The following is a 576,716-nucleotide window of genomic DNA, read 5'->3' as shown; positions in this document are numbered from 1 at the left end:
AGGGAAGTTTGAAAGTGCCTGTGCAAGTGCTTCAAATGATATGCAGCATGTGACTGAATGTATATGCTTCTGTGTGTGACTATGGGCCTCATTACATGTTTGGCGGTAGCCTTGCCGGTAAAACCAGCAGGCTGCTGCCTAACTGGCACATTTTCCAGTGCCTGTGAATGGCCAATTACCAGGGCATTACAACCCCGGCGGACCCGGTAATTGCCCATTCCATGAACACTTCTATCGCTCTCTAATTTTCAGTGTTATGCAGATGATACCCAGCTCTCTTGCAGGCTCCCTCAGCCCCCTCTACTTCTTCTCTCATACCAGACTGTCTGGCTGCCATTCAGGAATGGTGTGCCGCCAATGATATCTGCCTTAATGCCAGTAAGACTGAGATCCTCATCACTGGTACACCCGTGCTCTCCTTTCATCTCTCTCTCTGGCCGCCTACTATGTGTCATCTTCCTGCTCCTTCCTGCTGTGAGGCTAAGAACCTTGGTGTCATCTTCGACTCCACCCTCGCCTTCTCTCCTCACATCTCTGACATCTCTAAGATGTCAAACTATCAGCTGCACCTCCTCAGAGGTATTCTTCTTTTTCTCCCTTTCACTGTCTCCAGAGCTCTGGTCCTCTTTAGGCTGGACTATTGCAACAGCCTCCTTCTAAATCGTCCTGCATCTACTCTTCGACCTTTACAACTTATCCAGAACAGGCCTACGACACTTGCCCTTGGCCTCAAGTCCAGGGATCGTATCTGTCCAGCTCTGAAATCTCTTCACTGCCCACCTGTGGTTGCAAGGATTAACTTCAAGACACTCTGCAACATCCACAAGGCTCTACCTCCAACTTACTCTTCCAAAACATCTTCCTTCTTGAGCTCATCCACCTTCAACTCTCTGGGGGTCAGACGCTTCTCCAAGCAGAGAGTTGGGGGCAGATCTATCTCCTCAGCTGGGGCCTCCCTCTGGAACAGCCTCCCTCCCGCTCTCAAAATTGTGCAGAACCACCTCTGGTTCCATAAGCAACTCAAGAGCTGCCTTCTTGCTTCCGCTTTCTCTCTTCCTCTCCCCTGCTGATGCACCTGACTGCTCCGTACACTAGTCAGCTGGTCACCCTCTGATCTCTGACCCAGGCTCCTGCATGTCCAGTTGCCCTTGCACTGCCTCCTCACCCCTATCATAAAACTCAAACCAAATTTCTACTTCTCAGAGACTTCAACCTTGGTCTCAACGATTTGACTGATACCAAGGCTACTGACCTTGCTACCTCCTTTAATAGATGAGCTTTACTCAATCCATTAGTTCTTCCACTCATATCAAGAGCCAGCCCCCAACTGGATCACACCCCTCAACCAGCCCTTCACAACCATTGTCCCTGTCCCCTGGACCGACCCCTCCCTGATCCTTATCCTGTTACCTTAATGTCCGCAAAGATCCCATTCGCCTCCCCATATACCTCCAGACACACGTGCAAACTCATCGCTGAGTTGCTCGAACCCACCATTTCCTCCTTTCTTACTACCCTACCCGACTATAATGATCCTGAAACCATCCTCACTGCCTGCAACTCCCTTATACTCCACACACTTGACACCCACACATTTCTTAACACTATAATTCAAAAGGAACCCTGCACCCAAAATTGGTTCTCTGATAAACTCATCTCCCTATGTAAACACAAACGGGCCCAAGAACACCTCTGGAGAAAAATCCCCTCCACCGTCCACAAAGAAGCCTTTTTTGCTGGAGCCAAACCTACAAATCTGTCATCATTTCCACTAAATCTTAAATCTACAATACTAGAATTTGTGAGGCCAGCTCTAACTCTAAAGAGCCCTTTAAAATCTTCAAAAAACCTGAATCCCTAGGACCTCCTATCGCCAAATTCCCGAAGGAAAAGGTCTCTTGCAATACTGTTCAATCAGCAGTGTCTGACAAAACCACCAAACTGAAAAACAAAACCATCCTCACGAAATCCTTGCTTTCTGCCAAAGATGCCTCCCTCAACAACAATCACCCCCCAGAACTCCCCCTTTCCAGTTCACTCCTGTCTCCCCTTTGGATGTACTCTCTGTCATCCAACATCTCAAACCCTCAAATTTCAAAGGTGACCTCTGCCCTGTCCACATCATCAAAATGTGCCCTGAGCACCTGTCACCTATTATCTACAAATTCATGAATGCTTCCTTTGAATCTAGCTCTGTCACCGTGGCCATCAAGGAAGCTGTTAGAAACCAGAAGTTGTCATACCCGCAAGTCTCCACGGATCTCTATCTCAGGTGACCAGGGCACGGCCACTGCCTTTGGACCCAGACCCTGGGGGTGGACTAGTGCGGGAGGATCACCTGGGTGAGGGGTCTTTGGGGAGTGGGAGTGAGAAACTGTATGGCGAGACGCAGTGTCCCTCTCTTCCCTGTAACACCTTTATCATCCCATCTTACCCGATGGGATATTTAGAAACTCAATCCGCCGCCCCCATTTCCTGCATGAACATTCTTACACGGACAGTCCGCTCTGGGAGAAAACAGACTTACACCCAAGCCGTGTACCTGACGTGTCCCAATACCATGGTCAGGCGAGGTCACGCAGTTATCGACAATCACTCACACCTGACTTCCATTGCACTTCCCCATGCAGATAATAGCGGACCACGAAAGCACACTCTGAGCGAAGCAAAGCACACAAAGGTACAGCAGTTTCGAGTTGGCAGCTGAGCGAGAGGAGAAATACGGCAAGGCATGAGAGGTTCATGAGAAGGGCAACCCCCTTGACCTTTTCGGCAGGAAGCCATTACTTTCATGAAACCATCAAGGCAGGAAGCGTAAGACCAGGAAACCAGGCTGAACAATCCTGCATTGTGTGTTTGAGATATCGAGAGCACCCCGCGTAACTGACTGAGACAGGGAGGAGCTGCAGACGCCTTGGTATCGTCCTTGGCTCTAAGAACAAAGAAACAACGGAGAACAACAGAGCTGGTGAGTTGGGAAAACCAAGGCCAGACCAGTCTGTGTTGAAGCCAAGGTTGCAAGAGGCGAAATTGTAAAACAAAAGAACAATGTTAAATGCGTGTGAAAGCTACATTTCTGGTGAATGTTTGAACTTGAAAGGAAGGATACAATACCATTGACAGAGGTGTCCGGAACCGCAAATGTGCTCAATCAAAGATCTCTGTACGGTATCCTGACAAGAAGGGAAATGAAAAAGTGGAAGGTAGATGTAAAGTACATTTATGAAAAGGAATCGAAGTGGTCCTGCAACAGTTTAAGAAAAACCCATTGCACATTTGAAAATCTTCAATTCAGGTGTAAAATGGAATCTGAGCCTGGACGAGGGCAGTCCATTGTCCGCACCTGTCTAACGGAGACCAGATTGTGAACATTGTGTAAAAAGGGATCTGAGCCCCAAAGAGGGGGATCAATGGTCTGTGTCCAGATGAGGGGGACCAAATTGTCAACATTCGGCCTCATTACAACTCCAGCGGTAGCCGTTTTGGTAAAACTGGCAGGCTGCTGCCGGAGTTGTGATTTTTTCTGGCACCTGGCTTCACGGAAACACTGGGGGATTACGACCCTGGTGTTCCTGGAAGTCAGTCATCGGAAAAATCTTAATTCCCATTCCCATTTGAGTCCCATAGGATTCAATGGGAATGGGGATGATGTTAGCACCGGCACTGTTAACCGGCACTGGCGGGCGGGAGGGAATCCACACTGCAAACTTGTACTCTGCCGGTCGGTAACAATGTTGCTGGTAGGCTTACCGGCACGGTTGTTACTGGACCGGCAGGGTGGTAATGAGGCCGATTGTTTGAGAAGGGATCTGAGCCCGGTAGAGGGAGATCCATGGTCCGAGCCCCGATGAGGGAAACCAACTTGTGAATTGTGAACATTGTTGAAAAGGGGTCTGAGCCCGGACGAGGGGGACACATGGTCCGAGCCCGAAAGAAGGAAACCAATTGTGAACTTATGAAAGTGCAGATCCTGACAAAGAAAATGAACTTTTGTGTTTTGTTGGCAAAATCAGGCCCTCTGCAATAAGAGACTGTCCTTGAGAGAGAGACTTTGGCGGAAGGCCCTGATGCCTATGTGTTGAACTGTTACCTTGTGGCCAAAAAGCCAGAATGTATACAAATCATGCACGTGCCACCTTGCCCTGTGCTGAAAACGTGGGGAAGGGAAGCCAACTGCTCAACTATCCTGACATATCATTTCTTGAACACCTTTTCTCTTTTGTATACATTGTTAACCCACACCATTCTGTATTTGGAAGTAAGGATTGGTAATAGGTTTATTAGGATAGGCCCTTTTATTTTGACAGACTCCACTAGCCTGCGTTATTGTTATTTGATTGTCGTAGCTTTCTCCCATCCTTAGCTTTAGGTTAAGATAGGCATCCAACCAACCCGTTTAAAGTTCAATAAACACCCTTGAACTGTGATCACTTGTGTCTGTCTTCAATTTTTAATACATGCCTTCCTTACAAGCCTGGGTCACCCCCCTCATCAAAATACCAACCCACAATCCCTCTCTTCCCACCAACTACTGCCCCAACACTACAGTTCATTACCTAGTCAAAATCCTAGACCTCACTGCATATGTTCAACTCCAAGACTATCTGGAAACCTACCACTTGCTAGGTTCTTGCCAATCCGGCTGAAGACCAAAGCACAGCACTTAAGCTGCCCTCCTCGACCTTAAAATCCATCTCGATGGCATCCACGATGCCAGGTAACTAGCCATCCTCCTCCTTCTCGACCTCTCTGCAGCCTTTGATCTTGTTGGCCATGACATCCTCTGCCAGCACCTCACCACCAAATTCAACTTCTCCAAAGAAGCCACTAGTTGGACCAAATTATTTCTCAGCGAGCAATCCTCTAGTGTCTTCGCCGGCTCGGAAGCCACTAACCCCATACCTGTGCCCTATGGTATCCCTCAGGGCTCCTGCATCTCGCTCCCACTTTGTACAACATGCACACAAAATCCCTGTTTGACCACTTCGACAATCTTGGGATCCTCTACACAAACTTTGCAGATGATACTCAAATCCTGCTAAAACTAACTGGTAACCACGCCACCGATTCTGCAAACATCAATCAAGTCTACAGCATCATTCAGGCATGGATGGTGCAACACCATCTATGCGTGAATGATGACAAAACTGAGCTCCTCATAGTAGGTTCCCTGCCCCGTCTCAAATGCATTGACCCCGCTTTTGCATTATTCTCCATTGATGGAAACCCCACCAGCATATCAAGCCACATGAAAACCCTGGGCATCCATTTAGACACAGAACTATCTATGCACAAACATATCAATGCCCTCGCCTCCTCTGCACCCAATACCACCAGACTCAACCACCGTAGCAGGAAATTCCTATGCACAGACAACTGCGTTACCCTCGTCAGATCCATTATAGGCATCAAATTGGACTATTGCACCGCCATCCTTGCGGGCACCTCCTCCAGAAATCTTGTAAAACTGCAGCTGATCCAAAACAATGCCTTCCAGGCTGTCCGGGGTCTCTAACGTTCAGACCACATGTCTCATGTTAGACGGGATGCCCACTGGTTGCCAATCAGAGCTCGCGTTGATTTCAAGATCCTTTCCTTAACACACAGATGCATCTACAATGCTGCACACTCCTTTCTCACTCAACGCATTTTCAAAAGAGCCAAACTCCCCAGCATACATTCCTCATCCATGCAGACCTTAACCATCCCGAGATTCACAATGAAAAGAGGTGGCGGTGCGAGCTTCAAGGTCATTTCCCCATCTTGTGGAACACGCTACTTCCCTACATCTGAGAGCAGGCATCGTAATACTTACAGGTTTGGGCTCTGTCAATAAATGCAACAAATAAGTAAATAGGAAAGCAGAGTTGGAATTTTATAACAAACATCCAGTGCTCTGGTTGAGATCTATAGACGATCTGTGACTGGCAAGGGATGGCTCCAAGGAAGAATGGGATGATGTCATTAGCAAATGGAATGATAGCAGTGGGAATGTGGGGTTGACCTTTAGATGCAGCAATGTGACATTGCATGATCTGGAGGTGAATCTGAAAGTGGCCAAAGATAGATCAGAGAAGGGCAAAGATACAGACACAAACAGCATTTGATATATCATGAGTAATTACCCCCAGAGGCAGGTTATTCCATTACATACAGTACATTCATTTGGGTGAACAGAAACTATGAATGGAGAGAGGCGTATGACATTTAGGGGAGCCATATTATGAATCGATTCCAATAAACAGAATGTGACAACCCCACTTTAAGCAGCATGAAAGTAAACTTGTGCCAGCCGTGAAGGTGCCCTTACTCCAACACAAGGATGAGAATAGGGGTGATGGAAAACAGATCTGGCTTATCCTGGTCCCCGATAACCAGGACAATGGAAAAAGACAAATATTCGATAAATATTGGCATTTAATGAGATGCAATGTGGAGTTTGGCCGTAGACATGTTTCATATTACAGACTTCCCTATTTGTGGTACAAATTGGTGATGAGTTTTGGGGGGAAAAATATGTTTTGACGTGGATCCTGGAAAAGCCTTGTGGAATTGCCATATACGAAGGGACAACTCTGCATGGGGTCATGGCGAGATTAGGAATCTAATTTATAATCAGGGCCTTTTGTCAAATGCAAGACAACATGTGTGACTTTAAGCTTTGCTTTGTCCCTGTAGATCACTTTAGGTGAGGGTGGCAGAACATTCAAGAGATATCAAGCCAAGCGGCCCTTTGCAGTCTAATGGTTTCAATGCTGCCTTCATCACAGGGCTTCTTACATGACGAGGTGGTCGCTAACCCATTGGCGAAAGTGATGAACAAGCATAAAGGGAATGGCGTGGCCTGGGATCCGAAAGTGGCCCATGAAATGTGTTGCGAAGAGGCCTCATATTATACTCTGCAACTAAAAGCAGCAAGAAAGAGCAACCCCACTATATCATATTTGGGGGACTTCTGCCACTGCAACAAAATTGGGAACAATGCATACAAATGGTGAATTTTAAAGCAGATGCTCCACTGTAAAAGGATTAAAAAGTAGACAACCATGACAGAAAATACATACACGTGATTTGTTGAGAGTTAGAAATTACATACTGGAAACTTTACCACACATTCTTCACTTCAAAGAGATGTAGAGCAAAAGTAGAAATGGAACCAAGGGGGCGGTTTGGACGGGACGGGGGGGGGTAAAAGGAGCAGCAAATCATGACACCCACACAAAAGAAGCCCATGGTGCAGAGGTCCACCGGGAAATATCTAGAGCTTCCTGTAGGCCAGCACACCGGTGGAGGCGAGGATGGGGATATTTTTTTGGGGCCTTTAGGTACTGGCTCAACTCTTTTAAAACTGGGGTTCTCTTCTTTCCAGCCTCTTCTGTCCTTCCCTGTCTTGCTCTCCCTTCTATATCATTCCCTCCCTCCTCTCCTTCCATGTCATCAACAGTTTGCATTCTGGGAGTAGACATTGACTCCTCCCTCTCTTTTACTCACCATATTTTCTCTCTTTCGTATTCTTGTTTAACATTCGTAAAGCCAGACCTTTCCTCTCGTTTCACACCTCCAAACTTCTTGCCTCCTCTCTTATTTTTTCATGACTTTTCTATTGCTCTTTACTTCTCTTTGGCCTTTCTTGCTCCTCTTAAATCTTTCATTAACTCCTCAATCAGTCTTCTTTTCTCTCTTTCTCCTCCTGAGCCTATTAACCCCTCTGTCTTTAGTCTTCTTTGGCTCTCCTTTCATTCTAGTAGTACCTATAATTTTCTCTGCCTCTTCTTCAAGTCTCTTCAGAATCTCTCCCCTCCATATCTTTCGCTCCCCTGCTCGCTCTCTCTGCTCCCAATCTTTATTCGCGACACCTCCTCCTCCTTGAGCTCAGTCACGCTTTCACTCATTCTTACTTTGGCCCCATTACATTGGGTCACTCTACTACTCGCTCTTCGCTCTCTTTCTTCTTATCCTTTGTTCCGTTCTCGCTTGCACAATCACCTTATGTCCTTCTAATTTGGTTCTAATTTCTTTTGTTAATTCTCCACTTACTGTACTGTTTCTTGAGTTGTTTTTGTTCAGTACTTTGGCGCATAGCACTTTATAAATACCAACAAAACACAAAAATACAAATATTTTATCTTTAGAAGTTACCGCTGTGGATTAATTTCATCTGCTACAATAAAAGCACTTTCCTTTTAAATTGCACAACTCCATGTGCTAAGAGCCTTAGACATTGAGTTGACTGAGTCTGGTGAAGAGGCAACTGAATGCTCCATTTGTGGGTCTCAAGCTGATGAATGGAAGAATATGGGGTACAATAGAGGATCATCTTCTATACTACAATATCTGGGTTCAGCATAAGTGTGGCCAGTTAAAATAACTGTTTTAAGATGATCAAACTCTGCACCAGACAAAGAGATTGAGAAACACAATGGTCGAAAAGAGAGATATCATGGATAATTTCTTTAGGATCACAATTCCTCTAGGTCTTAATGAGGACATTGATTGGTCAGTATATTTTTGAGTATGCAGTTTTAGAGACCAGTGTGTAGACTTTGGTGTCATGTTGGTGTCATGTTAAGGTCAGGCAAGGGCTGTTGGGACATCAGAACTCTTTTGTTTATGGGACAGGAAATCTGCCACCCAGGAATACAAGGTCAGTTTTCTTTAGTAATGCAATAATCTGCTTGCAGAAGAGCGGCTGGATTTCATATTCCTCATCCAATTCAACAGTTACCAGAGCCCCAGGTGAGCAGCCCTTTCCAGTTAGTTTGTTATCAGTAAACAGTTTATTTCAGGAAGGGTATTTAACTGATACAGTGTTGTTTTTTTTATTTTCTCTTAGCCCTTAGTAAATGGGATAATCCCCGAAACATGTGCTAAGTGATGTGAGTTAAACATTGTCCAATAAATATGGTCCAGATTAACAAGAGTGAGAAACAGCTTTACTCTGAGTCATGCTGGAGTCAGCAGATGGTCAAGGGAAACACTGTATCCAGACCTTGCAGTGACGCAAAGCTAGGCATGGACACGGCCCCAGGAGGTGACACTGTGGTGGGCAAAACTGTGAAAATCAAGAGGGAAATTAAATGATTTTTGTGGTCGGTGCATCTGATGTCTGGGTGTCACCCATCCTGTGTATTAGGCCCAGGCAATGGATAGTAGGAACTGGTGTACTAACAATCTAATGATAATGTAGTACTTTGAAGACTCATGCTGAGACAAGCTGGCGCTACAAATGAAGGAGTGGTATTATTCAACGGCATGATCAATAGACGCTCGTGGTAAAATTCAACTGCGTGATCAACAGACTCTTGTGGTAATATTCAATGGCATAATCAATAGACTCTTGTGGTAATATTCGACTGCGTGATCAATAGACACTTGTGGCAATATTAAACCGCATGATCAATAGACACTTGTGGTAATATTCAACTGTGTGATCTATAGAATATCACCCACTGGCCACATTTCTTCACTTCCTTTAATCAGCTGATACAGAGTGCAAACTTTCTAAGGGTGGGGGACAGAGAGGGATCAGCAGAGCTCTCACTGATGACACCGTGATCGGCACTTCCATGGTGGGAGCCCCACCTCTCGACTCGGGGGCAAAGTCCCAAACCTCATGTGTAAACATCTGACTGATGCATGTGAGCTTCATCAGCAGTGTATACACCACCTTGAACAACCTCTTGGTACTTAATAGCTGTTAACAAGATGTTTACAGTTCACGCCTGGCCATGTAGCAAACTGCACGAGACAGACGCGCGATTGCACTGCTATTCTAGGTTCCCTGCAAATGCATCGCCTGTTATGCACTGGCTACATGCACGGTTGGTGGGCTGCAGTTACCTGGGGGTGCCGAGGTTGTTGTTGTTGATGTTCTTGTGGTTCTTTTTGTTCTTTGCGTTTTCTTCTTTGTTGTTCTCTGTGTTGTTCCTGATGTCGGTTCGGTTGATGCAACTGGAGAAACAGAACAGCTATATCTTACACGTATGTACATATTAAACCTATACTTTAGTGACCAAAAATCCCCAGGAAGCCTTTGACATTGAGTGAAGAGGATTCCTTCACAAATGTTGTACCCCCCCTCTGCGATCCATGCTACCTCTTACCCAATCACATCATACCATTTATTGATCAACCAATTCTCCACAATTTGGTTGAGCAATTCAACCTTTTTTCCTTGTTCCTCCTCTTATCGTCAACATTCCTCAGTTCACAAAAACGTTCTCCCCCTTTCATCTCTGCAATTAAAAAGACTAGAGACATCTTTGCTTAGGAGAGGGGAAATATTCAACACATTTCTCAGCCGATATTCCAGTATTGTCAATTTTGAAATGGATCTATACGCTCTCGTCACTGTTCTTCTACCCGCAGTTGACTATCTCGCATTTCAATATCATAGCTTGCAAGAGATTAACTTTACAACCTACCAGGTAAAGAAGTGCCACTTTCAAATACAATCTAGTGGCAACAAATAGCACCACATAATGGGCCTCATTACAAGGTTGGCGGTGCAGGACAAAGTGGCAGCAATTTGGTTACCGCCACTTTCCCTGTAGCAGAATTATTGTGTCGTAATTCCACCGATTTCTGGAGGAAAAGTGGAGGATTTACATCTAGTTTGATGCAGCAAAAGTGCAGGAAAAGCTTTAACGGAATGAATCTGTGAAGTGGGGGAAATAGTATTACTTTCAAATAGTTTTGCAAGCAGTGTAGCGGGAAAGCCTTTGTAGCGTATACTAATGCAACATCCGGCTTCCAGATCGAGCGGCTGGATTTCATTATTCTCCTCGAATGCAACATTTACCAGAGCCGCACGCGAGCTGCCCTTTTCAGTTAGTTTGTTATCAGTAAAATGTTTGTTTTAGAAAAGCTATGCAAATGATACAGTGTTGTTTTTTATTTTCTCTTAGCACTTAGTAAATGTGGTAATCCCCAGCTTTATGTTGCCCAAACAGACAGGTGTCTTCTGGGCCTCTCTGTTACACTGCGGACAACCAGTTTGGTCTGTGGGAAGCCTTTTTTCCGGAGAAACCTGAGATGAAAGTCTTGAATATTCTGAACAGAAACCTTAATGCACCTTTTGATAAAATTACAAGTTTTACCTGAATACAAGTCAAATAAAACATTTTTTTTTAAAATGTGGTAATCCCCAGCTTTATACAGGAGGAAACTCCTCCACTTTTCCTCCAATAATCGGCAGAATTTCCACCCGGTAATTCTGCCAGTGGTAATTTGGCCAAAAATCGCCAATGGCATCCAATGGACTCCAGAAAATGGGGATGTACATTGCCTACCAGCCTTTGTACTCCAGTGGGAAAAGTAGCAGTAACGGTAATTCCATTTAGAGGTATTCTGGTAGATTTAACACCAGAATACCGCCAAACTCGTAATGAGGCCCAATGTGTTTAACCGTCATTTATACAATTTAATCTGTTTGCAGCAGCCAATACAAAATGAGATATTTTGAAGGCCAGACAACCAAGTTGGTAGTTGATGTGGAAGTCAGAGACAAGCATTTGAATGAAGAGAGGAAGGGTTCTTAGAAAACCTTCACCTTTGAAAAAATAAATTAACAGGTTCATGGGTGACATGGATAGAAATAAGATGCCGGGTGAAAACCTTATTCCTGTAGGACACATTACTTTGTCATTTGTCCTGCACTTTCCAGTTACATCTATATTGAGTGGCATATGTAGGAAACTGTTGCTCACACTGGGAAAATTAAATTGGACGGGGAGATTGCGACCAACAGGGCCCAGACTGTTTTTTGGGGGACGCTGATGCATCCAGTGCACATGAGCGATGTAAAGGGATCATACTCGAGTTTAGCGCCAACCTGGGGTATTAGCTGAGAGCTGATCTCCAATGAATGCAGGTATATCCTATTTGGGGAGAGGTCTGTAATAGAATTGAGGAAATGCATAATACTTTCACTCCCCTGGACGATGCTCTGACATCTTTACAGAAAATACTTTCCCTGCTGGTCTCTATCAGGGATGGCTGTAGGAGGAGCCATGCTGGAGTTGTCATGCAAGGAAATGTCCAGCAGGTCTTTCCCCAGAGGTTGCCAATCTCCAAAGGAAGGATATTCAGAGGAAGTTTTCAGCTGGGTACTTCTTGGTGATCAGATGATGGCAGATTGGGTGATGGCTGTGGTTTTGTATGAAAAGTAGTTCTCTTAATTATCAATACTTAATGGCTCTCCAGATGATTCACTGGTTCAGACTGGAATTACTGCTCCTCTTGGCACAGTCAGGGGAAATCAGGGTGTCCTTCCTTTCTCAGGTGGACCACTGATGCATATCTCAAGAGATCAGTGATTTGTTGGCAAAGAAGGCAATACACAGAACACGCCCTCATCTGGGGGGGTTCCTCAGCAATGTCTTTCTGGTAAAAAAGGTGGACAATGGGTACAGGTGGGAAATCGTCACTTCAAGATGAGGAATATTGTCATGCGGAGAGACATTTTGAGGCCAGATGATTGTTTGGTCAAGCTCAACCTCACGGATGATTATCTCCTGGTTCCAACTTTTAGGCCGTGCAGGGGTTTCCTCCAGCTCTAGTGGGAGGGATTAATTTTTCAGTTCACCTCTGTTCCCTGTGACCTGTCCTCGGCACTGTGGTGAGTCACCAAGATACTGAAACTGAAACTGGTGTCAGACCTTCTTAGGGGAAGGGGCAGCAGGCTCCTGATTTGCCTGGAAAACAATATGCTGGTGACAGAGTCACTTCAGTACACATCTACTAAAATCCCTGGTGTGTGTCATAAATTGGAACAAATCTAACCTGTTTGGGCACATGGCATGCAGTTTCTGCGGTCCCTGATCAACAGGAGGGAATTCTCTATAATTGTTCTAGCAAAGAATGTGATTTCTGTCAAACAGCAGCTGTAGACGTACTTCCAATGGTGTCTCTTGACTCCTGGCTATGGACATAGGTCTGGTGTCATCTTCTATCAAGGCTATCTTTCTGGGTCCACTATCGGGCCCTTCAGAGACAAAAGATCAATTTGGCTGCCAATCTTTTGGTTACTCTGCGGCTGGGGTAACTCAGAAGTTGTCCATAGCACCTAAGGTTTCCTTAGTTTCAACACCAAAGTCATATTCCAGATGCTGCAACACATTCATAGTCTGAATTAAATGCCATAATATGCAGACATTGGAATGTGTGTGCACAGTTGTATTAAATTTCTTCATGGTGGGTTTCAATTCTGACTTGCTTACTCATCCCTCAGAGCCAAGTGGGTGCCCTCACAGTGTGAGAGAACACTGGGTGGGAGTACCCACCAAACCTTCACTCATCACTAGGTTTTTACAAAACTTTGCCTAAACCCAAATTTGTATATGTTCCGTAGTTACACCTTGCAACCTCCCCATAGTCCTCCGACCACTACTGGGGCCCCCCTTCAAGCCCTTCGAGATGACAGACAGGAGACTTTTTTGACATTGAAAACTGTCTTTTTGGTGGCTATCTTCTTAGCTAGCAGACTGGCAGATATAGCAAAACAAAACCTTTAAAATTCAGTGGAAAAAATTGTAGTTAATATGCAGTTAAGATGACCCTATTTATCACAACTAAACCCCATGTAATTCGGTGTGTGTGGGAAAGTGATGACCCTCTTAACTTAGTGTCCCCCCTTTCTTCTCAGCCCATAAATAAGATCAGATCAGGGATTCAGGGATCAACACTGAGATAAGAAAACATAATGGGGGACATCTCCGAGGTGGGGTGTGTGTGTGCTTGGAGTTAAGATGGTCGTCACTTCCCATACCCACTGAATGTCGGGTTTTGTTGTGATACATCATATCATCTTAAATCATTCTTAACTAATGTTTACTAATGGAATGCAACAAAACCCTTGAAATTCAGTAGATGTGGTGATGTCTTTCTTATCACCTGTATCTCACAGCGCCTTTCCTTCATCCCAAGCGAGTGCCCTAGACCCCCGTAGTAGGAGCTGCGGTAGGAATAGAGGTAGAAAAATTCATATCCCTGTCTCTACGCATGGAAAGGAGAGAGTAGGCATTAAACCCCTGCAGTGGGTTAGCCACCCTCACTCATCTACAGATGGATGATTTACTAAAGTCATGTATTTGTTTATATTATTTTATTTTTATACAGGAGGATCAATGCTCTCTTGATCACAAAAGAATGTACAATAGATAAGAAATCACATTTGACAGGAAGCAGTGAGCTTCTTACAATGGAGTGAGTTTGAGGAACATTCTGAGCAAGTTGTGAATGGGAGTAAATGGAACAGTCACTGGGGACAATACGTACGTGGACATACATAGATTAAGGACAAAGAACATTGGACATTTTTAAGTGCAGGTAGGTGGTATGGCCAGTTGCGCTCGGGATGTGACCATGATGGGTGAAGTGCTAGTGTGGAGGCAGAGTAAGTCAGGGACAGAGGCAGGTTAGAGGCAATGGAAAGATGTTAGCTAACAGGCAGAGTTTGTTTCTTGAGGCTCCACTGTTCAAACATTCTACTAAACCCTTCTTTTTAAAACCATGCACCATATACAGTATGACAATATAGAGTACTTCAAATAGATGCCCCACACTTAATACTTATGCTAAAATGCTTCTAACTTGATTCTCAATAATACACTCATACTCTCCTGTATAGTGCATTTTTTATTATGAGAAATAAGTAATAAAGGAACATTAACTCTTTTATTGTAATTTCACATAACACAATATGCAAAAGTGTATAAATGAATATGCAGCTATCATTTACTTTGCCTCTATATCTACTCAAGACCAGTCAAACATTTAAGAAGCAAAGAACCTACTTTAAAATTAACTGATCAATTCTCACTGACAACCTCATGAAATGAGCTGCCTTTTCAATACCTCTCGTCTTTCCCAATGTGATATTAAACATGGGTAAAACAGCCTCTCATACTGACTACTGTCCTCTGAGGGTAGGAAGAAGAGAGCTGAAGACTGGATGCCTGGAGCCTGGATGAAGGTGTGTGGTCTGCATAATCGAAGAAAATGAAAAAAATATCCAAGCCAATTGGAAAAACCACCCATCAAAATCACCATGGTCTCTTAGAAATTAGCAACAAAAAGGTAAAAGATTTAGTGGCAATTGGAATTGACCATGATGTAAACAACAGCCAATTATGAATAAAATATGTACATGGGTGGTGAGCTGATTGCCATAGATAGGAATACTTCCCTATGCAGCTCAGTCAAAAACAGTAGTTCTCTCAAAAAGCAAAAACGAAAAGCCTTTTAAGTTTGTGGATCCCAACAATGCAATTTCAAACGCTTCAAAATCCAAGCAGAAAAAAGAAGGGATGATTCCCCTCCCTTCTCTACAGGCTATCATGGAGGAAGTAGTTCCCAGCTTGCCTCTGGGTCCTTTAGCTTTGTCTCTGCCACCAGCCTTGCCTTGTCCAGGATCACAACAGCAATGATGGCCTCCACCAGGAGTCAGCCTCTTTTGCATCAGGATGTTGTTTATTCAAGGTAGGAAGCCGATTTATCTCTAACGGCATGAAGCTGAATTATATCTAACACAATCAGTTAACAATCTCCTCCTCATCTGGCCTAGCCTGGAATCTTGTAGTCCTTTGTAGTCTTTAAGGATGTTGTTATTGATTAAGAGAACAGTAGGTACTATTTACCAAAACAAACCGAACAATTGGAACACATCCCAGACCATTGGTGTGCAGCCCAGAAACAATGTCTGTGTAGTGTACACTTTTGTTCCAAAACAACTCATAAGCCTGGCTTGAAGCACATGCATTCAAAGCGAATTGGAAACTCTGTTCATCACTGTTGATATATGCTCACTGCATGAATACATTTCAATGCATTTTAATATGTACATGCCATCATGCCTAAACACTACCTGGCTAGAGACATTGCTCATTCCCAAGGATGGATAAAAACATAACAGTGGGATGTCATGTGCAGCTTAACTTGGTGTGCTCCTGTTGATGTCCCCCATAATGTTATGTCCCCATAATGCCATTTTGTTTGTCATTGTGAATCCCTTCTCTTATAATATGTATGTGCTGATGGGCTTTGCAACTGGAACGTGCAAAGTTAAGCTGGTCATGACTTCCCACATCTGCTGAATTGCAAGGGTTTTTTGTATTAAATCTGCACAACTAACCTGCACCTTAACTGAGGGCTTTTTTAGTGCATTTCAAGAATTTTGTTATACCATTGTTTTTTTACAAGCCACTAGCCATGGCTTTCGGGGTTGGCCACTGTACATGTTCCCCTAATGAATTCCTTTTGGACCCACTAGGCGGCCACTGCCTTCCACTGTACATGTTCCACCAATATGTTTCGTTTGGACCCGCTTGGTGGCCTTTGGTGCTGGACAGAGTACACAGCCTTTGACCGTGTCCACTGTATATTTGAAAACACTATCTTTATTTCCTACTCACTAGCCGTGGCCTTTGCCCATGACTATTGGCCCCAGCTTTAGGCCGATGCCCCTTTACATGTTACTCCAATAGCTTTCTTCGGTCCCACTGGCCACGGCCTTCAGCCATGTCCACTCTACATATTGCTCCAGTAGATTTCCTAAATGGGCCAACTAACCATGGGCTTTTGGCTGCATCCACACCGCTGGGCTTTAGCCAGTGGCCACGGCTTTCGGCTGTGTCCAATTTCCATATTGCACTTCTTGACATGTTGCTCCAATAGATTTTGTTGGGGTCCACTAGCCATGGCCTTGGCCATGTCCACTTTATCATATTTCACCATTCGGTTCCTTTAAGTAACCCAGTCCCATATCCTTCAGCCACACCCATTATCCCCTACCTCACTGTAGCAGTAAAATTTGGCGGCTTTTTCATTTCTAAAATTATTATTATTAGTATTATGGAATACAGATACATAACGGCGTGCTTTACAGAGGTAGACAACAGTACAGACGCATAACAGAGCACTTTACAGAGGTAGACAACAGTACAGATGCATAACAGAGCACTTTACAGAGGTAGACAACAGTACAGATGCATAACAGAGCACTTTTCAGAGGTAACAACAGAACAGATATACAGTGGGGGTAGGATACAGAGGGGCATAGAGGAGGAGTATAGCTGTAAAGGGGTGGTGGGGAGGAGTGGGGCAGGCAGTGTCTAGAGAGTCAGCTGGCGCAAGGGGCGTTGTGATGTTCTAGTTGTTGAAAAGCCTTTCCGCTGCAAAGCACCATGGGAGACATAGCTATATTTTGGGAGAAGGGGGCACTCTCTTCCCCATCAAATATTTTAACAAGTAGTGGATGGAATAATACCAGGCCCCTCCCAGAAATCGAGTCAATGCTTTTTGCCCAAGTTGTTTTGTACCTGGCCCAATTCTGTCCAGCAGTTTTTGCTGTGGACTTTTTCTATATGGAGAAATGAATGGGGGTAGGCCGAAAACAGCGTTTTGTTGCTTTCTTAATAACTTTTTCATTTGCTAACAAATCTTTCCCAAAACGTCCAGTCAGTGGGTGCCTGTGACAAATATTTTGTTTGCAAAATATTAGCCAAATCTGCCATGCAAGTTAGAAACTGCATCCAATGGAACAATTAAGAAAAAATATTTCCTTTTTCACAGCTTTCAAGGTATGCAGACAACTGCATATGCATTTCACCCGGGCAGTTTAGTCTTCACATCCTTGTGTTTGGAGCATTGAGGTGTGTACAATAAACACAAGCAAAGTCATGGTGGGTTAATAAAAGCTTGAAAAAAACCTTTCCACATGAAATATGAAAGTTGAATAAGTCATTCCTTGTCACATGTGTGCTAAACTTACCCCAATGCTTCCACTACAAGGATGTCATAACAAATTGCACCAATGACTCCTAAAAAGTGGGTCATGCATATCCTATCTGTCTTCTGTGGAAAACGCTACGTATATAATATCACTGTGTTACACAACAAATACATTTTTCCTCAATGAAAAGCTTGCTTTCATGCTAATTTACATACCCACAATGCATTGTTCATGTAGCTCTGAAATGGAGGTGAACTTTCAATGATGGCTATTAGGCGGTGCAATGGAATGTGTGACATAGCTGAAATTGCTTATTCTAACTTCACATTTCAGGTGGAAGGGTTTTTGTCACGCCTTTATAAACCCACCATAAATTTGCTGGTGTTTGCTAAATATGCTCCATTGCAACTCACTGTCATCAAATCGCCCACACCCCACTGCACTCCCTTATCCCTCATGTGAAACCCAAAAGTGCCCCCCTTCCTACTCCACCGGTCCCTATAATAGTCAAACCTCCAATTATACTTCAAACATTCACGCACCCGATGAGCTACACTCTTCGCACTGCACTTCACCCAACATCTCATATTCAACGCATCCCTCCTCAACCCCAACGGCATCTCCGCCACAAGCACCTGAACCGCATTCACTGGAGAGGACCTCATCACACCCGAACACACCCTCAATGCCCTCGCCTGTACCCACTGACACCTGGCATCCAAAATCCATCACACTCAGAATCAACCCCTTATACAACATTCGTAGACACTTCTGCTGCGCACCCCACTCTTTCCCAGTCACCGCCCGCAGCAAATTCAACCTACGTTTACACTTATCCACCATACCATTCACCTGCAAATTCCAGTTTAACTTCCTATCCAAGATCACCCCCAAGTACCGAAACTCTTCCACGCTTTTCACCCTCTCACCTTTCAAAACTAAGTCCAACCCTTGCTGCACTCTTCTCCTTGAGAAAACCATACTCACACTTTTATCCTCAGACACCGAAAAGCCCCATTTCCCACACCGCTCCGTTGGTGGCGATTGCATTGGTGATTGATAGGGTGTGTGAGTTGGGGTTAGAGAAGGCGGTGATGTTTTCAGATTCATTGAGTGGCAGGGGACGGCGACAGGAAGGATGTGATTTTGGACATCAGGAGGAAGATTGATCGGTGTGTGTGGGGGAATGGATTTGGAGTTGGCGTGGGTCCCCAGTCACAGTGGCATTTTGGGTAATGAGTTGGTGGATCTGGCGGCGGGTGAGGGTATGAGAAGGGGAGCGGTCGATGTGAGACTGCCTTTGAGTGTGGATGAGGTGAAGGCTGTGGTGGTGAGACGGGTCATGGATGAGTGGCAGGAGAGGTGGGTGAGTGGGGTGAAGGGCAGGTTGATGTTTGGTGTTCGTGGGAAAGTGTCGGTGAAGGTGGATGCGGGGAGTCTGGAATGGAGGAGTCGGGAGTAGGTGATGCTGAATCGATTGAGGATAGGGCATGTGGGGCTGAATGACTGTCTGTATCGAGTGGGGAAGCGTGAGACGAGGGATTGTGCAGTGTGTGGGGTGCCTGAGACTGTGGGACATTTTCTGCTTATCTGTGAGAGACATGTTGAGGAGAGAGAATTGATGATGTTTCGGTTATCTGCGCTGGGTGTGGCTGAGCTGAGTGGGAAGGCTTTGCTGGGAGGTGATGGGGTGAGAGGCAGGAGGAGGAACAGTGTGATGTTGGATTTTGTGAGGCAGACGGGGTTGTGGGAGGAGTTGTGAGTTTATGTGAGACAAGTATTGATTGGTGGGTATGGTGCACATCATCCTTTAGGATGGGGAAGCGCCTGCGTGGGTCCGCCCACGCACCCAATAATTAAGAAGAAGAAGAAGAAGGAGTGCATTACAAGCTATAAAGGAAGGGAATGGTGATAGAAAATATATAGGGGGTAATTCCAAGGTGGGCGGTAAGGGATACCGGGCACCGGTAAGGAGACTACTACAAGGTCCCTTAGCGGGTCCCACCAGTAACGGCTGGTCTGACCAGCCATTGTGGACGGGACCCGTTAAGGGACCAGGGCGCAAATAATGGGCTTGCCATTAGCGAGCCCGTTATTTGCACCCACCCCATTCCCATTGAGCCCTATGGGGGCTCAAATGGGAATGGGGAATGGCATTTTCAATGAGGATTTACCGGTCCCGCAAAGGTCAGACTACACCGGTAAATCCCCTTTGAACTATACCGGTGCCGGACCCATTATTGGTGGCAGTCATGTCGCAAATAGCGCCAAGACTACCACCAATCTCGGAATGAAGGCCATAGTGTTGCATATTATACAGCTGAGGGAGAGGTGTGCAATGGGAGGGATGGTGATTGAGTTGGCATGGATCCCCAGTCAGAGTGGGATATTGGGCAACAGATAGGTGGATGGGGCCACCTATGAGGCCCTAATTAAGGAGAGAGTGGATATAGAGATCCCCTTAAGTGTGGGTTAAGAGGTGAAGGTGGTTGGGAAAGGCAGAGTTAAGGGAGAATGGCAGGCGGGTGAGGCAATTGTATGCAGTACAAAGAAAGGTACAAAGATGTGGGGGGAATGCAGAGTTCGCATGCAGAGAGGAAGCCATCTTGACTCAACCAAGAGTGGGTCATGTAGGGTTCCAATGATGGAAGTTTAAGATGTGTAGAGTCACTTCTGTGAATTGTAAGCCATGCAGAAGCCCGGAAATGGTGGATAACTATATAATAGGATGCACAAAGTTCAGACTGCAGAGGGAGCTGCTAAAAGCCAGGATGAGTAGCATCAGGATGGCAGTGAGGTGACCATCTGATATGTCTGGTTTGTGAGCGGACAAGTAGTGCAGGATTCTCGTACAGTATGCTAGGGGGACTGGGAGATGGGGGGAGCTTTAGCAGTGGTGCTCGGCTGACAAAGGTGACTAACAGCAAACATCATCGCCCCCGAGGAGGAAGAGGAGAAAGAAGAACAAGAACAAGAACAAGAAGAAGAAGGTTGTGAGCATACATTTGGGAAATAAACAATGGCTAACTACTAAGATAAATGTGTTTGTATATCTCTGTAATCATTAACAGAAATTGAGTAACATTCATGAAAGTGTCACAATTTGTCCAGTGTGTTTGAGCATTTCATAGGAGTAATTCCCCTCAGACAAGGCCTGCCCTGGTTTAGACCAAATGACCCTTCTTTGAGTCCCTGGGGTTGGCCTTGAGCTGCCTCTTAGACTCAGATTGCAGAAACTATGAAGGATGGGTGTCAGTTTTGGGATCATGTTGGAGTCCTGCCTCCGTACGTTGACTTTCCATCCACTGATGCCCCAGTGGGCCCAGCGGCAGTGGTTCAGATCTTCTCCTGTGCTTCTACCGACCCAGAAGCTCGGCTCTTCTCGAGGTGTCCATACAGGGATGTCATGCAGCGCCTGGGCTACACAGTCTTGACCACTAGTACATCACAAGTTTATATTGCTCTCAAAAGGGTCGAGAAGCACTGTCACTGGCCTCATGAAGAGCGGAGCAAACGGATGAGGGAGAGGAGGCAAAGAAATCCCACTTTGGTGAAAAAATGGGATATGTCTACTGAGTTGATCAGGGGGCAAAATGTGAACTGGGAAGAGGACTGTGAGAATCCTAACCCTGCCCGCCTTTAAGTAGCTCAGGGCACTAGCCCGGGGCCCTGGTAGGCCAGCTGTCCTAATCCCCAGAAGGGCACTAGCCCGGGCCCTGGTAGGCCAGCTGTCCTAATCCCCAGAAGGGCACTAGCCCGGGGCCCTGGTAGGCCAGCTGTAATAATCCCCAGAAGGGCACTAGCCCGGGGCCCTGGTAGGCCAGCTGTCCTAATCCCCAGAAGGGCACTAGCCCGGGCCCTGGTAGGTCTGCTGTCCTAATCCCCAGAAGGGCACTAGCCCGGGGCCCTGGTAGGCCAACTGTCCTAATCCCCAGAAGGGTACTAGCCCGGGCCCTGGTAGGCCAGCTGTCCTAATCCCCAGAAGGGCACTAGCCCGGGCCCTGGTAGGCCAGCTGTTCTAATCCCCAGAAGGGCACTAGCCCGGGGCCCTGGTAGGCCAACTGTCCTAATCCCTAGAAGCGCACTAGCCCGGGCCCTGGTAGGCCAGCTGTCCTAATCCCCAGAAGAGCACTAGCCCGGGGCCCTGGTAGGCCATCTGTCCTAATCCCTAGAAGGGCACTAGCCCGGAGTCCTGGTAGGCCAGCTGTCCTAATCCCCAGAAGGGCACTAGCCCAGGCCCTGGTAGGTCAGCTGTCCTAATCCCCAGAGACCTCACCAGCTCTTGAGATGGGGTTAGAACATTATTGACTTCATAGATCCATGGCCATGATTCGATAAGCTAATATACTTCAAGATGTAAATAGTATACTTTTTGTAGTAGTTACGTCCAACATCTGGGTGCATCTTGTCGAAATAACCTACGATCAACAGGTGAAATAATGATATAGCAAGGCTATAGAATTCTGAAATTGCTCATTGCTACAGCTGGCGCCATTAAAAGCACCTTCTGTGGCATTGATGTGTGCGATTGATAAACCCACACTCCTTATCTGGGACATCTGCTTTTCATCCTACCTGCAATCTCTTCCTGAAGGAGGCGCCCGCGCTCACGTGTAAAGTCACGTGACCCTTGCCGGTACTTAGAGGAGCACAGCCCACCCTTGCGGCGTTAAGCCAGACGGAGTAAAGGGCGCCGGCTGTTGTGTGGCTGTTTGGTGGATGGTGGTAAGGAAGCAGTCTACGGAAGCTAAGAGGTAAGGAGGCATGGACTTGCAAATGGACCCCTTACTTCCTAGACCTGAAATTGTTATGGATAACTCTGAACTTTCCACCCTTTATCCCCAAGTAAAAAGCCCATCTGGTAGGGTACTGAGGAGCAAATTTTTATGCCCTGAGAAGCAGAAAGAATCGCGTAAAATTTACACGGCAAGGAAAAACCGTGGAATTAACACTAACTCTGGCACCATGCCAGTGAAAAAAGTGCTACCTTCAGGAGCCTCAGTGTCCCCCATCCAAACGAACTTTATCCCCCTTGAAAACCCTCTTGAAAAAGCATCCGGTAAGGTCGTAAGCCCTTTGACCGCTCAGAAAACATCAAATGGCATTTCCTACGGCACTTTGGAGAATGCGACGAGTGAAAGCTCGGAGGATTCTATTAATGTTTCCTGTGAAACATCGCATCTGGCATCGTTACCTCCCCAATCCGAGCCTTCTGTTTCCAACTTACACAGTTTGCCTCCCCCCCCTCGCCCCTGATTATACCTGGAGGCTAGGCTGCAGTGGACCAGCGAGGGGTGGCCCTTCATGCTGAAACAGACCCAAGGTTGGATGTTGGGAGACCGCCGCTTAGTACGAGCCCGCCGCCGTCGCCCGTTGGGGCCCCGCAGGTCTCCGCCGCGGCGAGTGAGAGTGAGCCAAGCGGAGTCGTAGGACCCCGCGCGGCTGATCTCAGCTTGCGGGTTGCCGCGCTGGCGGCGACTGTTGCTGGCGGCTCCCGCGTCCCTCTCGCCCCATTGATGAGGGTGATGGGGCCACCCGCTACTTTTGCCGAGGTTTCAGATATCCAAGACCACAAAGTCCTTTCACAGGCGGAAGCTGCCGTTTCCAAACATCAGCCTGTGTTAGACTCAGGCGACGCCACCGTGGAGCTTCTCTCTGCCGCCACCTCGTGGCAAAGCCAAGACTCGCAGCAACAGGCTCCTTTGCCTGTTATTGAGAATGGGTTCATGGGTGCAACCCTAAATCGACCAACTCAGGGAAACAGACAAAATGCCGTAACTGGCGAGCTCATTGCCCAGAAAAGAGAAATTGCAATGGCGCTATTAAAAAAAAGGACATCAGTAAGAAAGAGTGGAAAGGAACTGGGGGAACACTTAGAGCATAGCTCCCAGCAACTAAAAAGGGCTACAATTCAGAAACAAAAAAAATGTGACCTAGTCAAATCTACCTTTCAAAATCTTCCGACACCACACACGCTCAAAGAATTCTTTTTTAAACAAACAAAGAGGATACCAGAAACAGACACCGAACTTTCCGATGCAGAAATGCTCGATGTCCCGCTGGAATTACCTCCAGTGTTGCTACAAAGAGAAAAAATAGCAGATTCCACTCATAGTGCAGTTGAGGCCCAGTGTGGCTGTTCAACCACCCCATTATCCAGCAGCCGAGGTGACAGGGATATGCAAGGAAATAGGATCAATCCCTGTCGAACGGGAGTACAAACAGAGACAATAAATCTGCTCAATGAAGATGTCCCCCCACATCATTTGGAGAGAGCCGGACAGGGGGAAAATTTACTAATACCATCAACTATTTCCCCTCAAATGAAAGTAAATAACCAAAGAAAGACTTCGTCACCAATACCAGCCCAACCGGACTTGAGGAATAAGTCCCTTTCTAAAATCATTCCACCTGTGCTGGTTACGCATGGACAAAAGACATTTCTATCTGACCCTCCATCTGGAAGACAGTCTTCATATAATGACTTTTTAAAAGACACCTCAACACCAGTCAGAAATAGAAGACCAAGTGACATGGTGGGCCACCTTCCCAAAGAAACGCCAACAAAAAAGCCAGACTTAGTTACAATCATGTCCGCCATAACAGTGGGGCTGGCACCTTTTATAAAATTGTATGAATCAATTAACGATGCTATGAAGGATTCTTTAACTCTTGTCTCGACCCTGAACACAAAAGTAACATTCTTGGAAGGCTTCATTACTGCCCAAATCCAACAAAACGTGGAGAAAGAGAAACAATGGGACTCAAAGCTTAATCTTTAATCACCAAGAAATCTTGGGGAAAACAGGCAAAACCCCCAGTCAGAACATCTTCCATCCTTAAATACAAAGGATCTACAAACAAAAGGTGCAAAGGTAAACCAAGCCATTAGAAATCAGTGCCCAAACTCTACGCTTCAAAACGGGAAGAAAAGCCAAGAACACCCAAAAATGCCATCAACGTTTTAAACTCCTAAAGCAATTGTTTCGACTCAGGAAAAGATTGCAATTATCCACGCGCCACCTCAAGCCCTAGCAGGGAGCAATTCAGAAATTGAACAAACTATAATCGAACTTGACAATTCCAAACTAAACGAGCAAGGTTCAATGGGGAATTTGTCACTTCTTGACTTGACGGTCCATCTGAACGAAGAGGAAACGAACTTGGAGTTAAATATAAATGATGGAGAAGAACCACAAATTGTGAGTAAATGCTTGCCTTCAAACACAAATAAAACAAAGGTTACAATGTGTAAAGAGAGCAAAAAACTACCAGCGGACCCATCTGCCAAAAAACAGGATGTGCGGCCAAAACAACACAAAAAAATACCTGAAAAGACGAAAACTGTAAATACTACAAAGATATCGGGGGAGACAAGGCGTCAGTGCGATTCTAAAGCAACATCTACCAGAGTCTATAAAATGCAACAACTCGCAGCTGGGAAAAATGTCCTCGTATTGAACAGAAAGACAGTCCTGAAAATCTTAACCAGCATACCAGCATTGAAATCTTTAAAAACATCAGATCTTGTATTGGTGGAGCCTTACCATAGAGACGGGAAGGCCAAAACTTACCTTCACGTGAACAATCCCGTGGACCTGGACGGTGGAGAAGATGTGATCACTGCCTTAATTCAATTAGGCTTCTCGATAGAGGAAGTTCCTGTGTCTGAAGGTGCGGGAAAGGCCGTTCCTCTGCGAAGCAATGCGACGGTGGACCTTTCGGAACGCCACCTAAACACTACAGATCTGCCGGTGGGCAGTAGAAGAGTGGCTTTCAGAGAGAAACATGAATTTAGCAGAGGGAGATTAAGATCGAGATTATACTCGTCGAATACCAACACAAACCATCGAAAATTTCAATATGAAGGTAACTGGAGCCCAAACCACAGACAGGGGAAAAACTACAGGCACTCAGAGTCCACTGATGAAACTGTTGAGTGGGCCCACAATAAAAAGCGTGCACCGTCGGGGCCCTGGAGATGGTTAAAAAAGGTTCTGAACCCAAACCAGCAAGATTAACAACTAAAAGATTCAGCAACGCCTACGAGACCTCTAACATTGGAATGTTCACGACGGAACAGGAGTATCCTGTGTTCTTGGAACACGAGGGGTCACGATCACCTTACCAAGCCAGACGCTTTTGACTTGAGTGACTTCGACATTATCTGCCTCCAGGAGACGTGGATATGACATACACATCTCTTCAGCAGCTAAAGGTTTGTTTGGAAGACCATCATCAGGCCTCCTAACGGCAATTAAAATTGGATCGGGCATTTCTAGCAAAAATAAAGTGGCCGAATCATATGGCATGTTAGCTCTACTAGTTGAGTGGTTCCATATAGAATCAATATCAAGAAGCAATATGAAATCTAACCTCGGAATCATCAATGTTTACTGGAACCCGCAGCGAACAAGTAACATGGAATTTCTTGATAACATTCCGGAAACCATAGATAAATTCCTTCTTGAAGAGAAAACTGACTACATCATAATCTGTGGCGACCTTAATGCAAGACTTGACCAAACTGCTGCAGCACCAAATCTCTGCCCCTCTGCTCTGAGAGGTGTGCTTTGGACTGATTTCATGGACGCGAGAACATTTTACAATGTTGCACCAGCCAGAGGCCATTTACCCCGAATTCCAACTTGGGAACGTGCCGAAACGTCAGCAACACTGGATCATATTTACGTCTCCCATTCTTTCCTCCCCTTTGTTGACTATTTTGAGGTATACAGAACAAAATTTAGCGACCACAATCCTCTGATAATGACTCTCGAGTCCGAATCAACTCCAAAGTAAACATATCCGTTTGAGGTGGAGGTAGCGCGAAAGTCGTCGCGAATCCAACTTACAGCAACTAACATCAAGGAAATCGCCGAGAAATTTGATGCACTCAGTAAAACAAAGATAGACTCAACAAGTAGACCAAATTACATGCCCTTGTTGTTGCCGCATAGGAAAGAAAAGGGTCTATGTCACCGACCCAATGGAAAAGGGGTCCACGAGTTTGATAAAAAATTAGCCTTGAAAAAAAAGCAGATGCGTAAATTAAACCGTCTGGCTAAAGGCTCCAACAATCAGGAACAAAAGGACTACGCCAAAGCTGCCACAAGATCTTACAAATCTTGGGTGAGACACCATAAAGCAGCAATGTACCAGAATGACTCAGAGCAAATGCTAAAAACTCTAACAACAAAAAATCCAAGAGAATTCTGGTCCCTGATCAAAGATAAAAATGACGAGACAAACAACCAACTCTTGAACGCCGTCTCAGAACAGGCGTGGATAACCTTTTTTTCAGCTCAGTTTGCTTCTATCCCGCAAACCTCAAACAAATCTCTATGCTGCACAACATCACCTTGGGAAGATCTGGCAGATCACGACGAAACTCTGGCAACTATCCTGAAATTAAAAACCTCTAGGGCACCAGGCCCTGATGGCTTAACCAATATCGATCTAAAGCAGCTCCCAGAGGAATGGGCTGCCCTAATCACAAACATTTTTAAGCAATGTACGATCACTAGGCTAATACCTAAAACTTGGACTGAGGCGGTAACAGTTCCCATTTTCAAAAAGGGAAATAGAGAAATTCCAGCAAACTACTGCCCCATTGCCCTTCTTGACATCATGAGGAAGATCTTCGCCAACCTTCTATTAACTAGATTTCACAACTGGGCGAGATCGGCGCCCTGTCTAGATACATTTCAAACAGGCTTTGTTAAAAACGCTAGTACCAGCATAAACATCCTGATTTTGAACATTGTAAAGGACAATGTTAAGAATGGTGCGCCTCCAATCTACATTGCGTTCATCGATTTAACACAAGCCTTTGACAAGATCAGCCGTCAAAGGCTATGGGCGAAATTAAGAACGTGGAATTGCCCTGAAAAGATCTTATGTCCAGTGATCGCATTGCACACAGACACAAAACTAAGAGTACGCTTAAATCGGCAAGGGATATTATCGGACCAATTTTCATCAGAGCGTGGTGTTAAACAGGGTTGCCCACTCGCTCTGGCCCTATTCATCGCCTTCATGGGAGACTTCCAGCACACACATCCAGCGGTCAGAGCCTTTCCACCTAAATTGGGCAATACTGAAATCTCAAGATTGTTATATGCTGACGACTTGATCCTGATGGATCAAACCCAAATAGGTCTCCAACGCCAACTTACAAACCTGGTGACTTACATCAGCGATAATGACTTGGAGATAAACATCCATAAGTCAAAAATGTTGACGATGGGGAAAAGTCATCCAACAACGATACACCAAGACCACTGGTATTTAAACAACACAAAACTTGAATCCGTGTCTACTATAAAATACTTGGGAATCATGATAGATTCAAAAAGGTCAGAAAGTGCGACCATCTCAGCGCTATGGACAAAGACCAAAACTCTGACAACCCAAATGAAATTAGTAGATCGGAAATTTGGGAAATTTTCGCTTCTTCCAGCGATCCAATACTACAAACATAAGGTAGTTCCGTCTATAATCTACGGCATGGACTCTGCGTTGAACATTGATAACACCATATGGACTAAACTGGAAGGCTACCTATGGAAAGCCGTGCTAGGGCTCCCTAAATCCTCTGCAATTGCTGCTGTTAGACGTGAATTGGGCTTACTATCATTACAAGCATTAGTAGACCAAAGCAAGATGCGTCTCTTTCGGAAAATTATTCTTCCAGATAAAATTCCAATTTATAAGTTGGTCCAGATAGAGCTCAACCAAGGACGTTGCAGAGCACTAAATAATTGGGTTCAAAAACTCACAAAACAACTAGCAGATTTGGCTTGTTCGGCAGACGACCCGATCGCGAACCCCAACAGAATCAAGGCAAAAATAGCGCAAGCAGATTGGATCCAAACTGGTGAAAAAAATAATAGGAAACAAACTCCTGGCTCATTTACCAGCAACAACAAATAGACTTAACCAACCTATGAGCTACTGCATAAAATTCCCCAACAAGAAAATGCAGAAAGCTTTTATGAAAATAAGATTCAATCAATTACCAACGCAGGAAATCATAGCAATCCGTATGAAAACGGACGCTCGTATTTGCAGATTCTGTCTGGACCCGGAAAAAGTGGAAACTCTGAGACATTTACTTATGACTTGCACTAGAACCGCATTTTTGCGGGAAGCCTATTTGCTCCCTTTGATCTACGACGTACCACTCTGAGAGGAAAACACATGGTGGTGTCGTTTGATTGCTGGAGACAGAACTAAGTAGTCGACAGCGACAGTAAAGATTTTAGAAGCAGCATTGAGTCTAAACCAGAACTTACAAACTAGTCAAGTGTAATTCAAAGAACATTGACTTTCTTTTATGTTCAGACACAAAGTTTCAGTAGTGAAGTGCCTAGTTTCCTGGTTTCAATTATTTTTCTGCTTCCTGTTATCCTCTTTGATTTCTATTTCACTCTTTTCTATCTGCATCTACGAAATGTATTTTAGAAAATGTGTTTTTCTCTGTTTTGCGTATCAACATCTTGTAAAAATCAAATGCTTTTGATTATAAACAAGTAAATAAAATAAATAAATAAACCCATCCAAATCACCACTGGACAGGATTTCCCAAATGTCCATTAATCAGTTGATAAGGAGTGCACATGGCCCTGGCAATGTCTATTAATCAGTTGATAAGGAGTGCACATGGCCTTGGCAATGTCCATTAATCAGTTGATAAGGAGTGCACATGGCCTTGGCAGCAGAGTGGGGGCAGCAGTCCTGTGTCTGGCTGGGCAGTGGTTACTTCTTTCTTGGCTGTAGCCGTACCTTATGGCAACAGATGGCCCCAAATGCAAATACCTGTCTGTGGTTGCCACCACATCCATGTTTAGACATGACAACACTACATTCATGTAAAATATAACTCTGGGATTAAATTGACAGCCAGGGTTCTGGTAAATGAAGCTAAAAGTGACAGCCAGGGTTCTGGTAAATGAAGCTACCTGATGGCTCTGCACGCATGTAAAACATAAAAGAAACTGCATAACCTAACTCTGGGATTAAAGTGACAGCCAGGGTTCTGGTAAATGGAGCTACCTGGTGGCTCTGCATGCATGTAACACATAAGTGAAACTGCATAACCTAACTCTGGGATTAAAGTGACAGCCAGGATTCTGGTAAATGAAGCTACCTGGTGGCTCTGCATGCATGTAAAACATAAGAGAAACTGCATAACCTAACTCTGGGATTAAAGTGACAGCCAGGGTTCTGCTAAATGGAGCTACCTGGTGGCTCTGCATGCATGTAAAACATAAGAGAAACTGCATAACCTAACTCTGGGATTAAAGTGACAGCCAGGGTTCCGGCTAAATGGAGCTACCTGGTGGCTCTGCATGCATGTAAAACATAAGAGAAACTGCATAACCTAACTCTGGGATTAAAGTGACAGCCAGGGTTCCGGCTAAATGGAGCTACCTGGTGGCTCTGCATGCATGTAAAACATAAGAGAAACTGCATAACCTAACTCTGGGATTAAAGTGACAGCCAGGGATCCGGCTAAATTGAGCTACCTGGTGGCTCTGCATGCATGTAAAACATAAGAGAAACTGCATAACCTAACTCTGGGATTAAAGTGACAGCCAGGGTTCCGGCTAAATGGAGCTACCTGGTGGCTCTGCATGCATGTAAAACATAAGAGAAATTGCATAACCTAACTCTGGGATTGAAGTGACAGCCAGGGTTCCGGGTAAATGGAGCTGTTCCGGGTAAATGGAGCTACCTGGTGGCTCTGCATGCATGTAAAGCATAAGAGAAGCTGCATAACCTAACTCTGGGATTAAAGTAACAGCCAGGGTTCCGGGTACATGGAGCTACCTGGTGGCTCTGCATGCATGTAATACATAAGAGAAACTGCATAACCTAACTCTGGGATTAAAGCGACAGTCAGGGTTCTGGTAAATGGAGCTACCTGGTGGCTCTGCATGCATGTAAAACATAAGAGAAACTGCATAACCTAACTCTGGGATTAAAGCGACAGCCAGGGTTCTGGTAAATGGAGCTACCTGGTGGCTCTGCATGCATGTAAAACATAAGAGAAACTGCATAAATTAACTCTGGGATTAAAGCGACAGCCAGGGTTCTGGTAAATGGAGCTACCTGGTGGCTCTGCATGCATGTAAAACATAAGAGAAACTGCATAAATTAACTCTGGGATTAAAGCGACAGCCAGGGTTCTGGTAAATGGAGCTACCTGGTGGCTCTGCATGCATGTAAAACATAAGAGAAACTGCATAACCTAACTCTGGGATTAAAGCGACAGCCAGGGTTCTGGTAAATGGAACGACCTGGTGGCTCTGCATGCATGTAAAACATAAGAGAAAGTGCATAACCTAACTCTGGGATTAAAGCGACAGCCAGGATCCTGGTAAATGGAGCAACCTGGTGGCTCTGCATGCATGTAAAACAAAAGAGAAACTGCATAACCTAACTCTGGGATTAAAGCGACACCCAGGGTTCCGGCTAAATGGAGCTACCTGGTGGCTCTGCATGCATGTAAAACATAAGAGAAACTGCATAACCTAACTCTGGGATTAAAGCAACAGCCAGGGTTCCGGCTAAATGGAGCTACCTGGTGGCTCTGCATGCATGTAAAACATAAGAGAAACTGCATAACCTAACTATGGGATTAAAGCGACAGCCAGGGTTCCGGCTAAATGGAGCTACCTGGTGGCTCTGCATGCATGTAACACATAAGAGAAACTGCATAACCTAACTCTGGGATTAAAGCGACAGCCAGGGTTCCGGGTAAATGGAGCTACCTGGTGGCTCTGCATGCATGTAAAACATAAGAGAAACTCCATAACCTAACTCTGGGATTAAAGCGACAGCCAGGGTTCCGGGTAAATGGAGCTACCGGGTGGCTCTGCATGCATGTAAAACATAAGAGAAACTGCATAACCTAACTCTGGGATTAAAGTGACAGCCAGGGTTCCGGGTAAATGGAGCTACCTGGTGGCTCTGCGTGCGTGTAAAACATAAGAGAAACTGCATAACCTAACTCTGGGATTAAAGTGACAGCCAGGGTTCCGGGTAAATGGAGCTACCTGGTGGCTCTGCGTGCGTGTAAAACATAAGAGAAACTGCATAACCTAACTCTGGGATTAAAGTGACAGCCAGGGTTCCGGGTAAATGGAGCTACCTGGTGGCTCTGCGTGCGTGTAAAACATAAGAGAAACTGCATAACCTAACTCTGGGATTAAAGTGACAGCCAGGGTTCCGGCTAAATGGAGCTACCTGGTGGCTCTGCATGCGTGTAAAACATAAGAGAAACTGCATAACCTAACTTTGGGATTAAAGTGACAGTCAGGGTTCTGGTAAATGGAGCTACTTGGTGGCTCTGCGTGCATGTAAAACATAAGAGAAACTGCATAACCTAACTCTGGGATTAAAGTGACAGCCAGGGTTCCGGGTAAATGGAGCTACCGGGTGGCTCTGCATGCATTTAAAACATAAGAGAAACTGCATAACCTAACTCTGGGATTAAAGTGACAGCCAGGGTTCCGGGTAAATGGAGCTACCTGGTGGCTCTGCATGCGTGTAAAACATAAGAGAAACTGCATAACCTAACTCTGGGATTAAAGTGACAGCCAGGGTTCCGGGTAAATGGAGCTACCTGGTGGCTCTGCGTGCGTGTAAAACATAAGAGAAACTGCATAACCTAACTCTGGGATTAAAGTGACAGTCAGGGTTCTGGTAAATGGAGCTACCTGGTGGCTCTGCGTGCATGTAAAACATAAGAGAAACTGCATAAATTAACTCTGGGATTAAAGCGACAGCCAGGGTTCTGGTAAATGGAGCTACCTGGTGGCTCTGCATGCATGTAAAACATAAGAGAAACTGCATAACCTAACTCTGGGATTAAAGCGACAGCCAGGGTTCTGGTAAATGGAGCTACCTGGTGGCTCTGCATGCATGTAAAACATAAGAGAAAGTGCATAACCTAACTCTGGGATTAAAGCGACAGCCAGGGTCCTGGTAAATGGAGCGACCTGGTGGCTCTGCATGCATGTAAAACATAAGAGAAAGTGCATAACCTAACTCTGGGATTAAAGCGACAGCCAGGGTCCTGGTAAATGGAGCGACCTGGTGGCTCTGCATGCATGTAAAACATAAGAGAAAGTGCATAACCTAACTCTGGGATTAAAGCGACAGCCAGGGTCCTGGTAAATGGAGCGACCTGGTGGCTCTGCATGCATGTAAAACATAAGAGAAAGTGCATAACCTAACTCTGTGATTAAAGCGACAGCCAGGGTCCTGGTAAATGGAGCTACCTGGTGGCTCTGCATGCATGTAAAACATAAGAGAAAGTGCATAACCTAACTCTGGGATTAAAGCGACAGCCAGGGTCCTGGTAAATGGAGCGACCTGGTGGCTCTGCATGCATGTAAAACATAAGAGAAACTGTATAACCTAACTCTGGGATTAAAGCGACAGCCTGGGTTCTGGTAAATGTAGCTACCTGGTGGCTCTGTATACATGTAAAACATAAGAGAAAGTGACAGCCAGGGTTCTTGTAAATGGAGCTACCTGGTGGCTCTGCATGCATGTAAAACATAAGAGAAACTGCATAACCTAACTCTGGGATTAAAGTGACAGCCAGGGTTCTGGTAAATGGAGCTACCTGGTGGCTCTGCATGCATGTAAAACATAAGAGAAAGTGCATAACCTAACTCTGGGATTAAAGCGACAGCCAGGGTCCTGGTAAATGGAGCGACCTGGTGGCTCTGCATGCATGTAAAACATAAGAGAAAGTGCATAACCTAATTCTGGGATTAAAGCGACAGCCAGGGTCCTGGTAAATGGAGCTACCTGGTGGCTCTGCATGCATGTAAAACATTAGAGAAACTGCATAACCTAACTCTGGGATTAAAGCGACAGCCAGGGTCCTGGTAAATGGAGCTACCTGGTGGCTCTGCATGCATGTAAAACATAAGAGAAACTGCATAACCTAACTCTGGGATTAAAGCGACAGCCAGGGTTCTGGTAAATGGAGCTACCTGTTGGCTCTGCATGCATGTAAAACATAAGAGAAACTGCATAACCTAACTCTCGGATTAAAGCGACAGCCAGGGTTCTGGTAAATGGAGCTACCTGGTGGCTCTGCATGCATGTAAAACATAAGAGAAACTGCATAACCTAACTCTGGGATTAAAGCGACAGCCAGGGTTCTGGTAAATGGAGCTACCTGGTGGCTCTGCATGCATGTAAAACATAAGAGAAACTGCATAACCTAACTCTGGGATTAAAGCGACAGCCAGGGTTCTGGTAAATGGAGCTACCTGGTGGCTCTGCATGCATGTAAAACATAAGAGAAACTGTATAACCTAACTCTGGGATTAAAGCGACAGCCAGGGTTCTGGTAAATGGAGCTACCTGGTGGCTCTGCATGCATGTAAAACATAAGAGAAACTGCACAAGCTAACTCTGGGATCAAAGCGACAGCCAGGGTTCTGGTAAATGGAGCTACCTGGTGGCTCTGCATGCATGTAAAACATAAGAGAAACTGCACAACCTAACTCTGGGAGCAAAGTGACAGCCAGGGTTCTAGTAAATGAAGCTACCTGGTGGCTCTGCATGCATGTAAAACATAAGAGAAACTGCACAACCTAACTCTGGGAACAAAGTGACAGTCAGGGTTCTGGTAAATGAAGCTAGGTGGTGGCTCTGCATGCATGTAAAACATAAGAGAAACTGCATAACCTAACTCTGGGATTAAAGCGACAGCCAGGGTTCTGGCAAATGCAGCTACATGGCGGCTGTGCATGCATGTCAAACATAAGAGAAACTGCATAACCTAACTCTGGGATTAAAGCGACAGCCAGGGTTCTGGCAAATGGAGCTACCTGGCGGCTCTGCATGCATGTAAAACATAAGAGAAACTGCATAACCTAACTCTGGGATTAAAGCGACAGCCAGGGTTCTGGCAAATGGAGCTACCTGGCGGCTCTGCATGCATGTAAAACATAAGAGAAACTGCATAACCTAACTCTGGGATTAAAGCGACAGCCAGGGTTCTGGCAAATGGAGCAACCTGGGGGCTCTGCATGCATGTAAAACATAAGAGAAACTGCATAACCTAACTCTGGGATTAAAGCGACAGCCAGGGTTCTGGCAAATGGAGCTACCTGGCGGCTCTGCATGCATGTAAAACATAAGAGAAACTGCATAACCTAACTCTGGGATTAAAGCGACAGCCAGGGTTCTGGCAAATGGAACTTCCTGGCGGCTCTGCATGCATGTAAAACATAAGAGAAACTGCATAACCTAACTCTGGGATTAAAGCGACAGCCAGGGTTCTGGCAAATGGAGCTACCTGGTGGCTCTGCATGCATGTAAAACATAAGAGAAACTGCATAACCTAACTCTGGGATTAAAGCGACAGCCAGGGTTCTGGCAAATGGAGCTACCTGGTGGCTCTGCATGCATGTAAAACATAAGAGAAACTGCATAACCTAACTCTGGGATTAAAGCGACAGCCAGGGTTCTGGCAAATGGAGCTACCTGGTGGCTCTGCATGCATGTAAAACATAAGAGAAACTGCTTAAGTTAACTCTGGGATTAAAGCGACAGCCAGGGTTCTGGTAAATGGAGCTACCTGGTGGCTCTGCATGCATGTAACACATAAGAGAAACTGAATAACCTAACTCTGGGATTAAAGCGACAGCCAGGGTTCTGGTAAATGGAGCTACCTGGTGGCTCTGCATGCATGTAAAACATAAGAGAAAGTGCATAACCTAACTCTGGGATTAAAGCGACAGCCAGGGTCCTGGTAAATAGAGCTACCTGGTGGCTCTGCATGCATGTAAAACATAAGAGAAAGTGCATAACCTAACACTGGGATTAAAGCGACAGCCAGGGTTCTGGTAAATGGAGCTACCTGGTGGCTCTGCATGCATGTAAAACATAAGAGAAACTGCACAACCTAACTCTGGGATTAAAGCGACAGCCAGGGTTCTGGTAAATGGAGCTACCTGGTGGCTCTGCATGCATGTAAAACATAAGAGAAACTGCACAACCTAACTCTGGGATTAAAGCGACAGCCAGGGTTCTGGTAAATGGAGCTACCTGGTGGCTCTGCATGCATGTAAAACATAAGAGAAACTGCATAACCTAACTCTGGGATTAAAGCGACAGACAGGGTTCTGGTAAATGGAGCTACCTGGTGGCTCTGCATGCATGTAAAACATAAGAGAAACTGTATAACCTAACTCTGGGATTAAAGCGACAGCCAGGGTTCTGGTAAATGGAGCTACCTGGTGGCTCTGCATGCATGTAAAACATAAGAGAAACTGCACAACCTAACTCTGGGATCAAAGCGACAGCCAGGGCTCTGGTAAATGGAGCTACCTGGTGGCTCTGCATGCATGTAAAACATAAGAGAAAATGCACAACCTAACTCTGGGAGCAAAGCGACAGCCAGGGTTCTGGTAAATGAAGCTACCTGGTGGCTCTGCATGCATGTAAAACATAAGAGAAACTGCACAACCTAACTCTGGGAGCAAAGTGACAGCCAGGGTTCTGGTAAATGAAGCTACGTGGTGGCTCTGCATGCATGTAAAACACAAGAGAAACTGCACAACCTAACTCTGGGATCAATGTGACAAGCCTGGGTTCTTGTAAATGAAGCCACAACCTAAGTCTGGGATCAATGTGACAGCCTGGGTTCTGGTAAATGAAGCTACCTGGTGGCTCTGCATGCATGTAAAACATAAGAGAAACTGCATAACCTAACTCTGGGATTAAAGTGACAGCCACGGTTCTGGTAAATGGAGCTACCTGGTGGCTCTGCATGCATGTAAAACATAAGAGACACTGCATAACCTAACTCTGGGATTAAAGTCACAGCCAGGGTTCTGGTAAATGGAGCTACCTGGTGGCTCTGCATGCATGTAAAACATAAGAAAAACTGCATAACCTAACTCTGGGATTAAAGTGACAGCCAGGGTTCTGGTAAATGGAGCTACCTGGTGGCTCTGCATGTGTGTAAAACATAAGAGAAACTGCATAACCTAACTCTGGGATTAAAGTGACAGTCAGGGTTCTGGTAAATGGAGCTACCTGGTGGCTCTGCGTGCATGTAAAACATAAGAGAAACTGCATAAGTTAACTCTGGGATTAAAGCGACAACCAGGGTTCTGGTAAATGGAGCTACCTGGTGGCTCTGCATGCATGTAAAACATAAGAGAAACTGCATAAATTAACTCTGGGATTAAAGCGACAGCCAGGGTTCTGGTAAATGGAGCTACCTGGTGGCTCTGCATGCATGTAAAACATAAGAGAAACTGCATAACCTAACTCTGGGATTAAAGCGACAGCCAGGGTTCTGGTAAAAGGAGCTACCTGGTGGCTCTGCATGCATGTAAAACATAAGAGAAAGTGCATAACCTAACTCTGGGATTAAAGCGACAGCCAGGGTCCTGGTAAATGGAGCGACCTGGTGGCTCTGCATGCATGTAAAACATAAGAGAAAGTGCATAACCTAACTCTGGGATTAAAGCGACAGCCAGGGTCCTGGTAAATGGAGCGACCTGGTGGCTCTGCATGCATGTAAAACATAAGAGAAAGTGCATAACCTAACTCTGGGATTAAAGCGACAGCCATGGTCCTGGTAAATGGAGCGACCTGGTGGCTCTGCATGCATGTAAAACATAAGAGAAAGTGCATAACCTAACTCTGTGATTAAAGCGAAAGCCAGGGTCCTGGTAAATGGAGCTACCTGGTGGCTCTGCATGCATGTAAAACATAAGAGAAACTGCATAACCTAACTCTGTGATTAAAGCGACAGCCAGGGTCCTGGTAAATGGAGCTACCTGGTGGCTCTGCATGCATGTAAAACATAAGAGAAACTGTATAACCTAACTCTGGGATTAAAGCGACAGCCAGGGTTCTGGTAAATGAAGCTACCTGGTGGCTCTGCATGCATGTAAAACATAAGAGAAAGTGCATAACCTAACTCTGTGATTAAAGCGACAGCCAGGGTCCTGGTAAATGGAGCTACCTGGTGGCTCTGCATGCATGTAAAACATAAGAGAAACTGCATAACCTAACTCTGTGATTAAAGCGACAGCCAGGGTCCTGGTAAATGGAGCTACCTGGTGGCTCTGCATGCATGTAAAACATAAGAGAAACTGTATAACCTAACTCTGGGATTAAAGCGACAGCCTGGGTTCTGGTAAATGAAGCTACCTGGTGGCTCTGTATACATGTAAAACATAAGAGAAAGTGACAGCCAGGGTTCTTGTAAATGGAGCTACCTGGTGGCTCTGCATGCATGTAAAACATAAGAGAAACTGCATAACCTAACTCTGGGATTAAAGTGACAGCCAGGGTTCTGGTAAATGGAGCTACCTGGTGGCTCTGCATGCATGTAAAACATAAGAGAAAGTGCATAACCTAACTCTGGGATTAAAGCGACAGCCAGTGTCCTGGTAAATGGAGCGACCTGGTGGCTCTGCATGCATGTAAAACATAAGAGAAAGTGCATAACCTAATTCTGGGATTAAAGCGACAGCCAGGGTCCTGGTAAATGGAGCTACCTGGTGGCTCTGCATGCATGTAAAACATTAGAGAAACTGCATAACCTAACTCTGGGATTAAAGCGACAGCCAGGGTCCTGGTAAATGGAGCTACCTGGTGGCTCTGCATGCATGTAAAACATAAGAGAAACTGCATAACCTAACTCTGGGATTAAAGCGACAGCCAGGGTTCTGGTAAATGGAGCTACCTGTTGGCTCTGCATGCATGTAAAACATAAGAGAAACAGCACAAGCTAACTCTGGGATCAAAGCGACAGCCAGGGTTCTGGTAAATGGAGCTACCTGGTGGCTCTGCATGCATGTAAAACATAAGAGAAACTGCATAACCTAACTCTGGGAGCAAAGCGACAGCCAGGGTTCTAGTAAATGAAGCTACCTGGTGGCTCTGCATGCATGTAAAACATAAGAGAAACTGCACAACCTAACTCTGGGAACAAAGTGACAGCCAGGGTTCTGGTAAATGAAGCTAGGTGGTGGCTCTGCATGCATGTAAAACATAAGAGAAACTGCATAACCTAACTCTGGGATTAAAGCGACAGCCAGGGTTCTGGCAAATGCAGCTACATGGCGGCTGTGCATGCATGTCAAACATAAGAGAAACTGCATAACCTAACTCTGGGATTAAAGCGACAGCCAGGGTTCTGGCAAATGGAGCTACCTGGCGGCTCTGCATGCATGTAAAACATAAGAGAAACTGCATAACCTAACTCTGGGATTAAAGCGACAGCCAGGGTTCTGGCAAATGGAGCTACCTGGCGGCTCTGCATGCATGTAAAACATAAGAGAAACTGCATAACCTAACTCTGGGATTAAAGCGACAGCCAGGGTTCTGGCAAATGGAGCAACCTGGGGGCTCTGCATGCATGTAAAACATAAGAGAAACTGCATAACCTAACTCTGGGATTAAAGCGACAGCCAGGGTTCTGGCAAATGGAGCTACCTGGCGGCTCTGCATGCATGTAAAACATAAGAGAAACTGCATAACCTAACTCTGGGATTAAAGCGACAGCCAGGGTTCTGGCAAATGGAACTACCTGGCGGCTCTGCATGCATGTAAAACATAAGAGAAACTGCATAACCTAACTCTGGGATTAAAGCGACAGCCAGGGTTCTGGCAAATGGAGCTACCTGGTGGCTCTGCATGCATGTAAAACATAAGAGAAACTGCATAACCTAACTCTGGGATTAAAGCGACAGCCAGGGTTCTGGCAAATGGAGCTACCTGGTGGCTCTGCATGCATGTAAAACATAAGAGAAACTGCATAACCTAACTCTGGGATTAAAGCGACAGCCAGGGTTCTGGTAAATGGAGCTACCTGGTGGCTCTGCATGCATGTAAAACATAAGAGAAACTGCTTAAGTTAACTCTGGGATTAAAGCGACAGCCAGGGTTCTGGTAAATGGAGCTACCTGGTGGCTCTGCATGCATGTAACACATAAGAGAAACTGAATAACCTAACTCTGGGATTAAAGCGACAGCCAGGGTTCTGGTAAATGGAGCTACCTGGTGGCTCTGCATGCATGTAAAACATAAGAGAAAGTGCATAACCTAACTCTGGGATTAAAGCGACAGCCAGGGTCCTGGTAAATAGAGCTACCTGGTGGCTCTGCATGCATGTAAAACATAAGAGAAAGTGCATAACCTAACTCTGGGATTAAAGCGACAGCCAGGGTTCTGGTAAATGGAGCTACCTGGTGGCTCTGCATGCATGTAAAACATAAGAGAAACTGCACAACCTAACTCTGGGATTAAAGCGACAGCCAGGGTTCTGGTAAATGGAGCTACCTGGTGGCTCTGCATGCATGTAAAACATAAGAGAAACTGCACAACCTAACTCTGGGATTAAAGCGACAGCCAGGGTTCTGGTAAATGGAGCTACCTGGTGGCTCTGCATGCATGTAAAACATAAGAGAAACTGCATAACCTAACTCTGGGATTAAAGCGACAGACATGATTCTGGTAAATGGAGCTACCTGGTGGCTCTGCATGCATGTAAAACATAAGAGAAACTGTATAACCTAACTCTGGGATTAAGGCGACAGCCAGGGTTCTGGTAAATGGAGCTACCTGGTGGCTCTGCATGCATGTAAAACATAAGAGAAACTGCACAACCTAACTCTGGGATCAAAGCGACAGCCAGGGCTCTGGTAAATGGAGCTACCTGGTGGCTCTGCATGCATGTAAAACATAAGAGAAAATGCACAACCTAACTCTGGGAGCAAAGCGACAGCCAGGGTTCTGGTAAATGAAGCTACCTGGTGGCTCTGCATGCATGTAAAACATAAGAGAAACTGCACAACCTAACTCTGGGAGCAAAGTGACAGCCAGGGTTCTGGTAAATGAAGCTACGTGGTGGCTCTGCATGCATGTAAAACACAAGAGAAACTGCACAACCTAACTCTGGGATCAATGTGACAAGCCTGGGTTCTGGTAAATGAAGCCACAACCTAAGTCTGGGATCAATGTGACAGCCTGGGTTCTGGTAAATGAAGCTACCTGGTGGCTCTGCATGCATGTAAAACATAAGAGAAACTGCATAACCTAACTCTGGGATTAAAGTGACAGCCACGGTTCTGGTAAATGGAGCTACCTGGTGGCTCTGCATGCATGTAAAACATAAGAGACACTGCATAACCTAACTCTGGGATTAAAGTCACAGCCAGGGTTCTGGTAAATGGAGCTACCTGGTGGCTCTGCATGCATGTAAAACATAAGAAAAACTGCATAACCTAACTCTGGGATTAAAGTGACAGCCAGGGTTCTGGTAAATGGAGCTACCTGGTGGCTCTGCATGCGTGTAAAACATAAGAGAAACTGCATAACCTAACTCTGGGATTAAAGTGACAGTCAGGGTTCTGGTAAATGGAGCTACCTGGTGGCTCTGCGTGCATGTAAAACATAGGAGAAACTGCATAAGTTAACTCTGGGATTAAAGCGTCAACCAGGGTTCTGGTAAATGGAGCTACCTGGTGGCTCTGCATGCATGTAAAACATAAGAGAAACTGCATAAATTAACTCTGGGATTAAAGCGACAGCCAGGGTTCTGGTAAATGGAGCTACCTGGTGGCTCTGCATGCATGTAAAACATAAGAGAAACTGCATAACCTAACTCTGGGATTAAAGCGACAGCCAGGGTTCTGGTAAATGGAGCTACCTGGTGGCTCTGCATGCATGTAAAACATAAGAGAAAGTGCATAACCTAACTCTGGGATTAAAGCGACAGCCAGGGTCCTGGTAAATGGAGCGACCTGGTGGCTCTGCATGCATGTAAAACATAAGAGAAAGTGCATAACCTAACTCTGGGATTAAAGCGACAGCCAGGGTCCTGGTAAACGGAGCGACCTGGTGGCTCTGCATGCATGTAAAACATAAGAGAAAGTGCATAACCTAACTCTGGGATTAAAGCGACAGCCATGGTCCTGGTAAATGGAGCGACCTGGTGGCTCTGCATGCATGTAAAACATAAGAGAAAGTGCATAGCCTAACTATTAAAGCGACAGCCAGGGTCCTGGTAAATGGAGCTACCTGGTGGCTCTGCATGCATGTAAAACATAAGAGAAACTGCATAACCTAACTCTGTGATTAAAGCGACAGCCAGGGTCCTGGTAAATGGAGCTACCTGGTGGCTCTGCATGCATGTAAAACATAAGAGAAAGTGCATAACCTAACTCTGGGATTAAAGCGACAGCCAGGGTCCTGGTAAATGGAGCGACCTGGTGGCTCTGCATGCATGTAAAACATAAGAGAAACTGTATAACCTAACTCTGGGATTAAAGCGACAGCCTGGGTTCTGGTAAATGAAGCTACCTGGTGGCTCTGTATAAATGTAAAACATAAGAGAAAGTGACAGCCAGGGTTCTTGTAAATGGAGCTACCTGGTGGCTCTGCATGCATGTAAAACATAAGAGAAACTGCATAACCTAACTCTGGGATTAAAGTGACAGCCAGGGTTCTGGTAAATGGAGCTACCTGGTGGCTCTGCATGCATGTAAAACATAAGAGAAAGTGCATAACCTAACTCTGGGATTAAAGCGACAGCCAGTGTCCTGGTAAATGGAGCGACCTGGTGGCTCTGCATGCATGTAAAACATAAGAGAAAGTGCATAACCTAATTCTGGGATTAAAGCGACAGCCAGGGTCCTGGTAAATGGAGCTACCTGCTGGCTCTGCATGCATGTAAAACATTAGAGAAACTGCATAACCTAACTCTGGGATTAAAGCGACAGCCAGGGTCCTGGTAAATGGAGCTACCTGGTGGCTCTGCATGCATGTAAAACATAAGAGAAACTGCATAACCTAACTCTGGGATTAAAGCGACAGCCAGGGTTCTGGTAAATGGAGCTACCTGTTGGCTCTGCATGCATGTAAAACATAAGAGAAACTGCATAACCTAACTCTCGGATTAAAGCGACAGCCAGGGTTCTGGTAAATTGAGCTACCTGGTGGCTCTGCATGCATGTAAAACATAAGAGAAACTGCATAACCTAACTCTGGGATTAAAGCGACAGCCAGGGTTCTGGTAAATGGAGCTACCTGGTGGCTCTGCATGCATGTAAACCATAAGAGAAACTGCATAACCGAACTCTGGGATTAAAGCGACAGCCAGGGTTCTGGTAAATGGAGCTACCTGGTGGCTCTGCATGCATGTAAAACATAAGAGAAACTGTATAACCTAACTCTGGGATTAAAGCGACAGCCAAGGTTCTGGTAAATGGAGCTACCTGGTGGCTCTGCATGCATGTAAAACATAAGAGAAACTGCACAAGCTAACTCTGGGATCAAAGCGACAGCCAGGGTTCTGGTAAATGGAGCTACCTGGTGGCTCTGCATGCATGTAAAACATAAGAGAAACTGCACAACCTAACTCTGGGAGCAAAGTGAATGCCAGGGTTCTAGTAAATGAAGCTACCTGGTGGCTCTGCATGCATGTAAAACATAAGAGAAACTGCACAACCTAACTCTGGGAACAAAGTGACAGCCAGGGTTCTGGTAAATGAAGCTAGGTGGTGGCTCTGCATGCATGTAAAACATAAGAGAAACTGCATAACCTAACTCTGGGATTAAAGCGACAGCCAGGGTTCTGGCAAATGCAGCTACATGGCGGCTGTGCATGCATGTCAAACATAAGAGAAACTGCATAACCTAACTCTGGGATTAAAGCGACAGCCAGGGTTCTGGCAAATGGAGCTACCTGGCGGCTCTGCATGCATGTAAAACATAAGAGAAACTGCATAACCTAACTCTGGGATTAAAGCGACAGCCAGGGTTCTGGCAAATGGAGCTACCTGGCGGCTCTGCATGCATGTAAAACATAAGAGAAACTGCATAACCTAACTCTGGGATTAAAGCGACAGCCAGGGTTCTGGCAAATGGAGCTACCTGGCGGCTCTGCATGCATGTAAAACATAAGAGAAACTGCATAACCTAACTCTGGGATTAAAGCGACAGCCAGGGTTCTGGCAAATGGAGCTACCTGGTGGCTCTGCATGCATGTAAAACATAAGAGAAACTGCATAACCTAACTCTGGGATTAAAGCGACAGCCAGGGTTCTGGTAAATGGAGCTACCTGGTGGCTCTGCATGCATGTAAAACATAAGAGAAACTGCATAACCTAACTCTGGGATTAAAGCGACAGCCAGGGTTCTGGTAAATGGAGCTACCTGGTGGCTCTGCATAGCATGTAAAACATAAGAGAAACTGCTTAAATTAACTCTGGGATTAAAGCGACAGCCAGGGTTCTGGTAAATGGAGCTACCTGGTGGCTCTGCATGCATGTAACACATAAGAGAAACTGAATAACCTAACTCTGGGATTAAAGCGACAGCCAGGGTCCTGGTAAATGGAGCTACCTGGTAGCTCTGCATGCATGTAAAACATAAGAGAAAGTGCATAACCTAACTCTGGGATTAAAGCGACAGCCAGGGTTCTGGTAAATGGAGCTACCTGGTGGCTCTGCATGCATGTAAAACATAAGAGAAACTGCACAACCTAACTCTGGGATTAAAGCGACAGCCAGGGTTCTGGTAAATAGAGCTACCTGGTGGCTCTGCATGCATGTAAAACATAAGAGAAACTGCACAACCTGACTCTGGGATTAAAGCGACAGCCAGGGTTCTGGTAAATGGAGCTACCTGGTGGCTCTGCATGCATGTAAAACATAAGAGAAACTGCATAACCTAACTCTGGGATTAAAGCGACAGACAGGGTTCTGGTAAATGGAGCTACCTGGTGGCTCTGCATGCATGTAAAACATAAGAGAAACAGCACAAGCTAACTCTGGGATCAAAGCGACAGCCAGGGTTCTGGTAAATGGAGCTACCTGGTGGCTCTGCATGCATGTAAAACATAAGAGAAACTGCATAACCTAACTCTGGGAGCAAAGCGACAGCCAGGGTTCTAGTAAATGAAGCTACCTGGTGGCTCTGCATGCATGTAAAACATAAGAGAAACTGCATAACCTAACTCTGGGATTAAAGCGACAGCCAGGGTTCTGGTAAATGGAGCTACCTGGTGGCTCTGCATGCATGTAAAACATAAGAGAAACTGCTTAAGTTAACTCTGGGATTAAAGCGACAGCCAGGGTTCTGGTAAATGGAGCTACCTGGTGGCTCTGCATGCATGTAACACATAAGAGAAACTGAATAACCTAACTCTGGGATTAAAGCGACAGCCAGGGTTCTGGTAAATGGAGCTACCTGGTGGCTCTGCATGCATGTAAAACATAAGAGAAAGTGCATAACCTAACTCTGGGATTAAAGCGACAGCCAGGGTCCTGGTAAATAGAGCTACCTGGTGGCTCTGCATGCATGTAAAACATAAGAGAAAGTGCATAACCTAACTCTGGGATTAAAGCGACAGCCAGGGTTCTGGTAAATGGAGCTACCTGGTGGCTCTGCATGCATGTAAAACATAAGAGAAACTGCACAACCTAACTCTGGGATTAAAGCGACAGCCAGGGTTCTGGTAAATGGAGCTACCTGGTGGCTCTGCATGCATGTAAAACATAAGAGAAACTGCACAACCTAACTCTGGGATTAAAGCGACAGCCAGGGTTCTGGTAAATGGAGCTACCTGGTGGCTCTGCATGCATGTAAAACATAAGAGAAACTGCACAACCTAACTCTGGGATTAAAGCGACAGACATGATTCTGGTAAATGGAGCTACCTGGTGGCTCTGCATGCATGTAAAACATAAGAGAAACTGTATAACCTAACTCTGGGATTAAAGCGACAGCCAGGGTTCTGGTAAATGGAGCTACCTGGTGGCTCTGCATGCATGTAAAACATAAGAGAAACTGCACAACCTAACTCTGGGATCAAAGCGACAGCCAGGGCTCTGGTAAATGGAGCTACCTGGTGGCTCTGCATGCATGTAAAACATAAGAGAAAATGCACAACCTAACTCTGGGAGCAAAGCGACAGCCAGGGTTCTGGTAAATGAAGCTACCTGGTGGCTCTGCATGCATGTAAAACATAAGAGAAACTGCACAACCTAACTCTGGGAGCAAAGTGACAGCCAGGGTTCTGGTAAATGAAGCTACGTGGTGGCTCTGCATGCATGTAAAACACAAGAGAAACTGCACAACCTAACTCTGGGATCAATGTGACAAGCCTGGGTTCTGGTAAATGAAGCCACAACCTAAGTCTGGGATCAATGTGACAGCCTGGGTTCTGGTAAATGAAGCTACCTGGTGGCTCTGCATGCATGTAAAACATAAGAGAAACTGCATAACCTAACTCTGGGATTAAAGTGACAGCCACGGTTCTGGTAAATGGAGCTACCTGGTGGCTCTGCATGCATGTAAAACATAAGAGACACTGCATAACCTAACTCTGGGATTAAAGTCACAGCCAGGGTTCTGGTAAATGGAGCTACCTGGTGGCTCTGCATGCATGTAAAACATAAGAAAAACTGCATAACCTAACTCTGGGATTAAAGTGACAGCCAGGGTTCTGGTAAATGGAGCTACCTGGTGGCTCTGCATGCGTGTAAAACATAAGAGAAACTGCATAACCTAACTCTGGGATTAAAGTGACAGTCAGGGTTCTGGTAAATGGAGCTACCTGGTGGCTCTGCGTGCATGTAAAACATAGGAGAAACTGCATAAGTTAACTCTGGGATTAAAGCGTCAACCAGGGTTCTGGTAAATGGAGCTACCTGGTGGCTCTGCATGCATGTAAAACATAAGAGAAACTGCATAAATTAACTCTGGGATTAAAGCGACAGCCAGGGTTCTGGTAAATGGAGCTACCTGGTGGCTCTGCATGCATGTAAAACATAAGAGAAACTGCATAACCTAACTCTGGGATTAAAGCGACAGCCAGGGTTCTGGTAAATGGAGCTACCTGGTGGCTTTGCATGCATGTAAAACATAAGAGAAAGTGCATAACCTAACTCTGGGATTAAAGCGACAGCCAGGGTCCTGGTAAATGGAGCGACCTGGTGGCTCTGCATGCATGTAAAACATAAGAGAAAGTGCATAACCTAACTCTGGGATTAAAGCGACAGCCAGGGTCCTGGTAAATGGAGCGACCTGGTGGCTCTGCATGCATGTAAAACATAAGAGAAAGTGCATAACCTAACTCTGGGATTAAAGCGACAGCCATGGTCCTGGTAAATGGAGCGACCTGGTGGCTCTGCATGCATGTAAAACATAAGAGAAAGTGCATAGCCTAACTATTAAAGCGACAGCCAGGGTCCTGGTAAATGGAGCTACCTGGTGGCTCTGCATGCATGTAAAACATAAGAGAAACTGCATAACCTAACTCTGTGATTAAAGCGACAGCCAGGGTCCTGGTAAATGGAGCTACCTGGTGGCTCTGCATGCATGTAAAACATAAGAGAAAGTGCATAACCTAACTCTGGGATTAAAGCGACAGCCAGGGTCCTGGTAAATGGAGCGACCTGGTGGCTCTGCATGCATGTAAAACATAAGAGAAACTGTATAACCTAACTCTGGGATTAAAGCGACAGCCTGGGTTCTGGTAAATGAAGCTACCTGGTGGCTCTGTATACATGTAAAACATAAGAGAAAGTGACAGCCAGGGTTCTTGTAAATGGAGCTACCTGGTGGCTCTGCATGCATGTAAAACATAAGAGAAACTGCATAACCTAACTCTGGGATTAAAGTGACAGCCAGGGTTCTGGTAAATGGAGCTACCTGGTGGCTCTGCATGCATGTAAAACATAAGAGAAAGTGCATAACCTAACTCTGGGATTAAAGCGACAGCCAGTGTCCTGGTAAATGGAGCGACCTGGTGGCTCTGCATGCATGTAAAACATAAGAGAAAGTGCATAACCTAATTCTGGGATTAAAGCGACAGCCAGGGTCCTGGTAAATGGAGCTACCTGGTGGCTCTGCATGCATGTAAAACATTAGAGAAACTGCATAACCTAACTCTGGGATTAAAGCGACAGCCAGGGTCCTGGTAAATGGAGCTACCTGGTGGCTCTGCATGCATGTAAAACATAAGAGAAACTGCATAACCTAACTCTGGGATTAAAGCGACAGCCAGGGTTCTGGTAAATGGAGCTACCTGTTGGCTCTGCATGCATGTAAAACATAAGAGAAACTGCATAACCTAACTCTCGGATTAAAGCGACAGCCAGGGTTCTGGTAAATGGAGCTACCTGGTGGCTCTGCATGCATGTAAAACATAAGAGAAACTGCATAACCTAACTCTGGGATTAAAGCGACAGCCAGGGTTCTGGTAAATGGAGCTACCTGGTGGCTCTGCATGCATGTAAAACATAAGAGAAACTGCATAACCTAACTCTGGGATTAAAGCGACAGCCAGGGTTCTGGTAAATGGAGCTACCTGGTGGCTCTGCATGCATGTAAAACATAAGAGAAACTGTATAACCTAACTCTGGGATTAAAGCGACAGCCAAGGTTCTGGTAAATGGAGCTACCTGGTGGCTCTGCATGCATGTAAAACATAAGAGAAACTGCACAAGCTAACTCTGGGATCAAAGCGACAGCCAGGGTTCTGGTAAATGGAGCTACCTGGTGGCTCTGCATGCATGTAAAACATAAGAGAAACTGCACAACCTAACTCTGGGAGCAAAGTGAATGCCAGGGTTCTAGTAAATGAAGCTACCTGGTGGCTCTGCATGCATGTAAAACATAAGAGAAACTGCACAACCTAACTCTGGGAACAAAGTGACAGCCAGGGTTCTGGTAAATGAAGCTAGGTGGTGGCTCTGCATGCATGTAAAACATAAGAGAAACTGCATAACCTAACTCTGGGATTAAAGCGACAGCCAGGGTTCTGGCAAATGCAGCTACATGGCGGCTGTGCATGCATGTCAAACATAAGAGAAACTGCATAACCTAACTCTGGGATTAAAGCGACAGCCAGGGTTCTGGCAAATGGAGCTACCTGGCGGCTCTGCATGCATGTAAAACATAAGAGAAACTGCATAACCTAACTCTGGGATTAAAGCGACAGCCAGGGTTCTGGCAAATGGAGCTACCTGGCGGCTCTGCATGCATGTAAAACATAAGAGAAACTGCATAACCTAACTCTGGGATTAAAGCGACAGCCAGGGTTCTGGCAAATGGAGCTACCTGGCGGCTCTGCATGCATGTAAAACATAAGAGAAACTGCATAACCTAACTCTGGGATTAAAGCGACAGCCAGGGTTCTGGCAAATGGAGCTACCTGGTGGCTCTGCATGCATGTAAAACATAAGAGAAACTGCATAACCTAACTCTGGGATTAAAGCGACAGCCAGGGTTCTGGTAAATGGAGCTACCTGGTGGCTCTGCATGCATGTAAAACATAAGAGAAACTGCATAACCTAACTCTGGGATTAAAGCGACAGCCAGGGTTCTGGTAAATGGAGCTACCTGGTGGCTCTGCATGCATGTAAAACATAAGAGAAACTGCTTAAGTTAACTCTGGGATTAAAGCGACAGCCAGGGTTCTGGTAAATGGAGCTACCTGGTGGCTCTGCATGCATGTAACACATAAGAGAAACTGAATAACCTAACTCTGGGATTAAAGCGACAGCCAGGGTCCTGGTAAATGGAGCTACCTGGTAGCTCTGCATGCATGTAAAACATAAGAGAAAGTGCATAACCTAACTCTGGGATTAAAGCGACAGCCAGGGTTCTGGTAAATGGAGCTACCTGGTGGCTCTGCATGCATGTAAAACATAAGAGAAACTGCACAACCTAACTCTGGGATTAAAGCGACAGCCAGGGTTCTGGTAAATAGAGCTACCTGGTGGCTCTGCATGCATGTAAAACATAAGAGAAACTGCACAACCTGACTCTGGGATTAAAGCGACAGCCAGGGTTCTGGTAAATGGAGCTACCTGGTGGCTCTGCATGCATGTAAAACATAAGAGAAACTGCATAACCTAACTCTGGGATTAAAGCGACAGACAGGGTTCTGGTAAATGGAGCTACCTGGTGGCTCTGCATGCATGTAAAACATAAGAGAAACAGCACAAGCTAACTCTGGGATCAAAGCGACAGCCAGGGTTCTGGTAAATGGAGCTACCTGGTGGCTCTGCATGCATGTAAAACATAAGAGAAACTGCATAACCTAACTCTGGGAGCAAAGCGACAGCCAGGGTTCTAGTAAATGAAGCTACCTGGTGGCTCTGCATGCATGTAAAACATAAGAGAAACTGCACAACCTAACTCTGGGAACAAAGTGACAGCCAGGGTTCTGGTAAATGAAGCTAGGTGGTGGCTCTGCATGCATGTAAAACATAAGAGAAACTGCATAACCTAACTCTGGGATTAAAGCGACAGCCAGGGTTCTGGCAAATGCAGCTACATGGCGGCTGTGCATGCATGTCAAACATAAGAGAAACTGCATAACCTAACTCTGGGATTAAAGCGACAGCCAGGGTTCTGGCAAATGGAGCTACCTGGCGGCTCTGCATGCATGTAAAACATAAGAGAAACTGCATAACCTAACTCTGGGATTAAAGCGACAGCCAGGGTTCTGGCAAATGGAGCTACCTGGCGGCTCTGCATGCATGTAAAACATAAGAGAAACTGCATAACCTAACTCTGGGATTAAAGCGACAGCCAGGGTTCTGGCAAAAGGAGCAACCTGGGGGCTCTGCATGCATGTAAAACATAAGAGAAACTGCATAACCTAACTCTGGGATTAAAGCGACAGCCAGGGTTCTGGCAAATGGAACTACCTGGCGGCTCTGCATGCATGTAAAACATAAGAGAAACTGCATAACCTAACTCTGGGATTAAAGCGACAGCCAGGGTTCTGGCAAATGGAGCTACCTGGTGGCTCTGCATGCATGTAAAACATAAGAGAAACTGCATAACCTAACTCTGGGATTAAAGCGACAGCCAGGGTTCTGGCAAATGGAGCTACCTGGTGGCTCTGCATGCATGTAAAACATAAGAGAAACTGCATAACCTAACTCTGGGATTAAAGCGACAGCCAGGGTTCTGGTAAATGGAGCTACCTGGTGGCTCTGCATGCATGTAAAACATAAGAGAAACTGCTTAAGTTAACTCTGGGATTAAAGCGACAGCCAGGGTTCTGGTAAATGGAGCTACCTGGTGGCTCTGCATGCATGTAACACATAAGAGAAACTGAATAACCTAACTCTGGGATTAAAGCGACAGCCAGGGTTCTGGTAAATGGAGCTACCTGGTGGCTCTGCATGCATGTAAAACATAAGAGAAAGTGCATAACCTAACTCTGGGATTAAAGCGACAGCCAGGGTCCTGGTAAATAGAGCTACCTGGTGGCTCTGCATGCATGTAAAACATAAGAGAAAGTGCATAACCTAACTCTGGGATTAAAGCGACAGCCAGGGTTCTGGTAAATGGAGCTACCTGGTGGCTCTGCATGCATGTAAAACATAAGAGAAACTGCACAACCTAACTCTGGGATTAAAGCGACAGCCAGGGTTATGGTAAATGGAGCTACCTGGTGGCTCTGCATGCATGTAAAACATAAGAGAAACTGCACAACCTAACTCTGGGATTAAAGCGACAGCCAGGGTTCTGGTAAATGGAGCTACCTGGTGGCTCTGCATGCATGTAAAACATAAGAGAAACTGCATAACCTAACTCTGGGATTAAAGCGACAGACATGATTCTGGTAAATGGAGCTACCTGGTGGCTCTGCATGCATGTAAAACATAAGAGAAACTGTATAACCTAACTCTGGGATTAAAGCGACAGCCAGGGTTCTGGTAAATGGAGCTACCTGGTGGCTCTGCATGCATGTAAAACATAAGAGAAACTGCACAACCTAACTCTGGGATCAAAGCGACAGCCAGGGCTCTGGTAAATGGAGCTACCTGGTGGCTCTGCATGCATTTAAAACATAAGAGAAAATGCACAACCTAACTCTGGGAGCAAAGCGACAGCCAGGGTTCTGGTAAATGAAGCTACCTGGTGGCTCTGCATGCATGTAAAACATAAGAGAAACTGCACAACCTAACTCTGGGAGCAAAGTGACAGCCAGGGTTCTGGTAAATGAAGCTACGTGGTGGCTCTGCATGCATGTAAAACACAAGAGAAACTGCACAACCTAACTCTGGGATCAATGTGACAAGCCTGGGTTCTGGTAAATGAAGCCACAACCTAAGTCTGGGATCAATGTGACAGCCTGGGTTCTGGTAAATGAAGCTACCTGGTGGCTCTGCATGCATGTAAAACATAAGAGAAACTGCATAACCTAACTCTGGGATTAAAGTGACAGCCACGGTTCTGGTAAATGGAGCTACCTGGTGGCTCTGCATGCATGTAAAACATAAGAGACACTGCATAACCTAACTCTGGGATTAAAGTCACAGCCAGGGTTCTGGTAAATGGAGCTACCTGGTGGCTCTGCATGCATGTAAAACATAAGAAAAACTGCATAACCTAACTCTGGGATTAAAGTGACAGCCAGGGTTCTGGTAAATGGAGCTACCTGGTGGCTCTGCATGCGTGTAAAACATAAGAGAAACTGCATAACCTAACTCTGGGATTAAAGTGACAGTCAGGGTTCTGGTAAATGGAGCTACCTGGTGGCTCTGCGTGCATGTAAAACATAGGAGAAACTGCATAAGTTAACTCTGGGATTAAAGCGTCAACCAGGGTTCTGGTAAATGGAGCTACCTGGTGGCTCTGCATGCATGTAAAACATAAGAGAAACTGCATAAATTAACTCTGGGATTAAAGCGACAGCCAGGGTTCTGGTAAATGGAGCTACCTGGTGGCTCTGCATGCATGTAAAACATAAGAGAAACTGCATAACCTAACTCTGGGATTAAAGCGACAGCCAGGGTTCTGGTAAATGGAGCTACCTGGTGGCTCTGCATGCATGTAAAACATAAGAGAAAGTGCATAACCTAACTCTGGGATTAAAGCGACAGCCAGGGTCCTGGTAAATGGAGCGACCTGGTGGCTCTGCATGCATGTAAAACATAAGAGAAAGTGCATAACCTAACTCTGGGATTAAAGCGACAGCCAGGGTCCTGGTAAATGGAGCGACCTGGTGGCTCTGCATGCATGTAAAACATAAGAGAAAGTGCATAACCTAACTCTGGGATTAAAGCGACAGCCATGGTCCTGGTAAATGGAGCGACCTGGTGGCTCTGCATGCATGTAAAACATAAGAGAAAGTGCATAGCCTAACTATTAAAGCGACAGCCAGGGTCCTGGTAAATGGAGCTACCTGGTGGCTCTGCATGCATGTAAAACATAAGAGAAACTGCATAACCTAACTCTGTGATTAAAGCGACAGCCAGGGTCCTGGTAAATGGAGCTACCTGGTGGCTCTGCATGCATGTAAAACATAAGAGAAAGTGCATAACCTAACTCTGGGATTAAAGCGACAGCCAGGGTCCTGGTAAATGGAGCGACCTGGTGGCTCTGCATGCATGTAAAACATAAGAGAAACTGTATAACCTAACTCTGGGATTAAAGCGACAGCCTGGGTTCTGGTAAATGAAGCTACCTGGTGGCTCTGTATACATGTAAAACATAAGAGAAAGTGACAGCCAGGGTTCTTGTAAATGGAGCTACCTGGTGGCTCTGCATGCATGTAAAACATAAGAGAAACTGCATAACCTAACTCTGGGATTAAAGTGACAGCCAGGGTTCTGGTAAATGGAGCTACCTGGTGGCTCTGCATGCATGTAAAACATAAGAGAAAGTGCATAACCTAACTCTGGGATTAAAGCGACAGCCAGTGTCCTGGTAAATGGAGCGACCTGGTGGCTCTGCATGCATGTAAAACATAAGAGAAAGTGCATAACCTAATTCTGGGATTAAAGCGACAGCCAGGGTCCTGGTAAATGGAGCTACCTGGTGGCTCTGCATGCATGTAAAACATTAGAGAAACTGCATAACCTAACTCTGGGATTAAAGCGACAGCCAGGGTCCTGGTAAATGGAGCTACCTGGTGGCTCTGCATGCATGTAAAACATAAGAGAAACTGCATAACCTAACTCTGGGATTAAAGCGACAGCCAGGGTTCTGGTAAATGGAGCTACCTGTTGGCTCTGCATGCATGTAAAACATAAGAGAAACTGCATAACCTAACTCTCGGATTAAAGCGACAGCCAGGGTTCTGGTAAATGGAGCTACCTGGTGGCTCTGCATGCATGTAAAACATAAGAGAAACTGCATAACCTAACTCTGGGATTAAAGCGACAGCCAGGGTTCTGGTAAATGGAGCTACCTGGTGGCTCTGCATGCATGTAAAACATAAGAGAAACTGCATAACCTAACTCTGGGATTAAAGCGACAGCCAGGGTTCTGGTAAATGGAGCTACCTGGTGGCTCTGCATGCATGTAAAACATAAGAGAAACTGTATAACCTAACTCTGGGATTAAAGCGACAGCCAGGGTTCTGGTAAATGGAGCTACCTGGTGGCTCTGCATGCATGTAAAACATAAGAGAAACTGCACAAGCTAACTCTGGGATCAAAGCGACAGCCAGGGTTCTGGTAAATGGAGCTACCTGGTGGCTCTGCATGCATGTAAAACATAAGAGAAACTGCACAACCTAACTCTGGGAGCAAAGTGAATGCCAGGGTTCTAGTAAATGAAGCTACCTGGTGGCTCTGCATGCATGTAAAACATAAGAGAAACTGCATAACCTAACTCTGGGATTAAAGCGACAGCCAGGGTTCTGGCAAATGCAGCTACATGGCGGCTGTGCATGCATGTCAAACATAAGAGAAACTGCATAACCTAACTCTGGGATTAAAGCGACAGCCAGGGTTCTGGCAAATGGAGCTACCTGGCGGCTCTGCATGCATGTAAAACATAAGAGAAACTGCATAACCTAACTCTGGGATTAAAGCGACAGCCAGGGTTCTGGCAAATGGAGCTACCTGGCGGCTCTGCATGCATGTAAAACATAAGAGAAACTGCATAACCTAACTCTGGGATTAAAGCGACAGCCAGGGTTCTGGCAAATGGAGCTACCTGGCGGCTCTGCATGCATGTAAAACATAAGAGAAACTGCATAACCTAACTCTGGGATTAAAGCGACAGCCAGGGTTCTGGCAAATGGAGCTACCTGGTGGCTCTGCATGCATGTAAAACATAAGAGAAACTGCATAACCTAACTCTGGGATTAAAGCGACAGCCAGGGTTCTGGTAAATGGAGCTACCTGGTGGCTCTGCATGCATGTAAAACATAAGAGAAACTGCATAACCTAACTCTGGGATTAAAGCGACAGCCAGGGTTCTGGTAAATGGAGCTACCTGGTGGCTCTGCATGCATGTAAAACATAAGAGAAACTGCTTAAGTTAACTCTGGGATTAAAGCGACAGCCAGGGTTCTGGTAAATGGAGCTACCTGGTGGCTCTGCATGCATGTAACACATAAGAGAAACTGAATAACCTAACTCTGGGATTAAAGCGACAGCCAGGGTCCTGGTAAATGGAGCTACCTGGTAGCTCTGCATGCATGTAAAACATAAGAGAAAGTGCATAACCTAACTCTGGGATTAAAGCGACAGCCAGGGTTCTGGTAAATGGAGCTACCTGGTGGCTCTGCATGCATGTAAAACATAAGAGAAACTGCACAACCTAACTCTGGGATTAAAGCGACAGCCAGGGTTCTGGTAAATAGAGCTACCTGGTGGCTCTGCATGCATGTAAAACATAAGAGAAACTGCACAACCTGACTCTGGGATTAAAGCGACAGCCAGGGTTCTGGTAAATGGAGCTACCTGGTGGCTCTGCATGCATGTAAAACATAAGAGAAACTGCATAACCTAACTCTGGGATTAAAGCGACAGACAGGGTTCTGGTAAATGGAGCTACCTGGTGGCTCTGCATGCATGTAAAACATAAGAGAAACTGTATAACCTAACTCTGGGATTAAAGCGACAGCCAGGGTTCTGGTAAATGGAGCTACCTGGTGGCTCTGCATGCATGTAAAACATAAGAGAAACTGCACAACCTAACTCTGGGATCAAAGCGACAGCCAGGGCTCTGGTAAATGGAGCTACCTGGTGGCTCTGCATGCATGTAAAACATAAGAGAAAATGCACAACCTAACTCTGGGAGCAAAGCGACAGCCAGGGTTCTGGTAAATGAAGCTACCTGGTGGCTCTGCATGCATGTAAAACATAAGAGAAACTGCACAACCTAACTCTGGGAACAAAGTGACAGCCAGGGTTCTGGTAAATGAAGCTAGGTGGTGGCTCTGCATGCATGTAAAACATAAGAGAAACTGCATAACCTAACTCTGGGATTAAAGCGACAGCCAGGGTTCTGGCAAATGCAGCTACATGGCGGCTGTGCATGCATGTCAAACATAAGAGAAACTGCATAACCTAACTCTGGGATTAAAGCGACAGCCAGGGTTCTGGCAAATGGAGCTACCTGGCGGCTCTGCATGCATGTAAAACATAAGAGAAACTGCATAACCTAACTCTGGGATTAAAGCGACAGCCAGGGTTCTGGCAAATGGAGCTACCTGGCGGCTCTGCATGCATGTAAAACATAAGAGAAACTGCATAACCTAACTCTGGGATTAAAGCGACAGCCAGGGTTCTGGCAAATGGAACTACCTGGCGGCTCTGCATGCATGTAAAACATAAGAGAAACTGCATAACCTAACTCTGGGATTAAAGCGACAGCCAGGGTTCTGGCAAATGGAGCTACCTGGTGGCTCTGCATGCATGTAAAACATAAGAGAAACTGCATAACCTAACTCTGGGATTAAAGCGACAGCCAGGGTTCTGGCAAATGGAGCTACCTGGTGGCTCTGCATGCATGTAAAACATAAGAGAAACTGCATAACCTAACTCTGGGATTAAAGCGACAGCCAGGGTTCTGGTAAATGGAGCTACCTGGTGGCTCTGCATGCATGTAAAACATAAGAGAAACTGCATAACCTAACTCTGGGATTAAAGCGACAGCCAGGGTTCTGGTAAATGGAGCTACCTGGTGGCTCTGCATGCATGTAAAACATAAGAGAAACTGCTTAAGTTAACTCTGGGATTAAAGCGACAGCCAGGGTTCTGGTAAATGGAGCTACCTGGTGGCTCTGCATGCATGTAAAACATAAGAGAAAGTGCATAACCTAACTCTGGGATTAAAGCGACAGCCAGGGTTCTGGTAAATGGAGCTACCTGGTGGCTCTGCATGCATGTAAAACATAAGAGAAACTGCACAACCTAACTCTGGGATTAAAGCGACAGCCAGGGTTCTGGTAAATAGAGCTACCTGGTGGCTCTGCATGCATGTAAAACATAAGAGAAACTGCACAACCTAACTCTGGGATTAAAGCGACAGCCAGGGTTCTGGTAAATGGAGCTACCTGGTGGCTCTGCATGCATGTAAAACATAAGAGAAACTGCATAACCTAACTCTGGGATTAAAGCGACAGACAGGGTTCTGGTAAATGGAGCTACCTGGTGGCTCTGCATGCATGTAAAACATAAGAGAAACTGCATAACCTAACTCTGGGATTAAAGCGACAGCCAGGGTTCTGGTAAATGGAGCTACCTGGTGGCTCTGCATGCATGTAAAACATAAGAGAAACTGCACAACCTAACTCTGGGATCAAAGCGACAGCCAGGGCTCTGGTAAATGGAGCTACCTGGTGGCTCTGCATGCATGTAAAACATAAGAGAAAATGCACAACCTAACTCTGGGAGCAAAGCGACAGCCAGGGTTCTGGTAAATGAAGCTACCTGGTGGCTCTGCATGCATGTAAAACATAAGAGAAACTGCACAACCTAACTCTGGGATAAAAGTGACAGCGAAGGTTCTGGTAAATGGAGCTACCTCGTGGCTCTGCATGCATGTAAAACATAAGAGAACCTGCATAACCTAACTCTGGGATAAAAGTGACAGCGAAGGTTCTGGTAAATGGAGCTACCTCGTGGCTCTGCATACATGTAAAACATAAGAGAAACTGCATAACCTTACTTTGGGATTAAAGCGACAGCCAGGGTTCTGGCAAATGGAGCTACCTGGTGGCTCTGCATGCATGTAAAACATAAGAGAAAGTGCATAACCTAACTCTGGGATTAAAGCGACAGCCAGGGTCCTGGTAAATGGAGCTACCTGGTGGCTCTGCATGCATGTAAAACATAAGAGAAACTGCATAACCTAACTCTGGGATTAAAGTGACAGCCAGGGTTCTGGTAAATGGAGCTACCTGGTGGCTCTGCATGCATGTAAAACATAAGAGAAACTGCATAACCTAACTCTGGGATTAAAGTGACAGCCAGGGTTCTGGTAAATGGAGCTACCTGGTGGCTCTGCATGCATGTAAAACATAAGAGACACTGCCTAACCTAACTCTGGGATTAAAGTGACAGCCAGGGTTCTGGTAAATGGAGCTACCTGGTGGCTCTGCATGCATGTAAAACATAAGAGAAACTGCATAACCTAACTCTGGGATTAAAGTGACAGCCAGGGTTCTGGTAACTGGAGCTACCTGGTGGCTCTGCATGCATGTAAATCATAAGAGAAACTGCATAACCTAACTCTGGGATTAAAGTGACAGCCAGGGTTCTGGTAAATGGAGCTACCTGGTGGCTCTGCATGCATGTAAAACATAAGAGAAACTGCATAACCTAACTCTGGGATTGAAGTGACAGCCAGGGTTCTGGTAAATGGAGCTACCTGGTGGCTCTGCATGCATGTCAAACATAAGAGAAACTGCATAACCTAACTCTGGGATTAAAGAAACAGCCAGGGTTCTGGTAAATGGAGCTACCTGGTGGCTCTGCATGCATGTCAAACATAAGAGAAACTGCATAACCTAACTCTGGGATTAAAGTGACAGCCAGGGTTCTGGTAAATGGAGCGACCTCGTGGCCCTGCATGCATGTAAAACATAAGAGAACCTGCATAACCTAACTCTGGGATAAAAGTGACAGCGAGGGTTCTGGTAAATGGAGCTACCTCGTGGCTCTGCATACATGTAAAACATAAGAGAAACTGCACAACCTAACTCTGGGAGCAAAGTGACAGCCAGGATTCTGGTAAATGAAGCTACCTGGTGGCTCTGCATGCATGTAAAACATAAGAGAAACTGCACAACCTAACTCTGGGAGCAAAGTGACAGCCAGGGTTCTGGTAAATGAAGCAAAGTGGTGGCTCTGCATGCATGTAAAACATAAGAGAAACTGCACAACCTAACTCTGGGATCAATGTGACAGCCTGGGTTCTGGTAAATGAAGCTACCTGGTGGCTCTGCATACATGTAAAACATAAGAGAAAGTGACAGCCAGGGTTCTGGTAAATGGAGCTACCTGGTGGTTCGGCATACATGTAAAACATAAGAGAAACTGCATAACCTAACTCTGGGATTAAAGTGACAGCCAGGGTTCTGGTAACTGGAGCTACCTGGTGGCTCTGCATGCATGTAAAACATAAGAGACACTGCATAACCTAACTCTGGGATTAAAGTGACAGCCAGGGTTCTGGTAAATGGAGCTACCTGGTGGCTCTGCATGCATGTAAAACATAAGAGAAACTGCATAACCTAACTCTGGGATTAAAGTGACAGCCAGGGTTCTGGTAAATGGAGCTACCTGGTGGCTCTGCATGCATGTAAATCATAAGAGAAACTGCGTAACCTAACTCTGGGATTAAAGTGACAGCCAGGGTTCTGGTAAATGGAGCTACCTGGTGGCTCTGCATGCATGTAAAACATAAGAGAAACTGCGTAACCTAACTCTGGGATTAAAGTGACAGCCAGGGTTCTGGTAAATGGAGCTACCTGGTGGCTCTGCATGCATGTCAAACATAAGAGAAACTGCATAACCTAACTCTGGGATTAAAGTGACAGCCAGGGTTCTGGTAAATGGAGCTACCTGGTGGCTCTGCATGCATGTCAAACATAAGAGAAACTGCATAACCTAACTCTGGGATTAAAGTGACAGCCAGGGTTCTGGTAAATGGAGCTACCTCGTGGCTCTGCATGCATGTAAAACATACGAGAACCTGCATAACCTAACTCTGGGATAAAAGTGACAGCGAAGGTTCTGGTAAATGGAGCTACCTCGTGGCTCTGCATACATGTAAAACATAAGAGAAACTGCATAACCTTACTCTGGGATTAAAGCGACAGCCAGGGTTCTGGCAAATGGAGCTACCTGGTGGCTCTGCATGCATGTAAAACATAAGAGAAAGTGCATAACCTAACTCTGGGATTAAAGCGACAGCCAGGGTCCTGGTAAATCGAGCTACCTGGTGGCTCTGCATGCATGTAAAACATAAGAGAAACTGCATAACCTAACTCTGGGATTAAAGTGACAGCCAGGGTTCTGGTAAATGGAGCTACCTGGTGGCTCTGCATGCATGTAAAACATAAGAGAAACTGCATAACCTAACTCTGGGATTAAAGTGACAGCCAGGGTTCTGGTAAATGGAGCTACCTGGTGGCTCTGCATGCATGTAAAACATAAGAGAAACTGCACAACCTAACTCTGGGAGCAAAGTGAAAGCCTGGGTTCTGGTAAATGAAGCCACAACCTAACTCTGGGATCAATGTGACAGCCTGGGTTCTGGTAAATGAAGCTACCTGGTGGCTCTGCATACATGTAAAACATAAGAGAAAGTGACAGCCAGGGTTCTGGTAAATGGAGCTACCTGGTGGCTCTGCATACATGTAAAACATAAGAGAAACTGCATAACCTAACTCTGGGATTAAAGTGACAGCCAGGGTTCTGGTAAATGGAGCAACCTGGTGGGTCTGCATGCATGTAAAACATAAGAGAAACTGCATAACCTAACTCTGGGATTAAAGTGACAGCCAGGGTTCTGGTAAATGGAGCTACCTGGTGGCTCTGCATGCATGTAAAACATAAGAGACACTGCATAACCTAACTCTGGGATTAAAGTCACAGCCAGGGTTCTGGTAAATGGAGCTACCTGGTGGCTCTGCATGCATGTAAAACATAAGAGAAACTGCATAACCTAACTCTGGGATTAAAGTGACAGCCAGGGTTCTGGTAAATGGAGCTACTTGGTGGATCTGCATGCATGTAAAACATAAGAGAAACTGCATAACCTAACTCTGGGATTAAAGTGACAGCCAGGGTTCTGGTAAATGGAGCTACCTGGTGGCTCTGCATGCATGTAAAACATAAGAGAAAGTGCATGACCTAACTCTGGGATTAAAGCGACAGCCAGGGTCCTGGTAAATGGAGCTACCTGGTGGCTCTGCATGCATGTAAAACATAAGAGAAACTGCATGACCTAACTCTGGGATTAAAGCGACAGCCAGGGTCCTGGTAAATGGAGCTACCTGGTGGCTCTGCATGCATGTAAAACATAAGAGAAACTGCATGACCTAACTCTGGGATTAAAGCGACAGCCAGGTTTCTGGTAAATGGAGCTACCTGGTGGCTCTGCATGCATGTAAAACATAAGAGAAACTGCATGACCTAACTCTGGGATTAAAGCGACAGACAGGGTTCTGGTAAATGGAGCTACCTGGTGGCTCTGCATGCATGTAAAACATAAGAGAAACTGCATAACCTAACTCTGGGATTAAAGCAACAGCCAGGGTTCTGGTAAATGGAGCTACCTGGTGGCTCTGCATGCATGTAAAACATAAGAGAAACTGTATAACCTAACTCTGGGATTAAAGCGACAGCCAGGGTTCTGGTAAATGGAGCTACCTGGTGGCTCTGCATGCATGTAAAACATAAGAGAAACTGCACAACCTAACTCTGGGATCAAAGCGACAGCCAGGGCTCTGGTAAATGGAGCTACCTGGTGGCTCTGCATGCATGTAAAACATAAGAGAAACTGCACAACCTAACTCTGGGAGCAAAGTGACAGCCAGGGTTATGGTAAATGAAGCTACCTGGTGGCTCTGCATGCATGTAAAACATAAGAGAAACTGCACAACCTAACTCTGGGAGCAAAGTGACAGCCAGGGTTCTGGTAAATGAAGCTACGTGGTCCCTCTGCATGCATGTAAAACATAAGAGAAACTGCACAACCTAACTCTGGGATCAATGTGACAGCCTGGGTTCTGGTAAATGAAGCCACAACCTAACTCTGGGATCAATGTGACAGCCTGGGTTCTGGTAAATGAAGCTACCTGGTGGCTCTGCATACATGTAAAACATAAGAGAAAGTGACAACCAGGGTTCTGGTAAATGGAGCTACCTGGTGGCTCTGCATACATGTAAAACATAAGAGAAACTGCATAACCTAACTCTGGGATTAAAGCGACAGCCAGGGTTCTGGTAAATGGAGCTACCTCGTGGCTCTGCATACATGTAAAACATAAGAGAAACTGCATAACCTAACTCTGGGATTAAAGCGACAGCCAGGGTTCTGGTAAATGGAGCTACCTGGCGGCTCTATGTAAAACAGAAGAGAAACTGCATAACCTAACTCTGGGATTAAAGCGACAGCCAGGGTTCTGGTAAATGAAGCTAAGTGGTGGCTCTGCATGCATGTAAAACATAAGAGAAACTGCACAACCTAACTCTGGGATCAATGTGACAGCCTGGGTTCTGGTAGATGAAGCTACCTGGTGGCTCTGCATACATGTAAAACATAAGAGAAAGTGACAGCCAGGGTTCTGGTAAATGGAGCTACCTGGTGGTTCGGCATACATGTAAAACATAAGAGAAACTGCATAACCTAACTCTGGGATTAAAGTGACAGCCAGGGTTCTGGTAAATGGAGCTACCTGGTGGCTCTGCATGCATGTAAAACATAAGAGAAACAGCATAACCTAACTCTGGGATTAAAGTGACAGCCAGGGTTCTGGTAAATTGAGCTACCTGTTGGCTCTGCATGCATGTAAAACATAAGAGACACTGCATAACCTAACTCTGGGATTAAAGTGACAGCCAGGGTTCTGGTAAATGGAGCTACCTGGTGGCTCTGCATGCATGTAAAACATAAGAGAAACTGCATAACCTAACTCTGGGATTAAAGTGACAGCCAGGGTTCTGGTAAATGGAGCTACCTGGTGGCTCTGCATGCATGTAAAACATAGGAGAAACTGCATAACCTAACTCTGGGATTAAAGTGACAGCCAGGGTTCTGGTAAATGGAGCTATCTGGTGGCTCTGCATGCATGTAAAACATAAGAGAAACTGCATAACCTAACTCTGGGATTAAAGTGACAGCCAGGGTTCTGGTAAATGGAGCTACCTGGTGGCTCTGCATGCATGTCAAACATAAGAGAAACTGCATAACCTAACTCTGGGATTAAAGTGACAGTCAGGGTTCCGGTAAATGGAGCTACCTGGTGGCCCTGCATGCATGTCAAACATAAGAGAAACTGCATAACCTAACTCTGGGATAAAAGTGACAGCGAGGGTTCTGGTAAATGGAGCTACCTCGTGGCTCTGCATACATGTAAAACATAAGAGAAACTGCATAACCTTACTCTGGGATTAAAGCGACAGCCAGGGTTCTGGCAAATGGAGCTACCTGGTGGCTCTGCATGCATGTAAAACATAAGAGAAAGTGCATAACCTAACTCTGGGATTAAAGCGACAGCCAGGGTCCTGGTAAATGGAGCTACCTGGTGGCTCTGCATGCATGTAAAACATAAGAGAAACTGCATAACCTAACTCTGGGATTAAAGTGACAGCCAGGGTTCCGGGTAAATGGAGCTACCTGGTGGCTCTGCACGCATGTAAAACATAAGAGAAACTGCATAAACTAACTCTGGGAGTAAAGTGACAGCCAGGGTTCTGGTAAATGAAGCTACCTGGTGGCTCTGCATACATGTAAAACAGAAGAGAAACTGCATAACCTAACTCTGGGATTAAAGCGACAGCCAGGGTTCTGGTAAATGGAGCTACCTCGTGGCTCTGCATACATGTAAAACATAAGAGAAACTGCATAACCTAACTCTGGGATTAAAGCGACAGCCAGGGTTCTGGTAAATGGAGCTACCTGGCGGCTCTATGTAAAACAGAAGAGAAACTGCATAACCTAACTCTGGGATTAAAGCGACAGCCAGGGTTCTGGTAAATGGAGCTACCTCATGGCTCTGCATACATGTAAAACATAAGAGAAACTGCATAACCTAACTCTGGGATTAAAGCGACAGCCAGGGTTCTGGTAAATGGAGCTACCTGGCGGCTCTGCATGCATGTAAAACATAAGAGAAACTGCATAACCTAACTCTGGGATCAAAGCGACAGCCATGGTTCTGGTAAATTAAGCTACCTGGCGGCTCTGCATGCATGTAAAACATAAGAGAAACTGCATAACCTAACTCTGGGATAAAAGTGACAGCCATGGTTCTGGTAAATTAAGCTACCTGGCGGCTCTGCATGCATGTAAAACATAAGAGAAACTGCATAACCTAACTCTGGGATTAAAGCAACAGTCAGGGTTCTGGTAAATGGAGCTACCTGGCGGCTCTGCATACATGTAAAACATAAGAGAAACTGCATAACCTAACTCTGGGATTAAAGCGACAGCCAGGGTTCTGGTAAATGGAGCTACCTGGCGGCTCTGCATACATGTAAAACATAAGAGAAACTGCATAACCTAACTCTGGGATTAAAGCAACAGCCAGGGTTCTGGTAAATGGAGCTACCTGGCGGCTCTGCATACATGTAAAACATAAGAGAAACTGCATAACCTAACTCTGGGATTAAAGTAACAGCCAGGGTTCTGGTAAATTAAGCTACCTGGCGGCTCTGCATGCATGTAAAACATAAGAGAAACTGCATAACCTAACTCTGGGATTAAAGTGACAGCCAGGGTTCTGGCTAAATGGAGCTACCTGGTGGCTCTGCATACATGTAAAACATAAGAGAAACTGCATAACCTAACTCTGGGATTAAAGCAACAGCCAGGGTTCTGGTAAATGGAGCTACCTGGCGGCTCTGCATACATGTAAAACATAAGAGAAACTGCATAATCTAACTCTGGGATTAAAGCGACAGCCAGGGTTCTGGTAAATGGAGCTACCTGGCGGCTCTGCATACATGTAAAACATAAGAGAAACTGCATAACCTAACTCTGGGATTAAAGTAACAGCCAGGGTTCTGGCTAAATGGAGCTACCTGTCGACTCTGCATACATGTAAAACATAAGAGAACCTGCATAACCTAACTCTGGGATTAAAGCGACAGCCAGGGTTCTGGCTAACTGGAGCTGCCTGGCGGCTCTGCATACATGTAAAACTTAAGAGAAACTGCATAACCTAACTCTGGGATTAAAGCGACCGCCAGGGTTCTGGTAAATGGAGCTACCTGGCGGCTCTGCATACATGTAAAACATAAGAGAAACTGCATAACCTAACTCTGGGATTAAAGTGACAGCCAGGGTTCTGGTAAATGGAGCTTCCTGGTGGCTCTGCATGCATGTAAAACATAAGAGAAACTGCACAACCTAACTCTGGGAGCAAAGTGACAGCCAGGGTTCTGGTAAATGAAGCTAAGTGGTGGCTCTGCATGCATGTAAAACATAAGAGAAACTGCACAACCTAACTCTGGGAGCAAAGTGACAGCCAGGATTCTGGTAAATGAAGCTTCCTGGTGGCTCTGCATGCATGTAAAACATAAGAGAAACTGCACAACCTAACTCTGGGAGCAAAGTGACAGCCAGGGTTCTGGTAAATGAAGCTAAGTGGTGGCTCTGCATGCATGTAAAACATAAGAGAAACTGCACAACCTAACTCTGGGAGCAAAGTGACAACCAGGATTCTGGTAAATGAAGCTTCCTGGTGGCTCTGCATGCATGTAAAACATAAGAGAAACTGCACAACCTAACTCTGGGAGCAAAGTGACAGCCAGGGTTCTGGTAAATGAAGCTAAGTGGTGGCTCTGCATGCATGTAAAACATAAGAGAAACTGCACAACCTAACTCTGGGATCAATGTGACAGCCTGGGTTCTGGTAGATGAAGCTACCTGGTGGCTCTGCATACATGTAAAACATAAGAGAAAGTGACAGCCAGGGTTCTGGTAAATGGAGCTACCTGGTGGTTCGGCATACATGTAAAACATAAGAGAAACTGCATAACCTAACTCTGGGATTAAAGTGACAGCCAGGGTTCTGGTAAATGGAGCTACCTGGTGGCTCTGCATGCATGTAAAACATAAGAGAAACTGCATAACCTAACTCTGGGATTAAAGTGACAGCCAGGGTTCTGGTAAATTGAGCTACCTGTTGGCTCTGCATGCATGTAAAACATAAGAGACACTGCATAACCTAACTCTGGGATTAAAGTGACAGCCAGGGTTCTGGTAAATGGAGCTACCTGGTGGCTCTGCATGCATGTAAAACATAAGAGAAACTGCATAACCTAACTCTGGGATTAAAGTGACAGCCAGGGTTCTGGTAAATGGAGCTACCTGGTGGCTCTGCATGCATGTAAAACATAGGAGAAACTGCATAACCTAACTCTGGGATTAAAGTGACAGCCAGGGTTCTGGTAAATGGAGCTACCTGGTGGCTCTGCATGCATGTAAAACATAAGAGAAACTGCATAACCTAACTCTGGGATTAAAGTGACAGCCAGGGTTCTGGTAAATGGAGCTACCTGGTGGCTCTGCATGCATGTCAAACATAAGAGAAACTGCATAACCTAACTCTGGGATTAAAGTGACAGTCAGGGTTCCGGTAAATGGAGCTACCTGGTGGCTGTGCATGCATGTCAAACATAAGAGAAACTGCATAACCTAACTCTGGGATAAAAGTGACAGCGAGGGTTCTGGTAAATGGAGCTACCTCGTGGCTCTGCATACATGTAAAACATAAGAGAAACTGCATAACCTTACTCTGGGATTAAAGCGACAGCCAGGGTTCTGGCAAATGGAGCTACCTGGTGGCTCTGCATGCATGTAAAACATAAGAGAAAGTGCATAACCTAACTCTGGGATTAAAGCGACAGCCAGGGTCCTGGTAAATGGAGCTACCTGGTGGCTCTGCATGCATGTAAAACATAAGAGAAACTGCATAACCTAACTCTGGGATTAAAGTGACAGCCAGGGTTCCGGGTAAATGGAGCTACCTGGTGGCTCTGCACGCATGTAAAACATAAGAGAAACTGCATAAACTAACTCTGGGAGTAAAGTGACAGCCAGGGTTCTGGTAAATGAAGCTACCTGGTGGCTCTGCATACATGTAAAACAGAAGAGAAACTGCATAACCTAACTCTGGGATTAAAGCGACAGCCAGGGTTCTGGTAAATGGAGCTACCTCGTGGCTCTGCATACATGTAAAACATAAGAGAAACTGCATAACCTAACTCTGGGATTAAAGCGACAGCCAGGGTTCTGGTAAATGGAGCTACCTGGCGGCTCTATGTAAAACAGAAGAGAAACTGCATAACCTAACTCTGGGATTAAAGCGACAGCCAGGGTTCTGGTAAATGAAGCTAAGTGGTGGCTCTGCATGCATGTAAAACATAAGAGAAACTGCACAACCTAACTCTGGGATCAATGTGACAGCCTGGGTTCTGGTAGATGAAGCTACCTGGTGGCTCTGCATACATGTAAAACATAAGAGAAAGTGACAGCCAGGGTTCTGGTAAATGGAGCTACCTGGTGGTTCGGCATACATGTAAAACATAAGAGAAACTGCATAACCTAACTCTGGGATTAAAGTGACAGCCAGGGTTCTGGTAAATGGAGCTACCTGGTGGCTCTGCATGCATGTAAAACATAAGAGAAACAGCATAACCTAACTCTGGGATTAAAGTGACAGCCAGGGTTCTGGTAAATTGAGCTACCTGTTGGCTCTGCATGCATGTAAAACATAAGAGACACTGCATAACCTAACTCTGGGATTAAAGTGACAGCCAGGGTTCTGGTAAATGGAGCTACCTGGTGGCTCTGCATGCATGTAAAACATAAGAGAAACTGCATAACCTAACTCTGGGATTAAAGTGACAGCCAGGGTTCTGGTAAATGGAGCTACCTGGTGGCTCTGCATGCATGTAAAACATAGGAGAAACTGCATAACCTAACTCTGGGATTAAAGTGACAGCCAGGGTTCTGGTAAATGGAGCTACCTGGTGGCTCTGCATGCATGTAAAACATAAGAGAAACTGCATAACCTAACTCTGGGATTAAAGTGACAGCCAGGGTTCTGGTAAATGGAGCTACCTGGTGGCTCTGCATGCATGTCAAACATAAGAGAAACTGCATAACCTAACTCTGGGATTAAAGTGACAGTCAGGGTTCCGGTAAATGGAGCTACCTGGTGGCTGTGCATGCATGTCAAACATAAGAGAAACTGCATAACCTAACTCTGGGATAAAAGTGACAGCGAGGGTTCTGGTAAATGGAGCTACCTCGTGGCTCTGCATACATGTAAAACATAAGAGAAACTGCATAACCTTACTCTGGGATTAAAGCGACAGCCAGGGTTCTGGCAAATGGAGCTACCTGGTGGCTCTGCATGCATGTAAAACATAAGAGAAAGTGCATAACCTAACTCTGGGATTAAAGCGACAGCCAGGGTCCTGGTAAATGGAGCTACCTGGTGGCTCTGCATGCATGTAAAACATAAGAGAAACTGCATAACCTAACTCTGGGATTAAAGTGACAGCCAGGGTTCCGGGTAAATGGAGCTACCTGGTGGCTCTGCACGCATGTAAAACATAAGAGAAACTGCATAAACTAACTCTGGGAGTAAAGTGACAGCCAGGGTTCTGGTAAATGAAGCTACCTGGTGGCTCTGCATACATGTAAAACAGAAGAGAAACTGCATAACCTAACTCTGGGATTAAAGCGACAGCCAGGGTTCTGGTAAATGGAGCTACCTCGTGGCTCTGCATACATGTAAAACATAAGAGAAACTGCATAACCTAACTCTGGGATTAAAGCGACAGCCAGGGTTCTGGTAAATGGAGCTACCTGGCGGCTCTATGTAAAACAGAAGAGAAACTGCATAACCTAACTCTGGGATTAAAGCGACAGCCAGGGTTCTGGTAAATGGAGCTACCTCATGGCTCTGCATACATGTAAAACATAAGAGAAACTGCATAACCTAACTCTGGGATTAAAGCGACAGCCAGGGTTCTGGTAAATGGAGCTACCTGGCGGCTCTGCATGCATGTAAAACATAAGAGAAACTGCATAACCTAACTCTGGGATCAAAGCGACAGCCATGGTTCTGGTAAATTAAGCTACCTGGCGGCTCTGCATGCATGTAAAACATAAGAGAAACTGCATAACCTAACTCTGGGATAAAAGTGACAGCCATGGTTCTGGTAAATTAAGCTACCTGGCGGCTCTGCATGCATGTAAAACATAAGAGAAACTGCATAACCTAACTCTGGGATTAAAGCAACAGTCAGGGTTCTGGTAAATGGAGCTACCTGGCGGCTCTGCATACATGTAAAACATAAGAGAAACTGCATAACTTAACTCTGGGATTAAAGCGACAGCCAGGGTTCTGGTAAATGGAGCTACCTGGCGGCTCTGCATACATGTAAAACATAAGAGAAACTGCATAACCTAACTCTGGGATTAAAGCAACAGCCAGGGTTCTGGTAAATGGAGCTACCTGGCGGCTCTGCATACATGTAAAACATAAGAGAAACTGCATAACCTAACTCTGGGATTAAAGTAACAGCCAGGGTTCTGGTAAATTAAGCTACCTGGCGGCTCTGCATGCATGTAAAACATAAGAGAAACTGCATAACCTAACTCTGGGATTAAAGTGACAGCCAGGGTTCTGGCTAAATGGAGCTACCTGGTGGCTCTGCATACATGTAAAACATAAGAGAAACTGCATAACCTAACTCTGGGATTAAAGCAACAGCCAGGGTTCTGGTAAATGGAGCTACCTGGCGGCTCTGCATACATGTAAAACATAAGAGAAACTGCATAATCTAACTCTGGGATTAAAGCGACAGCCAGGGTTCTGGTAAATGGAGCTACCTGGCGGCTCTGCATACATGTAAAACATAAGAGAAACTGCATAACCTAACTCTGGGATTAAAGTAACAGCCAGGGTTCTGGCTAAATGGAGCTACCTGTCGACTCTGCATACATGTAAAACATAAGAGAACCTGCATAACCTAACTCTGGGATTAAAGCGACAGCCAGGGTTCTGGCTAAATGGAGCTGCCTGGCGGCTCTGCATACATGTAAAACTTAAGAGAAACTGCATAATCTAACTCTGGGATTAAAGCGACAGCCAGGGTTCTGGTAAATGGAGCTACCTGGCGGCTCTGCATACATGTAAAACATAAGAGAAACTGCATAACCTAACTCTGGGATTAAAGCGACAGCCTGGGTTCTGGTAAATGGAGCTACCTGGCGGCTCTGCATACATGTAAAACATAAGAGAAACTGCATAACCTAACTCTGGGATTAAAGCGACAGCCAGGGTTCTGGTAAATGGAGCTACCTGGCGGCTCTGCATGCATGTCAAACATAAGAGAAACTGCATAACCTAACTCTGGGATTAAAGTGACAGCCAGGGTTCTGGTAAATGGAGCTACCTGGTGGCTCTGCATGCATGTCAAACATAAGAGAAACTGCATAACCTAACTCTGGGATTAAAGTGACAGCCAGGGTTCTGGTAAATGGAGCTACCTCGTGGCTCTGCATGCATGTAAAACATAAGAGAACCTGCATAACCTAACTCTGGGATAAAAGTGACAGCGAAGGTTCTGGTAAATGGAGCTACCTCGTGGCTCTGCATACATGTAAAACATAAGAGAAACTGCATAACCTTACTCTGGGATTAAAGCGACAGCCAGGGTTCTGGCAAATGGAGCTACCTGGTGGCTCTGCATGCATGTAAAACATAAGAGAAAGTGCATAACCTAACTCTGGGATTAAAGCGACAGCCAGGGTCCTGGTAAATGGAGCTACCTGGTGGCTCTGCATAAATGTAAAACATAAGAGAAACTGCATAACCTAACTCTGGGATTAAAGTGACAGCCAGGGTTCTGGTAAATGGAGCTACCTGGTGGCTCTGCATGCATGTGCATGTAAAACATAAGAGAAACTGCATAACCTAACTCTGGGATTAAAGTGACAGCCAGGGTTCTGGTAAATGGAGCTACCTGGTGGCTGTGCATGCATGTAAAACATAAGAGAAACTGCATAACCTAACTCTGGGATTAAAGTGACATCCAGGGTTCTGGTAAATGGAGCTACCTGGTGGCTCTGCATGCATGTAAAACATAAGAGAAACTGCATAACCTAACTCTGGGATTAAAGTAACAGCCAGGGTTCTGGCTAAATGGAGCTACCTGGCGACTCTGCATACATGTAAAACATAAGAGAAACTGCATAACCTAACTCTGGGATTAAAGTGACAGCCAGGGTTCTGGTAAATGGAGCTACCTGGTGGCTCTGCATGCATGTAAAACATAAGAGAAACTGCATAACCTAACTCTGGGATTAAAGTGACATCCAGGGTTCTGGTAAATGGAGCTACCTGGTGGCTCTGCATGCATGTAAAACATAAGAGAAACTGCATAACCTAACTCTGGGATTAAAGTGACAGCCAGGGTTCTGGTAAATGGAGCTACCTGGTGGCTCTGCATGCATGTAAAACATAAGAGAAACTGCATAACCTAACTCTGGGATTAAAGTGACAGACAGGGTTCTGGTAAATGGAGCTACCTGGTGGCTCTGCATGCATGTAAAACATAAGAGAAACTGCACAACCTAACTCTGGGAGCAAAGTGACAGCCAGGGTTCTGGTAAATGAAGCTACCTGGTGGCTCTGCATGCATGTAAAACATAAGAGAAACTGCACAACCTAACTCTGGGAGCAAAGTGACAGCCTGGGTTCTGGTAAATGAAGCCACAACCTAACTCTGGGATCAATGTGACAGCCTGGGTTCTGGTAAATGAAGCTACCTGGTGGCTCTGCATACATGTAAAACATAAGAGAAAGTGACAGCCAGGGTTCTGGTAAATGGAGCTACCTGGTGGCTCTGCATACATGTAAAACATAAGAGAAACTGCATAACCTAACTCTGGGATTAAAGTGACAGCCAGGGTTCTGGTAAATGGAGCAACCTGGTGGCTCTGCATGCATGTAAAACATAAGAGAAACTGCATAACCTAACTCTGGGATTAAAGTGACAGCCAGGGTTCTGGTAAATGGAGCTACCTGGTGGCTCTGCATGCATGTAAAACATAAGAGACACTGCATAACCTAACTCTGGGATTAAAGTCACAGCCAGGGTTCTGGTAAATGGAGCTACCTGGTGGCTCTGCATGCATGTAAAACATAAGAGAAACTGCATAACCTAACTCTGGGATTAAAGTGACAGCCAGGGTTCTGGTAAATGGAGCTACTTGGTGGCTCTGCATGCATGTAAAACATAAGAGAAACTGCATAACCTAACTCTGGGATTAAAGTGACAGCCAGGGTTCTGGCTAAATGGAGCTACCTGGTGGCTCTGCATGCATGTAAAACATAAGAGAAAGTGCATGACCTAACTCTGGGATTAAAGCGACAGCCAGGGTCCTGGTAAATGGAGCTACCTGGTGGCTCTGCATGCATGTAAAACATAAGAGAAACTGCATGACCTAACTCTGGGATTAAAGCGACAGCCAGGGTCCTGGTAAATGGAGCTACCTGGTGGCTCTGCATGCATGTAAAACATAAGAGAAACTGCATGACCTAACTCTGGGATTAAAGCGACAGCCAGGGTTCTGGTAAATGGAGCTACCTGGTGGCTCTGCATGCATGTAAAACATAAGAGAAACTGCATGACCTAACTCTGGGATTAAAGCGACAGACAGGGTTCTGGTAAATGGAGCTACCTGGTGGCTCTGCATGCATGTAAAACATAAGAGAAACTGCATAACCTAACTCTGGGATTAAAGCGACAGCCAGGGTTCTGGTAAATGGAGCTACCTGGTGGCTCTGCATGCATGTAAAACATAAGAGAAACTGTATAACCTAACTCTGGGATTAAAGCGACAGCCAGGGTTCTGGTAAATGGAGCTACCTGGTGGCTCTGCATGCATGTAAAACATAAGAGAAACTGCACAACCTAACTCTGGGATCAAAGCGACAGCCAGGGCTCTGGTAAATGGAGCTACCTGGTGGCTCTGCATGCATGTAAAACATAAGAGAAACTGCACACCCTAACTCTGGGAGCAAAGTGACAGCCAGGGTTATGGTAAATGAAGCTACCTGGTGGCTCTGCATGCATGTAAAACATAAGAGAAACTGCACAACCTAACTCTGGGAGCAAAGTGACAGCCAGGGTTCTGGTAAATGAAGCTACGTGGTCGCTCTGCATGCATGTAAAACATAAGAGAAACTGCACAACCTAACTCTGGGATCAATGTGACAGCCTGGGTTCTGGTAAATGAAGCCACAACCTAACTCTGGGATCAATGTGACAGCCTGGGTTCTGGTAAATGAAGCTACCTGGTGGCTCTGCATACATGTAAAACATAAGAGAAAGTGACAGCCAGGGATCTGGTAAATGGAGCTACCTGGTGGCTCTGCATACATGTAAAACATAAAAGAAACTACATATCCTAACTCTGGGATTAAAGTGACAGCCTGGGTTCTGGTAAATGGAGCAACCTGGTGGCTCTGCATGCATGTAAAACATAAGAGAAACTGCATAACCTAACTCTGGGATTAAAGTGACAGCCAGGGTTCTGGTAAATAGAGCCACCTGGTGGCTCTGCATGCATGTAAAACATAAGAGAAACTGCATAACCTAACTCTGGGATTAAAGTGACAGCCAGGGTTCTGGTAAATGGAGCTACCTGGTGGCTCTGCATGCATGTAAAACATAAGAGAAACTGCACAACCTAACTCTGGGATCAAAGTGACAGCCAGGGTTCTGGTAAATGGAGCTACCTGGTGGCTCTGCATGCATGTAAAACATAAGAGAAACTGCACAACCTAACTCTGGGAGCAAAGTGACAGCCAGGATTCTGGTAAATGAAGCTACCTGGTGGCTCTGCATGCATGTAAAACAAAAGAGAAACTGCACAACCTAACTCTGGGAGCAAAGTGACAGCCAGGGTTCTGGTAAATGAAGCTAAGTGGTGGCTCTGCATGCATGTAAAACATAAGAGAAACTGCACAACCTAACTCTGGGATCAATGTGACAGCCTGGGTTCTGGTAAATGAAGCTACCTGGTGGTTCTGCATACATGTAAAACATAAGAGAAAGTGACAGCCAGGGTTCTGGTAAATGGAGCTACCTGGTGGTTCGGCATACATGTAAAACATAAGAGAAACTGCATAACCTAACTCTGGGATTAAAGTGACAGCCAGGGTTCTGGTAAATGGAGCTACCTGGTGGCTCTGCATGCATGTAAAACATAAGAGAAACTGCATAACCTAACTCTGGGATTAAAGTGACAGCCAGGGTTCTGGTAAATTGAGCTACCTGTTGGCTCTGCATGCATGCAAAACATAAGAGACACTGCATAACCTAACTCTGGGATTAAAGTGACAGCCAGGGTTCTGGTAAATGGAGCTACCTGGTGGCTCTGCATGCATGTAAAACATAAGAGAAACTGCATAACCTAACTCTGGGATTAAAGTGACAGCCAGGGTTCTGGTAAATGGAGCTACCTGGTGGCTCTGCATGCATGTAAAACATAAGAGAAACTGCATAACCTAACTCTGGGATTAAAGTGACAGCCAGGGTTCTGGTAAATGGAGCTACCTGGTGGCTCTGCATGCATGTAAAACATAAGAGAAACTGCATAACCTAACTCTGGGATTAAAGTGACAGCCAGGGTTCTGGTAAATGGAGCTACCTGGTGGCTCTGCATGCAAGTCAAACATAAGAGAAACTGCATAACCTAACTCTGGGATTAAAGTGACAGCCAGGGTTCCGGTAAATGGAGCTACCTGGTGGCTCTGCATGCATGTCAAACATAAGAGAAACTGCATAACCTAACTCTGGGATAAAAGTGACAGCGAGGGTTCTGGTAAATGGAGCTACCTCGTGGCTCTGCATACATGTAAAACATAAGAGAAACTGCATAACCTTACTCTGGGATTAAAGCGACAGCCAGGGTTCTGGCAAATGGAGCTACCTGGTGGCTCTGCATGCATGTAAAACATAAGAGAAAGTGCATAACCTAACTCTGGGATTAAAGCGACAGCCAGGGTCCTGGTAAATGGAGCTACCTGGTGGCTCTGCATGCATGTAAAACATAAGAGAAACTGCATAACCTAACACTGGGATTAAAGTGACAGCCAGGGTTCCGGGTAAATGGAGCTACCTGGTGGCTCTGCACGCATGTAAAACATAAGAGAAACTGCATAAACTAACTCTGGGAGTAAAGTGACAGCCAGGGTTCTGGTAAATGAAGCTACCTGGTGGCTCTGCATACATGTAAAACAGAAGAGAAACTGCATAACCTAACTCTGGGATTAAAGCGACAGCCAGGGTTCTGGTAAATGGAGCTACCTCGTGGCTCTGCATACATGTAAAACATAAGAGAAACTGCATAACCTAACTCTGGGATTAAAGCGACAGCCAGGGTTCTGGTAAATGGAGCTACCTGGCGGCTCTATGTAAAACAGAAGAGAAACTGCATAACCTAACTCTGGGATTAAAGCGACAGCCAGGGTTCTGGTAAATGGAGCTACCTCATGGCTCTGCATACATGTAAAACATAAGAGAAACTGCATAACCTAACTCTGGGATTAAAGCGACAGCCAGGGTTCTGGTAAATGGAGCTACCTGGCGGCTCTGCATGCAAGTAAAACATAAGAGAAACTGCATAACCTAACTCTGGGATTAAAGCGAGAGCCAGGGTTCTGGTAAATGGAGCTACCTGGCGGCTCTGCATGCATGTAAAACATAAGAGAAACTGCATAACCTAACTCTGGGATCAAAGCGACAGCCATGGTTCTGGTAAATTAAGCTACCTGGCGGCTCTGCATGCATGTAAAACATAAGAGAAACTGCATAACCTAACTCTGGGATCAAAGTGACAGCCATGGTTCTGGTAAATTAAGCTACCTGGCGGCTCTGCATGCATGTAAAACATAAGAGAAACTGCATAACCTAACTCTGGGATTAAAGCAACAGCCAGGGTTCTGGTAAATGGAGCTACCTGGCGGCTCTGCATACATGTAAAACATAAGAGAAACTGCATAACCTAACTCTGGGATTAAAGCGACAGCCAGGGTTCTAGTAAATGGAGCTACCTGGCGGCTCTGCATACATGTAAAACATAAGAGAAACTGCATAACCTAACTCTGGGATTAAAGTGACAGCCATGGTTCTGGTAAATTAAGCTACCTGGCGGCTCTGCATGCATGTAAAACATAAGAGAAACTGCATAACCTAACTCTGGGATTAAAGTGACAGCCAGGGTTCTGGCTAAATGGAGCTACCTGGTGGCTCTGCATACATGTAAAACATAAGAGAAACTGCATAGCCTATATCTGGGATTAAAGCAACAGCCAGGGTTCTGGTAAATGGAGCTACCTGGCGGCTCTGCATACATGTAAAACATAAGAGAAACTGCATAATCTAACTCTGGGATTAAAGCGACAGCCAGGGTGCTGGTAAATGGAGCTACCTGGCGGCTCTGCATACATGTAAAACATAAGAGAAACTGCATAACCTAACTCTGGGATTAAAGTAACAGCCAGGGTTCTGGCTAAATGGAGCTACCTGGCGACTCTGCATACATGTAAAACATAAGAGAACCTGCATAACCTAACTCTGGGATTAAAGCGACAGCCAGGGTTCTGGTAAATGGAGCTACCTGGTGGCTCTGCATGCATGTAAAACATAAGAGAAACTGCACAACCTAACTCTGGAATCAAAGCGACAGCCAGGGCTCTGGTAAATGGAGCTACCTGGTGGCTCTGCATGCATGTAAAACATAAGAGAAAATGCACAACCTAACTCTGGGAGCAAAGTGACAGACAGGGTTCTGGTAAATGAAGCTACCTGGTGGCTTTGCATGCATGTAAAACATAAGAGAAACTGCACAACCTAACTCTGGGAGCAAAGTGACAGCCAGGGTTCTGGTAAATGAAGCCACAACCTAAGTCTGGGAGCAAAGTGACAGCCTGGGTTCTGGTAAATGAAGCCACAACCTAAGTCTGGGATCAATGTGACAGCCTGGGTTCTGGTAAATGAAGCTACCTGGTGGCTCTGCATGCATGTAAAACATAAGAGAAACTGCATGACCTAACTCTGGGATTAAAGTGACAGCCAGGGTTCTGGTAAATGGAGCAACCTGGTGGCTCTGCATGCATGTAAAACATAAGAGAAACTGCATAACCTAACTCTGGGATTAAAGTGACAGCCAGGGTTCTGGTAAATGGAGCTACCTGGTGGCTCTGCATGCACGTAAAACATAAGAGACACTGCCTAACCTAACTCTGGGATTAAAGTCACAGCCAGGGTTCTGGTAAATGGAGCTACCTGGTGGCTCTGCATGCATGTAAAACATAAGAAAAACTGCATAACCTAACTCTGGGATTAAAGTGACAGCCAGGGTTCTGGTAAATGGAGCTTCTTGGTGGCTCTGCATGCATGTAAAACATAAGAGAAACTGTATAACCTAACTCTGGGATTAAAGTGACAGCCAGGGTTCTGGTAAATGGAGCTACCTGGTGGCTCTTCATGCATGTAAAACATAAGAGAAACTGCACAACCTAACTCTGGGATCAAAGTGACAGCCAGGGTTCTGGTAAATGGAGCTACCTGGTGGCTCTGCATGCATGTAAAACATAAGAGAAACTGCACAACCTAACTCTGGGAGCAAAGTGACAGCCAGGGTTCTGGTAAATGAAGCTACCTGGTGGCTCTGCATGCATGTAAAACATATGAGAAACTGCACAACCTAACTCTGGGAGCAAAGTGACAGTCAGGGTTCTGGTAAATGAAGCTACGTGGTGGCTCTGCATGCATGAAAAACATAAGAGAAACTGCACAACCTAACTCTGGGATCAATGTGACAGCCTGGGTTCTGGTAAATGAAGCTACCTGGTGGCTCTGCATACATGTAAAACATAAGAGAAAGTGACAGCCAGGGTTCTGGTAAATGGAGCTACCTGGTGGCTCGGCATACATGTAAAACATAAGAGAAACTGCATAACCTAACTCTGGGATTAAAGTGACAGCCAGGGTTCCGGTAAATGGAGCTACCTGGTGGCTCTACATGCATGTAAAACATAAGAGAAACTGCATAACCTAACTCTAGGATTAAAGTGACAGCCAGGGTTCTGGTAAATGGAGCTACCTGGTGGCTCTGCATGCATGTAAAACATAAGAGACACTGCATAACCTAACTCTGGGATTAAAGTGACAGCCAGGGTTCTGGAAAATGGAGCTACCTGGTGGCTCTGCATGCATGTAAAACATAAGAGAAACTGCATAACCTAACTCTGGGATTAAAGTGACAGCCAGGGCTCTGGTAAATGGAGCTACCTGGTGGCTCTGCATGCATGTAAAACATAAGAGAAACTGCATATCCTAACTCTGGGATTAAAATGACAGCCAGGGTTCTGGTAAATGGAGCTACCTGGTGGCTCTGCATGCATGTAAAACATAAGAGAAACTGCATAACCTAACTCTGGGATTAAAGTGACAGCCAGGGTTCTGGTAAATGGAGCTACCTGGTGGCTCTGCATGCATGTAAAACATAAGAGAAACTGCATAACCTAACTCTGGGATTAAAGTAACAGCCAGGGTTCTGGCTAAATGGAGCTACCTGGCGACTCTGCATACATGTAAAACATAAGAGAAACTGCATAACCTAACTCTGGGATTAAAGTGACAGCCAGGGTTCTGGTAAATGGAGCTACCTGGTGGCTCTGCATGCATGTAAAACATAAGAGAAACTGCATAACCTAACTCTGGGATTAAAGTGACATCCAGGGTTCTGGTAAATGGAGCTACCTGGTGGCTCTGCATGCATGTAAAACATAAGAGAAACTGCATAACCTAACTCTGGGATTAAAGTGACAGCCAGGGTTCTGGTAAATGGAGCTACCTGGTGGCTCTGCATGCATGTAAAACATAAGAGAAACTGCATAACCTAACTCTGGGATTAAAGTGACAGACAGGGTTCTGGTAAATGGAGCTACCTGGTGGCTCTGCATGCATGTAAAACATAAGAGAAACTGCACAACCTAACTCTGGGAGCAAAGTGACAGCCAGGGTTCTGGTAAATGAAGCTACCTGGTGGCTCTGCATGCATGTAAAACATAAGAGAAACTGCACAACCTAACTCTGGGAGCAAAGTGACAGCCTGGGTTCTGGTAAATGAAGCCACAACCTAACTCTGGGATCAATGTGACAGCCTGGGTTCTGGTAAATGAAGCTACCTGGTGGCTCTGCATACATGTAAAACATAAGAGAAAGTGACAGCCAGGGTTCTGGTAAATGGAGCTACCTGGTGGCTCTGCATACATGTAAAACATAAGAGAAACTGCATAACCTAACTCTGGGATTAAAGTGACAGCCAGGGTTCTGGTAAATGGAGCAACCTGGTGGCTCTGCATGCATGTAAAACATAAGAGAAACTGCATAACCTAACTCTGGGATTAAAGTGACAGCCAGGGTTCTGGTAAATGGAGCTACCTGGTGGCTCTGCATGCATGTAAAACATAAGAGACACTGCATAACCTAACTCTGGGATTAAAGTCACAGCCAGGGTTCTGGTAAATGGAGCTACCTGGTGGCTCTGCATGCATGTAAAACATAAGAGAAACTGCATAACCTAACTCTGGGATTAAAGTGACAGCCAGGGTTCTGGTAAATGGAGCTACTTGGTGGCTCTGCATGCATGTAAAACATAAGAGAAACTGCATAACCTAACTCTGGGATTAAAGTGACAGCCAGGGTTCTGGCTAAATGGAGCTACCTGGTGGCTCTGCATGCATGTAAAACATAAGAGAAAGTGCATGACCTAACTCTGGGATTAAAGCGACAGCCAGGGTCCTGGTAAATGGAGCTACCTGGTGGCTCTGCATGCATGTAAAACATAAGAGAAACTGCATGACCTAACTCTGGGATTAAAGCGACAGCCAGGGTCCTGGTAAATGGAGCTACCTGGTGGCTCTGCATGCATGTAAAACATAAGAGAAACTGCATGACCTAACTCTGGGATTAAAGCGACAGCCAGGGTTCTGGTAAATGGAGCTACCTGGTGGCTCTGCATGCATGTAAAACATAAGAGAAACTGCATGACCTAACTCTGGGATTAAAGCGACAGACAGGGTTCTGGTAAATGGAGCTACCTGGTGGCTCTGCATGCATGTAAAACATAAGAGAAACTGCATAACCTAACTCTGGGATTAAAGCGACAGCCAGGGTTCTGGTAAATGGAGCTACCTGGTGGCTCTGCATGCATGTAAAACATAAGAGAAACTGTATAACCTAACTCTGGGATTAAAGCGACAGCCAGGGTTCTGGTAAATGGAGCTACCTGGTGGCTCTGCATGCATGTAAAACATAAGAGAAACTGCACAACCTAACTCTGGGATCAAAGCGACAGCCAGGGCTCTGGTAAATGGAGCTACCTGGTGGCTCTGCATGCATGTAAAACATAAGAGAAACTGCACACCCTAACTCTGGGAGCAAAGTGACAGCCAGGGTTATGGTAAATGAAGCTACCTGGTGGCTCTGCATGCATGTAAAACATAAGAGAAACTGCACAACCTAACTCTGGGAGCAAAGTGACAGCCAGGGTTCTGGTAAATGAAGCTACGTGGTCGCTCTGCATGCATGTAAAACATAAGAGAAACTGCACAACCTAACTCTGGGATCAATGTGACAGCCTGGGTTCTGGTAAATGAAGCCACAACCTAACTCTGGGATCAATGTGACAGCCTGGGTTCTGGTAAATGAAGCTACCTGGTGGCTCTGCATACATGTAAAACATAAGAGAAAGTGACAGCCAGGGATCTGGTAAATGGAGCTACCTGGTGGCTCTGCATACATGTAAAACATAAAAGAAACTACATATCCTAACTCTGGGATTAAAGTGACAGCCTGGGTTCTGGTAAATGGAGCAACCTGGTGGCTCTGCATGCATGTAAAACATAAGAGAAACTGCATAACCTAACTCTGGGATTAAAGTGACAGCCAGGGTTCTGGTAAATAGAGCCACCTGGTGGCTCTGCATGCATGTAAAACATAAGAGAAACTGCATAACCTAACTCTGGGATTAAAGTGACAGCCAGGGTTCTGGTAAATGGAGCTACCTGGTGGCTCTGCATGCATGTAAAACATAAGAGAAACTGCACAACCTAACTCTGGGATCAAAGTGACAGCCAGGGTTCTGGTAAATGGAGCTACCTGGTGGCTCTGCATGCATGTAAAACATAAGAGAAACTGCACAACCTAACTCTGGGAGCAAAGTGACAGCCAGGATTCTGGTAAATGAAGCTACCTGGTGGCTCTGCATGCATGTAAAACAAAAGAGAAACTGCACAACCTAACTCTGGGAGCAAAGTGACAGCCAGGGTTCTGGTAAATGAAGCTAAGTGGTGGCTCTGCATGCATGTAAAACATAAGAGAAACTGCACAACCTAACTCTGGGATCAATGTGACAGCCTGGGTTCTGGTAAATGAAGCTACCTGGTGGTTCTGCATACATGTAAAACATAAGAGAAAGTGACAGCCAGGGTTCTGGTAAATGGAGCTACCTGGTGGTTCGGCATACATGTAAAACATAAGAGAAACTGCATAACCTAACTCTGGGATTAAAGTGACAGCCAGGGTTCTGGTAAATGGAGCTACCTGGTGGCTCTGCATGCATGTAAAACATAAGAGAAACTGCATAACCTAACTCTGGGATTAAAGTGACAGCCAGGGTTCTGGTAAATTGAGCTACCTGTTGGCTCTGCATGCATGCAAAACATAAGAGACACTGCATAACCTAACTCTGGGATTAAAGTGACAGCCAGGGTTCTGGTAAATGGAGCTACCTGGTGGCTCTGCATGCATGTAAAACATAAGAGAAACTGCATAACCTAACTCTGGGATTAAAGTGACAGCCAGGGTTCTGGTAAATGGAGCTACCTGGTGGCTCTGCATGCATGTAAAACATAAGAGAAACTGCATAACCTAACTCTGGGATTAAAGTGACAGCCAGGGTTCTGGTAAATGGAGCTACCTGGTGGCTCTGCATGCATGTAAAACATAAGAGAAACTGCATAACCTAACTCTGGGATTAAAGTGACAGCCAGGGTTCTGGTAAATGGAGCTACCTGGTGGCTCTGCATGCAAGTCAAACATAAGAGAAACTGCATAACCTAACTCTGGGATTAAAGTGACAGCCAGGGTTCCGGTAAATGGAGCTACCTGGTGGCTCTGCATGCATGTCAAACATAAGAGAAACTGCATAACCTAACTCTGGGATAAAAGTGACAGCGAGGGTTCTGGTAAATGGAGCTACCTCGTGGCTCTGCATACATGTAAAACATAAGAGAAACTGCATAACCTTACTCTGGGATTAAAGCGACAGCCAGGGTTCTGGCAAATGGAGCTACCTGGTGGCTCTGCATGCATGTAAAACATAAGAGAAAGTGCATAACCTAACTCTGGGATTAAAGCGACAGCCAGGGTCCTGGTAAATGGAGCTACCTGGTGGCTCTGCATGCATGTAAAACATAAGAGAAACTGCATAACCTAACACTGGGATTAAAGTGACAGCCAGGGTTCCGGGTAAATGGAGCTACCTGGTGGCTCTGCACGCATGTAAAACATAAGAGAAACTGCATAAACTAACTCTGGGAGTAAAGTGACAGCCAGGGTTCTGGTAAATGAAGCTACCTGGTGGCTCTGCATACATGTAAAACAGAAGAGAAACTGCATAACCTAACTCTGGGATTAAAGCGACAGCCAGGGTTCTGGTAAATGGAGCTACCTCGTGGCTCTGCATACATGTAAAACATAAGAGAAACTGCATAACCTAACTCTGGGATTAAAGCGACAGCCAGGGTTCTGGTAAATGGAGCTACCTGGCGGCTCTATGTAAAACAGAAGAGAAACTGCATAACCTAACTCTGGGATTAAAGCGACAGCCAGGGTTCTGGTAAATGGAGCTACCTCATGGCTCTGCATACATGTAAAACATAAGAGAAACTGCATAACCTAACTCTGGGATTAAAGCGACAGCCAGGGTTCTGGTAAATGGAGCTACCTGGCGGCTCTGCATGCAAGTAAAACATAAGAGAAACTGCATAACCTAACTCTGGGATTAAAGCGAGAGCCAGGGTTCTGGTAAATGGAGCTACCTGGCGGCTCTGCATGCATGTAAAACATAAGAGAAACTGCATAACCTAACTCTGGGATCAAAGCGACAGCCATGGTTCTGGTAAATTAAGCTACCTGGCGGCTCTGCATGCATGTAAAACATAAGAGAAACTGCATAACCTAACTCTGGGATCAAAGTGACAGCCATGGTTCTGGTAAATTAAGCTACCTGGCGGCTCTGCATGCATGTAAAACATAAGAGAAACTGCATAACCTAACTCTGGGATTAAAGCAACAGCCAGGGTTCTGGTAAATGGAGCTACCTGGCGGCTCTGCATACATGTAAAACATAAGAGAAACTGCATAACCTAACTCTGGGATTAAAGCGACAGCCAGGGTTCTAGTAAATGGAGCTACCTGGCGGCTCTGCATACATGTAAAACATAAGAGAAACTGCATAACCTAACTCTGGGATTAAAGTGACAGCCATGGTTCTGGTAAATTAAGCTACCTGGCGGCTCTGCATGCATGTAAAACATAAGAGAAACTGCATAACCTAACTCTGGGATTAAAGTGACAGCCAGGGTTCTGGCTAAATGGAGCTACCTGGTGGCTCTGCATACATGTAAAACATAAGAGAAACTGCATAACCTATATCTGGGATTAAAGCAACAGCCAGGGTTCTGGTAAATGGAGCTACCTGGCGGCTCTGCATACATGTAAAACATAAGAGAAACTGCATAATCTAACTCTGGGATTAAAGCGACAGCCAGGGTGCTGGTAAATGGAGCTACCTGGCGGCTCTGCATACATGTAAAACATAAGAGAAACTGCATAACCTAACTCTGGGATTAAAGTAACAGCCAGGGTTCTGGCTAAATGGAGCTACCTGGCGACTCTGCATACATGTAAAACATAAGAGAACCTGCATAACCTAACTCTGGGATTAAAGCGACAGCCAGGGTTCTGGTAAATGGAGCTACCTGGTGGCTCTGCATGCATGTAAAACATAAGAGAAACTGCACAACCTAACTCTGGAATCAAAGCGACAGCCAGGGCTCTGGTAAATGGAGCTACCTGGTGGCTCTGCATGCATGTAAAACATAAGAGAAAATGCACAACCTAACTCTGGGAGCAAAGTGACAGACAGGGTTCTGGTAAATGAAGCTACCTGGTGGCTTTGCATGCATGTAAAACATAAGAGAAACTGCACACCCTAACTCTGGGAGCAAAGTGACAGCCAGGGTTCTGGTAAATGAAGCCACAACCTAAGTCTGGGAGCAAAGTGACAGCCTGGGTTCTGGTAAATGAAGCCACAACCTAAGTCTGGGATCAATGTGACAGCCTGGGTTCTGGTAAATGAAGCTACCTGGTGGCTCTGCATGCATGTAAAACATAAGAGAAACTGCATAACCTAACTCTGGGATTAAAGTGACAGCGAGGGTTCTGGTAAATGGAGCTACCTCGTGGCTCTGCATACATGTAAAACATAAGAGAAACTGCATAACCTTACTCTGGGATTAAAGCGACAGCCAGGGTTCTGGCAAATGGAGCTACCTGGTGGCTCTGCATGCATGTAAAACATAAGAGAAAGTGCATAACCTAACTCTGGGATTAAAGCGACAGCCAGGGTCCTGGTAAATGGAGCTACCTGGTGGCTCTGCATGCATGTAAAACATAAGAGAAACTGCATAACCTAACACTGGGATTAAAGTGACAGCCAGGGTTCCGGGTAAATGGAGCTACCTGGTGGCTCTGCACGCATGTAAAACATAAGAGAAACTGCATAAACTAACTCTGGGAGTAAAGTGACAGCCAGGGTTCTGGTAAATGAAGCTACCTGGTGGCTCTGCATACATGTAAAACAGAAGAGAAACTGCATAACCTAACTCTGGGATTAAAGCGACAGCCAGGGTTCTGGTAAATGGAGCTACCTCGTGGCTCTGCATACATGTAAAACATAAGAGAAACTGCATAACCTAACTCTGGGATTAAAGCGACAGCCAGGGTTCTGGTAAATGGAGCTACCTGGCGGCTCTATGTAAAACAGAAGAGAAACTGCATAACCTAACTCTGGGATTAAAGCGACAGCCAGGGTTCTGGTAAATGGAGCTACCTCATGGCTCTGCATACATGTAAAACATAAGAGAAACTGCATAACCTAACTCTGGGATTAAAGCGACAGCCAGGGTTCTGGTAAATGGAGCTACCTGGCGGCTCTGCATGCAAGTAAAACATAAGAGAAACTGCATAACCTAACTCTGGGATTAAAGCGAGAGCCAGGGTTCTGGTAAATGGAGCTACCTGGCGGCTCTGCATGCATGTAAAACATAAGAGAAACTGCATAACCTAACTCTGGGATCAAAGCGACAGCCATGGTTCTGGTAAATTAAGCTACCTGGCGGCTCTGCATGCATGTAAAACATAAGAGAAACTGCATAACCTAACTCTGGGATCAAAGTGACAGCCATGGTTCTGGTAAATTAAGCTACCTGGCGGCTCTGCATGCATGTAAAACATAAGAGAAACTGCATAACCTAACTCTGGGATTAAAGCAACAGCCAGGGTTCTGGTAAATGGAGCTACCTGGCGGCTCTGCATACATGTAAAACATAAGAGAAACTGCATAACCTAACTCTGGGATTAAAGCGACAGCCAGGGTTCTAGTAAATGGAGCTACCTGGCGGCTCTGCATACATGTAAAACATAAGAGAAACTGCATAACCTAACTCTGGGATTAAAGTGACAGCCATGGTTCTGGTAAATTAAGCTACCTGGCGGCTCTGCATGCATGTAAAACATAAGAGAAACTGCATAACCTAACTCTGGGATTAAAGTGACAGCCAGGGTTCTGGCTAAATGGAGCTACCTGGTGGCTCTGCATACATGTAAAACATAAGAGAAACTGCATAACCTATATCTGGGATTAAAGCAACAGCCAGGGTTCTGGTAAATGGAGCTACCTGGCGGCTCTGCATACATGTAAAACATAAGAGAAACTGCATAATCTAACTCTGGGATTAAAGCGACAGCCAGGGTGCTGGTAAATGGAGCTACCTGGCGGCTCTGCATACATGTAAAACATAAGAGAAACTGCATAACCTAACTCTGGGATTAAAGTAACAGCCAGGGTTCTGGCTAAATGGAGCTACCTGGCGACTCTGCATACATGTAAAACATAAGAGAACCTGCATAACCTAACTCTGGGATTAAAGCGACAGCCAGGGTTCTGGTAAATGGAGCTACCTGGTGGCTCTGCATGCATGTAAAACATAAGAGAAACTGCACAACCTAACTCTGGAATCAAAGCGACAGCCAGGGCTCTGGTAAATGGAGCTACCTGGTGGCTCTGCATGCATGTAAAACATAAGAGAAAATGCACAACCTAACTCTGGGAGCAAAGTGACAGACAGGGTTCTGGTAAATGAAGCTACCTGGTGGCTTTGCATGCATGTAAAACATAAGAGAAACTGCACAACCTAACTCTGGGAGCAAAGTGACAGCCAGGGTTCTGGTAAATGAAGCCACAACCTAAGTCTGGGAGCAAAGTGACAGCCTGGGTTCTGGTAAATGAAGCCACAACCTAAGTCTGGGATCAATGTGACAGCCTGGGTTCTGGTAAATGAAGCTACCTGGTGGCTCTGCATGCATGTAAAACATAAGAGAAACTGCATAACCTAACTCTGGGATTAAAGTGACAGCCAGGGTTCTGGTAAATGGAGCAACCTGGTGGCTCTGCATGCATGTAAAACATAAGAGAAACTGCATAACCTAACTCTGGGATTAAAGTGACAGCCAGGGTTCTGGTAAATGGAGCTACCTGGTGGCTCTGCATGCACGTAAAACATAAGAGACACTGCCTAACCTAACTCTGGGATTAAAGTCACAGCCAGGGTTCTGGTAAATGGAGCTACCTGGTGGCTCTGCATGCATGTAAAACATAAGAAAAACTGCATAACCTAACTCTGGGATTAAAGTGACAGCCAGGGTTCTGGTAAATGGAGCTTCTTGGTGGCTCTGCATGCATGTAAAACATAAGAGAAACTGTATAACCTAACTCTGGGATTAAAGTGACAGCCAGGGTTCTGGTAAATGGAGCTACCTGGTGGCTCTTCATGCATGTAAAACATAAGAGAAACTGCACAACCTAACTCTGGGATCAAAGTGACAGCCAGGGTTCTGGTAAATGGAGCTACCTGGTGGCTCTGCATGCATGTAAAACATAAGAGAAACTGCACAACCTAACTCTGGGAGCAAAGTGACAGCCAGGGTTCTGGTAAATGAAGCTACCTGGTGGCTCTGCATGCATGTAAAACATATGAGAAACTGCACAACCTAACTCTGGGAGCAAAGTGACAGTCAGGGTTCTGGTAAATGAAGCTACGTGGTGGCTCTGCATGCATGTAAAACATAAGAGAAACTGCACAACCTAACTCTGGGATCAATGTGACAGCCTGGGTTCTGGTAAATGAAGCTACCTGGTGGCTCTGCATACATGTAAAACATAAGAGAAAGTGACAGCCAGGGTTCTGGTAAATGGAGCTACCTGGTGGCTCGGCATACATGTAAAACATAAGAGAAACTGCATAACCTAACTCTGGGATTAAAGTGACAGCCAGGGTTCCGGTAAATGGAGCTACCTGGTGGCTCTACATGCATGTAAAACATAAGAGAAACTGCATAACCTAACTCTAGGATTAAAGTGACAGCCAGGGTTCTGGTAAATGGAGCTACCTGGTGGCTCTGCATGCATGTAAAACATAAGAGACACTGCATAACCTAACTCTGGGATTAAAGTGACAGCCAGGGTTCTGGAAAATGGAGCTACCTGGTGGCTCTGCATGCATGTAAAACATAAGAGAAACTGCATAACCTAACTCTGGGATTAAAGTGACAGCCAGGGCTCTGGTAAATGGAGCTACCTGGTGGCTCTGCATGCATGTAAAACATAAGAGAAACTGCATATCCTAACTCTGGGATTAAAATGACAGCCAGGGTTCTGGTAAATGGAGCTACCTGGTGGCTCTGCATGCATGTAAAACATAAGAGAAACTGCATAACCTAACTCTGGGATTAAAGTGACAGCCAGGGTTCTGGTAAATGGAGCTACCTGGTGGCTCTGCATGCATGTAAAACATAAGAGAAACTGCATAACCTAACTCTGGGATTAAAGAGACAGCCAGGGTTCTGGTAAATGGAGCTACCTGGTGGCTCTGCATGCATGTAAAACATAAGAGAAACTGCATAACCTAACTCTGGGATTAAAGCGACAGCCAGGGTTCTGGCTAAATGGAGCTACCTGGCGGCTCTGCATACATGTAAAACTTAAGAGAAACTGCATAACCTAACTCTGGGATTAAAGCGACAGCCAGGGTTCTGGTAAATGGAGCTACCTGGCGGCTCTGCATACATGTAAAACATAAGAGAAACTGCATAACCTAACTCTGGGATTAAAGCGACAGCCAGGGTTCTGGTAAATGGAGCTACCTGGCGGCTCTGCATACATGTAAAACATAAGAGAAACTGCATAACCTAACTCTGGGATTAAAGCGACAGCCAGGGTTCTGGTAAATGGAGCTACCTGGTGGCTCTGCATACATGTAAAACATAAGAGAAACTGCATAACCTAACTCTGGGATTAAAGCGACAGCCAGGGTTCTGGTAAAGGGAGCTACCTGGCGGCTCTGCATACATGTAAAACATAAGAGAAACTGCATAACCTAACTCTGGGATTAAAGCGACAGCCAGGGTTCTGGTAAATGGAGCTACCTGGCGGCTCTGCATACATGTAAAACATAAGAGAAACTGCATAACCTAACTCTGGGATTAAAGCGACAGCCAGGGTTCTGGTAAATGGAGCTACCTGGCGGCTCTGCATACATGTAAAACATAAGAGAAACTGCATAACCTAACTCTGGGATTAAAGCGACAGCCAGGGCTCTGGTAAATGGAGCTACCTGGCGGCTCTGCATGCATGTAAACATAAGAGAAACTGCATAACCTAACTCTGGGATTAAAGCGACAGCCAGGGTTCTGGTAAATGGAGCTACGTGGCGGCTCTGCATGCATGTAAAACATAAGAGAAACTGCATAACCTAACTCTGGGATTAAAGCGACAGCCAGGGTTCTGGTAAATGGAGCTACCTGGTGGTTCTGCATGCATGTAAAACATAAGAGAAATTGCATAGCCTAACTCTGGGATTAAAGCGACAGCCAGGGTTCTGGTAAATGGAGCTACCTGGTGGCTCTGCTTGCATGTAAAACATAAGAGAAACTGCATAACCTAACTCTGGGATTAAAGCGACAGCCAGGGTCCTGGTAAATGGAGCTACCCGGTGGCTCTGCATGCATGTAAAACATAAGAGAAACTGCATAACCTAACTCTGGGATCAAAGTGACAGACAGGGTTCTGGTAAAAGGAGCTACCCGGTGGCTCTGCATGCATGTAAAACATAAGAGAAACTGCATAAACTAACTCTGGGATCAACGTGACAGCCAGGGTTCTGGTAAATGGAGCTAACAGGTGGCTCTGCATGCATGTAAAACATAAGAGAAACTGCATGACCTAACTCTGGGATCAAAGTGACAGCCAGGGTTCTGGTAAATGGAGCTACCCGGTGGCTCTGCATAAATGTAAAACATAAGAGAAACTGCATGACCTAACTCTGGGATCAAAGTGACAGCCAGGGTTCTGGTAAATGGAGCTACCCGGTGGCTCTGCATAAATGTAAAACATAAGAGAAACTGCATCACCTAACTCTGGGATTAAAGCGACAGACAGGGTTCTGGTAAATGGAGCTACCTGGTGGCTCTGCATGCATATAAAACATAAGAGAAACTGTATAACCTAACTCTGGGATTAAAGCGACAGCCAGGGTTCTGGTAAATGGAGCTACCTGGTGGCTCTGCATGCATGTAAAACATAAGAGAAAATGCACAACCTAACTCTGGGAGCAAAGTGACAGCCAGGGTTCTGGTAAATGAAGCTACCTGGTGGCTTTGCATGCATGTAAAACATAAGAGAAACTGCACAACCTAACTCTGGGAGCAAAGTGACAGCCAGCGTTCTGGTAAATGAAGCTACGTGGTGGCTCTGCATGCATGTAAAACATAAGAGAAACTGCACAACCTAACTCTGGGATCAATGTGACAGCCTGGGTTCTGGTAAATGAAGCCACAACCTAAGTCTGGGATCAATGTGACAGCCTGGGTTCTGGTAAATGAAGCTACCTGGTGGCTCTGCATGCATGTAAAACATAAGAGAAACTGCATAACCTAACTCTGGGATTAAAGTGACAGCCAGGGTTCTGGTAAATGGAGCAACCTGGTGGCTCTGCATGCATGTAAAACATAAGAGAAACTGCATTACCTAACTCTGGGATTAAAGTGACAGCCAGGGTTCTGGTAAATGGAGCTACCTGGTGGCTCTGCATGCATGTAAAACATAAGAGACACTGCATAACCTAACTCTGGGATTAAAGTCACAGCCAGGGTTCTGGTAAATGGAGCTACCTGGTGGCTCTGCATGCATGTAAAACATAAGAAAAACTGCATAACCTAACTCTGGGATTAAAGTGACAGCCAGGGTTCTGGTAAATGGAGCTACTTGGTGGCTCTGCATGCATGTAAAACATAAGAGAAACTGTATAACCTAACTCTGGGATTAAAGTGACAGCCAGGGTTCTGGTAAATGGAGCTACCTGGTGGCTCTTCATGCATGTAAAACATAAGAGAAACTGCACAACCTAACTCTGGGATCAACGTGACAGCCAGGGATCTGGTAAATGGAGCTACCAGGTGGCTCTGCATGCATGTAAAACATAAGAGAAACTGCATGACCTAACTCTGGGATCAAAGTGACAACCAGGGTTCTGGTAAATGGAGCTACCCGGTGGCTCTGCATAAATGTAAAACATAAGAGAAACTGCATGACCTAACTCTGGGATCAAAGTGACAGCCAGGGTTCTGGTAAATGGAGCTACCCGGTGGCTCTGCATAAATGTAAAACATAAGAGAAACTGCATAACCTAACTCTGGGATTAAAGCGACAGACAGGGTTCTGGTAAATGGAGCTACCTGGTGGCTCTGCATGCATGTAAAACATAAGAGAAACTGTATAACCTAACTCTGGGATTAAAGCGACAGCCAGGGTTCTGGTAAATGGAGCTACCTGGTGGCTCTGCATGCATGTAAAACATAAGAGAAAATGCACAACCTAACTCTGGGAGCAAAGTGACAGCCAGGGTTCTGGTAAATGAAGCTACCTGGTGGCTTTGCATGCATGTAAAACATAAGAGAAACTGCACAACCTAACTCTGGGAGCAAAGTGACAGCCAGGGTTCTGGTAAATGAAGCTACGTGGTGGCTCTGCATGCATGTAAAACATAAGAGAAACTGCACAACCTAACTCTGGGATCAATGTGACAGCCTGGGTTCTGGTAAATGAAGCCACAACCTAAGTCTGGGATCAATGTGACAGCCTGGGTTCTGGTAAATGAAGCTACCTGGTGGCTCTGCATGCATGTAAAACATAAGAGAAACTGCATAACCTAACTCTGGGATTAAAGTGACAGCCAGGGTTCTGGTAAATGGAGCAACCTGGTGGCTCTGCATGCATGTAAAACATAAGAGAAACTGCATTACCTAACTCTGGGATTAAAGTGACAGCCAGGGTTCTGGTAAATGGAGCTACCTGGTGGCTCTGCATGCATGTAAAACATAAGAGACACTGCATAACCTAACTCTGGGATTAAAGTCACAGCCAGGGTTCTGGTAAATGGAGCTACCTGGTGGCTCTGCATGCATGTAAAACATAAGAAAAACTGCATAACCTAACTCTGGGATTAAAGTGACAGCCAGGGTTCTGGTAAATGGAGCTACTTGGTGGCTCTGCATGCATGTAAAACATAAGAGAAACTGTATAACCTAACTGTGGGATTAAAGTGACAGCCAGGGTTCTGGTAAATGGAGCTACCTGGTGGCTCTTCATGCATGTAAAACATAAGAGAAACTGCACAACCTAACTCTGGGATCAAAGTGACAGCCAGGGTTCTGGTAAATGGAGCTACCTGGTGGCTCTGCATGCATGTAAAACATAAGAGAAACTGCACAACCTAACTCTGGGAGCAAAGTGACAGCCAGGGTTCTGGTAAATGAAGCTACCTGGTGGCTCTGCATGCATGTACAACATAAGAGAAACTGCACAACCTAACTCTGGGAGCAAAGTGACAGTCAGGGTTCTGGTAAATGAAGCTACGTGGTGGCTCTGCATGCATGTAAAACATAAGAGAAACTGCACAACCTAACTCTGGGATCAATGTGACAGCCTGGGTTCTGGTAAATGAATCTACCTGGTGGCTCTGCATGCATGTAAAACATAGGAGAAAGTGACAGCCAAGGTTCTGGTAAATGGAGCTACCTGGTGGCTCGGCATACATGTAAAACATAAGAGAAACTGCATAACCTAACTCTGGGATTAAAGTGACAGTCAGGGTTCCGGTAAATGGAGCTACCTGGTGGCTCTGCATGCATGTAAAACATAAGAGAAACTGCATAACCTAACTCTGGGATTAAAGTGACAGCCAGGGTTCTGGTAAATGGACCTACCTGGTGGCTCTGCATGCATGTAAAACATAAGAGACACTGCATGCCCTAACTCTGGGATTAAAGTGACAGCCAGGGTTCTGGAAAATGGAGCTACCTGGTGGCTCTGCATGCATGTAAAACATAAGAGAAACTGCATAACCTAACTCTGGGATTAAAGTGACAGCCAGGGCTCTGGTAAATGGAGCTACCTGGTGGCTCTGCATGCATGTAAAACATAAGAGAACCTGCATAACCTAACTCTGGGATAAAAGTGACAGCGAGGGTTCTGGTAAATGGAGCTACCTCGTGGCTCTGCATACATGTAAAACATAAGAGAACCTGCATAACCTAACTCTGGGATTAAAGTGACAGCCAGGGTTCTGGTAAATGGAGCTACCCGGCGCCTCTGCATGCATGTAAAACATAAGAGAAACTGCATAACCTAACTCTGGGATCAATGTGACAGCCTGGGTTCTGGTAAATGAAGCCACAACCTAAGTCTGGGATCAATGTGACAGCCTGGGTTCTGGTAAATGAAGCTACCTGGTGGCTCTGCATGCATGTAAAACATAAGAGAAACTGCATAACCTAACTCTGGGATTAAAGTGACAGCCAGGGTTCTGGTAAATGGAGCAACCTGGTGGCTCTGCATGCATGTAAAACATAAGAGACACTGCATAACCTAACTCTGGGATTAAAGTCACAGCCAGGGTTCTGGTAAATGAAGCTACCTGGTGGCTCTGCATGCATGTAAAACATAAGAGAAACTGCACAACCTAACTCTGAGAGCAAAGTGACAGCCAGGGTTCTGGTAAATGAAGCTACGTGGTGGCTCTGCATGCATGTAAAACATAAGAGAAACTGCACAACCTAACTCTGGGATCAATGTGACAGCCTGGGTTCTGGTAAATTAAGCTACATGGTGGCTCTGCATACATGTAAAACATAACAGAAAGTGACAGCCAGGGTTCTGGTAAATGGAGCTACCTGGTGGCTCGGCATACATGTAAAACATAAGAGAAACTGCTTAACCTAACTCTGGGATTAAAGTGGCAGCCAGGGTTCCGGTAAATGGAGCTACCTGGTGGCTCTGCATGCATGTAAAAAATAAGAGAAACTGCATAACCTAACTCTGGGATTAAAGTGACAGCCAGGGTTCTGGTAAATGGAGCTACCTGGTGGCTCTGCATGCATGTAAAACATAAGAGACACTGCATAACCTAACTCTGGGATTAAAGTGACAGCCAGGGTTCTGGTAAATGGAGCTACCTGGTGGCTATGCATGCATGTAAAACATAAGAGAAACTGCATAACCTAACTCTGGGATTAAAGTGACAGCCAGGGTTCTGGTAAATGAAGCTACGTGGTGGCTCTGCATGCATGTAAAACATAAGAGAAACTGCACAACCTAACTCTGGGATAAATGTGACAGCCTGGGTTCTGGTAAATGAAGCTACCTGGTGGCTCTGCATACATGTAAAACATAACAGAAAGTGACAGCCAGGGTTCTGGTAAATGGAGCTACCTGGTGGCTCTGCATGCATGTAAAACATAAGAGAAACTGCATAACCTAACTCTGGGATTAAAGTGACAGCCAGGGTTCTGGTAAATGGAGCTACCTGGTGGCTCTGCATGCATGTAAAACATAAGAGAAACTGCATAACCTAACTCTGGGATTAAAGTAACAGCCAGGGTTCTGGTAAATGGAGCTACCTGGTGGCTCTGCATGCATGTAAAACATAAGAGAAACTGCATAACCTAACTCTGGGATTAAAGTGAAAGCCAGGGTTCTGGTAAATGGAGCTACCTCGTGGCTCTGCATGCATGTAAAACATAAGAGAACCTGCATAACCTAACTCTGGGATAAAAGTGACAGCGAGGGTTCTGGTAAATGGAGCTACCTCGTGGCTCTGCATACATGTAAAACATAAGAGAACCTGCATAACCTAACTCTGGGATTAAAGTGACAGCCAGGGTTCTGGTAAATGGAGCTACCCGGCGGCTCTGCATGCATGTAAAACATAAGAGAAACTGCTCTGGGAGTACAGTGACAGCCAGGGTTCCGGGTAAACGAAGCTACCTGGTGGCTCTGCATGCATGGAAAACATACGAGAAACTGCATAAACTAACTCTGGGAGTCCAGTGACAGCCAGGGTTCCGGCTAAATGGAGCTACCTGGTGGCTCTGCATACATGTAAAACATAAGAGAAACTGCATAAACTAACTCTGGGATTAAAGTGACAGCCAGGGTTCCGGGTAAATGGAGCTACCTGGTGGCTCTGCATGCATGTAAAACATAAGAGAAACTGCATAAACTAACTCTGGGAGTAAAGTGACAGCCAGGGTTCCGGTAAATGAAGCAACCTGGTGGCTCTGCATACATGTAAAACAGAAGAGAAACTGCATAACCTAACTCTGGGATTAAAGCGACTGCCTGGGTTCCGGTAAAAGGAGCTACCTGGTGGCTCTGCATACATGTAAAACAGAAGAGAAACTGCATAACCTAACTCTGGGATTAAAGCGACAGCCAGGGTTCTGGTAAATGGAGCTACCTGGCAGCTCTGCATACATGTAAAACAAAACCTAACCCTAGGATTAAAGCGACAGCCAGGGTTCTGGTAAATGGAGCTACCTGGTGGCTCTGCATGCATGTAAAACATAAGAGAAACTGCATAACCTAACTCTGGGAGTACAGTGACAGCCAGGGTTCCGGGTAAACGAAGCTACCTGGTGGCTCTGCATGCATGGAAAACATACGAGAAACTGCATAAACTAACTCTGGGAGTCCAGTGACAGCCAGGGTTCTGGCTAAATGGAGCTACCTGGTGGCTCTGCATACATGTAAAACATAAGAGAAACTGCATAAACTATCTCTGGGATTAAAGTGACATCCAGGGTTCCGGGTAAATGGAGCTACCTGGTGGCTCTGCATGCATGTAAAACATAAGAGAAACTGCATAAACTAACTCTGGGAGTAAAGTGACAGCCAGGGTTCCGGTAAATGAAGCAACCTGGTGGCTCTGCATACATGTAAAACAGAAGAGAAACTGCATAACCTAACTCTGGGATTAAAGCGACTGCCTGGGTTCCGGTAAAAGGAGCTACCTGGTGGCTCTGCATACATGTAAAACAGAAGAGAAACTGCATAACCTAACTCTGGGATTAAAGCGACAGCCAGGGTTCTGGTAAATGGAGCTACCTGGCGGCTCTGCATACATGTAAAACATGACCAAACCCTGGGATTAAAGCGACAGCCAGGGTTCTGGTAAATGGAGCTACCTGGTGGCTCTGCATGCATGTAAAACATAAGAGAAACTGCACAACCTAACTCTGGGAGCAAAGTGACAGCCAGGGTTCTGGTAAATGAAGCTATGTGGTGGCTCTGCATGCATGTAAAACATAAGAGAAACCGCACAACCTAACTCTTGGATCAATGTGACAGCCTGGGTTCTGGTAAATGAAGCCACCTGGTGGCTCTGCATACATGTAAAACATAAGAGAAAGTGACAGCCAGGGTTTTGGTAAATGGAGCTACCTGGTGGCTCGGCATATATGTAGAACATAAGAGAAACTGCATAACCTAACTCTGGGATTAAAGTGACAGCCAGGGTTCTGGTAAATGGAGCTACCTGGTGGCTCTGCATGCATGTAAAACATAAGAGACACTGCATAACCTAACTCTGGGATTAAAGTGACAGCCAGGGTTCTGGTAAATGGAGCTACCTGGTGGCTCTGCATGCATGTAAAACATAAGAGAAACTGCATAACCTAACTCTGGGATTAAAGTGACAGCCAGGGTTCTGGTAAATGGAGCTACCTGGTGGCTCTGCATGCATGTAAAACATAAGAGAAACTGCATAACCTAACTCTGGGATCAAAGTGACAGCCAGGGTTTTGGTAAATGGAGCTACCTGGTGGCTCTGCATGCATGTAAAACATAAGAGAAACTGCATAACCTAACTCTGGGATTAAAGCGACAGCCAGGGTTCTGGTAAATGGAGCTACCTGGTGGCTCTGCATGCATGTAAAACATAAGAGAAACTGCATAACCTAACTCTGGGATTAAAGCGACAGCCAGGGTTCTGGTAAATGGAGCTACCTCGTGGCTCTGCATACATGTAAAACATAAGAGAACCTGCATAACCTAACTCTGGGATTAAAGTGACAGCCAGGGTTTTGGTAAATGGAGCTACCCGGCGGCTCTGCATGCATGTAAAACATAAGAGAAACTGCATAACCTAACTCTGGGAGTACAGTGACAGCCAGGGTTCTGGGTAAACGAAGCTACCTGGTGGCTCTGCATGCATGTAAAACATAAGAGAAACTGCATAAACTAACTCTGGGAGTCCAGTGACAGCCAGTGTTCCGGCTAAATGGAGCTACCTGGTGGCTCTGCATACATGTAAAACATAAGAGAAACTGCATAAACTAACTCTGGTATTAAAGCGACAGCCGGGGTTCTGGTAAATGGAGCTACCTGGTGGCTCTGCATAAATGTAAAATATAAGAGAAACTGCATAACCTAACTCTGGGAGCAAAGTGACAGCCAGGGTTCTGGTAAATGGAGCTACCTGGCGGCTCTGCATGCATGTAAAACATAAGAGAAACTGCACAACCTAACTCTGGGATCAAAGCGACAGCCAGGGTTCCGGGTAAATGGAGCTACCTGGTGGCTCTGCATGCATGTAAAACATAAGAGAAACTGCATAACCTAACTCTGGGATTAAAGCGACAGCCGGGGTTCTGGTAAATGGAGCTACCTGGTGGCTCTGCATAAATGTAAAATATAAGAGAAACTGCATAACCTAACTCTGGGAGCAAAGTGACAGCCAGGGTTCTGGTAAATGGAGCTACCTGGCGGCTCTGCATGCATGTAAAACATAAGAGAAACTGCACAACCTAAGTCTGGGATTAAAGTGACAGCCTGGGTTCTGGTAAATGGAGCTACCTGGTGGCTCTGCATAAATGTAAAACAGAAGAGAAACTGCATAACCTAACTCTGGGATTAAAGCGACAGCCAGGGTTCTGGTAAATGGAGCGGGAACCTGCATTTCAGAGCTTGGGTTTGAGGGCTGCATCCAACACGTGTTATGGTGAGACCAGAGGGGCCAGGGGTGGAAAATACACCACATTTGCCATGCTGCAGGCAGGCCGAAAAGGACAAGCACAAAAGCCAATCATGCCATATCAAAGGCTTCTCTGCCCATTCTGCTGAGCGAACGCCTACGAAACGGCAATTCCCAGCAGCACCTGGGCCCAGAACTACAGTATGAAGACCATGATTAGAGTGGCATGTTGGCGCGCATGCGTGCAAAGAGGAACACAGGGCTTGTGCTCAAGACTTCAATTTGACAAGATGTGCGCCGAGCAGCTCTGGCCTCAGAACCCCATGCAAGGGGCCACGCCCTCGGATTGATATCCAGGCATCTCGCAAGACTCAGATAAATCCTGGAGTGCATTCTCGTACCACGGGGAGTAGGGGAACCGTGCACCGGGCCCAGCCGGACCAGTCCTCTGGCTCCTGCTTGCCACAAAGCAAAGCTGGCTAATGCTGCATATTGTGAACGCAACCTACGAAACACAGTGCACTGACCAAACTAACCCGCACATCTTACCACCTGCAACACCTTGTTTGTTTTTGGAATTGGTTATAAGCCATGGACGCTTTTTTTGAAAGTGCCTCCGAACCTAATTTCTGGCAGGAGCTTTACTCTGCATGTGAATTAGCCATGACCGGCCCCACAGAATCCTGTATGTGAACAGCCACGTGCAGCTACTAACATTACAAGCCCTCTAACCAAACAAAAGAAAGCTTGAGTACACGCATGTGTGAAGCAAAGTGCGGCAGTGTATAACATGTGCACTAATTACAGCAGCATTTTCTTGCAGCATTTTAACTGCTACTGCAACGCTGCCTGGGTCTGTGAATTCACAGGAGACAAGGAGGGACACTCCGGCCATCCACAACCCTAAGGTAAGTGTCATATTTTACTGTGTTGTGATCACTACTTGGGGGTGTTACATTGTAGGTAGGTGTGTGTGAATCAGAGGGCATGAATAGGAATACGGAGTGAAAAGACCCTATGTCCCCCACCGATCCATAACCTCTTCCTAATCCTCATTCCGGTGTCCCTCCTTCCCCGTACCCGTCCAACCATCGATTCCCTAACACTCCTTCCCTGCTGGGGTTGCGGAGCCCAGTGTAAGTTCTGACTTGCAGGTCCCAAAACCGCAGTGTGTGCCACTCCTGCGCCTCGGAGCTGTGGATCCTGTGACTGCATAACTCAGTTCTGGGATTAAAGTGACAGTCAGACTTCTGGCCGAAGGAACGTACCTGCTGCTTCTGTTGCTGTTGTTCTTTTTGTTCTACGAGTTTTCCTTTGTGCTACACTGTGTGTTGTTCCCGGGGTTGGTTTTGTTGATGCAGCTGGTGGAATAAAAGGACATCAAAGGGTTATATCTCTATATTCATGTTTGCAGAAAGAAAATACCCCACGAAGCTTCTGAAACAGAGGTGCTCATTTAGAGTTTGGGAGCCAAACTCAAACACTGTTAGTGCGTGCAATAAGCACGTGGCAACGAAAGGGGTCCTCATGATGATTCGGACTTAGTCCCTTGCGTTATTCCCCATTTCGTAGTCCCACTGGACAACCTTGGGAATTGTCATAATGCTGGATGCAGAAATTACCACATGCGGTAATGCTGCATGCAGCATTTACCACATCCAGTAATGTTGCATGCAGCATTCAACACATGCCGTAATGATGCATGCAGCATTTACCATATGCAGTAATGTTGTATGCAGAATTCAACACATGTAGTAATGTTGCATTCAGCATTTACCACATCCAGTAATGTTGCATGCAGCATTCAACACATGCCGTAATGATGCATGCAGCATTTACCACATGCAGTAATGTTGCATGCATCATTCACCACATGCAGTAATGTTGCATTCAGCATTCACCACATGCAATAATGTTGCATGCAGCATTTACAGCATGCAGTAATGTTGCATGCAGCTTTCAACACATGCCGTAATGATGCATGCAACATTTATTGCATGCAGTAATGTTACATGCAACATTCACCACATGCAGTAATGTTGTACTCAGCATTTACCATGTGGTAATGGGTTTGTGTGCAGGAAACTTCCTCCACACAAAACCAGGCAGCTTTGGCAAGTTTCATTTTTGAAGCTCTGATTGTTCTTACCACACCATCGAACTCTAAATGAGGCCCTCTTGGAATGCTGTCCAATGCTTATCCAACGATCTGACCCCTGCAACCTCTCACCCATCTCTTTCACAGACCATGATAATCAAGGTTACTCATGTTCTTGCCTCCCATCTCAGCATCTTCTTTCCTTCACCCAGATAAGCCTTCTCCATCTTGCACCCATTCGTTAAGCATTGAGCAACACAGACAGACAGGCGTGTGCTCAGCCTACTGGAAGGAATCCCCAGGTCCCAGAGGAGGCCTCTTTGCGTTCTCACTTCTGTGTGATTCTGCCAGATGCGAGCACTTGCCCAAACATGAGCATAATATTTGCCTGCAGATATTCCATCTTGCAGGAGGGCCTCTTCATCCAGATGGATGAGATTAGCCATTTCTAGGAAGAGATGTGTCCCTTTCTATGGCCCAGATGTCACCCGAATGGTCTCATATTGTGCTTAACGGAATTGGGAGCAGTGCAACCCTGCTGATGCCATCAATTCAAAGGAGGCCAAATACTTGCAGGCTTTCAAATCAAGATTCAATTGAGATCTTGTGCAGAAAACATGAAACCCAACCTCACTGTTCACATGGAGGCCAGAGACTAGTATTTGAGTGACGAGAGAATGGCTGCTAAGGAAAGAGCCCTCTTTGCGAAAGAATGGATAAAGTTGGGCCTGCTATGTGTGAGGAGAGCCTTGCTACCACAGGTCAAAGTTCAAGGCTGAATTGTGGATAGTAACTCTAAGGCAGCCAAGTCTTTCATCTGACATGAAGGACTGCTTGGAAATGTGGCTTCCTTGGCCCAGTTGCATATGTATTGAACCCGCAGAGTAGAGTTACACACATTAGAAGAACACGCAGGGCTGTTTGAGAAGCACCTCTTTCAGTATACTATATATGGATAATGTGTGTATCCTACTGTCTGGCAACCTACTTGTGCATCAATGAACTTAAATGCATTGGCAAAAGGTTTGTTCAAACAGTTCTCCTATTAATAGCAGATAACAAACCCGGGCAATTTAGTATTGTGTCTATGGTAATGGTAACATTTATTTATAAAGCGCCTATACACAAGGCAAGTGTTTCAATGCTTTCTAGGGGCCAGTGTCCTACTTGAATCCAGCAGGCATCTCAAGGACGAGTCCAAGGGCCAGGACATTTCGAGACAAATGATGTGGGTCTGGAGAATTGCAATCGTTTTGGACAGGAAGCTTGAAATGGGGGACTTATTCTAGAACAGCGGGTGCCCTTTAATGATTGCACAGAGGGACAAAGAACAACACCATTGTTGGAATGACAAATGGAAAATCAGCAACTCGCGAGCAGCAGAGTCCCAGTTGCGGAGACAGTGGTTTGCAGGCCTGTTAACTGAAGAGGATGATCACAGCGTTGGAGCTTTAACCAGTCCAGAATCGACAACCTGTGATGAGTCAAATCACTCAGCGCAGGTGATGCTTGCTCACTTGAAGCCATCTTTAACTAAAAAGACATTGATGTGACTTGGTTTGTAAATCCCGTGCAAGAGAAGTCATTAACATAAGGAAATATTGCGCCGATTTGGTAGAAACAAACTACATGCAGCACTAAGAACCTCTGGCAATGTTTGGGAAGTACATCGTCTTTGGAGTCCCTTTGGCCAGGGACTAGCCCTTAGTATTGGAAGTTTTACATCATGTTTACACTAATTAGATAACGAGGAGTTAATTTTGCTGTGCATCCCGCCCCAATATCTTGTCAATGTCTCGGAAGGAGCCAGTTAGCGGGAAAAGACCCCCCTGCGGTACATCGGGCTGTAGGAAAACCAGGACTTTCATTGGGAGGCTGCTTTTGGGCTGATCAATGTTAGAGCTGGTTAAAGCTGGTTTTGGGCTGATCAATGTTAGAGTTGGTTTTGGGCTGATCAATGTTAAAGCTGGTTAAAGCTGGTTTTGGGCTGATCAATGTTAGAGCTGGTTTTGGGCTGATCAATGTTAAAGCTGGTTAAAGCTGGTTTTGGGCTATCAATGTTAAAGCTGCTTTTGGGCTGATCAATGTTAAAGCTGCTTTTGGGCTGATCAATGTTAATGTTTGGAAGGGAGCAGTTCCCTTAACATATTTGTCATTGATGAAAAAGTTTCATTTAATTTATGTTAACAGTTGACATGTGGGGTGTTGCGGCAAAGGGAGCCCTTGTAGAGGCCTCATCAGGAAAGCTGAGAGATAAAAGTTTGTACTTGTTTGCAAGCTGCCAGCCACCTGGAGTTGGTGTCTCAGACTTTAGTTTGTGTCTTCCTTTTAGGTAGGAAAAAGCAAAAGTCACGAGTCAATCTGAGACCTCTGACATTGCGACATATGTGCCCGGAATCTAGGGCTGCGATGCCAGTGCCACAGGACACACACCTGCGCTGTGACATGCTTGTGAGCAGCAGTCCAGTGCTGTCCTGGTGGTGTGGGACGAGAAGTCCCAATACAGGAGCAACACATTCTGGCGTTGGGACCTAGGGTGAGGGGGAGGTATGTCTACAGCAGGGCGCGAGCCCCAAAGACTGAAGACAAGCTAGGAGAACCTGGGTGGACATCGGATACAACAGCAAGGTTCTGATACGTTGTGTATAGTAATGAAATGTACGTATGTACAGAGAAGTGATGGGGACATAAAAAGAAACAGGGCCAAAATGAGATGTGCCTACATACACTATGAAGTCACTCTTTCATAATCAGTGCTAGTAACTTAATTGCAAAACTAGGTGCTCATTATGAGTTTCCCGGTATCTCGCCGGTGATTCCGGTGGGTACCGTCTGGGCTGCCTGATATCCTGATATTACCGGGATGCTAAAGGTGGCGGAGATGCCGGTAACTCCCCCTTCCATAGGATTCCATGGGATGGGGTTGCACCCATCACTGGCACTGTTAGTAACGATGCCAGTGATTCCGGCATTTATCTGCCGTTAGATTAGAGCCCCTGCGCAGACGTGGAGTTGGCCCGGTCCAGAAAGTTGGCGGTAATCATTGTTACTGGCACTTTATTTTGGGACCGGCCAACTCATATGAGCCTTCATATCTGCCATTTCTTTTATGTCACAAGGCCACACACTAGGATTTTAAAAGCACTGCACAGTCCATTTTGCCATCCATCTAGCTACTTACAGCCAGCAACCCATAGGTTAATTCTCCCGCATAAGGTCCTTGCAGGGGCTCCACAGATGTGAATACCCAGACACACAGGAGGCTAGACTGGTCCTCATGCATTCCTATTTGCACCCCCTCTTGCTAATTCCGCTTTTGCACTCCAAGTCGATAGTGAAACGGGTGGGCAAGTCTTGCCATGCACATCTGTTGGCCACCCATCACTGCCAGACCTTCTGTAATGTATTTACTTCTGATATTTTATAACCCACCACATTGCAAATTATTATAATTTAAGATCAGGGATGATAGGAGAGAGGGGGATTTGGGTGACATTCCCAGCTAAACCGGGGGGATGCATGCTGGGTTCCAACGAGGAACGAGGGAGAGGAGAGATTGGGGAGAAGGAAGAGGGACAAGTTAGGGGACATTCACAGCTAAGACCTGGGGTCCCATCCCATGTCCTGATAGCAGGGAAGATAAAGTGAGAGATAGAAGAGGGGTGAGAGGGGGCAGGTCAGAGGCCATTCATATCTAAGCCCAGGGGTCACATTATGGACCCGGATTAGGAAGAAGGGTGATAAGGAGAAATTGGGGAAAGGGGAGAGGGACAGGTCAGGAGACATTCAAAGCTATGCCCATTGGCCACATTCCAGATCCTGACAAGAGGGAGGGAAGTAGTGAGAGAAAGGGGAGTAAGAGAGGGAGAGATCAGGTGACTTCCACAGCTAGGCCCGGGGGCCACATTTAGGATCCTGACTAAGAATAAGGAAGAGAAGGGGAAATTGGGGAGACGGTAGAGGGACAGGACTGGAGACGTTCCAGTTAGCCCAGGGGCCACAGTCCAGATCCTGGCAAGGATGGGAGGTAGAGAGATAAGGAAGAGAAGAGAAGGGAAAGCTCAAGGAACACTTATAGCTGAAAGGAGAGAAAGAAAGGAGGGCACAGTGTGCAGGGAGATAGCACACTTTGGAGCTTCTCGCAGGGGGAGAAATGGAGCCACTGAAGCTGGAGGTATTAGCATAATTGCTCATTTTATTTTTGATCGAATGATACATTTGGCCGAATTTTGCCAGTACCATTAGATCAAGAAAAAAAATAATTAGACTAATACTTACCGAACATGGGGAAGGGCGGTTGCGGGGGTGTCCCCTGCTCCCTATGATTGATATGAATTAGCCTTGGGGTGTTGCGGAGGTGTCCCTCGCTTCCTCAATATTGGAGACGGGGGACCGGAAAAAGAAAATAAAGAAGAAAAAGGGATCCTGCAGCATTGGATCGGACCTGCGTTAGAGGGACGGTTCTGACACCGCAGAGCTGAAGTGGACCTGGCCACAGGCAAACAGATAAGTGGAGAAGGGGGCTGAGAGGATGGGGGTACGGGGTGTGGGTTCCTGCGAGTGTGTTTGATCCTCTGATAATTGATCGCATGCTGGCTGTGAGCACACAATCCATTCGAAAGAGGATTGATAGAGCAGCCCAGAACAGACATTAAAAAGACCCACAAGAGGGATGTTTTTAGGTGCTGTTGAGTATGGGCAGGCTTTGGAGTCACGAAGGCTGGGAGCGGAGTACTCGGCAAGGGACATGTGTTCCGAAGAGGGTCCACTTTTCCCAAAATGAGTGGCCGTCTCCGAGTACTGCAATGCACGCCAAAAGACGAGCATTCAGTGATCAAGAAAGGCAAAGTTACTTCCAGAAAGGTGTTCCACTGTGAAGGTGGAAGCTTTCATGTCGAAACACTGATAGTACACTGGGTAAAGTGGAAGATAGGGGGGGGCACCAGCAGACAGGACCCTTATGAGCAATCATTGCCCCCATGATTAGCCCCAGATACCGCAGGGCAGAAGGAAGAACCCGACTTGCATAGTGTGCCCTCAGACCTCGTTGCAGCAACAAGTGGGGGCTATGAGTAGGAGTTTCAGCCTGCATTGCATGTGCATGTGTGAAATATGTTGTTTATCAGTGTATAGTGACAAAACTAAAAGTATTTTGAGGATTGATTATATAGGCTTATTTTAAATTATTTGCATTTTATATGTTCTGGTAATTTTATGCATTTTTAACTCGAATCAAAATCAATGAAATATGACTGTGAAATTAATTAAAATATCTGTGCACCTCAGATTGCTGTTCCTGCAGAATAGTTATCACCATGTACAGACCATGCAATTTAAAAGGCCATCTTAGTGCCTCTAAAAGTGAAGTGTTCTCTTTTTCCAGCCGCCACTGTCCCTCCTCCTCTCTCCTCCTGCTACTAGTTTTGCACTGGGTCTTCGTCTTCTGCCCATAATCTGGGCATTCTGTGATTCCTCTCTTTCTTTCACATTGCACATCTCCAATACTGCACGACTTTGTGTTCTCATCTCGTTAATATTAGCAAGCCTTGTCCTTCCTCACTTTCCATGCTACTAAACTGCTGATTGCTACTTTCGTTATCTCCTTAATATTAGCAAGCCTTGTCCTTCCTCACTTTCCGTGCTATTAAACTGCTGATTTCTATTTCCGTGCTACTAAACTGCTGATTGTTACTTTCGTTTGCTCGTTAATATTAGCAAGCCTTGTCCTTCCTCACTTTCCGTGCTACTAAACTGCTGATTGCTACTTTCGTTATCTCGTTAATATTAGCAAGCCTTGTCCTTCCTCACTTTCCGTGCTACTAAACTGCTGATTGCTACTTTCGTTATCTCGTTAATATTAGCAAGCCTTGTCCTTCCTCACTTTCCGTGCTACTAAACTGCTGATTGCTACTTTTGTTTTCTCGTTAATATTAGCAAGCCTTGTCCTTCCTCACTTTCCGTGCTACTAAACTGCTGATTGCTACTTTCGTTATCTCGTTAATATTAGCAAGCCTTGTCCTTCCTCACTTTCCGTGCTACTAAACTGCTGATTGCTACTTTCGTTATCTCGTTAATATTAGCAAGCCTTGTCCTTCCTCACTTTCCATGCTACTAAATTGCTGATTGCTACTTTCGTTATCTCGTTAATATTAGCAAGCCTTGTCCTTCCTCACTTTCCGTGCTACTAAACTGCTGATTGCTACTTTCGTTTTCTCGTTAATATTAGCAAGCCTTGTCCTTCCTCACTTTCCATGCTACTAAACTGCTGATTGCTGTGACGTCCCGAGTTATGGATAGCGCACATGCGCGAGCCTCGTTGTGGCCCGCGCATGCGCGGTGGCAATAAAGTGCGCCCGTGCGGCAGTTCCCGCCGGGACGCGGACGAACCAACATCGCGTCCCGCGTACTCCTTGTGTGCCTGCATGAATGCCTGCGTGTGTGGGGCCCCGGGCACATATAACAACTGGCGACGAGGCGGGATCACTGCCGCAACGTGTGCCCAACACGTGGGTGCAGAGGAACAACAAATCCGCGTTGCTACGCAGTGACACGGAGCGGACCCAGCGGTAAAACTCCACGTGGAGTGGCAGTAGCGGCCTGAGAAGGTGCTCGTGCGCTGCCACTTCAAGAAAACACGACAAATTTTTGGAACCCCGACCGCCCCCAACAATCTGGGGACGATCACAACGACGCAGACAGCACAACACGGTTGGGCAGAGACCAAGGACCTGGAAAACAGCAGTCTGAGGTACGTGGAACCCCACCCCAGTCAGGTTTGCGGCCTCCAAATTACTGAGAGGTGCCTGTGCGACCTGTGAGGATGGCGGAAAGTGATGGGGAAACAGAAACTGCGACAAGGGTGATAAGGACTCAACAGGGGTCGCTACTGCCCATGCAGGAATTTGATACTTCCGGCCCCCCGTCCAAGCTAGGCCCCCGGTGGCTACTATGGGTGAAGAAACTAGAAATGTATTTTACAGCCACAGGGACCACCGATGATGACTCAAAAAGAGCGACGCTCCTATATTCGGCGGGGCTAGAGGTGATGCGCATATATGAATCACTCAACCTGCGAATAGTCACATATGCAACGGTAAAGACTGCATTGGAAAACCACTTTATCCCCCAGTCAAATGTAGACTATGAAAGATTCCTGTTTTCCAAGGAGAAACAGCGGGAGGAGGAATCCCTTGACCAATTCTGTGCAAGGCTGACACTAATGGCTAGCACATGTCGCTGGGACAACGAAGAGTCGATGATACGACACCAGGTTATCCAGGGCTGCAGCTCAGGCAAACTGAGACGGCAAATACTGAGGGAGCCAGGATGGTCACTGCAACAAATACAAGACAGTGGCCGAACCTACGAGCTGGCAGAGTCCAGAGGGGCGAACATGGACGCAGCGGTCCATCCCAGCACACGGGATGTAGCATATGCCATGAACAAATGGCCCAAGTCAAGAGACAAATGGACCCCAAAGTCATCCGGAAACAACACCCCTACCACCTCTGGACCTTCCTGCAAATACTGTGGATATGACCTGCCACACACGGAGGAGTGTCCAGCCAAGGGTAGGTCCTGCGGAAGGTGCAACGAACCAGGACACTATGCACGCATGTGCCGCGCCCCCGCTCCTGTGCCTGTGCAGAGAGGACCCGTGAGGGTACGAGGTAGCGGTTTCAGAAGACAGCGGAGCATTGCAGCGCTGGAACTAGAAATCCAAAAGCTACAGCTCGCCGAGGAAGAGGAAGAAGACGAAGAAGAGGAGGACGAGGTCTTTTTCATCTCGAACATTGCATCGGCGAGCAAACGGAAAAGACAGCCCAAGTGCGAAGTGAACATTCTGGGGGTGCCAACTCAAATTCTCATCGATACAGGTGCATCAGTGTGTGTTCTCGCAGAGGAACACTACCTGAGACTCCCAGGCCCTCCAACACTGGACAAGTCCATGGCAAAAATTTTCACGTTCGGGGGGGATACCCCGTTGCCTCTCAAAGGGGTATTTGTGTCACCAGTGTCAAAGGGGGAAGTCTCGATCAAGGCCAGATTCTTCATCACAGATGTTAGCCCACACTCCATACTCAGTTGCGCTGCATCTGAGGCACTAAATCTCGTCCACTTCGCATACGAGGTATATCAGATAGACATTGAGACACTGTTGAACAAATTCTCAGGCATCTTCGAGGGAATTGGGAAATTGAAAGCGCCCCCGGTGCGTCTCCACATCGACGAATCAATCAGGCCCACGGCCCTGAAACACAGGCGGATACCTTTCCACCTCAGGGAAAATGTGGAGGAGGAACTCCGATCCCTTGTCAGCATGGACATCATCGAGAGAGTAGAGGGGCCGACGCCATGGGTCTCTCCGATCGTGGTGACGCCCAAACCAAAACAACCCTGGGCGGTTAGAATATGTGTTGATATGCGACTGCCCAATGCAGCGATTAAGAGGGAAAGACATATAACACCGACCCTCGATGACATCATTGGAGAACTACAAGGCGCCAAGGTTTTCTCTAAATTGGACCTGAGAGCAGGGTATCATCAGCTTGAACTCCACCCTGACTCGAGATATATAACAACATTCACGACGCACGATGGCCTCTACCAATTCAAACGCCTAAGCTTCGGGGTCTCGTCAGCCGCCGAAGTATTTCAAAATACCATCCGAGGGGCCCTAGCAGGCCTCAAAGGCGTGTTGAACATGAGCGACGACATCCTGGTGTTCGCAGCCTCGGAATCGGAACACGTGAAGAGGCTGGAAAGCACTCTCCAAAGGCTGAAAAGTTTAGGCCTCACGTTACATCGGCAAAAATGCGAGTTCTTCAAGGACCGCATAGGTTTCTTTGGTTTCATCTTCCATGCAGCGGGCGTATCCCCCGACCCGGCCAAAATCAAGGACATCAGGAACGCTGCCGCCCCACAATCCCCCACCGGGGTGAGAAGCTTCCTGGGGATGGTAACATACTGTGGGCGGTTCATCAAAGGGCTAGCGTCAACGGCAGAGCCGCTCAGGGCGCTGACGAGGAACGACACAGCATGGAAATGGGGCGCCGAGGAGCAAGAGGCATTCCAGACCCTGAAGACCGCCCTGTCCGATGGCGACACCATGGCGTATTTCAACCCTGGAGTGGAGTCCGAGGTGGTGGTAGATGCGAGCCCGGTAGGGGTTGGGGCGGTACTACTGCAACCGGACGAGCGTGGGAATATGCGTCCTATCGCATATGCGAGCAAAGCCCTCTCCACTACTGAAATGAAATACTCACAGATTGAAAGGGAAGCACTAGCCATCCTGTGGGGCTGCCGCCATTTCCGCCTATACATCTTGGGCAAACCTGTTGTGGTCGTGACGGACCACAAGCCGTTGTTACCGATACTAGCCGGTGTGTCATCGAAACCACCACCCAGGATTAAAAGGTGGATGCTGGCGCTGATGGAGTATGGGGTAAGACTGATATACAGGCCAGGCACCAACAATCCAGCAGACTATCTATCACGCCACCCCAACAAAGAGGATCCGGATACGGACATTGGCGCGAGTGACTGTCACGGACTACTGTGTCAAGTGGTGGAAGGATCTCTTCCGACGGCGATATCAAGAGCAGTCGTATCGACGGAATCGGCCAACGACGAGGTCTTCGGCATTGTCCGAATGGCAATAAGAAGCGGTGACTGGAAAGAGGTGCTGCGAGACGATTCACGCCGACAAGAAGTGGCCCAGAGAGACCTCCAAGCGCTCTGGAAGGTGCGAGAGGACCTCTCCATCTCGGACGACGGGCTCATACTGAGAGGACGCCAAATTGTTGTGCCAAGGACGCTGAGGACCCGGATGCTCGAGCTAGCGCACGTCGGCCACCAGGGAGTGGTCAAAACAAAGGCACGGTTAAGAGCCAAAGTATGGTTCCCGGATTTGGAGAAAATGGTAGAGAACTTTGTGAAAAGATGTCTAGCGTGCCAGCCGCGACCCCAGGCGACAGAGCTCCGCCGATCCGGTCCATGGAACGCAGCCAAAAACCATGGGGGACGGTACATGTAGACTTCGGGTCAACAGGACGGGGCATGTACTTTCTGGTAGCGGTGGACCAATGGTCACGATACCCCGAGGTAGAGATAGTTGAATCAACGGCGACTGAATTCTCAACGAAGGCACTAGACAAGATGTTTGCCACACACGGGTTCCCAGACCTCATATGCTCGGACAACGGCCCGCCGTTCACTGGCAACCAGTTCGCCACCTACCTCAAGGAAAGAGGAATTCAACATCGCAGGGTGTCCCCACTCTGGCCACGGGCCAATGGGGAAGCCAAAAGGATGATGCGGACCCTCAACAAAGTCCTACGAATATCCGCCAGCAGCGGGGCAGACCTGGAGAGAAAGCTTGTGGAATTTCTTAGGGAATACCGCACGACACCTCACCAGTCCACGGGAGTGGCTCCTGCGGAAGCACTATTTGGACGATGCCCAAGAGGACTGCTACCGGAGGAAGAAGGCCGAACACCCGGAGTTATTGACAATGAGAAGATTCGGGAAGAGCGAATCAGGCGCAACGAAAAGGAAAGTGAACGACGAGGGCTACAGGAAAAGGAAATGCGGGTAGGGGACACGGTGTTGGTCAGGAATCGACACCCGGAAGGCAAACTGTCCCTCCCATTTGAGCCACGCCCGTGGAAGGTAACACATGTGAAGGGCACGATGGTAACGGCGGCCTGCGATCGGGGGACTGTTACACGCAACCGGTCGTTCTTCAAGAGAATTGAAAATCCAGTCGAGAATGAAGTACCGGAGGAAGCCACAAGCACGGAGGAACCACACACCGATCAAGGCGAGAGCGGGCACCAAGCCCCAGCTGGAGCCGGACCCGGCTGTCCCACGCGGCCTGGGACCCCACCGAGATATCCAGTCCGCCGAGAGCGGAGGCTGCCAGGCTATCTCAAGGACTATGTCCTGGACTCGGGGGACTAAGCCGAAGAGACCTGATGGGACGTAAGTGTAATTGCTAAAGGCTGTGTTCAAGGCCACCAATTGCATTGGGGACCAGGCACCCCGCAAGTTTATGTTCTATTTTTGTTAAAGTTGAAAAGGGATGTGACGTCCCGAGTTATGGATAGCGCGCATGCGCGAGCCTCGTTGTGGCCCGCGCATGCGCGGTGGCAATAAAGTGCGCCCGTGCGGCAGTTCCCGCCGGGATGCGGACGAACCAACATCGCGTCCCGCGTACTCCTTGCGTGCCTGCATGAATGCCTGCGTGTGTGGGGCCCCGGGCACATATAACAATTGCTACTTTCGTTTTCTCGTTAATATTAGCAAGCCTTGTCCTTCCTCACTTTCCATGCTACTAAATTGCTGATTGCTACTTTCGTTTTCTCCCGCCGTGACTATTGTTCCTGTCTTCTTCCTGGCCTCCCTGCATTCTGTTTTGAGCTCTGCCCTTCCCACTTTTTGTTCTATCTATCCTTCTGCTCTTTCTTTCTTTTTCTTGGTTATCCCTCGAAGCTCGTCTTCCATTTGGCGTCTTCTGTATTTCTTTTAAATGTGTCCATGCTAGCAGCGGGCTATCTCTGTTGCTTTGTCTATATGTATGTCCCCACCCGTCCTCTCCGCACTCAAAGTCTCTTCCACCGGCTGGCCCTAAACACCCATGTGCTCAGTCCCGTTTCCGCTCTTTTCATGTCCTTGCTCCCAAGTTCTGGAATGCGGTACCACTGCTTTACTCTTTTTCACACCACCCTCAAAGCTCGCCCATTCTCTACTATGACTTAACTGCCTCGCTTTGGGTGGATTTGTACCATTTTAATATTGCATGTACAGCGCTTTGGCGAAAGTGCCTTATAAATCAAATCAATTGCATATATCATTACCTAAGCAGATGACACCCGCATCGTTGTTGTGACCACAGGTATTTTTGTACAGCTCAGCGTGGCGACAGTGCAGTAAGCTGGGCTCGTCCCCGTGGCAGTTCACGTAGTCCAGGAGAATCGCTCCATCCCCCTGGCCAAAATAGGCATTTTTAGGAGCGGAGTGCACCATTCCACACCCGAGCTGTCTGCACACCACCTCTGCGTTGAAATGGTTCCAGTAGGAGTCGCACACCGACTCCCAGGCATCCTTGTAGAAAATCTCAACGCGCCCCTCGCATGTGTTGCCGCCATCCACGAGCCGGATGGGGTACAGCTCTGTAAAATAAAGAGCACTGTGTGAATCTCGGCAAAGCATCCGCAGTCTACAAGAAAGAAGGCTATTTCCAGTGTAAACAACAAGAAACGGTTCAAATAGAATACATTATTTCAATAATTTGATGGCGTAAGGGCACAGGGCGCAATGTTTAGGAAGACCAAAGCCCAGAGAGGTGGAATCGATAGTGACCCGGAAGTACTGCTTCTTTTCCAAATCCGCCGCCCCGGATACCAAGACTCAGGAAGAAGATGCCAACACTGCCCTCTCTGGCACTCATGACCTGCACTCAGTTACATGTGCTCACCTGCAGACTTACGTTCAACATACATTAGCTCTAGGGGAGCAGGAACTCCCAAATGTCCTTCCCAACTGGGTGCTACAAGAACCTCCCCGCCCCCCCCCCCAGCCCATGATATGGACTTCTCCTCATTAGAGGTCCCAGGGCTGTCTGCAGTCGGGAAGTTCAGTGTGTGAGATCAAACCAAATTATCTTCATTTCTTCGTCTTAAAAGACAGAAGGGTACAAAAAATACAGTGCAGCACACAGGTGCATAAATGACTCATTTCCCCATGGCGATGCCTCACTTTCAGACTATCCCAACCCTCATGATTATCAAAGAGAAACCTAATTTACATTTCGCAATCCAGCACTTCTCAATAGCCCCACAGGTGTGCATGGGGTAAATGTTTATATATACCATGCCGTAATTGATAACCTGTGTTACATTATACTGACATAATACAAGCCAGTAGATTGTGATTTCAAGAAGTTGCATTGGCCTTACAGGGGCAGTTTCATTGCCATACAAGTTCAGAAGGTTTCTGCGGTAAGCATCTACCACAGGTGGTTAAATTGCAGGTGGGGGGGGGGCAATCCTGCTGCTCTTCAGGGCTCTTGGCCATACCTGGGCCTTCACAATGACAGGCACGGCCGTACAATATGCATAAATGCATCAGATGGGTTATCAACCGATCTCCAACCTCCACACCATGCTTTGGGCCTCATTACAAGTTTGGCGGTATCTGGGCAGTAAATCTGCCCAGATACCACCAAACGGATTTACCGTTACCACCACCTGGCACAGCAGAATTACAGCTGGATTTCAAGTGGTGGTCGGCCTTGTTAGTCCCCATTTTGGCAGCCCATAGCACTCCATCGGGATTTCGGTGGAATTACCACCAGTGGCAATTCCGATGGGGGTAATTCCACCAAAATAGCTTTTTTTGGCAGTAAGGTGGCAAAATTATCTACAGCTTTTTGGTAGAGGTTTTTCCTCCACCTTATGTCCTAGCCCATAGTGTGGCAATGCGGTAATGTGGCAGTAATGCATTGGTAACTCTCTTACCACAGAGTTACTACTGCATAAGCAACGTTTTTGGCCACACACCGCCAAGCTCATAGTGAAGCCCTTTATCTTGAAAGTGTCATCCCTGACTATTAGAGTGGGAATACAGTTCCTGTTTCCTTTAGAAAGAGTTAGGGAGAGAGAGAAAGAGAGAGAAAGCAAGAGAGAGAGGGGAGAAAGAGACAGAGAGAGAGAGAGAGAGAGAGAAAGCAAGAGGGGGGAGAGAGAGACAGAGAGAGAGAGAGAGAGAGAGAGAGAGAGAGAGAGAGGAAGAGGGAGAGAGAGAGAGATGGAGAGTGAGATAGAGAAAGAGCGAGAGAGAAAGAAAGAGAGAGGGAGAGAGAGAGAGGGAGAGACAGAGGGAGAGTGAAAGCGAGATAGCGAGAAAACAAGAGAGAGGGAGAGAGAGAGCAAGAGAGAGAGAGAGCGAGAGTGAGAGAGAGAGGGAGAGAGAGACAGAGGGAGAGAGAGAGTGAGAGAGAGTGTGAAAGAGAGCGAGAGAGAAAGAGAGAAAGAGGGAGAGAGAGAGAACGAGAGAGGGAGAGAGAGAGCGAGAGAGAAAGCAAGAGAGAGTGAGGGAGATAGAGACAGGGAGGGCGAGGGAGAGAGTGCAAGGGAGAGAGAAGGAGAGAGAGAGCAAGAGAGAGAGAGAGCGAGAGAGCGAGAGGAAGAGAGAGATAGAGAGAGACAGAGGGAGAGAGAGAGTGAGAGAGAGTGTGAAAGAGAGAGAGAAAGAGAGAGAGAAAGAGGGAGAGAGAGAAGGAGAGAGAGGGAGAGAGAGGGAGAGAGGGAGCGAGAGAGAGAAAGCAAGAGAGAGTGAGGGAGAGAGAGAGAGAGAGGGAGAGCGAGCGAGAGAGTGCAAGGGGGAGAGAGGGAGAGAGAAAGAGAGAGGGGAATAGGGAGAGAAAGCGAGAGAGAGGGAGAGGGAGATAGAGAGAGAGGGAGAAAGAGAGGGAGAGAGAGCGAGAGAACGAGAGCGAGAGAGATAGAAAGAAAGAGAGAGAGTGAGAGGGAGAGAGGGAGAGAAAGAGAGAGAGAGAGGGAGAGAGCAAGAGAGAGGAATAGAGAGAGAGCGAGAAAGAGAGAGAGAGAGAGCGAGGGAGAGAGAACGAGCGAGGTAGAGTGAGGGAGAGAGCGAGAGAGAGACAGAGAGAAAGGGAGAGAGAGAGGGAGAGCGGGAGAGGGAGAGCGGGAGAGAGAGGTAGAGAGATAGAGAGAGGGAGAGTGTGCAAGGGAGAGAGAGGCAGAGAGAGAGGGAGAGAGTGAGAGAGAGCGATAGAGAGGGAGAGAGAGACAGAGAAAGCGAGAGAGACAGCGGGAGAGAGAGAGGGGGAGAGAGAGCGAGAGAGGGAGGGCCCTATAAACTCTAACGTCTTGGGCTTGCACAAAATAAAACTAAGCAATTTGGCATTGCCTAAAATTCAATAAAATTAAAAGAGGTATCAGAAAGAATTTACATGGTAAATCATACAGTTTACAAAAAAAAACATTTGAATATTAGATTCTATCGACACATCACATAAGCAAACACTAGTCCTAAACGTATTCCAGGGCTATGCATTTAATGAGAAAGGAAGTTAATAAAACGCATAATTTAGTAATTAACTTCCTGGCACAGCTGTTAGATACTAATGTAAGATCATTTTCTGTGTTGGTGCTGGGGCTGTACTGATGTGGTGAATAAGCTTTAACAGGCACCTTTTCGATCCTCCGAAGACATAACAATATGATTCTGCTTAATCAACAGAGCCTTATTCAATATTGCCTTAGAGTTCTTATTCATTTATTCTGGTTTTAGATGCAAATGACCTCAACCAGTATCTGATCAAGTCTGTGTGCTTCCTCCAGATGTAAACAATCCTTTAAGATCAACTTGTTCAAGTGTGTATACTGATGACCCCATATTGATAAATGCAAAGACATGAAATACACATCAATATGCACGAGACACAAAGGGAAACACAAGATTTGATTGTGAGAAATACACACAATGAGGAGAAAAATACAAAGCACCAAACTCACCCACACACTCCCCTCATACACAAACACCCACCCACCAAATGATCACACACACCGTACACAACACTGCATTCCACCCTCCACACACCGCAACCTCCACCCCATGCAAACACACTGTGAGGAAGTCCACTGCACTGCACCATTGTGAAGGACCAGCAGACTCTGCAGGTCAGGGGAAGCCACTTGCTACCCAAAGGAAACATGAGGATGGTATATGGGTTCAAACCAATGGAGTATTTGCCCCCTTAGCTAACTACATTGATTAATTATTAAACCGTACGGTGACAGAGTAGATTACCTAAAGGTAATCATGGTGATGAGGCCATCTGTTATTTCAGAGCTCTGAGACCCATGGTTGTGTAGCGCTATATATGAAATAGATATTATTAATTATTACTATTATTATTATTATTATTATTATTATTATTATTATTATTATTATTATTATTAATGATATGTGTAAATTCCTAGAAAAATTGTGGCCAAATCAGAAACGGTGCCTGCATTGTGTTAATGACTATCAATTACTAATGAAAATCATGTGTTTGTTGCTACTTTACTAGACAGGGTTCTGATTAAAAAAATAATTTGCCTTGAAATAAAACTGTACAGACCAAAAACGGTACAACCATGGGCTCACATTTAGGCCCGAGCTTTGCAAATTTGCAAATGACAACCTTTGCAATTGATATTACCTGATCAGATGAGGAGTGGCTGAGAGGGAGATCCTTCTGGCTTCCACACATTAACAATGTTTCTATTGTGTGGGCAGGAACTATTGAAGATCTACAATTGTGTCAAAGTTGGATGACTACACAACATGATATCATTACAGTGATTACGCATGCTGGGGGAAGACCATATCCATTTTCTAGATGTTGTGCTATATTTCCATGAAGGTATATTTGGATTTTCTGTATATACAACACGTACTTAATGTAATTTGTTTGCTCCATTCAATTTGTATCATCCTCGAGCCCTGAAAAGAGATTGATCATATTCACAATGGACCTCATTACGACCCTGGCGGAATGGGTTAGACAGCGCTGGTAATGGTGCCGGCGCCGTTAAACCCATTCCGCCCTACTACGAGGTTTCCTTGCGCGACCCGCTCTGGATGTCTGGTCAGACCAAACGTCCTTTGCGGGTCCCGCGAGCGAACTAACAACCGGCCCGTCATTAACAGGCATGTTGTTAGCATGCTCCCCATTCCCATTGAGCCCTATGGGGGTTCAAATAGGAATGGGGATGGTCCGGGTCTGTGTTCCCTGAATGGGGAAATACTGGGCCCTCCAAGGTCAGAATGGCCCGGTATTTCCCCATTCAGGGACCACAGACCCGGCCCAAAGTTTGGAGGCAGCCATGCCCTCATTAAGGGCATGGCTGCCTCCAAACTCGTAATGAGGCCCACTGTGTGTTTGTTAAAAGAATTCAATTGCCGAGCACATAGTGGCTTTTAGATTGACACTCTTAAGGGGTTATTGACCCACTGCCAAGGCCTTTTTTTGGTGATTTTGGTATTTTGCCACTCAATGTCTTCTAATGTTTTCTCTTTCAGAGACTGCCAAGTAGGGTATGTCCTTTTTTCACCTCCAGGCAGAGCTGCCGCACATTCCTTTCAGCAGAACAATTGTGAAAAGCTCAGCTTGTGCTGGAAGAATATTTCTAAGATATGGAATTTGTGGTATGAAGGAATCCACTAGAACTGTTCCTTTCATGTGTTCTCACATGATTTTTGCATGCCTATGGCGCTGGAGGATAGCTCAGGGGCAACGTGTTTGTCTTGGAAGCAAGACAATGCGGGGCAACACAGGTTCACTTCCTGTCCTGTGCTAAGGGCCCGGTCTCTGGTAATAACTGCGGTCGTGCTTTTATATCTGCTTTTGACATTATGATCATATCTTCCCTATTTTGGGCTTGGTGCATCATGACAACAGTACATGTCCAATATCATGGAAAGGCAAAACTACCAGGAAACTGCACATGTGTTCCATGTGTGAGGGATACTGTGCACGCACCGTGAAAAAAGACACTAAAATAAGGTCAAAAGTGAGAAGACATGGATATTCTTTACCACACTTGACATCGACATAAAATAAAGACCAACAAAGGTTGCACCTGTGTCCCAGATATGATATGCCTTCATTCGGCGAGTGACCTCTGGATAGTTTATTTCCCCCTCCATCGATGTCAGGGCTAAAGACAAACTAACAGCACCTCTCCACTCTCTCCAGGGTGTGGCGCTACATGGGAACTGCACAGCCCAGGCACTAGTTTCTATTTGTGCCAAGAGCATGGTGACACGTGGTGATGTGCCCGCGAGGATTATTAAAGCTCATGGAACAGTCAAAAGGCTTCTTAGCAAAGCATCGCTAGTGGAGTGGGAATTTGGCATGCCTCCGTAAAGGGAACACCAAGGGGAGCAGGGTTTGAATCTTACTTCCTCCCATGACTTTTTGAATTGGTCTTTTGCCCGCAATGTGATAAAAACAAATAGGTTATCGTGTATAGTTCTCACATTTCTCGTGTTATCCTGGGCACGGATAAAGTCACTCAGGCTGCACAGTCCAATTAAATGATTATGGTGCAGCGGGGGTCGGGCAGCCTGCAGGAGCTACGCTGCTGCTCAGCAACAAGGGCCTTTGATGGATTGCTTGAATATCGCGGCATCCACTGTGCGGAGGGCAGTAAAGTTTGCTCCCAGAATCCCAGGATCACAACCTAGTCACTTCTAAAAGGGTGCAAAGGGAGGGCAGCTGCAGGTTTCTTTAAGGAGCTATAGGGAAGCAGACTTGTCAAACAGTGTGATTTGATTCTGTGATGATATGTGGAGAACCATCTCCGGTTCCGGAAGCACCTCAAGACCTTCCTCTTTGCTTCTGCCTTCGGCCCCCTCCCCTCTCCCCTGCTGATCCGTTTCTCACTCGGCACTGTGCACCTGGCCACCCTCTGTCCTCCGGGGCCATGTACCTGCTCACCCTGCCAACCTCTCGCACTGCCTCCGGGCCACCCCTTGCACTGTGGTCTGTATCTGTACCCATACAGTCCCCCTCCCCTCCTTTCTTTTCTTTCTGCACTTACCAGACATACCCTGTCTGCTGCCTTAAACCCAGCACTTGCCACTTGCTGGCTGCAATACCTCTGTTTCCCAGCACTTGCCACTTGCTGGCTGCAATACCGTTGTTTCCCAGCACTTGCCACTTGCTGGCTGCAATACCGCTGTTTCCCAGCACTTGCCACTTGCTGGCTGCAATACCGCTGTTTCCCAGCACTTGCCACTTGCTGGCTGCAATACCGCTGTTTATTGCCTTTTTTATTAATTTATTTTATTTATCTTGTTCACCTTTGCTCTGCACTTTCCACTTCTCGACTCCTTCCATGAACTTTTCACCTTTCCCTTAATATGATATGATAGGTTACTTATAACGCACTTAATACCCAGTGGTTTCTAAGCGCGGACCCAGGGATCGAACCTGTGTTGCTCTGTGCCGTCTTGCTTCCAAGGCAAGCATGTTGCCCTTGAGCTATCCTCCCGAGATGCATGCACTTGCACGTTCTCAATGTCATTGGGACTAGTAAGATTGTTGTTTTTGTTCTCCCATGTTCCCCTCCCTTGCCGTGTCGCGCTCTGAAACACTTGTGTGCGAGCACGATATGAATAAAATATCAATATCAATGTGATGCCATCCTAAACTGTGTTGCAACAGTGGGATGGGAAGTGTTATGGCTGCGACTTGTAGTCCTCAAATTGTAAAAACAAGGGAAACTAAGCTGCGAGAGTGCAGCACTACACAGGACTCAGGATGTTGATCCCACGACTATCTTGTCCCCCCTATAGCTCCGGGTGAGCAGTCTTTAGAGAATTGCTTGCTTTTGCCCACCAACACTTCAGTAAAAGCTCTACAGTACGCCCTGTCCTAGAAAAACAAAATAACTGCATAAATAAAAATATGTTCTGTAAAAACAGTAGGAAATACATGAAAATAATAAACAAGTAACAAGAATGGTGCACAAATTCACCAGTGTGCCACTCTTATTGCCTGCACCAAAATAAATGTGAGCAAATAAGCTCACACACAAAATAAATCAGGGAATAAAGTGAACGCTCAATAATCCAGGTAAAATAATATACTGTACTATTAATTGCTTCTTGAAGCTAGGCCTGCACTCAATACATTCTATAATACTACAAATAATAATTATAATAACAAGAACAACTGAACTAATTAAAAATCACATAAGTGGAGCAACTTGAAACCTGGGACCAGGGTGATTTTGGGGCCACCCATTTCATAAGTGCTTTGCCCAGTTGAGTTTTAAACCCTGTTTTCCAGTCTATCACAGGCGCCATGGAGGTTTCAAACCCCACAAACTAGGAAGTCGCTGTTTGCTGCGAAGGGCCTCTGCACAGTTAAAGGACTTCTTTATAACTCTGGAGAAATTGCTTGACTCGAGTGTCAAAGCCACGCCCTTATACCCAGAAGTAAAAAAAAACAGAGGCAAGCGTGTGCTTCCGCGCATGCGCTTCACGGAATGCGGTCAACCAGCGCCCGTATGAGCGTAGTGACGTATGGCCCGGGTTTGACGCTTTTAAGTTCTTTGTTTATTTAGCTGTGCACTACCCACAGTTGTATTGGGTTTGTTCTTTGATTGTTATAGTGCTCTGCTAGAAGTGTACCGTCTGTTGGGGGGCGGTCCTGAGCCCCCCCCGCTGCGGTCCCGTAAGCCTCAGCCCCGAAAGGAGACACTGACACAGCCTTTTGGTTCGGGCGTCCCGGTCGCTCTGCTCGCGGCCGGGAACGCCCCTTTATTTATACATTAGGCGGCGGCGTGCTACGTCACGCCGCCGCGTAAGCCCGTCACTGCGGGCAACGCCACACTCCTCCTTTTTCGGGAGGAACCACAAAACAATCCTTTTAATGATCATTATGTTTCGACACACAACTATGCTATAAAACTCCACTGCACACCCAACGCCCCTTTATTGTCAACCACCCGGATCCCTGCTTCACAATTTACACGCTAAGTGTCCAAGAACATACTCTTTGAGGTAAGCAGGTTTCCCTCGCCCAGCCCTCTGGGGTTACCTCCTGCCTACCTCCGGCCCGTGGTGTCCCTCAGCTGTGGCTCCCCGGATTGGGGAGTCTGGGACCTCGTCCCAGAAGTCTCCGGCGTCGGGGTCCTCTGGTGGGTCAGGTTCCGGTGGAGTGTCAGTCCGGGGATCACCCAGTTTCTTGAAAAAACTCACATTCCGGGTGACGGCAGACCGCCCATCCGAGGCCGTCACCATGGACCCCTTGACAGCCACCACATCCAAAGGCTCGGGTTCATAGGGGAGCGAGAGCTTCCAGTGGGGGTGTCGGTTGCGGACCAGAACTTCGTCTCCCGGCTCCAGCCGTTGAGGCCGGAGACCCCGTCGTAGGTTTTCCTGGTCAATCCTTATTCTCCTCTCCGTCGCAATCCGCTGATCGTCAATCACTCCCGGTTCCTTCTCCCCAACCTCAGGGAGCAGACCTCGGGGACATCTTTTGAACAGCGCTTCCGCGGGAGCCACTCCAGTTGACGCATGCGGGGTAGTTCGATACACCCGCAGGAATTGGTACAGGGCCCGTTGGAGGGGTTGACCCTGTCCCTGGGCGATCCGGAATGTCTTATTAAGAGTCCGCATGAGTCTCTCTGCGTCGCCATTGGCTCGGGGCCACAGCGGGGACACCTTCCTGTGCTGCACCCCGCAGCTCTCCATTAGCTCAGAGAACCGCTCACTTTGAAAAGGAGCCCCATTGTCTGAGCACAGGGTGTGGGGAAACCCGTGGGCTGCAAAGATCTTCTACACCGCCACCACCACATGCTCAAACGCCACAGATTCGACGAACTCCACCTCTGGATATCTAGAGTATTCGTCGACAATGGCCAGGAAGTGGGTGCCCACCGACGTCGATCCAAAATCCGCGTGGACGGCCTCCCAGGGCCGGGTACCTCGAGGCATCACTTCTATTTCGGGCTCCCGTTGCAGAGGAGAGGCTGCCTGGCACCACACGCATGCCGCTACAAAGTCATCAACCTTCCTTTCTAGTTCGGGAAACCAGACCTTCAGCCGGAGTCGCGCCTTGGTCTTTGCCGCGCCTTGGTGTCCATGATGTGCCAGCGTGATTACCTCCCTCACTTTTGTCAGGGGGACGACAATCCGGTCACCGCGGAGCAGAAGGCCCGACTCCGAAAACGACAACTCATCCTTGACCTTCCACAGCTGCTCAAGCGTTGTTTTGGCCTCATGTGTCCGCCCGGCCACCGCCTCAAGGACGGACTTCCAGGAGCCGTGTTGCATCGAGTGCCTTAATACTTGAAAGCACTCATCCTGGGCCGCCGCGGCCTCCAGCTCCTCCAGCGGCATCGCGTTTGGTGTGGCCGCCTCCACCACCATCTGCACATGGCTATCAGCCTCCTCCTCACAGGCATCGTGCCCCTCTCCCCCGCGCATCCCCGGGTGGCGGGACAGGTAGTCTGCCGCATTATTGGCCCCAAGCCGGTACACCAGGGTGACAGAATATTCAAGGAGGGCAAGCATCCATCTCTCAATCCTTGCCGGCGGCTTTGACGAAGACCCCACCAGAATCGGGAGCAGCAGCCTGTGATCGGTTACCACCGTCACCGGACGACCCAGGACATAGAGTCAAAATGTCTGCAGCCCCACAGCAGCGCCAGGGCCTCCCGCTCGATCTGGGAGTACCTCTGCTCAGTTTCTGACAGTGCTTTACTGGCATATGCCACTGGTCGAACTCCCCCGTTGCTGTCCACCTGAGTCAGCACGGCCCCCAGGCCAAAAGGACTGGCGTCAACAACGATCTCCGACTCCAGGGCTGGGTCGAAGAACGCCATGGTGTCTTCCGTTGTGAGGGCTGCTTTAATGTCCTCGAAAGCGGCCTGCTCAAGTGGGCCCCAGTGCCACGCTGACTCCTTCTTTGTCAGTGCCCGGAGTGGTTCCGACCTGGAGGCGAGGTTTTGGATGAAACGTCCACAGTAGGTCACCATCCCCAGAAAACTCCTCACATCTGACACTGACTCTGGGGGCTGTGCCGACTTGATGTCCTGGACCTTTCTTGGATCAGGCGATACCCCTCCTTCCTTAAACACGAACCCAAAGAATAGGATGGAAGTACGCATGAACTCGCATTTTTCCTTATGCAGGGTAAGGCCCAGAGATTGGAGTCGTTCCAGTGTCTTACCCAGCCTCCTCATGTGAGCAACTTCCGTTTTAGCAAACACCAGGATGTCATCACTGATGTTGAGGACGTCCTCGAGATCTGCCAGGGCTCCCCTGATGATATTCTGGAACACCTCCGCTGCAGATGACACTCCAAAACTCAACCTTTTGTACCGGTACAACCCCCGGTGGGTGGTAAACGTCGTTATGTACCTGGACTCCGGGTGAAGAAAGACCTGGTGGTAACCAGCTCGGAGGTCCAGTTTCGAGAAGAACCTCGCCCCCTGCACTTCCGCAATTATGTCGTCGATCGTGGGGGTGAGATGCCGCTCCCTCTTTATTGCCTTGTTGGGGAGCCTCATGTCGACACAGATGCGGACCGAATCAGGCTGCTTCGGCTTTCTGGCCACCACGATCGGAGACACCCAGGGGGTTGGGCCCTCCACCTTTTCGATAATGTCTAGGTTTACCAAACTGTCCAACTCCTTGTCCACTTGCTCTCTCAGATGAAACGGTACCCTGCGATGTTTCAGGGCGATCGGTTGGACCGACTCATCAATGTGAAGCCTAACCGGTTCGCCGGTCATCTTCCCGATCCCACTGAAGAGTGCTGCGTACTTGTCCAGGAGATCATTGATGTCTTCCAAGTATACTGAATAGGCAAAGCTGATGATCCCCAGGGCCTCGGCGGCCGCACAGCTGAGCAGGGTGTTGTCACTCACCGGGGTAACATAGAAGCAAGCCTTAATCTGTGCGCCGTCATGCTCCACACGGGCTACAAAGGCACCATCCAGTGGTATCGGTTCCAGCCCTCCAAACGCAAAGATGCGAGCTTTCGGTGCGTCCAGACCCGGGAGGGGATCAAGCTTGTCATAATGTCCTCTGGCCATTACATTCACGGAGGCCCCCGTATCCACGAGCACCGGGACTGGGGAGTGGTTGACCTCCACCACACATCTGGGCTGTCTCTGGCTCTTCCTTTTCAGAACCTCCACACTCGAGACGAAGAAGATGTTCTCCTCGTCCTCCTCCTTGGCACCCTCCACCTGGGGATCCACCTCTCCCTGATCCACCTGGGCCACATTTGGCGGCGGGTTCTGGCGTGGAGTCCATGTCCTTGGCTGGCCTCTCGGCACCATCACGGGCAGGGCTGCACGGCATACCCTCGAAAAGTGGTCGGCCAGTCCACATCTGCCACAGGTTTTTCCAACCGCCGGACACTCTGTCGGGTGAGGGAGGTCGTATCCACACTTCTGGCACGACTCCGCGGCTCTGCCTGCCCTGTCACGGGGTCCTCCCCCAGGACGTCTCATGCCTCTGCCGCCTCGCCACACAGCACACACCTCCTCCGACCGCACTGACCGGGACCCTGCCTCCATCTTGTTGGCCAGAGCCTCTGCCACCTCATGGCACCGGCCGAGCTACAGTATGCGGGGCAGAGTGATGCCTGGCTCTCTGAGGACCTGCCTTCTGAGTTTGCCGGATGAGCATGCCTGGATAAGCATCGTGCGCATCATGTCTTCTGCGTCCGTCCATGCACATCCAAGGGAGAGCCGGCGCAAACGGCCATAAAAGGTGTCCAGTGTCTCATCGTCCTTCTGTTTGGCCGACAGCATGACAAATCTCTCATAGTCCACATTAGCAAGGGGGAGGAAATGTGCAAGGAGCGCCGCCTTAGCCGCATCATAGGAGGCATTAGCAGGTGTGAGGGATTCAAATATCTCCTGGACCACCGGTCCTGCGGAATACAGCATGGTGGCCACTCTGCTGTCATCATCCGTCACCTGAGAGGCTCTGAAATACATGTCCAGGCGACTCACCCACCTTCTCCACCGGGGGCCCGTGCTCGACGGTGGCCCTGATGCATCAAACTCGGGAATGGGCTGCCGAGCAGCGTGGGCCGTAGGAGCTCTCGCCTGAGCCATGATGGGGATTCCAGGTTGGGCCGCTGGCAGCACTGCGGGAGGTCCTGGCAGGGGCAACTGTGGAGCCGGTGGCGGCTGTTGCAATGTACTCACTGGAGGCTGCCCAAGCAGTTGAGGAGTTGGCGCAGCCCCTGCCCCGTCATCCGAGTCTCCAGAGTCACTCATAGGTCTGAGCGCACAGGCACCCCCACCAGTTACCCTGGGGGCCGCAACTCAGCCTCGCTTCACCACCCACAGTATGAATGCCTTCAACAGTCACATCCGATGTCAAGTACACACCTGGGACTGGCACCAGCTCCCAAGACCACTACCACAGCATACAGGTGTGAATGGCTCCCAATCCTAGCCTTCCACGATGATGAAGAGGACGAAGAAGAAGCCAGAGCGACTTGATGATGAAAGGGACGAAGAAGATTGCAGTCTCCATCCACTGGCATACACCAATATCTTGATAGTTCCAAAAATTAAGCCATAAGCATGGAGTAGGCTAAGCAGGTCCAGCCATATTAACCCTTCTCCTGGCTTTCACACGACGTAGTTACACCAAAACTACATAAAAATCCACAATCCAACCATGGGTGTGCAGATCAAGCTGCCTGCAAGCAGAATTGCCAAAAATTAGGCCCGGATTCACTTCCCCTTTTCAACCGGAGCTCGGAGAACATCCGCGGCCTGTCACACAAAATGGCCGTCGGCCGCGTGTACGAGCCGCAGCCACGGCGTAACACGGAGCATCCAGGCGCTCCGTGTATGCAGAAAAAAATTCGGAAGCCCGGGCATCCGCACTCGCTCGTCGCCACTGTTGGGGGGCGGTCCTGAGCCCCCCCCCGCTGCGGTCCCGTAAGCCCCAGCCCCGAAAGGAGACACTGACACAGCCTTTCGGTTCGGGCTTCCCGGTCGCTCTGCTCGCGGCCGGGAACGCCCCTTTATTTATACATTAGGTGGTGGCGTGCTACGTCACGCCGCCGCGTAAGCCCGTCACTGCGGGCAACGCCACACCGTCCATGGCGTGCCCATAAAGCACGTCTGTGTGATGCGTTACACACATAAAGTGTTAAATCAGGAAGAAACAGCAAAGTTCATGAGTTGAGCCACAGAAAGGTAACCTCATCTGATTGAAACGGATTGTACCATGTCTAGTTTGGGTTAGCTGTAGTGAACGGCACGGTTCACCAATAGCCTGACGCCACGTGTGTCGCGGCAAGAGTTACACGTGAAGCGTACGAAAAGTGTATAATAGGTGCGTAATAGGTGGTAAAAGTAACTGAGTCAAAGAAACACGAAGTGAAACTGTGTAAAATGATCAGAAGTATGGCTGATCAAGGCCTTGATTCACATAAGGTGTTACATGGGTGACGAATATGCCTTCCGAAAGTCATTAAACATCCCAAGTCACTTGGTATGTCCTGTAAACAAATGACTGAGTTCTGTCCAAAAATATCTCTATCGCCGTTAAATAGTAAAAGTACTGCTGCAAAAGAGCTAGTAGGAGAGCTTTCCTAAGATCTGGGTTGTGTTAGTTCTAAACCTTTGGATGACGTGATTTGTGGTGAGGAAATGCTAGCCTCTGGATATAGTGCAAGCACCGTAAATATGTCCCGGGAGGATTGCTCAGCGGCAACGTGCTCGCCTTGGAAACAAGACGACAGAAAGCAACACAGGTTCGATCTCTGGGTCCGCGCTTAGAAACCTCTGGGTATTAAGTGCGTTCTAAATACCAACTCAGACATATTCCTGTAACAGCACCTCAATGCCCCCGGGCTGTGTGAGCGCTTTAAAAATGCAAATATAAAAATAAATAAATATAACGTAAGCGACACCAATGTGCTTGTACCGCTGAGCTTGCCATTAGATCTTGAGCATAGTGGCTTGGTTGAGAGTGAAAATGTGGATGAGAAGAATGGTGCCTTGGATGTATGTGTGTGCTGTATTCCCAACATCAGTGGCAGGAAAATCATTAAATACACAAGCAATGGTTCACAACAGTGTAGACAGTGGTCAGCCAGTATTAGCAAGCGTTGACCTTCCTTACAGTGCACTGGAGGAGTACGGAGTGGAGGATCTCGGAAATAATATGATGGTGTCTTTTAGTGAGACATCTTCCACTCCGAGAAGACAGGATAATGAAGGAGTAAAGCCGTAATCGATCCCAGCGAGAGTACGCATATAAGTATCAGTGATAATAGCATGACATCAAGTGTGAAGTTTTATAATCTCTTAACTGAACTAGTGGCTGAGTGTGAGCGCCTTGAATTAAAATTAAATATACAATCTTTTCTTATACTTAAAAGTCGGAATGATGGCCGTAGATCAGTATGTGAGCGTGGCAGTAGTATGTCATTACAAAATGAGGCCCTCCAAGACATAACAGTGTCACATGGGAAAGCTAAGAAGTCGCTCCGGTATACGGCGAAGCACAGTAAGAGCACACAAATGAATACGAGAAACCCCTCCTTGGTTAAGAAACCAACTACACCAGTGAATCCTGCATTTACGTATAGTAATAAAACTAAATTGCGTAAATATGCAGAGTGAGAAAAACGATATCTCAAAACCTAAGATAGCCCAGAGTGAGCTTTGCCCGACTCCTGAGCTAGAAGAGTCTGTGGTAGAGGTGGCGATAACATCTAATAATAATGACAGCGAAGAGCCAAGTAAAGGGACTTCTTTAGCTATAGTAAAGGATATCCCTGTGGAGAGGTGGCGATAGCATCTAATAATAACGGCGAAGAGCCAAGTAAAGGGTCTTCTTTAGCTATAGTAAAGGATATCCCTGTGGAGAGGTGGCGATAACATCTAATAATAATGACAGCGAAGAGCCAAATAAAGGGTCTTCTTTAGCTATAGTAAAGGATATCCCTGTGGAGAGGTGGCGATAGCATCTAATAATAATGACAGCGAAGAGCCAAATAAAGGGTCTTCTTTAGCTATAGTAAAGGATATCCCTGTGGAGAGGTGGCGATAGCATCTAATAATAATGACAGCGAAGAGCCAAGTAAAGGGACTTCTTTAGCTATAGTAAAGGATATCCCTGTGGTAGAGGTGGCGATAGCATCTAATAATAATGACAGCGAAGAGCCAAGTAAAGGGTCTTCTTTAGCTATAGTAAAGGATATCCCTGTGGTAGAGGTGGCGATAGCATCTAATAATAACGGCGAAGAGCCAAGTAAAGGGTCTTCTTTAGCTATAGTAAAGGATATCCCTGTGATGGAGGTGGCGATAGCATCTAATAATAACGGCGAAGAGCCAAGTAAAGGGTCTTCTTTAGCTATAGTAAAGGATATCCCTGTGATGGAGGTGGCGATAGCATCTAATAATAACGGCGAAGAGCCAAGTAAAGGGTCTTCTTTAGCTATAGTAAAGGATATCCCTGTGGTAGAGGTGGCGATAGCATCTAATAATAACGGCGAAGAGCCAAGTAAAGGGTCTTCTTTAGCTATAGTAAAGGATATCCCTGTGGTAGAGGTGGCGATAGCATCTAATAATAACAGCGAAGAGCCAAGTAAAGGGACTTCTTTAGCTATAGTAAAGGATATCCCTGTGGAGAGGTGGCGATAGCATCTAATAATAACGGCGAAGAGCCAAGTAAAGGGTCTTCTTTAGATATTGTAAAGGATATCCCTGTGATGGAGGTGGCGATAGCATCTAATAATAACAGCGAAGAGCCAAGTAAAGGGACTTCTTTAGATATTGTAAATGATATCCCTGTGGAGAGGTGGCGATAGCATCTAATAATAACAGCGAAGAGCCAAGTAAAGGGTCTTCTGTAGCTATAGTAAAGGATATCCCTGTGGTAGAGGTGGCGATAGCATCTAATAATAACAGCGAAGAGCCAAGTAAAGGGACTTCTTTGCTATAGTAAAGGATATCCCTGTGGAGAGGTGGCAATAGCATCTAATAATAACGGCGAAGAGTCAAGTAAAGGGTCTTCTTTAGCTATAGTAAAGGATATCCCTGTGGAGAGGTGGCGATAGCATCTAATAATAACGGCGAAGAGTCAAGTAAAGGGTCTTCTTTAGCTATAGTAAAGGATATCCCTGTGGAGAGGTGGCGATAGCATCTAATAATAACAGCGAAGAGCCAAGTAAAGGGTCTTCTTTAGCTATAGTAAAGGATATCCCTGTGGAGAGGTGGCGATAGCATCTAATAATAACAGCGAAGAGTCAAGTAAAGGGTCTTCTGTAGCTATAGTAAAGGATATCCCTGTGGTAGAGGTGGCGATAGCATCTAATAATAACAGCGAAGAGCCAAGTAAAGGGACTTCTTTGCTATAGTAAAGGATATCCCTGTGGTAGAGGTGGCGATAGCATCTAATAATAACAGCGAAGAGCCAAGTAAAGGGACTTCTTTGCTATAGTAAAGGATATCCCTGTGGTAGAGGTGGCGATAGCATCTAATAATAATGACAGCAAAGAGCCAAGTAAAGGGTCTTCTTTAGCTATAGTAAAGGATATCCCTGTGATGGAGGTGGCGATAGCATCTAATAATAACAGCGAAGAGCCAAGTAAAGGGTCTTCTTTAGCTATAGTAAAGGATATCTCTGTGTAATCAATAGCGTCAACTGCATGGGCTAAGAGTTTGGTTCAATCTGAAGTACACTCTCAGGCACAGACCACCTTGACAGAGATATGGAAGGTTAAAGCCAACAATAGTGATACAAAAGAGGTCCACGGAATTATACCTGTAAGAGCTCCCAGTAAAGAATCTTTGGCTGAAAGGAAATCAGATAAAGATTTGCAATTGCATCTAATTTTTCAAGGCCAAAACGAACCGCCACTGAAAAGATCAGCGGTCTTGAATAATGTAGATTCAATTGTTCCACTAAGGACTATCACTATTCAGGACATCAGTTAGTTGATCAGGTGGAAGTAGTGGGTGAGTTTACCGCAAATGTATGGTTTAACACAGACTCTCTTTTGAACTATGTCTTGAGCTATGAAGCTGATTTATTAAGATTAGGCTATTATTGTTGCATAGTTACAATGCCAACGTCCAAACTGCGTCCGTCTGTGGCATTGCAAACTGCTTACTGAGTAGGAATATACAAGCTGAGTGCCCAAGCAAAACACCCATAGTTAGGGGTGCTAAGAACTCTAAAAACTCAGATTCAGTGGTAATGTTGAGTACTGGAGGTATGAACGCGATACCTCTAGTGATGCAGAGTAATGATTCTGTAGTAACTAAACAAGCGACTACAGAGAATGGATATTGGCAGTGGCTCCCTGCAGCATTTAAGCCACATTTTATGACGGGTAAAAGTTGAGATGATTTATTGTTTACATGGAACACGAGGGGTCATACTCACCTGTTTGCAGAGGAAGGGTTGGTATCTATGTTAGATAGTTGCTTGTTTGTTGCCCTGCAAGAAACTTGGCTTACTGACAATGCTCCATTTGATGGGCGCAGCACAGTACATCAAGCAGCTATCCAAGGAAAAAAAGGGCGACCAAAAGGCGGCCTCCTAATAACAGTGAAACTTCCCTGGGTAGCACAAATGTTGAAAGAATCCACTCTAAATGTTTTGGCAGCTAAGTTGTATTTAAAGGAGGTTATAATTCTCATGAATATTTATGACCCTCCTAATATGGTGAATACAAAAGCGAATTTAAGTGTCGTGAGTTCTATTCTTCATCGTTATAATCATAAATATCCGATATGGATTGCTGGAGACCTAAATGCAAAGATTAGTCCAATGTCGACAAGTGGGATTCGGGACACAGTGAAAGTATCCTGGCCTATCAATACAAGGGAAACTGTGGTACAGTGCTCTGGTAAGCCATGGGTTTATAATGCTCAATGGTAGTAGACCGAGTGACGCATACAAGGCAGGTACAAGAGTGGCGGGTAGATCTGCCTCTGTATTGGACTATGTGTTTGCCAATAATAAAGGCATTGGCTATATCCAAGATATGGGCATAGTACATAGAGAGGAGAGGGATCATCTGCCTCTGTGCAGCCTTCTGATGTTGTCTACTAGAAATCGAGTACCAGACGATTACGACCGAAACGGCCAAATATATGTCAATGAGGGACAGAATCGCATCCAATGGCATGCTAAAAATCTGGAATATGCAAATGTAGCGGTTACGGCTTTATTTCCAAAATTCATAGCTGAAGGCCGATCTGTTGTAACCTATGCTGGGAAAATGTTGGTAACACAATTCTCAGATATGATGGAGGTAATACAAAAACAAGTGACGGATAATCGTGCACATAAGACTGCTATTAAAAGATCAAATAAAGGCGTATCCAATAGTCAATACAAAGATAAGGCAATAAGTATTGCGGAAAAAAGGGTACGTTGTCAAATAGCAGAAGTTGTCTGTTGCACAAGGATTTGGTTTGATACTGACTTGATCACGGCTAGAGTAAAATCCATCGAGAATGGATATCGCCGTTGGTTAAGACAGCACCAGTTGAATTGTGAGATCGAGCGATGGCAAGAGATTGTCTCATTGGCATATTCTAATAATTCATCTAAGATCGGGGATGTAATCCGTAATACTAAACCAAGAGATGTAAGAATGAATTGTATCTCTGAAGAGATGCGGTGTGTCCACATCCAATCAACCTTAGGTCAGACAGAAAACAGTGAAGAAGTATATCCATTACCATCCGAGAAATGGCTATACAAAGCGTCCGTCTTAGATAGAACATCAATCATAGCACAGCTTAGCAACTCTAGAGCAGCAGGGCCCGATGGATCTTGAAATAAACTTCTCAAATTAGAGCCAGATTTCTGGGCCTCTGTGCTGCATAGGCTATATACAGAAATAGGTGTCTTAGACTGTATCCCAAAGTCATGGAATGTGAGTCACATTCTAACTGTGTGTAAAAAGCTTAATGGGCTGACCCTACGAATTTTAGAATGTTGGCTATGCTTGACATACCTTCAAAACTTCTTGCCTGAGTATTATTAATAGAATTAAATGACTGGATACAAAGCAACAACCTTCTGCTGGCTAATCAGATTGGTTTCAGACCAAGATCTAGTGCAACCTACAATCTGATTGTATTAACATCAGTCATTGAATATGCGTGGAAACGTAGACATTTGAATGTATACTGTACTTTAATCGACTTCTCAGCCGCCTTCGATTCGGTTCTTAGGAATCGTTTGTGGACTAAGCTAAACTCATGGAATGTTCCCAAAGGCCTACTTAAAATGCTAATGTTACTCTATTGAGACACTTCGGTGCGGATACGTTTGGATGCTAGAGGGAAATTGTCAGCTATTACACCAACAAGTTGTGGCGTGAAACAGGGTTGCATCGTGGCAGCATCCCTGTTTAACTTATATTTAGCGGACATGGACTATACCTTCTATAACTTGACCACATGTCCAGTGAAACGTAGCACGTTGTCCGTGGGATGGTTACAATATGCGGACAACCTGCTATTGCTAGATTACACAACAGCGGGTCTAAAGAGGTTGCTAGAATCATTGGCTGTTTAAAATAAATGGGTTGAAAATCATCATAGAAAAGAGTAAAATAATGGTCTTCCCTGTACATAAATTCCCTAAAAAAACATGTGTGGTCTGTGAACACGGTAAACCTTGAACAGGTCACCAGTTATACATATCTGGGGATTTTGATAGACAGTAAGTTAAGTTGGGATAGGCAATGGCTATAAAGAAAATCACGATGCCTTATGTCAGCCAATGCAATCAGCGCCTTTCTAGGCAGGAACGTTGGATATTCTACACAGGATGTCTTGTTGATTTATACCGCAAAACTAAGAGCCATGTTGATGCACGCAATAGAGATAAGGGGACATAAATATTTATCTCGCCTAATACAACTTGAGGCAATGATACTTGAAACCTTTGCGTCTTCCCGCCACCATATCAGTGGAATACTTTTACTTAGAATTCAATATGAAATGCATTTGAGCTGACTATATAAGCAGATCAGTAATATGCTCCGACAATTTGACTAAGCTGGATAATGGTAGAAATGTTGTAACACACATGCAAGCATTTTCGAAAATAGATAAATGTACAACAATGGGTACTGTGGGAATCATTAAATCTATGCACAAAAAATAGGTGGAAGGGTTTACACAAACCCCAAGCGTTATTCCCTCTGTTCAGTTCAAGGGTTGGCTCAAAGGAAAATTGGTAGAGCACACTAATGAGTATCATACAGTGGCGCTTGCAACCAAAGCACATAGCGGCTACTGTTACAAATATCATATACATCGAGAGAGAGTGCTCAAATGCATTGAAGCGTATCCAAGTCCCTTGGTATCTTATCTTTTAGGAAATTCAATAATTCAGAGTCATCGGAGACTAAAGGGTCATGTCTAGGCCTAAATCGTGATATGAGACAATGGGCCTCATTACGAGCTTGCCGGTCCGGATACAATGGTACTGGTAGGCTTGCCTGTACCATTGCACCGTCCCTTACGAGTTAACATCAATGCATGGTGTGCAAGAGGGTGATGGGCTCATTTCTATTAACACATTATTGTAGATAAGTGGGTAAAAGAGGGGAGAACTAGGGAGATATAGGGAGGATTTCCACACCACTTTATCACAACTACAAAGAAACATAGCCATGCTTCTGGCTTAATCTGCATTGCCATAATCCCACCAGCCACCGCGTATGGGTCATAACAAGTTTGGCTGTGCTGTAATTAGTGGCAGTATATCTAGTAAGGCTACTTTTTGTCACAAACAGATTTCGGTCCACTTTTACCAAGCCATGAAATTCTTAATTTCGAGGTAAAGTGCAATTACCACCAGCACACAGCTGGAGGTGTGTCCTTCACTTTACCACCAAAAAACAAAGGATTGACCAGGGCGTAATGACCACCTGTGGCAATTCCACCAAAATCCAACGGTGACTACGACCGCCATTAACCAACCCGTTATCTAGCGTCACATGTGGTGATGCTTTCCCAACTGTGCTGTGTCAGGAAGGCACGGTATCAAAGTAAGACAGACACCACAGTTCAAGTGTGTTTATTGAACTTCATCAAGGGTGTGATAAACGCCTATCTAATCCTAAATCTAAGATGGGAGCAAGCTACGACCATCAAATAATAATAATGCAGTTCTAGTGGAGTCTCGTCAAAAAATAAAAAAGGGCCCATACTAATAAACCTATTGCCAATCCTGTTACTGCTAACTTACAAATAGTGTAGGACAATGTTCATGAAAAAGAAAGAAGTGTTCATAAAGTGATAAGTCAGGATGTTCAGGCCATTGGCCTGCCTTTCCCACGTTTTCAGCATGAGACAAGGTGTTTCACTCGAGCATAGCAGTCTTGGGCTTCTTCAGCATGAGGACACCGTTCCTTTTAACAACATCAGGGCCTTCTGTACCCAAGTCTCTTACGTTCAAAGTCTCTTCATTCAGAGGGCCTGATGTACCAAAAACAATGAAAAGGTTCCTTTCCAGATATTCAAGTCGGGTGGTTCGCTCTTCACCCTGGATCCCCCTCAGCCGGTCTCAGATCCCTTTTCTTACCACAATCTTTCATTGGGATCCCCCCCTTCCGGGTTCAGACTCATTTTAGTACGTAGGCATCCCTCAGTCGGGTAACATTTGCAACAGCAATATCTTCTCAGGTAACTCACGGTTCACCCTGGATCCCCCTCTTCTGGGCTCAGACCCCCTTTTATACAATTAGGTTCCTTCGGCGGAGATCAGACGAATCCCAGTTTGTTTTAGCTATCTACGACTTTCGAATGTGCACAGAATTTAGCTTGGCCCATTGCAGGACCACTTTCATTTCACAGTTCAATAATTCTCACATGCTCAGTTGGATACCAAACAGAGACCTTCGAATGAGCACCCAAGTGGCGCCCGACTACTCTGTGTATAGTACCTATTTCGGTTTCACAAAGTTCAATCGTATACTCCTCCACTTATTTCATACAATGTTGATAGTAGCACAGTTCGGTCTGCTATCATTCTCTCTGACTCACCGGCTGTGTTCACTGGTGCTACTTTGTTGTCAGAGCCAAGGACAGTACCAGGGTGGCAATCGCTTCTCCTGCCTTCGCTATCTTTGACACACACTGCATCGTTGATCAGTTGTAATTGCTGGTCTTATGTTTCTTTTCTGTGAGGCCTCGTTATGGTCACAGTTCTTCTCCGAAAAGGTCAAAGCTAGTTCTCTCCTTGCAACCCTCTCTGGTGTTGCCACCTTTCTCCTCGGTTTAAACTGCCATATGGAAATTGCTGCTTCCTTGTGCGTTTTGCCTTGCTCAGAGTGTGCTTTCGTGCTCCGCCTTTTATCTGTGTGGGGAAGTGTGGTGGAAGTCTGGTGTGTGTAATTATAAGTAATTGCCTGACTCTGCCTGTGAGGAATTCGAACATCCGACTGGGAGGGTGGGGGAGGGTGCGCTTGCCTGGGCTTTTTTTGATTTAGTAATAATGAAAATGAATGATGGGAGATCAGCCTCCGAGAAATGTGTGAGGCCATTCTGCGCACATTTCATCTGCTTCCCGCACAAAACGCATAGTCACTTGTACTCCGGGAAGACACAGCCTACAGGCGCCGTCTTCCCCTGTCATATTCAGCTGGAATTTGACAGCCCCGGGTACATGAAAGCATCCCAAGGAGGGGGAGGGCACACCTTCCTCCAGCATGGGCAGCCTAATTTAAATGTCAAAGGCTCCATGGATCTGCTTTCCTTTGTCCTCCAGCTGGTGGCAGTGCATACTAATGAGATAATTGAAGCAAGCCTGAAGGAGATTAGGTGCCTTGCTAGGTTCTGCCAGCAAGCTTCCTAGGTGGGAAGAGCTGGAGAGTCTCTGGATTGCCTGCAATCACTCTCCTAAGCTTTGGGACAACAGCCTTGAAAGGACACAAGCCCTGCGAAGAAGCTAGGAGGAGGGTCACACACGCATCATCCAGCGTTCAGCTTTTAAGGACATTTTCGAGACAGTCGAGTCCTCGAACTGCATCCAGCTGCACCTCTGACTGTTGTCACGACGCAGAGGAGCCATCCGAGCCGCCTCGACCAGGATTCCTGATCCGCCAACCAACACAGAGACAACGATTCTTGGCCCTGAGCCGCCGTGCCGGACAGCCTGCAGACGTCCATCCAGCCTCGATTGCCATACTGCCTGCTGCCTGGTACCCACAGCTGTCTCCTGACACAAACTCTCTCAAGGGCTGCAAAGTGTCCTGGACCCGCCTCAACGCTGTCGAGCACCAACAACTTCTTCAGCACCAGGTACATTCTGGTTCTGTCCCCCTGGTCTTTCTCTGAAGGCCTCTAGAGGCAGTTACAATCCTTTGCCCTTTGGTGCTGGAACCGAGTAACCTTTAACAGTAAGACTGATTACTTTACCTACTACCCTCCTGTCAGTATCCAGAGTGCATCCCTTTCCTTCGTCTGTCCTCTGTATTCTTTACAGGGTGGGTGGTAATTGTAATGTGCTTGAACTGTCTTTTGTAATAATAATAAAGTAGATATTTGTATACAACCTTGACTGGACAGTCCCTTTTATCAATGGGTAATAATTGTATTTTTGCTGTGTTGCAACTAACCAACGATCCACCACCTTGCGGAGATAAGCCTCCAGTTTCGTCAACGTTACCGAAATTTGGACAAGGAGGTATTATAATTCACTTGTATTCCAATCTCTTCAGATCCCTTCTGGTGTACTAGAGCTGTGGGGTTGATTGATGGTTTAGAAACCTGTATTCATCCATGGACGACTGGTGCCCCGGAAGGTGATTCGTCACACTGCCTGACACTTGTTTTGGGACATGTCAGGTATACGGCTTGGGTGTTAGTCTGTTGTCGCTCACGGTGAACTGTCTGTGAGAAAGTGTTTGTGTCGGGAAATGGCAGGGGTTGAGCTTCTAGGTATCCTACGTGGCAGGATGGGGAAAAGGATACCACATCTCACCCTTTGGTAGCCCACTTCTACTCCCTGAAGACCCCTCATCCAGGTAATCCTCCCTCACTGGTCCACCCACAGGAACTGGATCCAATAGCGATGGCCGTGAACTGGCAACTTGGATGACAGATCCCTGGGGACTAGCGGGTGAGACACCTTCAGATTTCTCACAGCATCCTCTCCAATGTTGCATTTTATCTACCTGTAGCTGCATACTTGATGTAACCCCCTGATGTAGCCCCCTGCTCCATGACGTGAGACTTTCCCGAATTGTGCTCCCTCTCCAATGTTGCATTGTATCTACCTGTAGCTGCATACTTGATGTAACCCCCTGCACCATTAGGTGAGGCATTCCGATGGGCTAACATTATGTTAATGCTCATAGAGCCTTGATTCTACGTCCATGGTAACTGTGAAGCTCCATGGTGGGACAAACGTGTGTTGAACTCAGTGAGCGTTGAAAGACACATCCTCGTGATTGTTCTAAAGGCGCATAGCTATAAATGATTATAGAAACCTGAATCCTGAACTGCTGTCACTCAGCTTAATGAATGACACGCACTCGTGTTTCTTCTGTTCACAGCATATTCTACAACACCCTGATATTTAATACAGCCCAAGCCTCACTAGGGTAAGAAATACTAAACAAATCAGTGCAAAATCTTTTCCAGAAAGAATGTTGTGTATGCATATCTGAATATGTCTCGGGAGGATAACTCAAGGGCAACGCGCTCACCTTGGCAGCAAGATGACACAGAGCAACACAGGTCCTAGAAACCTCTGGGTGTTATAAATAAACAATAATATTAGCACACTTATCTTTCAGGTATCCCGGCTCAGTAAGGTTACTCATTAGATAGTGCAATCTATTTACAGAATCTTGCTCTATTTAAGTGCCATTAGGTAAGAAATACCTTGTATTCACACATGGTGATGTGGTGTGAGAACGCACAACATCTGCAGCATTTCTTATTACCTTGAGTGTTTCACAGTGGATTTCATGCGGAGGCTCCCCTGAGTTATGCACTTTTGTTTTACAGGGAGTCTTAAGTATCAGCACTAACATTGAATTCCAGAGCAGCTCCAACTTCAATGCTATACCTTTTTAGGCAGCCTTGAATGCCAGCCCTCCTATTCTCTCTTATTGCACAGGAATGACAAGACTTCTGAACATGAAGTATTCACAGCAGTGTGTATCTTGATTGATCTATCTTTTTGACTAGAAGTGTACACAAGAAGTCAAACCCTAAGAGTAGATATGAGTGATGTCCTGGACCTTGTTATGCCTTCTTACTGACTCACACAACTAGTGAACCTAGGTGTGTCTATACCATTCTGCCTTATTCCATGCCTTACTATTCCCCTCTCCTTCACACGAGTGCTGAACTTAGGTGTGCCTATACAATTCTGTCTTATTCCATGCCTTACTATTCCCCTATCTGTCACACGACTGCTGAACCTAGGTGTGCCTATACCATTCTGCCTTATTCCATGCCTTACTATTCCCCTCTCCGTCACACGACTGCTGAACCTAGGTGTGCCTATACCATTCTGCGTTATTCCATGCCTTACTATTCCCCTCTCCGTCACACGACTGCTGAACGTAGGTGTGCCTATACCATTCTGCCTTATTCCATGCCTTACTATTCCCCTCTCCGTCACAAGACTGCAGAACCTAGGTGTGCCTATACCATTCTGCCTTATTCCATGACTTACTATTCCCCTCTCCGTCACACGTCTGCAGAACCTAGGTGTGCCTATACCATTCTGCCTTATTCCATGCCTTACTATTCCCCTCTCCTTCACACGACTGCTGAACCTAGGTGTGCCTATACCATTCTGCCTTATTCCATGCCTTACTATTCCCCTCTCCTTCACACGACTGCTGAACCTAGGTGTGCCTATACCATTCTGCCTTATTCCATGCCTTAGTATTCCCCTCTCCATCACACGACTGCTGAACCTAGGTGTGCCTATACCATTCTGCCTTATTCCATGCCTTACTATTCCCCTCTCCGTCACACGTCTGCAGAACATAGGTGTGCCTATACCATTCTGCCTTATTCCATGCCTTACTATTCCCCTCTCCTTCACACGTCTGCAGAACCTAGGTGTGCCTATACCATTCTGCCTTATTCCATGCCTTACTATTCCCCTATCTGTCACACGACTGCTGAACCTAGGTGTGCCTATACCATTCTGCCTTATTCCATGCCTTACTATTCCCCTCTCCTTCACACGACTGCTGAACCTAGGTGTGCCTATACCATTCTGCCTTATTCCATGCCTTCCTATTCCCCTCTCCTTCACACGAGTGCTGAACCTAGGTGTGCCTATACCATTCTGCCTTATTCCATGCCTTACTATTCCCCTCTCCTTCACACGACTGCTGAACCTAGGTGTGCCTATACCATTCTGCCTTATTCGATGCCTTACTATTCCCCTCTCCTTCACACGAGTGCTGAACCTAGGTGTGCCTTCTCCGTAATGGATGTCTGTGCTTTGGTGAAATTCAAACCCTGGTGCGTTTGTAACAACCCTTCACCCCCATTGTGAATTACGTTTCTGTGCTTTTGTCAAAATGCAAATCCTGGTGTGTTTATAACAACTCTTCACCCCCATTTTGCATTTAATTTCTGTGCTTTTGTGTATTTAACAACCCTACACCCTCATTCTTGGTGCTCAAGTGTTTCTATTGCTTCTTGTTTTCTCGTTTTTGGCTATAAGGCCGCCTGGTGAGTTCATTGGTGCAGCACAGTCCCTCTAGCTTCTATCCTTATCTCTCCACCACCCCTCTGGCACTCACCATTCCCCCTATCTACTCTAACTGCCATACTATCACCTATCCTCCCTCTATCCCGAAGTCTGGGAAGAAACAAGTTCAAAAATGACATCTTGACCAGCAACCCGGGTCTACCCATTTCAGACACCTATGTCAGTGCAACTTCCAGACATATTATCACTGATATCCTCTTTTCTGTCCCCTCTCCAGATATGTGGACTCCTCACCTGATCTCCACTCTCTCTCCTCACACATCCTCACCCATTAATGGTGGCACTTGATGGGAAGTACTCTTGACAGGCTTCTCATCATACAGGTGTATCATTAATGTCTATCGAATGGCAATATCATGGCTCAGGGTCCTCAACCCAACCTCCTCCTCTTTGACTGGCACCTGGCGTCCCTCATTAACTTTCTTTCCACACCTTCTACTCATTCTTCCCCTCTCTCTGCCCCCCCTCCTCCAACTGGTGTTCCACGCCCTTGTACCATCATCGAAACAACCTTCAAAGGCAGTGACAAAGCTGCATTGAGCCAAGCTTAATGCTCACTCTGCTTTCAAACACTCTGCCGACATCTACTTCCTCCTTGAAGACCTTGACCGAAATATCCTCGCTTTCACTGAGACGTGGTTCAAGGCCAGCCCAGTCACTGCTATTACTCCCTTCTCCCTGATGGCTACAAGATCATCTCCAAGCTCCACCCTAACCGTGCTGGAGTGGGGTTGCCCTGATCCCACCCAGCCATACACCTCCCTCAAGAGCCTGGTCTGCAAGCTGGTCATCTCTCCCAATTCCTCCCTGACCATTGCCACTATCTACAGGTCACCTGGCTCTATCACCCTGATCCTCTCAGAATAGGCTGATCTCTCCTCACATCCACCTCTACACTCCTTCTCCTGGCTGACTTCAACATCCATCTTGACTCATCACTCACAGTGTCTACTCTCTTCCGTGACCTCTGCACCACACTCTCCCTCTCCAGTCTCCTGTCTGGTCCTACCCACTCAGCTGTACACACTTCGATGCCTTGATCCACACTGATCCTTTTCTCTCCCCCACTCACCACCCACTCTCTTGGTCAAACCTCTCCCTCTTCTCCTCCCACCTTGGTCCCCTCTGCCATCTGACCACACCTCCCCCAGCTCCGCAACCTTTGTAACGGCCATCCGCTCCATGAAACGAGTGTCAGCTGCTGCCTTCGCATCTACCTTCATCCCCTTTCTCCCCCACCGCAGACTCTACCTCTGACTCCACTTTCATCAACCTCCATCTTGCATCACTAACTCTCTCGAAACTCTTGCCCCAGTCATGAGGATCCGTCTGAAACATGCCACTAGGCATAATATCTGGTGCGACTGTGAACGTGCATCCCTGAACGGAAGTGGCAGACCTCAGGCTCACCATCCGACAAACTGGCCTGTCGTCCTTCTCAAAAGACAATACCGACTTTCCAGCTGTTCTAAGAAAAGGGCCCACACACAGGCGCGCATTTCTGGTGCTTCCAACAACACAGCAGAACTCTTTAAAATATGAAAGGAACTAGCCAGCGCTTCAGCAGTCTACACCTCTCCTCTTTCCTCTCAGACCCTATGCAATATATTGGCCACTCACTTCACTGCAATACCTCAGGACATCCTGAGCACTCTTTCTTCCTTCTCCCCCTAACATCCTCCCATCCCCTTGCCACCTATGGGCCCCCATCCTCCCTCTGCCTTTCTCTCTCCCTTCTCTCCGACGGGGTCAATAGAGTTGCCCGCTCTATGAAGGTCTCCTCCAAACAGGTCTCCTCCTGCTCCTCCAGTACTATTAATTAAAATTTCATCTTCCTTGCACCTGCACTTGCTGATTTCTGCAATCACTCTCTTGCTACTGGCTCTTTCCCCTCTTCCCTCAAGCACTCTCTTGTGCTCCCCCTTCTGAAAAAACCTTCCACCGACCCCTCGTGTCCGGCTAACTACCACCCCATGTCTATCAGTCCCTTCCTTGGGAAACTCTTGGAGAAGCTGGTCTTCCGCCAACAGGCCCAGCATACTGAGCTTGTTGGTTGCCTACACGACCATCAATCTGGATTCCGAGCATCCAGAGGCATGGAAACTGCTCTCCTGAAAACCTATGAACAACTGCTCACATCTCTTGACTCCAACTCTTCAGCTGTTCTTAGTCTAATTGATTTCTCCTCTGCATTTGATATGGTCAAACACTCCATCCTCATAAAATGGTTCTGCGATACCCTTGGTATCTCGGAGCGGGCACTGGACTGGCTGACCTTCTTCCTCACTGACTGTACCTCGCAGGTTATCCTGGGTTCTTTCTCCTCTCCCAACTCTATCTTCCCCTGCGGTGTCCCACAGGTCTACAATCTTTCTCCCTGGATCTTTAACAACTATCTTGCTGCGTTTGCTCACCTCATTTCCACTTTCTCCCCTTACTTCCAGTGTTATGCAGATGACACACAATTCTTCCTCAAACTTCCCTCTGATCATCTCCTTGCTTCCTCCATCATTCCTGACTGCCTATCTGCTATCCAGTCCTGGTGTGCCTCCAATGATCTCTGCCTCAATGCCAGCAAGACTGAGATCCTTCCCATTGGGACCCCTTCTCCCTCTTTCTACCCTTCACTCTGGCCACCCTCTATGGGTTCTCACCCTTCTTCATCTGAATCCAGAAACCTTGGAGTCATCTTCGACTCTCTCCTCCCTCACATCCAGGACCTTGCCAAGAAGGCCACTCCTCGAGGGAATCCTTCCTTTCCTCACTTTCCCCCAGAAGCTCAATGTCTCTAGAACTCTGGTTCTCTCTAGGCTGGACTACTGCAACAGCCTCTTCCTTAATCTACCCTCTTCTTTTCTACGTCCCCTCCAGCTTATCCAGGATTGGGCTGCAAGACCTGAAGCCCAGGGACCGCATCTCTCCAGCCCTAAAATCACTCCACTGGCTCCCACTTACTGCAAGGATCAAATTCAAATCCCTCTGCATCATCCATAAGGCTGTCTGGGGCCCACGACCACGCTATCTACAACTGGCTCTCACTGAATACTCTCCCTCCAGATTTTTACACTCCTCTGGCACCAACTCTGCGTGTGAAGCTCTTCTCTAAACAGCAAGCTGGTGGCCAATCTCTTCACTCGGCTGGCTCCCTCATCTACAACAGCCTCCCCCTTCCTCCCATTCTTGAGCCGGATCTCCTCAAATTCTAGAAGCTCCTCAAGACATTCCTGTTCACCTCCTCCTTCCCCCTCTCCCTCCCTTTCTAAACCCCACAGTTGCTGAGATTGGTGACCAGAGCCCTTATGTGTCCTTCTGGATCCTGGCCTTCCCCCCTAATCGCCTTCAGCCTCCGCCCTCTCCCAGCACTTGCCTTCTGCCACCCACTGGCCTTTGCTGTCTCACACACAGGCCTGCACTTATTGTATTGGCAGTTGACCACTCTTACCAAGTGATCTCTGCCAGGCACTTAACAGCTGCTTGAAGCTTAATCCCCAGCACTTCCCTCTGTGGAGCCCCTAGCACTTACCCCCATCCTTCGTCCCTTGTCTTCTCTCTGCACTTGCATGTTCTGGATGCTCACAAAGCCTATTAGGACCGCCTCTTTCTTCTCTTCATTGTTATTTTATTTGCCTCTCATTCCCATGTTCCCACCCTGTTGCCCTTTGGGCTCTTGAAACACAATTTACTTGATGTATAAGCGCCTTACAAACAAAATAAATGTAAAAAAATAAGTATATTTGCTATGCTATGTATTTGTAGAACCTGCCCTTAAGATGGACGTCTGAGTCCAAAATGCATTGGATGGTTGTCAGATAGAGCACAATGGACAGCACTTTGAGCCTCATCACGGCCTTGGTGGTATCCCAGCGGTAATACCGATGGGATACCGCCAACGCAAATAGCATTACCGCTACTCGGTCCAGCGCAATTTGCGCCGGATCACGAGGAGCGGTGCAGTGATAAGTTTCCATTCCCATTGGACCCAATGGGGGTTTCATGATGCTATTAGCGCCCAAACCGGGCGACCAGTGGTAAGTGGAGATTTTCACCTCCAGCAAAAAGCTAGAGGTAAAACTCATACTTGTTACCCAACTCGTGATTGGGCCAACCCTTAAATGCGACGGTAATAGCGTTACCGCCATATTTAAGGGCTGAAGCCCAACTCGTGATGAGGCTCTTTGTGTTTATTTTGTTTGTCTTAAAATGATTAATTGTACAGTGTAGTATGCGGTAGTGTTGCCTACACACTAGGCGTCCCCAATTCTAGTGAATTTTTTACTAGACATTATTTGTTAAGACTGCCATTATCCTACTCGCAATCTAGCATCAACTGTGGTGAGGCTTTCCCAACTGTGCACACATCCTAATGTTACATGTTACTCGCATTGCATCTACCTGTACCTGCATACTTGATGTAGCCCCCTGCACCCCATGCGACGAGCTATTGCAATGCTCCATTCTATCTACTTGTACCTGCATAATTGATATAGCCCCCTGCACCATGAGGTGAAACTTCCCAATGCTGCATTTTACCTACTTGTACCTGCATAATTTATGTAGCCCCCTACACCATGAGGTGAGGTATTTCAATGCTGCATTTTACCTACTTGTACCTGCATACTTTATGTAGCCCCATGCACCATGAGGCGAGGAATTCCAATGCTGCATTCTATCTACCTGTACCTGCATATTTCATTTAGCCCCCTGCACCATGCGGTGAGGCATTCCAATGCTGTATTCTGTATACTTGTGCCTGCATACTTGATGTAGACTCCTGCACCATGAAGTGGGGCATTCCAATGCTGCCTTTTACCTACTTGTACAAGAATCATTGATGCAGCCCCCTGCACCATGAGGTGAGGCATTCCAATGCTGCATTTTACCTACCTGTAACTGCATAATTGATATAGCCCCCTGCACCATGAGGCGAGGCATTCCAATGCTGCATTTTACCTACCTGTAACTGCATAATTGATGTAGCCCCCTGCACCATGAGGTGAGGCATGGCAATGCTGCATTTTACCTACCTGTACTTGCATAATTGATGTAGCCCCCTGCACCATGAGTTGAGGCATTCCAATGCTGCATTTTACCTACCTGTACTTGCATAATTGATGTAACCCCCTGCACCATGAAGTGAGGCTTTCCAATGCCGCATTATGGCTACTTGTACCTGCATAATTGATGTAGCCCCCTGCACCATGAGGTGAGGCATTCAATGCTATATTTTACCTACCTGTACCCGCATAATTGATGTAGCCCCCTGCAACATGAGGTCAGGCATTCCAATTTTGCATTTTACTTCCTCGTACCTGCATACTTGATGTAGCCCTCTGCACCTTGAGGTGAGGCATTCCAATGCTGCATTTTACCTCCTTGCACCTGCATGCTTGATGTGGCCCCTGCACCATGAGGTGAGGCATTCCAATGCTGCATTTTACCTCCTCGTACCTGCATACTTGATGTAGCCCCTGCACCATGAGGTGAGGCTTTCCAATGCTGCATTTTACCTCCTTGTACCAGCATACTTGATGTAGCCCCCTGAACCGTGAGCTGAGGCATTATAATGCTACATTTGACCTTCTTGTACCTGCACAATTGATGTAGCCCCTGCACCATGAGGTGAGGCTTTCCAATGCTGCATTTTACCTTCTTGTACCTGCACAATTGATGTAGCCCCTGCACCATGAGGTGAGGCTTTCCAATGCTGCATTTTACCTACCTGTAACTGCATAATTGATATAGCCCCCTGCACCATGAGGCGAGGCATTCCAATGCTGCATTTTACCTCCTTGTACCAGCATACTTGATGTAGCCCCCTGAACCGTGAGCTGAGGCATTATAATGCTACATTTGACCTTCTTGTACCTGCACAATTGATGTAGCCCCTGCACCATGAGGTGAGGCTTTCCAATGCTGCATTTTACCTTCTTGTACCTGCACAATTGATGTAGCCCCTGCACCATGAGGTGAGGCTTTCCAATGCTGCATTTTACCTACCTGTAACTGCATAATTGATATAGCCCCCTGCACCATGAGGCGAGGCATTCCAATGCTGCATTTTACCTACCTGTAACTGCATAATTGATGTAGCCCCCTGCACCATGAGGTGAGGCATGGCAATGCTGCATTTTACCTACCTGTACTTGCATAATTGATGTAGCCCCCTGCACCATGAGTTGAGGCATTCCAATGCTGCATTTTACCTACCTGTACTTGCATAATTGATGTAACCACCTGCACCATGAAGTGAGGCTTTCCAATGCCGCATTATGGCTACTTGTACCTGCATAATTGATGTAGCCCCCTGCACCATGAGGTGAGGCATTCAATGCTATATTTTACCTACCTGTACCCGCATAATTGATGTAGCCCCCTGCAACATGAGGTCAGGCATTCCAATTTTGCATTTTACTTCCTCGTACCTGCATACTTGATGTAGCTCTCTGCACCTTGAGGTGAGGCATTCCAATGCTGCATTTTACCTCCTTGCACCTGCATGCTTGATGTAGCCCCTGCACCATGAGGTGAGGCATTCCAATGCTGCATTTTACCTCCTCGTACCTGCATACTTGATGTAGCACCTGCACCATGAGGTGAGTCTTTCCAATGCTGCATTGTACCTCCTTGTACCAGCATACTTGATGTAGCCCCCTGAACCGTGAGCTGAGGCATTATAATGCTACATTTGACCTTCTTGTACCTGCACAATTGATGTAGCCCCTGCACCATGAGGTGAGGCTTTCCAATGCTGCATTTTACCTTCTTGTACCTGCACAATTGATGTAGCCCCTGCACCATGAGGTGAGGCTTTCCAATGCTGCATTTTACCTTCTTGTACCTGCACAATTGATGCAGCCCCTGCACCATGAGGTGAGGCTTTCCAATGCTGCATTTTACCTTCTTGTACCTGCACAATTGATGCAGCCCTTGCACCATGAGGTGAGGCTTTCCAATGCTGCATTTTACCTACCTGTAACTGCATAATTGATGCAGACCCTGCACCATGAGGTGAGGCTTTCCAATGTTGCATTTTACCTTCTTGTACCTGCACAATTGATGCAGCCCCTGCACCATGAGGTGAGGCTTTCCAATGCTCCATTTTACCTTCTTGTACCTGCACAATTGATGTAGCCACTGCACCATGAGGTGAGGACTTCCCAAAATGTGCTCCCATTCCAATGTTTTCTTCTTTTGCCAGCCCTGCGCTGTGTTGTACCTGTTCACCTTGCACCCAATGTAACCTCCTCTCCCCAGTACTTTGTGTTACTTCACCTACACAATCCGAATGACGCAAGGCCTTGTAGGACCGTTTTTGTATTATGTCCGTTACCCCCCCTTTTGTGTTGATGCGCCCTGAAACACCATTTGCTTTACAGGCGCATTACAAATACCCAATAAATAAAATACAAAATAAATCTGCCAGATCAGATTCAGATAATTGCAAGTTAGGTTGGGGCTGCGTTTATGGAATTGCTGCTTCACTCTTAATGAGGCCCACAGTCCATGTTGTGCAATTTCAGCCATTACCTTCTTGGTGCAGACTTGCATTCAAATTCAAGATTCCATTGGACCCTAGATCACACCACTGAGTGGACCTGCAGGGGGAAGGGGACCCCAATAATTCAGAAGTCAGGTTGCACAGAGTGTTGGCACATCTCCCAATGAGGGGGATCCTTTGGCCTCGTGGGGAAGGGGTCTCCAACCTTTGGCTGTCCAGATGTTTATGACTATGCTGGCTAGGGCTGATGGGAGTTGTAGTCCAAAACATCTTGAAATCCAAGGTTTGCAGACCCTTGCCTTAGGGGCACGGTCTTCGGCCACCAAACGTTACTCACTAGTCCTTAACCCTTTATATGTCTTGTTGCCAGAAGCCTCACAGAACTCTTTGCCTTTTTGGAGGTGGATTGTAATGAGTTCCTCCCTTCATGTAGCTGAGCAGCGGCCATCTTGGATAAAAAAGATACACAAGTACAGGTGTTGCAGTGAAGAGCAGAAGGTCATGCAAAATGGGCATCTGTATTGCAATAAAAACACAACATATAAACAGATCCAATGGAAGAAATGGAAGAGAAGGCAGCATCCTAAAAGAACCCACACCTAAGTGAAAGTATTTCACAAGAAGGAAACGCGTTGCATATTTACAGTGGCAATAAGTAACTGGTCTGTACCTGGTGTGGGAAAGGTCTACAGCACTGTGCAAAAGAAGAGGAAGATGGGAGAGATGTTATCGTTTCTGACCACCTCTCTATGATCGATATTCAAACAATCCCCGCGCCTTTCTGTTGGGTGCCTTGTGACACAGCTGTGCAACAGTCTATGTGACACCCAAGAGTGTCTGCGATGGACACACCCAGATAACCCCATGAGCTATGATCTCTGTGCTTTGATGGCTGCATGACTGCTGAATTATCATGAAGCCTTGCATCGTCGGGTACATGCATCACGGTCAGTCCTTTGCCAGTTAGCACCGATGCATGGTGTGCAAGGAGGGGAAACGTACATTCCTAACGGCACCTTATCTTGGATAAGAGGGAAAAAGGGGTGGGAAATGGAGAGATGGACGGAGGATCCCCACTGCAGTATTACCTACCTAATAACAGCCAGAAAGACAATGCCATGCTGCTGGTAACTCCCCACACCCTCACTACAACACACTTCCCCTGCCTTAGTCCCACCACATGTATGCCAGTTCAGCGATTGCCTTCCTGGAGGCTTCTATCTAAGACTCCACTGGGCCTCAGGTCACACCACCCCTGAGTGGACTGGCAGGGAGACTAGTGGGAAGGGGACCAGGCGGTAGGTGGCACCTAGCGCTGGCACATCGTCTGTTGACAAGGCACCTTTTATTGTAGGGGCAGGGGCTTTGAGATACTTTCTCTTTGCTTCTGCCACCCAAAGGATCCCACAAGTCCTTAGCTCTTTAATTTCCTTGTGGCCAGAAGCCTCAGAGCACTCTTCACTCACTCAGAAGTGGATTTTTAAAAAGTCTTCTTTCCATATTTAAGGGATTCCACCCATCTGTAACACCCTGATGGGAGGCGCTAGCCAATGAGGATGCTCAGAATGTGGGCTGTACTATGTAGTACGAGCCCACGATCTGAGCAGCTTGGGAGGCCAGCATCCCCTTTCCTTCCCTTCCCCGCTCCCCCTTCACTTTAGCACCCATGTAATTTTCTACACGGGTGCTAATGGTGTCTCTTTTTTTTGTAAATAAAAAAAAAAAGAAACTTACCGTGGATGCGCACTGCTGCTTATCCTGAAGTCCATTTTGATGTTGATGACATCAGTCATCAACACTGAAAACAGACTTCCAGGACACCAGTACGAAGCTGCACAGGCAAAGTAAGTTTCTTTTTTAAAATATTAATAATATTTGGTGTTTGGCTGCTACTCCATTGGAATCAACTGTGCCAGTCCTCTTTTTATCACTCCTCCCTGTAGCTCCAGGAAAGGGTTAAAACCCTTGGTGAAAGTGGAGCGTAGCAGGAGTGCGAGAGTGTTTGGCGTTTGGCTGCTACTCCATTGGAATCAACTGTGCCAGTCCTCTTTTTATCACTCCTCTGGCTAGCTCCAGGAAAGGGTTCACACCCTTCTTGAAAGCAGAGCGTAGCGGGAGTGCAAGAGTGTTTGGTGTTTGGCTGCTACTCCAATGGAATCAACTGTGCCAGTGTGCCAGTCCTCTTTTTATCACTCCTCCGGCTAGCTCCAGGAAAGGGTTAAAACCCTTGGTGAAAGTGGAGCGTAGCAGGAGTGCGAGAGTGTTTGGCGTTTGGCTGCTACTCCATTGGAATCAACTGTGCCAGTCCTCTTTTTATCACTCCTCTGGCTAGCTCCAGGAAAGGGTTCACACCCTTCTTGAAAGCAGAGCGTAGCGGGAGTGCAAGAGTGTTTGGTGTTTGGCTGCTACTCCGTTGGAATCAACTGTGCCAGTCCTCTTTTTATCACTCCTCCGGCTAGCTCCAGGAAAGGGTTCACACCCTTCTTGAAAGCAGAGCGTAGCGGGAGTGCAAGAGTGTTTGGTGTTTGGCTGCTACTCCATTGCAATCAACTGTGCCAGTCCTCTTTTTATCACTCCTCTGGCTAGCTCCAGGAAAGGGTTCACACCCTTCTTGAAAGCAGAGCGTAGCGGGAGTGCAAGAGTGTTTGGTGTTTGGCTGCTACTTCGTTGGAATCAACTGTGCCAGTCCTCTTTTTATCACTCCTCCCGCTAGCTTCAGGAAAGGGTTAAAACCCTTGGTGAAAGCAGAGCGTAGCGGGAGTGCAAGAGTGTTTGGTGTTTGGCTGCTACTCCGTTGGAATCAACTGTACCAGTCCTCTTTTTATCACTCCTCCCGCTAGCTTCAGGAAAGGGTTAAAACCCTTGGTGAAAGCAGAGCGTAGCGGGAGTGCAAGAGTGTTTGGTGTTTGGCTGCTACTCCGTTGGAATCAACTGTGCCAGTCCTCTTTTTATCACTCCTCTGGCTAGCTCCAGGAAAGTGTTAACACCCTTCTTGAAAGCAGAGCGTAGAGGGAGTGCGAGAGTATTTGGTGTTTGGCTGCTACTCCGTTGGAATCAACTGTACCAGTCCTTTTTTTATCACTCCCCCGCTAGCTTCAGGAAAGGGTTAAAACCCTTGGTGAAAGCGTAGGGTAGCGGGAGTGCAAGAGTGTTTGGTGTTTGGCTGCTACTCCGTTGGAATCAACTGTACCAGTCCTCTTTTTATCACTCCTCCCGCTAGCTCCAGGAAAGAGTTAAAACCCTTGGTGAAAGCGAAGCGTAGCGGGAGTGCAAGAGTGTTTGGTGTTTGGCTGCTACTCCGTTGGAATCAACTGTACCAGTCCTCTTTTTATCACTCCCCCGCTAGCTTCAGGAAAGGGTTAAAACCCTTGGTGAAAGCGTAGCGTAGCGGGAGTGCAAGAGTGTTTGTTGTTTGGCTGCTACTCCGTTAGAATCAACTGTACCAGTCCTCTTTTTATCACTCCTCCCGCTAGCTCCAGGAAAGAGTTAAAACCCTTGGTGAAAGCGTAGCGTAGCGGGAGTGCAAGAGTGTTTGGTGTTTGGCTGCTACTCCGTTGGAATCAACTGTACCAGTCCTTTTTTTATCACTCCCCCGCTAGCTTCAGGAAAGGGTTAAAACCCTTGGTGAAAGCGTAGGGTAGCGGGAGTGCAAGAGTGGTTGGTGTTTGGCTGCTACTCCTTTGGAATCAACTGTACCAGTCCTCTTTTTATCACTCCTCCCGCTAGCTCCAGGAAAGAGTTAAAACCCTTGGTGAAAGCGTAGGGTAGCGGGAGTGCAAGAGTGGTTGGTGTTTGGCTGCTACTCCGTTGGAATCAACTGTACCAGTCCTCTTTTTATCACTCCCCCGCTAGCTTCAGGAAAGGGTCAAAACCCTTGGTGAAAGCAGAGCGTAGCGGGAGTGCAAAAGTGTTTGGTTTTTTGGCGGAGGGAGGAGGAAAGGAGAAAGTAATGGTGGAATACAAGTTTCCCCCGATACGAAAGATTGCCGTGAGGAGCACCTTACAAGCGGCGACACTATAACGGAAAGCATGTGAGTACGGAGTCGGACGCCATAAAAAGAAACAAAGATGTCCATGCATAAAATTGCTGGAAGGTGGTAGAACAACATATATAACCGGCACAAAAGGCACGACCGTTCATGCGCATGAGAAAAAGAAAAGTGGGCAGCTTATGGTAAACAAGTGAGTAGCACACAAGAAAGTCCACGTGATTTTAATAATTCATACAAAGTTGAGTAATTAATAAGCTGTCTTCTAGCACCGGTTGTACGTTTTAAAAATGAAATTAAAACAGCCAAAACGGAGAGGACTGAAGAGCCAAGTAGTTAGTAAGGGAAAAAGGACCCGTAGTCCATATGGTGCAAATAGGACCTCACGTGAGGGTCCTAAAAGAAAACGGGGTAAGAAAGAATATTGTAAAAAACTGAATAGCTCCGACTCACGTCAACAAAAAATATCATGATTCATCTCAGGAACTGGTACCCAACAGAAAAGGGTACGGATGATCCTATCAAGCAAATAAAACAATTAGAAGACGAGGAAATAAAATGGAATGTGATAGAAACTAATCAAATCAGCCCCGAGCAAATATCGATGAATGAATGTTCTTTCGATAATAACGGATTATTGTTGAAGTTATGTAATTCCATAAGAAGGAAATCACTGGGAATACCCTCAGGTTACTCAGAAAGAGAGAGCCAAATCATGAACCTATCAGCAACTCCAAACTTAGGAAGGTTTAATATTGCAGACACACAACAAAGGAGTAATGAAGGAGAAACAACTATTGAGAGTGACCCTTGAACAAATAATAACATTGGAATGAATGGTGAGATTGCAAATACCCTAAAAAAGCTGACAAATAGAGTGCAAGTATTATTTGACTTGTTCAGCGGGTTGGCTTCAGAACAACAGAGATTGTACTCCCTTGTGACAAAACTGATACTAAACAAAGATGATATAATAAGGCCAACATCGCAATATATGAGGCTAGTACTACCACCACTTAGTTGGGAAACTCTCAATGCGAAAGAAATATGAGAGAAAGAGAAAATCATTACAAAAGAAACCAAAGAGCAAGATGTGTCTAGAAGTAAAGAAGACCAAATAATTGAGCTAGATGACACAAAAAACTAATGAGAAGCACAAGACCCCGTTAATATCGCAGCAAGATCGGAGGAAGATGCAATCGACGCATTATGTGCCGAAATATCAATGATGGAGACAATGTCCTCCTCAGTAATGGTACAAAATTGTCAGCAAAATCAATCAAGGCAACAACAAGAGACTAAAATAACAAAAGCAACCAACGACCAAGACAAGATTCGAAAAAATACAAATGGCAATAATGGTAACACACAAAGAGTAATTTCCAACAGATGCTCAGATGGTACTATGAGGACGGTGTGCCTGAATGGTCCATTGGATAACTGGATACATCCACAAAAAATAAAAACAATCGATCAAGCTACTCAAGGAGTGACACGTAACACAGGAGTAAAAAGTAAGGGGGGAGAAAATAACGAGACAGAATACAGTAATCAAGCCAATAAGAAAAATGACACAGATGGATATAAAATGCTTCTGAAAGAAAATGTAGCTAAAGTTAGGTGGGCCTCTAGAGCTCTCCAGCCCCCCGAGTCGGCTGAACGAGAATACATGATGGGAAAAAAGAGGCAAACATGGAATCAAGGCATAAATAACCAACTGGAGAAATCAAAGAGAGTGGAAGACAACAAATAAGGAGAAGATGAAACATAGCCTTTCAGTAAGGTTGGTTGAACTGAACACCACAGATGAAAGTCCATTTTTAAACCGTTGAGTATTGATACGACTATAGGCGACAATCCCAGGGCTATGTGTGATACAAAGTAAAGATATGGCACAGATTGAGTTACCTGAGCTCGGCAGTGCGACACACTGGGTGATAATTTGTATTACATCATACACAGTAGTATCACTACTGTGGGATAATGCGCAAGAACTGTTAAATGAAGTTCTACAACTCACTGTATGCAAAATGCAAAACAACAATCAAAACCACAATGATAAACAACAAAGAAATACCATAGCCCCAAGTTATCAAGCAGTTACCTGGGGAATAACAGACAGGGTACATTTAGAACGAGATCATCAACTGACACCAAAGTGACCATTGCGAATAGCCAGCTGTAATGCCAGAGGATACAAGCATATGATAAATGTTAGACAGTCACTTGAAAAATTACGATCTTGTGATATATTCATGCTTCAAGAGCTCTGGCTAGACTGTCCATTGTGTATGGAGGGGTATCACGTTTACCAAGAATTAGCCAGCAAGGGGAAAAAAGGTAGACCCTATGGAGGGCTATTGATTGGGGTAAAACATACATTTGGATCAAAACAGATACTAATTGAACCCCAAAACAAAAACCTACTAGCAGTTGAGATAGAACAACATGCCTTAGGAGCCTTTTGGAAATTGTTGTTGGTAAATGTGTCCGCACCTCCAAACATGGACGATCTGGAAGAGCTCAAAGAAGGAATAGAAAGGGTGTTAATAACAACAAATGTAATGTTGGGGACTCAAATGATGATAGTTGGTGGAGATTTCAATGCAAGATGTTATGATAATATGGAATGTGCAGAATATGAAAATGTGAGAAAAATAAGTATTATGAATCAAGGAATAGGGAATAATAAAGGGAATGGCTGGATAACGACTTTAAGACAATGGGGGCTATGGATGATGAATGGTAGGACCCGAGGTGATATTCCGGGAGCATACACATGGAAAGGAAACAACAGTGAGGCGACATCAGACTATGTTTTTTGGAACAATGAGTGCTTAGAAAGGATACAACATTTGGTAATAACTCCAATGCTAAACAGTGATCATGATATGCTAATCTTAGAAATTAACAAAAATATGAAAATTGCCCCAGTGGATGTAAAAACGTACTTGTTAACCATGCAGGAAATGCTATTCGATGGTCTGGAGTTAATTTGGAAAAAATGTAAAAGAAGACAGACGCATTTTTTAAAGATATGAGGGAAATTAGATACCTTACGTTAGACGAGATCGAAAATAGGTTATATGATATAACAAAGAAACTGGGGACAAATAAAATGAAACAACAGATGGTCTGTATGAAAAATGCTTACATATATGATGTGGCAATTAGTGACGCAAAACGAGAAAGTTACAGAAAATAAGGTTAAATGCAAGCATATTTATGGAGCAAAGGAAACTAATTAGAAGTAGTTACCAACGATGGTTACGAAACCGAAAACACTCTGGGGTCGATTCATGGAAATAATGTGCGCCGAAAATTCCCGCGCAGAGGTGCCAAAACGTGTCATCCAACAGCGTGCGCCACGGCCACTGCGAAATCGCACATAGCGCGGCGCACACCACAAAAGTAGGCGGAACAGGGGGCGTAACACTCGGAATGGGGAACAACGCGTGAAAATATGGGCATCACGGGGGAAGTACAGGAGGCAAGTGCGCGGAACGCCCACACGCTCGCCTACAACCCGTATTCATGGAATCGAATAGGGCAAACCAGCGCACGGTCAAAGACGCGCACAGGGCCAAACAAGTACGCCACAAGAAAGCAGGCGGAAGCGCCCCTGCGACTGAAAAAAATGTGCGCCAAAATGTGCGCTTACAAAAACCACCCATATACAGCCATGATGAATGGGCCATACAGTGGCCCTCTAGGACAAATGAGGTGCAAAGGGGCACCGACAAACACGGACACCCGCTGTGTGAAAAATAGCGTGTGTGCGTGTTCCTAGGTGCACGGGAAGTTCCACACACGATTAGCCTGGGTATGTGGACTTCGGGGTGCGAGGGAAGTTCCACACGCGATTAGCCCTGGTACGTGTACTACGGGGTGCGCGGGAAGTTCCACACGTGATTGGCCTGGGTAGGTGGGGGTGCGTGGGAAGTTCCACACGCGATTGGCCTGGGTACGTGTACTTCAGGGTGCGCGGGAAGTTCCACACGCGATTGGCCTGGGTACGTGTACTACGGGGTGCGCGGGAAGTTCCACACGCGATTGGCCTGGGTAGGTGGGGGTGCGCGGGAACTTCCACACGCGATTGGCCTGGGTACGTGTACTTCGGGGTGTGCGGGAAGTTCCACACGCGATTGGCCTGGGTACGTGTATTCCGAAGTGCGCGGAAGATTCACACACGATTTTTGCAGGGTACGTGTATTTCGGTGGTGCCGGGGAATGCTACACGTGATTTGGTCATGTGGGTCCTCCCAGGAGTTCCCTCTACACCCTCCACGGCCCCTGCAGGCAGCCCACACCACAGGGTACTCCCCTGCACCCCTGCTCATGTCCCACAGGCAACCCATCCACCATGGCCATGCCCACCAGCCAACCCACATGTCACCTTGCACTACTGATCACCAACACATGTCTCCCATCACCCCCACCCCCCAGCAGTGCAGGGGCAGCCTCCACAAGGCCCCCACTCATGTCTCCCTGCACCCCCACCTCCCAGCAGTGCAGGGGCAGCCTCCACCAGGCCCCCACCCATGTCTACCACTACCCCCACCCCCCAGCAGCGCAGGGGCAGCCTCCACCAGGCCCCCACTCATGTCTCCCTGCACCCCCACCCCCCAGCAGTGCAGGGGCAGCCTCCACCAGGCCCCCACTCCTGTCTCCCATCACCCCCACCCCCCAGCCACCAGGGGCAGCCTCCACCAGGCCACCACTCATGTCTCCCATCACCCCCACACCCCAGCCACCAGGGGCAGCCTCCACCAGGCCCCCACTCACGCCTCCCTGCACCCCCACCCCCCAGCAGTGCAGGGGCCGCCTCCACCAGGCCCCCACTCATGTCTCCCACCACTCCCACCCCCAGCCACCAGGGGCAGCCTCCACCAGGCCCCCACTCATGTCTCCCATCACCCCCAGCCCCAGCCACCAGGGGCAGCCTCCACCAGGCCCCCACTCATGTCTCCCTGCACCCCCACCCCCCAGCAGTGCAGGGGCAGCCTCCACCAGGCCCCCACCCATGTCTACCACCACCCCAGCCCCCAGCAGTGCAGGGGCAGCCTCCACCAGGCCCCCACTCATGTCTCCCTGCACCCCCACCCCCCAGCAGCGCAGGGGCAGCCTCCACCAGGTCCCCACTCATGTCTCCCATCACCCCCACCCCTCAGCAGTGCAGGGGCAGCCTCCACCAGGCCCCCACTCATGTCTCCCATCACCCCACCCCCAGCCACCAGGGGCAGCCTCCACCAGGCCCCCACTCATGTCTCCCATCACCCCCACCCCCCAGCCACCAGGGGCAGCCTCCACCAGGCCCCCACTCGTGTCTCCCTGTACCCCCACTCCCCAGCAGTGCAGGGGCAGCCTCCACCAGGCCCCCACTCATGTCTCCCACCACCCCCAGCCACCAGGGGCAGCCTCCACCAGGCCTCCACTCATGTCTCCCAGCACCCCCGCCCCCCAGCAGTGCAGGGGCAGCCTCCACCAGGCCCCCACTCATGTCCAACTCATGTCTCCCACCACCCCCACCCCCCAGTCACCAGGGGCAGCCTCCACCAGGCCCTCACTCATGTCTCCCTGCACCCCCACCCCCCAGCAGTGCAGGGGCAGCCTCCACCAGGCCCCCACCCATGTCTACCACCACCCCCACACCCCAGCAGCGCAGGGGCAGCCTCCACCAGGCCCCCACTCATGTCTCCCTGCACCCCCACACCCCAGCAGTGCAGGGGCAGCCTCCACCAGGCCCCCACTCATGTCTCCCACCACCCCCACCCCCCAGCCACTAGGGGCAGCCTCCACCAGGCCCCCACTCATGTCTCCCATCACCCCCACCCCCCAGCAGTGCAGGGGCAGCCTCCACCAGGCCCCCACTCATGTCTCCCATCACCCCCACCCCCCAGCAGTGCAGGGGCAGCCTCCAACAGGCCCCCACTCATGTCCAACTCATGTCTCCCATCACCCCCACCCCCAGCAGTGCAGGGGCAGCCTCCACCAGGCCCCCACTCATGTCTCCCATCACCCCCAACCCCCAGCCACCAGGGGCAGCCTCCACCAGGCCCCCACCCATGTCTCCCTGCACCCCCACCCCCCAGCAGTGCAGGGGCTGCCTCCACCAGGCCCCCACTCATGTCTCCCACCACCCCCACCCCCCAGCCACCAGGGGCAGCCTCCACCAGGTCCCCACTCATGTCTCCCATCACCCCCACCCCCCAGCAGTGCAGGGGCAGCCTCCACCAGGCCCCCACCCATGTCTCCCTGCACCCCCACCCCTCAGCAGTGCAGGGGCAGCCTCCACCAGGCCCCCACTCATGTCTCCCTGCACCCCACCCCCCAGCAGTGCAGGGGCAGCCTCCACCAGGCCCCCACCCATGTCTACCACCACCCCCACCCCCCAGCAGCGCTGGGGCAGCCTCCACCAGGCCCCCACTCATGTCTCCCTGCACCCCCACCCCCCAGCAGTGCAGGGGCAGCCTCTATCAGGCCCCCACCCATGTCTACCACCACCCCCACCCCCCAGCAGCGCAGGGGCAGCCTCCACCAGGCCCCCACTCATGTCTCCCTGCACCCCCACCCCCCAGCAGTGCGATTTGCCTGGGTACATGTTCTTCGGGGTGCGCGGGAAGTTCCACACGCGATTGGCCTCGGTACGTGTACTACGGGGTGCGCAGGAAGTTCCACACGCGATTGGCCTGGGTACGTGTACTTCAGGGTGCGCGTGAACTTCCACACGAGATTGGCCTGGGTACGTGTACTATGGGGTGCGCGGGAAGTTCCACACGCGATTGGCCTGGGTACGTGTACTACGGGGTGCGCGTGAACTTCCACACGCGATTGGCCTGGGTACGTGTACTATGGGGTGCGTGTGAACTTCCACACGCGACTGGGCCTGTGAGAGTGGGGTATATGTATTCCAGGGGTGGGCGGGAATATTTACCCGCGACTGGGCCTGGGAGAGCGTGCTACGTGTATTCCTGGGGTGGGTGGGAAGATTGACACGTTCGCCTACGACGTGCCGAAAAATAAATGGTCCAATCCTGAGACACGTACGCCAGCATGAAGCAGGCGTACGTCGACCCGCGCAGCATAAAAGTGCGCGCAAACAACAAACAAGCTCATACGCCAGGATGAATATACCATTCCTAGCAGCAGTGGCCGTGGGTTACCAAAGGAGGAGGAGGAGGATAGTGAGGGCCCGAATTTTCACTCCCAGAACCACCCTTTTTGGGATGCCTGATGACCAGGTGTATGGGAGGTACAGGTTTCCCCCACACATAATACTGGACCTGGTCAGTGAGTGGGAGGATGACCTCACATCACCCACCCTGTGCTCCCAAGCACTCAGCCCCCTGCAGAAGGTCCTCAATGTACTGCACTTCTTGGCCACAGGATCATTTCAGCGAACAAGTGCCATAGTGGGTGGGGTGTCACAGGCTACGCAGTCACGCTGCCTACACCAGGTCTTGAACATCATCACTGCATGCCCATCAGTCCGTAGGCACATATACCTGCCCAGGACACCTGCAGAAAGGCAGGCTGCCACCCTCGATTTCTACGGTGTGGCACAATTCCCAAAAGTGCTAGGTGCCATTGACTGCACCCTTGTGGCACTACGTCCCCCCAGGGCATCTGAGCACATCAATAGGAACCGCAAGCACTGGCATTCCATCAACGTGCAGGTAGTATGTAATGCTAAGGGAATCATCACCTCAGTATATGCCAACTATCCAGGGTCCACCCACAACAGCTTCATTTACCGAATGTCTACCCTAAGCCGGGACCTAGAAGCTGGGCGGCATGGCGATACATGGCTGCTTGGTGAGTATGAATGCCACTGCACATGCATGCATGTCAGATGCAGAGTTATGTCACTATCCCACTAATGATACCCATCACCTCCTCACCAGGGGACAGTGCCTACCCTCTGAGCACCCACATGATGACGCCAATTCGGAACCCCATCACGCCTCCAGAGGTAATATACAACACAGCCCAAATTGCAACCCGGGGCATAGTGGAGCGTACATTCGGAGTGCTCAAGTCACGCTTTCGCTCCCTTGACCGTTCTGGAGGGCAGCTGTTATATGCGCCCCCAGTAGTGTGCAGGATCATAGTGGCAGCATGTGTCCTGCACAATGTTGCAACACGCCGGGGCCTGGCTGTGGACATGGTGGTGCCCCCACATCCCCAACCACATGCACGGCCGCTGCGCATGGGAGGGGAGAGGGCACGGGGTGAGGCAGCCCGTACGCATCTGGTGGCTAATTACTTCACATAGAAATCACACCCCAGTGGAGTGCACACAGGCCTGGCACACACCATCTGATAAGCAATGATGACTCGACCTGACAATTAAGACGAACAAAGGGACTGTTAACTGTCAGAACCATAGCAGCCTGAGATTGTTCATGTGGAAGTGTCACAATGTGTGCATCCCTATCTACACAAACACCACCAATGCAGTGTCATGAAAAGACACTTCCATGCTGCAGAAATGAATACCCACTTGCAAAATACTACATGAAAACAGTGCCATGTCACCCACTCCCTCCCCGGCACGGCCACACAACACACCATGGCATGTCATGCAATGTGAGAGGAAAGAAATTAATCCCCACAACATGCCCCAAGTGTCAGCAGCTACAGTGTCCCTAATGGAAACATGTCCACACATGAAATGCTCACAGTAATGCAGGACCTACAACCCACATTACCAAATACTTACCAAGAATACCAATCACCTACACAACCTCCAACCTACCTTAAACATGACATTACAGACTTAAAAGTTAGCTAGCCTCACCACCTGATAATGACAGCCCTCCGAACACTTCGAAGTATACAGTGTTAGCGCCACGCAAGAGTATAGGTGCACTGCTTACAACATGGACTCCAGTTCCAAAGTGGACCGCATTGTGAAGACATGAGGAATGGACCTGCAAATATGGAGGATGAGATGGATGCAGAGGCAGAGGCACATATCAATACACCATGCAGTGTACAATACAACAACAATATGCACTATGAATGTATACACAGTATTGACTACAGACTGCCCACACAGCTCATGGGAGTCCAATGTCACCATGTACGTCAATGTCACTTGGGCACAACCTTTGTAAGCCCATGGAAACGGGAAGCAGGAGGGGTGTGTGTGACAAAAACCCAAGCATCTGAACCAAATCCATGACAAGCCTGCATGTGCCCAGCCACAATGCAGCGTATGCCCACGGGAGCCACACAAGGCAACACACTGTCCCAAAAAAAAAAAAAAATCAAAAATGGCCATTAATGGGCCTGGGGGGTGGGGAGGCCACCCAGGAGGTCCGAGGACAGGGTGCACACCAAAACCCACCTGTGTGGATCTTGCGAAAAAAAAAACACCTCCATGGGCTCATGGCCTACACGGCTACCCTATTGTGGGAGTATCACTGCTGTCGCTATCCTCACCCTCTGCAGCTGCATCAGGAGGTGGTGGCACTATGGGAGGCAGCCCACGCAAAGCCCTAGTCTGTTCCTCCATGGCTGCAAGCATGCGGGTGTGGTAGGTCTCGTTCTGGAGGATAAGTGTGCGGAGGTCCCCATGCAACAACTCACGGGATGCCCGGACCTCCGCCCTAGTTGCCTGCATCTCAGCTTAGAGCGTATGGGTGAGACGCTCCAGCTGCTGTTCTGTCCTTCGGTTTGTTGAAGCCTCAAGCTCAACAAGAGTCATCCTGAGGTGAAGGAGTTCCAGCCTCAGGGCTTCCCTGTGGCCCTGGGACTCTATGGAGATGGCTTCCTGCAGAGTCGCCAGTGCCGCCCGCCTGTCCCTGTCGGACGCCAACATGTCCTCCCTGTGTGACTGGCAGATGGAGTCGGTTGCCTGCTGTAGTCGCTCCATCAACCTTTCGGGGGGACAATGAAAGTGGCCACCCTATCCATGGCCTGAGCCATCATCTCTGATGATGCTGCCTGTTGGGTTGCCATACCGTAAATGGATTGCTCCCATGCGGTATTGCCAGGTGGCGTACGGCCACCACATCGGCGGGCACCACACCTGTCTGGGGCAAGGCGAACTGCACCTTGCTGTGCCGGCACTGCCTGAGGCTGCAGGACTGCATTCCCCCTCTGATCTGCTGGCCCAGGAACAGGATCCGTAACCACCAAAGGCGTACCTGCCAACACTGACATCCCCATTGAGGGTTCTAACCCTGGTTCAGGTGGGTCGGACAGAACAGAATCCCTCCAAGGAACACTCACCTGCGACGGCACGTAGGTCTCATCATCCGAATCAACACCTGAATACAGCTCGGGGGAGGTGCAGCCAGAGACACCCCTTGAGAGCATGACCTGCAGCAGTTGTGGGTTCTCACCCACCACCACACCACGTCCCTCACTGGTGGTCGGTCGGCCCTCAGACCCCTCCTGGGTCTGCACCATCTCCACAACCCCAGCAGTATCAAGTGCGTCTTCCCCTGCAAAGACATAAAAGAAAACAAATGGAAACAGGCATTAGCACTATGGCACACAATTAGGGCTGAGAGGCTATAGAAACAGTACTTGATTGACACATGTCCCACATGACTAAAACACTCCCATGCATGCACCGTCACTGCGTGTGATGGAGAGGCAGATGGCACACATTGATGACACCAAGATGGAAGATGAACACATTTGCTGCAGGCTGCCTTGCAGTGGCATCACACATTGGCCAGTGATTGGCAGGTCAAATACACATGCCATCACACAGATGGCATGTACCCTAGCCATGAAGTAAAGAGGGAGAGGAGGTCCCCAATTGTTCATTCAGTCCAGTTTGCTCATATAATTGATTATTTTCATTGTAATGGTTCAAATGTTTAACCTGCAGCTGCCAGTCAAAAATGGTCCTATAGCACAGGGACATGTCTAAACTAATCATGTCCACGGAACTGAGCCAGTCCACTGTACCATAGCCATGTCAGACATGTGACAATAGGACTGAGAAATCCCGAGTAGAAGTGGTGGTATGCAAACAATCTGCCTGAATAAACAGAGGTAAATAATCAACAGTGTTGTGGCAAGATGACACTCCAAGGGAAACTGGCGTGGTGTTGGGCTGGATGTCTAATGTTGGCCGAAGGGATGCTGCTATACCCAAATGCTGGTGCCAAGAATGTATAGGAAGAGGCACATGGGTGAGCCGAACCACTCAGGCACACACACCCTCCCCTGGCACCCAAACAGAAGCCCTCCCACACACACCATGCACATGGATGACACACACATGCATGTGCACTCACCGGACAATGCCTCGTATTCTGCCATTTCTCCCACGCCTTGGAACTGTTCCTCCGTGACGTAGGTCCCAGCAACCTGCTCATGTGGAGTGAGTTCTATGTCGTCTGCTGGAGACCCACCTCCAGTCACTAGAGTTGCAGCATGTCTTGAGGCCAGTTTATTCTTTTCCCTGCGCTTCAGGTCATTCCAGCGCTTGTAGCATTCATTAGCTGTGCACCTCACGATTCCAAGGGCACTTATGATGTCCGCAATGGTCTGCCAGTGTGCCTGACGTTGTGCAGGTGTGGTCTTGGATCCTGCGACAATCACCATTTCGCGGTCATGTGCGGACACATACTCTACAAGTGCATTCAGTTCGACCTCATTGAAGCTGGGCTTCCTTGATGGGCCGGACTGTGTAGCCGTGTCTGGGGCATCAGCCTCTACTGGACGAGCACTCTTCCTCTTCCGCTTGGAAGGTGGTGGGGATCCTGAGTGTCCTACGCCGCTCTGGACACTAGGGGCAGGAGCGTGGGATTGCACACTCAGCATGGGAGTTGGTGCAGGCATTACCTCAAGTGTGATGGTGTCAGGGGGAATGTCAGCATGATGGACTTGGACTGACACTGTCCTGGATGGGTGTGTGAGAGGTGGGGTGGATGGAGCCGCAGCTGCCCCTGCAGCCTCCCCAGCCTGCCTACGCGGGGCAGCAGATGACCTAGCTGCCCCTGATCCACGTGGCCTGATGACACCAACGTTCACAGGCGCACGTGGCCTAGACCTGCTGACCTGAAAGTCAGCCATGGAGTCGCCCTGTGCCAGGTCTGGTTCCACAGTGGGCTGGTCCAACAAGGGCTGAGCATGGATGGTGTCAGCCACGGTAACCTCAACCAGGGTGGGGGCATGGGTGTCCCTGACTGCTCCTCCACACATGGGGGGCTAGGGGCACCCTGCAAGTCATGGCCACGTCCCCTACTGGATCCACCACGGCCACCACTTGGGGCTTGGCCACCTTTGCCACCCTTACGGCTTGGTCGCCTCCCAGCCATGGCACTGATGTTATTGTGCATATGGGAGTCGATGTGAACTATTGTCCTGGGCAATTGGGGGTCAGAGGGGTTGGGTACCAGATGGTAATCGTACCCTAGTGCTCTAGCAAGGCTGTATGTCACCCCTGGGGAAAGATGACGGGTCACGCAACGCACAGGCACCCCAAAAAAGCAAAGTAAGGTGCACGCAACCCCTCCTAGACCACGTGCGTGGAAAAATAAACCTGCACTACGCTGTGGCACCCAGGAACACAAGAATGAACGTATGCGTGTCACACGCAGCCTAGAATGACCTCTGAAGGGGTACGCGACACACGGGGCAAGCACAGATGTTAAATACGTGCGCGACTCACCGTCTGCCAGGAACAAAAGCGTGAAAAATATGCACGTGTGCGCGTTGGCAACACCCCCGCCAAAAGAAGAATTGTACGCTGTCTGAGGATACAGGACAACAGTAGAAGGGAAAGCTGTTTGAAGAAACTGGCCCATGAGAAAGTGGAAAATTGAAAAAGATGTCAGAGGTAACAGGGAGTACGAACTCGAAACGCTGTGAAGTAAATCGCATGTGAACCGACAAGAAGTACAGATTTCACCCACTCGCTCTCCACGAAAAGCACGTACAATGAAATGGCGTTCTACACGTACCTTTTATACACATGTCACAGACCCGCATACGCGATGAGGCCATTTCCACCAATTACGCGCTTTGACACTAGGACGTGTATCTCTTCATTTTTACACGCGCCATTTTCTATGGCCATGCGCTTGACGTCACAGCTGCGCATGGTGGCCTTTGGGCCAATGAAATTGCATATGCGAGCACACGTGGTAAAACTGCACATCCGAGTGTCATCGCGTGTAATCGGAGGGAAGTGAGCGCACACGCGATTGGCCTGGGTACGTGTATTTCTGGGGTGCGCAGGAAGTTCCACACGCGATTGGTGGAAATCCACGTGTGCTCTGTCATCACGTGTAATGAGGGAAACACCCGCGCGCCTCACATCACAGACACGCTCACGCGCTAAGGGCCTTTGGTCCAATGAAATCGCATATGCGTGCTGACGTGCATACGCGCTAAGGGCCTTTCCTCGATTCACACGCAGACGTGCAGGATTGTCATGTGCCAAATCACTCCGTATCAAGCTGGCCACGCGTAAGCACACGGAAGACCACGCTCCTGCCCACGAGGCCGAATTACTGCCCCCCAGAGCCCCGAGCACGCTCCCGCCTGCCATCTGCTGCTGCCTGACTGCCTGCTGCCCACGTGCCCTGCCATTTGCTGCCTGCACATCAGCCAGGGGTGCTGTTGCTGTGACCACCCCTGCTGGAACCGAAGACTCCCGACTGGGATTCCATCGCTCCACAGCCCAGCCCCAGGACCCAGTTGCCCACCCACTCCTGCCTCTGGGGTTGTCATGTCGGGCACTGCAACATCTGGCACCACTGACAACCCCCAGCCAGAGAGGCAGAGGGGCACCAGCTTCAGTGCCAGGGAAGTTGGTGTCCTGGTGGAGCAAGTCCTGGGGCAGTATGATGCCCTCTACGGAAGTGTGCGCGCCGACAAGGAAGGATGGACTCGGATCTGGACCGACATCGTGACTGCCATCAACGCGGAGGGGGTGGCAGTCCACGACTTCCAACATGTCAAGAAGTGCTGGGAGGACTTCAGGTCCAGGACCCTGAACAAGGCCCGGCGCCTCTTGAAGGCAGCGGATGCTAAGGGGCGCCGGGGCCACTTGTCGGAAGATCAGATGAGGGTCCTGGAACGCATATCCCCAGTGCTCCACGTCCAGGTCCTTGAGAGGCAGACCCGTCTGGAGTCGAGCGGTAAGTGTACATGTATCATGATTGTAAGCTGTGCATGTGGTGATGTGCCAGTAGTGTGCCGGTTGCACATCTGTTTGTATGAGGCCGAGTATGGGTGGGGGTGTACAGGACCATGAGGCTAACACATGCGAGGGCTGTCATGTGTGAGACATGGATGGTGCTTGTGTGTGTAGGCTTGCATGCCAAATGCAGTTGCGTGGGCACACATGTTTGGATGAATGTGTATGGAAGTGGGCATGTTTGTGATGTCACGCATGTATGTTGTTTTCAGCTGCATGTGTCAGCACTGTGTACATGTGCATGTGTGTGCATTTGACAAGGGTGCAACAGTGAGGCAACATGGATGCATGTGACAGCGGGATGTGGAAGCCTGATTGGCAGATGTGACATGGATGCCCATCGGAACACTGCGACAGTTGTACACATGCATGCAAGTGTGGTGGTGGCGTGCATGTGTAGTGCACTGCCTGTGTTGCATGTGATGTCTGGCTCACCTTTGCCTGCTCATGCTGTTGTATGTGTATGGATGGTGCTGGCAGTTGCGATGTGGCTGTGGTATGGCTCATGTGTGCAAGTTGAAATGACATGTGTGTTGCCGATTGTGATGCCATGTCTGAGGTTTGCCAATGCCACTCATGTGCAACTGTCATGTGTGTCTGTGTCCATTGTACAGTGCCCTGATGCCTGTGTTTTATTTCTCCCTGTCTGCAGCGTCAACTGATGAAGAGGGCGGAGAAGGTGCTGAGGAGCACAGTGGCGGGGATCGCACCGCCAGCCGGAGACGCAAGGCCCGGCTCCCCTCCCAAGTTGTGATCTCGTCGGGGAGTGAGGAGTCCGGTGCCGCGTCCCAGGCCACAGCTGCCGGGGGGAGGTCCAAGAGGCGGAGGTCGGAGTTGGACTCCTCGGCAGCAGAAGGGGCAGCTGGGACCCCACAGGGCCCAATGGGGGAAGATGGCACGGAGTCATCCAGGTTGGTGGGGGGTTTGGTGGAGGAGGAGGCCGTGCAAGCAACAGAGACGGGGTCTGGAGGTGGGGATCCCACTGGTGCTAGTGGTGCAGTGCAGGGCCAGGGACAGGAGGCAGCACAGGCCGCCGCGGAGGTGCCTGTGTGCAATCCTGTCCCTGATCCTGTCCCTGCATCATCTTGCACCAGCAGGGATGCCTACGTCCAGACCCGTTTTCAGGCAGGGGATGAGCTCACGACAACTGGCCTTCCTCTGCCTGCGAACGTGGCTATCCGGGTCCGGGTTGAGCCTGTCCTGACTGGTGTGGCGTTGCGTCAACGGGCCATGCGAGGTGACCTGCAATCTTTTCATGAGGAGACTGCACGTCATCTCGAATGGCTCGTTGACCGCGTCGGCCTACTGGGACAGGTCAACCAGGCCGGATTCCTCTGTTTGATGGGGCTTGCTACGACCCCCTCCTCAACTGAACCCCCTATGCGCCAGTCGTCCTCCGTTCCATCTTCCCACCAATCAGTCACCTGGTTGCCCTGTGGAGCTGCCTCTGACAGTGCGGCCAGGCTGGTGGAGGAGGCATCCCTGCCACAGTCGGGAGTCGGACGTCCAGCGGAGGTGGCCACATCAATGACTGCACCCCAGCCAGCGGAGGATGTGCAGGCAGCAGGAGGCAGTGCACGGGCAGAGCCGCAGCAGCAGCAACGTGGTGGGAGCCATGATGGCTCGGGGCCTTCCACATCGGAGGGGCAGGCATCGGCCGGAGGGCAGGAGGACCCAGGACGGGAAGTGTCTTTCATGTGGCAGCGATTGGGCCACACCATAGATGTGGAGCGGCAGCGGGCGGAAGAGGGACGGCTCACGATGGTCAGGGCGGAGAACTCCATGCGGAGGGCCCTGAGGCATGCCGAGTGCCTCGAGGCAATCCGCAGGGAGTTTGGGGGGAACATGTGGACGGCCCTGCGGACCCTCGGGGCCATAGAGGAGGAGCGCCTCTGGGACATTGAGCAGGAGTTCGATGATGCCCTGGCCCGGAACATCCCAAAGTGAGCCGTCGGACTAGCCCGCTGCCCTTGTAAATAGTTATATAGTTAGTGTTAGGTTTCCTTGGTTTAGCATTTTTTTTGGACCTTTTGGACAACGGGCCACATTTTTGTATATAGTTATTTTTTTTAGGTAGTGTTATTAGATAGGTTTCATTTCTTCGGTTGGGATCATGGACCCTGGATTGTTTATCTGTACATAGTTAATTTTTGGATTTTCAATTTTTATTATGATTTCCCCATGGAGCAATGGTTTTCGGGTGTTTGGCATTTGGAGGCTGACCATAAGGGCCAGGGATCTAGATTGTGGGGGCCTGGTGAAGGCTGCCCCTGCACTGCTGGGGGGTGGGGGTGGTGGGAGACATGGGTGGGGGCCTGGTGGGGGCTGCCCCTGGTGGCTGGGTGGTGGAGGTGATAGGGGACATGAGTGGGGGCCTGGTGGAGGCTGCCCCTGGTGGCTGGGGGGTGGGGGTGGTGGGAGACATGAGTGGGGGCCTGGTGGAGGCTGCCCCTGCACTGCTGGGGTGGGGGTGGTGGTAGACATGGGTGGGGGCCTGGTGGGGGCTGCCCCTGGTGGCTGGGGCGTGGGGGTGGTGGGAGACATGAGTGGGGGCCTGGTGGAGGCTGCCCCTGCACTGCTGGGGGGTGGGGGTGCAGGGAGACATGAGTGGGGGCCTGGTGGAGGCTGCGCCTGGTGGCTGGGGGGTGGGGGTGATAGGGGACATGAGTGGGGGCCTGGTGGAGGCTGCCCCTGCACTGCTGGGGGGTGGGGGTGGTGGTAGACATGGGTGGGGGCCTGGTGGGGGCTGCCCCTGGTGGCTGGGGGGTGGAGGTGATAGGGGACATGAGTGGGGGCCTGGTGGAGGCTGCCCCTGGTGGCTGGGGGGTGGGAGACATAAGTGGGGGCCTGGTGGAGGCTGCCCCTGGTGGCTGGGGGGTGGTGGTAGACATGGGTGGGGGTCTGGTGGGGGATGCCCTTGGTGGCTGGGGGTGATAGGGGACATGAGTGGGGGCCTGGTGGAGGCTACCCCTGGTGGCTGGGGGGTGGGGGTGGTGGGAGACATGGGTGGGGCCTTGGTGGAGGCTGCCCCTGCACTGCTGGGGGGTGGGGGTGCAGGGAGACATGAGTGGGGGCCTGGTGGAGGCTGCCCCTGGTGGCTGGGGGGTGGGGTGATAGGGGACATGAGTGGGGGCCTGGTGGAGGCTGCCCCTGGTGGCTGGGGGGTGGGGGTGGTGGGAGACATGAGTGGGGGCCTGGTGGAGGCTGCCCCTGCACTGCTGGGGGCTGGGGGTGGTGGGAGACATGAGTGGGGGCCTGGTGGAGGCTGCCCCTGCACTGCTGGGGGATGGGGGTGCAGGGAGACATGAGTGGGGGCCTGGCGGGGGCTGCCCTTGGTGGCTGGGGGGTGGGGGTGATAGGGGACATGGGTGGGGGCTGCCCCTGGTGGCTGGGGACTGGGGGTGGTGGGAGACATGAGTGGGGGCCTGGTGGAGGCTGCCCTTGCACTGTTGGGGGATGGGGGTGCAGGGAGACATGAGTGGGGGCCTGGTAGAGGCTGCCCCTGGTGGCTGGGGGGTGGGGGTGATAGGGGACATGAGTGGGGGCCTGGTGGAGGCTGCCCCTGCACTGCTGGGGGGTGGAGGTGGTGGTAGACATGGGTGGGGGCTGCCCCTGGTGGCTGGGGGGTGGGGGTGATAGGAGACATGAGTGGGGGCCTGGTGGAGGCTGCCCCTGGCGGCTGGGGGGTGGGGGGAGACATGAGTGGGGGCCTGGTGGAGGCTGCCCCTGCACTGCTGGGGGTGGGGGTGGTGGTAGACATGGGTGGGGGCCTGGTGGGGGCTGCCCCTGGTGGCTGGGGCGTGGGGGTGGTGGGAGACATGAGTGGGGGCCTGGTGGAGGCTGCCCCTGCACTGCTGGGGGCTGGGGGTGCAGGGAGACATGAGTGGGGGCCTGGTGGGGGCTGCGCCTGATGGCTGGGGGGTGGGGGTGATAGGGGACATGAGTGGGGGCCTGGTGGAGGCTGCCCCTGCACTGCTGGGGGGTGGGGGTGGTGGTAGACATGGGTGGGGGCCTGGTGGGGGCTGCCCCTGGTGGCTGGGGGGTGGAGGTGATAGGGGACATGAGTGGGGGCCTGGTGGAGGCTGCCCCTGGTGGCTGGGGGGTGGGAGACATAAGTGGGGGCCTGGTGGAGGCTGCCCCTGGTGGCTGGGGGGTGGGGGTGGTGGTAGACATGGGTGGGGGCCTGGTGGCGGCTGCCCTTGGTGGCTGGGGGGTGGGGGTGATAGGGGACATGAGTGGGGGCCTGGTGGAGGCTGCCCCTGGTGGCTGGGGGGTGGGGGTGGTGGGAGACATGGGTGGGGCCTTGGTGGAGGCTGCCCCTGCACTGCTGGGGGGTGGGGGTGCAGGGAGACATGAGTGGGGGCCTGGTGGAGGCTGCCCCTGGTGGCTGGGGGGTGGGGGTGATAGGGGACATGAGTGGGGCCTGGTGGAGGCTGCCCCTGGTGGCTGGGGGGTGGGGGTGGTGGGAGACATGAGTGGGGGCCTGGTGGAGGCTGCCCCTGCACTGCTGGGGGATGGGGGTGGTGGTAGACATGGGTGGGGGCCTGGTGGAGGCTGCCCCTGGTGGCTGGGGGGTGGGGGTGATAGGGGACATGAGTGGGGGCCTGGTGGAGGCTCCCCCTGCACTGCTGGGGGGTGGGGGTGGTGGGTGACATGAGTGGGGGCCTGGTTGAGGCTGCCCCTGCACTGCTGGGGGGTGGGGGTGATAGGGGACATGAGTGGGTGGCCTTGTGGAGGCTGCCCCTGGTGGCTGGGGGGTGGGGGTGATGGAGGACATGAGTGGGGGCCTGGTGGAGGCTGCCCCTGCACTGCTGGGGGGTGGGGGTGGTGGGAGACATGAGTGGGGTCCTGGTGGGGGCTGCCCCTGCACTGCTGGGGGTCGGGGTAATAGGGGACATGAGTGGGGGCCTGGTGGAGGCTGCCCCTGGTGGCTGGGGGTGGGGGTGGTGGGAGACATGAGTGGGGGCCTGGTGGAGGCTGCCCCGGCACTGCTGGGGGGTGGGGGTGGTGGTAGACATGGGTGGGGGCCTGGTGGAGGCTGCCCCTGCACTGCTGGGGGGTGGGGGTAATAGGGGACATGAGTGGGGGCCTGGTGGAGGCTGCCCCTGGTGGCTGGGGGGTGGGGGTGGTGGGAGACATGAGTGGGGGCCTGGTGGGGGCTGCCCCTGCACTGCTGGGGGGTGGGGGTGATAGGGGACATGAGTGGGGGCCTGGTGGAGGCTGCCCCTGCACTGCTGGGGGGTGGGGGTGGTGGTAGACATGGGTGGGGGCCTCATGGGGGCTGCCCCTGGTGGCTGTGGGGTGGGGGTGATAAGGGACATGAGTGGGGGCCTGGTGGAGGCTGCCCCTGGTGGCTGGGGGGTGGGGGTGGTGGGAGACATGAGTGGGGGCCTGGTGGAGGCTGCCCCTGGTGGCTGGGGGTGGGGGTGGTGGTAGACATGAGTGGGGTTCTGGTGGGGGCTGCCCCTGCACTGCTGGGGGGTCGGGGTAATAGGGGACATGAGTGGGGGCCTGGTGGAGGCTGCCCCTGGTGGCTGGGGGGTGGGGGTGGCGGGAGACATGAGTGGGGGTCTGGTGGAGGCTGCCCCTGCACTGCTGGGGGGTGGGGGTGGTGGTAGACATGGGTGGGGGCCTGGTGGAGGCTGCCCCTGCACTGCTGGGGGGTGGGGGTAATAGGGGACATGAGTGGGGGCCTGGTGGAGGCTGCCCCTGGTGGCTGGGGGGTGCGGGTGGTGGGAGACATGAGTGGGGGCCTGGTGGGGGCTGCCCCTGCACTTCTGGGGGGTGGGGGTGATAGGGGACATGAGTGGGGGCCTGGTGGAGGCTGCCCCTGCACTGCTGGGGGGTGGGGGTGGTGGGGGCTGTCCCTGGTGGCTGGGGGGTGGGGGTGATAGGAGACATGAGTGGGGGCCTGGTGGAGGCTGTCCCTGGTGGCTGGGGGGTGGGGGTGGTGGGAGGCATGAGTGGGGACCTGGTGGAGGCTGCCCCTGGTGGTTGGGGGGTGGGGGTGGTGGTAGACATGGCTGGGGGCCTGGTGGGGGCTGCCCCTGGGGGGTGGGGGTGATAGCGGACATGAGTGGGGGCCTGGTGGAGGCTGCCCCTGGTGGCTGGGGGGTGGTGGGAGACATGGGTGGGGGCCTGGTGGAGGCTGCTCCTGCACTGCTGGGGGGTGGGGGTGCAGGGAGACTTGAGTGGGGGCCTGGTGGAGGCTGCCCCTGCACTGCTGGGGGGTGGGGGTGCAGGGAGACATGAGTGGGGGCCTGGTGGAGGCTGCCCCTGGTGGCTGGGGGGTGGAGGTGATAGGGGACATGAGTGGGGGCCTGGTGGAGGCTGCCCCTGCACTGCTGGGGGGTGGGGGTGGTGGGAGACATGGGTGGGGGCTGACCCTGGTGGCTGGGGGGTGGGGGTGATAGGGGACATGAGTGGGGGCCTGGTGGAGGCTGCCCCTGGTGGCTGGGGGTGGTGGGAGACATGAATGGGGGCCTGGTGGAGGCTGCCCCTGCACTGCTGGGGGGTGGGGGTGGTGGTAGACATGGGTGGGGGCCTGGTGGGGGCAGCCCCTGGTAGCTGGGGGGTGGGGGTGGTGGGAGACATGAGTGGGGGCCTGGTGGAGGCTGCCCCTGCACTGCTGGGGGATGGGGGTGCAGGGAGACATGAGTGGGGGCCTGGTGGAGGCTGCCCCTGGTGGGTGGGGGGTGGGGGTGGTGGGAGACATGGGTGGGGGCCTGGTGGAGGTTGCCCCTGGTGGCTGGGGGTGCAGGGGGACATGCGTTGGTGGGCAGTAGTGCAAGGTGACATGTGGGTTGGCTGGTGGGCATGGCCATGGTGGATGGGGTGCCTGCAGGACATGTGCAGTGTAGGCCCCTGTGGTGTGGGCCACCTGCAGGGGCCGTGGAGGGTGTAGAGGGAACACCTGGGAGGACCCACACATGCAATTCATGTGTGGTGCTCCCCGCCGCACCCCTGTAATACACGTACCCTGCTGGAATCGCGTGTGATACTTCCCGCGCACCCCTGAAATACATGGCCCCTGCTGATTTTGCGTGTGATACTTCCCGCGCACCCCTGAAATACACATACCCTGCTGCTTTTGCGTGTGATACTTCCCGCGCACCCCTGTAATACACGTACCCTGATGGAATCGCGTGTGATACTTCCCGGGTACCCCTGAAATACACGTACCCTGCTGCTTTTGCGTGTGATACTTCCCGTGCACCCCTGTAATACACGTACCCTGCTGGAATTGCATGTGATACTTCCCGCGCACCCCTGAAATACACGTACCCTGCTGCGTTTGCGTGTGATACTTCCCGCGCACCCCTTTAATACACGTACCCTGATGGAATCGCGTGTGATACTTCCTGCGCACCCCTGAAATACACGTACCCTGCTGCTTTTGCGTGTGATACTTCCCGTGCACCCCTGTAATACACATACCCTGCTGGAATCGCGTGTGATACTTCCCGTGCACCCCTGTAATACACGTACCCTGCTGATTTTGCGTGTGATACTTCCCGCGCACCCCTGATGCACACGTACACAGGACAATCACGTGTGGAACTTCCCGCGAACCACTGAAATACACGTTCCCCGCTTGGCGTTTGCTGTCTGCCAGCCCTGTGAACTGGTCCAGGGTTAGCGCAGCCCTTTGCGATTATTTGGGGATTTTGAAGGCTTTTCCTTGCGCGAGGGCGTTCTTGGGGGCGTAACTGGCGCTGCTGCAGGGTTGCTGCGCCACACTGCACCACGGCTGGTTTTGGATGCGAAAATCCATGAATACGCTGTGCGCAGGAATCGATTTTAGCACACACGCGGCTGGCGCAGACATTCGCACGGGCACGCTGTGCGCCAGTCGCGTGCGCCACTTTTGTGCGAATTTCTATGAATTACCCTGTCTATCCTCAATCAAAACTGGCAATCCGTGATTAAAACACTTGAGCATATGGGCTAAAATGTCTAAAGCCAATGGGGAGACGAGTAGATTAACGGTGAACCCAGTGATTAAACACTTAAGCATATAGGCTAAAATGTCTAAAGCCAATGGGGAGACGAGTAGATTAACGGTGAACCCTATTCAAGGAAACAAATGGGTGACCTTTCTGCAACAGAAACAAGATAAAAAGATGTAGAATAAGTTAAAACATAGTAACGAGGAATGGCCTATGACGTTCACAGCTGATAATATGAAGGCTGCGAACAACAAGTTGAAAGAATCTAGAACACCTAGGCCTAACGGCCTAGCAAACACTATATTTAAACAGAATCCAGAAGAATGGGCAGTGTTATTGAACATATTGTTTAATAAAGTATGCAACAAATACCAAAGACATGGTTACAGGGAATAAAACTCCCAGTCTACAAAAAAGGAGCATGTGGGCTACCAGAAAATTATAGATTACTATCTATGCTCGATGTGTCAGGTAAATTATTTTCAAATTTTGTCTGCCAAAGACTACAAGATTGGGCCAAGGAAAAAAACATATTGCATGTTACACAAACAGGATTTAGACAAGGAGCATGCACTACTCATAACCTAAGAGTATTAGATTAAATTATCGACGAAACACGACAAGCAGTAGGAAGATCTCTATATGTCATATTCATTGACTTTGCTGCCGCATTTGATAGCCTAGATCGTAAAAAAACTGTGGGGTAAACTAAGAAAATGGGGCTGTCCGAACTGGTTCGTAATGATTCTGGAACGGCTACACCAAGAACTCAAGCACGGGTACGACTAGACACAGATGGTAGTACTACAGTTTCCATTGACATATATTGTGGAGTGCGACAAGGGTGTCCTTTGGCGGCACAACTCTACAATTTGTATATGGCAGATCTACCATAACGGTTGGTAACCCAGCATGGTTGCTGTCCTAAACGAGGAGGGTTACCCATACCCTACCCAATTTACGCAGATGACCTAGTGGTAATGAACTATACATACCTTGGAATTAAGAACATGTTCGGATCCCTAATTACATATGCAAAACAGAACAAATTGAAAATAAACATGGGGAAAACCAAAATAATGGTTTTCTCCACAAAAACAGTTTCCCACCCCGACCTGGTTATGGAATTAGGTAAGATGGAATATGTGAATACCTATCCGTACCTTGGTTTAAATGTGAGCAATGATAATGCATATAAAAACATAATTGAAAATAAGAAAATAAAACCAAAAAGAATAACAGAGCAAATTGTAAAATTTGCAAGAGATATGGCTGGGTTTACAATTGAAGGCATCAAAATACTGTATAAACAATGTTTTAGCCCAATGATTTTGTATGGGTTGGAAGCACTCGCTATGAAAAATGTATCATGGCTAGATGTATTGGAAGGTTGTTTTTGGAAAAGGATTCTTAAATTGAATCCGTCTACACCAATCCAATACATACGTCTTGAATTAGGAGTAATATCATTGTAAAGTAGAGCGTGGAAAAAAAGTGGAACACTGCACTATTCATTCCTCCCCACAATGTAAGCTGCTCTGTCTATTAGATAACAGAACCAGTAAGAATGACAGTTATGAAAGATTCATTTAATTTTTTTTAACACAATTGATTGGCACCCGCTGTACCACAAAAAGACATCATATGAAAAGTTGAAGCGGATATTTGAAAAAGAATTGAAGCTTGGGACTGGAATTGTAACTACGACACCTTGAACGGCTACAATACTATTAACATGTGTCTAATATAGTGCATGAGTATCTGCAATCAGAAACATACTTAACAAGATGCCCAAGTCCGGCAGTTAGATATTTGTGACTAAGGCTGAGAACTAACCAGTTACCCTTACTAACATTGATGGGGGCGCAACTAAAAATACCACGAGAAAAAAGAATATGTACAATCTGTAAAAAACAAAACAATTTGGAAACACCACAACATGTTCTTCATAATGTCCTGATCTAGGAACTGAATATGTGTCAAAATTAGGCCATCTAGTAAATGACTATGATAACATTAGAAGTGATGCGTTTTGGGCACATTGCCTGAATACAGAGTCACAGGCCGTACACATAAGCCTGTACCAATTGTGGTAGTGTATAAAAAAAAGCTTGAGGGTGAAAAGTTAGATATATAACAAGAGGGTTAAACAGATTGCCTAGAAAAATTAGTAATGAGAGGATATTGAATATACATACAGAGTAAAAGTGAGTAATTTGTGAAATACATTTTTAATAGTTTGAAAATGTATAAAATGTAAGGTCTTAAGGATTTAAGGTTTAGATCATTTTATTATAGTGCAACCAATGATGTATTTGACTTAGCTCGATGACGAATTTTGAAGAAATATGCAATAATTAAACTAAATTGCATGATTAATCTAATATTTAAGACAAAATGTAAAAAGTGCTTTTTTAAGAGATTTTGACATGTGTTTTAACAAGTGTAATTTGCTGTTGTAATTTAGTAAAGTTTTTTTAAAAACTAAACAAATAAATATATAATATATTAATAAAAAGACACCATTAGCACCTGTGTAGGGAACTACACGGGTGCTAATGGCAATATTAAACTTGGCAGCAGGCTGACCCTCCTGGTAATGGCACTACTGCCCTCGTTAAGGGACCCTAACTGTGCTCGGGCCCTTAATTTGGGCAGCTAGCCATTACTGACAGGGTCGACCCACCCACCTTGTTTGATATCGCCTCAGTATTTTAATAAAAATCTGGGTTCACATATCCCCTCTAAAATAGTAGTAGTTGCAGAACAATTATGTTTTGAGAATACCTTTGAATGCAAAGAGCCTGATTCACAGAAGCATTTTATAATGATGCAATCCCATTGGAAAATGCTCTGGGAATCAGGCCCTAAAAGTATTTTCCAAACGCCTTTGTCCAGGGTGCGTGTTGTCTTCCTAGCTCCAGGCAAACAGGCAATCCTTAAGCGTTGCATTGGTATCTCTGCGCAAGCGATCAAGGACAACGCCTGGGAGTGGAGCAGGGGAGACCAGAATGCAGATTCAAAAAGGGCTGTCCACAGAGGTATCCTGAAACTATAGTATACATTACATTCTAAGATAAGTAAGGTGTTGATGCTGGTTAAAGTTAAGTTATTTGTGATCCTGTGTACTGCTCACCCTTCACTGCTGGCCAAGGGCTGTGGATCGCCACACTGTCAAGGTCTGCTGTCTCCAGGCAACTGCGTCCAAGTCTCCTGCTTTTTATGATCCTGCTTCTGTCCTGTGGTTTTGGCAGCTCCATGTGGAATTCAGTGGCATTCATTCCTCTCATTGCCCTCTCCAGGTTTCTTTTCTTGGATGTTCTTCTGAAGCACCTTGGCACACTGAGAGTGCATTCCGCTTCTTTCTCACTTATTTCTCATCAGTACTATATCCCGGATGAGACCCCATTTGCACAACTAGGCCTCCCACACTTTGCTATCCCTGAACCCCAGCAGGGTGGATTTCCTGAGCTGTTCCTCAGCCTGGGCTCTGAAAGAGCAGGCTGGGGCTAGGCCCCATAGGGCTGTTGTATACTGGGCCTCATTATGAGTCTGGCGGTGCGGGTAAATTGCTGTGGCAATACCGTATACCACTGCATTACCGCACCACCCAAGTATGAGTCTGGAAGTAAATTTATCAACACATACCTAGTAAGGCCATATTAGTGAGCGATCAGGCACACACTCATGCTCATACAACACAAAAATAGAAGAACCCCATTTATATATTATTTGCTTTTAAAAATGAATGTAAAATACATTTCCCTGCAGAAAAACGGCATTGTCTTTCCCTAGAGCGCAATGGTGTCCTGCCTATCTAAGAAAGGGGACAGAATGGAGAAACTGAACCTACCTTATTCACTGTTGTATTTATTTCCAAAACTCCCAGGTGTGTACATCACCAGTACTCTATGTGCAAACAAACCACAACCAACCTTATCAAACTGTTAAAAAAAACTGCAAATGCTTGGGAGTTCAAACAGGTGGGAAGTTAGTCAATTATATTACTCCCCCTCATCTGTGGGATCAAATCTCCCTGAAAATTGGGGAAACTAAAAACAGTATTGTTCAGTGAGCCAGGAGACCCTCTAGGTTTAAATGGTATCTCTCAGGTTCACTATTTAGAAAGAAATCCTTTCACCACAGGTGGAATGATATTATTAGATGCTGGTAGCAGATACAAACAATTAACTTTTAAATTGAGTCATGACGGAATATGTGATGAACCATTCTGTGAAGATTGAGCGGAAATAGCAGTCACAGGGCGAAAACTGCTTAGTAAGTCTTTGGGAGGGCACAAAATAACAAAGAATTATGTGACCACTTAGGGATACTAAAGAGTGTATCTTTGTTGTGTTTCCCTTACACACTAATGCCACTAATGAGATATGTATCTCTACTGAAAGAAAACAGAAGGAGATTTGGAGGAACATCATTTTTATTTTGTGCATGACCACAAATTGGGGCAATATGATACACCAATATCCCTGTTTTTTGAAAACGTGGCATGGAAGTTCCAGCATTTGAAATATATTGGTCCTGTAGAAAGCGGTAATAACAAGGCGATGATCCACTGAAACCGGTCGACCTTGGAGTCTAAATACTCAACTTGAGTGATACCATTTAATCATGAAGGTTCTCCTGAATAATACTATGTTTCTAGGTGCCCTAATTGTCAGGGAGATTTTATCCTACAGAAGAGGGGGAGTAATACAATTCAATAACTTCACATTTATTTTAGCTCCGCAGCAGACGCAGGAGTTTTTTAACGGTTGATAAGGTTGGCTACGTTTCTTTGCACAATGACTACTGGTGATGTACACCCCTTGGAGATTTGGAAATAAATACAACGACAAACAAGGTAGAGTTAGTTTCTCTGTTCTGTGCCATTTCGTGTGTAAATGGCTGCACACCACCACTCTCTAGGGAAAGGTAATGCAGGCAGGGAAATTAGTGTTTCTGCAGAGAAATGCAGCCAATGATGGTCCATAAGAATTGTATTTTTTTTAAAATAAAAAATAAAGAGTTTGCCTATTTTTGTGTTAACTGGAGGTAAATCTGACACCTTTCCACCAAATTTCAGTGTAATTACGGCTGTCGGTTTACTACCACAGTAATTCCACCAAAACTCCATGGACTCCAATTAAATGGGGACTAACACCACCACAGTCACTACTGCTGGACCAAGTGTCAGTAACAGTATTACAGTTCGGTGGTATCTCAGTGGATTTACAGCCGAGATGCCACTGAACTCGTAATAAGCCCCAGTGTTCCATCGTCTCTCTATCTTCCTGCATCCTCTTTCCAAAGTTGTTTGTCTAGGGCCTTCAGGCGCTTTTCATATGCATTAAGCCCTTGTGCCTCTCTATGGCTTAGGGGACCAGCTGTCCTCAGGCAGTGTATCTGTACGCCTGTGTTACCTTTCTTTTCTATAGTTTCTGCCCTGTGCCTTGTATCCAATTCAACAACGTCCTGCTGGGAATGAGAGAAGAATAAGGGCTGTGACCCTGGCAGGCTGGAGAAGGGAATCAGTGTCTCTCTACCTGTGAATTCTGAGACTGGAGGAAATGCAAGTGGAGACTGGAGTCAATTCAAGTGGTGAGTGGAGCCAATGCAAGTGGAGAAAGAAGTCAATGCAAGCAGAGACTTGAGTCAACGCAAGCGGAGACTGGAGTCAACGCAAGTGGAGACTGGAGTCAATGCAAGCAGAGAGTGGAGTCAATGCAAGCAGAGAGTGGCATCAAAACAAGCAGAGAGTGGAGTCAGCGCAATCAGAGAGTGGAGTCAGCGCACGTGGAGAGTGCAGTCAACGCAAGCGGAGAGTGGAGTCAACGCAAGCAGAGACTGGAGTCAAATCAAACTGAGACTTGAGTCCATGCAATTGGAGACTGGAGTCAATGCAAGTGGAGACTGAAGTCAATGCAAGTGGAGACTGGAGTCAATGCAGGAGTCAATGCAAGTGGAGACTGAAGTCAATGCAGGTGGAGACTGGAGTCAGTGCAAGTGGAGACTGGAGTCAATGAAGGTAGAGACTGGAGTCAATGCAAGGAGAGAGTGGAGTCAATTCAAGCAGAGAGTGGAGTCAATTCAAGCAGAGAGTGGAGTAAATGCAAGCAGAGAGTGGAGTCAGCGCAAGCGGAGAGTGGAGTCAGTGCAAGCGGAGAGTGGAGTCAAAGCAAGTAGAGAGTGGAGTCAGCGCAAGCGAAGACTGGAGTCAAAGCAAACTGAGACTTGAGTCCATGCAAGCAGAGACTGGAGTCAACGCAAGCAGAGAGTGGAGTCAATGCAAGCAGAGGCTGGGGTCAATTCAAGCAGAGAGTGGAGTCAGCATTAGTGGAGAGTGTAGTCAGCACAAGCTGAGAGTGAAGTCAACGCAAGCAGAGACTGGAGTTAAAGCAAACTGAGACATGAGTCCATGCAATCGGAGACTGGAGTCAATGCAAGTGGAGACTGGAGTCAATGCAAGTGGAGACTGGAGTCAATGCAAGAAGAGAGTGGAGTCAATGCGAGCAGAGAGTGGAGTCAGCGCAAGTGGAGAGTGGAGTCAACGCAAGCAGAGACTGGAGTCAAAGCAAACTGAGACTTGAGTCCATGCAATCGGAGACTGGAGTCAATGCAAGTGGAGACTGGAGTCAATGCAAGTGGAGACAGAAGTCAACGCAGGTGGAGACTGGAGTCAGTGCAAGTGGAGACTGGAGTCAATGAAGGTGGAGACTGGAGTCAATTCAAGCAGAGAGTGGAGTCAATTCAAGCAGAGAGTGGAGTCAATTCAAGCAGGGAGTGGAGTCAGCGCAACCGGAGAGTGGAGTCAAAGCAAACTGAGACTTGAGTCCATGCAAGCGGAGACTGCAGTCAACGTAAGTGGAGACTGGAGTCAATGCAAGCAGAGAGTGGAGTCAATGCAAGCAGAGAGTGGAGTCAGCACAAGCGGAGAGTGTAGTCAGCGCAAGCGGAGAGTGGAGTCAACACAAGCAGAGACTGGAGTCAAAGCAAACTGAGACTTGAGTCCATGCAATCGGAGACTGGAATCAATGCAAGTGGAGACTGGAGTCAATGCATGTGGGGACTGGAGTCAATGCAGGAGTCAATGCAAGTGGATACTGGAGTCAATGCAAGTGGAGACTGGAGTCAGTGCAAGTGGAGACTGGAGTCAGTGCAAGTGGAGACTGGAGTCAATGCAGGTGGAGACTGGAGTCAATGCAAGCGGAGAATGCAGTAAATGCAGGCAGAGGTTGGAGTCAATCCAGGCAGAGACTGGAGTCAATGCAGGTGGAGAATGGAGTAAATGCAGGTGGAGAGTGGAGTAAATGGAAGTGGAGACTGGAGTCAATGCAAGTGGCGAATGGAGTCAATGCAAGTGGAGACTGGAGTCAATGCAAGAGGAGAGTGGAGTCAGTGGAAGTGGCGACTGGAGTCAATGCAGGTGGAGACTGGAGTCAATGCAGTAAATGCAGGTAGAGAATGGAGGCAATGCAAGTGGAGAATGGAGCCAACGCAAGCGGAGAGTGGAGCCAACGCAAGCGGAGAGGGGAGTCAATGCATGTGGAGAATGGAGTCAATGCAAGTGGGGACTGGAGTCAACGCAATCGGAGAATGGAACCAATGAGAGTGGGTAATGGAGTCAACACATTAGCCAGCTCAGGAGTCAATGCAAGTGGAGAATGGAGCCAACGCAAGTGGAGAATGGAGCCAATGAGAGTGGGTAATGGAGTCAACGCAAGCGGAGAGTGGAGTCAATGCAAGCGGAGACTGGAGTCAATGCAAGTGGAGACTGGAGTCAATGCAGGAGTCAATGCATGTGGAGACTGGAGTCAATGCAGGTGGAGACTGGAGTCAATGCAAGTAGAGACTGGAGTCAATGCAGGTAGAGATTGGAGTCAATGCAAGTGAGAATGGAGTAAATGCAGGCGGAGAGTGGAGTCACCCATGTGGAGACTGGAGTCAATGCAAGCGGAGACTGGAGTCAAAGCAAACTGAGACATGAGTCCATGCAATCGGAGACTGGAGTCAATGCAAGTGGAGACTGGAGTCAATGCAAGTGGAGACTAGAGTCAATGCAAGAAGAGAGTGGAGTCAATGCGAGCAGAGAGTGGAGTCAGCGCAAGTGGAGAGTGGAGTCAACGCAAGCAGAGACTGGAGTCAAAGCAAACTGAGACTTGAGTCCATGCAATCAGAGACTGGAGTCAATGCAAGTGGAGACTGGAGTCAATGCAAGTGGAGACAGAAGTCAACGCAGGTGGAGACTGGAGTCAGTGCAAGTGGAGACTGGAGTCAATGAAGGTGGAGACTGGAGTCAATGCAAGCAGAGAGTGGAGTCAATTCAAGCAGAGAGTGGAGTCAATTCAAGCAGAGAGTGGAGTCAACGCAAGCGGAGACTGGAGTCAACGCAAGTGGAGACTGGAGTCAATCCAAGCAGAGAGTGGAGTCAATGCAAGCAGAGAGTGGCATCAAAACAAGCAGAGAGTGGAGTCAGCGCAATCAGAGAGTGGAGTCAGCGCACGTGGAGAGTGCAGTCAACGCAAGCGGAGAGTGGAGTCAACGCAAGCAGAGACTGGAGTCAAATCAAACTGAGACTTGAGTCCATGCAATTGGAGACTGGAGTCAATGCAAGTGGAGACTGAAGTCAATGCAAGTGGAGACTGGAGTCAATGCAGGAGTCAATGCAAGTGGAGACTGAAGTCAATGCAGGTGGAGACTGGAGTCAGTGCAAGTGGAGACTGGAGTCAATGAAGGTGGAGACTGGAGTCAATGCAAGGAGAGAGTGGAGTCAATGCAAGGAGAGAGTGGAGTCAATTCAAGCAGAGAGTGGAGTCAATTCAAGCAGAGAGTGGAGTAAATGCAAGCAGAGAGTGGAGTCAGCGCAAGCGGAGAGTGGAGTCAGTGCAAGCGGAGAGTGGAGTCAAAGCAAGTAGAGAGTGGAGTCAGCGCAAGCGAAGAGTGGAGTCAGCGCAAGCAGAGACTGGAGTCAAAGCAAACTGAGACTTGAGTCCATGCAAGCAGAGACTGGAGTCAATGCAAGTGGAGACTGGAGTCAATGCAGTAAATGCAGGTAGAGAATGGAGGCAATGCAAGTGGAGAATGGAGCCAGCGCAAGCGAAGAGTGGAGTCAATGCATGTGGAGAGGGGAGTCAATGCATGTGGAGAATGGAGTCAATGCAAGTGGGGACTGGAGTCAACGCAAGCAGAGAGTGGAGTCAATGCAAGCAGAGAGTGGAGTCAGCACAAGCGGAGAGTGTAGTCAGCGCAAGCGGAGAGTGGAGTCAACACAAGCAGAGACTGGAGTCAAAGCAAACTGAGACTTGAGTCCATGCAATCGGAGACTGGAATCAATGCAAGTGGAGACTGGAGTCAATGCATGTGGGGACTGGAGTCAATGCAGGAGTCAATGCAAGTGGATACTGGATTCAATGCAAGTGGAAACTGGAGTCAGTGCAAGTGGAGACTGGAGTCAATGCAGGTGGAGACTGGAGTCAATGCAAGCGGAGAATGCAGTAAATGCAGGCAGAGGTTGGAGTCAATCCAGGCAGAGACTGGAGTCAATGCAGGTGGAGAATGGAGTAAATGCAGGTGGAGAGTGGAGTAAATGGAAGTGGAGAATGGAGTCAATGCAAGTGGAGAATAGAGTAAATGCAGGCAGAGAGTGGAGTCAACGCAAGTGGAGACTGGAGTCAATGCAAGTGGCGAATGGAGTAAATGCAAGTGGAGACTGGAGTCAATGCAAGAGGAGAGTGGAGTCAGTGGAAGTGGCGACTGGAGTCAATGCAGGTGGAGACTGGAGTCAATGCAGTAAATGCAGGTAGAGAATGGAGGCAATGCAAGTGGAGAATGGAGCCAACGCAAGCGGAGAGTGGAGTCAATGCATGTGGAGAGGGGAGTCAATGCATGTGGAGAATGGAGTCAATGCAAGTGGGGACTGGAGTCAACGCAATCGGAGAATGGAACCAATGAGAGTGGGTAATGGAATCAACACATTAGCCAGCTCAGGAGTCAATGCAAGTGGAGAATGGAGCCAACGCAAGTGGAGAATGGAGCCAATGAGAGTGGGTAATGGAGTCAACGCAAGCGGAGAGTGGAGTCAATGCAAGCGGAGACTGGAGTCAATGCAAGTGGAGACTGGAGTCAATGCAGGAGTCAATGCAAGTGGAGACTGGAGTCAATGCAGGTGGAGACTGGAGTCAATGCAAGTAGAGACTGGAGTCAATGCAGGTAGAGATTGGAGTCAATGCAAGTGAGAATGGAGTAAATGCAGGCGGAGAGTGGAGTCACCCATGTGGAGACTGGAGTCAATGCAAGCGGAGACTGGAGTCAATGCAAGCGGAGAGTGGAGTCAGTGGAAGTGGAGAGTGGAGTCAATGCAGGTGGAGACTGGAGTCAATGCAAGTGGAGAATGGAGTAAATGCAAGTGGAGAGTGCAGTCAATGGAAGTGGCAAATGGAGTAAATGCAAGTGGAGAGTAGAGTCAATGCAAGTGGAGAGGAGAGTCAATGCAAGTGGAGAGTGAAGTCAGTGGAAGTGGAGACTGGAGTCAATGCAAGTGGAGACTGGAGTCAATGCAAGTGGAGACTGGAGTCAATGCAAGTGGAGTCAATGCAAGTGGATTTTGGAGTCAATGCGGTAGGGGACTGGATCAATGCAAGAGGAGATCACAGTCAATGCCGCAATTGACTCTGCTCCGTGATGGCCACAATAACTTGGAACAACCTTCCTTTGCATCTTCGTGCCAGCAATGACTATCTGATCTTTTGCCGTGATCTTAAGACCCATCTGTTTTAGTACTTTTAGTCCTTTTGTTGCTGCACTCTTCTGCCTAGCCCAGCGCCAAGATACCTCCGGGTGAATGTGCACTTTAGAAATGTATTTAACATAAGATAACTATGCAAGTGGAGAATGGAAACAATGCTGGTGGAGAATGGAGTCAATGCAAGTGGAGCATGGAGTAAAAAAAGGTGGACAGTGGAGTCAATGCAAGTGGAGAGAGGAGTGAATGCAAGTGGAGAGCGGAGTCAATGCAAGTGGAGAGTTGAGTCAATGCAAGTGGAGAGTTGAGTCAATGTAGGTGGAGAATGGAGTCAATGCATGTGGAGAGTTGAGTCAATGCAAGTGAAGAGTTGAGTCAATGTAGGTGGAGAATGGAGTCAATGCAAGTGGAGAGTTGAGTCAATGCAAGTGAAGAGTTGAGTCAATGTAGGTGGAGAATGGAGTCAATGCAAGTGGAGAGTTGAGTCAATGCAAGTGAAGAGTTGAGTCAATGTAGGTGGAGAATGGAGTCAATGCAAGTGGAGACTGGAGTCAATGCAAGTGAAGAGTTGAGTCAATGTAGGTGGAGAATGGAGTCAATGCAAGTGGAGAGTTGAGTCAATGTAGGTGGAGAGTTGGTGAATGTAGGTGGAGACTGGAGTCAATGCAAGTGGCGTCAATGCAGGTGGAGACTGGAGTCAATGCAGGTGGAGACTGGAGTCAATGCAGATGGAGAGTGGATTCAAAGAAAGTGGAGCCTGGAGTCAATGGAGGTGGAGAGTGGAGTCATTGCAGGTGGACAGTGGAGTCATTGCAGGTGGAGAGTGGAGTCAATGCAGGTGGAGACTGGAGTCAATGCAGGTGGAGAGTGGAGTCAAAGATAGTGGAGCATGGAGTCAATGCAGGTGGAGAGTGGAGTCAATGCAGGTGGAGACTGGAGTCAATGCAGGCAGAGGCTGGAGTCAAGCCAGGTGGAGAATTGAGTCAATGCAAGTGGCAAATGGAGTAAATGAAAGGGGAGACTGGAGTCAATGCAAGCGCAGAGTGGAGTCCGTGGAAGTGGCGACTGGAGTCAATGCAGGTGGAGACTGGAGTCAATACAAGTGGAGAATGGATTAAATGCAGGCAGAGAATGGAGCCAATGCAAGTCGAGAATGGAGCCAATGCAAGCGGAGACTGGAGTCAATGCAAGTGGCGAATGGAGTAAATGCAAGTGGAGAGTGGAGTCAATGCAAGTGGAGAGGGGAGTCAATGCAAGTGGAGAATGGAGTCAATGCAAGTGGAGACTATAGTCAACGCAAGCGGATACTGGAGTCAATGCAAGCGGAGACTGGAGTCAATGCAAGTGGAGACTGGAGTCAATGCAGGTGGAGAATGAAGTGAAAGAAAGTGGAGCCTGGAGTCAATGCAGGTGGAGAGTGGAGTCAATGTAGGTGGAGACTGGAGTCAATGCAAGCGGAGAGTGGAGTCAACACAAGCGGAGACTGGAGTTAATGCAAGCGGAGACTGGAGTTAATGCAAGCGGAGACTGGAGTCAACGCAAGTGGAGACTGGAATCAATGCAAGTGGAGACTGGAGTCAATGCAGGTGGAGACTGGAGTCAATGTAAGTGTAGACTGGAGTCAATGCAAGTGGAGAATGGAGTAAATGCAGGCGAAGACTAGAGTCAATGCAGGCTGAGACTGGAGTCAATGCAGGCGGAGAATGGAGTAAATGCAGGAAGAGAGTGGAATAAATGTAAGTGGAGAATGGAGTCAATGCAAGTGGAGAATGGAGTAAATGCAGGCAGAGAGTGGAGTCAACGCAAGTGGAGACTGGAGTCAATGCAAGCGGAGAGTGGAGTCAGTGGAAGTTGAGAGTGGAGTCAATGCAGGTGGAGACTGGAGTCAATACAAGTGGAGAATGCAGTAAATGCAGGCGGAGAGTGGAGTCAATGCAAGTGGAGAGGGGAGTCAATGCAAGTGGAGAGTGAAGTCAGCGGAAGTGGATGGAGACTGGAGTCAATGCAAGTGGAGACTGGAGTCAATGCAAGTGGAGACTGGAGTCAATGCAAGCGGAGAGTGGAGTCAATGCAAGCGGAGAGTGGAGTCAGTGGAAGTGGAGAGTGGAGTCAATGCAGGTGGAGTCTGGAGTCAATACAAGTGGAGAATGGAGTAAATGCAGGCGGAGAGTGGAGTCAATGCAAGTGGAGAATGGAGTAAATGCAGGAAGAGAGTGGAATAGATGTAAGTGGAGAGTGAAGTCAGTGGAAGTGGAGACTGGAGTCAATGCAAGTGGAGAGTGGAGTCAACGCAAGTGGAGACTGGAGTCAATGCAAGTGGAGAATGAAGTCAATGCAAGTGGAGAGTGGAGTCAATGCAGGTGGAGACTGGAGTCAATACAAGTGGAGAATGCAGTAAATGCAGGCGGAGAGTGGAGTCAATGCAAGTGGAGAGGGGAGTCAATGCAAGTGGAGAGTGAAGTCAGCGGAAGTGGATGGAGACTGGAGTCAATGCAAGTGGAGACTGGAGTCAATGCAAGTGGAGACTGGAGTCAATGCAAGCGGAGAGTGGAGTCAATGCAAGCGGAGAGTGGAGTCAGTGGAAGTGGAGAGTGGAGTCAATGCAGGTGGAGTCTGGAGTCAATACAAGTGGAGAATGGAGTAAATGCAGGCGGAGAGTGGAGTCAATGCAAGTGGAGAATGGAGTAAATGCAAGTGGAGAGGGGAGTCAATGCAAGTGGAGAGTGAAGTCAGTGGAAGTGGAGACTGGAGTCAATGCAAGTGGAGACTGGAGTCAATGCAAGTGGAGACTGGAGTCAATGCAAGTGGAGAATGAAGTCAATGCAAGTGGAGAATGGAGTAAATGCAAGTGGAGTGTGGAGTCAATGGAAGTGGAGACTGGAGTCAATACAAATGGAGAGTGGAGTCAATGCAAGTGGAGCCTGGAGTCAATGTGGGAGGGGAATGGATCAATGGAAGAGGAGATCAAAGTCAATGCCGCAATTGACTCTGCTCCGTGATGGTCGCAATAACTTGGAACAGCCTTCCTTTGCATCTTCGTGCCATCGATAACTATCTGATCTTTCGCTGTGATCCTACGACCCATCTGTTTCACTCCTTTTGTTGCTGCACTCTTCTGCCTATCCCAGCGCCAAGATACCTCCGGGTGAACATGCACTTTAGAAATGTATTTAACATAACATAACTATGCAAGTGGAGACGGGAACCAATGCTGGTGGAGAATGGAGTCATTGCAAGTGGAGCCTGGAGTCAATGAAGGTGGAGAGTGGAGTCAATGCAAGTGGGGCCAGGAGTCAATGTAGGTGGACAATGGAGTCAATGCAAGTGGAGAGTTGAGTCAATGCAAGTGGAGATTTGAGTCAATGTAGGTGGAGAATGGAGTCAATGCAAGTGGAGAGTTGAGTCAATGCAAGTGGAGAGTTGAGTCGATGTAGTTGGAGAGTTGAGTCAATGTAGGTGGAGACTGGAGTCAATGCAAGTGGAGAGTGGAGTTAATGCAGGTGGAGACTGGAGTCATTGCAGGTGGAGAGTGGAGTCAATGCAGGTGGAGACTGGAGTCAATGCAGGTGGAGAGTGGAGTCAAAGAAAGTTGTAACGCTCACCTGATTCCCGTAGAGGCGCCGGTCTTGACTGGGCGTATACCGTATCTTCAAAGGTGATGTGTAACACACGGCTGGCTCTTCGGGCTGGACCTCTGTGCACTGTATGTCTGACTCGAAGGGTAAGATGTCTGCAGATAGAAAATATGGGATTAATGAACTGGGTTATTGAATGTCTCTCTCTTCTTCCCTTTCTCTTCTCCTGTAGAACCCCAAAGGTTAACGCTCTCACCTTAGGTAAGTGAACGCCGTGCTCTCCATCTGCCTCGGGGCAGGGTGCTGTAACCAGTTTCTTCACTGGATAAGGGGAGCAGGCCTCTTGACTTCAGAGGACTGCTGTCCGTCGTTTACTGCACGAACGGTAAGTTTCGAGTAATTCTAATGTCTTTAAAAGTCTTTAGTAATGATGTCTCTTGTTTTGCAGGGTTCCGGCGATGGCGGATGACGGGCTGAAGTGAGTTGAAGATGGAGCCCGTGTGATGAATAGAAGCGCCTGGAAGCACGTAAGTAAGCGCTTGTTGCCTGCTTCACGATGCGCTCTAACTGTCTTTTTATTTTGCAGGTACAAGTTCGGAGCGGCTGCAGGGTGCCGGAATACCCACTGGGTTAGATGTGGAAAGGAGTAATGGCACGTGAGTATTAAAGTTCCCCAATGTCTTTAAACGCACCTTGTTTTGTCTTTCAGATGCGGGATGCAGCGCCGAAGGCCTCCGGAGCGTGCGAAGAGTTGGTAAGCTTTTGTCTTTCAGATGCCGGAATGCAGTGCGAAGACCTCCGGAGCGCACGAAGAGTAGGTAAGCCTTTGTCTTTCAGATGCCGGAATGCAGCGCGAGGCGTTGGTGACAGCCGATGGACCAGGTAAGTGAAGCGCTGTCACTGAAGACCATAATGCTAACCTGTTCTTCCTTGTCTTTATAGGTGTTGCTGAAGACTGGATTCAGGATGGTAAGCCTTTTTCCTTAGGCCCAGGATCAGATGCAGAAGACACGATGAGCGTTCTGCTGCAGAGGATGCAGAATAACGCAAAGCAAGATTCATCCATCGGGTGTGGTTTAAATAGCCTCCTGTAGTGCTTAGGTGTCTCCTTCCACAGCCACGCCTAGGTAAGAAAAGAGTTCCTGCTTTCCAGAAGAGTTCCAGTGTTCTGAACCTAGGGAGTGGCTCCTGCCCCACCCAACAGGAAAAGTAGTTTCAAACAGAAGAGGATCAGAGGCTCAACTGGCAGGCAAGTAAGCAGCATGGTCTGCTGCAGGTAAGTCCACCCAAGCATTATGAGCCCGGCGCTTCCAGCGCTGGGACTGGGCATATTTATGAGCCTGGTGCCACTGGCGCCAGGACTGGGTCCAAAAGGTCCCAATTGGGACTGGTTGGCCCTCGGAACCTGGGTTATGGATCTGCTTCCAAGGGAGTTGGGAAAACCCTGACCTTTTGGAAGCAGAGATCATGACAAAAGTGGAGCCTGGAGTCAATGCAGGTGGAGAGTGGAGTCAATGCAGGTGGAGACTGGAGTCAATGCAGGTGGAGAGTGGAGTCAAAGAAAGTGGAGCCTGGAGTCAATGCAGGTGGAGAGTGGAGTCAATGAAGGTATAGAGAGTGGAGTCAGTGGAGGTGGAGAGGGGAGTCAATGCAGGTGGTGTTAGGCAGAATCATATACAGTACCCTTTGGGAACACCACACACAATTAAGACTACAAGTGACAGTACAAATTCACCTTTGGTACAAGCCTGTACTACACAGTAAATTGGCGGCGATGGCTGAGCAGCCAGACTTATCTCAAGAGTAAAGTGAGCAGTATCAGACGTTACACAAAGGACAGCAATTACTATGGTTCAAACAAACACTGACTCAAGGTTTCTGAGTAAAAGAATATACATGTATTTACACATCAGTTGTAAAACAATTCAAGTACAGCAGTAGAAAAATCACACTCTTAATATACTACACAACACCTGCTGAAATTCTGGACAAGTTAAGCTCAAAATGAAGTGTGAGCAATATGGCACTCCAGCAATTTAAAAGGGAGGGAAAAACAAGGTTGTACAAAATTAAGCAGCACCAACAAGTAAGTAGACAGGGCAATCTAGAAAAGTCTTGCTACAATGAGTATTAAAATCAATAGACCTGGGCCAATGTTAATGGTTCAGAGTAGTTTGCGGTTAAGTCTTTGCCAAAAGTTCGAAATGAGGTTGGTCGGAAGAAAAGTTACTTAAAAGAGTAGAGAAGGACAAGCCCTCGGAGTGGCGAAAGATTTCATACACTTTCACCTTGGTCGGCCAAAACGAAACACGGGGTTAGAACAGTACCTTAAATGAAGAAGAAGCTGAGCTGAGGCAGAAGGTCCTCCACTGGAGACTGAAGTGACTGTCAGACTGACACGAAGTAGGAAGGCTGGAGGGTCCTGCACTGCCCAGGGAAGAAACCAGCAGCAGAGCAAAGCAACGAATAAAATGTGCGCTCCGTAAAAACCCAAACAGGGTCCGAGCCTCCTGGCTATCTGGTTCACTGCAGTGATGTACCACAAATTCGACCAGGGGAGGGAGGCCTTGCTTGGTGTTTGGTGAACTGGTTGGTCCCACCAGCTCAAGGAAAGAAGATTCCTTGCAGATCTTCTCTGTCGTCGAAGTTTGGAGATTCGGAACCACAGGAGGGCTTCACCGGGAGGTTCAGTCATGGTAGTGGTCCTCTTCCTTCAGCTTTTCTTCGGTTCTCTCGATCCAGTGGCGACTCTGCCTTCCTAGTCCCAGAGACCTGATTTTTATGCCGTTTTCCCCCATTCACACAGCGTGGCTGTCAATCACACAGCAGGGTGGCTGTCCTGGCGGACAGTCACCACAGCCAATCATACAGAGTGTGTCTTGAGTCTTCAAGGAGACCCTGTTCAGGGAGTCTCAAACCCCTCCCTCACATCCTGTCCCTTCAGACATTCAGGCGCCTAAGGAGGGCTTCTGTGCAGAGGCCCGCCAAAGGACAGCGAACAAAGGAACCAAACCTTGTTTGGCGCACAGAGTAAAACACGAGAAAGACCTTTACAAAAAGAAATGGTGAATAAACCCAGCCGGATCCAAATAAAAGTAAATGGGGTCTAGCGGATTTAAGTTCGAGGCTACTAACTTAGCCTTTAACAGTACCAAGGCTATTTAAATAAACAGTGGTAGGAAAAATATGATAGATACCACTGCCACCAGCCAAATCTTAAAGAAAGTGGAACAAAATAATGTTCCATGAGAGACAGATAAAAAGAGATAACTATTAACCCTTTCCAGTAATCTCTGTAAGATAGTTTGTACTGGGTCTGTGAATATAAAAAGACTAATAAAGTCAAAAGCAACTTTACATGTTCTGGGAGACAGTAGTCAGTCCCAGAAAATGGAGTTTTAAGTGGGAAATCGAAAAAGATAACCCTGTGTCACTGCACTAAAGGTGCTGTGTTACACACAGTAAAAGGATGATGCCTATGGAGTAGGTGAGGCTCCACAGTGTATGAAAACAAAAATGTTAAACACACAGCAAAACACATGTAAGAGTGGGAAAAAAGGCTCACCCCCTTACCAGGTGAAAAAAATAAATCCTAGGGACTCAGTAGGTGAGGGAAATCAGCCATTCTGGAGAATTCTCCCTTACAGGTGGGCAGTTGAGTCAATGCAAGTAGAGACTGGAGTCACCATTAGTGGAGATGCACTGGATGGCACCTCCTGGATGGAAGTCTTATATTAGTCACTCATTCAGTCTGAAATCATCCCCATGGCTACAGTGTCCTCTAGGTGCTTAGAGGTGCTTGCTGCCATTACTGTCTGTCCTACCAATCCATTCACCTTTTCCCACTCACATGCAAGGATGCCCACCCCAATACCTCGTTCTACTGTTCATGGTTTCACGCCTTTTACTTTCATGCCCCAAGATCGCCCTCCATGTTAACCATGTGTGTGCCAAAGTGTTTTCTCTTTTTGATTCCCAATCATGCAGCTCTGGCTGTCCCCCTCCCCTCCTCTGCCTTTCTCCCTCTCTTGTATTTCTGAGTTTGCCTGATGCTCGACCAGCAACAGGAGACTGGCCTCTGTCCTCTTATATTCTCTCATTAGCCAGACCATTCAACAGGAGACTGGCCTATGTCCTCTTATCTTCTCTCTTTGGCCAGCCCAGCAACAGGAGACTGGCCTATGCACTCTTATCTTCTCTCTTTGGCCAGCCCATCAACAGGATACTGGCCTCTGCAATCTTATCTTCTCCCATTAGTCAGCCCAGCAACAGAAGACTGGTCTTTGTCCTCTTATCTTCTCACATTAGCTAGCCCAGCAACAGGAGACTGTTCTCTGTCCTCTTATCTTCTCGCATTAGCCAGCTCAGCAACAGGAGACTGTTTCTGTCCTCTTATCTTCTCTCATTAGCCAGCCCAGCAACAGGGGACTGGCGTTTGTCCTCTTATCTTCTCACATTAGCTAGCCCAGCAACAGGAGACTATTCTCTGTCCTCTTATCTTCTCGCATTAGCCAGCTCAGCAACAGGAGACTGTTTCTGTCCTCTTATCTTCTCTCATTAGCCAGCCCAGCAACAGGAGACTGGCCTTTGTCCTCTTATCTTCTCACATTAGCTAGCCCAGCAACAGGAGACTGTTCTCTGTCCTCTTATCTTCTCGCATTAGCCAGCCCAGCAACAGGAGACTGTTTCTGTCCTCTTATCTCTCTCATTAGCCAGCCCAGCAACAGGAGACTGGCCTTTGTCCTCTTATCTTCTCACATTAGCTAGCCCAGCAACAGGAGAATGTTCTCTGTCCTCTTATCTTCTAGCATTAGCCAGCCCAGCAACAGGAGACTGTTTCTGTCCGCTTATCTTCTCTCATTAGCCAGCCCAGCAACAGGAGACTGGCCTTTGTCCTCTTATCTTCTCACATTAGCTAGCCCAGCAACAGGAGACTGTTCTCTGTCCTCTTACCTTCTTGCATTATCCAGCCCAGCAACAGGAGACTGTTTCTGTCCTCTTATCTCTCTCATTAGCCAGCCCAGCAACAAAGATACTGGCCTCTCTCCTCTTATCTTCTCTCATTAGCCAGCCCAGCAACAGGAGACGGGCCGCTGTCCTCTTATCTTCTCTCATTAGCCAGCCCAGCAACAAGTATACTGGCCTCTGTCCTCATATCTTCTATAATCAGTCAGTCCAGCAACAGGAGACTGACCTCTGCCCTCTTATCTTCTCTCATTAGCCAGCCTAGCAACAAGGATACTGGCCTCTGTCCTCATATATGCTCTAATTAGTCAGCCCAGCAAAAGGAGACTGCCCTCTGCCCTCTTATCTTCTCTCATTAGCCAGCCCAGCAACAAGGATACTGGCCTCTCTCCTCTTATCTTCTTTAATTAGTTAGCCCAGCAACAGGAGACTGACCTCTGCCCTCTCATCTTCTCTCATTAGCCAGCCAGCAACAGGAAACTGGCCTCTGCCCTCTTATCTTCTCTCATTAGCCAGCCCAGCAGCAAGGAGATTGGCCTCTCTCCTCTTATCTTCTCTCATTAGCCAGCCCAGCAACAGGAGACAGGCTTTGTCCACTTATCTTCACTCATTAGCCAGCCCAGCAACGAGGATACTAGCCTCTGTTCTCTTATCTACTCTCATTAGCCAGCCCAGCAACAAGGATAGTGGCCTCTCTCCTCTTATTTTCTCTCATTAGCCAGCCCAGCAACAGGAGACTGGCTTTGTCCACTTATCTTCTCTCATTAGCCAGCTCTGGAGGTGAACTCACACACAGGTAAGGAGCCCTCTGTGTTCTGCAATGCCTTCCTCCTTCCTTATGTGGTGTGTGCTGCACATGAACATATATGAATGGCTTGACTGGGCAATGGGGGCAGAGCTTCTATGTGACCATCAAAGAACTTCATCTGGATTAAGTGCCAAATGTGGTCCCCTTATTGTCAAAGCGCTGAGAAGCATGTATTTCATGTTCAATGTTGGCCTTGCGCTGAGAAAAGCATATATGTTTTGTTTCTTTGCGCATGACCACAATGAAACAATATATGTTAATAATCACTTCTAAGAATGTGTTGAGGCTCACACGGGGACGTGAAGCCTGCCTGCGCGATGGGGGTGGGCACCGTACCTCCGCTGCAGGTGCTTTTCTCAGGTACCTTACATACTGGCTGCAGGGTGTGTGCATTTGAGAGTGTTCTTGGATAGCAAGAATTCCAGGCTGCAGCTCGTATGTGCAGACACATGTTGGCGTTATCGGGGCCTTTGAGGTTGCACATGAGGGCGTCACCTGCACATGTCGGGGCTATAACCTTAGCTCACTGTGGCTATACCAGTCAAATAAAGGAATGTTAGAAAATGTGAGGCTGCAATTGATATATGACTGCAAAAACCTACTGGCTTTGCCAATGCTTGCTATAAAGGGGCCCTACAGTACGGAGGGGCAGACATTCATAAAATGTGCTTTCTTTCAAAGAATCTTTACTATAGAGAGTAGCCAAATGGAACTCACCATTTATTTCCGGTGTGCTCACGTCTGCAAAGATAGAGGTCAGAGTTAAATCAGGAAATTAGAGGTGCCAAAAAGCGTGCACTACAATAACTATCTGGAAAGCTGCATGTTGTAGCCGTACAGCAAGGGGTGTCCCGCCAAACTCCTCTGCTTTCCTCAAATGAGAAGGAAGACCAAACGAGGCAGAGACTTCTTCTATCTTGGGCTTAAGATGCTACAGAACCCAACATCCGCAAGATCAGGAATGGACTGTGGAGTAACTTTGCTGAAAATGTTGGGGGGGGCATGACGTCTGAGGAAAACGTGCCCCAGCCAAATGAATGGTGACAAAATGGTGTGTCATGAAAGTTGGGGGGGACAAACACCCCCGCTCCCCCCTAAAATTACGCCCATGAGCACCGGACTCTACCGGAACTGGCCTCCCTGCACGCGTTCATACTCCTCATTTTCTTGCTGTGTGCCACCCTGCTCATGTCAGGGACGTTGACAGGGTAGGGTCTGAGCGGGCAAGGCCCACCAGGGTTGAACTGGCCTATAGGGCAAATGGCCCATGGCCAGACCAAAAACGCAAGATGCTTGTGTGGGCCAGTTTTTTGGATCACAGTGGGCACTTTTTTGGCCAATGTGGGCCAGTTCAATGAGCTCCTCCACTATGTGGCTAATCGTTTTGACCAGTGTTGCTGAATAAATATTCTTTAAAATGCACAATTTGTATCACATTTTATCAAAAAACATCCCCTTGGGTACTACTAAAACAGTCTGTCACAAAAGGATTGAATTCCCATTTTCATCAGTGGGTCACTTTTTTATTGTTGCCCGAGACAATTTTATGGCCCTGTCTGACCATGAGACCCACCCAAAATCTGTAAATGCCCATTCAGCAGCGCTGTGTGGGAATTTACAGATGTTAATGTCATTGCAATGGGCCCAACTTCATTAGCTTCAGGTCCCACTTGTTCAACAATCCGGGCTACTCCTCTGCTCTGAGACAACTCCTAGAAAGCTACAATTCACGAGTATGAAAATAAAACAAAAATGTGCTTCAGTTAGTATCCTTTCCACTCTGTGAACTAAGGACGTGACCTGGACGGGTGTCCTTATTGCTGCTGTCTAGTCTTGACTGAAACGCCTTAGGGCCTCATTACACGGAAGGCGGTAACCACGGCGCTATTAGCGCCATGGTTGCCGCCGGTAATTTACCGATTCTGCCCCATTCCAAGGTTGGCAGCGCAGTAATTCCCCATTCACCATTGGCCCGTTCCCATTCCCATTTGAGCCGGTAATTACCTCCAAGGTCCTTTTGCGGGTCCCGTCCTTAACGGCTGGTAAAACCAGCCGTTAAGGTAGGGACCCGCGAAGGGACCTCGTAGTAAGACGATAAGGGATTACCGGTACCCTTACCGGTACCGGTAATCCCTTACCGCCATCCGTGTAATGAGGCCCTTACTCTCCGCCGACTATTTGATATCCCTGTTCTTTCTCCTGGACCCTCCAAGGAATCGATATTCACCCTATACTACTAACATTTGTCATAAAGTGGTTCAATCGCCTGTCCTCTCACTTTATACCAGCGAGTGGTTTCTAAGCACGGGATTGGGATTCGAACCTGTGCTGTGCTGCGTTGTCTTGCTTCCAACACAAACGCATTGCCACTGAGCTATCCTGTTGGGATGATGGAGAAGTAGAAGGAGGAGGTGGGAATAAAAGAGAAGATAGTTTGTAAGGATAAGGTGGGAAAGATCTTGGACGCTCGGCACAGAGCAAGAGGGATGCGAGGAAGAGACAGAACCCAGAGCAGAGGTTGGAGGAAAACAATTGTGACAGCAGAAGGAGTAGGAAGTGGTACAAGGAGTAACAGAAAGAATGTAGGAGGTTGGGAACGAGGGGAGGAGAGTAGGAGGGTGAGAAAAGTACACTAATAAAATTGGAGGAAGATGGAGAAAGATTGGTGCTGCAAAAAGAGGAGGAGAAGAAGAAAATGAAGATGATCACGAAGGAAGGAAAAGGAGAGGCATGATGAAAGAGAGAACAGATGAGGAGAAACAACCAGAGTAGAGCAAGGAAGTCAAGAGAGGAAAAGATGAGGACGGAGCAAGGAGAGGCTGAAAGTCAAGACGGGTGTTATCAAGGAGGAAGGTGAAGAGGAAAGGACCTTGAAGGGAAGGGATAACAGCCTCAGAGGGCAGGAGAAGGGGGTGGCAAAGTCAACAGACACCCAAATGGTAGAGCGTACCCAACTGACACCTCTTGCCTTGTAGAGACCATGGCGCTATTAGCACCATGGTTGGTGCCGGTATCGTAACGAGTCTGCCAATGTTCAATGGGGAATTACCACCCCATTCCAAGGTTGGCGGGGCAGTAATTCCCCATTGAACATTGGCCCTTCCCCATTCCCCTTTTTGCCCCATAGGGCTCAATGGGACTGGGGAAGGCGCTAAGTACGGTACCGCAAATTGCGGTACCATACTTAGCACCAAGGTCCCTTTGCGGGTCCCTACTTTAACGGCTGGTCTAGACCAGCCGTTCAGGTCGGGTCCCACAAAGGGACCTCGTGGTAAGGCGCTAATGGGTTAACGGCACCGCAGCCTTTTTACGGCGCTGTTAACCCATTAGCGCCACGGTCGTAATGAGGCCCCATGTCTGGGCCTCTGCCATGCCATCTCCAGGCCTAAGGAGGTGGGGCACAACCATCTAAAAGCTTGGAATGCAGGGCACCCTTGGCCCATAACTACTGGAATGAGCCTTCATGAAGAACAGTCAAGCCAAGACAAGAACGGAGAGCTCGGGCACTTAGAAACAAAACTGTGAGTGACCTTTACTTGTCCTCCAGATAGGAGAACCCGAGGGAACAGAGGGGTGGAGTATAGTACTGAAGAAAGCTGGAATTACTAATTTGTTCTTTTTTTGAATGTTCAACAAACGTAGTTTCAGTTTGCCCTCAGCCCTTGGTAAAATGCAATACAATTTCCGGGTGTTCATTCGTCTGTTGGCCCCTTGGCTGGGGCAGTCCGCCCTTTCCTCCCACACATGCACCCCCTCACTACATGTCTTTCCAAGTGCCCCTTAATATTCAGCGCGCCCATTGTATCCACACTACTGTGCCTTATCACTGTACCTCTTTGCTGGATAGTGCTCTGTTGCCTCACAGGTTATCACTAAATATAGCCAAATACATACATACATACATATATACATATACAAACTGTGTGAGTTCATGAACAGCAGAGACAGTGCTTAAGAACATAGGCACTGTGAAATGAGAGAGGCGTCGAGGCACTTTCTTGCATGGTCCTGGACTTGAGTGCTACTCCCGTAAGCGTTGCCTTTCTATTCAAGCGTTCTGGGGCCAGGCCCTACAGAGTGTCGATGCACTGCTATGAACTTTCTTGCAAGGAATGATTACTATTTATCGATGAAATAAAACTTACCATATGAATCCGGTTTCTTTTCTTCTGCAAAACAGAGTGGACAGCGAAATTAGGACATTAGATTGCAGAGTCCATATGTTGCAGTAAGTGTCACTAGACTACATGAAGCAGGAGGACTGAAGTCTCATGTCGATATGTTTAAAAGCTCAACCATAGAAAGACTCTCTCATTATAACAGCAGGAGAGAGAAATCCAAATAACAACTGTTTATCTCAGTCTAGAGGGGATGTAAAACGTGCAAACCTGGCTGGGAACTGTCAGAGCGTTGCATTAAGAGGACGCCCCCGGGTGGCTACAAGTAGTGCACAGGGGCTACGGGGAGCAGGGGGGAAGGGGAGCTGGGATGGGTTGCAAGAGCGGGGGGCAGTATGCTCCCTCATAAAAAGGGGCAGTAGGGTTTGGTAAAGAAAGCTTCCTCACTATTCTCGGCCTCACGGCATCACTGCAGCTCTTCAACAGAGAGCTGTATCCAGTATTCCACATATACACCAGGGCCCTTGAATTGCCACAATCCTCCTGAATTCAACACCTGCAACAAATGTACTCCATCGAGATCTTCCTCTTGCAGACTGGAGACATGAACTGCATCAATAGTGTACAAAGAGCATGGCAGGCGCAACAAACTCCCTGTCAGGAATTCAGCTCAACATACTTGGCGGAAATGGAGAATGAGTCATTCAAGATACCAGCAATGGAACTCAAGATGGCGGCTTATCAGCGCTATTGCCACAAGACGATTACCGTTCTAGTTTTTTCCAACATGGCGACCGCGTCTGCCCATTCTATATCTTCCTCTCTATGGTTGGGCAAGACGCGTCGCTTCTGTTCGCTGCACCTCGCTGTTAGCGCTGGTGCTTTTCCCAGCGTTCTGCTTTACAGCCCTTTGAGACTTCTCTAAGCCTCTTTTCCTCTTTTCTGCGCCCTGCGCACTCTTGCTGAGTTCCGGCTCGACTTATCCTACCTTTTCTTACCTTTCTTTATTTCCCTATTACTCGTCTTGCTTTCCTGCCCCGTGCACTCGTGTGCGGTTTCTTTTCACTACGCTGCTTCTTACCTCGTTTCTTTTCCTCTTCCCTTTAATTCATATTCTACAGCATTGAGCACGACCGGGCTTCATTCCAAGTCGCTGCTCGACTCCTCCTCACCGAGCGGATTCCTGGATCCATTCCTTCCTCAACCTGCAGTACTTACCATTCTTCCACAACTACTTTGGAGACACCATCCTCTAAGAGACAGAATTGGGTTTTCTTCCCCACGAGGGTTTCCCAAGGGTGCTGCCCCCGGGGTGCACTGAGTCCAGTTTTCTGGCCTCTGAACACTTTGGGGGAATTACCTATTTACTTCAGAGCCAATTCTACACCTCTGCTGTTTCCGGACATTCGTGAGTACCTAATTGTTACAGAAAGCGACGCCCAAAAAGAACCAAAAAATGGAACAGCAGATGCACCAAGTAATGGCAGCCATGCAGAGTCTCAATACTGAAGTACAGACGTTAAGAAACGAAAATGCTACGTTGAGACAAATGGTTGCAAACAGGTCAGAGATCCCTCCAGGATCCTTACCCATGGGAAAATATGATGGCAACAATAAAAAACTAAAAGAATTCTTGGACTCTTGTTTGGTGCAAATTACTTTGAAAGCCTCGTTCTTTTCCAAACGATAGAGCTAAAGTAAGTTTTTTGATATCTAATCTCGCCGGCAGTGCCCTGGCCTGGGCTACACCACTAGTCACCACCAACAATCAGCTAATGGATTCCTACGCAGGATTTACCAACAGTCTTCAAGCCATGTTTGGTAGAAAATAATTAGTGGTGTCAGCACAAGAAAATCTATTGGATCTGAAGCAAGGGAACACTAATATCCTTACTTTCATCACACAGTTTAAACAATTAGCCAATGAGACGGAATGGGCTGATGATGCCCTCCTGACCATATTCCGCCAGAATCTATGTGAAGAACTTAAAGATGAAGTCTCTAGAGTTCCTAGACCTCACAATTTTGCGGAAATGATTACATTAGTGCTCCAGTTGGATTACCGCATACAAGAAAGAAATCTAGAAAGAAAGAAAGGGAAATTACATCCACCGCTAGTATCTTACAAGTCGGATATTCCTAGGACCAGTAAGAACAAAGAATTCGGGGAACCTATGCAATTGGGTATAACTCGTGGACCGTTAACACCGGAAGAAAGACAAAGAAGAAGAACATTAGGATTATGCATGTATTGTGGTTCCGATAAACATGTTCTAAAAGACTGCCACCTGACTACTCCTAGACGTCAGGGAAACGACAACTCCCACCCATGAAGGGAACCATGAGTGGGTCTTTGGTACAAAGTTCCCAGGAACCAGCCTCAACTCACCATAAGATGGTGGTAATCAATGTGTCTCTACAATTCCTAGACAAGCACATCCAACAAATACCCGCCTTAGTAGATTGTGGTGCAGCAGGATTGTTTATGGATTCTGAATGGGCATTTAGAAACAACATACCCCGGGTGGCTAAAACCCTGAGTCTGCCAGTGGAAGGAGTAGATGGAAACCCTTTATCATCAGGACCAATTAAAGAAAACACAACTTTTCTCACCATGAACATTTCTACACATGAAGAAGAGTTATCATTCGATTTGATAAAGGCCGCCCATTATCCACTTATACTAGGTCTTGCGTGGCTTGTTAAACATAACCCATTCATCAATTGGACGGCAGGAACATTGTTTTTGGGCTCAGAACACTGCTTGCATTCCTGCCTACCCAAAGGAGTGGTGGGCTTGTAGACTACTGCTACATCCCCGGACAAAAACCCGGTATTGTCTACCATATCCAACCTGAATCTACTGCCGGAATGTTACCACAAGTACAGCTCTGTTTTCTCAAATGATGAATACAAGGAATTACCACCCCACAGTAAGGACGATTGTTCTATCGAATTACTACCAGATGCGCAAGTACCCTTTGGTCGCATGTACACTCTTTCTATTCCCGAGAAGGTTGCCTTAAAGGAATACCTACAAACCAACTTGCGCCATGGTCTCATCACAGAGTCTAAAAGTTCAGCAGGTGCTTCACTTTTCTTTATCCCCAAAAAAGATTGCAAAGAGCTCCGTCCTTGCATCGATTATAGAGGCCTAAACAAAGTTACATACAAGGATCGATACCCACTGCCCCTTATCCAAGATATTCTGGAAGCTGTACAAGGCTCAACTATCTTTACAAAACTCGACCTTAGAGGGGCATATCATCTGATCAGAATCAAAAGAGGAGATGAATGGAAAACAGCTTTCCGCACACCTTTCGGACATTACGAATACCGTGTGATGCCTTTTGGGCTAGCAAATGCCCCTTCAGTCTTTCAACGTTTTTTAGATCACATATTTGCTGACTTACTCCTTCATACTCTAATCGTATACTTGGATGACATCCTCATTTTTTCTAACAATCTACAAGAACATATGATCCATGTCTCTGAAGTTCTAGAACGTCTTCATCAAAATCGATTGTTTGCCAAAATTGAAAAATGTTCTTTCCATCTACCCAGTATCCCCTATTTGGGTTTCATTCTATCTGCAGAAGGAGCTGCCATGGATCCAAGGAAGGTAGAAGCTATCTACAAATGGAATCCTCCTCAGAACGTAAAGGAGGTACAGCGGTTCTTAGGATTCACTAATTTCTACCGAAAGTTTATTCCAAATTCTTCTAGAATCATCAAACCCTTCACTCTTCTTCTTAAAAAAGGAAAATCTTTTGAGTGGAATTCAACCGCTCAAAAAGCCTTTGAAGGTCTCAAAATAGCCTTCTCTACAGCACCGATTCTACGGTTACCAGATCAGACAAAACCCTTTATATTGGAAACCAATGCTTCGGATTCAGCCATAGGAGGAGTACTCAAGCAAGTTTCGAAAGAAGGAATTGAACATCCGGTTGCCTACATGTCAAAATCCCTGACAGAATCTGAACGCAATTATACCGTACTTGAAAAAGAACTCTTAGCTATAAAAAGGAGTTGCCAGGAATGGAGACACCTCCTTTTATGGGCTCAGCATCCTGTTCAAATTCGTACAGATCACAGGAACTTGATAGTGTTACAAAACATGGAGTGCCAAAACAGTCAACAAGCTCGGTGGGCTTATTTCTTTTCATCCTATGAATTAGTCCTTACTTACATACCAGGAACCAATAATCAAATCGCTGATGCTCTTTCCAGAAGTTCACACAATACTTTATCATTTCTCCCGGAAAAGATGTGGTCACACGCAACTTTTCTATACTATGTATCCTCTTATTTTCAAACTATACGAAAACAATGCCAAGAGCTGAATCAGAAAGAAATCAGTGATCATGAACTGAGAATGGAAGACGGACTTTACTTTCGAGCTAACCAACTATACATACCTGAAGGTATACCAAGAAAGAAGGTATTACATATGTGTCATGACCATAAAGTCGCAGGACATAGAGGAATCAAAACCACCCTGATACTCATCAATAGACACTTTTGGTGGCCTGGAGTAACACAAGACGTCAAGGATTATGTTTCCTCTTGCTCCATCTGCCAACAATCTAAGGTTCCTAGACATCTGCCTACAGGACGGTTGGTACAACCTAAGCTTCCCACTCGACCATGGGAGTGCATATCTACAGACTTTATTGTAGATTTACCACCTTCTTCAAACAATACAACCAGCATGGTGACCACCATCATGGTGACTATAGATACTTTGACCAAACTAGCACATTTCATTCCCATGAGCCGATTACCTTCAGCAGCTCAGATGGCATCCTGTTTTTCACAAACTATCTTCCGTCTCCATGGACTTCCAAAACACATCATATCTGACAGAGGTTCACAATATGTTTCCTCCTTCTGGAAAATACTATGAAAAACCATAGGTATACAAAGAAACCTCACCTCTGGGTATCACCCACAATCGAATGGGCAAACAGAGAGATTAAATCAATCCTTAGAGCAGTATATGCGTTGTTTTGTGTCAGCAGCTCAAGACAACTGGAGCCTTCTTCTACCATATGCAGAATTTGCATATAACAATTCCTTTCACACAGCCATCAAAATGACACCTTTTTTATGCACATATGGATTCCATCCATCCAGTTTCCCTACCGTAACTCCTCAATCCACCAAAATCCCAGCGGTAGATGAATTAGTCTCCGACATCCAGAAAGGACATGCTACAGCCCTTGCTACCCTTTCTGAAACCAGAGACCGGGTAAAATAACAAGCTGACAAGAAACGCTCACAGGAACCCACCTACAAAACTAAGGATTTAGTATGGCTCTCCTCTAAATACCTTAATAAACATTTGGTACCATCGAAACTATCCCCCAAGTATTTTGGGCCATTTCCCATTATTGAGGCCATCGGGAAGGTAGCATATAAAATCTGTCTCCCTCCATCCTGGCACCGGATTCATAATGTCTTCGTGTCTCTCAACTCAAGACACAGATACCGGATAGGTTCAATAGGGGCTTCAATCATACTCCCCCTCCACTTTTCTGTGCCCTGCACACTCTTGCTGAGTTCCGCCTCGACTTATTCTACCTTTTCTTACCTTTCTTTATTTCCCTATTACTCGTCTTGCTTTCCTGCCCCGTGCACTCGTGTGCGGTTTCTTTTCACTACGCTGCTTCTTACCTCGTTTCTTTTCCTCTTCCCTTTAATTCATATTCTACAGCATTGAGCACGACCGGGCTTCATTCCAAGTCGCTGCTCCACTCCTCCTCACCGAGCGGATTCCTGGATCCGTTCCTTCCTCAGCCTGCAGTACTTACCATTCTTCCACAACTACTTTGGAGACACCACCCTCTAAGAGACAGAATTGGGTTTTCTTCCCCACGAGGGTTTCCCAAGGGTGCTTCCCCCGGGGTGCACTGAGTCCAGTTTTCTGGCCTCTGAACACTTTGGGGGAATTACCTATTTACTTCAGAGCCAATTCTACACCTCTGCTGTTTCCGGACATTCGTGAGTACCTAATTGTTACACTCCCCCTAGCCTTAATGGCCTGGAACCTGCCGTACAGTACACTTCTGCAAAGGAGTGCACGCTCACCCTCACCATGAGGATTGCCCCAATCATTTTAGCCACTCAATAATGCTATTGCAACCAGCCTGTAAATCTCTAGGTTATCAGCAGCATCGCAACCCCAGCACCTGAAAGCAAGAAGATGATCGCCATCTGAGCTCTTGAGAAAGACCTTGAGCTGTGCAAGAATATGCTGAGCCAAGCTTAAGAAGGAGCCACTCTGCAATCAAGGAACTCCCTGAACCCAAACAAACATGAGAGCACCTCAGCAATGGGTAATGCTCTGAACCTAAGAAAAGGGGAAATGTTCTGAACCTTAGAAAAGGAGAGAGCAACTCAGCAATAGAAGGACACTGAGAACCTAAGCAAAGAAGAGAAAACCTCAATCATGGAAGAGCACCTGGAACCTAAGCAAAAGACAGAGCAGCTCAGCAGTGAAAGAGCACCTGGAACATAAGCAAAGGGGAGAGCGCCTCAGCAATGGAAGAGCACCTGTTACCTAAGCAAACGGGAGAGCAGCTCAGCAATGGAAGAGCACCTGTAACCTAAGCAAAGGAGAGAGCAGCTCAGCAATGTAAGAGCACCCAGAAGCTAAGCAAAGGAGAGAGTACCTCAGCAATGGAAGAGCACACAGAACTGAAGCAAAGGAGAGAGCAGCTCAGCAATATAAGAGCACCCAGAAGTTAAGCAAAAGAGAGAGCATCTCAGGAATGGAAGAGCACTTGGAACCTAAGCAAAAGAGAGATCAGATCAGCAATGGAAGAGCACCAGGAACCTAAGCAAAGGAGAGAGCACCTCAACACGGGGGAATGATCTGAACCCAAACAAAGGGTAAATGTTCTGAGCCTTAGGAAAGGAGAGAGCAGCTCATCAATAGAAGGGCAACCAGAACCTAAGCAAAAGAGAGAGCAGCTCCAGTGAAAGAGCAACTGCAACCTAAGCAAACGAGAGAGCACCTCAGCAATGGAAGAGCACCGGAACCTAAGCAAAGGAGAGAGCAGGTCAGCAATGGAAGAGCACCCGGAACCTAAGCAAAGGAGAGAGCAACTCAGCATTGGAAGAGCACCGGAACCTAAGCAAAGGAGAGAGCAGGTCAGCAATGGAGGAGCACCTGGAACCTAAGCAAAGGAGAGAGCAGCTCAGCATTGGAAGAGCACCGGAACCTAAGCAAAGGAGAGAGCAGGTCAGCAATGGAAGAGCACCCGGAACCTAAGCAAAGGAGAGAGCAGCTCAGCATTGGAAGAGCACCGGAACCTAAGCAAAGAAGAAAGCACCTCAGCAATGGAAGAGCACTTAGAACCTAAACAAAAGAGAGATCAGATCAGCAATGGAAGAGCACCCAGAACCTATGCAAAGGAGAGAGCAGCTCAGCAATGTAAGAGCACCCAGAACCTAAGCAAAGGAGAGAGCACCTCAGCAATAGAAGAACACCTGGAACCTAAGCAAAAGAGAGAGCAACTCAGCAGTGAAAGAGCACCCAGGACCTAAGCAAAGGAGAGAGCAGCTCAGCAGTGAAAGAGCACTCAGAACCCAAGCAAAGGAGAGAGCACCTCAGCAATAGAAGAACACCTGGAACCTAAGCAAAGGAGAGAGCAACTCAGCAATAGAAGGACACTGAGAACCTAAGCAAAGAAGAGAAAACCTCAATCATGGAAGAGCACCTGGAACCTAAGCAAAAGACAGAGCAGCTCAGCAGTGAAAGAGCACCTGGAACATAAGCAAAGGGGAGAGCGCCTCAGCAATGGAAGAGCACCTGTTACCTAAGCAAACGGGAGAGCAGCTCAGCAATGGAAGAGCACCTGTAACCTAAGCAAAGGAGAGAGCAGCTCAGCAATGTAAGAGCACCCAGAAGCTAAGCAAAGGAGAGAGTACCTCAGCAATGGAAGAGCACACAGAACTGAAGCAAAGGAGAGAGCAGCTCAGCAATATAAGAGCACCCAGAAGTTAAGCAAAAGAGAGAGCATCTCAGGAATGGAAGAGCACTTGGAACCTAAGCAAAAGAGTGATCAGATCAGCAATGGAAGAGCACCAGGAACCTAAGCAAAGGAGAGAGCACCTCAACACGGGGGAATGATCTGAACCCAAGCAAAGGGTAAATGTTCTGAGCCTTAGGAAAGGAGAGAGCAGCTCATCAATAGAAGGGCAACCAGAACCTAAGCAAAAGAGAGAGCAGCTCCAGTGAAAGAGCAACTGCAACCTAAGCAAACGAGAGAGCACCTCAGCAATGGAAGAGCACCGGAACCTAAGCAAAGGAGAGAGCAGGTCAGCAATGGAAGAGCACCCGGAACCTAAGCAAAGGAGAGAGCAGCTCAGCATTGGAAGAGCACCGGAACCTAAGCAAAGGAGAGAGCAGGTCAGCAATGGAGGAGCACCTGGAACCTAAGCAAAGGAGAGAGCAGCTCAGCATTGGAAGAGCACCGGAACCTAAGCAAAGGAGAGAGCAGGTCAGCAATGGAAGAGCACCCGGAACCTAAGCAAAGGAGAGAGCAGCTCAGCATTGGAAGAGCACCGGAACCTAAGCAAAGAAGAAAGCACCTCAGCAATGGAAGAGCACTTAGAACCTAAACAAAAGAGAGATCAGATCAGCAATGGAAGAGCACCCAGAACCTATGCAAAGGAGAGAGCAGCTCAGCAATGTAAGAGCACCCAGAACCTAAGCAAAGGCGAGAGCAGGTCAGCAATGGAAGAACACCCAGAACCTAAGCAAAAGAGAGAGCAACTCAGCAGTGAAAGAGCACCCAGGACCTAAGCAAAGGAGAGAGCAGCTCAGCAGTGAAAGAGCACCCAGGACCTAAGCAATGGAAGAGCATTCGGAACCTAAACAAAAGAGAGATCAGATCAGCAATGGAAGAGCACCCAGAACCTAAGCAAAGGAGAGAGCACCTCAGCAATGTAAGAGCACCCAGAACCTAAGAAAAGGAGAGAGCACCTCAGCAATGGAAGAGCACTGAGAACCTAAGCAAAGGAGAGAGCAGCTCAGCAATGGAAGAGCACTTGGAACATAAACAAAAGAGAGATCTGATCAGCAATGGAAGAGCACCCAGAACCTAAGAAAAGGAGAGAGCATCTCAGCAATGGAAGAGCACTCAGAACCTAAGCAAAGGAGAGAGCACCTCAGCAATGTAAGAGCACCCAGAACCTAAGAAAAGGAGAGAGCACCTCAGCAATGGAAGAGCACTGAGAACCTAAGCAAAGGAGAGAGCAGCTCAGCAGCGGAAGAGCACTTGGAACCTAACCAAAGGAGAGATCACCTCAGCAATGGAAGAGCATTCGGAAACTAAGCAAAGCAGGTAGCAGATCAGCAATAGAAGAGCACCCAGAACCTAAGCAAAAGATGGAGCAGCTCAGCAGTAAAAGAGCACCCGGAACCTAAGCAAAGGAGAGAGCACCTCAACATGGGGAATGATCTGGACCCACGCAAAGGGGACATGTTCTGAACCTTAGAAAAGGAGAGAGCAGCTCAGCAATAAAAGGGCACTGAGAAGCTAACCAAAGGAGAGAGCACCTCAGCAATAGAAGACCACCCAGAACCTAAGCAAAGGAGAGAACACCTCAGCAATGGAAGAGCAACTGCAACCTGAGCAAAGGAGAGAGTACCTCAGCAATGGAAGAGCACCTGGAACCTAAGCAAACGAGAGAGCAGCTCAGCAATGTAAGAGCACCCAGAACATAAGCAAAGGAGCGAGCAGCTCAGCAATTGAAGAGCACTCAGAACCTAACCAAAAGAGAGATCACCTCAGCAATGGAAGAGCATTCGGAACCTAAGCAAAGCAGATAGCAGATCAGCAATAGAAGAGCACCCAGAACCCAAGCAAAGGAGAGAGCAGCTCAGCAATGGGGAGACACTCTGAATACAAGCAAATGAGAGAGCACCCCAGTAATGGTAGGGCACTCTGAATACAAGCAAAGGCGACAGTACCCAAGCAATGGGGGACACTCTGAATACAGACAAAGGTGAGAGCACCCCAGTAATGGGGGCACACTCTGAATACAAGCAAAGGCGAGAGTACTTCAGTGATAAACGAACACCCTGAACTCAAGCAAAGGAGTTTGAACTTGAGCAATGGAAGAGCACCCGGATCCCAAGCAAAAGAGAAAGTACCTCAGTATTTTAAGATCACCTGGAACCTTTGCAAATGCAAGAACATTTCAGAAATAGAAGAGCACCCGGAACCCAAGCAAAGGAGAGAGCAGCACAGCAATGGGCGAGCACCTGGAACCCAAGCAAAGGAGAGAGCAGCACAGCAATGGGCGAGCACCCGGAACCCAAGCAAAGGAGAGAGCAGCACAGCAATGGGCGAGCACCTGGAACCCAAGCAAAGGAGAGAGCAGCACAGCAATGGGCGAGCACCCGGAACCCAAGCAAAGGAGAGAGCAGCACAGCAATGGGCGAGCACGATGAACTCAGTTTCAACAAAAAGCGCAGCAGAAACAGACATTTTAGCACATCTATAGCGCGTATCCGGAAGTGCCCAGCAAGTGTTCTACTGTTTGGCTGTTCGGTGGTGTGTCGGGGAGACAGGGGCCCTTTGAATATTGCCATGAGATTGCTGGTATCTGTTCATTATTTAAGCCACACTGTCATATTGTGAGTTTGAGCCTTTGTGCTCTGAATGCAACAATCTGCACAGTGCTTTAATTCTTTGATAGCACGTGTCTTGATATTCTTCAATCATACAGCATTGCTAGTTTAACTACCTGCAAGACACTCTACTCACCAGCACTGCTTATAATTGTACAACACTCTTTGGCTCACTTTATTGTTTGCTTACTTGCTGGCCAAAACTTCTTTCTTGACTTGTATTTATCCTTCTATCATGGTGGGGAGTTTTTGTAGCGACACATTTTTGAATGAGAGACGTTTGAATGCCAGCCTTAATACATCTGTGCCTATCCAATTTCACAGTTCATATGAGGAGGAGGGTGAGGATTTAACTCAACCTCCTCTTATGGGCTATTCCATGCACGTAGAATGTGTCATAGATTCTGAAACCGCTCCTTTAGTTTGCAGTCCCTAGCCGTGGAACCAAACGATAGTCTGGACCCAGCTGCTAGGGCAAAGTTACTGCATTTAGGAGACAAAGATCCCATTTGTCACAGGCAATTCAGCTATAATACGCCGTCTGCTCGCAACTTTGGATCAACGTCTACCGCTTTTGTGAGGAACGACTAACCTATTTCGCAATATAGTGGTGTACATGGAACCTTTTTTTCTGATGTCTCCATTCTGTCTCCGATGGTACAGAATGAATGGAGTAAGAGAAGCCGGGTATCAGTGGGTCGTTCTTCTATTTCTGTTCTTCCTTCTGAGGTGGAGGAAATTCATCTCCATAACATAGATGGTGGTGTTGTAGAAACTCATATTCCTATTCAGTGGTCTCCCAGTGTTGCAAAATTACATTATGATTCTACAAGCTCTCCTACTGTTTCGCATCACAACCCTCCCCCAAACATTGACTTTGGCAATAAGGTACTTGACCACTCAGTGTCTCCCCTTCCAACTCATGATCAAACCAACTCTGTTAATTCTGTTAGTAATCAAATGGTCGTACATACGACTCAGGAGGGGCTAGTCGATTTGCCAGTGATCTCACGGATTCTGAACGTCCTCAATAAAGGGCATGAAAAGACAAATGGTGACATCGATTATCTGAAACTGCTTATTCGCGATCTCACCGCAAAATTGTGTAAACTGGAGGGTTTTATGTATGCACAGTTAAACTTCCAAGCTCAAAAACTGGTCACACTTGACTCAATAATTTCAAAAGTCCAAGTGCCGTTCCAAGCAAACCACAATACAACTTCTACCCAAACATCTGACATTGGGGTACTTGGCACAACTGTTCCATAAACCTATGCTCAAGCTGTCTCTGTTTGATCTCAGGTCCAATTCCTCCAATCGAACTTGCCATCTGCTCCAGTTCTTGAAGCAATTCAACTTAATTAATTAAAGTTGGACGATATGTTTAGATTTCTTACTACCGAAAGGTTCAGCCGGTGGGGCCTCGGAAGCAATACTGATCCCAATGTTGTTGCTGAACTGAATAACATTGAAGAAATATCTGTTGAACAAAACAGCCCCTCGCATCTTATTGAGGCCATTGAGCAGCTCAATAAAGCTCAATTGGCAAGTGCTTATGCAGAAGAAATTCCTGCAGTGACTCATCCTTTGAAATCTGATACTAGATTATACTCACGTAAACTCAAGTGTGCACACACGAGTGCTGAAATGAGATAACAATGCAAAGAACAAAAGCAACGCTCCCACAAAATCTTAAAATAAAAAAATCTAAAAATCTTCCTGATGTAAAATTGTGTGACACACTTTCGGTCAATAATGTATTATCGCATCCTTCCAGCGACGATCCAATCATCAATCTGGAACAATTAAATGACGAATCAAAATTGGTACTAAACATGATCAGACATGAAGATGAATTTTAAACAAAAAAATCAAAAAAAGGCTAAAATACTGAAGCTATGATCAATAATGCTGTCAAGCTCGCTCACACTCCTACTTCTTCAAACATAAACATCACAATATTTAGTAACAAGACCCCTTCGTTGCTTAACACATCTGTGTCATCATCTGATAAGACAATTGGTATGGACAAGCCCATTCAAAGTCATCTCCAGCAATTTTATCCGATTACATGCAGAAAAAAATATTTGGGGCTGCCAACATAGCCCAACTAAACGGTGTGCCATTGCATAAATCATCAAGGGATATTGCATCTGCGCAACCAGTTTGTTTCGATTCTCTAATAGACAACTCCCAATCCGTACTCCCAGATGTCATAGAGTGGTTACGTCTAATAACTCCTTACATGATAGGGACTGCAGAGTACCCTGCCCTTCGCACAATTCCCGGGGAAATTGCTTAAATCAAGGGGCAGATCCATCTCGATCAGTGTTACCATTGAGAGTATCCCTGGAAGGGAGCACTGACGAGTCTGACAGTTTAACCGACTTGCCTAACATACTAGGAGGTACAAGTGATCCAGCTAAGAACGGACAGCAAAGAATAAATCGGTCATTCCTGTTTAGCACATCTAAATATTGTCCACAATTGAGGACCCTGATATCCGATGATATAGAGTGGATTCGTCTCTCTAATCATAATAATCACCGGATTATCTGTGGCACTTAATCTTCAAACATCATGCTCCTAATTTGGTCTCAAAGAGACGACTTCAAAGAGCAAGGTATCTCGCTTCGTCTTTTTCACTCAATAGAGGAGGCCAATGATTTCCTTGAGGCACCCTTGCGAGTGTGGCCAAACCTGTGTCCTCTGTCAATTCCAACTCTGAGACTTCTACTCCAAACAGCAACATGATACCCCAATTGACAGCCTTGATGGGAACGCCGCAAATCTCGCTTGGCTAGCTCCTTTGCTTGCAACTATATCTGAAATTGCAAAAACGACAAAGCAAATGTAGCCCTGCCCTCTTTACAATCATCTCTTGGAATAGTTGCAGTTACTTGAATTTGAAATCCTAGCTTGATCCTTTCCAGTATTAATATCTACCTGCTCTGTTTCTCATTCAGGAAACCATGTGTACTTGTCCTTTTGGCGTGGATGGATTCACCACATTTTCCTTTCATGCAACTGTAGGGTCATTGGGTAGACCCTCGGGATGTCTCGCAATTTCGCTGAATAATAGTAACTACGCAAAAGCCAAGCTAATTTATTCCCAAAATGACATTTTAGCAGTCGAGTAAAATCAGTCGAGTTCTCCAACACTGATCTTTTTGATCATATGTATTTATTTTAATCCCTCAAAAAATACCCTTTTTGAATTTTTTGACTCATTAGATCTGGTTCTAAAAGCCACTTTATTACTAATCCTAAGTATTACATTTAATTTGGTGTTGATTTCAATGCTTCATGTAATGGACTGCTTCCAAATGCGTTTAGTTCTTGTGGTGCTGGGTCAATTCGAACTTCAACACGTAGAGGGGAATTATTGGTCCAATATTTTTATCATTGGAATACTCACTTGGTAAAATTCCATGAAGGCCCGTCTACTTTCACATGGAGTAGGGGTGTTGCCTCTTCTTGTATTGATTTTTTTGTATCAGCAAACCTTCTTGTGAATCTGGTGTGGATTGGCTCCACGTCCTATAGAGCTCATCTCCCCATTAATCTTGTTCTTATGGCACAAATGTCCCCGCTTGTCTGCAGATGCAACATGGCTCGCAGGGACGTCATTTGGGGGTCGCCAGAGGTCGCAAGAGCGACCGCTGGCGATTGGCCAGCGACCCCTGTCAATCTCTTGCGACCTCTGGCCATTGACCAATCAGAGGAGGAGGGGGCGTGGCCACAGCGTGCTGCGACGCTTGTGTTGGCCTCCATTTTTATTATTTCACGACGCGTGTGGTGCTTTCTCGTCTTGCTGCTGCCAGCTGAGGCTGTGTTGTGTCCAAACAGTCCAGCTGCATCCTCCACCCACGTTGATCCACCCCCGCTGAAGGAGGATGCCAGGCCAGTGACTGACTGACGAGGTGAGTGACTGAGTCGAGACTCGAGTCGAGCCGAGCGTGAGCCGAGGTCGCCGCCGACGGCAGGCAGGCCTCAGGCCGCAGCTCACCAAATTCATTTTACTGACGACGTGTAATTGTGCCGGCGGCGGCCCGCAAGCTGCCGCCGGCATATATTTGCAATGTAGTAAAATGAATTCGGGTGCCGACGGCAGAGGCTCAGGCCGCGCAGCCCAGCACCAAATTCATTTTACTGACGACGTGCAAATATGTGCCGGCGGCGGCCTGCAAGCTGCCGCCGGCATATATTTGCAATGTAGTAAAATGAATTCGGGTGCCGACGGCAGGCCTCAGCCTGAGGCCTGCCGTCGGCACCCGAATTCATTTTTACTACATTGCAAATATATGCCGGCGGCAGCTTGCAGGCCGCCGCCCACACCACGATTTCAATTGCCTAAAAATGTATGCACATGAATCCAGAGCCACCCCTCGGCTCGATGTAACACGTTTGGTTTGCCTGAAAGCCTGGATGGGTCAGGGCTCAGTCACATGAAACATATCACATGTCCCTCTAGTGCTGTCTAATCCACACTACTCTCTTCGGGAAAGGCGGTGGCAGAGCCCTCCATCCATTCACGCGACAGGTGACAGACGCGAAGACGGGCAACACTGGCTGTTTACACAGCTGGGAGAGTGCGATATGTCTCAGGAAAGTGGACCGGTACAGCATACACAGCTTCTAGTCCTCGGGGTGTCTCCCGCGCAGATTAATTGCACACCTGCAAAGTAACCACATCTCCTAAACACTGTTTGGAACACCACCCTGCCATTAAAAACGAAAACGCTTTCATTTGAGGTTAGCGTGTGTTTAAATTTGGATGGGCTGCATTGCATTAGAGGGAACACGTTGTCTATTGGCTGCAGGGGCCCGCAAAAGGGCTACTGTGTTAGGGGGAGCGAGACGCCTATTTAGAAAAGTCAGCATAGATGCAAATGGTCCATCACACGCACGAGTGTAACATCCTGATATTGGACCCACCGTTTCCCACCTGACTACATACACTGTGGGGACCTGGGAACATCCCATTCGCCCTGCGCTTCGGTTCACTTATTCACCGAGGCTGCAAACTTGAAGTGCTTGAAAGCAGCTTAACGCCAGTACTAGGCGCCATGTCACCTCTGCACGTTCATTCAGGAAATCAAGGGACAGGTATAAGGTTCTGGGCCATGAATTCGAATTGTGTTTCACTGAGAATGGGTTTTGTTGGCTCTTTATTTCTTTTTCTTTTGTTTTTTTGAAAATGGGAGTGTTGACACCCTTGGACCCGTCCTCCCACCATCCAGTTCTACGCCCCCTCTCCTTTCATCCTCTATGTTTTCACTTTCTATGCCCTTTCTCGTCCAAATGCCCCTGATGGGGGGCTAGTTTGAAGGATGGGATGTGCGCTGATCACGTGCCACCGGAGGTTCGGACTTCTTTGAAGTATGGGATAGGCGCTAACTGACCACAGGCCGCCTTCAGTGGGGGATTTGAGGAAAGCACGGATTCCCTACTCTCTGGGGTTGGCATTCTTTAAAAGATGTCAGCACTGGGCACTTGCCGCCTGAGGTGAGTGTTCAGTGGAAGCGCGTTGTAAACCACGTCTAGTTTCCACAGGTAACGCTGGGAATTCTGGAACTATTCATATAATGACAGCTGTTGGCTGCTGTGCTCTAACCGTCTTTAAACACAGCTGGGAGTAAGCGCCCTGGGCACCACAGGTGGCCACCCTGCAGGTTGCCCCTCACTCCTGTCATGGCCTTAAGATGTCTCTCACCCCGCGGTGGCCCCTCGTCCCCCTGGTCCACTTCTCACCCGGGGCGACTCTCCCTGCCAGGCACTCCCCACTTCTCGGGGCATCTCTCGTTCTCTGGGGTGCCATTGCAGTTTCATGGCCCCTCTATGATCTGACCCATGTTGTAGTGGTGGGTGGGAGACCGCGGTAGCTCAGGGGGCGCCACTCACCTGCCATCAGCAGCAGCAGTGGCATCGCCCGGGGCTCCATGGGGCGGGTGTGAGAGTGGACGACGCCGCTGCCGCACCCCTGTTCTCCTGGGCTGCGGGTAGGAAGGGCTCCCTGGACGCCGGCTGCGCGGCCAGCCCTCCTCAGGAACGGGCGCGGTTCCTGCACTCCCCAGCCCCCTCTCCGCCGACGAGCAGCGAGTCCGGGCTGCGGGCGGGTTACTTCTGCTGGTGACTCTGAGGCGTGGTGCCCTGACACTCCAGTAGCGCCTGCCCAGCCTCAGGGAGGGGCTGTTCTCATCATGCCAGCGGCACGGGGGTCGGTAACACTGCAGCCATTCACACGACTGTTTCCAACTTTAGACTCCTCCGTCTGAGCCAGGTACATACAGTAAGTGCGAAACTCCCAAGGAGCGCGGCCGCCGGCACATATTTGCACGTCACTAAATGAATCACTTTGTTACTGTTGTAACTGCCCAATCTTTTCAGCCACCCAACCGATAAGGTCGAGTTTGTCATAAAAATGATTTTTGAGGCAGTCATATCTCTGCCTCCCTTTATGCACTTTGCATTGACCCGTCAAAGGAATGTTTAATAACAAGCAGAAACTGGGATGCGCGCCCAATCTGTCCCCACGAGATGGGCTGTGTTTCGTCCATCTCAACACAAAAGCAGGCTGCGCGCCAAAACCAACAGGGAGTTAAATGCATACAAGAGTCTCCAGGCGAGAAGCGGCATGCCCCAGGCCTCACCTTTGTAGGGTGGCTAATGTATTTGCTGAAGCCACTCCCTCTGTGTGCTCTGGTGCAGACAAATATGCCGGCTGCGTGACTGGCTACTATAGGGCTTCTGGCTAAGACCAGAATGTTCCGTGTTTTTTTCTTGTAAGCGAATTCCTTCAATTGATTGTTATCGGGTACATGTGAGGGTATTTTGCTGACTGTGATGTCACACCTTGCGCACCCCGCAGTCCCCCAGGCAACATTCCCCTTCTGAAAGGGTTAGCAAATAAGCAGTTGTTTATTTATGTATTTAGGCATTTGTATGAGTCGACCAAGCCAGTAGGCATCTAGGCGCTAGTTACAATCAGACAAAAAAGGACAACATAAAAAAAGCCGGGGTACAGAAGCTTAGTTAAAGAGGCAGGTTGTGAGGTTTTTTATTTAAATCTGTTGTATGATGGTTCGTCTCGCAGGTGGGCAGGGAGCGCGTTTCAGAGTGTGGAGGCATGGACTGTGAAGCCGGAGCCCCGCTCTCTTGCGGTTGAATGGGTGTAAGGGGTGAGGAGGCAATGTTTGATAGTAGGGGCCTTTCTGGGGAGTGTCTTGAGAGTTTTTTTGCAAGTTAGGAGGGGGACAGTAGTATGTAAGAAGTCATATATACTGCGTCTCCTAGTTCCCTAGTGGTGACCCGGCACACACCTGCCTGAGTGAAGCACTGATCACTGGTGCCGCCTTTTCATTTTCAGTAGGTGGTCCGGGGATACAATCCCCCACCCTATGAGCAAGCAACCGAACCTCTAACGTGCAAACGGCGCATTTTAGAACACATTTTAGAGAATGCATTCGAACAAAAACGTGAAGGCCTGAAATGTATGGTGGGTGGTGGGTTGGAGTTAGGCCTATAGGAAAGGAGTGGTGGTGCGGGGTTTACTCTCCCCCTCATTTGGCAGTAAAAACATCAGTAAAAAAAAGCAGTAAATAAGAATTCGACACGTTTAAATTTGAAGATATCACATCGAAGCATCTCAGTAAGTGTCACCTAACCTGTTGTACTACCTTGCCTCGGGACTGTCACTCTACTGCGATGAATTCAAGATTGCAGGTGGAGCCCTGATACTGCCCAGAGGCCCTGGGGTAGCTACGGCAGCAACAGTGCAGTTCATGTACAGGGCTTAGAAGCAGTGGTCAAAGTGTTATGTTATGTGATTCATTTTACTGACGTGCAAATATGTGCCGGCGGCGGCCTGCAAGCTGCCGCCGGCATATCTTTGCAATGTAGTAAAATGAATTCAGGTACCGACGGCAGGTCTCAGGCCGCAGCACCAAATTCATTTTACTGACGTGCAAATATGTGCCGGCGGCGGCTTGCAATGTTGTTAAGCTGCCACCGGCACATACATTCTTAACCAGCGCCTCTAGGACTCGTACTAGTGACTGATAGTCTCCCTCTTTCAGCCTGTAGTTCCCCCGCCTGTGTTGTGATATTCAGACACTCCTATTTCACATTCAGAAGATGCAGGTGTGCAGGGTTCCACTGCTCAGCACACCGGATCACCACCTTCCACACCGGCCATTGGCCACAAAGGTCATTCGTTGCCTGGTTCCCCTAATCCCAGCTGCCCAGTAGTCTACTCACCTGGCTGGGCTCTTTCCCCATCATTAGTGAATTTAGGTTCGTGTGCAGAATATCCACACTGCTCAATGTTTGTCCCTACCCCATTTCCTTCATTTGAGCATATGTCTCTTCCAGGGCGGCTCCACCACCCCCCTAAATATTTTCCAGCATGGACTGATGGACACTGAGAAGTGTATAGGCCACACATTGCTCACAGTTGCCAATTCTCTCACGGTCCTGCAATATACATGGGCGTCCCTCACTATTTACCCCATTCATTCAATCCTTCGTCTGGGGGACTTGCACTGTAGAGGTTGGTTGCTCTACAATATGGCAACCTGTGGTGAGCAGAGGGGCAATGCCATGGTGTGCAAAATGAGCAGATGAGTGGTGCCAAAATAGGTGGAAAGGTCAGGAGAAAGAAACTGAAGTACAGAATAAGTGACTACGTGACAGGCAGATGCAGTGTGATTGTGTTACGCTCTGCCACTTGCCTTTGATAGTGGTTCACCTAAGGCCTGTCCTGGCCAGAGTGCAGGGCAGAGTCACATAGCTGTCAGGTCACTGGATTGGTCTGAGTCCAATGAAAGTAATCACCTACCAGCCCACTGTACAGACAGACTAATGTGTTGCATGCTATGTCCTGCAGCCCGCCTTAGAGTCACATAAATTACCTTCCACTGTAAAAAGCAGTGGGGTCTGTCACTGAAATCTGTAGGCGGTAGGACTGCTTAAAAAGCAGTAGCCTACTGCCTAAATCTGTAGGGTTGGCAAGCATGTTAGTATAATGAATTCAGTGCTGGCACGGCAACGGCTTTACATTAGGGAAAGTAAGCAAGCCGCTGATGCCAGCAGCACCAAATTCGTTTTACTAACGTTACATTTTGTCTTTTATAGATCATGTGGGGGAGTGATTGAAGGCCTTTTTAATTCCTGCTGTAAGATAAGTCATAGCCGGTTCCATGTGCCCACGACCCCAGCCAGTGTGTCGATGTGCCCCTCGTCACTGTGTCCATGTGCCCCTTGCCCCTCGCCACTGTGTTCATGTGCCCTCCTGAGCCCAGCTTAAAGCAACAGCTTATGCAAATTATACTGCTTAAATTAACCACAGGCAGATGAAATCCAAGTCATTTGTGGCCTGCAGCCTATACATTTTGCAATGCATTTAACTAGGATTTTACATTGTGACACGACATTATGTAAACTGCTCCTTGCCCGAGCCACACACTCAGCCTGGGCCTGCTGCGGCCTACAGAGCTAGTTCCTAGAGATCCTAGGACAATGGTGCATAACATGCATCCCTCTGAGTTACAGAAGGTTAATGATGAATCGTTGCCGGGCCTGAAGTCATTCTCTAGGTCTGTCAGGTGCAAAGCCTCTGTGGTCCAGTTTGTCTCTGCATGATGCGTGCACCCCAGAACTCTAAAACTCTATTAAAAATTAATATGGTCTGGTGTTGCACAAATGAATCTTTCTGATATTTTGTTATTATTTTCAGACCTGCATCTTCGTGTGGAAGTTCCTTCCTTGCTGTGTTCTCAACGCCAGCAAACAGTACCACCATTGAGCAGCTGACATCAGGCCTTATCTGTGACCGCTGTGAGAGGTAAATGAACGTGAAGCAACATATTGAAAATGTACAGCATATGTTAATGATCTGATCTGTTATTCCATCTCTATTTATGCATTGCAGCCTTGTCCTAGTTGTTTCAACAGAAAAGATGGCTGTTTCTCTTCCATTTAATCAGAGAACAGCACACAATTAACTTCAAACTGTATGACACTGAACACATGCTTCACTTCAGTTTTTTGGGACCCACAGGTTTCCTTTTTTCTTAGAGGCAGAGTTTGAACAGGTTGCAACTGTTAATCTCTCAAATGTAAAGTATTACCTTGACAGATAGGACTGACCTAAAAGTAAGCTACGAAAATAAATGCTTGAAATCACTGCTTAGGTATGTACTCAGTGCTCCAGATAAGATTTTGAAGTGGGACTATTGTATTCCCTATTTTGTAAACTTGGAAGTAAAATGATTTTTAGGGAGTAAAAATGTAAATCTAGTTCCCCACGGCAGTATTTTGTAAGCAAGTAAAAATGCTTTAACTGAAAAACTGAAAGGTTTTTCTAATAATTATGTTGCACCTAGTTACTCATACACATTAAAAGATCATGTGCATGTCTACCGATCGAGCAGTAATAATAGTACTTTCTTCCTTTGGAACTACGTGCGCTACCTCTCCAAACATCCATGGAACTGTGTGTGTGAAAGAAGGGCTCAGGGTCCACAGTGTTTGTTTCCTATTTTTTGTTGGGAGTATTTGTAATCTGTTTTTCTTTTTGGGGCGTACTCGCTTATTTTCAGGGAGTACAGTGATAAACTTGTAAGCCAAAGCAATACATTTCAGATTTGTCTCCTCTTTGGTATTCAGCGGAAGTGGTCCTCCAAAGAAGAGTGAAGCACAAAAGAAGTCAGGAGGACACTGAGGAATCCATCATTTGCTTGAACAATCGCTTCTGATTTAGCAGTACTAAAAGAACGAACATGTCTACACCTACAGGAAAACCCAAGGATCCAAAACAGAGGTCAATCGTTGATATGTTTTCTCCAAAAGCAAGAGGAGCTGGCCCTACTCCAGGCTCTGATTCAAGCAAGCGCAAGAGGTCTGATGATAACTCAAGTGGCAGTTCAAACACAGCTGCACATGTTGTCCAACCATCGGCCAGCACATCAACTCTTGCTGGCAGCGAAGCTGCTTCTTCAGGTGCAGACAGTGCATCTACATGTGCTGACATTGGTTCACTATCTCCACATGCTGACTCTTTGTCTACAGCTCCACCTTCCTTGGCTGACATAGCATCTCCTTCATTTGTAGTGGCCACTGAAGGCTCTTGTTCACATGCAGACATTGCTGTGACGGTTTCACGTGATGCTGATGACCCAAGCAACACTTCAACGTTCCTGGATAGCGCAGAGTGCTCTTTCAACCCTGATGTTGAGGATTGTTCTTCCCGTATTGGCATGTTTGATGATCCTCCCACTGGTGCTTGCTCTCCCGACATTTCACTCCTCGGGGAGAGCACAAGCAGCTCTTGGTTGCAGAGCGATAACAGTATGCAGATGTGTCTAGCTGAGCAGGGCATTCCAAGAAGATCTCCAGCTCCCAATTTAGATGACAGTGTGGTGACTGATCTGTCCCCAAATCCATGCAGTGACCCTGTACAGCCAAAACTTCCTACATACCCTGTAACTGGTTCCCGTAAGTTTAACGGAGACTACAAAACATATCCTTGGGTGGAGTATTCCGTTCTGAAAGATAAAGTATACTGCTTTGCATGCAGACATTTTGGTTCTAATTCTGGAGGAGGGGGGCGTGCACGTGGCAATGTTCCATTTGTTGATATTGGCTTCGCTAAATGGGAAAAGACACGTCGTTCTTTAAAGATGCACTCAGATTCTGATAAGCATAAGTCTTCAGTTGTAGCTTGGGCAGACTTTAAGTGTGTACAACAGACTACAGGCCCTCACCACTCAATTGTGTCAATGCTAGAAAAGGTTGGGGACCAAGAGATTGAAGAGAATCGTCAACATGTGCTGCAGTTACTAAAGGTTGTATGTGTTTTGGGTCGTCAAGGACTTGCTTTCCGAGCCACAGATGAATCGCAAGACTCCCACAATAAGGGAAACTTCATAGCAATATTGCGTTTGCTGTCTGATAATAATGAACTTCTTAAAGTAAAAATGGCTAGACGATATGGGCACTACACATCTCCAGAGTATCAAAATGACATGATCTCAGTTGTGGCAAATCTTATACGTCAGAATATCGTTAGGAAAGTGACAAAGCACTTTGCAGTGTTGGTTGATGAAACCAAAGACATTTCGCATAAAGAACAGATGAGCTTTGTGATCCGGTTTGTAGATCAAGATGGGAACATTCAGGAAAAAGCCATGGGATGTTACCACATGGAAAAGTTGGATGCCTCCAGTTTAGCTGCAGCCATTCACAAATCTGTACGCGATGCTGGCCTTGACTGGAAGAACTGTGTGGCACAATGCTATGATGGGGCATCAGTTATGAGTGGCTGTTTCAATGGAGTGCAAGCGAAAATAAAAGAAATTGCTCCACAGGCAGTTTACATTCACTGTCATGCACATCGTCTAAACCTTGCGTTAGTGCAAACTATCACTAACATACAAACAGTGAAGGATTTTTTCTCAACTTTGCAGGCTGTGTATGTGTTCCTTTCACAAAGTTCTCCTCGGCACGAACTCTTTGTAAAAGCTCAAACAGAAAGCGGTCTGGAAGTACAAGAATTAGAAAGACTTTGTGGCACTAGATGGTTTTATTGGTACGCGTGTGTTAAAAAAATACAGGCTCGATTTGAAACCATTATAGTTGTTCTCAGTTTAATAGAATCATCGCAACAACGTGACAAGCAGGCTTGTTCAGAAGCCAGAGGACTTCTCCGAAATATGCAGTGCTTTGAGTTTTTGCTAACTTTGTTAAGTATGGAAGCAATTCTGAAAAAGATTCGTGTGTTATCTGATGAACTTCAGAGAAAGCATCTTGATTTGCCAGATGCGAGTCACCTAATTCAAGTGACAAGAACTGCCCTCGTCAACCTTAGACAAGAATGCCATTGGGTGAAAATCGTCAATGATGCAACGGAATTGGCAGAAAAATGTGGTATTGAAACAGTTGAAGACCACGACCGCAGAGCTTTACCAGTAAGGCACCACCAACTGTGCAGCAAACTCAAAGAATACCTTGTTGGTACTACTGTAGGGAAGAGGCCTGGACATTATGAGCACTCTGAGGATCGAATGCCACAGACTGAACGGATAAAGCAAGAGGTGTTTTTCTGCACCTTGGATAGGTTTGTAAGAGAGTTGGATGCTCGTTTTATAGATAACATGGGGCTTATCAAGGCTGCCGGCATGTTCAATCCAAGGGCTAAAAATTTCTTGGAGGACTCATCTGCAGATCTTCTTGCTCGGCACTACCTAGGGCCCCAAGTAGATTATGCTGCATTGCATTCAGGGCTTGACACTGCAAGGGGCTATTTATCTGGCAAGACTTTAGCAGGTATTCACTCTGTCAGGTACTATCTCAATGAATCTCCAAGAGGCTTTTCTGATGTCCTAAATCTGTTGGATCTGGTTCTTGCATTGCCAATTACAACTGCAACAAATGAGAGGTTCTTCTCCTGTTTGAAAAGAGTTAAAAACTATTTGCGAAATAGATGTGGAGACAACAGACTTAGTGATTTGTTGGTAATGGCATGTGAACCTATGGAGGTTGAAGAGGTAAATTTGAGTGATGCCATTGACCGATTTGCTGACATGCGACACAGGAGGTATCCTCTGAAAAGATGAACCATTATATTCTTCGACACTGTTAGATTATAGCTCAATTTTCCAGTTAGGTCTTTCTTTTCAAGTCACGCAGACCTAATCAGCACCACATACAGTCTTCAAAACCATCTGCTACTCTCCTACACTACCAGCCTCTTCTCCTCATGAAGTCAGCCATGATACATCGCTCATGCACTACAACCAGTTTGTCTCATCTTCAAAACACTGCATGGTATGCTGTTGAGTTTAGTCAACATCCTATTTTTTACCAGTGAGCTAAGCAACAATGGACCATTACGTCAGAAACATCATGTGTGTCTTTAAAATGGCATCATCTGCCACACCGCCGGCATCCTACAGATTTTCAGTCTAAGCAACAGCAAGACATTCAATTAGCCTTTTCCTGTGAAGCCAGACAGGCACTACTAGTAGCACAGCCACAAGCATCTGTCAACCGCCAGTCTCTTAGAATCTGAGTAGCCTCCATCAGCATCTTCTTGACAGGTCAGCCAGAAGCTGCAGCACAGCTGGAGTCTTGTGTCATGAAAACATTTGCTATCCGATTCCCGCCTGGCTCTTCTTCATTTCCAGTCAAGGAAGCAATGATGAGCCATCTAAGCAGCAACTTCCATTAAGCCAGTCACCAGCTACCCCACAGCTACAGTTCTGTCTTCACAATGCCAGCACCGTATCCTTGATTTGTAGTCAACCAAGCAATGATGAGACACACCCAGTCAGTGCCCTCTGTTAAAACCAGCCCGGCACCATCGGCATCACAGCCAGTATTCTGTGACCTCAAAACAGCACCTGCCATACTTGCAGCCTCTTCTCTGCCAAACACCTGCAGCTCGACTACCAGAGTTCTGTGACCTCAAAACAGCACCTGCCATACTTGCAGCCTCTTCTCTGCCAAACACCTGCAGCTCCACTACCAGAGTTCTGTGTCTTCTTGATCTGTTGCCATTGAACACTCACAGACCTCTCCTCTGGTTTCCAGTAACCTAAGCAACAACCTGCCTTCGAGTCAGAATCTTCACCTCACATGCCATTGAAACAGCAGCACCGGCACGTCTGTCAAGCCACTGTTCTGCTCAATCTGGTAAGAAACTACATTTTAAGTCTTATGATCAGAGTGAAGGAAGAGCAACTGTTGGGCATTATCCAAAAATCTATATAATAGTACTAATTGTTGGAATGTGTACCATTGTGGTGCGGGGTGTGGAGGACAATGAACATGTAGGAACAGAAACCTAGGCATATAAAGAGTGTTGGTGAGTGTGGGAGTAATGCAAAATGCAGCCAGGATTTTTTCCCCCATAAAATCTGGGCACTGGACTGATGAGGCTTTTGGTACTGAAGTTTGTATCACTCAGTAATGCACTGTATGCCTTGAACACATTTTGAACTAATCTTTTGGCAGCCAAAATAACACAAGCAGAAGAGTCATTAAAAACTGAGGATGCCATACATGTTTTCTGGTGAAATATTCTCCAATCTCCCCTTTTATCCTGGCTTTCCCCTATCCCCGTCACCCCGTGCCCGCCTATCCGTCCCTGTCCCCCCAGAATGTGATTTCGCTCTGTAGTCCTGTTGAAATAACAGGGCAGATCCACATAAAGAGGGGATTGGGGTTCATACACTTCACGTGGCAACATGGACCTTGACACTGATACATATGATGATCCATTCTTGTATGAAATGTCAGAATACACTGATATCGTAACCATTTTTTTCTTAATGCACTGAGCGATAATGCTTTATTAGGCCACTTCCTGTGATGTCATGGTGGGGGCGTGGTCTAATGACATCACTTCCTGTGGGGTGTGGTCAAATGACATCACTTCCTGTAGGGGTGTGGTCAAATGACATCACTTCCTGTGATGTCACTCTTGGGGGTGTGGCACTGTGATGTCACTTCCGCTACCCCTGGCATTTTGGTGAAATGACGTCCCTGATGGCTCGGATACAGTCTGATCCTGTGATGCACTCTGTGCATTGGTTTCCAAAAGTATGCAGGCAACTAACTATTTTTAGTTAACAGAGATGTGTGTTGCGTTTATGTCAAAGAACAACTTGGCATCTTTCTTCAAGAAAGAGAAAGATGGAACTCATCAATAATCAAAGCACATATCTATGAGTTGGCCCAGGACGCCAATAAGGCCGCCCGGATACACAAGAAACCTTTCAATGCAGAAATTGCTAGCCAAAAAAGATTTAAGAACTCTGCCTTAAAAACCCTTACGAGGGCCCACATTTCTCAAGACGACTGCATACTTAGAAATTATGCCATCTTAAGAACATATAGGAACCATTTGAAAGTGATCAAACATCAAATTAATTGAGCAGACAACCAAAGACTTCTCACTTTGCTATGCAAACGAGAGTCCGCAATGTATGGTCAATTCTTAGAGGCACTGCCAAAATGAAAGTATGGATATGCAAAATTATATCTCAACCAAATTCACATTACCGGTGTCCTTCAAAATTTGGCATTCAGACATCTTAAATTGTGCTATCACGGACGACCTTTCTTTTTCAATTGAAGACATCCAGTGGGCGATTGGACGACGTAAGAACTCAAAATCTGTCGGACCTGATGGTTTAACACCCTGTATCTTCAAGCCTGACCAACAATTTTGGGCGGCCATCCTGTATACACAATTTGACCATATTTTACGTTCGACTAAAGTTCCCTTATCCTAATGCAATGCTATTATCTTCCACATTCACAAAAAGGGTGATCCCCGCGATCCGGCTAACTTTCGTCCAATCGCCTTGATGGACACTGCTGCAAAGATTTTTGCCATTCTTTTACTAAAACATCTGGAAAGATACATTGTAGAAAATGATATTTATTCAACATTTCAAGAGAGCTTTAGACAGAAAATGAGTACCTCACTCATTCTGTGGTGATAGCCCATCTGCTTTCGGCCTCCAAACTCTCAAACACAGGTCCGATCTGCATAGCAGCCTTGGATCTCTCTTCCGTGTTCGATGCAGTGGTAAGAGAAATACTTTGGCTCAAAATGTTGAATATGGGCTTCCCACAAAGAACAGTGCAACTTATTGCCCTGTTATACACCAATACATCATTCCAGGTCCGGGTCAATTTTGATGGCCTGATAATGGAGCACATCCCAACAATGATAAGTGTAAAGCAGGGCTGCAATCTTGCAGCCACACTTTTTAATCTTTATATCTGTGACATTGACTCACTATGAACCGAGGTGGGTATGTACCCGTCCAGACTAGGCAATTTATATCTACGCTGGCTCTGTTTCGCCGATGATATCTTATTAATGGATAGAACGACGTCTGGGTTGCAGCGCAAACTAAATGTTTTTTACAACTTTGCCACTGTTCATAATTTACAACCTAACTTCTCAAAATCCAATGTTATTATCTTTTCCAACAAAAAAATGCATGAAATCTTATCATTGGCCGATGGCTGGCGAAAACATCCTTCGAGTTAACTTACTTTGTTACTTGGGATATCAGCTAGCTGAATCTAATTCGATAAAATATTGGTCAGCAGGCTTAAGGGTAATGTTCCTCCTTTGCTTTCTCAAATGAGAATCATTTGTAAGAAGTATTGCAAATGTTCCCAACTCCCTGTTCTGGAATTGTAAACGCTTAAAGTAGAGCCTACTTTATTTTTTGGCTTAGACTTATGTTTATTGAATCTGGACCTTATATTGGATAAGATACAAGGGCAAATGTGGAAAATGACCTTGAGACTTGCTCCTGCAGTGCCAAACTCTATAGTTTGTCACAAACTTGGTTTATTGTCTCTGTCTGCTAGATATACCTGGCGTAAGCTAGCATTGTGAGCTAAAATGTTGGTGCCATCTCGAAATTCTTTATACCAAGATTTTAATGTCTTCTTGTTGGCTTAAAAGGTTCCCTCGCTTGTTATATTTGCTACACGTATGCAGCATGTCCTTGGCCACATCAACCCCTCTTGTGACGATTTAATGCTGGGTCTCCCGAATGTGAAACGTAAACTGTACGAAATGAACTGGATCCAAACCAATGATTCTAATCACACATATCAGTCCTATAGGGAATATGCTTCATTTGAAATGAAAAAGAATTGTTCGTCCCTTGTACCTACTTAAGTGTCCATGTCCTCAGGTATGTCACATTTAAATGAGATATTGTTATGCGTGCAGGGTTTCGTACCAGGCTACGCACGCTTCGTGCAACCAGGAAACGAGTACTTCAAAACCCGGCCATCCGAGGCGGCTGGAGGTTGCCATGGAAGTTAGGCAATACGTTGCTAGGGAGACGCAACGTACGTGCTGGGTCACGGCGCTGATCATGTGTTCCTGGTTATTTAACCCTGCCTCCCTGCTTGTTCGGTGCTTCTGATCAAGCATTGTTTTTGGAGCTTTTTCGTTCTTGACCTTGTTTCCTGATTCCCTGGTTTCTTGACTCCCTGCTTTTTGAACCCGACCTTGATTTTTGGATCTTCCTTGTCTGTTTCGGTACTTCGGTGATATCCTGGTTTTTTCGACCTTCGCCTTCTGTCCCTGGATTTGAAATTGCTTACTCCTTGCTCTATTCTGCCTGTGTGGTTCCGACCCGGTTTGTTTAAAGGATTGCGTTACTAGTTGACTTCTTGTACTTCTTTGTACTGCAACGGCAACATGGGAAGCGTTAGCCATCCAGCGACACAGCCTCCGCTGCGCCGTGGAACAGCCTCCGCTGCAACGTGGGAGGCGTTAGCCGTCCAGCGACACAGCCTCCGCTGCGCTGTGGGACAGCCTCTGCTGCAACGTGGGAGCGTTTTCCATCCAGCGACACAGCCTCCGCTGCTCCGTGGGACAGCATCGGCTGCACCGCGGGAGTCGTGGGAGCGTTTTCCATCCAGCGACACAGCCTCCGCTGCTCCGTGGGACAGCATCGGCTGCACCGCGGGAGTGGTAACTTTCTGTTGATGCATTTCGTGTAAACCATACGGAGTTTGGTTTCCTCGTTTATCTAGTCTGTGTCAGTGACTACGTGTGCAACAATATTGGAATCTCTGGTAAGAAGTTATTGTACAGTTAAAGTATTGTTGGCAGCCTTGTACTTAAGGGGTTGTAACCAGAAGGGTGGTTTGTTTTGCAGTATTTACTACGAAATACGACCCATGCTCAGAGATCAGCTCTTTCCTTGATCAGGTTAGTGGGGAAGGAGTGTTAGTAACTGCTTGAAGCCTAAAAGTATACTTGGATACTAATTGTGCTTCTTTCCTTCTACAGCTACGTGGGTCTCGACGGGAATTCCATACATCTTTCAATTAATTGATCCCTCTGTATGTGTGATTGGTACCATTCAGAGGGGTACATTGGTGGGAAGAATTCATCTTCTACACTACGGGGTCAACCAGTGAAGAGGAATTCTGACAGATATAAATTAAATCAATTCCCAACATTGGAGTGAGTGCATTACAGATTCCCGCCAATCCAACACAAAAATGGCCCATGTCAATTCTGTCTTGATTCTACACAGGACAAAACAAGCAAACATTTACTTGTGTATTGTCCATATTTTGAAATCAGTAGAGTGCAACTGTTGGGTGACTTTTATCCAGAGCCCACATGTATTGCACGTCAATCATTTCGGGAAAGATCTATGACAACTGACAGCACACGATTAATATTGGCACTTGCTAGATACTTGTTCAAATTAGAAGAAATGCTGATGAAGTTGAATGAGATTCAATCTTAAACATTAATTAGTACAGCCTTTCATTTACCTCTTGTCCTTACTAGAAGCAATGATAACAATTGGTTACTGTATCCTCAAATTTGATGCAAAAATGCTGATTGACTACTTTTACTGTTTTTAAATTTTGTACTCTATAGGATGTTTTATTTAACTTTTGGAAGTTTTTTATGAATATGGATTCTAGAAACGTGGATTGTATTGAATCAGAGGAAACGCTGTTGAATTTGAATGAGATTTAATCTTGAACGACAATCGATATAGTGTTTCTTCTATCTTATGTTTTAACTTGAAACAACAACAATCATTGGTTATTGTATCCTCAATTTGCATGCAATAATGTTCATTGTTTAGTTTACTGTTCTTATTTTTTGTTACTATAGAGGTTGTTTTATTAAATATTTTGAAGGCTTTATGATATGGATTCTAGAAATGAGGATTGTGTTATTTTAGATTAGATGAATTCACAATGAATTTGCTATGTTATGTATTTCAAGATTACTCTGATTGTTTTGTAAAGATTTCTTTGTGAATCATGTACAAACTAACAAATAAAAAAATAAAAATGTTTTAAAAACACCTATAGTGGGAGAGACCCCCAAGGTAAAATAAATGGTAAAATGCTGTTTAGTTTGGATGTAGCGACTGGCCCTCACCAGTCACAGAGCACCATTTTCCTTGGACATTGCTGCTGTCTTCTTTGGACTGCTCATAAATAAATACTTACCATATGCATCCGATTTCTTTTCTTCTGCAAAATAGATTAGAGAGTGAAATTAAGACATTAGATTGCAGACACCATATGTTGCAGTGATTGTCATTAGACTACATGAAGCAGGAGGACTGACGTCTCATGTCGGTATGGTAGCAGAGTCGCTGCCATGGGATGTAGGAGCGGGGGCAGTATGCTTCCTCATGAAGAAGAGGCAGTAGGATGTGGGGAAGAAAGCTTCCTTACGTTTCATAGCCTCAGCATATAACTATTGCTATTCAACAGGGTGCAGTATCCAATATTCAACAAATACCAGGGCCCTTGAATAGCCACAATCATCCTGAATTCAACACCTACAACACATTTACTCCATCAAGATCTTCCTCTTGCAGACTGGAGACATGAAATGCATCAATAGCGTACAAAGTGCATGGCAGGCATAACAAACTCACACAAGCCTCAATGGCCTGCAGATTTCAGAATGACCATGATCCTCTCATCCTCAAAGCTGAAGTCCTGGACCCTGCCATACAGTACATTTCAACTGCAGTTCTGTGCAAAGGGGTGCACACTCACGCTCAGCATGACGCTTGCCTACTCATTGTAACTAGTCAGTAATGCTATTACAACCAGCCTGAAAAGTTCAGGGTCATCAGCAGCATTACAACCCCAGCACCTGAAAGACAGACGATGATCACCACCTGAGCTCTCATGAAAGAACTGCATCTGTGCAAGAAAATGTACATCTAAGCATAAAATGGAGCCACTCTACATTTGAGGAACCCCCTTAACCCAAAAAAAAACATGGGAGCACCTCAGCAATAGGGGGTGGTGGGCTGCCATGAGCACCAGAACCCTAGAAAAGGAAAGAGCCTCTCAGCAAATGAGACAGCACTGAAGCAATAGAAGAAAAACTGGAGCCTAAGCGAAGGCGAGAGCACTTCCTCAATCAAGGAATACCTGATTGCAAGCAAAGCAGAGAGCACCTCAGAAATTAGGGGTTGGGGGAGTTCTGAAACCAAGCAAAGAGATCATTCTCTCAGTAATGGGAGAATGCTATGAGTAAAGGACAGATCATCCCACAAGCAGAGAGGACCTCAGCAATAAGGAGTGGGGGAATGTGTAACCTAACCAAAGGCAAGAGCCCCTCAGCAATAGAAGAGCACCTGGAACCAAGGAAAGGAGAGCAACTGAGCAACAGATGAACACACAGAACCCAAGCAAAGGCAAGAGCCCCTCAGCAATAGAAGAGCACCTGGAACCTATGCAAAGACAAGAGCATCTCTGAAATTGAAGAACACCCAGAACCAAGAAGAGGAGATAGCAGCTCAGCAGTGAAGGGTGAGTGGGTGCCCCGATTCTAAGCAAAGGAGAGAGTACTTCAGTGATAAACGAACACCCTGAACCCAAGCAAAGGAGTCAGTCAGCACCTGAGCTATAGAATAACACCCAGAGTCCAAGCAAAGAAGAAAGTGCCTCAGAAACAGAAGATCACCATGAACCCAAAGAAAGGAGGGAGCACCTTGGTGTACAGGAGCAGCAGAAGGCCTCTTCAGGAAGTCCTGCCTCATGCTTCCGATGTGCTGGAATCCAGAAGTTGCGCCATGCACAAAACCAGCGATTGTGCCTATTCAGCGGAGAGCCTTCGAGAAAATGTTTCCATTGAGAAGACACTACATAATGTATCCCCGTAGAGATGACAATCTCTTGGAGGAGATCCCCGAAGGAATATGAAAATCAATGAAAGAGAAGCTGGTGATGTCACAGGAATCGAGCGTGACACACTGAGAAAAGTGGCTGAAGAAAAGGATGTTTGGACCGCATGAAATCTGATGATGAAATAAAGAATTGAGTAACCTCCCATATGCGAAATGAAGATTGCACGTGTGAATAGCACTACAGAAAATGCAAGCCATTTAATAACTGTACAGATGCAAGAACGCAAGTAGACTAAATAATCATAAAGGCTGGCTATACGTAGTGAATAGACTGCAGCGGGTGTCGCCATTATATAGAAGCTGGACATCAGTGTGACATATTTAAGAAGCTCAGAGCCAGGAAGGAAGAAGGATCGGAAAGCTCCGTCACAGCAAAATGAAGCTAAGAGCATGGAAAGGCCTGGAAGAGCTGTCCTGCTTGATGTCAAAGAATTAAGTAGCCAAGAACTGGTTATCTATCTGAAGAGAACAGGAACCATGAGATGTTGAATCGTCTCGTGTTAAGGTACAAGGAAAGAACACCATGAGTGCCAAATTTATTAATTAAAGACAATTAAATGCTGCAAAACAGGCCGGAATATGGTCACTTGTCACCTGAGCCAAGGATGGAAATAGGAGTTGGGCATGCAGACCAGAACTGTGATAAGAGTGTGGTTGTACTCACATATATTCTCAGGAGCATGGATACTTTGCAAAGCCAAGTTCAAAGACAATCTGAATGGCAGAAGGCATGGGTGATGAGAGATGTTGGGCTAATTTGTTTTGAAGCAAATGTCGAGTCCACCCACTGGCACCTGGAGTACCAGCTTCATGCTGCTAGTGAAATGAATGTTCCAGAAGGGTGCGAGTGTGCCAATCAATTATAGAGGGACATATAATTAAGGGCCTTATATTTTGACAGCCAATGGTATTACAGTGTGTCTGATAACTGATGAAGATGACTTGCACTAGGGGTGGGCATAAGTTGTCCACCTGACTGTAGACACCTAATTCCAACCCGTCCCTATATGGAAAATAGACTTAGATGATCCCCTTAGTCCAACCACAACTCCTCTTTGCAAAGGTTCCTTCTTCTTATTTGCCACATAGTATGACATCACGCATGACACATTTTTTTATATAAAGCTGTGTTTTTTACATTAAATGTTTGAGAGAATTTAAGTGGATGTCCGTTGATGTCTGTTGTAACTTCCTGTTTTAGACAATTGATATTAAATCAGTCAGAGGAGACTTTTGCCAAATTTTCTGATTCGGTCTTAATGTTTGGTGTATGAGTTACTCTGCATCCCATCCGTGTATGATGTATTACTAATTAAGGACCTTATGTTCACGTGGTACCACTATCAAATGTTAGAAAAAGACCCATCGACCTGTTGAACTCTAGAGTGTCGAACAATCAGGCATCCTCCGTCATTTAGCCGGAAGATCTTGCAAGAAAATCGAGACGGTGGGCAGGGTCCCTCTCTGACGAAATCCCTACCTGGTTTCCACAGGCGCTTCGGACGGAAGGCGAAAGTAGTCTGATTGGAGGAGGAGATGATAATGAAGGTCTTGTGCCAGAATGACCGAATGGTGAGTAGACTGAGGAGAATGGCAAATTAAGGGAACAGTGTTGTGGTAATTTTAAATGTAACGAAAGTAACGAAAGTAACGAAAGTAACGGGGTAACGCAAAAGTTTGTATAAAGAGAGAGAAAGATGTGACCCCGAGAAACCTGACTCACAGTGTTCAGAAGAGTCGTCTTACACTCCAGTAGGAGTCTCTAGGCTACGTATGTACAGGTCCATATAAGATGACAACCGAAACTCTGTGATCAGAATATTGATTAGGGGCAGAGAAGAAATATGGGTGATCACTGTCGTTTAAATGTGAAAAGTCGACTAGTTTTGTCTGTTCATGTGTTTGTGTTGAATTAAGATGTCGAAAAGTGACACTGAGTTGTAAAAATGTTGAGACAAAGTTAAGAAGTCATATTGTCTACCTAGTAAAGTGATTTGGGTGAAAGACACAGCAAATAAGATGTTCATGCCATGGCCAAAAGGGGGATTCGCTGTCAAAGCGGTGTTGAAACACATGACCACGTACTTGCACTCTGCGTACACAGGGAAGAAATTAAAGAAACGGCTAGCTATTTTAGAGCAGACAGAAAGGATCCTCCATCCTGGGAGGATAGCACAACGGCAACGTGCTTGCCTTGAAAGCTAGATGACACAAAGCAACACAGGTTCGATCCCCAGGTCGGCACTTAGAAACCTCTGGGTATTAAGCATGTTATATATAACCTATCATATCATATCAATCAGAGTAAGGAGGAAGGTGTCAAGCCTTCTGCTCCGCCTTACCTCACCTAAAGTGAAAGGCGCTGATACGGAAGACAAAGGGGTATACCTGTTAAGGGAACTGAAAGCGGCGGCAGGGTATAGTAATTCGATATATGAACCGCTCGCTTATAGCATTGATGATAGTCCAGAGGAGAGTAAGAAAAAAGAGGAGACTTTTAAGATTATATGATACAAAGAGGAAAAGAGTGAACGGTCGAAAATATTGACAGAAATAGAAAAGGAGATTAAGAGATGGAAAGGAGAAAAGGAGAAAACTGACGAGGTAACGCTAGTACAGAATGAATGGATGGGAGGACAGAAATTACTCAAGGTAGATGGGAAAACCATTGAGGAAGTAAGGCAAAAGGAAGATCACAGATAGGGAACAAGAAAAAAGATTGTAGGAAGACGATCTAAAAGAAAGAGTAGACAATGAAGAAAGCAGATGTATCAAGAGGATCAACAAAAGAAAGAAGAAAGGGCAGAGGAGGAAAGAAAGTATGACAATAGACAGAGAGCAATGGAAGACAGAGAAAGAATAGAGAAGAAGAGAGAGGAGGAGGTCATTAAGGAACACAAAGATATAGAGACGGAGGGAAGAGAAAGAAAGAAGAGCAGGAATAAGGAAAGAAGAGATAAGACAAGAAGAGGAGAGAGTTAGATGGGAAGCGAGAAAGCGAAGAGAATTAGATGAAGAATTAGAACATAAGAGAAGACAACATACAGTGGGACAGAATATAAGAGTTCCTTCTGTTAAAGGAAGCATTGTCAGAGATATCTAGAACAAAACTGGATGAAGAGAGCTTCGATATAGGAAGTATCAGAGATAGGATTGATAAAGCCTATCAATAATTAAAGGGAGATAGCAAATCGGGAAGCAGATGGTAGGGAGAGCAATCCCCTGTATTTCAATCACAAAGCAAAGAAGGACGTCCATTCAGTCTTGAGCATAGAGTGTATCCTTAAGCCGACTGACCTTAGATAAGGGTGAAGGAGACGAGAGTCATACAAGTTGGGGACTAGACATGTCAGACGAGGAGAGAGAATCCTTCCTTGGGGAAGAGGGAGGGGGTGCATGTGCCCCTGAGGGAAGCCTACAGACGGACAAGGAAGTAAGATAGTCTGATCTAGAGCAACCTAAGGATAGGACGCCAGATCCCATAGCAAATCCCGAGCATCCCCGAGGACGATCTCATAGTGAAAAGGGAGAATCACTGCCATATGTGAGCAGATGAAGATCGCTACCAGGAAGGAAACGGTCAGGAATGATTGTCCCTGCTATGGATAGGCAGACTGCAGGTTAGGGTTTACACAGTTTCCCTTATTGGAAAAAGGGGGAGCAAGATCACAGTATATTCCTTGGCAGCAGATGGACAATGATAATTTAAGATGCAAACTTCAGAGTTTGACATCGGGTGCAGTAAGAAGGATTGACAAATTGGCAAGAAGGACAGGAGGAACTAAGTTGGCCATAGGGGACATTAAGGGTCTCTTGGCAGCCATCACTAGAGAAAGAGCAGATGACAAATGGAGGAGAGCAGTCTATTCAAGTGGGACAGCACAGAACACAACGCATGATGGGGAGCTGTTTAATAATTGTAGAGCAGATGTATGGAGGGCTCTCAGGGTACAGTATCCTGACACATCAGACATGCATGCAATTATGACACGTAAGATGAAAGAAGATGAAGATCCTATTGCTTACATTTAGGACATTCAAGAGCGTTGGACTCTTGAAACGAAAGAGCTGTGGGAAAAACAGTGGAACTCTTTTGCGACATTCTATGTCAAGGGTTGTCAGAGCAAGTGCAGAGACAAATGAAGAAATTAGTGGGAATGGAAGGCAAGCCTTCGGCTGAGATACAGCTGGCGATAGTGCATCACTATCGACTATTACAAGAGAAAAACAAGAAAAAAGATGAGGCTCGGAGAACTGAGGAAGCTAAATTAGTTCAGAAAAAAAGTCAAAATACACCATAGAAGAGGCGGTATTGACAAGCAGAGAAGGACTGAGAATACAGCAAGCAGTGAGTGCATCAAAGGAAATAATCAGTGCCTGATGGACCAAGGCGGTTATGGGTTTGTGCCACGAGGCAGAGGTATGGGTTACAGAGGAAGGGGTGAATTTCAAAACAATGAAGGTGGGTTTCAAAATGTGCACGTAGGGTTTAACCAAGGGGGATTACTTAGGTGGCCTCCCCCTGTATGTTGGACTTGTGGGATGACAGGGTACGTTGTGCACATGTTTTGGAGCCAAGGGAATGTACAGAATGGCCAATTCTCAAGCGAGGGACAGCTTATCCTACATCATATAGCTCACAAGCTACGGAAGGGTTTGCCCAAGATCAGACAGTGTATAATACACAAGCGCTGCGAAGGCAACAGGCACAGTAACCACAGGAAGTGCAAATGAATCCACCACAAGGGCAGTCACAGTACGCCCCCATGCAGACACAGCAGTATGCAAACACGGGACAATTGCTGACACCTAGGATAGGGGGTGTCACTGTAGTGGGAGGGAATCCTTTCACAGGTACAGGGGTATGCATGTACCCGCAATAGGACAGCTCGCAGGGTGACATGATGTGTTCAGTACTATCAGTGACACCAGACCCCCAAGGGTCGATGTGACAAAAGGAGGCAAATCTTTTTTTCTCTTCTAGTAGACACTGGTAAAACTCGTTCATGTATATGAGAGGGAAATTATCCAATGTTGGGAAATGTCACGAATGCTCAAGGGTTCTATGAAGCTACAAGTCAAGTTCCTTTTACTGATGAATTACCAGTCTCTATAGGAGAGTGTGACATGTCTGTTCCATTGTCGTATTCATGGCAGACACCAGTTAACTTTTTTGGGAAGAGATTTGATGACAAATCTTAACATGACGATTTAATTTACTGACAAAGGTATTGTGTGTTCCACTTCTGGCATGCATTATTTAAATGTGGGTGAATTTATACTGGCATTCACAAAGTGGCTCTATGTGGTATTCCAGCTGAGCCAGAGGTTTTCCTTTATGGTTTATGGGGTGAACATTTTATTAACATGGTTACCTGGCTTAGTCGAGAAGACTATGATAATACCAGACAAATTCTTGTTCAGACCAAAGATACCCATAGACGAAGAGGGGGACAGAATATTCGTACAGAATTAGATGAAGCCATAGTACGAGGGGAAATGGAAATGCTTCAAGGAACAGATGATGAAGGTAGACCATGGAGAACAGTGATAGCCATTGAAGAAGGGTGCAGATTTACTGACATTACTGACGATGACATGTTTAGAGATGACCCAACAGACGATGAAGTAGTGTTTCACATGAGCATCACTTACTGGAAAGGATGGAGAAAAGGGAAGTTGAGGGCGTGGCCAACTGCGCAATGCGGTAGACGTGCGCCTCTGGAGCTCCCGCTGCCGCGGCCTAACATCCTGTTATAAACGACTACTTAAGACCATCTGGTGACCCCCAAAAAACGATCTCCGGTGCGTGATACCCCAGGGCACGTCTGGGGCGAATCCCAGCCTGAAATGTGCCGGGGTTGCAGAGGTGGGAGCCCGGGAAGGAGACGCCGGTGAGGCCCGACGACGAACCAAGATGGCCACCGGAGCACTGGGCGCGCTTTGAGCGGGGACCGGACCATCCACGCACTCTGTGGTGGTTGCCAGTCGGAGTCGGGGACGGAGTTCCGGAGGACTGGCGAGGGCCAGGAGTTAGGGCGTGGCCCCGTGGGACCCCGACTGGAGGAATCGGCTGGCCGGACTCTGAGCCGCTCCGCCCGGACGAGGAGAGACAGGCGCGACCAGTTGATCGCCACAACGAAGACCTGCATACAGCGGTGAGTACCCGCCAACAGACATGGGGAAAGACAAAGCTAGACGGCCCACCATGCAAAACAGAATCGGACAGTACACAATCCCTCCAACGCAACCCCCCGACTGCCAACCGCTGCAGTCGGTAGAGGAGGACTCGGTACCTGGACTCTCGCTGAGGGACGTTATGGCGGCCATAGCAGACTCCTGTACATCGATGGAGCAGAAGATGGGCGGAATCAACCTGGATGTCTCCCTCCTCCGACACGACCTGCAGAAATTGTCAGCAGGAACGGGCGAGGCGGAACAGCGTATTTCCAACACGGAAGATGGACTTCACGCAGTGCAACAACAGCTTCAAGGGGTCACCGCCAAGTCGAAGAAGGAGAGGGCAGGTCCAGGCGCAACAACATTCGGATTTTAGGTATTCCCGAGAAGGCCGAAGGCCCCTGCATGGAGCTTTTCTTGGAGCAGTGGCTGATGGACCTGTTCGACCAGCAATCCTTCTCTAAATTCTTTTCTATAGAGAAGGCCCACCGAATGCCCACGGGTGGACCAGTGCCCGGTGCTCCCCCGCGAACGGTGATAGCAAGACTATTGAACTATCGGGATCGAGACACGCTCCTGCACCTTGCACGAACCAAAGGAATGATCACCTTTAACGGATCCAATATAGCCTTTTTCCCGGACTACACGTGGGAGGTCCAGAAAGCACGACAATCCTTTGATAAACTTAAAAGGCAGTTGCAAGCGATGGGAGTCAAATACGGCCTCCTCTTCCCGGCACAGCTGAAAATGTATCACAAGGGCACAACGGTCCACGTCAGTGACCCAAGGGTGGCCTGGCGCTGGGCAGAGCAGCATATCGAGGGAGACTGGTCGGCACCTCAAACCAACAGAGACAGAAATCCCAGGCCACCGGCACGACACCCACCGGAGCCGGTCCAGCCACCCTCACCGAACCAACCGGCGGAAGCCGGGGACTGACTCTGGCGGGCCCCCTGAGGGGGGGTCTGATCCCACAAGCGGGTGTGAGACCGAACTGATACCAAGGACTAAGCCGGGTGGTGCCACCAAACTGTTGTAAGTCGTTTACGTCGTTAATATTGTGGCTAGCGGTGGCGTATCTCCATCGCACCTGGGAGAAGACTACCGGGGCCCCCCCTAACTTCTTTAGTTTTAACCTAAACGGGGGTTCGCAAGGTTGACTCGCTACCCTCTTTGAGTGTCAACGATGTTGGGGCTACAGGTACTTCGTGTTGGGGTGGAGTATAGGGAGGCGGAGGGAGGGGAAAGTTAGAGGGAGTTTTTTGTTACCCTGGGAGCAATGCGTCACTGCAAACTACAGGGTTTGTTGAGGTTCATGGGAAGACGAGGCCACAGATGGTCCAGACAGTACAATACCATTTACCCTGGGCAGGCACCGCAATACATCACCACTGACGGGGACACCCTCCTCGTGAATCACCCGCCCAATCTCTTATCCCGACTATCGGATGGCATCCATACAACACCAGTCGATCCCGACTGAACACCCCAAATCTTTTAAGGTACTCACCTGGAACGTAAATGGGATGGGCTCCGCAATCAAAAGGCGCCTGATTAAGCAACTACTTAGGAGACACTCCCCTGACGTGGCCCTGCTATCCGAAACACACCTTGCGGGATCAAACTGTGCCCATTTCCAACGCACAAACTACAGGACGGCTTTCCATGCGGGATACACAAAGGGATCCAGGGGAACCCTCATTCTTGTACACAAGCGCATTCCTTTTGCTATTCAGAGCCTGGAACAGGACCCTAGGGGCCGCTATGTGCTGATCCTGGGAACGCTTTGGGAGGAGAGGGTCGCTTTTGCTTCAGTGTACTCCCCACCTGGGTTGGGGCAGGAGCTGCTGGAGGACTTGACGGCCCTCATAGGTAAACACCAACCTGATAGGCTGTTTCTGGGGGGGGGGGGATTTTAATGAAGTCATGTGCAATACCACTGACCGTACGCACCTCAGACATCACAACCCGGACACCCCTACGAAACTGTTTAACTTTGCATCTGCTTTGGGTTTGGGTGATGTATGGCGAGAGTTACACCCGGACACCAGAGGGTACTCCTTTCACTCTGGAGCCCACGGCTCCCTCTCCAGGATTGACTATCTCTTTGTCCCACACACAGATCTTTACAGGGCACGAGCGACTGACTTCCTTCCCCGGGGCATCTCAGACCACTCACCCCTACTTGTGGAAATTCACACACAGGGACCCCCCTCCTAGAACTTGGAGATTGAACAACTACTACCTGGGGTTCCCAGAGCTAGTTGACCACCTTACGGAAGTCTCCACCGAATACTTCGAGTTTAATGATAACGGAGTACAGGACCCGGTGGTGGTATGGGAGGCCTATTAGACAGTCTTACGGGGCGCCATAATCTCCTGGGTGGCAAATAGGAGGCGGGTGACATTGCAACAGCAGAGGGCGAACTGGCCCGACGCGAGAGCAAACACATCCTTGACCCATCCCCACAGACCCAGCTTTCCCTTAAACGAGCCACTGAGCGGCTCCGAAACCTCTTGTTGGACAATGCTAAACAAGCCCATTGGGACTCTCGAGCCAGAATCTATGAACATGGGGACAAAACCGGCAGAATGCTAGCTTGGCTGCAGAAAAGGGATGAGGGACAACGCTGCGTTCGTGAGATTGTCACCTTAAGGGGTGAAAGGTGCACATCGGACGCCGAGATAGCAGAGGCCTTCGCCCAATTCTATGAACCACTCTATCGGGCCCTGACCCTGCAGCTGGACCCAACTCTCCTTAGTGACATACCACTCCCAACTCTCTCAGTACGGCAAAGGGCGAGTCTCGACTCTGCCCTCTCGGAGACCGAGGTTGCCGAAGCACTAGCGCAATTGCAAACCGGGAAGACACCAGGCCCGAATGGGTGCCCAACTGAAACCTGGTGGAAGCTGGGGGAGGGACACATTACATCTTCCCTCCATAAAATGTTCTTGACAGCCCGGGAACAGGGCACCCTCCCGCAGGACCTCTGTAAGGCCACCATTGTGGTCATCCCTAAACCTGATAAGCCCCAGGAACAGTGCACCTCCTATAGGCCAATCTCGCTAATCGATGGCGAGGCTAAGGTCCTCGCCAAACTCCTAGCCAACAGGTTACAACTGGTGGCTGATGCCCTAATACACCTGGATCAATGTGGCTTTATGCCACACCGATCGACCCTTATGAACCTGCGTCGACTCCACTTGGCGTTAGAGAGGGCTCCCACCATTAACAACCCGCTTGCTCTTCTAGCGATCGATTTTGAGAAGGCCTTCGACTCGGTCCGATGGGATGGCCTCTGGGAGATCATGGAATGCATGGGCTTCGGGGAGGGATTCCTGGGATGGGTGAAACTGCTGTATATGGTGAATCATATACATATGGTGGTCAGGGTGAATGGATGGACCTCTCGCTCTTTCCGACTGGGCAGGGGTACAAGACAGGGGTGCCCTCTTTCCCCCCTTCTCTTCGCTCTCGTGATAGAGCCGTTGGCCATATGGCTTCGCCAGAGCACATCCTGGATGTGTTACTAATTAAGGACCTTATGTTCACTGGCAATAGAAGAGCACCCAGAGCCTAAGCAAAGACAAGATCATCTCAGCAATAGACGAGCACCCCGAACCCAAAAAAGACAGGAGCACCTCAGCAATAGATGAGCATGTGGACCCCAAGCAAAGAAGAAAGTATTTCAACAAATTAAAGAGCACCTGGAACATATGCAAAGACAAGATAAACTCAGCAATAGAGGAGCACGTGGAACACAAGAAAGGCACTGCTTTCTGAAAACATTCCAGTCGCCTTCCTTGGACTGCTCAAGGGCAATATGTACTTAGGAATAAAACATACCATATGCGTCCGGTTTCTTTTCCTCTGCAAAACAGAGTAGACAGCAAAATTAGGACATTAGATTGCAGAGTCCATATGTTGCAGTATGTTGCATATGGTCCATATGTTGCAGTAATTGTCACTAGACTGTATTAAGCAGAAGGACTGAAGTCTCATATCGTTATGGTTAGAAGTGTAAACATAGAAATACTCTCTCGTTATAACAGCAGCAGAGAGACATCCAAATAACCATTTATCTCAGTATATAGGAGATGTATAATGTGCAAACCTAGCTGGGACGTGACAGTGCTTTGTATAGAGAGGATGCACCCAGGTGGCTACAAGTAATGCACAGGGGTAGCAGAGTAGCTGGGATGGGTAGCAGGAGCACGGGGGGCACTATGTTCCCCCATGAAGAAGGGGAAGTAGGGTGTGGTGAAGAAAGCTTCCTCACTATTCACAACCTCATGACATCACTGCAGCCCTTCAACAGGGTGTGGTATCCAGTATTGCACCTATGTCCTTCAATTGCCATGATCATCCTACATTCATCACCTAGAACAAATGTACTCCATCAAGATCTGCCTCTTGCAGACTGGAGACATGAACTGCATCAATAGCATACAAAGTGCATGGCAGGCACAAAAAGCTCAACTCACCCTATCCTCAATGGCCTGCAGATTTCAGAATTACTATGATCCCCTCATCCTCAAAGCTGAAGTCCTGGACCCTGCCATACAGTACATTTCTACTGCAGTTCTGTGCAAAGGGGTGCACACTCACACTCAGCATGATGCTGGCCTTCTCATTCTAACTATCCAAAAATGCTACTGCAACCACCCTAAAATCTTCAGGATCATCAGCAACAGTGCAACCACAGTGTCAGAAAGTCAGACGATGATCGCCACACGAGATCTCGTGGAAGGACTGCGGCTGTGCAAGAATATGCTAACACAAGCTTAAGAAGGGGAAACTCTGCAATCAAGGAACTCCCAGAAACCAGGCAAAGGAGAGAGCACCTCAGCAATGGATGGGGGGCGGGAGCTGTCTGGATCCAAGCAAAGCAGAGAGAGAGCATCTCAGCAATGAGGGTGGTAGTGAGGGCTGTCTGAGCCCTAGAAAAGGAAAGGGTACATAAGCAACGGGGGGTCACAGTCCACCTCCAAACAAACTGGAGTGCACCTCAGCACGGGGGAAATGCTCTTAACCCAAGCAAATGTCAGGGCACCTCATTAACGGAGGAACGCTCTGAGCCTAAGAGAAGGTGTGAGTAATTCAGCACTCAGATCCTCATCCCCCTTTTGGGTAACTTCTTGGAAGACTCAGCTTTGGTAAATAAGATATTTCTCCCCATTCAGGCATGGATGGCATCCCATGGCCTCTGTCTGAATGACGACAAAACAGAGATTCTGATCCTTGGCACAGAGACAGCGATTAAAAAACTTGACCCTAACTATAACCTGCCCAAACCTGGGACAAACTCCCCTTAGAACTTAGAAAGGACCAACCTTACCCAAGCTTCAGGCGTAAGGTTCTTTCATGGATACGATCTAATGACATCTAATGTGATCACCCTCTTTTACCAGAACCACTCGTCCTAAGTGACACCTCCCTACTATGCCCATTGTTAACCTGTCCCCACATAGGGACCTCTGACTACCACTGCGCTAGTATCTAGGAACTTCGCTGGATCCTACCGGGACTACAAAACTGTGGTTGATTGTTACTTAGCTCTTTATGCTTCCAACACCTAGCATTAACTGTATAAGTATATTCAGACTGTAGCGTTGTTGAACTGTCCTACTGCCTATTTCTTTATGCTTCCGACACCTGGCATTAACTGTATAAGTATATTCAAACTTTAATGTTGTTGAACTGTCCTACTGCCTATTTCTTTATGCTTCCGACACCTGGCATTAACTGTATAAGTATATTCAGACTGTAACGTTGTTGAACTGTCCTACTGCCTATTTTGTGTGTGTCACTGTAACTAAGTTCTCAAGTATCCTTGTAATGTTTGCGCCCGCTACCTGCGGGTTTGGTTTTGCGCTATATTAAATAAACAAAAAAACAAACAAACAAGAAGAAAACCAGGAACCTCTGTGAGGGCGAGAGCACCTCAGCAAACAGGGAAGAGCTGAATGCAAGCAAAGCAGAGAGCACCTCAGCAAACAGGGAAGAGCTGAATGCAAGCAAAGCAGGGAGCACCTCAGCAAACAGGGAAGAGCTGAATGCAAGCAAAGCAGAGAGCACCTCAGCAAACAGGGAAGAGCTGAATGCAAGCAAAGCAGGGAGCACCTCAGCAAACAGGGAAGAGCTGAATGCAAGCAAAGCAGGGAGAACCTCAGCAAACAGGGAAGAGCTGAATAGAAGCAAAGCAGAGAGCACCTCAGCAAACAGGGAAGAGCTGAATGCAAGCAAAGCAGAGAGCACCTCAGCAAACAGGGAAGAGCTGAATGCAAGCAAAGCAGAGAGCACCTCAGCAAACAGGGAAGAGCTGAATGCAAGCAAAGCAGAGAGCACCTCAGCAAACAGCGAATAGCTGAATGCAAGCAAAGCAGGGAGCACCTCAGCAAACAGGGAAGAGCTGAATGCAAGCAAAGCAGGGAGCACCTAAGCAAACAGGGAAGAGCTGAATGCAAGCAAAGCAGAGAGCACCTCAGCAAACAGGGAAGAGCTGAATGGAAGCAAAGCAGAGAGCACCTCAGCAAACAGGGAAGAGCTGGATGCAAGCAAAGCAGAGAGCACCTCAGCAAAACAGGGAAGAGCTGAATGCAAGCAAAGCAGAGAGCACCTCAGCAAACAGGGAAGAGCTGAATGCAAGCAAAGCAGAGAGCACCTCAGCAAACAGGGAAGAGCTGAATGCAAGCAAAGCAGAGGGCACCTCAGAAATTGAGGGTGAAGTCCTGAACCAAGCAAAAAAAGAGAGTGGCACCTGTGAGAAACCTGACGGTATTCACCCACCTACTCCTTCAGGATCCTCCATTCAGCTGGTCAGTGAAGGGAGCACCTGAAGGTGAGAGGTTAAAATAAGAGAGCAAGGAATAAAGAGAGGGGATACCGATCAGAGTGGTCATGCCCAGGAGAAGCAAAGAACCTGGCGTTTTTGAAAGTCTCTGATCGTACCCCACACGTGAAATGTGCAGGAAAGAACTGAATATGAAAGGAAAGGTACACTTTGACAACCGAACTTGTGATTAAATTCAAGAGGGGCCTGAGCTTGGGAAGGGAACCCCTGAAATGCCTAACAAAGTGGAACACCTATTATTTTCTGATAGTTGAACTTGTGTTTGTGTCCAAGACAAGTGGAGTTCCTATTGGTTTTGATGCTAAAGGAGTTAAAGCTTGGGGAAGGGAATCCCGAGAAGTTTGGAAAGGAAATATATACATTTCTTTTAATTGTGTTCTGGAACCTGTAGAGCCAACGCTTGGGGAAGGGAATCCCAGGGAAAGTGTAAGAAGGGAACAAGAACTATGGAGAAGGTCTGATTACCAGTCCTTTGTTGATTGAACTCATTTTTGTGAAGCTGATCACCCCACACCTGTTGAGAAAGTCACCTAAAACCAAGCTTGGTTTACTATTTTCTGTTGAACCACTACTTCCTCCTTTTTGAAGACATCCTAACACATGTGTGTAAAGAGTGAGGGCAAGCATAGGTTTAGACACAGATGGACTATTTTTTTGGACTCTAAGACATTGACGGCCTCTAGAAACATAATTTGAGGGAACCATCCCTTCAGAGTTGGGGCCAGCTAGGCATTACACCAACCCATGAACCTTAGTAAATAAAGGTTTTGAAACAAACCTCTTTGAGTTTGTGTCTTTCTTGATACCATGCCTGTCTCACACAACCTAACAGGGGAATGCTCTGAGCCTAAGCAAAGGAGAGAGCACCTCAGTAATGGAAGAGCACTAGCAACCGAAGCAAAGACAAGAAAACCCAGCAAAGGAAGAGTGCTCAGACGCCAAGCAAAGGAGAGAGCACCTCAGCAATGGGCGTGCACCCTGAACTCAATCTCAAGAAAGAGCACAGCAGAAATAGAGAAATACATTTTACCGCACAAAAAGTGGAAGAGCTTCCCTCTGAGAAAGAAATGGCAAAATGCAGTTTAATTTGGATGTAGCGACAGGCCCTAACTGATCACTAGGTACCATTGCTGCTGCCTTCCTTGGACTGCTCAAGGAAAATACGTACTTAGAAATAAAACTTACCATATGCATCCGGTTTATTTTCATCTGCAAAACAGAGTGGACAGTGAAATTAGGACATTAGATTGCAAAGTCCATGTGTTGCAGTAAGTGTCACTAGACTACATGAAGCAGGAGGACTGAAGTCTCATGTCGATATGGTTAGAAGCTCAAACATAGAAATACTCTCTCATTATAACAGCAGAGGACAGAAATGAAAGGCTGAATAACAACAATTTATCTCAAGTTAGAGGGGATGTAAAACATGCAAACCTGGCTGGGAAGTGAAAGAGAGTTGTTAAGAGAGGACGCACCCAGGTGGCTACAGGTAGTGCACAGGGGGCATGGGTAGCTGCTATGGGGAGCAGGAGATGCAGAGGGCACTATGTTCCCCCATGAAGATGGGGCAGTAGGGTGTGGTGAAGAAAGCTTTGCACTATCCACAGCCTCACGACATCACTGCAGCTCTTAAACAGGGCGCAGTATCCAGTGTTCCACATATATACCAAGGCCCTTGAATGGCCACGTCCATCCTGAATTCAACTCCTACAAAAAGTTTACTCCATCGCGATCTGCATGAACTACAGCAGTCCTGGAACCTGCCGTACAGTAGATTTCTACTGCAGCCCTGTGCAAAGGGGTGCACACTCACCCTCACCATGAGGATTGCCTACTCATTGTAACTTAGGGTGGTTGTAATTCAATTACAACCACCCTAAAAAAGCTCAGGGTCCTCAGCAGCATCGCAACTCCGGCACCTGAAAGCAAGATAAGAAAGGCCACCTGAGCTCTCACGAAAGAACTGCATATGTGCAAGAAAATGTAAATCCAAGCTTAAGAAGGAGCCACTCTACATTTGAGGAACCCCCTTAACCCAAAAAAAAACATGAGAGCACCTCAGCAATAGGGGGTGGTGGGCTGCCATGAGCACCAGAACCCTAGAAAAGGAAAGAGCCTCTCAGCAAATGAGACAGCACTGAAGCAATAGAAGAAAAACAGGAGCCCAAGCGAAGGCGAGAGCACTTCCTCAATAAAGGAACACCTGATTGCAAGCAAAGCAGAGAGCATCTCAGAAATTAGGGGTTGGGGGAGTTCTGAACCCAAGCAAAGAGATCATTCTCTCAGTAATGGGAGAATGCTATGAGTAAAGGACAGAGCATCCCACAAGCAGAGAGGACCTCAGCAATAAGGAGTGGGGGAATGTGTAACCTAACCAAAGGCAAGAGCCCCTAAGCAATAGAAGAGCACCTAGAACCAAGGAAAGGAGAGCAACTGAGCAACAGATGAACACACAGAACCCACGCAAAGGCAACAGCCCCTCTGCAATAGAAGAGCACCTGGAACCAGGAAAATGAGAGCAACTGAGCAATAGAAGAACACACAGAACCCAAGCAAAGTCAAGAGCCCCTCAGCAATAGAAGAGCACCTGGAACCAAGAAAAGGAGAGCAACTGAGCAACAGATGAATGCACGGCAACCCAAGCAAAGGCAAGAGCCCCTCAGCAATAGAAGAGCACCTGGAACCAAGAAAAGGAGAGCAACTGAGCAACAGATGAACGCACAGAACCCAAGCAAAGACAAGAGCCCTTCAGCAATAGAAGAGCACCTGGAACCAAGAAAAGGAGAGCAACTGAGCAACAGATGAACACACAGAACCCAAGCAAAGGTAAGAGCCCCATAGCAATAGAGGAGCACCTGGAACCAAGAAAAGGAGAGCAACTGAGCAACAGATGAATGCTCAGAACCCAAGCAAAGGCAAGAGCCCCTCAGCAATAGAAGAGCACCTGGAACACATGCAAAGACAAGAGCATCTCTGAAATTGAAGAACACCCAGAACCAAGAAAAGGAGATAGCAGCTCAGCAGTGGAGGGTGAGTGGGTGCCCCGATTCTAAGCAAATACTTCAGTGATATATCAACACCCTGAACCCAAGCAAAGGACTCGGCGCCTGAGCAATAGAATAACACCCAGAGTGCAAGCAAAGAAGAAAGTACTTCAGAAACAGAAGATCACCATGAACCCAAAAAAGGAGGGAGCACCTTGGCAATAGAAGAGCATCCATAACCTAAGCAAAGCCAAGAGCACCTCAGCAATGCAAGTGCACCTGGAACCTATGCAAAGACAAGAGCACCTCAGCAATACATGAGCACCCGGAACCTAAGCAAAGACAAGAGCACCTCAGAAATACAAGAGTACCTGGAACCTAAGCAAAGACAAGAACACCTCAGAAATAGAACAGCACCTGGAACCTATGTAAAGACAAGAGCACCTCAGCAATGCAGAGGTACTTGGAACCTAAGCAAAGACAAGAGCACCTCAGCAATGGAAGAGCACTCAGAGCCCAAGCAACGTCAAGAGCACTTCAACAATAGAAGAGCAGCTAGAAAATATGCAAGACAAGAGCATTGTATCTATGGGGTTTAGGGGCGCACTCTGAACGAAAGAAATGGAGAGGGCAACGGAGTGATAAATGAACACCTGAACCCCAGTAAAGGAGAATGCACCTCAGCAATATACGAGCATCTGGAACCCAAGCAAAGACAAGAGTAACCCAGCAATAGAGGAAAACCCAGAATCCAAGCAAAAACAAGAGCACCTCAGCAGTAGAGGAGCACGCAGAACCCACGCAAAGGAGAGACCACCTCAGCAATAGAACAACACCCAGAATCCAAGCAAAAACAAGACCACCTCAGCAGTAGAGGAGCACGCAGTACCCATGCATAGGAGAACAATACCTCAGCAATAGAAGTGCACCTGGAACCAAGCAAAGGGCACGCTTTTCTGAAGACATTGCTGCTGTCTTCTTTGGACTGCTCAAGGGCAATAGGTACTTAGGAATACATCTTACCATATGCATCCGGCTTCTTTTCTTCTGCAAAATAGAGTAGACAGCAAAATTAGGAATTTAGATCGCAGAGTCCATACGCTGCAGTAAATGTCACTAGACTACATGAAGCAGGAGGACTCATGTCGTTATGGTTAGAAGTGCAAACAAAGAAAGACTCTCTCATTATAACAGCAACAGAGGGAAATCTGAATAACAACTATTTATCTCAGTCTGTAGGGGATGTAAAAAGTGCAAACCTAGCTGGGAACTGGCAGAGAATTGTATAAAGAGGACAGTAGGAGTATGGGCTCCGAATTTCAACACTTAGACTCAGCATTTTAGCATTCACATTTTAGCGAGGGTTTGAAATTCAACTGGGGCCCAGGGTGTGAAACTCATTACTGGACTCAATAGTGTGAGTCTCAGGCAGAATTAAATAGATGTCAATGCACAGAGCACATGCTTGCAATTGCATTTAGATCCATGATGTTATTTCAATGAACTGAGCTGCACTGAATATAATACTAACATATTCTAACATTCTAATTAACCCAACCCCAGATAACATGTGACTGAATCCAATAATAACATTTAGTGCAAATTAGTCCATGATGAAATAAGCTGAATGCAGACTGATGAAAATGCATGATGCTCTGAAAATGGGAAGAAAAAAGGACTTTAGACATGCAATCTGGATTTGCGCTGTGTGGTAGCTGAAGAATGTGAAGTTCCGCTCTGCTAAAACATAACTTTGTTTTGGAGCAGCAATGCAGTTAGTACAATGAGGAAAGCACACATAGGCAGATCGTGTGATTCTTAATGGGATCATCTGGTCACAGGGAGGTGCTGGTGTTTGAAAGGGGGTGTCATAGAAAAGGGTTTCGAGGCAATGGAGGGGGCATTCCTCTTTGGGCATTGATGGATGAAGAAGCAGAGGTTGCTGAGCAGACTGAGTCCGGCACCTGCAAGTAGACTGTCTGCTAGGCTAAGGCTGACTCAAGCTGTCTCTCCTGGGTTGACGATCTTTTGAAAAACTGTAGTTTTGAGAATCCTTATCTGGGTGTCCCTGTGCAAGGCAGGCAGAAAGGCTGAGAGCGATTTCACCACCAAGCTGATTCGGAATCACCGCCAACAGATCTAGGTAAATATGAGGTTAAGTGAGGGGCTGCTGCTGTGAAAGATACTAGGTATCCCAGATTAAGTAGTTCACTTCATTTTAGGTGTTGCATTAGAGATTCTAACTCCATCGTGCATGTATGACTGTGTTTGTTTTTCTCAAAGTTTTGCTGTTTTTTTAAACTGTATTTTTCTTGCCAGGCTTCTCAAAGCCAAGGTCCATTGGCAGGGCTCTGCACAGATTAAGCGCTGAAAGCTATTGCAAGAAAACATGTACTTGGACTGTGAAGTACAATGTGGGCGTAAGTGTCACTCTGTGTAATTTGCATAATTCTATTTTACGATACGATTTTAAAAAGTAATTTAGTCTAATTATATTTATTGTGCATTTAGTCCCTTTTATTTGACATGCTTATGGAGATGCAGACATGTGGTAAGAAATATCTCAAAGTAAAGTAGCCACAGTGAGTTGGTTATCTAGAGAGATTGAATGAATGTGCAATATTTAAATTGCATGCTTTACATTTGTTGAAACTCAAACGGGCGTAGTGTGGTTTTGTACATAAGGTACCACAGGAGGGCATGAACCATCTATCCAGAGGGTATTAAGTCCAGTACTTGTTGTTTGTGTCCCTGGTAAAGATAATTACTAAGCAGAATTCTGAAATAAGTCTCACCACTATAAAAATACCCCAACAAGTTTACCACAAATACCACCAAATACCACAAAGTAATAGATATAATTCCAAAATGTATCTTACAGCTAGCTACTTTTAGCGTTGGTTTGAGCTTCAACTGGGGCCCATACTCCTACAGGATGCAACCAGGTGGCTACAAGTAGAGCACAGGGGGAGCAGAGGAGATGGGATGGGTAACAGGAGCAGGGGAGGCAGTATGTACCCCCATAAAGAAGGGGCAGTAGGGTGTGGGGAAGAAAGCTTCCTCACTATTCTCAGCCTCATGACATAACTGGAGCTCTTCAACAGGGTGCAGTATCCAGTATTACACTGATTTCCTTCAATTGCCATGATCATCATAAATTCATCACCTACAACAAATGTACTCCATAAAGATCTTCCTCTTGCAGACTGGAGACATGAACTGCATCAATAGCGTACAAAGTGCATGGCAGGCACAAAAAACTCAACTCACCCTGGCCTCAATGGCCTGCAGATTTCAGAATTACTATGATCCCCTCATCATCAAAGCCGAAGTCCTGGACCCTGCCATACAGTACATTTGTACTGCAGTACTGCGCAAAGGGGTGCACACTCAACCTCAAGATAGGCTACCCATTTTAACTATTCAATAATGCTATTACAACCACCCTAAAAAGCTCTGGGTTATCAGATGCATCGCAACCCCAGCACCTGAAAGCAAGACAAGGATCACCATCTGAGCCCTTGAGAAAGACCTTCAGCTCTGCAAGAATATCCTGAGCCAAGCTTAAGAAGGAGCAACTCTGCAATCGAGGCACTCCCTGAATCCAAACAAACATGAGAGCACCTCAGCAATGGGGGGGCTAAGGAGCTGTCCGGACCCAAGTAAAGGATAGAGAACCTTAGCAATGTCGGGGTGGGTGTGGTTCAAATCCAAGGAAAGGAGAGAGCACCTCTGTAATGGGGGGTTCTCTGAACCTCAGAAAAGAAGAAAGCACTGTGGAAATAGAAGAAGACTGGCAAAAGGCAGGAGCACCTCTACAATCAAGGAACACCATGAATGCCACTGGACGGGAGAGAGCATCTCATCATTGGGGGAGTGGAGTTCTGAACCCAAGCAAAGATGAGATTGAATCATTAACAGGGGAACATTCTTAGCCTAGGAAAATAAAAGAGCACCTCCAAAATGGTGTGTGTGGTTCTGAACCTAAGCAAAGGCCAGAGTGCCTTAGCAACAGGGGAATGCTCAGAGTTTAAGGAAAGGAGGGAGCACCTTGGTAATAGATGAATACTCTGATGCCAAGCAAAGGCAAAATAAGACAAGGAGACAGCACCCCTGCATTGGGGCAATGAGCCGAGCCTATGCAATCTAAGAAAAGACAAGAGCAACTCAGAAATAGACAGGCACCCGGAACCGAATCAAAGGAGACAGCTCCTCGAAATCAGAAGAACACTCTGTTAGGGAGAATTCTCCAGAATGGCTTATTTCCCTTAGCTACTGAGTCCCTCAGCAGCTTTTGCTTTGCTGGATTTCTAGGATTTTTTTTTTCACCTGGTAAGAGTGTGAGCCTTTTTTCCCACTCTTACATGTGTTTTGCTGTGTGTGTTTAACATTTTTGTGTTCATAGAATGTGGAGCTTCACCTACTCCATAGGCATCATCTTTTTATTGTGTGTCAAACAACACCTTTAGTGCAGTGACACAGGGTTATCTTTTTCAGATGTCCCACTTTAAACTCCATTTTCTGGGACTGACTACTGTCTCCCAGAACATGTAAAGTTGCCATTGACTTTATTAGTCTTTTTAAAAACACAGACCCACTACAAACTATCTTACATAGAGTACTGGAAAGAGTTAATAGTTATCCCTGTTTGTCTGTCTTTCATGGAACATTATTTCGTTCTCCTTTCTTTAAGATTTGGTTGGTGGCAGTGGTATCTACCCTATTTTTCCTACCGCTCTCTATTTAAATAGCCTTGATACTGTTTTAGGCTAAATTAGTAGCCTTGAACTTAAATCCGCTAGACCCCATTTACTTTTATTTGGTTCCGGCTGGGTTTATTTGCCATTTCTTTTTGTAAAGGTCTTTCTCGTGTTTTACTCTGCGTGCCAAACCAGGTTTAGTTCCTTTGTTCGCCGTCCTTTGGCAGGCTTCTACACAGAAGCCCTCCTTAGGCGCCTGAATGCCTGAGAGGGACAGGATGTGAGGGAGGGGTTTGGGACTCTCTCCAAAGGGTCTCCTCGGAGACCCATGTCGCACTCGGTATAATTGGCTGGGGTGACTGTCCGGCCAGGACAGCCACCCTGCTGTGTGATTGACAGCCAGGCTATGTGAATGGGGGAAAACTGCATAAAAAGCCGGTCTCTGGACTAGGAAGGCAGAATCACCACTGGATCGAGAGAACCGAAGAGAAGCTGAAAGAAGAGGACCACTACCACGACTGAACCTCCCAGTGAAGCCCTGCTGCTGGTCTGAATCTCCAAACTTCGATGACAGAGAAGATCTGCAAGGAATCTTCTTCTTTTGAGCTGGTGGGACCAACCAGTTCGCCAAACACCCAGCAAGGCCTCCCTCCCGTGATCGAATTTTCTTGCTCAGCTTCAGTGAACTGACAGCCAGGAGAACCGGACCCTTTTTGGGTTTTAAGGAACGCACCTTTTATTTGTTGCTTTGCTCTGTTGCCGATTTCTTTCCTGGGCAGTGCAGGACTGTCCAGTCTTCCTACTTCGTGTCAGTCCGACAGTCGCTTCAGGAACCGTGAGCCTGCAGATCCTGCCAGGAACCTCTGCCTCAGCTACAGCTTTCTTCTTCATTTAAGGTACTGTTCAAACCCGGTTGTTCGTTCCGTCCGATCGTGGTGAAAGTGTTTGAAATCTTTTGCCAATCCGAGGGCTTGTCCTTCTCTACTCTTTTAAGTAACTTTTCTTCTGACCACCTTCGTTTCGAACTCTTGGCAAAGACTTAACCGCAAACTACTCTGAACTGTGTGATCCTCTGCATAGATGCTGAACCATTAACATTGGCCCAGGTCTATTGATTTGAATCCTCATGGTATCAAGCCTTTTCTAGATTGCCCTGCCTACTTACTTGTTGGTGCTGCTTAATTTTGTATAACCTTGTCTCCCCCCCCCCTTTAAATTACTGGAGTGCCATTTTGCTCACACTTCATTTTGAGCTAAACTTGTCCAGATTTCATCAGGTGTTGTGTAGTATATTAAGAGTGTGATTTTGCTGCTGCTTTACTTAGTGAATTGTTTTAGAACTGATGTGTAAATAAATGTATATTCTTTTACTCAGAAACCTTGAGTCTGTGTTTGTTTGAACCATAGTAATTGCTGTCCTTTGTGTAACTATTTGATACTGCTCACTTGCTCTTGAGATAAATCTGGCTGCTCAGCCATTGCTATCACTTTACTGTGTAGTACAGTCTTGTACCAAAGGTGAATTTGTACAGTCACTTGTAGTCCTAATTGTGTGCTGTGTTCCCAAAGGGTATTGCATATGATTCTGCCTAACAGACTCAGAACCCAAGCAAATGAAAGACCACCTTCGAAAAAGAAGAGCACTTGGAAGTAAAGGAGCGAGCATGGCAACAATGGTGGGGGCAATCTAAGCCCAAGCAAAGTTAAGAGCACCTCAGCAATGGGGGAATGCTCTAAGCCCAAGCAATGTAAGAGCACTATGAGTCGAAGAAAAACAAGAACACCTCAGACAAAGAAGAGCACCCGGAACCTAATCAAAGAAGATAGAACCTCAGCGATACAAGAGCACCCGGAACTTGCAAAGGCAAGAACACATCAGAAATAGAAGAGCAATGGGAACTCATGCAAAGGAGAGAGCACTTCAGCAATAGAAGAGCACCCGGACCATAAGCAATGGAGAGAGCACTTCAGCAATAGAAGAGCACCCGGACCATAAGCAAAGGAGAGAGCACTTCAGCAATAGAAGAGCACCTGGAACCTAAGCAAAGGAGAGAGCACTTCAGCAATAGAAGAGCACCCGGAACATAAGCAAAGGAGAGAGCAGCTCAGCAATAGAAGAGCACCCGGAACATAAGCAAAGGAGAGAGCAGCTCAGCAATGTAAGAGCACCCGGAACATAAGCAAAGGAGAGAGCACCTCAGCAATGGAAGAGCACCAGCAACCTAAGCAAAGGAGAGAGCACCTCAGCAATAGAAGAGCACCTGGAACCTAAGCAAAGGAGAGAGCACCTCAGCAATAGAAGAGCACTAGGAACCGAAGCAAAGACAAGAAAACTCAGCAAAGGAAGAGCGCTCAGACCCCAAGAAAAGGAGAGAGCACCTCAGCAATAGAAGAGCACCTGGAACCTAAGCAAAGGAGAGAGCAGCTCAGCAATAGAAGAACACTCGGAAACCAAGCAAAGGAGAGAGTAACTCAGAAATTGAGGGTGAGGAGATTCCCTGAATAAAAGCAAAGGGCAGAACACTCCAGCAATGGGTGAATCTCATGTGCCCAAACTAAATACAGAGCAACTCAGCAATGGGTGAACCTCCTGAACTCAATCTCAAGAAAAGTGCAGCAGAAATAGAGACATTCCTTTTACCACAACTAAAGAAGTGGCAAAATGCTGTTAAGTTTGGATGTAGCAACACCCCCCCAGAATTCACTTGGCACCGTTTTCTGTAGACATTTCTGTGGCCTTCCTTGGACTGCTCAAGGAAAATAAGTACTTAGGCATTAAAACTTACCATATGCGTCCGGTTTCTTTTCTTCTGCAAAACAGAGTAGGCAGCGAAATTAGGACATTAGATTGCAAAGTCCATATGTTGCATTAAGTGTCACTAGACTACATGAAGCGGGAGGACTGAAGTCTCATGTCGGTATGGTAAGAGAGGTGCTGGCATGGGTAGCAGGAGCACGGGGGGCACTATGTTGAGGGCAGTAGGGTGTGGGGAAGAAAGCTACCTCACTATTCACAGCCTCATGACATAACTGCTTTTCTTCAACAGGATGAGGTATCCAGTATTCCACATATATACCAGGGCCATTGAATTGCCACAACCATCCTGAATTCAACACCTACAACACATTTACTCCATCGAAATCTGTCTCTTGCATACCAGAGTCATGACACATGAACTGCAGCAATAGAGTAAAAACTGCATGGCAGGAACAAACTCACCCTAGACTTAATGGGCCACAGATTTTAGACTACTATGATCCCTTCATCTTCAAACCTGAAACCCCCCAACCTGCCATAGGGTACATTATTTTGGCGGAACTGTGCAAATGGGTGCACACTCGCCCTCATTATGAGAATTGCATACTCATTGAAACCAGTCAATAATGCTATTAGTGGAAATCTAATAAGCCCTGGGTCATCTGTAGAATCTGGACCCAAGCACCTGAAAGCAAGACAATGATTGTCACCTGAGCTCTTGAGAAAGACCTTCAGCTCTGCAAGAATATGCTGAGTCAAGCTTAAGAAGGAGCCACTCTGCAATCAAGGAACTCCCAGCACCCAAGCAAAGGAGAGAGCACCTCAGCAATGGGGGCGGAGGCTTCGGAGCTGTCCAGACCCAAGCAAAGGAGAGAGCACCTCAGCAATGGGGGCGGAGGCTTCGGAGCTGTCCAGACCCAAGCAAAGGAGAGAGCACCTCAGCAATGGGGGCGGAGACTTCGGAGCTGTCCAGACCCAAGCAAAGGAGAGAGCACCTCAGCAACAGGGGAAAATGCTATGAGCCTAAGTAAAGGAGCGATCAACTTAGCAATAGAAGTAAACCTGGAGCGTAGCTGAAGGCGAGAGCACCTCTGCTGTCATGGAGCACCAGAATGAAAGCAAACCACAGAGCACCTTAGAAATGTGGGTTTGGTGGAGTCCTGAACCCGAGCAAAGAATAAACTGTCTCAGTAATAGGAGAGTGCTCTGAGTAAAGGACAGAGCACCCCGTAATAGCTGATCCCTCTGAAGCCAAGCAAAGGAAAGACCACCTCAGCAATATAAGGACAGTAGGATCCTAAGCAAAGGAGAGAGCACCTGAGCAATAGAAAGGCACACAGAACCTAAGACAAGGAGAGAGTAACTCAATAATAGAAGTGCATCTGAAAACTAAGCAAAGACATGAGCACCTAAGAAAGACAAGAGCACTCAGAAACCAAGAGAAGGAGAGAGTTACTCAGAAATAGAAAGCACTCGGAACCTAAGCAAAGAAGAGAGCTCCTTAGCAATCAGGGAACACCAGAATGCAAGCAAAGACGTGAGCACTAGACTACCACTCAACACTCCAGCAAACGAAAGACCACCTCAGAAAAAGAAGAGCACTAGTAGCCTAAGCAAAGGAGAGCGCACCTCAGCAATAGAAGAGCACCTGGAACCTAAGCAAAGGAGAGAGCACCTCAGCAATAGAAGAACACCCTGAACCCAAGCAAAGGAGAGAGCACCTCAGCAATAGAAGAACATCCAGAACCCAAGCAAAGGAGAGAGTACCTCAGCAATAGAAGAGCACTTGGAACCCAAGCAAAGGAGAGAGCACCTCAGCAATAGAAGAGCACTCAGAACCCAAGCAAAGGAGAGAGCACCTCAGCAATAGAAAAACACCCAGAACCCAAGCAAAGGAGAGCGCACCTCAGCAATAGAAGAGCACCTGGAACCTAAGCAAAGGAGAGAGCACCTCAGCAATAGAAGAACACCCTGAACCCAAGCAAATGAGAGAGCACCTCAGCAATAGAAGAACACCCTGAACCCAAGCAAAGGAGAGAGCACCTCGGCAATAGAAGAGCACTCAGAACCCAAGCAAAGGAGAGAGCACCTCAGCAATAGAAGAACACCTGGAACCTAAGCAAAGGAGAGAGCACCTCAGCAATAGAAGAGCACTCAGAACCCAAGCAAAGGAGAGAGCACCTCAGCAATAGAAGAGCACCTGGAACCTAAGCAAAGGAGAGAGCACCTCAGCAATAGAAGAACACCCTGAACCCAAGCAAAGGAGAGAGCACCTCAGCAATAGAAGAACACCCTGAACCCAAGCAAAGGAGAGAGCACCTCAGCAATAGAAGAGCACTCAGAACCCAAGCAAAGGAGAGAGCACCTCAGCAATAGAAGAGCACTCATAACCCAAGCAAAGGAGAGAGCACCTCAGCAATAGAAGAACACCCAGAACCCAAGCAAAGGAGAGCGCACCTGAGCAATAGAAGAGCACCTGGAACCTAAGCAAAGGAGAGAGCACCTCAGCAATAGAAGAACACCCTGAACCCAAGCAAAGGAGAGAGCACCTCAGCAATAGAAGAACACCCTGAACCCAAGCAAAGGAGAGAGCACCTCAGCAATAGAAGAGCACTCAGAACCCAAGCAAAGGAGAGAGCACCTCAGCAATAGAAGAACACCTGGAACCCAAGCAAGGGAGAAAGTACCCAGGAACTAGAAGAGCACCTGGAAACTATGCAAAGACAAGAGAACCTCCACAATAGAAACCTTTGTGGACTCCAAGCAGAGGAGAAAATGCCTCAGCAATAGAAGAGAATCTGGAACCTATGCAAAAACAAGATCAGCTCAGCAGTAGAGTAGTAACCAGGAACCAAGCAAAGGAGGAAATATATCAGTAATAGAAGAGCACCTGGAACCAAGCAAAGGAGAGAACATCTCAGCAGTAGAAGAGCACTCAGAACCCAAGAAAAGCGAAAAGCACCTCAGCAATAGAAGAGTACTCGGAACCCAATCAAAGGAGGAAATATCTCAGCAATAGAAGAGCACCTGGAACCAAGCAAAGAAGGAATCATCTCAGTAATAGAAGAGTACCCGGACTCCAAGCAGAGGAGAAAATGCCTCAGCAATAGAAGAGAACCTGGAACGTATGCAAAAACAAGATCCGCTCAGCAGTAGAGCAGTATCCAGGAACCAAGCAAAGGAGGAAATATATCAGTAACATAAGAGTACCTGGAACCAATCAAAGGAGAGAGCATCTCAGCAATAGAAGAGCACTCAGAACCCAAGAAAAGCTAAAAGCACCTCAGCAATAGAAGAGTATCCGGAACCCAATCAAAGGAGGAAATATCTCAGCAATAGAAGAGCATCTGGAACCAAGCAAAAGAGAGAGCACCTCAGAAATAGAAGAGTACCTGCAACCCAAGCAGAGGAGAAAATGCCTCAGCAATAGAAGAGAACCTGGAACCTATGCAAAACAAGATTAGCTCAGCAGTATAGTAGTAACCAGGAACCAAACAAAGGAGGACACATATCAGTAATAGAAGAGCACTTGTAACCAAGCAAATGAGAGAGCATCTCAGCAATAAAAGAACACTCAGAACCCAAGAAAAGCTAAAAGCACCTCAGCAATAGAAGAGTACCCGGAACCCAATCAAAGGAGGAAATATCTCAGCAATAGAAGAGCACCTGGAACCAAGCAAAGGAGGAGAGCATCTCAGCAATAGAAGAGTACCCGGAACCCAAGCAGAGGAGAAAATGCCTCAGCAATAGAAGAGAACCTGGAACCTATGCAAAAACAAGATCAGCTCAGCAGTAGAGTAGTAAACAGGAACCAAGCAAAGTAGAACATATATCAGTAATAGAAGAGCACTTGGAACCAAGCAAAGGAGAGAGCATCTCAGCAATAGACGAGCACTCAGAACCCAAGAATAGCTAAAAGCTCCTCAGCAATAGAAGAGTACCCGGAACCCAATCAAAGGAGGCAATATCTCATCAATAGACGAGCATCTGGAACCAAGCAAAGGAGAGAGTATCTCAGAAATCGAAGAGCACCCACATCCCAAGCAGAGCAGAGGGCGCCTCGGCAATGGAAGAGCACCCATAATCTACCAACAGAGAGAGTAACTCAGAAATTGAGGGTGAGGAGATTCCCTGAATAAAAGCAAAGGACAGAACACCCCAGCAATGGGTGAACCTCCTGTGCCCAAACTAAATACAGAGCACCTCCGCAATGGGAAAGTGCCCTGAACTCAATCTCAAGAAAAGTACAGCAGATATAGAGATATTCTGTTTACCACACCTAAATCGAGAGAGCTCCCCTTGGAAAAAGAAGTGGCAAAATGCTGTTGAGGTTTTGGTTTTATGGAGAAACACCCCCTCAGAAATCACAGGGCACCCTTTTTTGTAGACATTGCTGTCACCTTCCTTGGAATGCTCAGGGAAAATAAGTACTTAGGGATAACACTTACCATATGCATCCGGTTTCTTTTCTTCTGCAAAACAGAGTAGACAACGACATTAGGACTTTAGATTGCAAAGTCCATATGTTGCAGTAAGTGTCAGTAGACCACATGAAGCAGGAGCACTGAATTCTCATGTCGGTATGGTAGCAGAGGCGCTGGCATGGGTAGCAGGAGCACGGGGGCACGATGTTCCCCCATGAAGAAGGGGCATGGATTTGGGGAAGAAAGCTTCCTCACTATTCACAGCCTCATGACATAACCGCAGCTCTTCAACAGTATTCCACATACATACTAGGGCCCTCGAACTGCCACGATCATCCTGAATTCCTACACCTGCAACAAATTTACTCCACCGAGATCTGTCTCTTGCAGACTGGACTCATGACACATGAACTGCAGCAATAGGGTACAAACTGCATGGCAGGAACAAACTCATGCTAGCATTAATGGGCCACTCATCCTCAAACCTGAAGTCCTGGAGCCTGCCATAGGGTACAATATTTTGGCAGTTCTGTGCAAATGGGTGCACACTCACCCTCACCATAAGATGGCCTACTAATTGAAACCAGTCGATAATGCTATTAGTGTAACTCTAAAAAGCTCTGGGCCATCTGCAGGATCTGAACCCCAGCACTTCAAAGCCAGACAAGGATCGCCACCTGAGCTCTCGAGAAAGAACTTCAGCTGTGCAAGAATATGCTGAGCCAAGCTTAAGAAGGGGAAACTGGGCAATCGAGGAACTCCCGGAACGCAGACAAAGGAGAGAGCACCTCGGAAATAGACAAGGCCCCAGAACCTAAGCAAAGAAGAGAGCACCTAAGCAACGAGGGAATGCCCTTAGCCTAAGAAAAGGAGCGCTCATCTCAGCAATAGAAGTAAACCTGTAACCTAAGCGAAGATGAGAGCACCTCCGCAATCTGGGACCACCATGAATGCAAGCAAAACAGAGAGCACCTCAGGAATTCAGGTTTTGGGACTTCTAAACCCAAGCAAAGAATAGACTGTCTCAGTAATAGGAGAGTGCCCTGAGTAAAGGGCAGAGCACCCCACAATAGATGAACACTGTGAAGCCAGGCAAAGGAAAGACCACCTCAGCAATGTAAGAACACTAGGAACCTTAGCAAAGACAAGAGCACCTCAGTAAGAGACGAGGACACAGAATCTTAGCAAAGGAGAGAGTAACTCAGCAATAGAAGAACACATGGAACCTAGGCAATGGAAAGAGCACCTCAGAAATAGACGAGGAACCAAAACCTTAGCAAAGGAGCGAGCACCTCAGAAATAGACGAGGACCCAGAAGCTAAGCAAAGGAGAGAGCACCTCAGAAATAGAAGAGGAACCAAAACCTTAGCAAAGGAGGGAGCACCTCAGAAATAGACGAGGACCCAAAACCTTAGCAAAGGAGAGAGCACCTCAGAAATATACTAGGACCTAGAAGCTAAGCAAAGGAGAGAGCACCTCAGAAATAGACAAGGACCCAAAACCTTAGCAAAGGAGAGAGCACCTCAGAAATAGACAAGGACCCAGAAGCTAAGCAAAGGAGAGAGCACCTCAGGAATTCGGGTTTGAGGGAGTTCTAAACACAAGCAAAGAATAGACTGTCTCAGTAATAGGAGAGTGCTCTGAGTAAAGGGCCGAGCACCCCACAATAGATGAACACTGTGAAGCCAAGCAAAGGAAAGACCACCTTAGCAATGTAAGAGCACTACGAACCTTAGCAAAGACAAGAGCACCTCAGTGAGAGACGATGACCCAGAATCTTAGTAAAGGAGAGAGTAACTCAGCAATAGAAGAACACCTGGAACCTAGGCAATGAAAAGAGCACCTCAGAAATAGAAAGGCACGCAGAACCCAAGTGAAGGAGAGAGTAACTCAGCAATAGATGAGCACCTGGAGGGGAGTTGGTTCCTGGTTTCCTAAAACAGACTACTGCTTCCACAATTCCTTGAGACCAATTGAGACAAATCTGTAACACCTGAAAAGGCAGCCTCCCAGAAAATTGTTAGAGACATGAAATCGCTTGGAGGAGAACAGCAACTTGAAATGCAGCAGGTATTCAACACTGGGAACTAGAGTGCGCGCCTCACCCTCCCTCTGTTTCTCTACAGATGAGCACCTAGAACCTAGGCAATGGAAGGAAAACAGCAGACATAGTAGACCACCCAGAACCTTAGCAAAGGAGAGAGTATGCTCAGCAGTAGAAGAAAACCTGGAGTCCAAGCAAAGGCAAGAGCACCTCAGCAATAGAAGAGCATCTCAGAAATAGAAGACCTCTCAGAACCCAAGCAGAGAAGAAAGCACCTCAGCAATAGAAGAGCAACTAGAACCTAAGCAAAGGCAAGAGAACCTAATAAGAGGAGATAGCATCTCAGCAATGAAAGAATCTCAGAAAAGGAGAGAGAACATCAGCAATAGAAGAAAATGAGGAACTTAAGGGAAGGACAGAGCACCTCAGCAATCAGGGAACACCATGCATGCAAGCGAAGGACAGAGCACCTCAGCAATCAGGGAACACCATGCATGCAAGCGAAGGACAGAGCACCTCCGCAATCAGGGAACACCATGCATGCAAGCGAAGGACAGAGCACCTCAGCGATCAGGGAACACCATGCATGCAAGCGAAGGACAGAGCACCTCAGCAATCAGGGAACACCATGCATGCAAGCGAAGGACAGAGCACCTCAGCAATCAGGGAACACCATGCATGCAAGCGAAGGACAGAGCACCTCAGCAATCAGGGAACACCATGCATGCAAGCGAAGGACAGAGCACCTCCGCAATCAGGGAACACCATGCATGCAAGCGAAGGACAGAGCACCTCAGCAATCAGGGAACACCATGCATGCAAGCGAAGGACAGAGCACCTCAGCAATCAGGGAACACCATGCATGCAAGCGAAGGACAGAGCACCTCAGCAATCAGGGAACACCATGCATGCAAGCGAAGGACAGAGCACCTCAGCAATCAGGGAACACCATGCATGCAAGCGAAGGACAGAGCACCTCAGCAATCAGGGAACACCATGCATGCAAGCGAAGGACAGAGCACCTCCGCAAAGGGGGAGAGTGAGAGGTTCTTAATCCAAGCAAATAAGAGATCATATCAGTTCCAGGGCAATGGTATGAGCCTGAGAACAGGAGAAGGAGCACCTTAACTATAGAATAGCACCCAGAAGCCAAGAAAAGGAAATACCACCTCAGCTATATAAAAACTCTAGGAACCTAAGCAAAGACAAGGACACCTCAGAAATAGGAGAGCACTTACAGGACAAACACATACCAGGGCACATCAGCAATAAAACAATATCTGGAACCTATGCAAAGACAAGAGCATCTCTGAATATCTGGAACCTATGCAAAGACAAGAGCATCTCTGAAATTAAAGAACACCCAGAACCAAGAAAAGGAGATAGCAGCTCAGCAGTGGAGAGTGAGTGGGTGCCCCGATTCTAAGCAAAGGGGAGAATACTTCAGTGATAAATGAACACCCTGAACCCAAGCAAAGGGGTCAGTCAGTACCTGAGCTTTAGAATAACACCCAGAGCCAAAGCAAAGAAGAAAGTACCTCAGAAACAGAAGATCACTATCAACCCAAAGAAAGGAGGGAGCACCTTGGCAAAAGAGCATCCGGAAACTAAGCAAAGCTAAGAGCGCCTCAGCAATAGGAGAGCACTCAGAAACCAAGTAAAGGAGATAGCACCTCTGTAATTGGAGAACACTCAGAACCCAAGCAAAGGAGAGAGCACCTCGGCAATGCAAGAGTACCTGGAACCTAAGGAAAGGAGAGAGCACCTCAGCAATGGAAGAGCACCTAGAGCACAAGCAAATACCAGAGCACTTCAGCAATAGAAGGGTACCTGGAACATAAGCAAGGACAAGAGCATCACAGCAATGCAAGAGTACCTGGAACCTAAGCAAAGACAAGAGCATCACAGCAATGCAAGAGTACCTGGAACCTAAGCAAAGACAAGCATACCTCAAAAAATAGAAGAGCACTAGGAACCTAAGCAAAGACAAGAGCACCTCAGCAATGGGAGAGCACTTAGAGGACAAGAAAATACCAGAGCACTTCAGCAATAGAAGGGTACCTGGAACATATGCAAAGACAAGAGCATCACAGCAATGGCGGGGGGGAGGCACTCTGAGCAAAATAAAGAAATGGAGAGGGAACCTGTGTGACAAATGAACACCCTGAACGCAAGCACATGAGTTTGCACTTGAGCAATAGAAGAGCTCCTGGAGCCCAAGAAAAGGAGAAAGTACCTCAGCAGCATAAGAGCACCTGGAACCTATGCAAAGACGAAAGCACCCCAGCAACAGAAGAACACCTGGAACCCAAGCAAAGAAGAGAACACCTCAGCAATGGAGAGTGAGGGGTGCTCCAAATCCTACCCAAGAAAAGCAGTAAGTACTATAGAACACCATCCGGAACCCAGTTAAAGGATAAAACATTCCAGCAATAGAAAATTACCTGGAAAATATGCAAAGACAAGAGCACCCCAGCACTAGAAGAAAAACCGGAACCCAAGAGTAGAAGAACGCAATTCAGCAAATAAAAGAGCACTTGGAACCTATGCAAAAACAAGATGAACTCAGCATTAGAGAAGCACGCAGAACACAGGCATAGGAGCAAATACCTCAGCAATAGAAGAGCACATGGAATCAAGCAAAGGGCAGCATTTTCTGAAGACATTGTTGCTGTCGTTTTTGGATTGCTCAAGGGCAATAAATACTTAGGAATAAAACTTACCATATGCATCCGGTTTCTTTTCTTCTGGAAAACAGAGAAGACAGCGAAATTAGGACATTAGATTGCAACGTCCATATGTTGCAGTAAGTGTCACCAGACTACATTAAGCCGAGGACTGACGTCTCATGTTGGTATGGTAGCAGAGGCGCGGGCATAGGTAGCGGGGGCAATATGCACCCTCATGAAGACGGGGCAGTAGGGTGTGGGGAAGAAAGCTTCCTCACTATTCACAGCCTCACGATATCACTGCAGCTCTTCAAGAGGGTGCAGTATCCAGTACTCCACATATACACCAGGGCCCTTGAATTGCCACAATCCTCCTGGATTCAACACCTGCAACATGTGTATTCCATCGAGATCTTCCTCTTGCAGACTGGACACATGAACTACAGAAAAAGCATACAAGGTGCGTGGCAGGCATAACGAGCTCACCCGTCTTAATGGACCATAGATTTCAGAATGACTATAATCCAGTCACCATCAAAGCTGAAATCATTGCACGTATCATATAGCGCATTTCTATTGCAGTACTTTGCAAATGGATGCAGACTCACCCTCACCATGAGGCTGCGCCTACTCCTTTTAATGAGTCAATAACACTATTACAACCACCCTAAAAGGCTCAGGGTCATCAGTAGCCTCGGGACCCCAGCACCTGCAGGCCAGACAATGATCACCACCTGAGCTCTCCAGAAGGAACTTCAGCTATACAGGAATATGCCAAGCTTAAGAAGGAGTGACTCTGCAATCGAGGAACTCCCTGAACGCACGCGAATGTGGGAGCACCTCAGCAATGGGTACCCTAAGAACCCAAAGAAAGGAGAGAGCACCTCAGCAACTGGGTAATGCTCTGAGCCTCAGAAAAGGAGAGATCACCTCCGCAATCACGGAATCAGGGAACACCAGAATGCAAGCAAAGCAGAGAGCAACCTCAACACTTAGGGGTGGGGTGTTCTGAACCTTAGGAAAGGCAAGAGCAGCTCAGCAATACAAGAACAATTAGAACCCACGCAAAGACAAGAGCACCGCAGCAATAGAAGAGCACCTGGAACCGAAGCAAAGGAGAGAGCAGCTCAGCAATAGAAGAGCACCAAGATCCTAAGCAAAGGAGAAAACAAATCAGCAATAAAGGAGCAACATGGACCCAAGTAAAGGTGTGAGAACGTCAGCAATGGGAGAGTGTGTGCTTTTGAAACCCCAAGAAAGGAGACAGCACCTCCACAATCAGGAAAACAAGAATGCAAGGAAAGCAGAGAGCAACCTCAACAATTAGGGGTGGAGTGTTCTGAACCTTAGTAAAGGCAAGAGCAGCTCAGCAATAGAAGAGCAATTAGAACCCACGCAAAGTAGAGGGAACCACAGCAATAGAAGAGCATCCACAAGCCAAGCAAAATCAAGAGGACCTCAGCAACAGAAGAGCATTGAGAACCTAAGTAAAATCAAGAGGACCTCAGAAACAGAAGAGCATTGAGAACCTAAGCAAAATCAAGAGGACCTCAGAAACAGAAGAGCATTGAGAACCTAAGCAAATGCAAGAGCAGCTCAGCAATAGAAGAGCACCACTGAAATATAAGAGCGACTGGAAGCTAAACAAAGGAGTGAGCAGCTCAGCAATAGAAGAGCGACAAGAACCTAAGCAAAGACAAGAGCACTCAGAACCCAAGCAAAGTAGAGAGCACCCCAGCAATAGAAGAGCATCCACAACCTAAGCAAAATCAAGAGGACCTCAGCAACAGAAGAGCATCTAGAACCTGAGCAAAGGCAAGAGCATCTCAGAAATAGAAGAGCAATACCACCGACAGGCTGTGTTCTGCAAAGGCTTGAGCACAGTAGACCAATGCTTGAGGCTGCTGCTGTTTATTGACAAATATGCAGTTCTCAGAAAGATCAATGTCTGCGCAGTTTACGTGGACCTGAAAACTGCATTTGACACAGTGCCGATATATTGGCTCTGGGAGGTCCTCAGGGGGCTTGGTATTCCGGTAGCACTTCTGACTGCAATCCAGAGCCTATATATGTCATGTTATGTTACTTGTCATTTATATAGCACCTTATATAGCGCCTTAGGTATCATTGGTATGACTTCAAAGAGGACTATTGAATGTATATCATGTATTTTATGATTTTGTATGTATGTTAGGATGTTTTGTTTGATTTTATGACTTGATTGTCGAAATAAAGCTTATGAAAGGAAGAAGAGCAACCGGAATCTAAGCAAATAAGACAGCAAAACAGCAATGGAGGGTGCAGGGATGTCTCACATCTAAGCAAAGGAGAGAGCACCTTAATGATAAATGAACACCTTGAACCCAGGCAAAGGAGAGAGCCCCTCAGCAATGGAAGAGCACCCAGAACCAAGAAAAGGAGAGCAACTGAGCACTAGAAGAACGCCCAGAATCCAAGCAAAGACAAGAGCACCTTAGCAATAGAAGAGCACCCAGAACCCAAGCAAAGGAGCAACTACCACAGCAATAAAAGAGCACCTGGAACCAGTGAAAGGAGAGCAACTGAGCAATAGAACTGCACACTGAACCGAATCAAAGACAAGAGCACCTCAGAAATAGAAGAGCACCTCGAACCTAAGCAAAGGAGAGAGCATCTCAGCAATGGAAGAGCACCCGGAACCAAGAAAAGGAGAGCAACTGAGCAATAGAAGAACGCCCAGAATCCAAGCAAAGACAAGAGCACCTCAGAAATAGACGAAGACCCAGAATATTAGCAAAGGAAAGAGCATTTCAGCAATGGGCGAGCACCCTGAACTCAATCTCAAGAAAGAGCACAACAGAAAGAGATAAATACTTTTTCCCACACCTATAGCGAGAGAGCTCCTCCGGGAAAAATAAATGGCATAATGAGGTTAAGTTTGGATGTAGCGACAGACCCTCAGCAATCACAGGGCACGGCTTTCTGAAGACATTACTGTCGTCTGCTTTGGACTGTTCAGACTTAGGAATACAACTTACCATGTGCATCTGCTTTGCCATGTTCTGCAAAATAGACAAGACAGTGAAATTAGGACATTAGATTGCAGAGTCCATATGTTGCAGTTAGTGTCACTAGACTACATGAAGCAGGAGGACTGAAGTCTCATGTCGATATGGTTAGAAGTGCAAACATAGAAAGACTCTCTCATTATAACAGCAGAAGAGAGAAATCAAAGGCTGAATAACAAAGATTTATCTCAGTCTATATGGGATATATAACGTGCAAACCTCGCTGGGACGTGACAGAGCTTTGCATAAAGAGAACGCAAACGGGTGGCTACAAGTAGTAAGTAGCTCTTAAACAGGGCACGGTATCCAGTATTCCACATATGTACCAGAGCCCTTGAATTGCCACAATCATCCAGAATTCAACATCTATAGCAAATGTACTCCATTGAGATCTGCCTGTTGCAGACTGGACTCATGAACTGCAGCAGTAGTGTACAAAGTGCGTGGCAGGCGCAACAAACTCACCCTAGCCTTAAAGTCCTGGAACCTGCTGTACAGTACATTTCTGCTGCAGTACTCTGCGAAGGGGTGCACACTCACCCTCACTATAAGGTTGTCCTACCCATTTTAAATACTCAATAATGCTATTACAACCAGCCTAAAAAGCTCTGGGTTATCAACAGCATCTCAACCCCAGCACCTGAAGGTCAGCCGGCGATCGCCACCTGAGCTCTGGAGAAAGAACGTGATGTCCGCTGGAATCTGCTAAACCAAGCCTACGAAGGAGCAACTCTGCAATCAGGAAAGGCCTTGAACCCAAGCAAAGGAGAGAGCACCTCAGCATTGGGGGAATCCTCTGAGCCGACGGAAAATGAAAGAACACCTCACAATAGACAAACACTCTGAAGCCAAGAAAAGGAGCGAGCACCTCAGCAATGGGGGGGCAGGTGCAGTTCGAACCCAAGTAAAGGAGAGAGCACCTCAGCATTGGGGGCCTGGGGCGGTTCGAACCCAAGTAAAAGAGAGAGCACCTCAATCACCTCAGCATTGGGGGACTGGGGAGGTTCAAACTCAAGTAAAGGAGAGAGCACCTCAGCATTGGGGGCCTGGGGCAGTTCAAACCCAAGTAAAGGAGAGAGCACCTCAGCATTGGGGGCCTGGGGCAGTTCTAACCCAAGTAAAGGAGAGAGCACCTCAGCATTGGGGGCCTGGGGCAGTTTGAACCCAAGTAAAGGAGAGAGCACCTCAGCATTGGGGGCCTGGGGCGTCCGAACCCAAGTAAAGGAGAGAGCATCTCAGCATTGGGGGCCTGGGGCGTTCGAACCCAAGTAAAGGAGAGAGCACCTCAGCATTGGGGGCCTGGGGCAGTTCGAACCCAAGTAAAGGAGAGAGCACCTCAGCATTGGGGGTCTGGGGCGTCCGAACCCAAGTAAAGGAGAGAGCACCTCAGCATTGGGGGCCTGGGGCGTTCGAACCCAAGTAAAGGAGAGAGCACCTCAGCATTGGGGGCCTGGGGCAGTTTGAACCAAAGTAAAGGAGAGAGCACCTCAGCATTGGGGGCCTGGGGCGGTTTGAACCAAAGTAAAGGAGAGAGCACCTCAGCATTGGGGGCCTGGGGTGTTCGAAACCAAGTAAAGGAGAGAGCACCTCAGCATTGGGGGCCTGGGGCGGTTTGAACCCAAGTAAAGGGGAGAGCACCTCAGCATTGGGGGCCTGGGGCAGTTCGAACCCAAGTAAAGGAGAGAGCACCTCAGCATTGGGGGCCTGGGGCAGTTCGAACCCAAGTAAAGGAGAGAGCACCTCAGCATTGGGGGACTGGGGCAGTTCGAACCCAACTAAAGGAGAGAGCACCTCAGCATTGGGGGCCTGGGGCGTCCAAACCCAAGTAAAGGAGAGAGCACCTCAGCATTGGGGGCCTGGGGCGTTCGAACCCAAGTAAAGGAGAGAGCACCTCAGCATTGGGGGCCTGGGGCAGTTCGAACCCAAGTAAAGGAGAGAGCACCTCAGCATTGGGGGTCTGGGGCGTCCGAACCCAAGTAAAGGAGAAAGCACCTCAGCATTGGGGGCCTGGGGCGGTTTGAACCAAAGTAAAGGAGAGAGCACCTCAGCATTGAGGGCCTGGGGTGTTCGAAACCAAGTAAAGGAGAGAGCACCTCAGCATTGGGGGCCTGGGGCGGTTTGAACCCAAGTAAAGGAGAGAGCACCTCAGCATTGGGGGCCTGGGGCGGTTTGAACCCAAGTAAAGGAGAGAGCACCTCAGCATTGGGGGCCTGGGGCGGTTCGAACCCAAGTAAAGGAGAGAGCACCTCAGCATTGGGGGCCTGGGGTGGTTCAAACCCAAGTAAAGGATAGAGCACCTCAGCATTGGGGGCCTGGGTTCGAACCCAAGTAAAGGAGAGAGCACCTCAGCATTGGGGGCTTGGGGCGGTTTGAACCTGGGTAAGGGGGAGAGCACCTCAGCATTGGGGGCCTGGAGCGGTTTGAACCCAAGTAAAGGAGAGAGCACCTCAGCAATAAAGACCATCTGAAACCTATGCAAAGGAGAGAGCACAGCTGCAGTAGAAGAGCATCTAGAACCCAGGAGAAGTAGAGAGTAATTGAGCAATAGAAGAGCACCTCCAAGATCAACAAAGGAGAGAACACCTCTGCAATCTATGAAACAGACAAAACCCAAGAAAGGGACAGAAGCCTCAGCAAAAGAAGAGCACTCAAAACCTTAGCAAAGACAAGAGCACCTCAGCAATAAAAAACACTAATAACCCAATCAAAGGAGAGACCACCTCAGTAATGCGGCTGGAAAGGTTCTGCACACAAGCAAAGAAGCGAGCACCTCAGTAACATGGACATATCCTGAGTCTAGGAAACATAGAGAGCACATCAGCAATAGGGTGAGGAGAGGAGTTCTGAGCCTAAGCAAAGAAAAGAGAGCCTTAATGACAGGGGAGTGCTGTGTTCCTAAGAAAAGGAGAGAGCTCCTCAGCAACAGAGGAAAGCGCAGAACCTAAGCAAAGACAGGAGAACCTCAGAAATATAAGAGCACAGGGAAACTAAGCAAAGACAAGAGGATCTCAAAACTAGAAGATCCCTCTGGACCTAAGCAAAGGAGGGAACAGATGTTTGGGGCCTTTTTCAAGATCTCATCAATTGAAATGGACACAAAAACGAGGTGGGCACACATCATGAATGGCCAAGAAAAGAACCTCATCTTTACTGTAATTTCTACGAAATGTATTAGAGCTGAGGCATGGACCTACTGAATCAGTAACTTAATCATTGCTAACAAAAACTGAACCTAAGTCTCATTTCAAGAATTGATCGTTAAATGAAAAGTTTGTAATAAACTACATCATTTTAAAAAATTTAAAAAAGGAGAGAACACTTCAGCAACAGAAGAGCACCTGAAACCTACACGAAGACAAAAGAGAACCTCAGAAATATAAGAGCACTTGGTACCTAAGCAAACACAAGAGAATCTCAAAACCAAAAGAGCCCTCAAAACGCTAAAACAAGATTACTTCAGAAATAGCAGACCATCTGGAACTTAAGCAACGGAGAGAGCACCTTAAAATAGAAGAGCACTCAGAACCCAAGCAAAGAAGAGAGCACATCAGCAAAACAAAAACAACCAGAACCCAAGCAAAACCAAGAGAATTTCACCAATGATGGAATGCTCTGAACCGTCCAAAGTAAAGCGCACCACATCAATAGAAGACAACTGAGAAGTAAAGAGAAGGAGAGGGCAACGTAGCATAAGAAAAACGCCTGGAACACAAGCGAAACAAGAGCACCTCAGTAATGTGGGAAAGCTTTGAACAGTAACAAAGGAAAGAGAACCTCAAAAATGGGGGAATGCTCTGAACCCAAGCAAAGGAAAGAATACCTCAGCAATAGAAGAACACCTTGAACCTAAGCAAAGGCAAGAGCATGGAAGCAACGAGGGCATGCTCTAGGCTTAAGTAATGGGGAAAGCAACACGCCAATAGAAAAACACTCTAAAGCCAAACAAAGGATAGAGCACATCAATATTAAAAAGGCACTCAAAAGCCAACCAAGAAGAACGCACCTATGCAATAGAATAGCAACTGGACCTAAGCAAAAGCAAGAGCACTTCAGCAATAGATGTACACCCGGAACCTAAGCAAAGGAGAGAGCACCTCAGAAATAGAAGAGAACCCGGAACCCAAGCAAATGAGAGAGCCCCTCAGCAATGGAAGAGCACCTGGAACCTAAGCAAAAACAAGAGCACCTCAGATATAGAAGAGCACTTGGTACCTAATCAATGGAGAGAGATGCTCAGCAGTGTAAGAGAAACCAGGAGCCAAGCAAAGACAAGGGTAGAATATAAGAGCTCCAGGAACATAAGCACATGCAAGAGCACTTCAGCAATATGTCGACTTAGAACCCAAGCAATGCCAAGCACACATCAGCAATAGAGGAACACCAGGAACCCAAGTAAAACAAGAGTGGCTGCAAAATGAAAGAGTGCCTGGAATTTAAGTATATACAAGAGCTGCTCAAATAAAAGAGCACCCAGAACCCAAGGAAATACAAGGTCACCCCACCCATTGGGGAACCCTCTGAACCTAAGAAAAGGAGTTAGCACTTGAGCAATAGAAGAACACCCAAAGCCCACGCAAAGAAGAACATACTTCAGCCACATAAGCAGAGACAAGAGCACCCCAGCAACAAAAAAGCACCCAGAACCTAGGCAGAGACAAGAGCACCTCAACAATATTAAAGGACCCGGAACCTAGGCAGAGACAAGAACACCTCAACAATATAAAAGGACCTGGAACCTAAGCAGAGACAAGAGCACCCCAACAATATAAAAGCACCCAGAACCTAGACAGAGACAAGAACACCTCAACAATATAAAAGGACCCGGAACCTAAGCAGAGACAAGAGCACCTCAACAATATAAAAGCACCCACAACCTAAGCATAGACAAGAGCACCCCAACAATATAAAAGCACCCGGGAACCTAGGCAGAGACAAGAACACCTCAACAATATAAAAGGACCCAGAACCTAAGCAGAGACAAGAGCACCCCAACAATATAAAAGCACCCGGAACCTAAGCAGAGACAAGAGCACCTCAACAATAGAAAAGCACCCAGAACCTAGGCAGAGACAAGAGCACCTCAACAATATAAAAGCACCCAGCACCTAGGCAGAGACCAGAACACCTCAACAATATAAAAGCACTCAGAACCTAAGCATAGACAAGAACACCTCAACAATATAAAAGCACCCACAACCTAAGCATGGACAAGAGCACCTCAACAATAGAAAAGCACCCAGAACCTGAGCAGAGACAAGAGCACCTCAACAATATAAAAGCACCCGGAACCTAAGCAGAGACAAGAACACCTCAACAATAGAAAAGCACTTGGAACCTAAGCAGAGACAAGAGCACCTCAACAATATAAAAGCACCCAGAACCTAAGCAGAGACAGGAGCACCTCAACAATAGAAAAGCACTTGGAACCTAAGCAGAGACAAGAGCACCTCAACAATATAAAAGCACCCAGAACCTAAGCAGAGAAAATAGCACCTCAACAATATTAAATCACCTGGAACCTAAGCAGAAACAAGAGCACCTCAACAATATACAAGCACCCGGAACCTAAGCAGAGACAAGAGCACCCCAGCAATATAAAAGCACCTGGATCTAGGCAGAGACAAGAGCACCTCAACAATATAAAATCACCCGGAAACTAAGCAGCAACAAGAGCACCTCAACAATATAAAAGCAACCGGAACCTAAGCAGAGACAAGAACACCTCAACAATATAAAAGCACCCACAACCTAAGCATAGACAAGAGCACCCCAACAATATAAAAGCACCGGGAACCTAGGCAGAGACAAGAACACCTCAACAATATAAAAGCACCCGGAACCTAAGCAGAGACAAGAACACCTCAACAATAGAAAAGCACTTGGGACCTAAGCAGAGACAAGAGCACCTCAACAATATAAAAGCACTCGGAACCTAAGCAGAGACAAGAACACCTCAACAATAGAAACGCACTTGGAACCTAGGCAGAGACAAGAACACCTCAACAATATAAAAGCAACCGGAACCTAAGCAGAGACAAGAACACCTCAACAATAGAAAAGCACTTGGGACCTAAGCAGAGACAAGAGCACCTCAACAATATAAAAGCACTCGGAACCTAAGCAGAGACAAGAACACCTCAACAATAGAAAAGCACTTGGAACCTAAGCAGAGACAAGAGCACCTCAACAATAGAAAAGCACTTGGAACTTAAGAAAAGGAGAGAGCACCTCTGTGCTAAATGAAAACCCTGAATCCAAGCAAAGGAGTGAGCACTTGAGCAGTAGAAGAGCGCCCGCAGCCCAAGCAAAGGAGAAAGTACCTTAGCTATATAAGAGCACCTGGAACCTATGCAAAGACGAAAGCACCCCAGCAACTGAAGAACACCCGGTGCCCAAGCAAAGGAGAAAGAACCTCAGCTATATAAGAGCACCTGGAACCTATGCAAAGACGAGAGCACCCCAGCAACTGAAGAACACCCAGAACCCAAGCAAAGGTAGAGATTACATCAGCTATATATGAGCACCTGGAACCTATGCAAAGACGAGAGCACCCCAGCAATTGAATAACACCCGGTGCCCAAGCAAAGGAGAAAGAACCTCAGCTATATAAGAGCACATGGAACCTATGCAAAGACGAGAGCACCCCAGCAACTGAAGAACACCCGGAACCCAAGCAAAAGAGAGAGCAGCTCAGCAATGGGCGAGCACCCTGAACTGAATCTCAAGAACGAGTGCAGCAGTAGACTGTTTAGCACATCTATAGCGACAGAGCCCCCCAAGAAAAAATACATGGCAAAATACAGTTCGGTTAGGATGTAGCGACAGCCCTTGAGCAATCACAAGGCACTATTTACTGAAGACACTGCTGCCACCTTCTTGGACTTCTCAAAGACAATAAGTACGTAGGGATGAGTACTCCCATTTTCCACTGGTACTCATGACACCAGCCGTGTCAGCAGCTGCTAGCAGTCCTTTGCCAGATTATGAATTCTCGGCATGGGATATCCCCACGATCCTGGATCCTGCTGAAATATAATGCATACGCCCTTCAACATTCACGAGCTTGCGCGCTTTTGGGGCATAGGGGCATCCTTGCGTTACTTTATTCAATTTATATATTGCAGGCCATGGACCCTGAGGCTTAAGGGCGCTTGACATGACAAACAAAATATAACACATAGCATCAGGGGAAGAAGCGGCCAGTCATCTCTATCAGACACTAGGAAAACAAGAACCTCTTCAACTTCTTTTTTAAGACCTCTAAGGATTCTGCACTTCTTAGCATTGTGTGTAGAAGAATCACGCCATTATGACCTCAAGCAAACAGCATGAAAGAACATTTCAGTTCCTTAAAGAAGGTAATTCAACACAGGTAAGCAAGCTAACTATTTCTGGACCCGGCAACCGGTGCTGAGGCTATGGAAACTCCCGTCGAAGCGCCACCAGTAAGTGCTCAATAGTAACTGTGGACAAGGCGGACAGATTTACCACCTCAGAAACCTCCCCATCAGGAGGCCATCAAGGAAACCAACAGTATGAAGACAGACAAGACGAAAACATAGGTCAAACCAATATGTAGAGCAGGATCCACCAACCTGGGAAGGGGCGAGCAAGTGCTTATCCAGAGACTTCAGAAACAAAAATAGGACCTCCTGTACAACAACCTCCCCACTCCGCGACACCAGAATCAAGAGTTCCATGAGAACAGCAGGGACTCCAGAGAAAAGGATTAGAGGAATTAGTCTCACTTGAAAAAGTATCCTGTAATAAGGGATGACGCGCCGTTATGGTTACGTTGTACTCATGCTTCAATGTCCATGGTTACTACACTTCGGGGTTCACATTGAAGGCAAGGACACGACGGGGAGATGGAAGGTAACACGACATAACACTGGACCCCACACCCAAGCAGCCAGCTCCAACAGTAGCTCTCAAGTAACTGTCAACCGTCCACACTAGAATCCTCACCCGCACACATTCCACGCATTCTCCATAAACTCTGACATCACAGCATGCACCTATACCAATACCAAATCATAACATATCTCTTCAAACATGTAGACATGAGGACCTGAGCACCAGAAATGAGGCCAGAAAGCCAAAAATTGAAGAAGACCAATTAACTTTGCTATACGGGCAGCCCTGAGCACTTCATCCAGTGCCCAATGAGATTCGTGGACAGAAAACTAGAAGGCACACCAACAAGACAAGAGTCTCAACAAGAGAGCTGTTAGTCGGAACAGCAATAAGCCATCCCTTGGCTTGCCAGGAAGCCACCATGAAGAATCTCAAGAATGAGTGATGAACATGAGGGACCAACCGAAATGATTGGCTACGCTCCCCAGCAGACTCATAGAAGAACTATGTGTCACTGACTCCTGTATCCTTTATTGGGTGGGTGTAACCTCCTTCAAGGGTTGGCCATGCTGGAGTAGGGTTGTGATCAGAAGGGTGGGCAGAGGGAAGGATTCGGATGTAAAGAGCAGTGCACCCTTCCTGATGGTGGCTAATGCAGGGATGAAAGGTCAATACTAAAGCTTGCCGAGACGATAGAGACGCAGATTATCCTGTGGCTTGCAATAGTGGCATGGACATTTTGCTGCGTGTCGGCTTCAGGTTTGGGTCTGTTTGACCTAAAATATTTGACCTAATCACATTTGATCAAATTTATATGACTGTTGTTTTCGGTCTAAAATGCGGGGAGAGACCCCCTGCAAGTCCCCCCCACTTTCCTAAACCTAATCTATACCCTTACCCACCCCAATATATATATTTAATTAGATTTGACTCAAAAAAGGTCAAAGAAATTCGATCAAATGATTTAGGTCAAATGTTTTTAGGTCAATGATCCTATTACCTGGGCTTCATCATACTCCGGAGCCAGACATTACAGTTATCCCCGATTTAGAAGAACCTTTCAACTTTTCCAGTACAGTGAGTGCTTACATGGCATTGCCATTGTCTGTAGGGTGTCAGTGAGAGAAATAGGTCATCATGTGACAAATCACTTAGTAAACGAGGGTAAGAGTAAATTGCATATGAATCATTAAAGATGGCGACCGTGACATGAGCTACTTACCAAAGCATATGACTCCTGCGTCCTCTTTGTGAGCACAGTTGTGTTGATACCACCCTAAATGGTGGCACTGCCACAGGTAGGACTCCTTTCCTGTGCAATTCAAGTTATCCAGAAGAATACTTCCTTGTCCCGGAGAAAAATATTCGCCAATGACGGTGGAATGTACCGGTCCACAGCCGAGTTGCCTGCACACCACCTCTCCATCCAATGTGTCCCAGTGATCATCACACACGGTCCCCCAGGAGGAATTGAAAAAGATTTCCACGCGGCCCGAACATCTGCTGAAGCCGTCTTGGAGCCTGATGGGATAAACCGCTGCAAGAAAGACACCCAAAGAGGAGAATGGAACATTGAGCTAATTCCCAAAACAACATCAATGCTTTCCCAAAGGTCTACCAGTTAGCTCATCCCCTGGGGTAGAAGCATGAACAACAGGTGCTAAATTGCATTCAATCTTACCATTGTGCATCTAGTACTTGATGAAGTTAGGCTTCAGTGGTCCTGATGAAATTGGCTGTCTGATCTGATGCTGGTCTGTGCTGTGCACTGTGGGAGGGGAGAGGAGTGGTGCCACGAGGAGTCGTGGACTGGTGACTGGTGCGATGAGCTTCTGGGGTGGGAGCGAGCTGCAAGCGTTCAGCTCTCCTGCCCCTCTGTTCTCTGCACTACACCGCTGCTCTTATCGCTCATTTATCAGGCTAGCAATGAGGGCACTTAAGGGATCCTGGAAGAATCAGCATTAGCTACTTGGCCTTTGGAGTTTTTGAGTGCATAGTAGCCCTTCCACTGATCTCTACTTGCGAGCAATCTCCGCCCCGCCCCTCACCCCCCCAATGTGGCATCCCAACCTTTCTAGAGATCCCTGGCACAGTGTAAAAAGAACTCACTCTATATGACAACTATTTTCAGAAACAAAACCCAGGACAGGGAGAGACATAGAAAAGGAACGACAAGTTGGCATAATCAATTGACACAAAAGAAGGACAAAAACAGCCATAGTCTTACACAGAGTTGATAGTCAAGAAGGACACATTAGGGACACTGTCTTGCATCCATGTATGAACAGGAATGCGCTCTAGGGTGTTCTTCCCCCTTCTCTTTCCTTTCATTTTTCTTCCTGTACCCTAGCATTTGGCCCACTCACACCCTTGCTTTCTCTTCTAGGTCATCCCTACTCCTATACTTTTCATCTGCTTATTTTCTTTTCTCTATCTCATATTTTATTTTCAATCCCCATTACTTCATAATATCCTCTGTCCATTTTCTTTCCCATGTCATATTTTCACTGTTTCACTATGCATGTCTGGTTCCATGCAGAACACACCATTGCTTACACTTCTATTCTTTTCTCTGCCCCATCATATGTTACATTTCCAACTTTTTTCCTGCCCCATTTTATTCCAGTTATATTCCTTCCTCCAGCATACACTTTTATTACTTCTATCCTTTCCTCTTCTCAAACACACCCTTAATTTTATCCACCTTCAATTCTGTTCTCTCATAGAGTTTCCCACATCTTTCCGTTCACATTCCATCTACACAATGTCCTTTCTGGCCTTGTTCTGTAACAGAAGGTGCCACTGTTTACAGTGTAGCATCTGCTGCCTAGGTTCATAATAAAATATGCCACTGTTTACTGTGTTGCATTTGCACACTGTCCTTTCTGGCCTTGTTCCACAATGCAAGATGCCACTGTTTACAGTTTATCATCTGCTGGCCCTGTTACATAATAAAATATGCCACTGTTTGCAGGGTTGCATCTGCACACTGTCCTTTCTGGTCTTGTTCCACAAGGAAAGATGCCACTGTTTATAGTGTAGCATCTGCTAGCCTTGTTAAACAATCAAATGTGTCACTGTTTGCAGGGTTGCATCTGCACACTGTCCTTTCTGGCCTTATTCCACAATAAAATATGCCACAATTTACAGTGCAGCATCTGCTGGCCTTGTTGCATAAAGAAAATACCACTGTTTACAGTGTTGCATCTGCACACTGTCCTTTCTGTCCTTGTTCCACAATACAATATGCAACTGTTTACAGTGTAGCATCTGCTGGCCTGATTGCATAACACAAATGTCACTGTTTACACTGTCACATCTGCACATTTTTCTTTCTGACCTTGTTCTGCAATAATGGATGCCATTGTTTACAGTGTATCTCCTTCACTCAGGACGACTTTCCCTGTAATCTATGATTAGCCAGAAAAGTCTTCTGATGGGGATCCACTTCCAACTGCATTTGATATATTGAACACAATTAAACTGGCAAATAACAACACCCTGTTATTACAGTGAGAGGAATACAGCTTGAAGCGAAATGTAAGATCCCAAATTATTAGTATTTTTATTTAATCGATCCATGAATTCAGAGTTGTTCTCTGTGGTCCCCAGTAGAAAGTTATCCTATTTGGATTTGGATCTGAGGACGTTTTCGGGTGAAGTATGTTGCCCTGTAGAGAAAACAACCAAAGCTTGATCCTACTCCGCAGCCACTGCTCAACGACTCATGAAGAGTGTAGCCAATTAGGAGCTAGCAGAACAGATCTCATTTTTGCCAATGAAAGTTGCATTAACTGTATGGCAAGATGGCATAAAGTGATGAACAAAGCAAAATCAATTTTTGAAAAATAATTATTGATGTTCACATTAACCTGAAATCCGCATAGAAAAGTTTCCCTTAAGTGGGGGGAAATCAAATTTGGGTTCCGAGCTGATCATGATTCAGTGTTTTGGAATTAAATGTCAGGGGGAGCTGGATCAAAGGTTTGCTTGACCCCCCCCCAGGATTCTTCAGCCGTCCAATATCATGTTTGCAGGTAGCAGTGGCAAAGACTGCATTGATCCAGCAAGGTGTGGTTGGTTTTCCATCCCATCTAGAGGACACTTGCTATGGAGGGTTGAGAAAGGTATGGAACTGTTCAATGAGTGGCATACATTTCAGCTAAAGAAGAGGCTGTCAGGAAAGTGGAAATACGAAACAGCAGGCATGAAATCAATTACCAATAAAGTCGGGATGGGGGAAGGTCAAACCCTTTCCATCAAGATAGCAGCAGCGATAGTGCAAACAATTAAGACCCCAAAGTTGCCCCAATCGTTATTATCAGTCTTATTTTGTTAAATTGCCTCAATTGGCGAAGCACTCTTGGCTGCTGTCTGCTCATCCCTGGGCCTGCCTCCTAACCTGAGCACTGAACCTCAGCTTCCTGCTTCCCGGGACCGGCGACTAGTGGCCCGCAATAGGCATCTGGCATCCAATATCCTGACAGAGCTCCACTGGCTACCTACACTCTCCCTCCTCTCTCCTGTGCACCATGCCAAGCCACGTCAAGCTGTGGCAAGGCGTATCAGTGCACAGCGTCTTTGCACCCTGATCCCAGTGCCCGTAAACTGCATTGAGGAGGGCTGAGGAGAAGCTGGGGTATACCCGAGGAGCTCTGGGTGGACTAAAGGCCACTGACGGAAGGAATGAGCTTGATGTGAGCTCTCACACCTTCACGCACCACCACCCACCAGAGCGTACCACAAGCCACACTGCCCAACACGCCACCTGTGTGAGTAGGCTCAGACTTCCTTGGAGTATTTGCAGTTACCCATCATTATGACAGCACTGCCTTTGTCAATGGGTTTTGCAAAATGACATGATGAATTATTGATGAATCATTAATGAATCATCGATTAAAGATCCTACCAAGAACAATAATGACACCATTATAAGTGTGGGAACACTTGTCCGTAAAATTGGCAAAATATAACACATCATCAGGTGGTACTGGCCAATAATTGAAGATGATATGATATGATATGATAAGTAATTTATAACGCTTCTGTACACATGTGTTTTTAGGCGTGACAAGACAAGGAGGACAAAACAGAAGGAGGACAAAACAACGATCTGTCATTCAGATTGCGCAAGTGCGGTCGAAGAGGGAGGGGAGAACTACAGGTAACTCAATACGTGCTGCCGGAAGGTGGCTCATAAGTGCAGAGAGAAGGGACTGTAGGGTTGCAGATACAGACCCTTAAGTGCTGGGGGGGCCTGGAGGCAGTGCAAGGGCAACTGGACATGTAGAAGCCTGGGCCCGAGTACAGTGGGTGACCAGGTGACCAGTGCACGGAGCAGTCAGGTGCATCAGCAGGGGAGAGGAAGAGAGAACTCAGTAAGTGCTGCCGGAATCGCATGCAATTTTCAAAAAGCCTGTAGGCAAAATCTGGTTGTTTGGACAATGTTCAATTTCCGCTAAAGATTTGTTTTATGATACAGAAAAGACACAACCCACTGTCTGAGATGTTCTGCTTGTAACACTGTCACTGAGGGTTCTGAATTGCTTGATCGGAGAAGGGGCCAGGAAAAACACACGACACCTTACGAAACACGTCTCCATTTTCTTGCAGCATTTACTAAAATGCCCTTGGATGCAGGAGAGAACACTCACAATGGCAAAGAACAGCTAACAAAGCAAACATCAGACATTTGCAACAAATTACCAGCGTCCTCAGTAGGATGACAATTTGTTGAAGTGGGCCACTAACCCAATTAAGAATCCTAGTTTTAGAAGAACTTGACAAAATCCCAGTGGCAGAGATGTCTCTTTAATCGTCAAACCCAAAAAAGGGGTATTGGATTTACAGACTTGCAAGTCTTCAACCTTTCAGGATGAATGAAAGGATTGACTGTCACATATTTGTCAGCAAATGTTACATTTTTGGAAAGGCTCCCAGTAAACATTTCAATTCAACACTGGTGTGAAGGGAAGAGCTTCAGACGTTCCTGCTAGCCAATTACAAGCACTGTAAGCATATGGAGAGGGCATTCTTTTATGATATACTCCTTTGACAATATTCTGCAGCCATCGTGGGCCTGGGATATTTGGACAAGACTAATTCATGTTTGTGTGCTGATAATGCTGAACCTAAAACATCTATTTTGTGGGAAAGTAGTTGCTCATCATTGTTAGTAAAGGAGTTTCTGGGTGTGAGATAATCAGTAGTTGCTCATCAATGTTAGTAAGGGATGTTCTGGGTGTGAGATAATCAGTAGTTGCTCATCATTGTTAGTAAGGGATGTTCTGGGTGTGAGATAATCAGTAGTTGCTCATCAATGGTAGTAAGGGATGTTCTGGGTGTGAGATAATCAGTAGTTGCTCATCAATGTTAGTAAGGGATGTTCTGGGTGTGAGATAATCAGTAGTTGCTCATCAATGTTAGTAAGGGATGTTCTGGGTGTGAGATAATCAGTAGTTGCTCATCATTGTTAGTAAGGGATGTTCTGGGTGTGAGATAATCAGTAGTTGCTCATCAATGGTAGTAAGGGATGTTCTGGGTGTGAGATAATCAGTAGTTGCTCATCAATGTTAGTAAGGGATGTTCTGGGTGTGAGATAATCAGTAGTTGCTCATCAATGTTAGTAAGGGATGTTCTGGGTGTGAGATAATCAGTAGTTGCTCATCAATGTTAGTAAGGGATGTTCTGGGTGTGAGATAATCAGTAGTTGCTCATCAATGTTAGTAAGGGATGTTCTGGGTGTGAGATAATCAGTAGTTGCTCATCAATGTTAGTAAGGGATGTTCTGGGTGTGAGATAATCAGTAGTTGCTCATCAATGTTAGTAAGGGATGTTCTGGGTGTGAGATAATCAGTAGTTGCTCATCAATGGTAGTAAGGGATGTTCTGGGTGTGAGATAATCAGTAGTTGCTCATCATTGTTAGTAAGGGATGTTCTGGGTGTGAGATAATCAGTAGTTGCTCATCAATGGTAGTAAGGGATGTTCTGGGTGTGAGATAATCAGTAGTTGCTCATCAATGTTAGTAAGGGATGTTCTGGGTGTGAGATAATCAGTAGTTGCTCATCAATGTTAGTAAGGGATGTTCTGGGTGTGAGATAATCAGTAGTTGCTCATCATTGTTAGTAAGGGATGTTCTGGGTGTGAGATAATCAGTAGTTGCTCATCAATGGTAGTAAGGGATGTTCTGGGTGTGAGATAATCAGTAGTTGCTCATCAATGTTAGTAAGGGATGTTCTGGGTGTGAGATAATCAGTAGTTGCTCATCAATGTTAGTAAGGGATGTTCTGGGTGTGAGATAATCAGTAGTTGCTCATCAATGTTAGTAAGGGATGTTCTGGGTGTGAGATAATCAGTAGTTGCTCATCAATGTTAGTAAGGGATGTTCTGGGTGTGAGATAATCAGTAGTTGCTCATCAATGTTAGTAAGGGATGTTCTGGGTGTGAGATAATCAGTAGTTGCTCATCAATGTTAGTAAGGGATGTTCTGGGTGTGAGATAATCAGTAGTTGCTCATCAATGTTAGTAAGGGATGTTCTGGGTGTGAGATAATCAGTAGTTGCTCATCAATGTTAGTAAGGGATGTTCTGGGTGTGAGATAATCAGTATTTGCTCATCAACGTTAGTAAGGGATGTTCGGGTGTGAGATAATTAGTAGTTGCTCATCAATGTTAGTAAGGGAGGTTCTGGGTGTGAGATAATTAGTAGTTTCTCATCAATGTTAGTAAGGGATGTTCTGGGTGTGAGATAATCAGTAGTTGCTCATCAATGTTAGTAAGGGATGTTCTGGGTGTGAGATAATTGGTAGTTGCTCATCATTGTTAGTAAGGGAGGTTCTGGGTGTGAGATAATTGGTAGTTGCTCATCATTGTTAGTAAGGGAGGTTCTGGGTGTGAGATAATCAGTAGTTGCTCATCAATGTTAGTAAGGGATGTTCTGGGTGTGAGATAATCAGTAGTTGCTCATCATTGTTAGTAAGGGATGTTCTGGGTGTGAGATAATCAGTAGTTGCTCATCAATGGTAGTAAGGGATGTTCTGGGTGTGAGATAATCAGTAGTTGCTCATCAATGTTAGTAAGGGATGTTCTGGGTGTGAGATAATCAGTAGTTGCTCATCAATGTTAGTAAGGGATGTTCTGGGTGTGAGATAATCAGTAGTTGCTCATCAATGTTAGTAAGGGATGTTCTGGGTGTGAGATAATCAGTAGTTGCTCATCAATGTTAGTAAGGGATGTTCTGGGTGTGAGATAATCAGTAGTTGCTCATCAATGTTAGTAAGGGATGTTCTGGGTGTGAGATAATCAGTAGTTGCTCATCAATGTTAGTAAGGGATGTTCTGGGTGTGAGATAATCAGTAGTTGCTCATCAATGTTAGTAAGGGATGTTCTGGGTGTGAGATAATCAGTAGTTGCTCATCAATGTTAGTAAGGGATGTTCTGGGTGTGAGATAATCAGTATTTGCTCATCAACGTTAGTAAGGGATGTTCGGGTGTGAGATAATTAGTAGTTGCTCATCAATGTTAGTAAGGGAGGTTCTGGGTGTGAGATAATTAGTAGTTTCTCATCAATGTTAGTAAGGGATGTTCTGGGTGTGAGATAATCAGTAGTTGCTCATCAATGTTAGTAAGGGATGTTCTGGGTGTGAGATAATTGGTAGTTGCTCATCATTGTTAGTAAGGGAGGTTCTGGGTGTGAGATAATTGGTAGTTGCTCATCATTGTTAGTAAGGGAGGTTCTGGATGTGAGATAATCAGTAGTTGCTCATCAATGTTCGTAAGGGATGTTCTGGGTGTGAGATAATCAGTAGTTGCTCATCAATGTTAGTAAGGGATGTTCTGGGTGTGAGATAATCAGTAGTTGCTCATCAATGTTAGTAAGGGATGTTCTGGGTGTGAGATAATCAGTAGTTGCTCATCAATGTTAGTAAGGGATGTTCTGGGTGTGAGATAATCAGTAGTTGCTCATCAATGTTAGTAAGGGATGTTCTGGGTGTGAGATAATCAGTAGTTGCTCATCAATGTTAGTAAGGGATGTTCTGGGTGTGAGATAATCAGTATTTGCTCATCAACGTTAGTAAGGGATGTTCGGGTGTGAGATAATTAGTAGTTGCTCATCAATGTTAGTAAGGGAGGTTCTGGGTGTGAGATAATTAGTAGTTTCTCATCAATGTTAGTAAGGGATGTTCTGGGTGTGAGATAATCAGTAGTTGCTCATCAATGTTAGTAAGGGATGTTCTGGGTGTGAGATAATTGGTAGTTGCTCATCATTGTTAGTAAGGGAGGTTCTGGGTGTGAGATAATTGGTAGTTGCTCATCATTGTTAGTAAGGGAGGTTCTGGATGTGAGATAATCAGTAGTTGCTCATCAATGTTCGTAAGGGATGTTCTGGGTGTGAGATAATCAGTAGTTGCTCATCAATATTAGTAAGGGATGTTCTGGGTGTGAGATAATCAGTAGTTGCTCATCAATGTTAGTAAGGGATGTTCTGGGTGTGAGATAATTAGTAGTTGCTCATCAATGTTAGTAAGGGATGTTCTGGGTGTGAGATAATTAGTAGTTGCTCATCATTGTTAGTAAGGGAGGTCGTGGGTGTGAGATAATCAGAGTGATGCTGACGAACAATCATCTATTTCCGATGTCAGTGAATTTCCCACAATAAAAAAGGTATTCTGAGAAAGAGGCAACATCCAGTTTTAGGAAAAGAAAGTACTCAGCGGTTACTGGTGTTTGCCATTTCATTCTGCATGCACGCCGTATTACCCGCCGGGGTAAGATAATGGATAATATCCTGTTGTAAAGTAATGTGGCTGCTTCGGATTCTGATAAAGGAATGTCCATGATCATTTTAGAGGTTTTCATAAGGCACCTGATGAAGGGTCAGTTGACCTGAAACATCTGTGTAATGTTATTCATGGGGCTTAGCATGTTAATTGTTAAAAGTTTATTTGGATACTACATATGTGTGCAAATTGGTCAATATACCCCAATCAACCTTCAAACACTAAATCAGCATAGAAAGAGCTATGGCTTTATTTTTTAAAGAATTTAGATAAAAGATATACAGACATCATTCAGACGTATAGCAAAATAGTGTAATTGTGAGGCAACTCAAAGGCAGAATTAAACAGAAAGGGATTTTGTCCTGAAATTGGATATCCGTGCACTAAATATTAACTCTTTGGAGAGCAGCAGTGGGGTCCAGCGTGGACCATTGCCCACTGATTTTTATGAACTGTGCCTGCATTTTACTAGTGCAAGAAAAGTGGGTGCAACCTGCATACATTAACCTGTATAAATTAAACCTGTCTGTGGGTTCAGAATACAGATCTCCAGTGACCGGCTGGCGATTCCTTGAACCTCTGGCCTGCGAACCCCAATGTGACCTTCTCACATGTGGTATCCGCATCATGCAGGCAATGGTCGCTATCCTCATTAGGATGGGGAAGCGGAATAAGGCCCAGAAGTCTTTTTTCCAGGTTTTTCTTCCACCTCTGTCCCATCTAGAATGGAGGTTCCTAGAGTGAATTGCAATCACTCATCTCTGTCCCCCAGATTGCAGAAAAACTGCTGAACCTTTCGACTAGTGCAATCCTACAAATTCCCCAAATCTGGAAAGGGTCGAGGGATTCTGTAAATACAGAGCATTTTGGATATTAAGTGCCTAGAGACTGCCCCTGGTTGGTAGCACTGTGCAGTATAATTCAACATAACATAACATTGCATTATACTCTGAATCCGAGTTTACCACAGCATTTCAGTGCAGACTAAATAGTGGGATACTGACGGTAAGCCATGCTAAGTAACTCATGACTTCAGACACGCCCCTTTCCACTCTACTTTTATCAGAAAATGAACCAGGAACAAAAGTAAGCTTATGAGAGAATAAAGGCCTTCTGGGCACTATTTCAGCGTCTGTTGGTAAATTCTGGGAGTTTCGGTGCACGGAAGGGAAGCAAGAACAGCGTATTTCCCTGGAGTAGTAGGTGGACAATAAAGGCCAGACTTACCAGTGCTTTCCGGTGTGGTGGTACCTGCAATAAAGCAAACGGACAGTATTAGCTGGGAAGGTGGACTATGAGTCATGGATTAATAGCACTTCATGTACACTGTCCTTAGCAACACATGGCACTTAAAATATTTCAAATGTGCACGTTTATTACATTAATAAGGTGATAAGCTCTCCCCCAGGACTCATTTCATCATCAGCGAGCCAGAAACATAAGTTTAACCCATGAAATAAACCAGTGGAAATGCTGGCCCCTTTCCTGCCCTCATTTGACCCCTGCACAGGCAGTGGCCCATGCTTTGGAAAACCAGTGAGCCGCCCCGTGACAGGAATTGGGCCGCTAAGGCAGGCTAGCTTCTGTCCAATCACCTGGAGACTTCTGCCTTTAAAAGATGAGGTCGATCCTGGGTCCATCCTGACCTGCGTCCTTGAAAGCCGTCCTGCGACCACACAGAGTTGCCGCATTCGCCCCTACTCAATGCCAGCTTGCCGCTTGAGCCCACATGATCCAACGTGCCCGAACTGAGCTTGATCTGTATTACATCAACATTCGACACTGGATCTGACCTCGTGAACCCACCAAGAACTGTTACCAGGTACTGTTGACCCTGAACTGCCACCTCAGTCCATTTGGGCCCTAGATACTGTTGAGGTCGTGCTTGATCCTGTTTTCACCAACAACGTATCCTTTTTGTGGCTAGTAACTTACCTACCACACCTAGAACTACGCTCAGAGTGCTACGTTTCTCAGTCTGTCGCATCGCATCTTCTCTCTTCTTCCTTTGGCGTTGGTTTTTGTACAGTATTTCTATTTGTTCTATTGCAGATGTGTGTTTAATTGAAGTATACATATAGTTATAGAACTTTGGTTGGACATTCCCTTTATTTTGGACTAGGATGCTGTGTTGCTTGGGTCACTACTGGTTCACCTTCACACCCCTCTTGAGAGCACAGCCTTCCCCCTGCCCACGTTACCGGGAAGGGGGTATATCTCTTACCTGTCCCCATTTTACCTTTATGATTGCGTTGGGTGTTGGTTTGCAGAAGTGTGAGGGTTGAGTGGGCCATTTTACCTCTACTCGCCCTTGTACTCCTGTGGAGCAGCATCCTCAGTGTTGCAGCCGGACAATAAACAAACAATGCACCAGCCATTGCTCCCCACCCCCACACACTAAGCAATTCTACACACTGAACCTCAGCTCACCTTCTAAGCAAGTCAACACTTCACTAACTGCTCCTCAACCCTCACACAATCTTAGTGCAAGAAACCCCCTACTAGGCCTCAAATCTCATGAGGTTAGTAACTCAACAGGCGACATGCTGCCCTTCCTCCTGCTAGGCGAGAGGAGCAGACACTGTGCTGTGCCAATAGTCAGGGAATGTAGTACCCTTCTACATACACTGAGGATAGACCCTTGCACCCACCTAGACTCTGGAATCCCAGAATCCTCAGTGTTGTTGGTTACTCCTCTTTCAATCTCACAAACTGGTCCAGCCGGAGTCCCTAGTAGAATAGGTGAGTACAAACGTGTGTGCATTCTATTCTTACAACACATACTGTGCCAGGCTGCTCCACTGCACCACAGTCCTTTTTATACACATGATTCCACGTGCCACCCTGTCCCCTGCTCTTGTGGGGCTGCTCGACTCCTTAGAATGCAATCTACTGCCTTCATGCATATGGACGATATCTGGTGTAGGGACGAGAACGAGCGTAGAGTGGTAGTTTCTGGGATGTATAGTAACAGAATGAGGAGGGAGAGTAGTGTTCATCAGCCACCAGGTGCTCCCCAGAAACATGGCCTGCACCAATATCTGGGCTCTAAGTTGATTTAAGCCCAACCTCTTCTGTCCTCTTGCAGGGTCTAGTGTGTACATAAGCTTCATAAACTGATAGGGCTAAGGAGTTACTTCCCTGATCCATCTGTCTTCATGGGTAGCCTTCAATGTAGAACACAAAGCAGGAATCAGGCATCGGAATGGAAATGGTCTTTCAGGCACTTAAGCTATTCAAGAGTGTAGCCGAGCCCGATGATTGGAGTTTGAAGCTGGTATTCCAGGTCCTACTCCTGGATTCCCACTGGTCCCACTGTCTATGTGTTATCATGAGTTCCTGCCTGGTTGAGCTCATGTTTGGCTTTCTCGACCAAAATGAGTTGCAGTTGTCCAAAGTCTGCAGCAGGCAGGTCAAGTCCGCAAGGGTCTTACCATCCAAAACCATGAGGCAGGTGAAATGTCCTGACCCCATAATTGTTGACTGCATCCTAAAGACCTTTCAAAAGTAAGGATGTCCAGGGCTGTCTATGGTGCGAAAATACCTACTGGAGAGGGTGACATCAGGGTGACTGTTTTTATTGATTTATTTGGTGTGTAATAATGTTCCACCTGATATAGAATATACTTCTATGGATGTGGTAGTGCTGTTAGCCCTTACCCAACCAATCAGTGAACACTTGAGCTAGAAACGGGTAGATTTAACTAGAAATATGAATCATTTCTCTAAATGCTTATATTGGTGCAATCTAAGTGCTATCCTATCCTGCATCCTTTACAGATAGACTTCTGCCAGGACATTCCTTTATATCAACTGTGATAAACTCATGAATCACGCCAAACAACCGTCTAAAAATATTGGCCACCGTTGTAAGTAAAGGAAGCTAAATGGCACGTGCACTTTCAACCCCGAGTTCAGCTCCAGTGAATCAAGGTGATACCCAGCCTATGTCTTCCGCATCTTTGCTCCAACCATGGACACCCAACAGCTGGACCTTCTATGCCTCGACTTTAAATGTCTTCATGGTTTTTCTCCTTCCCGCCTATCGTCTCTTATTTCTTTCTAATCTCTACGACTCTCTTCCTCCTTTTTGTTCATCGTCCTCCCTGTGCTCCATCGCGTTTCCGCTCTTTCTCCCTTTTGGCTCCTAAACTCTGGAACGCTCTCCCTCTGTCGCTCCGTTCTCTGTCCAGTGTCCCTCTCATTAAATCTAAACCTAAAGATCTCCTCCTGGCTTTGCGATTCCTTTAACTGATCCGCCTTTGTCTCTATGTAAAGCGCTTAGGTGATAGGTGTTATATACATACAATAAATAAATAAATAAACCTTCTGAAAAGTCTATTAGCATTCAACCTTGCAGCCCGTGATTGTGGTGCAGAAACTCTGACCAACTAATCTCTTTCATGTGACCGGCTAATGGAAAAGTTGCAAAGGACACAGCATTCTCAAAATGCAAACGTGCAAATCTAAGGACCTTGTCCTGTGTTCAAATAAAGGAACGTTGCGTAACATCCCCCTACCCACCCCCGCCAGCTCACGAAAGCTCATGCCTGTGAAAAGAACCTCTGTGATTATTCCTGAATTGACTGTTAAAGAGTCTTACCTTTCATGCTCAATTTCAATGCATTCATTTTGTTTCTGATACCTGAAAAAATAAGGAAATTTGGTATTCCAATATAGTCACAGTAATCAAGTCCTTGATATCGTTGAGCTTCAATGCTGTCTGTGTGCAACAAGCCAGACCTAGTGATTGTGCAAATGTATTACAAAATCTGAGGTTCGGCTTGTTAAGTCAAGAGAACAGCTAAACATTGACCCCCATAATAATTAAATTGCACTGGCTACCCATCGATTTTAGGATCCATTTGCCGCTGGTATGCATTGTGCAAAAAGCACCTGAGCTCGAAAATGTAAAATCTCTGGGGCCCAGAGAGGACTACGGAGCCAGGAGTGTTTGCAGCTCGAGCTTCCGAATTTCACACGACCGTTCACTCTGAAAAGACCCTTAAACTCTGGAACTCTCTTCCAAATGACATTAGACTGATTGAAAATGATCTGAAGTTCAGGAAGAAAGTAAATGCCTGGCCTTGGGTGCAGGCTTTTTAGATTAACATGATACTACTTATACGTATCTTGACATTTTTTGTTTTATGCATTTTTGAGAGTTTTTATAAATGCCTTGGTGTAGATTGTTTTATAACTGAATTTCAGGGTGCAAGAGGTTTTCAGTATAGGTGAGCTGCATTTATTGAATTGTTGACTTTGTCACTTTTGTATTACATTGTATATGTGTTTTGTGAAGTGCTCTAGACTTTAATACTCAGCACTCTCATTTTCAGCAATGTTGTGATATTTTTAGGACGTCCTATACATTCCATATTGAGGATATGCTTGCCTCGAATATCTCACCATTTCTGGATCTATTTTGTGGATCTATTTTGCACATTTCTATGAGACATGTTTTCATGTATTTTTGATAAACCTGTTTGGTTTTTAGTGGTACCATGTATTTGTTTAAACGATAGAATGAATATTGGTCTTATTTTACGGTTCGATGTTAATAAAAGAATTAAATTAATTTGATATTAGGATTCCTGACCGATCACGCTTCTTTCTACTTTCTTGAATCCTCTACTTGAAATATTGTCTTTTTGTTCCGTGAGACATCACTCATTGTTTTTGCTCTAATCAGCCATGTTTGTGCTATAGAAATATTTTAACTAAAATAAATGAAATAAAATTGAAATCACTAGATGGAGCATGGAGTGGACCAGGAGTCTTAAGGAAGACAGCATTTCTGATCTATTAGCAGTGAATAGAAATCATACTGTGATCACCGGACATGTAGTCGACAGATGTCCTAAGTCTGGTGGTAGATTGGTTTGCTACTAGTCCTGAGAGATCCCTGGCTGAGTGATCAACCAGGATCTGTGGCTCTGTAGTGTTGTCAGTGTAGTTTAATTTCAGAGATGTATTAACTAATCCCACCTTCTGAGGATCGAGCAAAGTCCTAGAGTTGATCACATTCATCGAGTCTCTAGTGGGGGAGGAGATTAGTTAGGCAGTGTTTCCAAAACAAAGGTACGACCCCACAGTGCAGTGTGGGTAATTTGTGCAATAGATTGATCTTCCGCTAACGATTAATGTCATATTCAATGCATTGTTGAACATATCTTAGCCAGAGATTTCCTATAGCACAGTCTGCCTTCCATGAAGTTTTTGAGAGAGACCATTTAGGATAAATAAACAGATTTTAGTAGGAAGATTTGTGCATTTCTTGAATGGCGTTCACGTTTATTAAACAATGCTTCGTGAATGTCTGCAGAGGTGCACTGATGCTCCTTCATCTGAGGTCCCTGTACGGCCAATGATAGTAACATTACGCAATATCTTAGGACATACGGCAACAGAAAATACCACACAGGGTGAGTGTCCACTGGCCTCCTGTTGATGTCAAAGATCTTGAGAGAGCGAAACCCTGTAAGGCCTATCCCGGGTAACTAAGGAGGGGGAAACTTTACTTTCTACACTAGAAGTAAACACTGTACATTTGTGATCAGCTATTATAATTTCCCACCTCCCAACTCACTGCTGAACACCTGGACTAGTTTGCTTGGCCACAGTTACCGATTGGCAAAGATGGGGAAGCTGTCTGATCCTGTCTAATCTGGTTCAGGGCCATTACCCAAACTTGGACCAAAGGCAGGGTCCGGCAACCTGTGGCACGCCAGATGTTTTGGAGTTCGACTCTGATGATTTCTCACCATTGATTATGCTCAGCTAGGTCTGATGGAAGTTGTAGTCCCAAACATCTGGAGAGCCAAAGGTGGCAGAACCCTGGCCTAGCGACTGTAGTTTAGGCCTGATAACCACATCACCTTATCTCAAGGTTCCCGTCAATCAGAATGTATATGCAAGATCTTTCTAGAAGATGGAAGAGGCATTCAGGCGTGTGAGCCCTTCAATGTTGTGTGAAGACCTGTGGACATGAAAGGCTTGAATGCGAATGGATGATGGCAATGTGTTGCCGTGTTACCGCGGCCCGAGGCAGACCCGAGGTCCACAAATTCCCATGAAACTGACCTTGCATCCATTCATGAGAAGGACACCTTGATTAACATGTCTTCCTTTCCATCTCACACGGTTCCATGTCATTTCGCCGAAACCCGTTTTTACCACAGGTATTTTGCCACGGGTGTTTTTACGAAAAGACTCATTGACATTTTTTTTAGATTATTTTTGAGGGAGTTCCCCCAGCCATCTTTATTTTACTATTTCTTTTACTTCTGTTTCCCTCAACCCTTTATTTGCCCTCTGCCCCAAAAAAGATTTCGATGGGTTTTTTCATAAAAATTCCCGTGGCAAAACACCTGTCGTAAAAACAGGTGTTGGCGAAAGGATACCATACCTCTCACACATGTTCAATTCTGTGAAATAACCCTCAATTATCAGCTCTGCAGTGACGGGAGAAGACCCTTACCTTTCATGTTCACTTTGTAAGCAGTGAGCTTGTCTGCACCAGCTGAAAAGATAAAGAAATACAGTATACCATTATCACAGCAGAGAAGTCATGAGACAAAGAAAGAAAAGATCAAGAAATGCAGGATACCATTATCACAGCAGAGAAGTCATGAGCCAAAGAAAGAAAAGATCAAGAAATGCAGGATACCATTATCACAGCAGAGAAGTCATGAGCCAAAGAAAGAAAAGATCAAGAAATGCAGGATACCATTATCACAGCAGAGAAGTCATGAGCCAAAGAAAGAAAAGATAAAGAAATATAGTATACCATTATCACAGCAGAGAAGTCATGAGCCAAAGAAAGAAAAGATAAAGAAATATAGTATACCATTATCACAGCAGAGAAGTCATGAGCCAAAGAAATAAAAGATAAACAAATGCAGTATACCATTATCACAGCAGAGAAGTCATGAGCCAAAGAAAGAAATGATAAACAAATGCAGTATACCATTATCACAGCAGAGAAGTCATGAGCCAAAGAAAGAAAAGATAAAGAAATATAGTATACCATTATCACAGCAGAGAAGTCATGAGCCAAAGAAAGAAAAGATAAAGAAATATAGTATACCATTATCAAAGCAGAGAAGTCATGAGCAAAAGAAATAAAAGATAAACAAATGCAGTATACCATTATCACAGCAGAGAAGTCATGAGCCAAAGAAAGAAAAGATCAAGAAATGTAGGATACCATTATCACAGCAGAGAAGTCATGAGCCAAAGAAAGAAAAGATAAAGAAATATAGTATACCATTATCACAGCAGAGAAGTCATGAGCCAAAGAAAGAAAAGATCAAGAAATGCAGGATACCATTATCACAGCAGACAAGTCATGAGCCAAAGAAAGAAACGATAAAGAAATATAGTATACCATTATCACAGCAGAGAAGTCATGAGCCAAAGAAATAAAAGATAAACAAATGCAGTATACCATTATCACAGCAGAGAAGTCATGAGCCAAAGAAAGAAACGATAAACAAATGCAGTATACCATTATCACACCAGAGAAGTCATGAGCCAAAGAAAGAAAAGATAAAGAAATACAGTATACCATTATCACAGCAGAGAAGTCATGAGCCAAAGAAAAACAATGCTCTTGAGGGACATGTTGTACTTTTACAAAAATTCGATTGAGAGAAATATATACAAGGCAGTTTGATATGCGGGGCAGATGATTAAAGACCTTGGCCCTCATTGCAAGTGAACCGGTCTGGAAATGCCACCTTTTCCAGACCGACTCAGTCCGACTCTGCCGGTAGAGGAAGTGAGCAACCGGCGGGCCTGATCTGCTGGTAGTTCAAGCCCCTACCAGCAGATAAATCACTAAAGCACCGGCACCGTTAACAAAAGTGTTGGTGCTTCAGTGTTCCCATTCCCTCCCCTGGAGTCCTACGGGACTCCAGGAGAATGGGAACTTACCGATTTGCCACGTGTAATATCCCGGCATATCGGGAGGTGGAAATGGTAAGCCAAGGTTGCCGGTAGGCCACCAGCAACCTCATAATGTGGGCCCTTGACCTTGACTTAGTTACACTCCAGTTGTGTTCTCACACTTCAAGGCCATCATATGGCCTCTCCACAAGTTCTGCAAAATCTGGAGCTCTGCTGGACCTGCAAAGTCCACAACAATTGTAATCACCTTTTTAGAGCATTAAAACCCAGGAGTAACCATAGTGTTGAATTGCGAGAGGCAGATTCTGCACAGTATGACCGGTTCAGAGGCCGGAGTAACTCCTGAAGACGAGGAAGCAAAATGGAAAATGGACGCCTGCAGTCGCTAAGTCCAGCATGAAATGGACATGGAATTCTAAGGAGGAGGGACCATTCCAGAACCACCGCAAGTGAACGCAAATGAAACTGATCAATGAGCTGGGAGACTGGCCAGTCTGTGGTAGGAGCATCAACGACTGGGGATAAAGCCAGGATAAAAGGCAGGGATTCAGGCAGCAGATATCTCTTCGGCTACTCCCAGCGGAAGCGGGAATCTCTTGCTCAGGAGTTCACAGGGATTTGCAAATCTATGCAAAAATTGAAAGATCCTCTTATTTCTTTGTCCTGTTATGATGTGTACAGAGGGCTTACGTGCGCCCTGATGCCTGCGCGCTACGGCACATAATAAATAAATAAATAAATAAATGCATATGTAAATAGTCCAGGTTGATTTATGGATTGTCATAAACTAATCCGCGACTGCGAGAATCGTGCCAAAATCCGAAACAAACCTCGGACACTGTTACATTCCCTGAATCTGTCCATCATTTTTGGCTAAGAATCCTGGGAGAACATTCTGGATGTGGATTCAAAGCATCAGTCCAGCGGGACACGCAAGCAGGCCACTGAAAACAAACAAAGGTCCTCCTTACGTTTGTAACCTGATGGGATACCACCAAACAGAATTACCGCTACCGTCACTTGGTCTGGTGGATTTATTTGTGGAATACAAGTGGTGGTAGAGCAGAGTTAATCCCCATTTTTTGGAGTCCACAGGACTTCACGGGGATTTTGGCGGAAATACCACCAGCAGTAATTCTGCCCATGGGAGTTCCACTGAATTTGCTGATTGTTTGGTGCTAAACGGCAGATTCTCCTCCAGAAAAAGGCTGGTTGGAAATCCCCCACCTCACCGCGAAACCTGTAACACAGCGGTGCGGTAATGCAGCGCTAACACAATGACACAATACATTAACGCTGTTTTTTACTGTATCGCCGTACTTGTAATGAGGCCCAAAGTAAGGTCTAGTCATGAACTTCTTTCTTCTGCCTGAGACTCTAGGTGCCCGGGGTAGAGCTGGCGACTGGTCAAGAATTGAAAGGCATGCATTCCGTTTAGGAGGAGGCTGAAGGCTACATTTTCATAACCCTGTGGCCTGGTGTAAATGTATCCGCACCTTCTTATGGGAGTATGCCTTCCAGAGTATTGGATGCAGAGAAGAGCCGTGGCCACCATCCAGTACAAGCCACAGGAATCCCAGCAAGGTCTTAAAATCTACTCCACCTGCAGCTCTTTGAGAGGGAAGCCATTGCCTTGAGTTTATTCATCAACACAGGTTTCACATGATCATGTACTCCTACACGAATCAGCATGTTACATGTAACACCATCTCTTTGGAGCGCCCATGAAACGGTGAGGTTGCATTCAGATTGCAATGAGAAGCAACGTGTTTGCCATGAGTTATTACCGAAACTATAGTGGGGAGTGCTGGCAAGCCCTGTACTATGTGTTAGTCCAGTGTGTAAGGCCCCGGGCTTCAACATTGAAGCAACTTCCCTGAACATGAAAAGTTTTGTCACTGACCTTTTCCACTAAGAATGCAGCTGACTCTGGACCTTGCATTTATTCTCAGAGGTAACCACATTTCCCTCAGAGACCTCAGCCTTGATTGCGCGGCCACCGCTACCAACAGGTGAGTAATGGGAAGCGGAAGAGCTGTGTGCTAGCTATAATGAGAACATACTCAGACCATCACCTATAGAGTCTGGGTAAACCTCCTGACATGTAAATGCGACTGTGCAGATCCAGTGGCACAACCTGTGGCCGGCCGGCCTCATGCAACACTTCTTCCGCTGCAGATAAAATCTGACAGTGCACAGTGAAGAAAGGCTAGGGCAAGGAAGACAGAAAGAGCCTGGCTTGAGCGGCATGTGGAATGATGAGCTGTGAGAGAACTACCTGTTGGGAAGCTCAAGGCAGGACTCCTGACCAAGGCACGTGGACACAAGGGCGTCCAATAGCAAGTATAGGAACATTTAGCACAGCTTGCTTTGCGGGGGTAGAGGGGTAGAGCACCCACATCCTCAGCACCCCTGCCTGCACACCATCCACAAGTACCAATAGGAACATGCTCCAGTCCCTCAGACAGCGGGAGAGACCGAACTGTAGGGGATGGGAGTGCTGACCGGAAGAGAGACAAACTCCAGATGGAGGCCCGTAAAATGGCCGCCGAGTTCACAGTGAATGACAGCACATGAATAGTAGAACACAACTCCAGAAGCTGGACCTGGAAGCAGCGAAGGCCGTACCCTGGGTAGTGTAGACAGACGAGTCCGTTTCCCAGAAGACTTGGTGAAGGCCTGTTTGAAGGTGCTGGATACCTGGGCTTGGCGCTATGCACAGGGCCTCTGAAGAAGGCAAGATTTCTGCTTACTGAGCCACCTGCCTCTAGGGGGCAGTGAAGAGATGCTGGGGCTACAGGAGGCTGAGCACAGAGAGTATGCCAAGATGACAGAGATGGTTGTGCGAATGTTTGGGAAGCCTCTGACTCAGTACTTTTGGAGTTTTTATGACTCGCAGAAGCAGGCAATACTAAAACTTTGTTATGGAGCAAAGCACACCGGCCCCCTTAAGGGAAAGCAAAACCACAAAGTGGGGTGGGGGGCGGGAGGAAGGGAGGGGGAGAGGGACGAGGGAACCAGTTTGTAGTAAGAATAAAGGGAGTGAAGACATGTCTGGCGTCCGTGTATCAATGCGTGAATGGGCCCAGGTACATCATAACAACTGGCGACGAGAAGAGTGGCCCACGCCACCGTCCCGTGAGGAGGGGACGCATGCATCCAGATACGGCAAGGAGAGCCGAAGCAAGGCAAGGAAGCGATGGAGGAGGTGCGCAGCACCACTGAAGGAAAGAGGCCCAGCCGTGCTGCCGGTGTGGAGGACCGGAGTGCGAGCGACCACCCAGGCAGAACGAAGGGCCAGCGGAGCTGCCAGTGTGGACGCCGATCAGCCAGGAGAAAGAAGAAGCCCAGCAGAGCGGCCGGCAAGGTGGACCGACCAGCCCTGGAGGGCGAAGAGACCCAGAGGAGCTGCCGGTGAAGAAGTGCAGGCCGCAAGAATCCAGGAGGAGCCCACAGAGCTGCCAGTGCCGACGACAGACCAACCAGCCCAGGAGGAAGAAGAGGCCCAGCAGAGCCACCGGCAGGTAGAAGACCGGACCGGAACAGAGGACGTCCAGCAGGACCGCAACGCAGCAGCGGAGAAACACGAAAACCACGTGGAGCAGTATCAGCCTGCCGCGAGGAGGTATGGCGGCAATCGGAGGGGCAGGCACGTGTGCAGAGGAACCACATGCAACTTGAAAGCGAGGATCATTTAAAGTGGAATCATCAACACAGAGAAATCATACCAATAAGGCCACTTGAAAGCGAGGACTATTTAAATGAAAACTGCCAGTACTGAAAGAATCAGATCAACAAGACCACTTGAAAGCGAGGATCAGCAAGGATTACTAATATAATAGAGAAACACAACAACAAAACCACTCGAAAGCGAGGACCATTTATGAAGAAAGGAAAACACGAAGGACACACCACTAGAACAAGAGGATCACGCACAAGACGGTAGTGCGTCACAGGCCACGAACCAACACGACATCACGCGCTTAAGAAACACAAACCCACCAAACATAAAGAAGTCAGTACAACCTGACCAAACCTCAAAATGTCACAATCAGGAAACGCTGCAGTAGATGGTGCTGCATCACCCACACCTGGGGTAGCCCCCACAAACCCGATATCATTTCTACGCCACCCAAACCCCTTCCCACAGGAACCCCAAGAAAATCAAGCCCAGAGATGGCAGGAATGGATGGACGAATTTGAAGAATTTATGAGAGCCGTGGGAAACCAAGATGTGCCAAACAAGCTGGACATCTTCACCAACCTAGTTGGTAAGGACATCAATAGCGTCATTAAAACGATCCCGCCCTCAGAGAGAACAACTTACTAGAGACCCATCAACGCTATTAATGGCCGCCTAGTTGTTGTACCAAACAGAGATTATGAATGATACACTTTCAACCAGTGCACCCAGGCACCTCACGAGACAATAGGAAAGTTCATATTAGATCTCCAAAGGGAAATAACATACTGCGACTTCGCAAACTTCAACAATGACGAAGCCACCCTTCTAAGGGTAATAGAAGGGTGTTTGTCCTCCAATTTCCAGAAACACCAGAAACACCTACTAAAGAAGCCCCTTTCCCTGCAAGAGATAGCGAAACTGGCAAGGGTTTACGAGAGCGCAGATGTCCAAGCCGCGAACATTGAAAGCCCAAAGAAGCTGGACACGGTAGCGGCCATCACCGCCAATCCGCAAGGACAGGGTTGCCAGTTTGACACCTCATCCCGACAAGACTCCTGGAACTCAGCATGGCGAACCCAACCAGAGAGTCAGTGCTACCGCTGCAGTACTGAATTTCCCCACAAAGGACTGTGCCCGGCAATCTGCCAGATGTGTATGAGATACAGCCAGGAAAACCACTTTCAGAGCATGTGCCAGGAAAGACCACCACAACTGCAAGCCTACAGACCTCCGAACCAGTTAGCACCAAACAGACGATATGAACCGCCAAGGCCCCTCAATCCGCGACCATACCCCGAGAGGGACAACACCAGAATAACATTCCCAGAAACACCACGCACCCCGGATTCACCCGAGCGGTAGAGAACCTGAAAATGTAGCCAGCAAGTGAAGCATATCATAATCAAGAACAAATCTACCATGTACAGTCTGTTCCCAATGAACATCCAAGAAGGGAATTCAATGCCCGGGATCCATATGAGAACCCTCCCATTGAAGAGCAGCTTTCAGGGACAGAGCAGTACATGGAATACGACCGGAACAATAGAGAATATGTCCAGCTCATATCTGACTCATCTGATGACAGTGCTGCGCACCGAGTGACGGTCCAACTGGGAAGGACGACACACTGTTTCTTATCGACAGAGGTGCAATAGTAAATATAATGAACCAGAGAACATACAAGGCACTTGTCGAGGAATATCCCCTACGACCTTCTCAGGCCCACATCTTCCAATCGGGCGCAACCCTACCGTTGACATCCAAGGGTCAGTACCTGTGTGATCTAGTACACAGAGGAAGAAGGGTGCCAGTAATGATCAAGGTCATCCAAAGCACAGTAACAGGGAGATGCCTCCTGAGCTATACAACCACCATCGCGTAGCACATAATAGACATCTGCTATGACCAGTCGCAAACAACTCAAGGGTTCCCACCAAACGCCCAATCCAAACAGGCCATATCCCAGAAGGAGCTTAACACTGAGACATTGAGAGCCATGTTTCCCAACCTGTTCAAGGGCGTCAGCATGTTAAAGGACACTGTAATCAAACTACACATCGACCCCGATGTGCGGCCCATACCACAACACCCAAGAAGAATTGGGTTTCACCTACAAGCCAAGGTGATGCACGAATTGCGGCTACTACTCGACAATGACATCATCGAGAGGGCAAAATGACCCACCCCGTGGGTATCCCCACTGGTAGTTGTCCTCAAGGCAGACGGACGCCTTCGCCTCTGTGTCGACATGAGATTTCCAACACGGCCATCCAACGGGAGCGACACCCAGGACCAAACATCGAGGATATGCAGGTGAGACTCAACTAGGCCTACAGGTTTTTGAAGCTGGACCTTAACCAAGGGCACCACCAGCTAGTAATTGTTAGGCAGAATCATATGCAGTACCCTTTGGGAACACCACACACAATTAAGACTACAAGTGCAAGTACAAATTCACCTTTGGTACAAGCCTATACTACAAAGTAAAGTGGTAGCGATGGCTAAGGAGCCAGACTTATCTCAAGAGTAAAGTGAGCAGTATCAGAAGTTACACAAAGGACAGCAATGACTGTGGTTCAAGCAAACACTGACTCAAGGTTTCCGAGTAAAAGAATATACATTTATTTACACATCAGTTGTAAAACAGTTCACTAAGTAAAGCAGCAGAAAAATAACACTCTTAATATACTACACAACACCCAATCAATTCTGGACAAGTTAAGCTCAAAATGAAGTGTTAGCAAAATGGCACTCCAGAAATGTAAAAAGGGAGGGAAAGACAAGGTTATACACAATTAAGCAGCACCAACAAGTAAGTAGACAGGGAAATCTAGAAAAGGCTTTCTACAATGAGGATTCAAATCAATAAGCCTGGGCCAATTTTAGTGGTTCAGTGTCTTTGATTAGGATCACGCAGTTCAGAGTAGTTTGCGGTTAAGTCTTTATCAAGAGTTCGAAACGAAGTTGGTCGGAAGAAAACTTACTTAAAAGAGTAGAGAAGGACAAGCCCTCGGATTGGCAAAAGATTTCAAACACTTTTACCATGGTCGGACGTAACGAACGACCGGATTTGAACAGTACCTTAAATGAAGAAGAATACTGTAGCTGAGGCAGAAGTTCCTGGCAGATCCTACATCGGTTCGTGAAGTGACTGTCGGTCTGACACGAAGGAGGAAGAATGGAGGGTCCTGCACTGCCCAGGAAGAAACCAGCAGAAGAGCAAAGCAACAAATAAAAGGTGTGCTCCTTAAAACCCAAACAGGGTCTGAGCCTCCTGGCTATCCGGTTCACTGTAGCTATGCACAGCAAATTCGACCAGGAGAGGGAGGCCTTGTTTGGTGTTTGGCAAACTGGTTTGTCCCACCAGCTCAAGGGAAGAAGATTCCTTTCAGATCTTCTCTGTCGTCGAAGTTTTGAGATTCGGACCTGCAGCAGGGCTTCACCGGGAGGTTCAGTCGTGGTAGTGGTCCTCTTCTTTCAGCTTCTCTTTGGTTCTCTCGATCCAGTGGCAACTCTGCCTTCCTAGTCCCAGAGACCTGTTTTTTATGTAGTTTTCCCCCATTCACACAGCCTGGCTGTCAATCACACAGCAGGATGGTTGTCCTGGCAGGACAGTCACCTAGCAAATCAAACAGGAGTGCGACTTGGGTTTCCAAGGGAACCCGTGGCAGGGGTCCTAAAACCCCTCCCTCACATCCTGCCTACCCAGACATTCAGGCGCCTAAGGAGGGCTTCTGTGCAGAAGCCCGCCAAAGGACGGCGAAGAAAGGAACCAAACCTGGTTTGGCGCGCCGAGTAAAACACGAGAAAGACCTTTACAAAAAGAAATGGCGAATAAACCCAGCCTGAACTAAATAAAAGTAAATGGGGTCCAGCGGGTTTAAGTTTGAGGCTACTAAGATAGCCTAAAACAGTACCAAGGCTATTTACATAGACCGTGGTATGAAAAATATGGTAGATACCACTGCCACCAGCCAAATCTTAATGAAAGGGGGGCAAAATAATGTTCCATGAGAGACAGACAAAAAGGGATAACTATTAACCCTTTCCAGTACTCTATGGAAGAAAGTTTGTACTGGGTCTGTGGTTTTTAAAAAAGACTAGTAAAGTCAATGGCAACTTTACATGTTCTGGGAGACAGTATTCAGTGCCAGAAAATGGAGTTTAAAGTGGGAAGTCTGAAAAAGACAACCCTGTGTCACTGCACTAAAGGTGCAGGGTGACACACAGTAAAAAGATGATGCCTATGGAGTAGGTGAGGCAGTGACTAACGGTTTCAACTACAGCGACAACATCTTAGTGTTTGGAGTGACACAGGACCAACATGACGAGGCAATGAATCAGGTATGCCACATCCTCTAGGAAGCAGGCCTCACGCTCAATGGTCTTCAGTGTGAAGTCAACAAACACAGCCTGTGCCTCTTTGGCCACATCTTCTTGGGCCAAGGCATCAAAGCAGACCCTGACAAAATCAGGCCCATAGTCAACTTAATGAGCCCAAAAGATGTGTCCGAACTGCGCTCATTCCTGGGCATGGCAGGATATTGTGCACAATATCTCCCCCACTACACGACACTCACCAACCCCCTACGACAACTGCTGAAGAAAGACCAACCATTCATCTGGGAGGAACAGTGCCAACAAGTGTTCTCCGCAATTAAACAAGAACTAGCGACCAACCGCCAACTAGCATATTTCAACACACAGTGGGACACGGAAATAACGGTGGACGCCAGCCCCGTACGATTAGGAGCCATATTTGCCCAGACCAAGCCACAACAAAACACTGAAAGGCACGTGGTGGCATACGCCAGCTGGGCGTTGAACTCCATTGAGCAAGCGTACTCTCAGGCAGAACGTGAGAGCCTGCAAGCAGTCTGGGCACGTGAAAAATTCCACCATTTCATGATTGGATGGACCTTTGTACTGATTAGCGATCATCAGACCCTGCTAGCCCTATTCGGAAACCGCAAGATAAAGATACCGCCATGCATCGAACCTTGGGCATCCGCCTTTTAGGAGTACGACTACACCATCATCCACAAACCTGGAGGCGAAGCAAATCCAGCTGACTACCTATCAAGGCATCCAGACAAGCTCCCAGACACCGAGATGCAGGGTGAAGCAGAAGAATACATCACATACCTGTCCCTGAACGCCCTTCCCCCAGCTATCATGAAGAGACATTTCGTAGAAAGAAGCAGAGCTGACCCTACGATAAGAGCAGCCGTCCAACTCACGAACACCAACAGGTGGCGACAGTTAGCCACAAAACACTTTGAACTGGGGGACAGGGAGAGGCAGACAGGAGAGACCTAGCAAGAATGGCAAAGATACACGGTGAACTAGCCACGACAAACCAAGGAATGCTACTGAGAGGAAATCGACTGGTGGCCCCCAAAAGCCTCAGGAAACCCCTCGTCATGATTGCACACGAAGGACACCGGGGCATGGCCAACACAAAGAAGATACTATGCAACCAGGTCTGGTTCCCGCACATGGACACCATAGTCGAGGATACATTGAGGCACTGTGACCCATGCCAGATCAATGCGGCAAGCTCACCTCGATGCCCACTCCAGACAGTCCCCCTCCCTGAGGGACTGTGGCAATGAATAGCACTTGACTTTTACTGCCCGCTGGAAGAAGAAGGCCACCACCTAGTGGCGCTAGATGAATACACTAGATTCCCCTTACTGAAACACGTGCCATCCACGGCATTCCACCAAGTCATAGCCGTGGTGGATGAGCTGTTCAGTGAATGGGGTGTCCCCAACATCATGAAAACCGGTAACAGCCCCCATTTCCAAGGACAGGAGTTCGGCAAGTTCGCAGCACACCTAGGGTTCCCCCATCAGAGGATCACGCCACTGTGGCCACAAGCCAACGGCATGGTGGAGCGCTTCATGCCAAACATCAAAGCACCAAAAAGCTGTAACGGATCAAACCTCCATGCCTCAAGCCATCTCTCAAATGCTGAGGAGCTATCGACACACACCCCACGAGGCATCTGGCTGGACCCCAGCAGAAATGATGATCAGATACAAGCCGCAAACCAAACTACCACAATTGGAAGACTATACCCCAGCAGAAGACGTTGAAATGAGAAAGTGAGAGGCTGAGAAAAGAAAGAAGTCAAAGGAGTGGGCCGACCGGAAACGGAGAGCCAGAGAACCTCAAATTCCTGAAGGCGAGATCATGCTAGTCAGGCAAGCCCAGAACTGAAAAACAAACTCCCGATACAGACCGGAGCCCCCAGTGGTGACTGAAGTTAAAGGGCCTATGATCAACGCTGTAGGAGACCAAGGAGAAATTACAAGGAACGCATTGTTCTTCCGCAAAATGTTCCAAGAGGACCTGGAAGAAGATGCACACCTCGAAGATGATGAGCCCGAAAGCCAAGAGGCACCCCCTGAACTGCCTGAGGACCCTCCGCCGCAGGCACTGGATGACGATACATGTGACCCTGCTGGTCGACCCCAGCAGCTCTCAAGGAAGCCCGTCCGCCTCATTGAAGAAATGTAGGCACTGAACTTCATTGATAAGTAAGGGGGGGTGTTTTGTAGCAAAGCACACCGGCCCATTTAAGGGAAAGCGAAACCATGAAGGGGAGTGGGAGGGATGGAGGGAAGGAGGGGGAGAGAGAAGAGAAAACCAGTTTGTAGTAAGAATAAAGGGAGTGAAGACGTGCCTGGCGTCTGTGTATCATTGCGTGAATGGGCCCAGGTATATCATAACAAACCTGTGATTAGAGCTTTGACTGGCAGGATTAGTGGGTATAAAGTGGACTCTTCTGATAGGTTGCTTAAAACTTCATGCTGGGGTACATTTTGGGGCTTAGCTCACATTTTTGCACGTGGTTTGCACAGGATTGGGGATGGGATGATCAGTGGCAAACACAGAATTTGTCTGGGAGTATGTTTTTAAAGGCATGGTCTAGTAAAAAATGTTATTGTCCGTACGGGTCGGCCATGTTTTTTTAAGCCTAAGAGGCTCGATTTTTAGAAAACTTTCCTATGGACCTTACCCGAGTTTTCGTCCATTAAACACACGCAAAAACAAGCACCAGGGAGCCGCCATTTTCTGATAATCCTATCTTTTCCCCGATCGCCCTGGCTGACCTGCTTTTGCGGCACTAAATCAATTCCCCCGCCCCTGAGCCTGTCATCAGCAGACTCGTGCCGCCCATTTCCCAACGCCAAAGCATGTCTCGTGTCAACATTCGCTGCGCATCAGCTAATGACGTGTTGCCATGGAAATGGCAGGACGCCTCTCTCCACAATAAGTATAAACAGACCGTTTCACAACACACGGCAGCCGATTTTCTATTCCATTCCTCTCTCTGTGTTACTTTGAGTATTCTGTGACTCGTTTCTGTGCTCTGGTCAGCTACCTTCGCCACTTGTAGCCCGTGCGAACAGATACCAGTACCACCGCTATAAATTATTTTAGTTTGTTTAACACACAATGGCTACAATAATGCCCTACATGTAAGAGCCCGAGTATACCGAGGAGGAACTACTGGAAAGGGAAGCACGCGAAAACGATGGGGATTCGGACGGCAGTTGGCAGGACGAATCAACAGATGAAGAGCCTGGGCCTAGTCGAATGGACGGCGTCTCCACCTGGTTCACATGCAATCGGTGTGAGCTAATGCCAACTGAGGACGAGAACTGCTGCTGCCGAGAAAACTCGGGATGCCTGGCCTACATTTCGGAAGGCGAGCCACGACCGCAATGCATCACCGAGCTGCCAGACTTCAGGGCAGCCTGCCTCACACGGGCTGTGTTGAGAATAATGATGGTGCTTATGCACGAACTTCGAGCAACTGTTCGTCCTCGTAATCCGAGTAACGAGTAAGTATACTCTGCTTGTCATGCCACTCCTATTTCATGTTCTTCTACTATATCCAAAATTACATCTACATATCATTGTAACGCATGTAAGTCGTTCAATAGTGTGCATTGTCTAGATAGCATTTGTCTGTGTAAAATGCCATTAGTTACAAGAATTGTCATTGACAACAAACGTTTATTAAACTTATCTTGGTCATTTAAAAACAGCTTGTTTCATTCCTTTTCACAGGTGGTACAGGCTGGTGGCCTATCGTTCCTTTACATGGTGGCTTCACGGGAGGCTTGGACACCGCGTTCGAAGAGTGATACCCGCCTGTGCCGTTCGTGCCATTAGAGAAACGTTCCCGAGTGACAGCGGTCAGTACAGGGGATTTTCTCTCGCTGTGCTGCAACCTGACCTGTATAATCTTTAAAGTCTTGTATTTTTGTGTCATGAAAATAAGATACAAAATAAAACACCACATATATTTTAACAACGGTTGTATCGATTTTTTAAATGAATCAAGTGTGTCTCCATTCAAGGATGGACGTCAGACATCTGTGCTCCGAATGGGTGATGGTCTGGTTGCTGTGAAGCAGGGTGGTCACTATCTATCTAAGCTAACATAACATATTCTCGATAATGCATGCACTAAAACACACTTGTTCAAAGTCTTTCAGTAGGTTATGTCTCTATATAAGTCACACATATATCTATACTAACATTTACCATTGGATTATACAGTCTTGACCACTATAATACACCGGTTGAAGTGTGGGTCTGTGCTCACAAGAATCTCCGGTATGTGGCATTTGTTATTGATAAGCAACGATATACTATCATTGATATTAAGGCGATATACTGTATATTGATATAAAGGCGGTTCGCGCCGGTGGATGCGCGCTGGCATGGGGGGCTGTCACGGGCGCAAACGGCCAAGGTGCCAAACTACATGTACACCTCATAAGGTGTCCCATGCCAAGGGGCCATCGGTCACATGGCCTCCTCAGACCCCGTGTCTCCAGGCAGGCCTCCCCTGAGGCAGGACGCCCCCCTGCAATCCACATAAGTGTGTCTCCATTTAGCAGTCTTCCTGTGCCTTATCTGCACGCCCCAGGGCCATCCATCCCACCCCCCTGTATCAAAGGCGGTTCGCGCCGGTAGATGCCCGCTGGCATGGGGGGCTGTGACGGGCACAAACGGCCAAGGTGGCAAACTACATGTACACTTCAAAAGGTGTCCCACGCCAAGGGGCCATTGTTCACATGGTCTTCTCAGACCCCGTGTCTCCAGGCAGGCCTCCCCTGAGGCAGGCCGCCCCCCTGCAATCCACATAAGTGTGTCTCCATTCAGCAGTCTTCCTGTGCCTTATCTGCACGCCCCAAGGCCATCCATCCCACCCCCCTGTATCAAAGGCGGTTCGTGCCGGTGGATGCCCGCTGGCATGGGGGGCTGTGACGGGCACAAACGGCCAAGGTGCCAAACTACATGTACACTTCAAAAGGTGTCCCACGTCAAGGGGCCATCGGTCACATGGCCTCCTCAGACCCCGTGTCTCCATGCAGGCCTCCCCTTCAAGCAGGCCGCCCCCCTAATACCACGACATACATACGTCATTCATTCACAAACACACCCCAGTTTCTAATACTTTAAAAACCACTCGATATGTCCCATGAGAACATCTTTGTGCTTTGCAAGTCAACTCCTGAACGTGCTACCTGGGAACCACTGAGATCTACGCTAATCTGCTCGTCGTCGTGCTATCCGTGAACTTCTGTGACCGCTTCGAGCATACCCATCAGTGTGCTACCTGTGGCCATCCACCTATTCTCCCGCAACATACTGCTCTGCTTGCTGAATCCAACTGTTTGTTGGTCAAGGTAAGGCCATGTATCCTGGTCATATTTCGCAGATTTTTAAATTTCTATCTATTTGCAAGTAGAGTACACAATAGTGCTATGTTCATTGGTCTCATTGCTATTGACTTGAGTTTCCATTGCTATGCTATCAATAGATCTATTTATTTTCATCTTTGTCTATTGTCATTGAATTGCATCCTTCGGGGGTCCAGTCTATAATGTAAGCATGTTTCCTTCTCGTGCAAGACAGAACATCCAAGGGACGAGTCACATGTTCAGATTTCAGTCACATCATTTATAAATTTCTGCAACTTATGCAAATACTAAGCCGCACATATAGTTCCTGCGACCAAAACAAACCTTGCATTGATCATTGTATGATTCATTTACTTTTGTATCAAATCTTTACTCTTGAAGATTGTATAATAATGTCGATATTTACTTTTCAGATTTATCAACAATGCCTGCCTGTTCGATTAGCGGTTGCCCTTCAAAGACCCATGCGAAATCTGAAGGAACTACAATGCATGTATTCCCGAAAACTGTTGATCGAATAAGAGAATGGGTCAGACATTGCGGATATCCACTGGATGAGCTGGAAAGTAGAGTCCAACAAGTATTACAGGACAAGAGGGGTGATCGATACCGCATCTGCAGCCGGCACTTTTCCTTGGACATGTACACAACTTCTTGGGTAACAAAGAAGAATAAACGGCGAACAACACGGAAATTGCGCGAAAACGCTATTCCCACTCTATTCGTCCACATTCCGCCACCGGTGAGTCAAGTGTCCGGATTTAGCTTTCGGCCTGGCGGTAGTGTGTAGGTAGCCGAATGGATTAATTGATATTGTAGGTGTTCTATCCCTTGTAATAATTTCGATATTGATATGAGTGTATAGTTTTTTGAATAATGACATTTATCAATATATTTTTTTTCGATTTCATAACCCACAAACGCAATGTATATATATATGGGGACAGGGAACTGTGCTGTATTGAGCATTTTTCAAGTATTCTGTCGGCTTACATGGCTATTTTTAATATTGGAATTTCATTATCAATCATTAATTGACCTTTACAACTTCTTGACTATCCCTTGAATCTGAAGCAAGAACATTCTACATCCTTGACGTGGTCGCAGTTATCAACCACTTCTAGCGCGTATCAGGTAATCTTACTAGGCTAATCCGCTACATACTTGTTTTATGCATGTCAAGTAATAGTTTTATTCTATCGTGTAATTATTTTACCGAATGTTTGGTTACTGCTTTCCAATTGATATACACCTTAGTTATCGTCCACTGGTGTTTGTTTTCAGTTCTAATTAGTGTTATCCATACTAATGCAAGTACTGTCTTTCAGGGAGATGCTGAAGCGTCCGCCACATCTACAACATTTCTAGATGTTTTTCAACAGCAGGAGGTTTGGATACTGACAGCTCCATCGAGCGTCATCATCAGAGCTGGAATTCTTGTCGTTTGATTGTTCTACACAATGTTTCATTCGTGGTTGGCCATTGATATGTACCTGTGCTGTCGACCCCAGGTGTGTGTTATGTTTTCACAATTGTAATCCTCACTAATGCAAGTACTATGTTTCAGGCAGTTGATGGAGCGTCAACCCCTGCACTTGATGCAGAGCCACTTGAATCGGCGCAACAGCTTTCGGAAGTGCGCATTACATTTGCAACATCCATAGATATTCTTCAGCAGCACGAGGTATGGATAATGAAAGCTCCATCATGCGTGATCATATAACGTGATTCCATTTGCTATACTTTCTTCCCTATTAACGCAAGTGCTGTGTTTCAGGGAGACGACGACGCTTCCACTACAATCACAACATCCAATTTAGATGATGCAGATGTAAATAATTCGTTGAAAAAAGTCGATGAAATGTGATCATATTTAGATTTTCCTTGATTCTTTTGGACAATGCATCATTTGCGGTTATCTCTTTATATGTACCTGTGCCGTCGACCCCAAGTGTGTGTTGTGTTTCCAATATTGAAAAGCATACTAATGCAAGTACTGTGTTTCAGGGAGATGCGGATGCCTCCTCTCCAATACAACCATTCATGGCAGTCCATGCAGAGCCAGAGGTATGGATACTGACAGTTCCATCGAAATAGATCATCACTGGTCGAATACTTGTCGTTTGATTGTTGCACACAATGTTTAAATCGTGTTTGGCAATTGAGATGTACCTGTGTGTTCGTCCTCACGTGTGTTTTATGCTAACAATATTTTGATACATAGTAATGAAAGTACTATGTTTCAGGGAGACGATGGAGCCTCATTCCGTGCTATCTATGCGGATACAGAAAATATAGTCGTTGCAGCGCAAGAGGAAGGGAGGACATGCGGAAATGAATCGGAGCTACAGCGTGCAGATGTTGAAGGTCGAGTCAAAAAAGTTGCAAAGAAAAAAAAACAAAAAAAGGTTAGTTACAAACAGTTCATAACTTTAAAAACATGTTTGTGCTGGGGACTATTTTATGTTTTTTTCCAGTCAATTCTACTACACTCCATCTTGTGTTTAAACTGAACATCCCTTTTCCAATCTCTCCTCCAGTTACCCGTGGGTTTCAGAACTATACACACACACAGACAGTGAAGCGAATGAGAGATGTGGCTTGCCAGACCGTGTACACTATGGAGGAACTATTAATTGAGGCGAGGCGTGTTCAGGCTCGAGATGCTCATGTCCAATGGCCAGAACATGAATTAACTGTGTTTGGAGACTACAGCAAAGTTGCATTGGACCATAGCTACAGTGCGACCGCACCACCACAAGAACATGTTATTGAATGTATTGAAGATAGCTCTGAAGTAGTTGCAGATCAATTTACACAATCTACACCCGCCAACAATTTGCCACCAAAAAACCTGTCGACATTGTTGTGTTCTCCCATCAATGTTGAAGTAATAGATGTTGAAATGACAGAGAATGAACCAGCCGCAGCATCCATAGACACATCAGAACTTGATATCAGCGATATTACTTTCCAATGTGTTGAAATCTCCACAACGTCAAAGGCCGAAACAACGTTGACGCAGGATGACAGTCTAATGAAAGAGAGCAAATACATTGTATTCGACAGTTGTTTGATGGAAATTATAAGTATGCTGAAATGTGTGCATTCCATTAGAGGGAAAGTATGTGGGAAGCCATTGATTAATGTGACTCGTCAAATAAAAGGCAGTAACGTCAAAATAAATGCCGCCTGTAGATTAAATCATAGGTTCTCATGGTCTGCACAACCGATGCTGGGGAAACTGCCAGCAGGCAATCTACTGTGTGCAGCTGCATCACTTTTTAGTGGCTCCAGTTTTAGAAAGTTAGAGGCTTTCTTTCAGTTTATGGGACTCCATTTCATTTCCAAAGCGCTGTACTACACATACCAACGTGATTATCTGTTTCCGGGCATTAGTGATGCTTGGAAAATTGAACAATTGTCTCTAGCAAGTACATTCGAAGGCAAACGATTCAGGCTAGCCGGCGATGGACAGTGCGACACCCCTGGATTTTCTGCCAAGTACTGCACCTACCACTTTCAGGACATGGATAGTAAGAAAATTGTGAGTTCGGTGGTCGTGCAGGTAACACAATGTACATCCTCAGTGGCCATGGAGAAACTAGGTTTTATAAAATCAGTGGAATATCTACAATCGAAGGGAATGCACATCGACCTCATAGCCACGGATAGACACGTTTCAATTGCCAAGACAATGAGAGAGCAGTTCCCACATATTAAACATCAATTTGACGTATGGCATCTTGCTAAATCAATCAATAAGAAAATCTCGGCTGCAAGGAAAAAAAAAGGTTTTGAAAGTATTTTGCAGTGGTCACATTCTATCACCAACCATCTTTGGTGGAGCTCAAAAACTTGTGAGGGGTCAGTGGAAATACTACTTCAAAAATGGCAGTCACTGATGCACCACTGTGCCAACGTTCACCGCTGGACAGCAAATGAACATTTCCACCAATGTGAACATGGCCCTTTGTCCCCATAGGAGGCACGGAAGAAGAAGTGGTTGATTCCATCTTCACTGACACACAAAGCCATTGAGAAGATTGTTTTCGACAAAACTCTATCAAGAGATTTGAGAGGACTGACAAAATTCTGTCACACAGGAGATTTGGAGGTGTTCCACAATATGTGCCTAAAGTACAGGCCAAAGCGCTTGCATTTTAGCTTTCGGGGCATGAAACATCGCACTCTACTAGCGGTCTTGGCCCATAAGAGCAATGTCGGACGTGAACAATCTAGGACTAGGGGTAAAGTAAGGATGCCTCGCTACACTAAGGTGTTTTCAAAACGAAGTAAGCAATGGGTGATCAAACCAGTCTATGATGAAATGCAGTTCGACTTTGTGAAAGGCCTTATTGTTGCTGTGTTAGAGAAGCACAGATATGGAATTTTGGACGTTTCTGTGCAGAGCAGTGATCCATTGCCACCGAACATTGTGACTGTGCCATGCCCACCCGAAGCACAGCTGATTGTGAAGTACAAATCCCGGTTTAAATAATTGCAATACGATTGTCTTTTTGTAAATAAATGTTATTGTACAGTGTACCTGTAAACCTAACCCCTACCTTCACCATCATGGGTGGCGAACAAGCTGGGTGTCATCTTTGAATTCTCTCTATTCACCTCACATATGTGTATGTATATATTTTTCTCATGTCTCATCTCATGTAAATGTAAATGCTGCGCACTTTTAACGGAGGGGAGGCTTGCGTATTGCAAATAATAAAACAAACAAACAAACAATAAATCTCACTTTTAACTCAACTCCTGTGGTACTTTATACTTTCCCTGACCTTCCGCCAAAAATTAAATGTCTCAATTTGGGCTGCAAAGCTCGCAGACAACGGGGACAAAATTGGGCACTTAGAACATGCCAGCTAAGTGGGCCGTGGCATTTGGGAGAGAAGCCAGTTCGCATTTGCACATTGAGGCGCACTACATAGAGGGATTCTAAACTTCAAGTTCTCACAGATGCCTATACTACGTGATGTTGCAAATAAAGAATGCGAAGGCCAGCGCCCAGATGAGGCCCACAAGTCGCACTGGAAGTATAAGGGTCTATTGTTTTTTGACCTTGAGACAGGGACCATGCCGAAAGAACTACATTTGAAGGGAGTGCGCAATAACGTAAGAGACGATAAGGCAGAAAATTCAGAAACTAGACTGAGTTTCAGTTTTAGGTCAGTATATGAAAAATCGTTGTCAAGAGCACGGTCCGTTTTACAGACTGCATTACGAAGAGACACAATGGACATTTCAAATATAATGTAAGTAAATCTTTACACGCTTTTATACCGGAATGAAGATTTAATGAATGGATGCATGAATAAATGAATGAATGAAGAGCTAGGAAAAGCAAGGAAAACGTGTTCATAGTGGGCACATGGGCATGCAGGTCCACTGGTCTCATCGATCTCGGTCCTTGGCCCAGCCACTTTTCCCTGCACTGCCTACCTGCACTACGGGACTGTCTCTGTATCCTTCAGCCCCTTCTCCCGGCATTTACCTTGCACTTGCCACCAGCTGGCCCTATTATTTAATTTGTATTCAACTAACCATGTACAGCCCTTCCCCATGCGCGATCAGAAAGACACCTGGCCTAGCAGGATCGTTGTCTGTCTGCCCTTGTTCCCCACCTGCCTCGTCACGCCTAGAAACACTTGAGTATAGGCGCGTTACAAATGCCATATCATATATCATATCATTCCTCACGCATGTAGACTGTCGTTTATTATTGTGTGTTGGCCTCGATTTATCTCGTTACTTTTCGCATTGATTTTAGAGACGAACATACTCCATTGAACTATCCTTGCAAGCAAATAGTTTCTGATCGGCCGTAATAAATAAAATGAGTAATATTAATGAAGTTCGGCTAGCGAGACTAATTATCATTTTTTTGTTTTCATAACAGGTATTTGATTCCTTTCTGCCACTGCCATCTGTTTGAGACACCGGCGGATGGATTCTTCAGCAGACACCGCAAGCTTTGTGTCAACAACTGGAGCACGATCATCATATTATGGGACAATCGCCAAGGGCCCACATGCCCTGACGCTGTACTAGTGGCTAGAAGCAACATATCAACCTTTAGGCTGGACTAGTGCCTAGTTGATGGAACAGCCTTGCGGTTCACCGTGCTTCCAAAGTGATTCTTTTTATGAAAATGAACACCCTGTGTACCATAAAGGAACAGCGTTTGACTCAAGATGAAACGGAACAGTTATTGCAGATACAGATAAAAGAAAATAAATGGCTTCCGGAGTTCATATGTCAATTGCTGAATATTCTCTAAACATTTAATGTCAAATAAATGTACTTTACCAAATGTACCGTGTTGCTGTTTCATTTTAAAGTACAGTTTCATATTCCGAATTGTGGCGCGCTGTGTTGTGAGTTGATCTGTGTTGGTTTCCGGGTTCTGTGTGGAGTCGCGCAGAAGACGACTGGGCGCGTTTGCTTACGCAGCACAGTAACGTCACGGGGAGAGGCGGGGAATATGAATGTTTTGATAATGTCAGGCTCAAGGGCGGGGGAATTGATTTAGTGCCGCAAAAGCAGGTCAGCCAGGGCGATCGGGGAAAAGATAGGATTATCAGAAAATGGCGGCTCACTGGTGCTTGTTTTCACGTGCGTTTAATGGACGAAAACTCGTGTAAGGTCCATAGGAAAGTTTTCTAAAATTGAGCCACTTAGGCTTAAAAAAACATGGCCGACCCGTAGGGACAATAACATTTTTTATTAGACCATGCCTTTAAATATCTTTTTTTAATTGTGAATTCAGTTTATAACTTACTTTTAACGCACATATTATTAAAAGACAAATAGAAAAGAAAAATATAAAACTTACATGTAATACACAAATAATAGACACATGTGACCATGATATTAACGTTATATATTAATTATAAACATAGAAATGGAGGGTATGGGCTATTGTGCACAGGCGCAAAGGAAATTGATGCAAGAATTCGATTTTAGAAGGAATGTTCCAAAGGTTTTTGCTGCCAATGCTTCACGGTTAAACAGCATGTTTTCTTGCAACGCCAGCCGCTAAAGCATCCAGAGTGCACAGATGCACACATGCATGCTCACAGCAATGTTATTGTAACATGCAGCTCAGGCTCGCACCATTCAACATGTGCGGTGCTCCTATATGTCGAAAGTATATGTACTTAAACGAGCACAGCACACAAAGCAATGCTAGCCTACAGTGGTAGCGATGATTCTGCTAGCACTGCTGTAAACATGACCTTTGCATGTTCTGTGCTGTCCCTAAAAGCCTTCATAATAGACAGGGCTTTAAGTGGGCCTGGGCTAGTCGGGGCTGAGCCCTGGCACTCACCAGAAAGTGCTCCCAAGCCAGAGCCCTGCTGGGGCCCACCACTGACCAGCACCAGCCATGCCGACACCTCAGGCAGCCCGTGTAGCGGCAGCAGCTTTTCTTTTTTCTAAACCGAAGTACTGACACCTGCAAGCAGCAAGTGTAACCGTGCAATGCGAGCTGCCTGATTTCTATGTACTCGAAGCAGAGGAGGGCTTGGCTGCCCAGCTCTCAATTTTTTTCTGAGTAAACAGTTATCACCCAGCATGATGCCCCCTTGCTTCATGCTGGGTGATGACTTTTTACTCAGAAACCCAAGGAGAGCCTGCCAGTCCAGCCCTCCTGTACAGAGCTATCAGCAGCAGGCAGACCTTTCATTCAAAGAGCCTGTGGTTAAAGAATTGCCTACTATGCAGCTCCTTGAATGAAAGGGCTGCCTGCTGTGTCGAGCTGGGGCACACTAGTGTCACACCAAGACCACTACCCATTTTCAGAGGGCCAATCTACCTTGCGTTTCGAGGTGCAACGGTGTCCCCTCAGAGAATCATTTGGTTTCTTTAGGAATTTTGGACAGTGACCCAGATATCTAAGCTTAGATACACCGGAACGCTCACCAATTCCTGGAAAGTGTAACGGTGGTCGCCTTGTACAACACAAGATCTGCTATTATGATGGTCGATCAAGCTCTCTTGAAACTTCAAGATCTACGGCTGGCACCCGCTCTGACTCGGTTACAGGCCAGGTGGGAATGACCTGTTGAGAATGTGGTCCTACAGCAGAGAGACTGGCAAGGCACCTTGTCAGAATATGATATGGCATTTATAACGCGCCTATACACAAGTGTTTCAAGTTGCAACGAGGCGAGGAAGGGGGAACAGAGGGAGGACAGAGACAATGATCTTACTAGGCCTCTTTCCTCTCCAATCGACGCTCCCAAGCCCAACTGGGGTCCTCCCTCTCTGACATCTTTTTCTCTACCTGTGGTGTCCCCCAGGGATCTAACCTCTCTCCCTGGCTGTTCAACCAGTATCTGGCACTCCTTGGCCACCGCATCGCCGCTCTCTGCCCCAACTTTCAGTGCTATGCGGATGATAGCCAGCTCATTTTCAGGCTACCCTCGGCCTCCTCCTCTCCTTCCCTCCTCTCTGACTGTCTGCTATCCAGGAATGGTGTGCCGCCAATTACCTCTGCCTTAATGCCAGTAAGACTAAGATTCTACTCATCGGCACACCCACTCCCTCCTTCCCTGCAGCTCTCTGGCCGGCCTCTTTTAGCCCTCTTCCTGCTCCTACCTGCAAGGCAAAATACCTCGGGGTCATCTTCAACTCCACACTCTCCTTCTCTCCTCACATATCTGACGTCTCTAAGAAGTCACACTACCAGCTGACCTCCTCAGAGGTATTCTTCCTTTCCTCTCCTTCCCCCAGAAGCTCACTGTCTCCCGAGCCCTGGTTCTCTCGAAGCTGGACTACTGTAACAGCCTCTATCTAAATCTGCCTGCCTCTACACTCCGCCCTCTGCAACTTATCCAGAACACTACTGCGAGACTTGTCCTTGGCCTCAAGCCCAGGGACCGTATCTCTCCAGGACTGAAATCTCTACACTGGCTCCCAGTGGCTGCGAGGATAAGGGGCCCCTAGTATAAGGGGCCCCTAGTACCACTTATCAGTGTGAAAATTCCCTTTGAGAAAGTGGAAAGAGAGTCTTTCCCGGGCTCCCAGAAGATTATTTTCCTTGCAGAGAGGCTCTTGTATCTATCAGAGAGATGTGGGTGAAGTCCTGTGAGACCTATTTCATTGGCGTTTGTAGACAGAGTATTTGAACAAAGTGTATTACTCTGTTGTGAGTGTAAGTATACCCCGCCATGCACGTGCATACCTCTGAAGAGGGAAGGGTGAGGAAGGGTTGTGACAACAACAGTGCACAGGGGTTACGTTTCATTAGGTGTACTCGCGCAGGTAGATCGATTGCTGTGTGCTTTCCAGAGGGGTAGCCGGGGCCATTAAGTGGATGATGGTGGTAAGGGCCCTGGTTGGGCTGCCACGTGTCCTATGAAAGTATAGGGAAGTGGCCTACAGAGGCGGTCCATTCATAAATAACTCATGTTCATACGGGTCAAAACAGCCTATTGTGTTATCCTACCTCATGTTGTTTCAGGTTTCGATCTACATCTCCCATGTACAGTCTGAGAGATAGTATTCGCTTGCGTATGTGAATGGTTTATCTAAAAATGGAGAGAATTCATGGCAGACGTACATGTCTCTAACGTAGAGAAGGATAGGAAGAGCAGACGATCTTGCTGGTAGTCAGTTGCAACCTACCTGGGAGAAGCCGCCTGAATCGGCCGGGTTGGTTTCAGAGAGTCTGCAGCAGCGCACGGTGCATTGTCAAGGACACGACTAATGGGAAGTAGGTCTACAGAACATGCCGGAAGGCACAGTTGGAGCGTCGGTGTGTCATTGTCATGGAAACCTGTGTAGTCCTATTCCCGGGACGTGCGTTTGTGGAGTGTCTGGGTAGCCTGGGCGGCGATGTCTGCTTTAAAATTGTGTCCATGTGACAAAGGCTTGGATCATCACTATTGGAAGAGTATGTGTTGCCAGGCAGCGAGGATGCCATGGTGATATAGGGGGCAATGTTAACACTGCCTTACACCCTTTCAGGGATCGGTCCACAGGGTTGGTGCAGTCTCCTTCCAGGGCGGCCCCCAAAGGGGTTGACACTTGTGCGATGCACGCGCTTGGGGATATTTGGTGGTTACAACACATGGCACACATTCCTTGGTGCACAGGTCAGCCTCCTGTCTAGACTATATTATCCCCTCCAGAGTGGGGAAGTTTAAGGCGGGGACATGTGAAATTCTCCCTTGGACCATGTCCGATCGCTATCACCCAATTAATGCGCAGCAGAAAATGCAGAGAACCAAATTGTCAAGCTTTTTACTGCAGATTTCAATGCAATTATTTGTGGGGGGGGGTGGGTTAGGCTAATAAATAATGTTAGTAGATTATGGGAGGCTGCAGGACTCTCCCCCTGCATATCATTGCATTGAAATGTGCGAGGAAACAAAATCGATATTCTTTTTGTTTTCTGTATATTCTATGCATGCAGTAATCCCAGAGATCCGTCCGATCACACCCAGTTACGTTTGAACGTCTTGTCTCTGGGAGACATTGGGCCATGAGACCCTGGCGGTGCAAACCTGAAGCACTTAGGTATCCATTAGTCTTACAAGAAGCGTAAGAGAAAGTGACTGGCTTTCTCAAGAACAATGTAGGGTCGGTGAAGTCGCAGGGTACACTATCGGAGAGTCTCAAGTGTTATATGAGAGGGGTCTGTCTAGCCAAAGATGCAGTCATTCTCAAATCAATCAGGGCAGAGTTGGAGGCCATGGGAAAAAACATTAAGACAGTGGAGCAGACCTATCAGCCTTCTGGGGATGCCTCAGTCCTAGGGAAGGTTCTGCACAAGCAAGATGGCTTTCCAGAGAATTCTCTGAGAGAGGATAAATAGCGCTTTCGAGAGAGTGCTTACAGAAAGGATAAATATCGCTTTTGAGAGAGTGCTTTGACAGAGGATGAATATCGCTTTTGAGAGAGTGCTTTGAGAGAGGGTAAATATCGCTTTCAAGAGAGTGCTTAGAGAGAGGATAAATATTGCTTTCGAGAGAGTGCTTAGACAGAGGATAAATATTGCTTTTGAGAGAGTGCTTTGAGAGAGTATAAATATCGCTTTCGAGAGAGTGCTTAGAGAAAGGATAAATATTGCTTTCGAGAGAATGAATGCTTTGAGAGAGAGTAAATATCGCTTTCAAGAGAATGCTTTGAGAGAGGATAAATATCGCTTTCGAGAGAGTGCTTTGAAAGAGGATAAATATTGCTTTCAAGAGAATGCTTTGAGAGTGGATAAATATCGCTTTCGAGAGAGTGCTTAGAGAGAGGATATATATCGCTTTTGAGAGAGTGCTTTGAGAGAGGATAAATATCGCTTTCAAGAGAATGCTTTGAGAGAGAATAAATATCGCCTTCGAGAGAATGCTTTGGGAGAGGATAAATATCACTTTCGAGAGAGTGCTTGGACGGAGGATAAATATCACTTTTGAGAGAGTGCTTTGAGAGAGGATAAATATTGCTTTCAAGAGAATGCTTTGAGAGTGGATAAATATCGCTTTCGAGAGAGTGCTTAGAGAGAGGATATATATCGCTTTTGAGAGAGTGCTTTGAGAGAGGATAAATATCGCTTTCAAGAGAATGCTTTGAGAGAGAATAAATATCGCTTTTGAGAGAGTGCTTTGAGAGAGGATTAATATCGCTTTTGAGAGAGTGCTTAGAGAAAGGATAAATATCGCCTTCGAGAGAATGCTTTGAGAGAGGATAAATATCACTTTCGAGAGAATGCTTTGAGAGAGGATAAATAGCACCTTCGAGAGAATGTTTTGAGAGCGAATAAATATCGCTTTCGAGAGAATGCTTTCAGAGAGGATAAATATCGCTTTCGGGAGAATGCTTACAGAGAGGATAAATATTACCTTTGAGAGAATGCTTCGTGAGAGGATAAATATTGCTTTTGAGAGAATGCTTAGACAGAGGATAAATATCACTTTCGAGAGAATGCTTTCGAGAGAATGCTTTGAGAGAGGATAAATATCGCTTTCGAGAGAGTGCTTAGAGAGCAGATATATATCGCTTTTGAGAGAGTGCTTTGAGAGAGGATAAATATCGCTTTCGAGAGAATGCTTTGAGAGAGGATAAATATCGCTTTCGAGAGAATGCTTTGAGAGAGAATCAATATCGCTTTTGAGAGAGTGCTTAGAGAAAGGATAAATATCCTTCGAGAGAATGCTTTGAGAGAGGATAAATATCACTTTCGAGAGAATGCTTTGAGAGAGGATAAATATCACCTTCGAGAGAATGCTTTGAGAGCGAATAAATATCGCTTTCGAGAGAATGCTCTGAGAGAGGATAAATATCGCTTTCGGGAGAATGCTTTGAGAGAGGATAAATATTGCTTTCGAGAGAATGCTTAGACAGAGGATAAATATCACTTTCGAGAGAATGCTTTCGAGAGAATGCTTTGAGAGAGGATAAATATTGCTTTCGAGAGAATGCTTTGAGAGTGGATAAATATCGTTTTCGAAAGAATGCTTTGAGAGAGGATAAATATCGCTTTCGGGAGAATGCTTACAGAGAGGATAAATATCACCTTCGAGGGAATGCTTTGAGAGAGGATAAATATCGCTTTCGAGAGAATGCTGTAACGCTGATTCCCGTAGAGGCGCCGGTCTTGACTGGGCGTATGCCGTATCTTCAAAGGTGATGTGTAACACACGGCTGGCTCTTTGGGCTGGACCTCTGTGCACTGTATGTCTGACTCGAAGGGTAAGATGTCTGCCGATAGAAAATATGGGATTAATGAACTGGGTTATTGAATGTCTCTCTCTTCTTCCCTTTCTCTTCTCCTGTAGAACCCCAAAGGTCAACGCTCTCACCTTAGGTAAGTGAACGCCGTGCTCTCCATCTGCCTCGGGGCAGGGTGCTGTAACCAGTTTCTTCACTGGATAAGGGGAGCAGGCCTCTTGACTTCAGAGGACTGCTGTCTGTCGTTTACTGCACGAACGGTAAGTTTCGAGTAATTCTAATGTCTTTAAAAGTCTTTAGTAATGATGTCTCTTGTTTTGCAGGGTTCTGGCGATGGCGGATGACGGGCTGAAGTGAGTTGAAGATGGAGCCCGTGTGATGAATAGAAGCGCCTGGAAGCACGTAAGTAAGCGCTTGTTGCCTGCTTCACAATGCGCTCTAACTGTCTTTTTATTTTGCAGGTACAAGTTCGGAGCGGCTGCAGGGTGCCGGAATACCCACTGGGTTAGATGTGGAAAGGAGTAATGGCACGTGAGTATTAAAGTTCCCCAATGTCTTTAAACGCACCTTGTTTTGTCTTTCAGATGCGGGATGCAGCGCCGAAGGCCTCCGGAGCGTGCGAAGAGTTGGTGAGCTTTTGTCTTTCAGATGCCGGAATGCAGTGCGAAGACCTCCGGAGCGCACGAAGAGTAGGTAAGCCTTTGTCTTTCAGATGCCGGAATGCAGCGCGAGGCGTTGATGATAGCCGATGGACCAGGTAAGTGAAGCGCTGTCACTGAAGACCGTAATGCTAACCTGTTCTTTCTTGTCTTTATAGGTGTTGCTGAAGACTGGATTCAGGATGGCAAGCCTTTTTCCTTAGGCCCAGGATCAGATGCAGAAGACACGATGAGCGTTCTGCTGCAGAGGATGCAGAATAACGCAAAGCAAGATTCATCCATCGGGTGTGGTTTAAATAGCCTCCTGTAGTGCTTAGGTGTCTCCTTCCACAGCCACGCCTAGGTAAGAAAAGAGTTCCTGCTTTCCAGAAGAGTTCCAGTGTTCTGAACCTAGGGAGTGGCTCCTGCCCCACCCAACAGGAAAAGTAGTTCCAAACAGAAGAGGATCAGAGGCTCAACTGGCAGGCAAGTAAGCAGCATGGTCTGCTGCAGGTAAGTCCACCCAAGCATTATGAGCCCGGTGCTTCCAGCGCTGGGACTGGGCATATTTATGAGCCTGGTGCCACTGGCGCCAGGACTGGGTCCAAAAGGTCCTAATTGGGACTGGTTGGCCCTCGGAACCTGGGTTATGGATCTGCTTCCAAGGGAGTTGGGAAAACCCTGACCTTTTGGAAGCAGAGATCATGACAGTACCCCCCCTCAAGGCCCCTCCCAAACCGGGCTTCTCCGGGGGTTTTGGCTTGTCAGGAAATGTTCGGTGAAATCTTTTGATTAGGCGAGGAGCATGGACATATTCAGCAGGTTCCCAGGATCTCTCTTGGGGGCCGTAGCCTTTCCAGTCAATTAGGTAAAATAGTTTAGATTTGGAGATCTTGGAGTCCAGAATGCTTTTGACTTCAAACTCGAGTTCTCCATCAACTAGGATGGGTTTTGGAGATTTAGTTAGTCGGGTTTGAGGTTGCACGGGTTTTAATAGAGAGACGTGGAAGACCGGATGTATCTTCATGTGCGGGGGCAAGTCCAACTTGACCGCTACTGGGTTTACTATTGTAGTGATGGAATAGGGACCAAAGTATCTTGGGTTGAATGTGCGTGGCCCTTTTAGAGGTAGATATTTGGTGGATAACCAGACTTGATCCCCTACTTGATATTGAGGGGCTTCCTTCCGATGTTGATCTGCTCCTTTCTTGTATTGTTCCTTAGCCCTTTGAAGGTGAGAAACAGCTTCCTTAAACGCTTGGGTGATTGTAGAATGCAGGTAGTCTACTGCTGGTGTTTCAAGATCTTGGAGGGGATCCAGCTCCGAGGTTCGAGGGTGACTGCCGTATAAAAGAAAAAACGGGGTTTTCCCAGTTCCCGAATGGACCGAGTTGTTGTAGGCATATTCGGCTATCCAAAGGATGTCTTTCCAAGTTTTTTCAGTTTGTTGCAGCATGCAGCGTAAATACTGTTCCAGAGTTTGATTGGTCCTCTCGGTTTGTCCGTCCGTCTGAGGGTGGTGACTGGTTGATAGTCTCACATCAATTTGAGCCGACCGACAGCAACTTCGCCAAAAATGAGAAATAAATTGACTACCTCGATCCGAAATTAGAACCGAAGGAAAACCGTGCAGTCGGACGATGTTTTCGAGAAATTCTCGGGCCAGAGTTGCTGCTGTTGGCAAGCCTTTGAGCGGAATGAAATGCGCCATCTTGGAGAATAAGTCCACGATTACTAGAATCGTATTGTATCGGGAGCATGGAGGTAGATCGGTGATGAAGTCCATAGAAAGCGTATGCCAAGGGCGAGGTGGGATGTCAATAGGGCGTAAGAGGCCTGCTGGTCTTTCCTTTTGACTCTTGTTTTGGGCGCATACTCCACAGGACATTATAAAGTCTCTGATATCTTTTTTCCAAGACGGCCACCAGAAGTAGCCCTTGATCTTTTCTGAGGTCTTGGCCATACCGGGATGTCCTTCCATTAAAGAATCGTGATAACAAGAGATTACTTTTTTCTGTAAATCTGTGCTGGGCAGGTATAATCGTTCTTGGAAATACAATAAGTTGTCCTTTACTGCAAAGTCCTTTCCCTGCAGATGCCAATTCTGTATGTCTGCTGGAGTTACAAGTTGCCTGGCTTTATCCTTAACTTCCTCTATGGATTGTGTGGCAATTACACCCAGAATTCTTTGTTCGGGAATGATTGGTACAGGTTTAGGGTTGATCAAATGTTCTTCCACTCCCATCCGAGAAAGGGCATCAGCTTTACCGTTTTTGTACCAGGTCGATAGGTAATTACGAAGTCAAACTCGGCAAAGAATAATGCCCAACGGAGTTGTCTAGAGGATTGGGCTTTTGCGGTTTTCAAATATTGCAGGTTTCGGTGATCTGTAATCACAGTAACGGTGTGTCGGGCCCCCAGCAGATAATGCCGCCAAGCCTTAAAGGCAGACTTGATAGCCAGAAGTTCCTTGTCAGTAATCGTGTAGTTGATTTCAGGAGGCGAGAATTTGCGGGACCAAAATGCCACGGGATGCAACTGATTGGTTACCGGGTCCTTTTGTGATAGGACTGCCCCCATGGCAAGGCTTGAAGCATCAGTTTCCACGATGTAGGGGAGTTCGGGGCGAGGGTGTTTTAAGATTGGTGCAGAGATAAATCTAGTCTTCAAATCCTGGAAAGCTTGTTCCGCCTCGGTAGACCATTCAAAACGTTTGTTTTTCTTTAACAAGGCAGTGATGGGCTGGACTATCCGAGAAAATTCGGGGATAAACCTGAGATAAAAGTTAGCGAAGCCTAACATGCTTTGCACACCTTTTACGGAGGATGGTGATGGCCATTTGAGAACTGCATCGACCTTCTTTGAATCCATACGCACTCCGCTAGGTGATAATATGAATCCCAAGAATTCAACTTCAGTCACCTTGAAAACACATTTTTCCAACTTAGCGAAAAGTTTGTGTTGACGCAATCTTTCGAGGACCATTTTCACGTGTTTCCGATGTTCAGATTCCGATGAAGAATAAACGAGGATGTCGTCAATGTAAACAACAACACACACATCTATGAGTTCTCTGACGACATCGTTCATAAAATATTGAAAGGCGGCCGGGGCATTGCAAAGTCCGAAGGGCATGAGCTGATATTCAAATAGCCCATATTTGGTGCGGAAGGCCGTCTTCCATTCATCGCCCTCTTTTACTCGTACCAAGTGGTAGGCTCCTCTAAGATCCAGCTTTGTATATATGCATGCTTTTCTGACTTGGTCCAGGAGTTCAGGGATCAAAGGTAACGGATATCTATTCTTGACGGTGATCTGGTTCAGGGAGCGATAATCTATACAAGTTCTAAGGTCTCCTTCCTTTTTTGGAACGAAGAACAAAGCTGAAGAAGCAGGGGACTTGGAAGGATGAATAAACCCATTTGCCAGGTATTGATCCAGGTATTGTCGAAGGTGAAGGTTCTCAGGCTCGGTGAGGGCATAAATTCTACTACAAGGAGGAGTAGATCCAGGTATCAGGTCTATCTGGCAGTCATAAGACCTATGAGGAGGTAGAGAGTTAGCCTGATCCTTCCGGAAGACATCTTGGTATTCTAGGTATTCGGGAGGTAACTGGGGAGTCTCTGAAGAAATTGCTGCCAGTGCAACACCAGGTGGAGGGTGACAAGTAGAGACACATTCTGGAAACTGGACCGTTCTTGCTCGCCAATCGATCAGAGGATTGTGTTTCTCTAACCAAGGTATTCCTAGAATGATCTGAAACTGAGGAGCCTTGATCACATCGAACACGATCTTCTCATGGTGTCCATCTTGACTTACTAGCGTCACTTCTTGAGTGGTATGCGTTACTGGTCCGGAGGCTATCTCTGTTCCAGCCACCGTAGTAATGACGTTCTTTACAGCCTTGGGACAAAGAGTTAGATTCATCCTCAAAACCATTTAATGATCCACATAATTGCCGATGGCACCGCTGTCGACGTAAGCTTCAATTGCATGTAATAGATCCGGATTATCAGGGCTAATGAGGACCATAGGTATCACGAAATGCGAGGTCACGGAACTGGTTTTCACGCTCGGCAAGAGGACCTCTATTCTTGTCGGGCGAGGTCGTTTCCCTGCTCAGAGTTTGTAACTTTGGTAACTGCAGCTCCTACTGCCTTCTTGGCAGGTTTCACCGGACAGTCTCGAAGAAAGTGCCCTGAGTTTCCGCAATAGAGGCATAATTGCAACTGTTTTCTCCTTTCCCGCTCCTTTTGTGTTAGAGGACCTTTCAGGCCCCCTATTTGCATGGGTTCCCCGGAGTCTACTCCTTTGGAAGGAGTTGGCGGTTTGGAAAATACTCGAGCATCAAACTTGCAACGATCGGCCTTCCTGTTCTGCAGTCTGTGATCTATTTGAACGACTAAGTCTATATAGTCCGAACAATCTTGTGGGGGATTCACTACTTGGGCTAACACATCTTTGAGCTCTCCACGTAGACCTCTATAAAACAGCGTAATCCTTTTGTCCTCAGGCCATTGAGTTTCCACTATCAGTCTGTTGAAAGACGCAATATAAGCCAAAAGGTCTTGATTACCTTGTCGCAACGAAAGAAGCTCATTGTCCAAGGCCTGCCCCTGTGAATGTCTTGCGAACAGTTTTTCCATACTGAGCTGAAAAGCTTGAAAATCATGGAGGACCGGATCATCTTGATTTACTAGAGGGATCGACCAGTCTGCCGCATTGCCACTAAGGTACGAAAGCATGAAAGCTACTTTAGCTTGATCAGTTGGAAAGGCTGCTGGCCGGCATAAGAAATGCAACCGGCACTGATTAATAAATACTGCAAACCTCTTTGGGTCACCAGAAAATCGTTCGGGCGGAGCCAGAGGTACATTCCCAGGTAGGTTGATCTGCACTGGATTCATAGAGGATGTAGAAGGAAGATTTCCCCCAGATGCGGGTAACGGGGTCTGTCCGGCTTGTGACTGTAGCAATTGTCTGGCGAGATCGTCTGTTCGCTCCTTGGAAATAATCAGTTCCCTTCTTAGAGCGTTCGTTTCCTGATGGGCTGCATGCACTTCTGCCCTTAGTTCCCCAAGTAACTGGGCTAGCTGGTCGGTATCCGAGGTTTCCATAGCGCCTGGACGGGAGTTTTGCGGTAGGCTTTGCGTTCTGTAACGCTCACCTGATTCCCGTAGAGGCGCCGGTCTTGACTGGGCGTATGCCGTATCTTCAAAGGTGATGTGTAACACATGGCTGGCTCTTTGGGCTGGACCACTGTGCACTGTATGTCTGACTCGAAGGGTAAGATGTCTGCCGATAGAAAATATGGGATTAATGAACTGGGTTATTGAATGACTCTCTCTTCTTCCCTTTCTCTTCTCCTGTAGAACCCCAAAGGTCAACGCTCTCACCTTAGGTAAGTGAACGCTGTGCTCTCCATCTGCCTCGGGGCAGGGTGCTGTAACCAGTTTCTTCACTGGATAAGGGGAGCAGGCCTCTTGACTTCAGAGGACTGCTGTCCGTCGTTTACTGCACGAACAGTAAGTTTCGAGTAATTCTAATGTCTTTAAAAGTCTTTAGTAATGATGTCTCTTGTTTTGCAGGGTTCCGGCGATGGCGGATGACGGGCTGAAGTGAGTTGAAGATGGAGCCCGTGTGATGAATAGAAGCGCCTGGAAGCACGTAAGTAAGCGCTTGTTGCCTGCTTCACAATGCGCTCTAACTGTCTTTTTATTTTGCAGGTACAAGTTCGGAGCGGCTGCAGGGTGCCGGAATACCCACTGGGTTAGATGTGGAAAGGAGTAATGGCACGTGAGTATTAAAGTTCCCCAATGTCTTTAAACGCACCTTGTTTTGTCTTTCAGATGCGGGATGCAGCGCCGAAGGCCTCCGGAGCGTGCGAAGAGTTGGTGAGCTTTTGTCTTTCAGATGCCGGAATGCAGTGCGAAGACCTCCGGAGCGCACGAAGAGTAGGTAAGCCTTTGTCTTTCAGATGCCGGAATGCAGCGCGAGGCGTTGATGACAGCCGATGGACCAGGTAAGTGAAGCGCTGTCACTGAAGACCGTAATGCTAACCTGTTCTTTCTTGTCTTTATAGGTGTTGCTGAAGACTGGATTCAGGATGGTAAGCCTTTTTCCTTAGGCCCAGGATCAGATGCAGAAGTCACGATGAGCGTTCTGCTGCAGATGATGCAGAATAACGCAAAGCAAGATTCATCCATCGGGTGGGGTTTAAATAGCCTCCTGTAGTGCTTAGGTGTCTCCTTCCACAGCCACGCCTAGGTAAGAAAAGAGTTCCTGCTTTCCAGAAGAGTTCCAGTGTTCTGAACCTAGGGAGTGGCTCCTGCCCCACCCAACAGGAAAAGTAGTTCCAAACAGAAGAGGATCAGAGGCTCAACTGGCAGGCAAGTAAGCAGCATGGTCTGCTGCAGGTAAGTCCACCCAAGCATTATGAGCCCGGCGCTTCCAGCGCTGGGACTGGGCATATTTATGAGCCTGGTGCCACTGGCGCCAGGACTGGGTCCAAAAGGTCCTAATTGGGACTGGTTGGCCCTCGGAACCTGGGTTATGGATCTGCTTCCAAGGGAGTTGGGAAAACCCTGACCTTTTGGAAGCAGAGATCATGACAAATGCTTAGAGAGAGAATAAATCTCGCTTTCAAGAGAATGCTTTGAGAGAAGATAAATATCTTGGTAGGAACTATGTGGTGAGACAATATGGGGAGGGGCAGAAACCTGGAGCTAGCAGCAGATGAGAAAACCCAGCATATTGTTGTCATTAGAGATTCCAGTGGGGAGCTCTGGCATGAGATGCTGAAATCGCGGAAGCCTTCCACCACTTTTTTTCAACACTGTATGCCTCTCACTGAATGTAGAGTGTGACCTCCATATGGGCTACTTGGATGATGTAGAGCTCTACTGACTAGACCCATCACAGCGGGAGGCACGCAACCGAGAGATAACCCTAGAATAAATTCTGGCTGTTATCAAAGATCTCCCGGATTCAAAGCTCTGGGACCCGACAGCCTGTTGGGTGAATTTTACAAGGCCTATGCTGATAGTATGGACCCTCTTCTCCTGCAGTTGTACTCAAAATCCGTGAAATGGGGGACACTCCCTCCCACTTTACGGGAGGCAGCGATCACCCTGTTGCACAAGAAGGGGAAGCTCCCTTCAAGAATGAGCATCTTACAGTCCAATCTCATTGATGAATGTCGACAGCAACATATATGCCAAGATACTGGCCAACAGGCTCTGCCCACTGATACCAGGCTTGATCCTAGTGGACCAGTCAGGCTTTGTACCTGGGAGGAATACCTCATATGGCTTAAGGAGATTTTTGGGGATTCTCTGTGGGTTGGATTCAGAGTCTCAGGAGGTCCCAGGAGATGGCTGTCCAATTGGATGCTGAGAAGGCATTGTACTCTGTGGAATGGCCCTTCCTCTTCTTGGTACTTCATAAATTGGGGCTGGGGACCACATTTTTCTCATTGGTGATGCTTCTCTACAAATCCCCATCGGCTAGGATTGTGGCAGGGGGCCACCTGTCTGATTCGGTGGAGCTGGAAAGGGGAAACAGGCAGGGGTGCCACTTATCTCCGCTGTTATTTGCCCTGGCTACGGAGCCCCCAGCGGCTATTCTCTGAGAGGGGCAGCTACAAAAGGTCATACAACTGGGTCCTCACAGGCTGATAATCTCACTCTAGGTGGATGACGTGGTTCTCTTTCTCAGTGGTGTTGCAGTTAACTTGGCTCCCATGATGAGGCAAGTCACTAAATTTGGGGAAATCTCTGGATTGAAAATTAATCACGATAAGTCAGTCATATTTCCTCTCATGGAGGGCATGGCAGTATTTACAGATGAGTTCGGTCTCCGCTGGGAACGGTAGAGCACCAGATACCTGGGAAATGAGGTGTTAAGAAACTCTTCCGGGAGAACTACTGCAAAGCTGTCACTAATCTTAAGGGCCATATGCAAAAATGGTGCGACCTTCCTCTGTCCTTGATGGGGCAGATATCGGTGGTCAGGATGATTACACTCCTGCGGTTTCTTTATCTCTTCTTGAACATCCCTTATATCTGCCAGCGATCTTCTTTGCACGATTGAAGGGAATTCTATCTGAATTCGTATGGGTCGGCAAACAGTCGTGGGTAAAATGGTCTACTCTACTTCAACCTTATGCCAGGGGTGGCCTGGCTCTACCCGACCACTGAACGTTACTATTGGGCGGCACAAACTCATTATCTGTTCCTCAGGCAACATGTGCAAATTGAATGGGCCCTTGCTGCCTCATCCTTATTGAGAACTGTGATACTGAGACCCTGTAAACATAGACCGGGATTGGGAGACATTGTCCAGAACACTCGCGCTATTTGGTACAAGATAGCTGATAAGCTGAATGTGGGATCGTTATACTCTCCTCTAATTCCGGAAAGAGAAGTGCCTGGTATGACAATCACGGGGGAACATGCACACCTTCAACTAATGAGTCCAAATAACCGAACTAACTCAGGGAGATGGCAAAGTACTGTTTTATTATCAATTATCTAAAACAGGGAGTTACAACGGACATCAACAGACGTTCACTCAATTTCTCTCAGTGATCTTTTCACAAAACATAGACTTCATACTAAAAATACATCAGAGGTGACGTCATACTACTAATAATGAAAAACCTACTAGGGATTGTGATAGGTTTAAGGGGAGCATCTGAGCATACATTACATAGGAACTAGTATTGTAACTGGCTGCCCTCTGTCAGGTGGACAAAATATGCCTACCTCTAAAACATGACATCTTCAAACCATTAAATACACAGTGTTCAATTGGCTTCAGACTATAAGGTCCTTCATTATACGGAGCTCTATAATTGGTTGGCACGCTTATGCCATTTCTGGAACATTCAATTCACTTAGCAGCACATAAGCCCAGACCCAGGTGCAATGAGGTGTGCCCAATTCTATTTCCCCACCCAATTAGCCCAACATCTCTCATCACCCAACGCTTCTGCCAGGAAGATTGTCTTTGAACTTGGCCTTGCAAAGTATCCTTGTCTCTGGGAATACATGGGAGTGCGAGCACTCCCTATCCTTGTTCTAGGACTCCAAGTTTGACTCTATTTTCATCCTTGGCTAACATGATAGGAGAACATGATTTGGACTATTCTGCAGGTTTTAAATGTCTTAAATGAATAAAACTTGGCACTCTTGGTATTCTTTCTTTGCACCTTAACAAGAGATGATTCATCCTTTGCACGTTTACTCCTTTCAAGAGTAGATAATGACCTTCGCTGCTTCAATTTTGACACCAGACCAGACAGCCTCGCCATGCAGCTCCACAATTTGAGCTTATTCTTGCTGCAACATAATTCTCCCTCTATTCTTCATGTGTCCTGGCTTACTAAAATTCATGATACTGATGGCCAGCTTCTATACAGTGGCGGCTTCACCTGCATTCTAGTCAATAAGTATGGCCAGCTTCTATGATGATTTAGTCTACCTTTCATTTCAGCGTCTGTACAATTATTGAACGGTTGATTCTCTGAAGCACTTCATGCACGTGTAATCTTCTTTTTCGTATTTAAAAGTTCACTCGACTCTTTACTTCGTCATTAGTTTCTGTAGGATCCATGCATCCTCTTTGGCCAATATCTCGGGACGTCACACATGTCTTGTGTGACATCACCAGCTTCTCTTTTTGCTCTTTTTCATATTCCCTCAGGGAGTTCCTCCCTCAGATTGTCGTCTCTTCGGGGATACATTTGATAGGGTTGGCTCAATGGGTATCGTCTTTCGAAAATACGCTGCAGTATTGGCACAACTGCTGGTGTCAAACACGGCACAGTGTCAAACTTCCAACATATAGGAGGTAGGGGGCAGGATTTCCTGCAGAGGCATGTAACTGCTTCTCTACAAATAAATAGGGTGGAGGTTAAAATATTGGGTGAGTTATATCTGGATGGGATTATTATGTCCTCAGAGCAGCTCAGGCAGAGAGGGAATTCGTCCCCGCTGGATACCTTCATGTACTTACGATTACAGAAGACTTTAAAGCGAAGTTCCCCACCTTCCCTGTGCAACCTTCAATGTGGTCTCTGTTACACTCAGTCATTTAAGCCTAAGGTGAGGGTCGACTGGTTTCCCAATTATATAACAGTCTAATGTCCGAGATTCCATGGGTCGGGAGTGCCCCAAGTAAAAATGGGAGTGGTTTCTCAGGAGGGTGATCTGTGAAGAAGATTGGAAGTAAATACTACTTCAGCTTAAGAAGCTATCCCTAGACATCAAGTTAAAACTAATACAATTCAAGTTTTTACATCAAACATATTATACTCCATCCAAGCTCCATGGATACCACCCTCCAAACCCTAGATGAATGCGGTATTGAAAGGCGAGACCTGTGCGGTTTCTTCACCTGGCAGGGGAATGCCCACAAGTGGCTGGTTTCTGGGACGAGGTTCTGGTTGAGGCTTCTCTGATTGTAAGGGTGTAGAATGGACTTGAGCCATGGGTGGTTCTACTGGGATGGATGAGGTTCCTACAGCCACACACTCGCCGATTAGCTGGGCTTCTGATGGGGCTAGCGCGTAGGAGGGTGGCATAGCATGGTGGAGGGGACCGCCGCCCTGGGTCTCAGCATGGCTTGAGGATGTGGCTGATTGTTATAACCTGGAGGTAGGCTTTATACACACTATGCGCAACCTCCCAACATCTGAGGACCATATGGGCAGTACATGCTATTGTCCTCGGACTCAACCTCTGATAGCGCATGCTGATTGTGTACTCTGTATGGGATGGTTAATCTGTGATAGGCGACCCTTTGACTTGTTACTGCGAGAACATGTTAAAATATAAATGTTCCACTGTTATTATGATTTATGCATTGTGTTTATGAAAATGCAATAAAAAAAATTGAAAAACCCACAGGATGCCACACGAATCAGCACTTTCACACCTGTAAGCTTGTAGAATCAGACTTATACCCACAGGATGCCACACAAATCAGTACTTTCACACATATAATCCTGTAGAATCACCCTTATACCAACAGGAAGCCACACAAATCAGCACTTTCACACCTGTAAGCCTACAGAATCATCCTTTTCCCACAGAAAGCCACACTAATCAGCACTTTCACACCTGTAAGCCTTTCGAATCAGTCTTATACCCACAGGAAGCCACTGAAACTGCACTTTCACACCAGCAGAATCAGCCCTATACACTCAAATCAGCACTTTCACACCTGTAAGCCTGTAGAATACGCCTTATACCCACAGGAAGCCACGCAAATCAGCAGGTTCACACCTATAATTACTGAAAGGTGGCAGAACTCCTTCAAGGTTGCATTCTAACAAATGAACCTCTTGAATCTCTTGAATATGACTGAATATCGGATAATGATTTGTAAAGTACATTCTCAAAATGGAAACCTTAGGACCACATCTTTCAGAGCAGCTGCCTTTTCATGTATGAAGGAAAGTCAAATTGAAATTCCTTCCCCACCATGTCTGACATGCTCATGTCTGTGAAAAGAACCCCAATGAATGTTTTGCGTAGACTAGCAAAGGGACTTACCTTTTAGATGCACTTTCATAGGACCGAGGAGGTCTGCTGCAGCTACAAAGGTGAGGAAACAAGGATAACATTACAAACTATAACATTAATTTGCTCAGACCGATAAAATGGCTTATGAATCGTACATCTGGTTAAAGCACTCCTCTCCTATTCAAAAGACTAATGATTGTGACACCTGTGACACAATCAAGAAATATACATTATTTTCTAATTTTGCTCTTAATTATAAAATAAATTGGGAGAGGCAGCTCACTATCGGATAAAGTTCCCAAATCCTACTTCAACGAGGGAGATCTTGGCCATTCGTGCAAAGCTAACATAGAATGCATTTGTAGGTTTTGTACTTTGAGTAAAGAATTGTTGCAGCATGTGATAACAGAATGTCCTACCTTGTATGAAATGCGTGCTGTGCACTTTGCTGGTTTAGTGCACGTTGACCTCCCGGGTAAGAGCACTTATTAGGTACTTGGATGCTATAAAATCGATCCATTTATAACCTAATTGGAGTAACCTGTTAGTGGTTTTCAATCATCAAATTGTCAATTGTTAGTGGAACTTGATGAATTTTAATTATGACTGTGTTTTAGTGTACGCATCGTATTTAAAAATGAAGACATTTATTTGAAAAGGTATCTACTGGTGTATATTGAAATGTTTTGCTAATAATCTGCAGTATCTGAGTTCTTGGTATCCTACGCTACTTATTTTGTGTAAGGTTTATAATAAACCAAAAGTACAATAATAAACAAAGTCAACTAGAAGACATGCGAGAAGGAGAAGATTATCCCTGAGTGGCCAGGTGTCCATTTTCAAAAATGTGATTTTACAAAGGACTTCAGAGTGGAGGAATGAAACACCTGGCTGATGTACAGTGCACTATCAGCACAGGGCACTAAGGCTGACCCTGCAGGGACATCCATGGTGACTGTCCCTCTGCCTCACTTTCAATGTAAGGTTCTGCTGGTGGTCAGCGAAGCCTACAACAGGCGGAATCGGCCTAATAAGGAGCTCGATAATCCCAGAGAAACCACAGCAAGTTATCACATGGAACAGTTCTTGCATGGAGTGCCACCTGCAGGGTCAAGGAACACTAATGAACACATGGAATCATGATATTGACATGATACCTGCAGTCCCTAAGAATGGCAGCTACCAGTAGCAAGGGGCAGCAGCTGCTAACGCAGAGGGAACTAAACAGAATGCAGGATTTGGGACAGGAAATGCGCCGATTGTTGGTCCTGGGCAAACCTCCGGTACAGGGGCTCCCTGGGATCCGCAAACCTCAGCAGTGCATTCAAGGAGGTTTATAGCTATAGTTCATTCTGGAAAGACTAGCCTATAGACCCCCAAGACCAAGGAGTGGTGCGGTTGCATTGCATTCAGATGATACGGAAGCGCTGGCCTACCATCTCCTGCATTTCAGAGCAATTCCAACGAAGCCCAAAAGTCCTGTTCAGGGGTGCATAATTGAAGCGGAGATGGACAGATGTGAAACAATCAAACCTTCCATGACTACATCTCATGCATCATGACACGGGTGCATGGAAAAATGGAGGTAATTCCATCGCTGCCATTTTTCTGGAGGTACTGGAATTGCTGCATATGTATTGCACTGTCCAAATCTGATTTTGACCTGGAAGTGGAGAACTTACCCCGCAGTAAGGTAGTTCAGGTAAATCCTCTATGTGGCTGAAGGTAAGTCCTCCTTCGAATTTGGGGATTTATTTACACAGGTGTCCTGTGAAGCGCTCACATGTTTCCTATGACCATTTAATCATGCATCTGACTCAGCAAGTTAGGAACATCACCATTTCACTAGCAAAGAGGATAAACGACACCTGCACCCACAGGCTGCAGATAAGGACATAATATGGAGCCATCCCGAGACAATGACAAAAATCTCGTCCCCATTCATTGTATCCACAAACCTTTTCTAATTTTACCAATAGTAACCATAGAGCTCGACAAGGACGCCACTGAACCAGACCAGCACTGTGGCCGTCAAGTCCTAACCTGTACAGCTGAAGAAGGCACCCTGTGCTTTTTCACTTTTTCCCCGACCGGTTCATTGACTTTTTCTCGAGGACTCTACCTTAAAAGCCTCATCAGTGTCCAACATGAAGTCCTGGGATAGTGTGAGTACGATACGGCTCTTGCCAGATGTGGTCAAGGCACCTGCCTCCCTCAGTTGACAGACTCACATTTGATGGGTTGAATAAATGGTGCCTGAATTCGACCTGAAACACACACCTGGGTTAAAGCCTGAGCCGCTGCCCAGGAACGTTGATTACAGCAGCCCTCAAATGATTGGGTGGTGTCAAATCTCACAACAAAGTGTATGTAGCATTATCCATCGCACCTGGTGACTAGCCCGGAAGAATCAAAGAAGCCAACCAGAGGAGGCACGGGAAGTAAGCTCTGCTAGACACTGCATCCTTCCAAGACCCCACCTAATTTGTGGGGAGTTAGGAATCCCATGTTTTCAATTAGGTGAAGAGAAACACTGCAAGGGGAGTTTGCCAGCCAGATGTAAAGTGAAGCCATAAGAGCATCCAGTCGGTGCAGAATGGCTGCCTTTTCCCACCTTTGTTAATAGCCTCAGGAAATTGGTTAAACATCAGAAGGGTGGCTCATGATAGAAGGCCTATAGAAGGGGTTCTGGGTTCACCAAACAGAATGCAACAGCAGCCCAGCTACAGAGCATCACGGAGATAAGAAGACCCAGTGGCCAATAGCTGGAGGAGGGCACCGCTGTTACTAAAACCGCCTGGAAAACCCAAGGATTTGGAAAAAACATGGGAACTCTGTTTTACGCATGCGTACGTTCTCTGGGTGCGTGCTTTCTCGGTGTAGGTTTGGGAATGTAACTCCATTTCTAGCATGCAACAGTTCTCTGGGAGTTTACTGCCACCTGTGATTCCAAGATGCACGTCCTCTGGATGTGTACACTTTGTCAAAGGAGTTTTAGGAGCCTTCACTTCAAGTTTCAGTATTTACCAGTTCTCTGTGTCGTGAGATGAGGTCCACTGCTTGACTCTAAGACCAACAACTGGGTGACTCAGGGGCAAGGTGCCTCCCTGAGGAGGGTCACAGAACCACCTTTCATGCAACCCCTCCACAAATGAGAAAGCTTAATGCCTTTGCTAGGCAGACTTGAATTTATAACGCACTTAATAAGCAGAGGATTCTAAGCGTGGACCCGGGGATCGAACCTGTGTTTCTCTGCTTCCAAGGCGATCATGTTGCCCCTGAGCTATCCTCCCGAGTTTCAACAGCTTGCAGGTAGAAAATAAACACTTTGCTCAAAACATAGCAGTTTCATTCACCCTATACAATGATGCAAGTTTGCAACTTTCTGACCATGAGTTCAACTGCGAAGGACACATTAGGTCAAAGGCCCAGAAATGTGGTCCAGAAGCCCCTGAAGCATGTGCTCTCCAAATACTATGAGCTTGTGGTTTTCCAACCTCTAGTTTAACACGAAGGATACAAATTTACCTGTTCAATGTCTAATGGCAGAGCATTCCCTCTCCGGAGAGACAATGTTGCTATTTTACCATGGGCTAACATGCAAAACATATTCAGCGAATTTAAGAAGCATGCCCTGGACTTTTCCCGTACACAGTTTGCCAGCTACGGAAAAAGGGGAGCATAGTCCACCCCAGGTAGCCACCAAAATGAGCAGGAAGGGGAGGGTTGGACACAAGATGGTGAACAGACCAGAGCAAGACTTGGCCCGGTCCCACAAGCCCAAAGAGAGGTCATGCACACTCAGGAGCAGAAATACATCCAACGCTGTCCCAATTACAGGGCACAGGTGCAACTACACTCAGAGAGAGGCCAACCCAGCGGGAGGAGGCAGAGCACTATACAAGACAGGAACCACAGTCAGTTGGAGTGGGTTTTTGGAGGTGGTGGTTGTGGCAGGTGGTTGGAGGGAGTTGAATAAAGATAGGACGACCCAAGAGGAGGCGTTGAATGTCTTGATGGCAAGAGGGGGAAGCATCAGGAGGAGGTTTTAAGAGCAAGAGGTGATGGAGAAACAGAGGAGAAGGAGGTGGTAACCTCCGGTGGTGAAGATAGCAGAAAGATGGAAGTGGTGCTAACACCAGAAATTGAAGGAAGCACCACAGAGGAGGAGGAGGAAGCATTAAGAACAGGCAGGCAAAACATATTGTTCAAAGGAAGAGAGTAAACCTTTAGCCAGACAGAACAGGGAGAAACGAGGATGCTGGGTTTGCTCCAAGGCAGGCTGACTAGGAGGGGGTGGAATGAGATCCAGGCAGGGAGGCCAGAAGAGGAATAGCCAGGGCCATCAAGGGTGGGGAGCTCTGAGTGCTCTGGAAGGAGAGGGATAAGCCCTGAGGAGAAGCTAAGCAACACCGGCCTCCAAAGCACAGCAGCGAGAAGATGCTTTGATATCATCAACTGGCAAAGGAGGCTACCATACTAACATGGAGAGTTTGGTGGAGCCAGGATCACCAGCAGGGTGTGGGACCACTGGGAAACACACAACGGATGACACTGACATGTGTGAACCTCTTGGAAGCCCACAAAGCCACTGTGTGGTGAGACACCAGAACAGGAGAGATTTCCTCATTTGTACTCTTATTTCACTCCTTTTTGCTTGTTTTTGACTTTAAAAAACCCCTTTGTACTATACTTCCTGAGTCTAGTCCTGTGTGCCTCCCATGAGGGCCTCGCCACAGTATGTAGCTTTTCTCAATCCGGCTTTCAGAACTGTGCCTCCAAATTTTAGGCCGCAATTTTACTCTTTATTTTCACTTGCAGAGGGTGTGATTTAGACTTTATCGCAAGGTGCTCTAGTAACTCTGACTCCAATGTCCAGCATGCAGTTTTACTCCTTGCGTTCACATTTGCAAAGACTTCCCTCCTAGTAATATAAATGCAGTGGCTTCAATCATTTCCCCTGTTAGGTATTTCCACCTCGGGTGTCGGGCGTTTGTCTGTGGATGCTGTGAAGTAGGCTCTAAGTTTGTTTTCCCAAATCTAGATCCTTGCCAGGAGAGCTTGAAGAGAAGGTCCCTGGATTGGCCATCATGTCCCCTATGAGCATGTCAACCCGAAGAATCAGAAACGAGAGATGCAACTCACTGTTCGGCCAACCACCGGGCGCACCAGTGTATTCTAAGTATGGAAAGAGATATTCTATCAGGCGACCGTTCAAACCCTATCCACTTGATTGCTTCGAAGAGTCGGGTGTCTCACCACTGGATCAAGATGACTGACAATAAAATCCAGCTGTGCAGACGTCACTAGTGACAACACAACACAGCAGCGTTAGTCACGAAGTACATTCGTACTTCTGCACAAAGTCACGCAGACGCACATACACACACGAAGAACATGCTTACACCGTTCTGTAGATAAAGGACAGATACATAGGCATAGGGCCTCATTACGAGTTTGGCGGTAGCCATGGAGCTATTAGCACCATGGCTGCCTCCAAACCAGGATCCATTACCGGGTTCCTGCAATGGGGATTTACCGGGTCATTCCTACATAGGAGGACCCGGTAATTCTTGCTTGCAGGAACCATTCCCTATTCCGATTTGAGCCCCTATAGGGCTCAATGGAAATGGGGAGGGAGGTAACAATGGGCACATTACAAGTGTCCCGTTATTACCTCCCTCTTCCCCTCGCAGGACCCGGAAAAGGCATCTGGTTTTACCAGACGTCTGATCCAAGTCCCGCAAAGGGAAACTCATAATAGGCGCTCCCGTAATGAAGGGGGCCGGTCCCGTACCGGCCACCTTCATTACGGGAGCGCCAGGGTCGTAATGAGGCCCATACTGTCAAAAGCTTTTCCTTTCTCCTAGAAAAATGCAGAAACGCAAGAAAGTTAAGCATGCATGGACCGAACTTGCAATCGCTTTATCGCAAATAACCATAAGGTGCTACGGGGATGTATAAGGAACCTATAAGCGCTCGATCACTACTAATCTCTAAAAGGAAGTATTAAAGCATATAGGGAAACCATAGAATGACTGTAGTGAATTCGCATGAAGCCATAGGTCTCAAAATATGGAAGAAGAGATGCAGACTCTGCAGCATGCAGCACAGAGACCGTGATCGCAGCCAAGGACAAGTGCGGGTGGAAAATTCCTGATTTCTGAGGCAGTGAGCCACCTGCGAAATACAGAATAAAATCCTCAATAATTGCAGACTGAAAGGCCCAGTTTCGTGGTCCTCGCCATCATGACTCAGCGAGCCGAACAATGGCTATCTACTCATGGTGGGAAGAGGAGCGGTTCCCAGTGAAGCAGACAGGCCTGGGGATACATGCATTGTCCACCGAACATTGCAACCTTCAGGCACTCTGCCAGGCTCGGTGGATATATCAGTGGCAACAATGGGTACACACAGACTTTCTCGTCACCTTGAGAAGGTCCACCAAGCGCTGTGACCAGAACAGGGTCCCAGTCCTGCAGAGACCCGCTCCAGCCAATCCAGATGCTCCAACCGGGGGTAGTGCACCGTGTTGCAGGGGTCATTGGTCATCCTGTGACCCTGCAACAAAATAGTCGATTGTTTTTGGGGAAGTCTCAGGCGACCCCACCTGACATGGGAAGACCAATGGAATAACTCACTTAGGGGATATCTATAGGTAAACTCACCCAAGCTACCCAGTAGGGATGACCCTTAGGTTTTTGGGATGGGTTACTGGTTGTGACATCACTAAGGGATAAAACCAGGTGACGCAGGTTCAGGCGCCGGGATCGCCAGAGATTTTGTTGTTTCCTGTATGATGCCTTTCTTTTTGGAAAATAAAGACAGTTTAATTGCCCCATGGCTGAGTTCTCCGTTATTGCTGTGGAAGAGGGTTTGGATGGGCCCCAGATACTCTGCTGATCTGTGGTATTATTGATACGAACAACCCCCGTCCTCTGGTATAGTATTACAACCTCATGTTGGTTCCTTTGGATCCCCAGTAACCAGTGTCCTCCTTTGTCAACGTCCCTCACTGGTTTCTGTTGAGATTCTGTGCTCATGAGTTCAGTTGAGTGTGTTCCTCTCATCTGCACTGGTCAGCAATTCTACGTCAGACATCCTGCGACCCCCCTCAGCAGGCCAGCTCAAGTCCTCCATGGCTTTGAGGCACGCATCTGCCCTCCAGCTCCTGTTCCTCTCTTGCTCTGCCTGTTGATGGACTATGCCTCTTACCTTGTTTTCCAGCCGCACACCTGAGACTGTGATTGTGTGATCACAGAGGGGATGAAAAGACTTCTCACACTGCTTTTTGGCGAAGGTGGTGGGAAGCCCTCTATCACATGGGTCAACTCTGCAAATACCTACCTCTAAAACCTACCTACCTCTAAAACAAGCTTTACATTGATCTCAGTGTCATGCTCACGCAACAGAAAATATGCTTTATATTGTGTCCCTTTATGTCCCACTTACACCCAGCCCACACTTATCTCTTGGTGTGATGTTGCTCCTACCTGGTCTGCTCTCTTATGGGTTGAGCATCGCATAGCTATACGTTGCCACACCCCCAATGGCCCACTCGCCGGCTGCCTCCTATCCCCAGACTACCTATATGCCTCTTTTGCATCACAATGCAGAACCTCGAGGCAAATGCACCGCAATAAACATCTGTGCCACAGAAGTGGGATAGGGAAGACATGCCTCGGATTTCTACCATATTGAAGATGGAGGCTTAATTCATTATATGTGAATGGGTCTCATTACGTGTCCGTTGGTAACCCTGCGGGTGGTAACCTGGCGGTCTGGGAAGTCAGGCACTGGAAATTTGTAAGTCCCCATTCCCATAGAGTCCTCCAGGAATCTATGGGAAAGGCGATCACGGAAGCACAGGCACTGTTGTTAATGGTGCCGGTGCTTCCGTGATGGCTTGCCTAACATGGCCGCTGTGCCCGGCAGCGGCATCCCTGTCTGGAAACAACGGTTACCAGTACCGTTGTTTTCGGACCGGCACACTTGTATTGAGGCCCAATGTGTTCGAGATATGGGGGGTGCACAGGATCATACCTGTGCAAGCTCTTGGGTGAGAAAAAGTATGGGAGGGGCAGCCTGAGGTTTTTTGAACGAATTAACTTAATGTGACAGACACGCCACTCTTTCATTGCATTCCTTTACTGATAATGCGTTCGTTTTAAGAAAGCGGCACAATGCTACAGAATGATTTACATTTTTGGTCTGTTTCTACTTTTGATACTTGTAGCATATTCTTATTTTTGTTATTAATTTGGGCTATTAGGTCACGCTTGCGCCACCTATAAAACAAAACTATCATTGGAGTAGAGATAGGGAGGAATGGCATATGAGGAGGATACAGGCCTCATCACGAGTTTGGCGGTAACCCTTAAATGCAGCGGTAATGCTATAACCACTGCATTTAAGGGTCTGCCAAATCACAAGCTTGGCGGATTTACCTCGAGCTCTGTGCTGGAGGCAAATCCACCACGATTTTGCTGATTTTCGGCAGTATTACCGCCGGCGGTAATAGCGCTGAACATTCCCCATTGGGCCTAATGGGGAATGGGAAATTCCCAAATGGGCCCAATGGGGAATGGGGACTTACTGTTTCGCCAAACCCATGATCCGGCGCTAATAGCACCGGGGGTTTGGCTCTAGGGCTAATAGCCCCGGCGGTAATACTGCCGGGGTTAGTGCCCAACTCGTGATGAGGCCAGTAGGCGTTGTTTGGTTATGTGCCCACCCATTGCCTGCCCATGGCCACGCTGTTGGGGATAATTCCCTGGTATACCAGAGCAATGCTGGAAGTTTGCAGACTTGGAGGGCCCAACTCCCTCCCCCAGTATACACGTATGACTCAATCAACGGCAAGTTCCAACTGCGGTTTATTACAGCCAAAACCAACAGGGATCATTACATTACATTACGGCATTTGTATTGCGCACTGTGGCCACTCGGGCATAAAGGCGCAGACAATTAGACAGACAATTACAAGTAACAGTTGTCACATGATAAATGTGAGCAGCGGCACCAGTAGGGAGCAAGGCAGAAGAGTGGGAATTAATCAACCAGATAAGACTTTAGCTCTTTCTTAAAAGCCATCAGCGAGCTCTGGAATCTTAAGAATTTAGGGAGTTGGTTCTAGAGTTTGGGAAGCAGCAAATGGAACACTCCCTTCTCGGCCTTTGATGTTCTGCTTCTGGGAAGAAATAGCAGTTTCTGCCCACTGGACCTTAGCTCTCTTTCCTTGATTTTGTCTGTAATGGAGTCCTGCAAGTATGCTAGCATAATCCCAAGTCTGCACTTCAAGGTCATAGTTAGAATACTATAGGTAACGCATATTTCGATTGGTAGCCAGTGAAGAGACCGCCTGGCTCCCGTTACATGGTCTCTTCTTGAAAGACCCAGCACTGCTCTGTTCTGCATGGTCTGTAGCCTGTGCATGTCTTGTGTACTAATACCTACCAATAAACTTCCACAGTAGTCCATCTTCGCGCCAATGATGGCTCTGGCGATTGTCTCTGCGCTCGCCTGGGTAATAAGTGGCTTAAGATGGTGAAGCAGTTTAATATAATATGCTGAGGCAGTAACAATGCTAGAGACGTGGGCTCCCATGGATAAAGACTGGTCGAGAATTACGCTTAAAATCTTTAACCTATGTACTGGTGCAATAAGGTCAGCTCCTGGCCTGAACGAACAAAACCTTCTGTCCAGCTATTTCATGGCGACAGAGCTACCCACAATCATAAGTTCTGTTTTACTTTTGTTAAGCGCCAGATTATTATTGAGCATCCAGTTCTTTATTAAGTCGAAGATTCTGTTCAACTGAAGGTCGTCCTGAGAATGACATCATAATTACTGAATATAATTCCCTCCGCTTCTAGTTTAGAGAAAAACGGTGTCATAAAGATATTGTAGAGGCACGGTGAAGTGCTGGCACCCTGGGGTACCCCAAAGAGGACCGGAATGGGAGAGGCCTCAGCTATTTCTGAACATCCTCGGCTTGCTGCTTGCTCTGTTCTCAACGAATGATGCGATCTACAAGACCGCTGAAGGCTAAAGATTGGCAACCTCGGAGAGTCTGGACATCAAGATTGAGTGATCGACCAGGTTGAAAGCCGCAGACTGATCGAGCGATACCAGCAGAGAGAGTGACCCTTTATCAATACGCTCCAGCAGATTAGATTTTAGCTCCAATAGGTAGGTTTCAGTACCGAATCCCTGTCTGAGCCCTGATTGATGTTCATTCAGAATAGGGTACAGAATTAAATGTTCGGAGATCTGACCGTATGCTACCTTATATAAGATCTTCAAAAGAAAAGGTGTATTCGAAATGGGACGATAATTTAGTGCTTATCCCTAGCTAGTCCGACTTTTTTTAGTATGGGCGTAACCATTGTTTGTTTCAGGTCATCAGGTACCTTTCCTTCGCACAATGATGCATTGAGAAAAGTACAGATTGCCTTTAGAAGTCGGGGAGGACATGTTTTTATTATCAGTGAGGAGCAGAAGTCCCCTTTGCACCGAGTGGATTTTAATTTTTCGATAACTTGCTATACGGTCTTGTCAGTGATAGGATAAAAATCAAATTGAGGGAACGTCGGCTGGCAAAGTGTGGGCTTCTGGTTTTCACTTGTAGCATTTTCCGTTAGAGCCTTCTTTATTTCCTGCCTCCCTGCTGTTATTCCCAGGAGTTTATTATGCACGCCATCTTGTATTTTCTGACATCAGATGGCATCTCTAGTCTCCAATTGGTGAGATGGGAGAGGCACTGTCCCTTGTTCTTTAAGGATTTAAAAAAATGTCAGTTACACCTGAAGCTGCATTAGCTATTCTGGTGTTGTGAAAATTCCGTTTGGCCTAGAATAAGGACTTGTAGGAATGCAAAAGGGCAGGGGTTAGAGCTGATTTCCATAGAAAGAAGGCCTTGAGCACTAAGGCCTTGAGCTTTCTGAGGTCAGCAGTGAACCAAGGTTGACTTTTCAACTCCTCGTTCTTCTGTTTCTTCTGTTTCTTTAGCCTCACGGGGGCTAATGTGTTTGTGATATTAGCCATGTCAAGAGCTAGATTAGCCGACATGACACGAAGAGTGGTATAAGGCAGGAAGGTTATTTTATTGTCCAGTAATGGTCTAATGTTGTCCATTTTGAGACTTTTTAAGTTGCGCGATAGCACTTGTTCATTCGTAAGGTTTCTCAGTTTAATAGGAAACTGAACAGAGAGAGAAAAGTGTATTAATGAATGATCTGACCAAAGGCAAGGAGTAATGGCAATCTCGTTGCAGGTAATATTGAGCGTAGTTACCCAATCAAGGGTGTGACCGAGTACATAGGTAGGTTTGGTTACTTGTTGGACAAAGCCTCAATCAATGCTAATGACTATTGTAACTGAAGGGCATGAAGGTCTTCTGGATCGCCTAACCAATGGTTAAAATCACCCAGGATAATGAAGCGAGAAAGTGGTTTAAGGCGGGGAAGTACAAGGTTATGAAGTGCTTCTATCCAATTTCCCTTCAAAGAAGGGGGGTGATAAGTAGAAGCAAGTTGACCATAGAGTCAGCGTTCATGCCGATTTTGATGTATAATGAGTGAATTTCTTTCAAAATCTCTCCTGGGACTTCCCATACATAGTAGGAGTCTCTCATAATTAATGCTACACCACCCCCTCTGCTTTCCTGTGTTCTTTACGTATCATGACATAACCCATAGGAATTGTTAGGTTAAGACTAAGTCCAGCAGACTCTGATCCCCAAGTTTCCCCCACAGTGCAAATATCAATGCTGTTGTGTTTGATATAATTAGCAACCTCCGTAGCGTGTTTGACTAGTGACCGTGTGTTAAGCAAAACACAACGTAAATCTGAGACCAGGTTAATAGGAGGTGGAGGCAGAGGTGTTGTATTAGTACTGAGGGATTTACAATCAGAAGCTAAGGTTTGCACTACCATTTTTGACAATGCCTCATGCACTGGGGGGCTAATCGGAAGAGGGTCTAAACCAGTGATCTTCCATGCTGTACAGGTCTCTACCATATAAGCTCCCAAGTCAGCATTCGGATCTCTCACTAAAGATTTACGGTCTAGTGTCTTTGTTCTAGTGGGGAATGAAACACTGAGGGAATCACATGTGTGAGGAGTCTGCAGATCGGATCCTACCTTGGGTGATAAGAAGCTTGCTGCTATGCAGCACAGTGATTTTTTACATTCGGCTTCGATAAGCGCTAAGACTTCAACAAGTCCCATGTTGGAGTAGCTGTGTGTTTCGCTGCACGTCCTAGTAGCGGAGTGCAGCAGACTGTGCGGACACATTCGCACCGGCACATTCGCGCTGAGTATGTAGTAAAATGGGCTTCCAGAACTACAATCCTGCTGGGGATTGTAGTTCTGGTTTGGCTAAGGCGTGTGAAGAGTAATTAGCTTCCTCTGCTTCAAATCGCGCCTTTCAGTGAAACTAATAATCAAGCCTGGTAGCTCATAGTAACGCTATTAAAGTTCACTCAAAAATTGCACTAACAATTCACTTTAAAAGCACATCAATTCAAATTACAATTTAAAAAAGGATAACACGTAAATAAAACTAGAGTTACACTATCAGTTAGTCAGTTTACTGGTCTAGATCGATACAAGAACTCAGGAGAATTCCAGCATGTCACCCAGTAAATGGCAAGCAGGCCAGTTTTGTCTATAAAACACGTCACTGCTCAGTCATCACTTGGGCCTCCCTCCAAAAACCTATTGCAGCATGGGGTTGGCTGTCAGGAGCATAATAACCTATATGGGTACATATACACATTATTCCACTGGCTCTTACATGACAGGTGGCTGGCCTGTCCCTTCCCCAAAATCTAATTTACTACATTGTTGCAGAATAATGGCCTTACCATTGCATCTCTCCCATTGCTACCCACCCTTATGGTACTTAACTGTGATTGAATAGAGCTGACGTCCCCAGGCCTGGGACCCAAAATGGTTCCCAGCTCACTGTGCACCTTTTCAAGGTGATGGGAATGATTATGTGTCTGCATTGTAGCTTGTGTGCACCACCTTTGCCGATGAGACCATGTCCCCCTCGTCGCAACACTTGCTGCATACTTGTTGCAGTCCGTGTCTGGCTGCCTGGAATTGGCTCTCCTTTCTCACCACTGATCACTGTCCATTGTCTGCTACAGCTGCATCATGTATTTAGAGACCTTAAAATTGAGCTCTGCGTCTCCGAATTATGAGGATTTCTTACATTATACTATATTCTGCATAGGTTAGTCACACTTGGCTCTGTCAGGTCCTATAGGTGACCCTGCAGTTCCCTAGAGTTATTCGCATTTAAGCATCTGCAGGCTTTGCTCAGGAACTCTTGTGCCTTGCGGTTTCTGAGTTGCTGCATTTGGCTAATGGCAAAAATAATAAAAGCAATGACAGTATGTATATGTATCTCTCCTCTAACTATAGAACTGTACGCTCATGTTCTTTATGTATTCAAGTGTGTGCTTGTGCCACGCAGTGTGGATTGCATGTGTGCTTCACGTCTAATGCTGCTATTTTGTGGTGTCTCTAATGACATCAACAACATGGCTTCTTGGTGCTTAGTCCAGGCTGTCCATGTAAGTGTCTCTGACCATAGTATCCAGCTCTTCATTCACGCATGGTTTGATCTGTACCGCACCAGGGGGGTCATTACGACCCTGGCGTTAAGGGTTTAACGGCGCCGTAAAAGGTGTCAGTGCCGTTAAACCCTTAACGCCTGATTACGAGGTCCCTTTGCGGCTCCCGATCTTAACGGCTGGTCTGGACCAGCCGTTAAAGTAGGGACCCGCAAAGGGACTTCCGAGGTAATTACGGTACCGCAATTTGCGGTACCGTAATTACCGCCTTCCCCAGTCCCATTGAGCCCTATGGGGCAAAAATGGGAATGGGGAAGGGCCAATGGTAAATGGGCAATTACTACCCCGCCAACCTTGAAATGGGGCGGTATTTCCCCATTTACCATTGGCGGACTTGTTACAATACCGGCAACAACCATGGTGCTAATAGCGCCATTGGTTACCGCCAGTGTTGTAATGAGGGCCCATGTCTGTATGGCTGACTGAGAGGGAACCTCTCAGTGTATTTGTCGATCAATGGTGCATTTGGGATTCGTCCGAAATAGAATTGGTGATTGCAGTGTTTTCTGGCCTTCCATCTTGTTATGAACTTGATGGGAGGGGCGGTGGTCCCAGATTCCCGACTCCCTCTTCAGTCCCCCTATGGTCGACTTGTTGACCATATCCGTATACGTCAATCCTCTCGCTCTTGGCTGCCATAGCTTCGAAACTCCTCTGAGGTGTGCATAGTAATTTGTATGATCATCAAAAGACCAGTTCATATAACAGCGCATTCCTTTGGGGTTTCACCACACCCTTTTTCCTTCATAATACTTTAAATCAAATGGGTTGTCCAACTTCATTGCTCCAAGCAGGAACAATTCACATGTCGCTAAACTCTCTTATCTTGTTTGCTTTCTGCCACAATCCCGTCTTTCTCTCCCCCTATGTTCACATTCCTTAGCTTCTTTGATTACATTTCTGACATGGATCGAGGTTTTAAAATCCTGGTCTGGCTTTTTAAGGTCAAGCAGACCTGCCTGGCTCCATGGTGGGGACCGGAACTCTGCCTGCAACTGTGCATGGATCTTGCTCTGTCCCTGGATGCTGCAGGTAAGATTTGATCTTGCAAAGGCAACGCGATAATGAGCAAGGGATCTGGATGAAGACTGCATCCAGAGTGCTTTGAGATTAGGCTGAAAAAACTCTCTCTGATTATCAGACATTTTATTTGGGTTTGGTGCTATGTGGAATTGCTCTGTTTGGGGATGAGCTGGTGCAGAGGCCAAAGGGGCCTTCTTCCTTCTCATTCCTGTTTTACGCCTGTGGGGGAGGGGAGGTTTGCTCCATATCTACTCCTGATATTAGGCAGCATGACAGCCTGGGAGATAATGAGGGACTTGTGGGACCCCCGCCCCAATACCACTTCCAGCTGGTGGCCATCTCGGGGCCCGAAAGTATCCTGAGGTCCCAAAGGAGGCGGTGAGTGAATTAGACCTTGCACAATATCTTAGTGAGCGTTTAATCCCTGTATCCGCACAAGGAGTATGAGAATCCCTTAAAAAACCATAAATTTAAGATTACTATAAGCGAGGATTGACATCTTGTTGTTTCGGCTGCACGGGTGTGGAGCACCTGACCTTCAGCTTTATGTAAATGCTCGTTCTGGACATCCATTGGTAAACTCGTTAAAACTCATCTCTGTAATGCTCGTGCTCCTCTCTCCACCTGAACACCCCCCAAACTGGCCAGCAACTGCTGAATCCAGCGCCTGGCAGGAAATAGGCTTGCAAAGAAACTTTAAAAATGCACTGAATCACCAAATTACTAAGTTTGAAAATTGGTGCTCTATATATGCAGCCAAAACTGCAATAAAACAGGCAAATGATACACAATAAATAGCTTTTTAATGCTGCTCTTTTTCGTCCCAGTGCCATTGTGACCTTCCATGGAGCATATTCAGCCTTCGTTAGGAGTTTAGGACATTCACATGGAGATATTGCCAGAATTTCCTGTAACACTCAGCAATGGCCAATAGCCAGAAGGTGAACATGGGAGCTGGTATGACCACGCGGGATTGAGTCCTCTTGAACCGGGACACGCCTGCATTATGGGGATGGCGTGGTCTTCCTTAGAGAAGACAGGGTTAACCGTGATCACTTAGCAGGCAGCTGACCCTGCTGCGTTCCTGAAAGTAGGAGTTCTGGGTGTGCAATGAATCGATGGCGTGGCATCTCGTGGACTCCAAGGCATAGTATCTGGCAGCTGTCGCTTGGTCACCGGCTAGGAGGGAACCGCCTGCATAGATATAGTGCTCCCATCAAAGAGAGCATGGCAAGTGAGCTTATCAGAAGGTAGGGCATGTCTGCCACTGAGGTGCTACCCCCACGGTCTCAGGAAGTACTGCCCTTGTGAGAGAATAGGCTGAGATACTAGCAGACAAAGCCTCATGACTCAGCCTAAGAGGACAGCCTGAGGTGCATTGAATCACGTTGAGCTCCGAGAGGCACAGAAAGAGTGACCTCAGAGTTTACTGGGGTGGAGAGATCCTGTATACTGAGGCACAATCCCACAAGAGGCGGGAGCGCCCCCATTCAGCCACAGCTCGCTCCTGGTGCATTTGTTACACAAGGCTCTCTTGGCAGGGACAGATCAGGAGACACAGGAGAGTGAGGTGCTGTCTTCCCCCTGCTACTGACCAAACACGGGTAGACGTCCAGCATGGCTGCCACATCTGTCTTGACTGCTTGCTGTCTGATGAGTCTAGTAGTCAGACCCCAGATCCTCGTGACCCCTCCAAGAGGGCGGGGTGCTGCTCTTTGTTGTACTTTTGTCATGGCTTCTGTCTCCAGGAACTGCGCCGAGAATGCCGCCAGATACTCTGGTGCCATGTCCTTGAGAAGCATAACTGCCCAGTGCGGGGGTAAGGGGAGCTGTAATTGTGCTTTTTCACAAGGGTTAGTTTCCCTACAAAGGTTGCTTTATACCGACGTTCCAACGTCATGCAATCTTACATGACGCGTACATGAATGGAGTGTTGGGTAACATGCATTGATAAGCATGCTCAAACCAAGTGTCAATTAAACCATGAAAAGCATGATGGGTGATTTCAAACACCCCAGAAGAAAGAGTGGGATCTCCTCTGGGAGGTGGGCCACAAAAGTGACTGGATGCTTCTCCCTTTAACATTTGCTTGGCCACCCTGTGGGGAACCCCTCTACTTTGTGAGGGTTTGCCCCCGTAAATCTGTAGGTGCCCCCCTGCCTCCCCATTCCCCCTTTAAGTCTGTATGTGACCCCTGCCACCCCCTTGCCCCCCGTGAGTCTGTATGTGCCCCCTGGCAAACTACATGCCCCCATAAGTCTGTATGTGCCCCCCTGCCACCCCCTTGCCCCTTGTGAGTCTGTATGTGCCCCCCTGCCACCCCCTTGCCCCTTGTGAGTCTGTATGTGCCACCCCACCACCCCCATGCCCCCGGTAAGCCTGTATGTGCCCCTCTGCCACCCACATCCCCCTGTGAGTCTCTATGTGCCTCCCCTGGCACCCCCTTCCCCCCTGAGTCTGTACATACCCCCTTGTCACCTAATTGTCTTGGTGGCCCCCGATTCACCCTGACCTTCCCACCCCCTTTTAACTTCAGGCAGTACCTCAATTGCCACCAGGCATATTAAATCGTAGCCGCCTGTCTTTCACAGCCTTCTGCCCTCTCCCCCCCTCCTTCCCCTCTGTTGTCAAAGTTCAGGCATTACCCCAATTCCCGTCAGGCATAGTAATCGTACCCGCCTATCTTTCACATCTACCCCTCCCCCCTCTCCTTTCCCCTGTACTCCTGTCTTGCAGCCATCCCCCACACCCCCTTTTTTTTGTCCACTAGCACTTACTTTTTCATTTGTCTCTTTGACCTCTGATAGCAGCATGTCTGACCCCCCTTTCCCTCCTTGTCTCCTCCTTCCATTCCCCCAGCACTATTCTGACTCGTCATTTGACCAATTTTGATAGTCGCTTGTTTGTTCCTCTCCTCCACCCTCTTCCCCCCCTTCTCCGCCCCTCACCCTCCTCCTCAGCAATTGTCGTCAGGCATGGTAATGTTACTGCTGGTCGTCAGGCTGATTATGATCGTTTTTTTCACATTCTAATTGTTTTTAGGACTGTAAGAATGTAATTGCATTCTCCCATGTTCCCTCCCTCCTTCAAGCGCTTTGAAACACATCGTGTATCGGCGCTATACAAATAAACAAGCAAATCAAATCAAGTCGAAGGTATGGGAAGGAGTGCCATTGAGAGTTACCCACAGTGTTACCCACAATGTGCTGGGCTATGGCTGGTGCCTCAGTAAAAGGATACCTCGGCCTATGAAGGCGGTGGGATGCAGCCTGGCCGTGACGTAAGGCAGCAGCGAATCGTGATTAAGAAGACCCAAGGCTTCTCCTGAAGGAGCCTGGGGATTTCTAAGACAATTGGACTGGATCACACACTGCCTTCAGAAGATGCCTAATTTGAGCAATGGAGTTTCCTCTCCCTTTGTGGTATCAGAACAAGAAGCCTGCTAAAAGAAGACTCTGGCATTCTAAGTGCCATCCATGGGATGGGTAATGCCATAGAGAATGCCAGTAACGAGTTGCAGTGGGTTCGTAGGGTTCTAAGGCCACAGGAAATCCAATGATTAGATTTAGCGGCAGACATTCCCACTGGGGGGAAACCTCCCACTGAATGCTCCTGAGAGACCTGCTCACTAGATGTGGAGAAATGGCACACTGACCCACTGATGGCTTTGTGGGAGGACTGAAACTTTTTCCAGCCCTGGCAACCGGGCACCAGGAAGTCTTTAGAGGTTTGCTAAATGAGTTTCCTGACTCCAGGACTACTGTTGTGTTGTTAGCAGGACAAAGACACCAGGGCCATTTTTCTTGGCAAAAGAAGAGATGATATAATACAATGTCTGTGATCACATCCAAACTGAGGTCACCAAGATGCCGGACCTACGATCATTGAACCCTCCAAGGTCAGCTCGTGTCATCATGGTGGCAACATTTCATGCATCTAATTTGAGGTTTTTCGTGCACTAGCAGGAGAACTCTGTCACCAAGAGCAGATGGTCACCCTACTGCACAGGCTGGTAAGCAAGTGGACACCTGAGGGGTATCTCAGTTCCTCGGTATCTACAGGTACTGGCAAATCACTGTGAGACCGTGTGCAAAGGGGAAACAGCCTTCTCTCTGCAAAGGGATGTACCAGCTTAGGGCCACATACTTTGCAAAATACTCCACCTGCTTGGATCCAGAGCCAACCCATGCCCACAGGGCTGGAGAATGTGTGTATCCTCAACATGGGTGACTCAAAGCCCACTTCCATGAAATGTTGCGTGCACTCCACTTGTGCATCTAAATGCCATGCTGGGCAAAGCCCTGTAGTTTACCTTGGACATTAGTTTGCATTTGGCAAACTAGAGCATTTCATGCCAACATCCAGGCAGTCTTTGACTGGAAGCCACCCACCAACCAGATTCAGGTGACAACCCTTTTGATTCTGACTTGTTACTTTAAAATCAATGCTGACCTTTTAGCCCAGATAGAACTATAGTGGCACCTTGACAGCCCTGATACATCATCCAATGTACTGTAAGATCTCACCCATTGACTCACAAAGTGTACTCACAGATCTCACCCATTACATCATCCAGTGTACTGTAAGATCTCACCCATTGACTCACAAAGTGTACTCACAGATCTCACCCATTACATCATCCAGTGTACTGTAAGATCTCACCCATTGACTCACCAAGTGTACTCACAGATCTCACCCATTACATCATCCAGTGTACTGTAAGATCCCACCCATTGACTCACCAAGTGTGCTCACAGATCTCACACATTGCTTTTCTAAAGGAGTCGTCCTGTCCAGGGACTACTTAGGTGCCTGCTATCCTGATGCAAGTCTGATGCAAGTCTTTTCTGATCGAAATGACACCCATACAGAAACAATTACCTAAGGAGAGAGGAATTTGTGGAGTGGATGTAATGCAGTCAGTTGGCATGTGGTCCTGGGGAGGGGTGGAGGGCGGACGCTCCAACACTCCGAGAAGCCTATGCGGGAAGATTATTCACATGTAGATGAGAATATCCAGAAGAACGAGGAGTGATGCCGTAATGGAAATGTGCTGAATACCAGCGGATACAAGTGGAGCCCTGTAGATGTGGTGAGCAGGAGAAGATGGCGTGTCAGTCTTTAGCAGTGTGAATAAACGAACAAACACACACCCGGGACACATTCAGACTTACCGGGTGGACCTGGCAAAGTGGCAGCAGCAACTATGAGAGAGAAAAAAAGTGAAAAGAGCATTAGGACAGAAGGATTTCAATTGGCAGCATTAGGACAGAAGGATTTCAATCAGGAGCATTAGGACAGAAGGAATTCAATCGGCAGCATTAGGACAGAAGGATTTCAATCAGGAGCATTAGGACAGAAGGAATTCAATCGGGAACATTAGGACAGAAGTATTTCAATCGGCAGCATTAGGACAGAAGGACTTCAATCAGGATCATTAGGACAGAAGGAATTCAATCGGGAACATTAGGACAGAAGGATATCAATCGGCAGCATTAGGACAGAAGCATGTCAGTCGGGAGCATTAGGACAGAAGGAGGTCAGTCGGGAGCATTAGGACAGAAGGATTTCAGTCAGGAGCATTAGGACAGAAGGATTTCAATCGGCAGCATTAGGACAGAAGGATTTCAATCGGCAGCATTAGGACAGAAGTATTTCAGTCGGCAGCATTAGGACAGAAGGATTTCAATCAGGAGCATTAGGACAGAAGGAATTCAATCGGGAACATTAGGACAGAAGTATTTCAATCGGCAGCATTAGGAGAGAAGGATTTCAATCAGGAGCATTAGGACAGAAGGAATTCAATCGGGAACATTAGGACAGAAGTATTTCAATCGGCAGAATTAGGACAGAAGGATTTCAATCAGGAGCATTAGGACAGAAGGAATTCAATCGGGAACATTAGGACAGAAGGATTTCAATTGGCAGCATTAGGACAGAAGGATGTCATTCGGGAGCATTAGGACAGAAGGAGGTCAGTCGGGAGCATTAGGACAGAAGGATTTCAATCGGCAGCATTAGGACAGAAGGATTTCAATCAGGAGCATTAGGACAGAAGGATTTCAATGAGCAGCATTAGGACAGAAGGATTTCAATCAGGAGCATTAGGACAGAAGGAATTCAATCGGGAACATTAGGACAGAAGGATTTCAATCGGCAGCATTAGGACAGAAGGATTTCAGTCAGGAGCATTAGGACAGAAGGATGTCAATCGGGAGCATTAGGACAGAAGGATTTCAATCAGGAGCATTAGGACAGAAGGAATTCAATCGGGAACATTAGGACAGAAGTATTTCAATCGGCAGCATTAGGACAGAAGGATTTCAATCAGGAGCATTAGGACAGAAGGAATTCAATCGGGAACATTAGGACAGAAGGATTTCAATTGGCAGCATTAGGACAGAAGGATGTCAGTCGGGAGCATTAGGACAGAAGGAGGTCAGTCGGGAGCATTAGGACAGAAGGATTTCAATCAGGAGCATTAGGACAGAAGGATTTCAATGAGCAGCATTAGGACAGAAGGATTTCAATCAGGAGCATTAGGACAGAAGGAATCCAATCGGGAACATTAGGACAGAAGGATTTCAATCGGCAGCATTAGGACAGAAGGATTTCAGTCAGGAGCATTAGGACAGAAGGATGTCAATCGGGAGCATTAGAACAGAAGGATTTCAATCGGCAGCCTAAGGACAGGAGGATTTCAGCGGGAGCATTAGGACAGAAGGATGTCAGTCGGGAGCATTAGGACAGAAGAATGTCAGTCGGGAGCATTAGGACAGAAGGATGTCAATCGGGAGCATTAGGACAGAAGGATTTCAATCGGCAGCATTAGGACAGAAGGATTTCAATCTGAAGCATTAGGAAAGAAGGATGTCAGTCAGGAGCATTAGGACAGAAGAATTTCAATCGGGAGCATTAGGACAGAAGGATGTCAGTCGGGAGCATTAGGACAGAAGGATGTCAATCGGGAGCATTAGGACAGAAGGATTTCAATCGGCAGCATTAGGACAGAAGGATTTCAATCTGGAGCATTAGGACAGAAGGATGTCAGTCGGGAGCATTAGGACAGAAGGATGTCAGTCGGGAGCATTAGGACAGAAGGATGTCAGTCGGGAGCATTAGGACAGAAGGATTTCAATCGGGAGCATTAGGACAGAAGGATGTCAGTCGGGAGCATTAGGACAGAAGGATGTCAGTCAGGAGCATTAGGACAGAAGGATGTCAATCTGGGTCTACCTTGGTAGCTTGGCGTGGACCTCTAAGTTCAGACAGAGACGGGCTCAGGAGACACGCCCAGTGATCACAGGAGGTGTGTGATCAACATGCTTAATGAATCACTAGAAACCATCATGCAAATGTTTACAGGGAATTTTTAATGCGTAAGTACTGGAAATAGCATACATTTTATGATGATATTGTATTACAAATGTGTCTTTGTATTAAATGTTCTACAAATATGTTGACTTGTTAATGAATGAAATAATTAAAACATTTTAAGTTTAGGCATTTTGTCTAACAACGTTTTGTTTGGAACAGATTAGTTTTAGAGCAAATATTTTCTATGCATTTTCCTCTATTTCTTTCTAACAAATGGCCTTACAGTCGTGTCTGGACAGCTGGTCCAGCGTAGACTGCATCGCTTTTTATATGGTCTATCATTTTATATATGACCTTACAGCAGTGTCTGGACAGCTGGTCCAGCGTAGACTGCAGGGCTTTTTAGATGGTCTATCATTTTATATATGACCTTGCAGCCATGTTTGGATGGCTGGTCCACCGTAGACTGCAGGGCTTTTCATGAGGTCTAGCTATCTATATATGACCTTACAGCAGCGTCTGGACAGCTGGTCCACCGTAGACTGCAGGGCTTTTTATGAGGTTTAGCTATTTATATATGACCTTACAGCTGTGTCTGGACAGCTGGTCCAGCGTAGACTGCAGGGCTTTTCAGGAGGTCAAGCATTTTATATATGACCTTACAGCTGCGTCTGCACAACTGGTCTAGCGTAGACTGCAGGGCTTTTCATGAGGTCTAGCTATTTATATATGACCTTACAGCAGCGTCTGGACAGCTGGTCCAGCGTATAGACTGCAGGGCTTTTCAGGAGGTCTAGCTATTTATATATGACCTTACAGCTGTGTCTGGACAGCTGGTCCAGCGTAGACTGCAGGGCTTTTCAGGAGGTCAAGCATTTTATATATGACCTTACAGCCGCGTCTGGACAGCTGGTCTAGCGTAGACTGCAGAGCTTTTCAGGAGGTCTAGCTATTTATATATGACCTTACAGCCATGTGTGGACAGCTGGTCCAGCATAGACTGCAGGGCTTTTCAGGAGGTCTAGCTATTTATATATGACCTTACAGCTGTGTCTGGACAGCTGGTCCAGCGTAGACTGCAGGGCTTTTCAGGAGGTCTAGCTATTTATATGTGACCTTACAGCTGTGTCTGGACAGCTGGTCCAGCGTAGACTGCAGGGCTTTTCAGGAGGTCAAGCATTTTATATATGACCTTACAGCCGAGTCTGGACAGCTGGTCTAGCGTAGACTGCAGGGCTTTTCAGGAGGTCTAGCTATTTATATATGACCTTACAGCCGTGTCTGGACAGCTGGTCCAGCGTAGACTGCAGGGCTTTTCAGGAGGTCAAGAATTTTATATGTTTGTTTGTTTGTTTGTTTATTTATTTGTATGGCGCACCTTACCCAGGGGCAACAGGGCGCAGGCAAAAGATAATTCGAAGCTTACAATGTTGCAGAAATATACACTTTGAAGTAGTAATAAAAATAATCAGAATTACAGGAGTAAGAAATATACAAATCTTCATGCATACAAAGTCAATATCTATGCAGGGGTAGATATACAGATATGTACAGGGCTGTTAGAGGCAGGTAATCCTGAAAAAATATTCAGGATTACAGGAATAAGAGGTATACAAATCTTTAAACATAAAAAGTCAATATCTATACAGGAGGTAAGTGTACAGATGTGTGCAGGGCTGTTAGAGGCGAGGGCAGAATCACGAACAAAAGTATCACTATCTATACATAGGTGTAGAAAGTGCAGCTAAATACAAGGGTTATTGGAGTTAAGGTGACTGATGAGGTGTCTTCTAAAGTGCAAATATGGTTGGTCAGCTCTTAGGTTGCGTGGCAGAGAATTCCAGAGCGTGGCAGATTTCAGCGGGAAACTGTTCCCGCCAATGGTGGAGAGTTTGAATCTGGGAATTATCAGACAGTTGGAATTGGTAGTTCTTGTTTGTCGGATGGAGGACTTTCTCTTTACCTTGTCCATCAGATAACTGGGGGAGGCATTGTTGAGGGCTTTATGGGTTAGGGAGGCCAACTTTAGTTTGATTTTGTTGTCTGTGGAGAGCCATTTCTGTTGGCGTCTGGTGGTTGAGATATGATCTCTCTTATTAATGCCGAGGGCAGCTCTCAAGGCATTGTTTTGTATGATTTGAAGCCTGTGGATAATGGCTTTGTTGGCACCGCTATAGAGGGCATTACAATAATCAAGCCTAGATAGTATGAGTGCTCTTGCCAGGATCAGGCAGCTGTCATTGGATAGGAATGGTCTGCCTGCCCTTATTAATTTGCACGTGTGCGCAGTGGTAGATGCTAGTGAGTTGACCTGTTTAGTGAATGACATAGTGGTATCCAGATAAAAGCCAAGGGTTTTTACTTCCCTGGATACTCTGATGAGATTGCCATCTATGTTGAATTCGGCATATTCAAGGCCTAGTTTCTTGATATTAGCAGGGGTACCTAAGATGATGAGCTCTGTCTTGTCATCATTCAGGCATAGACCATGAGATGCCATCCATGCCTGAATGATGAGATGTACCCTATTCACCAACTCTCTGTCCTTACTGTGATCCCCTGAAAGTGGGAGGAGAATCTGAGTGTCATCAGCATAGTTAGTGTAGGTGACACCCAGATGGTCCAAATCGTCGAACAGGGGTTTGGTGAAGATGTTATATAGTGTGGGGGAGACGCATGAGCCCTGCGGGACTCCGCAAGTGATAGGAGAGGGGTCTGCTGCTGCTGAAGGGGAGAAGACTCTCATAGTTCTCTCACTCAGAAAGGATTCAATCCATTTGATAGCTTCTGGGGAGAAATGAGCAGCTGAGTCAAGGTGTCTGCAGAGGACCTTGAAAGCCGCGGAGAGGTCGAGTAAGAGGAGGAGTGCTGTCTTGCCCTTGTCCCTCAGATCATCAATTTGGGTTTTCAGATCGATGAGGGCTGTTTCCGTGCCGTGTAATGGGCGGAAACCTGATTGTCTGGCGCCTAGTAGCTTGTGTAGTTCTAGGTATTTTTGAATCTGGACATAGGCAACTTTGTCCAAGATTTTCAGTAGGAAGGGTACCGTGGTGATGGGTCGGTAGTTGGTGGGGATGAGGGGATCAAGCGTCTGTTTTTTGAGGAGGGGGAGCACCCAAGATTGTTTTAGGTTGGAAGGGATACTGCCTGAGGCAAAAGAAGCGTTTATAAGTTTAGAGATAAAGGGCGACAGGTCTCTGGCTGCGTCCTTTATTATGTGTGCAGGGCAGATATCGCCTTTACAGTTTGATGGTTTAAGAGAGAGGATGATTTTCTCGACCTCAAGGGTGGTGGTTTTAGAAAAGGTGAATGAGTTAGTGTGTGTACTTGGTGAGGCTTTGGGCGGAGATGTGGGAGGGTTAGTGAGGTTTAGGGAGTCTTTTTTTAGTTGATTTTTATTTTGTAGGGTGTTTATTTTATTTGCTAGTGCTTGTTGGATGTCTGTGCACCAGGTCTGGTTCTTAGTGCAGGTGTCGGGTGTGGCAATGGGTGACTCAAGTTCCTTCAGTATGGAAAAGAGCTCCTTCATACTTGAGTTGGAGTTGGCAATGCGGATGTTATAGGAATTCCGTTTAGCTAAGCAGATTTCAGCTTTGTAATGCCGAGAGATCGTGTCAAGGATGGCTTTCTTTTCACTGGAGGGGCATGATTTCCAATCAGCTTCACATTTTCGCTTTTTTAGGCGGAGGGCTTTGAGTTCGGGTGTGTACCATTTGTTTAAATGGGTTTTTGGCTTGCTGGTGCGAGGTTTGAGTGGGGCAATTTTGTCCAAGGTAGTTAACATGATTTTATTATATTCGTGAACTAGTGTGTTGGGATCTAGATTGTCTGGCAATGCGTTTAGGGTTGGAAGGATAGCTGGGATGATTTTTTCTATTGAGATATTTTTCTTGTTTCTTGTGAGGCAGGGTGGTGCCAGTGACACGGTTGTGGTAGGTGATCTAGAGGTCAGTAGGTTAAATGAGACCAGCGAATGGTCGGTCCAGGGTAGTGGTGTGGTGGCGGAGATGACCGCTGAGCAATTAGCATCAGCAACCCAGTCTAGGGTTCTACCCTTCAGGTGGGTGGGTAGGTTGACTTTTTGTGAGAGTCCGAGTGATGAGATCGTATTGGCTATGGTGGAGGCATGTATGTCTGCTGGGTCGTTGAACCCTAAGTTAAGGTCCCCTAGTAGCAGTAGTTGTGAAGTGGTTTTCGCATTGTTAGAAATTAGGTTGTGTAGATCTTCCTCGAAGGTTCCGAGTGGACCTGGTGGTCTGTAGATCAGGTGGATAGTGAGGGATTGGGTATTATTTATGGGGAGTTTGGCAGTGAGGTATTCACACGATTGCAGAGTTTGGGTCGGGGCTAGTCTGAGAGCTAAGCTTACTTTAGATATGATGGCGATGCCACCGCCCCGGTTACCTACCCGGTCCTGCCTAGATATAGTGTAGCCGTCTGGGATGGCCAGCATTAGAGATGGGCCTGCTGCATTGTGGACACACGTTTCAGTTAGAGCAATAAAGTCTAATTTATCTTTGATAATTAGGTCTGCTATATCAAGGGCATGTGCGACCAATGATCTGGTATTGAGGAGAGCTCCTTTGTAGGAGTGTACATCCGTTTTTACCGAGATGTTTGTATGAATGATAGGTTTGGACTTGGTTGTGGGGATAGTGGTGCCTTTGGTGGAACTTTTGGCTTCGCATTTGGAATCAGACAGGAATCTTCGGGGCGGCTCATAAAGTTTAGAGAGTCTAGCGCGAAGTTTGTTGTTTCTTTCAGTGGTAGTGCAGGGGTGGGAGGCAAAGGTTGTAGGTCCTGACTTGCAATGATATCTTGGGTAGGAAGGGTCAGGATAGTATCTAGTTGTGTGGGAGTCGTTGGTGAGACTAGTGCCTGGCTGGGGAGGGGGGCTCCTGAGTCGGTATCCTGGATGGGAATGTCTGGGGATGCGGGCGTGGCCATTGCACAGAAGATGAGTAATATAGTTAGCATTTTCTGCAGTACTGCGCTGGCGTTGTGTGAGCAGAGTGGGAGTAGCAATGTAGGTGTTATCTGAGAGATGGGGTAGGCAGGGCGAGAAGCAATACAAACACGTACAGTTCAATTCGGGCAGGGCAATAAAAGTGCAGTATGCGGATAGGGCAGTGACACCTAGATTCAGTTGTGATCAGGGGGTGAACTTTGGATTGCGGTAGGAGCTCTGTGGGCTCTGGGACCTTATGACCTTACAGCAGCGTCTGGACAGCTGGTCCAGCGTAGACTCCAGGGCTTTTTAGATGGTCTATCATTTTATATATGACCTTGCAGCCATGTTTGGATGGCTGGTCCACCGTAGACTGCAGGGCTTTTCATGAGGTCTAGCTATTTATATATGACCTTACAGCAGCGTCTGGACAGCTGGTCCACCGTAGACTGCAGGGCTTTTCATGAGGTCTAGCTATTTATATATGACCTTACAGCTGTGTCTGGACAGCTGGTCCAGCGTAGACTGCAGGGCTTTTCAGGAGGTCAAGCATTTTATATATGACCTTACAGCTGCGTCTGCACAACTGGTCTAGCGTAGACTGCAGGGCTTTTCATGAGGTCTAGCTATTTATATATGACCTTACAGCAGCGTCTGGACAGCTGGTCCAGCGTATAGACTGCAGGGCTTTTCAGGAGGTCTAGCCATTTATATATGACCTTACAGCTGTGTCTGGACAGCTGGTCCAGCGTACACTGCAGGGCTTTTCAGGAGGTCAAGCATTTTATATATGACCTTACAGCCGCGTCTGGACAGCTGGTCTAGCGTAGACTGCAGGGCTTTTCAGGAGGTCTAGCTATTTATATATGACCTTACAGCCATGTGTGGACAGCTGGTCCAGCATAGACTGCAGGGCTTTTCAGGAGGTCTAGCTATTTATATATGACCTTACAGCTGTGTCTGGACAGCTGGTCCAGCGTAGACTGCAGGGCTTTTCAGGAGGTCAAGCATTTTATATATGACCTTACAGCCGCGTCTGGATAGCTGGTCCAGCGTAGACTGCAGGGCTTTTCAGCAGGTCAAGCATTTTATATATGACCTTACAGCAGTGTCTGGACAGCTGGTCCAGCGTAAACTGCCTGGTCTTTCAGCAGGTCTATCATTTCACAATGATCTTTTCAGAGTATTAGTGATCCAGCAGAATGGCCATCTACTGTCATAGTAATGTGGGAACCTGGTCCAACTGTTGCTATCTACCAAGTCATGTCACAATGCTTGTCATCAGTGGAATCCCTCTGATGACTTCAAGCGAAGCTTCCACAGAAGCACATCACATGCTTGCATCATTTGAAGACACCGCGGGCCTCATCGCTATTCACCGTTGTCTGGCCTCACTGGACTCCATGAAAATGCCCCATTATTGCATTCACATAACAGCAAGTGGTTTGCAAGAGTTTCAGATGTGGAACCCAGAATATAGTGTTTGTTTGTTTGCTTGTTTGTTTGTTTTATTTGCTTATATAGCACACCAAAACCGGAGGTATCTGGGCGCAATTCTTGAGTACATGGTTACAATGTTTCTACAACATACAATAATACAGTAATAAATGCAGTAGGGTTTACATTAATAGAACAAAGTATTAATACAGCTCTATACATAGGGGGGTCTGTATATAACAACTAGCATACATAATAGAAAATAAATGCAATAGAATTTACAGTAGTATAGTATTACACAGATTTTTACATAGTGGAGACTAAATATAGTATAAATAAAATCATATCCGAGTTTAAGCCCTGGGCAATGTTAGTCCTTTGGTGTATCTGAACTAAGCTGTGGCAGGTCAGGAAGGATAGCTGGGTCTGGTTGTCACGATAGCATGTAGTAGCTGTCGTACAGTTAGTTTGCTTGCGAGTACAGCCAAGTTTTTACTTTATTCCAGAATGAGAGGAACATAGGGTCATTCCTGAAAGCAAGCGGTAGCTTGTTCAAGTCTTGGCAGCAAGCACTGGGAAACTGGTTCCTCCAGCTTTGTTAAGTTTAAATTATGGAATGTTGAGGCAGTGGGCATAGTTGGATCTGGTCGGTCTGGTGGATTATTTTCTGGAGAATTTGTCTGACAGATGTTTGGGAACTGTGTTGTTTAGGCATTTGTGAGTAATCATGAGTGTTCTGAAGGTAATCCTCTCTTGGATAAGGAGCCAGTTGGTGTTGCGGCGGATTTGTGAGATGGGATTAGATCGGGGGATACCTAAGGCAGTTCTGAGTGCATTATCTTGCAGCACTTGAAGCTTCTGGATGTTCTTCGGGCTGGTGCCCAAGTAGAGAGTATTACAATAAACCAGTTTGGATAATATGAGGACACCAGCAAGGGTAATACATCTGTTAGGCCCTCATTACGAGTTTGGTGGTAACCATGCCGCTATTGGCGGCATGGCTGCCGCCGAAATCACGCCGGGGTCTGGGTCCTCGGAATGAGGACTTACCGGGCCATTCCGAGTTCGGAAGACCCAGAAATTCTTCCCTCCAAGAACCCGGACACGGTCCTTCCCCATTCCCATTGTAGCCCCCATAGGGCTGAATGGGAATGGGAGAGGGAGCAAACAACGGGCCATTACGAGATTGCCCGTTGTTTGCTCCCTCTTCCCAGGCATGTTTACCGTGTCCCGCGAGGGGAACTCGTAATGCGGCGGTACAGAGTGAACGGCGCCGGCACCTTTTACGCCGCCGTTCACTCCGTACTGCCAGGGTCGTAATGAGGCCCCTAGTGGTCAAAAATGGTCTGCAGGCATTTATTAGCTTTGAGGTGTAGGCGGTAGAGGAGGAAGTGGCATTGATTTGTCTTTGAAGGGTTAAGGCAGAGTCTAGGTAAAAGCCTAACTTTTTTGCTTCCTTGCCAACTTTAATAAGGTTGCCATCGATGTTGAAGGAGGAATATTTAGGACCTAACTTGTTAAGTCTTAGCTTAGAGCCGATGAGCAAGAGCTCTGTTTTGTCGTTGTTTAGACATAAGCCATGTTTGGCCATCCAAGCCTGAATTTTGCTGTATATTTCATTTAGGAGTATGGCGTCTAGTTGGTAGTTGTCAGAGAGAGTGATGAGTATTTGTGTATCAACTGCGTAATTCATATATGATATGCCAAGCTCATCAAGGTGGTCAAACAGGAGCTTCGTGAATATGTTCTAGAGGGTAGGGGAAATGCAGGAGCCTTGCGAGACTCCACGTCATGGAGGAGGGGTCAGCTGAAGCGATGGGGGAGAAAACCCTCATGGATCTATCCTTCAGGAAGGAGTTGACCCAGGCTGTGGCTTTAGTGGAGAAGGAGGCAGCTGTGGTGAGATGGTTGGTTAGGATGTTGTGGTTGACTAAGTCGAAAGCTGCCGACAGGTCAAGTAGGAAGAGAAGAGCAGGCTTTCCGTTGTCCCTTGCCTCATCCATTTGGATTTTCAGGTCCAAAAGGGCAGTTTCTGTTCCATGCCTTGGTCTGAAGCCAGATTGCCTAAGGCCCAAGAGATTATTGTTCTCGAGATGATGTTGAATCTGGATATATGCAGCCTTACCTAGGATTCTAGGATTGGACTGGTGGAAAATCTGGTATTTCGAAATACTGTTTTACCAATATTACCCAAGCCTTAAAGAGGTGCAATGTGTTGATGCTGGATGAAATTGTCACCTGTCAGGGTGGCAATTTGAAGGGCAGTTTATAGCATGGAAGAAATGTACTCACCGCACTGGGCTCACATAGGTACATCATGCAACTTCATAAATGGATGCTAAATAGGGGGTCAGGTATTGAGGGCATAGAGACGTAATGGAAGAGTGTGAGAAATTAGACCATCCGCACAGTGAGAGAGCGCTCGACTGGACTTTTTTATTTTTTATTTATTTAAAAGAATAAATAATGGGAGATCAACCACCGGAAAATATGTGGGGCCATACCCGCACATATTTTCCACGCTCACTGCACAGCAGAAACATTGTCATTTACTCTGGCAGGACACAGCTTACCAGTGCCACCCTCCCCTGTCATATGTAGCTGACACCTGACAGCTGTGGGTACATCAAATGCCTCTGGCCTTGGGCTGTCTGATTAGCATTTCAAGGCCCCATGGATTTGCATCTCCATTGTTACACCTTGCTGGTGGTGGCAAATACTGAAGAATGTTAATTAGCAGGCCTCAGAGGAGGCCTGGGTGCAGGAAGTGACAATGGAGACCAGAGACCAACACCTCTTTGTAATGCAATGTGTCAACCTGGTACTAACACCCTACCTTGGTATGACAGGGCAGTGAATGTCCTGTCTGGAACCACTCCTTTCAGAGCAGAGAAGTATGTGAATTGTAGGAGATGAAACTCTGCCTGCAACACTCTACTTCAAAGGAGGCCCATGTTGTGACCAAGCGCTGCATAGGGCTCAGTTAATTAGGGAGACACTTTGATGTACAGCAGACAGGAAGAAGGCTGGGACTTACAAGTATAATTTGTCATCCTTCCGCTGTCTGTTGCCAAGCGCCCTGATTCTGACCTGAAGCATCACTGAAGATTTTTGGTGGGGACCAATGATTGGTTCATCAAGGTGGGCTTAGCCTGCGCCAATCACTGGGGCACGTTTGGCTTTAAAAGCGGGCTGAGCCCCTCACTGATCAGATCATCTGAAGACTTTGCAAGGAGTAAGAAGAAGGACTTGTTTGGACCCGAGCTGAAGGTACAGTCTACCTTACATCTTCCACCAGCGAAGAAAGCCCAGGAGTTCCAAGAGGGAAGCAAGATCCCTCCCCTAACCATCTCCCAGGGAACAGAGGGAGATACTGGAATTGGAGGACCCGCCCAGCAGATCCAGAACTGGCACCCAGCCAGCACACAGTGTGACCTGCTAAGTGCTGACAGCAACTTCCTAGGTGGGAAGTGCCAGAGAGTCTCTGGACAAAGGACAAGGGTGTTGCCTGCTAACACCCTCCTGAGCTTTGGGCCATCCGTCTTGAAAGGACACAAGCCCTGTGAAGAAGCTAGGAGGAATGCCACACAAGCATCATCCAGCGTCCATCTTTTTAAGGACAATTTCGAGACAGTCGAGTCCTCGAACTGCATCCGGCTGCACCGCTGACTGTTGTCACGTTGCAGTCGCAAGAGCCATCCAAGCCACTTCGACCAGCATTACAGATCCAACAACCACCACAGAGATAATGATTCTTGGCCCTGAGCCGCCACGCCGGACAGCTTACAGACGTCCGTCCAGCCTTGCTTGCCGAACTGCCTTGCGCCTGGTACCCGCGGCTGTCTCCCACCACTAACTCTGCCTCAAGGGCTGCAAAGCATCCTGGAACAGCCTTGACACTGTCAAGCACCAAGAACATTTTCAGCACCAGGTATTTTGTGTTTCTGCTCTCCTGGTCCTTCTCCGAAGGCCCCTATAGACAGTTACAACCCTTTGCCCCCTTGGTGCTGAAAGCAATAACCTTGAACAGTAAGACTGATTACTTTACCAACTACCCTCCTGTCAGTATCCAGAGTGCATCCCTTTCCTTCGTGAAACTGTCTGTCCTCTGTGTACCTTTACAGTGTGGGTTGTTATTTTAGTGTGCTAGAGCTGTCTGTTGTAGTAATAATAAAGTAGATATTTGTATTCATCCTTGACTGGACAGTCCCTTTTATCATTGGGTAATAATTGTATTTTCGCATTGCTGCAACTAACCAACGATCCACAACCTTTCTGAGATCAGCCTGCCATTCCGGTCACGTTACCAAAATTGGACAAGGAGGCCTCATAATTCACTTGTATTCCAATCTTTTTGGATTCCTTATGGTGTACTAGAGGTGTGGGGTTGATTGATGGTTTAGAAACCGATATTCATCCCTGGACCACTGGTGCCCCGGAAGTTGATTCGTCACACAGTGAATATCTGTTTTGGTGGTGTTCCTATGAGGAATACTGCATGTGGTGGCCGGAGGTGCCGGACACTATTATGTGCTTAAACCATGACAAATGTCTGATACTTCTGAAATATAGCTTCATTATTTAAGAAATTCCTCAGGTTTGTTCAAAAAGAAACTGCAGTTCCATTCCTGTTTTGGGGGTGGAAATGCATGTGTATCATCCGCGTGCTTAGATGCAGGGGCAGCAGTGGCTACACGAAGGGACAAAGTAGTGCATAGTTCCACTTGTGCTAGACTTTTTTTTTTCAGACTCACATATTGTTTTCCCCCAAAAATATATTTTTCTCAACCTTGTAGCTGGAGGTAAAAAAAAATATAGGGTGTTTTAGGGAAGTTTTCTGATTGGTAATTGGTCAATACCCCACCAATCCCTATAATTGTTGAGAGAGTGTCCTTAATAACTCAAATGACACTATCAGTACATTTTCAGTTTTTATTCAACTCAATCATGCAAAATAAGCCAATTGGAGCTCCGAGTCTATGGGTGGTCCATGAGAGCTTGGCCTCAACCTTGAAGGGTTCTCCCACCTGCTGACCTAGACTCCCTACTTCTAAAAAGGCTTGAGTAGAATTGGTTCACTATGGACAGGTTTCCACTACAGGCGAAGTTTGCGCTACTCTTCAGAGCCGTAAAAAAAATCTTTCATTCGTTAGTGTACCTGATTTCTCTCTCTCTTTTCGTGACCCAATCTCTTTGACTCTAGCCTCTCTTCCTTGGTTACCCTTTAAACAATCTCTTTTCTTTGCATTGATTTTAAATCCTTCTATGGCATGCCACCATCCTACCTTTCTAGTTCAATATCCTAGTACCAACCATCTTGCGCCGTTCACTACCACTCTCTCTTTCTCTTCACTGTCCGCCATCCTCCTTGTGCTCAGTCTCAATTTTGGTCTTTTTCTCTACTGGCTCCTATCTCTCTTTCCCTTGACTGTCCCCCATCCTCCTTGTGCTCAGTCTCACTTTAGGAATTTGTCTCTCCCGACTCCTGTTTTCGGAAACTCTTTTCCCTTGGCTATTTCTTCTAGTGCTTCCAACTCATCCTTTTATTCCCAACTATAAGCTCTTCTTCTCTCTTCCTCCTAATGGACCATTGCATTTGAATTCCACAAATGTGTAGAATGGGATGGAAGGATGTGTGGATGGGGTAGAGATGGATCAGGAAGGGAGTTTGGATGGGGTGGAGAAGGAAAAGGAAGGTTCAATGGTGGTAGTGGATGGGGCAGGAGTAGAGTGGGGTGAGATCAGTGTGGTGGTGTCAGAATAGGGTGGGGTTAACATGTTAGTGGTGGTAGAGTGGGATGGGGTAGACTGGTGTAGGGATAGAGTGTGTGCCTATAAAGTGGTTAGGTGGTGGTGGTAGAGTGGGGTGGGGTAGACTGGTGTAGGGATAGAGTGTGTGCCTATAAAGTGGTTAGGTGGTGGTGGTAGAGTGGAGTGGGGTAGACTGGTGTAGGGATAGAGTGGGTGCCTATAAAGTGGTTAGGTGGTGGTGGTAGAGTGGGATGGGGTAGACTGGTGTAGGGATAGAGTGGGTGCCTATAAAGTGGTTAGGTGGTGGTGGTGGTGGTAGAGTGGGGTGGGGTAGACTGGTGTAGGGATAGAGTGTGTGCCTATAAAGTGGTTAGGTGGTGGTGGTAGAGTGGGGTGGGGTAGACTGGTGTAGGGATAGAGTGGGTGCCTATAAAGTGGTTAGGTGGTGGTGGTAGAGTGGGGTGGGGTAGACTGGTGTAGGGATAGAGTGGCTGCCTATAAAGTGGTTAGGTGGTGGTGGTAGAGTGGGATGGGGTAGACTGGTGTAGGGATAGAGTGGGTGCCTATAAAGTGGTTAGGTGGTGGGGGTAGACTGGTGTAGGGATAGAGTGGGTGCCTATAAAGTGGTTAGGTGGTGGTGGTAGAGTGGGGTGGGGTAGACTGGTGTAGGGATAGAATGGGTGCCTATTAAGTGGTTAGGTGGTGGTGGTAGAGTGGGGTGGGGTAGACTGGTGTAGGGATAGGGTGGGTGCCTATAAAGTGGTTAGGTGGTGGTGGTAGAGTGGGGTGGGGTAGACTGGTGTAGGGATAGAGCAGGTGCCTATAAAGTGGTTAGGTGGTGGTAGAGTGGGGTGGGGTAGACTGGTGTAGGGATAGAATGGGTGCCTATAACGTGGTTAGGTGGTGGTGGTAGAGTGGGATGGGGTAGCCTGGTGTAGGGATAGAGTGGGTGCCTATAAAGTGGTTAGGTGGTGGTGGTAGAGTGGGGTGGGGTAGACTGGTGTAGGGATGGAGTGGGTGCCTATAAAGTGGTTAGGTGGTGGTGGTAGAGTGGGATGGGGTAGACTGGTGTAGGGATAGAGTGGGCGCCTATAAAGTGGTTAGGTGGTGGTGGTAGAGTGGGATGGGGTAGACTGGTCTAGGGATAGAGTGGGTGGGTGGGTGGATAAAGTGGTTAGGTGGTGGTGGTAGAGCAGGGTGGGGTAGACTGGTGTAGGGATAGAGTGGGTGCCTATAAAGTGGTTAGGTGGTGGTGGTAGAGTGGGATAGAGGGGTGCCTATAAAGTGGTTAGGTGGTGGTGGTAGAGTGGGATGGGGTAGACTGGTGTAGGGATAGAGTGGGCGCCTATAAAGTGGTTAGGTGGTGGTGGTAGAGTGGGGTGGGGTAGACTGGTGTAGGGACAGAGTGGGTGCCTATAAAGTGGTTAGGTGGTGGTGGTAGAGTGGGGTGGGTAGACTGGTGTAGGGATAGAGTGGGTGCCTATAAAGTGGTTAGGTGGTGGTGGTGGTAGAGTGGGGTGGGGTACACTGGTGTAGGGATAGAGTGGGTGCCTATAAAGTGGTTAGGTGGTGGTGGTAGAGTGGGATGGGGTAGACTGGTGTAGGGATAGAGTGGGTGCCTATAAAGAGGTTAGGTGGTGGTGGTAGAGTGGGGTGGGGTAGACTGGTGTAGGGATAGAGTGGGTGCCTATAAAGTGGTTAGGTGGTGATGGTAGAGTGGGATAGAGGGGTGCCTATAAAGTGGTTAGGTGGTGGTGGTAGAGTGGGGTGGGGTAGACTGGTGTAGGGATAGAGTGGGCGCCTATAAAGTGGGTAGGTGGTGGTGGTAGAGTGGGATGGGGTAGACTGGTGTAAGGATAGAGTGGATGCCTATAAAGTGGTTAGGTGGTGGTGGTAGAGTGGGGTGGGGTAGACTGGTGTAGGGATAGAGTGGGTGCCTATAAAGTGGTTAGGTGGTGGTGGCAGAGTGGGATGGGGTAGACTGGTGTAGGGATAGAGTGGGCGCCTATAAAGTGGTTAGGTGGTGGTGGTAGAGTGGGATGGGGTAGACTGGTGTAGGGATAGAGTGGGTGGGTGGGTGGATAAAGTGGTTAGGTTGTGGTGGTAGAGCAGGGTGGGGTAGACTGGTGTAGGGATAGAGTGGGTGCCTATAAAGTGGTTAGGTCGTGGTGGTAGAGTGGGATGGGGTAGACTGGTGTAGGGAGAGAGTGGGTGCCTATAAAGTGGTTAGGTGGTGGTGGTAGATGGGATGGGGTAGACTGGTGTAGGGATAGAGTGGGCGCCTATAAAGTGGTTAGGTGGTGGTGGTAGAGTGGGGTGGGGTACACTGGTGTAGGGATAGAGTGGGTGCCTATAAAGTGGTTAGGTGGAGGTGGTAGAGTGGGGTGGGGTAGACTGGTGTAGGGATAGAGTGGGTGCCTATAAAGTGGTTAGGTGGTGGTGGTAGAGTGGGGTGGGGTAGACTGGTGTAGGGATAGAGTGGGTGCCTATAAAGTTGTTAGGTGGTGGTGGTAGAGTGGGGTGGGGTAGACTGGTGTAGGGATAGAGTGGGTGCCTATAAAGTGGTTAGGTGGTGGTGGTAGAGTGGGATGGGGTAGACTGGTGTAGGGATAGAGTGGGTGCCTATAAAGTGGTTAGGTGGTGGTGGTAGAGTGGGGTGGGGTAGACTGGTGTAGGGATAGAGTGGGTGCCTATAAAGTGGTTAGGTGGTGGTGGTAGAGTGGGGTGGGGTAGACTGGTGTAGGGATAGAATGGGTGCCTATAAAGTGGTTAGGTGGTGGTGGTAGAGTGGGGTGGGGTAGACTGGTGTAGGGATGGAGTGGGTGCCTATACAGTGGTTAGGTGGTGGTGGTAGAGTGGGATGGGGTAGCCTGGTGTAGGGATGGAGTGGGTGCCTATAAAGTGGTTAGGTCGTGGTGGTAGAGTGGGATGGGGTAGACTGGTGTAGGGATAGAGTGGGCGCCTATAAAGTGGTTAGGTTGTGGTGGTAGAGTGGGATGGGGTAGACTGGTCTAGGGATAGAGTGGGTGGGTGGGTGGATAAAGTGGTTAGGTGGTGGTGGTAGAGCAGGGTGGGGTAGACTGGTGTAGGGATAGAGTGGGTGCCTATAATGTGGTTAGGTGGTGGTGGGGAGTGGGGGTGGGGTAGACTGGTGTAAGGATAGAGTGGGTGCCTATAAAGTGGTTAGGTGGTGGTGGTAGAGTGGGGTAGACTGGTGTAGGGATAGAGTGGGTGCCTATAAAGTGGTTAGGTGGTGGTGGTAGAGTGGGATAGAGGGGTGCCTATAAAGTGGTTAGGTGGTGGTGGTAGAGTGGGGTGGGTAGACTGGTGTAGGGATAGTGTGGGTGCCTATAAAGTGGTTAGGTGGTGGTGGTAGAGTGGGGTGGGGTACACTGGTGTAGGGATAAAGTGGGTGCCTATAAAGAGGTTAGGTGGTGGTGGTAGAGTGGGGTGGGGTAGACTGGTGTAGGGATAGAGTGGGTGCCTATAAAGTGGTTAGGTGGTGATGGTAGAGTGGGATAGAGGGGTGCCTATGAAGTGGTTAGGTGGTGGTGGTAGAGTGGGATGGGATAGACTGGTGTAGGGATAGAGTGGGTGCCTATAAAGTGGTTAGGTGGTGGTGGTAGAGTGGGGTGGGGTAGACTGGTGTAGGGATAGAGTGGGTGCCTATAAAGTGGTTAGGTGGTGGTGGTAGAGTGGGATGGGGTAGACTGGTGTAGGGATAGAGTGGGTGCCTATAAAGTGGTTAGGTGGTGGTGGTAGAGTGGGTTGGGTAGACTGGTGTAGGGATAGAGTGGGTGCCTATAAAGTGGTTAGGTGGTGGTGGTAGAGTGGGATGGGGTTGACTGGTGTAGGGATAGAGTGGGTGCCTATAAAGTGGTTAGGTGGTGGTGGTAGAGTGGGATGGGGTAGACTGGTGTAGGGATAGAGTGGGTGCCTATAAAGTGGTTAGGTGGTGGTGGTAGAGTGGGATGGGGTAGACTGGTGTAGGGATAGAGTGGGTGCCTATAAAGTGGTTAGGTGGTGGTGGTAGAGTGGGATGGGGTAGACTGGTGTAGGGATAGAGTGGGTGCCTATAAAGTGGTTAGGTGGTGGTGGTAGAGTGGGATGGGGTAGACTGGTGTAGGGATAGAGTGGGTGGGTGGGTGGATAAAGTGGTTAGGTGGTGGTGGTAGAGCAGGGTGGGGTAGACTGGTGTAGGGATAGAGTGGGTGCCTATAAAGTGGTTAGGTCGTGGTGGTAGAGTGGGATGGGGTAGACTGGTGTAGGGAGAGAGTGGGCGCCTATAAAGTGGTTAGGTGGTGGTGGTAGAGTGGGGTGGGGTACACTGGTGTAGGGATAGAGTGGGTGCCTATAAAGTGGTTAGGTGGTGGTGGTAGAGTGGGGTGGGGTAGACTGGTGTAGGGATAGAGTGGGTGCCTATAAAGTGGTTAGGTGGTGGTGGTAGAGTGGGGTGGGGTAGACTGGTGTAGGGATAGAGTGGGTGCCTATAAAGTGGTTAGGTGGTGGTGGTAGAGTGGGGTGGGGTAGACTGGTGTAGGGATAGAGTGGGTGCCTATAAAGTGGTTAGGTGGTGGTGGTAGAGTGGGATGGGGTAGACTGGTGTAGGGATAGAGTGGGTGCCTATAAAGTGGTTAGGTGGTGGTGGTAGAGTGGGGTGGGGTAGACTGGTGTAGGGATAGAGTGGGTGCCTATAAAGTGGTTAGGTGGTGGTGGTAGAGTGGGGTGGGGGTAGACTGGTGTAGGGATAGAATGGGTGCCTATAAAGTGGTTAGGTGGTGGTGGTAGAGTGGGGTGGGGTAGACTGGTGTAGGGATGGAGTGGGTGCCTATACAGTGGTTAGGTGGTGGTGGTAGAGTGGGATGGGGTAGCCTGGTGTAGGGATGGAGTGGGTGCCTATAAAGTGGTTAGGTCGTGGTGGTAGAGTGGGATGGGGTAGACTGGTGTAGGGATAGAGTGGGCACCTATAAAGTGGTTAGGTGGTGGTGGTAGAGTGGGATGGGGTAGACTGGTCTAGGGATAGAGTGGGTGGGTGGGTGGATAAAGTGGTTAGGTGGTGGTGGTAGAGCAGGGTGGGGTAGACTGGTGTAGGGATAGAGTGGGTGCCTATAATGTGGTTAGGTGGTGGTGGGGAGTGGGGGTGGGGTAGACTGGTGTAAGGATAGAGTGGGTGCCTATAAAGTGGTTAGGTGGTGGTGGTAGAGTGGGGTAGACTGGTGTAGGGATAGAGTGGGTGCCTATAAAGTGGTTAGGTGGTGGTGGTAGAGTGGGATAGAGGGGTGCCTATAAAGTGGTTAGGTGGTGGTGGTAGAGTGGGATAGAGGGGTGCCTATAAAGTGGTTAGGTGGTGGTGGTAGAGTGGGGTGGGTAGACTGGTGTAGGGATAGAGTGGGTGCCTATAAAGTGGTTAGGTGGTGGTGGTAGAGTGGGGTGGGGTACACTGGTGTAGGGATAGAGTGGGTGCCTATAAAGAGGTTAGGTGGTGGTGGTAGAGTGGGGTGGGGTAGACTGGTGTAGGGATAGAGTGGGTGCCTATAAAGTGGTTAGGTGGTGATGGTAGAGTGGGATAGAGGGGTGCCTATAAAGTGGTTAGGTGGGGGTGGTAGAGTGGGATGGGGTAGACTGGTGTAGGGATAGAGTGGGTGCCTATAAAGTGGTTAGGTGGTGGTGGTAGAGTGGGGTGGGGTAGACTGGTGTAGGGATAGAGTGGGTGCCTATAAAGTGGTTAGGTGGTGGTGGTAGAGTGGGATGGGGTAGACTGGTGTAGGGATAGAGTGGGTGCCTATAAAGTGGTTAGGTGGTGGTGGTAGAGTGGGGTGGGTAGACTGGTGTAGGGATAGAGTGGGTGCCTATAAAGTGGTTAGGTGGTGGTGGTAGAGTGGGATGGGGTTGACTGGTGTAGGGATAGAGTGGGTGCCTATAAAGTGGTTAGGTGGTGGTGGTAGAGTGGGATGGGGTAGACTGGTGTAGGGATAGAGTGGGTGCCTATAAAGTGGTTAGGTGGTGGTGGTAGAGTGGGATGGGGTAGACTGGTGTAGGGATAGAGTGGGTGCCTATAAAGTGGTTAGGTGGTGGTGGTAGAGTGGGATGGGGTAGACTGGTGTAGGGATAGAGTGGGTGCCTATAAAGTGGTTAGGTGGTGGTGGTAGAGTGGGATGGGGTAGACTGGTGTAGGGATAGAGTGGGTGCCTATAAAGTGGTTAGGTGGTGGTGGTAGAGTGGGATGGGGTAGACTGGTGTAGGGATAGAGTGGGTGCCTATAAAGTGGTTAGGTGGTGGTGGCAGAGTGGGATGGGGTAGACTGGTGTAGGGATAGAGTGGGCGCCTATAAAGTGGTTAGGTGGTGGTGGCAGAGTGGGATGGGGTAGACCGGTGTAGGGATAGAGTGGGCGCCTATAAAGTGGTTAGGTGGTGGTGGTAGAGTGGGATGGGGTAGACTGGTGTAGGGATAGAGTGGGTCGGTGGGTGGATAAAGTGGTTAGGTGGTGGTGGTAGAGCAGGGTGGGGTAGACTGGTGTAGGGATAGAGTGGGTGCCTATAAAGTGGTTAGGTCGTGGTGGTAGAGTGGGGTGGGGTAGACTGGTGTAGGGATAGAGTGGGTGCCTATAAAGTGGTTAGGTGGTGGTGGTAGAGTGGGATAGAGGGGTGCCTATAAAGTGGTTAGGTGGTGGTGGTAGATGGGATGGGGTAGACTGGTGTAGGGATAGAGTGGGCGCCTATAAAGTGGTTAGGTGGTGGTGGTAGAGTGGGGTGGGGTAGACTGGTGTAGGGACAGAGTGGGTGCCTATAAAGTGGTTAGGTGGTGGTGGTAGAGTGGGGTGGGGTAGACTGGTGTAGGGATAGAGTGGGTGCCTATAAAGTGGTTAGGTGGTGGTGGTAGAGTGGGGTGGGGTAGACTGGTGTAGGGATAGAGTGGGTGCCTATAAAGTGGTTAGGTCGTGGTGGTAGAGTGGGAAGGGGTAGACTGGTGTAGGGATAGAGTGGGTGCCTATAAAGTGGTTAGGTGGTGGTGGTAGAGTGGGGTGGGGTAGACTGGTGTAGGGATAGAGTGGGCGCCTATAAAGTGGTTAGGTGGTGGTGGTAGAGTGGGCTGGGGTAGACTGGTGTAGGGATAGAGTGGGTGCCTATAAAGTGGTTAGGTGGTGGTGGTAGAGTGGGGTGGGGTAGACTGGTGTAGGGATAGAGTGGGTGCCTATAAAGTGGTTAGGTCGTGGTGGTAGAGTGGGATGGGGTAGACTGGTGTAGGGATAGAGTGGGTGCCTATAAATTGGTTAGGTGGTGGTGGTAGAGTGGGATGAGGTAGACTGGTGTAGGGATAGAGTGGGTGCCTATAAAGTGGTTAGGTGGTGGTGGTAGAGTGGGGTGGGGTAGACTGGTGTAGGGATAGAGTGGGCGCCTATAAAGTGGTTAGGTGGTGGTGGTAGAGTGGGCTGGGGTAGACTGGTGTAGGGATAGAGTGGGTGCCTATAAAGTGGTTAGGTGGTGGTGGTAGAGTGGGGTGGGGTACACTGGTGTAGGGATAGAGTGGGTGCCTATAAAGTGGTTAGGTGGTGGTGGTAGAGTGGGATGGGGTAGACTGGTGTAGGGATAGAGTGGGTGCCTATAAAGTGGTTAGGTGGTGGTGGTAGAGTGGGGTGGGGTAGACTGGTGTAGGGATAGAGTGGGTGCCTATAAAGTGGTTAGGTGGTGGTGGTAGAGTGGGGTGGGGTAGACTGGTGTAGGGATAGAGTGGGTGCCTATAAAGTGGTTAGGTGGTGGTGGTAGAGTGGGATGGGGTAGACTGGTGTAGGGATAGAGTGGGTGTCTATAAAGTGGTTAGGTGGTGGTGGTAGAGTGGGGTGGGGTAGACTGGTGTAGGGATAGAATGGGTGCCTATAAAGTGGTTAGGTAGTGGTGGTAGAGTGGGGTGGGGTAGACTGGTGTAGGGATAGAGTGGGTGCCTATAAAGTGGTTAGGTGGTGGTGGTAGAGTGGGGTGGGGTAGACTGGTGTAGGGATAGAGTGGGTGCCTAAAAAGTGGTTAGGTGGTGGTGGTAGAGTGGGGTGGGGTAGACTGGTGTAGGGAGACAGTGGGTGCCTATAAAGTGGTTAGGTGGTGGTGGTAGAGTGGGATGTGGTAGACTGGTGTAGGAATAGAGTGGGTGCCTATAAAGTGGTTAGGTGGTGGTGGTAGAGTGGGATGGGGTAGACTGGTGTAGGGATAGAGCGGGTGCCTATAAAGTGGTTAGGTGGTGGTGGTAGAGTGGGATGGGGTAGACTGGTGTAGGGATAGAGCGGGTGCCTATAAAGTGGTTAGGTGGTGGTGGTAGAGTTGGATGGGGTAGACTGGTGTAGGGATAGAGTGGGTGCCTATAAAGTGGTTAGGTGGTGGTGGTAGAGTGGGGTGGGGTAGACTGGTATAGGGATAGAGTGGGTGCCTATAAAGTGGTTAGGTGGTGGTAGAGTGGGATGGGGTAGCCTGGTGTAGGGATAGAGCGGGTGCCTATTAAGTGGTTAGGTGGTGGTGGTAGAGTGGGGTGAGTCACGGTGGGTTTGGCAGAGTAAAGAGGGTTGGGGTAAAGTGGGTGGGTCAGAAATTGGCATTGGTGGGGCTGGTGGGTGAGGAAGGATAGTGGGGTGCATATTTGAATAGAGTAGTAGAGGGTGTTAAAGCAGTTGGGATAAATTGTGTGCTGTGAGACGGGGTAGTGTTGGGATGAGGTGGGCTAGAGTGGATTGATTAGTGGGGTAAGGCTAAAGTAGTTAGGTGGGGTAGAATAGTGGGGGTTGAGTGTGAGGGGGTAGAGTAGCAAACTAGGTTAGATGAGTAAGGTGGTGGGATAGGTTATGATAGAATAGTAGGCTAGGGTAGAGTGAGTGGCTGTAAAGAGGGCAAGAAAGTGTGGTGTATTAGGGAAAAGTAAGTGGGAGTACAGGAGGTAGAGTAGTGTGGGGTAGGATAGAATGAAAGGGCACAGTGGGATGGGATAGAGGGGTCGGCTGGGGAAGAGGAATGGTGTTAGGGTGATGACTGGGGTAGACTAGTGCGAGTAGAGTGGGACAGAGTGAGATGAGGTGAGGGTAGCGTTTGGTTGGGTAAGGTAGCAAAGGTTGGGTTTGGTGAGTTGAGTGAAACTTGAAGTGCATCTGTCAGGGAAACAACCTAAAATAATAGCAGTGTGAGCATATGCATCTAATCTGTGTGCAGTGTGGGGGTGCAGGTTTGAGTGTATATGCAGTGCATCAGCAGTGTAAGGGTGCAGTATCACGATGCAGTATTAATATGTTTATATGTGTTTAGGCAGTATATAAATATATACATTGTGGGCGTATGTTTGAGAATATGCACCGCATCCAGCAAGATGCTAGCAATAAATCAGCATTCCAGCCCAGGCAAGCTACTCTTCCTGACAATTTCTTGCCTAGAAACACTTGTGTCCAGGCGCGTTATAAATGCATTATCGTATCAATTAGGCCTCATTAGGAGTTCGCCAGGTGCAGAATTAACACGCCAGTCATTTCGTTTACCAGCACCTTTCCGCACTGTCAAACTCCAAGTTTGCCGGTGGCGTGGTCGGAATTACCCGCAGCCAATGGGCAGGTGATTCTGGCACCCCACCAGCAAAAATAGACGGTATTACAGGAACGAACTGGAGTTACTGTTGCCTGTATTACTGGCAAAACCCCCATAGAAATGGGGAGTAACTACCCTTACCGACACTTGTAATCTGGCGGTAAATCCGCCAGACCAAGCGCCATTAACAGTAGTACAGTTGGGTGGTATCCCGCCGGATTTACCAGTGGGATACCACCAAACTTGTAATGAGGCTAGGCCTTGAAACACTGCATGGAATTCTTTTTAAATCATATTTTATTATTTTGTATTCCAATAGAAAAAAAGACAATCTTGTCTCACCAACAATCATATGATATAATATGATGTGTAATTTATAACGTGCTTGTACACAAGTGTTTCTAGGCAGACAACACAAGGGAGGGGAAACAAAGGGAGGACCAGACAAATGATCTTACTAGGCCTTCTGTCATTCAGATCGTGCAAGTGTGAGATCGAGAAGTGCAAGGGGAAAGGGAGGGGGGGAAGTGCAAGGGAGAGGGGAGGGGAAAACAGGGCAACAATGCTTTGAGTAAGTGCAGCAGGACAGTATGGCTCTGGGTAGTGCAAGGAGAACAAGGGACTGGCGGGTTACTGTTACAGCCCCTAAGTGCATGGTAGGCCTGCAGGCAGTGCAAAGGTGACTGATCTAGAAAGAGCGTGGTACCCAGTGAGACTCTGAGGGTAGCCAAACAACCAGTCGGTACAGCAGACAGGCAGGTCAGGTAGTCAGCAGGGGAGGGAGAGAGAGAAAGCAGAGGAGAAGAGGGAAGTTTTGAGCTGCTTCCAGAATTTCAGGTGGCCTGGCTCAAGTGTGAGAGGGGCAGGAAGGCCATTACAGAGGTGGGCACCTGCAGAGGAGAGAGATCTACTCCTCAACCCCCCACTCTCTTCCTGGAGAAGCATCTAATCCTTAGAGAGTTGGAGGTAGCTGAGCGATGGGCTCGAGAAGGAAGGCATTTTGGAAGAGAGCTTTGGATTTAGTGCAGGCCCTGGCTCCAGAAAGCCTTGGTGACAATGCAAAAGGTCTTGAACTTGATCCTTGCAGCCACTGGGAGCCAGTGGAGAGATTTCAGGGCTGGAGAGATACGGTCCCTGGGCTTGAGGACAAGGATATGTCACACAGTCCTGTTCTGGATTAGTTGCAGAGGGAGAAGAGTAGAGGAAGACAGATTGAGAAAGAGGTTGTTGCAGTAGTTCAGCCTAGAGAGAACAAGGGCTCTGGAGACAGTGAGCGTCTGGGGGAAAGTAAGAAAGGGAACAGTCTCTTTGAGGAGGTGCAGCTGGTAGTGGGAATTCTTGTCGAAGTCCAAGATGTGAGGACAGAAAGAGAGAGTGCAGGCAAAGTGCGAGATAATCAACCATCCACACAGGGAGTGTGTGCTCGGTTGGGCTTTTTTGAATTTTGGAAATTAAAATGAATGATGGGAGATCAACCTCTGAAAATGTGAGGTGCCATTCTGCACACATTTACCCTGCTCACCACACAACAAACGCATAGTCGAGTGTAATCCGGGAAGACACAGCCTACAGGCGCCGTCCTCCCCTGTCATGTTCAGCTGGAATGTGACAGCCACAGGTACATCAAAAACATCTCAGAGGGGGAAGGTGACACCTTCCTCCGGCCATGGCCAGCCTAATTAAAATATCAAAGGCTCCAGGCATCTGCCTCTCTATTGTCCAAATTTTCTGGTGGCAGCGCATACTGATAAGAGTTAATTGAAACAGGCCTGCAACAGGCTTGATCGCAGAACAAACAAAAGGGAGGCAGGAATAACAACTCTTGGATATGCAATGTGTCAACTTGAAGCTAGCTCCCACCCCTTTGTATGAAAGGCAGTGAATGGCATGTCTGGGTCGACTATTTACAATAGGCAACCCTGCAGAGGGGACACCTTTCAAACAGAAGTAGTATGTGATTTAAGGGAGACAGGAAGTCTGTGGTCATCACAAACTTCAATGGAGACCTGCGCTTTCATCAAGAGTCACAGAGGGCTCAGTTAATCAGAGAGACACTTCAATCTGCAACAGACAGGAAGATGGGTTGGGCTTAGGAGTACAAGGTGTTACCCTTTACATTTCCTGTTGCAAAGCACTCTGACCCTGACCCACGCATAACAGAAGATTGTTGGTGGGGACGCTGGATTGGTTCCTTAAGGTAGGATTAGCCTGCACCTATCACATTTGGCTTTAAAAGAGGGCTGAGCCCCTCACTTAGCAGATCGTCAAACAACTTCAAAAGGAGTAAGAAGAAGGACTCATTTGGACCCAAGCTGAAGGTACAGTCTACTTTACAGCTTCTGCCAGTGAAGGAAGGCCATGATTTCCAAGAAGGAAACATCACCTAGGGAACAGAGGGAAATACCAAACTCAGAGGACCCGTCCAGCAGCTCAAGAACCGGTACCCAGCCAGCACACAGAGTGCCTTGCTAGGTTCTGCCAGCAAGCTTCCTAGGTGGGAAGTGCCAGAGAGTCTCTGAACAAAGAACAAGGCCGTTGCCTGCAAACACCCTCCTCAGCTTTGGGCCGTCCCCATTAAAGGACGACACAAGCCCTGCGAAGAAGCTAGGAGGAGTGCCACAAGAAGCATCAACCAGTGTCCATCTTTTAAGGACATTTATTTTCAAGACAGTCAAGCCCTTGAACCACAACCAGCTGTACCACTGACTGTTGTCATGCTGCAATCACTAAAGCCATACGAGATGCCTCAACCAGCATTTCACATCCGCCAACCAGCAGATAGACATGCGATTCTTGAACCTGACCCACCGTGTAGGCCAGCCTGCAGCAGTCCATCCAGCCTCGCTTGCTGAACTGCCTGCCGCCTGATACCGCAGCTGTCTCCCATCTTGAAATCTGTCGCAGGAGCTGCAAAGCGCTCTGGAACCGACTTAACGCTGTTGAGCATCAAGATCATCTCAAGCACCAGAAACGTTGTGGTTCTGTCCCCCTCGTCCTTCTGCAAAGGCCCCTAGTTACATTTACGACCCCTTGCTCCCTTGGTGCAGAAACCAAATAACCTTGAACAGTTAAGACTGATTGCTTTACCAACTACTCCCTCCTGTCAGTATCCAGAGTGCATCCCTTTCTTTCTTGAAACTATCTGTCCTCTGTGTTCCTTTACAGGGTGGGTTGCATTTTGTAGTGTGTTAGAACTGTCTGTTGTAATAATAATAAAGGAGATATTTTTATTCAACCTTGACTGGGCAGTCACTTTTATCATTGGGTAATAATTGTATTTTCGCTGTGTTGCAACTAACCAACGATCCACGACCTTGCAGAGATAAGCTTGCCGTTCCGTCCACGTTACCAAAAATGTAATGTAATGTGTTCCAATCTGTACAAATCCCTTCTGGTGCACTAGAGGTGTGGGGCTGATTGATGGTTTAGAAACCGATATTGATCTCTGGACCACTGGTGCCCTGGAGGTTGATTTGTTACACGAAGATGACACCAAGGATTTTTGCCTTGCAGGAAGGCGAAGGAAGAGGGCCCAAGGCAGGCGGCCAGAATGAGAGATGGACAGTAGGGGCGGGGTCCAAATGAGAAGAATCTCCATCTTACTGGCATTAGGGCAGAGATCATTGGAGGTGCACTAATCCTGAACTGCGGATAGACAGTCAGGAATGAGCGACAGAGAAGAGGAGGCTCAGGGGAGCCCAAAGGAAAGCTGAGTGTCATCCACATAACACTGAAAGTTAGAGGAGAAGGTAGAAATCAGGTGGGCAAAGGGGCCAAGTAGAGGTTGAAAAAAACAGGATGAGATGATAGAGCCCTGGGGAACGCCATTGGTAGAGAGAGAGGTGGTGGAGAAAAAGGGACCAAGTTGGACCTGGGAGGGGTCAGCCACTCCAGGACCTTATCTGTGATGCCCAGGTTCTCACAGAGTCAATTGATCAGGATGGCGTGGTTGACCGTGTCAAAAGCAGCGGAAAGGTCATGGAAGATGACAACAGTAGGAGGCTGCAATCAAGGTTAGGGAGCAGATCTTCAAAGTTGGTCAAGAGAGTGGTTTCCGTGCCTCTGGCAGCTCAATATGTTTTAAAATCAGAAGAATATTCTTAGTTTACCATCAATAATAAGTCAACTTCTCCAAGTATCACTGATTACATCAACCCAGCTTCTAGCCGACTCAAAACCAGATCTTCCCCATTCCAAGTAACCCCATCATTTTCTCCCCTCCACTCACCTCCCTAACCCACCCTAATCCTCCTTCCGCTTATGGGAAGAAAAAACAGTCATTACTTTTAATTCCAGATGCACATAGATCTATAGATGAGTCGAGTCAATATCCACAAAGGAATAAACATAATTGTCCATAGCAGAATTCAGGGTGATTCGACTGCATCCATTCAATTATCTCCTGTACTATTCTTCCTTTGAGCTCCCTGGATGATGTCTGTGTTAGGGAGAATTCTCTGTTTAGGCTGAATTTCCTAACCTAGTGAGTCCCCCAGCAGCTTTGCTGGATTTCTGGAGTTTGTTTTTTTCCATCCTGCCAAGAGTGAGACTCTTTTCTTCCCACTCTTGGACATGAATGTGTGTAATTCCTTTGGATGTCAATGTGTTCTATGGGCTATGGGGTCTTTTACTCCATAGGGTCTCATATGTTTTTCTATGTGTGTTACACCGCACCCTACGTGCCGTAACACTGGGGTGTCCTAGTGGACCTCCACCATAGACTCCATACCCAGGGACTGACTACTGTCTCCCCGGGCATGTAAAGTCACCATTGGCTTTACTAGACCTAAATTTACTAACAGAACTAGTACAAACCATCTTATTGTGGACGTACTAGTAGGGGTAATTCGATTACTCCTGGATCTGTTACTCGAGGGGGCACTGTCCCGTCCCCCCTCGTCGAGTTTTGGCTGGTGGCAGTGGAAACTACTTGTTATGTTCGACCCCGAACATAACCCTATGGGATTCGTCCCATTGTTGGAGATTGATACTTTTTCTCGTTTATCTCTAACGTACCACCGATCTACTTATCTTAAATAAGTTTATCGGATGGTATTTTCTGCCAGAACTCGGTTTGTAAAATGGCGTCTGTGTTCGTCTCTGTGACTCCTAAACCAAAGGTCGAGCCCTTTGTTCCACTTTTGGCGGGCTCTGTACAGAGACCCTCCAAAGTGGTGCCATTCTGTCTGGGTTACCACAGGGGTGTGGGAGGGGGTTTAGGCATCCTGGACCGAGTTGCCTTGCCAACTCCGGTCGCACTCTGGAGTGATTGGCCCAAGTGGTGAGCCTTCCCGCTCACCACTTAGCATGTGTTGATTGACAGCTAGGCTGAATGAATGGGGGTTTTCTGCATAAAAGCAGGGCTTTTGGGACTGGATCTTCAGAAGTCGCCACAGGACCTAAGAATCCGACGAGGGTAACGCTGAGCCGACCTGCACGACGACACCTCTGGTGGAGCCCTGCGGAACCGACTCACCACTTGCCGACGACAGAGGAGATCTCCCTGCCGGAGAGTCTCTTCCCCTGACAGGTGGGAACAACCAGTCCCCTTTGCTTTTTATTCGCCTCAGGACGCAGTTGTCGAATTGCCCGTGCAGAGCACCTCGGCAACCGGAGAGCCACTACCCCTGTACCACGACCAAAAGGTGGTGCCTTGTGACGGAGCACTCCGCGGCTGGTCTCTTCCCTGGTGGTGCACCGGACTTCACTTTTCTTCGACGACGAGATCATCTCTACTCTTGGCAAAGACCCGACGTGCATCCACCACCAGGAACAACTGCCCCCGCCGGAGCTGCCCTCCACAACAAGGTACCGTGTCCGCCTGGCTTCCCTTTCGATCGGTTCGAGTGAGGTGTCTTAATCCTCTCCTTTCCGTTGGGTCGCCTCCAAGCTTTTCTCATTTATTGTTCTGAACTGGTTCAATCTGCCGATAACAATTTGCTACAAAGACTTGAATGCATCTCCACTAGAGACTTTTTGGGACATATCGCCTTGCCTCTCTCCGAGTGGGCCTGGCCTCTGAACTTTATGATCTATTGTGGTTCTTGCCTTCCTGCCTTGCATTTTATCCATGAAGTATTGAACTGTGTTGATTTCGTAACCGCCTATCTTTTTCTCTCCCGTCCTAACTAATATTAGAGTGCCATCTCCTAACTAATATTAGAGTGCCATCTAGGTTGAGGTATACACCTCTGTCTGTAAATAAGTGGTACCGGTAGAACCTAGACTTGTCGAAATATTGCTAGGGGGATTGATCGTTTCTTCTTCGTAGAGTAATTGTGTTTGATTTGTTTGCCGTGAAAGTGCCATAGTGTTTTTGATAGATGTTTCGTTATAAATAAATACCTTAATATCTTTACACTAAGCCTCGTTGCGTGTTTGCTTGTCTTGCTGGGAAGAATGGCCCTATTTTGTATACTCCACATACTGCTCAACTCTTCTTGAGGGAAGTCTGACTGCTCAGCCACAGCTACCAAGTGAATCTGTGTGGTACAGACTGCTACCAAGTGGGTTCACCGCCAAACACCTGTAGTCCTAAATCTTTTGCAGTGGTCCCAGAGGGAACTGCACAGGTCTCTGCCTAACAGTCTGCACTCATGTGTGCACCTTGGACCAGAACAGAAACATTTGGACTCAATGCTTCTAGGCGATTCCTGTAGCCAGTAGGTTAGCAAGCGCATACACTTTTCCCAACTATTCCTCTTTAGAGAGGAGGGTGACCCTTCCTCCAGGCCGCATATAGAGAAACATAGGCTGCCAGTACCATATTATGATTCCTACAGTACACCAAAAGAGGATTAAGGGAACATTCTATTCCATCAAAACCCCTGATCCATGACAAAACCCCTGCCTGATAAGCCTGGATACCCTTACATTCCCACCACACATACCAGTAGGTTGCCCCTTCCACACAATTCCTCCAGCATCTAACAGCAGTACGGCTGTATATTTTCGCCACCCTCCACTAGGAAGCTGTCACCCTGTGGAAGTTTAAGACCATGCATTCTAAATTGGTTTGGAAGGGAGGCTTTATTTGACTTATCACAAAGAAGGAGCAATATTTTATCTGAGACGTCAAACGCCATATCCCTGGTACACTTGGACTGTGAGGGAAGGGATTCTGGGCTCCTAACGCCTGCAAGGATCTTATATTTCCTGGAAACAAGACCCTTCCCCCAAACTTCTGGTCTAGGAGAATCGCTTAAACTCTGTAAGCTTTTGTGAAACCTTACCCTTCCACCGATTTTCTGTTTAATTGCAGGTCTTGAAAACACAACCGAGCCCCAAGAATGAACTCTTTCTCTAACGTTAGTAGCTCTGCAAAACAGAGCTCCCTTCACCTAATACTATTCATGCCATCAGGAACACTGTGATTGGCTCCCAGAGGGTCATGTGACACAATGCTTCCCTTGTTCAGTCTCCCCTGGGCATCTAGCCTAGGTGTCTACAGCCAAGGGACAAACTCAACAAAGGTCAACACCCTGTTTAGGCCTGTTGGGGCTGGAACCGCTGCTCAAGCCAAGAATTCACTGACTTCACTCTTCACCTGACTCCGGCTCCCACGCACAGGGATCCTTCCACCCAATGACTATTTTATCACCACAGAGCTTTTGTTAGTAATCAGGAACAAGGAATATTTCTGATTTGGGTCTGTTAACTGATTTTGGCTACTCCTATACTACACAAATTCACGTAATGCCCTCACCTCTGCACAGTACTCTGACAAATCCTCCTACTTAACAACCCTAATCTTCTCAATTTGCAATCACAACTGCAAACTTTCATCTACCCTCCAAACTGTGCTCACACCTTCCAAGCCAATACCCGTCACCTCAACCCCCTCCCTTTCAGCTAATGACTTTGCTCACAACTTTTCCTCTTTAATCTCTAAAATTCATGAAATTCCAACTCCCTCCTCTCTCTCCCTTCCCAACCCTCCTTCTGTCCATCACCTCTCCTGCTACTACTTATTTCCTTCGTCACCTATCCTTTACAGTGCCAACCAATCTTGAGATCCCATCAACTCTTTTGCTACCCGCTTGACCAGGGTGGGGGGGCAGGGGAGTCTGTTGCGTGGCTGGGAAATGGCCGCTTCCTGAAAGTGCTTTGAGACAGGCATCAAATATCCTGGCGTACTAAATTTGTGGACGGTGACTGTTGGGAACCAGAGGGAACCGGAAGGCAGCTGAGGGACGGTACTGAGATTCCGGTCCTCCTGCGGCATTGTTAACCGGAGAAGCTTGTGACCGGCCTCCTGGGCGCGCAGCCGTTGCTTCTGATATTGGGGTGGGTGTCCCATGCTCCTGTCCTGACTCGTCTTCCTGCCTGCCTTGTCCACCACAGGGGCTCCCCTCCAATGAGATGACCTTGTGGAGCGGGGTGGGTGTCCCTCCCTGCAGCTGCTCAGCCATCCAAGCATTCACAATCAGATGCAGCGGGTCAGACCCGCAGCGTCCCTCCTTGCATCTGGGGGAGGACCCCCCTAAGACTGGAGAGTGGGCTCATGGAAAACAGGGTAAGTGGTCCCCACACACATGCCAGCTGCGGCTGCATGCTGAGCCCCCACCCCCGGGCTAACCTACAAGACTCGGCTGGTCCTGCGTTGGAGGAAGTGCCTGACTAGCACGGCTATCTAGTGCCATGACGGTCCTAGCCCCACTGCCCTGCTCGACGTGCCTCAGCACCTTGGACACCCATGCACGGACCACAGCACCACCCAGGAGACACTCCCTGCTGCACCATAGACTCTGGACCTGCGGGTGTCCGGAAGTGTCCTTCTTTATTCTGTGCACCCAGGTCGGGCCTCCTCCGGCACTACAAATTTTTGGCCTACATCTGGTCCCCGCATGGCCCTGTTCCCCGGTGGACTCAACCTCTTGATGCCACCCTTGACCTGCAGCATACAGCTAGACACTAATACCTGGGTGAGGATGCATGCCCCCCTTGAGTTCCTTCCTTCATAGCGCCGGAATGTCTGGTGGACTCATGACCTTGCTGTCTCAGGCCCAGGACACCACTGTTGAGGCCTACATGGCTGGCTGCACAAACAATGATCCTTAGGATCACTGCCCTTCTCCACCTGACGCCGGGCCTACTTGCTGCAAACCCCAGTCGGCTTCAGTGCCTCTACACCCCCGCCTGTCTCACTTACTCGCTGGGTGCCCTTCCAGAGGCCTCCCTTGACAGTGGCACCCTGGGTCTTACCACCTAGACCAGCTAGTCCGCCCTAGCTGCCTTACTAACAACCTGGCAGATAACAGCATTTTTGCTGGCGCAAGAGTGCGTGGGTGGAGGCGTTCCGGTGGGCTGCCCCCCAAGCTACCCCTCGGACCCTGGGTGCCCCGCAACCACCACCCACTCTGCTGGGAGGCAGCTTTTTGAGCCAGGAAGTGGAAGCCCCCCCCTTTTCTTATTATTATCCGGAAACCCGGTCACGCATCCACCCACAAGCCCTGAGCAGCTACTGGTCTGGAATGGCCGAGTCTCCATCAGGGAGCCCGACAGCCTCCTGTAGCACATCCGGCCAGGTTCACCTCCACACACTCTTGGCCCAGGTCCGCCCGGGGACGGACACCTCACCAAGTTCTACAGCTACCAGTGGGCAGCAGGGAAGGGAGAAGAAAGGGAAAGGGGGTAGAAAAACAATTAAAGAAAGGGGGAAAAACCTGTGCTGAACTTGGTGCCCCGAGCTGTAGACAGTGCCCTACCCTCACCAACTACTTTAAGGGAGACAGACATACTAACCTTCAGGAGGACGTAGTAGTGCACCTGTCACCAGAACCGCTGCAAACTCATTTGGAAAATCAATATGCCCATCAACATCTGGCTGAAAACAAACTCATTGGCTGGTGTTCAGCGGCTGAACAAGGGAAACCCCAAGCAACAGTCGAAGATGGAGCAATTTTCAGGTCATATCAGTCCCCCTCAGATCCCCTGACCTCCCTGGGCCTTCACAATTGGATGTCTCCACACTGAATCAGACACTAATGGCCCTAAAGGGTAGCACTGACAGCCTGGGGTGAAAATAGACTCACTTACCTGCAAGGTAGATATCGCTATGGTCCAGATCGACAAATTAGGTGGTCTAATGTCAGAAGAGGAACAAAGAATTAGTGATGGGGAGGACAAGATAGTGACTCTCCAACGGGAGGTAGCTTCCCTTCAGCAGAACATTAAGAAAGTGATGGCCAAGAACGACGATCTACAGGGGAGGTCCAGGAGGAACAATATTCGGATAATAGGGATACCCGAGTCTACCTGCATTGAAAGCACTTTGAAACACTTGTTTATAGGTGCATTATGCATGCCATATCATATCATATCATAACATGGAGACATTCATAGAAACCACTGCTGTTGGAAATCCTTGATAGCCCACCGGTCACACACATCTTTATGGTTGAGCAGGCGCATAGGAATCTGGCAGCAAATGATAGGCTGCATCTTCAGTTATCGTGACAGGGATATTTTGCTACACGCTGCCAGAGAGAAGAAAAAACTTTGCTGGGGTTCACCTACAGTCTGTCTCTTCCCCGACTTCAGTACGCAAGTACAGGGCCAGAGAAAGACTTTCCAAGCGGCCAAGAATATCCTGAGGAAAAAAGATGTTTGATATTCAATGCTGTTCCGGCTAAACTAAGGGTGGTTCTGGATGGCAAGGTGACCTGTTTTACAGGAACACTTTTCCAGGGACATCCCAGTAACAAAGGGGTCGCTCCGTATATATCACCGTAACACTCTGCCTCAGTGGACACCTCCCTTGCGGTTCCCCTCAGTCACACCCTACTTCAGAATGCATACCTGAGGTGCATAACTAAGAAGATAGGTGGCCCCAGTCCCCTTTGGGGGCTGTGGCAATAGCACCATATGATATGACAAGCCTGTGTCACGCGGAGCATCCCCAACTGTCGCAAGCTACCCGTGCCTCACGGCAACCCGACTCAGTTGTCATTTGTTGTTTATGTTGCAAAATCTTGTGATTTCCATACCCAAGGTTTTGGGAATGGGTAGGATGGGGTGGGATTTTGGGTCCCGGTAAGTTGTAGTTTCTCGCGGGGGAGGGTGGGGTGGCTGGATATCGGGGTGATGTTGATTTGCTAGGGGTGTTAGAATGTGCCAATTGACGACGCATGCCTATAAAGGTTGTACTTATAAATGGTGGGCCTCGCTCCTTCACAAAGCAGACTATTCTGCTCACACAGCGGGTGGAGAATATGATTATATACAAGGAAATATACTAAATTTACAATATGTGCCCCCTGAAGCACTGCGTATGAGCTTTGCAGCACTGACAGGATTAACCTGGAACATACGGGGATTGATGAATGCAAAGAAAGCACGGCTTGTTACAAATGACGCCAAATATCATGGGGCAAACATCCTATGCCTGCAGGAGACACACATTGCACGCAAAGATAAACTCCTGGCGAGGTTGGGGGGTCCGCAGATATGGCTCGCCCTACTCTACCTATTCCTCTGGTGTCTCCACATATATCCATCAATCCCTAGAATTCAGCTCAATTCCAGAATTGGAGCACTGATATCTAACGCTAGTGGGGGAGATAGCTGGTTTCTTATTATCAACATATATGCCCCGAACAATGACAACTCAGGTTTCCTCCAGTGCTGTTGCCACCTACCTACACACATGCCTAAACTATGAAATACTCTGATGGGGTGACTTCAATTTAGCCCTCTCCCGAGACCTTGACAGGTCCTCACTAACTCAACACCCTCTCTCGAAAGCAGCCCAGAAATGGGTGGTCATAGCTGAGTATCACAACCTGCACGACTCCTGGAGAATACTGCATCCCATGGCCCGGGAATACTCCTACTACTCGGGGGTGCATGGCAGCTCCTCTAGGATCGATTATGTAATGGTGTCATCTGGCCCCGCCCGTGACATCAGAGATGCCCGCATTCTCCCCCGCTCCTTGTCTGACCATTTCACGGTGTTGGTCCAGATCCAAGGCCCTGCCCTTCTCAGACACATGCAATGGCGCTTCAGGGCACTGGAGGACACCGTTTTTCGAGAGGAGATTAGATGTGACATCCAGACATTCTTTGAAGTAAATGTGGACTCTGTACCAGACTCTGAAGTGGTGTGGGAAATGTTTAAGGTGTTCATTAGGGGATGTTGTATTGTAAATGAGGGGTGGTCCTAAGGTCTATACTGAGATCCATCTCCAACCTCGAACTAGAGATCAAGCTCCTAGAATCACAACTTGGTTAGCGGGACTCTCAGGAGGTGCGGGCACAACTCGGAATGGCCAGGGCAGAGTTGTCCCTTTTTATGGACAGGGAGGAGCGTTATCTAGGCGACCCCATAGTGGCCGCCACGTATGCCGAGGGTGACCGTCCGAGCCAGACTCTGGCCTGGGCGATCAAACGCGAACACCAGCTGGAATCTATACTAGAAATAGAGAACCTGGAGGGTGACCTGACCAGAGATAATGAAGAAATCAATAAAGTGTTCTGGGCCTATTACAAGAGACTTTATACTTTGCAGACGGGTTTAGTCATGACTCCATTTCACATTATTTAGCCAGGGTGGCCCTGGCCAAGCTTGATCCTGCCCTAGGGATGGCTCTGAATGAAACCCCTCTGATGAGGAGTTCCGGAAAGCGATCATCTCCCTCCCCAATGGTAAGGCCCTTGGCCTGGATGGAATTACAGCTGAGCTCATTAAGGCTTACGCCGATTTGTTGATTCCCCAGCTACGCGCTATGTACCAGGCTGCCAAGTCAAGTGGTGGTCCACCAGGACCGCCCTCATTACAGTGCTGTAGAAACCTTCTAAAGACCCAAGTAAATGCGCCTCTAATAAGCCATTGTCGTTGATCAACACTGTCAATACAATTCTCACAAAGATTCTTGCAGATAGGGTCCTGTCTCATATACCTGCACTGGTCCTCGTCAACCAAGCAGGCTTTGTCCCAGGCCACTCTATTCAGAATAATCTAGGTCGCCTTTGTAGAAAAAGTGTTGAGTATCGCCCCCACTACAGTTGCCCCACTCCCATTGCCTATTGATTTCACACCAAAGTATGTGATGTATGAAGAACAGCTAAATCAGCAGAGAGCAGCACATGGCTCTGCCCAGCGCCTATCAGTGTAACAGCACCTATTAATATACCGACACCTAGGAAAACCTGGACAGTAAGGTATCCATTAAAAAAGCCATAATTACATTCTAAACAATATGACGGTTGTTTGAATAAAATACCTGAAGAAGCAGAGAAGATAATGAAGGAAGATGAATGGTGATGTCATAAGAAATCGAACTGATGCACATATAGAAAATATAATGACGTGAGAATACTGACAAGAGACGAAATACCAAGGAGATACCATGGATACGTGATGTCTTGAGCCCAAGGTGAAGAAGTTGATGTCAAGATGAAGAAACGTATGCCATAAATACAGGATGAAGATATTTAGTTAGTTTAAACGTGTACAGATGCAAGTAACTGCAAGAGGCAAAGAAATCGTGAAGCTTGCCTATACTAAATATTCAATAGATTGCGGCAAGCGCCAACGTTTACAAGAACATGCCTCAAGAAGCACTTTATGTATGAATGCAAGTCCACTACGCATATGAGCAGAATTGAACAAAGGTTACAAAAGGCCTCAAATGAAGTGTGTCGCAGCAAGAAAATCGAGAATCGAGAATCGAGACAGAGCAAAACTCAGCTAAGGATGTCCATGCCACGAAACCAAGGTCTTATCTGGCTGGAATAAGCCAACATTGGATACAATTAAGGAGAGAAGAGAACAGAGGATCCTGTTCAGAAAGGTCAAGATAAGCCAAAGATGTCAGAGAACTGGTAGAATTAAGTCAAATATACGAAAATACATGAAGAAAAGTTGATTTCACTGTATCCAGTCACGTGACAAAGGCAGTTTGGAAGAGTAAAACTTTCACACCTACGCATGGATCCCTGCCATGCCCATACTCCTTAAATGTTCTCAGAGCATAGTACAGACTCAAGGCCAAACTACAAAGCAGTAATTGACACATGACTACTGAGGTGATGATTGATTGTAGCATAATTGGTAGGAAGCTGGGGTGCAAACAAGCTTGTCTGCATCTGGATTTTCTTTCTGCATGCCAGTTGACGTAGACGGAAAAGTATGAGTGGGGTTGATGCCAACCCAATCATAGTGGACCATATAATCTAGGGTACTATAGTGGTAGAGCCAATGGGACGTCATACCTTTAGTGACATTCATAGTGGCCATTTTGAAGGGAGGGCTTAGTTGCCCCACCTGACAATGATTATCCAATCCCCTCTGCCCGTTACCCTCTACAGATATAGTACCTATATTAAGTTACCTTCCTATAACCAAACACGTTGCATGTTAGGTTTTTAAGATTGCCACGTAGAATGACATTAGTATGTGTGCAGGTTGTACATCAGCAATGAAGAGTTTTTGCTATAAATATTGTGTTTTTTCTAACAGTAAGGAGAGCAAGAAGATCGAGCGATTGCTGATGTTCGTTGTACTCCCTCTTTTATGAACTTGTCATTAAAACGGACTCACTTTGCCAAACTATTGAGTTGTCTTAATTATGTGATACTTGAGTATGAATCTGCATCCCCATCTATTTCGAGGGTACTGCTACTCATCTTAAAGGGCTGTTAGGAGATCATCCAGTTCACTTGGTAGCAGAGGATGGGTAGATTAGATAAAGATACTCATTGACCGTCGACATAAGTAACTTCGGGTCCTCAGCAATATCACACATCGTTTGCCATCTGGCTGATAGAACGAGAAGCTCCCCGTAGATAGAGGATAGATTAATTGAAAAACCCTGTAGGTTAGGAGTGACGAGTCCCTTGCTTTCTACCATAAAAAACCTCCCACATCTACGAGTAGCGGATCAGACGAGAGGCACAAAGAGGCGGTAACAAAGCCGGTGTTCCTGAGCATCTGTAGATGAAATACATGCTAACGGTGAGTAACGGTGAGTAAGCATGTTGTTTTGGCAAAGCATGCATGCTGAAAAACAAGTAAGGGAAGGTAACGGAGGGAGGCAGGATAAAATATAACGTCAGAATAAGAGTGTCAAGCATATATAAGGGGAAAGATATTGACTCTAGTGTGGCCGAGCAATATAAAGAGTTATCGTGAGTGTGGCCGCGATAAGAGTATATGCCCAGTTCCTAGATTTTAAAGAATGCTAGCAGAAGCCCTTATCTAAAGTCCTGTAAATAGGATGACGTAGGAGATCAGATTGATTAAAGGCAATCCGAAAGCGATAGGCTTAAGATCCATGTCGGAACAGACATTAGGGGTAAGATGCGTTTGAGGGAGCAGACGGCATAAGATTTATGTGGCTGGCCAGTGTTTGTCTGTTTGTTTTATGTGTTTGAGTAAAAATCGTGACGTCATAGTTGAAAACAGTTTTTTTTTATTTCAAATGATATAGTTTACAATAAACTTTTCATTTATCCATTCAGTACCTTACATTCGTTGTCCTCTAAAGTACTTCTTACCCAAAAAAACAAGAAAAAAAATGATTATTATTATTTAAATAAATTAAAAAACGAAAATGGTAGAAAGGTGAAAGAGAGTCAGCTCTATATCATCATCATGACTTGGCTGTGTAGATAGACATTTAGTCCTTTTAGTTTTGCTGTCCTAGCCCAGTTTGTTACCAATGAATTGCGTGAGCGTGTAGATAGATTTTCTATCAAGACCACTCATCATTCGGGCCCATCTCGCAGCAGGCTCTAATTGATACGTTGCAATTCCAAACAAGGATCCGAACAGAGCTTCCTTCTCAGCCAATGCCGTGCATATCATAATTAGGTGATACAATGTTTCTGGCATCTCTAGATTCATACAAAACCGGCAATAGCCAACTTTAGGTGCAAGTTGTCTGGTTTCAATTAATCTTTCACGGGTCGGGATTAGATCTAGTCTGATCCTTAAGAATAAGTCTTGATCTTTTGAATCTGGAAATAGGCATAGGTATGCTGGTGGTTCATTGATAGCTCTTAAATCAGCATTGCAATGGATGTTCATGGCATATCGCGATTCATTTTGACAAGTTCTCATCCAATCATTCCTTTGCATCTTTATTTTTGCGTGTTGTGGACGATATAGTAGCATTTCTAGGGCAATATCTTCCTTTGTTAGTTTAGATTTCAGTTGTTTAATCCATAACTTCAGTTTTGTGTTATGCACAGAATTCTTCGTACTTCGTAGTAATTGGATGGCTGGTATTGCTTCATCAGTCAGCACTTTCCGCAGCAGGTCGAATTGTTTCCAACGTACTATCGAGTCCAGGGATTGGGTTGCGATTTCATGCCTTATTCGGGGCATCCGAAAGTTCTTTGGCAGTCGCAGTATTTTTCTCCAAAATATGGCTTCCAATTTTTGCCAATTTATGTTGTCTGCACCTAGCATGGTTTCACACCCGTAGCTGATAATAGGGATCACCTTTTGACGATAGTAGGTGATTACTGGTTTCATAGAAAATTTGCTACATTTTCTTATGAGCAGACACCCTTGACGGGCCTGCATTTTTCCTTCGATATCAGCTGCCCATTCCTTCTCGTTCTTAGACTGGTTAATTAGGACTCCTAAGTATTTAAACGTGGAAACTTCCTCCACTACATTGTCATAGATTAACAATTTACAGTGCTTTTTCTTCCTTGGCTGCCGCTTCGTCAAAGGCATGTATTTGATTTTCCTTGGATTGACTTTTAATCCATTGGAGGACATATAATCTTCCAATCTTCGAAGGCTGACTTTCATACCAGAACTTGTTTTGTCCATCAATATAATGTGATCTGCGTAAATTAGGATTGGTGTCGGGATCAAATTAATTTTCGGGGGGTTGAGAGCCGGATCGCTGATGTCGTCCTCAAGATCCCCTGTGAATAGACTGTACAATGTGGCTGCCAAAGGGCAGCCCTGTTTCAGGCCATTCCATGTTTTAATTGCCGCAGATTTTACCCCATTTTTTGACAGTCTAACTGCTACTGATGTATTTGTATATAGCAGCTTGACCGGTTCCATTATATCTGCCGGACACTTCCACGCTGTCAATTTGGACCACAGTTTCTGCCTATTTATGGAATCAAATGCCATTGTGAGATAAACAAAGATTGCATGGACCACAGTCTTTGAGGTTATAGCTTCATGCTTAATGAGATTTGATGTCAGAAGATTAATGTTGGTTCCTACATTTGCTGCAAAGCTTGTCTGCCTTATTTCCAGGCAGTGGGATTCTTTGTCCCAAATATTTAATTTCTTCAGGAGGAATGACGCAAATAGTTTGCCCAAAGGGTCCAATAGGGCTATAGACCGATAATTAGATGATTCCTCGCGTGAGCCTTGTTTGGAGATAGGGCTCAGGATCGCTTTGTTCCATGATTCCGGGATCTGGTGTAATTTGTTGATCAGCCTCAGAAAACAGAAAACTGTTTTTTGTGGAAAAAAAAAGGTATGAAAATTGCACGATTGTAAAAGGAAATTATTGCATGACATGGATTGATGGTTGCTTTATAGCAAGATTAAAGTAACAAAATATATATATTGTTGAAAAAACCGGATTGGAGCTTGCGAGGATTGGTGCTCGCTCATATTGTTGATTTTTGAGACTCAATCTTAATAAAGTGTGAAGTGAAAAAATAAGCTTGTGTTATTTGAATAAAGAGTAAATGAGTCAAGCATGGAAGACATTACTCCGTTAATACCTATGTGCAAACAGTTGCCGAAACATGCACCTAAGCTTAAACAGTACAGTGCTGAATGGGTTAAAGGAACCACAGACAAAATGTTTATGCCATGGCCCCAAGGCGGATCTCTATCTAAAATGGTCCTGCAACACATGACGAAATATTTCCATGTCACGTATACTGGCAAAAAGTTAAATAAGTGCCTGGCTAGTTTTGAACTTTGGAAGATGTACCAGGAAGAAAGGGAGGAGGAGCCGCCATTAGATTGGATACCGAATATATGCAAAGAGGTGGGTGAAGAGCCTTCTGTGACACCCGCCCCATCTGAAATAAAATCAAAGCTATTAAAGACGAAGGATTGTACCCAGTGAGGGAACTTAAAGCAGCAACGGGATATGGCAACCCGTCATATGAGTCGCCTACCCAAGTAGTGACGAAAACCCAGAGAAACACAGGGAAAGCAATATTACCTCCAAAGTACCGAGGGACAAGGAGAGACGTGAAAAGGAAAAAGGTGATTAAGCACAAGCAAGTACGTCTCTAGGTACAGGAAGAGAGGTAAAGAGATGGAAAGGAGATGAAGACAGAACTGATGAGATGGCACTCCCACAGAACAAATGGATGGGAGGTCAGATTTTATTGAAACTCGATGGTAAAGGCATTGAGGACATGAGACAAAGGGGAGAATGAGACGAACAAGAGAGAAATGAAAAGGAGAAAGTACGATTGAGAGAAGAAGGGGCAAGAAAAAAGGATAAGCAGAAACAAGAGCAGTTATATCATGATGAACAGGCCAGAAAACAGAAGAAGATGGAAGAACAAAGAAAACGCGATAATAAGCAGAGAACCGCTGATGATCAGGAAAGAATAGAAAAAAGGAGAATAGAAGAAGAGCAAAAAATATGAGAGAAGAGAATAAAAAGACAGAAAGAAGAGGAAATATGAAGTGTGAATGAACGAAGAGATACTAGGAAAAAGAATAAACCAGATAGTAGAGGCCAAGTTCCCTGTAGTCCCTAACCCGTCTACAATTCTATGTAACATACCTTTTGAGGCATGTTATTTCACGGTGATTGATTTGAAAAATGCATTTTTCTCAATCCCACTGCACAAAGATTCGCAGGATTTGACATCTTTTTTTACGTTCAAACAAGTTTGTCTGAAAAGCACAAGGCTGCCTCAAGGGTATTGTGAGTCCCCTTTGATTTTCAATAGGGTCCTGCAGATGGACTTGAGCAACATTGCAGTAGAGAGTGTTGTCTTGCAATATGTGGATGACATTTTAGTTTGCAGCACAACAGAGGAAGAGTGCAGACAAAATTCCATTGAGTTATTGACTATACTTGCTGAAAAAGGATATAAAGTTGACAAGGAGAAGTTACAGTATTGTCAACAAGAGGTGTTGTACATAGGCCAATTGATTTCACATGAGGGAAAGAAGGTCACTCGAGAAAGAGCTGAAGCTATTTTGAAAACAGCAAAGTCACACATGGTAAAACAAATGCAGAGTTTTACGTCAGGGCATGGATCTTTGATTATAGCTCTTGTACCATGCCCTTATTTCAAGCCTTAAAGAAAGCACAGGCAACAAAAGAAAAAAATCGTGTGGACTAAGGTCATGGGCTGCCTGGGCTGCCTGTGCGCTTAACAAATACGAATAAATAAATAAATAAATAAATGAGGAAGGGTTTGATAAACTAAAAAAGGCCATTTGCACGGCACCAGTTTTAAGGATTCCCAATTATGCAGAGGAATTCTACCTGTTTTCACACATGGATGGTACTGTTATGGTACTGTGATGACAGCAGTCCTTACACAGAAAACCACATTGGGGTACAAGCCCCTAGCATACCACAGTGGGATTTTAGACCCTGTGATGAAAGTTTGGCTGCCGCCGCGTTCACCGTAGAGAAAGCTACATTGACATCACAAAGAGCTTCTGCTTATGAGGTGGTCATATCCAGTGATTAAAATTGTTCGATGCAGAATAGTGAACCCAGCTATGTTTATAGCAGAACCAGTTATTGAAGGAGAGCCAATACTTGATTGCGCGAACTATGAAGAATTCTATGATGAGATCTCCAGAGTAAAGGAAAATGCATTGGCAGAAGGAGAAATCATCTTCATTGACGGTTCTTCTAGGATCGATCAAAATGACTGACTAAGATATACAGGTACTGCTGTGGTGAAGCACACGGCAAATGGGGAATTTCAAGTACTTATTAGTGCCCATTTACCCTCTCATTATTCAGCACAGGCTGCAGAATTATTGGTGTTGATACTCGCGCTTGAGAATCATGCAGACCAGGAAGTAACAGTGTACAGTGACTCTGCCTATGTGACATCGGCAGTGCACGCAGGCTTAGCATGCTGGAAAAGGAGGGGCTACCTCAGAGCAGACGTCATGCCAGTACAGCACGTCACCTTATTGGACAGGCTCATTAAGGCACTATAACTCCCAGTGTGCATAGCAGTCGTGAAATGCGCAGCCCACACGAAAGGGACAGATTTTATCTCACACAACAATCAAGCAGCAGACACTGAAGCCAAGTATGTGGCAACTGAAGATGAAATAATGATGGATGAGGGAATACCTGATGCGCATGAGAAAATGATTGTTGTAAGGAGTGAGCGGAGGCTAGAGTAACATGTCAAATACTCAGTTAATGGAGCTCCAAGGGGAGGCACCACAGGAAGAAAATAACCTTTGGAAGCGAAGAGGGTGTTCTTTAAACCCCTCTGGGGCTTTGTGGTGACATGACAGCATTGGTAAATCAGTAATGCCTATAGCCCTACTGAAAATAGAATAGCACTGGAACAGGTACACTATCCAGTGAATATAACATATAAGAGAGAATCTAGCAATAGCCATTTCTGAAGACTGGTTTGTACCAAACCTAGCAGAGCATGTTGCATTTTTTATGATAAATTGCATAGTCTGTCAGAGATTTACAGCTGGACATATACTACGTGTGATCAGAGGAGTCATCCCAAGGCCTAATAGTCCTTTGCAGCACTTGCATATTGACTATGTCAATATGATTCAAGTATGTAACGGGTAGAGGTTTCTAATTGTTGTGGTGTGTCCATTCTCTAGATGGATAGAGGCAGGTCCATGTACACACCCAGACTCTACCTGTGCGGCCAAATTCTTGGTATGGGAAGTGTTTCCCAGATGGGGAGTTTGTGAAGTGATGAGGTCAGACACCGTTCCTCATTTTGTCAACGCAGTATTTGAACAGATCAGCTTGTTGCTTGGTATAAAGCACAAGATTTTGTCTGTGTATCATCCGCAAGGGAATGGAATATGCGAGAATCTCAACAGCTTGTTAAAGGAAAGGATATCCAAGTTGAAGCTTACTCTGAAGAAAGGATGATTGCACTGCCTTCCACTGGCATTGTATGCACACAGAAACCAGCCTGGTTCTGACCACCATCTTATGCCACATGAAATTGTGACGGGCAAAAGAATGCGGACGCTGTTAATGACTCGATCTAGAGCTAGATGTGATGCTCAGCCAACAGGAGAAGTGCTAGGATTGGAAATGCAACTACTTGAACTGTATGACTTCCAGTTTTTCTGTAATTTCAGGACAGCTGCAGCGATGAGGATGGTGTAGGGCAGTACAGAACACAGAAGGAGATTCTACAACAGACAAAGTTCCGGAGTTACGTGTACCTCAACTATACCCTTGGGATACCGTCCTAGTTCGGAATCACAAAAGGAAAAGGTTGGATGAGCCAAGGTTCCACTGCCATTTTATTGTGGAAGACATAATGCCATCTGTAGTCAAGTTACAGGGACGAAGAGCTTGGATCTTCCATGGTGACATCAAGCCATATATTGGAGAGACCCCTCTGCCCGCACCCCAACTCTGAGAGACTACAGACAACGGGGAAGAACCACAGTACCTGCAGACGAGATCTATGACCAGTCAAGTGAAAAAGAAAGCAACTTTGTGACAACGTTGTGACCCAGTTATAAGACATTTCCTTTGAGCAAAATAAGGGAAAAAGGAAACAAATACGAACACTCTGTGCATCCTAGTTGCAGGGTAAAAGAAGAGAATTGCATTCATTGAGCCACAAGTAGCTTGTTGACTTTGGACTGAGGCATGCTGAAGCCTTGATAAGAAAAGCAATGCCGAATTTTGATCGAGGATATATAAACTGGAGTCACGAGTCATTCAATACAGAGTCTTTGTTTGGACTTACATATGGTGTCACACAATAGTGACCTCACCAGGAACATACTGACCTATTTCAAATTGGTATTGAGGTCTTACCCGTCGTTGGTGGGGAGACTTACATGCATAACAGAGTTTTTGCAAGATCCTGATAACAAAAAGATAATATCAAACTTGATCACAGTGATCACAGAACAATTTATTTTACTTCCGGAGTAGCGGAGTACAGCGAGGACAAGACAAACATCCCTATCACCAGAAAATCATAGATTGGCAAAAGCAGTGTTTTTTTCGTTTAAATGAGGATTTTCCAGACTTTGATGGGAGACATGCTGGTGTTGATGTGCTCACATTCATCCATGATCCTACTAACACTACGAACTTAACTTGAGTATGCTTCTACATGGCATAATAATACAGGTTGCACTTTCTGATCATTAAAATCACAGAAGAGTGTAGAGACTTTCATTCGAGGGGCAGATCGTGGAAGTACTGACAAGAGATATACTATATAACATGTCATCTGGAGTGAAGCAGATTCGAGGTATAGACTGGGAACTAGTCTATATGGTCCACGTATTATAGACTTGCCGAGGTCATTGTTCATTGTTGGAACACTACATTGCAAAACAGTACTGTTTCCAGAGACAAGAGACAGTCCGTCATCCAGATCCTGAGGACAACTGGTCCAGACAATTGAATCGGGAAGCAGAGACAGCAGAGTCCAGAAGAAAGGGATGATAATGAAAATGTATTAAAAGACTAGTTTTTGCTTCCTTAGATGATCGAGATGGGTAGCCAAAGCAGTAGCATTGTTCTCCCTCATGAGGAGAGACGCCTGTATTGCCCAAGGAACAAATGCTGTGAAGTGACATACAAGTGTATTATCTATGCCTGCATTATATTCATAATCATTTTGCTGTCATTTTTCATAGGTGCACAAAGTTGTCGGATTCCCGTGCACCCACCTGAGGATGTACAAATGATACCTACAAGAGTGCCCAGACCCTCTATAGTCATTCCTGTTCCAAGAAAGAATGATAGAGTGGCTGAGCTTGAAATGGATGTGGTAAGCAATGACACACACATGACACTTGTTTTAGTAAATGAGTTGAAAAGCCGTAGACAGGGTTGGCAAAGTAAACCAGATAAGGGATTGATGAAAACTGCACCTACACAGGTAATTAGTACAAATACACCTGGTCTAGTATCAATGGTTTCAGAAGCACATTCCACAGAATGGGGGGAGCTTGGACAAACAACGATGAGAAGTTTTACGACAAGAGAATTTGAGAGACAAATGGAGATAGATGAACTTTTAAAGAGAAAAAAGGCTTTAGAGAATAAGCAAGTAGAGACCACACCTGCAAGCATACCTGATCCTATAAGACATGATATTAGGGGAGCCCTTGAAGGAAGACACAGACAGAAATTCTGAGAGACATTTTTATGCATAATTGGTACATTGAAAGGATGAAGCGTATTGCACTTTCTCCTACTCAAACAGTACAAATGGAAATGCCCACATTATTGATGGAGATGTCTGAGAATCCTCCAGCAAGAAGGAGCTATACAGAAGTACTGCATGACATGCTTGTGGAAGCCCATATCAAAAGAATAAGAGCCAGAAAAAGCACACAAGAAGACAATAAGTAATTGAATGATTACCCGGATAGCACAGCACATTTGGGAAACAACATATGGTACCAACACATGAAGGAAGTTAGAAGGCAAACTTCGGATGAGGAACGTTTTGTATGTACACTTCTGCCCTACAGCATGGGAAAGTCAAACATCTTCGTAGCTATCGAGATAGATGTTCAGACGGTTTATAGTGAAAAAATCGAATTACAAAATCTCGAAAAAAAAAATCTCGAGTCCAAAATCTCGAAAACAAAAATCTCGAATTTTTTTTTTAATACGTTTTTATTTCGAAATGGGGGGGTCCCCCCCAACCCCCCTTTTTTCTTTTTTTTCGAGATTTTGGTTTCGATATTTTTGCGATTCGATATTTTGTTTTCGGTTTTTTGACCGACCACCGTTCAGACAGCACACTGCCTGTCACATATCGCAATTGCAAGACCAGAGGTCAGTTCATGGGAAGTGATGCTTCTCTTAAATGGGCAACTGAAAAAACAGATTGAGATGAAGATGACTATGTTCAAGAAATAAAGACAAGTAACAATGCTAAAACAAAGAATATTGTGATCAGATACAAGAAACCTGGAGTAAAAGGAGCAGAGATCAGAAGAGAAGTGAACAAGAAATTGGAGACTGCAGGAAAAACTTCAGTAGAATCTCGCAGATGGAAGAACAGAGGTCAAATGCAAATCTGGGAAACAGTGCTTTCACCAGATGGATGGGAGAAAGGAGTAGTGATCTGCAGAGCATGGGTAGTCATCGGTTGTTACCAGGCTACCATGGATATATTGCAGAATGGATGCAAGCCATTATGGCCAAAGCTTGCTAAACTACTGACATGGGTCGAGGACAGAGGAGGACCCTTGCAAATAATACCACTGGAGAGCCCTAAATTCAGTTTTAGAAATAAAGGCACAAGAAAAATGGGAGAGAATCACAATTGTGGTCGAGTCTTTGACATTCTAGGAATGGTGCATGGTACTGCAGTGATCATGGATCACTATTGGGTGTGTGGATCCCAGGCATACATGAGATTGCCGAAGAATTGGGGAGGCATATGTACATTGGTGAATGTCCATGTTCCAGCGTTGGTGGTTCCAAAAAGTGATGTAAACATTGACATTTTCCTGAAAGCAGATGCTCACCTGAGGAAGAAGAGATCTGTGGAGCTTATTAAAAGAACAAAGAGAGAATTATTTCTCTACAAAATACATAGAAGCTTTCAATGCTATCCCATATGAACACAGAATGTTCAGGACCATAAAAGGATTCAATGCAATCAGAGAAGAGTTGAGAGCAATCAGATTGATGACACGCCAGAACAGATATGTCTTAGACATGATCACAGCTATGGATGGAGGTGTTTGTGCACAAATCGGAGAATCATGTTGCAGATTCATATCTTCACACGATGACGAGAATGGAACCTTAAAAGAGGCTATAGATATGCTGAAAAAACTGCAGTATCAGATGATAGATGAAGTTGACGAAGTTTATGATGACAGTTGGTTTGGAGCACTGTTGTCATCGATTCCGCAATGGATGGCAGATGCATTCAAGTCCCCAGGAGCCCTGTTGGTGATGATAGTACTTGGATTCTGTGTGATCAAATTAATAATCTCCCAGTGCCAGAAGACTGCAAAGAAAGCCATAGGGATGAAGATCATGATTGAGGTCGAGTCAGGATGGAAGCCCAAAGACCTGACTGATGGAGAAATAAGAGACTTTGTGAAGGGCAGCAATTATGCACCAGAAGGAACCAAGTTCTTGTATCCAAGGGATCATAGAAAATATGCGGGACGATAGATCTATTGCAGTCCAAGTGGAGAATGTCAACTGATGACATGGAACAGGAATGAGCATGTGAGAACATCAGGATGCGTGAAAGGAGTCATAAAGATATAGACCCCAAGGAAGCATCTCTTCAGGCCAAAATGTCTGGACCCAGAGGACGAAAGAAAAGTGAAGGATGAAGAAAAAGTGGATGCAAAGAAAGAATCGCCCAGAGAAGGAGTGAAGAGGAAGTGTCAAGTATCACTCCCACTCCAGTTGCCCCCCTCCCATTGCCTCTTTAGTTCATACCAAAGTATGTGACGTATGAAGAACAGTGAAATCAGCAGAGAGCAGCAGATGGGCTCTGCCCAGTGCCTATCAGTGTAACAGCACCTATTAACATACCGACACCTAAGAAAACCTGGACAGTAAGGTATCCATTAAAAATGCCATGCCTATATTCTAAACAATATGACATTTGTTTGAATAAAATACCTGAAGAAGCAAAGAAGATAATGAAGGAAGATGAATGGTGACGTCATAAGAAATCGGACTGACGCACATATAGAAGATATAATGACATGAGAATACTGACAAGAGACGAAATACCAAGGAGATACCATGGATAAGTGACATCTTGAGCCCAAGGTGAAGAAGTTGATGTCAAGATGAAGAAACTTATGCCATATATACATGATGAAGATATTTAGTCAGTTTAAATGTGTACAGATGCAAGTAACTGCAAGAGACAAAGATATTGTGAAGCTTGCCTATGCTAAATAGTCGGTAGATTGCAGCAAGCGCCAACGTTTACAAGAATATACCTAAAGAAGCACTTTATGTATGAATGCATTCCACTACGCATATGAGCAGAATTGAACAAAGGTTACAAAAGGCCTCAAATGAAGTGTGTCGCAGCAAGAAAATCGAGAATCGAGACAGAGCAAAACTCAGCTAATGTCAAGAAACCAAGGTCTTATCTAGCTGGAATAAGCCAACATTGGATACAATTAAGGAGAGAAGAGAACAGAGGATCCTGTTCAGAAAGGTCAAGATAAGCTACAGACGTCAGAGAACTGGTAGAATTAAACAAATATACAAAACACCACGGAGAGAAGCCGATTTCACAGTGTCCAGTCACATGACAAATTCAGGTTGGATCAATGAATCTTTCTCACCTACGCATGGATCCCTGCCATGCCCATACTCCTTAAAAATTCTCAGGGATCCCCGCCATGCCCATACTCATTAAAAATTCTCAGAACACAGAGCAGACTCAAGGCCAAACTACAAAGCAGTAATTGACACATGACTACTGAGGTGATGATTGATTGTAGCATAATTGGTGGGAAGCCAGGGTGCAGACGAGCTACTCTGCACCTGGATGTTCTTTCTGCGTGCTGCTAAACGTAGATGGAAAAGTATGAGTGGGGTTGATGCCAGCCCAATCATAGTGGACCATGTAGTCTAGGATCCTATAATGAGTAGAGCCAATAGGACGTCGTACTCTTAGTGACGTTCATAGTGGCCATTTTGAATGGAGGGCTTAGTTGCCCCACCTGACACTGATTACCCAATACCCTCTCTCCATTACCATATACAGTTATAGTACCTATATTAGGTTACCTTCCTATAACCAATCACGTTGCATGTTAGGTTTCTAAGATTGCCATGTAGAATGACGTTAGTACGTGTGCAGGTTGTACATCAGCAATGACAAGTTTTTGCTATAAATATTGTGTTTTTTCTAAAAGTAAGGAGAACGACAAGATCGAGTGATTGCTGATGTTCGTTGTACTCCCCGTTTTATGAACTTGTCATTAGAAAAGACTCACTTTTCCAAACTATTGAGTTGTCATTATTATTTGATGCATGAGTATGAATCTGCACCCCCATCTATCTCGAGGGTACTGCTACTCATCTTAAAGGGCTGTTTGGAGATCATCCAGTTCACCTGTTCTCCCTCATGCACAATGTCGACCCAGAAGTCCCAATATTTGTGGCTGCTCTGATGCTGAGAAGGCTTTTGACTTGACGGTCCCGAAAGCTAAAGTGTATACCAACCGCATGCTTTCTGATAATATTCACCCAACATAGGGAACACAGCAAGGGAGTCCGTTGTCCCCAATCCTATTTGCATTGGTGGTTGAGCTTCTGGCGTGTGCCATAAGAGAGTTCCATGCTCACAGAGGTGTCAAAATATACTCGCATCTCTCCATAACCTACATATATGCCGACGACATGCTGCTGTATGTGAAACACCCCAAACTAAATCTGGTACCCCTGGTAGAGGAGATTACTCAATTTGTTGCCCTTTCCGGTCTGAAAATGAATTGGTCCAAATCCGTAGTTCTTCCTTTGACCCAGAGCGTGGTGCGATCCGACATTGGCGAAGAGTTTCGCTGGTGCCCCGACGGTATCCATTATTTGGGTGTGCTGGTGACCCTCTCCTCGATAAAACTGCTCAGAGCCAACTATGTGGAAACCCTAGAAAAACTAGAGCATAAGATCGATGCGTGGATTCACCTGCCTATCTCGCAGGTGGCCTGCATAGCATTGGCCAAAATCGTTATCCTTCCCAAACTTTTATACATATTTAATAATGTCTCCCCATAGCCTTAATCCAATTTATGGTCCCACCTTAGGAGGCTGATGATTCATTTAGTTTGGGCAGGACAGGTGAGGATCTCTTACGACACCCTCACCTTAGCGTATGAGCAGGGCGGCCTAGAGTAGAGTACCCTGACTCATGGTCCTATTTCTTGGCAGCACAGACCCAATACTCTGTATGGTGGTGGACTCCAACCCCAGATCTTCCACACATCCTCCTTGAGAAAGCCACAACCTACCCGAATGACATGAAGGGCCTACTCTGGGATGCTGTTAAGACGGATTTCTGAACTCTGTCCTGGTGGCGCAGAAGTTCAGAAGGCCAACCTAATTACTTGGAACAGGGTAACCTCTGGACAAGCCAGACCAATCAAGGTAGCGATCGCGGCGGTCAAGACTAGGTCTCAAGAGGGGTGAGGGTGACTGAAAGCCCGCAATGAGCACACAAAGCAAGAGCGCTTACAAACTACTCCAAACAGTTGTTATATCAAAAATAGATACACATTTATTTTAAGGCCTTTAAAACAATGACCGTAGCGAGAAAATCACAATATCACAATACTAAACCAACACATACCATATCAACACAATATATATACAAATACAACAGTCGCTAGCGTTATAAGCACGAAATGTGTAGTCCACCTGAAAGGGAAGGAAAACAGGCAGTGCGATAACGCTTTAGACTCAGTTCGCCTTCAGAGGCACCTAACTAGATGGAAGTCCGAGCCCTGCGAAGAGTGGAGCCTTGTGCTCAAAGTACCTGCCATGCCGGTGCCAATGGGCAAAAGGAGAAGCTCTTCGGAGGAAGTCAGGCAGTTCTGGTTAGTGCACAACAGAAGGAGAACAGGTTCCGCGACTCAAGCGCAGCCTCCACAGCGAGCAGAAGCAGAGCGCGAGGGCGGACAAAAGGGTGCTGTTTTTACACAGCGGGGAAAAGCAATGGGCTACTGCAGAAGGGCGACCAGATCCTAGCTATACTACTCACCGGTCCCCGAAGCAAGCAGACCCAGGCATCTCCACGTTAGTTTCAGCAGCTGGCAGGTTCAGAAGAGTCGGGAAATGCCTCGTCGTCGTGTAGAGCAAAAAGACGTCCCAATCGAAGAAACCTGCACAGTTTTGTCACCACCGCAGGGCAACGGAGCGGCCGTGTGTATTCGAGCCAAATGTACACTCCTCCCTTCAGACTTGGGAACGCCAAGTGTACGAAGCGTGGGAGAGTGACAAGGACTCGGAATACGACACAACCTGGCGGCGGTTACAGAGCAGGACTCCCTTGTAAGCTGGTCAGTCAACTGGATGGCCCAGAGACACTTCCGAAGGCTTACTTGGCAGGAGATGATGAAGTCGCCGGGAATAGCTGTTCCTGCTATTCCAAAGGTCGAAGCACCAGTACAGGCCTTCTGGTTCGATCAAAGGAGGAAAGGGTTTCACAGGACGACAGCAGTGCAAAGGAGGATTCCTTCAGCGGGTCACCAGCGATTCCTCGGTCCAGCCTCGTGGTTGCAGGATACTTGGCTCCTGTATTCCTTCGTTCGTGAGAACTCAGGAGATCGACATGGTAGTGGTGTTTCCAGCCCCCTCTTATCCACGGTTCCCTTCGCGCCAAAACGGAGGGGAGCCAATGGGAGATCCGCTCATTAACACACATACCATACGTGGACCAATCACGGACCACGGTGGTCCCAGGCATTCACACCACCCTAGACTCTCTGGCACCCAGGATGTGTATTGGGACCAGACATCCCAGCCCACACCCTGGAGGCACACAAACGACATGTAGAAGCCCGCGAAAGCAACCACGTTTCGCGGGAAAGTACATGCCCAAATAAGGAAGGCCCCGGGTCGCTCGACCTGGGGAAGGTGAAGGGAGCAAGACGGTCAGTGGACAGGACAAAGGAGCCTCATGGTCTGGCCATTTTGGGAGCCAGGCCACCATTTTGGGTTCAGTGCGAAAAACGCGCTCAGAACGCCAAAAGGAGCTCAAAATACACAAAACGATCGCTGCCACCATTCCAGTCCCTGAATGACTTGCACCGATCAAAATACCATCCTAAAAGAGTATCTAGGGCCTGTAGAAGGCTAGAGACCCAAGAGAGCTGTAACTTAGCTTACAGTGCCCTCTTGTGTCATGTTGCACTAAAGCCGCAACATGATAAAAGAAACTACGGGAAACAGCGTTCCCCGGTACTGACTGTCTTAAGGGCATGTCAGTTTCCCCGTAAGAAAGGAGCGAAAGCCCAGAGGAGTGCGGCAGAAGGCTGCACTTCTCTGGCAAAGTCAAGAACAAGGTGAAAAACAACAGCAAAAAGTTTAGGGGTTGCCACATGGAAGGAAAATTACCTACAATTACGAAATCTTTCCTAACACTCGCCCCTCCCAGACTATGGACAGGGGGAACTAATCCACCCCTGGATGAGTCTCTTGTTCAGGTCGGTTAAACATTCTGGACAACCCATCAGCATTGCTATGTTGGACACCTGGCCTATGCTCAATAGTGAAGTCGAAGCCTTGTAGACTTATGGACCACCTAAGCAACTTTGGATTCTCCCCCTTCATGTTCATTAGCCACTTTAACGGCTTATGGTCAGTTTGCACATTGAAGTGGGTCCCATAGAGGTAGGGCCTCAGCTTCCTTAGGGCCCACACAACAGAGAAACATTCTTTCTCTACCGTGGACCATCTGAGCTCTCTGTCCTTAAGCTGGCGACTAATAAAACCGATAGGGTGTTCCTTACCCTTCTCATCTACTTGTGATAGTACAGCTCCTATCCCAGTGTCAGAGGCGTCCGTCTGCATGATAAAAGGTCTTTGATAATCCGGGGCCCTGAGGACAGGGGCCTGGCACAAGGAGTCTTTTAAGCCATTGAAGGCCTTCTCACACTCGTCGGTCCAAGTTACCTTCTTGGGTTTCTTCGGAGTTGTGAGGGCAGTCAGAGGAGCAGCTATGGTGCCATAGTCTGCCACAAAATTGCGGTAATACCCCGTGAGTCCTAAGAAGGCTCTCACTTGGGTTTGCGTAGTGGGGGTAGGCCAGTCTTGTACTGCTTGTACTTTACTGGGTAGAGGCTGTATCCTCCCTCCACCTACTTCATGTCCAAGGTAAACCACTGAGCCTTGTCCATTTTGGTGAGGGGCCACTCGGACACCCTCAAAAGAGCTATCTGAAGGACCGCTCTTGAACAGGTCGGGGAGAGGTTCAGACTCCTCTTCCTCAACATCTGAAGCCAGTAGCAGTGCTGCGATTTCGACGCTTGGGACGAAAGCCTTCAGCCTATTCACGTGAAACACTTTTGGAGCCTGTTCAGGCCTTCCAAGGTCCACTGAATAGTTAACCACACCCAGGGGCTCCACCACTGGGTAAGGGCCTGACCATTTGTCCTGTAAAGCTCGAGGCCTTATGGGATTCATGATCAGGACTTGCTGACAAGTGTAAAGTTGATGAGGGAAGCTTTCTGGTCGTACCAATGTTTCACCAGCGCTTGCCCTGCCTTCAATTTATCACTAGCCAAGCCCACCAGAAGTACCATCCGTTTTCTGAGCCCTAGCACATAATCAACTACATTGGTAGTAACAGGGGGAGTGGGCATCTCCCATCCCTCTTTGACGATGGCTAAGGGTCCCCGTACGGGATGACCGAACAGAACTTCGAAGGGGCTGAAGCCAACACCCTCCTGTGGTACCTCTCGGTAGGCAAACAGTAAGCATGAAACAAGAAGATCCCATTTTCTTCTCTGAGGCTCCTCCAGAGCCCCAATCATGCCCTTTAACGTCCTGTTGAAACGCCCCCCCCAGACCATTGGTCTGGGGGCGGTATGCAGAAGAGAACCTGTAGGTGACCCCACATTCTTTCCACATAGCCTGCCTATACTTCGACATAAAGTTGCTGCCATGATCCGACACAACTTCTTTAGGGAAGCCAACCCTAGTAAATATGCCGAGTAAAGCTTCTGCAACTGACTTGGCAGTTACAGTTGTCAATGGGATGGCCTCAGGATACCTGGTTGCATGGTCGACCAGCACCAGGATAAACCTATTGCCCGAGGATGTTTGCGGGTCAAGGGGACCAACAATGTCGATCCCTACCCTTTCAAATGGTACCCCCACAACTGGGAGCGGTACCAACGGAGCTTGGATTGTCGCGCCAACCTTACCAGACAACTGGCAGGAGGCACAACTCCTGCAGTGACTTTCTACTTGCACCCCCATCTTGGGCCAGTAGAAGTGCATGGATAACCTTTGCTTGGTCCTCTTCATACCAAGGTGACCAGCAAGGGGAACTTCATGCGCCAACTGCAGGAGGAAGGGCCTAACAGCAAGGGGAACCACCAACCTCCTATGTTCTCCTTCTGTAGACTCTGTGGGCTCGCTATACAGGAGTCCACCTTCCCAATAAATCCTATGCTTCCCAGGAGGTTCACCCTCAAGCTGGGAGCAGGCCTGTCTCCTTAGGCCTTCCAGAGATGGGCACTCACGTTGGCCTTTACTGAATTCGTCCCTATCAGGACCTCCTTCAACTAACAAGTCTTTTAGTTCAGGATGATCGTTGGGGTCGAATACTTCAGGCATCGCCACCTCCTCGTCAGGCCCGGGCGATTGACCAACTTCCTCCACCGCAGTGGTAGGCGAGCTCGGGGGAATATTCTCTTTCCCTCGTTTTGACTTGTAGACTCCTTTCGCCTTGGGTTTCCCCTTTGGCTGGGGCGGCGTATTGGACTTGGCCAATGCTGCCCGTGCTTGAGACCGTGTGTAGGGTCTTTCGGCAGTGTCTCCTACGAGCCCTAAAGCTCTGAGATCATTACCCAACAAGACCTTTCCCGGGACGTTTCTCTGAATGCTCACTGGAATCCTGACTGCTGTACCATTTAAAGTAAGATTTACAGGTATTACTGGAAACATACGGAGGGGGCCGTCAGCCAACTTAGTGGGCATCAGAGTAGCTCTGGCAACTTCCTCTGAGTCTACCAAGGTAGAATCCACTACAGTGCGACTGCACCCACTATCCCTAAGAGCTGGAGTATCTACTCCATTGATCAGCACACTGGCCCTCATTACGACCCTGGCGGAGATCGCGGTGCAAAATGCACCATGGAGCACGGCGGAAAGCTGCCAATACCGCCATGGGGGTTGGCGGATTTACCGCCCCATTCCGACCTTGGCGGGGCGGTAAATCCCCAATCCCCATTTTACCCTTCCCCATTCACATTTTTGCCCCATAGGGTATAATGGGAGTGGGGAAGGCGTTAATTACGCCACCGTAAAATACGGTGGCGTAATTAACAACAAGGTCCCGTAGCGCCATGGATTTCTCCGCCCGGAAAAACCAGGCGGAAAACGGCTCCATGGCGCTACGGGAACTCGTAGTAGGGCGGAAGGGTCCGCCGCGAATACCGCTGGCGTAAACCCACTCCGCCAGGGTCGTAATGAGGCCCACTGTCTTTAAAGTAGTGCTTGGTATTATCCGGAATCCTAGCATAAGCCTCTGCGACTTTAGGCTCCCAGGAACCCAGGGACACTAAAACTACCTCAGCCTCTATTCCGCTGGGAAATGAGTCTGAGGAGAAGGATGCTCCTGTAATCTCTTCTTCCTCGTAGGAGGAGAAGGCCAGATTAGCAGAGTGGACCCCCAAAGTTCTAACCTTACACCGGGGATCCCCCTTCACATGGTCAGTTGCTCCACAAGAAAAACAAGCCCCAGTGGGTCTGTTTACGTAGGGAGGCTTATTGTAACCAGAGTTCTGTTTCGGAGGCTGACCTCCACTACCCTGTGAGTTCTCTTGTGTCTTACCCTTGTTTTTCTTTTTGTGGCCCTTATGGGAAGAAGATTTAGCAGATTCCCCACCCTCCATATCTTTGGACTTTTTCCCTTCCTCCTGCTTACCAGGATGAGTTTTGTCCTTATGGGACACTCGATGTGACACCCATAAGTCTGCTGCAATGGCCAGCTTCTTAGGATCTATCTCCTTCGAATCGGCCAAATGCTGCTTAAGCTCCGGGGAAGAAGAAGCAAAAATATGTTCCAGCATGACAAGATTTATCATGCCTTCGAAGGTAGAAACCTTATAACCTTCGACCCAGCCAGTTAAGTTTTTCAAGGATTCAGCGACATAAGATACCCAAGTACCACCTTCTTTTTTCTTATACTCTCGAAAACGCTTTAAATATTGGGCCGGAGTCTTCCCAAACTTTAAAATGAGAGTTTGCTTTAACATTGCGAAATCAGCTCGCTCAGCCTTCGACATTTCCATAATGGCACTACAGCCAGAATGGGGCAGTCTACTGAGCAACCACGCAATCTTATCAGCATTGTCAACTTCTTGAACCTCGCATGCATACTCAAACGCATTCAGCCAGTCCATAATGTCATTCCTTTCTTCATACACACTGAGCAGATCTTTCGGAAACCGTGGATGAGAGGAAGCCCCAGACCCATGTCCAGGACCCTTGGACCCATTTGCAACCCGAAGCTTGGCCAGTTCCAACTGGTGATCCCTGTCTTTCTGTTTTTCTGCCTGTTCGATTTTTAGTTTGGCTATGCTGAATTCAAGCTCCTGCTGCCTAAACCGCAGCTCTTGCTTCTTGAATTCAAGCATAGCCTCCCCATCAACACTGGAAGAGGAAACATTAGACATCTCGTCCTCCCTGTCCTCGTGGTCGTGATGGATCAGTGCAGCGGCAGAAGCGTCGGTTCTACCAGTGAGAGCAGCCCCACCACCTTCTGCACTGTCCTCAGAAGTTATAGCGTCAAGCTGCGCTTCTTGCCACGCCACGATTCTTTGGATCATTTCCAATTTCGTGCCTTGAGAGGAAACACCTCTCTCCGCACACATCTTCTTCAATGTTTCTGATTTGGAAGCATTTAAAGTTAACAAGGTATTTGTTTCCATACTGTTTGATAGGACTATGGCCTTTTTAAAGTTATACTACAACAATTCACTACGTGTACTGGTTGGAATAACCTGAAATGCCTTAGTTCGAGCGCAACACTGGATACCTTCAGTCGTATCCCACCGCTGTACACCAATTTGTTAAGACGGATTTCTGAACTCTGTCTTGGTGGCGCAGAAGTTCAGAAGGCCAACCTAATTACTTGGAACAGGGTAACCTCTGGACAAGCCAGACCAATCAAGGTAGCGATCGCGGCGGTCAAGACTAGGTCTCAAGAGGGGTGAGGGTGACTGAAAGCCCGCAATGAGCACACAAAGCAAGAGCGCTTACAAACTACAATACTACTCACCGGTCCCCGAAGCAAGCAGACCCAGGCTTCTCCACGTTAGTTTCAGCAGCTGGCAGGTTCAGAAGAGTCGGGAAATGCCTCGTCGTCGTGTAGAGCAAAAAGACGTCCCAATCGAAGAAACCTGCACAGTTTTGTCACCACCGCAGGGCAACGGAGCGGCCGTGTGTATTCGAGCCAAATGTACACTCCTCCCTTCAGACTTGGGAACGCCAAGTGTACGAAGCGTGGGAGAGTGACAAGGACTCGGAATACGACACAACCTGGCGGCGGTTACAGAGCAGGACTCCCTTGTAAGCTGGTCAGTCAACTGGATGGCCCAGAGACACTTCCGAAGGCTTACTTGGCAGGAGATGATGAAGTCGCCGGGAATAGCTGTTCCTGCTATTCCAAAGGTCGAAGCACCAGTACAGGCCTTCTGGTTCGATCAAAGGAGGAAAGGGTTTCACAGGACGACAGCAGTGCAAAGGAGGATTCCTTCAGCGGGTCACCAGCGATTCCTCGGTCCAGCCTCGTGGTTGCAGGATACTTGGCTCCTGTATTCCTTCGTTCGTGAGAACTCAGGAGATCGACATGGTAGTGGTGTTTCCAGCCCCCTCTTATCCACGGTTCCCTTCGCGCCAAAACGGAGGGGAGCCAATGGGAGATCCGCTCATTAACACACATACCATACGTGGACCAATCACGGACCACGGTGGTCCCAGGCATTCACACCACCCTAGACTCTCTGGCACCCAGGATGTGTATTGGGACCAGACATCCCAGCCCACACCCTGGAGGCACACAAACGACATGTAGAAGCCCGCGAAAGCAACCACGTTTCGCGGGAAAGTACATGCCCAAATAAGGAAGGCCCCGGGTCGCTCGACCTGGGGAAGGTGAAGGGAGCAAGACGGTCAGTGGACAGGACAAAGGAGCCTCATGGTCTGGCCATTTTGGGAGCCAGGCCACCATTTTGGGTTCAGTGCGAAAAACGCGCTCAGAACGCCAAAAGGAGCTCAAAATACACAAAACGATCGCTGCCACCATTCCAGTCCCTGAATGACTTGCACCGATCAAAATACCATCCTAAAAGAGTATCTAGGGCCTGTAGAAGGCTAGAGACCCAAGAGAGCTGTAACTTAGCTTACAGTGCCCTCTTGTGTCATGTTGCACTAAAGCCGCAACATGATAAAAGAAACTACGGGAAACAGCGTTCCCCGGTACTGACTGTCTTAAGGGCATGTCAGTTTCCCCGTAAGAAAGGAGCGAAAGCCCAGAGGAGTGCGGCAGAAGGCTGCACTTCTCTGGCAAAGTCAAGAACAAGGTGAAAAACAACAGCAAAAAGTTTAGGGGTTGCCACATGGAAGGAAAATTACCTACAATTACGAAATCTTTCCTAACAGATGCCACTATCAGGGAGGAGAAATTCGAGATGCAGCCTGTGGTTGTTACCCGTGGAGCATGGAGCAAGCTGCAACAGGGAACCTTGCATGACCTGGCATGACCTTGCATGACCTTGCATGACCTGGCTATATATCGGGCTAATGTTATCCCCCTCACTCATGAGAATATTTTCCGACAGCACTTTGAGAGACTGGAGATTCACACACTGGGTGACCTTCTGCAGCAGGGGAAATGTATTACTAGGGAGGCCCGGAAGGGCAGGGGTGAATGCACAACCATTACAATGCTATTGTACTTCTGATTACGAGAGGTTAATAGGACCAAATGGCGAAATTTCCCAGCAGCCTCCACCCCCGCCCCAATCCTTCAACACGTTGTTGCCCCCCCAAGAATCACCTAGTCCCGTCCCTATATAAATGCATCAGCTCTCAGAAAACACTTTGTATATGTACCTCTAAGGTTAGGTGGGAGAATGTGCTGGGGAGAGCGCTACTGAGGCCCAATGGAAACAAGTCTGCCTTCAGACACGTAAATTCCCCATGAATTTACGTGCAGCTGATACACTTTAAATGTATACTACTCTCCAGCCCTACTCCACAGCTTTTTCACAACCAGAACCCCCCAATGCATCAGATGTGGTTTCGACACAGTTGATTTCTCTCATGTTGCCTGGAGCTGCCCAAGGATATGCCCCTTTTGGGATCATATTGAGAAAACCATGTCTGAAATAATAGAATCTCAAAGACAGTGCCCCCCTGAGCTTTGCTTGCCCGACCCTGACTGATCTGGGCTCGACGAGCGAGTGGAAATTAGTATCAATGGCCTTTGTGGTAGCAAGATCTTTGAATGCTAGGACCTGGCGGCAGCGTAGGGCACCCGACTTCTGGGAATGGATTAATTACATGAGCATGTGTGAGAAGGAGACCCTATATGACTACTTGCTTCATGAGGGCAGTAAGCCGATAGATTACTGGGGCCCCTTCAGAAGCTACGTGAACCAGGCACGCGAGAGCTTACACCCGGGCTCCCCCAATAGCCTGGACTGAATGCGGTTTCCTCTCACTGGGTTATAATAATCTGTCAAGATGGCTCTGATGGGATGACAGATTGACTTTGCTTTTTTGTCCAATCACTGTTTTTGCTGTCCCCACTGTAATAATGATGTTGTGTAATGGCACATTAATTAGGGGGGGAGGAGAGTGAGGTATACCTGTTACTCTCTGTGAATCTGTTCTTTCTTTCAAGATTGTTGTGCAGGTATTGTACCATTTACTGTGTTTGCTGGTATATAAAATTCAAATCTAGAAAGTTAAAATTTTTTAAATCTTTTACTCCCCAAATGGTCAACGATTTTGCCTCAATTACTTGCCCTTATCTCTCATAAGTCTTTTACACCTCCGTCTCCGCTGGACTCTTCTCTGCCTCTTTTAAATCTGTAACTGTCTTAGTACTATTGAAGAAACCCTCTCCGGCCCAAACGTTCAAGCAAACTATCAACCAGATTCCCACCTTTTCATTATTCAAAACTTGGTGGTCTTGAACCAAATCTCTCAGTACCTTGAGGATAATGGCCTTGGAGACCAACTTCAATCTAGCTTACATAGTTAACTCTTCACCAAGACTGCATGCCTGCACGTGTTTACCTTTCTCTCTGATGCTCCCGACTCCAAACTCTCTTCTATACGCATCCTGTTGTACCTCTCTGACATTTTTGATACTGTTGACAACTCATCTGTCTTCCTCTCTCTACAGCACCTTGAGTTTCGCAAATTTGCTCTCACCTGGATGGCCTCCTACCTGCAACGTCGATCCTTTAAAATCTCCTGGAACTCGCAAAACTCTGACCGCACTCCATTCTCAGTCGGTGTCTCAGAAGGATTAGTCCTTGGACATTTACACTTCATCCTTTAAACCTCTGCCCTAGGAAGATGTACCTCAACCTTTGGCTTTAACTATCAGCTTTTTGCTGATGACACTCACATACTTTTCTCCTTCACCCCAGTCATCTTGGAACGAATTATGAACTGCCTCACTGCAATTCCTCATTGAGGGCCCTCCGCTTTCTCATGCTGAACTCCACAAAAATGGAATTATTATTTCTCTTGGTTTTCTCCTATCTGCTTGCCACCTGAGCCTCTTGCTCCCTCGCCCAATGATTGCAATCTTGGGATTCTCTTTGATCGCGACCTGCAACAATCCATCACTATGACTGCTGCTGCTGCACGTAGTAACCTCCTAAACACTCAGAAAATGTATCCTTTTCTTACTAACCACGCTGTGAAAACCCTCATCTTAATTTCAGCAAACACGACTGCTGCTCAAGCCTACTCCTTGGCCTTCCTCTCTACTCCATCCTCTCTCTATGCAAAGGCCTCAGCGTTGCTCCCCGCACTCTCTACTACCTACACAGAATCTCCCCCACATCTACCTACTGACTCCATTCTGGCTGCCTAAACATGCAAAACCACCCCACTTTTCAAGTTCCTTCTCGGAGTCTACAAAGCTATCAATGCGTTTGCTCTTCAGTACCAGTCTTATTGTACCTCTATTTACTCACCATCTCGTTCCCTCCGCTGCTGCTCTGCACTCAAACTCGCCGTTCCATACCATCCCCGCGTTGCTTCTCGCTTCCGATCTTTCTCCCTACTCGGCCCACCCCACTGGAACCCGCTGCCCATCGTAATCAAAGCCAGCACAGCTGTCGATCTCTTAAAAGCTTGGCCTAAAATTCACTTATTTTCTAAAGAGCAAGCTCCCCTTTTCCCCTCCCCCATCCTCTCGACCTGACACCAGCATTCCCTCCAGTGACTGACGCTTTAAAATGTCTGTTTTTAAATGTATATGACACTCTTTAGTTTAAGAACTTGCCCCCTTAGGTCAATGTTACCTTTGTAAGTCACCTGTTTTCTTATATATATGTATATTGCTTTCTTCCTGCTGTTGACACCAGACGTCGGGTTGCACTCCTTGAAGCAAGCAATATTTACCATCAATAGTCAGATTCCATCATTTGCATAAAGTCTTCTTTATTCAGATGGTTTAAAAACACCATCATAATAACGTTCCACAAGTAAAAACCAAGAAGTATGGCAGCATGACGCGTTTCATAACTTACTTGTCGCTTGTTCACATACAGTTCACCATTCAAACAGTGCCTAATAATAACCAGGTGAGATAGTAGTAGACAGAGAGGACAGACTAATGCTGGTTCTAAAAGGTATCGGCCATATTGAGTGAGTACACCAACTAGAACGTTATGCTGATACATAGCGTTAGGCAAATGTTCCTGAGAACAGCATTAATGAACTTCCACACAGATGTGCAATACATGGTGCATGCCCATCTTATTGCGTAATGACACAGTGTCGATCCAGAGCAAGATCTGTTTGTGCCTGATGTCAGATAGTCCATAATGCACAATGCATGGCTCTTCTAAATCTTCACTATTGTGCAGGTGGGCATATGATGGCATCTAATCCCAAAATTCACGAGCATATGGTGGAAAGTGCAGCCTGGTTATATGTAGTGGATCTCATAATGCTATCAATGTATTATAGCTAATAATGGATAGGAGGGAACAGGGGAGTATACAGCCGTACCGGCTGCCTGTCATATATTCAGATATACAGTGCTGTGTTCCCAGCATCATATGATGTGCGAAAATGCTAAGTGCTGTAGATGTGGCTATGAATAATTTGGTGATAAAGTGCCTAGTGCTGGGTAGCATATCACAGACTAAAGTGCTGAATGCAATCTATGACCAAATGATAGCAACATTCCTACATGGAATGTATTATTATTATTTATGGTCACTAAATGACGTACATTAGGCTATCAAGGCTCTCGTTATAAAGTGTCTAGTGCTTAGGAGCATATAACAGAATAACCAATAAATTGGTTATAAAGTGCCCAGTGCTGGCTAGCATATCTCAGAATAAAGTGCTGAGTGCTATCTATGATCACATGATAGAAAGGTTCTTACATGGTCACTAAATTATGTACATTAGGCTATCAAGGGTCTGGTTAAAAAGTGTCTAGTGCCTAGCAGCATATAACAGAATAACCAATCATTTGGTTATAAAGTGCCCAGTGCTGGGTAGCACATCTCAGAATAAAGTGCTGAGTGCTATCTATGATCACATGATAGAAAGGTTCTTACATGGTCACTAAATTATGTACATTAGGCTATCAAGGGTCTGGTTATAAAGTGTCTAGTGCCTAGCAGCATATAACAGAATAACCAATCATTTGGTTATAAAGTGCCCAGTGCTGGGTAGCACATCTCAGAATAAAGTGATGAATGCTATCTATGATCACATGATAGAAAAGTTCTTACATGGTCACTAAGTGATGTACATTAGGCTATCAAGGGTCTGGTTATAAAGTGTTTAGTGCTTAGCAGCATATAACAGAATAACCAATCATTTGGTTATAAAGTGCCCAGTGCTGGGTAGCACATCTCAGAATAAAGTGCTGAGTGCTATCTATGATCACATGATAGAAAAGTTCTTACATGGTCACTAAGTGATGTACATTAGGCTATCAAGGGTCTGGTTATAAAGTGTTTAGTGCTTAGCAGCATATAACAGAATAACCAATCATTTGGTTATAAAGTGCCCAGTGCTGGGTAGCACATCTCAGAATAAAGTGCTGAGTGCTATCTATGATCACATGATAGAAAAGTTCTTACATGGTCACTAAGTGATGTACATTAGGCTATCAAGGGTCTGGTTATAAAGTGTTTAGTGCTTAGCAGCATATAACAGAATAACCAATCATTTGGTTATAAAGTGCCCAGTGCTGGGTAGCACATCTCAGAATAAAGTGCTGAGTGCTATCTATGATCACATGATAGAAAAGTTCTTACATGGACACTAAATGATGAGCATTAGGCTATTAAGCTTCTGGTTATAAAGTGTTTAGTGGTTAGCAGCATATAACAGAATGACTAGTAATTTGGTTATAAAGTGCCCAGTGCTGGGTAGCACATCTCAGAATAAAGTGCTGAGTGCTATCTATGATCACATGATAGAAAAGTTCTTACATGGTCACTAAATGATGTACATTAGGCTATCAAGGGTCTGGTTATAAAGTGTTTAGTGCTTAGCAGCATATAACAGAATAACCAATTATTTGGTTATAAAGTGCCCAGTGCTGGGTAGCATATCTCAGAATAAAGTGCTGAGTGCTATCTATGATCAAATCCTAGGAAACGTCTTACATGGACACTAAATATTGAGCATTAGGCTATTAAGCTTCTGGTTATAAAGTGTTTAGTGCTTAGCAGCATATAACAGAATGACCAGTAATTTGGTTATAAAGTGCCCAGTGCCGGGTAGCATAACTCAGAATAAAGTGCTGAGTGCTATCTATGACCAAATGATAGGACAATTCTTACATGGACACTAAATGATGTACATTAGGCTATCAAAGTCTGTTTATAAAGTGTCTAGTGCATAGCAACATTTAACAGAAAGAAATGCTTAGTGCTATCTTTAATTAATGGCAAAATTATCTCCACTTAACAGCTCAAAGCAACGCCCAAAAGAATGATTAAACCGATGCTGAGTCCTAAATGGCATACATCCTATCCTGTACACATCATACAAGTTGCCTGGAGTAGATCGCATATGCCAAGTCTAAAGTGCAAAGTGCTTGACAGTGGAATGTACGGAAAGTGCCCATCATGGTACACCTTTGGATAATGACACGTGTCGCTCGCCACATCTATATATATTTTTTTGTGTTTGATTTACTTTGTCCCTGGTGTTCGTCCAACCTTTTTAAACCTTCATGAACTGGCTCAGCACTTCTCATCCTTCTTCTGTTGCACAGGCCCCCTTTGTGGTAATGCCTCTGTCACATGTACATGGGTTATTGTAAGTGATTTCTGATTGAAATTAACATCCCTGCTCTCCTTCAGATAAATACAAAATAAATATATGCAAATATAAATCTCTTTTGCAGCCGAAGTTGACACATTTGCTCAAGTCCCGCCTCAAACAACCTCCGGAACCTTTGTGCCCCTTCCATCCGTCCCAGAAAGGTCAGGTCTCAGAGACAACTGAGCAGAGACGGTCAGGTTGTCATGGCGTCAGCCATGCAACGGTCCCTCCACACTCACCAAAATTGCCCCAACACTGGATGTTGCAAGGCTATATTAGGAATCACCTCCTTAGGGACCCACAGACACTCTCCCACTGTTACTAGGGGTAGCTTAACTTGCTTGACTGGAGTATTTCTTAAAAAGTGTGGAACTACTCTCATCTGTGCACCCCTAAAGTAATTCTGCAGATGAAGGAATCCTACCGCACCCCTTTCCCGATGAAGGGAGAGGGCATCAAACTAAATCCTGGGGCGGGTTGAACACCACAAAAACTTAAGCAAAGCCACTCATCTCTGTCGCAAAACAAAAGAGTTGATGGCTGGAAGGTTTAGAATGAATCCGAACCTCTGGCATTGCTCTGGGCAACCCTCCAGACCATCGTTCTTTGCCTGCCAAGCCATTACAGAAGGGGAAAGACCATATGCAAATCAGGCTTGGTCCCACCCCAAAAGGGGCAGTCCAGCCCGAACTGCTAGGTCACATCCCTTCTGCACGAGACCACAAGCATCCCCAGACATGTTTCAGCCTTGTTGGGCGTCATCAGTGAGGAGTAGCTTGGGTCTCTGATTTGCATATAGTCTTTCCCCTTTCTCTAATGGGTTGGCAGGCTGAACAACATGGTCTGGAGGGTTGCCCAGAGCTGTACCGATGTTATGATTTATTCAAAACCTTCCAGCCATCAACTTTTGGTTTAACTTTCATCTCTCTCAAAAAGGGCTTATGGAGTTCTACGGGAAGTATAGTAAACCAAAATAAATGCCTCGAACTACGTTCCTTTTTGGGGATGTTACTTTGACCACTCAGTTAAGCCCCTTCAATTCCCATATATTAAAAAACCTGCTTAATCTGATCCCATAGCGAGGGATAGTTAACCTCAGAAAATGTGGACGAGTGGGAGGTTATCTATAGCACAAGGTACTTCATCTTGTCCATCTGTAATTGAAAGGTGAACTGTGAGGGATCTTAACACAATTGCTGTGGTCTCGGCCCCTATGGGAGAACGAGAGATTTAGTGACATTTATTCTATATCCCGCCGATGCATTCAAACATTGCACATAAATTGGAATGGCCAAAATCAAACCCATTCGGTTGGTGAGATGTGCAAGGACATTGTTAGCCAACATTTCAAATGTCTAATTCTCTGAGCCTGTAGGAATCTGTGGATTACTCTTGATAATAGCCGCCAGGCACTGAATGACCAAAGCAAACAAGTAAGGGGATATGGGATACTCCTGACACGTACACTTGATGAATCTCCATTAACACCGAATGATGCTTTTGGACTAGAGTAAGGATTTGCCACCTCCGCAATCCAATTGGTCCCAAAACCAACATTTTCAATCCTTCCACCTAAAACCTCCTGTTGAGCCAGTCGAATGCCTCAAGAGATAACGATACTGGGTCAACTGAAGATTGCACCATCATATGAAAGTGGTCTAGCGTCCGGCGAATGTTATCTACCCCTTGACATTCCCGGACCAATACCACTTGGTCTGGGTGGATACGTTCAGGGAGATAGTGCTCCAGTCTAGAAGGCAATCTGGTTAGGATGTGCACATCAACGCTGAGAAGGGATCTAGGTGTATAACAGACACCATATTCTGAATCCTTCCAGTCTTTATAGATTACTGAGATTAAGGCCTCGAACGAAGGAGCTGTCCTCAATCATTGTGTTGTAAACCTTTGCCAATTTAGGTGTCAAGACCTCTAGAATCCTCTTACAAATAACTACTGTGAATGTGTCTGGGACAGGTGCTTTCCCTGAACTCATCCCTTTTAATGTCCTGAATCATCTCTGTCACCCTCACTCAGGCTTCCAACTCCCCCCAGGCTACATCTGCCAATTTAGGCAAGCCTGGCACCCTGTGATGATCTTGTATTTGGTGCCTTGAACATGACCCCTCTTTCTTTGTAATTCATAATAATCGATGACGCCCGAACAATTTCCTTTGCATTAAAACATCGCTGGCCAATCCTTGTGCACGCACATCACACCCTACAGTCCCCTCTGTTTTTCGGAAACTTACCGGCCAGCACTGATTGTGCTTTATCAACCCTCTCAGAATACTGTTGATTAAGAAAGCTTAATTTGTTATACACATCTTCTTTTATAAGGACTGGCAATTCCTCCTGTGTTCTCTTAATTTCTCCCTTAAACTCTTTTCTGTCTTCAGTTTTTCCTATATATGCCCACAACAACTGTAAATCGTCATTTAATTACTCCTTTCTCTTAACCTTTTACGTTTGGACCCTTCACTAATCAGGAGCCTGGGAAGCATCCCACAGTACCCTCCTCGCCTTCAATGGTCTCAATTTTTTCAACATATAAACCAGACAAAGTGCTCATCTTTCAGAAAGAGATCATTGCATTGCCCACTCACTTTGTATAGTTTGATCTGGGACAAAGGCAATAAGGCCACCGGATCTCATGGTTTGACCATGCCATCTAGAATATCTTCACATCTCACAGTTTGACCATGCCACCTAGAATATCTTCACATCTCACGGTTTGACCATGCCACTTAGAATATCTTCACATCTCACGGTTTGACCATGCCACTTAGAATATCTTCACATCTCATGGGTAGACCATGCCACCTAGAATATCTTCACATCTCACGGTTTGACCATGCCACCTAGAATATCTTCACATCTCACGGTTTGACCATGCCACCTAGAATATCTTCACATCTCAGTTTGACCATGCCACCTAGAATATCTATTCTAGCGTAACTCTCAGGGGGATAAGAGTAGAAAGTAAGCTCTTTATGCATGGGGCTACAAACTCTCCATCCATCAAAGTATAGGACATTTAAATCTTCTGCAGAATCAACTTCCCAGATCGATACCTTTGGAGCAGCAGGCAAAAGAAAAAGTAATTCAAGTCATCTTTTTCATTTTTATATATATTTATACTTTTTCAACTTTTTTAATCAAAATAAAATTAAGCATGCTGAGATCGAACCTCTGCCTTCTAACCTGAAGCCATTAACTATCCATTTGTGCCAAAGCTACTTTGGTCCAGTCATTGAAGAGTGGGATGGAAAAGACACAGGAAATGTGGCTTTGTTCCTGGGAGAATTCTGTGGCTGAGAGAGAGATGAAGGAAGCAGGGCTGTGAATGCAGCAGCTGGAGGGTGGGCAACTCTGGTGGGAGAGGCTGGAAGAGGAAAGGATGCCAGCACACACAGAGACGGCCAGGCTGAGCATCATGGCAATGGAAGGTTCACTGCCGGGCAGCATGAAAGCACCTTCTTACCAACTGAATTCCTGATTGCAACATTCATTGTAAAACATCCTCTTATTGGTTTAAATGGCAGAAGAACACAATGAATAACATCATGTGATGCAGCAAATTCATGCCTGAGCATTGCTAGTTACTATGACAACCAGATATCCTCCTTCTCAACACCCCTGCATCTCTTGTTTTTAAAAAATGCTTTGCCACATAGGTGGCGTTAGTGCCACCAAATGCACCAATGCCAATAATTGGGTGAACAACAACAACAACAGAAATGATGGCATGGAACTATCTGTGAAGTGAAAAAGACTCTACTGGACTCAAGCGCAGTTTCACTGAATGATTGATTAATGCATGTCTATCATATAGCGCACATCGCCCTAAGCGGTCGGTGGCAATGATTATTTGCAAATCTTTCTGGGATTCTGGTGCTCAATGAAATATCTGAGCAGTACCATATTTACCTGAGAAGAGCAGAAGAGCCTTGGAACCCCTTTCTAGTGGAAAGAACATTAATACCATCAGGAATAGTGAATTCAGGGCCCTCTCACCAGGAAATTCTAAGGGAGAAGAAAAGGCAATGAGGATGTGGCAGTGCGAGAAAAACACACACATGAATAATGAGGGAAAAGCAACAGACAAGGACTTACCCGATACTCCTGGTGAAGCAACAGCCACAATTCAGAGAGTGGAGAAATAACAGGCAGAATTAGGATGGTGAATGAAGGCCACTGGCTACAGTATAGTACATTAGTTCAGTGAGTAGAGATAAAGGGGAGGGAGTAATAGACTGGTGTTAAAACAAGATGGAACATGTATGGGCCAAGCCAACAGGTTTGGGATTTTGTGTAGGCATAGGGTAGCCTTTTGGCAGGCACGGCCATATCGATACTACTTATCCTTAAGCAAGCAAAAGCTGGAAAATGAAGTGAGTACCTGGGCATATGGTAGCAATGCCTGGCAAATGCTTATCTAATGCCTATACACAAACCAAAACTATTGGCCTTTTCAATGCTTGTTTTAAGCATGATGTAAGGAACAGATATAAACCAAGTCTTAACCAAGGTTAAGACATTTCTATTATAGCAGTAGTACTTTCACAATTGTAATTAAGCCGTTAACTCTCAGAAGACGTCTTAGAAATAACACTGACAGCCCAATGTTTGATGTTATTGCTTGATGAAGCTAGCTCAAACAGATCCCAGGAGGATATGCTTTGGGAAGGGAGGGGTGGGTAATGTGTGGGATTGGCCATAGAGATTAATTAACATGGCAAAGGGCAGTCAAGGGGTGAGGAAATAACTAAACACCCACTAGCTGTGTGTCCCTCCACACATGTTCTCTCGCATAGCCTTAGCTTATAGGTGGTGATTAAAGTTAATTCAAAGTAAGACTTACTGGTGATTACTGGTGAGGTGACAGCTGCAGCAAGAGAAGAAAAGAAGCATTAGGACAGGAAACATGGCAGCAGTACATGTTCAGTTGATGTTCCACATGCATGTGAGTTAAGGCAATCTGCCCCCAAGCCTTCAAGCATCTTTATCATAGCAGTAAACCCTATACACTACAGCGATTCGACACCCCAACAATGGCAGTAGGCGCTATACAAAGATCAAATTACATTGACACATTTACAGGGAAAGCTGTCTGAACTACGGGAATCAGCCCTGTTTTTTTGAGCTTGTCACACTTTATGATGAGGAAAATATGTCAAATGCTGGGGAAAATTCCTGCCAGTGAATGGAAAATAAAACTCATGACTGCCAGTTTCCAGCAGCCACAATCATGTAGTGAGACAAAACTTGAAGCAGTCTCACTATGACCACGATCAATGACTTTTCATTTGAGCTGCAGCGCATGAGCAATATTGGCACTTGGAGGTCATTACTGACCCACTCTCAGCCAACCAGGGGCAATAATGTTGAGCTTGTGAACAAAATTGGGCAAATTAATTCAGCACCACTTTTGCTGCTTAGATAATAGGGAGTGGAGCAGACAGGTTTTGCCCCAATGGGCATCACCTAAAGATGACACCCGTGAAAGAATGTAATATAATGTTCTATTTACTATGTTTGCTGCACAACATGAAAACGTTTAGTAAATGCATTTACTTTTATTTTATGCACCATACATCTAACATTAATAAAAATGTAAATGTTTGTTTGTTCAAAATCTTAAATCTCCGAAAGTTGTTCACTGATTGCTTTGAAATTTTGACACAACGTTGCATTCGAATAGGCGCATGTTTACATGTACTGACTATCCATAGATGTCACACCTGTGACAGATAAAAAAAATACTTTTTCTGAAAAACAGTGCCATCTGTTGGACGTAAAAGCAACACACGCTATATTAAACATTTTACTGCAAAACAGCGTCATCTGTTGGACGTAAAAGCAACACACGCTATACTAAATATTTTATGATTCCATTTCAATGTTTCCGTGGCTCAAATACGTGTTGAGGAAACAGCAGAACGACGTGCGGCCAGACTTTAGGATGCGCGGTTGCGAGCATGGGGATCGCGTTCTGCAGCTTCAGATCTGCTTTGTTCTCAACAGAATGAAAGCGACAGGCTGAGAGTGGCTGAAAGACGTCAACGAGAAACAGCAGATCAGCATAACACACGACTTTGTGCTCAGCAATCACACGATTACAATCGCCTTGCATTCCGGTACATCCCAGCTGATGATTATAGTTTGAGCCGGCATGTTCTCATCGGCACCGTGACTGAAGTGTGTCCTTATTGCAAGGCTCTGAAATGTAATGGAGAAACGAAAGGAATGTGTTGCGCCGCCGGGAAAATTAAACTGCCTCAACTTGGAGAACCGCCAGAGCCATTGTGAAATTAAACATATTAGAAAAGTGCGCTTTCTCTTTTCTTTCTTTTCCATTTAAGCAAACTGAGCCACAGCAACGCGTGGCCAGGGACAGCTAGTACTTTATAAAACATATTTCTTTTGATAATACAGATTGCGACATAAACGGTTTGTACCATTCTATTTTATCTGATTATTTACTCAATATTTAGCCTTGTTGCAAATGTTAGGTAATCCGGCTCAGACTGTAATCATTAACTACTGATATTGGGCTTCATTATAAGTTTGGCGGTCCGGTAGCAACATACCGGCCCCCCTTCCGGACCTAAGAGTCTGCCGGCAGGGGCACAGAAATCCCGACAGGTCAGGAGTTGAGGCCCCTACCAGAAGGCTTTTCACTGAAGCTTCGGCACCGTTGCTAACGGTGCTTCAGGTTTTTATTTCCCAGTGGCGGTGCTTCAGGTTTCCCATTCCCATGTAGTCCTGATGGCACCGGACTGGGGGAAGCCGTGAGCATTTAAGCTCTGCACGGTGCGCCTCAGTAAAGGGCTGCTTGCACACAGAGACTCCCGCCACCCGCCGGGAAGGGGGGGAGACTTACCTCTGAAGGGCATTGAAGCAGAAGAAGGTTCATGGAGACCCGGCTGGTGACAGATGGTGAGTCCTGGCCTGCTCCTAGGAGAGGAGGAGCACTTGATGGTGTTAGAGGAGGTGTGGGCCTATGCCCCCAGGAGGAACATGGAGAAGTAGAGCCCCCTAGTGAGCGACACATAAGCCAACCTTCCGATTGATGAGGCCCCCCCCGACAGCAGTGGAGGAACGGTGGGTCAGGCAGAGGTGGGGGTGCTGATCGGCCCTGTCTACTGGAGTGGCAGACGTGGAGCAGCCACGCTGTAGCCACCAGGCACAAAGAGTATCAGAAAACCCCAGTACTGAGCAGTGTGAGGAGGGCCAGGGTGGGCCCAGGCAGTACATGGGTCCCGGACCCCCAGAGAGCAACCCTGATTGAACAGTGCTTTCTGGGACGAGGTTGTGGGGCTGAAAGCACATGAGGGCCCAGAGAGACAGATGAAGTAGAGGAGCCTGTGCCAGGGGAAAGCACACAGCTGACATGAGAAGGATGCCAGTTCCTGCTTGTTTCAGTCACAGAGAGACTGGCTTGGAGGAGGGAGAGGGGCCCATCTGGCATACAGGAAAGAGGCTGAAAGGTCAGCATAGCTGCTTGGGATGTACACTCTCTCCCAGAGACTCTCAGAGGGGGACTGTGTCTCATTTCTTGATTGTCTCAACCCAGGAGAAGCTGAAGTGGAGGAGATAGAGAGGCCATTGGGGCCACTCGAAGGAGGCAGGAAGGTTCATTTCGTCATCCGGGTACACACAATCCCAGAGGACACTTGGTTGGTGATCCTTCTTGATTCCCAAGGGCAAGGGCTTAGAGCATATGGATAGTCCCAAAAGCCAGTGCCCAACAGCAAAGGGGAGCCTGCAGCGGTGCTGGAGATTGGGAGAGGAAGCAGGATGTAGCAAGCCCTCAGATGCAATGGAACCCCATCTCCCCACCATAGTCCTTTGGTAGCAGCAGCAGTTACTAGAGCAACCTAATGCAGTGCTTAGACGCCTTCCAAGAGAGGCTGGCAGTGATGTTACAGGATCAAATGGCCACCGTCAGAGTAGACCTGAATCAGTTGGTGGCAGAGGTCAAAGGGGAACTAGTGAAGCTGGAGACTTCTATACATACAGTGGAGATGACCCTGCAGGAAGTGGTGGAAGATGGTAAGAAGGATGAAGAAGTTGTGGAACACTTGGTGAGAATTACTCATGACCTGGAGATTCAATGCAAAGATTTGGAGAAACGATCCTGCCGGGTGAACAGCCACCTTAAAAAGCTTCCAGAGGATATTGCTAACAAGATCTAAAAGTTATGGTCTAACGGTTATTTGGAGACTTCCTGGAGGATACTCTGAGTGACTTGATTCATTTCGACAGAATAAATCAGACAAGTCCAAGACCGAGAGATCTTCTGGTGGCGCTGGCCTCATAGCCCGAAATTTTAAAAATGTCACCCCCCACATCCTAACAGCTTGCTTGGAGTCACTCATGACCAAAACTAGCAGCCAGGATGGGCCAAGAATCTCATTAGTGTTTGTTAAAATGGATTTCTGAACTCTGTCCTGGAGGGACAGAGGTTCAGAAATCCAGCCTAGTTTCTTGGAACAGGGTAACCTCTGGACAAGCCAGACCAATCAGGGTAGCAATGGCGGCGGTCAAGACTAGGTCTCAAAAGGGGTGAGGGTGACGGAAAGCCCGCAATGAGCACACAAAGCAAGGACACTTACAAGTTACTCCAAGCATGTGTTATATTAAAAATATAGACACATTACAAGGCCTTTGTAACATTGACCATAGTAAAGAATCACGGTAAAACTCAAGTAAACCAACACATCACAATCAAATACAATATATATACAATTACCGAAGGGTCTAAAGAGTTTGAAGCACGAAATATGCAGACCACCTAGATGGGGAGGAAAGCAGGCAGTGCAAGTAATCGTTAGACCTAGTTCGCCTTCAAAGGCCACCTAACTAGAAGGAAGTCCGAGCCCTATGAAGAGTGGAGCCTTGTGCTCAAAAGTACCTGCACACGCTGGTGCCAACGGGCCAAGGGGAGTCTCTTCAAGGAAATCAGGCAGTTCAGAGCGGTGAACAAATGAGGACGAACAGATCTCCGCTACTCAAGCGCGGCCTCCACTTGTGGGCAGAAGCAGAGCGCGAGTGCGAAAAAGGTGTGCTGTTTAACACAGCGAGGAAAAGCTACAGGCTACTGCAGGAGGGCGACCGGTTCCTAGCATTGCTACTCACCGGTCCCCGATGCAGGCAGACCCAGGCTTCTCAGCGTCAGTTTCAGTGCTGGCAGGTTCAGATACGAGCAGGGGACGTCTCGGCATCGTGTAGATTCCACTGCAGCAGAAGTTAGAGTTGAGGATGTCCCAAACGCAGTGAACCTGCACAGATTGTTACCACAGCAGGGCAATGCAGCGGCCGTGTGTATTTCAGCCTAATGCACACTTCTCACTTCAGACCTGGGAATGCCAAGTGTACGAATCGTGTGAGAGTGCCAAGGACTCGGAATACAACAGCAACCTGACGGCGGTGACAGAGCAAGGCTCCTGGGTAGGCTGGTCAGTCCACTGGATGGCCCAGGGACGCTTCCGAAGGCTTACGTACAGAAGATGATGAAGATGCCGAGAATAGTTGTTCCCACTATTCCAAAGGGTCGAAGGACCAGTACAGGCCTTCTCGTTCGATCAGAGGCAGAATGGTCTCACAGGGCGACAGCAGTGCAGAGCAGCAGTCCTTCAGCGGGTCACCAGCGATTCCTTGGTTCAGCCTCTTGATTGCAGGATACTTGGCTCCTTTATCCGTCGTTTGTGAGAACTCAGGAGATCGACATGGTAGTGGTGTTTCCAGCCTCCTCTTATCCAGAGTTCCCTTCGCGCCAAAACAGAGAGGACCCAATGGGAGATCTGCTCACAAAACACTCACACCATACGTGGACCTATCACGGACCACAGTGGTCCCAGGCATTCAAGACACACTAGACTCTCTGGCACCCAGGATGTGTATTGGGACCAGACATCCCAGCCCACATCCTGGAGGCACAAACAAGGCATGCAGAAGCCCGCGAAAGCATCTGTGTTTCGCGGGAAAGTACATGCCCAAATAAGGATGGCCCCGGGTCGGCTCGACCTGGGGAAGGTGAAGGGGCAAGACGGTCAACGGACAGGACAAAGAACCTCGTGGCATGGCCATTTTGGAAGCCAGGCCACCCATTTTGGCCAAACGCGAGAAGCGCGGTTAACAGGGCAAAAGGGAGTTCAAAACACAAAGAAACGATCGCTGCCACCAGTCCCGTCCGTGACATACTTGCACAGTTCGTTAAAAATCCATTGAGAGTTTCTAGGGCCTGTAGAATGACTAGAGACCCAAGTGCACGCTAATGTAAGTTACGGTGCACTCTTGTGCCATGTTGCGCGAAAGCTGCAACATGAGAAAAGAACTATGGAAAACAACGTTTCCCGGTACTGACTGTCTTAAGGGCATGTCAGTTTCCCCGTAAGAATGGAGCGAAAGCCCAGAGGAGTGCGGTGGAAGTCTGCGCTTCTCTGGCAAAGTCTAGATCAGGGTGTAAAACAACAGCAAAAAGTTTGGGGGTTGCCACATGGAAGGAAAATTACCTACAATATGAAATCTTTCCTAACAGTAGTTACAATGAAGTAATGCTTGAAATGCTAGATGAACATGCCCACATGAAGGATAAAACCATCAAAGACTTGCCCAACCGCCACAATTGATTTTCCCCTGCATTCGCTGAGCTGAAAACCAGTAGAAGCCTGGCTTAAAAATACATCTAATGAAAACCTGCTAGCTTGGAAACTCATTGAAAAGCAGTACAAACGAACGATTATTGAGTCCAAGAAGACCAAATAATTCAATCTGGAGACAAGACTAAAGAACTCTTCCGGTTATTTAGTACATGGGAGAAACCTATCGTCTGCAACCCCCAAATCAAACCGACTGCAGACAATTGTAATAGAGTCCAGAAAGCTTTCACTGAGAATCTTCTGAAAGCTCAAAATAAACTTAAGCAAGAGATACAAACATCCTCAGTGTCAGACTCCACATCTAATCTTACCGAGCTCAACACAGCCACCTGCACAGACTCGTCCAAAGAAGTACCAATCGGAACCCTGTAGTAGCTGGTCTAACTGACTGACCCACTGACTTAGAGTTCAAAGAACCCTCCCTAAACAATATGTTGGGTTTGCTTAAATCTATGCATCCCACTAACTGCCCGGGTGAACTTCTTCCTTCAAGATTTATTCTAGAGCATCATGACTTGTTTGCTCCCTTCCTCTGCCGGTTTGTCAGTTCCTCCTTTCGTACTGGCACAATCCCGCAATCCATAAAAAATTTAGCCATCACCCCTTTGTTGAAAAAGGAAGGGTTGGATCCACTGGATGCCACCAATTTAAGGCCCATTTCGAACACCCTTTTTTCCTCAAACTCATTGATAAGGCAGCTACTGTGCAATTTCAATCCTATGTACTAGACACCGGCAATTGCATTCAAAGCAATCAGGGTTTCGGAGTTTCCACAGCACCAAAACTGCAATGTTGGATCTGCAGACGCACATGCTGTCCAAATTGGAACTTGGTAAATTGGGGCTGCTGATGTTGTTAGACCTAGCAGCAGCATTCGACTTGCTAGACCATAAAATCCTGCTAAACAGGATGTCCACCGCTAGCGGACTATCAAAAAATACCACCACTTGGCTTGGATCCTTCTAGGAGAATCGCCAGTCGCTGGTCTATTGGGGTGATTGTCCCTCCGAGCCACAGATCATGACATGTGGAGTCCCGCAGGGGGCTTGTCTCTCGCCCCTGCTGTTCAATCTTTACATCTTCCCCCTGTGTGTTGAACTAGAATCCTTGGGAATCTTCTTTTGCAACTACGCAGATGACTTCCAACTAGTGCTGAATATCAACGGGAACTATGATGCTGACCAGCTCACTCTAGCAGCAGCTTACAAGGTCATAAAACAATGGATGTCCTCAAATCGGCTCTGCCTAAATGCGGCCAAGACAGAACTAATGCTCTTCGGCCTTCGACAGGCCCAAACTAAATTAAATCATAAGTACGCCCATTTCACCATTGAGAGTAACCAAATCAAAGTAGCACAAAAAGTCAAGGCACTAGGCACTTACATGGAGAATAACTTAGACTGTGAAGCACATGTTACAGCCATCTCCACAAACACTAACCACCACCTTAAGGTCCTCAGACAAGTGGCACCACTCATCTTAGTGGAGAACCGTATCAAACTCGTAAGGGCGGTGATACTGCCATGAGTAGATTATTGCAATGCACTACTGAGCGCTGCCAACAAAGCTGATATACAAACAGCTACAGAAGATACAGAATGCTGCAGTTCGGATCATCTACCAGATGAAATTCTCAGAACCCACCACTGCAGTCAGAAAAAAACTCCACTGGCTCCCGGTGGCAGCACGTATTCATTTGAAATTGCTCACGACTTGCCACAAATGTATCTATGGCAACTCCCCTCTATACCTGAAGGAAAGGATTAGTATCTACCAGCCTAGGAAATCCTTAAGATTTGCTGAACGGCTCCTGCTGGAACTACCCCGGATAAAAAGATCCAGGGGCTTAGGTCGCACCTTCCATGTCCTAGGAGCCCAAGCATGGAATGCACTCACCGTACACTTGCAAAAGACAGAGGACCACCTAGCCTTTCGTAAACTACTGAAGACAATGCTATTTTACTAGAACTATATGCTCTGCATCTCACCTCTCTTACTGTCTCTCGGTGCCTGGATGCCCACAGGCTTTGGCGCGCTACAAATCAAATAACATAACATAACATACTCTCAGATGGAAGCTATACTGAGGGTGCTAGGTCCTCGGGCGCAATTCGTACACAGTAATTATACATAGTAAGTAAATCCATCTCTTCAGGACATCTCCCAAATCACTCTCCAGAAGAGAAGAGAAATGGGCCTGGTGGTCAGGTCTCTCATCCAAAAGAAGATCAAGTACAGGTGGACATTTCCCTTTGGCTTGCTCTTCACCTGGAGGGCAAAAAACCTTGCATCACCACCCTGGAGGAGGGGCTCGATATTCTCAATATCGCAGTAGAGTCCATCAGCGAACTCCTAACAGCCCAGGCGAGGCTGCCCAGGAGGAAGAGAGCCTTGGAGTGGTCCATGGTGCAGAGGAACTCCCCGACAGGGAAAAGCCCCCAGCGTGGCCAGATCCCTCAGGGAGTTGAAGACTGATATGGCATGGTCTAATAACCAGGAGTGGGGTTCAGTTCCTGGGTGGTACTAAGGGGATGAGGGGGGAGGGGTAATAGAGAGGTTAGGGGAAGGCTGAAGAAGTAGGGGGGGGCAGGGCTTGGGAAGCATCCGGGGAAAGATATAGAAGTGCACTGGAGGAAAATAAGTGCTCTTGTTGTCACTTGTTTCCTGACGAGGGTCTTAGGGTACGCTGAAGTTAGGTTGCGGGAGCTAGGTCATTCCAAGAGCATAGGCCAGGATCCCAAAATGACGATGGTCATATCCCAGGGGGTTGGGAATTTTTGTTTTCCTGTTGGAGGGTATGGGGGTGAAGGGGAGCGAGGGGTCCAGAGCTTGTAGTACCAGCAAGATGTCTTACATACCATTAACATACTCAAGGTGTAGGTTAGAGGTTTACTGATGCTCAGCAATAGCCCTCGTGAGAGGGGGTTGCCTGGGAAATACGGACTGACATACATAGTGCAATGGACGGGAGATTTAATATATTAACACAGAATATTAGGGGGCTCAACTGCCGGCGAGCCGTAAAAAAGTCGATCACTTCTTGCAGAAGGAAAGGCAAAGATCATAGCCCTTCAGGAAACACGTATCCCTAGATCTGAGAGGGGCAGCGTGTGGTTCAGGGGTTATGCTCAGGTTTCTCATGCAACAGCACCAGATAAGTGTCCTCTTTATTAATGCTCTGGTGGGTAATAAGAAGCTTATGGTGGCCAATGTTTATACCCCGAATAGGGGCCGGGGCGGCTGTCTCAGGAAGGTCCTATCTCATTTGGAGGAGGTTGCTGTGGGTGATCTCAATATGCCATGGGGTCCAGTGAAGGGCAGGAATGGTGGCCTCATGTCTGGTAGTGTTGCCCTGTCCAAAGCCTTAAAGCAGCATGTGGAGGGAGGAACCTCATTGATTTCACCCTCAGAAGCAAGGATATTTATTTTATTCTAACTTGCATCACTCCCACTCTAGGATATTTATTTATTTTACAAGCTGTCCCCGGCCACACGTTGCTGTGGCTCAGTCTGGTTAAATGGAAAAGAAAGAAAAGTGAAACCACACGCTTGTAATATGTTTAATTTCACAATGCTTGTGGGTAGTTTTTAATGGCTCTGGCGGTTTTCCAAGTTGAGGCAGTCTAATTTTCCCGGCTGCGCAACACATTTCTTTTGTTCCACCATCAAGTTTCAGAGCCTTCCAATAAGGACACACTTCAGTCATGGTGCCGATGAGAACATGCCGCTCAAACTATAATCATCAGCTGGGTTGTACCAGCGGAATCCAAGGCGATTGAAATCACGTGATTGCTGAGAACAGAGTCGTGTTTGACGCACAATGCTTGTGGGTAGATTTTAATGGCTCTAGCGGTTCTCCAAGTTGAGGCTGTTTAATTTTCCAGGCGGCGCAACACATTCCTTTAGTTTCTCCATCAAATTTCAGAGCCTTCCAATAAGGACACACTTCAGTCATGGTGCCGATGAGAACATGCTGGCTCAAACTATAATCATCAGCTGGGTTTTACCAGAATGCAAGGCGATTGTAATCGCGTGATTGCTGAGCACGAAGTCGTGTTTGATGCTGATCTGCTCAGCCACTGTCAGCCTGTTGCCTTCGAAGCAGATCGGAAGCTACAGAACGCGATCGCTGTGCTCGCAACCGTGCATCCTAAAGTCTGGCTGCACGTCGCTCTGCTGCTTCCTCGGCACGTATTTGAGCCAGCGTGTGTTGCTTTTACATCCAACACATGGTGTTGGTTTGCAGTAAAATGTTTAGTATAGCGTATGTTGCTTTTACGTCCAACAGATGGTGCTGTTTTTCAGAAAAAGCATGTTTTTACCTGTCACAGGTGTGACATCTATGTATAGTAGGAATATAAAAACGCGCACCTATTCGAATGCAATGTTGTGTCAAAATTTCAAAGCAATCAGTGAAGAACTTTTGGAGATTTAAGGTTTTGAACAAACTAAAAGTAAAATGTTTATTTATATTTGTTTGTTTGTTTGTTCATTTAGTATAGCGCTCCAGACCCAGGGGTAAATGGGCGCTTAAGGACAGGTTACATAGTTACAGTATATAAGCAGTTATACAATTGTGGCGTTAATATGCCATATATAGTATGTACAGGCAGGTATTAGGAAACATTTCGGAGTATGTACAATATATACAGTTGGTACTGATCTTAGTCTATCTGAGGATTGCCTTCTCCAGAAGCCAACTAATGACTAGTTTTCTGAACGATTGGAAGGATTTGGTCAGTTTAATACTCAGTGGCAGGGTGTTCCAGAGTTGAGGGGCGAGGACAGTAAAGCTCGAGCCCCCCGCTCTTTTGGCGGAGAATCTAGGCACAGTGAGGCAGAAAGTGTTGGATGATCTGGTGATTCTTGTGTTTGGCTTAAGAGCGAGTTTGTTGGTGAGGTACTGGGGGTCTAGGTGGTTTAATGCTTTATAGGTGAGGCAGAGGGCTTTCAGGTCGATTTTTTGTTGGATAGATAACCATTTGCAAGATATTCTTATATGGGAGATGTGCTCTCTCCTGGGAATATTTAATGCTGCTCTCAGCGCATTATTCTGGAGGATCTGAAGTTTTTTGATTATAGCTTGGTTGGCACCAAGGTAGAGGCTGTAGTAATAGTCAAGCTTCGACTGTATGAGGGCCCTCGCCAGAATGAGGCAGCTGTTTGTGGATAGAAAGGGTCTGCAAGCCCTGATTAATTTTCCCGTGTAGGCGGTAGCTGAGGCGGTCATATTAACTTGTTTGGAAAGGTTGGTATTGGCGTCAAGGTAGAAGCCTAGGGTTTTCACATTATTCACAACTGGAATGATGTTGCCATCTATGGTGAAGTTGGAGTAATTGGGGCTGAGTTTCTGTAGGTTATTGGGGGACCCGACCAGGAGGAGCTCGGTCTTCTCATCATTCAGGCAGAGGCCGTGTGTGGCCATCCATGCCTGAATGATGGCGAAGATTTCATTGATCCCAGTGGCATCAGTGTTGTAGTTGCCAGTGATGGTGAGGAGTATCTGGGTGTCATCTGCGTAGTTGGTGTAGGTGACACCCAGATGGTCCAGTTTGTCAAAGAGAGGCTTTGTAAATATGTTATAGAGGGTAGGGGAGACGCAGGACCCTTGTGGGACACCGCATGTGTTGGGGATGGGGTCTGCTGCAGCCACAGATGAGAAAACCCTCATGGTTCTGTTGGCTAGGAAGGATTGTATCCACGTGACAGCAGAGGGTGAGAAGTGGGCAGCAGAGGAGAGGTGGTTGCAGAGTATTTTGTGGTCAACCAGGTCAAAGGCTGCTGAGAGGTCTAGGAGGAGTAGGATAGCTGCTTTGTTTTTGTCCTTGATGTCATCAATCTGCCTTTTGAGGTCAACAAGGGCAGTTTCTGTTCCGTGTTGAGGACGAAAGCCAGATTGACGATAATAAATAAATAATAAATATAGGTTTATTATTGGATATTTATAAGGCATACAACAAGACATGTGTCAAAGTGCCACAATGCACAAGGGAAGGGAACAAAGGATCAAATCAACAGTGAGACTGAAAAAGAATAAATGGAAATGGAAAGCGGTCTTACTAGGACTTGTGACTTTCGTAGCGTGCAAGTGCAGTGAGAGAAAAGGAAGAAAAAGGGTTGTGGGGTGGGGGTAAGTGCTATTAGAGTCCCCTACGGGAGGAAGTGCCAGAGGTGCCCGTTGGGGAGTCAACAGGTAAGTGCATGGGCAGAGACATGCCAGGCAAAGAGGGAGGTCTACCACCCAACAGGTAAGTGCAGGGTGAAGACAAACCACCTGACAGGCGGGTGTGGGCCTAGAGGGCAGTGCAGGTGGATTCTGGGTGATTGGGCAGAACGCCTTGAGGGACCAGGCCGCCAATCTCAGCAACAGATGGGAAGGTTAGCACAGGAGAGGGAGGGGGAAGGAGGAGGAGAAGAGAAAGGTCTTGAGTAGGATAGACTATGTTTGGATGTCTGTGCAAATAGTGACTTTGGTAGAGGGTATCATGATAGGTGCGATATCGCTCTCCGATCATGCCCCCATAATTGTCTGCCTGAACTGGCCGAGGGCTAAACAAAGCATTTGGAGTTGAACTTTCCCTGAAAAACTACTAAAGGACATGATTTTAATAGAGGAAATCAAAGACAAAATCTGGGACCTCTTTGATAATGACATGACCTCCGTAACTTCTGAAGGTTTTATGTGGGACGATTTCAAGGCAGTACTGAGGGAGGAATTAATCACCAAGAAAACAAGGAGGGACAAGTAGGCAAGGAAATTGTAAGGGGAGCTGGAAGAGGAGCAGAAAAGGTGCATGAAGGAGCTGGAAACAGACCCCTCAAGAGTGAATCTAAGGGGTTACAGGACTGCAAAGCGCCAATTGGAGGTACTGCGGGACAGAAGGCCTGAAAGGGCTCTGTTGTACACCAAACAAAGTAATTACTTGAAGGTCAATAAGGCTAATAAGTTATTAGCAAAGTGATTACGGGACCAGGCTGATGCTAGGACCTGTGATGTGATTAGGGGTTCAGCAGGCCAACTAGTAACTGACAATAACCACCTATCGCCGGAGTTCTCAAATTTCTACTTCTCATTGTAATGGGTAGTCTGTCCCTACCGAAAACATCCCTGTTGGATAGGGAACTCCTAGAGGTGGACAGCACTCAAGAGGAGGTCTTGAAGGTTATAAAGAACCTTCCGAGCAACAAATCGGTGGGACCTGACGGTTGCCCAGCTATCTTTAACAAAATCTTCCGCCTTGTCTTGGCCCCCAAGTTAACTGCGTTCTTCAACTCCTTCGGCGCAGAATGAGGCCAACGTAGTATTAAGCCCCAATCCCAACAAAGATCATGCCTCTTGTGGGTCATATTGCCCAAGTGCACTAATCAACACTGACACCTACATTTACAGAATCATCCTGGCCAACAGGCTAGATTTGCTACTTCCCAAACCTTTAAGACCTGACTACTCATGCTTTGTGCATCAGCGTCAGTAGTTTGATAACACTAGGAGGGTGGTGCATCTGATTGAAAAGGTATCATAGTCCGGGGCCCAAGAAATCCTATCGTTAGATGCTGATAAGGCCTTTGATCGGGTGGAGTGGTAGTTCCTATTTGAAACCTTATCACACATGTATTTGGGTCTTCCTTTCTTGAGATGGTAAGGGGTGCACTACTGAGACCCATCGATACGTCCACTAATCAATGGGCAAGTTTCTAAAAAGGTAAACGTAAGTAGGGAACTAAGCAAGGATGCCCACCGTCACCGCTCCTATTCGCTATACACCTTGAGCTGCTCATGGAACACTTGAGATCAGAACTGGTGATTCAGGGAATCGTATTCGGAGGGAAGAGCATAAGCTTGCAGCTTTTACACATGATATGTTGCTTATGGTCACCAATGCGAGGCACTCACTGTCTGCTACAATACTGGCTTTGAAGGTGTGAAAATGCAAGTCCAACGTCCTAGACATGTGCGCAAGTATAAGCTGAGAAAACTCTTCTAACAAGGTATTATGCCCTTGGCAGTGACGTGACTGTCACATCTTTTTGTAGTCTGACATTGCCTTTAGGGTAAATGTAGTTTTGTCACACTTTAGAGAGTTTTCAGATTGGTTGTTGCACAGTAAAACCCATGTGAAGCAAAGCATTTATTTTTATTTATTTCACCACGCCTAGATTATTAGATGAGTTATGTAGTTTGGATTTTTTATTTTGATTATGAAGATTGAGGTCTATAAGTACTAGCACAAGGTACCCGTACTCAACATGCATTTTGTAGACAGGTCTTTACTAATCTCACTTTCTTTCAATTTGGATTCATTTATCCAATAGAGTTTCGTTTTTTGGGAGGCATCTGGAAAGAGAAAAGCATAGAAATGACACAAAATGTAAATTTATATGTTGCAATGCAGTGCATTGCGGTGCAAATATCTCGGAAACTGTGCATCCTAGGGGCTTGAAACGTGATAGTCAAGGTTTGTCCCTTGCGTTGAGATGCTTAAAATTAGCTTTGTCCGTTCCTTCTATGACCACATTGATGATTCACAGATTTCAGGCAACTGTCTCATGTGTGAAGTGGCTGAAATACTGGGGAAAGGGGTGGGCTGCCCAAATGTCATGTAGCCAGTAATGTCCGGAGGGTCCGCACAGGTAACTATAACACATTTGGTGCAGATTGTTGTGATGGTGTGGAATTGTATGAGCAACAAACTAACAGATGTTCTTCTTTTTATATATATAAGAGATAGTTGTTAATTGTAATGAACAAGAGATCTGCTGTGTTAGAATAGGCCGTTGTTAAGTGCTGCAGATGGTGCCATTCTAGTGTGCTAGGCCACATTTTTGAGCTATGGTCATTCAATTTTATTTTATTTCTGCTGTTGGGAAGAATGGATGGGAAAGGAAGCTAAACAGTTTCCAGTTAATTGTGGTGAGGGAAGAAGTTCTCAGGGGTCTGAAAGGAGACTTCAGACAGAAGATGCCTTCCCAGACAATAGACAAATGACTATACAATGGTTGTGAAGGACACAGCGAGATACGTGAGAAGGATTCAGACAGTAGCATTGCCAAAATCAAGGTTATGAGCACAAAGCACCCACCGAAAGTAGGGCACTTGGTTCAGTGATAAAGTGTCTTGGTGAAACAAATAAATCGAAGAAATTCATTTCTAGGAATAAGGTCTCTGACACATTTTTTCATGCAACTTTTCATTGGGAGAAGATAACTAAGAAGTTGCTTCCAGAGTTGGCAACATGTATCGACATGGGAGTCGCAGAGTGGGCCGGTGCAAGGAGCTCGAAGCATAGAGGCCCAATTATGGGGAAGGGATTGTGGTGTTCCATGGGTTGCAACAACGTTATATTTCATTGATTTCCAGTCACTATATGATTGGTTCGTCTTGGTCGGATGCTGCAGCCCGAGCTGTGTCAGGTGTCAGTGTCCAATTAAGGCAGAGCTTTTTTTTAATATCAATTATAACATGAATGGTGCCAGCCAATTAAAACAATGTATTTTGCGCTGCCTATGAAATTATATCAGGTTCGAGGGGTGGTATTTTGGTGGTCACTTTAATTTACTTTAATAATGTATACTGCACACCTCAGGACCTGGAGGCTCATGGGCGCAACAAACACAAACAATGAACAGAGACAAAAAACGTAAAGCTTAGCTAATTGGAGAGGGAGGAGGAGAATTCCAGAAAGAAGTGACTGCTCAATTATCTAATAGGTGTGTTTACAGGCCATTACACTAGTTATCTAAATAGGTATGCTTACAGACCATTACACTGATTATCTAAATAGGTGTGTTTACAGGCCATTACACTGGTTGGTTATCTAATAGGTATGTTTACAAGCTATTACACTAGTTATTTAAATAGGTGTGTTTACAGGCCATTACACTGGTTATCTAATAGGTATGTTTACAGGCCATTACACGGGTTATATAATAGGTATGTTTACAGGCCATTACACTAGTTAACTAAATAGGTGTGTTTACAGGCCAACTGGTAATCTAATATGCAAGTTTACATGCCATTACACTAGGTATCTAAATAGGTGTGTTTACAGGCCATTATACTGGTTATATAATAGGTGTGTTTACATGCCATCACACTAGGTATCTAAATAGGTGTGTTTACAGGCCTTTACACTGGTTATATAATAAGTATGTTTACAAGCCATTACACTAGTTAGCTAAATAGGTGTGTTTACAGGCCATTACACTGGTTATATAATATGTATGTTTACATGCCATTACACTAGGTATCTAAATAGGTGTGTTTACAGGCCATTGCACTGGTTATCTAATAGGTATGTTTACAGGCCATTACAATGGTTATCTAATAGGTATGTTTACAGACCATCGCACTAGTTATCTAAATAGGTGTGTTTACAGGCCATTACACTGGTTATCTAATATGTATGTTTACATGCCATTACACTAGTTATCTAAATAGGTGTGTTTACAGGTCATTACACTGGTTATCTAATAGGTGTGTTTACAGGCCATTACACTGGTTATCTAATAGGTATGTTTACAGGCCATTACACTAGTTATCTGTTTTCAGTTTTTTCTTAAAGTTTTCAATCAAGTTAATTTTTCTCAGTTCTACTGGGAGGGCGTTCCAGACCCTGGGGGCTACTACATAAAAAGCACCATGCTTCACATGTGTGAGTGAGCATCTGGACTCCTTTAGTTGTCATGCATCGTTTGCCCTGTGCATTCTTATGTGGGATTTAGCAATCAAAGCATCGGACAGGTATACAGGCCCCATACGCGTGATACTTTTATGCACCATGACCAATAAGCAGAATGTAATCCTCTCTTCTATCTGCAGCCAGTCAGGTCTCTTCTTGCTAAGGTTACGTGATAAAATTCCCTCAGCCCGCGATAGCTCTGACTGCACTGTTGTGTATAATCTGAAGTCTGACGTACTGTGATTTATTAATACCTGTGACGAGACTACTGCAGTAGTATATCTTAGATCCAATGATTGCTCGGGCAATTGTTTCACAATAGGCTTTTGAAATGAATTGCTGATGAGGATACAAAATGACTCACTTGCGCCTTCATATTCAGATGTTGGTCTAAGATAATACCTAGAGTTCTGACCTTTGTTTTGGCCTCCAGGTAGTGCCCCACAAGTGTAAGGTTTTTTATAGTTATCACCTATGCAAGACCATTCTCTACCATCCAAGCTCGAATGATATGGTAGACCTCATTCAGTCTGGCAGCGTCTTGCTCATAATCTCCTGTCAACTGAAGGACACATTGCGCGTCATCCGCATAGTTGTTGAATTCAACGCCATTTCTGTTCAGGAGCTCGAACAGGGGGATAGTAAACATGTTATAAAGGGAGGGTGATAGGCAGGCACCCTGCGGGACTCCAAACTGCAGGACACTTAATGGTGCTACCGCTATGTCACTACAAAGTGTTAATCAGAAAGGATTGGATCCATGACGAGGCAGTGTCAGAAAAATTGGCTACCTCCTTCAACCTGGCAATCAGTAAATGATGGTCAACCAGGTCGAAGGCGGCCTACAGGTCCAGCAGCATCGGGACTGATGTCCCACCCCTATCCGTGGGATCCAGTAGATTCGACTTAAGGTCCAGCAGGGCTGTCTCTTGTGCCGTGACCCTGTCTAAATCCGGATTGCCTGTAGTGAATAATCTTGTGGTTATTAAGAAATTCTGAAATCTGGATATACGCAACGCGGTACCTAATTTTAAGCAAAAAAGTAGTATTAGTGATGTGCCTATAATTGAGTGCATTGAAGGGACACAAGCCGGTTTTCTTCAGCAAAGGAGAGATCCATGTGGTTTTTAGGTGATCCGGGTTATGACTTTGTATAAACGCAGTGTTGACAAATTTGGTAAGGGCTTTGATCATGATGGCTGAGCATGCTTTGAAAGTTTCAGCCAGACAAGAATCCCCCTTATAATTGGTTGGTCTAAGTTTATCAATAATTTTCTATAGTTCTGTCTGCGTCACTGGATGGAAGTTGAAAGCAAGTACTTTCAATTTCTTCTGTAACTTCCTAGTATATGCTTGTACAGGGACTGCTTCTGTTCTTTTGACCTCAATATTTTGTTTAATAATATCCAATTTATTTAGCATGGCTGTTTCTATAGATGTACATCATTCTGCGTTTTTAATTGGCAGATTTTCCGGGGGGTAGGCACAGTGTTTCTAGTTCTTTTAGAATTTTAAACAATTCTTTAGATTCATGTTGTGCTTCGTGAATTCTATGGTCCAGCGTATCTTTTATGCTTCTATCATAGCCTTTCTAAAAACTTCAAAGGCTTCTAGAAAGACTTTTCCATCACTCTCCAGTTTAGAATGTTTTCAGTTATAAAAAATATTCAATAGTCACGAGAAAAGAAACCTCCAATAATATTGTTTAATCTATAGTGTTCTTTAGCTGGAAGCTGGAGAGAATTTCCTACTTGGGCGTTACTTTGATGGATCATCTTGACTCATTATACACAGCTAACTAAGGTCCATGCTTGAGTAAAGTGAAAAATGACTTGTCAAGATGGGGTCCACTAACAATATCATGGTTGGGAAGGATAGTGATGATCAAAAAGCATTGGATTGTATATCTATTCCAAACATTGTCAATTAGGGTACCGCCATAATTCTTTAGACAATTGCACAATTGAACAGATGTCTGAAATTGTGTGAATCAGGAGTAGACCACGTGTGGCCCTTAACATTTTAATGGTGCCCAGATCCAAGGGGGGTTCACACTTCACATTTTTAAGAAGTGATAAGGGTAATGTCTTGGCCTTGAAAAGTGTACAACAATGTTCCAGTTCAAAAACGAAAGAGGTAATTCTAATGCAAAAGTTCCCAATTGGATGACATTTACAGTTCTAGGGGATTGTTCCCTTCCCCAGGTTTTTCTCCTGTAGATGTCCAAGCTCCTAAGGGTAAGAGCCTTTCTTAGACATTTCTGTTCAGCAAAAATGGTTTATATATTGCACAACTTGGCTGTTATTCTTAATTTCGAAGGATACCTGGTATGTTCCTTTGCCAGGTTTCCTCTCCTCTTTAATGTACTTTCAACATTGTCTTTGGCTATACTTGATGTATCCTCATAGCAGAACCTCCTTATGTGATCTACCTTACACACTTGCCAACATGACTTTGCCTGGTATACTCTCCTGCCAGGGATTTCTCATATGCTTTACTTGACACACTTGCAAAATTGAATCTGCTTGGTAAACTCTCCTGCCAGGGCTTTCTCGTGTGTTTCACTTGACAGACTTGCAAACTTGAATCTGCCTGGTATACTCTCCTGCCAAGGCTTTCCCATGTGTTTCACTTGACAAACTTGCAAATCTGAATCTGCCTGGTATACTCTCCTGCCAGGGCTTTCTCATGTGCTTCACTTAGCACTCATGCAAACTTAACAATAACTTGTATTCATTCTGTTATTTCTCTTTTGGAAATATCAAGTTTCACTTTCTGTCTTACATGCTTAATATGTGCTTATTTGCCTTCAGTAGGGTTGCTGAAGTAACCCAGTAGCCCAGCTTCCCGCTTGTGGACTTACCTGTTTTCTATGGCATGCTTTGATTCTCCTGCGGTACGCATGCAACTGCTCTTCTGTGTCTCATTCCTTCTCTACAGGTTTGCCGACCTCGTTTCATGGCTTTCCATTGCCTTCTATGCACTTCTCCCTGTTTGAAAGTCATGGATGCTGCTCTCCGGTACTCACAAATGCCAGGAAGTCTTCCCTTCTCTTCCTCTCGTGGTGTCCTCACGGTGGACGAGCTCCTGCAGCCTTCTTTCGTTTGCCTTCACCATGAGCCGATTGGCTTCAGGATCTTCCCAGCAGCACAGTGCTCGCTCGGTCAGTACAGAGAGGACAAGATTCTTCCAGCCAGCGTCTCCCTTCTGTCAGCTGGTTCAGTGTTTTGAACATCCCAGCACCAATTACATGCTCACAACGACTAGTGTGCAGCTTGTGCTTCTGGTTTTAACCAATCTTCATTACTCCACTCAGCATTCTCATCACAGTACTTTTATGTTCATGGAAAGGGAAGTCAGTTCTTGGTGACTCATAGGGCCTCATTATGAGGTTGCCGCCAACCCCATAACACCGTTTCTGCCGCCAGACTTCCTGCTGCCACTGGGACATTACAAGTCCAGGCGGCCTGGGAAGTCAGGCAGCAGAAAATGTTAGCTCCCATTCCTGTGATAGGACTCTACAGGAATTGGGACTCGGAGGCACCAGCACCATTGGTAACAGTGCCGGTGCTTCCGTGACAACTCTGCTTTCCGGGACAACGGCCCTGGCAGACAGAGTTGTAGTTTGCCGGTCCAGAAAGGGTGCCGGTAAATTCCTACCGGCGCCCTTAATTCTGGTCCGGCAAACTCGGAATGAGGCCCATAGACAGAGCATGGAAAGGTATTTTTAGTATCTTCGATGGGTGGGTAAAGGGAGTTATGACAGTATGCCATTAGGCATGGGGAATGGAGGGGTATCCCTAAAAGGAAAAGGGGAACCCATGTCTCGTCCGATGATGTTGTGTCACTCCCATGAGGGCCGCCTCCCCCCATGTGATCCTCCCTCATATAGCCACACACAGGGTCAGGATCAGGTAGCGGCTGCCTTTCCCAGATCATATGGGGAGAGGTCACAGCTAGAAAAGGAGTGATGACACCATCGGATTCATCACATACTCTTCCCCTAATGCGGCTGGTTCTCTCAGCACCTACTGGGAAACGGGAAAGGAAGTCTACATTTCCCTGTTCTCTTCCTTTTCGGTGTCCCACTGTAAAACAATAGGGCCGCATATCTGAGAACCAGCGCATGACCCGTGCATTGGTGTCCTTGCAGAGGCTGATCCATGTTGATGGAGAATGATCAGTGTCCAGTCTAAATTTCCGGCCACTGAGGTAGTATTGGAGGTATATAGCCACTTTATAGCTAGGGCCTGTGATGCTGGAAATACATTGGAGGGACAGGACCTCCTTGTCTTTGTCCTATATCTCCTTCAACTGTGTGTTATGCTTATTTTCTGCACAGGGGTCCAGTCGAGACCCCTGGCCATGCAGCTCTTGATTTTATTCTTTGTGAACAGTGCCCATGGGATACCCTTAGGGCACCTATGGGTAGGGGTATGACCCTGTATCCCTAGTGTATGTTTTGGAGTACATGTGTGTTGGCAGCTACATGCTGATATAACAGTGGCTCTGGGTATACTCAATTTTTGGGATACCCAGACCTTGCCATAGGAATCAATGGATTCCTACTCATAGGCAAGATGGTCACTGGTGGCATCTTGGTTTGCTTTGACTTACCTCTTTGTTTATGCCAGACTGGCTGGAGCCTTCCCAGGGGCTGCTTGTTGTGGGTACACCCTTGGGGTGGAGCCAACCTGAATGGAGTGAGTAGTCAATATGCATTCTGTGTTGTGGGTGTCTGGTTTTGGTTATGTAACACAATGCCTGACCAAGCCCTGACTGAAACTGTAATGAAAGCAGTGTGGTTCACTGAAAGGCTGGGGAGCAGCCCCAATCTACATACTGTGCTATGGGTGTCTTGTTTCTGGTGAATAGCGGGAATGCGTGTGAGCCTGATGGGGTGATTGGATGCTGCCTGCATGAATGCACATGTGTGTGATTGGCTGGCTGAGCCTGGCTCAGCCTAATTTAATGGTTAATGTTTAGTACAACAGGGGGCCTAACACTCACCTACTGATCAGAAGCTGTAACAAGAAACCTAAAGCTGAAGTCATCTTAAGCCTGCATCCTGGAGCCCAGCTGGAGAAAGAAGTTTGCGGCTGCAAATCTTCAAGCAATTCGAAAGGTGCTGTGCTGACTCATGGATTGAACCACATAGGAGCTGGATAGGCAACCACTTCCCGAGCTACAAGGGAACACTGTGCAAATGATGCTCTTCACCCAAGGTAACCTGGAAGCCAGTCCTGTGTGCCTGCCATCCAGATAAGGTACTTGTATGGGTCCAGAAGAGGAGCAGCTGATGCATTGTCCAGGGTTTGGAAGAGTGTTTGTGACCACTGGAAGCCACTTCGCTGAGTATCACCCGGAAGAGGAGTTATCCAGGCATAGTTCTGCATGGCACCCAGAGCTGTGAAATTTCAAATCATTGAAGAATCCTTCAAGGAGCATCCGTGCCATGGCATCTTTCCACTTGTCCATGCCAGAGAAGGTCCAGGGTCGCAGCCTGCAGTGAAGTGTCCACCAGTGGATTTTCTGCCACGAGAATCCGAAGAAGATGTCCTGAGTGTTCAGACTTGGTGAGAGTCTGCAGTTCAGTCCAGTGGTCATGTCGAGGTTGCTAGAAGTCATCCTGAGGTTCGTATTGTGGCTGCAGCACCAAAGAACCAAAAGACGATAAACCGGGAAATCCCCAAACCCGACACCTAGTTCTGCCAATGCACCCATCGCCGGCCGAAAGTCATCCGAGGCCACCCATGATCTTTTCTGCTTTGTCCAGGCCTGGTCAGGGTCCACAGCAAGTTTCATCTTTATGGGACATCCACAGCCGGAGTAGCAACCCACTAATGGAGAACACTGTGAAGACCAAATGTGCTGCCTTTCCGACACTTCTTGGTTCTGTTTGTCTTCTCGCCATTGACATCCCCGTGACTCCTTCTTCCAACGGGAGTTGATTCTTGAGGGGTCTCATCGTGCAAAGCCAAGAATCTCCACCACTTTGCCTGCCAAGGAATCCACTGTACGGTGACAAGGATGAGCATCTTCCATCCTCAGGAACCAACCAAGGGTCCCAGATTCCTCTTGGATCCTTTTCTCCTGTTGCTTCCCAGCTACCTTGGGTAGTGGGTCCTGTAGAAAAATAAGCAGAGCATTAATGAACATATTTGGACTGGGTTGTAATATACAAGATAAAGTACACCTTAACTTTTCCTTTACTGGTTGGCCGGGGGGTAGGGGGTCCTCACACAGTATTGCTGATCTCCTTTAAAGAAATAATTCTGCCAATGTTCCTAATCTAACCTTCCATTCTACAGTGATGTCTATGCAATTATCCAATTCTTTATGCTTCCTGTGCTTTTTAGTAACTGTCAGCAGTTGGTGCATTCTAGACTGAGTCTAAAGTATGTGGTGGTACCACATAGATGTGTATATGTTTACTATTATTAGGATAGTGTTGCCTGAGTACAACAAGTGTTATTTATTGATGTATATATTTACTTGAACCTTATTTTATATAAAAGAAATGTGTTATCACATAACATAGGGCCTCATTACACGGTAGGCGGTGGACCAAGGTGCTATTAGCACCTTGGTCCATGCCGGTAAAATACCGGCACCGCCTTGGAGGAAAGGGGAATTACCGCCCTATTCCAAGGTTGGCGGGGCGGTAATTCCCCCTTCCCCCATTGCCCTTCCCCATTCCCATTTTTGCCCCATAGGGCTCTATGGGAATGGGGAAGGCGCTAATTACGGTGCCGCAAATTGAGGTACCGTAATTAGCACCCTGGTCCCTTTGCGGGTTGGTTTTTAACGCCTGCTAAAAAGCAGGCGTTAAAGTACCAACCCGCAAAGGGACTTTGTTATAAGGCGGTAAGGGTTTACCGATACCGGTGTCCTTATCGGTACCGGTAAACCCTTACCGCAATACGTGTAATGAGGCCCATAGTGTGTGGACATTCCTTTGTAGGGGCTTGGGGATTCACTGTACTAAAGAACCAGTCTGCATCAACTCCGTTGATTCTCAGCCTTTGGTTGCTCGTCAATACTACCATATAGAGAACCTGGGCTGGGTGCTCTGTGTCTCTACCCAAACTTTATAGGGGGCAGAAATACAGATACTCCCCTGCAGTCTTTACAGGGCGTCAAGCTCAATTGTGGCATAGTTCTTTTCCCGGGGATATAACTTCCTACTGATATAAAGAATCAGGTGGCCAATGCCCTTGTGATCTTGTGAAAGGACAGCCCCCAACCCGACAAGTGAAGTATCTGTTTGTAAGATGAACTCTTTGTTAACATCTGTTACCTTTTAAAAGTGGTTCACTACACAGAATATTCTTTAGTTTATAAAAACAGTTTTGGTCTTCATCACTTCACTTTATCTTTTGGGGTTCTGCATTCTTAAGTTTATCAGTGAGGCAAGACGTGATGAAAGAATAACTGGGGGTGAATCCCATGTAATACCAAACTAGTCCCAGAAAAGCTCTCAGATCTTCCTTGGTTCTGGGCACTCGAGTTTCTTGAACAGCTTTCACATTCCCACTTTGGAGTTGAACAATCCCATTACCCACATAAAATCAGAGTTACTTGACTGCTAACTGTGCCAAATGAAATTATTTTGGGTTTGCTGTGAGCCCGGCTACCCTCAAGGCTCTGGTAACTAAGTATAGGTGGTGTATAAGTTCCTCCCTTGTCCTACTCTGAATGATTATATCATCAATACAAGTTCCACAGAAAGAGGAATAAGGGCAAAGGACTTGGTGCATTAACCTTTAAATGTAGCTGAGGCCCAGTGAAGTCCAACCAGTAATACTTTGAACTAAAATAGTTCAAAAGGGGTGCAGAAGGCTGTTTTCTCCTTGTCCTCTGGATTAACGGGTACTTGCAAGTATCCTTTCGTCAGATCAATCGCGGAGAGGAAAACGGCATTCCCCAATCAATCAGATCGTCTATACTTGGCATAGGATAACTGTCGAATTGGGTTACCACCTTCACCTTTCTAAAGTCAATACAAATCCCCCATGACTGATCTGGCTTGGCAAAAAGTACTATCAGAGAGGACCAACGACTCTGGGATGGTTCAATAATATCATATTTTAGCATATTCTCCACCTTCTCGATGAATATTCCTTTTCTTGCTTCAGGGATCCGACAGGGTTTTACATTAACCAGTTTCCCTGGGGTTGTATGGATGTAGTGAAAAACCCCTTTTACTCTTCTTGGCTTAGATTTAAAGACATCTGGAAACTGTTCTAACAACTCTAGGAGATCTTGTTTCTGAGTGTCCGGTAGGTGTTAAGGAATCAAGGTATTTTTCTCTGATTCTTCAGTTAATAGATTGATTAATACCACTCTAGTGGTCTTGACAGGATCCTCTCTCCACTCCTTATGGAGGTTTATGTGGTAGATATGGGTCTTAATTCACCTATCCGGTTGGGAGATTCGATAATCATACGGCCCTGTTCAGTCACCTCATTAGAACTGTGCCATTTGGAAAGATTCTTGTTCTGAGATGTTGTAAGGAGAACAATAACTTTTTGTCCAATGGAAAAAAAACCTGAGTACAGCTTTCTTGCCATGAGAGGTCTTTTGGCTTTCTTAAAATGTATTTAGGTTGGCTTGAACTATCGCTCTCACAATAGCCATATGTTCCGTTAAAGTTGGGCTGTTTGGGGGAGGGGCAAAGTGGCTTTCTCCTGTTCCTCCCGTTCACCCCAAGTCTCCTGTAACATGTGAATGACATTCTTCAGCTTTATACCGTACAATAATTAAAATGGTGAAAAACCTGATGAGAATTGTGGTGTTTTCCACACAGAAAAAGGGCCCTAGGTATCAGGATATCCCAGTTGTTGGTGTCTGCTTCAAATAATTTCCTGATGACATGTTTCAGGGTTTTATTGAACCATTCCACTAATACATCGGTTTGCGGGTGATAAACAGAAGTCCTGAGAGTTTTTATATGTAGGATTTCCAATCCCTCGGCCATCCATTGACTCATGAAGGTAGTCCCTTGATCCGTTAGGATCTCCTTCAGGAAACAACTTTGTGAAAGAAATTGGATCAGGTGTTTTAGAATTTGTTGGGACGTATTATTTTTTAATCGGAAGACTTCCGGGTATCGGGTTGCATAATCCACAATTGCTGATATATACTTGTTCGCCAATTTAGATGGCTCAATGGCCCAACTATATCCATGCCTATATGGGAAAAGGGCACATCGATTATAGGTAAAAGCTGTAGTGGAGCTGGAGGGGGCATTTGGAAGCTAGTCTTTTGACACAGGGCACAAGTAAGCATAACATTTTTCACATCAGCATAGATACCGGCCAATAGAAACAGCTTATTATCGGTCCCTGTAACTTGGCAGTTCCTAAGTGACCACCTGTTAAATGAGAGTAAGCAATCTCTAATAACATTCTCTTGTGACTTTTTGGAACCATTATATGAGATCTGGGAGTACCATCTGGGCTATGATCACATCTATACAGTAATCTGTAATTTGTCTGCCTTCCTCTTCAGATATCACATGAAGGAAAGATCTGCTAGCAAAGGGTTGTTCCTTTGAGTGAATGACAAGTCTGAAATAATCTTGGTTTCCTCTCCCAGGGCCTTTGGTGGTACTAACTCACATACTAACTCAGATGCCTAACAAATGACCAATAAATACATAAATAAATAAACAAATAAATAAATAAATAAATAAATGTTGTTTGGGAATCTTCATCTGCCTCTCCAAAACCTTTGCTTCCCCTCTCAGTTTTGTCAATTTCTTCAATTTCTTCAATTTTGTGAAACAAAGCCCTCTCCAGGATTCCCTGAGTTATTTTTTCTCCTGCCTTTATTTGATATGCATCTTTCCCACCGTTCTGAATCGGGACCTTTACATCACCTCTTTAGTCAGGGCCTATGACACCTGCTAAGATGTCTAGGCCTTATCACCAAGCTAGGCCAGACTTAAAGGCAAGCCTAATGTAAGTACCTGGGGGGGATATAGAGACCAGATCAGTGGGCATTAACATTTGGTTGTGCTAACTATCCCCTGCTACTACATAAGTCAAATCCAATAGAATTTTCTGTAGCTACTGATGGACAGGAGGCTCTGTTGCTAAGTTTTTGACGGTTCCCCAGTTTATATCAACTGAGCCTGATCCCACTTCTAAAATCATATGTGAGGAGCCAGGAATGAGACAAGGACACAGAGAGGTCATAGATTTGACTATAGACTTCAAACAAAAAGGGGGTTGTAAAAGGGGGTTGTAAAAGGACTCACTGTCCCTTCTCTAAGAGGTATTTCCCTACCTAAATCTACCTAAATCTAAACCAAAACTAAGGGTCTGTCCGATGTGAAGATGTCCAAAGCAAAATGTCCTGTGTCCAAAGTTCTATTCTGGCCCTCACATTCTAAAAATGATTTCTAAGGGGAAAAGTGTAATATATTGGCCTTGAAAAGTGTACACAAATGTTGGAGTTCAAAAAGGAAAGAGGTAATTCTAACACAAACTTCTGAATTGGATGAATTGGATGAATTCTAAAGTTCTAGGGAATTGTTCCCTTTCCCAGGTTGTTCCCTTTCCCAGGTTTTCCTCTTGTATATGTCCAAGCTTCTAAGGGTAAGAGCCTTCCTTAGACTTTTCTGCTCAGCAAAAATTGTATTGTATTGTACCTGGATTTATAAAGTGCAACTAAGGCCCGTAGGCGTTATCAGCGCTGAGCAAGAGACCTATATTTATGGAGGGTGGAGGGGGGGTGGTGCTGTGTCATGAGAGAAAGGAATTATAAAGAAAAGATATGTTTTAAGTTCCTTGCGGCACAGCAGATACTTTTCAGTTTCCAAAAGAAAGAGGGGTGTCTCATTCCACATGGTGGGTGTCAAAACGAGCTTTCTCAGGAGTAGACACATTCACATCCAGATCCCCCTCCTCCTCACCTGAGTCTTCAGACGAGGATTTGTGTCTTCGCCCCTTCCTTCTCTGAGGTTTCTTTTTTGAGTAGAGATATGGCCTTCCTCGGGCGGAAGCCACTCTGTCATCCTGGAGAGACAGGGAAACAAAGGACTCCCTCCCAAAGACGCAAGTGAGAGGAAAAAAGCAAAGCTAAAAAAAACCTCTCTTTAGATGGTATGGAAGTAGTCCTTGGTGTGGAGTGTTCTGTGGTAGATGCAGTATCCAATGTCCGATGTTGTGGGAGGTGGTCAAGATTCCTTGTACAACAGAGGTTGAGAGATAGGCTTGTTATCCAGGAAAGTATTCCGTGGTTCACTGCTTTCCATTTTGACGAGGTAAACAGCACAAATGAGCAACCGGTGGACAGTGCCCGCCGAGCGGAAATCCGTCCAATTGTGGGCTAAAGCAGCAGATAGTGTATGAGAAAAGACCTACACGGTAACAGGAAGGAAAGGTAAGCAGGGCGAGAGAAAAAAGATTAAGCAAAGAGGAACGGAAAAGAAAGCAGAAAAAAGTATCCCTTGCGGTAAGGAAACCACGAGGAACAAAAAATAGGGGATAGAAAGGAAAGGAACAACGAAAAAACATAGTGGGAGGAGCAGAAAACAATGAAATAAAGTAGGAGCCAACCGGAGCCGAAATGAGGTTAAGCTGGAACGGACAGCAGGAAACACTAGTAGTGAGGAAGCAAGGAAGCAGGCAGGAACGGAGGCAAATCCGGGAAGGCAAAAAGTTAGCAAAAGGCACAAAGAAGCACAGCGCGAACATCCGGAGCCAAGAGCAAAGGGTTGCAACGCGCTGGAGTGAAACAATGGGCGTGGTTAAATACGGAACCACAACAGAAAACAGAAACACTAGAGCGATAAACCGGAAGTGGAGGAAAGAGAACGGAACATTCTAATGGCGACATAGTCGCCAATTGCTCTACAGACCCCAAGGAGACAGGCGTGGAGAGTCCATGACAGTGTGCCCCCCCTGAAGGGTACACCCCCAGGCTTGCCAGGGTGGATGCGATTAAACTTCGGAATAAGTCTGGGTGCATGTATGTGTGAAACGGGCTCCCAAGAATCCTCCGACTGGGGGTATCCTTTCGAATACACTAGATACTTCAGCCGGCCTCTTCTGTATCTGAAGTTCCGGATGACAACAACTACATACTCCTCTGGGGAGTTGTCATCCGGTGCGGGTACCTTTGGTACAATACGCTGGTATGGGTCTTCCTGATGTTCTTTCAACAGGGAGGAATGGAATACCCGATGAATGCATTTCAGGTGTTTCAGCTGTCGAGAATGGTATACAGACCCAGATACCTTGGAGTAAGTTTAGAGGGATGTAACCAGCGGGGAAGAAACTTGGTGGATTGCCATACCTTGGTTCCCTTCTTCCAAAGGGGGGAAGGAAGACGCCGTGGGTTGCTTTGTGAGCCATAACGGAGTCAACTGACTTGTAGGCTTTCAGATGCAATCTTGTGTTATTCGGAGATGTTGACAGAACAGCATCAACCGAGGGTATTACAGAAGGTGGTAACTCAGGTATGAAACTGGGATGAAATCCATAGGAACAGTAAAACAGACTGAGCTTGGTGGCGCTGTGTTTAGAGTTGTTATAAGCAAACTCAGCGGTAGGCAACAGGGCAACCCAGTTGTCTTGTTGGTAATTGACAAAGCATCGCAGGTACTGTTCCAAAGAAGCGTTTATCCCCTCTTTCTGTCCATTAGTCTGTGGATGGAAACCTGAGGACATTGCTCTTTCAATGCCCAGTCTCTCACAAAGATCTTTCCAGAAGCATGAGGCGTACTGTGATCCCCGGTCAGATATGATCTTATCCGGCAACCCATGCAAGCGGAAGATATCTTTGGTGAAGGCGGGAGCCATCTTGGCGGCCGTAGGAAGGCCAGCCAAAGGAGTAAAACGGGCCATCTTGGTGAATCTATCCACCGTCACCATAATGCACGAACAACCATCAGAGGGGGTAGGTCAACAATGAAGTCAGTTAAAATGATGCTCCATGGCCTACTAGGCGGAGGTTCTTGTTGAAAAAAACCTACCGGTTTCTGAGTGTTGTATTTAGCCCTAAAGCAGATCGGCACGACATTACATAGACGGTAACTTCTTTAGCAAAACCAGGCCACCAGAACTGCCTTTTTAGAAGATCGGTGGTGTTCAAAACTCCCCAGTGACCTGCCACTGGGTCATCATGGCACCATTTAAGGACACACTGTCGGGATTTAGGATCTGCCAGATACAAACGATGTTTGTTGAAGTACAACCCGTCCTGCTTGTGAAGGGCATCTGGTGGCTTAATCTTGGGTGGTGATGGTAAGTCACTCGTGGCCTTGCAAACCTCTTCAAGAAAAGAGCCTACTGTACTTATTATTCTTTTTTGAGGCAGAATAAGATTCGATCGGACATCAAGGGATTGGCCAGGTATGGTTTTTCTGTAGAGAGCATTTGGCAATCAGGTTCTTAGAACAAGGTAAATAGGTCAAAGTGAAATCGTACTGGGAAAAAAAATGCGCTGACTGGGCCTGACATGAGTTGATGGACTCCATACGTTGAATCACCTTCAGATTTTTCTGGTCTGTCCTGAGTTCAAAAGGATAAACTGCACCCTGTAGAAGATGTCACCATTCTTCGCATGCAACTTTCATAGCAAGCAGTTCTTTTTCAATAACCAAATAGTGAGTTTGGCTAACAGTCAAGGTTTTAGATACATAAGCCACAGGGTATTCAATGCCATCGTGTTCCTGTAACAAGTCTGCGCCTAAGGCCGCAGCAGAGGCATCGGCTTCCACGATGAAAGGACACCATTGGTCAGGCTGGTGTAATACTGGGACAGAACAAAATGCTTCTTTCAGCTATTGAAAAGCCTCATTGGCCTCATGGGACCACTAAAATGGAGATGATGATTTCTTCAACAGGCTAGTGATGGGCAATACCATATTGGAGAAACCGGATATGAATTTGCGGTAGAAATTGGCCAGTCCTAGAAATCTCTGGACTTCCTTCATGGAACCAGGGACTGGCCAGTGTAGGATGGCTTCCACCTTACGAAGATCCATCTTAATACCCTCTGCAGACAATATGAACCCAAGATATGGTACGGTAGAAGCCTGAAGAATGCATTTTTCCGGATTGACCATCAAATGGCTCTCCTGTAGCCGATGTAGGATTTAACAGAGATGATCCAGGTGAAGTTGTGGGGTTTCTGAATACACCAATATGTCATCGAGGTAGATGATGGTGCACTGGAACAGAAGATCAAAAAGAAGACGATCCATGAACCTTTGAAAAATGGATGGAGCATTAACCAGGCCGAATGGCATAACCCGGTATTCGAAGTCTCCAAAAGGAGTCCTGAAGGCGGTTTTCCATTCGTCCCCAGATCGGATACGTAACAAATGGTAGGCTCTTCGCAGATCTAGTTTGGAGAACACCATTGCACCTTGTACTGCTTCCGGTACGTCTTTGATATGGGGCATGGGATATCTGTCTCTGATAGTAACTTGACTGAGCCCACGATAGTCGATACAAGGTCGTAGTTCACTTGTAGCTTTTTTAGGGACGAAGAACAATGATGCCCCAGCCGGGGAACGTGATGGTTGGATCAAACCGTTGTTCAGATTGGAGTCAAGGTACTTCCTAAGGACCTCCTTCTCCTTGAGCAAGAAGGGGAACATTCGCCCAAAGGGAACAATGGCATCCGGAACAAGGTATATGGCACAATCTTCCGGTCCATGGGGAGGCAATTCCTGGGGATCCTTGTCCTGGAACACCTCGCTGTATAGGCATAGATCAGTGGGTGTGGAATGTATCCCCAAGGTGGTAGATGGCTAACAGGGTTATGACACCGCTTGGATGGTGGCATAGTTAGCTTCTGGTGAACATGACTTGAGACAGTAGTCGGAAGGGAAAGACATCTGATTACTTTTCCAATTAATCGTAGGGTTGTGCTTGCACAACCAGGACACACCTAGTATGACTGGAAAATGAGCCGCCCTGATCAGATCGAATTGTATGGTCTCTGTGCGTTGCAGCAACTTCATGGTCAATGGAGGCGAGGTATGAGTTATAAGACCGCAACTCAGGGGTTTGTCATCTACTCCGTCTACCTTTTCATCCTCTTCCTTTTCTAGGCATTCAATTCTGGTCTTATTGGCCCACACAATATCCATGAAGCAACCCGCTGCTCCACAACAAAGTAGAGCCAGCACATCAATGCTTTTTTGACGCAGACAAAGTTGGATGGCAACCACCATAAGTCGGTTGTCTTCGGTGGAAGTGATGGAGGTCACAGATATTGAGACATAGGGACCAGGCAATCCCCCTCGGTAACTTGTCCCTATTAGTTGCGAGGACGGGCGTTTCCCGGCCGCTGTGGTGGGACTTCAGGGCAGTTCCTCAGCAGATGTTGATCGGAGCCACAGTACATACACAGATTGTTGTCCCTTCTTCTTTTTCGTTCCTCAGGGGTAAGAGGACTTCGAGTAGTTCCAATTTGCATGGGTTCTTCTTTGGACTGTTGAGATGAGGAGGAGGTAGGAACGGTTGGTTCGGGAGTTACCAGAAGACTCCGGCCCTTTCGTCGTTTAGACCGTCTCTCGGAAAGACGGAAGTCTAACTGTAGGACTGTGGACCGTAGTTATTTCAAAGTAGTAGGTATAGGTGCCCGAGCTAGTTCATCTTTCAATTCTTCTCAGAGGCCACGCCGGAATATGGTGTATTGTGAAGTCTCTGGCCATCCAGTCTCTGCGGCAACACGTTTGAAGAGAGATATATAGGATAATAAGTCAGTACTGCCTTGACATACATCCAGCATTTGTTTGCTGGCAACTAAAGCACTTTCGTGTCTTTCAAACGCCTCTTTGAATTATGCTGTGAAACCGCTGTAATCCTGCAACAACGGACTGGCACTAGTAACCAGTGGAGTAGCCCAAGCTAAAGCGTTCCCAGTTAGGTTAGAGATCAGGAATCCTATGCGGGCCTGATCAGAGGTGTATGTTTGGGGTCGGAAAGTGAAATGTATAATGCATGCTTCCATGAATTCTTTGAACTTGCTGAGGTGAACCATCATGTTTACCAGAGGCTGAGGACATGGGAGGTAGTTCAGCAGCAATCGTTCTTGGTTTTCTACCCTCAGCTTGAGAGTAGCGTTTTCAGCCTTGGTTGCCTGGAGCTCTTGTGAAGGATTATGCAGTGCAGTGATTAGTTCTTGGACTTGCTCTGCGGTAGCCATTTTAGATTCTTGTGGCGTTGCGATCTGTCAAAACTAGCTTTGTCAGGAGTAGACACATTCACATCCATATCCCCCTACTCCTCACCTGAGTCTTCAGACAAGGATTTGTGTCTTCGCCCCTTTCTTCTCTGAGGTTTCTTTTTTGAGTAGAGATATGGCCTTCCTTGGGCAGAAGCCACTCTGTCCTCCTGGAGAGACAGGGAAACAAAGGACTCCCTCCAAAAGACGCCTGTGAGAGTTAAAAAGCAAAGCTAAAAAAAAAACTCTCTTTTAAATGGTATGGAAACAGTCCTTGGTGTGGAGTGTTTGGTGGTAGATGCAGTATCCAATGTCCAATGTTGTGGGAGGTGGTCAAGATTCCTTGTCCAACAGAGGATGAGAGATAGGCTTGTTATCCAGGAAAGTAGTCCGTGGTTCACTGCTTTCCATTTTGACGAGGTAAACAGCACCAATGAGCAGGCGGTGGACAGTGCCCACCGAGCGGAAATCCGTCCAATGGTGGGCTAAAGCAGCAGATAGTGTAAGAGAAAAGACCTAGACGGTAACAGGAAGGAAAGGTAAGCAGGGCGAGAGCAAAAAGATTAAGCAAAGAGGAACGGAAAAGAAAGTGGAAGAAAGTATCCCTTGTGGAAAGGAAACCACGAGGAAGCAAAAATAGGGGCTAGAAAGGAAAGGAACAAAGAAAAAACGTAGTGGCAGGAGTAGAAAACAACGAAATAAAGTAGGAGCCAACCGGAGCCGAAAGGAGGTTAAGCTGGAACGGACAGCGGGAAACACTAGTAGCGAGTAAGCAAGGAAGCAGGCAGGAACGGGGGCAAGAAAAGCGAGGAGTAAATCCGGGAAGGCAAAAGGTACGATGAAGCACAGCGCGAACATCCGGAGCCAAGAGCGAAGGTTTGCAACGCGCAGGAGCGAAACAATGGGCGTGGTTAAATACGGAACCACAACAGAAAACAGAAACACTAGAGCGATAAACCGGAAGTGGAGGAAAGAGAACAGAACTTTCTAATCGCGGCGTAGTGGCCAATTGCTCCACAGACGCCAAGGAGACAGGCGTGGAGAGCGCATGACAGTGGGAGCAAGAACTGAAAAAGAGTAGCCCCCCCAATCAGGCTCACTGATAGTGCTGCACTTTTGAAACAGCAAGGGAGGGCGAGCGAAGGCACCTGAAGCGGGTGGTAACGCTCCAGTTTATTTTTCAGATAAATTGCTCTTGTGTCGTGCAGAGCCCGATGTGTGACACACAAATTTAAACTCAACTCAGGCCCTCACCGGTAGCCAGTGAAGTTGTTGAAACAGGCCCATGGAAGGAGTCAGTGAAGGTGCTTTTATGGCTAACCTGGCCGCTGAATTTTGGAGTTCTTGCAGCCGCAGTAGCTGATACTTCGACTGCCCCAGGTAGACTCTGTTACCTTAACCCAAGTATACTGCATATGCCAAAAGGTGCTTCCATGTAGGTAAGAGTTGGGGCTTATCCTTTAAGTTACACCTGTAATTAGGTGTACGATGTGTTTGCAGCAACCTAACTTTCACGTTTGATTAATTCCCGGTTGCTTTGATTTATTTAGTAGTATTTCTCACTGCATTGGTGGGTTATAAGAGTGGCATCAGGTAATTTGATGTTTTCACTTTCGACACCCACTGTTTGCAGAAGAGGTGGTGTATGTCGTAGTGAAGGGCTATCCTTGAAGTTACACCTGGAATTAGATGTATGCTGTGTCAGCAGCAATATACCTTTCAAGGCTAGATAATTCCTGCTTGCTTTTTTGCCATTTTTCTAATAGCATCTCTCACAGCATTGGCGGGTTTTACGATGGGCTTCCGTATTTTGATTATTTCATTCTTGACGCACACTGGTTGCATAAGAGGTGGTGGGTGGGGAATGACAACATATGCTCATTAAGTAATTCCAATAAATAAATAACTCAAGAATTCAGAATCCTCCTAAAATAACTGAGTTGGTTTGGAGGTGTGTTTTTCCCTCGCCTTGGCTAATGCACTGGGGGTCGTCTGCCCAGGTATTATTAAACAGATGATAACCTCTAAGGTCTTTTACAGACAGGTTCATTATGTGCAAGCAATCGGTAAAGCCGGGTTTCTATACATCTTCTTATTAGCACTCAGTGGGCGAATCATATATCAATTATTTTGTCTGGCAGATTAGGGATTTGAATGGTGGACAGTCTGACCGAGGTCCATTAGTGTGAGGGGCACGAGGCACCCAAGCTCACGAGCTGGTGGTATATATGGGTATCACTGAGCGTGTTTATGCATTAATACTTGGGGCGTGGCAATGAATTAATTTAGGTCTAACAGTTTTGAATTGATTTGTATATATTGGTAAAATATGTAATGGAGTATTCTCTCTCTTTCATTGTTTTGGTCTTTTTTCTTTGTGTTCTTTTGTCTTGTAATTGTTTTGATTGTTTTTTTTCTCCCTTTTTTGGCATTATATTTAATGCTGTGATTGACGTTGAAATACAACTGAATAGTATGCCCTGTTTGATTTACATGTAATTTCAATTTACAATGGGGCTATCTTAATAAGTTGTTAACCTAACGTTATTATTTGAAATTATTGTTCCTTTATATTTAAAAAAAAATGGTTTTTGTATTGGTAACTGTATTGTTGGCTATGTGATATATTTTACATTCTCAGCCTGGAAAAAGACTGTGAGGTCGAAACACATGTCAGCTTTGTGTTTTGATTACATCAGCAATTCATCTGCGCAGTGTGATTATGCATATTTTTTGTTTAGTTCCTTTCAGGGTCCAGATGGGCACAGGGATCCTACGTCAACAGTAGGCTCAACGTCCAAGTGCCCTTTCCTCTTATACCACGACCCTGTTACAGTAGTTCAGCAATCCAGCAATCCCATGATCGCTAAGGTGGCTACCTTAGTCCAGCAGTTGGCAGGGAGCAGAGGGAGAATCTCTCTCAGTAATTTAAGTTTCCCGATAGCAGTGTTGTAGACTGCCGCAATCTGGGCTTCGCGGAAGCCGGAGGGGAGAAGTCTCACCCCTAACGTCTTTACAGATAACCTGGGAAGAGGGCATGGGCCAAGAGATTCTAGCCAGAACTGGGAGCTCCAAGTACTAGTCGCTGCATGGGGGCCAAACACGAGCACTTTGGTTTTTTCCCCCATTGAGCTTCAACCAGTTAGAAGGCATCCAGCTGCCGATGGTTGATAAACATTCTCTCAATTTAAAAGGAGGCTCAGTGGTAAGGGAGTCGAGACGAAACACCAATTCTGTGTCATCAGCATACCTTTAAAAGTGAACCCCAGACTCTGAAATGAGATCCGCCAACGGATTTAAGGAAAGATTAAACAAGAGTGGGGAGAGAGCCGATCCTTGGGGCACCCCACAAGGAAGAGAAGAAGAGAAAGAGTGACAGGCCTAAAAGGACACAGTTTGTGTATGCTCCAACTGAACCCCGACAATCCCCATCTTTTCCAGAGGAGCCAAGAGAATGCCATGATCCACTATGTCAAAGGCCGCAGAGAGGTCAAGAAGAATCAACACTCCGACCCCTCCACAGTCCTGAAGCAAAGCTAAATCGTCCAGAAGCAAGATAATGACAGAGTCTGTGGCCCTCCGGGGCCCGAAACCTGATTGATATGGGTATAAACAATTATGTATTTCCAGAAAATGGGGGAAAAAGAGCAGTGAACACAGCCTCCATGAGCTTCATCAATACCGGCAGCAATGATGTGGGCTGGTAGTTATCCACTATGGTAGGGCCAAGGTGAGGCTATTTTGAAAGAGGAGTAGCCAGCACATGCTTCAGGTGAGCTGGAATCACTCCTGAGGAAAAGGAGTACTGAAGAGTTGCTGTGAACATGGAAATAGCCTTTGAAGGGAGAGCCTTACGAATATGAAGTGGAACTGGATCCCTACGGGATGCTGATTTGAGCTGCTTCAACGCCCTGCATACGGTTATATCATCCATTGATTAAAATTGGAAAAGTACAGCTGAGAATGGTTTGGCCGGTCAGATAGGAGACCTTGTCTTCTGATCACTCTCAATGGGTATTTGGCTCTTATTGATAATGGCTTGCCAGATGCAGCTGATCTTGTCTGACAAGAAAATATTAATGGCGTCACATTGCGCCTGTGAATCAGGCGCACTGTTTTTTGTCATCAGAGGAAGCAAAGCAAAGCGAGTTCTTTAGCAATTTCGAAGAGCTCCCGCGAGGACCATGCTGCCTCAGTAATCCAGTTGGAATGGAACTTAGATTTTTCCTCTGCAATCAGAGAAAACTAGATCAAGAGTGTTTCCACTATGATGTGTAGGAAGATGATTGCGCACACTGAGAGAAGAGTCAGCCAGGCCAGCCATCAGATTTTTAGTATACAAATCATTAGGATTGCTGGGGTGAAGATTAAAGTCCCCTCACAAAACCAGATTGGGATGCATCAGTGCCAGGTCAGTGATCAACTGGGAAAGATAATTTACAAATTTAGCCAATCTTTATGAGGGTGCATGATTTGTATATTACACTATTTGGCTGTTAGTCTTAATTTCATAGGATACATGGTATATTCCCTTGCCAGTTCTCTTCTCCTCTTTAATGTATTTTCAACACAGTCTTTGGCTTAACCTGATGTATCCTCATAACAGGACTTGCCTACTTGACTTTGCCTGGTATACTCTCCTACCAGGGCTTTCGCATATGCTTTACTTGACACACTTTCAAACTTGAATCTGCCTGGTATACTCTCCTAAATTCCAAAATATAGGGGTTACCTGAAATTAATCCCTGGTCCTTCAGGTAGAAATATGGAAAATATAACACAGGGATGACAGTATACTCTTACTGTCTTATTTGTTCCAAAAACATTGTTTTATTCCAAAATACAAAAATGCAGTATATTTCATCTGAATATATACATAACAATAATTTTCTGGCTCACGTTTATCCCATCACATATACATTCTCACACTCTCATATCAGAAATATATCGTGACTTTTCAAAAAGGTAACATCACATTTATCACCATCTGCAATAGTTGGTTAACACATGTTTTAACAATTTCTTCAATAGAGGTGTATTTATCTGTGTGTCAATATTACAAACAGCATTACAGGTCGACACGCATGTTTCGGTTGTCTGAACCGGGCACTACCAATCTTGCCCCTTTGTTGCTCCAACCTTCATCAGGACAAAAAGCGAAGTAACAATTATGTCTTGCCTCTGATAAACTGGTGTTAGCCACACCATCTATAAAAAGACATAATAATAAAACCTATTGTCATCCATTTTTGTACTTGTGGTCCTCATTTATTTTATCACTGTTATTGTGTTCCCGTAACTTTCCTAATCGTTACACACATATAACAAATAAGAGAGTAAGAGTATACTGTCATCCCCAATCTACTGGTCCACTGTGGTATACTCTCCTGCCAGAGTTTTCTCATGTGCTTCACTTGACACACTTGCAAACTTGAATCTGCCTGGTGTACTGTCCTGCCAGGGCTTTCTTATATGCTTCACTTGACACACTTGCAAACTTGACAGTATCTTGTATTCATTCCGTTATTTCCCTTTCTGAAATATCGAGACTCACATTCTGTCTTATATGCTTAATTTATGTTTATTTGCCTTCGGTAGGGTTTTTGAAAGTGCCCCAGTGTCACAGATTCCCTCTTGTGAACTCATTGGTTCTCTATGGTGTGCTTCGGTTCTCCCACGGTAATCATGCAGCAACTCTTCAGCATCTTGTTCCTTCTCCCCGAGTTCGCCAACCTTACTTCACGGAATCCGTGTCCCTCGAAGCTCCCGTTTCCCTGTTATGCACTTTTCCATGTTTGAACAGCGTGGATGCTGCTCTCTGGTACCCAGGAACACCAGGAATTCTTTCCTTCTCTTCCTTTCGTGATGTCCTCAAGGAGAACCAGCTCGAGTAGCCTTCTTTCCTTTGCCTTCGTGAGCCAGTTGGCTCTATTGTCTTCCCAGCAGCACAGTGGTCCCTCGGTCAGTACCGAGGACAAGATACTTCCAGCTAGCGGTTCCCTCCTGTCAGCTGGTTCAGTGTTTTAAATGTCCTGGCACCAATTATGTGCTCGCAATGACTAGAGCACAGCTTGTGATTCTGGTCTTTACCAATCTTCATTACTCCACTCAGCTCTCTCATCATAGTACATTTATGTTCATGGAAAGGGAAGTCAGTTCTTGGTGACTCATAGACAGGGCATGGGAAGGTATTCTTAGTAACTTCGATTGGTGGGTGAAGGGAGTTAAGACAATATGCTATTAAGGCATGGGGAATGGAGAGTGTATTACTAAAAGGAAAAGTGGGATACTATGTCTCATCCAATAATGCCGTGCCACTCCCTTGAGGGTTGCCTCCCTCATGTGATCCTCTCTCATATAGCCGCCCTCAGGGTCAGGATCAGCTGATGTTCCCTGACAACATGGGGAGAGGTCACCGCTGGAAAAGGAGTCATGACACCATTGGGTTCATCACAATGGAAAGGGTGACAGGGTCTCCATTAAACAAAGTCCTGTGGTTACAAAAACAATATAGCCCAGTAAATATGCATTTTAGCTGCATCACATCACATATTGGTGGACGATACTTAGGATTTCACTGGTCAGTAAAGAAGGGATTACAACATTCCTATCTCTGTTCTCTCAAATCCACCTTAATCCACACTTTGCTCCTGGGATGGGAAGGGGGGCATTCAAACCTTGGAAACAAGCGGGCTTCAACAAGATCAGAGACCTATTTCAGGGGGAAGAATTAAGGACCTTTGACGAAAGTCAAGGGGCGTTTGGAAAATCGAATAGGGATAAATCCCCTTACCACTAGTTACTGCACTGGGTGTCAGACCCGGGGGAGCAGGCAGGATGTGACTAGACCTCTTACTCCCTTCAAAGTTTCCTTGGTAGCGCAGTCAGGATCTATGAATCTGATTTCCTCTCTTTATAAAATGCTTATGGAAAACAAACAAGATAGGCAATGGCCCTGCATATCCTCTTGGGAACACGCAGGCAATAGACCCATTCAGCGGGATTACTGGGAGTTTCTGTGGGGGAATATCCAGAGAATGACAAGGGCCATGCAATTTAGGGAAATGTGGGGTAAAATGTGATGCAGTGGCCTAATACACCAGTTAAGCTACAGAAAATGTTCCCCCGGGTGGACCCAATGTGCTTAAGGGGATATGCTGGAAGGGGGTGCTGGATCCATATTTGGTGGTCTTACCCGTGGCTGAAGGGGTTTCGGTGCACAGTGAAAATGCACTTACCGGGCATGTTTGGTTCCAAGAGAGGGTTGGGAGCCACGGAATGTCTTTTTGGGCGATGGGACCCGGGAAGAGCTCCATTCAATTTACCTCTATTTAAGGCATACATGGTTCTCCTCCCGGCTGCAAATGTACTGATAGCACGAAGGTGGAACTCTGAAGAGGTCCCATCTGAGCACGATTGGATATGGAAGGTTTGGGGGTTGGTGGCAATGGAATGTGTCACGTACTCGATCCAAGTGGGTTGGGCCAAGTATCGACAGGACTGGGGCGCAGTGCTGGACTTCCTACACAGTGACTTCAATAAGCCCACATGCCTGCAAGATCTGAGGCGGCTGAAGTTGCATTAGTGGCAGGGCTCATAGAATGGCACCCGCTGCCCCCCAGGGACTATTGCAAGCTGTGGACTTAGGGGGGAGGAGGGTAAGAGGGACCCTGGAAAACAATGCTTACCTTATGAAGATAACCTTATGATTTAAATATTAGACAATAAAGCCACATTTAATTTACTAATACCCTCTTTCTATTACTTTTCTCACAATGAAAGTAATGTTTTCTTACCTCACCACCATAATTACAAACAGTGGTAGATCAAGGAGGTCCAAGGGATCTGTCACCCCCCCTCATTCTCCTCTGGTGCCGAGCCCCCCCAGCCAACCGAAGGGTTGGCGCTCAGTCAGGACTGGCATTGACTGAGTGCAAGATCTGATTTAAAAAAAGAAAAAGACCCTGTCAGTGGTGCGCCGACGTGTGCAGCACACCACTCACAGGGTATTTTTTTCTAACATCATCGGGGTCGGCGGTCAGAATGCCAGCGCTGACCGCCAGCCTTGATTATATAAAAAAGAAATGTGAGTGTCACGCTGATGAGTGCAGCACGCTGCTCAAAGCGTTGCCGTGGCAACCACACTGGCATTGCCACACGCGGCCCCGGCATGAACAGGTAGGAATGCGAACACCAGTGCTGCACACCTGCATTTGTCGCATGTACTGCCTCAGCGTGTACAGTGCCTTGTTCTGAAGAAAAGGGAAGTGTTGTATGCATGTATGTATGTATTTATGTATATGTGTTTATATATGTATATAACAATTATGTATGTATGTATGGTTGAATGTGTTTGAATGTAATGCATAAATGACTATTTGAGTGAGTCTACCTGCACATGCATGTAGGTTGGATCAGTGTGTGTGTGTGTGTGTGTGCATGTGCAGTTTGTATGGTGGTCCCTGTCAATCCCTTACAGAGACTGATGGCATAGATAGGCTGTGGCAGCAGCTTCATGCATCTGATTTACTGTGATCATTACTGGCACTGTGAGTAAATCACATACATGAAGCTGCTGCCACAGCCTATCCATGCCAGAAAGGGCCACTTGAACTCATAAGCATGAAGCGCGTCAGCCTTCAGCCTTCATGCTTGTGATTTACAGGGACCATTATTTGATTTGATTTGAGTATTTGCAATGAGATCAGAACAGACTTAACCGTTCTAAAGGTGCAATTGGTAACCAAAATAAATGTGACACCCAAGTAGCGTAAAAAAGGAGCGCATATGATTTTGCTAAACAAGGGGAAAGGAAAGAGCCCTCCTATAGGCCGCCCTTCTAGTATTTAAACAGGAAGGTCTTAAGGGCCTTCCGAACCTGAAAGAGCGTCGCTGGTCGCTATAGGAATACTGTTCCAAAGTCTGAGGCAAAGATAGGAAATCTTCTGTCTCCTCTGGAGACGCAAGCCGAACGGGGAAGACTCAACAGCGAATGGTCTTTTGATCGAAGCTTCTTTGACGGTTTTTTAGCTCAAGTAGTCCAGAGCTAAACCATTTAAATATTTCAAAATGAAACACGCCACCTTAAATTTGATGCGGTCGTCCCCTGCCAACCAGTGCAATGTTCTGCAAAGAGTAGAAACATGAGCCGATTCACTGAGGTGGCCTACCAGTCTGACTGCCGCATTTTGGGCTTTTGCAGCCTGTGCATTTGTTTGGCAGGAATGCCCATCAAAAGACTGTTGCAGTAGTACACGTAGGGATTCGTTAAGGCCCCCACCACCGTCGCATGATCCTCGCCAGGAATAAACAGTTGAACCTGATGGACCATGCAGCCAGTGAGTAAAGAACTGCCTGGACCTTTGCACTAACCTGCGCCTCGCTGCCTCTTGCCAAAGGCAGCATAAATTCTTAATGTTAGATGCAAATTGTAGCTTTTTACAATGAATACTCAGAGCAAAAGATTCATTTGCATCTATAACAAGCTGTTTAGGCCCAAACAGCATGAGCTTGGTTTTTGATGCATTCAGCTGAAGCTGATTTTTGGCCATCCACTCATTAATGTCTTCCAAGCACTGATTAATCTTATGCAAGGCATCCTCGATGTTGCCAATTTTAATATATATCTGTGTATCATCGGCGTCTGAATGATAACTCAATCCATGACTCTTCACAATATTCATCAAAGGTTGCAAATATAAAGTAAAAAGCAGGGGTGACAGTGAAGATCTTTGCGGAACTCCACATCCCATTGCAATGGGATCGGAAATGTAACCCCCACCTTTCACCTGCTGATATCTGTTTGTCAAGAATGATCCAAACATATATTGGCATGTCTACAGACATTCCCTGACACTGTCAAGCGGTTGAGCTGAATATGGTGGTCGACTGTGTCGAAGGCTGCAGAACAGTCCAGCATCACTAACAATGGAAGCCCTCCTTTATCAGCAACGTCCAGCAACTCGTCGTGCACCCGTAACAAACCTGTCTGGGTCCCAAACTTGGGCCAAAATCCTGATTGATAGCCATCCAGCAGCGACTCCTATTCTACATATGTTAGCAGCTGATAAGTAACCATCCTACTCTTATTGGCACCAGCTTCATGCATGGAAATACTTGGAGAAGGGCAATTAGCTTGAGTGAGAACTCTCCCTGTGCTCCCCGCCCCCGATGTATATATGGCATTTAGCACATTGGGCTGATATTGTAATAGCAATGTGACTTGTGTTAGGGCAATATCATTGTTTGAAGCATAAACTAGAGATTCTTGACTGAATTCTAAGCATTCATGCTTGGTTAAGAGCCAGTCATTAACGATTATTCCTTAGATCCGAGAAAAGCTTGGGAACTATGTTTAATGTAATTACCATATGTGCCAAAAGACGTTCTTAAAAGCATAGTATTTAACATTTTCTGAGCAGCAAACCAAATTGTAAAGGAGGTGCAAATGTTATTAAAAAAATAGGGCACTCTGCCTTACCCATCATGGCCGATGATCCTGTCTCTTCAACTACTGGAGATAAAGAAAATGTCAAGTCAGCACTGGATGGAAAAAGTACAACACTCAGTGGGCTTCAGTAGCTGGTGCTGAGGGTCCACGTGGAAAACAAGCAACACAGGTAATCCACAAGACTTGGACATTGGTACCAGAAAGTCAAATATGAATCAATGAGGTTCAACCTCCCTGAGGCTTGTGGTGGACCTGTGTCTGCAGCCGCAAAGGCAGCAGCAGTGTGGGAGGATCAGATTGCATGATTTAACATCCCGTAGTTTCAGCCCACAAGGCGGCAACCAACGCATTCACTAAGACCCCCACACTTTCTGCACGGTTACCCATGGGGCTTACCCGGCATTTAGGTCGATGGCAACTTTTGTTATCAATTTCCTAAATCAGAGGGCTGCAACCTGTGGCTCTCCAGATGTTTCAGACTACGGCTCTCATGATCCATCCCCATTGACAATGCTGATTAGGACTGGTGGGAATTGTAGTCCAACACGTCTGGAGAACCGAAGTATACAGACCACTGTCCTAAATGGTTGTGCGTTTGTCAGTTTGATGCAAATGTTTTCTTTGTGTCACTCTCAATGTTTTCTATGAAGGCATTCTTTTGGGGTGTATTATACTTTGGAGCTTATCGACTCTATTATTTCTCTGGTCCGACCTACAAGTGATAGCATTGATTGAAACATCTCCCTCTGCCTCTCTCCTCTTTGTCTCAGGTCAGCGAGGCTAGAGGGTCTAGGGCCCCCTTAGAGCAGAAGTGTACCAGCAAAGCAACCTTTAATTCCTCAAGAGGGCAATCTCTGGTGAGTTTCAAAGATCCTATGCCACAGACCTGCCACTAAGTGCAATAGTCCTCGATTCAGTCCAGACCATAGGATGTGGGATTTCAAAAACAAATGCTCAAGCCACATTGGGGTGTCTCTGGGCTGTCAACAAGAAAGGGGATTTAGGTGAAATTAAGAGTGCACAATGGCTAACAGATACTGGACTATTAGACAGCATACACAGATCCATTGGGTTAAGTCAGTCATTCTGGCAACTGGAATGCAAAGTTAAAATGTGGACTGGAATAGTGTTCTAGGGATGGAATGAACAATGTTGGCAGGTATGAAGACTGTAAATGAAAACGTGGCTCTTCTGTTCAGCACATACTTAAACACATATTGCTGGCCTAGCATTAAATATGATGCTACAAGTGGCAAAGGCATAAATAAAGTACTGATGTATCCAGTTTAGACAAAAGAAGCCATCCCATGGCCACTAGGTTTTGAGTACAGCAAACAGCTCAAGGTTTACAGTTCAATGCTAATGGATTGGCGAGAAGCAGAGCTGGGAGACATGTCCATGCCAGGAGACCTACCTTCAGGGAGTGTATTCAGGGGCCCTTCAACAGACAGTTCTGCAGGGGAAGGAAAGACCATGGGTTATGAAGATGAACTGCTTCTTGAACACAGACATTATGGGAGAGCTCTCTACGTCCCCTACAGCTTATCCAGGATAGGGCTCCAAGACTTATCCTTGGCCTCACGCACAGGGACCGCATCTTTCCAGCCCTAGAATCTCTCCACTGGCTCCCTGTTGCTACAAGGATCAAATTCAAATCCCTCTGCATCATCCATAAGGCAGTCTGGGGCCGGGGACCATGCTATCCACAACTGGCTCTCCCCAAATACTCTCCCTAAAGATTTTTACGCTCCTCTGGCCCCAACTCTCTATGTGTCAATCGCTTCTCTGAACAGTGAGCTGGTGGACAATCTCTTTCCTCAGCTGGCTCCCTCACCTGGAACAGCCTCCCTCTTCCCCCCATCTTGAGCCGGATCTCGTCCAATTCTGGAAGCTCCTCAAGACATTCATGTTCACCTCCTCCTTCCCCTCTCCCTCCTTTGCTAAACCCCACAGCTGCTGAGATTTTTGACCAGGGCCCTTATGTTTCCATCTGGATCCTGGCCTCCCCAACCAATAGCCTCAGCCTCCACCCTCCCAGCATTTGCCTTCTGGCACCCACTGGCCTGTGCTGTCTCAGAGGCCTGATCTTATTGTATTGGCAATTCAGCACTCTTGCCAAGTGATCTCTGCCAGGCACTTAACAGCTGCTTGCAACGTACTCCTTAGCACTTCCCTCCATGAAACTCCTCGCACTTACCCTCCACCCCTTATCCCTCTATCTATCTGCACTTGCATGTTCTGGAAGCTCACAAGGCCTAGTAGGACAGCCGCTTTCTTCTCCTTATTGTTATTAAATTTGCCTCTCATTCCCATGTTCCCTCACCGTTTGCCCTATGGGCGCTTTGATCCACAAATCACTTGATGTATAAGCACCTTACAAATGCACAATAAATAAATAAATAAATAAATAAATGGGAACCGCCAGGTTCAACTACTGCGGGCGAGTGAGAGAAGGGGAGGTATATTGGGAGACAACTGCTAATTAGATTAGGCTTAACACAAAATGGAATTATGTTGAATGTATTCCTATAATTCATAATCGATTGTGCATTAATTCATTATCCAACTGTAGTCAAAACACTTAAAAAGACTAAGAAATTGACTCAAAATGATGCTCTTACTCGAATCTATATTTCCAGCTATTTGGATATCATGCATTTTGGTTGCTAGTCCCATGTGTGCTACACAGCAAACATGTGCAGGAAATGAGGAATAATGAAAAACAAGAAACCTTCATTGTATTTTGTATTCACTGGATTAAAGAATGAGTGCAAATGTTGGCAGAGCACCTAACAGCCATCATTCCGATCAATCTCCTTATTATCAGTGCTTAATGTGTGGGGGTGTTTGCCAGGTCTCAGCTCTGGCAAATATTACTGAGGCCCGGCACTGATTGTCTCAGACTCGTATTGATTATGAAATGATGGCAGCCAGAGCATCCATCAATGAACAAGTTGTAGTTTAACCTCAAATGTGTTGACACTATGGGGAGCAGCTGTGGGTGGTGGCAGCAATGGTGGGCAACTGCCCGCCTGCAGTATCACAAGCATGCTAGAAAATATTTGGGCCCTGGCATTTATTTTGTTACAAATTAAGCACGGCTTATTATTAAAAGGTCCTTAAATTATTATGTGTCCTTTTTATTGTTTAACTGGGAAGCATAGACAAATACACACAAACAGTGGCGTTGCTAGTGTTGGTGGCATCCGGTGCAGTAACCGGCTGACCCCTGCTGCTACATTTCATTAGCAGGTTAGCACGTTTCACTGTCGGGCCGGTGCCACTGAGTGAAGCAAGCATCCTGGCCCAGTCTGTGACCGAGTGAAATGGGGCTCTGAGCTGAGAATATCTGGGTGGCATAGCAACCAGCAATGGTACGAGATGAAATGGACAACTCACTTTAATCCAAACTCCTCCACCGTACTACCCAATGAGGATCTCCATAACAAGATTTGCGCCAATCAGAAGCCTTGTCAGAAACAAGTCAGCCGGGCTTTCCATTTTCCAAACGCATAGTGATTTCCTAATTGGGCTATTTTGGGCTATTTCACAAATACACACACCGGCTATTTTTTGGCTACTTTCAACAGTGATCCTTTTTTATTCCTACCTAGCTCTTGTACCCTGCAGTAGCTAGCATATATGTTGCTATTACTTTTCAATGAGGTACATTTATTCTTTTGTGGCCTTCTCTGTTCTCATTATCCCATTAACTCTCCAATGCCCCGGCCACCAAGCCCACCCAAGCCAACAGAGGGAGACAAACCTGATCTTTCACCAGGCTGAGCGGTTCATTCCAAAGTCGAGCACTTGTAATTTTACTTACATAGGCAGCCTGTGTAACGCTCACCTGATTCCCGCAGAGGCGCCGGTCTTTACTGGGTGAATGCCGTATCTTCAAAGGTGATGTGTAACACACGGTTGGCTCTTTGGGCTGGACCTCTGTGCACTGTATGTCTGACTCGAAGAGTAATATGTCTGCAGGTAGAAAATATGGGATTAATGAACTGGGGTTATTGGGTGCCTCTCTCCTCTTCCCTTTCTCGTCTCCTGTAGAACCCCAAAGGTTAACACCCTCACCTTAGGTAAGTGAACGCCGAGCTCTCCATCTGCCTCGGGGCAGGGTGCCGTAACCAGTTTCTTCACTGGATAAGGGTGCAGGCCTCTTGACCTCAGAGGACTGCTGTCCGTCGTTAACTGCACGAACGGTAAGTTCTGGGCACTTCAAATGTCTTAAAAGTCTTTTGTAATGATATCTCTTGTTTTGCAGGGTTCCGGCGATGGCGGATGGCGGGCTGATGAGAGTTGAGGATCGAACCCGCGTGAGGAATAGAAGCGCCTGGAAGCACGTAAGTAAGCGCTTGTAGCCTGCTTCACGATGCGCACTAACTGTCCCTTTTATCTTGCAGGTACAAGTTCGGAGCTTTAGAGAAGCTGAAGGGTGCTGGAATACCCACTGGATTCGGCGTGGGAAGGAGTAATGGCACGTGAGTAATAAAGTTGCCCAATGTCTTTAAACGCACCTTCTTTTGTCTTTCAGATGCGGGATGCAGCGCTGAAGGCCTCCGAAGCGTGCAAAGAGCTGGTAAGCTTTTGTCTTTCAGATGCCGGAATGCAGTGCGAAGACCTCCGGAGCATGCGAAGAGTAGGTAAGCCTTTGTCTTTCAGATGCCGGAATGCAGCGCGAGGCGTTGGTGACAGCCGATGGACCAGGTAAGAGATGCGCTGCCACTGAAGACCGTAGTGCTAACCTGTTCTTTCTTTGTCTTTACAGGTGCTGCTGAAGACTGGATTCCAGGATGGTAAGCCTTTGTTCCCTTAGGCCCAGGATCAGAAGCAGAAGACACGATGAGCGTTCTGCTGCAGAGAATGCAGAATAACGCAAAGCAAGATTCATCCATCGGGTGTGGTTTAAATAGCCTCCTGTAGTGCTTAGGTTTCTCCTTCCACAGCCACGCCTAGGTAAGAAAAGAGTTCCTGCTTTCCAGAAGAGTTCCAGTGTTCTGAACCTAGGGAGTGGCTCCTGCCCCACCCAACAGGAAAAGTAGTCCCAAACAGAAGAGGATCAGGGGTTCAACTGGCAGGTAAGTAAGCAGCATGGTCTGCTGCAGGTAAGTCCACCCAAGCATTATGAGCCCGGCGCTTCCAGCGCTGGGACTGAGCATCTTTATGAGCCTGGTGCCACTGGCCGCAAGGACAGGTTCCAAAAGGTCCCAATTGGGACTGGCTGGCACTCGGAACCGGGGTTATGGGTTTGCTTCCAAGGGAGTCGGGCAAGTCCTGATCTTTTGGAAGCAGAGATCATGACAGCACCCCCCCTCAAGGCCCCTCCCAAACCGGGCTTCTCCGGGGGTTTGGGCTTCTTAGGAAATGTTCGATGAAATCTTTTGATTAGACGAGGCGCGTGGACATATTCTGTAGGTTCCCAGGATCTTTCTTGGGGACCGTAGCCTTTCCAGTCAATCAGGTAAAATAGTTTAGATTTGGAGATCTTGGAATCCAGGATGCTTTTGACTTCAAACTCGAGTTCTCCATCAACTAGAATAGGTTTTGGAGATGTAGTTAGTCGGGTTTGAGGTTGCACGGGTTTTAATAGAGAGACGTGGAAGACCGGATGTATCTTCATGTGAGGGGGCAAGTCCAACTTGACCGCTACTGGATTTACTATGGTAGTGATGGAATAGGGACCAAGGTATCTTGGGTTGAATGTGCGTGGTCCTTTTAGAGGTAGATATTTGGTGGATAACCAGACTTGATCTCCTACTTGATATTGGGGGGCTTCCTTCCGATGTTGGTCTGCTCCTTTCTTGTATTGTTCTTTAGCCCTTTGAAGGTGAGAAACGGCTTCCTTAAAGGCTTGGGTGATTGTAGAATGCAGGTGGTCTACTGCTGGTGTTCCAAGATCTTGGAGTGGATCCAACTCCGAGGTTCGAGGGTGACTACCGTATAAAAGAAAAAACGGGGTCTTCCCAGTTCCCGAGTGGACAGAGTTATTGTAGGCATATTCGGCTATCCAAAGGATATCTTTCCAAGTTTTTTCAGTTTGTTGTAGCATGCAGCGCAAATACTGTTCCAGAGTTTGATTGGTCCTCTCGGTTTGTCCGTCGGTTTGAGAGTGGTGGCTGGTCGAAAGTCTCACATCAATTTGAGCCGACCGACAGCAACTTCGCCAAAAATGAGAAATAAATTGACTACCTCGATCCGAAATTAGAACTGAAGGAAAACCGTGCAGTCGGATGATGTTTTCGAGAAATTCTCGGGCCAGAGATGCTGCTGTTGGTAAGCCTTTGAGTGGAATGAAATGCGCCGTCTCGGAGAATAGGTCCACGATTACTAGGATCGTATTGTATCCGGAGCATGGAGGTAGATCGGTGATGAAGTCCATAGAAAGCGTATGCCAAGGGCGAGGCGGGATGTCAATAGGGCGTAAGAGGCCGGCTGGTTTTTCCTTTTGACTCTTGTTTTGGGCGCATACTCCACAGGACATTATAAAGTCTCTGATATCTTTTTTCCAAGACGGCCACCAGAAGTAGCACTTGATCTTTTCCGAGGTCTTGGTCATACCGGGATGTCCTTCCATTAAAGAATCGTGATAACAAGAGATTACCTTTTTCTGTAAATATGTGCTGGGCAGGTATAACCGTTCTTGGAAATATAATAGGTTGTCCTTCACCGTAAAGTCCTTTCCCTGCAGATGCCAATTCTGTATGTCTGCTGGAGTTACCAGTAGCCTGGCTTTATCCTTAACTTCCTCTATGGATTGTGTGGCGATTACACCTAGAATTCTTTGTTCGGGAATGATAGGTACAGGTTTAGGATTGATCAAATTTTCTTCCACTCCCATCCGAGAAAGGGCATCAGCTTTACCGTTTTTTGTACCAGGTCGATAGGTAATTATGAAGTCAAACTCGGCAAAGAATAGTGCCCAACAGAGTTGCCTAGAGGATTGAGCTTTTGCGGTTTTCAAATATTGAAGGTTTCGGTGATCTGTAATCACAGTAACGGTGTGTCGGGCCCCCAGAAGATAATGCCGCCAAGCCTTAAAGGCGGACTTGATAGCTAGAAGTTCCTTATCAGTAATAGTGTAATTGATTTCAGGAGGCGAGAATTTGCGGGACCAAAATGCCACGGGATGCAACTGATTGGTCACTGGGTCCTTTTGTGATAGAACTGCCCCCATGGCAAGGCTCGAAGCATCAGTTTCAACGATATAGGGGAGTTCTGGGCGAGGATGTTTTAAGATCGGTGCAGAGATAAATCTAGTCTTCAAATTCTGGAAAGCTTGTTCCGCCTCGGTAGACCATTCAAAAGGTTTGTTTTTCTTTAACAAGGCGGTGATGGGCTGGACTATTCGAGAGAATTCGGGGATAAACCTGCGGTAAAAGTTAGCGAAGCCTAACATGCTTTGAACACCTTTTACGGAGGATGGCGATGGCCATTTCAGAATTGCATCGACCTTCTTTGAATCCATACGCACTCCGCTAGGTGATAATATGAATCCCAAGAATTCAACTTCAGTCACGTTGAAAACACATTTTTCCAACTTAGCGAAAAGTTTGTGTTGACGCAATCTCTCGAGGACCATTTTCACGTGTTTCCAATGTTCAGTTTCCGATGAAGAATAAACGAGGATGTCGTCAATGTAAACAACAACACACACATCTATGAGCTCTCTGAGGACATCGTTCATAAAATATTGAAAGGCGGCCGGGGCATTGCAAAGTCCGAAGGGCATGACCTGATATTCAAATAGCCCATACTTGGTGTGGAAGGTCGTCTTCCATTCATCACCCTCTTTTACTCGTACCAAGTGGTAGGCTCCTCTAAGATCCAGCTTTGTATATATGCATGCTTTTCTGACTTGGTCCAGGAGTTCAGGGATCAGAGGTAACGGATATCTATTCTTAACGGTGATCTGGTTCAGGGCGCGATAATCTATACAAGTTCTAAGGTCCCCTTCTTTTTTTGGAACGAAGAACAAAGCTGAGGAAGCAGGGGACTTGGAAGGACGAATAAACCCATTCGCTAGGTATTGATCCAGGTATTGTCGGAGGTGAAGATTCTCAGGCTCGGTGAGGGCATAAATTCTACTACAAGCAGGAGTAGATCCAGGTATCAGGTCTATCTGGCAGTCATAAGACCTATGAGGAGGTAGAGAGTTAGCCTGATCCTTCCGGAAAACATCTTGGAATTCTAGGTATTCAGGAGGTAACTGGGGAGCCTCCGAGGAAATTGCTGCCAGTGCAACACCAGGTCGAGGGTGACAAGTAGAGATACATTCTGGAAACTGAACCGTTCTTGCTCGCCAATCGATCTGAGGATTGTGCTTCTCTAACCAAGGAATTCCTAGAATAATCTGGAACTGAGGGGCCTTGATCACATCGAACACGATCTTCTCATGGTGTCCATCTTGACTTACTAGCGTCACTTCTTGGGTAGTATGCGTTACTGGTCCGGAGGCTATCTCCGTACCATCCACCGTAGTAATGACGTCCTTTACAGCCTTTGGACAAAGAGTCAGATTCATCCTCAAAACCATTTCATGATCCACATAATTGCCGATGCACCGCTGTCGACGTAAGCTTCAATCGCATGTAATCGATCCGGATGTTCAGGGCTAATGAGGACCATAGGTATCACGAAATGCGAGGTCACGGAACTGGTTTTAACGGTCGGCAGGAGGACCTCTATTCTTGTCGGGCGAGGTCGTTTCCCTGCTCAGAGTTTGTGACCCTGGTAACTGCAGCTCCTACTGCCTTCTTGGCTGGTTTCACCGGACAGTCTCGAAGAAAGTGCCCCGAGTTTCCGCAATAGAGGCATAATTGCAGCTGTTTTCTCCTTTCCTGCTCCTTTTGTGTTAGTGGTCCTTTCAGGCCCCCTATTTGCATGGGGTCCCCAGAGTCTACTCCTTTGGTAGGAGTTGGTGGTTTGGAAAATACTCGAGCATCAAACTTGGAACGATCGGCCTTCCTGTTCTGCAGTCTGTGGTCAATTTGAACGACTAAGTCAATATAGTCCGAACAGTCTTGCGGGGGATTCACTACTTGGGCTAACACATCTTTGAGCTCTCCACGTAGACCTCTATAAAACAGCGTAATCCTTTTGTCCTCAGGCCATCGAGTTTCCACTATCAGTCTGTTGAAAGACGCAATATAAGCCAAAAGGTCTTGATTACCCTGTCGCAATGAAAGGAGCTCATTGTCCAAGGCCTGCCCCTGTGAATGTCTTGCAAACAGTTTTTCCATACTCAGTTGAAAAGCTTGAAAATCATGGAGAACCGGATCATCTTGATTAACTAGAGGGATCGACCAGTCTGCCGCATTGCCACTAAGGTACGAAAGCACGAAAGCTACCTTAGCTTGATCAGTTGGAAAGGCTGCTGGCCGGCATAAGAAGTGCAACCGGCACTGATTAATAAATACTGCAAACCTCTTTGGGTCACCAGAAAATCGTTCGGTCGGAGCCAGAGGTAAATTCCCAGGTAGGTGATCTGCACTGGGTTCGTAGAGGATGTTGAAGGAAGATTTGCCCCTGATGCGGGTAACAGAGTTTGTCCGGCTTGTGACTGTAGCAATTGTCTAGCGAGATCGTCTGTTCGCTCCTTGGAAATAATCAGTTCCCTTCTTAGAGCATTCGTTTCCTGACGGGCTGCATGCACTTCTGCTCTTAGTTCCCCAAGTAACTGGGCTAGCTGGTCGGTATCCGAGGTTTCCATAGCGCCTGGGTGGGAGTTTTGCGATAGGCTTTGCGTTCTGTAACGCTCACCTGATTCCCGCAGAGGCGCCGGTCTTGACTGGGTGAATGCCGTATCTTCAAAGGTGATGTGTAACACACGGTTGGCTCTTTGGGCTGGACCTCTGTGCACTGTATGTCTGACTCGAAGAGTAATATGTCTGCAGGTAGAAAATATGGGATTAATGAACTGGGGTTATTGGGTGCCTCTCTCCTCTTCCCTTTCTCGTCTCCTGTAGAACCCCAAAGGTTAACACCCTCACCTTAGGTAAGTGAACGCCGAGCTCTCCATCTGCCTCGGGGCAGGGTGCCGTAACCAGTTTCTTCACTGGATAAGGGTGCAGGCCTCTTGACCTCAGAGGACTGCTGTCCGTCGTTAACTGCACGAACGGTAAGTTCTGGGCACTTCAAATGTCTTAAAAGTCTTTTGAATGATATCTCTTGTTTTGCAGGGTTCCGGCGATGGCGGATGGCGGGCTTATGAGAGTTGAGGATCGAACCCGCGTGAGGAATAGAAGCGCCTGGAAGCACGTAAGTAAGCGCTTGTAGCCTGCTTCACGATGCGCACTAACTGTCCCTTTTATCTTGCAGGTACAAGTTCGGAGCTTTAGAGAAGCTGAAGGGTGCTGGAATACCCACTGGATTTGGCGTGGGAAGGAGTAATGGCACGTGAGTAATAAAGTTGCCCAATGTCTTTAAACGCACCTTCTTTTGTCTTTCAGATGCGGGATGCAGCGCCGAAGGCCTCCGGAGCGTGCGAAGAGCTGGTAAGCTTTTGTCTTTCAGATGCCGGAATGCAGTGCGAAGACCTCCGGAGCATGCGAAGAGTAGGTAAGCCTTTGTCTTTCAGATGCCGGAATGCAGCGCGAGGCGTTGGTGACAGCCGATGGACCAGGTAAGAGATGCGCTGCCACTGAAGACCGTAGTGCTAACCTGTTCTTTCTTTGTCTTTACAGGTGCTGCTGAAGACTGGATTCCAGGATGGTAAGCATTTGTTCCCTTAGGCCCAGGATCAGAAGCAGAAGACACGATGAGCGTTCTGCTGCAGAGAATGCAGAATAACGCAAAGCAAGATTCATCCATCGGGTGTGGTTTAAATAGCCTCCTGTAGTGCTTAGGTGTCTCCTTCCACAGCCACGCCTAGGTAAGAAAAGAGTTCCTGCTTTCCAGAAGAGTTCCAGTGTTCTGAACCTAGGGAGTGGCTCCTGCCCCACCCAACAGGAAAAGTAGTCCCAAACAGAAGAGGATCAGGGGTTCAACTGGCAGGTAAGTAAGCAGCATGGTCTGCTGCAGGTAAGTCCACCCAAGCATTATGAGCCCGGCGCTTCCAGCGCTGGGACTGGGCATCTTTATGAGCCTGGTGCCACTGGCGCCAGGACAGGGTCCAAAAGGTCCCAATTGGGACTGGCTGGCACTCGGAACCGGGGTTATGGGTCTGCTTCCAAGGGAGTCGGGCAAGTCCTGATCTTTTGGAAGCAGAGATCATGACAGCCTGGTACTATTCGTCCTCCCCCGTGCAAACTATATACCATCCCACTGTTGTCCACCTTGGCTAAATAACTGAGGCCAGGCCAGGCCAGCTCTTCTTAATGTGGCACACCAAGTTGCAGTTTATACGTACACATTTCACACCATAAATTCAAAGCAAACATTAATATCTTTAATAGCTTTAAAAACCGCAGACGATTAGCCTTGGAGAAGGCCTCCCAAAACCTACAGGAGTAGCTTACAGAAATAGCCATCTCAACCAAAAGACGAGGATGATACCAGGACTATTCCTCTGCCTGAAGTCTTTTCTTTCTTTTGCAAAATCCTGTCCTTCTTGGTCTACGTCGAGAACGTTGAGAACGCATAGTAAAAACACTAAACACTCCTCTTCAATGAACAAAACGTCTTTGTAAAAATCTAAACAGATTAAATGCAAATAAATAAAAAAAAAATAATAATGTGGCACAACAAGTTGCAGTTTATACGTACACATTTCACACCATAAATTCAAACCAAACATTAATATCTTTAATAGCTTTAAAAACCGCAGACGATTAGCAGCACCTTTCTGTTTATCCTTCTTTCTCATCAGCACCCCCCCTTTCCTTCTATGTATTTATTTATTTACAGTCATCTCTCTTTCTCTGCTTATCCATTCCTTTTCCAGCATAGTTAGGTGTCACTCCGTGAACCTCCCTGAGCCTCCCGCTCCGGGCGAAATACATTGGCAGCCACCGCTGATGGGCTGCAGGGAGTGCCGTTACGCTTTCCTTTCCACCAGCCCAGGCTGACTGTGCCACCCCACGCCATGCTAGGCTTACAGGGTCAATTTACTCCTAATCCTCTTTAGCCTCCATCAGCAGGTTAGTTTTGGCACTGTGTGAATGCTTGAGTTACCGCCACAGCAACAGGGATTTTGCCTCTTTGATGCCCCCAACAGATCAAAAATTACTTAATTACTTAATATTCACAGCTTCGCCGTCTTAGGGCATCGTCCAGGTTCATCAAAGAGAGGTCCCAACCAATGTCTGACAGGTGAACCCTGTGCTTCTCGTAATGACCGGGCACTCCTAGTTTTAACAGACTGGGCCTCATTACGACCCTGGCGGTAATCGCCCGTCATTACCGCCATGGCGTAATGAGCGTTTACGCCGTGGGACGATGGCGTAAAGAGCGCCACATCACGACCCATCGCGCACGAGCATTACGCCATGGCGGTAATGCAATTAACGCCATGGCGGAAAAGGCCCCTACCGCCATCGCTAAGCGAGCAAGGTGCCCTTCCGCCAGCGTAAGTACCGGCCACCGTAATTTACGACCACCGTAATTTACGACCACCGTAATTTACGGCCACCGTAATTAGCGGCGGCCGTAAAAGGCCAAACCGGAAATAGCGTCATCGCGCCGGAACGGGAAGCAGCCCGTCGGCCATCTTTAAAAACACAATCCATCGCCATCCTACCAAACAACACCAGACCCAACCCTGACACCTGTCCCAACCAAACACCCACCCATCCAAGTACCCGAAAATGCCAAAATCTGTGAAAAAGGCATGTGACCGCCAGCGCCAGGAGCGATTCAGCCGGGAGGAACTCTGCATGCTAGCGGAGACCCTGCAGGACAACGCAGGTGTTGTATTCTCCCCTGAAATGACCAGGACAGCAATCGGGAAGAAGAAGGCCATCTGGGCCCTGGTGGCTGAGCGCGTCAGCGCGGTGGGGACCGTACCCCGCACCCCACAGCAGTGCCGGAAGCGCTGGGATGACCTGCGCATACGGGTCAGAGCCGTCATCTCGGCAAACCGCAACCTTGCCCAGGCAACCGGTGGAGGGTCGGAATCCCCCCTGAAACTCCAACCGTGGGAGGAGATCTGTGCTACCACCATCGGCATGGAATCCATCGAAGGCGTTGGAGGGATGGAAAGGGGAGCCCCGACATCAGGTGATGAAGGTAGGTGCCTCATACAAGACATGCCATAGTCACAGCAGTCCAATCATGTGTAGCACAAGGTTGCCCTAGAGTGTAAATGCAACACAAATCAATACTGCCCATAGCCACATGCGAGCACCACCCTGCATACACTGCTGGCACCCGCATACCTGCATCCACATACCACACCAAAAGGAGACAACCTGCATGGCACTGCCTGAAATCTGCCTCATCCACTGGCCAAAATAATGTCAACCATTGTCATTCAGAAGTCCGTAGACCCATCAATAACGCCCTCCCACCTTTGCTCCACCACAGGCACAGAATCACACCCAGAGGACCAGGACACCCCTGCGCCGAAGAGAGCGAAGTCCAACGACAACCTCCCTGCACCCTCAACCTCAGCTGCAGTGAGGCAGACCCCACGACAATCAGGTCCCACTGCAGGCATACCGGAGGTCCCACCGGCAAGCACCCCTGTTGTCAGCAGGCCAGCAGCAGCTGCTCCACCTCCACCGACATTGCCTGCCACAGAAGGCAGGGGGTCAGCGGCCAGCAGCAACATCGGGGAGACAGCTGCAACAGCTGCATGTTCTGACTCGGACATGGAGCAGGAGGTCAGAAGCCCCACTGACCAACTACATTCCCCCTGTTTCTCAGACGCCAGCCCCCATGAGGGCGACACACAGGGGCACACTGAGGCAGAGGAGTGGCCTTCCACCCCATGCCCTGTCCACACTCCACAGGAGGGGACCAGCCCCTCCATCACTCCACCTGCACTGGCCATGGGCCAGCACGGCCAGCCGTCCCTCGAGGACATCACTCAGCGGCAGCATCAACTGTCCGCAATGCTGGATGAGCATGCCGCGGAATGTGTGGGGGCTAGGTTCAGCATTGAACAGGCCACGGAGACACTAAGGGCGGAAGTGGCGCGGAGCACTGCCACCCTGAGGGATGCCATGCAGGCCATGTCCAGGGACATCTGTGCCGAACTTGCGGGCTTGCGTCGTGCGGTCACTGACCTCACCCACACACGACAGGAGCTGCATGCACATGGGCAGCCAGGGACATCCTCCACTGCCAGTTCTGCGCAGAGCAGCCCCGTGCGCCGTTCTGGACGCAACCTGCGCTCCACAGCCAGGGGTGCCCCGGGTGCCGGGAGAGGGGGCTTGTGACGGCCTGTGGACACGGCCACAGGCATCTGTTGACAGCTACATGGGGTGTGTTGGGGTGTGCAGGGGGGAGGTGGGAGGTGGGAGGGGGTGTGTTGGGGTGTGCAGGGGGGCGGTGGGAGGTGGGAGGGGGTGTGTTGGGGTGTGCAGGGGGGAGGTGGGAGGTGGGAGGGGGTGTGTTGGGGTGTGCAGGGGGGAGGTGGGAGGTGGGAGGGGGTGTGTTGGGGTGTGCAGGGGGGAGGTGGGAGGTGGGAGGGGGTGTGTTGGGGTGTGCAGGGGGGAGGTGGGAGGGGGTGTGACACGACAGTTCATAGTTCCAATACACTTTTTTGTTTCAAAAAAAGAAATGTGTGGACATTTTCATTGCGTATGTGTGCTTTATTGGTGTACAGTCCACAGCGTGCATGTCCCAGAGACACACAGTGCCCCAAGTGCAGTCTCCATGCCATTAACACCAGCCGTGTGTGCTAGAAGCAGTGGTCGATGATACTTTGGCGCATGGCACGCCCCTCCTGTGCATCGCCTCCTCCATGTGGTGGCGCCCCATCTGCACCCTCCTCATCCTCATCGTCAGGTGGTTGCAGTTCTGCGTCAGGGGGCAGGGGCACATTCCGTCTGACGCACATATTGTGCAGCATGACACATGCCATGACGATCTTTGCCACCTTCTCATGGCCATACAGGAGTGCCCCACCAGACCTGCTGAGGCTTCGGAACCGTGCCTTCAGGAGGCCAAATGTCTGCTCTATGACCACACGAGTACGTGTATGTGCACGGTTGAAGTCCTCCTCGTGCTGGTTCTGCGGGTTCCGGACTGGCGTGAGGAGCCACCTCTTCAGGGGATAGGCTGCATCACCTGTATGTAGGCGAGAATGTATGTGTCAGTCATGTTGTCTGATCAGGAACATGATGTTCCACCATGGCTGGCATGGAACTGTTACCTTGGCTCACTTCTACATGCACTAATTGATTCACACTATGCAACCAGTATATGCTCATTGCTGCCATGGCCTGTTTTGCATGCCATCACCCTATGTATGCAGAGGGGTTTTGTGCATTGTGGGTGCCCTTCCTCTGTATCCGTTCTCTGTGTTACTCACAGCCAGGTGGAGTATGCATCTTCCCCCCCCCCTTTCTGCCAGGTGGAGTATGCATCTCCCCCCCCCCTTTCTGCCAGGTGGAGTATGCATCTCCCCCCCCCTTTCTGCCAGGTGGAGTATGCACTGGTACGTCATTCCCATGCCCACTTCCATGACATTGCACTCACCGAGTAGCCAGGATCTTGGGCCTGCATGTCGCTCCATGTAGCGTGGTATTGTGGAGTTCCTCAAGACCATTGAATCATGGGTTGATCCGGGGAATCGGGCACAACAATGTGTGATGATCTTGTTGGAGTCACAGACCATTTGCACGTTGATAGAGTGGAACTGTTTCCGGTTGCGGTACGGTACCTCCATGGCACGTGGAACCACCAATTCCACATGGGTGCAGTCGATGGCACCACTGCAACCGGGTATGCTGGCTAGTGCATGGAAACCCACTTTGGTGTTTGCAATCTCCTGGGCAGTCCGTGGTAATGAGATGTGGTCGTCTGTGTGCTTGAGGAGGGCATCGAGCACTTGGATGAGTGTTCGTGAGAATAATGGTTGTGAAATGCCATGCAGGTGCCCCACTGTGTGCTGGTAGGTGCCTGTGGCAAGGAAGTGGAGTACAGCCACTACCTTCAGTAGGGGGGGGATGGCGGTTGGACTTTCTATCATGCTGACGATGTCGTCGTGTGTCATGTCTACGATGGCGGTGATGGTGTCCCGGTCCAAACGGTACAGGGTGTGGATCTGCTCAGCAGTGAGGTTGTTTGGATTGGCTCTGATGCGTGGGATTGGGGGCTGCCTGCGTGGTGGCACTGGCTGTGCTGGTGGGGCTTGCTGGGCCTGCCTTGCCCTCCTTCTCCTCCTGCGTCTCCTCTGTGCTGCCTGTTGTTGTTGTTGTTGCTGTTGTAGTAGCACATGCATTGCTATCAGGTCCTCCAGCCCCAACATTGCTAGTCGTATTGCCATCATTGTGGAGTGTGACTGGGTGTGGGTAGGGGTGGGGTGTGCTCTTTTTGTACTCCCGTGAGTCTGTATTGCCTTCACCTGTGCTGTTTCTGTGCACCTGTGGCAGCTGCATTCACTTGAATTGGCCCTTTACGGTTGGTTCGCGATGGCGTTATTTGCACCATGGCGGTAAGGTACTTAGCGGCCTCGGTGATGGCGTTAGGTGCATGTCCGCTTGGGTCGGCATTTGCGTACCTTTCCGCCATGGCGCTAAGTACGGTGTGGCCGGTCGCGTGCGCGCACCCTTAGCGCAGTTAGCGGCAGCGTTAACTACGATGCCGCTATTGGCATCGTAGTTTACGGTCAGGAGTCATGATCGGACCTGGCGGAAAACGATGGCGGTAACCATTTACCGCCATCGTTTTTCACTTACCGCCAGGGTCCTAATGAGGCCCACTGTGCCTGAATGTTCAGAAACCAGCCCGCTGCAAAATGTTGCCATTGACGTGGTCAATTTTTTCCCCGACTTCTCCACTGCTGAGTTTGAATTAGCCCCTTCCCAAGAGAACCTAGGAATCATCTCGGACCAAATCAACTCGCAAGTCCCCAGGTCCTCGCTCAATGGCTACAATGTGCAGCAAATTTAATTCAGCAATGGCCCTCTGCCCAGTTGGGCCAAGTTGTTCCTGTCTAGATTAATTATTACTATGTCGGGGGAGCTTCTTGCTTATCCAAACTCCCCATCATGCTCACCTATTTATCCCATCTCATGCTTTTCTTACCAAACCAAAGAATGCCGTTCTTACTTAAGACCTTCTTTCTTCCAATCCTCCCGACGTTCGCTCATTGCACTGTTCTCACTGCGAATGAGTGGCCAACCACCCATGCTACCTTTCTGCCACACCTGGTGTCCTCTAGCATGTGGGTGGGAGAAAAATAGATGCATCCTTCATTGGCGTGCTCTACATCTCATTGGTCCTAATGTACTTTCTATAGGCCCCCGATATCCATCGCCCAATCTCCTTAATCCCCTGGATGCTTGCCCCTGCTCCTGCTGCCGTGGTGACTGCCCCTATTCTGAAACAGTGGGTGCCGTACTGCTAAGGGTCCCTACCCATTATTCATAACATCATGCCCATCACTGCCTGGAACTGAAACACTGCTAGAGGCAGCCCATTAATGGGGCCTAACAGGCTCCTTGCACCCCTGGGTCTAAAGGGCAGAAACTTGCTTAGCAGACATACCGCGCTGCAGCTGCTATCTCTTAAGCAGCGCAGCCAGACCCATTGCTGTTCACCTGCCTGATCCGTCTTTGATCTTCTCAATAATATGGCCACCTCCTGTTCCTGCCATTCTACGTCAGCCTCCATGAGGCCCACTTGGCCATCACCTGCTTTGTTTTGCCGCATCTAGCTCGCTAACCCTAAAGACCCCAAAGAATGCTAAGCTCAATGCTGCTCTGAAGAGTTTGGTCTCCTATTTGCCTTTGCATATGAGGGAGGTCTTTCTTATCAGCCCTGCCAGGTCCTGGAAAGTAATGGGTTGCCTCAGATCTGGCTCTCTGCCTTCCAGCCTCCCCTGGATGGCTGCCCTTATCCCCTCACATTTTGTGGGATCTTTGACTCCTCTGGTCCTTTTGAAGAAAGCCACTGCTACTAAGGTGGTCGCAGCCCGTGCCTTGCTTGTCTTTGCCCTGCAGGCCTTCTTCGTGAATCTCTTCACATTCTGCTCTCCAATTTTTCAACTGGGCTTTGTAATGCCCAGGAAGTTATCAAAGTGCCCCTTGTACCGCTGCAACGTACCTGGGGCCAATGCATTTTCCAAGGGTGTCATTAGAACAACCTTGCTATCCCCCAGAAGAACTCCGGCATTACTGACATCTCCTCCTCTGCCCCCGATGTGAACTGCTTGAATCTCTGCCACTGTAAACGAGACAAAGTGTCAACTATGCTGTTCTGCACACCTGGAATGTAGGCCGGTAACAGAGAAACTTCCAGAAGCCCCCTTGTTTTTGCACCTGGAATCTACCTGCCTTCACCTCTGTGTTCAGTCTCAGCCATGTAAGTGTCAAAAAACGCAGCAGGGCCAGCACCATTGGGCAATTATCTGTGCCACTACTCACCTGCACTTCTGCATGGTTATTGCACCAAAGTGTGATCTTCGTATTAGCCAACCTCTCCTGCCAGATGTGGAAGCTGACGCAATGGAAAACAGCTCCAGGAACATTATGTTCCCCGTCAGCCTCCCCTCCTTCCATGCCACTGGCCATGTGTGCGCATCAGCTCCTTGCTGAAAAGCTCCAAATCCCACATCTCCTGACAGATCTGTGACAGATCTGTGAAGAGCTCTAACTCAACACTATCCTGCCATGGATCCCACCATACTGTCACCCCATTAAAGGATTCCAGGAAACGTTCCCAGACCTGGAGGTCTCTCTTCACTCCCGTCCCCAGGCACACATCATGATGCACCTGCGCCAACCCCACCGTTTTTGGGCAAGTCTTCTTGCAAATACCCTGCTGGCTGGGATGACCCTTCCTGCAAAGTTAAGTTGCCCCATCAGCTTCTGTAGTTCTGCTGAGGTGGCTTTCTCTTTATGTCCTGAACCGCATTTGTAAACTGCTCTACCCTCTCCATGGGGACTCTGCAGAGACCCTCAATGGTGTCAATTTCAATTCTGAGGAATGTCAGGTTTGTTGTTGCCCTAACTGTTTTGTGCTTAGTCAGTGGAATGCCTAAATGATCTGCCAATTACTCAAATGTGATTAGTGCTGCCTCGCATCCATCTTCACCTTCCTTCCCTACAAACAGAAAATCGTTCAGGTAATGCACCCCATTTGCCCCTGAATATCTCTTCCTCACTGCCCACTCGAGGAAGGTGCTGAATAACTCGAAGGAGTGGCACGATATAGCACAGCCTATAGAAATGCATTGGCCAAAGTAGAGCTTAACTTGAAACTGGAGCCCCAGCAGCCTGAAGCTCTCTTGGTGGACTGGCAATAGTCGAAATGCAAACACAATGTCCTCTTTTGCCAACAGCGTTCCAATGCCCGCTTCATTCACCAGGCCGAGTGCCTTGTAAAAAGAAGTGCACCCCACTGAACACTGGTCTGGATCTAGTCCACTGTTTGCAGACGCTCCATTGGGGGTATGAGAGATGGTGACTAATGAGGAGCCATCAGTAGATCAAACGTTCTGGGCCCAGAAACTATCACTACTGATTTACTTGAGTTAAAAATCAAACTTACAGCCAGTAATGAAAGTTGTAATTCAGGAAACAGTGTTATATTGCATAAACATTATTTGAAACATTATTTGAAACTACTGTTAGCATAAGACACTACCTCTGTTTGCAAATGTTTAACTATATGACTCCCTTTGAGAGATTTTATTAATATATTGTCTAGCGAAATGACATGTAGCTTCTAAGACTTTTTGCCCTCTCAGTTAAATTGTACATTTTTTTCCTGATTGCGACGTCAAATTTCTGAAAACCATTACTGACATTATTATTTGTCCAAGAAGATTTAAAATCTCCAAATTAATTACTTTTAAAATTTTAATTTTGTAATTTGACTTCTTTGCCTAACTGAATCACATGCAAATTTAGAAGATGTCAATGGTAATACTGTGGACTTTTCCTTCACGCTTCTTTTTCTTTTCTCTCTTTTAAAAGTTCTACAACCTTTTGGTACATTACTGTTCAATTTTTAAAACGAAAAATTCTGTATATTTGTGAGCTTTTTAAAAAAAATGTGTAACTGAATATTGAAAAGTTGATTTATTCTGCTGTATCAATAAAAGAAATCTAAAAACACAGATGGTTAATTAATCTGAATTGCCCTTCTTTCTTTAGAACCCCCTATTGGAGAAACCACAAACACCTCAAACGGGGCCCCTTCAAATGGCCCCTCTATCCTGCATAGTGTTTTCTTCTTTTTGATTTTTTGGTTGCTTATTTCTGGTTTGATGGCTGCTGATTTCAGGTTTTTGAGGACTGACACACTGAAAACATTGTGGTGCTGGTATCTTGTATCCATCAGAGAAACCCTTTAACAGTGTCCCGGCTGCTATTCTGTCATGATGTGTGTTCCGCAGTGAACGCAATGTCTTGAGCTTGATCAGGGTTGGGCTGTTTCCATCAACCTAGGTCCCCCCTCCTTCTGCTTTGTTTGCTCCCTCTGCTTAGAGGGTTGTTGGTCCTTAGTTTGGCACCAGGCGGTGATGTGGTCTCTGCAGTATGTGCTGCACGCATGCCTGAAGTTGCCGTTGGCTCTCCAAGTGCAGTTCCCCTTTTCAAATTTTCAGCAGGTGATGTCTCTCCCTGATCCGAAACACCTGAACCAGACAGCACCCCTTTCCTGAAAGGGCCGCCTTCCACTCTCACTATTTTGATAACTCCTGCCCCTCCAACGCGGGTACTGCCTCCTAACTGGCTGCTGCTCCCACCCTGGGATTGAACCCTTATTGTCCTTTAATTGAGGTAACACATCGTACGATGGATGGGATGCAGAACAACGCTTACATCAAATAATAAGACCAACTCAGGAAGTTGGCAAAATGTCTCTCTCGACTGTTTTATTTTCAATTGTCTAAAACAGGGAGTTACATCGAACATCAACGGACGTTGCACAGCATAGTCTCAACGCATTTCATAAAAAAGCATTTTTATGTAGCAAAATTGTGTCATATGTGACATCATACTACGTGGCAAACAAGAAAAAAACGTACGTGCGATTGTGGTTGGTTCAAGGGGAACATCTGCGTATACTTTCTATAAGGGCTTGGGTTGTGATAGGATATGTACTGTCAGATGGGCAACTTAAGTCTGCCACTAGTGCAAGTCATCTTCAACACTTATTGAATACACGAATACTACTGGCTCTCAAACTATAAGGCCCTTAGTTATGTGGCCTTCTACAATTGGTTGGCATGCTCGTGCCCTTCTAGAACATTTGAATCACTAGCAGCAGGTAAACTGGTACCCTGTGTGTCAGTGGGTAGACTTGACCGTGTCTCCCCACCCAATTAGCCCTACATCTCTCATGCCGTCTGCCATTCAAATTGTCTTTGAACTTGTCCTTGCAAAGTATCACTGCTTCGGAGAATAAAAAGGGATTATGGGTACTGCTTACCCCAGTTCTGGTCTGTGCGCCCCAACTCCTATTTTCATCCTTGGCTCACATGACGGGAGACCGTATTTCATCCTGTTTTGCAGCATTTAATTGTCTTTAATTAATAAACTTGGCACTCATGGTGTTCCCTCTTTGCAACTTAACAATGGATGTCTCGGCGTCTCACGTTCACTGTTCTTCAAGGACTGACAACCAGTTTTGGCTGCTTCAGCCTTTGACATCAGGCCAGACAGCCTTCCTTGGCTTTCCTTTGAGCTTCAGCTTATTTCTTTGCTGCGACACACACATGGCTATCAATCCTTCTTTCTCTGTGGGGTTGAGCTTACTAAAATTGTGACATCGGACATCCAGATTCTATATAATTGTGGCACCGCCTGCAGTCTTTTTTCTACGTACAGCAAGCCTTGTGATTACTTAGTCTACTTGCGCTGCAGCATCTGTACAGTTATAAAAGGACTTGCATTTTCTGCAGTGCATCTCCACACCTGCAATCTTCATTCTGCATATGACTGTTTACTCGATCCTTTACTTCGCCATCAGATTCTATAAGAACTATACATCCTCTCCTTCAGCCTTTCTTCTCAGTGCATCACTCTCACTTCTTATGACGTCACCAGCTTCTCTTTCTCTCATTTTTATATTCCTTCGGGAACTTCTTCCAGGAGATTGTCGCCTCTTAGGGGTACATTAGATATGGTTTTCTTAATGGCTACTTCGTCTCGAAAACTCTCAGCGGAATAGTCACAGCTACTGTTATCTTACTTGGCACAACTTCTGGTTTCCAGCATACAGGTAGCAGAGGGGCGGGACTTCCTGTAGAGGCATCGGCTGCTCCTCTACAGGATGTGTTGTGCCTATTACTGGCTATCATTTTGTGTATGTACCCGGACACATTCTCGTCATCCCAATTCATGCTGGAATACGTTTGCATTTTTAGCCTGAAGCCCTCCTCGTACTTAAGCCATGCATCACCCACCAAACTCTTTGTGCGCCTCATGGATGCGCTACTAATATGTTATCAGCGCAGTGGCATCCATTATGTGGTGTACCTCGTGAAGCAATACAGCCAATTCATAATGTTCCTCAGTCAATTCTTCCTCACTCTCTTCCTACCTTCTCTTGTGTCATAGTACTTCTTGGCCTCTTTCACTATGTCCAACCTCACCTGCTCCAACTCGAGCAGCGTAAACATATCAATCAACACTTTACTCCATATCTTTTCTTTTACTTCCGACGGTACATGCCATATTAGGTCCGCCACCCTTGTGCCATGGGTGTACACCCTGGGTCCCTTCTGACCTCTCCTCTACTGCTGAAGCAAGCATGTCTCCTTGCCTGTCTTCCCCTGATTGTCCCTCCTTTCAAGCTCCCCGGCATCCCAGGAAACCCTACTGATAGAGGAACGGCTACATCCTTTCTCCATTGGTCCACACTACGCAGTACCAGGCTCAGTACATCTGTCCTCCACCTGTGCGCTCCTCCCCATTGTTGCTGGATCATTTCCCACTTTAGAGACCCTCCTTTCTTCCCCCAGTGTTATTTTAGCGTTGCCTTCTACACTTGACCCTGCTTGCAACCCATAGTTGTCCCTGCATGAATTAACAGTATCCACTTTTCATGTAATCCTTGTCATGCTTTTTCAACATGCATTTCCACCATTTTTGCCATTTGCTCATCCAATGCGTCATGCTCCGCCGCCGCCGTTGAAGCCACCACAGGCTTTTTAGCTCGAATGTTCATTTACTGTTGTGTTTCTCTCTTGCCATTAGTTTCTGCCGCTTTCACAGACGCCTTCCTCACTCTTTGAGGGCTCTTGGCTGCTAGCGTGTCATTTTCTTCTTCTGTGCTTTTCCTTTTCAGGGCAGCCTCCAGTCTGTCTGGTGCTTGGTAATATTCACCTAACGATTCGCTCCTCTTTTCCTTGGGATGCGACCACCCACTCTGTGGAGGCCTATCCAGGATGAACTCTTCCCCCTCTGTGTCTTCCAACACCAACACGCCTTCTTGCTCCTTCTCCTCCTTAGCTGTGGCTTGAGTATCAGCCAGTGCAGTCCTTTCTCGCTTGTGGCAGCTCTGATTCTCCTCATTAGATCCGCCATCTCCTCTACACTGTCCATTCGCCTTCCTTCCTCCTTTATCTGGGTGCTCCTGCACTCAAGCTTTTCAAAAACGTTCCGCCTTGCCTCAGCAACCTTTCACAATTCTGAACGTTCTTCTTTTTATATTTATGTATATATTATATTCACTGAAAAAACTTTGTTAAAGGGATGTTATGGTTAAGTTGCATTAGTAAAAACCTATGAAATTCAATAGCAAAACGTTGTTTCAGGGACGTAATGGTTACAGGTAAAACCGAAAACCCCCTGAAATTCGGCAGTTATGGTAAACTAAGCAACCATTTTATTTTTATTTTTATTTTTTGGATTTGTAGAGCACGCTACAGCCCTAAGGCATCGAGGCGCTGGTACATGCAGTTTTCATTCAAGGTTATATTAGCAGCCCCCAACATTGGGAGTTCTTAGGTACGCATCTAGTTTGACGAGAGACAGTGGACAGTTCATGCAGTGGTTAATCATTAGGTCCCTTTGTTGAGTTCAGCAGAAGGGTGCAGTCATACGAATAGCCTGGTTTTGACAGCTTTGCGGAAGGCTATGTGGGAGTCAATAGATCTGATGGGCGCAGGAAGAGCGTTCCAGTGTGAGGCAGCCATGGCTGGGAAGCTGGTGCCGACTGCGCGGACCCTACGTGTTTTGGGAATGGCAATCCTGTTTGCGTAGGCTGTTCTGGTGGTCTGGATGAGGTGTGCTTGGATATATATGAAGTACCACAACTCGCGCCACCACCGTGCACCGCAAGGACTAACACGCAGGACTTCCCCACGCTAGACTTTAAAATGATTAGAATGCATTTCTTCACAGGAACTGACCCACTATGCGCAGAGAAGAAAAGCGAGTCTAAATTGGTTGATTAATACCCCTCCACGCTGAAGCCAGGAGGAGACAGTAAGTAGTACGTTACTCCTGGAGAGCACAGGACTCTTGCTGTGTGACTAAGCCCACCTGCTGTAGAATTTACAGGTATGTTGCAGTGTTTGCCTGTGACCATACCCTTCACATCCTTTGGGCTAGCCCACTCATCAACACCTTTCAGATGAAGTCTACATAATGTTTGCATTCACAGTATAGCCTCGGCAGCCAGTTACTTTTCTGTGTGTAATTAGCATGCCTAATTCCATTTGGGAATGACACACACTTCACGCATGATCACAGTGCAACTTTCTTCCACACGCCTCACTGACATACACCGCGAAAAATCTTTGTGAATTAACGTTTGGACATGAAAATAATCTTCAACACATGTATAACGATCTAAGAAATAAGGGACCAATAGAAAACGAGAGCATTGCCATGCACATGACCTTTTTGCTTACCTGACCATTCTAGAAGGCGGAATGTGGTCAGTCTCCACTTCACCGAGTGGGCAGCACCAATGACACTGATTGAGTTGTGCATGCTTCCTTCAAATGAAAAAGAAATCACTCACTTAGGATGACTTGCTCTGTGATATCACTAGCATGCACATATATGTGTGCAAGCATGCACAATGTGCACCCACAGATAACTTCATATACTATTAGCATATATCCACTGTGACAAAATGGCTTCTACCCTGCCAGTTTACAAGGATGAGTAGAGGCTAAACCACCTACTCAGCCCTCAACACTTCTACAAACCAGGAGCCAACACAATCATAAAGGTAAAACAGCAACAGTTAAAAGATGAACTGCCTTCGCCTTTTGTGGTAATGTGGGCCGAGGGCACACTATACTATTAAGAGGGATGTGAATGTGATTCAGAAGGGACCCAAATAGCAAAGTATTGCAGTCCAAAATAAAGGAATGTCCAATCTAGGTTCTATAAATATATATAACTTAATTAAACAAACCACATGCAATAACTAAATAGTAAAACACTGCAAAAACCCAACACTGAGGAGGGAGCGCAGAATCAGCAAAGGATGCATGATCCAGCACTCTGGGTAATGAATCAGGGGTGTAAGGCAAGGCAACCACAATGTTCTTTAAAACGTATATGTTCCTGTATGGAAAAGGGTTCAAAGTTACCTATCCAGCCTCTAGGGCACATAACTGGACCAAGGGGTCAGTTAGCAGTCAATAGTGCCCTTTTGCAGTTTTTGGTGGTTCCACAGCTTCAAGCCAGACTTTGATCTGTTGTGCAAGTGGTTCAACCCAAGTTCGGATACAGCAAGTCATGTGGATCAAAGCAGCAAGTGATGCTCGTGTGGTTCAAGTTGTGGGTCGGCGACTATTTGAAGCAGTGATCCTGATGCTCTGGTGTGCAGTTTGGCAAAGCGGCAGTTTGCGGTCGAGCTGCGTTGAGTCATTTGTGTAACTGCTTGTTCAAGTTGGCGAGTCACACTCCAGCGGTTTCTTTTGGGGTCCTGCGATGAGCAGTTGATTCGAGCCAAGCAGGTGACTGGCTCTGTGAGGTCTGAGACGGCGTTCAGCTGGTCGAGGTGCACGCATGCTGGTTTGGAAGAGTTTGATCAAGTGCCAAAGGCAGCACCAATGGGTTCTGTGGTTTTAGATGCAGTAAAGCTAGTTTGAAAGCAGTTCCACTGGTTCGATGCAGAGAAAACAGGGATCCTGGCTGACTTGGCTCTCTGGGTACTGTGAATCTGAATCCAGGGATTCGAGGAGCAGATTGTTCTCAGGCACCCAGACACAGGGTTGGGGGGCAAACATCTGCAGGGCTCCTTCAACACAGTGAGGTCCTGGGTACACTACTAGCTGGCAAACAGGCAGCCCTTGTCCCAACAGCATTCACACCCACTTGTCCCTGGTGATGGTTAGGGTACAGGATTCCCTCCGCCTTAGACACTCAGTCTTCCCTGCAGTGTGGCTGTCTTCTGAGGAGGATGTTACCTGCTCCCACAAAAGGAACACAGAGGGCTAATCCCTGCAGGCTACAGTCCTGCCAGCAGTGGTAAGGACAAGTTTGTCTGGGAAGAACACACATAATCTCTTCATAGCTGATCTGGGCTCACAGGGCTGGCACGCGTGATATCAAATTGCTTTGGCGCATGCCATTCACTCGGCTGTGGAATATATTTAGATTTTATTCTGCCACCGGAACAGTACATGCATAATTATAGGTTTTGGTACAGGGGCGCGTTGTCTTAAAGGCAGCCCCTGTGCTGCAGAGACTTTCCTGCAGCTGCAGCTGTTACATGGGTACCTGTGACCTACCTTTTAGGGCAGGTGCTGCAGATGAGTATGCTGATGCGGCGGGGCACAGCAGCACCCTATGCTTTTGGCACGGAGCTTCTGAAAGGGGGATATGATCAGCTGATAACCCTTCCAGTGATGAAATGACCTGCATCGTTGTATTAACTAGTAAAAATCAAAAAAGCCAGGGCTTCAACCACCTTGCCCGCCTCATAGCTATACACACATTAGAAGAAATATTCGCCCATGGCCACGCCAACAAAGAGCAGTACTAGCTGCGTTAACCAACATTTCACCATCTCTGCAACTCTGTAGCCGAGCTGTGTAATGAACGCATCATCCCTTGGGTGTGTGACTTGTTTACCCATTTCTCTACATACCAGACTAGAAATTAAATCACTCAAGAAAAAAGCATTACTGGCCAGTTAGTCAAGGCGTTTCCTTATTTTGTGGATGTAGGTTTAAACAAAGAACAACAACCCCTGTTGCCAAAGTTCAGTAGTGTGAGCATTAAAGCTGATTTCCTTCCAGTCGGACTACCTCATTTGGTGACCCTAAAAAGAATAATGGAGCCCCCAAAACAATGAAATGGGTTTTAATGCCACTCAACACAATGCGTGTGTCAGGTCTCATAATGAGGGGCATTACACTGCATGGTTTCCCGGTAATACTGGAGTTAGGCAGGGCTGTTATCTTGCTGACTTGTTGTTATCTTCGTATATTAAAGGTCTGCAGGATTCCCTCCTTGCCTGTGGTGCTGACACCCCTTGTGTTGGTGAATAGAACATTCCTGTCTTTGCATCCAGAGATGATACTGTCCTCATTGCAAGAACTCCCATGTCTCCCCAACGCCTAACCTCGACCTGATAGTAAATGTATCAAAATCCGTTATGGTCTGTACACAGAGTCAAATAACCTCTGAACTGACCCCCTTTTTTCTTGTGAGTGAACTTTTAAGTGTCACCACCTCGTTTAATTGTTTGGGTGTTTGCTTTTCGTCAAGACTTAACGGGGCAAGTTACTTTGAAAAACAATCTGCACAATTCAGACCGGCTGTGTGAGCCATCTTTCGGTTCAGTAATACCGATGTAGTATCCCCGATGAATATCATGCTAGGGGCATGCAAAGCTAAAGCAAAGGACATTGCTAGATACGGGGCATGTTTGTGGGATTTATCCAAGGTACTATTTTACAAGTCCAAGAAAATACTTTCTTAAGAAAGATACACAGCTTGCCAGAATCTTCTCCTAACCTCACTCAGCTTGCCAGAATCTTCTCCTAACCATACTCAGCTTGCCAGGATCTGCTCCTAACCTTGCTCGGCTTGACAGAATCTTCTCCTAAACTTGCTCAGCTTGCCATAATCTGCTCCTAACCTTACTCAGTTTGCCAGAATCTGCTCCTAACCTTGCTCAGTTTGCCAGAATCTGCTCCTAACCTTGCTCAGCTTGCCAGAACCTGCTCCTAACCTTGCTCTGCTTGCCAGAATCTACTCTTAACCTTACTCGGTTTGCAAGAATCTGCTCCTAACCTTGCTCGGCTTGCCAGAATCTGCTACTAACCTTACTCAGCTTGCCAGAATCTGCTCCTAACCTTGCTCGGCTTGCCAGAATCTGCTCCTAACCTTGCTCAGCTTGCTAGAATCTGCTCCTAACCTTGCTCTGCTTGCCAGAATCTGCTCCTAACCTTACTCGGCTTGCCAGAATCTGCTCCCAACCTTGCTTGGCTTGCCAGAATCTGCTCCTAACCTTACTCAACTTGCCAGAATCTGCTCCTAACCTTGCTCGTCTTGCCAGAATCTGCTCCTAACCTTGCTCTGCTTGCCAGAATCTGCTCCTAACCTTACTCGGCTTGCCAGAATCTGCCCCTAACCTTGCTCGGCTTGACAGAATCTGCTCCTAACCTTGCTCAGCTTGCCAGAATCTGCACCTAGCCTTGCTCAGCTTGCCAGAATCTGCTCCTAACCTTGCACAACTTGCCAGAATGTTCTCCTAACCTTACTTGGTTTGCCAGAATCTGCTCCTAAACTTGCTCAACTTGCCAGAAACTGCTCCTAACCTTGTTTGGCTTGCCATAATCTGCCCCTAACCTTGCTCAACTTGCCAAAATCTGCTCCTAACCTTGCTTGGCTTGCCAGGATCTGCTCCCAACCTTGCTTGGCTTGCCAGAATCTACTCCTAACCTTGCTTCGCTTGCCAGAATCTGCTCCTAACCTTGCTTGGCTTTCCAGAATCTACTCCTAACCTTGCTTGGCTTGCCAGAATCTGTTCCTAACCTTGCTCAACTTGCCAGAATCCGCTCCCAACCTTGCTCGGCTTGCCAGAATTTGCTCCTAACCTTGCTCTGCTTGCCAGAATCTGCTCCTAACCTTGATCTGCTTGCCAGAATCTGCTCCTAACCTTGCAGTGCATAGTGAAGTTGGACTCCTCTATTTGGATGATGCACTGAGATGATTATCTTATGGACCAGACTTTGGCCAAACTCACAGGAGTCTTTAACAGCCCACGTTGTAAATCATATATTACACTCAGAAGGCAACACATGAGTTGTTCCATGGCTGATTTATGTTAAAACACATTTGGAATGGTAAGATATTGGATTTTGGTTTCATGAATCCATATACCATAAACAAAAGGCTGGGAATTGAGTTCATGATATTTGAGTGAGGATCTAAATAACTTGCCAAACACTCCCATCGCAATTATATTATGTTGGCTCAGAGTGATCTGGCTGCTGGAGAGCTGTCTCTGGAGGATAGCTCAGGAGGAACATGCTCACCTTGGAAGAAAGACGACACGGAGCAACACAGGTTCAATCCCCATGTCCACGCTTAGAAACCTCTGGATATTAAGCGCGTTATAAATAACCTATCATATCATATCTTACTTGGACTAACCGTGAATATCATATCATATCTTACTTGGATTAACCGTGAATGTGAGCAAATCCTCATTACCAGAGAAAGATTTCATGTAATCTACTTGAGCTCGTCCAAAATGCTTGAATCTGAGGGTCTGTGAACAACTGTCAATTTTGCACTTTGGGGCTCATTACAAGTCCGGAGGTATCTCAGCAGTAGATCTGCAGATTTACAGAGCTAGGCAATCACATTGGCTGAGAGTATAGATAACCACCAGGCCCTAGAGTTTGCACCCAACTGCACATCTGACAGGGCAGACATACATTCAAGACAGTGTTCAAAATCTCCTACAACAGACTCAGCCACAGGAATCAATGCACCTTTCACAATTGCCCCATCTGTAAAAGGGCATTTGTTTTTCATCAAATAATTAGCAACTTTGATGGATCCCTATGTAACAGCATTTGATTTGCAGCATTTATGTTACTATTTTTTAGGATCGCAGACAGCTTCCTTTGGGGTAGTTATTTCCATAATTTGTGTATGTAATCGCAAAATGCCTCTCAACGTTACTCAGGTTCTGCTTTGTCAAAAAAAAGCCACTGCCAGTTCAGCATATTCCCAATACATGCAAATTGCTCACATGCAGGTCACCGAATTCAGCCAAGCAAAAGTAAGCCAGAGCCTACTTTGTTGACTACCCTTGTTGGGGTAGACTATAAAGGTCTTAACAGGAAAAAGGGGTTTGTATTGCCCCTGCCATATTGGTGACTGGGGTGACAGCAATGCTGGCGCGATGTTGCGATTTAGCATGTATCTAGTGTAGTTAATGAGAGGGGATAAGTGTTATTTAGTGTTTAGTTGATACAAGATACATGCATAGACATACATACATGGGGGTCTTTAGTGCAATGTGTTTGGGATAGTTGGGCAATACACAAATCTGTATACTGCATGTCCCCTCATAGGTAGGGGTTGAGTAGGCCTCAGAAACCTGGGGTGGTGAGATAAACTCTGTGACCTGGCAAGCTGGTTGAGCGAGGTTGAAGGCTAGAGGAAGGCAGCTAGCTGCATTTGGGCAGCTGCGATTACAACAAATGGTCAGCTGCGTCCAGGCTCGGGTTTCACGACTTGTGCTATTGTGGAGAGAAGATGTCATCTTTTTAAGTACATATGAGTTGTTATTCAGTGTCCAGGGTAGTCTGGCCACCTGGTAGGGTCGACCTCTTGCCAGGTAAAAAACCTGATGCAAGAGGTGCTTAAGGTCAGAATTGGCAAATGGTTTATGAGTTTTGATCAGGTTCTTAGGAGTGACCAGGATGCGGCGTGAGGCCATGTGTGTGAAAATGGTAGTCGTATAGATTAGTGTGAAATGAGGAAGCCAGTATGGGTTTATGGCCAGTTCAAAGGGAACTTGTTTGTTTCTCTTCCTCCTCGTATTGTTGAAATCTCCTTGGTAAACCCATGGCAATCACGACCGGGTTCAGAGGTGCTCGACCAGATTGAGCTTTTAGTAAATTACGATTGGCATTCAAATATGTAACCATGTGATGATGACATGGCCTTCTAGAAAAGGATCCTGAGAAGGGGTGTGCTCTAATATATGAGATGATGCAAATCTATGTTGAAAGGGGGTGGTGGTTAAATAAATGAATCCAATGACATTGTGGGAACTGAAGGGGATTCGATTTCTTTGTATAGGGTTTACCAATCATATTTTGGGGGATGACTTTGTAACGAAATATGTGGGAATGTGTTCACTGTTGCAAAATGGATATAATGTGAAATTTGTGTGTGGTTCACGGAGAATCGGGTTAGTTTGACTTTACAGCATCATCTAGCCCCTCCCGGCCGTTTGTACAACAAACTTGCTTTATGGACAAATGTGCACTCGCTTCTTATAAGGTGGGCTTATTTTGGGTTATGGAGATCGGAGGTCCACCCCCAAATTTAGTGACCCCGACAAGATCACCAGGCTTTTTGAGACGCTGGGGGTTTCCTGTCCGCACAAATCATCTGCAGTGCTTCTCTGCGGGGACAAGTCTTTTGTGCTTGATAAAAGGAGAGGCCTACAGGTCCCATATTGTTTACAGGCCTTTCTGATCCTCAAAGACATTGTGCAGCGGTCCAGCTGTGCAAGGGCGGATTGAAGGAGTACCACTTTGGAACGCTCAAATGACCATTTTTATGTGAGTGCACTTTGGCAAGTAAAGCAAGAGGGTAATAATGGAAAAAGCGAGTCTTTTCTTTGATTTGAGGTTTTCTGGTAAGGGTAAAGTAGACATGTATATAAGAAGTCAGACAAGGTTAGGTGGGTTGAAAGGGTGAGGGTTTCATGTTGTAAGTCATTTTTCCATATATTTGTACTTAGTTTGTTAATTCAAGAGGAGTAAGGTGGTATCTTAACTGTATGTCCTTTGCGGAGTGTGCCTTGATAACCTTTGGTTTTCTTGTTTGCAGGGGTGTCGCTAGATCTGGAAAAGATCAGTGGCTATGCTAATGTCAGGACTGTTGGGACTCAGGGCTAGCTAGCCTTTTTGGTTGTAACCCCTCAGCTTCTATCCGGGGCTACAACCAAAAGACCTGGGGCAATAGCCCCCTCAGCCCTCCCTAGCAATGCCTCTGCTTGTCTGGTTGGCTGGAGCCCTCACCTAGGGGTGAGGTGTCATATTTATAGTAAGTCCACCCATAGATATCTTTCTGAAGTACACTCTTGGCAGCCTTCATTTTGCTGTCTGCGTGGTTGGAGCCCTCACCCCATGGAACTGATATTTTCTTTTCTTCGTTAGTCGAAGTAGTGGAGGGTACCTTTCCATAGTCGGAAAAAGACAACATTGTTATAGAAACTGTTGTAAAAGAGATGAAGAACTGATGAAGAAGTAAAGAGGATTTGGGCAAGCATTGCGTTTTTGATAATAAGCTTTCTTTTGTGTAAGAGTGGGAAGTATAGTTAAAGTGAATAGTTAAGTGAGGTGATCATGGTGAAAGCGAACGAGATGAGTGATTGTGGGAAAATAAAGAAATTGAGAAGGAGGAAAATGGTTCTTGGGGTTTGAAATGTTGTGCTGCGGTTCGGCTTCTGTGTTTAGATCGTTAATTTTAGGAAGACAGTGGTTAGATTTAGGTTGAGGTTGGAGTATTCAGACTCCACTGAATCACTTGTGTCAGGTACTTCCTGGGTATAAGGTAAAGCTTTTGAAGTACCATCAAGAATGGCTGTGTGAAACTAAGGGTAAAATGCGTAAATCTCGGCCTAATGAGGGGTCCTATGACAAGGGGCTATTGGGTCACTAGGTGCAAGGGATCGAAGTTAGAGAATAGTTTAAATGTCCTAAAGTTATGGAGGATGTCTGAGAAGGGCGGGATGGCCCATAATGTTAAAGTTGCATAGAAAGGGTCAATGAAGGAGTGTACTGGAATTCCTTCTGCACCGTCCCTATATCAGTGCTATCCTTTATTTCCCACAGAAGGGTTTGCTAACCGCAAGTTTGAACCTCCATTTTCTCTAGTGGCCACTCCAGTGGTTACGAACAGACGTGGGTAATGCCTCCATCAGCTACGATTTCAGAAGATGGGATACTGAGGAACATGGAATGGTAACTCATTCAATGGTCAGAGCTGCATAAAGAACAGAAGGTGAGAAAGGAAAAATTCCCCCAAATACTAGGTTAGCAGAGAGATTAAGGGTGAAGGAGCTAAAGAGAGCGAGACCAGCTACCGGAAGGTTAGATGAAGGGCTGAGGATAGACAGAAAAGGGGAAGCCATGCCATTTACTGCTAGAATGGAGGACAGATTGCACATGGACGTGGAAAGGCAAGAGTGGAAAAATCTGGAAGATGCAATGAGGCTAACGGAGGAAGAGGTAGTGATGTTATGACAGCAGAGATGTGAGGTGCAGGAAGAGGATGTAGAAGGAAGGTGGAGGCATGGACAAATCCTTGTCAGGCTAGATAGGTCAGTCATCAAGGAGGTCAACATTGCCCTTGAAGAGGGACGTGTTGCTACGGCTATAAGACTTGAGCGAGGAGAACAGGTACCGGCATACTACGGTAGTGTTGAGTATGCTTCCATCCCCATAGAATGGCCAGGGGATGTGATAACAGGAGCTGGAGATGAGGATGAATGGGAATTGGATGTTGAGCAGGGAGAGCAGGGTGTAGCAGCCCCACCTCCCGCTCCAGCAGCGGTGATATATATCACACCATTGAGTCATAGAACATGCTGTGGTGCTGTTATGGCAGTAGGTAGCAGCACGCGAAAGACAGGGAAAGGCGCGTTTGACTCACTTTCCGTTGCTCCAGAAAGACAGGGAAAGGTGTATTATCTCCCGTGGTCACACATAGACTGGAATAATTTAATGAAGACACTACCTTCACTCACTGCAGGGTTGGGGAAGTTGATTTATGCATTAGAAAAGCAAACTGCTGGTGTCATGTTGGCCATAGGGGACATGAAAAGCTTATTCTTGGCTCTGATGGGGGAATGGTCAGACAAGCTTTGGAAATGATCACAGTATCTGGGAGTTTAGTTGAATAGAAACACCCAGGATGAAATAGCATTCAATAATTATAGGGCACAGGTATGTGGGCTATGCAGGTTATGTATGCCAATATGCCAAATGTAAATGTGATTTCGGCCAAAACAATTAAATTGGATCATCCTGCTGCACATATCCAGTTACATCAGGACATGTGGAGGTCAGAGACCGGAGGGGCGTGGGATAAACATATGGCTATTTGTTATCACATTGCTGAAAAAGGGATTTCCCAAAGAAATCCCGCATGATCTAGATAAGGCAGTAGGAATGGAGGCAAAGGGTTGGCCGGAGATCCAGGCATGCATTGTGCACTTCTGTAAGAGAAGACAAGAAAAGGAGAAGGAGATTACTGAACAGGCACAAAAGGCAGAGGCCAAGCAAGTTCAGAAAGAACTAGCGAAGATCTATTTAGAATGAAAAGTGATTACCAGCTCCACAGAGGGTGCTGCAGGGTCAATCGGGACAGCAGGGACAATCAGGACAGCAGGGACATATTGAATCAGGTATGACAGGGGTTGGATGGACGGGTATGCTCCCGGTCAAAGGCAAATGAGAGGTTTTCTGAGGGGTAAGAGAAGATTTCCACGAGGAGGAAGGTCATTTGGCAGGTTCGGAGGAATGGGGTACCGGTTTAATGGGCTGATGGGAGGTAATTATGGAGGATTGTTTGGTATCAAGTGTTGGTCATGTGGAAGAATGGAACTTGTCGAAGCAGGCCTCAGTATTTTAATGTAGGCTCCCAGCAAACGCAACCCCCAACCATGCCATATGCCCCAGGTTCTGTGCAATCGCAGCAGGTACGGGTTGAACAGAACCCAGAGGCTGGGGTTGCACAGATCTATGCTTTTCAACCAACCGTGCCCGCACAGGAGCCGGTACAGGCATGGGAGAAAAATCCTCTACCCCAAAGGACGGTTGCTCATTGTACTGGACCAAGTGCATTTGGAGGGACTCCTTTACCACTCCTCTGTGCTAACATGTATCCGGATTAGAGCAGCCCACAGAGATCTCTGATGTGTCCAGTCCTGTTTGTTATTACCGATCCAGAAGAGGAACCTCCAGACAAGTGTAAATGTAGGTGATGAAACGTTTTTATTCATGGGCGATACAGGGGCTACAAAATCTTGCATTAAGGAAGATGAGTTCCCCTTGTCAGGCAAAACGATGGACACACAGGGATTCTCAGAGGCTATCCTGTTGGTTCCATAGACCGTAGATCTACGTATTAAGGTAGGCAAACAAAATGTATCTGCTCTCTTGTGGCCTTGTACAGATACCCCGGCAAATCCTTTAGGCAGAAATCTCCTCAGTACACTTAACATGATGATCGCATTCACGCGAAGGGATAGCATGCTCTATCCAAGGTTTGTATCCGGTGAGAGAAGCAGAGCTTTTGCATGCATGTTAAAATGATAGCGCAACAAGCGGGGTACCTGTACATTCAGCTTTGTTCTTTTAGGAGTAATGGTTGTGCTGAGTTGGGTCCCAGGAATAAGAGATCAGATATGGTGGAAAGCGATTACATTTTTGTTTCGGCCTGCTGAGGTACAGTAGGTAACACCAGGCCTCATTGTCATGATTCTCTTAGAAGCAGTGGTTATCAAGAATGGCAGGATGGTTTTATCAGGCACTGATGAGGAAGGCCGGAGAGTACTGCACAGTTTTGTGCATCGATTCAACCATATCACTAAGGGACTTGTTCCACAAACAATTGTTTGGGATGACAAAAACACAGGAGAGATGGTTTTCGAGATTGGGGTGTGTTGCTATAGAGCAAAGGAAAGTACCACAGACCATGCTCAGAATCAAAAATATATTATCATGTATTTGTAAGGATGATTTAAAGAAGGTGCCGGACAACTTGTGGAACAGCAATCCTCATGATGTGTAGCTGTTGAAGAGTGTTAGAGTAGTGCGGGTAAAACTGAAAAATGGTGTGATATTGCCATTTGTGAGGCAGTATGCCATGTCTAGAGTGGCTTATGAAAGGATTTATGAGACCATTATGGCATTGTTGAAGCAAGACATAATACAACCTCTGTGTCCCCATGTAACTCAGCCATCTACCCTGTGAAGAAAGCAAAGGGATCCAGTGGGAGGATTGTCCAATATTTGTGCCCTCTGAAATAACATTGTTGAGGCAGAGTTTCCGGTGTCACCGTAACCTGCTACCATTCTATGTAATATTCCTACTGGGTCCACACACTTCACTGTCATCGATTTAAAAAAAAAATGAATTGAAATTGGTCCCCTTATACCTTGATTCTCAGTACCTCACAGCGTTTATGTATCATGGACAGAGATTTGAGTACACACGTTTGCCCCAGGGGTACTGTGAATCTCTGAGAGTTTTGAACATGGTGGTTCAGATGGATTTGGGGAATTTACATGCGTCCAGTACAGGAATCCAGTACATGGATGACTTACTAGTCTGAAGTACTTCAGAAGTGCTGTGTCGAGGAGATTCAGTATCACTCCTCGCCCTGCTTGCGGAGAAGGGGTACAAAGTGGACAAAGAAACATTGCAGTACTGCCAGACAGAGGTAGTATATTTGCAGCAAGTAATATTGCCCACAGGACGAAAGGCAATGCCTGAGAGAGCCACCACAGATCAGATTATGCTCCAGCCAGTCACAGTGAAACAAATGCAGCAGTTCTTAGGACTCTATAAGTATTGTAGATCAGGGATCTTTGACTACTCTAGTTATACAAGGCCCTTATTGCAAGTACTCAAGGGAGCGCAAAAGATGAAAGGTCCGATAGAATGGTCTGAAGAGATGGTGACCTGCTATCGGGAACTCAAGGCTGCGATCAGCAATGCTCTAGTCTTGGCGACCCCTGATTTTCAAAAGCCATTTTATCTATTCTCACATTCAGATAGACATATGATGACAGCAGTCTTGGCCCAGAAACATCACTAGGCTATAAACCCTTGGCTTATTACAGCAGACTTCTAGACCCAGTTATGCAAACTCAGTTCCTGTGTGAATAAGATCTAGTGGCCGTGGATTTTGTGATACAAAAGTCTTTCACCATTACCATGGGTTGCCCAGTGACATTGTTTGTGGAGCATGTGGTTGTTGCGATTTGGGAAAAATCCAAATCGACTATGATGACACAGAGAGTCCCTGGGTATGAAGTGATTCTATGAAATGTTTCCATACATTCAGTCAACTAGTCAATACTGCAACATTTGTAGCCAAACCAGTAAAACCTGATGATATTGTCCATGACTGTGCGACTTATGAGGGAGAAGAGGAAGAGAGGACGAATGTTAAGGAGGATGCCTTTGAGGGAGGTGAGGTACTCTTTGTTGATGATTCCTTGACAATTAATCATGACACTGGTGAAAGGCATACAAGTGCAGCCATTGTGGGCCTTGTGGATGGGGAATACCATGTCAGGACGAAAAAACGGTTGCCTTCACATTACTCTGTGCAAGCAGCGGAACTAGTGGCACTCATAGAGGTGCTGGAAATGAGTAAGGGAAAGCAGTCACTTTTTATTATGACACTGCCTATGTAACCTCCATGGTACACGCAAGAGGGCAGAGAAGAGGGTTTATGAGATCTGACGGGACCCCTGTCCCATGCTGTGCTTATATCTAGACTAATTGTAGCGTTAACAATTCCTACCTCTGTGGACAGTGTTAAGTGTGCTGCACATACTAACTGCACTGACCTAACAGCGCTTGAAATTGATGCCGCGGACAGAGCGGCAAAAGAAGCCATGTATTTGCCAATGACAGATTCCCAGAAAATTGAAAAAATGTCCCAGCAGGTACAGTTGCAAGCCCCGTACACTGTGGTCCATTTGCCTCAGATAGTGGAAATGCAGGCAAGAGCAATTAAATAGGGAGAGGGGATGTGCCCTCTCACCCAAAGACTGGCTGTGGAGACAGGAGCTTATGGGAAAAGCAGTGATGCCTGTTGAGCTGCTTCTTGTGGCTCCAGACCAACTACACTACACATTGCAAACTTCTCAATGACAAATCGGAGCAGTGCTTGAGAAGGAATGGTGTATACCAAACCTCCAAGAACAGGTGAGTAGATTTGTAGGGAGCTGTATAGTTTGGAGGGAATTCAATCCTGGAAACACCATGAAGACGGCAAGAGGAGTGATGGCTTCGTCTTCAGTGCCTTTTCTGGATCTCCATATCGATTTTGTAGATATGATACAAAAATGTCGCAATTTTCGATATCTCATTGTGGTAGTTTGCCCATTTCCCCGATAGCTTGAGGTTGGCCCCTCTGAACACCCTAAGGCTAAGTCTGCAGCAAAAGATTTGGTGAGGGAGGTATTTCCAGTGAGAGGAATGTGTGAGGTCTTGAAGTCTGACATTAGGACCCACTTCCTTAATGTCTTGTTTTCAGAAATGACTTCTCTGTTGGGGATCAAGAACAGGTTGTGTTCGGTGTACCACCCTCAGGCCAATGGGTTTGTAGAGTGTTTAAATGCAGTTTTTAAAGTTGTTTGTCAAAATTGTGTAGTGATTTAGTGAGAACTGGTTCTACTGCTTGCCATTGGCCCTATTTTATTTGAGAAATAAGCAAGGGAAGCAGCACCATCTCAGTCCTCAGAAAAATAATAACAGGGTACAAAATACACACACCACTTTTGCCTGCATGCACAGCATCAGATGCACACAAGTCAGCAGAGATTCTTGGTGAGGAGTTTAGGGAATACCTTAGGGCTTTAACCAGACTTGTATCTGCACAGGTTTTGGTTTTTCATCAACAGTCAACAGGAAAAAATTTCAGAGAATCTGAAGATCCACACCAGCCAAAGGTGGTACTGGTCTTTGTTCATTCCTTCATATGACGCAGTAACGAACAGCATTTCCATAGGTCTCACTGAATGATTTTCGGGACTTCAAGTGCTTTGAAGGTGGAGTGCAAACAAGAGTTGGATTCACATCAGTAACGTGCAAAGAGATACCGCTGCCCCTCCACCAGCGCTGTAGCGGTTTCAAAGTTAATTATGCCCAAAGGATCTGCAGTTCATTCCAGTAGAAAAGTGCCGAGTGAACAGAAACCACAGACTGTTATTGAAAATACAGAGAAGAAATGTTGGATTTAAAATGTATAGTATGATGTTTGATTTTAATTTTTGATCGCTTTTCTTGTTATTCGGTTCAGGTGTGGCACACAATATGAATGTGAATATTTTTAACATGTCTACTACTATAGGATTTGATTAAGTGTTATTAGGGCCACAAGGAAGTATTGATTCCGACCCCATGAGTGATTATGACAATGTAAATTCTGATCCAATAGTGGTTGCACATGGCTTTGCAGCAGGTAATGTCTAGTGCAAGCATATGAATATGGTGGGGAGAGAGATCTGTAGGATCTTGCTACATTTGCTCTCTTACCCCCAAGCATCTGGTGTCCCTAGACTGTTTATTCTAGGCGAGAGAGAGTTAGCGGAGGCACAGTGCTTGGTGCAACTAGCCCTGTGCAGTGTCCAAGGGTAGTTTCAAGGGCAATTTCAAGGGCAGTCAAAAGTTGCAGAACTGGAGGAATGAGGGGATTCTCAGGAGAAGGGAGGCACAAATTAATCGAGCATGTGGAAATGTCAAAAAGTATTTAAAATATCTGACATGGCTCAAGGAGCCAGAGAAACCTGTTAAGGTCCAGTTACTCAAACATGTTTCTCTGTGCTTAAAGGGTGATGGCACAGTGCCTGTTGGTACCTATGGGAACTGTAGCCACATGCTTCACATTGCTGACATGGCTGGAGGTACAGCAGCACTTCTTGATGTGTTTTGGTCATGTGGACAATTCTCGTATAGACAATTACCTACAGCCTGGTGAGGTGTGTACAGTTTTACTACACTGAACGTGCCTGTTCTTATTGTTCCCCAATGCCATTTGACATTTGTCAGCCCAACACTTAAAGCCACATCTGTGCTCATTATGTCCCCTGCGACCCCTGCATCCCTTGTGTCATCAGAAATGGACAATCCATTGACTTTGCCTGAGCATGAAGAAGTGGAAACGTTGCGACGGACCAGGAGATCCAACTAAATTTCGTCAGTGTCTACAGAAGCTCTATTGAACATTCCTGAACAGTAGCGACTGTTCAGCAGAACTGAGATGTTATTTTCCTCTCTTTTGGCTCCTACTGTTCAAGCTTTCACAAATGTGAAGTGTCTTCAGGTCACCCGGTATGAACTTTGACTGTTTGTTATTCTTCTGAGTCAGGTTTCAGTGCAATAAAAGAACTGAGGGCCTTAAGGCCAATAGCTCTGCAAAAGAGGTACATTCTCGACCTCCTTACAGCTATGGAAGGGGGTGTGTGAAAAAAAATAGGCAGTATGTGTTGTACTTTTGTACCTCCAATGATTTGGAAAATGAAATTCTGAAACAGACAATTGCTGCATTACATAAACTAAGGGGGGTCATGGAGTAGGAACTAAGAATTACAAGTGACCCTTGGATGGGCTCTTTTTTTTACTTGGGTACCGTCTTGGATGAGCATAGCTGTGAAGCATCTTATACCAATTTCTGTCTTTTCGATCATTATCCTTTGTACCTGTCAGATGCTCTTATGTTGCTGTTCTGCCCAGATACCAAAAACAGCTGCCATGATGACTGTGACACTGTCCAAGGCTAGTACCACTGCCATTTCATGTCACATGGGTACTCAGACTGAGTTAGAAAATGATCCAGGGTTGGTTGGGATTCCAGATGCTGTCTCATGTCCACCACCAAAGTGGGATAATTGTGTGCAACAGCAGAAATGCAAATGAAGCAGAGATTGCAGAAATGGTGGAGGGATGAGTTGTGTTTGTTCAGCAGCAGGATATGCCCATAGTGTAACTTTTATGAGAGATGTTTGCAAGGCCTTATTTTCCCAATAAGATGGTTTAAAAGAACAATAAATTGGTTTATTAGCTAATGTGTTAACCAAATGGGGGAATGTTCGGGTGGTCGATAAAGGTCTCAATGGGAAAGAGGGGTTTGAGTTGTGCATGCCATGTTGGTGACAATTTAACATGTATCTAGTGTAGTTAATGAGAATGGGATAAGTGTTATTATTAGTGTTACTTTGTGTTTAGTTGATACATTTTAGATTGACATGTGTCTAGCAACATAATGTCAAGTCTGATGATGCAAAAAGAATGTGATGTAGTCGTGTGGCATGGCACATAGCGCCTAAAGAGGGGAAGCGTGGAGCTAAAATTTCCAGACCTGCTGGCTTCCTCATTACATGTCTAGTACTATAGGATTTGATTAAGTGTTATTAGGGCCACAAGGAAGTATTGATTCTGACCCCATGAGTGATTATGACAATGCAAATTCTGATCCGATAGTGGATGAACATGACTTTGCAGCAGATAATGTCACTTTGATGATGCAATCAGAATGCAATGTAGTCGTGTGGCATGGCACATAGCGCCTAAAGAGGGGAAGCGAGGAGCTTCATATGCACACACGAGAAATGAGATTTGCAGCTGGAGAAACCACTCTGAGGGGATGTAGTAGTCTGAACATAATGTCAAGTTTGATGATGCAGTCAGAATGCGATGTAGTCGTGTGGCATGGCACATAGCGCCTAAAGAGGGGAAGCAAGGAGCTTCATATGCACACACGAGAAATGAGATTTGCGATGGAGAAACCACTCCGAGGGGATGTAGTAGTCTTGAACATATATGCACAGACTTACATACATGGGGGTCTTTAGGGAAATGTGTTAAGGAGTACATGGTTAATATACAAATCTGTATACCGCAAGTACTCTCATAAATAGGGGTTGTGTAGGCCACAGATACCTGGGGTGGTGAGATAAACTCTGTGTGACCTGGCAAGCTGGTTGAGAGAGGTTGAAGGCTGGGGGAAGGCAGACAGCTGCATTTGGGCAGGTGCAATTACAACAAATCGTCAGTTGCGGCCAGGCTCTGGTTTTATGACTTGGTGCTAGTGTGGAGAGGAGATGTAATCTTTTCCAGTACATGGGAGTTTTTATTCAGTGTCTGGGGAAGTCTACCCACCTGGTAGGGTTGACTTGGTGCCAGGTAATAAACCCGGTGCAAGGGGTGCTTAAAGGCAGAATTGGCAAATGGTTTATGGGTTTTGGCCATGTTCTCAGGAATGACGAGGATGTGGCCAGAGGTCATGCGTGCTGAAATGGTAGTTGTATAGATTAGCATGAAATGAGGATGCCAGCAGGTCTGGGCATTGCAGATCCTTATCACAGAGAACTTGTTTGTTTCTCTCCATCCTCGTTTCGTTGAAGTATGAAGCCATGTGCATCACAACCATTGATAGAGGTTCCCAACTAGATGCAACTGGTAGTCAATTAGGATATAGATAACCATGTTATGATGTGATGACATACTATTGAAGGATCCTGAGAATGGGTGTGCTGTAAATATGAGATGATGCAAATGTATGTTGAAAGGGGATGGTTAAATAAATGCCTCCAATGAGAGCGTGGGAACTGAAGGGGATTATATTTCTTTGTATAGAGTTGACCAATCATGTTTGGGGGGATGATTTTGTAACGAAATATGTGGGAGTGTGTTGACTGTTGCAAAATGGATATAATGTGAAATCTTTGTGTGGTTTGCGGAGAATCAGGTTAGTTTGACTCTAAGGAGTCATCTAGCCCCTCCCGGCCATTTGTACAATAAATGTACTTTACCGAAAAACGTACACTCGCTTATTTAGAGGCGGGCCTATTTTGGGTTACGGAGATAAGAGGTTTGTCCCCATGCCCTTCAACATTTGCATGTCAAAATAATTGGTAAGATTGAAAAAATTAACATGTGGAAAAAAGTGTAAATCACAGGTATAAAATAACATTAATTTTTACAGCAATGACTTGAAACGTGCATGAATCATATAACATCCTAAAAAGATAATGATGAATTGTTATATCAACAGTTTGAGCAAAAAGAGTATGGTTGTAGTGGTTGTAGTGAGGGGCAACATATTCTTAATGGTGGCGGCCTTTATAAAGGAGACAGCATCACAGAGAACAGCCCACAGAATCGCTGCCTCTCCCTGAAGGACTCACATAGGTCATTCCAGTGCATGACCAATAGGCTGCGACAGGCTTGCAGGTATAGCTCTCTCAGATATATTGAGGCTCCAGAAGCACAAAAATGTTTTAAAATGATAATTATGACATATTGTTTGCATTAGCATCAACATGTGTTTTACAGTGGCAGTGTACATAGCTAAAGGGAATCAACAATATTGTTCTCCCATCCCATGGCTCTTCTAATTGTTCTCTCCCTGTATTCTCCACCCTGTTTTGTACAGTGCTTCGTTACTTAGTAACTAGGTTTAAGCTATATTAATCCTATACATATCACAATATATACATACAAACTGCTGCTCACTTTTCTCACCTAATTACTTCATTCGTACTCTTGTTTTGAAAAACATAGGCTGAAACAGAACTCTGAAATCATGATTAAGTCCTAGCATTGATAGTACAATGTCATTGTACATTCCTGTTTAGCTGAATAAATGTAAGTGGACAAGCATCGGAATTCAGTGCAGCTATTGGTTTTCCACAGGTATTTAAATGTAAAATACTGTTAGCACTTGACTTCCTGTATGCGACATGCATAAAGGTGGGCTCCTCCATATCACGGCAAATTCCATCTTAACCTTCCTTAAATACAATTGGGGTACCACTACCTTAAAATAGGGAACAGAGTATCTTCAAATAAAACAAATATGTCGAAGATGCCTTTGTCTCGATAAGAACCTTCCCTCCGATGATAGCTGAAACACCGGTGGGAAGGATAATATATGCTGATGACATAGTCCTGATCGATCAGACACCCATAGGACTTCAACACCAACTATAAGCTTTGCAGGACTATGTCGAGACAAATAAACTATCAATCGAGAATGATCTAGAATACTCAGATTGGAAGAAACGGCCAAAAGAAAAGACAAAAAAAAATGTGGATGGTTTTTGAAGGAGAAGAAAATACCAGAGGTAAACTCCTTCATCTACTTGGGTGTCTGTGTGAACAATGCCACGAGCGAAGCCCCAAGAATTGAGATTCTAAAGAACAAGGTGAAGAATCTGGTGTGCCAAGCTAAACAATCTAACAATCCTGAGAAAGTAAAGAAAAAAATCTTTATTAAAGATTGGATACAAACACAGGAAGTAAATTCACAGATACAGAGGATATGAGGACTTCTGGTTCAACTCTCGAAAATTGAACCAATTGCCTAAATATATGATCCTATTCCCATATTGGTTCCTGAGGTCTTACTACATGAGATTATCTCTCAATATTCTACCCTGTCGAGACAATACTACAGGAAAAGAACGTTAAAGGAGCCTAAGCATTGCAGATTGTGCCAAGATAGCAACCAGCTGGAAACCTTAAAGCATTTGACACTTGAATGCCTGACTCTCAGAAATAAAAGACAACTATACTTGGGCAACATCCGGCAAGACCATCATTCCTGAGAGATCAATATATGGTGGAGAATCTTCCTAGAAGAGGAAAAGATGAACATTAATCTAGCACTGACAACATTTTTACTAGTCATTTTTAAGAAAATTGAAGACATATCTGTATAAATGTATGAGGATTTATAAGCCATCATTTATGCTGGGGAAGTGAGATTCCAGCTAACGGACCACAATATGGGTTGGATTAGAGACTATTCTTTTGACAGTGGTTGTGAGTACCTCCAAAGGAAAAGCTCCTTTATACGTTTATTGATTGGTCAACTCTGTGTAGTCTGGTTATTTGTTTTACTTGTATTTATCTGAATTGAGAATTTGAAATGAAATAATGGTATGGCTAAAGCTTTTCATTTTTGCAAACCATAATGCTAATAAAAAATAAAAAAAATATATATATATAATTCACAGTTTTACCTTAAACAGCAACATATACCACTAGATGTACCGTTTTATTTTTCAAGCTATGACTTACACACACGCACACACTCATACACAGACACACACACACACAAGCAGGCACGTGAGAAAAAAACGATTACACCTGTAGCTTTATTTTCCCATTCTGAACGAAAGCTTACAATTACCAGCTTGCAAAGTAATGCTAACCAGAATAAATCTAACAAAACACAGTGAGACTGAAACAATCACAGCCCCAGCTTTGTTTCACATGCGGTGCATCCCGTCCCTTTCTAATCAGCCATTATTAAAACCTCTCGGTGACAATGGCCACAACACACATTCCCCATTCCCTTTTGTTATTGATAGTAAGCCCCTTATTGGGACACTGGCCCACACCCTTGAAGCCCAGATGCAGCCCATCCTCTCACCATGGGTACACATTTTGACTGTTTGCTTTGCAGGAAGAGACGAGGGAGGGGGCAGGGGAAGAGGCCAAGGGACTACAGATACCAACATAAACCCACAGTGCTCATTTTGTTGTCAGATGCCAGGAGCAACTGGGAAACCTCATGCGAGCTTACACAATTATTGCAAACACAATTAAGTAATTCTGCGCACGAAGGAACACAATCCAGAAATTGGAGCTTGTTGGTGTGAAACTAAACATGGGATGGTGGGAGATGTGGTCTATTGCGTATATTTGGGACAGTGGACAGGTCACCTGGGCACACGTCCTAGGTCCTCCACTTGACTGACGTGTAATCCTGGGTAAATCACTTAACTACATAGAGCTTAATTTTTCTTACTGTCTCAAATTGTGATGAAGTAAAAGTTATGCCGTTCAGTTTCTAATAGCGGAGTCATGCATCCAGGCGTTACCTGTACTTGAGCAACTGAGGCTGCATTTGGCACGTGAGCACAACACTTGGGCTTGTGAGGCTTCAATGTGCATGGAGTGACTATATGTGGCATATGAGGCTTACCCTGGCTCAATATGGCACCATGTGGCCGCACGAGGCTGCACTAGCAATGTCTAGCATGCGAGGCAGTATTCAGCAAATGATGACTATAGCTGGCAGGTGAGGCTCCAACTAATATAAGATGGCAGTACCTGGTCACGTGAGGCAGTACTGGCATAAGAAAGCAGCACTCCTGGCATGTGATGGTTGTACTGGTTGTACCCCGGATGCATGATGACTCCAGGCATTATATATTGCCATAGTTAATATATGGCTTCAAACTCAAATAGTCTGCTTGTATGGTATTCATCTTACACATTGTGTAGTTAATTAAAGTGTGTGTTGTCACTTCCTCTGATCTCACTGGGGCCAAGGGGCATATGACATCTCTTGACGTGAAGTTGTAAGGTTGAATGGTCATGTGGTGTCCACACCTGTGATTTCATTGGTAAAATGATGTTACTTCTGCAACCCAAATGCACTCTGGGGAATTGACGGCTATGCCACCTGTCAGATTCAAATAGCCGGACAATAACTGGCGCTCGGAAAACTGGAGGCTCAAACAACTGCTCACCCTCCTCCTTCAATGCAAATCTTGTATGTAGTTTCGCCAATGCCACAGCCGTCAGTGCAGCCACTGCGGTGCTGTAGTAGTTCACACAGTGCCTGCAGTATCCAGCGAGGCCGAAGAAGGTTCTCACCTGTGTCTGTGTTTTGATAAGTTCCCAATGAATGAACACCTGGAACTTGGAATGAACCTTCCTAACACTACATCTGTGCTCACTATACTCCCCCAAGCACCCCCCCACATTCCCCAGGACTTTTAGATGCATTTGGTCAGTTTAGCTTGATGGAGGGGCGGTAGTGCCTTCCTTAGGCTGGTGGCATGTTCCTCTCTGATGGCAACAAAGTAGGCCCTGCCATTACAATAGTCAACCCAAATGTCTGTCAGTGCATTGAGTACATGATTCACCAGTCTTTTGAATGTGATGTGTACATTATTTTATCCAAATGTCAATCTGAAAAAGTGAATACCCTTCATTTGAATGACGGACGTAACTTGATGGCCGTAGGCCAACCGTCTTATGCACCGAATCATAGAAATATAGACTGCCATGCTTGACCAAACAAGCGGCCATTTTAAACATAGCAAGAATCGCCATTTTGCTTGTTAACCATTGCTCATTGCTTTTGTCTAAACTGCTTTGCAGCTTGCAATTCTTGCAAATTCTGCTTACTCTGCTCAACTGTTAACATTGTTGTCTGAATATGAAAGGACAAGGTCGCGGGACTGAGGAGTTCGTTGAAACTCCTCATGAGTAGCCCAGAAAGGAATGCCCACGCTCCCTCTCTGTAGCCTTGGGAGAGAGCTGCAGGGGCATTTAATCACTTCACAGCTGCCAGCCAGTCCCGTACGATGGTAGAATATGTTAGAATAAAACAGCTAAAGGCTTGAATTATGCTCTTACTACGGCCCCCCTTCGCAAAACCCTTTAGAGGGTGTCGGCTCCCAGGACACGAATAGTACCTCATAGATAGCAAAGCATGGAATGTGGCTCTTCCCCCGTGTGTAGCTTGCTTCCAAGAACAGAACCACCGTGTTCTGTTCAACAACTAGAAGATGCCTCCGCACTTTCTAAATTGCACATTGTTACTAGAATAGACATCAAAAGTGTCATAATTGTCATACCCGTGGGAAATGTCCATCGTCATCCCGAGTTCAAAGAAGCTAACCAAAGGGGGGTGTTAAACATGACATTGCTGATTGTATGATATGCATTTTGTATATATGTAACTGATGTACGTAATTCGCCCTCTTGCATCCCTCGAGGTCTAGGAAGCTCACGTCGCGGGGTGTGAGACCAGAATTGGCCAATTGGGACTATTTTTGCTTGCAATAAACCCTAGCATTGGGAATTTGAACCTCGTGTCTGGCGCATCTTTTCGTGTATGGTTATTGCCTTGTTTCCATATCGCGAGGGACCCCTAGGGGCCCCTTTCACAAAGGGCATCAAGTATGAGATGATTTTCCTGCATTTGCACAGGGGGTCAACCTATGATGCCAATACCTTGAGGTCAGATAAATGTAATCAGAAACCAGCCTGCATTTACCCACTAGGTGGGCATCTACTGAGATGGTATGTGCACCTGTCTTTGTGACATTACTGAGCCCTCTGTAATCCAGGCAAAGCCGCCCAACAGGACTCCTTGATGTCTGTACCAGTCCAACAGGACATGCTGATGGAGATGGTGAGGGTTAAATAACACCTAGCTCTAAACTTCTGGCAACGTTAACCTGACCTTATCTGACATCTGTTCAGTCTTGCTTTTGATAGCCAGAACATTCCCCAGTGATGTTGTCTTGATTGTACTGTGAGTAGTCCTGGAGTCTGGCAGAACAGCAGAGAGACCTGTTGAAGCAATTCCTAGCTTTCCTCCGACCACTCCCATTTGTCTGCAGTCTCCTCAGCCAACACAGGCTCCTCTGACACAAGAGCAGCCAGACTTGTAGGTTTTGGGGGTGACTAGTCTATGGCTTATTTTTCTGAGGAGGAAACCCCACAGCATGTGCTTCCGCTCGGGACTGCGACTATCACAGCAGACCCAACTTGATCAAATCATTGCCTAGCAGGTTATCTTGGATAAGGAACTTTGTTAAATGTATATTCTCCCACCCACTTAATCGCTTCTGCCAGGGGGCACTTATTTGTGGAAGTCCCAGATTCCTTGTCTTCAAAATACCTGGCAAGGAAATATATCCATGTCCTCTACCTGGGACATACGTACCATGAACATACTGACCCCAGAATGCCTGCATGTGGTGGCTCTCTTGCCAATAATATGCCATGAGTCGAGAAACTAGAGTGTGTTCTTTGTGTCTCTAGCTAAGATGCCGGGACATCCTACCTATCAGTAGGGATGCTAGTGGTATATCAGTAAAACACCAGAATCCCAGCCCATGATAATTAAACTTGAAAAATCCAACGAGTCTTAGCAACAGTCATCAAGCATTATATATATGTGTGGAGTTCTAGCAAAGGCCTGAATGAAAGGGCTGACTCACTAATCAATAAAAGTTTACTTTGGATCCGCTATGTAAGGAAATGCAAGGCTGTGATTCTTAGTGACCTTAAATATGCAGGAAGGTTTAAGAACAGCATGAAGAAGAACTTGGATATTAAAAAATGGGCTTTTCCCAATCGTTAAATAGTAGTTTGTCGCGCCTAGAAACACTTGTGTACAGGCGCGTTGTAAATGTCACATCATATCTTATCGTAGAAAGACTGTTGGCAATAGAATTTCACTCTCTCCCACCCACAAAAACTTAAATACAACTTAGATTTTTGCCAAGAATCAGAAATGAACATTCTTGTTGAGATCCTTTGAAAGAAACAGAGTTACTAGGGAAAAATAAGTTGATAGTTTAACATCAGTATTAATGAAAGAAGTGAATCAACATCAAGATAGTGTAACTATCTCCTTCTTGTAAGGAAGGCATGGTATCAACAGTATGACAGACGCAAGGGACCACAGTTCAAGGGTGTTTATTGAACTTCAAAAAGGGTTTGAAAAACGCCCATCTAATCCTAAATCTACGGATGGGAGCAAGCTACAACCATCAAATAATAATAATGCAGTCCTAGTGGTGTCTTGTCAAAATAAAAGGGCCCATACTAATATATCTATACCAATCCTTACCTCTGAATACAAATAGTGTGAGAAACAATGTGATATGTCAGGATGTTCAGGCCGTATGCCTCCCTTCTCCACGCTTTCAACACGAGACAAAGCGGTTCACTCGAGCTTTAGCACAGTCTCTGACTTCTCCAGCACAAGGATACAGTTCAATCATCAGTATCAGGGCCTTCTGTGCCCAAGTCTCTTACCTTTCAAAGTCTCTTGATTCAGAGGGTCTGATGCAACAAATAACGAATAAGTTCCTTTTCACAAGTACTCCATTTCCCAGGCGATTCACTATTCACCTCGGATCCCCCTCAGCCGGGCTCAGAGCCTTTCACCACAATGTTTGTACATTATTTATTTATGTATTTCCTCATAGAGTGTTCTTTCTTGGGTGACTCAAAGTTCACCCCCCGGATACCCTCTCAGTCGGGCTCAGAACTGGTATCTCCCTCGGCCAGGCTCATATCTCGGATCCCCCACAGTCAGGCTCAGATTCCTTTTAACTTGAAGTTTGTAACTTTACATAAACTTGCTTTAACCAAAAGCTGTTGGTTGATCTCCCTCCGCCGGGCTCGGACCAAGTTCATATACGATTTCAACAACTATCGAAGTTTTTCGAATGTGCACATGGTTTTGCTTGACTCGTTGCAGGGCCACTTCGATTTTACAATTTGTTATCACTCATCACATTTGCCACCTTTCAGCTGGATACCTAACAGAGACCTTCCCTTCAAATGAGCACCCACATGGTGCCGGACCACTCTGCCTGCAGTATCGTATCTTGGCTTCAATCACTCATCCGCTGGTTAATTGTATTTGCGCTGCTCACCATATATGTTTTATACACTGTCCTCTTCAGCTGTGATTATACAATGTTGCTTCTTGCAATCTTGGTTTCAACACAGACCAGTCTGGTATCAGTCTCCTCAACTCACCGGCTGTGCTGACTTCACTGGTGATGCCTTGTTGTAGGAGCCAAGGACAGTACCACGGCAGCAAACGATTCTCCCCGTCTTGACTATCGATGCAGGAGAGACCCAGGTGCCTCCGACACACAGTGCAGCGTTCTTCAGCCTCGATTCCTGATCTTATGTTTCCTATTCTCAAAGGTTTCTGAAAGTAAAGGTCTTTTGATGAAAAGGTCAAGGGCACTTTGCTCCTTGCAATCCTCTTCAGTCATGCTGTCTTTCACCTTGTATTAAACTGCCATCTTGGAACTGCTGCTTCCTCATGGGCTTTGCCTTGCTCAGAGTGTGCTCTTGTGCTCTGCCTTTTATCCATGTGGGGAAGTGTGATGGAAGCCAGGTGTGTGTAATGGTCAGTGATTGTCTGTCCCTGCCTGACCATTGCAGTGGCCATGTCAGGTGTAAGGCTCGGGTGTTAGTCCGTTTTATCTCACAGTGAGTTGTCTGTGAGAAAGTGTTTGTGTTGGGAAAGGGGGATGGGGGTTGAGTTCCTAAGTATCCCACCTGGTATGATGGGGTAAAGATGTCACAGAGAAGGGGATACCGCGTGTCGCCATCCGGTGTCCCACCTCCGCTCCCAGGCGATCCTCCTGCACTGGTCCACCCACAGGAACTGGATCCAAAAGCGATGGCCGTGTCCTGCCCATCTGGATGACAGATCTCCAGGGACTAGTGGGTGAGACACCCTCAGGTTTCTCACATTGTTAAATGGTGTAAAGTCTAATAGATTGAATAATATTCTACATAATGTTAATGCAATTTTTATGGAATCTAAGAATCTCTCTTATTCATTCATGGTTAGACATGTTACACAAGTTGAATGACTAAATGAAGACGATAAAAACGGATCTCAAAATTGTTCATATTGAAACGTAGAAGATTTTAATGTATGTTTGTTGCGCTGTAGGATTCTATTTTCATATACGCAACTTGCTTAGTAGAAATTCTGCATAAAGTGGGTTTTAAAACCTTTTTTTACCTGAAAGCCTTTAAGAAAAGGAAGAGTGAATGGTTGGTGTGTTTGCTTTGTATCTGCACGGATGCAATGATAGATTAGTTTCCTAATATCCCCCTGTGATAACCTCAAATGCTGACGTTTCAAAGTCTGCATGGTGATCATAGGGTTTTAATTTGTATAATAGTTGGAGTACACCAGATGATTAACTCACCTGTATTGATAAACTAGATCCAGATGTTGGCAAATTAATGATAGATCACGGGGTAGTATCAATGAAACACACAAGTCTGATTATTGCAAGGGATTTTATTGCATATGTTGGAAGTGAAATGATAAGCAATTTTACCACATCTCATGTAATTTGACTGAGCTGGATTCATTGTCAGGCCTGTCCTATCACAGAATTCTCTGAATTGCTACGCACTTTTGATAAAGCCGCTGGGTGTGCACTGGCTGCAAATAAAAGGATATTGATTTTCTGCTCACCCAGTTTAGGGGAATCAGCATAATCCACAGACCATTTCCTCACCACATTGTTAGTGTAGATAGAGACAAGTGTGGGGTGAGAACACATCCCTGCCTGACCACTTTGTTGTCAGGGAATTGATTAGAAATGTCTCCTCCTATCCCATGCCTCACTACAGCAATGTTGTGTGTATAAAGCAGTAGAATAACCTTGGCCGCTTTGAAACACAATTTACTTGATTGCGTCCCCCAAGGTTTTGTCCTTGGCCCCTTTCTCTTCTCAGTTTACACTTCCTTCCTAGCTCCTGTTATCTCCTCCTTTGGTGTCTCACACCATTTCTATGCTGATGATACCCAGCTCTCCCTCTCCTTCTCTTTGACCCCAACATCCACCATAAGCTTTCTTCTTGCCTCTCTGCTATTAAATCATGGATGTCCTATCACTTCCTCACTCTTAATGCTGACAAAATAGAAGTTATTGTCGTCCCTGTCTCCCCCCTCCCTTCCCTCCTACTTTCATTCTCTTTTCCCAAGTCCTAACGCTCCTTTTCTTCTCATGCCCGTAACCTTGGTATTCACTTTGATCCCCACCTCTCTCTATCTCACCACATTTCTCTCACTGCCAGATCTTGCCGCTTTCACCTTTATAACATCTGTAAAATTAGATCCTTCCTAACCTTCCACACGACTAAACTCTTAATCACCTCCCTCATCTTCTCCAGACTTTTCTACGGCTCCACTCTTCTCTTTGGTATCCTCTCCACTCACCTCTCCCCCTTCAAATCTGTCTATCACTCTGCCATCCACTCCCTCTGCCTTCTCTCACCTCACGACTCCATCTCCTCTTCTCTCATCTCACTAGGCTGGCTCCCATTTCACTCCCAGCTCAAATTCAAGTTCCTCTGTCTAGTCTTCAAAGCCCTCTATGGTCTTGCCCCTCCCTACCTATCCCCCCTTCTCAGTTTCTATACTCCTTCTCGCTCACTACACTCCGCTGACCTTTTCCTACTCTCTTCTCCTCCTCCACCCTGTGCAGCTTCCCGCTTCCGCTCTTTCCAATTACTCGCTCCTTTCCACTGGAACCACCTTCCCCTCTCCATCCGCTCTTCTCCCTACTACTCTACTTGCCGCACATCTTTTTGCTTCCTCTCTTTCTTCTGTTTCTACCACTTCCCACACCTCCTACTCCCTCTCTCACTTTCATCCCTCTCCACTCACGCTTAATTAATTAATAATGTAAATTGTTCCTTGTACTGTTTTCTGGTTTTGATTCAATTATTATGTAATGGTTCCTGTATTTGCTTGTTCCTCTTGTAAAGCGATTTGGCGTAAAGCGCTATATAAAATCCAATAAATACTAAATACAAAAAATACAAACGCACCATAAATAAATAAATAAATCATGGGACGCTCTTACTCGTCAGGGTGTTCCATTACTCTAAGTGGGGGTTGCCGTTAAAGGCCATTTTGATTTGATTTTATATCGCGCTAAATCACCCTCAAGCCTCAAAGCACACAAAAACAGAGGATGGTTAAATGCAGTCTGGATCGAGATTGAAGAGGTAGGTTCTTGAGCCCATTTTTAAACTCAGAGATGTACTTAGCCTGTCGTAGTTGAATTGGAATTTTATTCCAAACCAGGGGGAGCTTGTACATTATATGGCTTGGTGGTAAGAAACGAGCCAAGGCTCTTTCTGGACAACCCAAAGTTCATATTACAGTGGAGTTATGTTGCGAACAAGTGTGGTCAGGATTGGTTGATATTAATCATCGATACAGCCACGGAGATGACTGTCAAAATTCTAACTGATCTTAAAAAAGTGGAGGAGGAGATACAAAAAGCAATACCTTTTGAATTGTATAAGAAGAGATTGGAGGACCTATTGCTTGAAATGAACATCTTCAAGGAAGATACCTTACGAGAACGAGTAAGAAGGACGAATAAAGATCTCTCTAACTTTAGTCATGAGAAAGCCTTTCCCTATATACAAGAAAATTATTTCACCCAAGATGCTCTTGATGGCATCTCCGGCCAAGGCGGACAGGGGAAGACGAAAGTATCATTTAGGAATACGTCCTTTAGCTCCAGCGATGGAAGCTCCTTTGGAGACTCCGGGAAATTTCGTGGCAGACCAAACCGACGCAACACACGGAGAGGAAACAACTCCCCAGGCCGGAGAGGCAACAGAGGAGGTGGCAACCAAGGACGTAGACCAAATGATCAACATTATTTTTTAGAGAAGGGTCCGGAGGCCTGGGATACGGAGCAACGGGTCACCCGAAGCATGCAAGCCTTGTGGTAAACCTCTCTGATTATCAACCTACCGATGTAGAAATGCAAGTTCTGGAAAAATGGATGGGCTTTGTGCCCACTAACTTACACAGTCCCTTTACCTTCCGGCGGGAATTTAATCATTTTATGAGGAAGATTCACTTATACCAGTACTTTGAGGGTCAAACCCAAGAGCAAGACACGTCAGACTCGGGCCTTCGCAACAAATCCACTTTTTGTGTACCACTAGCAGCCCAGAGCCCAGAGGCTCTTGTTTTTCAGAAAAGGGTACTTCAAGAAGTGAATTCACTAGAATTACAAGAGAAAGGTAAGAAGATTTACAACAACACAAGCCACAAGGAAACACTGGCACTTAAACAACTCGCATGCAGCCCAGCAATTGTGATACGTAAGGCAGATAAAGGTGGTGCAACAGTAATCCTGAATCACGCAGATTACGTAAGAGAATGTAATCGACAATTGCTCGACTTAACCTGCTACCAACCCCTCACTGAAGACCCCACCCCACGTATACTCAAGACAGTTACCCTTAAAGTCATGAAAGCCAAGGAAAGAGGTTGGATCAGCCGGAAAGAATGCGGCTTCCTGATTAAAGACAAACCTCAGATTCCACAATTCTACACCCTTCAAAAAATACATAAGACTATGACTTATCCACCAGGGAGACCAATAGTTTCAGGGGTGAATTCGGTGTTGGAGCCTCTGTCGCATTTTGCTGATAAATTTCTCCAACCAATGGTGAAGAAAATGGCCTCATTCGTATTAGACACTAGGCAGATTATCTCAGAAGTGGAAGATTTACACTTTGATCCAACCACTGAGATTTTGGTAGGCCTGGACTTAGTGGCCTTACACATGAGTATTCCCCAACAGGCCTCTCTGGACGTGCTGGAGGAGAAATTACTAAGTGATCACGTTGTGAAAAATACTCCAGTGTTGTTCATTTTGTGGTGCGCAAAGATGGCGCTAAATGGAGAGTTATTTCCACTTTAATGGGGAATACTTTAAAAAGATCCAAGGGACAGCCATGGGCGCTACACTGGCCCCGAGTGTCGCCAATCTGTTTATGGAGGGCTTCGAAACAAATACCATCAAGAACGCAAGCAACCCATTTTTCGGCAACATCAGAAAGTGGCGGCGTTACATAGATGATATCTATATCAATGAACATACCCTGGAATTATTTTTTGACTGGATTTACCAGCAAAATAGATTCCTCGGGTCCACGCACCAACATAGCACGAGAGCTCTTGATTTCTTAGACATCACCATTATGGCAGACTCAGACACCAGGAAACTGTACGTGGAACCTTTTAATAAACCAACAGACAGAAATTCCTTACTGCACTACTCCAGTTTTCATCCTCGCCACGTACGTGACAACTTACCGTTGGGTCAGTTCTTAAGGCTGAAAAGGAACAGCACAAGTGCAAGAGATTTCCGGATGGAAGCCAATAAAATGAAAGAGAAACTTTATGAAAGAGGTTACCCTAAAAACATCACTACAAATGCATTAAAACGGGCCAACAACAACAACAGAGAGGCACTCTTGGAATACAGGGATCAACGCACATTGAAAGACAAAACCGAGCAAATAGTGTTCGTGAATACATATAGTCACCTTTCGAACAGAATCAGAAAAATGATCGGAAAGAATTGGCACATCCTAGAGAAAAGTGACTCAAAGATTGCTAGACCTATCATAGCATTCAAAAGAAGTAGAAATGTGAAAGACCATGTCACAAGAAACAATGTGAGTATAAAACCGATCAGACAGAAAACATTGCCCCAGCAATGGGGGTTTCAAGAGCTATTGGGGCATGTCCAATGTGGGAAATGCACATGCTGCCATTTCACTTTTAGGAGCCCGGTGGTTGACATAGGCTTTACAACTCCATGGCGACAAAATACTCTGACAAACTGCAACTCCAACATGGTTGTGTATGCAGTATGGTGCCCATGTAAAAAAATCTATGAGGGCAAAACAGAAAGAAAGATCAAAACCCGAATTGGGGAATATAGGAGTTGTATCAGAAACAAAATCGTTAATGCCCCATTAGCAGAACACTGGATCGAACATCAAAACTCTGTAGACGACCTAAATTGGACTATTCTTTATAAACAAAGGCCAAGCACTGTGGCAACCTTGACAAGAAGAGACTATTACTTAAAGAACAACAACTCATCTTCTTGACCAATAGTATGACTACAGGACTCAATGAGAAGATCAATTGGTGGGCATCATCTAAGAGAATGGCAGGAAGCTTTGGATAATGAAACCAGCATTGGACGAATACATATAACTTAATCGCACAGTGGATGTGTGCTGGTCCAGTGCACGCGTTTTCCTTTTTTTGGTAAAAACGGACCTCGGGTTGCGTCATGGCAGCTTGACAACAGACCGTGCCAAGCGGGGCACGGATGTGGGAATGCCTTATCGAGTGCGGACGGTTGGAGTTTGGATATTGACCAACTAGCTGAAGAGCGTGTGCGCGTTAGAATGAAACGCTCAGCGAATGCGCATGCGTAAGAGTGGAACACTAACTCATAAAAAGATAGAACATGCGTGATAGGTTCCAATGAGATCCCGGAAGCAGCACGAGTGAGAAGGAGCAGTGGAACAAAACGGAAGGAAACGGAAAGAGAGTCTCTATTGGAAAGAGGTGAGAAACACTTTGACCTAATGTGTTAGTACAGCTCCAATTAACTATCCTGCCCCTCTGTATAAGAAAGAGATGGGCCGACTAACATGGGACGAGGGAAGGGGTGAAACCGGATACCACCAAAATCCAGGGTGCCGTGAAGATTAACAAATACGTTACGAGCAATAGGACCCGTAACGCAAAGTGTTTCAATGTACATACATCAGCGGGTACGCGGGAGATGACGATTTTCATTTTATTCTCTCGCCTTCGCTGCACAGATATCAGTGGGCCGGAGAATAATCTCCAATGAGGGGAAATTTACCACAGCACCCGCAATAGGAGCTGGCAAAAGCAATAAAAGTCGTGCATGTTTACAGCGCATCCGGGCAAAAAAGGAAAACAGCAACAACCACGTACGTTTCTTTACAATAAGAATACTAAACCAACTAGGTCTCACATCTTGGAAGACGGCCATGTACAGGTAGCTGGTGGATGACTGGAATTGTGGTTGCGTTGTTTTTGTCCCTTAGTGTTCCATGGGTCACATCTAGTTGAAAGTAGCACTAGTAAGAAAAGGAAAGTGACGTCAAGTAGACAGCGCTCAGGGAAAAGGAAGCCTGAATAGACTAAGTAAGCAACAAAGGGGTCAGCGGTGCTTTGCTTATAGGGAAACCTGTGAAAACCTTGCTAACAGGTCTCTTCCTTTCTTTTTCCGTTTGTCTTTCCGGCTCTTTTCTTTTTCCCTTTGAACTGCGGCAGCAACCTGCGACTGTTCCACTGAGGATACCAAGAGGTTCCATCTTTGGATGCAAAAGACTCTTCATAGTGACCCTGTTTTCACGAAATCTTCACTATTTCCTAATTGGTGAGTCAACTCGAACAATGAGCCCGAATTAATGGAATATAATAATGCAGATGTGGGCATGGTTAGAAAAAGATTTCTTTTTTTGAGCCTAGAGACTATCATGATTGATCTTTGTAGAAAAGCAACTATACTGGATGCAGGGGGATTTGCTCCACTGCACACAGATAAAGCATAGTGTGACCAGACTTGTTTTTTTGAGATTTCTGTGACTTATGTACAGTGATCATAAAATGGGTCAGCTCAAACGGGTTATTCATATCCCTTTTTTTGATTGCATCCTGATAGGTGGAGATTCTCTTATGAGTCACACAATATAAAGGGGATTAAAACCCTGCGGAAACAGAACAACGCTGCAAACCCAACGAGAACTCTGCAAAATAAATGTTTTTTGATTGTCACATTTATTTCTCTTTGGTGTTTAGAGTTATTCACTGTTGAATGTTGCATGCCTTTACTAACCCTTCATAAAAGCCCCTGATGAATTTCCCGGTATACAAGACAAAGCAACAAGAGCGGAAAGAAACATGTTGGGCATAGCTGATGGTTGTGAAATGAAACTGGAATATGAATGAAGATAGAATGAATGGAATGTGATGGAGTGAGTTGTGTTTTATGAGGTATGGCCCAGTGCAATTAACAGCACAACACAAGACACTTTGATGGACAAGTATTGTTACTAACATAATTATGTGTTGAAGGAAGCGAATGCATGCAAATAGATGAAGAGAGGTGTCTTCTACATGATGTTGGTAGAAGTAGGCATAGGTTTTTAGCCTGATGTATTTTTTAAAAAAAGGTAAAACAATCTTTTTTGTAAAATGATAAATAAAATATGTGTAATTTTCTATATGCAAGCTGTCAAGCAATGTTTTTTGGAATACCACTAATGAATGTGGTTGAGTAAGAGAGTCCACTGAAATCAGGTTGCAATTGGTGAACACAAGTTTCATGTTTTGATTTTTAGGGTTGATCGCTTTGGTATAAGGGGATGCTTGTGGTTGAGACCCCTTAATCTCTCTATGTTGAATAACATTATATCTAGTGCCTGCAAAGCTCGAAAGTTTGAATCAGGGTTGTGAAAGCTTTGTGGCATCTTAGGAACGCAATGAGCGACCTACACTGCAAAGAGTTAGTCGATTGGGCAGATATTGAGCTGCATCAGAGTTACAGCACTTAAAGGTAAGGGAAAGAATTGTATGCGTGGCAGGTTGTATCACTGGGAGTTTCCATACATGATCTCTATGGGAGAGGCCAAAGACAGCTCTGACGGCATTGTTTTGTGTGATCTGTAGAGTATGAAGATTTGCCTTTGTAGTACCGGCAAGGAGACTGTTGCCATAGTCAAGGCGTGAGTTTACCAGTGCAGTTGCAAGCAGGGACCTATTCTGCAGGGAGATGTTTGGGCGAATGTGATTGAGTCATTTTGAGACATAACTGCATGAGGCTTTTACCTGGGAAACCTGCGGCTCCATAGATAATTCTGTGTTTAGTGTAATGCAAGGTCTTTACTGATCTCGCCACCTTGATCTTATTGTTAGCTATGATGAAAGTATCATAGTCGGCCCCAAATTCTTTTATGCCCGAAGGTGATGATCAGCAGTTCGTTATTTCCGCATTCAAGGCAAGCGAGTTGGTCACCATCCAGACCTGAATGGTGTGATAGATGGAGTTAATGGTGTTAGTGTCACCAGTATGACATCCTGATAGTTTGATGATGACCTGCGTGTCATCTGCGTAGTTAGTGAATTGGCCACACAGGTCTTCAAGGACAGTAAGGAGAGACACGGTACATACATTAAACAAAGTGGGGGATACATGAGTCCTGTGGTACTCCCCAGGTAACAGGTGTAGGGGTGGAGCTGGAATTATCCACTGCTACTCGCGCATATCTAGGACCCAGAAAAGATTAAATCCATTGGGAGGCCGATGGAGAGCACTGTGCGTGGTCCAACGATCTTTTGACTAGCCGAGTATGATAGATCAAGTCAAATGCTGCGGACAAGTCTAGCGACATAAGAAGTGCAGGTTTGCTTTTGTCCATTTTGAGGTGGACAAATGATATGATATGTCATTTATAACGCGCCTGTACACAAGTGTTTAACAAGAACAATAGAATGCCCGAGGCCAAATTGACATATTTGCCAATCAGTGCACTTAGCATAAAGGCCTGGTCTGTTGTACTAACAACCATTTTAAAACCTGCTTGGAGATCACTAACACAGTTCACCTCGGCAGACCATTTCTGTAGTCTATTCAGGATCAGCTTGCCAACATTTTTCCCTGAGGCATCTAGCAGGGAAATAGGGAGATAATTGCCTGGGAGATTACTCCCCCCTCTTATATATGAGGACAGTCTCTGCCTGCGCCCCGGGACTTGCACAGGAGATGTATTATGGATTGGAGTAACGTCCATACTTTAGACTCCACTTTATACACATCAACTGGTATCATATTCGGGCCGGGGGCTTTGCCTGCACGTTGTGATCTTAGAGCATCTTCTACCTCCTTGAAGATGAATTCCAGGCACGCTCCCTCTGTCTGGTCAGCGGTATTTATTTATCTATTTATTTGTATGATTTGTATATCGCTCAAGCAGCCCTGAGGCATTGAGGCACTGTAGCAAGTACATGTGATTGGTGGTGTATTCATACAGATTATACAAATGATTGCATTATGCTACAGATACTGTATATGTGGGTGCTAAGGAGCCCCCGTGGCTTACTTAGAGGTTAACGGCAAAGCTGTGTTTTGAGTGCTTTTCGGAATACCCAGTAGGATCTCTCTGCTCTGAGAGAGGGGACAAGGGGAAAGTTAGAGCTACCTGCTTTGGTGCGTTTTACCTTGGGAAGGAGTAGGCGGTCAGTGTATGGTGTCCTGGTGGGTCTTAGGAGTAGTACTTTGTTTCTGAGAGAGATAAGGGGGAGCCACTAGACTCAGCCACACTACTGCACCCCTGGGTTTCCTAGCAGGAATTCCAGGTAACTGGTGACGTTCTTCGGAATTCCTCTCTATACCGCTTTATATAGATCAGAGAAGAGGGCATGCCACAGATCCACTGTGATTGATACTTCGAAGGCGGGTCATAGTCCTCCCAATCCCAGCATAGGCTTTCGGCCAGAAGTATTTGTGCCTCATTAAGCGTCTCCCATCTATCGAGGGCAATTCCTTCTTCTTTGTCCTCACATCTAATTCTTGAGATGGTCTCCTGTCTATAATGTATATTAGAATGTAATGCTGCTAGTAGTTCACCTTTTTTAGTTCTGCACTCCGAATCAAATCAACTGCTGTTTCTTTGCCCTCCTAGTTGCTATAGTTTTACAGGGTTGGGTCAAATGCTTTCTAAGAATCCCGGTTATGATCACCTTGGTATCCCATAGGTCCTGATCTTGAGAGAAGACTACTTCAAGGGCTGGAAAAATTTCAGAAAAAATCAGCAGAATGGCAGTATTTAACGCTATCTTTTCCCATATCAACCTCCTTCTGTTATTCGTGGTTGACATTGTATGGCCACTACGAGATGATTCCTCTTTGCTCCTGGCCTCATTAGCTGCTATATCAATGGAGACTGGGCGATGGTCACCTTGTCTCCTGCAATGGAAATGCAGATTGTTCAACAATATCCAATAAGGCAGATATATCAAGATACGATCTACATAACTCAAGGTACTGCCTTTTGTAATATGTGTGGGATGGCGGTATATTGCCTGCCATTTGACCATTGCATGCCCTGACTCCCATTCTGAATATGGCCTGGGCAGTTTCCAGGGCATACTTATGATTTTGCATCAGCTTCATAGGTTGGAGGGTGGGAATCTCCCAAACCTGGTTTTCTTCTTCAAGGAAATCTGCCAGCTCACCAAGTGGCTGGAGCTGTGGGTTAATGTCCCTACTATCAAAACTAGGCAACACATGCTAGTGATGTGTGACCGATCAGTAACCATAGACTCAAGTTGGTAAATGGTTTGCATGGATGATTATATATGTTTGCAAGAAAAATGTTTTGAAAGTTGGGGAAAGCAATGGTGAGGCTCAACAGGTCTGATGAATGAGTTTCATGCATAGTAGTTTGCGCATTAAGAGTGGTCTTTATCTGTAAAAACACAGACCCCCATTCGACTCGGCCACACACTAGACCTCTGGGTTTACTAGCAGGAATTCCAAAATTCATCCAAACCACCAGACTCTGGGAATCGTATTCCCATGTCTCTTGAAGACAAACAATTTTCGAGTTGGAAATAAAACTGATCTGGTTCTCTCCCTCTAAATTCTCTACAAGGCCAGCAATATTCTAACTAACAAGACTCAATGACTCAAGGGATATGAGATTAGATAATGGTCACTCAGAGACGGGGATTGTCATTGGTGAAGGGGTAATCCTTTCAGTCCCTTCTCCTATTGCTCTGCACAAATCTTTTAGTCATTTCTTGGGTTGGGGGTTGTCCTTTAACTTCTATTTGCAGGCCCCTAGGGGGTAGGATTCTATGGTCGATAGCGATAATATTTTTGACAAATTCCCTCTCATGGAACCTTATTTTGAGATATTCATAGTTGGAGCGACCAGGGTCCTAGAGGCGCTCAATGGCTCTGATATCGTCTCTAATGACTGACCAACAGCCTTTTCTTAGTTTGAAACCAATGGATATACTTATTGATTAGTGAACATTTCCCTTCAAATTGTATTTCTACTAACTTTGGTACAGTAATCAAATGCAGGAACTCACTGTCAGCACCACTGCTGGCTGTTAGGGGGCCTCTATTCACACCAGTTACTACGGGAGTAAGTGGTGTTGGGACACTTCCGCAGGAGACTCCCACCCTTGCCCTTTCAAGTGAAGTAGCATTGACAGGGACTTCTGACAGTGCTACAGACCCTCCTAGCATTAGGATTCATTGAGGGGAGCGGCTGTTTTCTAACAAAATTCCCTATAACCGCGGAATAATGATCAAGGGGTACATCTTGTTTGGTCCTCCTGCCCTCTCTGCATATTAGTGAGGGTGTGGGTTCAGGATGGGACAGTTGATTAGCATGTGTGTCCCAACTTCTCAGATCGCAAACATCCTTGCCTAAATTACTGATACTTTGGTTGCATTTTGAATTAGCTGCCATGGATCTTTAATCTAAAAAAATGCAATTTACACATTTTGGATGTGACCCTTGGCTAACTTGGTCAGTAGTGTGTACCATCTAGGATGGGGAAGAAGGACCCCCAGGTCCCTCCTCATGTTCATCACTAGCTACTGGCATACCCCCCTAAAACCGCAGCATGTTCCCTGGGGCCAACAGTGTCTGCCATGGCAAGAGGTACAAGTTGGTTTGTTAACTTAATGCCCTTGACAACAACGCTGCATACTTTTGTCACATCTGGGTCGCTCTCCCCATCAACTCTACTAACTCTCTTGGATGCTATCTCAAGTTTAGGCTCTATCACCCCATTGCTCACAGAGACAACAATACCTTTATGCCTTTCAACTGGGGAGGACACCCGCTGACAACCCTCCTCTGTAGAGTTCCTGGGGAGGGCTTTAGGGTCAAAGTCGTAGAGGTTGCCGCCACTTTTAGCTCCAGGGTTCACTGCCAAAGATGGGCTTGGATTAACTTGTCTTCCCTTCAGTCTCTAGTTTTGCTATGGTGGATACATTGGCTGATTTAGTGTTACCTCTTGCAATGGATTAGGAGCCAATATTATCATATTTACAATCGTCCAAAAGCACTTGGGCTTCATCACTCAGGATGTTAACCTTTAGGCAGTCCTCTTTTTAGGGTCTAGTTCAGGGGAAGCATCGCCTACAGCTTTTTTTCGCTTTAACATTCTCCAAGCGTGTCTATTTGAGACTACAAGGCAGAAGTGCAGAACTAGGTAAAGTCAATTAATGCAAAAATGAATGCGACTAGAAGATATAGAACTATGCAATGTTGAGGGTCTTAACCTCCAAAAAAACGTAGAAGTGTAAAATACTGGGGCTAGAGAATGACTTAGTACAGCTGCATGAAAAAAAGATGCAATGGGTCCGTGCAACCAAAGAACATACGGTTGGATTGGGCAATTAGATGCTCCTTGCTTCCAAAAAACGTTGTATTGGAAAAGCAGAAGGATCAAAAGAGCATCAATTATTGTGACAGAGGCATAAGAGGTGTAATCAGTTATGCAATGAGAAAGCGTGAAGCTAGGCAACAGAATCAGACAGAAAAATAGACATAAAAATATACAAATGCTCAAGCTGCCTGCGTTTTTGTGCCAGTCCAATACTGGCTGTGGAGTGCAGGATAACAGGGGGGCTGCCTGAGTTCGAGTCTCTTCCACCCCGCTCGGGGCAATCCAAGTAAATGAATGCGCCAGAGGGGCAACCTTTAACAGTAATATTTGTAGTCACCGTAAATAAGGCCGTTCTCTTCAGCCTTCTGAAAAGGTTACAGCTTCGACATTCTATGTGTTAAGTGAATCAAAAAAATATGGTTCATGGGTCTCCTCCAGAAATCGGGGGTGGGAGCGTGGAAAACGAGCGCAAAGATCCACTGCCCCTTGCAAATGCAACAAGTCAAAGAGGGAGGATAGGAACCGTGAGAGCAAAATCACAGTTGCAGTTTGTATCTCTGAGTCCACAGTCCTCGCAGCCCTCGCAGAACTTCTGGGCAGGCGCTTGGTCCTCAGGGAGAAGGGTTCTTGAGGCACCTTATGGCTTTTACTGCTTTGCCTGCCTCACCCCCAGAAGGAACACCACAAATTCATATATATAACATATATTTCTAGGATTTGGAAAGTCATCTAACATATGTTAAAATGAATTTGATCTTTAGCATATGAGGACGATGTAGGTCTGAAGAGTCACGCAACACCTGGATTGTGGAAGCATTTCATAAGTGGTTGCACTTAGGTACATATGTAAAAGCTGCAAATTAACGTGGGTAAGTCTAAGGTGATGTCTCTTCATCATAGAGATAGTATTAAGTTAGACAGAGTTGCAACTTTTCACTACCTAGGTGTAAGATTTGGTACCCTTTGGGTATAACCAAAAGAGAAGGTTGCTACATGTATGACTCAAGGTAATTCGTAAGGATGTGGGGTCATATTTATCAAATGCTGTAAATCCAACATTAAAGGTCTATAAGGGCAAAATGGGTGGAATTTCTAAATATGCAGCTGGAGTTTGGGCAGCTTCTCCTTTGTTGTTAATTGGTAAGACTGAACAGATGTCTCTGAAGTCCCTCTTGAATGTAATGAACACAACTGTGAATGAGTGATTGCATATGGGGACTGAAATGATACCCCTGGAATTTCATGGTTATCTGTTTGGGATAATGCAAACCCACTCTTACACAAATGTTACTAAGAGCTATCCTTAATTTAACTAACATGACCTCTAAATTAAACAAGCCACTATACTTTATATTTTGCAATGTATTTGACAATCCAACTGTTGTAACTAAAAAACATAAATTAATCGTTAAATTAGCCTAACAAAAAATTGCACAATCGTTTAATATTGGATCGAATAAATTAAGGCCCCTCTTAGAACCTAATCTACATAGTATAATTGCTTGGTCCCGTAATGAGAATTATCTATCCGTGGGTGAAAATCATAAAATGAGCCAAAGAATCACTCATTTTAGATTTAATCAGTTATCAATTGCACCTCTGATGCTTAATTTCACACCAAACATTGTGCTGTAAAAGTGATGGACTATCCACAGAAACAAATAATGCACATATTATTTTCCTGTATAGTTTACATTTCTAAAGAAATATGGTTTACTTGCAGCGTGGACTTTATAGGTTAGGCGATATAGATTTGAATAGTTTGTGTACATGCAACTGTGGATACCCCTATTATCTGGATTCTCTGAAACATTATTGAATGATGTTATGTTTGTGAAATTGAACCAGATGACCTAGTAATGGTCTTTTCATCTAGACTGCAAATATATATTTATGGTCTAATGTAATTGTGATATTGTGCTTCATAGTTTGAAATGTATTTCATTGCATTTCTGTTTAAAATCATTTTTATTCGAATAAACTATAATCGTCTGACTATATCAGAGCAAATTCCTGAATGTTCATTGTAATGAGGCTGTGTAATGGCGTGGATGTGGGAAAACCCAAGGAAATACTGTGCCTCATTATGTGTTTGGTGATGTGGGAAAAAAGTGGAGGTAATTCTGTTACCATTACCTCCACTTTTTCAGGCAGCAATGGAATGACAGCAATGGAATGACCACCATTTTGGTGGTACTGCCAAATTTCTCTATTAACCTTTACGGTCATAAATCAGATGAATTACTGCGGCACAATAAGTGCATGGCATAACTCCGCAAAATCCCCAATGCCATGCATGGACTCCAAAAATGGGGAATGACACTGACCTTCCACTAATGCTGCAGTAAGCTCAAAGGACCAATGCTAATCGATCTTTGCGGTAACTTGAGGCCGAATTACCACCAAACTCGAAATGATTCCCGATGTTGCCTAATTTTTTTACAGTATTGTGGACAAGGATTCTTAGTATGGAGCGTGAAGCATAGTGTAAAATCTACCCCGCGGGATTCCCTATGCATGTAGCAAACGCTGTGGGAACACAGTCTGATGCCAGCACAGGCTCAATTCACAAGGATTATGCATGTATTATTTCCACCTGAAATAAAACATGCACAATCCATGCAAACTAAGTGTAATTGCAGCCCTCATGTTTTTTCATGGCAGCCACCATTCCTGATGTCCACCGTGCGTGCTCACCCACACACACACAGAGGACAGAGATAGATGCAGAGCACCGGAATATCTTAAAGAGCACCTTAAATGGCATAAACCAACTCGTGAATTGCGCTCGGACTCTCAACATATTATGGTCTGTAAACATTTCAAATGTACCCGGGTAGGTGGAAAATCATTTCAGGTTTTGGCACCGGCATTGTGGAATTTTCTTCTCAGTTCAATGAGGTCTTTTAGGAAAAAGCTGAAAAGCCTCTTATTTTCCAAATTCTTTACTTAAATTATGTTTCTGATTTTGATACTGACCTGTTCCCTCTGTGCGGAATCTATGCTTTGTCCTCCTCCCAATTATCCTACTTTTCTTTCCATGCCTGTTATGATGCTTTGGTTTTGCACTTTGACTCCCCTGGGCTTTAGCGCACAATAAATTAAAAAATAAATCACCCTGTGAGGTAGCGTCATTGAGTTCCTCAAACCTCTTTGGGGAACGCCTGCCCTCTGCAAGTGGCAGAAGCTTGATTTGATTTTTTGATTTTGACTAATTTATTACGCGCACCAGACAGAATAAACCGTATTTGGGTGCAGATGACAACTAAAAAACGAAGGATCTCGTGAGAGAGAAGAATAGCAGGCATTCTAGTTTGATTGACTTTCATCATTTGTTTAAATAGAAACGTTTTCAGTCTCTTTCTAAAAAGGTCCAAAGTTTCACACTTTCTAATTTCAAGTGGACGTTGGTTCCAAACTTTAGGACCATAGGCTCCAAAGCTTCTGTCTCCTCGCGAGACACATTTTGTCCGTGGGGTGCAGAGTAGGAGTTCTCTGAGTGTAGATTCCTTCTCGGCTGATATGATAAAATGTTATCAGCCAGGTATGCGGGAGCAAGCCCTTTAAGGCATTTGAACACTAAGGATGCCATCTTAAATGTATTCTGTCCTCCACCATCAACCAATGGAGGGATCTCCACATTGATGACACATAGTCCCGTTTACTCAGATTTCCAATCACTCTTAGTGCTGCATTCTGTGCTCTTTGGAGTCTATCCATTTGTTTTTGAGGGATTCCTGCTAATAAACTTTGTGGGATTCCTGCTAATAAACGATTGCAGTAGTCCAGGTGGGGGTTAGTCGTTGCCCCCACCACAACTGCCCTGTCTTCCATCAGGATACACAGGAGTATACTTCAAGTGATCGCAATGCAAAGTGAACTCTCTTCACTTTCCCTCCTACCTGCGTCTCACTATTCAGATTCTCCAGCCACCAGCAGCCCACGTTTTTAACTTTTTTTGCATACTGCAGATGTTCCCCTAAGATAATGGAGGAGGACTTTGCATTTCCAATAGCTTTTTGTTCTTTGGACTGAACAGTATAATTTCAGTTTTTGCTGCATTTAATTGTAAATGGTTGTTATTCATCCATTCATTGAGTTCTTTCATGCATTGATTAATTCTCTCAAAAACATCTTCCCTATTCTGGACCTCAATGTATAGCTGCGTGTCACCTGCATACGAATGAACTAGCAGATCATATTTCATAAATATTTTGAAAACAGGGTGAAAGTATAAGTTCAAAATAAGAGGGGATAAAGAGGAGCCCTGTGGGACCCCACATTCAAGATCCACCATTTGTGAGGTGAAACCATCGAATATAACCCTCTGAGTTCAATCTGCCTGATCCGTTGTGCCATTATCTGGTGGTTTACAGTATCGGTAACGGCCGCAGAGAGATCTAACATCAGTAACACTGTTAATCCACCCCACTATCTGCAACCTCCAGTAGATCATCGTGTACGGCTAAAAGAGCAATAGTTTCTCTTTATCTACGAATGTCTGGAACTGGGTACACACCACTTTTTTCAGAATTTTAATCGGCCACCTTAGGTTAGCCACCGGTCGGTAATTTTTCATTACTTCCGGATCTAGGGTGGGTTTCTTTAGCAATGGTTTTATTAATGCTTTCTTTAGAGCTTTGGGTACTTAAGAGTCTTGTAGTGACTTGTTCTCAAAGGTCCTAATGAACGGTGTTAGTTAATTCGCTAGACGTTTTGCAGCATATGTTGGCATTCTGCATAAAGAGTCAGTGGGTTTCAGTTGGCTTAAAAGAGTAAACATTGTCTTATCATCCACTATTTGGAACTGGAAGACTGTTTCCCCTTGTTTTATCTTCTCATGTTCCTTTTCTTCCTCTGCTTTCTTCTCTGGTTCTGGGCCCCTTCCTTATTCTATATTTCTTAGTATAGTGACTGTTTTTTCTTTAAAAAATAAATAAAATTTGTCTGCCTGTTGCTGAGATGCAGTTGTAGTGTAATCCAGGTTCTTCCTAACACATTCTGTGCTTCAATGGGAATGAAGCTGTAAGAGCAATCCCAGAGTGATTGGCAGGAGACCTAGAGCCTTCCCCAGAAACCTATGGTCCTACTTATGGTCCTGATGGTGCAGGTCTTCTCATTCCCAGCACCTTCCTGAGCTGCAGACCTCACCTCCTCTAAGCACATTGCTCGTGGTCTCCTGTTTCCAACCACAAATATCTGACTCCAGCTTTGGGGCATCTGTCGGTGTTGTAGTCCATTTTGTAGGGCTTCTGTTTGTTTCAGTGTTTCTGTTGAGGTCATTGTCCCTCCCTGCTCACTTGATTTGCTGTCCACTGTTCTGGGGTCAAGGCCAGCCGGGAAGCATGACAAATCTTAGAGGCAGAAAGCTGCTGCCGCAAAAGGATAGTTTATACATCCACAATATATACTTATACCTGATAAGATTAAACAACCCCACATTTTCTACGCTTTTTTCCCACAACTCCAACCCTTCAGGTTTCTCAAGCCAGGGTCATACACCTTTTACAACTGGAACTCACGTTCCTCTGTGAGCCGTTCTTTAAGAAGTGTCAGTGTTTGGCCAAAGATAAGCTCAAGTGCCTCTCCCATCTTCTGGTCCTCGCTCTGATTCCTCTTGCTACTTTCAGAAGTGCTTCTCTAGAATAAGCAGAGTAAGCTGGATTAACTTGTTATTTTCAGTGGCTACAATCCATTTCTATATAGATGACATAATGGCCTTTGGAGTAGGCTAGAAAGGGAAGCTATGTTGCTTTTTTTTCAGCCATACAAGCTGGACCATAACGTCCTCTCGGCAGAGTCTTAATACCGAATGTCCTCACATTTCTTTTACCTTCAATCTCACTACCACACAGATGGTCCCATCCCCAAAAAAGACCCAATACCCCGAAAAGAAGCTGAAGCCCATTGGGACTGACACCATTCGGAAATAGATTTTACAGTGATAAGTTTATTTAAGATTTATACAATATTTAATTTTTCAAAATATAAACTTAATCCCGATGAATAGATCACACATAATGTAAACACCATTTTCAATTAGACATGCATACGGGGATTCCATCATGACATGTCAGGCGCGTATTTATTGTTTAATTATATATTTGTTTGAAAGCAAGAGTAACATGTACGCATAGGCATAAATTAAAGCAAATCAGAAATGTTCATCAATAAAGATAAGGTGCTCACTTTCCTCATCCTTATAATCTGTCTAATGAAAAGTGGTGTATCCACTGATACTCAGTCCAAGATTCAGGACTCAACCAAAGGTACAACAATGAAAGGGTCTTTTCTGGCTACATTATGGTCGCTCGGCATAAGACATTTGAGACCTCATTTCCAATGTCCTCAAATCATGAGCCCTCATTTGAGTAGAGTAAATTTCACATCCAAAATGTTTAGAAGAATTATTCACACTTCATTTAATTATAATTTCTGGTAAAAACAGGATATGTAACTAAGGCATGTTGCAAAATATGGTTTTCCAACTCTTCTAAGACTGTGTAGACTAAAGCATGATAGTTGTTACACGGGGAGAGTTCATCGAAGAAGTTCTCTGACTCTTTTTTCCTTAAATGAACAAAGACCTCCAACACCATTGCTGTAGACACAATTGAATGAAGCAGATCATGTTATGTAAGGTTGCTATCACAAACACATACATGAAGCCCTGGTGGAGTCTTTCACCCTACATGGGGCTCTGGAAGAAGGGCAAACGTAGAGGGAACGCTTTCTCATGCCGGGCAATCCAGCCTCAAATGAATGAGTATATACATATGTTAAGTGATACAATTTTAGAAATCAGAATGGTATTGCTACCAAATGAGCCAAACTGGATGACCCTCTTATGGGAAACCCACCAATGAGAAATATGTGCAAATTCTAAACGTTGCTACATCAAGTGAGACGTCACTGTAGACTAATGGATAGATCACAATCTTCGTGTGCGGTGTGTGGCGCTGATCTAGAATTCCCAGAGGAGTAGATTTCATGTACGATACATGTATGACTCAAATATTCTATGCAACTGGCTATCCTGTCATAGTATTTCAGTCCATGCAAAATCAAAGCAGACTTAGTCTCACGCAATCTGTTAATATATGGGTTATTATTTTGAATCAGGGATCTACAATGGGTTAACTCTTTAGCATGTTGGTTTTTCCTCTGATTTCCTCCTAGACTTCGGCAGTGGCCGGGTGACATGTTCTGTGTGGTTTTGAGTTTGCCAGACCTCACTAACCTCTGAAAGGGGCAGGCAATGCAAGAAAGACTCTTACATGGCGGGAATGGGAACTTCAGGGTAAAAGAGGACTAGTAGAGCATACTCATCTGATTGAGGTCACAGTAGGACTCTTGATCATATTCACCCGATGCCCTCCACACCAGAGCCGCCGGGGAGTGCAGGGACAATAGAACGCCGATCCCAGAGCAGTAAACCACACCAACATACAATATCGGAAGACTCCACAGGATAGGAATGTGGGAAGTCACTGCAATTCATCGAGTCTAAGGCAATTCCAATACCAAGCCGAAAGACAAAATCCAAATGTCCAAAGTCTGGAAGCAATTCCAAAGATCTGACAAAGCCAAGAGGGGAAATCCGTAGTAATTCAGAAAGTGTCAGCCATTAATCCACAAAGCCAGAAGAAGTCCAAAAGACATGACCATGCTACCAAGAGAAGCGCAGTTCTTTGTAGAACTTCCATCGAGAGGACAGGAAAGTCCTACGACATCTTTAACGAATTTGGAACCTGCAATGACACAAAGACGCAGTAAGGAACTCCACGATGTTGCTGAACACTGGGAATATGACCCCGGAGGGTGCAAATATCCTTCTGACCCACCCCAGGGTTAATATTCAAGACTAACATAAAGGGATCTCAGTAGCTCCTGCAAAACAATGATCTTCTTTTAAGTACCAGCTATTCAGGCTGCTGCGATATCAAACTGCAAGAGGTATATTGTTGAAACGGACTGCGGCGTACTTGCATTGTGAGGTGGTTGTGCGTGCGGAATTTGCATTTCGTTGCCGCATACGTACGATAAGAAGATGCCTGCCATCTTGACCACACTGGCTTAGAATAGGGACTAGACCTGGTTAACAGCCGTTGCACACATTGACCACTCACTATTAAATAACTGGACGGTCAACACCGTTCCCCCCTCAGATTCACCCCCACATTTTCTTTTGGTGTGGATTACAAATTAGGGATGTGACTGTATTTGATTGAATCAGCTTCAATCAGAAAAGAGTTAGTTTGACCAATTTACGGTTTTCTTTCATAGCTGAAATTATGAAACTGTAACACTGCCATTCACATGGTTGCCGCCTGATTATCTATCTATCTATCTATCTATCTATCTATCTGTCTGTCTGTCTGTCTGTCTGTCTGTCTGTCTGTCTGTCTGTCTGTCTGTCTGTCTGTCTATCTATCTATCTATCTATCTATCTATCTATCTATCTCGATGTCTATCTATCTAGCGCTCTATCTATCTATCTATCTATCTGTCTGTCTGTCTGTCTGTCTGTCTGTCTGTCTGTCAGTATATCTCTCTATCTATCTAGCTCGCTATCCATCTATCAATCTATCAATCTATCGATCTATCTACCTCCCTATCTATGGGCCTCATTACGACCCCAGCGCTAAACCATGGTGCTATTAGCACCATGGTCCATGCCGGGGTCCGCCATGGTGAATGGCGGAATTACCGCCCCATTCCAAGGTTGGCGGGGTGGTAATTCCCCATTCACCATGGCCCCTTCCCCATTCCCTTTTTTGGCCCATAGGGCTCAATGGGAATGGGGAAGGCGCTAATTACGGCACCGTAAATTACGGTGCCGTAATTAGCTCCTAGGTCCCTTTGCATTAACGCCTGCTAAAAGCAGGCGTTAAAGTGCAACCCGCAAAGGGACCTCGTAATCAGGCGTTAAGGGTTTAACAGCGCTGACACCTTTTACGGCACCGTTAACCCCTTAACGCCTGGGTTGTAATGAGGCCCAATATGTCTTATATGTCTATCTATCTATCTATCTATCTATCTATCTATCTATCTATCTATCTATCTATCTATCTATCTATCTATCTAATCTCCCTGTCTATCTTATCTATCTATCTAGCTATGATATGATATGATATGATATTTTATTTATATAGCGCCCACTCACAAGTGTTTCAGAGCATGACAAGGCAAGGGAGGGGTACAAGCGAGGCCAAAACAATGATCTTACTAGGCCCAGTGACATTGAGAACATGCAAGTGCAGGGAAGAGGGAGGGGGCAAACTGCAAGGGGCAGGGGAGGAGGGGGAAGTGCTGAACATGTGATTGAAACAACAAGTAGTGCAGCCAGCAGGAGGCAAGTGCAAGAATTCAGCTCAGACAAAGGTTGTCTAATAAATGTGGGTAGGAGACTGTAGTTTTGCAGATACAGAACCAGTTGCAAAGGGTTACCAGGAGGCTGTGCGTGTATGCATCTGGGTGGGCAGGGGCCTGGGCCTGAATTCAGAGGTTAGCCAGGTGCCCAGTGCAGAAACAGGGATCAGCAGGGTAGAGGAAGAGAGAAGGCAGAAGCCAAGAGGAAGGTCTTGAGGTGCTTCCGGAACCGAAGATGGTTCTCCTCAGGTTTCAGGGAGGCAGGAAGGCTGTACCAGAGGGAGGCCCCAGCCGGAGAATGAGATCTACCACCAACTCGTTGCTTAGAGAAGCGGCTGACCCTGAGGGAGTTGGAGGTGGAGGAGCAAAGAGCTCGAGTAGGAAGGTATTTCCGAAGGAAGAGTTGAAGGTGGTGGGGCCCCATGCCCCAGAAGGTCTTGTGGACAATGCAGAGGGTATAGAAATTAATCCTTGCAGCCACTGAGAGCCAATGAAGAGATTTCAGGGCTAGAGAGATTTGATCCCTGGGCTTGAGGCCAAGGACAAGTCTCGCAGTCCTGTTCTGGATGAGCTGCAGAGGATGGAGAGTGGTAGCAGGCATATTTAGAAATAGGGTGTTGCAGTAGTCCAGCCTAGAGAGAACCAGAGCTCTGGAGACAGTGAGCTTCTGGGGGAAGAAGAGGAAACGAAGAATACCCCTGAAGAGGTGCAGTTGGTAGTTTGACTTCTTAGAGAGGTCAGATATGTGTGGAGAAAAGGAAAGCATGGATTCGAAGATGACCCAGAGGTTCTTAGCCTCACAGTTGGGAGCAGGAATAGGGCCAAGGGAGGCCGGCCAGAGGGTGACAGGAAAGGAAGGTGCAGGAGTGCCGATGATGAGGATCTCTGTCTTACTGGCATTAAGGCAGAGGTCGATGGTGGCACACCACTCCTGGATGGTGGACAGTCAGAGATGAGAGATGGAGAAGAAGTGGCGGGAGGGATCCTGAAAATGAGCTGAGTGTCACCCGCATAGCACTGGAAGTTGGAGCAGAGAGCAGCAATGCGGTGGGTGAGTGTTGCCAATTAGAAGAGCCTGGGAGAGAGGTTAGACCCCTGGGGAACGCCACAGGTGGAGAGTGAGACAGAGGAAACGAAGGACCCATGTTGCACCGGGGAGGGTCGGTTGGAGAGGAAAGAGGTCAGCTAGGCCAGGGCTTGATCAGTGATACCCAAGTTATCACGGAGTTGCTTGAGCAGGATGTCATTGTTGACCGTATGAAAGGCGGAAGAGAGATTGAGCAGGATTTGGGCAGAGGGAAGATTAGAATCAAGGTTAGAGAGCAGGTCTTCACAGATGTTCAGGAGAGCAGTTTCCGTGCTTCTGGCTGATCTGACTCCAAACTGATGGTCATGGTTAAGCTGAGAAATGGCCAGCTTTTCCAGGAGTTTGCCCATTAAAGGAGTGATAGAGTTCGGGCAATAGTTAGCCAGGCAGTAGGGGTTGGCTGTGGGTTTCTTGAGAAGAGAGTATACACGAAAGTGCTTCAGAGGGGAGGGGAAGGCTTCAGTGGCGAAGGAGTGGTTGCAGAAGTCAGCCAGGGCAGGAGTGAGGGTATCAATATGATCCTTGGTGGTTTTGGATGAACAGGGAAGAACCTGTTTTGACAAGACTTTCATAGATCGGACTTGTCTAGTAATCTCGTCAGCAGAGAACAGAAGAAAGGAGGAGAAAGAGTGAGTAGAGTTAGCTGCAAGGGGGCCGGAGGTAGCAGAGAGAGACGCTGGAAGAGAAGGAGAGGACAAGAGGCTGGACAGAATGTCCTGAGTTTTAGAGATGAAATGAGAAGCAAGGGATGCACAGAGGGCCTTGGAGGTGACAGGGGAAGTAAAGCCTGCGGCAGGATTGGCCAGTTCCTTGCAGATTTTAAATAGTTCGGCTGATTTGTTAGATGCCACAGAGATACATGCTTGTATGTGCTTGGATGTGAGCTCTCTTCTTGGTGCAGAAAGAGAGCCGGTAGTGCCTTTGGAGCAAGCGGCAGGCCAGTTCATCAGAGGATGCACAAAAAGCCTGCAATTTCCTCTCAGACACCCTACACTTGCATTTAAGGATGACGAAGTCAGAGTCGTGCCAAGAGTTGCACTTGGCTTTGGGTTTCCAGCGGATCCTCATGACAGGGGCAAGAAGATCGAGAGTATCAGAGATAGCAGAATGGAGTTTGGAAAGGGCAGTGTCAGGATGGGAGTCAGTCAGAGGTGGAGGAGGGGGAGACAAAGTGGCAGTGAAAGCCTCAACTGACACACGCTCCATGGGTCGGATGACCAAGAAGGTAGATGCAGCGCTGGAGCTGGCTTGGCCTGGGGGGTAGAGAGGGAGAGATGGGAGGAAAGTAGAAAGTGATCGCTCCAGGAGAGAGGAGTAGTGAGAGGGTTGGAGACGGTAAGGTCAGAGGAGATGAGAATATCCAGAGTGTGCCCTGAGAGTGAATCAGGCCAGAGGGAAGAATAGAGAGAGCGAGAAAGAGAGAGAGAGAGAGAGAGAGAGAAACAGTGAGAGAGAAACAGAGAGAGTCACAGAGCAGGGATAGGAAGCATCCAGGTGGATGTTGAGGGCTCCAAGGAAGAGGAATTGAGTGGTAGATGGCAGGAGGGAGGAGGAGAGGTCAGCCCATTCGGAGAGGAAATAAGTAGTAATCTGACCAGGTGGCCAATAGATAGTAGCAATGGTGAGAGAGTGGCCAGGAGAAAGAGAAATGCAGACAAGGCATTCAAAGGAGGAGTAGGCCGGCATAGGAGTCACAAGAGCAGGAATCCACTCCGGGAAGATGAAGGCTACACCCCCACAGGGACAGTTGGGTCTGGGCATGGAGAGGATCTTGTAGCCATCACGGAGGAGAGTGTCAAAACTTGTGACAGAGCTGGCCATGATCTATCTATCTGCCTATCTATCTATCTATCTATCTATCTATCTATCTATCTCTCACTACCTATCTATCTATCTATCTATCTATCTATCTATCCATCTATCTATCTGCCTATCTATCTATCTATCTATCTATCTATCTATCTATCTATCTATCTATCTCTCACTACCTATCTATCTATCTATCTATCTATCTATCTATCTATCTATCTATCCATCCATCTATTTATCTGTCTATCTATCTATCTATCTATCTATCTATCTATATATCTATCTATCTATCTATCTATCTATCCATCCATCTATTTATCTATCTATCTATCATCTATCTATCTATCTATCTATCTATCTATCTATCTATCTATCTATCCATCTATTTATCTATCTATCTATCTATCTATCTATCTATCTATCTATCTATCTATCTATCCATCCATCGATGTATCTATCTATCTATCTATCTGTCTGTCTGTCTGTCTGTCTGTCTGTCTGTCTGTCTATCTATCTATCTATCTATCTATCTATCTATCTATCTATCCATCCATCCATCCATCCATCGATCTATCTATCTATCTATCTATCTATCTATCTATCTATCTATCTATCTATCTATCTATCTATCTATCTATCTATCTATCTATCCATTTATCTATCTATCTATCTATCTATCTATCTATCTATCTATCTATCTGACTGTCTATCTGACTGTCTATCTGTCTTTCTATCTGTCTTTCTATCTGTCTGTCTATCTGTCTATGTGTCTGTCTGTCTTATGCAAGACCTAAAATGGGAAATATAAATCAGGAGGAGAGATGAATAATTACAATGTTTTAAATGCCATCCATATTATATACAAATGGAAAACAATAGAAAAATATAAAAGATGTCTATCTGTCTATCTATCTATCTATCTATCTATCTATCTATCTATCTATCTATCTATCTATCTATCTGTCTCTCTGTCTCTCTGTCTATCCGTCTATCCGTCTGTCTGTCTGTCTGTCTGCCTGTCTGCCTGTCTGTCTGCCTGTCTATCTATTTATCTATGTTATGCAAGACATATAAATCAGGATGAGAGATGAATAATTACAATGTTTTAAATGCCATCCATATTATTTACAGATGGCAAACAATAGAAAAATAAAAAAAAAGATGTTTCTGTAATCTTTGTTGCCGGAATCATTTTGAAAAGAAGATAAGTGGGAGCCTGGGTGCTCAAAGGAATACGGATATTGGGACTATGATACGGATATTGGGACTATGATACGGATATTGGGACTATGATACGGATATTGGGACTATGTTCACCCTGAGGAAAGCTGAGTGACATGAAACTATTCCACACTGCTAGCCACACAATAGCTGACCTGCATTACAAAATAGTATAATCACACCTGAAAAACTATGCATCGTGTTGGATTTATATAATGGATTGTGTTAGAGTAATGTTTGATGTTGATCAATATTCTGATGTTAGATATTGGTCACATAAAATGGAATATGGATTCTATGTTTTGTGGCAATTTTATTTGATTGAATGTCTTTGTTTAACAATGTCTGTTTTCTCAAATATATGCATCGAGTACCTTGCAGGATTTCATATTGTTGACACAAATGTTTATTGTGAAGAATTAAAAATATATATCTGCGTACATATCAGATCAAACAAAAAGCCAATGCCATCAACACAAAGAGCTCTTTGCCATTCTGAAAGAACTGGAAAGCCTGATACCTATGTCCAGCCTGATAAATACCAGCAAAGCATGGTGTACCACAATACAAAATGCACTGTACGCTCCTTAACAAAATCACAGCCAAAAAAGCTCTGCTGTTCAACAAAAAAGCTATGGTACTACCCTTGGACCTAGACCCTAGAAACCCAACAGCCACTGTTAAATTCTCGCTTGTCAGTCAAAAAGAAGTTCTAGATACCATATATAAGCTCAAAGCATCTAACTGCAAAGGAGACTGTTTCCCAGCCAAACCCATCAAACTATGCACCCCTACACAGCACCTATCATCACTAAATTTGTCAATGCCTCATTTACATCCGTGGAAGTTCCTGCTAGCAGCAAAGAAGCATGGGTTATCCCCCTGCTAAAAAAAACACCTCTTGACCCTGCGATCCCCACAAATTATTACCCAATAACTATTGTACCTTTCTTGCTCAAAAGTATTGATAAAATAGCATATTCCCGAAATCAAAACTATCTAGAGGAGAACCACCTCTTAGGTGCCAGACAATCAGGTTTTTGTCCGAACCACAGTACCGAAACGGCACTCCTCGATCTAAAAATCCAAATGGATAATATAAGAGATGCTGGATACCTTATTTGTTCATTACTATTAGACCTATCCACCACATTCGATCTGGTGGACCATGATAAACTTTGCGACACCCTGCTTAATAACTAACATTTCTCCCAAGAAGCCACATTCTGTGTCAAATCATTTTTATCTGACCGTACCTCCAGAGTCAGCATTGGAAAGGAAGCAGCCGATCCCATCCCAGTCCCGATAGGAGTGCCACAAGGCTCATATCTTTCACCAACCTTCTACAATGCCTACACTAAGCTACCTTTCACGGCCCTTGATGCCATGGGAGTTATCTATACGAATTTTGCTGATGAAACGCAGATTCTTATACCTATCACAGGTAATCATGAGTAAGACAAAATAACAGTCAATAAAATCTATGCTATCATCCAAATCTGGATGGAAAATAACAACCTCTGCCTGAACGATGAAAAGACGGAGATCCTCACAGTGGGAACTCCAGCAAAAATCAAAGCTCCAAACCAAGATTATAACTCCATCACTATTGATGGTACTCCAATCCCGTTCTCCACCAAGCCAAAATGGTAGGTGTTCATCTTGACACCAACCTATCACTGAGTATGTCAATGCTCTGTCCTCAGCCACCTCCTACAACTCTAAGATCATCGCTATGAGTCGGAAATTCTTGACCCCCCAAAACTGCATCACACTTGCCAGGGCTCTCATAGTGTCTAAGTCAGACTACCGCAACATGTTAATACTAGGCACATCTAATGCTAGCGTCGCCAAACTACAAATTCTGCAAAATAAAGCACTGAGAGCGGCACTAGGCATAAGAAAATCAGACCATATCTCTAAGATTAGAAGGGAAGCCCACTGGCTCCCTATCAATGCTGGAATCTCTTTTAAAACACTCTGCATCACCCATAGGTGCCTCAATAACACAGCCCCTATTTACCTCAACAATGCCATCATCTGCAAAAAAAGCACCAGAATCCTTAGATCTTGTATCAACTCACTACTTTTTCGTCCCTCGTTACCAAAGATCTAGAGTAGGGTGGACACAGCTTTATGGTTCTAGCCCCAAACTATGGAATACCCTCCCACCCAACATTAGAGCTATGCCGTCCCACCAGAAATGTAAGAAAATGTTACAAACCTGGCTTTTTAGCCAATGTGAATGAACCTTAATAACCAATCTTTACAGTAACACTATATGAACGCCTACTATTGTTCCAGGACTACAACGATAACTGTCCTATTATGCATGCGTATATTCCCTACTATGTTCAAACCCTGCAACTTGATAAGCAAATATTCTTGTTAACCAATTAATGACTTTGTATTTAAATCTAAAAAGCAAAGACTTTGTAAACTATTCATGACCTTGTATTGTAACCAGAAAATTAAGTATGTACATTTTTACATGCATTGTTTTGTAACCAGAAAAGCAAGCCTCCTGTAACCTACGCTGTGATACCTCAGGGTCTGGGCGTATAACACATAACAAAATAAAAAAAATAAAAATACATATCTACATATATATGTTTCTAAAAACGTTGTTGAGTTTATACATTTTCACTAAACAATGTGGTGATTTCTCCTATCTATGCAATTTTCTAAGGCTATATTTGGATTGAGAACTACACATCTGCACACAAACATACTCTAAAAAATGGCTTCCCCTTGCCATCCCTCCTCTACTGAAATTACGTGAAATACTGTCTACAGGCCGCAGCCGACTGACAGATGTTGCAACCATTTTATCTTTGCATCCAAATCCTTAAACTGACTAATTGAGCAGTCGCGGTTCATGGTTGCAAATACTCTAATGTTAGGGTGAGTGCTGTGAAAATCCCAATGAGCACCAAACACAGTTTGCATCATGAAATTCATGTTTCAAGCACGTAACGATTTTATCACAGACGCAGCTCTGCTCTTTGACTGTATGCAAAGCAGCAAGGAGGCTTCACTGGTGCTATTTATCGACTTCCTTTTTTCACAAGGGCATTTCAAAAGAACACAATAGGAGTGTACACAACTGGCCATCCTGGAACGATAACCTTGTAATGCAAATTCGGCATTAGATTATTCTAGGTTCAATTATGACTACAATATATCCAAGATCATGACCCTGACTTACACTCTCCTTCCTTGTGTTTGAGGCCCTAATTGGGAGGGGATTTATCAAATGACCTTCCTTTGTACTCCCTATGCTCTTTATGCTTCTGAGGAGCCACTTTTTGGGATAATCTACAGGGGGTTATATGTGATTTCACTAAGAAAACAACACTGAGATGGATATTTTAATGAAAACAATCCATCGGAAAAAACACTGAAATTTTTATTTAATTTAATTTGGGGGTCCCGTCCCAAGTCCCTTGTTTACCTATGTTTTTAACTCCCCAACTGCCTCTCCACCCGTTTTAACTCCTTCCCCCACAATTCTTTTTGTTTTAAATTGATGTTTTCAATTGATTATTTTGGGTAAATAAATCCATCGGATAGTTTTTCTCTGTAAAATCACTGGATGCCATCTGCAGGACACCCACCAGTGGGCAGCTGCTGCTAACATCTTTGGATCAAAGTCTTTTTAATCAGCCCAATGCTGTCTGACATGGAGCATTGTAGTGTGATGTCCTAAATTGGTCGGTCCACGGCTGAAATATTTTGCACGTTTCGTCTAGGATATAAAAAAGGGCCTTAAAAGATGTCCTCTGGTCTCACATTCGGGGTGGTTACTCTGTCCCATTGATAATTGCAACAAGTACATTATTACATGAAGGTTTATGGGTGGTACGAATCATGCTATTTAATATTGTCTTATTGTTGTATGGATGCACAGAATTTAAAATGAAATTGTGATGTAAATGTGAACGTTTCTTGATAAACCAAACACACATGTTCTTAGAAAAAGATGCTGACGCATGGAGACTATGAGCTGTAAGAACATCCAACTTTTCCATCTGAAGTTAGTGGGCCGTGCCTTTCTCTTTCTCTTCCCCATCAACATCTAGACATTTTTTTACCAAGAGCAGAATTCTCCATTTTAAGGGCTGACTGGGCTTCATAATATTGTCTTAAGGGCTGCCAGGTCTTTCTAATATTGTCTTATGGGTGGCCTGTTCTTCCTAATATTGTCGCATGGACTGCCTGGTATTTCTAATATTGTCTTATGAGCTGCCTGGTCTTCCTAATATCGTCTTCCTAATATTGTTTTAAGGGCTGCCTGGTCTTCCTAATATTCTCTTAGGGCTGCCTTGTCTTCTTAATATTGTTTTATGTGCTGCCTGGTCTTCCTAAAATTCTCTTAGGGCTGTCTGGTCTTCCTAATATTGTATTATGGTCTGCCTAGTCTTCCTAATATTGTCTTAAGGTCTCCCTGGTCTGCCTAATATTGTCTTAGGGCTGCCTGATCTTCCTAATATTGTCTTATGAGTTGCCTGGTCTTCCACATATTGTCTTCCTAATATTATCTTATGGGCTGCCTGGTCTTTCTGATATTCTCTTAAAGGCTTCCTGGCCTTCCTAATAATGTCTTATGGGCTGCTTGGTCTTTCTAATATTGCCTTAAGGGCTGCCGGGTCTTCCTAATATTGTCGTAAGGGCTGCCCCGTCTTCCTACTATTGTCTTAGGGATGCCTGGTCTTCTTAACATTGTCTTATGAGCTGATTGGTCTTCCTAATATTGTCTTAGGGGTGCCTGGTCTTTCTAATATTGTCTTATGGGTTGCCTGGTCTTTCTAATATTGTCTTATGAGCTGCCTGGTCTTCCTAATATCGTCTTCCTAATATTGTCTCATGGGCTGCCTGGTCTATCTGATATTGTCTTAAAGGCTGCCCGGTCTTCCTAATATTGTTTTAGGGGTGCCTGGTCTTCCTAATATTGTCTCATGGGCTGCCTGGTCTATCTGATATTGTCTTAAAGGCTGCCCGGTCTTCCTAATATTTTCTTGGGGTGCCTGGTCTTCCTAATATTGTTTTATGGATTGTCTGGTCTTTCTAATATTGTTTTATGAGCTGCCTGGTCTTCCTAATACCGTCTTCCTAATATTGTCTTATGGGCTGTCTGGTCTATCTGATATTGTCGTAAGGGCTGCCTTGTCTTCCTAATATTGTCTTATTGGCTGCCTGGTCTTCCTAATATTGCCTTAGGGATGCCTGGTCTTCTTAATATTGTCATACGAGCTGATTGGTCTTCCCAATATTGTCTTAGGGGTGCCTGGTCTTCCTAATAATGTCTTATGGGCTGCCTGGTCTTTCTAATATTGTTTTAATGGCTGCCTGGTCTTCCTAATGTTGTCTTAAGGGCTGCCCGGTCTACCTAATATGGTATGATGTGCTGCCTGGTCTTTCTAATATTGTCTTATGGGATTCCTGGTCTTCCTAATATTCTCTTAAGGGCTGCTTGGTCTTCCTAATATTGTCTTAGGGCTGCCTGGTCTTCTTAATATTGTCTTATGAGCTGCCTGGTCTTCCTAAAATCGTCTTAGGGCTGCCTGGTCTTCCTAATATCATCTTCCTAATATTGTCTTATGGGCTGCCTGGTCTATCTGATATTGTCTTAAGAGCTACCTGGCCTTCCTAATAATGTTTTATGGGCTGCCTGGTCTTTCTAATATTGTCTTAAGGGCTTCCTGGTCTTCCTAATATTCTCTTAAGGGCTGTCTGGTCTTCCTAATATTGTCTTATGGGCTGCCTGGTCTTCCTAATATTGTTTTAGGGCTGCCTGGTCTTCTTAATATTGTCTTATGAGCTGCTTGGTCTTCCTAAAATCGTTTTAGGTCTGCCTAGTCTTCCTAATATTGTCTTAAGGTCTCCTTGGTCTGCCTAATATTGTCTTAGGGCTGCCTGGACTTCCTAATAGTGTCTTATGGGCTGCCTGGTCTTCCAAATATTGTCTTCCTAATATTATCTTATGGGCTGCCTGGTCTTTCTGATATTGTCTTAAAGACTGCCTGGCCTTCCTAATAATGTCTAATGGGCTGCTTGGTCTTTCTAATATTGCCTTAAGGGCTGCCGGGTCTTCCTAATATTGTGGTAAGGGCTGCCCGGTCTTCCTGATATTGTCTTAGGGGCTACCTGGTCTTCCTAATATTGTCTTATTGGCTGCTTGGTCTTCCTAATATTGTCTTAAGATCTCCCTGGACTGGCTAATATTGTCTTAGAGGTTGCCTGGTTTTCCTAATATTGTCTTAAGGCCTCCCTAATCTTCATAATATTGTCTTATGAGCTGACTGGTCTTCCTATTATTGTCCTATGATCTTCCTGGTCTTACTAATATTGTCTTGTTGGCTGCCTGGTTTTTCTAATAATATCTTAAGGGCTGCCAGGTCTTCCTAATATTGTTTTAAGGGCCTCCTGGCCTTCCTAATATTGTCTTATGGACTGCCTGGTCTTTCTAATATTGTCTTAAGGTCTCCCGGTCTTACTATTATTGTCTTATGTGCTGCCGGGTCTTCCTAATATTGTCGTATGGGCTGCCTGATTGTTCTAATATTGCCTTAAGTTCTGCATGGTCTTCCTGATATTGTCCTATGACCTGCCTGGTCTTCCTAATATTATTTTAGGGCTGTCTGGTCTTCCTAATATTGTCTTAAGAGCTGCATGGTCTTCCTAATATTGTCTTATGGGCTGCCTGGTCTTCCCAATATTGTCTTAAGGTCTCCCTGGTCTTACTAATATTGTCTTATGAGCTGCCTGGTCTTCCTATTATTGTCTTATGGTCTTCCTGGTCTTACTAATATTGTCTTGTGAGCTGCCTGGTTTTTCTAATAATATCTTAAGGGATGCCAGGTCTTCCTAACATTGTCTTAAGGGCCACCTGGCCTTCCTAATATTGTCCTATGGACTGCCTGGTCTTTCTAATATTGTCTTAAGGTCTCCCGGTCTTACTATTATTGTCTTATGGGCTGCCTGTCTTCCTAATATTGTCGCATGGGCTGGATGGTCATTCTAATATTGCCTGAAGTGCTGCCTGGTCTTCCTAACGTTGTCTTAAGGGCTGCCTGGTCTTCCTAACTTTGTCCTAAGGGCTGCCTGGTCCTCCTAACATTGTCTTAAGGGCTGCCTGGTCTTCCTAACTTTATCTTAAGGGCTGCCTGGACTTCCTAGCATTGTCTTAAGGGTTTCCTGGACTTCCTAACTTCGTCTTACGGGCTACCTGTTCTTGCTAACTTTGTCTTAAGGGCTTCCTGGCCTTCGTAATATTGTCTTAAGGGCTGCCTGGTCTTCCTAACCTTGTCTTAAGGGCTGCCTGGTCTTCCTAACTTTGTCTTAAAGGATGCCTGGCCTTCCTATTATTGTCTTAAGTGCTGCCTGGTCCTCCTAATGTTGTCTTAAGGGCTGCCTGGTCTTCATAACTTTGTCTTAAGGGCTGCCTGGTCTTCCTAGTATTGTCTTAAGGGCTTCCTGGTCTTCCAAACTTCGTTTTACGGGCTACCTGGGCTTCCTAAACTTGTCTTAAGGGCTACCTGGACTTCCTAACTTTGTCTTAGAGGCTGCCTGGTCTTCCTAACTTTGTTTTAAGGACTACCTGGTCGTCCCTTTGTCTCAGTCTTCAGCAGGTAATGGGCCCTTTTCAAATCAAGATCATTCCTTCCCGTCTTACTTTATTGTTACTAAAATCATTTAAACTAAAACCATAAAACAGTAACATTCAAGTAAACTTTACACAATTTCTGACAAATCAACATTTTAAAATGCCCAATTCTCTTTTCATATTATTATCTTCTATAGATTATCAAATTAATTTAAACTTTTTAAAAGTGTAAAAACATACATAATTTTCTGGTGCCATATAGAATAATTTGAATGCATTCTGAATTTGTCTTACTCCATATTTTAAAACAATCTCCCCAAACGTTATTCATCATGGACACTGGATATAGTCCCGGATAGCTAATTTACACGACAGATAGATTGTTTTTTTTTCACATGACAGTGTTTTTTCAAGAATCTATTACTCCCCTGATACCCAGCTATCCCAACTTGAACTTGAAATGAAATCTTTGTACCCTTGCATCCTATAAATCACGTACATATTTTTGAGTGACAGTGGACTCTGCTGTAAGGTAGATACCCTCCAGATAATTTTGGGTCAGAGAACTAGACATATATGATGAAAGCTTCCCTCAATTCAAATTGTTTTTGACAAAACTTTACAATTTGGACTTGAAGCCATTCATTCTGGCCTGCTAAGGTCAAATTTAGAATTTCAAAAACCCACAAATATACCGTTATAATGTCAGAGTGATCAATATTATTCAAATTCAGATCTTTATAAAGTAAATACCTCGAGGTCCCTGAAACTGATTTATGGCTGCTAACACTTTCCATTTCTGTATAAACTATCCTGTCTAAAGCTAGTTCGAGTCTCATAACTGGAATCGGGACTTTGCTGCTGGTCTTTTCGAACTTTGGAATTAATTTAATTGGAGGACATTACACTCCATATATGACTAGAGGTAGAATTGTAGCCTATATACAACTTTAGCAGCACATTCAAATCTTTCTGTCCCTCTCCACAATCAGCTCCCCACCACCGTGTGTGGTCAGCAACAAGTCTAATGTACCTTTTTTAAGGCAAAATGAACAGGTACCCCCGTGAGCAGACTCTCTGGTGGAAATCAATCGGGTTCTTTGAGTACTGGTCTCTCTATATGAGAGCTTGAAACTGGAAACAAAATCTAATGCAGTACTTTTGGAATCACTCCTTTTCAAATCAGCATAAAACCGCATGCTACATCTAAGGAATTTTGGTTCACTTGTGGCCTCACTGATATAAACAAACATCTTAAAGGTCCAGAGAGTGTGGTCGAGATGCAGAATCCAAATGTGGTAAATGGATCAAACATTAAAGGAACTGAATTGATATCCAAAGGGGGGCGGGGTGATAAACCAGAAGCGGATCCAGTTGCACATTGCTGACAAATTAATGGACAGCGTCATATTGTGTGATCCTGAAAGCATTTCTAATAACAAGACCACAAAATTAAGAGAAGACAAAGGGAAGTTGTTGTCCATGAAGGCGCAATTGCCTGTCGACTCCCAGATGGAAACAGACCTCACTCCTGAAAGAAGTGACTCCCAAGTCATTATTGTGCCTTCAGATTCCTCCCCCCCCAGTGGGAATAAGCTGGGCGCCATCTTGGTATGTCTTTTTGGCATTGAATTGGTGCTGTTGAGATTACTGTGTTCCACTAGATTCAAGCCAAGACACGAGGAGAGTGAGCGAGCTGAGGCGTATGTGGATGAGAACGCGACAAACAGGATTAACGTAGGTAAGCACCATCAAGACAACATATGGCAACCGCGATCGAATGCTAGAATCTACAAATACTTTATGAGCCCAGTATCATGGTCACAATATTAATACAGAGACCTGTTCCCATAGACGGAGCATCACGAAACCCATTGCTAACACGCGCAAATCTAAGAACGCCAGCGGAGTCGAAATCAGAGCCTCCCTAACCACCAGACAGCAAAGTACAACGCATGAATAGGAAGTAGCTACATGCTTATGATTGGGATAAAAGCAAGTCCACAAAAAAGATGGGTCACAGGAGTATGCCAGAAGGCAACAAAATCATCATTTTAGAGACTAAACTGCGCATCTAATATATTCATTTTTCCACAGAGACCGTGGACGGGATCATCCCAGACGAAGGGAGAAATACTACAGGCATCCGCGATCTGAAGATCAGATAATCCAGTTATATTTGTGCCCTGGAACGAAAACTGGGTGAGTCCGTATTATACAGACTGACAAGAATTAAGTTTACAAATAATAGTTGAATCATTGTCTGCCTCAAAGTGGGACCCAGCGCTGAACAAGTGACTGATCCCACACGAGACCGACCACTCTGCTCAGAATACATCACACCTAACACCCTGCACACGTTTTTATTTCTAGAACTGAGGAAAACAGTACCTGAAACACATGAAAAATCCCTAGTTCAAAGGTCAGTGACAATGGATCCATGTATTTGAAATGAAAAGTTGCTTGTTTAGACAAAATTATGACCAAACGTTCTCTAATTTTATATGTAGAACTCACAAATATCCCCAGATATTCTAACTGAAGAAGGGCAATACATGCCCAAAACACGTAGTAATTGATATGATATGATAAGATAAGATATTGAATTTATAATGCACCTATACACAAGTGTTTCAAGGCGCGAAGCAGCAAGGGAGGGGGAACAGAGGGAAGACAGGCAGCGATCCTACTAGGTCAAGTGTCAAGCAGATCGTGCAAGTGAGGGGAAGGGGAAAACTGCGGAGTGGGAGGGGGTGGGGACAATGCAGTACATGAGGTAATACAATAAATAAGCAATAGGACAAGTATGGCTTGCTGGTGGCAAGTGCAAGGGTAAGTGCAGACATCAGGTGTAAGTGCTGGTGGGGACTGTAGGGATACAGAAAACAGTCCCCAAGTGCAGGGGGTGCCAAGGAGGCAGTGCAAGTGTATAACTGGCGGGGGAGGGAACCTGCCCCGAGACCAGAGGGTGGCCAGGTGACCAGTACAGTTTCAGCCAGGAATTCAGCAGGGTAGAGGAGGAGAGAAAGCAGAAGTAAAAAGGAAGGTTTTGAGGAGCTTCTGGAACCGAAGATGGTTCTACTCAAGTTTCAGGGAGACTATTCCAGAGGGAGGCCCCAGACGAAGAAAGAGATCTACTACCAACCCGTTGCTTGGAGAAGCGACTGACCCTGAGGGCGTTGGAGGCGGATGAGTGAAGAGCTCGAGAAGGAAGATATTTAGGAAGAGAGAGTTGAAGGTATTGAGGCCCCAGGCCCCAGAAGGCCTTGTGGACAATGCAGAGGGTTTTGAACTTAATCCTCACAGCCACTGGGAGCCAGTGCAAAGATTTCAGTCCTGGAGATATACAATCCCTGGGCTTGAGGCCAAGGACAAGTCTTGCAGTCCTGTTCTGGATGAGTTGCAGAGGGCGGAGAGTAGAAGCAGGCAGATTTAGAAAGAGGCTGTTGCAGTGGTCCAGCCTAAAGAGAACCAGAGCTCTGGAGACAGTGAGCTTTTGGGGGAGGGAAAGGAAAGGAAGAATACCTCGGAGGAGGTGCAGCTGGTAGTGTTACTTCTTAGCTACGTCAGACATGTGAGGAGAGAAGTAAAGTGTGGAGTCAAAGGTGACCTCAAGGATTTATGCCTTGCAGGTAGGAGCAGGAAGAGGGCCAAGGGTGGCCGGCCAGAGAGCTGCAGGAAAGGAGCGAGCAGGTGCGCCGATGAGGAGAATCTCAGTTTTACTGGCATTACGACAGAGATCATTGGCGGCACACCACTCCTGGATAGCAGACAGTCAGCGATGAAAGACGGAGAAGTCAGTTCGAGAGTATCCATCTCTACAAGAATTACATCTATCTCTATCAAAATATCTGGTTCATTAGACTTTCATTCTCTATGTTGTAGAACACTGATTAATATGTTAAGAAATGTGTTTGACACACATTGTATTTAATATGAAAGGCAATGATCACTGCCTGAACGGTTTATTTATTATTGTTTGCAAAAACACTTAGTATATGTAATATTCTGACTGGTCACTTATTTCATTAAATGTGAAAAGTAGATTCTTGCCATATTTTTGAATTCAAAGCACAGGAAGTCACATGCACAATTTGAAATTGAACATTGAGTGTTTTACAACTAGGTTGTACATAAGTGTGCCCTCTGCCTGCCCCTCGATGATCACGAAGGACCTCTCTTCAACTTTCCTTTGTGTTTTTGCCATTAATGACTCACATATTTGCCCATTGCATAGTCAGCAGCATTCCTTTACTATTGGAACATAACCAATATATTGTCTACTTGCGCCTTGAAGCCCTTGAGTATAGGCACATTATAAATACCCAATGAATGAAATATACGACGATAAGGCAGATATTCTTTAGAATGTAGCAAGATTGTGATGTTGAGGACAGATGAGTTGCCTACTGATACCACTGTGTTAATGTATGGCATTTTGGGAAGAAAGAAGGAGTTCCTTGCCAACCTATATTTAATCACTAACCCCACTAACATTTTATCTTGAGTGTGTGGATTCTCATGAACGCTGTGGTACAATGAGGGCCAAACAGCGGCCATGTCAAGAAGTGCTTTCACTACAGAAAATGTACTTACACTTTCAGTTTCTGTTCTTGAGTTGCCTGGAACTCAAGGAGCCCCACACATATTGTACACTTTTGAAAGGTATAGAAACTAGGTAGGGCACTTCTCTCCATGAGGTCCTGGTGACCGCAGTGGATTCTATGCAGAGACTTCCATCTTGTTTCCATTTCAAAACCTAAAGAACCAACAGCCTTAATGAGATGTCTGACTGTCCCACATTCCCCCACTCAGCTGTTAGAACCTGCACCCACTTCAGTGTGTGGACACAGGTGGTGTGAAGAGGAAACAGTCCAAACTGCAGCCATTGCCAGTCGCCTTGTACGGCAGGAAATTGAGTGGATCGTTGCCAGGAACAAATCGTAGTCTCATGAACTTTCTGGGCCGGTTGATGGACGTGGAGACTCCCGGGCATAGTTTAACTCTACCGGCTGCCGGTAGAGGGTCCTCCCTCACAACAGTATTAATTCAATGTTATATGGGTCAAAAAATCCGCCAGGAGGGGACTTCAGATATTTGTCAAGTACATAAGATTACGGATTCCAGCTTTGGAACGCAAATTGCTGTTGCCGGACTCTTGGTATGGATTGAACACCAGCCTCCCAGTTTCCAGAAGCTTCCTTGAGCTCTTCAGCGAGGCGTTATCAATCAGAACATTGTGCTCCATAAAGCACTGTGGGCCTCATTGCAAGTTTGCTGGCAATTCGGCAGTAAATTTGTGGCACAATGATGGAAGAAAATCCACCACTTTGGGCTCATGGCTTTCATTTGGCGGTGGGGTAAAAACGTCGGAAATTCCATTATCGTGAAAAAACAGGGTTTATTCCTTAAGTCAGATCTCAAGCAGCCTCCCACAAATTCAAGACAAGGTTATGCCACCCTTTCTTTCTACGGAAGGGTTCCTTCTGCAATTGTAACTGAAAACATACCCGAACGGATGCCTGGCACATACCAAGGTCAGCAACACTGGCCCAATGGGGGCCAGTGATGGAGAGCATGTGTGTGCAGTCTACGCCCAACCTGAACCTGAGTTTCATGTAATGCACCATGTGTCTGAAAACACGTTACCAATGCAGATAAGGCCGGCCCTCTCCATCCTACTCTTCAGGAGAATCTCTCATCCCACTCACATTCCCAATCTCAACCTCTCTGCAATCCCAATAACCTTCTAGTATCCCCGGCTGCATCCCCTATTGCAGCGATCCATTGCACCCCCACTAGGTTCATGCTGCCTACATTTGGGACATCTCTAAGTAAAAGAAAGCCCCGACACTGATGCGTTTCCCATTTTCCTCCTTCTTCTTGCAGATCAGACAATCATCTTGATTATGTACCCAAGTGCTAATATGGATTTGACGGTGTAATCGGAAATAAGTTCTATTAACCGCCTAGACCAAGCTGGGGAGGGCGAAACATTGGCACGTGCTGTCCAATGAGTTATTTTTGGGTTTGCTTTACTCAGAGGAATCTAACCTGTGGGTTTGCTTTACCGAGAGGAATCTGATCTGTGGGTTTGTTTTACTCAGAGGTATCTAATCTGTGGGTTTGCTTTACACAGAGGTATCTAATCTGTGGGTTTGCTTTACTCAGAACTCAGAGGTATTTAATCTGTGGGTTTGCTTTACACAGAGGTATCTAATCTGTGGGTTTGCTTTACTCAGAGGTATTTAATCTGTGGGTTTGCTTTACACAGAGGTATCTAATCTGTGGGTTTGCTTTACTCAGAGGTATCTAATCTGTGGGTTTGCTTTACTCAGAGGTATCCAAACAGATTGAATGCTTGGTGTTCCTGATTTATGAGGGTATCCTCCCAGGTGTGGGGTTGTCCCTCGTTTTGCCATGAATGGCCTTTGATTATGGTTGATGAGTTAATGTACATCCTAATTAGTATTCCTATAAAATTGTTGTACAGCAAGTGTATTTTATGAACACATCACCAACATTTTCTAAAAATATTCCACAGCGCATAAGTGCCTGGGCTTTCTTCTCCTTAGAGATTTATGCACAGGGTGGACTGAGTGTTCCAGCCTCCAGACTATTGCAGCTCAGTGGATAGTTTCTTATGAAATCGCTCTATATAAGATACAACACAATTAGTTTAGGAGAGCGCAGTGTCCCTTTGGTCTAAACACTTCCAATCTTTAGCTTTAGATTTCAGACATATATACACGAAGCATGTCCCACCAGAGGAGAGAGATTGGTAGGTGAAGATCAGAAAAAAAGCAGAGAAAATTGGCTCAAGTCGGAAGGCCCCAGTCCATATTGTAAAGTAATCTGCAAGCATCGCTACCTGGTGATATACTGGAGGGGCAAGGTAAGGCATACTGAGGGCTGCTCTTCGGTGAAAGGATGGTGTGCTATAGACTCTGGTTGAGACTCTAACCCAGGATATAGGCCGGTAGAGAGACACTCCCAGGATCCCTCTTGTTTGGGCATACTGAGGGCTGCTACAGTTTTTAAACAGCAAGGTGTGGTTAGTGCTTTCCGTAAAGTTCACAAGCAGGTTGTAGCAGTCTCCGTAGCTAAGGCATGATAGAGAAGCAAATGTCAGACCCCATGTGGCCACCAGTGTTCAACATTGGTAGGATACATATAAGAACAGGGATAATGATACAAGTCTACCTGGTCACAGTTTTTAGATTGGGTCGATGAGATCCCAGTGAGGTGAACTACCCCCGCAGATGTACTCTTACCTGTGCAGATCACACCGGCGTCCTCACAATGCTTGCAGTTGTGGTCGTACCACCCCGAGTGAAGGCAGTCCCACAGGGTGGCCTCGTCGCCCCTGCAGTTCACGTTATCCAGGAGAATGCTGCCATTGCCCTGGCCAAAGTAGGCTCTACCAAGGGCAAAGACTGCAGAGCCACAGCCGAGCTGTCGGCACACCACGTTGGCATCAGGAAGGCTCCAGAAGTCATCACAGATGGTCCCCCAGGTGGAGCCGTAAAGGATCTCAACGCGGCCTTCGCATTTGCTGACACCATTCTGGAGACGGATGGGGTACAGCACTGGAAAAGAGAAGCGGGAAACACCATTGTGATCAGGAGAAAACAGGGTTTAGGAACCATTTGCCAATCCCCACACAACCACGCATGGCCTCCTCCACAGTAAAGGACGGAGCAAGAGGAGGAGTCATGCCATTGCAAAAGGGGCAGGAATTTTGGGAATGAGGCTCCCGTGCCGTGAGCCAGGAGTTTATTGATAGCCAGATGTGGAAGGAGACTGTGGACTGGATGACAGACCCATGAGGCTTGGAGAAACTGGAGATCCAAAACTGGAGGAGAGTCACGGAAAACTGGAAGACACCAGTGGAGCTCAAGCAAGAGGCAACAAGGTAGAGTGTTGTGTCCAAAGAGACTAAAGGGAGGCAGAGTGAAGGGGGACCAAAGGTGAAAGGTGATACCCCAGACTTAAATAAAGGGATGCAGAAGGTGGAGAGGTTACTTTCTTTTAGGTGAGACAGGAAACTGGTAGAAAAGAGTGACTGCCAGGGTGAGCAGAGACAGAGTTCTCCAAAGGGGTGAAGAAGGAGTTTGAGGCAGAAGAACAGCAGAAGATGCAAACTTCCAGAAAGGAAGAGAGTTGAGCAATACCCAATGAGGTGAAGAAGGGGTATACAGTCTGTTCCCCAAAATCTATTGATTATGGGCGAAAAAAGACAGCATTTCATTGGCTGCATTCTTTCGGGCCACAGTGGCCGAGCAATGGCCCATGCTACACTGAAGTGCACGCAGGTGCAACAGGCTCTTCATCGGCGGCCCGTAAGAAGAAAGACGCAGAGAGCAAGTCTGTGTTTGTATGTATGTGTGTTGTGTTTCTGAGTGTTTGAGGGGTGGGGACACAATGTTTGTGGCAGCGGTGTCTGTATGTATGATTGTGAGTCTTTGTGTGTATTTGGAAGGACAGCGGTGCAATGTTTTTGATGGGGTGTTTGCATGTATATTTGTTAGTCTGTGTTTGCATGTCTTTTAGGGGCAGGTGGTAATGTTTGTGGGGGGGAGGACGGGGCACAAAAGGGCTTGGGGAAGGCAATCCCTAGATAGGAAGTCATTTCCACAAATGCAGGAGAAATGTGGAGGTAGGATGCAGAGGGGCGGTTGAGGAGTGGCTTCAGTTGAAGTGTGGGGGATAAAGCCCCCTAACATCGGTCTTTCCCGCATATTGAAGGCCACTCCAAATGGGGCCAAGAAAGGCGCCTTCAATTAGCAGAATTTTGACATAGAATCGAAGACGATGGTGTGGCAGGAGACGCGAGAAGGAGCGGGTGTGTTTCAAGATATTGATGGTGGCATCTGGAGGTGGGAAGGGGGAATCAATTCTAAGGAATTCCCTGAGGAAGAGAGTATTGCCGAGAAGAGATCTGAAGAGGACTAGGGGAACACAGGTGGAGAGTGGACGAGAGCAGAAGTAAATAGGGAGGGGCATGTGGGAGGTTCACAGTGATGGGGGAAAACCCAAAGAAAGTCTTTTTTCTGCAAACCCCACATGTAACCGATGACACTTAAAAATCGCAAGAGTTAAATTGGAAACAACACATTAGATTACAAAATCATCCTAAACCTACCAGACTGGCATACACACACACACATACAAACATGTCATAAAAAAGTTTTTTTCTTTTTGAACATACCACAAACAAAACATGTTAAATACATAGGACATTAACCCTATGAACAGTAAGCTACAAAACTGAATAAACATTCAAGGTGAAAACTGAAAACAGCGTAAGGTAAGTGCTCTGAAATGAAAGTCTGCCTTCTAGCATTCTTTCTCGTTGTCATCTAGCATTTCTTCTTGTTGCATTCTAGCATTTTTTGTTGTTGTCATCTAGCATTCCTTGTTGTTGGCTTCTAGCATTCTTTTTCGTTGTCATCTAGCATTGAGGAAAAAACAGAGCCTACGGGGCAAGGTTAGAAGGGGACAGGACAAGATTATAGGCGGTGAGCCAACCAGGAGATATGTCTGTTTGTTTCGGAGGTGGGAGGGGAAGGAGGAGGAGATAGAGGAAAGAGACCGGCAGAATTATTATTTTGTGAGATGGATGAGTGGCACTCCAGAGCGGTAAGATTATGAGAGGCAGGGGTTGTAGGCAACCAAAAGGTTGAGAGGAATGGGAAAGTCTTAAAGAGCTAACCACAAGGGGGGCTTGAGAAAAGAGAAGGCCACTGGGAGCAAGGGGCTGCGTCTAGGAGAAAAGTTACCACCAGTGGGACCCTGAGGCAGGCAGGTTTGGCACCCACTCACCCTACCTGCCTGCACTCAGACTAGGGCAGCTACCTTGTGCCGCATGCACAGCTCTCATTACCATGCCTCGACATTACATTTCAACAAACTAGCAGAATGCTGATGCAAAGGGCCCTCCTATATCTTGCATAAATGAAAGGACTCCCAAGACCCCAAATAACAAGCTCCAGAAGAAAAGGACCAAGAAGGAAAGAGCATCACCCTGAGACCAACACCGAGATGTGGTCTCTGTGCGACCAGGGAGGAGAAGAACAGCTGGGTGCGGAGTTCCCAGAGTCTTCATCTAAAGATTGTGCTACAAGTTACCTCCCAAGAAGGGATCCAGGGGAGAAACTGAAGAAGTGAATTATTCACTTTTTAGTTATTTACAGACTTGCTATATGGACTGATTAAACCATGGGAATTTAGATAGTTGTAACCTGGAGAACCATACTGACCATTTAGTTGAAGTTTACTCCATTTCCATGAAGTTAAGTACCTGTTCCACGAGCAACGCTGGAGGGTAACAGCCCGGACGTGAGTTAAAGGCCCAAGTGAAGCAGGAATGAGGCTCATTAATATTATTTTTATTTTCGTGGAAGGGTCGCCTCGTGGCGTCCCATTCACAGGAAAGAAAATACCACAGAAAGATGGCTGCCATGGATTGGGAAGGTGGGGTTTTGTACGGAGCACCTCTCCCATTTCACGGTGGCATCATGCAGCAGATGGGAGAGTAAACAACAGCTGCAGCGGTGGTATTCGCCACTGCCGTAGTAATGAGGTAAGTGCTCAGGGAGGTTTGTTTAAAAGGCGACGGATGGTGGAAGAAGATGGCGGCCGGGGTACCAGCCCTCAGGCAGCTTGATGGAGGCTTTCGCTGTGGAGATTACATACATTGTTGTGCCAGTGCTGCAAAATCGGGTGTGTTTGTGTGCACGTGTGTGTGCGTTGAGTTAGTATATTAGGTATAATATCCAGCTGACGCAGACTGTATGGTCCGGCTACGATCCTTTCCAAACAGAGAGATCACGAGACCAGCAAGCACGAGTTGGATGGCACGAGAAATGGTTGTCCAGATTTCTATGCACAATTTATAATTTGCAATATTGTTCTCTGTATCATTTTGTTCCTTATTTTTCATAGTCTCTATTATCCTAATGGTTCCACTGAAGAAAGAGTTCCTATGATTCTTCCCACTCTGAGTATGAATGATGACAGTTTCTTTGACCTCTATGGGTATGTTAGGAGACATAAAAGAGATGCAGAGGAAGATAACGAGTGGATAAATACCTACTCGAGATAATTCAGCTCACCTGGGGAGTAATATGTGGTACCAACACATGTAAAAGGTGGGGAAAAGAGCATCTGATGAGAGTCGCTATGTCTGCTCTCTCATCCCCTATGCCATGAATACAGTAAAGACTTTCCTTTCAAAGGACGCATCAGCATATGATGTGAAATTCCTCAGCCATCTTGCAGCATGTACTACTCGAGGACACTTCCAAGGAGGCTGGGCAACCTTGCAATGGAGATCAAGATAGTCGTTTCCATACCAGGATGACTACATCAAGACCATATGAATGGAGAAGGAGCATGGGTGGAAAGACAACATGCTTGTGTATCCTGCTGCAGGAAAGGATGAGGTGATCATTGAAGAAATTAAGAGAATGAACTGTCCTGATGTGACGGAAATAACAGGATCACCTGGATGTTGGGAACAAACCCAACTGTTGGTCTATGGACGAGTGCATACCAAGAAGGGATGGGAAGATGGAATGATGTCCTGTGCAGCTTATCCTCTGAATACTGACTATGTGCAAGAAGTGCAGAAAGTGAATGATGGATGCTTAAAGTCATGGGCCAAGCACCACAAGCTACTGACATGGGTAGAAGACAAATCAGGCACGGTAGTTGTAATCTCATTGGCTAATGCGACAATATGTTTCCGAAGCCATGGAAAGAACCACGTGGGATAAAATGAAGGATGCAAAACCACAGTTGACGTTGCTGCAATGAAAGAAGGGACAGCTGTCCTTATGGATCAATATTGGTCTTGTGGATCTAGAAGCTTGTATGAAGTTGCCCAAGGATTGGGTAGAGTGTGTTCTCTGGTGTTCATCCATGTTCCAGCATTAGTGATTACTCAGAGCGATCTAAAAATTGGTGAATTTCCAAAAGTGGATGACCATTTGAGAAAAAGAAGATTGCTTGAACTCAGGCCTATAAAAAGAGAAAATGATCTCAGCCAAATCAATAACAGCGAATGAAACCATTTCTGAGGAGCACAAGCTGTTCGGCAAGACTGCTATGAGAATGACATCTATATTTATGCCTGGAATTCAAACAGTGGCAAACACCAAATGGTTGCAAATCACCAGAGGGAAGCTTCTGCAGACGATCAACGCTACCATAGAAGGATTCAGCGCCATTAAAGAAGAGCTGAAGGCCATACGACTGATGACCCTCCAGAATAGATATTTCTTCAATATGATCACAGCAATGGAAGGAGGAGGTTGCGCCAAAATTGGGCCATCATGTTGCACATTTATAACTTCTCATGATGGCCAGAATGGGAACTTGACAGAGGCCATATCTATGTTCACAGACCTGCATACCAAGATGGAAGACGAGACAGATGATATTGAAGAAGACAGATGGCTTACCTCCTTGTTCTCATGGATCCCTCAGTGGTTGGTGAATTTATTCAAGGTCTTTAGAGTCATTCTGTTGCTAGTAATGTTTGGAGTCTGTGTAGTCAGAATGGTGATGCACGAAAATGGCAAAAAGGGTAGTAGGAATGAAGATCATGATTGATGCCTAAGATGAACCACACGCCAAGGAGCTGACTGATGACACTGTCAGAGGATACTTAAAGGCTAGCATTGTAGCGCATCATGGAACAAAGTTTCTGTATGCAAAGAATCATAATAAGTATGTGGGACGATGGGTCTCTTGTACCCCAAATAGACAATGTAACTACATGACCTGGAGTATAGATGCACATGTCATATCAGCAGGCACCCTGAGGGGGGTGATGAAGATATGGACACCCAAGAAACACTCAACCAGGGGGGGAATATAGAGAAGCAGCTGCATACCTCTGCAGGAAACTCTGCAAACCTCTGCAGGAAACCCTGCCTTCCTTCCTCCCATATGTTGTGGACATGAGACCGCACCGTGTTTGACACCAGCCTAGTGGCAATACCCCAGCTTGTGGCCGTTTTGCCAATACCCCAGCGTGTGTTCAAAAGAAGATACCCATTGAGACAATCCACTATGGTTGGTATTGAATTATAGTCATTAAGAGAAAGAGGGGAGTGGACAAGCGCTTTACACCACTACAATGAAACAAAGCAGCGATAGATTGAAGTTTAATTCTGAATAGCCGACACGTGTTTCGACACACAGGTCATCCTCAAGGCTGATAAATAACAACAAATGATCCAAAATTTAAAAAATCAAAATTATATCACATATACATGAGCAATTGCAACAAAAGTGGTGATATTGAAAAAACAACAAGATCAAACAAAATGTTATATAATCAAAAGGATTGATGTATGGACATGACAAATTCAATAGCACATTGATGCATAATAGCCCAAGGGTTGTGCACAATTACAGATATCAACATACAATTGAAATAAAAATAAAGTAAAAAAAATACATCACATACCACATATCCGGTTGGGAGGAGGGACAAATGCAGCGAGGGCATTAATAAAGAGAAATGAAAATAATCATGAAGAGTACAACCATCATGTGTAGGTGTATTGATCAATAATTTACTTGTAAACCACAATGCAGTGGTCCTGCCAAAATTGGTACATAGCATGTGTAGTAGGTCAAAGAGAGAGGGGTGTACCCAGGGTTGGCATGTGCACCGACATCACCAATGACTATATTAGTGTAAATCAAGTTAAAGAAAGGAAACAACAGTAACCAATAGGTCCAAATACAAAGTGATAGAATAGTACAAAATAACCGACAGGAAGTGATTACCAAAATGGTGAAGGAGATATTCAATGGAATTTTTTCCATGGCGGATCTTTTAACCGAGTAGACTCCATGATTTCTCAACATATGATTGGATCCATTTCTTGGCTCATTTCTTATTGCCCTTCATTATGCACATAATTTCATTATTTTCATTTAGTTTTCTCTCTCTTTATCGCCATCTGACACCCTTTCTCATTTGTTTATCACCCACCCGCTCAGTTTCTACCTTTCTCTCTCCACACTCATTCACCTTTGTACTTATCATTTGTCTTCTTTCCAGTTTATAGTTACACTGCTCCCCATTAGGAGCCTCCCAATTGTACTCATTTTTCCATATGTCTTTGTTGTTCTTGCAATTTTGGCATTAATCCTCTTTGCTTTACTGCCTACCTGATTCCACACCGTTTCACAGATTTACCTTGCTCTTATTGGCTTACTCGATTTGTTTACCTCTTGCGTCACGCGCGTCACGTTATCTGGCCGCGACGCTGCTCACGTCACTTCTGTGACGTGTTTAGTATATTTCACTTCCGAACTTGCCTTTGCGGTGGCACGTTCTGGGATTTCCCTGTGATATTTACGTTCCTTGATTTGACAAGTAAGTCTGTTTACATTTTTTTGTTCACTGCTTTACCCATCTTGGTGGTTTCATGCACCTGAGAATAGTTCTTGTTCGTATATTATTTATGTCATTTCTATTGACCCCCGAAGTGAGGACAACCTAAGGGAGGAACTCCCTGAAGGAATATGAGAAAGAGCAAAGAACAGAAGCTAGTGACATCACAAAAAGTATTCACAACGTCCCTAGCTAATGACGAAGTAAAGAATCAAGTGAAATTTTAAATACAAAAGAGAAGATTAGACGTGCACAAAGTGCTGCAGAAATCAACCATTCAATAAATGTGCAGATGCTGAAATGCAAGTTAGACCAAGTCAACATTGAAGCTGGCTATGCATAGTGAATAGAATGCAGGCAAAGCCGCCATTATGTAGAAGGTGGACATCGGTATCATGAATTTAGTAACCCAGGACCCATGGAGCAGGAAGGGAAAACTGTGTTGCAGCAAGAATAAGCAGAATCGTGGAGCTGCAAGATGAGGCTGTCTCGCCTGGAGTCAAGACTGAAGCACACAAGGTCAGCTATCTAGTCTGAAAAGGAGCGAACATACGTAGGATGAATCCTCCCTTGTTAAGGTGCAAAGAACGAACACCAAGAGTGCCAAGTTTAATTCATTTAGAGCATTTAAAACCTGCAAAATGGACCAAATCATGGTCTCCTGTCACGTGAGCCAAGAATGAAAATAGAGTTTGAACTTTGAGTCCTAGAACACGATAGTGAGTGCTCTCACTCCCATGTATTCTAAAAGACAAGGATGCATTGCAAGGCCAAGTTCAAAGACAATCTTCATGGCATAAGGCATGAGCGATGAGAGATGCTGGGCTTTCATGCCCCATCTCCTTGCACCTGGGACTGGGTTTATGTGCTGCTAAGTGAACCAAATGTTCCAGACCTGGCACAAGTGTGCCAACTAATTGTATTGGTCCATATAACGAAAGACATTATAGTTTGAAGACCATTGGGAAACTGTATATCCAATGTTTCTGAAGATTACATGTTTTAGAGGTAGGCATATGTTGTCCACCTGATAGTGGACACTCAATCACAATCCTAGTCCCTATGGAAATGTATACTTAGATGTTTCCCTTAGCCAATCCTGACCCTTGATAGGTTTTTCATAATTGCCACGTTGTATGACATCACTTCTGACATATTTTGGGCATCAAGTCTATGCTTTGTGGGAAGATCGCTGAGAGACTGAGCGTACGTCCGTTGATGTTCATTGTGGACTCCCTGTTTTAGATAATTGTTAATAAAACAGTACTCCCATCTATTACATATGCACGTTCCTAAAGGGCCCTAAGATCAAATATATGAAAGTGCCCAGGAATTGGGGTGGAGTGTGTTCCTTGATGTTTGCCCATGTTCCAGCCTTGGTGATTCCTGAGCGATCTAAACATCGATGAATTCCCAAAGGTGGATGACCATTCGAGAAAAAGAATATCACTTGAACTCCGACAGATGAAAAGAGAGAATTATTTCTTATTCAAAACAATAAAGGATTATGAAGCCATTCCTGATGAACACAAATTCTTCAGCAAGACTGCTATGGTAATGACATCCATGTCCATGCCTGGACTCCAAACAGCGGTGAATGCCAAATGGCTGCAAGTCACCAGGTGGGAGCTTCTGCAGACAATCAACGCGACAATAAAAGGATTCAACGCCATAAAAGAAGAGCTGAAGGCCATACGACTGATGACCCTCCAGAACAGGTATGTCCTTGACATGATCACAGCAATGGAAGGAAGAGTTTGCACCCTGATCGGCCATCATGTTGCACATTTATACCTTCTCACAATGGTGAGAATGGGACCTTGACGGAGGCCATATCGATGTTGACAGACCTGCATACTAAGATGGAGGAAGAGGTAGATGGCATTGAAGATGACGGTTGGTTTGCATTCTTGTTTTAATGGATTCCTCTTTGGATGGCAAATGTGTTCAAGTTTCTTGGAGCAATTCCTGGTGCTGATCATGTTTGGATTCTGTATAATCAGGATAATAATTGCACAATGTCAGAAAACAGGAAAGAAAGCAGCAGGAATGAAGATCATGATTGATGCCACGGATGAACCAGATGCCAAATAGCTGACTGATGACGCCGTCAGAGATTACATAAAGGACAACATTGATGTTCTGGTATGCAAAGGATCATAAAAAAATATGTAGGATGATGGGTCTACTGTACCCCAAATGGACAATGTAATTACATGACCTGGAGTGTGGATGAACCTATTAAAACAGCGGGCACCCTGAAGGGGGTGATGAAAATATGAACACCCAAGAAAAGCTTCTTCAAGAGAACATACAAAGATGGAGACAAACTTGAGGAGGTGGTTGAGGACTCGACCAGAGGGTGGAATGTAGAGGAGCAGCTGTATAAATCTGCAGGAGATCCCGCCCCCCTACCTCACCTGTATTGGAGACATGAGACTGTGCCGTGTTTGACACCAGCCGTTGTGCCAATACCGCAGAGAATGTTTGGAAGAAGATATTCATTAAGATAACCTTATCCCATGTACCCCTGAAGTGACGATGACCTGCAGGAGGATCTACCTGAAGGAATATGAGAGAGCAAAGAAGAGGAGCTAGTGATGTCATAAAAAGTGTGCATGACCTCCCGAAATAATGGCTGAAGAGGATGTCTAGAGCATGAAGAAACTAATGACGAAGTATAGAATCGAGTGAACTCTCAAATGTAAAAGAAGAAGATTACACGTGCACAAAGTGCTGCAGAAAACAACCGTTCAATAAATGTACAGATGCTGAAACGCAAGGTAGATTAAGTCATCATAGAAGATGGCTATGAGTAGTGAATATAATGCAGGCAAAGTCACCATTGTACAGAAACTGGACATTGGTATCAGGAATTAAGTAAGCCAGAAACCATGAAACGAGAATGGAAAACTGTGTCGCTTCAGGATAAATAGGCTCATGGAGCTGCGAGGCGAGGCTGCATGACCTGGAGTCATGATTCTAGAAGGCAAGCTCAGCTATCTCCTCTGAAGATGGATGAGTGTGCGGAGGAGGAACATTCTCACGTTAAGGTGCAAGAAACAACAAAAGGATGCGAAGCTTTAATTCATTTAGAGCATTTAAAATCTGCAAAATCGACCAAATCATGATCTCCTTTCACGTGAGCCAAGAATGGAAATAGAGTTTGAACTTGGAGTTCCAGACATGACAGCGAGCGCCCTAACTCCTGTGCATTATCAAAGACAAGGATACTCTGCAAGGCCAAGGACAAAGTCAATTTCATGGCAGAAGGACTAATTGGGTGGTGGGGAAGTATCATGACCTATCTTCTTGCACCTGGGTCTGGGCTTACATGCTGCTACATGAACCATATGTTCCAGACAAGGCACAATCATGCCAACCAATTGTACTAGTCCATGTAACGAAGGACCTTGTAGTTGAAGACCAATGAGAAACTGTCTATCTAATATTTCTAAAATGAGTTGTTTTTAGAGGTAGGCATACGTTGTCCACCTGATAACCGACTGACATTAACAATCCTAGCTCTTATAGAAATGCATGCTTAGATGTCTCCCTTAACCAATCCCGACCCTTGATAGGTTTTTCACTATTGCCACATAGTATGACGTCACTCTGATGCATTTTGTGTATAAGAATCATAGTTTGTGTGGAGATCATTGAGAGACTGAGCGTACGTCCGTTGAAGTTCGTTGTAACTCCTTGTTTTAGATCATTGTTAATAAAACATTACTTTGACATCTTCCTGAGTTGGTTCGGTTATTTGGAATCAGAATTACTCGGGTGTAATCCCAGCCATTTCATATTTGCTTTTACACAATTGTTTCTTATTGTGCCTTCTTCTACACGGGGTGTAGCCCCGCACCGTGAGGTGAGGCTTTACTAGATTGTGCACTTCCAATGTACACTTATGCTGTAATTATCTGCTTGGTTCTACACACTGTGGACTATGCTACCACACTTGTACTGTAACTAGCGCCTAGACGCCTCAGGGCTTCCTGCACTGCTATAAATGTAAAAATAAATAAATAAAATAGATTCATTCAGGTGAAGCTACAACAGAGAGAATCACTTTCTTCAACCAAGGAGTAAGTGAACATCAAGCTGAGGACCGCTGTGGCCACTGATGACCCGGATGTAGAGAATGCAATGGGACACCTCGGCTCACCCACTGCTCCGTGCCCTTGCACCGTAGCAGTCAGTGGCCGGGAGTAGATCATTTTATCGACCAATAAGAATTATGCGAAATGATCTTGAATTTCTTAAGAAAAAACTGGTGACCAAGATGGAAACTAATAATGAGGCGAAATTAGCTACAACGAGCCAAATCGTGAAACAATGAAACCCAGATTGATCTTTGGAAAAAGGTTTGGGTGGTGCCCAAGCCTGCTCACTAAACACACTAACTATAGAGGTTAACAAAGCTATTGAGAACAGACAGCTAGTCCACCCCAATGGGAAGCAAGGAGGCCTGTGTGAAGCTACACACAGCAGACAATAGAGTATTGGCAATTGGAGGACATTTGGAATCAGGGTGATTTCATGCAAGCAGAAACTGAGGCGGTAAGAGCAGGGACGGGGGCCAATGACCGTTGCAATACAGCTCAAATGAGTAAGAAGAGGGTTTTTGCCTGCATGGCGATTGTTCCTAAATGGATTGATGGCACAAGGACTCACCGATGAACAAACCCATTCGCTGGACGAGACTCATGAGGGCATGCTGTTCTGTGATTTGTGATGATATGGTGGAGAGCATTTGTTTCCCCGTGCAGAATGACCCTGTAAAAGATTACATCCACCTAAAGTTAAAGAATCAATATCTGGATTATAGAACCCACCCACCCCGGTGTGTAAATATTGAATTGAGAGCGTTTCCCCCTGCCAGTGTACATAGAGAACCATAACCACCATGCAAGGGGAAATGGCAAAGGGGATCTCTATGTCTACCCTATAGACAGACCAACAAGTAACGTTTTTAGCGATCGCAGATCATCTAGATCTAGCTATGCATACAGGAGACGGCAGGGACACAGGACTGGAGGCATTTGATTGGCCGACTGGACACCTCGAGAGAGTAACAGTATGCCATCTACTCTTAGCGATGAGATCCCTACTGCACCCAAGGTGCACCTACTATCATTGAATATTGCTGGATTAGCCAAGAATATCCTAGACAATACCTGGTGCTACTTAATAAGATCGCAGGATATATGCTTCCCGGAAACCTGGGACACTGCATGGATTGAGCTGCAGGGAGACTCCAGTTATGATATCGCTGCATCCAAAGGAGATGGGGAAAGTCCAAGACCTGGATCGAATCATCCCATAATGCGTCACTTGAAGTAGTGAAGATTGGCAGTGTTTAATACCGGAGGAACCATTAAGCCCACGACAAACTGCATAGAGGCTAGGTAGGAAAATATGCAAGAGATCCTAATACACTTGTGCTAAGTGACCAGAACCTACAATTTGAAACCCTACAAATAGCATATGGATTATTGGACAATGAAGATCTGGCATGGGATATCCTTAACTTAATGACTGCATATTCCAGAAGACTACATAGGAATGCTTTAGAGGCAATGCATGTATGCTTCTCTTGACCCGGTAGAGCATGCAATGGGAGGGCAACCGGAGATCGCCTTGTAAAAGCAACCTTCGTCAGTGGCAACCGGTGTAGCCACATTGACTAGATCTTACTTAATGTCCAGGCATTATTAGAAGACGTTGTGGTCATTGCAAGATCCGATAGCGACCACTGACCGCCCATGCTTTACTTAAATAAAGAACCCTATAGCATTATGCTTAAACATGCTAATTCTAAAAGTATCCAAATTAATGTCTCTGGGCATGCCAGGCGCTCGATAAAATGGGATACCCTTGACAAAGAGGAGATATTATCTTGCATAGATCAAGAAAAGGTGACTCCTCTGGAAAGGTGGTTTATGGATTCATTAGCACCCAATGAAGTAATGTTGGGTTCCTACAATGAAATGGTGGATACAATTCCACTCTTGGTCATCAAACCATATAATGTGGTTACACAATGATCAACAGAGAAGACCATGTGCTATAATGAGGATTGCAGGAAATCGAAACAATATCTGTTGCATTGCATTAAAAAATGCGGCCACCGTAGAAAGGGCTGAACTGTGCTCCGCAAAGTCCAAGCACAAGAAACCAAGAAAGAATGCACTGGAAGCTTATGGGGGGCATCACTTCATGGCATAAAAAACAGCGATGGCGCATGAGTCTGAAATCTAAGAACCACTGGCACACAAGAGGAAGAGAAAGTCAATCAGGGGAATATCCCAGAGACAACATGGCATGATTGCTTTAAGGGGTAAAAAAGAAACAAGATCATAGGGCACACATAGGAATGCAATCGCAAATACAGAGGCCATGCACCTGAGCCCCCGGTCTTTACATTAAAGGAGATTTCCATTGACATCGAATCATAAAAGAGCGAATAAAGCTTCTGGTCCAGATAAAATTCTAGCCAATATATTCCAGACCAGGCTGGAAATGTGGCATCCATGAAGAGCATGGTTATTTCATGCAATAACTGCCTCTAAAGTGGCGCAGTCATGATCGTGTTCCGATTCATAAAAACGGGGGGACGGAAGAATCCTTCCAATGTCCACCCAATTTCCCTGCTAAATTTGTGGAGAGGATCTTTGGAAAGACTGTGGTGGGAGATAATAACATCATAAGCCATGTCCAGGCAGGCAGCCAACAAGGTAGAAGTGCTGTAGATCAGAGTTTTAGATCCTGCTTACTGGTTGAGAAATATGCAACCCTTAGGGAAATGAACCCGTATGTGTTAATCGATCTCCAAACTGTCTTTGATTGCGCCCCAGGGACACAACTCTGGGAAAGGGCATCCCAGCAAGGTTTCCTTCCTGCCCTGCTTTCAGCCTTATTGCTGGTATACACGGGCAACGAAGGTGTAGTATAGGCGAGCTTACGCGCAGGGAAACCACCTCACCATTTGAAGTACATAAGGGGGTATGCCAGGGCTAGGGGCAAAGCTTGATTATTGCGATGCACTGTTTGCCGGTACTTCCTTAAAAAACATAAACAGACTCCAAACCACTCAAAATAACGCAGCCCTAAGTATACCAAAAAGAGATCACATCTCTCAAGCAAGAACATCTGTTCACTGGCTGCCAGTCAAAGACTGCATCACATTTAAAATCCTTACCACGACACACAAATGCATCAACTTCACTGCACCTTCCTACCTCTCAGACACGCTATCTAGATCCAGAACAACCAGGCCTACGAGAACCTGCTACACTAACCAACTCACCATCCGGCGTATCCACAGAGCTAAAGCTGGAGGATTAGGCTTCCCATATCTAGCCCCCAAGTTATGGAATACGCTCCCCTCTGCACTCGGAGCAGAAACTTCTCTCCATGTATTTCGCAAAAATCTGAAAACTGCGCTCTTCTTTCACCCTTCTCATGCTGCGCTACAAACTAACTGTACTTCTATGAGCACAAGAGATTTGCCTGTTCTGCTATCTATGTAACTAAGTTGTCACCCCTCACTGTAACAAGCGCCACGATGCTCCTGAGCTGTTGCGTGCTATACAAATCCGAATAAATAAATAAATAAAAAGGGCTGTGTACTGGCGCCAAACACTCTTCTGTCTCTTTGTAAATGGTGCAATAGAGAGTATATTGCCTGTCCCCACTGAAGCGTCAACACTGGGCAAAGATAGGCACCCTGTTTTATTATTTGCAAAAAAGGTAGTATGCCATATTTCAGAACTTTTGTAGAGATAAGGACTTGAGAATGAATCTTTACTGTATAAAGGAAAAAGCAGCCCAACCTCCCCTTGATGATAGACTGGGTGGTATTGAGCAAGTCAGGATAGATGACTATTTAGGATTCAGGTTCATGACTAGCGGCCACTAGGAAAAGGTGGTGTTACGCTGTCCAGGTATTGTGGCGTCATTGCTACATTGCCAAATGGGCCTGGCAATGGGGCAGTGAGACCAACTCTGGAGGCCTTTAAATCACAGGCCAGGCCAGCAGGACTGTGGGGCCAGAGCACGGGGGCCCTACTGATTGCAAAATGTTATGTTCCACGGAGAATGGCTTCTTAAAGAAAATATTGGGATTGACAAGTAGTTCATCAACCATTCCTATACACGAGCAGTTAAATCTGTGCTATATTAATCGCTTAATTGCACCTAAACACCTGTTGTACTGGGCCGGACTCTGGGGGTCCCAAAGCCCTCCGTGCCCAGGAGGGCGGAGCCACGACATCATGGTGCGCATACGGCATCGAAGCCTTTTACAGCATTAAGCATGCAGAGTTCTGGACTCATCCTATGGCGATAAATGTTCACACTAAACACTGTGTAAAATGAGAATTCCAAGCTAAAGAATGAGTACATCTCACAGAGAGAATGTGTAATTCTCTGGGAGAATAAACTGGCAACAGGTTGCGAGAACGGTTTAGATGCAATGGGGCTCATTACAAGTTGGCCATTGCAGTATTAGCAAAGAACTGGAGGTAAGTCAGGCATCTTACTGGCAAAAACTGCGGGTATTAGCGACACCAGTGTTACTGCTGCTGTTAATACTAGCACATGCCCCCATGGGATCATGTGGGACTCCAAGGAATGGGGATTTACCCCCCTTACTGACACTTGTAATCTAGCGGTAATTCCACCAGACCAAGTGCCGTTAACGGTAATACCGGTGGGATACCACCAAACATGTATGGAGGCACAATGAACAGAGGTTTATGCGCTCCTTATACATTCAGGTTACATTCAAAATCCTGCCACTTGCCTGCCACCAAATAAGTGAGATAAGCTATCAAACAGAGGCTTCCACTGTCTGGTGACTACTGAAAGTGATCAGACAGAGGCTTCCACTGTCTAGTGACTACTGAAAGTGATAAGACAGAGGTTTCCACTGTCTGATGGCCACTGAAAGTAATCAGACAGAGGCTTCCATTGTCTGGTGGCTACTGAATGTGATCAGACAGAGGCTTCCACTGTCTGATGGCTACTGAAAGTAATCAGACAGAGGCTTCCACTGTCTGGTGACTACTGAAACTCAGGAAGGATCCCACCCGAGACATTCGTACAGAAATTGAAAGCGTAGTACAATTTGCTTTAGATCGCAAATGGATTACGGAAAAAGAATCCAAATTTCTCATTACCAGTCAAAGTCGTATTCCGACTATGTATTCTTTACCTAAGATACATAAAAATCAGGAAAACCCACCCGGAAGACCAATAGTGTCAGGCTGTGGTTCGATTTTAGAACCACTGTGCAAATTTATTGACGTATTTCTGAAACCTATTAGCGTAAAAACTGAGACATACCTCAGAGATACGACTGACACTATTACTATTTTTGAAAATCTTGAATTTGACAACACTACCCAACTACTGGTGACAATGGATATCCAATCCCTTTATACCAGCATTCCACAAGATCAAGCGATAGAATGCATGCGAGAAGTTCTCCTGGAATATGATTCTCAGGATCGCGTTCCACACAACTTCATCTTGGAACTTATGGCCATAGCTCTCAACAAAAATTATTTTGAATTTAATGGCCAGTTTTTCTTACAAGTAAAGGGTACGGCTATGGGGGCTGCTTTTGCGCCGAGCCTAGCGATTCTTTTCATGTTTAAATTTGAAACCCGTCACATTTTATCTTCCACCAACCCCTTCCGCTATTCTATAACCAAATGGAAGAGATATATCGATGACATCATATTTATTTGGACAGGCACAAAAGCTGAGCTAACACTCTTTTTCAATTGGCTGAATAATGTTGATCCCAATATCAAGTTCACCATAGAGTCTAGCAATATTCAGATTCCCTTTCTAGACTTAATAATTAAAGATGATTTTGGAAAATTGAAGTGTTCGCTTTTCCGAAAAACTACAGCCCGGAATACTCTCCTACATTACTCTAGTAATCACCCTCGGCATATTAGGGATAATCTACCCTATGGTCAGTTTCTCCGGATCCGGCGAAACTGTTCCGAGGTATCTGATTTTTATGAACAAGCAGATAAGCTTAGTAGTCGCCTTAGAGACAGAGGTTATCCTAAACGATTGATCACACAAGCGTACAAAAGGGCTCGGTTTACTGACCGTGACAATTTGCTCACGCCCAAACAAAATTCCAATTCAGTACTGGACAAGAACAATCCACAGATGACATGTGTATTGACCCATGGGCCTCAGACCTTCGAGATCAAAAAACTTATCTCGAAATACTGGCCCATTGTCAAAATAAATATGCCCGACACACCTCCTCCCCGCTTCGCTTTCAAGAGGGGCAGCAATATTCGTGACAAACTTGTGCACTCTTCCCTTAAGAAAGCTGCCCCTAGAATAGGACTGTGGGACCTGAGGACCACTACAGGGCATTTCCCTTGTGGATCTTGCTCTGTCTGTCAATTCACCAGGAAAATGAAGGAGTTCAAAATTGGGCCAAAAACATGGACACTCACCACTATGACAAACTGTAAAACCGCACATGTGGTATACTGCATTCAATGTCCGTGTGGCCTTCGGTATGTTGGTCAAACTTCACGACCGGTACATATCAGAATATCAGAACATCGATCTAGAATCAGGTGCAAAATACTTACCGCACCCCTAGTAAGTCACTACATTGAGCTACAGCACTCTGCTAATGACATATTATGGTGGATTCTGGATGTGGTTAAAAACACGCCCAACACAACCCACTGCCTCCTACAGAAGGAGGCTCGCTGGATCCACCGTCTATCCACTCACATCAATGGACTCAATGAGGATTTCAGTCCAATCTAACATGTTTTGGCTTCCTTCCCTTGCCTGGGTTCTGCCTTGCAGGCGGCTGCCTCCTTCGAGCAGCATGTGTTATGCTCCCCAGCCGGGCGCTCCTTCGCAGGCTCGTGTCTGCTTTCCGGCGCTGCAGCTTCTTTCAGTTGATGTTACAGAGGCCGCTGTCATGGCGTCCTTTTGTATCCACCCTAGTGAGTGACATGCAGGTGGGGCAGCTCTCAGCCTATCCACACATCTCGTTTTTAGGCCCAATGAAATGGCGAGTTAGGCTTCCTGCCCCCTTCAGGCTATATGAACATTCGTGCTCGCTTTGCAGAGTGTTGCGAGAGGTTTTCAAGAATGGCTGTTCCCCTCGCTCGTCTGCATCATATTTTGGTCAAGCCGATATAGGTAAGACGCAATTTCTCGCGGGTTCCTTCTTACACACACTTAGTGCTCATTGTACACATCTGTCCATTCTTCTAATATTATTCATTATTTATTTTTTTCACTCAGAGGTTGTACACCTTTTATGCCAGTGATAAGGGACCACACCAGGCTACCCGAGGAATGTGCTCTCCGCACTATATACTCCACCTTTCATCTGTGTATGCTATTTAGCTACAGGATTTAATCCATATGTGAGTACACACCTCTCTACTCCTCTCCCCATTTGGATAACTTCAATTTGTCCTTTCTTAATCTTTATTCTGATAAGTTCCCCTTTCCATTTCAGTTGTTGTTTTTTCCAATACGAGTCCTTACTCGATGCAGTTACACCAAGGGCCCTGTCGGTTCCGCTTTACAGGCATTACTGTCGTGGGCCCCTGAGCCCCTTTTTTTACGCCTGTATTTCTAACTTACCCACAGCCTGCAAAATTGAGGTAATTGATTTCCTAATTTATTCTCTTTTAAACAACAAGGGCAACCTTTACTTAAACTTTGGAGTTCGCTCCTATTATGCTTTTAAATTTAATTTCATTTTCTTTCATGTCTGCTTCCCCACAGGGTTAAACTGTTGTGAGGTTCTTTCGCCCTGAGGAAGGCAACTTTCAACTATGCAAAGAAACTATGGCCAGACAGGCGGCATGTTAGCCGAAACGTTGTTGTGATGATGTCAACCTTGATTTTTTCTGAAATATTTTTTTGACACCTACACGTAGGCAGACCTGTCATTAAAAACTAAACCAAATTTTCTACTGTGAATTACAATTCTGAAAAACAAAAAAAAAATTTCTGTTTCACAAAAAGAATAATTGATTGTTTTTTTGTTCTTAAAACTAAACCAAATTTTCCACTGTGAATTACAATTCTGAGTGTTTTTATAATTTTTGTTATACTTCTCCGTTATTACAACTTTTGTGTTATTAGGATTTTCTTTGTTTAAAAAATAAATATTTCAAATAACTTTCTAGAAATTTGCCCTTTTTGTTTTCAGAGAATTTCACAAAAGTGCATGATACCATAGTTTGGTACTTTTCTGAACAATTTAATCACGTTGACTTTGATACATAGCAGTTAGGGATCAATGGTGTTATTTTGGTCTTCTGTCCCCTCCCTTTCTGCTCATGGGACAAATCCCCCCCCTCTTCTTTGTATTTGTACTGAAAGTGATCAGACAGAGGCTTCCACTGTCTGGTGACTACTGAAAGTGATCAGACAGATGCTTCCACTGTCTGGTGGCTACTGAAAGTGATATGACAGAGGTTTCCACTGTCTGATGGCTACTGAAAGTAATCAGACAGAGGCTTCCATTGTCTAGTGACTACTGAAAGTGATCAGACAGAGGCTTCCACTGTCTGATGGCTACTGAAAGTGATCAGACAGAGGCTTCCACTGTCTGGTGGCTACTGAAAGTGATAAGACAGAGGTTTCCACTGTCTAATGGCTACTGAAAGTAATCAGACAGAGGCTTCCATTGTCTGGTGATTACTGAAAGTGATCAGACAGAGGCTTCCACTGTCTGGTGGCTACTGAATGTGATCAGACAGAGGCTTCCACTGTCTGATGGCTACTGAAAGTGATCAGTCAGAAGCTTCCACTGTCTGCTGACTACTGAAAGTGAGCAGACAGAGGCTTCCACTGTCTGGTGACTACTAAGAGTGATCAGACAGAGGCTTCCACTATTTGATGATGACTACTGAAAGGGATCAGACAGAGGCTTTGACTGTCTGGTGACTACCGAAAGCGATCAAACAGATGCTTCCACTGTCTGTTGGCCTACTGAAAGTGATCAGACAGAGGCTTCCACTGTCTGATGACTACTGAAAGTGATCAGACAGAGGCTTCCAAGGTCTGGTGACTACTAAGAGTGATCAGACAGAGGCTTCCACTATCTGATGATTACTACTGAAAGTGATCAGACAGAGGCTTCGACTGTCTGGTGACTACCGAAAGCGATCAGACAGATGCTTCCACTGTCTGTTGACTACTGAAAGTGATCAGACAGAGGCTTCCACTGTGTGATGACTACTGAAAGTGATCAGGCAGAGGCTTCCACTGTCTGGTGACTACTGAAAGCGATCAGACAGATGCTTCCACTGTCTGTTGACTACTGAAAGTGATCAGACAGAGGCTTCCACTGTGTGATGACTACTGAAAGTGATCAGACAGAGGCTTCCATTATCTGATGATGAATACTGAAAGTGATCAGACAGAGGCTTTGACTGTCTGGTGACTACTGAAAGTGATCAGACAGAGGCTTCCACTGTCTGATGACTTCTGAAAGTGCTCAGACAGAGGCTTCCACTGTCTGATGACTACTGAAAGCGATCAGACAGATGCTTCCACTGTCTGTTGACTACTGAAAGTGATCAGACAGAGGCTTCCACTGTGTGATGACTACTGAAAGTGATCAGGCAGAGGCTTCCACTGTCTGGTGACTACTAAGAGTGATCAGACAGAGGCTTCCATTATCTGATGATGACTAC

This window comes from Ambystoma mexicanum, chromosome 8, assembly GCF_040938575.1.
Source record: "Ambystoma mexicanum isolate Mex_15411 chromosome 8, UKY_AmexF1_1, whole genome shotgun sequence".
Classification (NCBI taxonomy): Eukaryota; Metazoa; Chordata; class Amphibia; order Caudata; family Ambystomatidae; genus Ambystoma; species Ambystoma mexicanum.
The sequence above is the reverse complement of the archived record's forward strand: the minus strand, read 5'-3'. Positions refer to the sequence as shown.